At 44.0% G+C, this 576,716-nt stretch overlaps 5 protein-coding genes and 3 long non-coding RNA genes across 30 annotated transcripts; 6 read left to right on the top strand and 2 right to left on the bottom strand.

Moving 5' to 3' along the window:
- Window positions 1–48,815: 48,815 nt before the first annotated feature.
- On the bottom strand, window positions 48,816–190,271 carry ZSWIM6 (zinc finger SWIM-type containing 6). Its single transcript, XM_053293032.1, has 14 exons — window positions 188,937–190,271; window positions 130,032–130,388; window positions 121,354–121,502; window positions 117,242–117,392; window positions 87,216–87,395; window positions 84,483–84,659; window positions 84,042–84,188; window positions 75,702–75,848; window positions 74,827–75,087; window positions 72,093–72,228; window positions 58,504–58,661; window positions 57,903–58,066; window positions 55,676–55,757; window positions 48,816–51,773 (listed from the first exon to the last, which is right to left on the bottom strand). The coding sequence occupies exons 1-14, from the start codon at window positions 189,745–189,747 to the stop codon at window positions 50,911–50,913; spliced, it is 3,783 nt and encodes a 1,260-aa protein (XP_053149007.1). The 5' UTR covers window positions 189,748–190,271; the 3' UTR covers window positions 48,816–50,910.
- LOC128343627 (uncharacterized) lies at window positions 189,608–224,095 on the top strand. Of its 8 annotated transcripts, XM_053293038.1 has the most exons (3): window positions 218,962–219,120; window positions 220,817–220,889; window positions 222,462–224,095. In XM_053293038.1, exon 3 carries the CDS (start codon window positions 222,478–222,480, stop codon window positions 223,705–223,707), a length of 1,230 nt encoding a protein of 409 aa, XP_053149013.1. In that variant the 5' UTR covers window positions 218,962–219,120; window positions 220,817–220,889; window positions 222,462–222,477; the 3' UTR covers window positions 223,708–224,095. The 8 variants fall into 8 exon arrangements, with proteins under 8 accessions (XP_053149014.1, XP_053149008.1, XP_053149015.1 ...); XM_053293039.1 differs by lacking the exons at window positions 218,962–219,120; window positions 220,817–220,889 and adding an exon at window positions 189,608–190,607 and having other exon boundaries at window positions 222,467–224,095; XM_053293033.1 differs by lacking the exons at window positions 218,962–219,120; window positions 220,817–220,889 and adding an exon at window positions 189,608–190,607.
- Window positions 224,096–237,876: 13,781 nt separating this feature from the next.
- Window positions 237,877–244,765, top strand: LOC128343633 (uncharacterized). The gene is made up of 3 exons (XR_008315630.1): window positions 237,877–238,409; window positions 243,937–244,023; window positions 244,600–244,765. It is a non-coding gene; the product is annotated as an uncharacterized LOC128343633 (long non-coding RNA).
- Window positions 244,766–258,756: 13,991 nt separating this feature from the next.
- On the top strand, window positions 258,757–318,343 carry LOC128343632 (uncharacterized). 3 transcript variants are annotated; one of them, XR_008315628.1, is made up of 4 exons: window positions 258,757–259,270; window positions 263,009–263,090; window positions 269,156–269,367; window positions 317,635–318,343. It is a non-coding gene; the product is annotated as an uncharacterized LOC128343632 (long non-coding RNA). The 3 variants fall into 3 exon arrangements; XR_008315629.1 differs by lacking the exon at window positions 317,635–318,343 and adding an exon at window positions 271,926–272,000; XR_008315627.1 differs by lacking the exon at window positions 317,635–318,343 and having other exon boundaries at window positions 258,763–259,270; window positions 269,156–269,443.
- A 1,998-nt stretch (window positions 318,344–320,341) lies between these two features.
- On the top strand, window positions 320,342–331,291 carry SMIM15 (small integral membrane protein 15). 3 transcript variants are annotated; one of them, XM_053293054.1, is made up of 3 exons: window positions 320,342–320,601; window positions 328,335–328,391; window positions 329,225–331,291. In XM_053293054.1, the coding sequence occupies exon 3, from the start codon at window positions 329,237–329,239 to the stop codon at window positions 329,462–329,464; it is 228 nt and encodes a 75-aa protein (XP_053149029.1). In that variant the 5' UTR covers window positions 320,342–320,601; window positions 328,335–328,391; window positions 329,225–329,236; the 3' UTR covers window positions 329,465–331,291. The 3 variants fall into 3 exon arrangements, with proteins under 3 accessions (XP_053149029.1, XP_053149031.1, XP_053149030.1); XM_053293056.1 differs by lacking the exon at window positions 320,342–320,601 and adding an exon at window positions 320,621–320,837; XM_053293055.1 differs by lacking the exon at window positions 320,342–320,601 and adding an exon at window positions 323,309–323,444.
- A 692-nt stretch (window positions 331,292–331,983) lies between these two features.
- On the bottom strand, window positions 331,984–437,354 carry NDUFAF2 (NADH:ubiquinone oxidoreductase complex assembly factor 2). 6 transcript variants are annotated; one of them, XM_053293048.1, is made up of 6 exons: window positions 437,066–437,354; window positions 419,046–419,074; window positions 415,238–415,313; window positions 412,213–412,377; window positions 411,372–411,537; window positions 408,852–409,767 (listed from the first exon to the last, which is right to left on the bottom strand). In XM_053293048.1, the coding sequence occupies exons 1-6, from the start codon at window positions 437,193–437,195 to the stop codon at window positions 409,554–409,556; spliced, it is 780 nt and encodes a 259-aa protein (XP_053149023.1). In that variant the 5' UTR covers window positions 437,196–437,354; the 3' UTR covers window positions 408,852–409,553. The 6 variants fall into 6 exon arrangements, with proteins under 6 accessions (XP_053149026.1, XP_053149028.1, XP_053149023.1 ...); XM_053293050.1 differs by having other exon boundaries at window positions 409,654–409,767; window positions 415,238–415,343; window positions 419,053–419,074; XM_053293049.1 differs by having other exon boundaries at window positions 409,630–411,537; window positions 415,238–415,343; window positions 419,053–419,074.
- A 281-nt stretch (window positions 437,355–437,635) lies between these two features.
- ERCC8 (ERCC excision repair 8, CSA ubiquitin ligase complex subunit) lies at window positions 437,636–500,748 on the top strand. 7 transcript variants are annotated; one of them, XR_008315625.1, is made up of 13 exons: window positions 437,641–437,879; window positions 442,188–442,283; window positions 442,431–442,532; window positions 449,990–450,113; window positions 460,177–460,258; window positions 466,575–466,643; window positions 469,473–469,539; window positions 476,268–476,371; window positions 483,403–483,527; window positions 491,463–491,660; window positions 497,026–497,100; window positions 498,012–498,098; window positions 499,973–500,023. XR_008315625.1 is itself a non-coding variant. In XM_053293041.1 (12 exons), exons 1-12 carry the CDS (start codon window positions 437,803–437,805, stop codon window positions 500,027–500,029), a joined length of 1,188 nt encoding a protein of 395 aa, XP_053149016.1. In that variant the 5' UTR covers window positions 437,644–437,802; the 3' UTR covers window positions 500,030–500,748. The 7 variants fall into 7 exon arrangements, 5 of the variants coding, with proteins under 5 accessions (XP_053149018.1, XP_053149016.1, XP_053149019.1 ...); XR_008315626.1 differs by having other exon boundaries at window positions 497,026–497,148; window positions 499,973–500,009; XM_053293041.1 differs by lacking the exon at window positions 497,026–497,100 and having other exon boundaries at window positions 437,644–437,879; window positions 499,973–500,748.
- Window positions 500,749–533,568: 32,820 nt separating this feature from the next.
- LOC128342485 (uncharacterized) lies at window positions 533,569–573,047 on the top strand. Its single transcript, XR_008315009.1, has 3 exons — window positions 533,569–533,664; window positions 559,493–559,559; window positions 571,450–573,047. It is a non-coding gene; the product is annotated as an uncharacterized LOC128342485 (long non-coding RNA).
- Window positions 573,048–576,716: the final 3,669 nt, after the last annotated feature.

Below are 576,716 nucleotides of genomic sequence, written 5' to 3'. Positions count from 1 at the left end.
GACCAATTACTTATCATCTATAAGTAACTGAACAAAAGCCAACTTTAAATGAGAAACAAGAGTTTGATATTTATTACTAACTAAACATAGGCTAAGAAAGCAATAACCAGACTAACAATCTCTTATCCAGAGAGAGAGAGAACCTTGCAGTTTTACATTCAAGGCAACAAGTAAGGAGCAGATAAACAAACCATGACTCCACCCTCAAGCCTGTGCATAGAGACATTCACATAGAGAAGCGTGCCCCATACAAAACTGAGACAATGCTGTCTATGGCAAAATCCCAGGAGACCAACTAAAAGGCTTCAAGACTTTGTCACTGAAATTTAAATCAATTCAACTCTGGTTGTTATAAAGGGGAGGGATGTGTTGCATTCTATCTAGTAATCTTTTATTTTGTGTTGTTGAGAAGTTTGTCCCAGTGGGCATCCTGTAGAGAGTGTGGAGTCAGAAAGGAAAAGTGGGGGAAAGGAGAAGGAGAAAATGGAGTTGTTTCTGAACAAAGTCTTAGTTAAACCAAGTTAAGACTACTTCGTGCTTATTATAGCTTAAGCAGCTATAAAACAGGGCTGTTTCCACAAAACATTCTTTCTCTAACTTTTCACACCTGGACATATGTTGTATATAAATACAGATTTAGTTGTATATAAATATAGATATAGATTGTTGAGAATCCCTCATTTCATTTCATTTCATTCACAACATCCCAGCCGCCCAGAGAACAATTTGTTATGGGTCAGCTAACGAATAAAGTTTATTAATTATCATCAATCATCATCATCATCCCCATTTATTTATTTATTTATTTATTAAATTTATATACCGCCTTTCATTAAAAACAATCACCATTATTATTAAAAACAATCGTTATTAAAAACAATCACCATCCCCATTGTACTCATGGCTTGGTTCCAAAGTGTCAAAGTGCTGCCAGTATCATTGAATTGGTCTTCCTGTTGCTCCAGAGCAAATGCAAGGATTGCATGAGACTAAGAAGAGCCATACCAGTTTGACAAGAGCCTGATGACTTAAGCCAGCTGTATCCTGGGGCTGATGACCAATGTATCAGTACTGAATCAGCCTCTTTGCTTTAGGAAGTATCCCCAGGCTGGTACAATGAGAGTCACTAGGAAGCGTCAATCTCAATCCAAACCCACCCTTTCATAGAAGTTAAAAACATATCCCTTGAGCACTGTGTGAGAATCAATATCCTCTGACACACAAGTATGAAGTACAAGAACTGCCAACCTGTTGTCCTTCGGGAGCACCTGAATAGGAGCAAGGAGTCTTGTGATTCCTGATGCAATCAAGCCTTTGTCTTGAGCCATTAAGGGTAGTTTTCAGCATGCCCCTTTGCACCTAACCCTTCCTTAAGGGCAGAAAACCTCTAAGAAAGGCCCCCCTTTCCTCCCAAAGTATGCATTATTTCCATGTGTGTACCAGCTTGCACAACATGTGTTTTCCCCCCAATTTCCTTGGACACCTCTGTGAACCCAGAGTTAGCAGGATCTGGTTTATTCTTATTCTAAGCCCAAGCTACCTTACCATCACCCCAGAAGTCTCGCTGATTGGACCATTTCCTCTAACTTCCATTGCTGAGACTCCCCTGAAGTGGGTCAGCATGGGTTTTACACTCATATTTCTGGACTGCTTAGAATACTCCAACATCTCCACAATCCCAGGGAACAATCTATCCATCTCCTTCTACCCTGAGAAGAACCGCCACCTTTAAAACCCACATTATCCAGCTATGCAGATTTTAGAACAGGAATATAGACTGTAACTATCTTCTTCACTTTGTCTATCACCCCATCTCTCTCTCTCTCCATCCCTCTATGCTTGGATCCTCTCAAGCTTGTAGTCGCAGAAACCCGATGCTCTGCTTATGGGCCAGCATCTTGTAGTTAGTCACTTCTGACTGGCTCCCTGGAAGCCACCAATGACCACTTTAACCTTGTGTGCATCTGTTCTTTAATAAACTGAATCTTTGTTTATCTAGAAAGTCGTCTTGGCTCTGTTGCTCCATTTGTGAGTACTTTAACTCTGACCCTGCCTTTATCCCTGATCAACTTTCCAGCTGTCTTACAAAGCAACATGGCTGTATGCACGTCTGTACCAATTCTAGCTGATTCCCCCACAAAAGCATAGTCACAGAGTGTGATAAGAGCCATGCATCTGAGCAAACATGGCAACAAGATATAGATATATATGTTGCAGATTATATTGCAGAACAGTGGTCAGGCATCCTCCTTGCAACTTCAGAACTGTCCAGTTAATACTGTCTTCCAGCCTCCTAATGTCCTCCATGGAGACATTTCTGGTATACCCTTTGCCTGCCAGTTATGCAAACTGCATCAGGGGTGGCAATACATCCTTATTTACTTTCTGCCTATATTAAAACCCTTTCAGGCAAAGAAAAGAAAAGAAAAGAAGTGAGGGGAGGGGGGAAGGGGGGAGGCAGAAAGAAAGAAAGAAAGAAAGAAAGAAAGAAAGAAAGAAAGAAAGAAAGAAAGAAAGAAAGAAAGAAAGAAAGAAAGAAAATGCAGGCAGAGGCAGCAGTCTCTGTCCTGATCTTTATTTATTTTGTTGTTGCTTGATTTCTACACTGCTTTTCATTAAAATAATCCCCAAAGTAGTTCACATTCATTCATGAGAATATCTAATGAATATTAAATATTCTCTCACCACCTAGAGATTTCTACATTAGGCAGTATAGAAATGCAATAAATATATAAATAATATCTATACAAAGCCCTGGCAGCCTGCTCCTCTTCATGCACATTTACTGGGTGCATTTAAAAGGCTATTTTTAGATATAGAAGCGCTCAATGGTGCAGGGGTGCCTATGGGTAGACGCCTACGCATGGGCATCTGCAGGGCTTTTTCTAAGGGGGGCAAAGCCAGAAATCCTATACCCCTCTCCCTGGTAGGATGCCCCATTGAATTCAATGGTAACTGGCTCAATCTGGGCGGGGCGGCTACCACATTTTGTCCCCCTGCCCACTCCGGACATTCACAGGGCTATCCATCTCAGTGGCATTAGGCACCAAGTGATGGATGCATCCACTGGGTTAATCTGCTGGGAAACACTTCAGCTCCACTCATGGCACGTAGTTTGGGAACACTGGTCCAGAGTAGTAAACCTGAAGGAAAAGAGGCTAGAATAAGAAAGCTGACAGGATGCCAGAAGCATAGCACAGGAAGTGAGAGAAGCAGCGCAGATTTGCCTGTAAAAGAAGAACACAGTGATTCCAGCTGCTTTAGAACATTAGGAAAGGATTCTGACTGCACAGATTGTGCTCTGGGTTTTATATTGCACAAGCTTGGATACCAATTAGATGTAAGGCCCAAACTAGACACTACATACCGAAGTAGGGGTTAAATACAGGTTATATCTGCATTTACTCAAAAAGGAACAGGACTCTGACTTTACGACAACCTCCAGTAGCAGAGCCAGGACAACAGCGGCCTGTGTCCGGCTGCCGCCGCCCCACTTGCCCCGCCCCCTACGTCTGACATCAGGCACAGCCTCGTTCAGGAGTTAGATCTAGGCCACCATCTAACTCCTGAATGGGGCTGCACGGCCCCGTTTGGGAGGTAGATCGGGCCAGCCCTGCATTTGCAGTGTGGCCAGAAGCGGCTCTCCCTTAAGGCAGGGAAAGCCGGTCCTGGCCGCGCTGCGAACACCACACTGGCCATTTAACTCCCAAACGGGGCCGTGCGGGCACATGATAGAGGTCTAAAACGTTATGCATGGTACGGAAACACTTAATGACGCAGCAGGGAACTGATGTGACTAGCAAGCCAGAGGTTGCCGGTTTGAATCCCCGCTGGTATGTTTCCCCAACTACTGGAAATACCTATATTGGGCAGCAGTACTATAGGAAGATGCTGAAAGGCATCATCTCATACTGTATGGGAGATGACAATGGTAAACCCCTCCTGTAGTCTACCAAAGACAACCACAGGGCTCTGTGGTCGCCAGGAGTCAACAACGACTCAACAGCACACTTTACCTTACAGAGACAGTGGAAAGAATTTTTTCTCGCTCTCACATAACACTGGAATCAGGGGTCATCCCTTGAAACTGATTGCCAAGAAATTTAGGGCTGACAAAAGGAGAACTTCTTCACAGAATGCATAACTGACCTATGGAATTCTCTGCCACAAGATGGGATGATATCCACCAGTCTAAGCTTTATCTAAGCTTTAAGAAGGGCTTAGATAAATTCATGGAGGAAAAGTCTATCAGTGGCTACTAGTCTGAGGATTATAGGCCACCTCCAGCCTCAGAGGCAAGATGCCTCTAAATACAAGTTGCAGGGAAACAACAGCAGGAGAGAGGTCTTGCCTGTGGGCTTCCCAGAGGCATCTGGTGGGCCACTGTATGTAACAGGATGCTGGACTAGATGAGCCTTGGGCCTGATCCAGCAGGGCTGTTATATTCTTATGTACCATCCTTTATTGTGGCTGGGGATGATGGGAGTTGTAGTTCAGCAACATCTGGAGGCCCACAGGTTGGGAAGCATTGGACTCAGCAGTCCCTCTCACCACCATTTCTCCACTCAAATCACAATCTCCCACAGCGGCTTTTCTTTTCTTTTCTTTTCTTTTCTTAATTGGAAACCTCTTGTGTCCCTCTGCAGTTTAACAACTGGTTTGGCCTAACGTCACTGAATCCTTTTGCTTTCCCAGCTTTTCCTTCTCTAACTTGTTTTGATTTTTTGAAAGGTCACCACTTAGCCGTATGAACATCTAGAAATGTTCTTAAAACGTGATTAGCCTAAAACTGTTTGATAACAGATGGTTTAAAAAGGCAAGACGCACCATTAGCACATCTCTTGTTGGTGTACATCCTAGCAGCAATTGCAAGTACATGTTGTACCCTGGCAGTTTTCTGAGCCAAGACACCAACAGATCTCTTGTGAAATGGAACTTACTAGGTTTGCATTGAAAAATAAAGACATTTTAAGAAGATTGTAAGGTGGCTAGCTTTTAGGGGAGTACACTGGGATTTTCTTTCCTTTTTAAAAAAAATAGAAGCATGAGAGATGGCACATTCAGAGAAAAAATTGAAAATCAAATAATAAATTTGAGAGCTTGAATGCCAATTAATAAAGATGAGAAATTGGGCCAAGATAGACAGTGAGCCGGGTCTCACGATCAGTGAGACCGGGTTTGTAAGAGTGAGTGGGGAGAGCTAAGCCTGCTCTCCTCTCACATGAGCAGGGCGGCAGCCCTCGGTGGCCGGAGTGGCCAGCCACATGACTGCCAGTTCCATGATGGAGCTGGCGGGGGCTGGGGAGTTTGGGGGCCACACGGCCTCCGGAAGCTCCAGTATACCCTACGCGAGCACCAGGGCATACTAGGGAGACCCCTGAGCCGGGAGGCTGCTTTTCCCACTGGAGGTCTACTCATGAGTAACCACAGTGCGGAGCCATGCCATGGCTACTCGTGATTTTAAAAAACGGGTTTGTGGAGCGCTCACTTCACAAACTCAGTTTAAGGGACGGGCTACTTGAGTGGGTTACCACCTCCAAGGCGCACCTCCCTGTCCTTTCTATAGAGTTCATATCCAGGGATAACAGTGTCCCACTGGTTCTCACCGTTCCATTGGGTGTCTGTGGGGAGGAAGCTCACAGCCGAGCCCGGTGATTCTCATGACTGTAGAAAATCGGGCTAGCAGAGGCTAGCCCAATTTTCTACAATCGTGTGAATAGCCTCAATGAGGCTATTCACACGCATGTACAAAACTGGGCTAAGGGAGCCCAGCTCAGTTTTGCACTAGTGCGTGTGAACCATGGCGGCAAACCCACCTACAGAGCCTCCCTTGAAAATGAGGTTAAGGGAGCAAGTGCTCCCTTAACCTTGTTTTCCAGATCATCTGTCAGCTGCAGGTGCAAGCCGTGGCTAGCAGACTCGGGGCAGGGGGGACCCCCACAATGCACCACACACTCACATGGTGCATTATTGGAGCCCCAGGGGTGGGGGGTGCATCCTGGTGGCCCCATACTTGGAGCTGCCAGCAGGAGCCGATGCTCATCTAGGCAGGCAATCCACCCATGCAGGGACGTCATAAGGAGCGCTTTCAGGCTTCCTCCCCACAGAACCCCAGTGGAACAATGAGAACCCAGTGGAACAATGAGACTGCAGTATCCCTGCATAGAAACTCTATAGAAAGGACAGGGAGGGGTGCCTTTGAGGTGGACTAGTACTGTATGTTAGAGAAGGGATAGAATCTAACAAGGTAAAAAAAAAACCTAAGTGGACTGGAGTCCTCCACAGAAACCCTGTGGGTGACAATACAAGGCTTGAAAGGAAATGTGCTACTAGGGACGTGCTATCTCCCTCCAGATCAAAATGTTGACTGTGACTGGGAGTAGCAGGAGGAAATCAGGGACACATCAAGGAGAGGAAGAGCAATAATAATGAGTGACTTCAATTATCCACACATAGACTGGGTAAATTGACAGTCAGGTAATGACAGAGGTCAAATTTCTAGTATGACTGTACCCTAGAACAGTTGGTCTTGGAACCAACCAGAGAGAAGGCGACCTTGGACTTAATCCTGAGTGGCACCCAGGACCTGGTGCATGATGTCAGTGTCATCGACCCTTTAGGGAACAGTAACCATAGCACCATCAAATTCACCATACATGCGGGGAGAGAATCACCAAGGAAGTCTAACACAGACACTTTGAATTTCAGAAGAGGAAACTTATCTAAAATGAGGAGTATGTTGAAAAGAAAGCTGAAAGGGAAAATCAGGAGAGTCACTTCGCTCCAGAATGCATGGAGTTTACTCAAAACCACAGTACTAGAAGCCCAGTTAGATGGTATACCCAAAAAAAGGAAAGGTACCACTAAGTCCGGGAGGATGCCAACATGGCTATCAGGTACCGTCAAGAAAGCCATAAAAGGGAAGAAGACTTCCTTCCAAAATTGGAAGGCCTGTCCAAATGAAAAGAACAGAAAAGAACACAAACTCTGGCAAAGGAAATGCAAGGCAACAATAAGGGAGGCGAAAAGAGAGAATGAAGAACATTTAGGTAAAAGCATCAAGGGGAATAAACAAAACTTCTTTAAATACCTCAGATGCAGGAAACCTGCCAGGGAGGCAGTTGGTCCATTAGACAATGAGGGAGTGAAAGGGATTATTAAGGAGGATATGGAGGTTGCAGAGAAGCTGAATAAGTTCTTTGTGTCCATCTTCACAGTAGAGGATACAGAGCATATACCTGTCCCTGAACCAGACTTTTCAGGGATGGAGGCTAAAGAACTGAGTCAGATAGAAGTGACAAGAGATGATGTTCTAAACTGTTGGAAGTAAAGGACTTTGCGCTGTCTCTTTGCCTCAGACAGTGGAGGACAGACTAGTAAGTCAGAGGGCTAGAAGATCAAAGACATTTGGTCATCACTTCCCGCTGCTCTGATGCTATCCCTTTGAAATGTAGATTGCTAATCTTAGGGGATTCAACTTCCTTCCTCCTTCTCTCTCTTGCTACCTGGCTGTTGACCTTGCAACATGGCAAGTCTCTTGCCCTGCACCATATGTGCAGAGAAGATGGTGAATCCATCTGCATCCATTTAGATAGATAGATTAGAGATCCTAAATCCTCACTTTCCTATCTAGAATGGAGTTCCTTAATAAATACCTTTTATATTGATTTGAAACTAGCAATTGGCTCCAAGTTACTTTACTCTTAGCACACATGCATGCATAACTAAATCCGCTGTGTTTGTGCCTCTGTGCACTCTGCTATATTGAAAAAGGGATTCTCTCACCACAGAGAATTTCCAACATAAACTGTCTGGAAAAACTGAAAACTAGCAAATCACCAGGGCCCGATGGCATCCATCCAAGAGTCCTCAATGAACTCAAATATGAAATTGCTGACCTCCTTGCTATAATATATAACATACATATCCCTGCAATCAGGCTCTGCAGTGGAGGACTGGGAAGTAGCAAATGTAACACCGATTTTCAAAAAGGGATCCAGGGGCCATCCGGGAAGTTGCAGGCCGGTTAGCTTAACATACGTTCCAGCCAAATTGATGAAAAGAATCCTCAAGGATAAAATTATAAAGCACATAAAAGAACAGGCCCTGCTGGGAGAGAACCAGCATGGCTTCTGCAAAGGTAAATCTTGCCTCACCAACCTTTTGGAGTTCTTTGAGAGTGTCAACAAATGTGTGGATAAAGGTGATCCAGTTGACATAGTATACCTGGACTTCCAAAAAGCTTTTGACAAAAGACTCATCAAAGACTCCTGAGAAAGCTTAGCAGTCATGGAATAAGGGGACAAGTACATGTGTGGATTGCTAACTGGTTGAAAGACAGGAAACAGAGGGTAGGTATAAATGGAGAGTTTTCACAATGGAGAGAAGTAAGAAGTGGCGTCCCCCAGGGATCTGTACTGGGACCGGTGCTTTTTAATTTATTCATAAATGATGTAGAAGCAGGGGTAAGCAGCGAGGTGGCCAGATTTGCAGATGATACCAAACTCTTTCGGGTAGTGAAATCCAAAATGGATTGTGAGCAGTCCAAAAGGATCTCTCCAAACTGGGTGAATGGGCTACAACATGGCAAATGTGGTTCAATGTTGGCAAGTGTAAAGTGATACACAGTGGGATGAAAAATCCCAACTTCAGGTATACGCTGATGGGATCTGAGCTGTCAGTCACTGACCAGGAAAGCGATCTTGGGGTCGTGGTAGACAGCTCATTAAAAGTGTCGACCCAATGCGTGGCAGCTGTGAAAAAGGCCAATTCCATGCTAGGGATCATTAGGAAGGGGATTGAAAATAAAACTGCTAATATTATAATGCCCTTAAGCAAAACTATGGTGCGGCCACACTTGGAGTACTGCATACAATTCTGGTCACCACATCTAAAAAAGGACATTGAAGAACTGGAGAAGATGCAGAAGAGGGCAACCAAGATGATCAGGGGCCTAGAGCACCTTTCTTATGAGGCAAAGCTACAACACCTGGGGCTATTTAGTTTAGAAAAAAGATGACTGTGGGAAGACATGATTTATAAAACGATGCATGGTGTGGAGAAAGTGGACAGAGAGAAATTCTTCTCCTTCTCCCATAACACTAGAACCAGGGGTCATCCCATGAAATTGATTACCAGGAAATTGAAGACCAACAAACTAAAGTACTTTTTTCATCATCATCAATTTTATTACAGCCATTGTCCAGCAGAAATAGAAATAACAAACATATCCAATACAACAATACTAAAACACAATAAAACAAAATACAGTCATTCATAAAAAATTAGTTTTAAAAGCTTAAACAGCTCCCACAGTTAAGCACTTAATTGAGACCTTAACCTAATGGCAATATTTTTTTTTTTAAAAAGCTACAATTTTTGTAATATCAGAGCTTACATCCGCGAGACAGTCATATGTATTAAAACGCTCACACCTCCCAGGAAATGTGAATAACAGAGGGGAAATAAGTTCTTCTCTAGCATCCCCATACAAAGAACAGTATAGCAGATCGTGAATGACAGTTTCCAGGAGGCCAGCACCACAAGGGCAAAAAACCGTAGCAGATTGGTCTTTAGCACACCTCCGTTCCAAAAGAGAAGAGGGCAACACGTTCAACCGAGCTCAAGCAAATGAGGCCCGAAATTTAGAAAAGTGCAACGTTGTTAAGTAATTTGCACCTCTATCTCCCCTAGGTGGCAAAATCCCCAAATGCAGAGGGGAACAAGTCCTGTTGGCCAAAGATATTAGTTCCTGACGTTCAGTGTCATGCAACTGGAGAAACAGTATTTCCTTCACCTTATTGCATTCCCAAGTGAGAAGTTCAAAAGGAGAAAGGCACAGTTGCATTATTTTGTTATTTACATATGTTAGCCAAGGGTTAGGATAAGAATCTACCCATAAGTATTTAAAAAAATTGAATTCCTGAATCTCTGAGCAGAGTTTACACCATCTGGCAAAGGTAAGCTCCCAGGCTTTACAAGCTATGGAGAAAGACCCAGATTCCAAGCATAGAACAGAGTATGACACACACCTAGGCACTGTGAGGATTGCTCTTTAAAAAATAGACTGTACTGTCTCCAGTTCAGCTGACACTCCCTGAATCCATAGCAGGACTCCAAAAAGTAATTGGGCACAATCTTAGCACGAAATACCTGAAGAGCCATGGGAACAAACTGACCCCCTTTAGAATAATAAAAACGTATAAAGGCACTGAGTGTATTATGGGCTATATGAATTGAAGACAGCCCATGGGTGTTCCAATTAAGATTATATTGAAATATTATACCTAGATATTTATAGCTGTATACCTGCTAAATGCGATTCTGATTTATTACCCATTTGTATAATCTCCTGGCTTTTGAGAAAACCAGGACCCTTGTTTTTTTATAATTAACTGTTAGTTTGTTATCATTACAGTAGCTGGCAAAAGTGCGCAGCAGTCTTTGCAGACCTAATCTGGACTGAGATAGCACAGCTGTGTCATCAGCATAGAGTAAAACGGGCACTCGTATATTAGCCCGCTTTGGAGCATGAGAATCCACCCTTTCCAGAAATGGTGCCAAATCATTAATAAAGAGATTAAACAGAGTCGGGGCCAAGACTCAGCCCTGTCTGACCCCGCAAGTAGAGGGAATTGGATCAGTTAGGGCCCCATTGGTAGCATATCTGACCTGCAACGAGGAATTAGAATAAAGCTGCATCATCAAAAATAGCAATCTCTTATCTATTGTTGTTTTTGCAAGTTTGGACCACAATAAATATCTGGAGATAGAATCAATCGCAGATTTTAAGTCAATAAAGACCACACAAAAATTGCAGTTGGGGCCACTAGAGTATTTCTTTGCTAGATGGTACAAGATCATGCAGTGATCGAGGGTAGAGTGACCTGCTCTAAAGCCCGCTTGTTCAATCCCGAGAATTTGATTTTCTGAAATCCATGCCTCAAGCTTATCCAAAAGGTAAAATGCATATAATTTGCCAACCACTTACAGTAAACTGATGGGTCGATAATTAGATGGATCTAAATAGGAACCATTTTTGAATATAGGGACAACTATTGCTGTTTTCCATTGTTCTGGTACAACCATTTAAATAAATTTGCTAGCACTAAGGCCCACCATTCTATATTAGCCTTTAATAGTTCAGGGAGAAGAAGTTCAGGTCCAGGAGCTTTTCCAATTTAAGAAGACCAACTAGGTCCATTATTTCTACAGGGGTAACTGGAGGCCAACGGGGCAACTCCTCAATCAAAGGTGGAACAAAGACCTGGCTAGGCTGTGCATCATTATAGACCGCAAAGAAATGGGTTTCCCACGAGCTAGCCGGAATTCTGCAAGGCATGGAAACCTGGCCCGTTGCCGAAACCATTCTCCAGAAAGAATGGCTCTCTATTAATGGTAGACATAATAAGCTTATTCCAGACATTACATAATGCTTGTTGTTTAGCAAATTTGAGACTGCTTTTGTATGCCTTTTTAATCTGATAGTAAATTGGCAGAACTATTTGTTCTATGCCCAGTCTATATTCTCTTCACTCTGTATTCTCTTATACTATTCCCAGTCTATATTCTCAACTCAGCAGTTGCTTGCGTAGGGCCCTGCAGCGCAAATCAAACCAATTATTAGCTGCTCTTTTATGGCAGGCCTGTAAAGAGTGCAGGTTACTACAGTATAAAAACTTTTGCATAAGAGCAGTTTCTAATTTTTCATAGGCCACAATTATATGCGGTCCCAGGTGTGCTTGCACAATGGAATTAAATAAGACTCTACCTTCGGGAGAATAATAAAACCTGGATATCTCATTTTCTACCATCCTTGACCATTTTATTTTGCAGCATTGATTGGCAGAACAGTCCTCAAAATCACAGGGGAACAGATTACCCTTCCTTTCCTGAGGAAGATCTAAATGGATGTTGATAGGAAGGTGATTGCTAAAAATTTGCTCACCCACTTCAAAAAAAGATACATAGGGAAGAATAGATTTAGAAGCCATAGCATAATCCACAACAATATTTCCCCGTGGGGAAAGAAATGTAAATTCCCCAGGAATATCCGGGGATATAGTACCATTTAAAATGGTCAACTCATGTATCTTAGTTAAATAAAGCAGTTGGGCTCCTGATGGGTTGATGAATTTATCTTTAGAATAACGGTTGGAAAGTGGGGCACCATCTAAACAATCACCCAATTTCCATAAGTGCAAGGCCATCAAGATTTTATCATCGGAACCACATCTGGCGTTAAAATCTCCCATAAGAATTACAGAAGCTTGGGGGAAATTCAATAGTGCTTCAGTTATATATGTATCCAACTGTTCCCAAATAATAATAGTGGAATTAATTGATTGACCAGGAGGCAAATAAACATTGATCAATAGCAAGTCTCCACTCCTAGCTTTGATCAGAATTGCCATGGCATAAGGGGGAAGGTTGGCTAGTCGGGTGGATTCTACTTTCAAAGCTAACGATATATAACATACTAAGCCAGCCTTCAGCCCTCCCCTATTAGTATCTGAGTGGGCTTTCAGTGAATAAATGGTATAGCCACTGATATTGATCTCTTCTTTTGTCCAAATCTCCTGAAACACTAAAATGTCCCACTAAGTACTTCTTTACACAATGCATAATTAACTTGTGGAATTCTCTGCCACAAGATGTGTTGACAGCCAACAACCTGGATGGCTTTAAGAGAGGTTTGCATAACTTCATGGAGGAGAGGTCTATCAACAGCTACTAGTCTGAGGGCTATAGGTCAACTCCAGCCTCAAAGGCAGGATGCCTCTACCAGCTGCAGGGGAGTAACAGCAGGAGAGAGGGCATGCCCCCAACTCCTGCCTGTGGCTTCCAGTGGCATCTGGTGGGCCACTGTGTGAAACAAGATACTGGACTAGATGGGCCTTGGGCCTGATCCAGCAGGGCTGTTCTTATGTAAACAGGTAGCCCTTTCTCACTGCATGTGAGAAAGGGCTCATAATGTTACAAGTGTTTTAGAATACTGTGCTTGGGATTCCTCATATCTTTTTCTTTAGAAAAAGTATCCATGGGAGTGGGCCTCATCTATGACACAGAGATGGAGGGGTTAACCTTTGCTGAAAATAGGCCCTTCTTGTGCCTTCATCCTTTTGAAACCAATGTATTCTTTAAAAAAACCACTTTACAATAGTAAAGCATTTTTAAAAATAGGAATAGTTTTGCTGGATCATGCCTAAAGCCAATCTAGTCCAGCACCTTGCTTCACACAGTGGTCCACCAGATGCCTTGCAAAGCCACACAACCAGAAGATGAAGGCATGCCCCCTCTCCTGCCACTGCTCCCCTGCAACTTATGCTCAGAGGCATCCTGTCTCTGAACACGGAGGTAGCCTATAGTCATTAGGATTAGTAGCCACGGATAGAACTTGTCCTCCATGAGTTTGTCTGAGTCCCACTTAAAGCCATCCAAGCTAGTGGCCATCACCACATCCCATGGCAGAGAATTCAATCTATTAATTATGCACTGTGTGAAAAAGTACTTCCTTTTGTTAGTCCTAAATTTCCTGGCAATCAGTTTCCTGGGATGACCTCTGATTCTAGTGTTGTGGAAGGGGGACAAGAACTTCTCCCTGTACACTTTCTCCAGACTATATCTCTCTATATCTATAAATTTATTAACCACTATTATGTCTTCCCTTAATCACCTTTTTCTAAAATAAAAAGCCTCAAATGTTGTAGCCTTACTTTGTATTTGTAAAATCACTATAAAGGACCTACCTAAAATGAATAGTCAGCTTCCAAGGAGCAACTCCTGGATCTGTCACACTGTGGCAGGGAACTAGTTCCAGTCTTCCAGAGTTCTTAGAGGCCACCACCAAAAAAGCCCACCAGCCTACCTAATAGATGGTATGATGGCAAAAAATCTTTGGTACCAGATCATAAACAGTGGGAAGGTATATAGAAGAGGGCAGTTCTCAAGTTCCTGGGCCCAGACTGTGCAAAGATTTAAAGCTAAGCAAAACTACCTTGAATTTAACCCCAAAGCAAGTTGGCAACTGGTTAGCCTCCTATGATACACGTGCTGTTTTATGCTCCCTGCAGGCAACACCATGAATTTATTGGGCTGCTGCATCCTTAATCAGTTATGAACTCTGATTCAAATTAAAATCTAAATAAATGAGCATTTATCCTAAATATAAGTTATAAATGACAGGGTTTTGGTGTTCCCCCCCAAAAAATATGGTTAGCATTTCAGCAATGCAAACACAGTACAATGGAAATACCCAGCACTATGATGCCAAAAAGTGTTAAAATGCCAGTTTTCCTAGAAACATGAGATAGTAAACAGTGGCCAGAATCCAACAAAGAGTTAAGTGCATTGATTTCAGTGGGCTTAAGCACGCTTAACTCTGTATGGGATTGTGGTCAATCCATTTCCTATGTTGTGAAGGGGAAATGACATATTTTGTACAAAAATGCACAGTGAAAGGGTAAGAGAGCTAATCCTGTAATGATTGCCTGCAGGTAATAAATTTGGAAGTTGGTGGAAAATTTCAAATTGAGTTTGAAGGTTTGTTCCCATCCAGGACTTAAATGTAACAGCCTAAAGGGAGTATTGTTTGAAATTTCAAATCATACCAAACCTAATGAAGGGCTAGACAGGATCCATGGGAAAAGGTCAAAAATGTTGTAAATGTTTATTTCAATGGGATCAGGAGCAAGCTTTCAATGCTTGTTTTACAGTTCCATGTATATATCCTATTTCACAGGGCACTGGGAACATTTCTAATTCAGTTTTGTTCCAGAAAGTACAGCGACTATATACAGATAATTGAAAGAAAGCGTACACTACAAACTATGCTATAGAGGACTTGGGAGGTAACGGTATATGCATTGTTAACTCTTTGTATTCCACAAGATGTGGTGATGGTCACTAGCTTAGATGGTTTTTCAAAGGACTGGACAAATTCAAAGAAACTCAATCAGGAGCTAGTAGCTATGATAGTAAAGTAAAACCTTGATGTGTTTCTTTATTCGTTATATTCTTTAACATTAAGATACAAATATTGCTCACTGCCATTCAATGAAATAGCAAAGATAAATTGAGCATTCAGGTATCCAAAAGAGATCATGAAGAATGACAATATTTTACAAATGCTAACTCACCCTGTACTAGCTATGTGGTGTTGTCATCCAGCCAAAGAAAGGATTGCTTTGATAAATCAAATATCACGAATGAAAATAAAGTATCTACAGCTTGTTGCATTTTCCAAGAGGAGTTTATTTTATTATTTGTTTAATTTCTTTTCTCCATTTCTAGCCTACCTTTTAGCTCACTTGGAGCCTCCAAGGCCACTAACAATTTTGTACTAATAAAATGCATAAAGACAATTAAAACTGATCATTAAAACCAATAAAACAAACCATATAACCATAAACATGATAGATACAAACCCAGCAATAATATAGCTAGCAGCATCTAAAAACAGTCAACTAATCACTCCCTGTGGAGCCTACTAAACCAAAAGCCTGGCAGAATAAGAAAGTTCCCACACACTTTCAGAAAACTGTTTCAGAGAAATTAAAGTATGTGAACATTATTTAAATAGTTAATTAAGAAAAGAAGTATCAGGTGCCATAAGTCTTGAACTGTGGTCTCTGGAGAGATGTCTATACAGAGCCCGACTCCATTGACTGTCGGCCAGATGAAGGACTTATAGCACTCACTGCCCTCTGAGAACAGAACAAGGAATTGCAGTTACTTAGCCTGAAGGACTCTGATCCTATCTGTACCTTGCCACATAGCAAGATGTTGCCCATGGTGAATCTTTGTGTTCTCTTCTAACCCTCATGTGGAAATTTCTGCGGGGAAAGTTTCCATGCCGGCGTTGGGTGCCTCCAGGAATGTCCTAGAGCTGCTGCTGCGGTTTGCTGACTCACTAACTGTCCATCAACACTCAGTACATCTTAGGTCACTTCCTCTTCCTTGATGGTTCCTTGTCAAAGCAACTCAAGCGATTGTGGCAGACTTGCTTTGGACATTGACTGATCAACTGGCCAGCTTATTCAATAGCCCTCTAGCCTTCTTGCCTGCCTATTGGGCTTTCAATTGGACTTGGATTTAAGGAATGCTAAGTTAAAGTGGAATTTAGCCAGTGATCTCAGGATTAGAGCTTTTGTCCAGCAGCAATGGTTGATAACAAAATACAGGACTGGAGAAGTTGAGTCCATTCAGACAATCCTCCAAACCTTGGGTTTGGACTGAGTATTAGGAAGAAGCCCCAGTGAGCCTAGGGCTCAAATGCTCCCTCCTTCCCTCTGCCCTTCTTCTGCGTGTGATGGAAGTTGATTAAAAGCTTCTGCTGTCAAGAGTTGCAATTAGGGAACTCTCATCTCATGACCAATTTGGTCCCCATACTGGGGGCAATTCTGGATGATACTAACCACCTTTAATTATGTGAGGGAGGCGTGTGGATGTACACATCCACCCGGGGGGCGGAGAGGTCAAATGAACTGCCCCTTAATGCACAGTGTTTATATTACTTTAAATAAATATTAAATGTGCATGATTAGGCAGGATTGTGGGGAGCTGGTGTACCACACTGCCACACTTGGTTGTGGGGTGGGGTGGGGTGGGGGAAACATGTGCACCCATGCTCCTCCCCCACTCAATTAAATGGGCTAGTTTGACTATCATCTGAATTGGCCCAATACGGCAAAAAATGATCAGAGGTTTTAAAGTGGCGAACACTCTAATGAAGCACACGCATTAGTAGGGTCGGTAGAGATGCGCTCAAGCCCTCACTCAACTCCCCTTATCCTCTTGCGCTCTTACTGTTGCACAAGATCAGCAACGTTTTTCTGCTCTCAGAGAAACCCTCAGGAGCGCCAACAGTGCTCAGGAGTATTAGCCCTCTGCTGCAAGAGTGCATACCCAGAAGGTCCAAGGGAGTTGCACAAGGACTGCTGGCAGAACCCCACAGCCCCTCCTAACACACAAACGCTGCATTTTGTTAAGATATCAGCCAGCGTTTCTCACACAGCGTGCATATATAACTGGCTGGCCAGTGTAATGCGTATAATGTTTTTTATTATTATCCCTGTCCCCAGACTCTTGGATTTTAAACGATAGTGAAGTTCCGTTAGCTCAGTGTTTTAAGCTTCTGTGAACTTTGGTATTTATAATAAAATGGGAGGCAGGCTTTCTGTACTGGAAGACTAAACATGACCGTACTCTCCTGACATATAACAACAAAGAACACCATTTTTCAAAAATTCCAGGTTCAACATTTGCCTCTGTGTGTATTTTATCTAAGTCCAACTGTTTGCAGAGAGTCGAGTAAACCTTCCTTGGGGGATTATGTTGCTATTTGGCTTTATATTTCTCTCAGTGCTTCCAATAAATCATGAACTTCTTTGGAGATATCAGAGGTCATCTCTTTTCCTCAACTGAAAGTGACACAGTATCAATAATATACACTGCTAGTTTTTCTCTCTTTCTTAAAAAAAGAAAGAAAGAAATATCACCAATCAAGTGCATGGTTAACTCTACATCATGCTATATTCCTGCAAAGCTTCATTGGGAAAGGTCTAGTCTGTCATGTTGTTTTTCCTCTATTGTCTTCTAGCACAAGATGTCTCAGGATTTATGGCCACCTTGCCTCATTTTCAGGAGAGGATATTATACTCTTTGGCATCTGCCACTGACCCAAAGATCTCAGGTGTGACAAGGGAAGGCCAGATAAAAGAAAGCTGTGGTAATCAAGTCAGGAAGTGATAAGGGTGAGAGAACCAGATCTTTCCCTGAAAGGAAGGACCATATTTTCATAACAACATCCAGGGAGAAGCAACCCAATTTGACAACTTTTTGAATATGGGGAGCAAAAGGGAGGGAGGAGATGATGTTGTTGGAGATTAGAGCAAGTCATGGGGCTGTTGGCCTCAAGAGAAAGGGCACAGCATGGTGGAAGGGCAACAAAAAGGAAACATTGCAGCACCAAAAAGCAGTAAAAAGCAGAGGAGGAACACTCAACAGGAGCTTAGGGGTGCAGCCACAGTTCAGTGTCAGAGCATCTGTTTTTCCTGCAGAAAGTCCCAGGTTGAATCTCGGACATCTCCAGGTAGGGATGGGAAATTAGAATCATTGCCTAATGATTCTGAGCCTTTTTTTTTTTTTTTTTGAAAGAGCGGTATATAAATCAAATAAATAATCAGAGAAGCCAATACAGAGCTAAGTGGATCAATGGCAGTTTCCTATGTTCCTGGGTGTGTTGAACCTCAGTTATTAATCACTGCTTTACACAGGTGTTGGTAACTTAAACTATGTATTAAACACTATTACACAGAGAGCTCCCTAGCAGAGCTCTAAGCCCAGGTCTGCTTCAGGATTTCTCCTATCCCAAGGGAAGAGAGGGGAGGGGTAGTCTGGATGCTGGCATACGGAGTGAAGTCACCGGGCATCTCCTTTTCACACAGAATAAGGGGTAGTGTGTTACTGGAATCTGCTCACATTGGCATCAGGACATATTATAGTCCTTTCATTGTTATTTTTTTAAAAAGCCTCCTGCATCAGAAAACACTAGACTGTGATAAGCCAAACAAGTTTCAGGTATAGGACCCTTCTTCAAAGGGAAGCTTTCCTTATTTTATTTATTCATAGAGGGACAGGATGCAATACAAGAGGTGTGACTCTGCAAGAATTCGATAAGAAGAGTTGCTTCCAAGGAAGGCTTTCATACCTAAAACACACTAGGCTTACCAATAATCTCTTTTCTTACCATGGCCGTGCAGTTTGCTGGGATCTGCCTTGGAGGCTGAGCCTGGACTGAACACCCCTTGACTGTTTGGGGGTTTGTGGACTTTTTTTGTTTTGTTTTGTTGTTGTTGTTAAGAAAAAAACTTTACCTTATCCCCCTTGGGGGAGTTCCTGTAGGCGGGGGGGGGGGTCCACAGAGGTTCCCCTTCCCCCACCGGCTCTCTCTATGACCCCCACTGGTTGGCTGTTCGGCTGCTCTTCAGCCAGTTTTCTGCCTTCTCCCCTCGGCGCAGTGGCCATTTTGGAGGGCATGCGCCTGCGCAGTTGGCCTCTGCGTGGTCCAGACTGCCACCTCCAGGAACTCCCCTGAGGGGGATAAGATTTTTTAAAAAAAAATTCTTAAAAGAAAAAACACATTCACGAACCACCACCCCTGGACCAACCTGAGCCAGGGAGGTTTGAGGGGGTCCCAGACCGAACTGGTCCGGTCGGGTCCAAGTCCAGTCCGGACTCAATCCAAACTGGGCCAGCCAGTTCCATGCACATCCCCATCTGTGGTGTGATTTGGAGTTACAAATTGAAACCTTGGTCACGTTTATCTCCAGTTTGGCTTTACATGTGAATGCAGCCACTGTTGGTCAATTACTTTTCTCTCACCCCCCACACGGCTCAGTGATACAAGAAGCTAATCCAAGGACGGTTCATGGAACCGGAAAATGTGCAAAGAAGGAATTTCAACAGAAAAGCTTGACAAAAGATAGCATACTGGTTTCTGGGCTTGCTAAAGAAAAGTTGCCATGTCTGCAGAAGAATGAATGAATTGGATTCTCCATTTTGTAAGTTTTATGTCCACATTGTAGGAAGCTAAAGCAGAGAAATTTGCCCCTGTCCAAACAGATATAGTTTGGCTTAGATTGTGCTATGTCTTGCCTTCACGTATTCCGATGTGTTCTCGGTGAAGGTGATGCAGGTCAGGTGATATTAATAGATGCCTCAAATTGGCCCTGACCCACACTAAACACTAGTGCAGTCAGGCAGTAAAAGACAGATTCTGGGCAGCTATATCTGGAAAAAGGGGGAGGACTTGCTTAGTCAGGCTATAATTCTCCTGTGTTTTTTGTAGTGTTTTCATGTCACAGAAAAGGAAAAAAAAATGCTACTTGAGACTTTGCCAAGGAGTTGCCACAAGAGATACTCTGTGTGTGTGTGTGTGTGTGTGTGTGTGTGTGTGTGTGTGCGCGCGCGCGTGCACACATCCACATGCACGTCTGCCTTTCAAGAGCCTTTCTGCAGAAACACAATGGAAGTGACAGGCATTTTGAAACCTTGGAGAAAATATTTTGACAGAAGTTCAATAGGGAAAACCTCAAGAGATTCATCCAAAGTCATGATGTTGCCCTAGCCAAGAGGACTGAACTCTTTGAAAACCATACAGCTTAGATGCCCAAGAATTATTTTAAATTAAACAAGCCCTCGGCAAAGGTTATCAGCTTACTGATGTTATGCTCCCAATAATGTAATTCAGGGGTTCTCAACCTGAGGTACTCCAGATGCTGCGGAACTACAACTCCCATCATCCCCAATCATAGCAAATTGTAGCCGGGGACAATGGGAGTTATAGTTCAGCAACATATAGAGTACTAACAGTTGGGAATCCCCTTGCACCCACAGATTCCATGGATGTTGCCTCAACTGCCTGCCATCCCTGCCTCCTTGCCACACCTACCATCTGCTCTGTGCATTTCCCCCCTTGCCTGCTGGCCTGGCTCCTGGTACTAATGCCAACCCTGCCTCCTTTACCGGTTGTGCCTTCTTCCTCCTCACTGGGCTGCCTCACCATCTGGGCACGCTGCTGCTTGAACCTGCAGTCCAGCAATGGCAGAAGCAGTGAGGACAGAGCTCTTTGCATGCACCGGTGCTCTCTCTTTGTTTCCCTGCAGCACCAGCGCCAACAACGGGATTGTTTTCTCTCTTGCTCTCTCTCCACCTTCCACTAACAAACTTGTCCGTTTTGTCTGTTCCATTTTGGGAACACAGTGGACAAGTGTGTTGGTGAAGGTGGCAGGGTGCGCGGGGTGAAAGAGAGACAGACTGTTGGAGCTAGCACAGGTGGGCCCTAAAGAGAGGCTGATGCCTCCTGCAAAAAGCTCCATCCTCTCCAGTGTTGCAATCTACAACTTCAAGAAGTGGTGAACCCAGAAGGTCAGGCAACCTGGCAAAGCGAGAGAGAAGAAGGCAGAGTTGGTGAGGGAGGAGGAGGAGGTGGAGCCATCAGTGGCAGGGGTGGGGCCAGCATCACAAAGTGGAGCTGGAGCAGGCAGCTCATTGTTCAAGTGGCCCAAGGCAATGGGCTGTTGCTGTCCTGGAGAGTTGGCAACCGTAACCATTTTCTCTTCCGGCTTGCTGTTCTTTGGATCCAAGCCAAAGGAGGTTATAACCCAACATTGTATGAAGGGGCTCCAGAACGGGATAAAAAGGGCTAAACAGTGTGAACCAATCTGGCCACAAGATTACAGTACCAGAAAGCAAGAGAAAGAGGGAAGGAGCTTTGTGAAAAAAACAGAATGACTGGGAAAATGAAAGGGAAGTGAAACAACTTAAGTGTTCCGGGAGAAAATTGCAATTATGAAAAGGCACCAAGGGAGAAAAAGTGAAGTTGCTAAAGGCACTAAGAGAGCTGGAACTGAGTTAAGAGTGACGGTGGAGACAGAGGTGGCAAGAGAAGAGCTGACGGGCAATTATTTAAAATTCTAGCCCACCCCATCCCAGAGGCACAAGGCATGTAGCTGCAATTCTTAAAGATAATATAGAAAAAATGAGCTAAGGCAGAATCTATATATTTAATTCTCTAAGGCATACCCGTGGCGAATCTCGTGTGTGGTAGCTCTCACTAGAATTCATAGAGCTGCCAGATAGGCTAGCCACAGAACGGGTGGGAGGGGAAAAATGGCGGTAGGGGCAGTGGGCTGGTGGGCAGCAGGGGGGGAGAGATGGCACCTAGAAAACGGCAGCGATGATGGGTGGAAGGAGGCAATGGGGACGGGGGAAGAAGGAGGCAGCAATGGGCAGGCGAGGGGAAGAAGGAGGCAGCAATGGGTGAGAGACAAAATGGTGACAGCTGGGGGGGGGGGCATGGTGACAGGTGACAAACTGGAGGCACAGATGCTCTGCACCCAGCCCAACTAGTTATCTTTAAATGATGAAGCCAATGGAAGAGAGGAAGAGAAGAGAAGCTGCCCCCTTGTGCCATATTTATGCCATATTTACATGTAAATGGCCTTGCGTACCATAAGAATCACCACCTCCCAGCTCTTCCCTCCTGTGCACTCCAATCACTGCCACAGGTCTTGCTCCACGTCTCCCTGACCACTGAAGTGCAAAAGGTGGACGAGAGAGAGAGAGAGGGCCTTTTCTGCTGTAGCCCCAATTTTATGGAATACCCTATGCAGGGAAGGCCACCTGGCCCCATCGTTATGTGTCTTCCATCACCTGGCAACAATGTGGCTTTTCTGGGAGGGCTTTAGGGGAAACCCTTAGCTGGCTCAGATTTTTTTTACTGCTGCTGAGTGCTAGTGTATTATTTGCTACTGGGAATTCTTTTGCTTATTTTTCTCATTATTGGCATTTCAATAGTCTCAGCTTTTTGTTGGGAGCCACTTTGGACACCCAGGATCCCAGCCAAATCTGTGCCTGGACACAGTTCAAGAACAGAGTGATCTTTGTAGCTGTCCAGAGATGTGGTAACCTCTGTCTCTTTTCTATGGCCATCTCTGGACACCTTGATTTCTTTCTGCCCCACCTTTCTATTGGTATTCTCAAAGTGGATAACAAAATTAAAATTTCATAAAGCAGCTACAACAAATCAAGCAGAAATCTGTACATCTGAAAAACTGCCGAAAGCCTCTATGTTGCAAGGCCCCTTTAAAAATTATTTAAATTTTAATAGAGTTTTAACAATTTATAATGTGAAATAATCCCCTCCACCATATCAATTCCCTCCTTTTCCCAGCTGCACACCAACTATAAATGATTTTAAAAGGAGGGAAATTAGTACTATTGGAGGTATGATGGTGTAGAGAAAGTAGGGAAATCCTTGGAAAATTTTACTTTAAGTTGCCTTGTTCTTGTTTCTAATGGGAAAGTCGGAGTAAAACTGAATGAATGAATGAATGAATGAATGAATGAATGTTAAACTGTTAACAGCCCAGATTGAGTGCATGATGTGCCATATGTGCAGAGCACATGAGAGTGTGGGATTGTCCTTAGAGGGTAACCATGAAATCCTGAGCTGCTTCCATCAGAGGGTCCTCAGCATGGATGTTAAGAATCCACTGGGGCCAACAACTTGTGGGGGGAGTGGGGTTGGGTTTGGGGTTGGGTACGACATAAATAAATTGGAAGGTGCTTTATACTGAGTCAGACCACTGGTCCATCTAGCTCAGTATTGTCTAAACTGAGTGGCAGCAGCTCTCCAAGGTTTCAGACAAAGGTCATTCCCAGCCATACCTGGAGATGCCAAGAGAGTGAACCTGGGGCCTTCTGTGTGCAAAGGAGATGCTAGGAACATAGGAAGCTTCCCTATACTGAGTGAGACCATTGGTCCATCTAGCTCAGTAATGTCTACACCAGGCCTGCTCAACATAGGCCCCTCAGCTGTTTTTGGACTACAACTCCCATAATCCCCAGCCACAGTGGCCAATAGACAGGGATGATGGGAGTTTTAGGCCAACATCTGCAGGAGGGCTGAAGCTGAGCAGCCCTGCTCTACACTGACTGGCCACAGCTTTCCAAGGTTACAGGCAGGAGTCTCTCCCAGCCCTACCTGGAGATGCCAGGGAACGAATCCATGATGTTCTGCATGGAAAGCAGATGTTCTTCCACTGAGCTATGGGCCCATCCCCTACGTGTAATGTTTTACAGCACTCAGATGTAGTCTTCCATCCAAATGCAAACCAAGGCATACCCTGCTTAATAAAGGGAACCATTTGTGCTCACTACCTCAAGGCCAGCTCCCCTCCCCTCCTCAGATGCGGTACCACTGAGCTATACCACTGAGCCCGAACCCCACACACATCACAGTGTCCAAGATGACTTATCAGCTCAGGTAAGGAGACTGTTGGGCACTGAAGAGGTAAACCAACAGAATCCTAAAAAGCCAGCACCAGCATAGACACTCAAAATGAACATGGTCTTCAACCAAGGACTTGGCAAGGGAGAGGATATTCATGGTGGTGACACTGCCTCTGAACCACTGAGTCTTCACACATGGATGTCGCTGCTGGATGCTGCACATGGGCATCCAGAGGGAAGGCAAGGGGGGGACAATTGCCCCCCACCCCATGGATTGAGCCAGTCCCATTGAATTCAATGGGACTTACTCCCAGGTAAGTGAGTATAGGGCTGCAACCTTTGGCTGCCCCCCACCAAACCCTCCAATGGATGCTCATTATGCTGCAGTGATGAGCATGATGTGTAACATGGCCCTTTCCTGAAAGGTAAACTTATTCAAATCAATGGAACTAGCTTCCCAGGTAGAATTGGGATATGTGGCTGAAGCCAGATGTAAAAACTGTCCTGAACCATTGTACTGTATGGTAATTTTATTTACGGTCATGAGACCAAACGTCCTGAACCGTTTTTTGGAAGGGTGGAATATAAATCAAATAAATAAATAAAGTATAGAGTTCAATATATATTTCAGATATGGTCCAAGCCATGGAACTGAATGCTTGCTGAAGCCCTTCACTAAAGGCTTTCCTCCCTCACTTGCTGCTCCATTGCTTGCTACTGCTTCTTCTTCCTCTGATTCAGGCTGGCCCTAGGGTTTTTGGCACCCTAGGCAAAGTTTGACTTTGCCCCCCCCCCCCCAGCTGAGAAGTCTGAAGCCATGGCTTTAACTTGAGCTGAACTCATCCTGAGTTGGATGACCAGCAAATGCCTAGCCCACACTGGTTTGATGATACAGTGGGTGAGAGTTTCTGGTCTTTTATGGGGGCAAAACCATCACACCTGAGAGATGAAAAGATGCTGCTGTTAATTTGGAAATCTAGTCTGAAACTGTTTCTTTTTGGAAATGAATGCTGCGGCAGGCAGAATTCATCTTCAGGAGAGAGTGTTCAGCCTGCAAGACTAGCTGTTTATTGGGGGCTGAGATGCAATAAGCAAACAAGACTGTAATTTTTTGCGGGGGGTGGGGTTGTGTGCAGGGTGCCGAATAACATATAACATTCTTACACCACTGTGCAATACAAGAGGGAGAAAAAGAATAATTGGCAGTGCTGTATTCTGGCACTATTTATGCACCCACCCTCCCGACCCTCAAGGACTGGTGCACTAGGCATCTGCCTAGATCTGCCGAGTGGACAGGCCAGACATGCTCTGACTGGGGAAAGCTAAAGAAGCATCCTACAGCCAGAGAAGGCAGTGAGTGCAGTAGTGGGAAGGAGGCAGCAGCAGCAAATGATGGAACTAAGAGAGTTTGATTTGCTGGTAAAACTGGTAATTCAGGTTTGAAAACAGGCTCAGAGCACAGGGCCCTGATCCAGCTGGTATTGACCAAGGAAGAATGAAGGCCATCAGGGCTATCAACATGTAGTTTATCCCTTAAATCTATCTTCAGGCTTGGATTATTTGGCTATATGCTCAAACTACTCTCTCTCTCTGTGTGTGTGTGTCTCCCATGCTTTAATAATGATGGTGTTCTGGGTGCTGTACAAAGCTCAGGTATATAGTGCAGCAAGGTTATTTATTTTTACTTAGTTAGTTTTCCGCTCCCTAATGATTAAGCCCATAATGCATTATTGAATTTCGTTGTTTCTCCATACATTAAAATTGCATTTCGGAGAAGGCAGAGGAAGACTGCTTACATTTTTTGTCATAGATGGGTAGGTTTTGCCTTTTTCCTGAGAGGTTCTGCTATTAACACTTTGCTTCTCATCTATGCAAACAATTCCCCAACTGACTTGGATCTTATTACTAACTTGTCTCAAAGTGCCATGTAAAACTAATAAGCAGAGAGAGAGAGGGAGGGAGGGAGGGAGAGCAGGAGAGCGTGCCTTGTTCTTAGGAGAACTGAGTATCATGAACTGAAGTATTTGTATGTGGGAGAGTAAGCAAGAAGTTCTCATGGTAATGGATTTCATCAGTACTGTAGGGTCAGTAGCACTTAATTTCTCCACTAGAACATGTATGTATGTATGGATGGATGGATGGATATACTGCCTTTCATTAAAACAATCCCAAGGCTGTTTACACAGAATTTAAAAACAAGATTGTAAAAATGAAACAATTAAAATATTAAGCTAAAAATATAAAACAAATCTGATTAAAAATTTAAAACACAAGCATAAAAACCGTACAAAATGGAAAGAAGCAGCAGCATAGACAATCATATAAAATCCTGGGTAAAAAGCCAAGATTTAACATGCTTTCTAAAAACTGTGATGGAGACCGAGGAGCGAATAGCCACCGGGAGAGCATTCCAGAGTCTGGGGGCAGCAACAGAGAAGGCCCTGTCCCACGTGCACAACAACGGAGCCTCCCTCATTGTCGGCACCCGGAGCAGAACCCCCTCAGATGACCTCGTCAGGTGGGCAGCAACCCTTGGGAGCAGGCGGTCCCTCAGGTATCCCGGGCCCAACCCGTTAAGGGCTTTAAAGGTTAAAACCAGCAACTTGAATTGGACCCGGAAACAAACTGAAAGCCAGTGCAGCTCTTTCAAAATGGGTGTGATGTGCTCCCACCAGGCAGCTCCAGATAAAACCCTAGCTGCCGCGTTTTGCACTAGCTGCAGTTTCCAGATATTCTTCAAGAGCAGCCCCACGTAGAGCACGTTACAGTAATCCAGCCATGACGTGACTAAGGCATAGGTAACCGTGGCCAGCTCTGCCTTCTCGAGAAAGGATAATGTAGGATAATGGCTGACCTCTTTAGAAAAATATATTTCAATATATTTAAAATTGGTTATTCCTGTTGAATGATTATTGGCCCATATTGTGTTTTCACAACTGCATATTCTTAGTGCCACAAAGTTTGGCAATCTTACGAAAGTTGCATTTCTTTAGTTTCATGCAGACATTATAAAATCGCTCCACTGTAGCCACGTACAGCAGAGCCAAGGGAGTGGAATCCCCGCCCCAGCCCATCAACAGAGCTGAGAGGCACCTTTTGAAAGCAGTGATTCTCTCTATTGAGCAGGGGGAGAGTAACTGGCCCTGTCCATCCCCAGCACAGCATCCCTCCAGTGGCTGTTGCTGGGTACTATCTTATGTTTCTTTTTTAGATTGTGAGCCCTGTGGGGACAGGCAGGGAGCCATTTTATTTGTTTATTTTCTGCTTTGGTTGAAAAGCAGTGTATAAATATTTGTCATTTATATTTATATTGATATATGTATTTGTTTGTTTATTTATTTTATTTAACATATTTTATACAGCCCAAAACTTACATGCAAATAACATATTTTTATACCGCCCAAAACTTACACCCAAAACTTTTATATATATATATATATATATATATATATATATATATATATATGTATAGATAGATCTATCTCTCTCTATATAGATAGATAGATAGATAGATAGATAGATAGATAGATAGATCTATATATATCAGCAGTGTGCCCCTCGCATTTACGTTTACAGTGGGGCTTGTCTGAAAAGGGAAAAGCCGAAAGCATGATGGCAGGTGCTTCCATGATTGCCAGACTGGATCGATCCACAGAAGTGCCCACCATCATGCTTTCAGCTCTTCCCTCTTCAGACAAGCCCTGCTGTGAGTGGCGGGGCAGGGCGTGCTGCTGATTGATGCAGTGGAATGGGACTTCCTCTCCTCAATGCCGCGAGTGTACTTCGAAGTGGCTTCGCTCAACATTTACCCCGAAGCCTGAAGCCAAGTGTGAATAACCTCCAGGTGTTGTACAACATACGATAAGGAGAAGTCAAAGTTTGTAGTCTAACCATCAAGACAAAAAAGGGTAAATAATGGAAGGGGGAAGGAATAATGAATACCAACAAAACCACTTTAAAAGTACCATAAGCATGGCACTTTTGCCACTGAGAGGCAACTGGTAAAAAGAGAGCATGTCACAATTCTGGACAAGTGAGCTCAAATTAACTCCCACAGCTTTAGTCAAACTTGGGCACAGCCTTGCCAGACTGCTGATGGAAGCAGAGCTAAGAATGATTCGCCATGAATAATTTATCCAAAAAGTGAACCCTTTTAATTAATTAGCCAATTGATTTTCTGCGCTATTGCCATTTCTCGGTAACTTACCTGGGGACATCATTATGCCTATGGCTGCTTTGAGATGAGAACCCCCGAGGTAGAATTCCTGCTTGAAAGACCGTGGCCTATTTCTGCAGAGGCTCTGCACCTTAAATGAGAGTTCATGTGAATGGGGTTGGAAGGCCAGAGAGATTATTTTCCCAAGGCCAGAGCAATCAAAACCTACCTCCTGGTTATTTCCAGAGATGTACTCTTTCTCATCATAATCGATCTGTGATAGCTTGGCCTCTCCTATGCTTACTATTGATGATGAGACTTCAATTCAATTATTGCCAGACACCAAAGTTTCATGTGTCAGGAATATGATTAGGCCCAGCTTAAATATAGGGCTACTGGAACCACCTTTGAGAAACCTTTGGTATGGTTAAAACAATGTTGAACTGTCCGGTGGCTGCTGCTGCATAGACACTTCTCCTCCCATAGAAAAGGCATCAGGTGGTTTTTATTCTCTGTTGTAATCATTCCACAAGCCCATGGGAAGCAGGTCCTAATGAGAAGGTACCAATCTCTTCGTCAGAGCAAAGACTGCATCTGCTGTCTCATGCCCCCATCCATTTTCTTTGGCAGCACCTTATCTTTAGAATTTGGTGCTTCCAGATATTCAAATCCTCCCACGCTTTATGAAGCGCCTCCAGACATAATCTGTTTTCCCAGGCCGATCTAGTTCACTGAGATTTTAACATACTGGCTTTCTTCCTCCATTGTCTGTCCTTACCTCCACTTCCTTCCTTTTCCTTGTGTGTGTGCGCGTCTGTTTATTTAGACTGTAAGCTCGCGGACAAGGTTTTATCATTGTCGCTCTTAAATTATGTACTGTACAGCACCTTGTTGTAGGAACTTAATAATTACCATAATAAGCTGCTACGGATATAGGCCTGAGGTGCAAACAACAGAAATTGTGAAATATGCACTGCTTTTGCCTCAGTCACTTTGCTCCTTTTTCAGATTTTTTTTTTTAGTTCTATCCAATTTCTTTGCTGTGGAACTGGGTCTTACGTAATCCCCTCAGAGTTTTCTCCCTAGAGTGCAGTCATTCTGTATACATCATTAGGGATATTGGGTGTGGAGACCCAGAAACAACATGAGCTAAGAACTTTTCCTGTTAAATGAGGTCCCTCCCAAGTCCTTACCACACCCTACACCATGACATCAAAACTGAAGGTGGCCTGTCTGGGTGCAGATTCTAAGGATCTGACCCCAGCCAGAAGCCAAATGATCTTAGGATAAACATGGCAGTGACTTTTCATATCCAGGATATCAGCCATGTGATCCGAGTGTAGTTGTTTACCAGGCTGACCAACTATCCATTTGGTAAGAACCAAGGGGATCTGAAAAACCAATGGGATTGTAGATTTGCCTTCAGTGCCTTTAGAATAAACATCCCTCTCTAAAGCTCTGTAGAATCACGAGAATTAGTTCATTAAACAAAGGATTTTAATACTCTAGGAGGTATCTGCAGGCCACATAAAAACACCTCTGTCATGACTGTACATTGTCAAATGTGCCCATTGATATGAAAAAAAATTGTTTTGTAGCCATCAGATGAGATGACATTTTCGGTAAGTTTTTGTTTACCCAAGAAAAGGGTCCCCACCCTTTTTCCAAACACGTGTACCTCTTTTTTGCAAACCTTGAGTTCAGGTGCCCCATAAAGGTTTTTCGCTTCTGCGGGGGTGTGTGTGTGTGTATACATACAAATTTAAATGTTACAGTTATGAAACAGGCTACTCTAGTCACTGGCCAACATCCAGACAAAGTTACTCATGAGTACTCAGTGCCAATTTTCTGAAGACTGACAGTCAGGCTTGAGAAGAAGGGGACACTGAGCTTCAGCTTACTTCAGCTTGTGAAGTAGTGTGAAGTATGGGGAAGGGCGATGGGATTGATGAAGAGGGATGAGACCATGATGACAGATTTCAGGGTAATTTCAATCAATCAGTCTCTTTATTTCGGTCAGCGACCAGCATGTCAGGGTAATTTAGAAACGGGACCATGATAAGACCATGATGAAGAGGGATGAGACAAAGTCTCCAGTACACTTGTGAAGTAGTGTAGAGTTCAGCTTACCTCAAACTTACTTCAACTTGTAGCCAACCAAGCAAGAGCAGAGGAGGAGGGGCTTCACCCGCCTCCCTTCCCTTCTGCAGCAGACACATCACTGAGGACACCTCAGCTTCATGCTGGCAACCCTCAGATGGGGAACAAATAATGCAGCTACAGTGTGGGGGACTCTGAGTACCCCTTGGAGCCCTTCATGATGAAGTGGTACTCAGAGTCCTCTTGCTCCCCATGCTGCAGCCTTCATGTACCCCTTCATGTATCCCTGTTGGGAACCCCTGACCTAAGAGATAAAAAACTCTTCCTCAAGACCCATTGCTAGAGGATGCATACATAGATAAGCATTGGGTTTGTTTTTTAATGGCTGGTAGATACACATACATATTCATAATGTAACTTAATTTTTGTTATGGCTACTGGATACACATAATACCCTGCTGGGATGGGAGCTGGAGAGAAACAGTTCAAGTATAGCCTCCAAAGGGGACCCAAACCTGAGGTTTTTCAGAAGCGATTTTTAGAATTGAGGAATTGAGAATTTTAGGGAGGGTTTTTTTTAGAAGCTGTCTAGGACTGGGGGTCCAAGATATGCTGCTTCCTTTTGAGGGAACTGGAGGCTTGCACTGTCTGTACGCTTCTTTGGGCCCTCATGCAAAATTTATAAGGAACTGGATATTACTTCATCACTGTAAGACTCCACCATTCTCTCTTTGCCTGAAAACAGATCCTGTAAAAAGCTTATCCCTGGAAAATACAGTTTTAGAGAGCAGGGAACAAAAAACATAGTTTTACCTCCAAAAAAGTATTGCTCTGCTCTATAGTAATGACTTCCGTAGCATTAGTACTAATAGAGGTGCACTTATAGGCCACTGAAGATTCAAATGGCATGAAGAACTGACATGACAAATTTCACTTTTGGCAATATCCTTCCACCAAAACAGCACATATATCTTTTAAAGCCTCCATGGGATTTATTACAGCAGTGTCCATTCACATCAACATGTTTAAAGATGTGTCACTGTTCCCATGATAGGCCTCTGTTTTTCTGTATTTTCTAACTCCAGCTGTGAAGCTACAACAGCAAAGCGCACCATCTCAATTCACTTCTTTTTATGTATTTCTAAAACTAGCGAAAGAGAAGACGTCTTCTACACTATGAGCCCCAATGCCCATTGAGATCATCCAGAGAGGTCTGTCTGCAATTGCCACCAGCTCGTCTAGTGGTTACACAGGGACGGGCCTTCTCCGTTGCTGCCCTGAGGCTTTGGAATGCGCTCCCTAGTGAAATAAGAGCCTCCCCATCTCTGCCAACTTTTAAAAAAGTCTCTAGACACATTTATTCACCCCAGCTTTTTCACTAGACTCGTGGTTTTAAATTGTTTTAAAGTTGTGTACAGACGGCTGCATACTCATATAATGTAATGTCTGAATTGAGCTTGCATCTGCATAGAGTCCCTTTTGGACCTTTTACTGAATGCACTTTATGTCAAGGATATGGCTATCAGGCATGGTACTGCTCCCCACTCCGTGCATTCACTGAACACATGCTGAAGAAGGCTTAAGAAGAGCCTGCAGATTTCATCATGCGGTGGTGGGAAGTCTTCCTTCCAAGAGACTGGGCCTCCACTGTATATTTCTTTAGTCTACATATGTTTCAGAAGCTTTTTAGGATTACAGCGCTATATTTTGATTTCTTCATTTTAACCATTTTCATGTTCGGGGAGGAATTTCAATATTTGTATGATGGTATATATCACTTTGTAGAATGGTATATATTACCTTGAATGCACAGTGGACCAGCAATTAAGATCTTGTAATAAATAAATAAAAATAGTGGGCACTCAAGGCCAAACTAACACTAACATGTTGAGCGCCAGCCTTGATGAGACACCTATTGCACTGGAGGATCCAAATCAGGACCAAAGCAGAGAGGAAGGGGCTTTAACCCTTTGACCCCCACTGTGGTCCCAATCTGGATGGGGCTGCTCTCTGGCTGCCATTAGCCCCAAGATAAAGATCCCACTGGAGTCTCCCTCCTTGTTCCACCCTAATATCGGAACCAGATTGCTCCCCTAGCACGCACGCACACACAGTGTCTCACACACACGCACCACTGACATTAGAAAACTCAAGCCCACAACCAGTAGATTGTCTAATTTGGGCTCCAGCACGTTAGAAAACAAACCTGCATTGCAGCCTTTCCGAGCACTGCAAGAGAATACCTGCAGGACAAACAACAGGTATGATTCACAGAGCCATTCCACACCCACGCTGGCAGTTCTCTGGCAAGAGTGTAACTACAAACTAATTTGAGTCCCGAGATCAGCACTTAGGAGGGACTGGTGTATTACACTTTAATAGCCTATGCAGAAGAAGAGCATACACATTTAGTGTGCAAGGTAACCAATTAGCATCTTCCCCTGGAGGCTTCAGCCACTGCCTGCTGACTGAAGAAGTTTTTTTGTTCCTCCGTGATATGATGGTTGCTTTGCATAAAGACAAGAGCTAGGTAAGCTATAAATCAACGGCTTCACAGCAAAGCAGGATTTGAAAGGGGAGCAAGAAAGATGCTACAACTTAGGTGTTCTGGGAAGGAATTCTGCGTGTGTGTGTGTGTGTGTGTGTGTGTGTGTTATTTTTACCCTCCCATTTGAACAGAGGACACTCACTGTGATTCCCCATCAATATTTGTTTTATTTTTTTCCAGGTTGATGTTGATCTATTTCCTTTCCGTACTCTTCATCAACAGTGTGCATTTTCAAGATTTTTGATTGAACAGAATGAAACTTTCTGCCAAGGGCTGCCACTCCTTCAGAATTGGCCTGGGGTCTCCTGGAATCAGCATTAATCTCCAGGAAAACACCCTGGAGATTCTGATGGCTTGATATTGGGGAAAGGAGGAATAGCGGGGGGGGGGAATCTTGAGGAATGGCTGCACTCAGAGTAAGCAATCTACCATGCATTTATTTTTTAAACGAAGATTCAAACTCCCCATGACGATGGCAGCAGGACCATGTCTTTGACTGTGGGTCTGCCCTGTTCACATATCATGTAAGAGGGTGGGGAGCACACTTGCAAGGACAAAATGAGCATGTATATGGGGGCTGAGTAATTCCTCCACCCCCCTGCTTTTCTCCTAGCTGGGCTCTGAGGAAGTGAGCCCATGGGGGAGTGGTTGCAGAGGAAAAGCTGTGGGGTGTGAGAGGGCTCAGCAATCCCACCCTTTGGCCCTGTAAATCACATCTCCACCCCACGCCATTTTACCTCACTTGTGTTTGCTGCTGTCATGTGCAAGCTCAGATTAGTCAAACAGGACTGAGGTGAATGTTATTCCCTTTACGCAGTAAGTGTACATGCAGGATTTCTAAAGGCAGCTTTTGAAAACAATGAAAAATCAACATATTTACTCACTTAAATATATTCCCTGCTCTTTTGGCAATTAGCCCAGAACAGTATTAATGTTTATCCTCACAACAAGCCTGTGAAGTAGGTTAGGCTGAGAGAGACATGAACTGGCCCAGAGTTACCTCGTGAGCTTCATGGCTGAGAGGGGATTTGAACTCAGATCTTCCAGGCCCTAGATCTACAATCTAACCACTATATCACACTGGATCCCACACTAGCTGAAATGTGCTTCTTGTGTAGATTTCATAGACTTTTTAATGCTTTATTCATGTATTAGAATATATAGCTACAGAATAAATATTTCATCTGAAGCCAAAGTTTATGTATACTCATATGGAATGCAATGTATTATAAAACGAAAAGCATAAATATTACAAATGTCTTAAAAACCAGAAGAGTTTGAATTCTAAACAATTCACCCAACAAAACTCTGGGATTCTTTCTATACCATTTGCAAAGGGCGGAGTAAGGAAGATGCCACCAATTTGGAAGCTGTCTGTGTTCCTATACTTTTCATACATACACTGGGTAGATAGCCATTTTGCTGCACGTTATATAGCACATCTGCACCTGTTCTGTGGCAAAATCCTTATCATCATTTGGAAGAAAGATAGAGAGAGAGAAGAGAAGAGAAGGGGAGCCCATCAGAGTCATTGCAGTCCTGAGAGGTATTCCAGAGTTCTCCTCTGCTTCAGTTTTAAGTACACACATCTGCAGGTTGTGGGTGGGCAAAAATGCTCTCCGAGGTCATTTCCAGCCTCCATTTTGAGCACCAGAGCTATTTGGTGGCTTGTTTGCTGAAAAAATGGGGCAAAACCATCAATTTTGGGCTGATCTGGGGATGCCATTTTTGCTCGTGGGCATGGTAGGGCACTTCTGGGGATTTGGGGGGGCAATGGTGGGGGGAATGGGGACATCCTCAATTTCTGGCTGATTTTTCAGAACATAGCCCCCCCCCCACTTTCCATAGCCCTAATACTCTAGTATCCATGCATTCGCTATCCACGCTCCCCCCCCCGCAAGAACGGAACCCCCGGTGAATAACGGGGTTCTCCAGTTAACTTCTGTTCATTTGGAAATCCTGTTTAAGACCCTTTTTATTTTTTGAAATGAATGCTGAGACATCTTCAAGAGAGGGAGTGTAGCTTATGAGACTGTTTATCTGGGGCTAGGGTCCAATGAGCAAACAAGACTGTGGATTTGGGGAGGGCAGAAGGGAGCAGGGTGTAGTATTACATATTACATTCTTACACTACTGTGCACTACTTCAGGGATGCAATTCAAGAGGGAGAGGAGGCATAAATGGCAGTGCTGTGTTCTGGCACTGTTTGCGTGTTCCCCAAGAATTGGTGTCCTGGGCGACTGCCTAGGTCTGCCTAATGGACGGGCTGACCCTCCACATGAACAAACAGATTTAGGATGATGGGAATGGGATGGAGACTACCCCTTGTGATAACATGCACACAAACACTTATTTAGGAGTATGGGGATGGAACTTCAAAAGGAGTCTTTATTCCTGCTGTATCTTTGCTTTAACTCTTTCACACATTACCATAAATGGACATCATTCTGTAGCCAATAACTCAGCAGGTTTCTGCATCCCTGCAGAAATACAACACAGAGCCCTCCTTGTGAGCAACCAAGCGAATGTTGTCTGAGGAAAGTTAACAAACACTTTGCTGAAAACCTACCCAAATCTGAGAATCCCTGGTGACTCACCACAATCAGCATAACACACTTCCCTTTTGCAATGGCTGCTCACACACTGCAATGGCTGTTGCTCAACAAGTGTGACATTTGGCAAGCCCTTAGTGTGCCACTGGCAGTGACTATGTTCTCACAAGATGGGTATAGCTATGGGAAGACAAGCAAATGGGCTGGCAATTTTTTAAAAAAGAAAACACTCACAGATTGGCTCAGGTCTGGGCCATGCTCCCCGTGCTTGAATGCTGATCACCCCCCTGCCCCCCATGGCACCAAGTATGCCGCACAGTTATTCCCCTGCCTGATTCCGCTCCAAGCCCCATCAACTTTTCCTCACCCACTACCCATGGCCAAACTGTGAGATTATCATCGGATGGCTGGGGGGGGGGGATGAGGGGGAACCCAGTTATTTCCTCTGCCCAAGTCCCCTCCAAACCCCACTGACTCTTCCCCTGCCTTGCCAAGTCATGCCCCTGCCAGTCCCACTGATTCCTCTCCTGCTTGAATCCCCTGCAAGCCACACTAATTCCTCCCCCTGCCAGAGTCCCCTCCAAGTCCCTCCACTTCCTCCCTGACCTAATTTCCATTTAAGCCTTGCCAATTTCTCTGCCCACCTGATTGCCCTCTAAATTCCACTTATTCCTCCCCACCTGATTCCCTTCCAAGACCTGCCAGTCCTTCCTCTGCAGATTCCTTGTACCATCCAATCTTCCCCTGATCCCCTTCCCATAATCACACTATGTGATTGTCATGGGACTTCAGGAAAAAATGGGGACTATCAGACAGAAAGGTACTGCCAATGGCAGGAAGAACATCACCACTATGGAACGTGCCCCCCACCAAAGGAAGATGGTGAGCATTTTGAGGGCCCTCTTCCCCAAATATTAAGACAAACATTTTCACAGGACAATTTTACGTTCAGCCCTAGTTTATGGTTACCACCCCAGTGTTCATCTCCTTCCATCCTGAGCTTAGAATCCGCTGTGGGAAAATAGAGAAAGAAAGCAATGAGGGAAGTTAAAAAATACAGCCCATATTAAAGATCATCCATTGCAAATAACCTTTCAAACGACATTCAGCAGACATTATTTTAAAATCAGAAATTGTCCAGGAGTGTGCTTTGACCAATGAATCCTTTCAGGCTTTGGAAACAGAAATATCCCCTCTGGATAATAAGCATGATCTTCAAGGATCTGGTCTCCATAGTAGAGACTTTGCCTGTGGTTGTGATGAAAATGGGAAAACCAAAATGTCTAGTCTTCCATCTTGCTGTTTTCAATGGGAAATGTAGTTTTACAAAAGTTGTAATAGAACTACCTTTCCCAGTGCACCATTATTAGGAGCCATGGCAGTAGGTTGGACACTATTTACATTTGCAGTGTAGACACCTCCTGAATGGGCCTTTCCAGACTCACTGTGTTTGTCTATCGTGGATGTAACAAGGCAATTGTCTAAATCTGAGATGAAGGGCATTGCCATTTGGACTACAACTGTAAATAAGCTTCCAAACTAGGCCCTATAATAAGCAATGGCAAGTTTATACACAGGGGCTTCCTAATGGGCTGCCTTTATAATCACTGCTCCCTCTAGGACAGGGATTCTCAACGTTGGGTCCCCAGATGTAATTGGACTTCAACTCCCATAATCCCCAGGCCCAGTGGCCTTTGGCTGGGGATTATGGGAGCTGAAGTACAATAACATCTGGGGACTCAACATTGAGAATCCCTGCTCTAGGAGACTTCTTTACCAACTTGACTTGGAAAAAACCATAATGTTACATTAAGAAGTTTTTCATATTGATTGCATGGAGGGATGCAAGCTCAGAATAACTGAATTTATGTTATGTTCACAGAGCTATCTGGGCTCTTTACAAATAATTTCTTTTTATTTTCATTTACAAATGTATATACTTCTGTGTACTGAAAAAATCCCCCCAAACCGCCAGTACAGAGAAGCCACTGCCCTGTTTTTTGGATGGTCCTGGTTTTGCTCTTAGCATTTGACTGAGTTCTCCAGCAGAAGGAACAGTAAGCTAGTTGCTTCAGCTTGTTTATTAGTCTCATCAGAATATAGATTATTTATTTATCAATGAATTTTTATACTGCCTTTCATTAAAGCAATCTCAAGACAATTTACAAAACATTTAAAACAATATAAAACTACAAAAGTTACACAATGAAGATATTAAATTGGAATAGAAAAACAAAGCAGCAGCAACAAAAACAGCACTCATAAAAGCTTGGGTAAAAAGCTAAAATTTAACTTGCTTTCTAAAAGTTATTGCTGAAGCCCATTGGCAGCGCATTCCAAATTCTGGGGGGCAATAACTGAGGAGGCCCTGTCCTACATACATGATAGCCGAGCCTTCCTCATAGTTAGCATGCAGAACACAGCCCCCTCCAATGACCTCATCAAGTGGGCAGCAACCCTTGGGGGCAGGCGGTCCCCCAGGTATTCAGGACCCAAACTGTTAAGGGATTTAAAGGTCCGAACCAGCACCTTGAATTAGACCTTCCTCATAGTTAGCATGCGGAACACAGCCCCCTCCAATGACCTCATCAAGTGGGCAGCAACCCTTGGGGGCAGGCGGTCCCCCAGGTATTCAGGACCCAAACTGTTAAGGGATTTAAAGGTCCGAACCAGCACCTTGAATTAGACCTTCCTCATAGTTAGCATGCGGAACACAGCCCCCTCCAATGACCTCATCAAGTGGGCAGCAACCCTTGGGGGCAGGCGGTCCCCCAGGTATTCAGGACCCAAACTGTTAAGGGATTTAAAAGTCCGAACCAGCACATTGAATTAGACCTGGAAAGAAATTGGCAGCCAATGTAGCTCTTTCAAAATGGGTGTAATAGGATCCCAGCAGCAGCTCCAGATAAAATCCTAGCTGCTGCATTTTGCACTAGCTGCAGTTTCCGAATATTCTTCAAGGACAGCCCTACATAGGGAGGCCTTTTTAAATAATAGTCTTACCATTGCCTCCTTGAGGCTTGGTGGGATCTTTCTCTCCCTTAATATTTTATTTTATTTTATTTATTAACATTTTATATCCTGCTCTTCCTCCAAGGAGCCCAGAGCGGTGTACCACATACTTGAATTTCTCCTCACAACATCCCTGTGAAGTAGGTTAGGCTGAGAGAGAAGTGACTGGCCCAGAGTCACCCAGCTAGTTTCATGGCTGAATGGGGATTTGAACTCGGGGGGGATGTGTGAAGCAATGCCTTTGCTACACAGAACAGCTCTGCTGGTCTGCACTGAGTAGATGCAGTGGAGGTGGAGAAAAAGCATTTCTCCGCTGCCCCCACTGCCACAGAGTAGTTCCTAAAATGGGCTCTAGTCACTGTTCGGTTGAATTTATCCTGACTCTTCCTCCAGCGTTGTTCTAGATATTGTCCAAGTTGTTTCATTGCCCTAAGCTCCAAGAAAAACCAAGGAGCAGAACGGGCTTCACCAAGCCAGAGAGGGCATTTAAGAGCGACCTTGTCAACAGCCCAGGCTGTCTCCACATTCCAGATATTCACCAGGACCTCAAAAGACTCACCAGCAATGGGAAACTGGAAACGCCCTGAAGGCGTGTGGAAACCGAGTCTGGAAACCGAGCAGATCCATAAGCCTCTGAGGGCAAGCCATTCTAATTGGTCCACCACCCCTGCAGAGGGTAGATGGAGCCGTCAAACTAAACCCCACCAGTTGATGATCTGTCCATGACAAGGGAGTTATAACAAACTCTCCCACCTCCTAATCATGTATTCTCTGGTCAGCAGAAACCAGATCCAGAGTATGTCCTGCCACGTGGGTAAGGCCCGATACCAACTAAGATAGGCCCATGGTTGCCATGGAGGCCATGATATCCTGAGCTGCTCCTACAAGAGAGGCCTCAGTGTGGACACTGAAGCCCCCCAAGACAATAAGCTTGAGAGAACCCAATGCCACCTCTGAGACCACCCCCACCAGCTCAGGTAGGGAGACTAAAGTGCTGCAGGACAGTCGGTACACCAACAATCTCCAGCCTATCTTGGAGGCCTACCCTCAAGGACAAACGCTTGGAATTCTGAGATTGCCTAACAAGGCATCTGAAAGGGAAAAGGTCTCACTATAGCTAGATTATGGTAGCAATCCTTTATTTTCCTAGTGTGCCTCCCTTCCTATCATCTGCCAGAAGGACCAGATCCGAAATATCATATTTACACAATATACATGGAGCTTCTGTCCCAAGGAGCTTGCAGTCAAAAATCTTGCAATGAAGAGGGAACAAATGGAAGGAAGAAGAAAAAGTAATAGGACTAAATGTGAGAAATGCAATTACCCGTTCTAACCTTGGCTAAAACTGGGAAGCAGGATGGCTGAATCAAGTAATTGTTTCACAGCAAAGGTTAGGCTTTACTTTCTGTCTTGATCCTGCTCCACAGCCTTGCCCTCTGTTGTAGGCTACCTCCCACCCTTCCACACACACACCCCGAACCCACAAACTCCTCCTTTTGGTTTATATTATAACCATTTCACTTCCGTTACCCGCAACTAGCATCAACATTAGCCTTGACCACCCAGCTACCACCTTACAGCATGATTCAGTACATATGCAATTAACCATTCAATGAGGTGGTGAGGAGGACATAGAATTGCAGCCTTCGTTATGAAGCCAAGTGAGCTAGGCTTAGGGAGCCTAGTTGGGTTGGAGTCTCATGTGTGTTGGAGCTCCACCTTCACGTGAGGGTTTGTAAAAATAAATTTGATGCTAATTAATCTCCGGAAACAAGGGCTTGCATCAGTGAGAGCTATGGGTGAAATGAAACATGTCTAAACGTGCTGTTGAGGGGTGTGTGTACGGTGGTAACTGTCAGTGGGGCGGGGCTGATCCAGATTGGGATCTCAGGATGGAAGGAGTTGATTCTGATCTTTAGCCTCAAACTTGATCCCAAATTGGATGGACCCACCTATGGGTGCTGTTTGCCCTTCCGGGGGGGGTGCGCTACACAAAGCTCAATACCTCATTAAAACCACATCTAATTTGGCCTTGGGAGCGGCAAAAATCCAGGTTTAAAGCACTAGGGGATACCACTGTAGCACATGTTGCACACACATGAAGGGCAGTGCTGCCATGGTATTGTTTCAGCAGCACTAGGCTTGGAAGGCAGGCAGGAGCACAGTAGTGGAGAGGCATATGCTCAGTTTATGGTGCAGAGGATGACAGAAATGCACAAGCTGCTAATTCCCCTCCATTTTAGCCAAACCATCCCTCCCTAACCTCCTAAAAACAGTTGCTCAGGGTGCAGGCCCCCTCTGGCCCCCTCTAATTCTAGCACAGAGAGCCAGGCCAGAAGTGTGGCCTAATAATGCCATAGGCAGGCCCATAGTATCTCCTACTGCTGTCTAGATTTTTTGCAAGGTGGGCCTTGGGAGGTAACTGGGCCAACGATGAGATATATAATACCAGCTATCCTGGTGAGATCTAGGAGTATACCAATGCCCCATGCCAACCTGCTGCTGTGCATTGCGGTATTGGGATATTGCTGTCAATACACTCCATGGAAAAGACTTGAACTACAAAGTCTTGTGTCAGTGTTTCATACTTCCTAAAGCTATGAGCAATTTTCTCTTTCCAGGCAAAATTCCAATCAAACCACCAGTTCCACTGACAGGTAGAGCGACTCGCTTTAGAGTCAATTTGTCACAGTGACGTTTTATTATAATAATCTATAGATTCACATTTTGGGGATTTATAAATCCTCAAAACAGTGGCATATCAGCTGGTAACCTCCAGGCTTGACTACTGCAATGCGCTCTAAGTGGGGCTGCCTTTGTACATGGTTCAGAAACTTCAGTTAGCTCAAAATGCGGCAGCCAGATTGGTCTCTGGGGTAACCCGGAGAGACCATATTATGCCTGTTTTGAAACAGTTGTACTGCCTGCTGATGTGATTCTGGGCAAAATACAAAGTGCCGGTTATTACCTTTAAAGCCCTGAATGTCTTAGGTCCAAGTTATCTTAGAGAGCGCCTTCTTCTGCATGATTCCTACCTCACATTAAGGTCATCTGATGAGGTCCGTCTTCAATTACCACCAGCTCGTCTGGTAGCGACTCAGAGGTGGGCCTTCTCTGTAGCCGCTCCTGGGCTGTGGAATGCACTCCCGGCAGAAATCTATAATCTGAGTTCATTATTGGCCTTCAGGAGAGCCCTTAAAACCTATCTGTTTGGCCTGGCCTTCCAGGGTTTTTAAACTGCTTTTAAACTGTAAAGGTTTGGCCTGATTTTCCAGGGTTTTAAAAACTGTTTTAATAATTGTTTTATGTTTTTACAGTGTTTTATTTAATAGTTAGTTGTTTTTAGTTTTATTTTAATGTAAACTGCCCTGAGCCATTTTTGGAAGGGCGGCATAGAAATAAAATAAATACATAAATAATAAATAAATCTTAAAGGTGTGAGGTGACTGGAGAACATATCCCTAAAATTCTCTCTTCTCATATAATCCATTGTTTTATCAGTCCTGCATGTGTGATCAGGAATAAATACTTTTACTAAGCACAATTGGGGGAGTGAGAAATAAAAGAGCACTTTAGAGTTAGATTCTATAAAGCTTTTAATTTTCACCTCTCTGCCAAGTACTCAGTGGGTTGGACAGAAGTGGATAACAGGTTTTCCACTTCTCTGCCACCCACAAAGAGCTGAAGGCAGTTGGAAAGAGGGTTAACTGGTTATGGTATGCACAGTCATGCCCGTTTCACTTCTGCTAAATGGGTTTTCTGTGGTACTAAAAATCTGCAACAGTTTTCTGTACAGAAACAGTGAGACTAAAATATACATACTGTGGAAACCACTTACAATTATCTTAATGATTCTTGCCTATCTCCACCCTAGGAGATACAAGAAATTCTCCTTTCCTACCCAAGAGTAAATATACCAACTATATTTACTAAGGAATGTGATGAGACTGGAGTCTTTTCTTAGGTGGAAGGCTACCTGATCCATATATCATATACCTGAGCCTCCCAGCTCCAGGCAGTCTTGGAGAATGCTGATCATCTAGACCCATTTCAAACTGGCTTTCAGGTGAGGTATGGGATGGAGACTGCCTTGGTCAGCCTGATGGAGGATCTCCACAATTGGGAATTGGCAGAGGGAGTGTGACTCTGTTGGTCCTTTTGGATCTTTCGGCAGCTTTCTATACTATTGACCATAGTATCCTTCTAGAACATCTGAGGGGATTGGGTGGGGGAGAGGCATTGCTTTGCAGTGGTTCCACTCCTACCTTTCAGGCAGATTCCAGATGGTGTCTCTTGGAGACTACTATTCTTCAAAATCTGAAAATTCATATGATGTTCCTCAGGGCTCCATATTGTCTCCAATATTAGAACGTTAGAACATAAGAACAGCCCTGCTGGATCAGGCCCAAGGCCCATCTAGTCCAGCATCCTGTTTCGCACAGTGGCCCACCAGACGCTGCTGGAAGCAACAGGCAGGAGTTGATGGCATGCCGTATCTCCTGCTGTTACTCCCCCGCAACTGGTACCCAGAGGCACCCCGCCCCCAAGGCTGGAGGTGGCCTACAGTCCTCCGACTAGTAGCCGTCAATAGACCTATCATCCATGAAGTTATCCAAAACCCTCTTAAAGCCACCCAGGTTGTTGGCTGCCACCACATCTTGTGGCAGAGAATTCCACAAGTTGATTATGCGTTGTGTGAAAAAGTACTTCCGTTTGTTGGTCCTTGATTTCCTGGCAATCAATTTCATGGGATGACCCCTGGTTCTAGTGTTATGGGAGAGGGAGAAGAATTTCTCTCTATCCACTTTCTCCACACCATGCATGGTTTTATAGACTTCTATCATGTCTTCCCGCAGTCGTCTTTTTTCTAAGCTAAATAGCCCCAGGTGTTGTAGCCTAGCCTCATAAGAAAGGTGCTCTAGGCCCTTGATCATCTTGGTTGCCCTCTTCTGCACCTTCTCCAGTTCTACAATGTCCTTTTTTAGATGTGGTGACCAGAATTGTACGCAATACTCCCGGTGTGGCCGTACCATAGTTTTGTATAAGGGCATTATAATATTACCAGTTTTATTTTCAATACCCTTCCTAATGATCCCTAGCATGGAATTGGCCTTTTCCACAGCTGCCGCACTTTGACTCAACACTTTCAATGAGCTGTCCACCACGACCCCAAGATCCCTCTCCTGGTCAATCACCGACAGCTCAGATCCCATCAGCATATACTTGAAGTTGGGGTTCTTCGTCCCAATGTGCATCACTTTACACTTTCCAACACTGAACTGCATTTGCCATTTTGTCACCCACTCCCCCAGTTTGGAGAGATCCTTTTGGAGCTCTTTACAATCAGTTATGGATTTTACTACCCAAAAGAGTTTGGTATCATCTGCAAATTTGGCCACCTTACTGCTTACCCCTGCTTCTAGATCATTTATGAATAGATTAAAAAGCACCGGTCCCAGTACAGATACCTGGGGGACCCCACTTCTTACTTCCCTCCATTGCAAAGATGTTGTTTAATATCTACATGAAACTACTGGGAGAGATCATCAAGAGATTTGGTGCAGGGTGCTATCAATATGCTGGTGACACCTAAATCTATTTCTCCATGCCAACATCAGGAGAAGGCACAACCTCCCTAAATGCCTGCCTGGAGGCAGTAATGGGCTGGATGAGGGATAACAATCAAGCTGAATCCAGATAAAACTGAGGTATTCATTGTGCAGGGTCAGAACTCAGGAGACTATTTGATCTGCTGGTTCTGGATAGGGTCATGCTCCCCCGGAGGGAACAGGTACAGAGTCTGGGGGTGTTTCTGGATCCAAACTTTTCCCTGGTGTCCTAGGTTGCCTTGCGGTGGCCAGAGGTGCTTTTTATCAGCTTTGGCTGATATGCCAGCTATGTCTGTTTCTTGAGATGAATGATCTCAAAACAGTGGTACATACACTGGTAACCTCGAGGCTGGATTACTGCAATGCGCTCTATGTACGTATGCCTTTGTACATACTCAACGCCTTTGTACGTAGTCTGGAAACTGCAGTTGGTTCAGAACGTGGCAGGCAGGTTGGTCTCTGGGTCATCTAGGAGAGACCATATTACTCCTATGTTGAATGAACTACACTGGCTGCCGATACATTTCCAGGCAAAATACAAGGTGCTGGTTATTACCTATAAAGCCCTCAACAACTTAGGCCCTGGGCATTTAAGAGAACGTCTTCTTTTCCATGAGCACCACCATCCACTGAGATCATCTGGAGAGGTTCGTCTGCAGTTGCCAATTCATTTGGTTGTTACTTGGGAACGGGCCTTCTCCGTTGCTGCCCCTGGATTTTGGAATGCACTCCCTGTTGAAATAAGAGGCCTCCCCATCTCTGGCAATGTTTAAAAAGGCACTGAAGACACATTTATTCACCCAGACTTTTAATTAGATTTATGGTTTTAATTTTTGTTGGTTTTAAATTTTAATCTTAATGATTATAATGATTAAATGATTCTAATTGTAAACCTCCCAAAGACACAAGTTTTGAGTGGTATAAAAATATGTTAAATAAAAATATGCAACAGAATTGGGTGGTAGTCTGGACTGCACCCATTTCCCTCATAGATGGGAGATACTCTTTTTGAATGCACTACCCAAGTTTCTTTCCTTGGGAAGTTGGAATTGTCCCATCCTTCTTAATCTTTAGTGAGATGGTAAAATCTTGTCTATTTCACTGAATCTGGTTTCAGGAAAGATTTTTCTGTGCTGATGATTTGTTTCATGTTTAAGATTAGTTTTATTGTATTTGATTTGTTAGGTTTAGGATTGAGGGCCACGTTGCTGAAAAACAGGAGAGAAATGTCAAAATAAATATGCTTCCCCATTTAAAAATCTACCTGAAGATTTAAAAAAAACTCAGCCAGCTCATATATTTCAACTCAGAGAGCCAGTGTGGTGTAGTGGTTAGAGTGCTGGACTAGGACCGGGGAGACCCGAGTTCAAATCCCCATTCAGCCATGATACTTGCTGGGTGACTCTGGGCCAGTCACTTCTCTCTCAGCCTATCCTACTTCACAAGGTTGTTGTGAGGAGAAACTTAAGTATGCAGTACGCCACTCTGGGCTCCTTGGAGGAAGAGCAGGATATAAAATGTAAAAATAAAAAATAAAAGGAAAACTCTCTCCCTATGGTACTAGCTTTCCAAATGCAGAGATTTACTTACTTAGGACTGCATTTAAAAATGTGCTCTTCCTCCCATTCTGAAATGACACCTCCATTCATGACCGACATCATCTTCTACCTGTTCTGTGAGGGCTTTGTGTCTATTCTCTAGAGCAGGTTTAATCAACTCTGGCCCTCCTACAGATGTTGGCCTACAATTCCCATCACCCCAGACAATTTATCACTGTGGCAGGGATGCCGAGAGCTGTAATCCAAAAACTTAAAAGTCCTACTTTAGAGACTGCAGTAAGCAAGACCAGGCAAAGAGTTGGGTAGAAAAGATGCAGGGAACAAAGTGTTTATGGAACCAAAATAGTGTTAACAGGATGCTGGTGATAGCATTACTAGATTTCACCAGACAAGCAGAGCTGCAGAGGTCAGTGTTGATTTAATTGGTTGGAACCAGAGGAGAGTGCATTGCAGTGCTGGTGACAGAGTGGCAACACTTTGGCACGGTGGCCAAGATACACACATTTCCAAACACAAGGCAGCCATTACAGCTGCATGTACTGATGGGCAAGCCATAAAGTCAAGAGATATTTACCAAGCAGCCTCCCTTGGTGCTGCAGAGTATAACATGATGTAGTTATCAATCAACAAGGGTGTGGATGACAGAGCATCAGTGTGTAGCAGAAAAGGGGTCTGGCAGCCGTTCCCCACAAGCAACGTCCTGTCTAGTCTGGTTCTTTTTAAACTCCAACCAGATTTTTTATTATTATTATTTTGCAGCTGCTGAAATACCAAGCAGAGAAGTCTTGTGTACTATTGGAGGAATTCCCTCCCCCATCTTCCTCAGATTGAGATACATTGTCAAAATGAGATCAGCACAAGACATTTGGTAAAGTGAAATTAACGGTACCTTTGAAGGGTCTCTCAGCTGCTGAATGGCAAGAAAAACATCCATAGATGTTGCTATTCCTAAACAAATAAATATTAAGGTAAATACAGTGCCAGCACTTTGCTGAATCTTTTGTATCAGTTTAAATATTAATCTGTATTAGCGGCTGAGATTGGAAAGTTACAGTAGGATTTTTTTGGTAAAATACCTCATAGAATTAATATGAAATAAAGTGGGGAAGTTCTCTCCCCTCCTTTGTGAGTGCCTAATTTGGTCATTCTAGCTCCCTCAAAATGTATAGCAGACAAAACTATTAAGGAAAGGCAACTATTTCACCTAATGATTTGCTTCCATGAGGTAGCCAAGTCAGCATAATTTGAATAATTGAGGTGTGTGACTTAAGTGCTTTAAACTTCTAGAGCTTTAATGCTATCGACCATTTTAAAAACTTCACTGATTTAGTGTTTCTACTATATTTCTACTGTATATAGAAAATAAAGTGTATATTGACTGTATAATACCAAGGGCTACTAGTTTTCAAATAAAATTAACATGTATGGACATAGGAACATAGGAAGCTGCCATATACTGAGTCAGACCATTGGTTTATCTAATTCAGTATTGTCTTCACAGACTGGCAGCGGCTTCTCCAAAGTTGCAGGCAGGAATCTCTCTCTGCCCTATTTTAGAGAAGCCAAGGAGGGAACTTGAAACCTTCTGCTCTTCCCAGAGCGGCTCCATCCCGAGGGGAATCTCTTGCACTGCTCACACATCAAGTCTCCCATTCATATGCAACCAGGACAGACCCTGCTTAGCTAAGGGGACAAGTCATGCTTGCTACCATAAGACAAGCTCTCCTCTCCAGGGCTGTAGCTCAGTGATAAGAGCAACTGCTTTGCATGCAGGTGGTTTCAAGTTCAGTATTTGACATCTCCAGGTCAGGCTGGGGAAAAGACTCCTTCCTGAAACCTTGGAGAGCTACTGCCAGCTAATATTGAGACGGTATTGGACGGATGCTTCGGGAAGGTGCCCTATGATCAAAGATTATGCCCCTGTCAGAATGGTGACGTGGAGGCCATGGAACGTCTGATGCTGAAGTGCAGATTTTATACTGAATTAAGGGGAAAGCTTCTCTCCCCACTACTAACTCATTATAACTCTAATTGCCCTTCTTATGGGGACAAGGTCCTTTTCCTGCTTACTGCTAAGTCAGAGCATGCTTACAGGAGGGTAGCAAAATTTTTTTTCATAGCAAGCAAGATTCAGTTTAGAGTGATTGAGGTACGAGATGCTGGGCTGTGCACTTCAGATTAACCGGTTTTATTTGAATGAAATTAAGTTATGTATACGGTATCTGAAGGTATTAATGTTTTATGTATACTATGTATTTTACTGTTGTTTCTCTTTGCTTTTCTTGTATTTATGCTGGCCTTGGGCCGAAATACATACATACATACAGGCTAATATGGACAATACTGAGCTAGATGGACCAATGGTCTGACTCAGTATAAGGCAGCTCCCTATGTATATGAAGTTTCTCATGGATGAATATATATAGTGCTTGCCATGTGGATTTCACTCAGGCAGCACACAACCAACAGCGAATATTCCTGAACTCGATGTAACTCGATTTAGGAGAATCAGTAGTAACTATTAATTTCAAATATTTAGTAATTTCTTTTGACCAGTCAGAAATGTCGATTCCCTTCTATGCATGTTAAACTAAATTCCAAATAAAAATACAGCTCCTCATTAACATAGATACTTAAAATATAGCAGACACTTGATAATACATTTTATGTTAGCCACCTAATGGCACAGTGGGGAAATGCTTGACTGACAAGCAGGAGGTTGCCGGTTCGAATCCACGCTGCTACTATATCAGGCAGCAGCAATACAGAAAGATGCTGAAAGGCATCATTTCATACTGTGTGGGAGGAGGCAATGGTAAACCCCTCCTGTATTCTACCAAAAGAAAGCCACAGGGCTTTGTGGGTGCCAGGAGTCAAAATTGACTTGATGGCACACTTTACCTTTATATAATGAAGCAAATGTATGTATTATTCAGTCTTCATTTCTGATCCGCTGAAATTTTTTTCAGCGACAGAATGCCACACATGAAGCTGCATGGACCAGCTTCTATATGGATTGGTTACTTATGGCAGCCCCCCTATGTGCACCTTTGGAGTGTGCAGGGGCCAGTTCCAGACTCTGCTCATGCGGAGATGCTAGTTGTAAGTCTAGTTCATGCTTCTGATAGCCAACCCACAATTATCTTGGAAGTGTGGAAGGGACTGTTGCTGGGTTTCTGTGCACAGGTGCCATTTTCATGTGGAGCTGCTGTCTCCACATGGTGGCATGTACATGTGGTCATGATAAACATGGGCAATCCTAATATTAAATCCAGACTCCTTTAGCATTTGTCTCCTGTTGCAACACATTCCAAGCCTTGCATCTTACTCATACAAAGAGCAACAAATTCAACACTTTTGGAGAAACCAAGATGGTTTCCTGCATTACCGGAAATGTTTCATTATAGCCACAAAGCAGTTTCAACAGCAATCATAGGTTTCCACTGCTCACTCACATGACAAATACCATAAAGGAGTCCAAAATCAACTTTCAAAAAACTAATTTTAATCAAAACAAAAATTGTTGATCATTAACAAGTTTATAAAACAGTGATTTAGTTACATAAATAAATTGATATCAGTGTATCAAATCTTAATTACTTTCAACTTCATGAGCATGTTTACATGGGTGATGAAGTACAACCTTTTTTCCTAGTATAATAAATAAAATGGAGCGCATGAAACAAGTTTTTTCCTCTAAACAAACAAACAAACAAAAAAATCTACAAACATACCTCTAGCATGTTCTTTAATGAAGGGAACAAGAGACACGGGACAACTTTTGCACCAAAATGTTAAAAAATTGCTTTGAGAAGCACAAGGATACAGAACCATCAGCTAAAGTAAAAGACACTATACTGTAACCAAAGTTGGTATAATAATAATATAATGAACAGTTTGGTAGTTAGATCTCCAGTTTGGTTATTTTAAAGCATTAAGACAAGGCAAGATAGAAGGCTGCTTTCTTTTGAAGTAATTCTAGAGGAAATAAAAATATTTTAACACAAACTGAAAAGTAGAACAGTCATACCTACACAACTTTCTGTCCTGCACAAAGTCAAATACCTATGCAGAATATATATATAATATAATATATATATATATATATATATATATATATAATTTGTGCACAAAGATTAGCTTATTATTAGCTCACTGCAAAGGCGTAATGTATTATGTCAATCATTTTGGAAAACATTGTGGGTAGGTGAACATTTACCCCATGGTTACTGCTTACTAACCAACTATATGGGCACAAACCACACAGGGAACTAGACCCTGGTAGTGACCGGCTGTATAGAAAGGCAATTTTCACCAGGCTACTGCTTCCCGAAGTGCATTTGGCTCGGGTCAAGTGGCAAAAATCACCTCCCATATGGCCAAGGTGCTGGGGCAACCAGGATGCCATGTGGTTTGTGTGTAGCCCTCGTCAATGTACAAGCAGTGACACGTGTGGTAAATGGCTGTTTGTAGCCACACTGTGTGTGGAGAGAGAAAAAGGATATTTAAGTTTTCTAGGCTAGGAGGCACAAACCCCAAATCTGTATTCTTAATGCTAAGGCTTGCTGCTCTGGCTGTGTTGTCCCCTCTTTACTAGAGTGCCTGTAACAAGCATGCTAGTGTGTACGCACATATATAGGTATATATGCATATACTCATCTGAATAAATATATGTATAATTTCCCCCCAATTTCCATCCAACAATGCAATCCAAAAGGTGGCTCTGCATAGATGCCCAGCATATTCGTTCATCACCTGAGCCAGCCCGGAAGCTAGGCGCACTTGAGTCTTTTCAATACATTTTCTTGTTTGTTTAAAACCAAGCTACTGCAGCTTCAAGTATTTCGCATTATAGAATTTTTTTTTATAAATTAGTTAATGTTATATTTTTTTCTCAATATTCCGACATATACTATAATATATATACAGTACAATAAATGCTCTCATTCTTTTAATTTTTTTTTTCAGATAAATCCCTGAGAATGTATGTTGACAGTCGCTAAGTTTCCACATGCACAAGCATCGTGTGCCATGCTTCTGGATGAACAAGCACTGCAAAGCCACGTGGGTCAGCCTTTGAAACTATCAGGATTTTGTGTTTGTGGTTGGTTCATTTAAATAAGCTGAAATGTCAGGATGAGTTACAAAGGAGTAAAGCTGGAGCCATTCGAGGTACTTATCACAGGATGGAGGTGTTTTTGTTTGGTTTTTTTTTTTTAAAGCCATTGCAATATATTTGTGATTTTTTTTTGTTTTGAGGCTGTGAACATATACAGAAAGAACAGGAGAGCTCTGTGGACTTTTGCCACTTGACAACATATACTCAGTGTAAACCAAACTTTTTTTCTTCTTTTAAGCCTCTCATTCTCTCATATAAAAACAGAAAAAAGAAAAGAGAAAAAAATACACAAACTTTCACAACGTGACAATTTAGATTTGCAAACTCAGTATATAACTATACACATATAATACCGGTGTGGCTCTGTTTTAAGTTAAAAAGGATACAAAGGCAGGCTCAAGTAAAAACATATCACCCTCCCATTCCTTTCCCCCCACCCCCATTCACACAATTTTTTTGTCAACCAAACCGTTCACGAACCAACATCATTAATTTCTTTTTGCCTTTGTAGATTTGTTTTAGGTTGTCAATGAACTGTGTAAACTGAATGTGTCCGTCGTGAGCCATTAAAAAAGTCTCTCGGGCCTTACTCAGGAACTCTATAAACTCACTATAATGCCGTGGACTGATGTGTGTGAGCCGAGAGTGCGTAGTATTAATATATGCTCCAATTGTGGCGTCCAGGAGTTGCCTTAGTGGGGCTTTGTCCAATGACATGAGCTTACCAGAGTTCCTCCGCCCATGAAGTCCCACCATGCCAGGAGTGGTCAAAGTACATCTACGCAAGATGTCCGACAGTACTGTTGCACATTTGACACTTTTGACCACCAGAGGTATTATAGCTGCTAGCTCATTTTTCCCAAGGGAGTGGCTGAGTGCGCATGCCCACAAAACATCGTTAATGGCAGGGTGCGTGTCCTGATTGTAACTCAGGTTGAGATGCGTCATGGCCAACGTGGCCAGTTTGTAGGCCCGCATAGGGTAACCCCGATGTTCCATGTATCGCGCTATAGTGAACAACTGCGTATAGCTCATGCCGGTTGCAGCAGCATCAAGAACAATTTGGTAAGCAGTCTCAAAAGCTATATGATCCTTTTCGCACAAGGTTAGTGCAGAGAGGGCACAGTTCTGAGGATCCTTCATGGCACATTGTAGAGCAAGCGTCCTAGCACTGCTGGCCAGTTTCTCCTGCTGATGGCAGTCCAGATGCAAACGGACTATAGTGCTGTTGGACATCACCGTGGTAGCAACAATACTAGTAGCTTCAGTTGGAGTGAAAAGTGTAAACCAGCTTTGCATGATGCTATCCAGTGCATAAACACCTGTAGAGGCACAGAAAAAAAACTATCACCAACCCAAATGCAAATTCTAAAAGGAGCAAAAGCCTGAGACTTGAAGGCTTGTTGACTGCCAGGCTTCACAGAAGCCGCCATACCTATTGTCTTGATATCAGGACTGTGTAGATACCAGGGCTGCAAAACTTTGGCCCTCCTCCTACAACTCCCATCATCCCTATTGACCAGTATGACTAGGGTTGATGGTAATTGTAGTTTAAAAAGCAGAGGACTAAAAGCTGTGCAGCCTTGGTGTTTATTCTATAATATTGCACAAGTGCAGCAACACTGCAGGACTTTACATCCTGAGAATCTCAGCTTTAAAAAAGCAACATTCTAGCCTTTATGCCCACAATGGCAAGCTTGGAAGTCTGCAGGCAACACAAAGTGAAGTAACAGAAGCCACAACATTGGCTGAGTAAGACTTCCATCTATGCAAATTAATCATATATTTGCATGATTTTTGCACATCACAGAATCTGGGTTGCCTTGGTGCAAGATTTTGACTTTTAGCACAAATACACACAATCCCACTTAAGATGCACGACTCCATCTTAGGCAAGCACACCTATTTCTTTCAGAGAGGGGAAATGAGAGAAAACTGGTAAAGCAAGTCTGGCAATCAAGCGCTTTCTGGGAGACGGCTTGACCATCACAGCAGTCATGCAATCCTTCCCATGCACGGAACCAGGTGGGGGTGGTTCGAGGGGGTGCTACTTTAAGGGCAGGGGAGGGTGCACTGACCCCTCCCCCCACTTTTCCACCACTGGCGCTTGTTGTCCATAAAAGCCTTTGGGGTGGCAGTGTACCTCCCTGCCTCCCCATCCCACTCTATGGTTGGAAGTACTGGGTACTTCCGGCCACCTGGCCGAAGAGGGGAAGGGTAAGTAGGGAGGTCCACTGCCGCCCCGAAGGCTTTTATGGACGAATGCTGGCGGGGGTGGGGGAAAGGTAAGTGCACCCTCCCCCACCCTTAAAGCGGCACCCCCCGGCTTTGAACTTCAAACCCCGCCCCCTCGCTGTTCGAAGGCCCGTAAAAGGGCCTCCGAACAGGTTCTTGCACATCCCTACCATGCACCACCTACAGACAGGGCACACACAAGCTGCATTTTCTAAAAGAAAACATCAGAAGCTACCTTTAGGATTTAGGAACATGTGGGTACCCCACTCAGGCAATATTGTGCCAAAAGCATGATGAAGTTAAGCTAGTAAAATGTTCTTCTAAAACAGGGGTGGACAAAATGTGGCTGAGGATTATGGGAGTTGCAGTTCAACAACATCTGGAGGGCCAAGTTTGCCCACCCTGTTCTAATAGCCCTCCTATAAATGGTACTATGGGTCAGCTAGAGGCCAGGAGACAAGAAGTAAGGTTCAGGTCCTAGCTCCAAAATGGAGTGCTGTTTCTGCTAGCTCCTTTACCTGTCCAAAGATGACAAGAGGGAAGACAAGTCATTGCCCTAATATCTATGGTGTCTCAGTGTCTATGGGCAACTTTGGAAATCACTATTTTGGGCTTCACAGGGATGCCACAGGAACATAGAAAACTGTCTTCTACTGAGTCAGACAAACAATCAATAAGATCCTCACCATACATACTATGCACTAACTATGCAATCAAGAGTATGCAACAACTTAATACATTATAGTTTTTAATAATCAGAGATGTTCTGTTTTGTCTTATCTTAGACTGAGAACATTTTTTATTATAAAAACTATAATGTATCAAGTTGTTGCATACTCTTGATTGCATGGTTAGTGCATAGTATGTATGGTGGGGATCCTATTGTTTCTCATTTGCTTGATTTAAGGGATCCCAATAGCCATTATTTATCTTTTTATACTGAGTCAGATCATTTGTCCATCTAGCTCAGTAGTGTCTACACTGACTGGTGGCAGCTGACCAGGATCTCGGTCTATCCCAGCCCTACCTGGAGAGACCAGGGATGGAATCTGTGACCTTCTGCATGCAAAGCAGCTGCTCTACCACTGAGCTATGGCCCCATTGCTATGGCTATGAGGATCAGAAACTAACATATCCCAATAAAGGCCTAATATTAGACCCACCTATTGTTGTGATAGAACCATGTTCAGCCACTCAGGCCTATGGGGCACCTAGTTCACAGCAATGAAATAGGGAAGAGGGAGGCTAGACCATCCCAACCCCATCCCAATGCATTATTCACACCTAACATCCTCTCACAGGCGAGGGGGAGGGGGAGGGGAGAGTCGCTACTGCACTGGATGTAACCCCAACAGGAAAATAGACATCTGTGTCCTTAAGGAAACATCCTCATCTACACTCACTGCCAGCTTTCCGATCTGAAATGTGCAGGTTTCTTTAGTACCCTTTTGTTGCTCGTGTGAGGGCGAACAATGATGGATGGGCTCCATAAATTGAAGCTTATAGGCAGCTTGAGTGCCTCATTATTGCGCCAAGTAATTTGCACACATCTGTGCGCTCATCTAACCACACCCAGAGGTCCTTATTTTCCTCAGTCTGGCCCTGCCGTACAATGTGCCAAGCACACACAGATACCCCTTTACCCTCCGCTAGCTACTGAGGCCAGCCACTCCATGCTTGGCTTGCATTTACATAAACAAACATGCCCCTCATTTACAAACTTGCCGGAGTCTCCGAGGTGATCTTTGCATCACATTACAGCTTCCTTATGGAAGCTATACATATATATATGCTAATGTACTACAGAATAAAAAAGCAATTTGCTTGCCAATAGTGAACTGAGTAGGGCGGGGGGAAACACACTTGCCCTCTAATATCTAGAATGCAATCTAGGCTTTAATTATCTCAGCCAAGACAAACAGGCTATTAAGAAAAGGACTGCATGCAAATTTGCAAATGTATATTGCTTGATAGGAGGGCAAAGAATGACAAACCTCATATGGGGGGGAGGGGGGGAGCAATCCTGACTACAAAATGCTTTGCAGGAAGTTTTTGCAATGTGATAGCAAAGTTATCTTGAAAATCTGAACAATATCAATTGTGCATCTTATCAAAAGCAGACATACACACCCCATGAATTAGATACATTTAGAATTTGGGCGGTCTTCAAATAGTAAATGTTCCTGAATGAGTTACTCAGAAATTAATTGCAATGTATATGACTACACAATATGATAATGGCCAGGTTTCAAGGATATAGCCAAAGCAGCCAGAAGAAGCCAGCATTATGGCCACAGACTTGGACTAATTAATTTATACTTCTTTAGGAGTAATACTAAAGGTGTTTTCAGAAACTATGCCCAGAATGCACATGTATCTCAAAAAGGTGTTTGTAACATGTGAGAGAGAACTGTTTCTCAAAACGTGAAATTTAATCTGAATGACCTGACAGAGGGAGGACTTTCTGGTTCCTATCAACAGGCACTGCCATAAGAGTGGCACATGAATTGCTTCTTGTATGTATGCTTCTCTCCCTCGCCTCCCATTTCCTTGTGGAAATTCACACAAGGGCGACACTTTGCAGCTGCTGTACTTATACAAATTTTAGCTCTGTCTGGGGACATGGGGTGAGCCCAGTGTGGTTGTCCCTGAAACAAATGTTTCTGGCTGCATTTGGAGTCTCCTGCATAGAGCACAGGCTCTCTTGCTGGAGACACAGTTTTCCCCACACACTAAATATGGTCGGGTGGCATTTAAGTGTATGGAGAGAGGCTAAAACGTTGGCACAATTCATGCCAGTATGACACCAGGCAGGAAATTAAACAAAGGATGTTTCATGAGAGTGCCCACAGTTTTTTTCCTGGAACAGGAACATGGTAAGAATGCATCAAATAAATGCCATGTAATCTCTTATGTGCAAGAATCAAGCACACTAGTTTTACAGCACTAGTTAAACCAGATTCCTTGAAGATCAATGGCAAGCACATACCTACTTCGGTTGCACATGTTACCAACCACCTCACCATCTCCCGCCGCCGCCAGTTTAATGTCGACAACGTCATGCGCATAACCTATTCAAAGAAGGGTGACATTTTTGAAGTCCCTAGACAATTATAGCAGACTTGTCACAAGGCAAATAAAAAATGGGAAAGTCCAATCAGAAGGAGCAGTTTGCAACTATATTTGAAGAGCTCAGACACCCTTAATCAGCTCCACTGCAAGAACAGGTGCTTGTAAAAAGGGAACCTTTTAAAACCTGAAAATTCATGTTTAGAGGTGTTTAGGAGAAGACAATCTTCACTTCAAAGAAGAATATTAACTTGGATATAGATGGGGTCAACTTGCTGGGACATCAAAAAGAAGGGCTACCTAACTCTCTGGCTTGGAGCCCATCAAAATGGGCCCCCAATCCAGTTATAGTTTATCTTAGACAACAATGGTGGGACTGGATTCCCCCATCCCCCCCCCCCAAACTTAAACCGCATTAATACCACAAAGATAGGAGAAAGATGTTTCTTCCAAGAGACCAGTCTGCCTGTTGTAATGGAGTTAGGGTGGAGCAGATCTCTAGACACCTCAGAACAGAATTTAATAAGAAAAAATGTGTTGGAACAGTCAGAACATATTTCTTTTTCGGGATTAAAAAAAGTCAGAGATGTCCCTAGGGGCAGTCATCAGTTCAGTTATCTTGTCAGTCAAAACACTGTTCAAATCTCATTAAAAAACCCAGGGTCAATATGTTAAGGTGGAATGCTCTCCCTTATGTAACCTATATGTGTAAGGATGCATGGAAAAAAGTCTTTTTTTGGTCTCCAAGGTTCTTGCTGAATCTGATGCTTTTTAGGGTTTGCATTCCAAGTAGCCAAGCACTGTTCACCAGTGCTCCAAATCAGGATGCTTCATCAAGAATATCTGAACATATTTAGACTTGCCATCCTCTTATCCCATGGCAAGAAAGAACATTACACAATACGTGGTGGTGAACATTACACAATACGTGGTCCCCCAACACTATTCTTTCTACTGATTCCAATTCTTTCCCTTCTATCAATCTCCCCAATCACTTCCTCACACCAGGTTTACTAGCACAATCCCTCTAATTTTACCTTGTCCTAGTTTCTTCCATTGATTAGGGAACCAAAACAACTACTCTAATTTGATTGTGGAATTTAAAAAAGGAGAATGGACCAAAGCACAATGTCGTTGCGGCTGCAGCGAGTATCCTTCGTCGCTGCCCTTACTGGGCTACACTAATGATGTAGATGTTTGCAGCTTAGAAAGAATGTTGGAACATCCCTCCAATACAGAAACTATGCCAGCCTTTATCAGTTTAAATGCATCCAGCAAATGCAGAGAGCAACACAATGAGTGCAGGGCTCAAATGTACACTTTAGAGCAGCAATTCTTAAGTGTTATACAGCAGACTGCTAGCCTGGTTGGCTTATTCTTTGTGGATAACCACAATTTATTATGTTACGGCCACTATGGAGTCGTCTTAAACACAAAACACTTTCTGTACTCTGATGCAGCTGTTCCATGTACTGTGAAAAAGAATTGCCTCCGGAATCAGTAGTGTTTCGACTGATAAGATCTCACTCACCAAACTAGCAACATCATCTACTACTGCACCGAGAACAGCTGCATTCAAGTGCACAAGGAGCCGAGTTTTAATTGTGTGCGTCTTTGGGGCTTTGGAAGAGTAATTCAGTATTTTGGTCTATTTTATTTTTGTCTCATGAACCACCTGCAAGTGAAGCATAAACCACAGTTTAGGCATCACTGCATTAGCATTTCAAGACCATACTGTGACTTCCTGGAGAGTGAGAGAAGTGCGTACTTGAGGGTTTGGTACATCAGTGGTCCACATTTCTAATTCAAGAAGAGGCTGGGAGCAAGGTGCAAGAGCAGCCACATAATTTATACATGTTTTATTGATCAGATTGCGCACTTCTTGACTGCCAAGAGAGCAAGATGTGAGAGCAAGATGTCTACAGCAACTTCCAACAGCAGGGAGACTAAAAGACATTACCTCTGTGTGAAAATAATAAGGAACCGTCCTTTTTCTGTCTCACCATCTTATAAAGAAGGAAAATGACAAGATCTCATTTGACTCTGGATGGGTAGGAGAAATCCTGCTGAAGTTCATTGTGTCAATAATGCATGTACAAAACTGGTCCAAAGATATTCTCCCTTACTGCACTGAAAAGAAAGCATACCTGAAGACCCAGCTCCAGAGACACTTTCAAAAGGGTGATGTCCGGCAAACTGTCCATAAGCGTTGCTATTTTAAATGCATCCTGGGCGAGCTTGAAGATATGTGATGAGGAGTGAATGTTTTTCTGGATAGATTCTAACACTGTTTCAAGCCTTCGAACATCACCTGCAAGGTAAGCCGGACACACCCATAAACACCATCACTAGCGACAAAAACACTGCAGTGCACCATCCCTGAGGCCAGCCAAAGTTGAAAAAAGAGTATATGTGAGCAAGAGACAGGTTGACAGCAGAATTATCTGAAACACCTCTTCAGTTAACAGAGAAACATCAAAGAACACTAGATCTACGTTTTACACTTTAAAATGTATATATTCCTGTCACACATACTAAAATTACTTGCCACATGTGAACCAGCACTGGCTGCTAGTGGGAAAATATATGCACGTGCAAAGCAAGTAATTGGTTCAAACATGTTTTAGTTGCTAATACTTCAATGGCTTATCACAGAATTCAGGTATCTGAACAACTTTTATTCTAAATATTAAATCATGTATACAGTCATGTAAAAAGTAAATCTCTGCATAATTGCCAGCACTGTACCTTTGGCTGCAGTTAGCATAGTTGATGCCAACTCACACTGCTGAGATTCAATATGACTTAGGGTGAACCAACGGGGATACCGGTTTGGAACTACAGATGCAATGTGATGTGGGCGGGACATATCGCCTGATGGAGCTGTTGATTCCAATACTAGTAACCTGTGAACAGGAAAAACACCTCTCATTGATCGTGCGATTATAGCCATCAGAAAATGTCTGCCTTACAGAAACTCTGCAGCATCTTGTTTCACCAATGGGGTAAGTAATTTTCCAGCCATGACAGACACAAGCCTTCATGATCAGCAAAACTAGAATTTTTGAGAATCAAAAATCAAATGAGAATCAGATTTCCAATACTCTCTCAATAACCTTTGGGACACACTTGGCATGAATATAATTGTGGACTGAGGTGAACAGAAATTCTCTAGATCAACTGTGTTCCAACTACAGGAGAATCCTGGTGTCTGTGGGAGTTCTGTTCTCTGGTACAATTACAGATAATGGAACAGTGGATACTGAGTCAGTAAATCAATGGAGATCAGGGGATTAGGTTCCTAGAAGCTGCCGAAATGGCAAAAAAGGGCCCTAAAAACGAAGGGGAGATGCCCAACCGTGCTCTGCGGATCTCCAGGTGTTCAGCCTTGTCCTCCAAAAGTCCCAAATCTTGTGATTTTTTGGTGAGAAAAATGTAGCCTCCCCCCCTTAAAACAAACGAGTCACAAAATGGCTCTTCTCAAAATGGCGGCGAGAAATGACCTTGGATGTCATTTCCAGCCATCCCAAACCTGCAGAATTTACCCCTTGTGAACTGTTTCCCGCCAGGTATACTGAAATCAGGTGTCAATTACCCAGCCGCAGATATGTGAAACCACCAATTGAGAGGTTCTCCTATATAGGTGAAAAGGTCCAGAAAATCACCCCCCACCAACAACTCAAAAACAAAACAAAATATGTCACTATTTTTAACTGGAAGCCTTGAGAATTTATTAAAAACCTTGCGTGATATTTTCTCTCAGGATAAAACCTTTAAAAATATATTTTTAAATACTGTTAGAGCCAACATGCTTGTTATATACATCTCCTAGAGACATATCAGGAGATATATAAATGTCAATGATAAATTAATAAAATAAAACTCTCAGATGCAGGATTTGAAGGCAGCAATGATGGCATTGCTCCTGCATCAGTCTAGATAAATATAGATAAATAAGGAACACTCTTAGGATTGAGGATCTACCAAGCACATTGCTCCTACAACATGATGGTAAGGCCATCTGACTCCTTGTCCCTCTTATTCATCTTCTGCTATTTAAGGAGGTATTATCCTTGAAATACAAATGAACATCGATTGAGGATAGCTAATTTTCTCTACTGATACTATGACACTTGCAGCCTGCTCTGATACTATGCTCAATCACAAACAAGTCCCATTGAGCTCACTGGGACTGCCTTCCAATTAAGTGTGCACATGACTGCAGTATATGATTGGGCATGATATATAAATATCCAAATGTATTATCATTCAATTATGGGTGGTTTTTTTTAAAAAAAGAGCTCTTAGAAAATGAGTTTCGTTTGCTTTATAATGTTAAGGTCTCCATATTGTTCAAAGCCCAGACAATCAAACTTCATTTATTAAACAAAGTTGAATACTTTAAGTTTTACCTCCTATTTCTGGAGGTAAATGACCTTAAAACAGTTGTATATATGCTGGTGACTTCCAGGGCTTGACTACTGTAATGCACTCTACGTGTGGCTGCCTTTGTACATAGTTCGGAAACTACAACTGGTGCAGAATGCGACAGCCTGGTCGGTTTCTGGGACATCTTGAAGAGACCATCTAGCAATGGTTCTAAGAGAATTGCAATGGTTGCTGATACGTTTCTGAGTGAAATACTAAGTGTTGGTCATTACCTATAAAGCCCTGAATGGCTTAGGTCCAGGGTACTTAAGAGATCACCTTCTTTATCATGAACTATTAAGATCTGGGGAGGTCTGGTAATGGTTGCCGCCAGCTCGTCTGGTGGCGACTTGGGGCTAGGCCTTCTCTGTGGTTGCCCCAGGGCTTTGGAATGTACTCCCTGTCAAAATAAGAGCTTCTCTATCTCCAATTGCTTTTTTAAAAGACCCTTAAGACAGACCTGTTTTATCAAGCTTTTAATTAAGAATTTAAACTGTTTAACTGTTTTTATGCTGTGAAATTTTAATAGTTTCACTCAGTGAATTGTTTTTATGTGCAAGTTTTCAGTATGTGCGGTGGGGGGAGGGGGAGACACAGACCTCATGTATCCACGGGTCAGGATGGCCAGAAATGACCACGGAGGTCTTTTCCGGCTGCCTTTTTGTGTTTCTGAGCCTCAAAATGGCTCTGTTTTTTTAAAAAAGAAAGAAAATAGGTGATTTTCGGCCAATTTGGGGGCATTCCAGGGCACAAGTGTGGTAGGAAGCTTCCCTTAAAAATTGATATTTTAACAGTATTCTCCCCCACCCAGCCAGGAACCTAACGCTCAATTCCCCATTGCCACAATGACTCAATATTAGTGATTTCTGTATCTGTGGTTTCCGTATCCGTGGTTGTACCATGGAACAGAACCCCCACAAATATTGAGGTCCTCCTGTACTATTCTGATGGTTTAATTCTGTTTTCATTTCCTATTTTTCCAATTGGTAAAACATACTTGGGTATCTTACAGTGTTCCCTCTAATTTTTTTTCATCTGTTTCCAGAATGAGTTTTGTTCTGGGTGGCAGTATCAAGGCAGTGTGTGCATACATGCATTCAGAGCGGAACCTTCCTGATTCAACTGAGTGGGATCTAAAATTAACCAAGCCGATACAAAAAAACTTGTGAGCGCGTGCACATGAGCATGCTTTAGAGGGAACACTGGTACCTGAGACTTTAGCAGCTTTAGGAGCTTGTAGCTCCATCTAACACTGGATATACTTGTAATTATTGTCTGAATACAATTAAGGCATCTATACTGAGATTTAATAAATATATCAATCAGTACTATTTTAAGTGTTAAGTTATACATGAATTTTGCCAGGTTCTTAAAGTAGCACGATTTGTTCAGGTCTGATAGGCACTAACGATTCTCTCCCCGTGCCACATTTCCTCCCTGTTCACTGCAAAAAAACCCAATACAAAATCATACACAAGACAGGGAGAAATAGACACCCAAAACACAGGTAAAGAAGTTCTCTGCATGACTGCATTAGGGGTTTGCCAATCCCCAATTGCTGCTGGACTACAACTCCTATCATCCCCACCCATAGTGGCCTTTAGATCCACTATTGCTGCTTTAAGAAAGAACAATGGCAACACACATCCAAAATGTTTGGATGTGATGTGATGTTGCAGTGTGGATAAGTGAAGGTTTAGAAATAATGGACATCAGAACAGGCACCGCTGTAAAGGAACAAATTCTCCAAGCTAGGAAAACATTTTGCTCTGCTATGGAGACTGGGCTAGGTTTGTCCTTGTTTAACAGATAATCTGACTTTCAGCACAAAGAGCGAAAGGAGGACAGGGTTCTTTTTAAATACATACAGCAAGCAGACATCACTTTAGAAGGCATTTTGGTGGCAAAAGCCCTTGCTTACAAAGGCAAGACCTCTGTCTAAAATAATCCTAGAGGAAAGTGAACGTGAAAGCAAACCTACTCACTGATAGTGGAAAGGTTACAGCAGCTGTACCATGAATATTTGCCCTAAGCCGACATGTTACACAGTTATTTCTCCTACTACTACAGACCTATTATTAGAAAGGACCACACAGTAATCTACTTGAATGAGAATAGGACGGGGCGGTGTATTTTGCTGGATGAACTCTCCAACATGATAATTCAGAGCAGCCTCAGCATTTGAAAGGTCAAGGAGGTACTGAAGGACAGTTGGAAAAAGAACGCCAACAAGCCGAATCCCACTACGCAGGGAACTTTTAATCCAACAGTCAAATAGAAATGTATGGTGCGGGGGTGGGGTCCGTCACCAGTATTTTGGCTCCACTGTAGTAATCAGTACAGCCCCATGTATTCAGCATCAGTTGCTTCACATTCTGAAATAAAGCGGATGTTTTTCCGCCACTGCCAATTGCAAGCAGCTATAAGATTCGCAATAGCTTGGAGTTGCTTAAGAATGAATAACTGGGGAAATGGACAGGCTGGAGTCATGACTCAGGAGAGGCAGGTGGAGAAAGTTTAAAGTTGTCTTCTCAAAAACTCTGAAACACCTAAAGCTAGGAGGTGACCTACAAGATTTCTTGAATCTCAGTTGAATCAAGGGTTTGGGGAACCTAGTGACTGAAATTCCCAGTGTTTCATGGGGCCTTTTTGGGGAGGGGGCAGAAGTTTGATGAATGTGAATATTGTCCCACTTTTGTAAGTCAGCTGCTAAGAATCAGACTGCCTTTTACTGCCCTAGCGAAACATCTATTGCCCTGAGAAAATAGATATTTTAAAGTTGCTTCATAATTAAGACTGGCTCTAGTCAAATCGTTGCTATTGTGTGGCCATGCTTTAAAATCTATAGCATTCGACATAGGACACACTCTAAGATCATTTTGAATTTGTAAGTATTGCACCCTTCCATAAAAACCATGTGTACAACCACTGCTTTTAATGATTTTTTTTTTTTTTAAAGAAAATTTTTATTTTCTTTTGTAACTCTGGAAATGACAGTGCAGTTCAACGGGGGGAAATATCTTGCAACTGAGCTTCTAGCAAGCAAACACCTTATGGCTTCTTTGGTATATATGTCTAGTTATGCAAACAATGCTCGTCAATGTCATCTAGTTGTTACACAAATGATTTTGCTGCTATCATTACTGCAAGCAGTTTACATTCCTGTCTTCATTCCAGCAAGGCACGTAACTTTCCAGACAATTGGTAATTTTAGTCTGCAAATTATGTTGAAACACTACCTTCAAAACATTATCTTATGTTTATTACTAGCCTGCTATACAGTTAACTGGTTAAAGACAAGAGAGTTATCGGAAATATAACATTCTATGCCCAACAACTAATCAAAACCAACATGGTGATAGCAACTTTAGCAGGGAAATATTAGCCATCACTTCATCCCGACTATTGCTATCCAGCTTCCTTGCTATCTAAGCATTTTCAAAACATTCTTGCAAATCATTTTCACATAGCACTTCCATGGAATACATCAGAAGAGTCAAATGGCAGTGTGTTATCTGAATGCTCTAAATTATATAGCCTGGCAGAATCTATTAACAAAGACTAAATTAAGTGAACTATTCAAAATTTTCAGAATAGTCATTTTCGCAATTAAGGGTAGCTGAAACACTTGCTTTCTAAGATCCAGAACACCTGCCTGCTTCAGATCCAGTTCTTTACCATAAATGTGCCAAAGCTGTCTTGCACATTTTTTTCCTGGAGACGCAGGGCAGACGTTTAAATGAGTTTTTAAGAAACCTGACACTTTAAACCAAATCTTAGCTTTCACAACAGGTTGAGACACACTGGAGCTTTACATACTGCAAATGCCCAGCTGTATCTGAAGTTCCAGAAGTATTCTGTGCATGTCACAGTTACAATAGCTTTGTTGTATAATAGAAGTCCATTGCCTAAATCTGGATAAGCTAAGTTTGTAAAGTAGCCACTTGCCTGATCATCTGTGGTGAGCAAATTTCATCAGCAGCCCGGCTAGGGAAGCTTACCAGAAGATGTTCTGGTAAGCTTCCCTAGCCGGGCTGCTGATGAAATTTGCTCACCACAGATGATCAGGCAAGTGGCTACTTTACAAACTTAGCTTATCCAGATTTAGGCAATGGACTTCTATTATACAACAAAGCTATTGTAACTGTGACATGCACAGAATACTTCTGGAACTTCAGATACAGCTGGGCATTTGCAGTATGTAAAGCTCCAGTGTGTCTCAACCTGTTTACATTTGCAGTATGTAAAGCTCCAGTGTGTCTCAACCTCCTCCCCCATGTGGGGGCACAAATTACTTACAATGGAATATGTGGGCAGGTGAGTAAGCTTTTGTGGTCTAATAGCATGTGTGGATTTGTTTACAAGGCAGGGATAAGCTGTTAGCTAGCTGGCAGCATGTATCTGTGACAACAGAATAGATCTGAAGCCCACCAGAATGTCTTTGCTACAGACATTCTGGAACCATGATATGTTATATGCATAGCTATTGTACCCATAAGGCTTCTATCTGCATTCTTGTTGCTAGACCTTGTAGGAGTATATCACCACATTGTTTCTCTATTCCATGGAGTATTTTTGTAGAAATAAGAACAGTACCATTTAATGCCATGAATACTTTTATGTATTTTGAGAGCTGATATATTTAAGAACATAAGAAAAGCCCTAGTGGATTAGGTCAAGGTCCATCCACTCAGGCATCCTGCCTCACGCAACAAGCAACCAAGTGCACTCGGGAAGCCAACAAGTGTACGGGCGGGGAGGGCGACTGCCCTCTCCCTTGGTTCTCCCTAGTACCAGGGGCATGCCACCTCATAGGGCTTGTAGTTGACAGCCCTATCTATCCTCCATGAATTTCTCTAACTTACTTTTAAAACCATCTAGATTGGTGGCCTTCACTACATCTGGTGGCAGAGAACTTCAGAGTTTAACTACATGTTGTGTAAAGAAGTACTTCCTTTTGTCTGTCCTGGAACTCCCAGCATTTAGCTTCAAAGGATGACCCCCAGGCTCTTATATTATGCTCCCATCCCTTACTCACCTTCCTTCTTAACTAAACAAGTCCAGACAATGTAGTCTTTCCTCATAGGGGAGTCGCTCTAGCCCCTTGATCATTTTGGTTGCCCAATACAGATTTTCTGTTGTATGAGTGTACAGATGTCTATACATGTGTTTGTGTGCGTGACTGTACTTGTGTTCATTTTAAAAATGAACATGGATACAAGCCCCTCAAATGCATGGTACAGATAGGAAAGTGTACTGATTTACTTAGGTTCAATGTAACATGTGAATAACTGTACCTGTGTACACTGTACACTCATATGAGTGTTCTACATAATATCTGAACAGGGCTATTGCATTTCCTGCATACCACTAACCCCAACAATATGTAATGAAGGTCAATAAAAGTTCACAAGTAACTAGCCATGGACAGAAGAAATAAGGGTCCACGTGACATTTCTTCCTAAGCCATTTGCATATAGCTGAGTTATGGTGACTGCTGTAGGTTCCAAGCATCTTTCCCTGTTCTACTGCTAAACACACAAATTCAATTTCAGTATAGTTCACATTGAGAAAAGCTGTGAAAGCAGGCTTCACAAAAGCAAATACAAGCACCCCGATTTCCATACAAGCAAAGCTTCATAACATATTACATTAATTAAATCCCCAACCCACACAGGTTGTCACTTTTGGAACTATACGTGTTCCAAGTTTTTAACATCTGACTTACAAAAGGACTTTTGGAATGTACAACAATCATGTGGCCATTAACTTGTTTTTAAGTTTGGCTTTCAGGATTTTTCTCATCTCCCAAAACCAATGAATACATCACCCAGTTTTTATCCAAGAAAGACAAACACATTTACCGAGATGCTGAAATTTACACTGATTGCACCCAAGTCTCCTCTACCAAAAATGAATGCCAAACAAAACTGAACCTCTATTTCAGTTTTAGCTTTTAAGTTTTAGGGTTTTTTTGGTTTTTTTGCTGTATTTTAAATTAAGATCTGCAACACAACAAACCTAGAATATAAGATATGCTATTTAAAATTTGGAGGATCCCTACATCCCATTTTCCTCACAACACACTTAAATATACAGCTGCACAAGAACTGCTGAAATTAAATTACATATGACTAGATAAAAAATGTAACCCTTTCTAGTGTTCTAATGTATGTTTTTTACAATATTGCAATGTCTTCACTGAACACTTGTATAAAAACACCCAGTAGCTATCTACAGCCAAGATTAATTTATCCAGGAATTGGAAGAAATCTCAAACATGTCCTCTCATTGTTCACTTAATTCTGTCTGGTGTATGACAAACGAAGTTATTCCGTTCACTATAAGCAACTGAAAGAAAGGCTATAAATGGGGAACTGGAATCCATTACATTCAGAATGTACAGTTTCATTTCACATCCATGCAATTTTGTTGAAATATTTCTTTTAAAACTTAGAGAAAATGCAACAATACAAGGAAGGGTTGATGCACTTAAATGAAGAGCTACTCCCAGCTCCTTTTGCCTATGCTTCTCTTGCATGTGGCTATCCTCTCTAGGCAAGTATGGAGACATCAGAGGAACTTCTGTGAGCAGTTCTAGTGTTGTAATATTAGCATGGGAAACAGGCCAGAAAACCATCTTTGGTCAGTCTGCAACAAAGCTAAATTTCTCTCCCCCTTCCAGGTTGCTTTTTAATGTACACCCTGATCACGGCTACTGCAGATAACTCACGGGATCTGTTGCAAGGCAAATGCTGGTTCAATTGCAGAAATGACTCAAGTTGTCATTCAGAGTTATATTTTTTTGGAAGACACAAATGAAATAGCACATATTCTAAGAAGTGTTCTCCAAGATCCCCAACTGATGTTTTTTATTATGAAAAACAGAAAATGCATACAAAGCCAACATTCACACATACAAAAATCTACAAATATTTAAAAACCCACTGCAAACAAACTATTAGATACAAGAACATAACACACTTTTGCAGCTTAATTTAGTTGCCTATTTCCAAACATATAGACTCTTTAGGGTGATATTCCAAAAGATCACAAATTTCTCCTACTACAATTTAAAGATACAGCATTGTATTGATCTGCCCACTGATTGACATTGTCTTGATTATTTGTATCTCTATGCCATTAGCTGCTATGAGGTGCCAAGAAAACAAATAAATGAACAATGTTACAGGGATTGCCTAGGCTCAACTCTTGGACAGCACACATGGTTCTACACACATCAGAGTAGCATCTTAGTATCATTTGCAATCCTCTGATATTATGCAATGTGGCCACTTGCAGCTTCAGGTAACTTTGGCAAGCCTACGCAATGTAGTTGCATTGTATGAATATTACATACTAGCTGAAGATGGCACAGCATCTGCGCCGCTAGTCTCTCCTTGCCACTCCGCCCCGCCTTCCGCCCCAATCTATTCCCAGTCATTTTCATCCGCTGGCAGCCTCCTTTGCCAGGGCCTGCCACCGCCTCCACTGCTCTCCCCACTCCCAGCCCCCATGCCCGCCACAACAGCCCCACTTGCTGCGCCAGCCTCTGCCCGGCCATTTTCGGGAGCCCGCCACCACCCGCTCGTCCAGCGGGGCTCCTCTTGGCGGCGCAGCTCAGCCGCCTGCTGCCTCTTCTCCTCTCGCTGCCTCTTGCTAGCTGCCCCCAGCCGCCTTGGCGGCACCCCCTCAGCCTCCTCCTCCGGGTTCCTCCAACCCCCAACCAACGTTTCCCTCAGTCCCGGACTCTCACAGCGTGTCGCAAGAGTTCTGCCGCCAAATCCTGGGCACGCATGGTCCCAAGAGAACTTAAAATATATAGATACCACTTTTTCATTAAAGTTCTCAAAATAGTTTATTCAGCAAAAGAAAAGTGAGTCATCTTTCAAAGGGGGTCACAATCTTAAACACACCACAGTAGCAATAGCCCCTAGAGGAACACTATGCTGGGACTCAACAGGGACAGTTGCTCTCCCCCTGCTAAATATGAGAGCCATCACTTTAAGAAGGTGCCTCTTTCCCCATTTAACAGGAGGAAACCAGTGTCAAGGGGAATAACAATCCTTTAAATATATCAGAAGCAGAAAACTTGCCAGAGAAGTAGTTGGACCCTTAGATGATGTGGACGTGAAAGGGATTGAGAATAAGGAGATGGCAGAGAACCTGAATGAGTTATTTGCATCTGTCTTTATGGCAGAGGATACTGACCATATACCTGCTCCAGAACTGAGCTTCTCAGGCTTGGAGGTCAGGGCCAGATGACATCCACCAAAGAGTTCTGAAGGAACTCAAATATGAAATTGCTGACCTCCTAGCAAAAATATGTAACTTGTCCCTACCGTCAGGCTCTGTACTGTAAGTAGCTAATGTAACTCCCATTTTCAAAAAGGAATCCAGTGGGGATCCAGGAAACTACAGGCCAGTTAGCTTAACCTCTGTGGTGGATAAGTTGATGGAAAGCATAGTTAAGAACAAAGTTGTTAAACATATAGAGGAATGGGCCTTGCTAAAGGAGAACCAGCATGGCTTCTACAAGGGCAAGTCTTGCCTCGCTAAGCTTTTGGAGTTCTTTGAGAGTGTCAACAGGCATAAAGGTGATGGTTGACACCGGATCTGGTGTTCCAAAAAGCTTTTGACAAGGGCTTGAGTAAACTTATCCCAGTCATATAGAATAAGAGAACAGGTTCAATTGTTGATTGGTAACTGATTGAAGGACAGGAAACAGAGGATCGGAATAAATGGGACAGTTTTCACAATGGAGGGAAGAAGTGGGGTGCCCCAGGGATCTGTACTGGGACCAGTGCTCTTAAACTTGTTCATAAATGATCTAGAAATTGCGGTAAGCAGCAAAGTGGCCAAATTTGCAGATGACACTAAGCTATTTAGGATAGTGAAATGCACAACAGATTGTGAGGATCTCTTTAAACTGGGTGAATGGGCCAAAATGGCAAGTGCGGTTCAGTGTAAGCAAGTGTAAAGTGATGCATACTGGGGCAAAGAACCCCAACTTCACACCGATGGGGACTAAGCTGTCAGTGACTGACCAGGAAAGACCGAAAAGTACTTTTTCACACACTGCATTAAAAAAGATCCATGGAATTCTCTGTCATAGGATGTGGTTATGGCAGGTAGCTTGGATGGCTTTTAAGGGGGTTAGACAAATTCATGGAGGACAGGTCATGGCTACTAGTCTGTTGACTATAGGCCACTTACAGCCTCAGAGGCAAGATGCCTCTCAATAGCAGTTGCAGGGGGGCAACAGCAGGAGAGAGAACATGCCCTCATCTATTGGCTTTGAGCTTCCTAGAGTCATCTGGTGGACCACTGTGTGAAACAGGATGCTGGACTAGATGGGTCTTGGGCCTGATCCAGCAGTGCTGTTCTTATGTTCTAAGTGAACACTGTGATGAGTTGACATACACAACTAGGCAGCTGACAGTGATCCACGATCTTCTAGGGCCAGTTTTCACATCAGGGCTGATGTGGCAAGGTGAGGTTTGAGTTGGGGAACATATCAGATTTTTTCCTGACATTTCACAAGCAGTTGCCACTGATTTAGAAGAGAATTAAGGTAGCTCAAGCGTGAATATAGTTGTGTGTAAATTGTGATTCCACAGAAGCAAGGCAGTGGGGAAGCACAGAATGTGGTATTGGGCGAAGGGGATCCAGCTTGCTGAGAATCTCAAGATACACTAAGCTGTTACAGCTGAGAAGCTTCGCTGGGGGAAATGTGTGTGCCATGCCTGCTAAAATGACTGGCTTTTGTGCTGGTGGCTGGGTAAGGTTTCCAGTGTTGGAGGTAGGCTGCTCAAGTCCTATATAGCTCTTTATTCTTCCTGACAAGCAGAAGCAGAATTCATCAAGACAGTAGCTCAGTTGTAAGTTTACATTAGGCAAAATAAAGTTAAATTATCCAAGTTGTCTTAATTTGCATAGTTTATAAAAGTTGTAGAATGTTTTCCTATGGCACAAAGCTCTATCATCATATGTGGATATTTTGAGGTCTAGCAACCATTATCCATAACACAGATTGCATGGTATGTAGTCCCGAAACTGCAGCTGGTACAGAATGCAGCAGTCAGGTTGGCCTCTCGATCATCTCGGAGAGACCATATTACTCCTGTACTAAAAGAGCTACACTAGCTACCAATACATTTCTGGGCAAAATACAAAGTGCTGTTTATGACCTATAAAGCCCTAAAAAGCTTAGGCCCTGGGTATTTAAGACAATGTCTTTTTTGCCATGAGCCCTACCACCCATAGAGATCATCTGGAGAGGTTCGTCTGCAGTTGCCACCAGTTTGTCTGCTGGAAAAAGCACCTCCCCTTCTCTGACAACCTTTTAGAAGTCTCTAAAGACCTCTTTCACCCAAACTTTTAACTGGACTGTGGATTTAAACTGTTTTAAGGTCTTCATTTTTAATCTATTTTATGCTGATGTACACTGTCCAGAGATGGAAGTTTGTGGTGGTCCACAAATTTGAATGAATGAATGAATGAATGATCTCTAGTAAACAATTTACTGAGCCAAAAAGAAGTGCATATCCTAGGTGGATGCTCTTGGTGTGTTATCAGCTGTACTCCTAAAAGTCCCATTGCAACATCCCTGAGGTTGTGCTTTCAGCTGCCCCAAAGGAGTAAGCTGAGTTTAGACTCAAGGCTCCCCTGAGGCAGGCCTAACTCCCTAGTACAGAAAGAAGTGGGGGGGGGGAGGCTATAAGCTCTGTTAATGCTATGACACACCTCATTTAATTCCAATTTTCTATCTGGGTATGCCTGAGGATCACTGCTAATGAAGCAGACAAAAGAACTGGACTGGACCATGCAGCAGCACAGATCTAATACACAAATCCCACCCCTCCACCCAGAGAGCTATGAGAGCACAGAAAGGGTTATAAATTAAATAGCCCTGCAGAATAGATTAAACAGGTTACAGCTCTGGGATTTACTATAAGAACCACCAAGTGCTTCAGAGGCCTTTCCACAGAAAGCCTAGAGCTGCCAGGAGAAAACATTGCTATTGTTTTCTGGGCAATTCTGTGTTCACAAGACTGAAGCATACACTTGAAAAGAAGGAAGATCTACAAAGGCAATTCTCCCAAGTATTATTTATTACTACATCAGAAACTCAGATTTGGCCTTTAGTGTCAAGCACATCAAATATCCTTTTTAGAGAGACGAAAGTCAGGGTTATTTCTGAATTTCACTCTGTCTTCCAGGGGAAAAAAATTAAAGCAACAACTTTGAACTGTTTGTGTCAGAAGGTTTAAGTGTTGCTGTTTTTAAAGCTATGATTCCATTCACAAGGCCTGCATTAGGAATCACAGAAGTGAGAAAAGAACGTTTTAAAATTAACTCATGCTATGCAATATTTTTGTTAACTGGAACATAGGTTGGCACCCAGTTCGGTGTTCAAAAATCTCTGCTTAAAGCAGTCTACAGTTGTTACTATTCATTCATTACATTTATTTCTCATCCCATGGCAAAAATAGACTCCTGGAGATGCTCACACACACACAAAAAAAATCAGACACAGCTCCATAAATACTTGCAATTAAAATCAATATAAGCTTCCATAACGTACTAAAAATATACAGATAATCAAATATTGTATGTATTTTCAGCACCAAGATTATTCTACAAGGCCTTCCTAAAAACGGAAGTATTTGCTAGCCTTCTGGATGTCAAAAGGAGCTTACCTCCTTTGAAGCCTCTCTAGAAAGGGAAGAAGTTCCTTAATACAGGGTGCCACCACTGAGAAAGCCTTACTCCTTCTCACCATCCTTTTTACCTCTGAAAGACCAGGTGTCTGGAGCAAGGCCTTCTTTGATGACCCCAAGGATCCCAGGGGCTCACTGTTGATTAGGTTATTTCTTACTTTCTAAATGAGTTTTAAAGACACATACCGCATTGCTCTCAGTGCAGTTTTGTATGCCAGTTCAGCATCATGAGGTAGGAGAGAGGTGAAAAGATACTTGGCAAATGTGTGCATTGGAACGCTCTCTCGATGGATGATTTCACCTAGACCGCTATAGGGTCCAGCTGTGAGGGGAGAGGTTGAAAAAGAAAAAAGAGAAAACTTCATAAATAGTGCTGTAGTTTTGTTGTACATAAAAATCAAAAGTACCAAAAATTGTCAAGAAATATTATAATAATCCTGGCAAAAAAGCACTCACAGTGAAGAGAAATAAGCTCTCTGGTGAGGGATCCTCTAAGTAATGTGCAGTACTAAAAGAAAATGGTGGTGATAAATATATCTTATTGAAGCGAGTAAGATGGCCTGCCTATAGCTTTTCTTGTAGGATTTAAAGAGCCCTGAGCTTCAGCAACTTTTGTCAGGGTGTATAGTTTAGGGAAATATTTGGAAGCAAGCCACTTTCTATTGCATATCTTAAGCATCTTCAATAGGAGCAGCCATATTACCGAAAAGCACTGTTTCCCATACAGTGGTAAGGAAGCTACTTCCATTATAAGCTAACATGTAACCAAGTACAAGATGTTACTGAAAATTGCCCATGTCCATATAAGTGACAGAAGCTCAGGGCAAGGGGGAGAAAGCCCAGTCCAGGAAGCATACCAGTCATGCCACATCAAGCCAGTCTGTCTAAAGCATCACTCAATATTGCCCTTGGATATAGCATCAGCAGCATGGGTGTGCTTGTTGCCAAAAGCAGAGAGAGAAGTGATGAGTGTGTGTTGGGGCTAGGTAGGCTGCTTCGCATGCAAAAGGTCCTGGGTTCAATCTCTGGCATCTCAAGGTGGGGCTGGGAAACACTCCTGACGTAGAGAGCCTCTGCCAGTCAGTGTAGAAAATACTGACCTAGACGGACCAAGGGTCTAAATCTAATGCTACAGAACAACTTGCTGTGTTCCTAAGAAGCACCACAGGCGTTTCTAGCCTTGGGAGCAATTTTCCAAGTTCTCAACAACCTTTTCTACCTCTGTTACCAGAATTTCTCAGCCTTACATCAAGGTGCTAGGCATTGAACCCAGGACCTTCTGCATCCTCTGGAGATCCAGGCAATTGAACCACAAACCTTACACATGCAAGGGCATGTGCCCCACCACCAAGTTATTGGTTACAGTACTAATGGTACATTGCTGCTTCCACAACCCTCCCCCTACCAAGTGTTCTTGAAACATTGAAACTGGGAATTCAGTTTTAAAGAGGACACTCAGCATCAGAACTAGGCTTTAGGAAAACACCAAAGTATTACAAGTTTTGATAACTGTTTACCCTAAATGTACTCTCTATTGTGCTCTAGACTATAGAAAATATAAAGAGCTGATAGCTGCAGCTAGTTTATTTTATTTATTTATTTTATTTTTACATTTTATATCCCGCTCTTCCTCCAAAGAGCCCAGAGCGGTGTACTACATACTTAGGTTTCTCCTCACAACAACCCTGTGAAGTAGGTTAGGCTGAGAGAGAAGTGACTGGCCCAGAGTCACCCAGCTAGTATCATGGCTGAATGGGGATTTGAACTCAGGCCTCCCCAGTTCTAGTCCAGCATTCTAGCCACTACACCACGCTGGCTCTAGTTTCTCCCCCCACCCCAAAAACCCCCGTCAGAACTCAGCATTGCTGAAACAAGTTACCCCAAAGAAAATCCAAGTACTTGTTCTTTAAAGATCCTCTAATACTAAATAAATAGCATTGTTTTGATGCCAACAGGAAATCAATATCTTGCTCCCCCCCCCACTAAAGGGCAGGCCAGATTGGACATACTATTAGTAAATAATGAGGTTTCAAATATAACTACTTTTAACAGAAAAAAAATTGTGGCATTTCATGCCAGTTATTACAATTGGTGGAAGTAGTAATTACTATAAGGTTTTATTATAAAACCACCAAATACAAACTCCATCATCATGAACATAGGCCTGGAGGCACGAAATTACCAGAACAAACGTTACGGCATCTTTGGCATAAGCTGCATAGCCTCTGCAAAACTCGTACAAGCCAGCATCAATTATGGATGGGGGTGTGCGCACACACGTATAAAGGATGTATTTTCCTTTACAAACGTAATAAAGACACATGATTGCACAATAGTTTTACTTTAGTTTTCATGATTTACAGTCTGCTCATGATGTGAAGATAAAATGCTGATTTTATCTCTTCATTGCAAAATTTCAGACCCAGACATATATTTTCCAACTCTGTCCCAAATTTACTTTCATATGTTGAAGTTCACTAACACACTAACATATAATGCAGCCCTCGATCACCACTAAGATCATTACACACATGCATGTGAAAATCCTACATAAGAGATCTTAAGCGGAACAACTTTGGAACAAATCTAATCTCACTATTTATTAATGTTTAAGGATAAAGTGATGACAAGTGATATATTATGAGCTCCCTTAAAGCAGCTTAAAATCCAGTGCTCTGGCATGCTAGCCTGAACTGGCTACGGCACACTAGGAAAAACATTTTCTATCGCATCTTCCATCTCTACATCACTGCAATATTTAACTGTAGCAGATTGGAGGGTGGGGGTCGTTGGAAGATCTAACACAGAAATTCCATTCTTAAGAGCCTGATAATTACCAGATAAACCAACTCTCACAGGAGTACCTGGTCCTTTTATCAGAAACTGTTAAAAGAAGAGGCTAGCATCAACAGCCAACTACCTTCTAATAGGAAGACTGCTTGCTTTTGGAAAATCTTCACCAGTGTGTCATCCAGTTCGATTTCCTGTAGCTTGGAAATTAGCTGTTCCTCATTTCGACAAACTTTCTCTTGTGCATACAAGCCGTCGGGCATTATTCGCTGTTGTCCCAGCCCTATCAATGCCACTTCCACAGCTAGTGTCAAGTAAGATTCCCCTTCTTCTAAGAATTTATGTGCAGGCAGATGATAGTACTCCAGAGATTTGCATGGGCCCATGTTCTCTGGAAAGGTTACAAAAGAAAAACATCGGACCACTTAACACAATTTACCTGTAGTTTCACACTTAACTCCTGTCCTATTCTTCCCTCCTCCCATATCCCTCTCCCCTCTCTAAAATTTGTATGCCGCCCCAAACGTTCATCTCTGTGTGGTTTATAGGCTTCCAGCAAAGTTCCACAAAAATAACGACCCTGGTTTTAGCCAGTATTTACTGTGAGCCGAGTGACAGAGTAAAAAAAAATCTGTAGCAATCTCAACTGAAAAGTTCATCAATGTTTCCAACAGCATTCACATGCTCTGATGGTAGGGTCAGATTAAGCTGGAGTTTCTTTCTCTCTCTCTCTCTCTCTCTCTCTCTCTCTCTCTCTCTCTCACACACACACACCCCAGTACAGTAGGCAAAAAGATCAGTTTTCTTCACCTCAATTAACCATTTTCAACAGTCCCATTCAATGAATATTTAATCATGAAGCATTTTAGTTCAAGTATGACTTGGTGTAAACAATGGTTCCAAAGCTAGTTAGAATTCAACACAACTGCCCCCACCCACCCCCCAAAATGTTTGAAAATATTTTCATAAGTACTGTACATATTGATCAATCTGTTTAGATTTTACCTGTGAAATCTGAGAACACATGGAAGTTCTCATTATCCACCCGGCAGGCTTCCATAAGGCTACTGAAAAGGGTGCCAATTGGGTCCAATGGGTGCCCAACCCAGCCTTCCAGATTAGTTATAGAGGTTATTCCTTTGTGGAGAAGTTCTACATTAGGAAAAAAATTTAAAACCATGTTTTAAATCATACAGTGCTTTTATATGAAAAGCTGCTCACAATTTTTGGTTTAGAGTCCTGGATTTCCAGATAAGGAAACAGTGGCTCAGAGTGTCTTATTAATCACCAGTGAACTGTGGTTAATAGTGAACTGTGTGGAATCCGAATCCAGATCTCAATCAGTGAAAGTATATTGGGCCTCTTGGAGAAGTAGCAATGTCAACAGCAGAACCACCTTGACTGAGCACAGCCAAGCAGAGAAAAACCCCATGTAGTTCATAGTTCCCCATCTTGTGCCTCGCCTCCCCACCAGATTGAACAGAGGAACACAAAGTCAGTTGTTACCTTATGCTTCAAAACTACTGTTCATTGCCTATTGTGAACTGCTTTGGAATAAACCCGTCTGTCCTACTGCATCAGACTCCTTGATAATAAGCTATCCAAACTCTCTTTGGGGTCATTGCTGTCGCGTTTATAAACAGGAAGCATGCTTGTGGTATGCACAGAAGAGAGGTCTATTTTAACTTCCTTAGTGAGAGAAGCAAGGGAGCATTAATTTAACTAAGTTAATCTGTGGAACTGAAAGAAAACACCTTGCAAGATGTTTCACTACAATTTTTAAAGAACTAGCTAACCTGGAAACTAGGTGTGCTTTATTTGCAAAATGCACAAGTAACAGCTTCCTTACTGGCAGGTCCACAGTCAGCAACTGGTATGGGGACACATGCCAAAGCCCACAGATCAGCAGGAGGCCCATTGCCAGCTGGAAATACCAGGGAAAGGAGGAGCCCAAGACTGCTACTGCTCTCTGTGGAGCTGCTTGCAACCCCTCCCACTGGATAACGCTGATTGCCCTAGATTTTGCACATGAGTGGAGGCTGCTAGGAAAATCTCCCATTTCCTCATGGAAAAACATCTGAAGGAGTGTATGACCATCATACATGGTTTGCCCCTGCCAGCACAGACTAAAAAAAGCTTCCCTTTCATGGTTACAGAGGCCTTTGTGGTAGTCTCCCATTTCTCAATGGAAGAGGTATCTGGACAATGTACCTATATTTTGCTTCAGAGGGAAGGGAGATAGAAGCGTTGGCCTTACCATGAAGGGGTTTTTTTCACAGCCAAGGAGCTCATCTGCCATTGTATGGGCTGTGCACTTAGCATGCTCTGAAGACAGGACCAAAACTGAACTGTAGGCATGGCTAGCTTCCTGCCTAGAAGGCGCCAAACCCCAGTTCTGGGACTGTAGCACTCATAATACAGGATACAACAAAGAGAAAACAAGTGAAAGACAGAAAAAACACAAGGCATCAGAGTTCAGCAGAGGAAAATATAAAGCCTGCAAAGCTAGTTACCCTGGAAGTTGATCCACCTCCCAGAAGAGCAACACCTTGAACCTTAAGTGGCCATTCATGTAGGAATGACAGCAATGAGCATTGCTGGCTGGGTCGGATGAGCTCCTTGGCTGTGAAAAAGAATATTTCACCGTAAGGCCAGTGCTTTTCCCCCACAGCCTGAGGAGCTCATCCTCCATTGTATGGGACATATCCAAGCTAGAAAGGAAAATTGAGGGAGGGAGAGATGCGGGTTACACTAGTTGTTGGATAACAGTTCTGCCCAGGGCAGCTTGAGCAGAGTGAAAAGAGGAAATTTTGTAGTGTTTGATAAACCGTGTGACAGAAGACCATGTAGCCGCCTTGCAGATTTGTGAGGGGAGCACTGGCAGAAAAGGCAGCAGAGGTAGCAGCACTGCGAGTGGAATGTGCCGTGATGCCTCTTGATACAGATAGGCTGAGGGTTTCATAGGCTAAGGAGTTACAAGACTTGATCCAGCTAGCGAGGGTATTCTTAGAGTCCTTGGTACCCAGTGAAGACTGTTGGAAGGAGACAAAAAGGGAGTCTGAACAGTGAATCACCCAAGTCCTCTGGATGTAGATGTATACGTTGAAAATCCAATTATGCCAAAGATGTTCTTTGGGGTGAACTGGGGATGGGCAAAAGGAGGGAAAGCAGTGAAAAGCAGAGTTAATCTTGGGCACAAAGGTAGGGTCAGGTTTGAAGATAGCGGCATCAGGTTGAAAAAGATAAAGTTCTTTACGGATTGCAAGAATTCCAAGTTCTGAGACCCTACAGGTGGAAGTTATGGCAACCAAAAACAGCACTTTGAGGGAGAGAATCTTCAGAGAGATGTCCACCAATGGTTCAAACGGTTCTTTAGTGAAGGCATTGAGTACTTTATTCAGGTTCCAGGAAGGGAATCTGTTAATTGTGGGAGGAAACAAGTTAGTAGCCCCCAAAGGAAACGGCAAAGGTAGGGATGTAAGAATGAGGCATTCCATTAATTCAGGTGAAGAACTGAAGAGAGTGCTGAGACTTGATGTCTCAAGGTGCTAAGATGGAGATCAATGTCCAGACCCTTCTGTAGGAACGCCAGCACCTCAGGAATCCTGGCATGCAGAGCGTTAAGCTGTTTTCTACACACTTACCTTGAAAATGTTGCCCATGACGGCTGGTAGATTCAATTTGTAGGACGATGCCTGGAGGCCAGAATGGTGTCTTGGAAAAACCTCACAGGCTAGGACACTGCGCTCAATTTCCAGACGGAGAGTCACTGGAGTTCTGTGTGAACCCCTGGGCAAGAAGGTCTAGGTGGGGAGGAAGACGCCAGAGGGGACTGACTGACAGGGTCTGTAGCTCAGAGAACCAAGGTCTCCAGGGCCAAAAGGGGACTACGAGCAGAAGTGCCAACCCTATGTTGTGGAATCTTTTGAGGAGCTTGCCAATGATCACTGTCATTGGAAAAGTATACAGAAGGCCGGGTGCCCAGGGGGCAGTCAGGGTATCTGTTGCTTCTGCCTGTGGTTTGAAGAAGTGGGAGAAGAACCATGGAAGGAGGTGGCTGTGGGTCAACGCGAACAGGTCTATCACTGGCTCCCCGAAACAGTTTATGATTTGGGAGAATACCTCCAGGTGGAGGGACCACTCTGCCAGGTCTATCGTTTGAAGGCTGAGCCAATCGGCCAGTGTGCTGCCAATTCCCTGTAGGTGTTCTATCGAGGTTGACATGAGGTGCCTCTCCACCCATTGGAATATCCGGTTGGATGATATGAGGGCCCGGGACCTGGTGCCACCCTGGAGATTGATGTGGGACTTTGTTGCGATGTTGTCTGTTCGGACCAGCATGTTGGTGAGTCAGATATGGGGAAGAAAGTGAATGAGGGCTATGCAGACAGCGCGAAGCTCTAACCAATTTATGTTGTGTTGTTGCACTGAGTTTGCAATCCCAGCAGACTTGCATCTGTGGTGAGGACTACATGATCTGGTACTTTCTGGTTAAGGCCCTGGGACGGCTGAGGATAAGCACCACCGAAGAGACTGTTGGATGGACAGTGGTAGGTGAACCTTCTTCAGAGCCATGATGTCTTCCTGGAAGGACAGGAGAAGCCACTGGATGGGGTAAGAGTGCCACCTGGCCCAAGGTGTGCATTCTATATATGCAATCATGGACCCCAGAAATCGATCCAGGAGAGACAAGTCCACTGACATGCTGGGTAGGAGAGGGAGGATTAGAAGTTCTAGTTTTTGGTGCCATTCCACTGGAAAGGAGACAGTTGTTTGAGCAGTATCGAACACCACAACCAGATGTCAAAGCATCTGAGATGGAATTAAGTGACTTTTCAATTTGTTTATCAGAAAACCATGTGACTCAACAAGACTGAAGTGTACAATGGACTGCTTGCTGAGCTAGATGGAGGGATGGGGCTTTGATCAAAGGATTGTCCAAAAATGGGTAAATGAACCATTTCACTGAGGTGTGCCACTAGAGCCGCCACCACTTTCATGAAAACCCTTGGGGCTGAGGAGTGGCTTAAGGGGAGGGCCCTGTACTGGTAATGAAGGCCATCATAGCAGATTCTCAGGAAGCAGAGGGAGTCTGGGAGAATCGGGATATAGAGGTATGCCTCAGCTATGTCAATGGATGCCAGGAAGTCCTGGGGAGCAATGGCTTCCTTGATAGTTCGAAGATACAGAATTTCCATTTGTGGATGAAGTGGTTGAAGCATTTGAGATCTAGAACAGTTCTCCAGGATCCATCCTTCTTTGGCACTAAGAAAAAGAGAGAATAAACGCCTTGCCATAACTTGATCGATGGCATTGGTTTGATGGCCTGGAACTGTATCAGACGAAGGATGACCGGCTTCATCCCCAGGTGTTTGGCCGAATCCTTGGATCTGGGAGACATTAAGAGATGAACTGGAGGGGAGAGGGAGATGAAATCCAAGGCACAGCCATGGGCGATGGCTGACAACACCCAGCGGTCCCAGGTGGTGGTAGAAGTGGAGAAGCCTGACCCCTACCAGTAAGGAGTCATTGTTTCCGTGCAGACTGGTTGTGGGGGGAGAGAGCGGGAAGATTGTCCCCTGAAATTGCCGCCTCCATGGTGTTGCCACTGGTTTTGCCAGGCCAGTCTGTAGACAGCACCACGACTGTCTCTGGCAGGGGCAGATTGCTGTCTGGAGAAGTTCCTGTATGGGTGCAATGACTTGCTGTAAAAAATGAAAGGGTTTACAAAAATCCTTGCGTGAGGATGGAAGCACCTTCTTTTTATCCTTTGTTTCAACAAAGATTGGGTCAAGGGCCTCCAGCAAAAGGTGTGCATCCTTGAAGGGTGTGGCAGACAAGTTAATTCTGGACCTAGAATCCATATTCCAGTGTTTCAGCCATAGAGACCTTCACGCTGCTACCCCCGAGGCCACAGCCCTGGCTGCATGTTGGATGCAGTCCAGACTGGACTCTGCCATAAGGGCTGAGGCTTTAGCCAATTTATTACCAATACATTGGTAATAGGGAATTACAGTCCCCTATTGTAATTTGGGATTGTCTGGGGGTACTAGGAAAATTAGCTATTTGATCCAAAGGATAGACGTTCTGGCAAAAAATGAATTAGTAGATGCTGCTTTGATGACATTAGCAGCAACTCTATGGGATTTACATAAAAGAAGGTCGCATTTGCGGTCATCAGGGGTTTTGAGTTGCTCATCCCCATCTTTAGCCACAACTGAGGCAGATACTAACTGTGCAACAGGCAAATCTACTGTGGGAACAGCAATAAGAGAAGCTATGTTCTGGGGCAGGTAGTAATGCTTCTTAGGTAAAATCCCAATGGGTTTAGTGGGAGTGGGCAAAGCCCATTCTGCTAATGTAACATCTTGAAAAAGTGGCGGAAAGGGTAAAAAGTAGCTAGATTGGCAGAGTTAGAGAGGAAAACATTTTGATCAAGAGAAGAAGCCACCACAGAAGGCGCATCCATGGGAGCAATATCATTGACAGCGTGTCTAGCCTTAGAAAGCATGACCTCAAAGTCAGCAGAAACTAAGAGGTGTGTGGAAGCTGGAATGATAGCAGGCGCTCCCTCATTTGAAAACTCCCCTTCTTTAACAGAAAGAGTCATTCCCCTGGTCAGTAAGAGGATCATGGTCAGAAACAGTAATGGCTGTGTGAGTAATACCCAGAGCAGGAGCCAGGGTTCCAATGAGAAGGGCTGGCTTGGAAGGCTTTGGAAGAGGGTTAACGGGGGGGGGGGGGGAGGAACTGGGCGTTTGGGCTGAGGAGGCTCATCCAAAGAAGAGGAAGAGAGCCCTGGGTCTCTTTTTATAGATCTGAGGCGCAGCTGGAAACATCCCCACTTGCTTGGAGGAATAGCATGCCTGGAATCAGGGGAAGAGGAAAGAGAGGGTTGCACAGTAGGTCTGGTGCTCATGGTGGCAGCTCAATGGGCTCCTCCAAGGGCTGCTCTGGCCGCACAGGGAGCTTTAGATTTTCAGAGGGCTTGTGAGGGCATTTTCACTGGCTGTTTGGGTGGTGGGCGCTTGATACGAGCCTGCTGAATATTTTCAGCTGCTGCCTACTCAGAGGGCAAGAATGGGGGCCCAGACTCAAGCAGGAGCGCCAGTGTTTCCTCCATAGGTGGCAAGCAGTGTGGAACGCTCTCTTCACAAACCGCTTGGAGAAGCAGCCACTCGCTTAGCTGAACAGCCAATGAGGGTGCAGGGCGTTTCTTGTGCTTTCTGCCTTGATTGCTTTCCTCCAAATGCCTTGACTTCTTTTTATCCTTTTAAAGAGTCTTCCTAGAGGCCTCCACAGTGTCACTGTGGGCAGCCAGGGGATTGTGTGCAATGCACTCCCGGCTAGGGAAGGCAGAGCAGGGTTGAGTTGTCCCTGAATGGGACTCTTCTTCATGAGGCCATCCTATAGCCTCCAATAATGGACCCTCTGAGAGGGAGCCCTCTAGGGGGACTCCAGCATGTGAATGCTGCATAATGGCAGCGGGAAATGAAAGTATAAGCCAATGAGACCAAATGAAATAAAAGGAGAATTTAGATAAATTTAGAAGAAATAATAATACTTCCTTCCCACCCTGGGACACAATGCTAAGGGAGAGGAAGGAGGAGAAAGAAAATGCTAAGCTAGCCACAAAAATACATGAACTAATGCGAAGGACTGCAGGAGATTCTTCACAGCCCTGTTAGTCGGAGCAAGACAGTACCAGAACTGGGGTTTGCCGTCTTCCAGGCAGGTAGCTAGCCATGCCTACAGTTCCATTTTTGTCCTGTCTTCGGAGCATGTTCAGTGCACAACCCATACAATGGAGGATGAGCTCCTCAGGCTGTGGAAAAAGCAGAAGTAGCAGCAACATGAATTGAATAATGGATGGGGGCCTCCATAGGACTCCTCAAGGCAGGCAGCTCCTGAGAATCTCTTGCATGGAATCGACAAACCAGCCATGAAGCCAGCCATACTTATGGGTGCTGTGTCTTACTCATCACAGATGACAAATGATTGAGGAACAAATATATAAGCAGCAAAAGATGCCAAAAATTCCTTTCATATGGGTGCAATGTCCCAAGGAAATAAATTTGATGCTGTAATTCTACACAAAATACACACATCTCTCCACTGGTTTTGTGTAAACCAAACACCAATTTTTGGAAGTGAAATTGAGAGAGAGATGTTTAAAGAACAAGCAAGGTTACTATCTAAATGGAATCATGCCAAATCTTACTGCTTGTGTCATAGGCCTAGAGTATTTTTTGGCTCTTTGCCAATATTCAATTAGTTATTTAATTAGTTATAATCACCTAGGTTTGAAGTCAAATCATTATTTCAGAAAAAGGCAAGAAATCATGAACAAAGATGAGAGATGACATCACATTCACTCAAATTCTACAAGTTATCCTGTGGACAATGTTTCCATTTGTAGTTAACAAGCCTTCTACAATATAACATCAGCTACTCCAGTACTATTAATTTAATCCATCACGCAAAAGTGTGTTCACATTCTGTGAAGAAAATCTTACTGAGAAGTCTTCAAGGTACAAATCCACAAGAGGAGCTCAAAAACCTTTATTATGTACAAAGACATTTGAGGCACTGTTTTATCAGTCAACACTATTAGCTCCCTTTCAACAGCAGCATTATTTCAATTCATCCTAAAATCATCTGCACCTGAAACAAACCAACCCTGGTATAGGAATGTACAAATGGAGGCCATGGTCACACATGTTCCTTGAGGGAGAAGATAAGAGACTATTTTTCCCCATTTAGGGACACTGGTATGTTCTCTTACCTACAAAAAATAAGGAGAGGCATACCAAAAAGGTTGATAACAAGCAAAAACTTGTTATAGGAAACCAGTTCCTTGCATGTGATCTCAAACACCTGTTCCTCACAGTCATTCTTTATATTTGTAGGTAGATACTTAATCTTAATGGTGCATCTAAAAAACAATCTTTCGAGAGGACCTAATGCTGAATGTGAAACAAGGTATTTCTTCAAATTATTTTACACCCAGACCACTAAGTTGTGTGTCTTAGGATTATTATTTTCCTTCAACATGCCCAGCTTTGAATTTACGTTTTTTAAATTAAAAAAAATAGAATGCCAAGTCAGAACTCTGAAGTTCTGAATGAACATTATGGCCCTCATTAAGATTATTAACTAACTATCCTAGCCCCATATAGTGCTTGGCAGTCAACCCCTCTCTCATTGCCAGCTGTACACAGTCACTCCCGAAGTGAGTCACCTGCAGCATTTTCATCTCAAGAGGCATTTCCTTATAACCTGGCACCATGCCAGTTGTATTGTCACCCTGTCAAATCCTTTTCCCTCCACTCACCCCACACTTACCTTTCTTCTGAAACCGGAACATTTCCAGCTGTTTCTGCTGCTGCCTCCTTAGAGTGTTAACAATTGCTATTGCTAGCCGCAAAGCTTCTCTTGGATAGCCATGAGACCTTAATGCGTCTACCCTCGCACAGGCTGTAGGCACATGTTCTAACCGAGAGAAAAGGGGAAACGGTTATTGAGAAGTGCATCTATGTCTGCAGTAACCCCATCTCGGCAGACCTTCTCAAAGCGTTTTGTGAACACGGGACTTGTTTTAAATCCATGAACATGAACACAAGACTTTTCTTTTCTTCCTTTTTTCTTTTTTAAAGGCCATTTGAAGGGAAGCTCTGTTGCTAGTGCCAGGCCATTCATTCATCTTCCTCCACCCCCAGAAAGAGTGCCATAGAAACAGAACAAAGCACCGAGTCATGGAAATGTCTTTCTGGTTGAGCCACTTACCATGCCAGAGGGGCCACCCATGAGAGTCAAAGAGCGAGTTTTCAGCATCATCATGGTAACAGTAGTTGGTGTACAGGTCACTGCTGATAATGTGCTGCAAGTGGCTGTCCTGCCAGTGGAGATCGCATGCCTCAATGGCTCGAGTGAACACTGTCCGGTGAGACCTGTTTGATGAATCTGTCAGGCCCACAAGTTCAAGAGAGCTTCAGTCTGCAGCCCTTCATATGGCAAGACATCATGTCCTCTACTTTACTGTCTCCTCCCCCTAATTACACCATAATCTGTTGACTTCATAAAAACACACCAAGTTCTGTTTAAATTAATGCTAATTAAAATATTGCCTACAAGTTTAATGTCCAAAACTCATCTGGCCCTAACGATGCACCTATATCAATGTATGCTGAATATTCAGAGCAGTATAGGGGCATTTCAGAAGTGCCAAAAATTCTGTAACTGGGGGTCAACATTTCATACAGGTTTAAGCTTACATATTTAAGAGTGTGTGGTATAACCTATGAGCAGATACAAAGTCCTGCTCAGCCTTGAAATTCACTGGGTGATCTTGGGCCAGTTCTCTCTTTCACCCTAACCCATGTAATAGGATTGTTGTAAGGATAAGAGGCAGGAACATAGGAAGCTGCCATATAATCAGACCATAGGTCCATCTAGCTCAGTATTGTCTACACAGACTGGCAGTGGCTTCTCCAAGGTTGCAGACAGGAATCTTTCTCAGCCCTATCTTGGAGAAGCCAGAGAGGGAACTTGGAACCGTCTGCTCTTCCCAGAGCAGCTCTATCCCTTAAAGGGAATGTCTTACAGTGCTCACACATCTAGTCTCCCATGCATATGCAACCAGGGCAGACCCTGCTTTGTTAAGGGGATAAGTCATGCTTGCTACCACAAGATCAGCTCCTTGGAGGAAGGGAAGAATAAAAATGAATTTAAAAATAAACTAAAGATAAGAGTGGAAATTATGTTTGCATACACCAGGGCTTGATAATTCCCAGGCACCAGCTTGACATGGTACCTGGAAACTTGTGGTGCCTAACTCAAGTGACGGACAGATGAGACAAGGAAGAATGTGCACACTAGGGATGCACGAATGAGTTTGATGTTGAACTGGTTCAGTTCGAACGGGGGCAAACTGAACCAACCCTGGACCTACACCCCCCCCCCGCCAAGCATGGCCATTTGGGGTGTGTGTGTTCGTGAGTCAATTTAAAAACACACACAAAACACTTTACCCCCTCTGGGGGGCTTCTCTGAAGCCTCGGGGGATCCACAGAGGTTCCGCCAGCTTTCCTTGTGGCAAATGTCACCCGGTTCAGGAGTTCATTGGTCCTTTCTGGGCCTTTCCCTTGTCACAGCAGCCATTTTGGAGGCAACTGCACATGCTCAATGGGCCCCTGCATGGCTGTGTCATGACCCAGGCCATGCAGAGGCCCATTGCACATGCGTGGCAGAATGGTTACCGTGAGGAAGGCCTGGAAAGGGACGAAGAACATCCAAACCGTGCATTTTTTGCCACAAAGGCCAGTGGGGGGAAGGAGAACTTCCATGGACACCTACCCGCGCCCCCCATGTGTGTCTTCAGAGAAGCTCCCAGGAGGGGGTAAGTACTAAATTTTAAAAAACCTCGAACCACCATGGGGGGGCAAAACAAAACTGGCCAGGTTCTGTTCAGGTCTGGTTCGGACTTGAACTGAACCAGGCCAGCCCGTTTTGTACATACCTCTAGTGCACACAAGGTGCGGGCAGGTTTCTCCCTCCTCCTCCGGGTTACATCTGCCCATAACCTGCCTAAGCCAAGCAAATGAGACCAGGAAGATGAGGAAGCAACCTACCTCTGCCTTGCTTGCTCACTCCTCCTGGCTGTGCCTGTCCATTTCCAGCCAACATTAAATGAATGGAACAAGGGAGAATGGGCAAGCAAAGTGGGGAGTCCACCCCACTCCCAAGAGGCCAGTATGTTGCTGGGGCAAAGGGGCGCCCACATAGCCCTCACAGAGTGGAGACTAGCCTGGCTAACCTTGTATGTTCTGTAGGGACTCCACATTGAAACATGTCACTGTCAAACAGTATTACAAAACAAAAAAGTTTTACAAAGCGACTTTGAAAAGAGTAATTAATGCATAGACTTGGAAGCTTCTTCTACCAGTACGCCACCACTGCCAGTCTTGGTCCATGCAGCTCCTACTTATGTCAGCTGTGAGGAGTGTAGCAGACAACAACATAATCCCTCTCAGAAAACTGAGTAAATTTTCCTTCAACTCTCCCAAAGCCAGGAAGAAATTCTTCCACCTTACACGGCAGTGGAGAACAGATCCAAGTGATCAACCAATAAGCAAAACTTTAATAGCTGCAATACAATCCCTTAGTACGTATTTACATAGCAGAGGACTCTACAGAAGAGACCAAAAGTAGGAGTTTGGATTTTATGCTGTGACAAAGTGAACAAACTAGCTGGCAGAGGACCAAATATGTTACACCTCACATTTCCCAAGAATAATAGTTTGACATGCTTTCAGTGGCTAAGCCTGGGATCAGTGAAATGTGTGCAGCTTGAAAATTAAGCATATTTTGACGAAGATTAAAAACAGCCCCATTATTGCACCTTGAATATGAAATATCTGGAAGATTACACTTCTTGCAAAGATAACAGGAAATAAGTGGTACTGGTGGAACAGCCAATATATATTTGGTGTCACAGTGACTAAATTAGAGGAGGCTCACCTTGGATCGCATTTGCACCCTGAGGCAAAGCATTGGTTAGACTGGGCAGGTCATTTCCATGGTTTCCATCTTCCCAGGGACAAACATCAACACTGTTCCATTTTTTCAGCTGTTTCAGCCAACTGGCCTTTTGCTCCACCTTGCAGTGGGGATTTAAGACTATGCACATCCAAAGAGCACCTATTAAGGGGACACACAAAACCCAAAGTGATGTTATAGTGCTTGAGAATCTTTAAATGGGTATCAGTGTTACACTACAAAACCACATTATTCAAGCTGCCACCTTCATGATAAGGCTATGTTGCAGCAGTGCATGCACAAATATAGTCTTACTCTCTTGAAAGCTGTTAAGAAAATTCATTTCGAAAGAAAACATTGCCTAATAATAATTATGAGGAAACTCGCAGCCATAAGATGTTGATCTGTATCTGCAAAGAACCTGAAACAACTTTTGTGCAAGTTCCAAGAACACTAAAATGTTTGCCAAAACAATGACCACTCTGGGGACTGTTGCACTTGGGAGACCTCAAAAGCATCACAAGTCAACTGAAGAATGAATTAAATGACTCACTGAACATTAAATGTGTATATAACAACCTTCCAGAAGTGTTAGACAACCCCAAACCTCCAGCCTATAGAGATATAAGAATGAGCTTAAAACAAATCAGAAGCCATCATCCATCTTGATCTTTGCTTTACAGCATGGGTAGGCAACCTTGGCTCTCCAACTGTTTAACTACAACTCCCATCATCCCCAACCAATTTTTGTGGCTTGCGATGATGCGAGTTTTAGTTCAACAAAATCTTAATAACCAGGATTGCCTACCCCTGTTCTACAAGACAGAAGTATTTTAGCATGCATAAGTTTGGTCAGTCTTCAGTATGACATGGCAAGAGAATTCTCACATTAGATTTTCTGCAGTAATGCTTGCCTTTTTCTGTTCAAGACTAGAAATATGGTTTGTAATTATTCCTGCAATTATGCACCAGATAAACCATCTCTTTGTCAAGATTTACAGATCTAATTTCTGCTGACATTTAACTCTGAACCAAAGCAGGAACTACATCCCTGACACTGCATGCCAGGAGAGGCATGAATAAATCAGGAACTGCCGCAACATTTTTAAATATAAAGATATTGCTTTTAAAATCAGCTGTCTTATTGCTGCTGCAAACTCTTGACAAGCACAGTGAAGACATCTACAAGTACTATTTAGCAACACTTCATTTGTTCATCAAAGAAGAGTTTTTACACACTTCAGAGACCTGCAGAATCTGCTAAAAATGAATGACAGCCTTTCAGAGAAGGAGACGCAGCAGCCAAATGTGACTAACAAAGAATGCAAATGTGAATCTGCAGCAAGGGCTGCCATATTATGTTGATTCCCAGAAGCAATTCAGGTCCAAAAGCAGTGTGTCCTTGACAATTTGAGGGTTTGATCTTAAGCGACAGTTTGAACAGAATAAGACAAGTCACTAACTTCTAACATCCTTATATGTATATCCTTTTACACACACACACACACACACACACACACACACACACACACACACACACACACACAGCCTGCTGCTTACAAGTTGGTCCACACAGCAGAGGCACCGCCATTATCTCAGTGTCTTGGAAGACCTTGCTCCAGGACATGGCTCATTAAACACACCCAAATTGTTTAAGTACCCCTCATGGTTACATAAGGTTTTGAATACGTCTGTGTGATGTAAAGCTGGGAACTGCTGACTCTTTTGACATGAGTGAACAGAGAGGTTCAGGAAAATGCAACTCTAATGCATTTAGAGTGGCCACTCAAAAGAGCCATGGTGTGCCCAGAGTAGTAGGCTGTTTTTCTAAAATGTCTCGCTACAACACTGCACTCTACTAGTTTCAAGATTCAGTACCGGCAACTAGAAAGATTTTTCTTCCGCTGCCAGGAAGCTAGTGACCACCTCAAGGGAGTAGGGTAGAGCACACCATGTGCTCCTGTGGCTCTCCCCGCCCAGATGTGCTCAGCCACAAAGCCACTTCAGATTTCTCAAATAAGGGAAAGTGGTGGCTGAGATCAGATCCTGCCAAGCGACTCTTACCTCCCTCCATGGGAGAAGAAGAGAGGAAGCTGGCCTTAGATCTTGCTGGGAATTTGTCAGGAACCAAGTTCAGCTTCCTGCTCCCCCTTATGCATTCTCCTGCAGTAGCTGAGCTAGAGAGCTATGAATACTGGACGAAGACAGCCGCCTGCATTGGAACAACCCTCTGCACCTTTTTGTAGGTTATTACTTGAAGAAATGAAATTAGATGATTGCTTCAATAGATAAAATGTTCATTAGCTATCCTCAAATTTAATAGCCAGCCAGGCACCCATTACAGCAAAACCAAAAGCTCAGAACTTTAACTGAGGCTAACATTTGGCAACACAGGTCTCTGAAGTACATATCGTACAGCGAGAACTCCCCCCCCCCGCCCACAGCAGTGCACCTCTCTACACCATGAAACTCTCTCCATGCAGCAGCAACACACATCATAAACCAATATGCAAATTTCATATTTCCCTGAAGATAATTGGAAGACGCATCATGCTGCGACTGCAATTTGGTATTAATTTCACACAAGGGAAAGAATATTAAAACTGTCACATCTTAGTGAGGTATTGTCAGTTCTAGTTCCACTATCATTCTCCTGACCTGAATAAGAGGTGGCTCCACTGTATCAGACCTCTCGTTCCAACACAGACATTACAAAGCCTGATTAGGCACCAGTGTTTATCATCCATCAGGTAAAAAGAATGAGATTAGAGATCAGTCGGACTGAAGTTTCTTCTACATCAGTCTTTAAACTAGTAAATACACGGCAGTGTTATTAAAGTGCTAAGTTATACTAACAGTAGGTGCTATTAACTGCATGCTTCTGTAGCACAGTATGAAGAGTCCCTTAAGCCACTAAGGTGGTACACATGCAATTGCTCCTTGGAGATGAATGCTCACTTCCTATACATCCCATGAAGTTTCGCTTCATTTCTAATAAGAGATATTACTATATGCCAACACCAGGGGTGTAGCAAGGTTGGAGTGGGCCCAGAGACAAGATTTTAAAATGCCGCCCCCCCACCCCCCAGCTCAGCTCATGAAGTAAAGAAATCTTAAATGTGGCTGAATAGTGGTAACAAAAAGCATAGTTTATATATATATATATAAACTATATATGTTTATATATAAACATGTATATACATATACATATATATATTTATACATACACATACACCCCTATGTGCCACAACAGAACATCATCCTAAATTATTTTTTAAAGGGTTTTGTAAATTGTGGACAATGAAAGTCATTTAATGGTACTAGAGAAAGACATGCTGTTCTGGTAGCTCCAGGTCTTAACATTCACATCAATTTCAGAGGATGAATACAACTGAAGGAAGCCTGGGCGGGTGAGCAGCTGAGGGGGTCAGTCATGTGATTTGCCTCTGGGGGGCCCCCCAAGGCAGTGGGCCCCCAGACAACTGTCTCCCCTTGCCCTATTATAGTTATGCCTCTGGCCAACACCACTTATAGTTATCACGGGGGTTGATTTACAAGCCAGTAGTTTGTGCCAACACAAGATATTTTGCTGTCCTAGGTGCACAACAAGATGCCCCCCCAATCCATGTACATGTTCTGCCCTCACTCTCGCAAGCACCATCCACCCACACACACAAGAGTAGTCTAATCACCCACCCCAACACACACAGTCTGCCCCACCTCCAGCTCTTGCTCTCATCCACTCTTACTGCCTCCACTTCAGACTGACTGTTTAAACACAGAGACACACAAAAAGGTAGGAGAGCAAAAGATGTTCACAAAGAGAATGGAAGGTGATTTTTCAGGTCAAATGTTACATATGTTCCATCGGTCCCTATTTACTAGGGACGGACTATTTTTTTGTACCTATCTTCAGTCAATCACTGTTCGTATTTTTGCCTTCTGGTAATTCCTTTTCATCATTGTTATTATGAATATTTATATACCACTTTTCAAAACAGTTTACACCGAAAAAAAATAAGATGGTTACCTGTTTCCCTTAGGGCTCATGACCTAAAATGTAACAAGATAGACAACAGCAATGTCCACTGGAGGGACTGTGCTGGGATAGAATAGGGTCAGTTCTCCCTCTGCTAAATATAAGAGTTGCCACTTCAAAAGTTGCCTCTGCTCAGTTATAGCAGGAGTTGCTAAAATTTGGCTAGGGTCAATTGCAAGAATTCTCATTCCTCAGGATTAAGTCTTCTCCCCCAGGTTTCTATAAGCTGTGTGTCTGATGGGGTAATTGTCAAATGCGCATTGAAGCCCCCTCAGTGTGTAATACACATGTATGAACAGTGCAGCGTAGTGCAGGATTCACAGGCCTAAGGTAGCTAGCATGCTAGACTTTGGCTAAGGGGGAACCAAGGTTCATATCTCCCCTGATTCATGAAGCTAGCAAGGTTAGCAAGTTCCACAGAAACATCATTAAAGAACAAGGTAAATATTTTTGCCAGACGTAAGCATCTTACATCAATGACACTCTCGGCCTAAGCTAGCCTAACTCACAGGGTTGCTGTGTAATGTTAGACATAAATCCTCAAGTCCTGCTGAAAGCTTCTCCATTGTATACCAGGAACTTGTCTCTTTCCTATTTTTTTGTCAAGTAACCAGCCTGAGGAGCAGTTTTGTGAAATCCCAAAGTTAGTTAAGAGTTGGTGGAAGAGGACAACAGATACAAAATGATGTGAGAAGAAACACACTCCCAACACTAACAGACCACTATCTGCATTCAGAGGGCTGGTTCATGAGGAACTGTGGTTAAAGCCTAATCCTGTGTGACATCATTGAGCCTTGGGAGTGCGTGCTTCAACCTCCTCCAACCTATGCGCGCCTCCTAGGAATTCTATTTCCTCTTTGGGTTAGAAACAAACAAAGATAGGTCAGTCCCGACATCACAACCAATCTTGGTCTACTCTAAACCAACTCGCTTGAAATAGACTTACAACATGAGACCCACTCCAAACATACACAATAGGGGGTGGAGAGAATGCACATGCTCCTGAGGCTCAGGGACTTTACACGGAAGCAGGCTTTAAATGTAGTTCTGTGTGATGCCTGAATTGGATCATGAGTTACGAATGGCTGTGCTGTGTGTACTGCAAAATTTTCAGCTAAGACAGAAAAGATGAAAAACTGGAAACAGTCTGAGCAAGAGCCTAACAGTTCCTGTTGAGTCTGAGAGTATTACCAAAAAATACAATTCAAACACAGCAAGTCTCCAGAGGTCATATTGGCCATTTAAGCTGGCTCACCAAAAGTTATTCAAGCGGCTCACTCAACACTTGTATTTTTCCTGCCTGCCTGGGACTGTAAAGACAGGGGTACCAAGCACTTAAGAGTTGCACTACATGGTTGTTGGGGCTCCACATTTATGCAAGGTTAGAATATACCTTCAATACTTTGTCACAGAGATTTCAGCCAAATTACCAGACCACCTGCCTAAAACTGAGATCTCTCTTAACTGCCAGTAACTCAGAACCAAGCAGGGATGGCCCACAGAGAAATCTCCCATATGTCTCTTCTAGACACTAGAAATATGAGCAATAAAAAAGCACATGCATGTGATGCAGGAATTGTGTATTAGCATGACTCCTTGCAAAGATGTGGCATGATGAATGAGCACACACGAGGCTTCTGAACAGCTCATGCAGGCATATTGGTTTGGATCCCAAGATGCTCTTGTGCAAGTAGTCCCGCCAATTCTCCCTCCTCCTTGCAGTCACCTGCACATCTTTTTCTAGAGGTTGCCCAATGTTCAGGAACAGGGCGGAGAGAGAAAGGTTGATGAGAAAGTTCTGTTCACAGAAATAAAGTGACACAGCACTCCTTCACACATCAGTCTTCAATATCTAGTCATGGTGCTGCCTTCAGTAAAACTAACTAGGCTAAGCTGTATTCAGGGTTCACAAGCCACCCTCAAACTCCCATTCAAGCTATGGTTGAAAACGTTAAGGTCTATGCTATATAATGTTGCACTATGGTTTCACTCTGACAAAGGAAAGCGGGTGGGAGAGAAATGTCCAAACTTGCAGCCCATTCACGCTCTTGACGGTGGTTGGGAGATTGGCAGTATTATGTCTGCAAATGGACCAGTCATATTTTCAAGGTAAATAGTATTACCAAACAAATGGCTGTGCAGTCAAGTATAAGATGCATGTATTTATCAGTTCAGTTTTACTAGGAGAGCAGGCAGGCCAATCAATATGGAAGAGGCCTTCTAACCTATCATTGCTCCCTGCCCCCATCTTCAAGGACAAGAGCCCCAAATAGCTAGCAAAACCAATCCTGCATCCATGCAATCAGAGGTCTCTATTAGAACTAAAAAGTAATCAGAAGCCCCACAGGAGCATAATCTAATTAAACCATTGCCATCATGAACAGAGAATTCAGGGTAAGCACTTCTGTGCTGGACTCTCCCTGGTAAGAATCTCAAGGAAATGAAGTGCACAATTCAGGCTACAGTTTTTTTATTCATTTTGCCCCTCTCTCCATGGAATCTGGTTTGCTTATACAGCCTACAGAAAGTACCTGATATGGGTGCTCTGGTTCTTGGAGTACAGATTGTTTCATTTTGCTCTAATTCATTCTATTACTGAATTAAACTTTGATGTATTGGTCTTGACAAGTGCTTCATGCTGATTGTATTGTGTATGATAGTATAATCACTCCCCATGCATTTCACACTAGCTGGCTGATTAATGCAATAGATTACCTGCAGCATTGATAGCAAGGGGGAATTATGGCCCTTCCATAAGCTACATTTTCTGCAAGGTGGTGGGAGGGTAGATGCAACAAAGCGACACTGCACAGAGATAAACTTCCCTCAAGCCGCTCTTCCATTCTAAAGGAGCTTTTATATTGTAAGGCTGGTCTCAATGTCAAAGGAGAAAGGCGGCTCTAGTGTACGTCATAGAAAATGGTTCCTGGGCTTTAGGGTTAGCTCTGCCAGAAACTTGCATACCTATAATGCTGAATGCAAATTTCCGTCTCCATGGACGCATCCTCCAAAAAAAGAATTAAAATATTACACTGGTATTTCTGGCTCTGACAGTCAAAGTACTATTCTTATCATAGGACAATGGTGCTCGAAATAAGGAATGGAATGATGTAGGTAGAACTATTTTCTGGATTAAGTTGATACACTGGCAGTTCAGTTTTACCCAAGAGTCATTCTTCTACATAGGAGCATTGAAAATAAAACTACTAGTACTAGACAGACTTGAAGACTACAGCAAAAAAGGGGAAAAAAGAAAAAGCAAGGCTTCAAGTTATTTACTGTAGGCTGTATTTTTGCTCTTATTTGCTTGTAGTAATGGAAATGAGCTAGTGCATTGACCAAGAGTGAGTATGCTGCATTCTTTCAAATACACCTATGATGTATTTTAATAAACATTATACAGGCAAACAGGAAATGAGTCTTTGACTTTTTATCAAGCCAGCAAGGAACAGGCTTTGTGCATTGATTGGACTACTTCATCTTTGTAAACAATCAGACACAGACAGGAAATACTTACGGCAACCAATTCAGACAAGCCAAGAATAGCCACCCAAAGATCTGCAAATATTTATAAGGGGGAAAGAAAATCATCATGTGCCAAGAAATCACCGTAAATTAGATAAGATTATTACTTGTCTTAGCTAAAGGGTATTTATTAACTTATTTATCCATTGCTATCACTGCATTTCTCTTTTTGGTACTAAACTGAGGCTGCTCTTAGGGCTTCCTTACACATTGCCTAAAATGTGACATCTGAATGTAGCAAATCATTGTCTGCTAACCCATGTATTCTTATGCATTCATGAGTCAGCTAACATTAGCCATGGCTCCCTACTGAAGGCACACTAGGGCAAATATGGGCTTGTGGCTGTTTGAAACCCAGTTGACCCAGATGGTTACAGCTTTCAATGGCTCAATCCAGTTATACCTAAATTCATAGCAGCATGCTAATGTTAAGAATATAACAGCCCTGCAGGATCAGGCCCAAGACCCATCTAGTCCAGCATCCTATTTCCCACAGCAGCCCACCAGAAGCCTCTGAAAAGTCTACAGGCAAGAGGTGAGGGCATGCCCTCTTTCCTGCTGTTGCTCCCCTGCAACTGGTAGAGGCATCTTGCCTCTGAGGCTGGAGGCGGCCTATATCCACCAGACTAGTAGCCATTGATAGACCTGTCCTCCATGAATTTGTCTAAACCCTTTTTAAAGCCAACCAAGCTAGTGGCCAACCACATCCTGTGACTGAGAACTCCCTAGATTAATTATGCACTGTGTGAATACACAATCTTGATCCAAGACCCTGGCTCAGGAGAAATATATAGCCCTACAACACAGTAATCAAATGGCACCACATCAGAGGTTTCAACCTTGGGTCCCAACACTGGGCTGGGGATGATGGAAATTGTAGTCCAACAATATCTGGAGAACCAAGGCTAGGAACCTTTGCCTTACGTAACACAAAACAGATCTTATTACAAAGTATTTTCAAAACAGAGTATTTTCAAACCAACACATTTGAAATGGTGTACATTAAAATGTTATGAATGTTTTAAATGTTAGTGCTGTACATCAGCTTGGGGTCAGCAAGCAAATTGTAGTCACATAAATTTAATTTTTGTAAAAATTTGAAATCAGTGAAGGACGTCTCAAGGTCATTTTTAAGGGTGAAGAGAGATGATGAAGTTGTAGTGGGAAGAAGCTTCACACAATTGGCTATGGATTTCTCAATGAGTAAGTAGTGTCTGAGTAGAGACAGCTATCCTGAAAAGTTTATTAGAGCAGATAACAAACAGCCAAAAATCGAAACCCTACAGGGCCATACACACTAAGACTACTATGTTAAAGGAAGGTTATCTTTAGCCAGTTATCAGATTAAGTACCTTGAAATGACTCAATTGGCTCCTCAAAGCAGCACATGATTTCCCAGTAACCCTTACCAGCTTGCCTCAAAGTGAGCGAAGATGGCAAAAGAAAAAAGTCCTTTTTGACTCGCACTGGCCTAACTGGGAATAAGTATGTATCCTGAAGCCTCAGAATAATCTCTCACTGTGACCCTCTGGAGTCAAGTTGTCGGCACTAGATGTCATACCACCCAGGAAATGACCCAGGTTCTTTTGCTTGGAGACGGACCATAGCAGGGGGTAGAGTACCCTGCTTTGCATGCAGAAGATCCAATTCTTGGCATCTCCAGGAATTGCTGGGAAAGACTCCTGCCTGAAACCCTCGAAGCCTCAGCCAGTCACGGGAGACAATAATGACCTAGATGAGCAAGGTCCAATTTCAGCAGCTTTATATGTTCAAGTGTATTCCGCATGTTGTTTCATATGTATAAGTTAGCACCGGTTTATAGTAGCATCTTTAAGCCACCTGTGATACCACTGGGCAAAATAGCTAGAACCGATAAGCCCTTTCACTAAATGGAGTCTCACACTGTTTGCCATTTAGTCTTTACCTTTCATTTCTATTAATTACAAATATTGACTTGAGATATGCAGTGACACCTTATGTTGACACTGAAGCAGGTCCCAACGAATGCAGTGGGTTTTACGTCTTGTAACTATGTTTAGAGTTGTAGCCTTCACACACTAAGTGACTGTGCTTGGAATATACTTACAACTAGCTGACCCTGCACAGAGCATCTGTGCAGTTGCGTACTGAGCCTGTAATATCCCCAGCAGCTCGCTCGCTCGCTCCCCCCCCCAGCGGCTCGCTCGCTCGCTCCCCCCCCAGCGGCTCTCCCCATAGGGCGGGCCATGGCCAGGCCATCCCACCACCACCTCCCACTTTCTCCTCCCAGCTAGTAGGGCTTTACCCGCCGTCTGCCCACCTCCTCACCACCACCACCACCATTTCTCCCCACCACCGCCTCGTCTTCCTGCCCGGCGGGGCTTCGCTCGCTGTCCACCCACCTCTTCTGGCCGGAGGGGCTTCGCCGGCTGGCCCTCCACCTCTGCATCCTGACCGCCACCATTATTTCTTTCTGCTTCAGTGCTAGAACTCTTGCATCTAGAGCATCTGCACGTTAGTACTTGATTGCTCCCCTCACCTCAGAGATCTCCCCACCCTCATCTGGCCTGCACTCCTGCTCCTCCTCCATCCCATTGCTTCCATCCTCCTCATCCTTCTTGGTCATGGCTGCAGCATTGCTGCCGCCTACTGGCCAAGCTGCAGCCCCCCTATCTCCAGAGACCTCCCCACCGTCACCCAAGCCCCGCTCCTGCTCCTCCTTCCCAGAGCAGCAGCAGTGATTGATCGGGCCCTTTCTCGCTGCTGCCACCACTATGGCCGCAATTCCCCTCAGGCCGCTGACAGGTCCGGGCCTGTCCCTTGCCTGCCTGCCTCCCTCTGACAATGGCCTAAGTAGCCCCAAACAGCAGCAGTGGGTTGCCTGGACCCTTCCTTGCTGCCAGTGCCACCATGGCCATTCATTCCCCTCAGGCTGCTGACAGGCTTGGGCCCATCCCTTGCCCTTCCTTCTGTCTCTTTCCCCTCCCTTCTTTTTCTCTTTCTCTCTCCTCCACTCACTCTTCTCTACTCTTCCTTCTCCCTCCCTTCATGTTTTTTCTTCTTCCCTCCCTGAGTTAACAGATTTTGTTCATTTACACAACGGCATCCTCCTTCTCCTGAAGGGGCTCTTTCCTCCCTCAGGACCTGTCTTTTTGCAGACCCCTGCCTGCTATCCTTTTATATCCAGAACATCTTCCGACCAGTAACAGCTGCATTCCAACTGACCTTAACCATCACAGGCCCCTTGTCCTTATCAGCACAGGGAATCCTCACTGCCCAATCACCATGGTGCTTCTGCTCTCACAGGCTCCTTCTCCCTATCTGCATATGGAGTCCCCACTGCCCAACCAGGTGCTTCTGCTTACAAACTCAGCCAATCGCCTCCTTTCTACCACGTAGCTACGCATGGCCCATCTACAAGAAATTATATAGATAGATGTTTGCATTACTCCGTGTTGAATCTTCCCCTGGACTTAGTAACAGTAATCTTAGTTGATCCAGGTGTTCTTTAGATGTGCCACAGAAGACTGACTATTCTGAACACCAGGCACAGCTCACGCAATGCTGTTCACACAATGCTAAAGAATTTCTATTGATGGGCTTCAATCTAATGCAGGACAGAAAATGTAACTTGGTTATAGAATTGTGCAAAAAGTTTAATAGTCAAAGTAAAAAAACCCCACAAAAAACCTCCATCCTTTTGAGCAAATAATTCCCCCTAATTGCCGGAGATTAAATGGGGGATCGTTTGGGAAGAGCAATTAAATGCCATTTACATACCATTTATGTGCACAAATATAGATTTTAAAGAGCTGCTCTTAAAGTTCTTTCCTAAAGTACAGTTAGATGCTCTCAGTCATTTTAATCTCATCTTTAAATCAAGTTATAGTAACAGATCATGGTATTTGGTACTGACAACTGCAAGACGGCCATTTTAGGATGGATGCTAGTTCTGAATGCAGTTTAAGCCAGTATAGCATGCTTATGAAATATGACCCAATACGTTACAGAAGTACCATCTGGTAAGGAGCCTCACTACATCACACACATGCTGGAACACCTAATGACAATCAAGTCCTATTTCTTATGCTACATTTGTAACACAATCATGTTCCCACCACTCATTCATATTTATAACTCTTTAATGTAAAAAATGTTTGGCGGCATCTATGTTCTTAATCAGTGCTGTTTTCAAGAGAAGTGTGGTTCTTGCCAACCCGTCCCAAGATTTTCAATACTGTATCTTCCTCTGAAGCAGGCACTGTATAAACTCCGCCCCACATTATGTTTTTAGACAAAGTTGCTTTTTGGAACTCCCCTTCCAAGAGCAACATGACAACATAAGCAATAGCTTCCTATACTGTACAAGAAAAAAATCAATGAGGCAGTTGTTGCATGGAACATGTCAGCCAGCCTGATGAAGACTAGCTGAGAACACTGCAGTGCAGTAAAAAATAAATTGAACTTTGTGAAATCTGGAAAGATTGACCAATATTCAAACTAAGTTGTATGTGGGGAATGCTTCTGTGTGCATGTGAAGGGGAGGGGCAATTGTCATGGTAAAGTTAAAGTGAAGTGTGCCTCTGAGTCGGTTTAGACTCCTGGCAACCAAAGAGCCCCTGTGGTTGTCTTTGGAAGAATACAGGAGGGGTTACCATTGCCACCTCCCGTGCAGTATGAGATGATGCCTTTCAGCATCTTTCTATATCGCTGCTGCCCATTTTCTGGGAAACATACCAGCAGGGATTCGAACTGGCAACCTCTGGCTTGATAATCAAGTCACTTCCCCGCTGTGCCTTTAGGGGCTTATTGTCATGGTATCCTCCTTTCCATTTCAGCTAGCTGTGCCTCCCAAAAATATGTCCCTGAAGATTTTGGAAACCCCCACCCCCCAGACATATTCTCCAGAGGCACAGGCAGCTGCAGAGGGAAGGCAGGAGATCACCAAAAACTGCCCCTCCCTTCTAGAAGTGGAAGCATTCCTCATGTGCAATCCTTAGTCTGGATGCAGACCACTGATTCCCTACCACAAAAGCTGCAATCATAATAACATGGGCAAGTCAATAATAGCAAACAAAGCTTAAGAATCTTATGCAAACCTATGGCTCAGTTCTGCTTTGGACAACTGAGGGTATCGCTGCATAAGCCCCCTTTTCGTTCTTGCATCAAGGAAAATCTTCTAGTTTATGTTAGTCAGTCACTTGGCACTAGAGTTACATTCTAAATTTTAAAAGTTCCATTGTTTATACACATGTCCAACAGGAAGAGAAGACTCAAAACGTTTGTTTCGAAACACAAAGAGTTCTGTGATGCTTCCTCACTCCTGAAGTAGGAGGAAGGCTAGGAAGAGATAATGAAAATTGTAGATTAGAAAAGACATATCTGATCCTGTAATCTACGTGCTGACAAGTTGTTGGGCTCCATCACTCCACCAAGCATAGATACTCGTCTTCCTGATTCTTCTGCTTGACTGCTCTCATCAGATAAAGCATCAGAGATTTAATTTAACAGTTTCAGCTTTATTAAGCTGTCATAAGAGCAGCCCCACTTTGATAACAGTAGCTCTGCCAATTATGGCTTGGTTTAGGGTTGACAAGTATAATGATTTATTCGTGGCACATGAGAAGCAATAAAAGGTTGTTTTGCATTACAGCTTTTTTTAAAAAAGAAGTGGGCACTTTTTTCATTTAATTTGTCACTTAGCTTTTGCTAAGAGGACATTTAAATTGCAGTTAAAAGGCAAATGGGGCTTTTAGCTTAAATCGTAATCCTCATATTTAAATGATCGGTAATGGTGCAGTATTCGAGTGGGGAGCACTATTGTCTCTCAGTGGGTCCCGATGGCGACATGTGACATTTGTATTCAGGCCCTGTATTATCCATGTGGCTAAAGGGCTTCCAATTTCATATCACAGTCAGGAGCCTGCAGAAAAACACCAATTAACTTGCAGATCCCATTTGCTGACAAAACTCAGCCTCTTCTCTATGTCTGGCATCTGGCAGTGCTCAGCATTTAATTCCAAAGTACAGCTTTGCAGCAATGTGATCCTTCAGCAGGGGCATAAGTCAAATCTCCCCCTCTCCAAATAAAGAAACAAGACCTTTTTTTGCTTTGGCAGCCCAGAAACTACTTGGACTTTACACACATACATGCGCGCGCACACACACACACACACACACACACACACACACACTCACTCTACTATTAAGGAGTAGTTGTAACTACATGGACTTATTAAACAGTCTCAAAATCAGACAACCACATGCAATAAGTACTAGCAGATGAGTAATTTACATAACACCCCCTAATATTCCCAGTTTCATCAAAAGCAAGTTTCAAGGCAGATAAAAATATATGCAGGGTTATCCCTTCAGTTGTCATGGTTTGCATTCTTACCAGCTGATGGACAATCTGAACAGTCAATCTGCTTGCTTCGATGCTTAAGGACAGTTATGAGCTACTTTTCAAAAGTGTATTCAATCATAAGGTGAATAGTCACCACAGCCAGAACTGACATCTGGCTAAATCCTGTTAACATGTGTATACATAAGGAATATACTATAATTCATTAGCGCCATTCACACATTATATTCAGTCCAAGTACAATCTGCGTACAGTGTATGCATGTACAGTTACTTGCATATTATGTTCAAGCATGTATATTGGTACTTCCTACCTGTACCTTGCATTTGATAGGGGATCTGTATCCAAGTTCATTTTTAAAATGAATGCATGCATGGTTATTCACACAAAAACATGTACATCTGTACACGTGCACAATGTAAACTTTGTATGCATGTACAATGTAATATTTGAATAGGACTGCTGTTGAACTGATAACCAATTCTAGTTTGGTTGATTTAGAATTATAGTATAATTCTCATCCCTAAATCCTACTATGCTGCTTCATCGTGGCGGGGGGGGTGGGTGGGTGGGATGTTCCTGGGAGGGATGAGTGAAGTACGATGGGAGGTATACTCCCAGTAGGGTCACCCAAAGCGTGAAGGTCATCCCAGCTGCCCAGGTAAAGCAAACAGGCACCTATATTGGTCAGCAGCAATATAGGAAAGTGCTTAAGGCGGACAATCACTTCAGTGACAACGGCAAAGGCATCATTTCATACCGCGTGGGAGAAGGCAATGGTAATCCACTCCTGTATTTTACCAAAAAAACACATGGATAGACAAAATAGAATGACTGTCGATGTAGTGCCGGATGATGGAGTCCTCAGGTCGGAAGGCACTCAACATGCTACTGAGGAAGAGCTGAGGATCTCTCAAAGTACCGATGGTGTTTATGACGCGGTTAGATTAAAGCCTTTTGGACATCTAGCGGCTGGCCATGCAGGAAAAGAGAATCCGAAGCTGCAAAGACAGAATTATGATGGGAACATGGAATGTAAGAAGCATGAATATGGGAAAGCTCGACACAGTGAGAGATGAAATGAACTGACTACAGATTGACATTCTGAACATCAGTGAATTAAAGTGGACTAGAAAAGGACACTTTCTGTCAGAAAACCACAATGTTTACTACTCAGGACACAAGAAACAAAGGAATGGTGTGCTTTCATAGTCAGGAAGGATATAACAATGACAGTACTTGGGTACAATGCAGTCAGTGACCGATTAATATCAATTAGATTTCGTGGACAACCTTTTAACATGACAGTTTTTCAAGTCTATGCCCCAATGTATGATACAGAAGAAGAGGAAGTTGATGAGTTTTATGCTCAAGTTCAGTCTGAAATTGACAGAATATACAACCAACGTGTGCTGGTGGTGGTTGGAGACTGGAATGCCAAAGTTGGAAATGGTAAAGAGGAAACAAACAAAGCAGAAGAATTACTTATTAGTTTCTGCCAAGCCAATGATCTCTTCATTGCTAACATGTTCTTCCTACAACCAAAGTGGCACCTATACACATGGACATCACCAGATGGAGTACACAGAAATCAAATTGATTACATTATTGGTGCAAGGAAGTGGAAGAGCTCAGTTATAACAACAAAAACATGGCTGGGGGCCAATAGTGGAACAGATCACAAACTGCTCATGTGCAAGTTCCAAGTCAAGCTAAAGCATACTACTATAAAACAAAGCTATCCAGCTTCCACAATATAATCTTGAGAATGTACCCACCACTTTCAAGGAAAACAGGAACTGCTTTGAAATTCTGAATCTCATTGATAGGGAACCAGAGGAACTGTGGAATGAAATCAAAGAAGTTGTTAAGGTCGAATGTGAAAAGGGACTGCCAAAGACCAAGAAACAGAAGAAAGCAAAATGAATGTCAGAACTGATGGTGGAAATTGCCAAGAAGAAGAGAGAAGCCATAGTCAAGAAAGGCAGAGACCTCAGGAAGGAACTTAATAGAGAATTTCAGAAAGGTGTTAGAAGAGACAAGCAACAGTATTACAATGACATCTGTAAAGCCCTTGAGGCTGGAAATAGACACAGAAAAACAAGGAAAGTTTCCCCAAAGATCTTTTAACTCAGAAGGAGGTTCCAACCTCGAATTGTTATGTTAAGGGATGCCAAAAGGACAGATAGTAACTTATTCAGAGATTATCAAACAGAGATTGAAGGAGTATACTGAAGATCTGTACAGCAGGGACATCAACATCCAAGATGCTCTAGAAGATATTCCTTACTTGCAAGAACCTCTAGTACAGGTAGATGAAGTTAGATCAGCACTCCAGTCATTACCAAGTCAGAAGGCTACAGGAATTGATGGAACAGCTACAGAAATATGGCAGGCAACAGAAGAAGAATCAGTCAAGGCTCTAACCAAACTATGCCAGCAAATTTGGAGAACACCACAGTGCCCAAAAGACTGGAAGAGGTCAGTCTACATACCCATATCAAAAAAGGAGACTTACTTAATGGATTGCACAAACCATCACACAATATCCTTAATTTTACATGCTAGCAAAATAATGCTCAGGATCCTCCAACACAGATTAGAGTCCTAGATGGAAAGGGAAATGCCGGGTGTTCAAGTTGGCTTCAGAAAAGGCCAAGGAACAAGAGACATCATTGCCGATGCACGCTGGATAATTGAGAAAGCCAAAGCATACCAAAAAGAAGTTTTGTGTGCTTTATTGGCTACAGAAAAGCTTTCAGTTGCATCAAGCATGTAAAGTTGTGGAATATCCTTAGGAAAATGGGTGTCCTAGAACATCTCATTGTTGTCATGAGAAACCTATTCACAGGACAGGAAGCCACAATCCAGACAGAACATAGTGAAACAGAGTGGTTCCAGATCGGCAAAGGAGTAAGACAAGGCTGTATACTTTCTCCATATCGATTCAACTTATATGCTGAACATATACTAAGAGAAGATGGATTGGAAGAAGATGAGCATGGTTTTAAAGTTGAAGGAAAAAACATCAATAACTTACGCTACTCTGACACCACTTTGATAACTGAGAATGCGGATGGTCTTCAAGCTCTAGTAATGAGAGTCAAGGAGCACAGTGAAAACATGAGTACGACTACAGTAAATGTAAAGAAGACTAGACTAATGACAATGGGTACAGCAACCAGCCACAGAATTCATAAGGAAGACATTGAAGTGGTGGATAGCTTCTGCCTTTTAGGATTGACCATAAACAGTAAAGGATCCAACACTCAAGAATATGCTACAGACTAGCACTTGGTAGGGTAGCAATGAAGACCATGGAAAGCTTTTTTAGATGCCGTGACATGCCTAGACCTACAAAGATTAGAACTGTTCAGACAATGGTTTTTTCCGTGACACTATGGATGCAAAAGCTGGACTTTGAAGAAGCAAGACAGGAAAAGTATTCACGCTTTTGAACTTTGGTGCTGGAGATTACTTTTGAGGATACCAAGGACAGCCAGGAAAACAAACAAATGGATCATAGAACAAATCAATCCAGAATTTTCACTTGAGGCACAAGTGACCAGGCTCAAACTATCATATTTTGGACACATTATGTGAAAACCCAGCTCCCCCAAGAAAGTGCATAATGCTGGGGAAAGTTGAAGGAAAGCGAAGAAGAAGATGACCAGCAGCAAGGTGGATGGACTCGATTACGACAGCAATGAATGCACTGGGAGACCTTAAAGGCCAAGTTGAAGACAGATCCTCAAGGGAACCCATCTATGTGGTTGCTAAGAGTCGACACCAACCTGACGGCACTTAATCACTTCTAAAAGGTATTCAAGGTAGTGCTGATGAAAAAGCCGTTCGACTATGGTATCAAACACAGGATCATCTACAGATCTAATTTGCTTCCCTAGATGTCATACATCAAATTACATACATAGCTTCTATTGTGTCATCATGCCCTACCAATCAAAGGCAATGTGGATTTCCAAATAGTGTATCATTCATTTCCTTCCATCTGGGTACCATCTGTTTGAGGAGCGCTCCCAAATGCAAATAAACCTATCTCACCAAAATATGAATTCCTTTCCTTATTTTAATGGACCACTCTGTCAACTAAACCATTTAGGAACCTAAGTTGGAGATTCCTCCAAACCAACATAGCATGTGAATTCTAGCCTGAAAGACAGTACTAATCCTAACAGTCTAAATATTCTGTAACATTGCCCAATCCCTGAGCCCAGCAATCTTGACTAAGAACAATCTCTCCTCAGGTCCTCCTCTGAAAACAACTTCTACTTGGGGAAAAAGTAGTTTAGCATAGAGGGCAGCTGAATAGAATAACTTTTAGCATGCTGCACAAATCCTGTGTAAAAGAAGATGGGTGAATCTCCACAGGTGAGCTGTTTCAAGACAGTGTCTCTCAGTTAGACTACTAACATGCATAAAGCCACAATATAAGTGGTTCATTAAATAGTCACAGAAAAACAGCCAATATAATGTCAACCAATAAAAACTCAAGTGCTTGAAGGAATAAAACCTACACATTTTAAAGAGAGAACTGGGTCAAGACTTCCATAGGTATGATGTCAACATGGGAAAGACAGTGTTGCCAACATGGCTATAGATTAAGGTACATGCAGCAAATCCTTTCCAAATGATCTTAAAGAGTGGGGAAGAAAGAGTCTTACCGTGAATGGTTCTTTCTCCTATGAGTACAGAAGTCATCAGCTACAAGGTCATCCACTTGGTCCTAATAGACAGAATAGTTCCAGGTACAGTTTCAGGTAACACGAAGTCCGGCTCCCTCCCAGAAAGGCCCTGGGAGCAGGATCCCCAGTTCTGGCACTCCAAAGCGCCATAGAAAATAGTAAGCAGTTTCCTTTTTCTTCGTCAATAGGAAAGGTGAGTCAGTCTAGCTGAAAGGGAAGGAGTCAGGAGGAAGAAGCCTGACCCACCAGTGAACCGCCACTGGCTGATCAATGGGTGGACCAGATGACCTCCGCACTCCAAGGAGAAAGAACCATTCACAGTAAGACCAACATTTCTTTCTTCCTCAGAGTAGGTGGTCACCAGCTACAAAGGAACATACCAGAGCAAATAAATGTGGGTGGGGTGGATCAGACATTGACCACCTGCTGAAGCACGATCTGCCCAAACAAGGCAACAAAGAAACTTATCTTGTAATGCTTTATGAAGGGCGAAATGGAGGATCAGGTAAGCGGCCTTGCAGATTTCCACCAGCAAGGTATGAGCAGAGAAAGTGGCCGAGGTAGACACACTCCTTGTTGAATGTGCAGTGATGCCCTGCGGTAAAAACAGTGCCTGCCATGGTGATGCCTTTATCCAGCAGGACCCCAGGGAAATTGGGAGGAAGGAAACAAAAAACATATTCGACCTATGCAGGTCCTTGGTTCTGCGGATACATATGCGCAGAGCCCTTTAGGCCTATTCCCTAGAACGCTGAGGTTTCGGGCAGAAGGAGGAAAGAACCACCTCCTGTAGATGGTGAAAGGAGAAACTGACCTTTGGCAAAAAAGTAAGATACGTCTTTAGAACCACTGTGCCTGTCTGGAAGACGCAGAGCTCCCTCCCAACCAATTGTGCCCCTAGCTCTGAAACCCTGCAGGCCGATGTAATGACTACCAGGAAAAGCACATTGTATGAGATAATCTTGAGGGTAGCAGTGGTTAGAGGCCAGCGTTTACTTGCTAAGGACCCTTTTAAGGTTCCAAGAGGGAAACAAGTAGACTGAAGGTGCTACATTAGTGGCCCCACACAGGAAATGGGAAATGTCTTCATTTAGGGAAAGGTGTAGGGCAGGCCTGCTCAACTTAGGCCCCCCCAGCTGTTTTTGGACTACAACTCCCATAATCCCCAACCACAGTGGCCAATAGCCAAGGATTATGGGAATTGTAGGCCAACATCTGCAGAAGGGCCGAAATTGAGCAGCCCTGGTGTAGGGAAAGGGAGTCTGAACTCTTTAGTTTAAGCACCAAAGACAGAACAGATGCCTGCCTCTTAAGATGCACTGAGTTGGTACTAGCCCAGCCTGCAGAAAGGCCAGCACCTGGGGAATAGTGGCAACAGGGAATCTACCTGCTTCCTCCTTGACCAGCAAAGGAAGACAGCCCAGTTTGCCTGGTAAATGCAATGAGTGGCTGGTTGGCGGGAAGCTAAGATTGTATTTTGTATGGCCTTGGAATATCCATTCGCTTTTAAGATGGCATGCTCAACCTCCAGACATGGAGTTGTAACCAGTCTGTCTGGTTACACGTAACCTCCTATTATAGTGTATAGGGCCCTGAGACAACAGATCCAGCTGCTGGGGAAGCGGCCATGGAAGGATCGTGGACATGCTAGGAGATCGGAAAACCACTGAGCCAATGAGGGGCTACTAAGATTATTTCTGCTTTTTCTGTGCATAATCTTGCCACACCTTTGAGATGAGAGCTATGGTAAGACAGACATACAGGAGGCCAGAGGGCCAGGGAGAAGCGAGTGCACATGCCCTCCACTAGTAGGTGTTGAAACCATGTGAAGAACTGTAGTAACCTGTGGTTGGCACAAGACGCAAAGAGATCCACCAGCATATTGCCCAGGAGACACTGTATAAGCTGGAACACCTCAGGGAAGACTACCCACTCTGATGGGTCCACTGTCTGTTGGCTGAGCCATTCCGTCTGTGTATTGGCAGAGCCACTGAGGTGCTCTGCCCTTAGTGAGGCCAGGTGGGTCTCAACTCACTGGAACAATAGATTGGCCTCCATCCTCAGATATCTGGACCTGGTTCCTCCCTGCTGGTTTACATGAAGTCTGACTGTAGCATTTTCTGTCTGCACAAGAATGTGATTCTGGTGCATTAGAGGTAGGAATTGGATCAGGGCCAGTCTGATAGCTTAACTCCATCCAGCCAATGCTGGATGGAGCTTTAGTGGAGACCATTGCCCTTGGGCCATATGGTTGCTGCAATGAGCACCCCAGCCCATAAGCTGGTGTTGGTGGTGATGACTACCCTGGTGGGTTCCCTGAGGACAAGACCCCTCAGCATTGCAGAGGAAACCTCCCAGAGCAGGGACTGATGCGCCACTGCTGCTAAGGGCACTGTCACATGGGAGCATGCTGCAATCTGGTTTTGGAAGGGGAGAAGGAACCACTATAGAGGGCCGAGTATGCCACCGCACCCAATCATGGAGGCAATCATGAATGCAAGCAATCATAGAGCCTAACACCTGAGCAAGGGTCATGAGATCCACCTTAGAGAGCACTGCAGAAGTGGAAGAATTTGATTGTGAATGTTTTCCTGTCTGTCTGGGGGAAGGGAGATAGTTGCCCTGCTGGTATTGAACCAAGCCGTGAGGTGTTGTAACATCTGAGATGGAGTTAAAAGGCTTTTGGTCTTGTTGACTGTAAAGCCTTGTGACTGCAAGGCATGCAAGGCCTGATGCACATCTCTGCTCCAGAGGGAGGGGAGAGCCAATTAAAATGTTGTAAAGATATGCATGAGCAGACCCTGGACTCTCATGGGCACCATGATGGCTGCCATGATCTTGGTGAATACTTGGGGGGCAAAGGAGAGTCTGAAGGGCAGGGCCCTGTATTGGAAGACTATGATTGTAACAAAACATCAGGACTTTCCTGTGTGCGGGGAGGATCAGAACATGGTCCTTGGTCAGGTCTATGAAGACTAGGAGATCCCCCAGGGCAATGGCCTCCTTGATGGACCTCAAGGACTCCATGCAGAAACTCCTCCTGTGAATGAAGCGGTTGAGTCACCCAAGGTTCAAGATTGATCTCCAGGTTCCATCTCTCTTGGGCACCAAGAACAAAATAGAATAGATGCCTTGACTAGATTCTGTCAATCGCACTGGATCTATTGCCCAAATCTGGGTTTTTTTTAAATCCAGAGACACAATTTATTCATTCATTCATTCATTTAATATCCCACTCTTCCTCCAAGGAGCCCAGAGCAGTGTACTACGTACTTAAGTTTATCCTCACAACAACCTTGTGAAGTAGGTTAGGCTGAGAGAGAAGTGACTGGCCCAGAGTCATCCAGCAAGTATCATGGCTGAATGGAGATTTGAACTCAGGTCTCCCTGGTCCTAGTCCAGCACTCTAACCACTACACCACACTGGCTCTCATAAACTCGTCATGTGGAAAAGCAACCAGATCCAATGGGTAACCTCTTGTTATAATGTTGAGCACCTAGAAATTCTGTGTGGATGTGGCCACCTTGGTGTGAAATGCTGCAGCCTGTCACTATGGGGTGTGGGGAGAGTAGTCAGTTCTGCTTATGGATATGGTCCTTGATCCCAGAAGAGGGGCATGCCTGTGTCCTGTCAGATTCCTGGTTCCCCACTGGGGATGGTTGGAGCAACTAAAGTGCCGGTTGTCCCTAAACCTAGAGAATGACTTGGAGGAATGAAAGGAATGCTGTTTAAAGCAGAATGCCCTGCACAACTCCCTACACCCTGAGGGCACTGCTTTCTTCTTGTCTCGAGCTAGATCCACGGAGTCCCCAAAGAGCACTTTGCCCTTGAAGGGGATAGCTGCCAGGCTAAACTTGGAGTTCACCTGCCAGTTCTTCAGCCTCAAGGTTCGGTGAATGGCGACATTTGCTGCCATTGTTCTGATACTGCTTGGATAGAATTCAAGCTGGCATTTGCCATGAAGGTGGCAGCCTTGCCAGTTTATTCAAACTGACAAAGCTTGGTTTTCCTTGGTTCAACCTGTGATCGGAGGTCCTTCACCCAGAGTACAGAAGCCCCAGTAAAAGCAGAAGTAGAAGCTATAGCCCTTATGGCTGCAGCCAAGGCCTTGTGTGATTTATGAAGGAGTGTGCCATTTTTCCTATCCTCAGGAACTCTGAGTTGCTCATCCCCGTCCTTGTTCATGACCGTGCCAGTGACCAGAGCTGCAACGGGCACATTTATTATGAGAATGGAGAGCTCGAACATAGCATCTCTGGGCAGGATACAGAACTCCTTTGGGGAGGAACCCACCTCTGTTTGGTATAAGCAGGGCCACTCCACCAACACAGTGGTGTGAAAAAGAGGGGGAAAGGGCACAACAGGTTGATGGTGAGAGGCAGACAGAAAGATCTTGTAACAACATAGACTGGGGTGTGGTACCTGTTGTCTCTGAAGGGCTGAGGTGGCATTAATAGCCCTCTTGGCCTTAGCCAAGAGTACTTCATATTCCTCATGAGAAAACAAATGGGATATAGGGTTGGGGGACGAAGGGACTCTTCTTCAGAAAGGGGCAGCGAGCTGTGTCCTCAGGTTCAGAATCAGAGACCAGAATTGCCGTCATTGAAACTCTGGTGGAGTGCAGCAGGTTTCTACCTGTCAGTACCCACAGAAGACACCTAGGTTCTGGGTATTCTTCAGAACTGGATGTAAAATGGTGTCGCCTTCCGAGTCCTGTGGCGAGGCTTCTAGGCTGACGTCCCCCTAGTCTCTCCGGGCTGCTATCTGATGGGGAAGCCACCCTCCAGATGGTGTCACAGTTGCAAATGCCCCCGCATTCCCTCTGCCCATGAACTGGAAGAGGGGCTGTGAATGTCATTACCCTTGCCACCAAGTCCTTAATTGACTTGGAAAGAACCAGGGGCTGAGCCCTTACCTCCCTTGCCACCAACTCCCTTAGCAAGGGGCTAAGGTCATAGGGCATCTGCTGGTCCCAATGCCCCATACTCACTGGACACTGATCTGGCCCTGGTTGTCCCAGCTGTGAAGGCTGTGCTGTGGCTGAGCTGAACTGAGTGCTTGGTTGCTGTTGCCTCTGGTTGCCCGGTGCTGTAGTAATCGCCTTGTCCTGCAGCCAGGCCCATTAAGGCAGAATCTCCTGCAGTACCTCGGCAAGGCCACATGAGGCCTGTATGGGCAGCTGCTGCACAAGTGGGTGCTTGCCGGTGCATGGCTTGGCAGCTGAACAACCTGCCATCTCAGCAGAGCCACTTGCTTCCAGATTGGCTGGAATTGAGGTGAGAGGCCCTGGGGCTTCATCTGAGCCGGAGGCAGCTTGGGTTGGGGCTATGAGCAGCATGGCCTGGTGGATATCCCCTGGGTCGCTGGTGAAGGCCACAATCATTGATGGTGGTGGGGGGCAGCTGAAATCTGTTTGACAGAGGGCGCTGGCAGTGTGGGTGCAAACGCCCCCCGTCGGGAGCTCTGGTGGCGCAGCTGGAGTTGAGCCAGCAAGCAGCCGATCCCTGACTGCATCAATGGAAGGTGGCAGCCTGGCTGAGTTGGTGGGCTGGGCTCATAGAAGAGCCGTGGCTTGCTGCGGGATGGGCTGTTCCTGGGCCCCATCATGCCCTGGGACTACGAGGCAAGCAAATTGTTGCAGGCTACCTGAAGTAAGCTAATACACTCACTTTGTCTAGTGCCCACCTGGGATGACCCTAGATCGAGTCTGGGCTTTGCCTTAGCTGTGTGCTCATACCTTAAAAATGTGGTTGCAGCTTTACCTTGCAGCCCTTGTTGGGGGATTGCCGAAAGATGGCTGCACCTTTTGGAGGTTTTGTCCTTTACCTTGTCCCAGCCTCGCTCTTCGTGTCCTGGATCCTCAGACAGGTAATTGGTCAATATGTCTCTCACCTGTACAATGTCCATAGTGGACAAGAAGGGAAGAGGGTAATCAAGAGGCAGCTAAATGAGAAGGTGGGATACTTTTTGTTTTAATGAAGGCAAGAAGGGAGAATCAGCTCAAACAAAGGACAAAGCAATACTGAAGGTAGTGGGAGTAGGAGCTCAAGGTAATGTATCTGACCAGGAGCAAGATAGGAAAGGAACTGGTGAGTCTGCTTCCAGGGCCTGCTGGGAGGGAAGCTGGACTTCCTGTTACCAGAAATCGTACCTGGAACTATCCTGTCTACTAGGAACAAGTGGAGGAAGTTAACCCTTTGCAGCTTATAACCTCTTACTCTGAGGGAGAAACTCATTCCACACAACTCGACAAGTATTACCATCCTATATAATAAGATGCTTGGTGTCTGCGTCCGTGTCATTTTCAGGTGTTCTGCGCATGCGTGGTGTGCGTGCGCAGAACACGACGAGGGAGACACGGATGCAGGCGCCGGCCGCCATGTCGGCCGGGTGGCGGAGAAGCGGAGGGCCGAGGAGAAGCGGCCACCGCTGACGCCGGGCGGGGGGAGGAGCAGCGGCAGGCCGAGGGACAAGCGGCCAACGCCGACGCCGGACGGCCGGGCAAAGCGAGGAGGCGGCGGGGGAGGGCAGAGAAAGCTACTAGCGCCCATTAATTTAACGGGCTGAAAGATACTAGTCATTTATAATATGCCATTCTATCTTATAATCAAGGGTTCACATAATTTTTCAATCAGGTTCTCAAGTGAGTATCAGTGGAAGTGGTTTTGGAACTCACAGACATCAGATGTCATTATTTAACTCACTCCTCCTTCCTCCTCTGGCCAGCTGCTCCTGCCTCTGTCTGCCATATGCCTCCACCTGCTTCTCCCTCCTCATTGCTCCACCCATTGCTCCTGCTGCCCGTGCTGTCACCCACCAACTTGCCAGTCTGCTCAGATGCCACTTGCCTGCTTCCAAGTGGCCCCAGAGGCAGCTGAGAATGGAGCAGGTGCATGTGGCAGGAGTGGGGAGGAAGGGGAGCAGGCAGAGGCAGCCAAGTAGGCAGCAGGAACATATGCATTTGCAAGTTTTGGGAAGCTTTAGAGTACACTTTTCAAGTTTTAGCAATGCATGCATACCTCCATACCAGTTATGTGAGTTCTTGCTTATAATGTACTCTGTATTAATCCGATGCCAATCCAAGGCCACAATCATATGCCTACCCTGATTCCCCGAAAGTAAGACCTACCCCGAAAGTAAGACCTAGCAGTAATTTCTGATGTACCGCTAATTGCCCTAGTGCATTTTTGGGGCTAAAATTAATATAAGACACTGTCTTATTTTCGGAGAAACACGGTATGTATATATAAGCATATCTATATATTTAATCTATATATTTAATTCTCTTAGCCGGCATGCGTGCCCAGGATTTGGCGGCGGAACTCTCGAGAGAGTTCCTGGCATTGGGGCGAGAGAGTTCGGGGCAAAAAAAATGGGGGGATGGTGGCGGTGGCAGGCTGCAAAATGGGAGGCGGCAGTGGGACATCCTGGCCTGGCCAGGCCGGGCTGTCCCAGCTAAGGGGGAGGCAGCAGCAGTGGCGGCAAAGCCTGGTCTGGCTGCTGGGGGTGGAAGGCAGCGGTAGCACAGCAGGCCAGGACATCCCGGGTAAAGGGGAGGCGGCAAAGCCCGGACTGGCAGCCGGCGGCGGGACGGCTGGTTGGCGAGACAAGGAAGTGGCAGGAAAGCAGTGGAGAGACTGGAAAAGGGGTGAGTGGGAAAGAGAGGGGGAAGGAGGGTGAGATGAGAGTGGGGCAGGAGAGAGAGGGGAGCAAGAGAGTGGGGCAGAAGGGTGGGGGCAAGAGGGGGAGGGGCAGGAGAATGTGGGGCAGGAGGGGGAAGGAGGGTGAGATGAGAGAGAGGGGTGGGAGAGGGAAGGGGGGCAAGAGAGTGGGGCAGGAGGGAGGGGAGGGGGGCAAGAGAGTGGTGCAGAGGGAGGGGGAACAGCCAGCCCCAAATAGCGCACAGATGCTCTGTGCGGGTCGGCTAGTACTTAAGTAGTTTTGAGGATCCATGACTAGGAAACTGCTACCGGTCTCATCAACCGTGACTTGAGTATGCGTGATTCTCATGGGATTTCATTTGCGAGAGGCCGGAAAGAGGAGGACTGAGAGACACGGAGAGAAGTGGAGAAAGAATCACAGAAGACAGAAAGGGAGGCACAACAACAGAGGAAGGAGAGATAGAGAAGTGTGTTCTGCACAGTGCAGAATGGGTTGGTGGAAACTTGGGAGATGTGTTGGAGGCTGTAATGGGTGATTTCACTGCTGTATTTTCGCTGTGAGCTGCTAGGAGGAGCCTGCATGTCCTGGGGGCTGAAATGGGTGCTGTGCTCTCACTGCCATGTTTCCACTATGTGTTGCTGGGGGGGAGTGCATTTGAGTGATTCAGCAACATTGACTGAACACTCAGAATGGCATCCGCACATGTTCAGACACCATTTCCTTCCAGATGCTGCCCAAAGGCCGGTGGGAACAGGGAACTTCCTGTTCCCAGCAAGATGCAGCCGGGCAAACTGAGAGCCCGGCTGCTGAATACGAACAGTGCCCCTCAGGGGCAGTGGCGCAAGGGAGGAGCAGAGAAGACCTCCCTTCCTCCTTTTAAAGTGCCCACTCGTCTTTCGCTGAAACAATTCGGCTGGGGCAGCTCGAAGCATTTAGGCACCTCGAAATAGAGGTGTCAAATCGCTTCAAGCACATCCCTATTCTGTATAAGGCTATTTCATTCCTGTTGTGTAAACTGCATTGCAAAAATTTGCTGAAAAGCAATAACCTTTCTAAAGAAAAAATACAAAATATTATAACCTCATTCTGCTGCACTCGTAGATCAGACCTCAGGATTACTGAGCACTGGATGGGAAACTCCATTTGCCACTCGCTCTTCTCTTCACCTGGCAGCTGCAACTGCCAACATTTAATGATATTCCAAACTGGATGCTGCTTGTCAGTTAAGGCTAAAATGGCCTGCCGCAATTCGCCTAGGGTGCAGGTGATTAGTGCACTGTCAGCCCACAAACTGCTGCATGCTTCCCCCTCCTCCAACACTAAATGGTGTTAATTGGCAGTTTCCAACTAAGAAGCAACAGGCAACTTATATTATACACTTTTCAACTTAAGTTCCAAACAAGTTACAAAAATACACACACCAAAACTTCTATCAGCATTTCTGATGGAGAGTAGCTGGCAGGCTACAGATGGATCCGGTTTGTAGAGGGGAAGAGCCAATTTATAATTTGTTTGTATTTGTTTATCTTATTTATATTCCACATGATATATACATCCCTAGGCAGTGTGAAAGGCCAATGGACAGGACCCAGCTCTCTGCCCTCTCCCTCTGTGGCAGCCAGGTGGAACGGCTGAAGATGGACAAAGCTCAGATTTATGGGCTAGCCCATGGTTGTCTCTGGGGGGTAGGACAGGGTGAAGGGCTCCAGCAAGCGCAAAGTGGAGGTGGCTTAGAGATGTGGGCCCCAGTGAAGCACTGCTGCCAGCCCCAGAGCATCTCTCAGACTACAGGAGCTGTGCTACGACCCAGCCGGGCCTCTGCAGCACACTGTCCAGCTGGTCTGTGCTCTTCTCTGGTTTCTGTCTCTTCCTGGAGGGAAGGACCATCTAGTATGGAGTGGGCAATATTAGCCCTCCAGCTGTTTTTGAACTCCAACTCTCATCATCTCTTGCCACAATTTCTTGGGACTGGGGATGGTGGGAGTTGTAGTTTCAACAGCTGGAGGGCCAAGATTTCCCACCTTGATCTAGGAGCTCTTTTGCCAACTGTCTAAGTGAGGTCTGTATTCCAAGTGTTTTAAGAAGAACAGCTGAGTGCACCAAAATATTTCCCAGGTTAACTGGAAAGCATCCACATACACTAGCCTCTAGGGAAAGGCTATCCTTGCTATTTCCCCTCCCTGTGGAGACTGCAGGAACCTATAAATCTGTTACCAGGCAGCAATTAGTTCATGACAAAGCAACAACAGAGGCTTCGCCACTCACAGATCACTTCCATTTTGTCTAGTGCAGAACACCAGTGACAACTGCCACACATTGGGCTTGATACATTTTAGGACAGAATATGAAATTCTACACCACACTGGTTACATAGACCTTAATGTGAACACTGAAGCTATTATCCTGGAAATCCTCAACATCACATCCAAGACCTGTCAGCTCAGTCAAAATGTCGATATGCCAACACAATCCCTCTTCTCTCCCCACTGCTCAATATCAGATCCATGCACTATTTAGACATCTCGTAAGTCTCTTAAGAACTATAACCATTCACCTCTCCAGCCATTCAACTCTAAACTGCTCTTACACAGAATATTCAGCTTCCAAGAGTTGGGCCTAAACAGCACCCCTGCTTCATCCATCCAGGTCTCTGTAATACGCGTGGCCGTTATTAAATATAGTATGTCCACAAAAATGCTGAAGGAATGTGCTGCAAGGATTCCCTTACTGACTGCTTGTCTACGCGGAAGATAAACAGAAATAGCCGCAGCTTGTAATTCACACCTCCAGCCCTTCTAGCATTATGTTCATTTCATACCGAGCCATGTAAAAATATGGCACCCTTATTCCAAAATACATGTCACACCAAAATAACACTAGGTGTGAATTACAACTGTGGCAGTTATTTCAGTTCCAGTTTCCATTAAGGTAGATTAAGATACTCATAGCATGTGGGCTCTTCCTAAAAAAAAAGACTACAGGCCAGTTCCCAGCTTTACATTCTTTTGATTTTAGAGGAGACTATCATATTTGTCCCAGGACAACTTCAGTATGAAGTTCAGCTGCCACCACCAGCTGAAGCCAGCAAGTATTACTGTGTTCTTCATTCCAAAACTCCCTGAGGCACACTTAGCTGCTGTGAGGTACACATGGCTGTAAAGCATTTGGTTAAGGTGCTGAGCAAGTGGTCTAATTCAGTGAATGACCTAACTCCCCTCTGGATCAATTAACAATGTTTTCATCTTCCTGGCCCCCAAACCAAAACACACTATCAACAATGAGCCAGATTACACTCAAGCCAACATACACATACCCACTTTTGTCTGGAAGAGTGAACTTAGAGACTCGGGGCTATACTACACCACCTGTCAAATTAAAGAGGCAGGGGCCACACAATTTTCCACACCACATGAAAACTGATCACTGGAGCAGTATGTCCTTTCATAGACATTTTGAAATCAAGAGATAGGCAGACCTAGGCATAAAGGTAAACATTTACTATTAATAGCAGCAAACCTAGTCCTTGTTAATACAATGGATTACTTATTACCTAGGAAGTGTTTATATTCCCGCTTCTACTATTAAACATGCCATGTGCTTATTTTTGGCAGCATGTCCTTTGGCTTGAGCAAAAATGCACTGTTTTTGTCCATGAAAACCAAGAGCTAATGACAACATGTAGTTGCTTCTCCCCTCCCACCCCCTACTCAATCTACCACAGTTCTTTATGTTTACCTAATTCATCCCAGAGCTGCCTATACTTGTCTGTCATTGCTGTTCCTTGTTGCCTCCAAAGTGACAGGCGAGGGTCAGCCATGAACTGTTCCGTTATCAATGTCAGCATTCGAGCGCCGTTTGAATCTCTCATCTTTAACATCTCTCGCACCTAGAACACAACATATCAAGAGCAGGATATAAAATGTAAAATAATAATAATAATAATTCAGTGAAAACAAGACAAGAGATTTTTTTATATACAGAAAAGTTGCTGTAATTCAGAAAAAACCGGGAAGGAAATCACATATGCTAAAATGAGGAATCGATTTCGACAAGGAGACACCAACAGAGATTACTCATGGAACATCAAGCCAATTTGTACTAAGTGGAGAGGAAAATGTTGCAAGATTCAGTGGTATGCAATGCACTTCAAAATAAGCCCCCAAAAGAAAAAGAAAAAGAAAATACCACTGAATACTGGAAATGGCAGGGAGGGCCCTTTCTTCCATTCAGTACAAGACAGGTCCACTTTAAACACTTGGAAAACATGTGACCTTATGAAACTTCAAATGTGAGCAAGGGCAATGGTGGTGGGTTCAGGGGAAGACAGATTAATTGGGTTTCACTTGTGGTGGAATTACACACAATTTATGGGCCACAACTACAGCACCAAATTGAATTCACATGTGGGAAGCAAAGTAGATGTGGGGCAGAAAATTCTCAATTTCTAAAATTTCTGGTTGGCTACTTGAAAAACTGCCAAATCAGATCTACTTAAGGCATCAGGAAAATCTGTTTAGTAGTTCTGGGGAAATAATGCAAATCTTATGCAAATGAGGGGGAAATCTGTACAGGGATTTTTGTCCACTACAAAATTGTCCAGAAAACCTCTATCCATGCCAATTCATAGCATTAACAGCATTAACATACATAGCTATATAAATGAATGTCCAAAATGAAGGAAACAGTAAAAATACGGTAGATACATTGTTTTATGCTGCTATTCACATTTCTGGGTTATTTTTTGGTGCAATTATGCTGCATCACGCACTGTAATGCATTAGTAAATGTTGATGAGGATTGGGATGGACTCAATACAAAAAAAAGATAATCAAGCAATCTCCTCAATATTGACAAAATTCATATTTCTATAAGACTGACAAAAATCATTCTTTCAGAAACCTAACTGTCATGAACCCTGCTGCCTATTAAGATCTGGAGAGGTCCAGTTATGGCTGCTTGGCTGTTGGCTACTTGGGGCTGGGCCTTCTCTGTGGCTGCCCCAGGGCTGTGGGATGCACTTCCTGTCAGAATAAGAGCATCTCCATCTCTGATTGCTTTTTAAAAGACCCCTTAAGACACACCTGTTTTCTCAGGCTAAATTAAAATTTTGTTTTACTCTGTGAAATTTTAACTGTTATGTGAATTGTTTTTATTTCATTTTATATAGTAACTTGGATTATGTACATTGCCTAGATAGATCGATAGATCCAGCAGTATATAAACATGATAAATAAATAAATAGTCACTGTTTGCAATAGTCACAGGCACAGAAAGGACTGTTACCTCCAAGTATTTCCAGCTTTCCTCTGAGCACATTGGGAAATACACTTACTAAAATAAATGCTTCAAGATGTTTATACACCACCTTTTGCCCAACAGGCTCTGGAGCATTTACTGGCAGTTTTAAACAAGGGGTTGAAGATGAAATGCAAGGACAGTGTAACTCCTGTCAGAAAATTGCCAGGTAAGCACACAAACCACTACTATCTAATACTTGACCCACCACTTCAGACCTGAAGCTCTGGAGTCTTGTGAATCCAAATACCACTATTAAATAGTCATATAGTCATAATAGTCTTGTGAATTCAAATACCACTATTAAATACAGTCTGGTAGCTGCCAGACTGTTCAAAGCTGCAGGCACCCTGCTTTAGTTGCAAGGCATGCACTCATCCAGGACTTCTTGGTTACCTCTACTCTGCTTTGTCATGACACTGGGTGGATTCAGACATCACACAGAACTTCAGAATTTCAAGTTTAAAAACAAAACAAAACCACAAATCTGAATTAGCAAGCTAACCAATCCTTTGTTTGAATCTTGACCTTTCTCCTCATCTCCCATGATCTAGGCTTTCCTCTCTATAGGCAAGAGCCCTGGGAGGGTGGAGCCAAGCCGATCCTTAGGGTGGGGTGAAAGGGGCAAATGCCCCGGGTCGTGCGCTGGAGCAGCCTGCCTTGCAGAAATCTTCCTCTCTCAGCGTGGCTGACCTGTAGTGCTGCTGCAGGAGCCACACAGAGGCTTGGCTGCTGTGGCAGGGCACCCTGCACACTGCTACAGCTCCCGCTCTGCCTAGACTCTCAGCTGTTTGGCAGGTGGGTGGGGCTTCCAGAGGCCTCTCTGCCGGGCGCCGCCTCCCTGAAGCTCTCCCCAGTCCCTCAAGCTCTCTAGGAGGCAGAGTGGCCACCACTGGCTGCCCATCAGAGTGCTGTGCACACCCTCTGCCCTGCACTGAGAGAGCCTATGCCTTCCTCCTCCTCAGGGCCAGCAGTGGAAGGTTTGCGATCTCCCTTATTGAAGCCTTTTGGCACTGGCAGCCAAACGGGGAGAAGGGGCGGCAGGGAGGTATCCTGCCGCCCCAATTACTACCAGAACTACGGGCACCGGAGGGGGAAAGCGGTGGGAGGGGTAAGTAAACCCTCCCCCCGCTCTTAAAGGAACTCCCCCAGCCCAGTGCCGGACCGCAGTTCCGTGCACACCCCTACTCAGCATAGGGTTTTGATATTGAGCACAGATGTAGGGCAGGGTGCAAAAGCTGTGTTTTTAGCATGAAATTAATTGGACAATCTATTTTGAAATAATTTTTCTCTACTGCAGTAAAGCTGCCAGAACGAGTTCTCTCTATCCATAGAGTACTTCACATCTAGTGACAGTGGGGCTAACTGTAAAAAGCTAAATGAGTGAATGTATGTATGTATGTATGTATTTGTAAATGCACTATGCTCAAGTTGGTTTGCAATCCAGAAGGTTTGAGAGAGAACTGTGAAGCAAGGGGCATGTGTTGTGCTTTTAACTTTTTTTCTTACAAATGCACTATATATCCAAGCTCATTGGACAAGTCCAAAAATCTCACTCACACTATTTACACAGTATCATCAGTCAGTATGATTCTGTAATTATATGAAATGTTAAGGAGCCCCCCACAGATGCTGATTCGTCCCCAGCTCCCCCCACACACATAGGGGACAGCTCTGGGTAGGGCTACTAGAACAGAGTTTAATCCACGATCCTGGATTCAGACATAATACAAGACCACGGTTAGGACAAATAAGCCAGCTATGAATCTTGGGTACAGGCAGTGGTTTGACCGCACAAAATAAGTCATGTTTTTTTTTACTGGCATAGGTTCAGAAACATAAGCCACAGTTAGACAAAATAAACCATGGTTCTACCATGATTTCTGAATCAACCCATTGTTCTAGCATCAGAGGTCTGCACTGCAGAGGTCTCCACCTAAGCACATACACAAAATCCTCCCACATAGAAAAGCTTTACCCCAAGCCTCAGCACTGGTTGGTTGAGAATTTTGCTTTCAACCATAGTAACCGCAAACATTCAAAACTAAAGAGGGCAGATCCTAAATGCCAGGATCTCACAAACCATTCTGATTTGAAGTTACATTTTGTCTTATACTTCTCACTAGAACGTGCTAACTCTTCACTGCCAGCACAAAACATGTGGAAAGTCATGAGTCAGACTTCAAAGTTAAATACTTTAAAAATGTTTATGGGGTACACTGCTTGCCTTTGTTTGAGTCATTGACATATCACAGCCACACATTCTTTGCAATAAAGAGCTAGATTTATTATTTTTTGAAAGCCCCTTTATTCCCCATTTAGCAGCTGGGGGCTTCACAGAAACCAACACCAGCACTAGTTGCTTGAAATACAACCTATTTTGAATCATATCGACTCACATTCTTCTATGGGAGATCATTTACTAGTAATACCAAACAGTGTTCCAATAAGCAAATAGGAACATCACCGAGGAAGAAGCTAGCCAATTTGGGCCAACCTGAAGAAATGCACAAGAAAAAAGCAGCAGCCACAAAAGGCTTATTCCTACCTACCTTTGCAAAAAGCAAATTCAGTTGCTTCCCTGATCCATGGTATCCACCCTGAGAGAGGAAGAGTTTAACCTGTTCTTGGACCTGCTCTTCATCCAGATGCCAGCAATTTTCATCATCTATGCTAGCACCTGCTGTTGGATCAGGGGCACCTACAGGCACAACACAAAGAAAAATTATATCAAAGACCAGTTTTACTGGTGCATGGGATTCCCATCATTCCTGTCTAAGACTGTAGTTATGTATTATTCTAGTGACCATCTCTATTTCAGCAGCAACTACCCATGATGATTTCTAGCAGCTGTGCATGCACCAAAGGCAGTTCTGCACAGGCTTAAAGCACATGCACAATTTTGTACACAGACACACAAAATGTCAGCCTGTATAACACAGCCTTAACACATGGAATGGGCAACTAAAAATCAGTATGAGTAACAGCTGCCACAGGGCCCAATAGCTATTACCAGACAAGCACCATTGCTTGTTTGTAGAGTGTGTGCAGGTGATCCCAAGTTCATTTTCTAGCATCATGAGTTAAGAGGATCTTGCATAGCAGGGCTGAGAAAAATCTCCATCTTAGACCTTGGAGAGCTGCTGCCAGACGATCCAAGAGTGTGACTCAGTGTAAGCAGCCCCTTCTAACACTTGGCACAGATATGCACAATGGGGACATTTACTAACTTCATAGAAGCCGAAGAACATTTGCAAACTCAATTCTTCTGAATTTATGTTTCACAAGGAAGTTTTACAACCAGCAACTTTTCCCCATCAAGCCGCTCTGGGAAGAGCAAAAGGTTTCAAGTTCCCTCCGTGGCTTCTCCAAGATAAGGCTGAGATAGATTCCTGCCCGCAACCTTGGAGAAGCCGCTGCCAGTCTGTGTACACAATAATGGGTGAGATAGACCAATGGTCTGACTCAGTATATGGCAGTTTTCTATGTGCCTATGGACCAAAAGGCACAATTTTTACAGAGACATTTGGATCCCATTTATGGAATAGCCTCCCCAGTGAGGCTCGCCTGATGCCATTACCTGGTTCTTTTAAGATGGCAGGTGAAGACCTTTCTGTTCACTCAGCTTTTAAAAACTGATTTTTTTAAAAGCTGTGGGCGTTTTTTGGTGTTGACATTTGTCTGTTGTGTTTTATGTATTGTGAGCTGCCCAGAGAACAATTTGTTATGAGGCAGCTAACAAATAAAGTTTGTTGTCATTACATTTCCACCAATAAGAGAGAACTGAGATTCAAACACAGGCTCTTGAATGTCATATTACAAAATTAACTGAGGGTGCTACATACACTCCTCCAATAATATACCCCAACATTTCTTTTTGAATTAGGCAGACTGAAGTGTTGCATTTACTGCAATGAACCTCTGCTTTGGAACTCACTGAAGTGCTTCAAAAGCCAGATGTCACTAGAAGTATCTGAGAGGACCAAACACTTAAAACCTCAAGAGAGTTCTTGACACCTCCCACCAGCCCACGTGCACAAGTAGAATTATTCCAAATGATGTAGCTGGCATTTCAGAAACTAGACACCAATTTTTGCTAAAGGTACTACATAAAATATTTTGCATTTACTCCCTTTGGAGTCGTACAACACATCTCAAAGTAACAAACATTTGGAAAATTCTTTTAAACCTTTCCCATTCATGGTAGTCTTGCATTGTTTTTAAAAATGGATGCCATCAGTATACAATTGGTACAATTTGTGAGCATTCGGTTGTCAAACAAGAGAAAAAGAAATAATGAGAACAAGCACTGCAACACCTGAGATTGGTACCATCTTGCAAATAGTTTCAAATGATTAACTACTCTAGTAACAGAGAAAATAAATGCTAATCAAACATTAGTGATCCAACACTTGACAAAGTTTGACTTAACACTAGAAAATTTTAATTCCTAAAATGTTTCTAAATGCTAGCTTTCAGCAGAATGATTTTAGACAGAAAAAAGTGGCAACAGTATTTTAATCAAGGTACTGACGGAGTTTGGCAACTAATGTGGATTGCATTATTTGAAGCACCATACTGAATGCATAATTCTTGTTCTAGGCAGAGACTAGTAACAGACGACATCATCACTAATGAAGCACTCATGCTTTCAGGGGCTGTGGGGACATGACAGGAACCCTCACACACTCCCCTGTATGAGAGCAGTTGTGCAAGAGCCTTCTGACTCTTGAGCACAGAGACACTGACCGTTCAGTGATTATGGCAGTAACATATGTGAAGTTATTTAACCATACTGCAGATTTTGGAGGGGACCAAGACCAAGATGATAAGACAACAGAAGCTGTGGTGGATCAGACACATGCTCATCTTAGTCTAGCATTCAGTTTTTAACATCAGGCATGCACAAAGCTTCTAGTCATTTAATTTTTAAAATTAATTTTACATTTTATATCCTGCTATTCCTCCAAGGAGTCCAGGCCTGAATGGGGATTTGCTCAGGTCTCCCCGGTCCTAGTCCAGCACTCTAACCCCTACGCCACGCTGGCTCTCAAAAGTAACCCAAAGGGAGGACATGAAAGCAACAACCCACCCTGCTTTGACCCCAGCAACTGGTATTCCGCCTCTTAATCTGTGGGTTTTATTTAGATTTCATGGCTAACAGCCATTGAGAGACCTAGTCTCCTCCATGAATGTGTCATGGATGACCTACAGTGGTTTACAATAGTTTTGAAGACATTGAAACCAGTGGTCATCATCCGATTCTGTAATAATTTTTAAGCTTTCCTATTGTAAGCTACCTTGAATTTTCTGGAAGACATAATTATGTTATTCAAGGTAATACTTTGCCCTAATCTCCTGACAAATTTCATTGGATGATTCCAAGAACTAGCATGAGAGAGGGAGAAGAAAAAATTCTCTCATGTATAACTATCTAAGCTTTTATTAAGTCCACTCTTTAGTGTGTGTTTTAAAAAATTCTTTTAAAGAAATGAAGCAGCCCCAAGTACTTTGATCTTGGCTCTTCCGGTTGCCCTTCTCTCTCTCTCTCTGGATATTGGGTGCCCACAGACACTCGAGGATGATCCTTGACACAAAAAGTTATCACTCCCCACCCTAAGAAAGGGAATTATTTAGGAATTTTTTCCTCTTTCCTCAGTAGGACACCCTCCTGACCTGAGACAGCAGAGAGACTGTTGGAACCGAAGAGGGATTCCTCTACCCACCTATCCCCAAAGGTCTAGTCTACATACCTTTTGGTTCTCTCTCAACTTTTCCACCTTAGCCTGAAAGGTACAAACTGGTTCTGCAACAGCTAAGAGCTCACTGCACTGAGCACATGCCTATGATTCCTGCACTGCAGGCAGGCATATGTGTGACAGTGTGCAAAGCACTGGATAGCCTCCACACACCAGTTAGCTTTCAAGCTTCACAACTGGTCTGTATGTTTAAGGGTTTTTTAAGGTACTGTGCTGTGAGGCTTGGTTTTGAGCATTTATGGTGGCTTGCTTAAAGCCACTGCATGAATCCATGCTGAAGGCAAGATCTTTTTAGTTCACAATTCAGTCTTAAGCACTGTGCTAGACTAGACCCTGATGCCTTCCCATAAAAGTGAGGAGTTCTTCCTAGTCAATTCGGCATGCACGCCAACATTTCTACTGGATTCTCCATCTCGAAACAGAATAGGTTGGTTGAGTCCCCATGTCTAGTTTCACTTAGCAAGCTTCATGGTTGAATGGGGGTTCGAACTCAGATTCACACCGAAATTCTGTTCATGGTTACAGTAGCTACTCAGGATTAGGGTGGATAAAAGTAGATTTTAATGTTTAAATTTATATATATATATATATATATATAGATAGATAGATAGATAGATAGATAAGCTATGAGAAGTTTCTCTTAGAATAGCCTAGTTTAAAACAAAATCTGAACCTAATACAAACATATGATCTCTTAAAACAACGTATGACCCTCTTAACATATGAAATGCTGCTTCCCATTGTAAAAAGAGAACTGTAAGGGGGAAACTTCACCTATCATATAACAGTTCATACTCTTGTATGATGGCTTGATACTGGAGGCCAAAAAAGGATGTCAGCACAGGTGTCATCACTGATCCACCTGAGTGAACTTTTACACCTAGTTTGCCTAGTAACTACCCAATCTCTGCAAGTGGCTCAGAGTCAGGTTTTCCATTGACAACTATTTCTTACTCTACCTACCCAAGTATATGGCCATTTTCCTTCCACCTCATGGAGGACACTGATCCAGTGACTACTTTTGTATGTATGTTGGGAGCAGTACGGCATGGTAGCTATGACAAAGAAAGAGAGGCAGACAAACAGAAGCAACACTAGAATGAGCAGCACTTTCTAATGTCAATACCAAGCAGCATCTGCGTACAAAAACCAGTGATAGCTGCAGTAAAGAGATCCTATCTGGAAATATTTTGGAAAAAACCCTCCTCCTGGTGAAAAAGAGAAAGGTGACAAATGTAAACTAGTGCTACAATGAGATATAAGGCCAAGTTGTCAGAATGAAGCAATGTTAAAGGATCAGTGTGATTTTCACCGGTCTCCCCGCTTCTGTCTGCAGCCCCTATGCCACATGCCCTGCTCCAGAGGGTCCCCCAAGCCTCAGGAACAGAGGCTTTCTGGGCCCTGCTAATTGGGCAAAGAGTCACCTTTTAAATTGGTGGCTCTCTTCTATTCAGCAGGAGGAGAGCAATTGTTGCCATTCAATGCAACACAGAATCCCTCCCAGTGGCTGTTGCTGGTGTCTCCTTTGTATCTCTTTTTAGACTGTGAGTCCCTCTGGAACATAGAACCATATTCTCTTTCCTTATGCTATGTAGATTGTTCTGTACACTTTTAAAAAAAGTACTATATAAATAATTTTAATTTGAGGGGTGGGGCACAGGAGCTGAGTGAAGGGACAGTCTGCAAAAAAAAATCAGATACACACCCTTGTGCAAATGGAAGAGCTGTCCGTTTTGTGGAACACTGTACTTTGGAATAACCCAATCTTTGTATGAGTTATCTCCATTTTGTACATCAGAAGGTTGAGTCAGTAGTAGCTTGCCTATGGCTACTTGAACTTATGGCTGAGGTAAGATAAGAATTAGCTCACACACTCAGAAAGCATACAGTGTGATAATTAAGCATGATCTACTGGACATTTCCAGCCCCCAAAAAAGGGCTAGATAGTTGATAGTTTTGGTTAGTGTCTTAGCCATCAATTGCCAGGCTCCTATTTATAACTGAATGAACAGTGTCAAAGCAAGCTCAGCCCCCGTCAAAATTACATCTTACTGGTAATTACTGGGGCAAAGTAGGGCAGGAAGTGGAAGGGAGAGAGTCATCAGAGCTAGAAATATCATATGCTACCTCTTCCAAATGGAAAGATAGATGTGTTTTTCCAGTCAGTGTTCTCTAGATTTTCCAAAGAGATGCAGCTGAAGCCTTGCTTTAATCCCAGCATGTGACTAGCAATTTTATATTTGAAAGCATCTTTTTTTTCATATGCAATTGATTAGAATTCAGTGTTTCTCACAGATACAAAGGCATCCGATTCAATGAACATGGGAACAGATCTGGAAAACCAAAACTCACTAATGCAAATTCAATGTTCCTCTTATTTTTTACGATCTATCCGATAGATTCTTCCTCCCCCAAAATGATATTTACCATGTAAGAACAGAATTTGTGAAAACATGACAATGACATTGTTTCAAAGAAAAAGGTAGGCCTACAAAGAGAAACAGCTAATGCAAAACAGACTTGTGACATCCTAACTGTTCCAGATCCAGGTTATGTTATGTTCAGTGAGTGTTCTCTCTAATTTTTTTCATGTGTGTGCAGAATGAATTTTGTTCTGGGTGGCAGTATCAAGGCAGTGTGTGCACACATGCATTCAAAATGGGACCTTCCTGATTCAACCTGAGCGGGATCTAAAATTAAGTGAGCGGACATCAAAAACTGTGTGAGTGCGTGCATGCCTTAGAGGGAACACTGGTTATGTTTGCCTTAAGTGTTCAAAAGAGGCAATGAGATCATTCTTTGCCTTACTCTACCTCTTTCGAACATAGCCACACTGTGCTTTTAATATAGGTTCACAGGTGGGTTGCTACTATTAGTAATCCTTTTTTGTGCAAAAGAGTTAATGGACAGAATGGAATGGTCTTGGCCAGAATGTCAGCATAGCTGCCTTATCAGCTACACAACCAATACACAAATAATTCTAACAGCTAGATTTAACTAGACTTGATCAAATATTTAGTCAAAGGCCCACTAATGAAAGCACATCTCAAGCATTCTCACTCCCAGGAGAGCCATTGGGTATCAATTGTCAAGGTTACCAGATCAATAGTCGCCATGCCTTTTCTGATAGTATTTTCACTTCTGCATCAATCAGCTTTCACCAAGCTCAGTTTGCGTATCTTTGCATTAATGGGATTGAAGAGATTCACCACTATATTTATAATATGTCAAACAGTTGCTGCTTCTTCCATAAAACCTTCACAACTCTCTCTAAAGAGTCTGAAAGGTGTTGCTCAACAAATGGTGCTGTGGAGACCACTTGAATGCCTCTGTTTAACACATGCTCTAAACAGCAAGCTGCTCATGTGCATCCGTTCACCATACATTCAGACACCACAGTGTTGGGTCTATGTGTCCCCTTCATACACACACAAACTGAAGGATATTCAAGGCACCATTGAGTCCAACTCTGTTTAAGTTAAGAAAATGTGTATATAGTTATAGGTGTCAGACTCAAATCGGTTGATAGGCCAACTTTGTCTCCCAGCAGATGCTAAGAGGCATAAAACAATTGTTAGCTCTGATGGAAATGCAATGAAGTATTTCCGGCTTCTAAAAATATCCCACACTATCCAATCCCAATGCACCACCATTCCATCTCTTACCTCCCAGTTCTTTCAAGAGGACCACTGCTGCACCAAATCCACTTGTTTCTCCCTTCATGGGCCTTCTGATGCTCCCAATTCACCACCATCTAAGCCCCCTTCTCACATGTCACTGCTTGCCCTCCAAAATGCTCTGACACAGCAAGACAGCTTTTCAGTCAGCCTAAACATCTTTGTAAACCAAATCTCCACCACCCATTCAACACCCTTCCCTTTTGGTTGCAAAGAAAAGGAAAGATTGTGCCATCAAGAAAGTGTCAACTCCTGGCGACCACAGAGCCATGTGGTTTTCTTGGTAGAATACAGGAGTGGTTTACCACTGCTTTCTCCCGTGCAGTATGAGATGATGCCGTTAAGCACCTTCCTACATCACTGATGCCCGATATAGGAGACTCGAACCAACAGCCTCCTGCTCTCTAGACAGGTTGCTTCCCCGCTGCACCATTAGGTGGCAGTTTGGTTGCAAATAGCAACTGTACATTGTTCCACTCCAATTGACTTCTACAGTCTCTGTACTACTTGATGCTGCTAATTTAAAGGGAATGGTGAGTGAGGCTGGGGTGAAGGTATGCAGTATCAGCTGCTGAGCCAGTTCCTTTTGCTCTACCAAGTTATTAGCTTCTTGGCCCCAAGTTCAATAATTTCTGTAGAGCAAGTTGCTATAGCTTCACTGGAGACCCCAAAGGGCCTGATAAGGCTCCAGAAACTTGTTTGATGGTCCCAACATATATAAAAGCATCAGTCTGTCTAACTCTTGCCTTTTTCTGAAACACTTCAAAGGGAACTTCACTGCATCCATAGAAAACGAATACTTTAGTGACATTAACTAAAGTTAGCTTAAGCTTGTTTGACGATTTCTTCTCATAACTTTAGGTGTTTCTGGAGCCAACTCTTCATTTTGAAGTCTTAGCATCCCATAACCTGGTGTTGTGAGTAGTTCAGCAGTCTTTCGAAACAAACCACTGAATATTAATTTCAGATTACCTTCACATCAGGTCTAAAGCTCTCTAAGATGATGAAAAATGCTCCCTGAACTCTCACCTGACCAGCCATTTTCTTTTAACAATTCTTCTTGAGTCATGTCATATGTAGGACTGCTGGCCCATCTCAGTCTATGAACAAAGGTAAAGGTAAAGTGTGCCATCAGGTCTATTTTGACTCCTGGCACCCACAGAGCCCTGTGATTTTCTTTGAATACAGGAAGGGTTTACAATTTTCTCCTCCTGTGCAGTATGAAATGATACCTTTCAGCATCTTCCTATATCGCTGCTGCCCAATATAGTAGCAGTGAGGATCCGAACCAGCAACCTTCTGCTTGTTAGTCAAGCATTTCCCCACTGCACCACTTAAGATGGCTCTATGAATAAGGGCTACATCTTTTTCTCCTTTCCTGTCCATCATAGCAATTTTAGCCCCAATTTGCCACCTCCATGGCTTCCTTTTTCCTGTATGGAGTCAAACAAGTCATAAAAGACACCATTCTGAGTCCTGCCTCTCTCACATGGTAAGCATTTAAGCAGCTGCTAAATTCACTCTCAATTTTCTGTTTATTACAACTCCATTTCTGCAACCTCATATTATCCAACATACTTCCACTTGCTATACCCAAAGCCTGTTAGATCACATGCAGCCATCTTCACTCCCAGCTTCCAATCAGTCTTCCACTATATTACCCAGTTAGACACATGTGAAAGCTATCGTTAGTAGTAACGGAATATACACGCAAGAGTCAAGGACACCTCTACAGCTACAATATCAATAAGTTGTACTCAAGTACATCCTTGAAAGATGAAAAGACAAACTCACCATGAACTTGATTGATCTCCGAATTCTGAGAAAGAATTTCATCTGCTAATTTCTGAGCAGTTGGCAAAACTTCTGTATGGTGCACTGTGATCAAATACTGTACAAACTTCTGTAGTTGGTCTCTGTTCATTTGAAAGAGAGTCTCTGAAATGGGAAGATGCAGTTTGACCTGATCTGGCTTGCGGATCCGGTACAAAGAGAGCGCCACGACGTGGGCACAGTAAAATATGTCTTTGTTTCCACAGCTACAGGTCACTGAGGTAATCTTGCAACGATCAAAGCTGATAGCTACATTGCAAACAGTTTCTGGCTCCGATTGCATTGCAGGCTCGGTCACTGTGCCGCTCAGGTGGAAACCTGTGCATATTAAAAAAGGAGAGTTTAGTGTAGCGTCTAGTATGGCCACTTTAAGTGAAAGACAGAGTTTAGTTTTTGACAAAGTGGGATTCATTTTTACAGAGAACATCGCAGACAGTAACCATGGTCTGCAGCAGCAGCAAACAGCAGCCACTAGAATCACCCAAAGCAGAAATATTGTGCATATAAATAGCTACACACACACAAAGTGGTCATTGTGGTAGATGATGACTACAGAAAAAAACAGGAAGCAGACTGAACACACCAGTACGCTAAACATCCATTACTTTAAAAACCCACACAGCGGTGTATTTTCCAACTCCACAGACCTGCAAACCTTTTTTGGAACCTTCCATCAGTGGAATCTGGCAAAACTCTACGGGCCAGGTTCACATGAACCAAAGTCAAAACATTCAATACTTCTGTAGGGGTTATTCAGAAGTGTGGGCCTATTTTCTGTACCATTCATCTATGTTAAGTACATTATAGTCTACCACCAAGAGTACACTCAGTGCCAGCTCACTGCCATTCCCCTCTTGCCAGCCCCACCCTGGACTGGAGCCAGTGCCAATTTTTATCTATCACATTTCTACACTGCCATAATGATACCCTGGCCCTGCCCTGACATCCAGCTGTGGCCTCTCCTCATGGCCACTACTGAGCCAGCACCAGCAGCTTGCTCAGTTCCCTCCAGCAACAAGCCCATCTGCTTTGTCTGTTCCCAGAATAGAGGAAAGAGAGCTGAAAAGTTTGTTGCTGGAAGTGATAGAGTGAGCAAGCCAATGGTGCAGCAGCGGCAATGAGGAGAGGCTGCCACTGGATACATGCTCCCCTCCACACTGCCCCGCCAAATCAAGTAGTGATGCACCGCAGAAGACTGCAAGGGTGAACAGGGGCAGCATCAGGGACAATGCAGCAGGGGACAGGGCCAGCAAGGGAGAAAAGCCAAGAGATGGAGCAGCAACACAGATCAAGCAGAGCAGTGGAAGCAGACAGGGAAATGCCCACAGCTGGAAAGGCAGAGTATGACACCCATATTTTTTTTATTTTTAACATTTTATATCCCGCTCTTCCTCCAAGGAGCCCATACTCACTATCCCCTGGAATAGTCACCGCCCAAGCCCATCACTTCACCTGGCTTCAGAGGGAAGCCACCCCCTAAGTACATTCAACAGGGAACTGTGGTCATTTCTAGCTCCCTGATGAGCACACATGTATAAAACATGTAGGCCTAAGTTGGTCACAGACACCTAAAATAAGAGCCCGCCATATTATAGTGCAGCATTTTAGCCTGGCCTTCTCTGTGATGTGCAAACTTCTATGAAAGAGGGTTTTATTATTATTTTGTAGGGCTGTATTCAAAGTGTGTTATCTTCCACTTACAGGATAAAGAGCCACTGTATAGAAGGGGCTGTATTATGTGCTTTTCCTTCAGATTTGAACCCGCTTTTAACATGTCCTCTCCATATTAGCTTGCCTAAGCATGATGAAGACTATCAGGGTGATTTATTGGACAACTATTATGCCCAATTTAGAAGCAACCATTTGCTTTTATTATTTCACCTTTAGGAAAAGTAGTTCGTTCATTCATTCATTTGATTTCTATACCACCCTTCCAAAAATGGTTCAGGGCGGTTTACACAGAGAAATAACAAACAAACAAGATGGAACCCTGTCCCTAAAGGGTTCACAATCTAAAAAGAAACAAGATAGACACCAGCAACAGTCACTAGAGATACTGTGCTGGGGGTGGACAGGGCCAGTTAGGACAGTCAAGAGTCATCCTAAGCTAGGCCTTGACATTTTTTCTTCAGATCTAGGCGCTAGCCTGAAAATGTAGAAGCCAGACTCTTGACAAAATGAATGGACTTTGTGATGGGCACTGTGTGAGTGGCAGCCTGGGGCAAATAAAGATGTTATTTAATAACTACCTCTGACTACACTATCCTAGTGTAGGCACCACAGTTAAAATTTCTAGACAACATGGCTCCCTGGCACTTGAGATTTGTCAACCTTGCCCTAGGTTGTAGCTACATTTTTCTCAAAAGGTCTGGAGAAAAAAGTTTTGATAAAAACAAGGCACAGTATTAACAAAACTCTTGTACCAAGATTAGATATAAAATGGTATCACTTCTTCATGCCCAAAGCACTGCGCAACACAAGATTGATATGGAAGTCATCTTAGGTGAGTCCCATTAGGAAACTAAGGTTAATACTATGCAAGGCAAGGCAAGCTGACATGGAATGGGAGGAGCAACATTTCATATTTGATCACAATACAATACACAAACTTATCTGGGGTATGGAACTGATTTGTCAGCTGATAAGAGCTTGATCCATTCCTTAACCAATAAGTCATCACCTACCAAGTACAGTGGACATTAGATAAAACCAAATTTATACTGCAATTCTATGTTTGCTCAGAAATCAGCTCCACAGTATTCAACTGAGCTTACTCCTAGGCATATGTGTAGGACTGAAGCTCAGGTCTTCATATGAAAACAAGCTTTGAGCAGTATATCACAGTGGCTGCCAGCTTTCCCCTCCTTTCAAGATCTACTCAGTACCAAGACCAATTAGTACTAAATTTTGATGTAAACTCAGAGGGTGGCATTAAAGCCTTTCACAGAGTGGTGCTCTGTTGGTTTAAGCCCCTTCTATTGACAGAAGGCAAGTTTTACTCATGCAAGAGGTCCTTGCATGAGCAAAGTTCTTCCATAAGGAAAAGGAGTTTTCACCTACAGAGTTCACTTTACTAGAGGTCTGGATGCTGCCCAGTGTATTTATTAAGATATCGATCTGAATTTTGATGTACTGCAGCAAGAGTGAACACTGCTCTTAACTCTTTAACTAGGGGATTATTACATTGCTCTTTACATGGAGTCAAATATGTACAAAAGGTTTGTACGACACTCTGGTCTTTGTACACCTAAAGCTCTCGAATAAACCACCAAATAGCTCCAGTACTGAAATGAATACAGTCAGTATCAAGGGGGTTCAGAAACATTAAATATCCAATTGGAGAGATGCTACACATTAGAGCATCTCATATGGATTTTTATTTCTGATCATTATCTCTCAAATTAATTTTACTTTTACTGTAATCTCATGTATAAGTAACACACATGTTTCCAGTCAAGGCAGCAATAAAAGCCACAGCAGAACCACAGCACAGAACAGTTCCAGGACGAGAAGCTGGGACGGTCACAATACACTGACCCTGACCTCAAGATTCTGTCTGGAAATACAGATGCATTCTGCCAAATGCCTAACATTGTGGTTAAGCAGCCTTGACTATAGCTCTGAAGGGGACACAAGCAATGCCATTTATACCACAAACCAGGGGCATACATAAGAATAGCTAGACACCAGCCAGTCACAAAGCAAACAAGTGAAAATGTCTGGGGTTAAGAAGCTATTTCCTTAAAAAACCAAGCATCCCACTATAACCAGTTGCCATCTTCAACTCAGGTCAGGCTACAAGCCAAGTGTATCCTGACCTGGATATAATTTATGATAAATTATACAACATACATAAGCTGTTGGAGGAGGGCCTTGAACCTCTAACATCTTCAACATTTCATTGGTCCTGAAAGAGCACCAGTCTTTTTAAAAAATCTCAAATTATTTATTTATTTAATTTATTTATTTAATTTATTTAATACACTTCTATACTGCCCAAAACTCACGTCTCTGGGCAATTTACAAACAAAAAGCTAAAACATTAGTTAAAATAAATGACCAAAAAAAACCTTAAAACGGTAGTTAAAACAAAATAAATGACATAGTAAAAGTTAAAACATTACAACAATTTAAATTTTTAACATATTTTAAAATGATAAAACTGCTAAAATAATATTTAATTAAAAGCCTGGGTGAACAGGTGCATCTGAACAGTTGTCAGAGATGGGGAGGCTCTTATTTCAGCAGGAAGTGTGTTCCAAATCTTTGGGGCAGCAGCTGAGAAGGCCCATTCTTGAGTAGCCACCAAACGAGCTGGTGGCAACTGCAGATAGACCTCTCCTGATGATCTCAATCAGCGGTGGGGTTCATAACGAAGAAGACCTTCTCTTAAATACCCAGGGCCCAAGCCATTTAGGGCTTTATAAGGTACTAGTAATTTTAAGCCCGTTAAAATAACGGGCACTAGCAGGGTTGTGTAGCTTTTCACATGTCTGTATGGAGCTTTGGTCGGTTTGGGGGGGGGGTGCTTGTGTGTTACTTTGTGTGCTGTTTGATGTGTTTGCCGCCCAGAGTGTTTTCCGCTGATCCCGCCTCTACCCTCCCCGCGACATGGCCGGTCCTCCTGCCGCTGCCTCTACCCTCCCCCCGGCTTGCCCGGTCAACTTGCTCATGCAACTAGGCAGTTGTGTAGTGGACAGTTCTTTACAACAAGTAGCATCCAGACAAATGCAGATGCAATTATCCCACCCACTTCCTTGCTGCACATCCCATAGTTGCCCCCCCCCAAAAGTGGTTACTGAGGATCAAAGGACCCTTGTAACAGTATGAGATGTAGAACAGGTGGCCACAGGGAGAGTAGGAAATACTTACAAACTGGACAGGCGCATCTTCTGTGAGCAGGCAGAAAGGGTCTCTGCCTGGTTTTGGGGAATTCCCTTCTGCCTCTGCAGCTACCTGTGCTGCATCTCATGCTATTGCTAAGGGTCCCTCAAACCTCAGGAATGGCTTTTTCGTGACTCTGGAGCTGCAGTGAGGCAGCGGCAGGGGAAATGACTTCCACACTGTGGTTGCCAGCAGAGCCAACACTAAATCTCTCTAAGGCATCTTGAAATCCTATTGGATCCAATAATCTTCTCAGGCAGACCATCCTAATAGGTCCCTCACCTCTGCGAAGGTGGGAAGTGACTAAGTCCAATCTTAACCAGATGGTGGTCTGTCCATGACAATGGTGAAATCACAGGAGTTCCCACCCACAGAGAACCACCCTGATCAGAGTGAAAGACCAAATCAAGCATGTGACCTGCAATGAGCTTCGGTCCCAAGAGCGCTTGGGATAGGCCCACAGTCGTCATGGCTGCTATGAATGCCTGAGCCACCCCAGACAATTTGGTCCCTAAATGCACACTGAAGTTCCCTGGCACCACAAGCCTGGGAGACTCCAACACCAAGCCCGAGAACAAACTGTCAGCTCAGTTAGGGACTCTGTTGAGCAGCGGGGCAATCAATACACCAACAGAAGTCCCAGTCTATCCCTGGTCCCCAAACTTAAGTACACACATTCAATATGCTCCGACACCTCAACAGGGATCCTGGTCAGGGAGATATTGTTGTTATAGACCACTGCCACTTCACCTCCCCGCCCATGGTCCCTCACCCACTCCTCAACAGAGTACCCTGGAGGAAGAAGCTGGGACCAGACGGGTTCACCAGCCTCCCCCAATCTGGTCTCTGTAATACATACCAGGTCGGTGCCTTCATCTAAAATCAAATCATGGATGGTTTCTGATTTGTTCTGGAATGAGCTGGCATTACAAAGGAGCAAGGTGAGGTTCCAAGGGTGGTCGGCACTGCTCCCCAAGGTCAGAGAGCTGGCAGGACAGCCAGAAGGGGAAACAGTGATTAGATTTCCAAGTCCCCTTCCCCTGTAGCGGCCCACTGACCTTCCAACATTACGTCTTCTGTTCCCCACCACCACTGGAATTGCCACCCCACAAACAGTGGACACGCCCCCCGTCTCCCCATCTCAAGGTATGCCCAGACACATTCTAAAGCAATCACAGCCAGGACTAATTAAAACAGAAGCCCCACTATTAAATGCCCCCCCTGAGCCAGGAGACCTGGCCCTCACCCTGGCTGTCCCCCAAAGTGGCTCCCCCAAAGTGGCAACCCCCTTTGGTATCACCCCTTCAGTGGCGGATCCGCCGCCACTGGCAGCACCCTAAATAGCCCTGAGCAGCAAGCTCCAGCAGATGGAAACCAGGAAACTGCCAAGTCACCCCCTGTGGGCCCCAGTACTGCAAAGCCTCACCACAGCCCAGCAGCCTGTCCTGGGAGGCAGACAGTAAGCTGGAGGGGAACAGAACAGACATGCAGGCACCCAGTCCCCCACCATGGGGTCTGTCTGGGGCAGATGTTCCTCCTTCTCTCCTGCAGGCTTCTATTAATGGATATACTTCTGCATACCTAGTGAGTCCCCTGAATACACAGAAGCCACTACCTTATATTAGGATAGCCCCAATTTGAGAGACCTAGGATCACTCAAGTTTGGTTGTGAAGTTTATCATTCATAAGTAGATGTTAACTGACACGATTTTGCTTCAGAGGGGGTTTATTTTTAAAGACATTCAATTCAACTGATCCTTTTAAAAATAAGCCCACCCCCCCCCCACCCCAATTATCTACTATTCTCTCCTCCCTTGTTCTGCTGAAGCACTGTTCTGTTCCAGAAGGCAGCATTGGAGACTTTCCAAAGTGAACACATTAGATCAGTTCTTCTTTGTAAACTGCCCAGAGACTTATGTTTTGGGTGGTATAAAAATTTGTTAAATAAAAATAAAATAAAAAATAAATTCATTTGCCACCCCTTCCTCCATAATTTCAGACTAATGAAAGACAGCAAAGTTGAATAAGGAGAAATATTCATCCACTCCACTAAACCAAGCCACGAACAAACCTTACAGGCACTAATCAACCTATGCTATCACCTCAATTCACTTTTAAGTATAGTATCTACTATTTAACAACAAAAGATCAGCTAGACTGAACATTCTGAAGATCAGTGTCTCCATGCCAAATAGTACTTTTGTCCCTGAGCAAGATCAAATCTCCCTGTTCCCAACACATTTGTCTTTACCCAAATAAAACACTAAGCTAACCAAGATAGGACAACACTTGTGACTTCTCCCTGACATATTAGCTTTCTATGTGCAGGGATTTCTCTTGGAGGAGCCTTCAATCATCTCTTCAATCAATCTCTTGGAGGAGCCTTCAATCCCCACCCACCCCATCAGTGTTAGCCTGTGTCTGGACTGTACAAGTTAACTATCTCAGTGAAAACAAAGCCGCAGTCTTAAGATCTATAAGTTAATACAATCCCATATCAGGCTTTTCCTGTTTATTTAGCAGGAGAAGCCCGTCTTTTCTGATAAGAACTGTGGAAGACAGCAAAAGCCTCAAAAACATTTCCTTTGTTTTCTTCTTTCAGCCTCACCACTTGGCTGAAAAGGTACAACAGATTTTGGGGGTGGGGTAGCTAGCATGTATTTGTAACTACACAATTCTTGCCATTTCCAATTTTGCTTGATTCATTCATCATGGTAGAAAAATACATCAAGCCAGGTTGTAGCCTATTTTCATACGACAAGCAAGAAAAAATTCAGGGTTTTTTGTTGTTAGTTTGTTTCAAATGTCTACCATAATCCTTATTAAAAAAAAAAAAGGGAAAAAAAGCCAAGGTCTCATCAGATGGGCATTCATTTGACAGCAGCCTGTAACCATCACTGAATAGAAAGAAACAGACGCTGCTCCATTTTCCAGTACAAATTCCATTACAGATTCTCTCCTTGCAAAGCAAGGCTATCCACAACCCCCAAAGCTTGCCAGTTTTCCCTCTTACGGCAACACGAACAAATGCCTGCATGTCCACTTGTCGTAATCTGAATTTTAATACAAAGTAGCAGATGAGCAACACTCTTTATAACTTGCTCCCCCCCCCCCGCTGCAAAGAGTTCTCAAATATGCTTCCATTAAAAGCACATCTCAGCGCATTCAGCTGGCATTGGTTGGCAGAGCACTCTTCTCTCCCTCCCCCCATTTCTCCTTCAGTCTCTTGTGGACTATACAGTAAAAATTAGCTATTCATTACATGTGAAGGAGTCACAGATAGAGCTGCACCCTGCTGAGGAAGACTGCTATTTTACATGTCAATTTCAGAACGAAAGCATCTGCTACCTTACTAATATGTATATTTAAAGCTGCCATACACCATGCAGAATTATATGCTGTTCACTGCCTGTTTGTTCATATATTATGAACTCCTAAGTAACATTGCTCAAGATTATTCCCTTGGAGGCCACCATTTCCTGCTATTATTTAGAATACACCCTCCCCCACCACCACCGAATAGCTTGTGCACCTCCCCCCACATGCACAATATATTCTGGGTGAGCTAACCAAGTGACATTTCTGTCCAGTAACTGCTAATATACTTAATTTTTATGCATATTTCACCTTATTTTTATGAATATTACAAACTCAATTAGTCAGCATATAAATTAAAAATCCTTTCACACTCTGAACACAAAAATTACTCTAGAATCATTATATACAAAGCAAGATACAAAAGCCAATCACCAAGGACAAGGCAAAATAAGTCTCTATTACCAACAAATAAATGAAGAGGAAATAATTTTACATATCATCTAGAACCAAGAACTTGAAGAGCTCATCCTTTGTATTCTGGGTTTACGTTGATAGGAAGCAGAAAAGAAAGAATGGAGTCTCAGAAATTATTGGTAACATCAGTGAAGTTGTTCTTGTGCCAGAATAGAAAATACATTTGGTGGAGAAGAATTAGTAGCACTCCAGTGTTTCCAGCTTCATAAAACTATTCACATCTTGAGAAGTGCTACTGCAAGTTACTAAGCTGCATTTTTAGAGTGACACTCTTCCTAACCATTTATGAAGCATGGAGGAAAACATATTTCAAAGAGTAACAGTTTTGCATAGCACTACAAATGTCTAATCTAGAACCCAACTCAGTAAGTCACCTCTTAACATTCTCCATTATTGCTTCCTTTTAACATCTCAGAGTCTCAAGAATTCCATGCTGTTGGTCAAGTCTCCAAACTCATAGTGTAGTATCAACAATCTTCAAGTTTCCCAAACCCTAAGATGATTATTTGCATTCACAGTATAATACTACAGCACTTCTCTGTACTAGTGTCCCCATCCCTGATGTGGAATGCCCCTCCCCAGAACATTTGGTTCATCTTTTAGATCTTTTTAGCACTCATGTTGACCTAGTGCGTTTTGATTCTGCAATCAGGGGGTGTTTAAAACTGAGTTATATATGTAGGCCACACTGAAACGTAAGTGAAAGGCAGGATAATCTTTTAATCAATTTGTTCTGGTAAGAAATAATCCGCCTACTTTCTTTTCACTATAACCACTCTGAGCTCCTCGGAGGAAAAAGTGAGATATAAATGTAAAAAAAATCAAGTTAATAAGTTAGCTCACTTGCATCTCAAATGTTTACATGTCCACCATCTTCTATCAGGATGGATGACATAAACTATGTTCTTGGTAAAAGTAAAGTGCGCTGTCAAGTTGGTGCCGACTCCAGGCGACTACCGAGCCCTGTGGTTGTCTTTTGAGAATACAGGAGAGGTTTACCATTGCCATCTCTCATGCAGTATGATGCTTTCAGCATCTTCCTATATCGCTGCTACCCGATATAGGCGTTTCCCATAGTCTGGGGAACATACCAGCGTGGATTCGAACCAGCAATCTATGGCTTGGTAGTTAAGCCATTTCTCTGTCCCTAAAACTATACTCAATTTAGTTCATATTGGTCCAGGCAATGCGAAGTTGATGTGCACAAGCACAGGCACTCTTATAAGCTTGGAATCTCACAACTGCATGACAGGACAAAAGAAGCCCTATAAGTAGAAATTGGAATCCAATGTTTGAAACATACAAATATAAAATACAAGTCACATACCCTCTATTAGAAACAGTAATATTAGTGAGAAACTACTGTTTGAAGACATTTCACTAATCTGAGCTGAAAGCAAAGCTGAAAGTGCAATCACAAGAGCAAAGACAGTCCACCATTCCAGGCAAGGTATTGGGGACAACCTCCTTGCAAGTGAAAATGCAACTGCCTTTAACATCCTTAAAAGATTGAAATGTTATGAACGTTTCCCACTGCATTGGTTCAGGGAGAAGCAGAGCAGGAGCACTTAACACATTCTGACACATTCATTGACTTGCACTAGCAGCTTTCAGCAACCTATAGACAGATGTACCCCAATAGTAACTGTACCTGATAACACTTAGCATTTATGCAGCAGATTTCAAGTGCAAGTCATAGTGCTCTGACCTGCACAGTCTATCAATCCTGACAACAGCTCTGTATGGTAAAGCAGTACCTGATCAGTCCTGCACTGCAGATGGGAAGCAAAGGATAAAATGCGGTTTGCTTAAGACCAGCTATTGAATTCCTGGTTGGAAGTAAAATTTGACCGATGGATATCCAGGCAGACAGCTCACACTTAAAGCCAAACTAGATATTACACTCAGACATACATAACAAACCCAGCGGCCCTTCCCACATGCCAGAAGTGCAACTTTGGGGGGAAGAAATGGGGGGTGGAGGCAGAACCTACTACAAATGTATATTTGCGGCTCTGGGGGAAGAGATTGGACCAGGGAAAGATTATGCATGTTAAGCAGACAAAACCGTCTCTGCTTCACATTGCCTCCTTCTAAAGCTGCTTTTCCTAACCAAAAACCCCACCAACACAAGAGACCCAGAGGGGTATCCCAGGTTTGTGCAAACATGTTTGTATGCATTGCTTTTGCTAGCAGAGGGCACAAGCCTCCAATAGAAGGTTGGGGGCCCCAAAACCTTTGCATGTCTGCCTGCCTCCCCCCCCCTCCCCGCCCATACACATACCCCTTGTTTGGGTGAAGCAAGAAGTGGCAATGATAGGATGGAATGAAAAATTCCAGCCCAGTGCTCCCTGTCACTATCTCCTCCATTGTTGGGGATCTGTCCTCCCTACTCTGCACACTTGGAAAGGGAAGGGGAAGAGATGAAGCCAAGAGCCTCCTCACTTCATTTCTGACTCTGTCCCATCACTTCTCTTTCCATTTGCATGCAAAGAGGAAGGGAAGGCAGTTGCTCTGGGAGCTGGCTTTTCCAAGTACTGGAGGCCTCAACAGCAACCCAGCTGCTGGCCTCCACGAAAGGGGCAACAGGTGCCTTTGTGTCCAGTGGTAATCCAGCAGCTGGGTTAAACTGAAGAGGCAGGGGGGAGCCCAGGAGAAGGTGGATAACATCCCCACCCCTGTCAAAGTATTGCTAACTCCCACCCAAAACTGTTTTGTGTGGTTTTTTTAAGTTGTGCAGTGGTAAATCTTCCACCACACAAAAAAGCCAAGGGGTGAAATATTAAAGCACAGTAAGCCTATGTTTGCAACACATTTTTCATGCAGTGGCAAATTCCAGCGAAGGAGGGAATTTGAAGTCAAATATTGTGGAGCAGGGACTCCAATCCTAACAGGACCCTAGCCATGCCCTTGGGGTCAAAATATACCAGATATAAAAATAATGTACTGGTGATTAATGGCTTCAAAAACTAGAAGAGAATGTTGGGTTCCTTTAGAGGCTTGGAAAATGGGGGAAGGCTGTGGAACTGGGCCACAGATCTTGATTGTCACTAGGGGCTAAAGTGGCCTCTGTGGCTCAGAGAGCCTTTTATCAGCTTTGGCTAATAAGCCAGCTGTGATCTTACCTGGATGCAGATAGCTTGGCTACAGTTATCCATGCTCTGGTAACCTCCCATTTAGATTACTGCAATGTGTTGTATGTGAGGCTGCCTTTAAAAATGGTCCAGAACTGCAGTTGGTCCAAAATAGGGCCTCAAGGTTAACAACCCGGGGCTGGGCTTTTCAATCATATCATACCAGTGCTTTGTCAGCTACACTGGCTCCCAGTCCCTTTCCATACCCAATTCAAAGTGCTGATTTTTATTAAACCTTTAAAGCCCTAAGTGGTTTGGGACCAGGTTACCCAAGAGAGTGCCTTGCCCCCATGCAGCCCGATTGGGATCTTGAGATCTTCTTCAGATCTCAGAGTGGCCCCACCAAATGAGGTGAGGTGGGTGGCTACTAGAGAGGGCCTTTTCAGTGATGGTACCCCATTTATAAAATAGCCTCCCCAGTGAGGCTCACCTGGCATCATCACTTTCTTCTTTAAATACCACCTGAAGACCTTTTTGTTTACTCAGTTCTTTTTAAAATAGACTTCTAAAAGGTTTTTTGTATTTTATTTTGCATTTCTTATTTTATTGTATTTTTTCTGTTCTGTATGTTTAAATAAATATTAAATCTGTTGTTCTATCGTGAGCCACCCAGAGAATAATTTGTTATGGGGCAGCTAAACAAGTTTGTTTGTTATTTTAAGTACACAGCAATGCCTAGTTGGATCCTCAGAGACAATACCACATCATTTCTTGCACTTCCCCAGATGAATTTAAGAATATAGAGCTGATAAAGGCATTCCAGATAAACAATCCTTGGGTGTTACTAAAGTACAGCTGCAACTTATAACCCACTATTGGAATAGCTCATTCACCAATTGAACCAGTGCTTCATGCTAGTCCAGCACTAGAACTGCCTGTTTCCTTCCAAAGGGCAATATACAATTCTGTTCATCAAGCCACAGTGACATCACGTGTAGCCTTTTAACAGTTTCTTAACATTAACACACACATCTATCATACCTATATCTATCTAGGCCTAGAATAAGTAACTTGATTCTGAGAAAGGTACAGAGAGTGTGTGTGTATAAATACAACCTGACAGCAATTTGGATCATCCAGCAGAAAGAATCATCTACAAGCTTAATAGCATTGTTTGTGTTCTGTACAACAGTATATTTGTTCTTTCAAGCTACTACAGTGACAAGTCAAAAAGGCAAATACTGCATACTAGATCTAAGGTGCCGAAAACCACAAAGGCACAATGTATTCCAACTGAACAGTTCTCAGTCCAGATCATATATCGTCAAACATACAATCTGGTTATAGAGCCGTTTACCAAAACAGTAGCTATGCACATGTTTCTGCAAGAGCTACAGCTAAAATGTCTAAATGGCTTCCACTGGTTAAGCCAGTGCTCTTAAAGAGAAAAACATCATTTAATTGCTCTGAAAAAAAATTTCAGTTTATACTGGAACTCAAGGAGAAGAACCATATTTACGGTGCTGTATACTCATTGATGTTTCCCACATGGGGGGATGGAAGGAATATATGACTAGAATTGGCAGAGGGCACACAACATCTGCTAGTTTTCAATGAAAAGATGTTTTATTTCTGGACAAAGCCTCCCAGAGTGTTATCCCAGCACTGGATCAAAAAAGTGAAAGAAAACACTTATTATGCATATCTTATTAGCATAAATAAGTTAAGAAGTTCATGCTAGAAATGAAGTTTTTTTTAAAAACAGGAATGACTGTTTTTGTCCCCAAAGATATCCAAGGTTTTCACACCTCGTGTGCAACTTCAGCTAGATTCAATTGAGTAAGCTTGAATATTGGGTTCGGGGTGGGGGGGGCAAAATAGTTCAGGGACATTCAAAGTTCAACCTTTCCTATAAACGAATGAATTTTTCAAGATCTGTGCAAATGTCAAACAAATGCACTCATGAATAAATAGAATTGTTTGTATAGGAGTTTACAATGTTTGGGAATAGACTGTACTCAAAGGGCTAACTATGTATTTAGAGTTCTCACCGAAGATCAAGCAACTACTATAATCCTACAGTGGGAAGGGGAAAGAGGTTTACCAGCTTTGCTGGGAACTGTTTCTTGATAAATTCCATAAGATGAATCAAGAAATATTAACTTCATCTTGTGTGACCCTCATTGCTCCCCCAATTTTAAGAGGTAACCTTGAAATAAAAAAGATTAGACACATTGACCTTCATGTTAGTTATACCAAAACAATATGCTGTAATTTAGTATGAGAAGCACTCTGCTTACACTACATAAAGCAAACACCACTTTTCCATTCATTTTCTAAATAGGCTTGGATCCAAACCTATTGCTGCACTCACAGAAGTTTCCTGCTTAGAGAAGGGGTTTTTTTTTTACATGACCACAATTCTCTTTTCATTTATGGAAGGAATTGTGAACAGGCAGTGTGTTTGGATCTTATAAATTTAGAATGTCAAGGTGACATTCTAAAGATGATGCTTCTTCTCTTAGGAGCTTTTGGGATAACAGCAATAAGTTTGGATCAAAGCCATTGGTAAGTAAAGCGGCCAATGAAGCACCCATGGGTGAAAGCCTTTAATGTGCAACAGCTGAGTGCAAATGGTAAACTGCCCAAGCAGGTGAGAAAGTTAACAACACTAACCTATTAAAATTAAGTGTCTAAGCAGCCAAGCACCTGGGATTGTTCCACCTTTCTGCAACTCCTTCTGGGACTTAGTCAATGCAAACAGCAGATCACAAAGTAAAACTATTCCCCGACTATATCACCTACAACTACAAGTGAATGAATGAATTCTCCCTCATAAAAATACCCCGAACACATTAAAAACTAGATGCCCTGAAAGATTGTTCTAGTGCAGACCTTCCTCCTAACCTCTAGCTTTCTGCACAAAAGGATTATTTATTTCATTCAAACTATGCCTACATGATAGAAAAAGCTCTAGGAACACTTACCATGTGATTTTGTGTGTAAGCCAAGCTGTAGAAAGATGTGAATCTAGACTATATACACACACTAGATGTGCATTTGGCTGACCAATCCATGTTTTTTTAATATACGAAAGGAGCAACATAATGTCAGACACAACTCTTTAAACAAAGGACTCCTAAACCAAGTCTTGCTGCATTTGAGATTATTTTGCTTTTTATTCTCACTGGAATCAGATGCTCACATTAACCAACTCAATATAACTCAGTATTGTCTCATTAACTGCAAACACTGCACCCCACCCAAATAAATCTATGCAAGCACCCTTTTGCTGGCTTGATCAACTCTTTGGTTAAGTGCTAGTATTGCTATTGGGGTTTGTCATTTTCTTGTATTCTTGAAGATGCTGCTATCCTTTAAGTATTTTATTGGGGTGGGGGATCAATATTGTTGTGAGGTAGCAACAGACTTAAGAAAAGCTGCTGCTATAAAAAGGTAGAAAGCTGCTAACTTTCTACCTACATTTCAAACATACCTTTTATTTTACCACCTATGTGGCCAACCTGACAGATTCCTTTAAAGAAGAGGGTCATTTATTGTTTCCTCTTCTTACTAACTACCTCATTGTGACCGGAGTGGGGGATGGCATTCTGTGGCGAAGCTTACCAACTGGACACAAGGGCCATAAGCCAAATGAGGAATTAAAATATTAGCCCTAAAATGTATCATTTTGTCCAGTTTTGTAAAGCCTCATTCTGTTATCCATTTAAATAGCCCAGTGGTAGAGCATAAAGCAATACCAGCTTGGATAGGCATGGATCAATGCACAATTCAGGTTTGCAGAACTGCTGAAGTAGGACCCTATGGTTCAATTTGCCCAGGTTGTCTGGATTTCACCACCAGCCAGCCAGCGATGCATATACAGCCACAATTTTTTCCCCCAACCTCCAAGCACAGCACAGGCCAGAGTTTCATTTAATGTTGAGAAGGGGGAGGCTTGAAATTCTCTCAGAGAAGCAGGCTGTTGTATTAGAACAAACAGCAGCTTGTTTCTATCGCTCCTTTGTTTGACAAGTTTGAGCTGGCTAGAAAGGTCATTTATGCCTCAAAGCATCAAATTAACATTTGGAGGACATGAATTTTAAGAATGGCTATTTGGTTCTGCTTTCTGAATTGCTAATGTATTTTTAAAAAACAAGACTTAACCAAGACCCAAAAGAAAAAAAGTAGTCTCTTTCCTCAAGCAAACTAAGCATTGATTTTATGTCTCTGTCAGCACATGCAGACTATATCTTAATTAAACCTCATTTTGAACACAAGATTTAAGCCAGTAGGCTGAAGTGGTGTCAATCTCATGGAACAGTGTGGAAGGAAAATTACTGTTTAATTACCATACGAGGGCTCTTTGGCAGTTCATACAGAACATTAAGTAAAGTTTCCTTACCCTATCTTTAACTCTAGTAACAGGATTCACAGTGGGCAATCTTTACAGAGTCTCAGCTCATAAGCAACTCAATTAGGCTACAGAGTATTTCAGAACCACGTTTTTAAATAGTCAAGTCAGATCAACAGTCCACCTACACAATCTGAGAGTGGGTATCAATTATATAAGTTTCTACATATGTTCTCCTCACAGACGTTCAGTAAGAGTGTTATACAGCTTGCTAGTGGCCTCCTGCACTCTAGTTCAACACTGCAGCCACAGACATTTGCAATGTTTGATAATTTGAGGATAAGCCTTGCAAGTAAGTTACTGGAGATTTACTAGTCCACCTGATCACTGTCAGCCATCTGTAGTACACTGTCAGTCTGAGCAGAATTCCAGAATGTAGAGTACAGGAGCTCTCTCACAAAACGTCTAGTCCCGAGCAAGACAGAACTGGAACTGGGGAGCTAGCTACGCCCACAAGAATCACATGGTCCAGTTCTGTCTCGAGCATGCTCAGTTCCTAACCCTTCCTGAGGATCTCCTACCACCAGAGGAAAAAAGGACCATGTACCGTCTGATTTATAAGAGCCTCACCTGCCTGGAGAATAAGCTTGAGCTTATTCACTGTAAACTGCCATAAACCGGTTATTGTAAACCACCCAGAGACGAAAGTTTGGGGTGGTATACAAATTTGATAAATAAATTAAATTAAATAATCGTAGACTAATGGCTAGTCACAAGACTGGCATAGTATCCTCTGCCAAAGATAGAAACTAATGTTGAACAGGCTAGTGACATTGTCTTTGGGGATAGTTTCTGCTAGACCTTCTCAGCCAAATACTTCTCCTCACCCCCTCCATTTTCTCCAAAATTCTCATATGTTCAGTGGTCCTCTCAAATCCAGAACCCACCTTTAATCCCAACCAGCAACAATGAATTTTTACCACATATGTCCATCATATTTCAGTCTGCTTTAGTTTTCCTCGTTTCCTTGCATCTCTACGCTCTCTTTAAAAATATAAAAAAGAAAACATAAAACTGACAATTCCATCTTAGGACATGACTCAGTTTTGGATTGCAGCCCAGTTGAAGAAGAAAAAAAAACACCTATGTTCTAGATCAGGGACAGGAAACCTTTGCTCTCCAAATGTTAAACTACAACTCTCACCATGAATAAATTATGGCTGGGGATTCAACAGCTGAAAAGACAAGGTTGCCTACCTTCCTGGTACACAAATTTGCAGTGGCAGTTTTGGTCTCTCAGAGTGTTTAACTCCTCAGCTCTGAATAACCAAAACTACACCCAAGACAATAACTTTGTGTTCCCTAAGGCCTCAGTATGGGGGGTGGCTTACTTCATCCCATTCCTCCTCTCTACCCTCAGGCGTCTCACAATGTCTGGCTTTTAGGAATATTATCCAGTCCTCAAGCTCTCACTTTCCATCTCCTCGCCCTCTCTGTTGTCCTTTTATTCCTCCCCCCCCCTTTCCATTGGTATTGCCCCATCTTCCTTCCTCCATGCTCACCCAACCCCCACCCTATTCTCCCTGTCCCTCCCTCTGTCCAGCCACCCCGTGCTTGCACTGTCCTCAGATCACTCCCATCTGGGTTGCAGCTGTCCCATGGGTCTGACTTTATATCCAGCCTGGTAGCTATCCTGACCACCAGCAATATTTCTAGTTCTTCCACAAGGCTACCAGATCCAGCAGGGATGGCTACCAGCATGTCGAATCCTCCAGCGAGTATCTCTGCATGGGGCAGAAGGTTGATGACCATAGTTGGGGGCTAGATATCCTGACAAACTCTAAACCTTCACCCCAGTTCAGAAGCAACATGGGCTATGCTTTAACTTTTAAGACCTCCTCTTTTGAGCCATGAAGCAGTGGAGTCTGCTCACCCATTGGGGATTTAAAATTTAACCCCACAAATGAGCAGCCCACATAGCTTCTCAGGAACTCTTCAAGAACTAAACCCCATTTCCCAGGTTAGGTTTTGAATAATCATGATACATTAGGGTTGTGCCCCTGAGTCTGTGTCGACTCCTGGCAACCACAGAGCCATGTGGTTTCCTTGGCAGAATACAGGAGGGGTTTACCATTGCCATCTCCTGTATGATGCCTTTCAGCACCTTCCTATATCGCTGCTGCCCAATCTAGGAGTTCCCCATATTCTAAGGGGATTTGAACCAGCAGCCTCCTGCACTCTAGGCAGTTTACCTCCCCACTGAGCCATTAGGTGGCTTGCGGTACATTAACCCCACAATATTGACAAGTCTCCTGCATATACTTTTTGAGGGATGTAAATTCTTCCTATAGAGTTTTCTCCACATTCACTTCATCCAAACTGAAAGCCTTTGGTGATCTTAGGAATTCTTAAATACTTGAAACCAACCACAAAAAGCAAGAAAACACTAAGGCTACAAAAATATCTATTTGATTTCAGCAGCAAACAGACTGGCCCCACTACAACAGGCTAGCACTCCAACACAGAGGCCATCAATTCCGCTTAAGAAGTTCAAGTATGAGCATTCCATGGTGATGCAGACAATGAACTTATGTGCCAATGTTCATTTGGGAAGCTGCTGGCTTAATTAGTTATATGTACAGAACTGTTTGTACAGGCAAAGAACACCCTGCCCAGGCATTTGCACTTCAGTAAATTCCTCTCGAATGCCAGAAACAGCAAGTATTTCCATTTTCTAAAGAGGAAAATAGCAATTACAGTATGTCCATCTCCACCTGTGAGTGAGCAAGGGAAACCCACCACTGTATTCTGCTGTAACAAAACTAAGCTCATTGGAAACTGTTGCAAAGCCTTTCCTCTTTTTATGTACCACTGTCAAAATAAAGGTGCAGAGAAATACCTAAGCCTCATTTACAAACATTTGCGAAGCAAGAGGAACTGGCAGAATTATTTCACTAACAAAATGTCTCAAGAGAGCACTGGGCAGTTGCAAGCTCCTCTCTGAACCATCTCAACCCAGTGGTGTGTGTCTATTGTGTTAATATATCTACAGAGTGGTACACTCATCTGTGGAGGCTGCATCCCTTTTAACCTGTTCACCAACGATGCTAGGAATCAATGTAACATCCTCAAATGTGAATTGGCTACTTCCATTTATCTTCTTGATCATATTACAGCAGACTGCTTGTCACCTTCTGCACAAATGCTCAGGAAGAAGTTGACTAGTTAGATACAATCCATGCAGCTAAAACCCTTTGACAAAAGTTGCATAGATTTAAAGTATATTCTCAAGAAAAGGGCACTTCAAAGTTAATGGCAATCTGCCAAAAGCAGAACAATTGCCTTGACAAGTCACGTGCTTTACACATTTCAAATATTCTAAATGTTAATTTTAAAAAAACTAAAGAAATAGGACAAGTGAACCAGAGTCCTTCAAACACAACAGTACATATGTATGGTGAATATGCACAGTTCAAAAGAACTGAAGATCTATGTTTCCTGTAACAGGGAATCCCAGATTTTGACCACAACTCCCACCATCTTTAGCTGCAATGGCCTTTGGCTGGGAATACTGGGAGTTGTAACCAAGAACATCAAGGATTGCCTGTTACAGGGAATACTCCTGAAGACCCTGTGTTTTCCTAATAATCTTGCTGGTTTAATGGCAGAGGAATGGAGAAAGAATACCATTGTAGTTTGAAGGACATAGACTATCACAGCACAAAGTGAATCAAGTTAAAAGAACTAAACTTATCCAATGACCTGCATCTCTCATGGAAATCACCCAAATCCTGGTTGGGCAAAGTGTAAGACATACCTGCTACAATTTTGGGATACCAGCTTAGTTTTAAAAAGGTTCTAGACCTTAGCTGAGTAGACTCAAAATAAAACCAGACACACCAAGGACTGGAAAACAAGGGTTGAGCAAAAGGCATGCTTTAAATTATTGCTTAAGTGTCATCATTCCATAATTAAGTTTAGAATCCTGAACTGAGGTTTTCGCACTGAGTAACCATTTCTCAGTGCTCTTATACAGAACACAAAATGGTTATAAACTGTTATGAAGTGACAGTTTAGCATCAGCTAAACTCACTAAAATATTATGCAAATTAAATGTAACTGATACATACATAGTGGGACATAATACATTTGTGGCATGGCTTTCAGTGTTGAACAGATTGTTCACTGCTATCCCAAAAAACAACACACATTAACAGCAGCATATATTCAATCAGCCTCTCTAATCTCATCAACATACTAAATTTCCTTATATGCAGGTCACCCAAGAGATCACTTCATTTCAGGTTCCCTGGAACAAAGTCCCCCCAGACTTTGGTTCTAATAATGGTACTCAAAATGTGGACCTCTATACAGAAACATTGACAGATTCCAAGGAGCCATCTCTTACACTTCACAATAAGTACCTTGAATTACACCCAGAGAAAGAAATTCAAGCCATCAGCAAAACAATATTCACGAGCTCTGCTCCACTCCTCTTATTTCCTTGCCCCCTCCAGGCTAAGGAGTGTGGACAGTATTGTTTTTTTCCTTGCCTTGAGAAGATTTGTCCTGCAAGGAGTCCCATCCCCCATGTTTGGAAAACTATGATGCAACTGAGACTAGCTCAAATTTTTAGTTTCTAAAAACACATGAACACTTGTGATGATCAGTAATCATTTCCCATCTTTTCTGCACACTTTAATGAGCTTAACAGAGACATTCTGTTGTGCAGGATTCCTGCATATGTTTTTATTGGTGCTGTGTGTTTTTCCTCTGTTTAAAGAAAAAAGAGGCACCTGTTTCCTCAATAGCCTGAAAGATCGAGCTTGACTCACTGCAACAAAGAGACTTTGTGCTGCAGGCAACAGACACTTGATACCACAAGAAGTTGCTCCCCAGCACATATAACTTTAACTGAGGAGAGGAATTTGCCATCTTGTTAACAGCTGGGGAAATATAAAGCTAGCTATGATTGATTATTACTGGAGGAATGAGGTAAGATGGAGAGCAATCAGGATCAAAACTGTTATAACCAAAATTAAAGTTTTATTAATGTGTGCCCATGTTACAGAATACACAGTAGCCATATTTTATAACTTTCTAATCCAACTGGATACTCTGAAATTCTAAACTCAATTCCAGAAGAAACTTTGGTTAATGAACTGCCCACCTTCACTTTCTTCAGGATCCTGTTGAGCCACTTCTTGGCCTGAACTTCACCAGCAGAGTGGTAAAGCATCTCTAATGTAGTCTAAGTAGTAAAAGGATCAATTCAATCAAAGAAGAGAGTTCACTGGCATAGCTTCTTTAGATACACTTTTTTGTTTTACAGAAATCAAAAAAGCCCACTACGAATGAGCAGCACTGACATTTTGGATCCAGCAAATAAGAATTAAAGGCTTGGGGACAGTGGGTCAGAATGGATGATGCCTCTCCTTGACCTGGCCCATTCAAGTGAAGAGTTGCAAGAGTGCCCCAAAAGTGCCTCTCTACAATGTTGGAGGTGGGGTGGATACACCAGGTGGTGTGAAAGGACAAGCACACACTTGCTCTTGCTACCATACAGGCTGGATCAGGGAATGTCATCCTCTGGTCTAGCTCACTGTCCTCCTTACCTTCCTAGCTGTAGTAAGGACAGCTCCAGTTCTGTGGTAATGTAGTTCCCTGATATTTTCACAGGAAAAAAATTCTCCATATTGAACAGATAAATCTAATGTTCCTGAAAAATTTTTCCAGAGTCAGATTCTTCTGGAAATGCTAGCTTTTAAAATTTGGGATTAATTATATGGACAAGGCTAAACCCACAAGGTATATCTGTTCTTAACCCGATCAGAGCTCCTAAGGATTGGGGGTATCCAACCAACTTTCCCACTGGTGGGAAAGATACAATCTTGCTTTATTTGACTATACTATAGTTAATAAGAATTCCATTGGAAATGGGTGTGAACACTGGCTACTGTAATGACACAAATAGGAGGTTTCACATAAATAGCACGAAATTGTCCACCACCAGAAGCAGACAAACGGTCAGTCTAGAGAAAATGCTCAACTAGAGTGGGTGGTCATTAGTAATGGACAAGCACCACCCCATCTCAACTTAGAATGGGCACAAGTGGAACTATTCTCTAAAGAACCTGGAACATAAATAAGTGTTGTGCTCATTCAGACATTTTGGGTCCTGTTGTATTCCTGATGAGACTGGGAGTGTGACAATGCCCAAGTACTTCCCCCAACCTCACCAAGTTTCAGCTTTTCTCATTGCCTCCTTCCCCAAAAACTGGCCTAGTAAAAGTAGATGGGAGGTCCTTGTAAGTTGTGACAGGCCTCCATTACTAAATTTATATTCTAATCTTCCTTCAGAGTGTTTAGGGGCAGCATACATGTTCTCTTCCTCACTCCATTTTTTTATCCTCAGAACAAGCCTGCGAGAAAGTAACACTTTCTAGGGATGTGCACGAACCAGTCCGGAGGCCATGCTGGAGGCCTCCAGACCGGTTTGGAGCCAGACCAGTCCGGCACTGAGGGGGGGTCTACCTTTAAGGGCGGGGGGGTAGAACTTACCCCTCCCGCCGCTCTTCCCCCTCCAGCGCTGTAGTTTGAAATGAAGCTTTTGGGGCAGCAGCGTTCCTCGCTGCCGCCCCTGCCCCCGTCGTCGCCTGGAACTCTCCATAATACCAACACGCATGTGCGCGTGATGGCGCGCGCACCTGTTGCCACCGTGAGCGCGTGCGCCGCCTACGTCACATGCACGCGCCGCCACGCGCGCATGCATGTTGGTATTACGGAGAGTTCCAGGCGACGACAGGGGCAGGGGCAGCAGCGAGGAACGCTGCCGCCCCAAAAACTTCGTTTCAAACTACAGCGCCAGAGGGGGAAGAGCGGCGGGAGGGGTAAGTTCTACCCCCCCCGCCCTTAAAAGTAGACCCCCCCTCGGTGCCGGTACAGACCGGTCCGGACCATGCACATCCCTAACACTTTCAGTCTATTCTATCTCAAGGTCATCTAGTGAGGGTCATGGCTGAGTAGTGTTTTGAAACTGGGTCTCTTGGTTCTACTCAGGCCACTATACAAAGTAGGCACTTGTACTACTCTAGATATCCTGGCAGCCAAGAACTCTGGAAAACCTATTTCTCAACATTCCTGACATCCATAAGGACATCGTAATACATGAGAACTGTATTTTCCAGGATTACTGGTTCTCAAGACCTTCTGCACACACAACATATGCTCTACCACTGAGCTACAGCCCCTTTCCATTCTACAGGGAATCAACATCTGAATGTTGCAACACAACACTTTGAAAATACAAAAATTAAGGTGTTTGAGCTAACTGAAGACTCAGAGCATGCCCATGAAACATGTGATTAAGATTGCTATTTAATCAAAATCTCTTTTATATCTAATTTCTGCAATTCAAGTTAATGCCATATGGGCCTAAAACATGCTATACATCCTTGTTTTCCACCACCTGTCACACTCCCTTTCCTTTTTAAAGTGATTCAGCAGAGCACACATGTGATTCTGGGTCACAAAGATGAAAAGGAACATGATTAAGAATTCATGTTTGAAAATGGCAAGGAAAGCAAACTTTGTTTCAACTCATGAAACGAATCCCGATTTTGCAGTCTGTAGTTTTAAACAATATCTTATTTGTACAATTGATTTTTTGCTACAGCAAGTTCTTCTAATCAAATTAGAAAGTGCCAGGGGTGATCAGATGATAGCAAGAATACTTCTGCTCTTATAGCTAGAATTCATTTTGCAAGACACACTTCAGAAGTTTGCTTGAGCAAAACCAGACTTGCCCTAATCTGGGTTGATGGCTTTCTTAAACATTTGTAAGAGTCATGGGCAAGATGGGAGTGGGAAGGAATGCAGGCAGCTTAGTATGTTCTAACCACACAACATGCTCTGAACTCAGAACAAACTATCCTCCCCACACTTTGCCACCTCCCTCCGGCATCTAGATTATAGTTCTGAAGGAAGATTTCCTCCCTGCTACAACCTCCAATCCCACTCTGAAGCCATTTTAAGTGAAAGATGACAGCGTGAATATAGATTTAAGCATAGCCATTCATCGGTATTTCAGGGTACAGAAGAAGGCTGAAAACGCTAGATTTAAATTCGAAGTTTCTGTTTTATAAAGTCATACAGAAACAAAAAAAACCCCAGAGAACATTTCAAGTTCAGCTACAGCAGAGGAAATTGCAGTCTCACTCCTCCTGCTATGCCCAGCGTGTGTGTGTGTGCGCTCACCACACACCCACACACACAGGCAGCCTACACAAGGCCCCTCCCATCCGCACTGTCAGTCTGGCCTGGCCCTCAGCTGAACTGCCTGTGCTGACGTCAGCTGGCGACTGAGGCAGCATTCCTAAACAGTTCAGATAAACCCACTGGTGGGAAGCTTAGAAAGCCCTCAGCTGTAGTGAAGAAAGCAAAGTTTGGCTGGAAGCCAGACTACTGAGCTCAGCATTTTGTAATGCACTTCCTTTTTGCTTAACAGCTTGCATAATGCCTCAGCCAATTCCACCTTTAACCCCTTCTTCACCTAGTCTCACTTGATGAACTCATTCCTTGATGTATAAAGGACTTTTTAACGCCAGAAAAGAAATATTGAATATGCTGGAAGCATACTCCAGCCAAAGATAGAGCACTTTTTAGCCCCTCTAACTTTAAACGGGGAGATTTAACCACATGCTTAAATCTCCCCTGATGTTAGGCAGACCTTAAAAAGCGCTTTAACCTTGGCTGCATTGTGGGAGCTTTAAAAGTGACTCAACAGAAAAACAAACTGTGCGCCAGGAATACATGAAATGCTCTTATACAGAAAGCTTTATGCAAAAGGCTTCTTCAAAACCAGAGCAATACATTACCAAGTAACATCACCAAGAAAAATAAAGCTGTGCTCTAATCTCCAGCAGCAGTACTTGAAGGAAAATATTGTGCTAAGTCAAACTGTCACAACTTTCATGCATAATGTTTCAGAAGAAGGACAGCAGAAGCATTTCTAAGTCCCAACTAATTTAGCAGAATTTGTCACTCACCAAGCACTGTGAAGACTTCAGGAACTAAGCTGTCACTGGATGCAATGGCATACCATTATGCTTCATGCATGGTCCTGGTCACATATGGGGAAGGAAGCTTCAGAAAGGAGCAAGTGGCATCAACTTGACTTTGTTCCAGTAGACTAGTATCCTGCAGCCGCCGCCTCCATCCCATCTAAACACTCTCAGTTCCTTTCTTCTAAGCAGGAGCTGGAGAGAAGGCAGCACTAGTACAAGGCAGCTAGTAGAAGCTGTTGTAAATGTTGCTGAACAAAAGAGGGCAGAGCATGGCACCTAAGCCAAGAGACAGACCCACACAACTAGGAGTGAAGCAGCAAGACAAGGGAAGCTTGCTCCCTCCTCCTCCTGGTCACATTTGTCCACTGCTTGCCAGAACCAGAGACATGACCAGGAAGAGAAGGGAGCAACCTTACTTCCCCCACCTTGCAGGCTCACCACTACTGGTCAGCCTTGCAGGCTCACCGCTCCTGGTTCCCCCACCTTGCAGGCTCAGGTATGTGATAGATGGATGCAACTAGGAGGAGGAGTGAGCAAGCGAAGTGGGGGCAGCTGTTGCTCCCTGGTCATGTCTGTCCATCACCTACCAAAGATGGATAGATATGATCAAGAGAAGTAGGGGAAAGAGGTCATCATCCTCATAAAGCAAATGAAATTGCTAGGGACAAGCAGTGAGTCCCTCTCCACCCACATGGAGGAGAGAACCACCTGGCTCCTCACATTTACAACTGCATGAACAAGCCTCAGAAATAGAAGGGGGGGGGAGCCATTCATACAAGTCATTAGTATGCAAATTGTTAGCACCAAACCAAGTCAGTCAAGTACTTTGTATTATCCTCTAGAAAGTCTATTTTGCCAATTATAAAGGGGTTTGGGGAAATGGAATTTCATGTAGCATTTGTGAAAAAGTGGGTCTGTTTAAGCTTCAGAATAGTGCAAGCCATTTATATGAATGCTTTCCCCCACAAAGATACTATAAATCGTAACATACATCTATTATGCACTGAGATTCAATATATTCAACACAATGTGTACTGGGCAGAGTTACGGTCACCATAGCAAGTGTAGTTTTAAATTTTGACTAGCAGTCTTTGGTTTAAACATAGTTAGGTAACCCTCATATTGAGGACGACAATGACCACCACCACCACGCACACTCTGGGCAGCTCACAGCACAACTTTAAAGCATCCACACACACACACACACACATATAACACACCAGAAAAAACCCCAATACAACTTTAAAATCAATTTTTAAAAGCCTGAGTGAACAGAAAGATCTTCACCTAGCATCTAAAATGACAAAGTGATGGTGCCAGGCAAACCTCACGTGGGATGCTGTTCCATAAACGGGGTTCAACCACCAAAAAGCCCCTCTCCCTAGTAGCCACCTGCCTCATTTGTTTGACGGGGCACTCAGAGCAGAGCCGCCAAAGATCTTAAGGTTTGAGTCGGGATATATGGGGCAAGGCGCTCTCTCAGGTAACCCTGTCCCAAGCCATTTAGGGCTTTAAAAGTTAACACTAATTCTTTGAATTGGGCCCAGAAACTGACTGGGAGCCAGTGCAGCTGATGAAGCACTGGCGTAATATGATCATAACGTGCAGTTCCAGTTATTAATCTTGCAGCTCTGTTTTGTACCAACTACAGTTTCTGGACCATTTTCAAAGGCAGCCCCACATACAACACATTGCAGAAATCTAAACGAGTAGTTGCCAGAGCATGAGTAACTGGGGCCAAGCTATCTCCGTCCAAGTAAGGTCACAGTTGGTGTATCAGCCAAAGCTGATAAAAGGCACTCTGTGCCACAGAGGCCACTTGAGCCTCTAGTGACAATGCTGTGTCGATGAGCACGCCCAAACTGTCCTTCAGGGGGAGTGCAACCCCATCTAGAACAGGCTGAACATCATTCACCCGGGCAGAGGAACCACCAACCAACAGTACTTCTGTCTTGCTGGATTGAGTCTCAGCTTGTTCACCCTCATCCAATCCATTACTGCATCCAGGCACTGAATCAGGACAGTCACCACCTCACCTGCGTCTGATGAAAGAGAGATACAACCGTGTGTCATCCGCATACTGATGACACCTCAGGCCAAATCTCCAGATGACCTCTCCCAGTGTTTAATATGTAGATAATAAACACATAGGGGAAAGAATGCAAAAGCAAAACTGCCAAGGGGCTGAGCAGTAAACCCCCTCCCCGCCCCCCAGAACTACTTTTTGAAAATGGACCTTGAGGTAGTGCCTTCCACACCCAACTCTGCCAGACTATCCAAAAGGATACCATGGTCAATGGTACTGAAGGCTGCTATGAGATCCAAGTTAATTAACAGGGTTTCTCTTCTCCCAGCTCTCTCCCTTTCTCTGAACAGGTCATCCCACAGGGTGACCAAAGCCAGGCCTGAAGCCTGATTGAAATGGATCTAGATAATCTATTTCCTTCAAGAGTGTCTGGAGCTGATCAGCTACTACAAGCTCAAGCACCTTGGCCCAGAGAGGGAATACTGGCCACAGGCATATAGTTGTTTACATCCTCTGGGTCCAGACTAGGTTTCTTTAGGAGTAGTCAAATAATCATGTTCTTCAGAAAAGCTGGGACCACTCCCCCTCTCTCAATGAGGCATTTAGAACCTGCTGGACCCAGCAAAAACATTTCCTCCCTACTAGGTTTAATAGACTATGAAGGGCAGGGGCCAAGCATGGACAAGGCTGGACAAATTCAACTGAACACATATCCTCAAGCACCAATAACTGGAAACTCTTCCAGCAAAACTGGACCAGGTGGTACTTTGGATACCTCTCCAAATGACACTACATTAGCTGTAGAGTCTAACTCCTGGTGAAATGCAAGTGACTTTACCCTCAGTGCTGTGCAAATACATCACTGCGTGCTACTGAGGGTTCCAACACATCTTGCCCGGGGCCTGATTTCACGAGGCCCTGCAACACCTGGAAAATCCCTGCTGGATGACATTGAGAGGATGTAATGGTGGATGGAAAAAGCAATTTCTTCTGTTCCATCCCTGCCACAGAATACGCTTGATAATGAGCTCTAACCTGTGTTCACTCCACTTGCATTCCAGGCATCTCCCAGCTTGCTTCATCGCCATCAGCTCAGGTGTATACCAAGGCATCACACTGGCTCTGCTTTGTGGGAGAAAGCACTTGGGAATGATCCTGTCATCCACCTGAGCCATCTCTCCATACCTGAGAGCAATTGTTGCTTCAAGAGGAGCACCTGCCACACCAGCTAGAAAAACCCCCAGAGCCCTCAGGAATCCATTGGAGTCCATCAGTCTCTGGGGCGGATCTTTTTAATAGGTCCCCCACTCTTGCAGAGAAGCATAGCTGCTGAAACCCTAACCTTAGAAGGAAGTGATCTGACCATAACAAGGGCACAAATGACAGACTCCCCACTTTCAAATCAACATTAGTAGCCAATGAGAGACCTCTCCTCCATGAAGTTATTCAAACTTCTTAAAACCATCCAGGTTGTTGGCTGTCACCACATCTCGTGGCAGAGAATTCCACAAGTGCATTATACATTATGTGAAAAAGTACTTCCATTTGTTGGTCCTAGATTTCCTGGCAATCAATTTCATGGGATGACCCCTGGTTCTAGTGTTATGTGAGAAGGGAGAAGAATTTCTCTCTATCCACTTTCTCCACACCATGCATGATTTTATAGATCACTATCATGTCTCCCCACAGTCATCTTTTTTCTAAAGTAAACACCCCAGGTGTTGTAGTCTTGCCTCAAAAGAAAGGTGCTCTAGGCCCCTGATCATCTTGGTTGCCCTCTTCTGCACCTTTTCCAGTTCTACAATGTCCTTTTTTAGATGTGGTGACCAGAATTGTACGCAGTACTCCAGACGTGGCCACACCATAGTTTTGTATAAGCACACTATAATATTAGCCGTTTCATTTTCAATCCCCTTCCTAAAGATCCCTAGCATGGAATTAGCCTTTTCCACAGCTGCCACACACTGAGTCGACACTTTCAATGAGCTGTCCACCACGACCCAAAGATCCCTCTCCTGGTCAGTCACCAACAGTTCAGATCCCATCAATGCATACTTGAAGTTGGGGTTTTTCGTCCCAATGTGCATCACTTTACACTTGCCAACATTGAACCACACTTGCCATTTTGTCACCCACTCCCCCAGTTTGGAGAGTTCCTTTTGGAGCTCCTCACAATCAGTTATGGATTTCACTACCCAGAAGAGTTTGGTATCATCTGCAAATTTGGCCACCTTGCTGCTTACCCCTGCTTCTACATCATTTATGAATAAATTAAAAAGCACCGGTCCCCGTACAGATCCCTGGGGCACCCCATTTCTTACTTCCCTTCATTGTGAAAACTCTCCATTGATACCTACCCTCTGTTTCCTGTCTTTCAACCAGTTAGCAATCCACACATGTACTTGTCCCCTTATTTCATGACTGCTAAGCTTTCTCAGGAGTCTTTGATGAGGAACGTCTTCAAAAGCTTTTTGGAAGTCCGGGTATACTATGTCAACTGGATCACCTTGATCCATACACTTGTTGACACTCTCAAAGAACTCCAAAAGGTTGGTCAGGCAAGATTTACCTTTGCAGAAGCCATGCTGGTTCTCTCCAAGCAGGGCCTGTTTTTTTATGTGCTTTACAATTTTATCCTTGAGGATGCTTTTCATCAATTTGCCTGGAACAGACATTAAGCTAACCAGCCTGCAACTTCCCGGATCGCCCCTGGATCCCTTTTTGAAAATCGGTGTTACATTTGCTACTTTCCAGTTCTCCAGTACAGAGCCCAATTGCAGGGATAAGATATATATTATAGCAAGGAGATCAGCAATTTCACATTTGAGTTCTTTGAGGACTCTGGATGGATAATATCTGGCCCTGACGATTTGTTTTTAGTTTTTCCAGACAGTTTAGATCATCATCTGTAGCCACTTCTATCTGACTGTTCTTTAGCCTCTATCCCTGAAAAGCCTGGTTCAGGGACAGGTATATGCTCAGTATCCTCTGCCGTGAAGACGGACGCAAAGAACTCATTTAGCTTCTCTGCAACCTCCATATCCTCCTTAATAATCCCTTTCTCTCCCTCATTGTCTAATGGACCAACCACCTCCCTCACAGGTTTCCTGCTTCTGATGTATTTAAATTAGTTTTTGTTATTGATACTTTTAGCTAAATGTTCTTCAAATTCTCTTTTCACCTCCCTTACTGTCACCTTGCATTTCTTTTGCCAGAGTTTATGTTCCTTTCTGTTCTCTTCATTTGGACAGGCCTTCCAGTTTCAGGAGGAAGCCTTCTTCCCTTTTATGCCTTCCTTGACATTACCTGTTACCCATGCTGGTATCCTCCTGAACTTGTTGGTACCTTTCCTGCTTTTGGGCACACAGTCCAACTGGGCTTCTAGTATTGTGGTTTTGAGTAAATACCATGCATTCTGTTCTCTTCATTTGGACAGGCCTTCCAGTTTCAGGAGGAAGTCTTCTTCCCTTTTATGCCTTCCTTGACATTACCTGTTACCCATGCTGGTATCCTCCTGAACTTGTTGGTGCCTTTCCTGCTTTTGGGCACACAGTCCAACTGGGCTTCTAGTATTGTGGTTCTGAGTAAATTCCATGCATTCTGGAGCGAAGCGACTCCTGATTTTCCCTTTCAGTTTTCTTTTCACAATACTCATTTTGGAGAAGTTTCCTTTTCTGAAATTCAAAGTGTCTGTTAGACTTCCTTGGTAATTCTCTCCCCACATGTATGCTGACTTTGAATTTACCCAGACTATGTGTGGGTAATTGAAGTTACCCATTGTTACAGCCCTGCCTCTCCTTGACACCTCCCTGCTGCAACTCCCAGTCCTGCTGCAACTCCCAGTCACTGTCAGCATTTTGATCTGGAGAGCGAGTCCCCAGTAGCACTTTTCCTTTCAGGCCTTGTATTGTCACCCACAGGGTTTCTATGGATGAGTCCAGTCCACCTACGTTTTCTATCTTGTTAGATTCTATGCCTTCTTTAACATACAGTGCTACTCCACTTCCAAGGTGCCCCTCCCTGTCCTTTATATAGAGTTTATACCCAGGGATAACAGTGTCCCACTGGTTCTCACTGTTCCGCTATGTTTCTGATATGCCCATGGTATCTATTTCTGCATTAGCAACCAAGCACTCCAGCTCACCCACCTTGGCTCGGAGGCTTCTGGCATCAGCATATAAGCAACTATAGGCTGAATCTGTCACCTGGTGTATGCTATCTTTCGACTCTTTGACTAGCTGGCACAGCCTTCTGTCTGCTCTTTATGTGGTTCTGCTCTGTCCCCTTCTGTTTTATCTGAATCCTTTGCACCCTTGCACTTTAAAGGATGGCATTTGCTGAACTGGATACTGCCCAGCTCCAGTCGGCTATTTCCCAGGCATCATTTCAGAACTGCTCTGCAAGCTTTTTGATTTTAAGCATCAGCAGTCTGGTTCCATCTTGGTTAAAGTGCTGCCTGTCCCTTTTGTACATGCCTTGCTTGCCCCAAAATGTATCCCAGTGCTTAACAAATCTAAACCCCTCCTCCCAGCACCAACATCTCATCCGCGCATTGAAACCCCTTTGCTCTGCCTCTCACTGAACCTGCACGTGGAACAGGTAGCCTTTCTGAGAATGCTACCATGGGGGTCCTGGACTTCAATACACTACCTATCAGCCTACATTTGGCTTCCAGGACCTCCCGACTACATTTCCCCACATCGTTGGTGCAGACGTGCACCACGATGGCTGTCTCCTCCCCAGCACTGCCTAACAGCCTATCTAGACACTGTGTGATGTCCGCAACCTTCACACCAGGCAGGCTAGTCACTGTGTGGTCAACACATGGATCACAAACCCATCTCTCTATACCTCTAATGATCAAATCACCAACTACAAGGAGGCCCCCACCCCGCCGGAGCAGTATCCCCTGTGCAGGAGGACATGGGCTCATCTTCCACTGAAGGGGTCCCTTCTAAAAGAGCAAATCCTTCCTCAGACAGATGTCCATCTTGCCCGAGACCTCCATTCTCTTTGCAGATAGCAGAGGAGCTATCAGCCCTGGAGTGGGATGCCTCTACCACATCCTTGAATGTCTCGTCCGCATGCCTCTCTGAGCTTCTCCAGATCCACCACTTTGGTCGCAAGGGAACAAATTTGTTCCCTGAGAGCCAGGAGCTCATTGTACCTAGCACACACCCATGACTTCTGCTCATAGGGCAAATAGTCATATATGTGGCACTCTGTGCAATATACTGCGAAGTGCCCCCTCATTTGCTGACTTTCTCCATACTGGTCACACTTCTCTCTAAGATCGCGGCCTGTGTGCCAGAAAAGGATCTGAGGGAAGAGAGAAAATTGGTGGCTGGCTATTGACAAAGGGGCAGTATGAAAGTGGTGGATAATATTCAGCAGGTGGTGAGCAACTCTCCCTATTCAATACGCCTCCAAACGGCCATTTGCTTGTGTCTTCCTTGTGTTTTTAAGATTGCAAATCCTTTTGGGATAGAGAACCATTTTGCTATGTGAATTGCTGCAAGAACTTAATGTTGAAACATTGTATATTAATAATCAAGAATGATTTCACAATGCTTGGCAACCTTCAGATATCAGCAGTTTGGGGAACTCTTAATTCAGAGTGATGGCAGTATATCATCACTGATTAGTCACTGTTCCAACAAGTTTATGTCTACTTACTAGACACTGGCTGTTTTTCCATTTATTCTCCATTCATCTGTGCTTTAAGCCTCAACTAGGCCATTAATCTGCCAAAGGGCAATTCCCCATTTCTTTTAACAACCTACCTGAATAGTTCATTTATTTTTATTTCACAATGAGCATAATTATCTTTCATTCATGTCCTCCACAACCAAACACAAATTGCAGAAGACCTGAAACCAATTTAGATGCTCCTTTACACTGCACAGTATTATGTGGGGAGAAAGTACTTCTAAGATTTTATTTAGGGAACTTCCTACTGAAAAGCTCCCTACTTTACCAAATGTATCTTTTTCAAATAGAATATATTCAACATAACATCCAATAGGTATAATCCAAGGGTGGGGAGGGGCCTACAAGAACTGACATGAGTGCTTACCAGTCACAACTGTTGCTGGAATCTCAGAACACACCTTCTTTATTTTGCCACCAAGATGCATTCTGGAGTCATCAGTCACAAAGCAGACAGAATGTCTGCAACACCAAGCTCTTTCTCAAGGTCATTAGCCAGAATGGAGCAACTGAGAATGCCAACTATCTTCTAAAGCTAGATCACTGTGCAATTAGGCACAAAGGACATTACTATTTTTGTGTGTGTGTTATACCTACCATGTTTCCCCGAAAATAAGACATACCCATAAAATAAGCTGTAGCAGGATTTCTAAGCAGTTGTGCAATATAAGCCATACCCCGAAAATAAGACATAGTGGTGATCTCTCCTGGCTCAGTAGCAGGCTGCTTGCTGAAGCTTTCCCCCTATCCCCCTGGTGTTTGTGTGGGGTGAGAGAGACCCACAGACAGGGGCGTAACGATACCGGTAGGGGTGGCAGGCTGCAAGCTGAGGCATACGGTAGAGGGAAGTACGGTAAAAATCTCCTCAGAAAATCTCCTCCTCAAAAATCTCCCCTCCTCCTGGCGGTGGCGGGCAGCGGCGAGAGTAAGCGCGGCGGTGGCGGGCGGGAGTGCGCAGAGCGACGCCGAGGCCTGCCGTCTGGCCCGGTGTCGCTTCCCGGCGTACTCTCGCCACCTCCCACCACTGCCGCGCTTACTCTCGCCGCTGCCCGCCACCGCCAGGAGGAGGGGAGATTTTTGAGGAGGAGATTTTCTGAGGAGATTTTTACCGTACTTCCCTCTTCCGTATGCCTCAGCTTGCAGCCTGCCACCCCTACCGGTATCGTTACGCCCCTGTCTGTGGGTCTCTCTCACCCCACACACACCAGTAAAGCTGCTGCTCCCCAACACTGACCAGCAACAGTCTGTGGGTCTCTCTCAACTATAATTGAATAAATGTAGATTGTTGTAGCACACTTAATAAAAATAAGACATCCCCTGAAAATAAGCCATAGTGTGTCTCCTTGAGGAAAAATAAATATAAGACAGTGTCTTATTTTCGGGGAAACACGGTAACAGTCTTATCAATACAAATAATATGGTTCCAAGTTCACTATAAAAGACCCTACTAAACAATGTGTACCAATACACGTCAATATGGAAGGCCAGCACATATTGAGTTGGGAAATTTTAAATATTCTACAACAAGGGTGTCAGACTACAGTCCTCCAGCTGTTATTGACCTACAACTCCCATCATCCATTGCTACTGTCTACTGTGACTGGGAATGATGCACATTGTAGTCCAACAGCTAGAGGGCTGCAGTTTGACACCCCATTCTACAATCTTCATGCCATTCCCCCAAAACAGCTTAGAGCAGCTGCTCTTATAGCTCTAGCTCCCAAAGAAGTTGGACTTTCTTCAATCTTGAAAGCCTCTCCCAAATGTTCAGAACCACACTGCCTGTAGTCAGAAGTTGGGTTTGCATGGCCATTCAATATTTGACAGACTTTTATAATGCATTTGTGTACTCTTCATTCTCTGCACTCTTCCTTTGGAATAAGAGTAGATTGGAGGGAAATGTTGGGATCACAACACCTATTTTGATGTCCAAGCAAACCACAGGACTCACTTCAGTGACTGAGTTCCCAGCATCATAACTAGGCATTTCTACTTTGAGACATCCTTTCTTTCCAATATTCTTGCAAAAGTCTTAAAGCAAAGAGGGGTTTTTTAATCCCTAAACTTCTAACAAAGTAGTCACACAGAAAGAGTGCCTCATGTTTATGGGGGCAGTGGAGTGCTGGTGTAGAGCCTTTTAAAGCCTTTGTCTCAGAGCAAGCTCATGTGAAGGAAAGAAATGCTGAATCATCCCTGCTTGAACTGCCTGGCTAGGCTTCTCCTAAAACTAGTCTATTATTGGTAGGTCCAAAATGCTGTCGCCACCACTCCTCTTATTGACAGAGCTTGAACCTTCCTGGGCTTGGGGTGGAATCCCATGGAAAAGTTAACTCTTAATTTTGCTCTTGGACAAGTACAAGAATCTTCCACGTGCAACTGATAGCTGCTGACCATTTGTGATTGCACCAGATAAAACCTCCTTTTTTGCCCCACCCCCTTTCCTGCGTTAAAAACCAACTCGGAGGCTTGCAAAAAAAGAGAACAAAAAAGTTTTATTCAATTACTACAGACTGTTTCCATCTGAAGCTCTCTCAGCTTTAAATACAGTTAAGGATACTTAGCAGAATTACAAAAATAGTTTTTGTCTTAATGCATGCTTAAATGTTTATAGGGCATTGCAAAAGACTCTAGGTAGGATGGGTGTAGGCTAGTTTTTCTTATTTTAATTATGTTACAGGTAAACTATAATAGAACAGTATCAGGAATATGCAAAAGTACCATACCAAAGAAATAGAAAGTCTAACACAAACTCTTACTAAACCACTTTCTCCTATCCTAAACTTCTGAAGCCAATAGCCTTGGATTCCTTTTTCCTTGTACTCATCAAACTCTGGTTGAGAATCAAGCCCCTGCAGTTCTACCTTCCAAGAGCTGCAGTCATCCTCCTGCAGCCAACCTCCATGGCCACATGTCCTCCTCTACACCTCCCACCTAGTTTCTCTCTAACAAAGACCTCCGTTCTTCCTGGCAACAGCTCTCTAGGTCCCACCCAACTGGTGTGCTGATCAGCTGAGCACTGGAGTTCACCAGCCTGTCAGTAAAGACAGGGTTCACTTCTGGTTAATTCTTTAAGGGGAGGTGAGTCTGATCACTACAGCTGGGATTAAGAGGAAGTGATGACTGCAACTGCATAACCCAGGTACTGAAATATGTCTGAGTAAATGGGGTCATATGGCTTCAGATCATGAACAGTTGTTGCTGGGTATAACTTTATAGTGTGCATAAGACTTCCTAGTGAGTACACAGAGTTTCTTTTTTCCCCAAGTGCCCCTGAAACTGGCAGACACAAGAACATTTTGATCATTCTGGCCCTTCAATAAGCCTTACATTCTGCACATCTTTTTGAGGCTTTTCCTTTGTTTACATTTGATTTCTGTTGGTGTAATTATCTTTTGCTTCACTCAGTCATCATGATCACTTGTGAAGAATAAGGCAGGGATAATGGCCACATAGGACCTTGAATGGCTTTGCAGCCCTCGGGGACATATTCCTGCAAGCCAAAGCACACTTTTGGAGGGAAGGGAGAGCAGCACAAATCCCTCCTCCATCCCTTTGCACATGCCCATTGCTGCTCAACATGCCTTCAGCCAAGCTTGGAGCAGTCCATACTGCCAACAGTACAGTTCCTGCTCTACCCTCTGAATACTTCACTGGATTCCAGTTATATTTATATTCCTTCTTCCCTCCATAAGAGCTCAAGTCAGTGTACACGCTTCCCCATAATCATGCTTAGAGATAGGTCAGGTTGAGAGATAGTGACTGGTACAAATCAGCCAGTGAGGGGTTCCTGGCTGAGTGAGGAGTTGGACCCTCCAGTTCCCATCTGACACTCTGACTTACCTGCCTTTTTAATCAATTATTAAAGGCAAGAGCTCAGTTCAGTTCTTCATACTTATCTTTATGTTGAAATACATATCTGCTTTCCAGCACTGTATTACCCCATCACAATCATACAGCAGACCAGCACTTATGAACACTTCTTTCTAGAAAAGACCTTTTGTCTACTCAAAAGGAGAGACTGGAAATGTTTTTAATATATGTATTTCCAGTCCCTGGGCACTAGACTCAAGTTTCTAGAAGCCTGGAATTTAGCCAAGCCTGCCTAAAGGAACAGCTCATTTTACCCTTTGAGCCTGAAACTAGGAAATTGTGTCAGCTGCTCCCAAGTAACAGCTGACTGATTTAACAGAAAATCCTTTCATGCTGACTCAAGTGGGAAACCCATTTTGTTCAAGAAACCTCACAGTTATCATGGGGGAAAGTAACAATTTAGATCATTCAATAAGTGATTCAGAGCTGAAATTTAACCACAATGCAACAGTCAGCAAGAATTCCAATAGGAGTTAGAATATTTGGTTGGCAGAATATTTTGTTTGTAGCTTAAGCATTCAGAGAGCAGCAAAATACAGACATCAAGTGCATTTTGACATTTAACAGCTTTGTGAAAAACCTGTGAGTTCTTTGATGTCAGTGCTTGTGAACTCCTTGCATTGTGAACACATTAAGCTATGGGCATTTCCCCCAGTCAGCAGTAGTCCTAAGCACATCAGCTTTGTACATTTTAAATTTAGAAAGGTCCAAGCCTCGATCCATCAGTTCTTTGGGCATGTAGCAGGTTCTATGAAAGTAAAGGATTCTCCTCTTCCAGTGCTGTCATCACTTCTGACCTGTGTGGACTGAGTTCTCCTCCTTGATAATATAGGAGCCACTAGTAGGCATCAGCGCTCACCAAGAAAGTCACTACAGTTAGCTTTGCTTCCAGCATCTTGCCTAGTCATTCATCAATATGGAACCACTATTTGTCTTCAGAGTAATTTTGGTGTGCTAACAGAAAGTAACAAGGTTTGTTTTTACCGCCCCAAAATTGCTAAGAAGCCAGTTTTTCACAGCTAAGGGAAACTGAACCACACTGGGGTTTCCAATGTGAATTTCCTGTCTCAGATCACAGCAAGATGGTATTGCAGCCTTATGTTTTCTTGCCTCCAAATATACATGCCCAGCTCTGCAAAGATGGTAAAGGTAAAGTGTGCTGTCGAGTCAGTGTCTTTTCTTTGTTAGAATACAGGAGGGGTTTAACATTGCCTTCTTATGCACAGTACGAGATGCCTTTCAACATCTTCCTATATTGCTGCTGCCCAATATAGGCATTTCCCATCGTCTGGGAAGCATACTAGTGGGGATTCGAACCAGCAACCTCATGCTTACCAGGCAAGTTATTTCCCACTGCACCATTAGGTGGCTACCTGCAAAGATGCCCAAGTACTAACCAACTAACCTGTACATTCACGCAGGCTTTTACATTTACTCAGTCTTGAATCAGCAATTCATAAAGGTGTCATTACATAGTTAACCACCACCTATTGTAGTCAACTAAAAGCAAGGGACAGGAACACCCACATGGCAGATTTGAGTACATTTACACACCCACACAACATATGGACAGTGCTATCTCTGGGCTCCATTCAGCCAAAGTTAAGCATTTAAGACCCACTGATTTTAAGTGGGACAGACTAAAGCATGCATTTAACTTCCTACTGAGATCAGTGTGACTTAAAAGTGCTTAATTATTGGCTAGATGGTAACCTTTGTCATTTGCAGAATTAGATTGATTTATCCTATTCAGAATAATTTAAGATTTAGAGAAGTTTCGAGACTTACGTTTCAGACTTTTGCAACACCAAATTTACACTCATGTATTATGAAGCCTGCATACAATTAATTGGATCCTATTCCACATGAGAAGAACAAAGCTCATGCAAGGATCTGCCCTGCCCCCTCCTTTCCACATTAGCCTGCTGTTTCCTCAAAATACAAACAAAAACCCTGCTGAATGTGGGAGAACCTTGGGAAGCGAATCCAATGGGGTGTATAAGGATGGAATCTTAAAGAACTGGGAGCAAATGCTTTCTACCAGTTGAGCTTTAGTCACACAAGATGCAGCTGGCTGGTTTCCAGGCATTCTCCCTCCAGCCCCCACATCTCTCATGCTACCATCTTTCCAAGGATCAGGGGCATTTGGGGAGGCTCAGGGGGCTGCTTCAGGATTCCTTGCATTAGCGCTGTTCTGTTTGCACAAGCATTCAAGCCAATATGTTTTGAGAACTTCTTGTTCAGGGAACAAACGGAAACATATTTGAAGTACTGAATAAATCAATTAGTTACCAAAAATTAAATTTCTACATAGCACCTCATAAAAATACTGTTAACCATGTTCAAAAACGAAGTCCTTGTAAAATTAAGCCAACTGCATTTCTAAAAGAAAAAGCATTATGCTAACTAGATAAACACAAACTTGGATTTTGGGTGAAAGTCCTAATTCTTAATTGGCAAACACACACTATTGATATAGCACACTATTTCTATCTGGAAAAGAAACACACTGAATTTAAAATTGTATCAGTAATAAAAGGCCATGAGTTAGTGTTTCACTCAAACATGAGGTCACTTTATTTTGACATTTACTATGCAACATTATACCTGCTCAACTATTGCTGCTAATGAACACTGCAACCATTATATGGCTCAAATGCTCTTTTTTAAACACACAAGACTTCCATGTGTAACCAAGCTATCCTTGCTTGTCCTATACAATCAAGTTAAACAAATTACTAAATATATGCTTCCAATTTCTATTTCCCTCCTGTTGTCCTTGCATTTGTGGCATTCTCAGAGGAATTAGCTTCAATTGGAGGCATGCAGTAACTTACTCCTAACTTAGTATTAGAAGCCAAGTTATTCTATTTACAGAAATAAACTATATTTTATGTACTTGATCTACTAATCTACGGTATAGGCACAGACAAAATGAAACTGCTTCACATGTGTGAAAATGTGTTACCTTAATTGCATGTAATTAAATGGACTTACAATCTCGCTATGTGCTATACACAACACAGGGCTACTGCTACAAATGGCATTTCCATATTGAGTTATCCCTCACCTCCAAGTAACATTCAAGAATACCTGCACAATACGATCATACGGATGTTTTCCCAACCCCTGCTCCACATAACTTGCTACTATGGATGAGAATACCCATTGCATGACATCAAGGCACAGGTAAGTGTTCCTAAACATTAAAGGGAGAAAGGAAGAACTCAACACAGGTATGCCATTTTTAGCAGCACACCCACCACTGTCCATAATATGTAGTCCTGCCTTCAGACACAGTAACCAGAAAAGGTTGCATGGTTTTCAGCAACAGGATGTTCAATTAAATTAGGGCTTTTTCTATAATACTTCTATCTCACAGGCTGGGAGTGCTATTAGAAGAGCGCCTGGAAAAACCTAAACTGGTTCAGAATATGGCAGCCAGGTTGTTAACTGATAATTGCTATTCTGAACGTATTACTCATCCAGTACTTCAGTGATCTTCACGGGCTTCCCATCTGTTTCTAGACAAAATTCAAAGTGCTGGTCCTGACCTATAAAACCCTGAATGACTTGCAACCAAGTGATCTGAAGGTCTGCCTTTTCCCATACAAACCTGCCCGTTTGCCAAGGCAGCTGTTGAAGGACCTGCTTTAGGCATTCCCACCTTGAGGAACTAGGTACATGGCCAGAGACCAAACCTTTTCTGTGGAAGCACCCAAGTTATGGAATACTCTCCCTGGATATACTCGCTTAGTGCCTACTATTTTCTCTATTTGGCACTAAGTTACATCTGTTTTGTTTCCACAAGCTTTGGGTGGCAATTGTTGGGATGGTTTTTCCCAATACAGGGACAATACATTCTAGGGATGGGTCCGGTCCGGACCGGTCCGGAGGCCACTGTAAAGGCCTCCGGACTGCCCGGACTGGCTCGGACCTGGCCAGTTCGGTCCGGGTGGAGGGGGTTCCTTTAAGGGCAGGGAGGGTTTACTTACCCCTCCCGCCGCTTGCCCCCCCTCCAGCGCCCGTAGTTACTGTAGAAATTGGGGCAGCAGGATACTCCCCTGCCGCCCCTTGTCCCTCTGCAATGCTGCCAGCCGCGCGAAGATCCTGTTGCTGGGACTCACGGTTTAAAAAGTAATTACTGCTGCCCAGTGCCAATGGTCAAGCCAAACGAGAAGAAGCCAGCACAGCACTGAGCTGGCCTCCACTCCGGCGCCTCTCTGCCCAGCGGCTCCCCCATCCTGAGCCGCTGCCACCCAGCAGCCACTGAGAATGGCTCCGCCAGGGAGGACGCGCCGACACACCGCGGCACCCAGTCCACCCTCACTTCCAGCTTCCATGCTACTTCCCCCCACATACAGCGTGGCTGCCTTCATTCTGCCATTTATTTTATTGCTGAACTGTATTTTTAAGTTGTGAGGTTAATCAACATGAAAACTATTGTCAGAAGGTACAGTAGGAATGTAAACAACATGCCCTGAATTCAACACATGAAGCTGAATGTTTAAGTTTAATCAGCTATTTTCTGTTTCCCTTGGTTTAGCAACTGTATCTAAACAATGGTATAAAAATTTAAACTAAAATCTGTGTGTCTCATAAAATAAACACTTATTCAGCAACCACTTTTATGCGATCAACAATGTACTCTAATAGAGCTACACCAACTTTCCCAGCAAGAAACCTCTGTAGATACTTAATATTCTGTGCAGTACATTCTAAATGTGATCTTCTATCACCATAATGTATTATCACACAACACATAATCAACTTGAGGAATTCTCTGCCACAAGATGTGGTGACAGCCAACAACCTGGGTGGCTTTAAGAGGGGTTTGGATAACTTCATGAAGGAGTGGTCTATCAGGAGGGCTATAAGCCACCTCCAGCCACAAAGGCAGGATGCCTCTGAGTACCAGTTGCAGGGGAGTAACAGCAGGAGAGAGGGCATGCCCTCAACTCCTGCCTGTGGCTTCCAGCAGCATCTGGTGGGCCACTGTGTAAAACAGGATGTGGACTAGATGGGCCTTGGGCTTGATCCAGCAGCTACTGTAGTGGTTAAGAGCCTGAGCTGCAGTTTGAATCTTCTCTACCCCAGCCTCACTTCTCAAGCAATATGGAAGTAATTATACTTAGCAAGGTGGTTGTTTGGACAACATGCTTTTAAAAAGAGCCTTTTCTCATGCTTTAATTAAAAATTTTAAACTGTTTAACTGTTTTTATTCTATTAAATTGTTTTGTTTCACACTGAATTGTCTTTTTTTCTGTGCAAGTGTTTTATTTTGTTTTTATGTTGTAATCTGGATTGTGCACACTACCTAGAGATTTATATATCAGGTGGTAAATAAATATGATAAATAGAAACATTAATTTGTTTACAAAATAAAATAAATAATAAATAAAATAGTAACACTTGTGAAGTTCTCTGCACACTCAAAAGTGCTATACAAATGCTATTATTCTGTCTGTTTGACAACAAAAACTTGATTGAACACTTGAAACTCTAAAGTCAGGCTGGAATAGATACCAACCCTTTTATAGGTTAACTAGTATTTTTAAGCCCGTTATGATAACGGGCGCTAGCTTTCTCTCCCGGCTTTAAGTGTTATTCTTCCCCCCACACACACACCTTTCTGTTTGTCTCTCTCTCTCTCTCTAGGGTTTTTCTTTTTTCTTTCTTTTTCATTTTCCGCTCCTCCCTCTGTCCTCCTGCCGCCCGCTCACCCGCCCTCCCAGCTTTCCAAAATCCCCTTCCCCGCTCCTCCCCCCAATTGATTAAGGGCCAAAATGGCCCATGAGAAGGCCGTTCCCCTCACCTATTGCCCACCCGCCCACCCAGCTGCCGGAGCCCACCTTACCCTCTCCAGCCCACGGCAGTCGGGCGAAGAAAAAACATAATTCGCAAAGTGGAAGTGAGGAGCTCACGAACAGAGCTCCTCTCTGTGCTAAGTTGCTGCCCAAACTGCCGCTATGGACGCAAAGGACGCCGATTGCGTCCTTAGTGTCCATTGCAACAGTATGGGCAGCAGCTCAGCACAGAGAGGAGCTCTGTTCGTGAGCTCCTCACTTCCACTTTGCGAATTATGTTTTTTCTTCGCCCGACTGCCGCGGGCTGGAGCGGGTAAGGTGGGCTCCGGCAGCTGGGTGGGCGGGTGGGCAATAGGTGGGGGCAACAGCCTTCTCATGGGCCATTTTGGCCCTTAATCAATTGGGGGGGAGGAGCGGGGAAGGGGATTTTGGAAAGCTGGGAGGGCGGGTGAGCGGGCGGCGGGAGGACAGGCTTCCCCTGCCGCCTCTTCCCCCTTCAATCACCGGCCGGGCGGTCTCTGGAAGCGCGGCTGCCATCCTCCGCGGCCGGGCCGGGCCCTTCGCGGTCGGCTCTGTGCCGCCGGCCTCCGTTGGCCTCCGCTCCGTCCCCCGTCTCCCCGGCTTGGTCGGCGTCTCTTTTGGCCGAGCGGGCCGGGCGGTCTCTGGAGGTGCGGCTGCCATCCTCCGCGGCCGGGCCCTTCGCGGTCGGCTCTGTGCCGCCGGCCTCCATTGGCCTCCGCTCCGTCTCCCCGGCTTGGTCACCTCGGCCAGTTTCCCCCGCCGCCGCTTCTCCGGCTTCTTCAGGGCAGCTGCTTGTGGCCAGCCAACATGGCCGCCGGGTGCTGGCGGTCGTGCCTCTCTCGGACTGTTCTGAGCATGCGCTCCGCGCATGCTCAGAAAGTCCGAGGGAGGCACGGACACACGCTTGGTTGTCCACGGACGGACAACAAGCCTTTTATTATAGAGGATACCAGTTTAAGACAAGCTACAAGGACTGTCTGGCCCAGACACTTAAATGAGGGCTGCTTCAAGTGTTATGGACAAGCTAAGGATGTGCATGAATCGTTCGACTGATGGTTCAGCAGCAGGGGGGTTACCTTTAATGGACTGGGAGGGTGCTCTCTCCCCTGCCCTGCCGTGTTTCCCCAGGATCAAACAGGAAGTGCCCGACATGCACGTGTGCATCAGGCACTTCTGGTTTGACACTGACTGAGGCAGCAAGGAGGTATGCTGCTGCCCCGTGCCAGTGATTTTGGAGACAGTGCTGGTCGGGGGAACACGGCGGGGGTAAGAGCACCCTCCCAGTCCATTAAAAGGTAACCACCTGCCGCTGCCAGACTGGCCAAACGCCAGTCCCTAGCACAAGCTAGTCAAGAAGAGAAATTCCAAGGGCCCCTAAAGGGTCAAACACTATCTTATGAGAAGTGCATGCTGTGAAAACATTTGGCTTCTAAGTGTCTAAACCAAATCTACACTTATTTATTTATTTGTTTGTTTATTTATTTAACTTATATACCGCCCAAACATTGCCCCAGGCCCTGCGGGAAGGCAGCAACATCCAGCTCTTAACTCCATGCAGACCGGTCCAGAGCACAGCATCAGGGAGAGCCATTAGAGGAATTCAGAACCATCGGAACACAGTCCTTCCCAGTGCTTTTCCCACAGAGGTCTAGATACCAAGTATCCAGAAATGGCAGGAAATCACATTTTAACGGCACCAATTGCTTATTAGCTTCCAAACTGAACTCAAGGAGCTGCTTGTGACCAACACAATTCTTAAATACCTGGGTCTCAGCCAGAACCCTACCCCCACTGCATCCATAGATCCTCAGCAAGATGGTTGTAGGAACTCGGAATTCTATTAGGCAGTCAGTTCTTAGAACACCCCCGTCAGATTTCTAGACTCACAGTGAGCAAGCACGCAGAATCGTTTCAGCCTTACTTGAAAGTCATTATTAATTTGTAGTCTAATACATATTTTCCCTCATAAGAGTAGACAACTACCTTTCAGAACAAAACAAGCTTGCTTATAACGTCAAGCATATTTCTTGGGCCAAGAAAAGAGACTACTGCAGTGATTGTGGCTATCAGGTTTTCTTGCAAGAAATACACAGGTAGGATTTTACAGATACAAGTAGTGAACACAACAAGCAAACTGCCAGGGAAGTCCAATACACCAAAGTTAGGCAAGGGCCTATTTAGAATAAGGAAGCCTATGGTATCAAAAACAAGGAATACCTTAATCCAGAAAGAAAGTGGCGCAGTCCAACAAGCTGAAGGTTGGGCTCAAGAGCTAAAATCTCAGATGTCCATTCATCTAGGAAACAAAAATCACCACTATTCTATAGGGAGAGGGTAAACTATAGTGATTGCCATCCCATACCATGGGAAGATACTGTGGTTAGAACATGTTTTAACAGAAAAAGCAAGACAGATTACATGTAGAACCAGTCTGATGTCTCATAATCCAGCATTATTTCAGTGGTATAACCTGAACCATCAATTACAGAAGCAGTTAAGTATTTAAGAACCCAATATCCCCATTGGTAGAATGTTCAATATTACAATAAGTTATACTTATGGTGCATCAATCAGTATTACATTAGTAGTTTTCATCAGTAACCAGTTAGCAGCTAAAATCAGGAAGTCCAACAAGGATACTGCTTCTTACTGGAATTGAAGACAATCTCAGCTGAAGGAAAGGGACAGACAAAAGAACAACTGGAATCTAGGTCCAACACTCCCACCCTCCATGAAATTCTTTACTAACATTAGTGGATCTGACACCAATTAGCCACAAAAAAGGACTTATGGAAACAGACAGGTTGTTAAAACAGGACAAGAGGTAAATCACCTGGAATTTCAACACATTAATTCAGTAAATGAGCTTCCAATGTACCCGATCAGCTTGCTCCAGTAGCGAGAATTTAAGCTTACTGACAGGTTCTACTGCATCTTTCCAATTAATGTCAGACCTCCTCAGCCACTGCCCATATACAACTTTCAGCTATTTCAAAGACTGTCAAATGCACTCACTTGCAACAAGAAAGCAATACTGTAAAAAAATTAAGCTCTCCTTTTACAAGTGTGACGATGCGGATCATTTCACAGTTCTCTAATATAGTTATTTAAATTCTATAAAGTAATATTCTTCACACTGAACTTGTATGCATTTCAGAATTGTAATCTCTTGCTGTCGGGGGAAAACTTCAGTTCAGTTAGAAGTCCCAACATTAAGAAGCAAGTAAGTATAACCTTAGTGAAACATTCATAATTCTATGGGGCCCATTTCAGAGGTGTAAAATGGGGGGAAAGCAAGATTTGTTGGAAAGTTTTGCAACAAGGTTTGATCTTTGATATATTTTAAGTTTAGTTGCAAAAATTATTGGCCTTGTCTTAATTTTTTACTTCACAACTATGCCACATAAGCCACAGTTAGTCCCTTTTGAAGTAAAATAATGTTTGTCTTTAGCATGCATGCCTAATACAAAAGCCCAATTGTTTAGAAAAGTAATCAAGTGTGAAGAATCAGCCCAAAATGCAGGTGTTTCTCAAGAATCATCTCATGTGGTCTGAAACATGCAAGAGCCAGGGAGTTGAACCAAACTTGAATCCAAACCCAAGAATAAGTTCAGAAAGGGTATTTTAGTCAACTGGAATTGAACTTAAAGTTCTTCGTTGGCTTGAACCAACAAACATCTAACACACAAGTGGCAACTAGTTCATTTAAATGGCTCGGTAATCGGGCACTCAGTTTGCAGCTGTATGATTAATGTTTTATTTCCCCACCCCTTTGCATGCATTTTGTTTGTTAAAATATTTCAAATTCAAAACAGTTTAAAAATAAATATCTGTTCAAATTAGAGTTGTAATTGTCAGAGTGACACTGAAAGCAAAGGAGTTTGATATTAAACAGAAAATGTTTCTAAACTGATTACCAAGTCACTTTAAAGTCAGTGCCTGAGCCATCAAGTTAAATACTGATCAACCTGCGCTGAATCAAGATTTGTATTCATTTGACTCCCTGGGGAGAGTGCACTGCCCTTTTGTGCTCCCTAAAAACAGCACTTGTAAATGCTTATAACAAACTGCATTTACTCCAAAGTCTTTGTCTAAACTTCTCAACATTTGTTTCTAGAGTGCTTAACATACCACACACTTGATGAAAAAAAATTAACAATCCCTGCTTGCTGATTTACAATAGTATGGAGGCAAAAGGAATGATGGAAGGGACAGAATTTGCAGGGACAATAAAAAAGTTAAGGGACATTGAGGTTCAAGGCATAAGCAACAGCCCTTTTTGTACTCTGCATCCGTCTAGACTAGAGTATAAAGCAAGGGGTAGACCTTTTTCTTTTCTTTTTTTAAAGAGAAGGGGAAGACAGGTGAGGAATACTTAAGTATTTCCTCTGACCACTGATAGACTCATAAAGTTTCCCTCCCCCACCCCACCAAGCTTTTCTCCACAGCCAAGCTCAAAAACAGCAAATGAATTCAGCAGGGAGAAAAGCACCAGTGGGAGGCCTATGAAGAGATAAGTGACAAGTACAGGGAGGGTCTCACTTCCCCCTTTGCTCCAAACATCACCATGTGTGATGGCAACAAACCTGACCATCAACATCCAGCTGACACTTAATTTCCTCCTTTCCACCAGGTTCCGGGGAGGCAGCGGAAGTTTGGGACTAACAAGTTGAGACTTAATGGAGACAAGGCAGAGGTGGCTCCAGTCAGTAGGGAAACTGAGCCAGGCTGGGCTCTAGAGCCTGACCTGAAGGCATAGCACTTCCTCCGAGGCTTGCAGTTTGGAAGTGCTCATGGATGGTCAAGTGGTGGCTGTTGCCAGAAGTGTGCTTACCCTTACTGCTAATGCACCAGCTGCAGCATTCTCTGGAGGCAGCACATTTGGCCACTGTCATACACAACCTGGTCAAAATTAGGCTATTGCAACACACTGTTTCGAGCTGTGCTATTTTTGGAAAGAAAAAAGTTTAGACTCTTCAGCTGCCGGAGTGCCTCCCCGCCTCCCCCCCCCCCCACCTTTCCACATGTGGCTCTAGTACAGTCCAGTTTGAATTGGCTGCTGATTTGCTTTTAAGTCCCACTCAAAGTGCTGGTTATCACCTTTAAATACCCTGGTTTGAAAATGTTTAGAGCTTTAAATGACTGCTTGCTCCCACATCTGAACTCAAAGAGATCTTCAAAAGGGACTCTGCTCCACACCCCAAATGTTAGTGGGGATGCAGAATATGGCCTTCTTGGTTACAGCACCCAGACTGACATTCCCTCCCCTTTAAAAAGCTCATTCAGCTTCCTCCCAACTAACTTTTTGAAAACTAGTAAGACTATTAGTTTCAACTGATTTTCTGTGCCCTGCTTAATCTGGGCAAAGAAACACCTTTTAATATAGCAAATTGCTTATATATAGCAGGGAGAAGCAATTCTCCCAGTTCAGCCCAACATAGTATCTCTCTAGAGGTATTGCTGGTGTCTGCCTGGTGTTTCCTTTTAGACTGTAAGCCCATTGGGGACAGGGATCCATTTTCTTATTCTTTTTCCATGTAACTGATAATTTTTCCACTGGAAAGTGGTAGAACATTAGCAATGTTGGTTAAGTTCCCTACTCGGTTTTACAGATCCCATCTGATTCTGCAGCTGCCTGTGTTTTTGTACTGCTCAAAATGCTTGAGTTAATTGCTGATTTTTAATTGTGTATGTTATGCTTGTATTACACTTTATATACACCATTTGGGGGGTCTTAGGGTCCAAACTGTGGCCTGTACATTTCAGTATAAACACAAATTTGCCACTATAGCATGCACTCTGAGCTTAAGATAAAAATCCCACTGGCAACCCAAGCCCTGATAATTAAGTCAATGAGGCAAAGGAGGATGTACCTTAAGAGACTGATGCATCTAGCCAGGGCTGCTCAACTTTGGCCCTCCTGCAGATGTTGGCCTACAATTCCAGTAATCCCTGGCTACTGGCTACTGCGGCTGGGGATTATGGGAGTTGCAGATCAAAAACAGCTGGGGGACCTAAGTTGAACAGGTCTGATTCTAGGCCCTATAGCAGTGATTCCTAACCAGGGTTCCTACAACTCCCAGCATCCCCAGCAACAATGAATTGCCACATGGAATGATGCGAGTTGTAGTTCAGCAACATCTGGAGGAACTCTGGTTTGGAACCACTGCCCTATAGTAAAGGAAGACAGGGATGCATCTTGAGACTATTAATGTTAAAAGAAACTGTAAGCAAACCACCTTTTCACCCCAGTCAATTTAAAGATGACCAAGCCACTGAATTACTGAAACACAATGAGTACTATAGATACTCATCAGAAAGGTACACATTATCTACTAGGCATGCCATGTGTATCAGAATCACCAGCTCAGAAAGAAATGTACCATTCCCCTGGTGCCGCATGCTGACAGGGTGGTTTTCCGATGGGGAGGCAAAGGGAGGAACTAAAGGTTCCCCAACAGAAGTCCTTAGGTTCTGTTATACCTGCAGCAGATTCCAAATTTTGGAAGAGCAGGGATTCACACAAGACAGTAACTACAGAATAACCAGCCTGACTAGGAATAGCAGCAGTAAGCCAAAGTAAGTAATGTGGTAAGGCCTGACCTCATATAAAAGCTTCCAAGTAGGCTTGTTCTTCATTTGAGCAATAAAGGGACTGTGCCACTGCTGTTCTTCATTCTTCTACAGATCTCCTTTGCCACCAAGTCTAGAGAGATGCCAGCATTGCTAACAAATAGTCAAGGAAGCTATAAAAGAGGAAGAATTCCTTCAGAAACTGGAAGGCCTGCCCAAATGAAGAGAACAAAAAGGAACACAAACTCTGGCAAAAGAAATGCAAGGAGACAATAAGGGAAGTGAGAAGAGAGTTTGAAGAAAGTTTAGCTAAGAGCTTAAAGAACATCAGAAGCAGGAAACCTGCCAGGGAGGCAGTCGGACCGTCATAGGGCAAGGGAGTGAAGGGGATTATTAAGGAGGATATGAAGACTGTAGAGAAGCTAAATAAGTTCTTTGCATCTGTCTTCATTGCAGAGGATACTGAGCGTATACCTATACCAGAACAGCGCTTCTCCAGGACAAAGGCTAAAGAACAGAGTCAGAAACAAGTGATGAACGTGATGTTCTAAGCTGTCTGGAAAATTTAAACATTATTGCCAGGGCCAGACGGCATCCACCTGAGAGTCCTTCAACAGGTGTGTGGATAAAGGTGATCTAATTGGTACAGTATACTTGAACTTTCAAAAAGCTTTAGACAAAATTCCTCATCAAAGACTCCTGAGAAAACCTAGCAGTCATGGAATAAGGGGACAATTAAATTACACATGTGGATTGGGTGAAGGACAGGAAACAGAGGGTATGCATAAATGGACAGTTCTCTAAATGGAAGGAAGAAATGGGGTCTCCTGGGAGATCTGTATTGGGATCAGTGCTTTATTAACGTATTCGTGAATGATCTAGAAGTTGGAGTAAGCAGTGAGGTGGCCAAATTTGCAGATGACACTGAACTATTTAAGGTAGTGAAATCCAAAACAGATTGAAGGAGCTCCTAAACTATATCTCCAAACTGGGGGAGTGGGCAACAAAATGGCCAATGTAGTTCAATGTTAGCAAATGTAAAGTGATGCACATTGGGGCAAAAAAGCCAAACACATATGCTGATGGGGCTGCAGTGATGCAGCTGTCAGTGAAAGGACATTATACAACTTCAAAAGGTGCAGAAAAGGGCAACCAAGATGATCAAGGGTCTAGAGCACTTTCCTTTTGAGGTAAGGCTACAACACCTGGGGCTTTTTAGTGTAAAAAAACAAACAACTGAAGGGCAATATGATAGAGGTCTATACAATTATGCATGGTGTGGAGAGTGTGGACGAATAGTAGGGGAGCAACAGCAGGAGAGGGCATGCCTTCAGCTCTTGCCTGTGGGCTTCCCAGAGGCATTTGGCGGGCTACTGTATGAAACAGGATGCCGGACTCGATAGGCCTTGGCCCTGATCCAGCAGGACTGTTATGTTCACTGTCTTGTCTTCACCTCATTCTATCCAGCCTTCCATCATTCCCAGGACAGTCCTTATCCCTCTGCTCCACTTGAAACTAGCTGCATTTGATACTCTTCATTAGATGGGGCATCTTGGTATTCAGCTATTTGCATGATGAATGCATTTAATAAAAATGTGGTCACACAAAAGCAGTTTTGAAACCAGTTGTGCTAAAATTCAACTGTGTTAGAATTATCTAGCCACCAAGTGCTTTGCTGTCTCAAGTTGTTAGTCGCTTCCCTTCCAGGTCGATTCCAGAAAAATAAAAAGGTCCCATACGTTCATCTTCCTCAGTTATGTGCCAATGAGATGCATAATGAGCCCCTGGTGGCGCAGTGGTAAAACTGCCGCCCTGTAACCAGAAGGTTACAAGTTCGATCCTGACCAGGGGCTCAAGGTTGACTCAGCCTTCCATCCTTCCGAGGTCGGTAAAATGAGTACCCAGAATGTTGGGGGCAATATGCTAAATCATTGTAAACCGCTTAGAGAGCTCCGGCTATAGAGCGGTATATAAATGTAAGTGCTATTGCTATTGCTATAAGTGTTTTACTGCACTCATACTAGAATCTATCCTGGCATCAAAACTGGATAAACTAGTAGGTGAAATTCTAAACAGCCCACCTGCTAGAAGCATTTTAAGTTGTGCAATATAAATATTTACCCATCATCAGCAGTGTGTTTTACTGCCGATTTCATACATGCTCAGGGTGGGGTTTACACCAACAACTTGGTGCCAAAAATGTGTATTACATATACACAATTATCAAGTAGAGAAATGAGATCAAGTGGAACATTGCATAAAAGTGAGCAAGTGATGTAAATTTGACCTTTCAATCGCTTTTTTATTCTTACCAACCCATCATACACTATTTTAAATCATTACTCATCTATGGAACATCAACACATGGGAGCATTGGCATCAGCTACTATTCACAACAGGCCAGACCTCAATAATTGTTACATGCTACACCACTTAATTAACATACACAGTTAATTAACATACACAGTTAAGACAAGCTCAGTTCAGACAGGACAAGTCATGATTTGTTATTAAAAGAACAAGCAGCAGCTAGCTTCATGGTTACACGGATCCTTCCTCCCATTCCTTCTTGAGCAAAGCGAGGAGATCAGAACCTCCAACTTCTAGATCAGACTCCGGTTTAGTCACGACTGTTTGTACAAACCACAGTTTCCCATATCTGGATGAAACAGGATTGTTGCAAACCGTGCATTTTTACAGTGGGAGGGAGGGGCAGCCCATGCCACTGTGTTCTCAGAACGCTAAACTACAGCTTAGTGATACATCAGCACTGGGCCACAGTATTGGAATTTAAGATGATTTAGGCCCAATTCACATAAATGCTTCTAAACTAACCTCACCTGCACATTAACTGGCTATAGCAGTTATGGACTGACAGCTACAAGATCCTCTGCTGCAGCCTTCTCAGCACAGGTACCCTCATACCTCTTCACCCTGCTTGATAATACTTTGAGTCTTCTGGAAGCAAAGGAGCAACAATGAAGCTATTGTTATCTCCCTTTGCTGTGGCTAGGCAAGCAGTAATAGGGCTCTCTAACTAGCTGTAGTAGCTGGTGGAAACTATAGCTATTCCAGCCAGAGGATACAGGTAGTTGCAGAGACAGGTTTACAGGTTGCTTGTGAAGTGGCCCCCGGTTTCACTGAACACATTAAACCTGGAAATGGGATTGCAGCATGGTAGAGCTTGCAGGAGGTTCCAATGTAAATCCCTGGCATCCCCAGGAAGGGCGGGGAAAGACTCCTGTCTGATCTGGGGAGCTGGTGCCAGCCAGCCTAGACAATACTGAGCTAGAGGGATCAATGCTCCCACTCTGTCTAAGGCAGCTACCTGTGTATCAGGCTTAAAAACATTATAACCAAAATAAGCTATAGAAATGTATAGCAGCATGGAGGATGAAGATTTGCTCATCCACATCTCAACCAATAGAACCACCAACTGCCTTGCCTTTCAAGGGGGAACCAGTAATAAGGCCAAGTGCCACCACTGCCATCTCCACCTCCTGCTGCTCCAGTTGGGTCTGGGCCACTCCTCCCCTCACAGAGGCCAAGAGAAACACCAACGGCTGCCACCCCACCACCACACCTTTACTGATTTAATTATGTGCCATTTTTATTGCACAGTAAGCCACTCTGGAAGTTTTGTCAGCTGAAGAGCAAACCTCTACGAGAACCAGTTTACTAAGATGGCAGCACAAAGACTATCATAACATAAAATGCGATGGGAAGCAGAATTATTCAACCCAGAGATTTTTTTTAAAGGCAGAATGGAGTATAGCACCCCTTCAGAACCCATAAATTGGGTGTCAGGTTTTATGGTGATGTTGGGGGAGGTCTCATGGGAGGACAGGAAAGATTGCCAAGTGGAAAATGCACTCGGAACCTGCACTGTGACTGCTCTGGCTGTAGCTCTACCCACAGAAGCCGCTGCCAGTCTGTGTAGACAATACTGAACTAGACAGACCAATGGTCTCACTCAGTATATGGCAGCTTCCTATGTCCCTATCTGATTTTGACAGTAGCTCAGAAGTACGCAGCACTCCATCCAGACATCAACCATGATGCAACTGTGCAAAGCTGGGGCTGCTATCACCCAGCCTATACTCTGAGCAACAAGAAATAACCCCCCCCCCCCCACACACACACAAAGAAATGTGCTAGGGAACAAAGAATATTCAAAACTACATTTGTGTGTCACAATGTCCAGTTCAGATGAATCCGTACCACTCCCCTGGTGCCATGGGGAAGCAGCCACTCCCAGTGCAGGGGGCTCCATACAGTACCTGCCATTCCCAGCACTGGGTGGGGGTGGGGGCTTTTCTACAGAACCAGAGCCATGAGCACATTGGGGAAACCTATGGGGAAAGCACTGTGAACAACTACCGTTCCAAGATGTCCCCTTCACACCTTTCCAAACATTCCTGTGCGCTCCAGTGTCATAGAAAAGCCCTTCCCCTCAGTGCCAGAAGTTACAGGTACCACCCGAAGCCTCCTGGGAGCACCCACCTCCACATGGCACTGTGTGTGGTGTTACACATTCATCAGAGTCTGACAGGCTGTAAAAACAAACATTGACACAATACAAGGGGGAAACTATACTGATTATCTATGCATACAAGAGACAGCGACAACACCCTGAATACTCAAATACCAACTATGCATGCTATACTACTATAATCCCACAATATGCTACTAGACAGGTGTAAAGTTGCTCAGAAGCCCATTGGTGCAGATGAGTTCTTAATATTCTGAAAGAATTCCAATGGAAGGCCAGCCCTTCAATCAGTTTCAGATTATTCTTATTAATGGAAAACTTAGCAGAGGTGAGGGAGAAACAAACATCCATTTGTTATATTTATAAATCAATGTTAATGTTTGGCATGTGCTGGATCTTTTAAAAAAAAACAACAGTAAATTTCCTATTATTCAGAGTAAGTCGCAAAAAGACCATCTTACGAATAAAGTGCTTAAATAGCTTGTAGATACTTGGAAGCTGCTAGGGTCGGCTGATAGCAAACCTGTGTTGTCGTCTAAGGAAAGTGGCAACAGATTTCTCTGAATATCAACAAAAATTTGCAATCATGATCTCTCAGTTACTTTGCAGACTAGGAACATAGGAAGCTGCCATATACTGAGTCAGACCATAGGTCTATCTAGCTCAGTATTGCCTGGCAGCAGCTTCTCAAAGACTGGCAGCAGCTTCTCAAAGGTTGCAGGCAGGAATCTCTCTCAGCCCTATCTTGGAGATGCCAGGGAGGGAACTTGGAACCTAGATGCTCTTCCCAGAGTGGCTCCATCTCCTAAGGGGAACATCGTACAGTGCTCAAACTTCTACTGTCCCATTCGTATGCAACCAGGGTGGATCCTGCTTAGCTAAGGGGACAAATCATGCTTGCTACCACGAGACCAGCTCTCCTCTCCTAAATCCAGCACACACTTTCTTCAGGAGAGAATGTCACTTGCTTATCAAGCCTCTACAGGCAGGTTGCCTAGCTTTCTGATAATAGCACGTCTTCTTGCTGAAGAATAAAGCTAAAAAGATCAGAACAGCAATTCCAGGTTATCTGACTCCCAACTGCAGTTACAAGGATGTGTACTCTTATGTGGAAACGGCTCTCAGTGTACTATATCTAAGCAGCTAAAAGCAGACAACGTTTTAATAGTAGTTGCATATTCGTTTTTCACTGTGGTAAATGCCTTTGATCTTCACATCACTTGATTCGGGGGCAATAGGCTGGACCACTGACACAAATGCTGGATTCAGGCTTAACATGAATCCAGTTAACAGCCTAAACCATGCTTTGAGCTTCCAGACTCAACAGGCAAACCATGGTTCAGAGCTGCTTTTTTGCCTTTGTTTCCCATCTGCTCAAGACTCTGCTTCATAAGGTCATTCTCTTTGCCACTATGCAGCAGCCTCTCAAGGTGGGACAATGGCTTGTGAAATTAAACATGACATCAAACTACAGTTAGCAATAACTCTGGTTGACAAACCAACTTCAAACTATAGTTTCATACCCTGGTTTGCGGGCCCCAACCATGATTTATAGGCAGGTTCTGGATCAGACACAACGCAAAGCCAGACTAAAATGCCCCATGGTTTTGCATTGTTTGGGCCCAGTCAAAAGGTTTTTTAAGTGATTTATGAAAACTGACACCTAAAGTAACCATAGTTGCCAGTACAACAGCTTCTGTGTGTCACATGTACTAACCTTTTAGAAATAAGATAAACAAGGTTAGCCTTATTCTGATCTATTATTTCAAAAATGAAGTTTCTGTATGCTCATGTCTAAAAGCAATGTTTTTAAAACACACATTTTCGTAATATGTGATTGTACGTACCACAGTAACATTTCACACATATCCAGTGCAGTACTTTTCAAGATTTCAGAATGTAACAGCTTACGAGCACAAATTTTCTTTGTCCATACACATCAGTTCAACCAATTTCTTCATCAAAACTAGCACTGCAACTTTGCTAAATTAAAGCAATGAGCTGCCAAATAACTATACTCTTCTGTAGCACAGCATTTTTGCAATTTAGCTAAACTGTATGATAAAATACGTAATAGGGACAACACATTACAAATATTAAAGAAAGCTGTCTTGTATATCAATAACACCATTTATCCTCTACACATTATTTGTAATTTTTCCAGCCCTTCTTCTAGCAAATCAACCCTCAAGACAGCTGACAATGGAACTAGAATTTAACAAGAATAAAATTATAAAAGCCAATTTACAAAACCAATCTTTATAATCCATGCATAAGAATCTAGTTCAGCAGCATGGGACCATTCATGATGCCCTACCTATCAAGAAGCGGATTCATTTACAGCTTCCCAGCCTATGTATTGATCTTAACGAGCCTAACACTGGTTATTGGAAAATATTTGAGATTTGGAAAACCTCAGCAGCTGTTTTGCTCTTCTCTCACCACACCCCATATAAAGTCACATTTTAACAGTGCTGTGAAATGCAAAGTTTCCATACATTAATAGTTTGGAGGGCTTCCAAACAGACCATGCAAGTAAGAAATGAAAGTGTACTTCAAGCATGTAGCATTTGCAGCATGTTGATTTTTAGTGTTCCAGAAGCAGCAGTGGACACAAGTTCTGTTTATGCATATTTTCCTCTATTCACATTGACCTTTGCCAACACCACTCAAGGCCCCTCCCCTTTTTGAGGCTATTAAACAAGTTATTTTTTCCTCCTTTCAGGAGTTCTCAATGAGGCCTCTTCTAAGTGCTGAAAGCAAGCAAAGCTAAGCCCATGCTGGGTGTCTGTCTCCTAGAGAAGATTGCATCTTTTATTTATCACCCCTTGGCTTTATTTTCACAGTGAATTCCTAGCTTAAATGTAATCAGCCAAGAAACCCTCCCTATGTGCACTCCTGTCATTCCTCATCCCTTGCAAATGGAGTCAAGCAGAGGCAAAAAAAAGCCCTCGGCAATGCCAGCCAAACCAGAAGAGGCTCAGTTCTGGTGGTGCCACCACGAAATGGAGAGAGATGCCTCCAACCCCAGCTAGAAGGACAGACCCAGAAGTCTTGAGGAATGTTAATTAGAACTTAGAGGAGTGCCCAAAGCTAAATCATTTGCAGGCAGAAGGGGAAAGCACTGTGATGAGAATGAAGTCTGTCTCACAGTTCAGCAATTCCACTCCAATTCAAGCTGGTTTTGACCTTTTTAAAAAAATAAAAAAAAGATAGAGACATACACACACACCCACAAAAGGAAGAAAGACATGACCCATATGAAAACCTCAAGTGCTAGAAATGTCCATATCTTTAAACGTCAAGGAATACCAATCACCATTTTTTAAATGATTGTAAAAAGAGAATGAAGGAGCCATGATGTTTAGCTTTGTGGGTTTAGCCCACTTAAAAAGTGTCATCTTGTCCACATTCAAGTGCTGACAATTGGGAAAAAGAGAGAAACCCACGGCTTGCATTTAAATTTTGTGTTGGAGGAAGCTGGGCAAAGCTGAGCAGAGGAAAAACTGACTTGGGCAGCTTTAAAAAATATATCCAGATCTCCTTCCCCTTTGTCAGATCCTTGCTATTTTGCAGGCAGTGAAAGAGGCTCTTTTGTTTGATTCCCCTTTCCATGGAACATCGGGGTGAGTGGGGGTGGAACTAGAGAAGAACAAAAATGAGATGGTGCCAGATCTTCCTCCACGGGAAATTTCCTGAAGGCCACTGGAGATGTGCAGAAAAAACACAAACCTCTTGCAAATGCAACAAAGACCCAGCTCCACTGAGAACCTCACCCTGAACAGGAAGTTTTATAAGGGAAATAACCACCCATCTGCCTATTTCTCCAAACACAGAGACTCCAGTCCAAATCCAGAAATCAGAAAAAGAAGAACCAGTTACACTGACCCTTGCCATACCCTTTATTGACAGAAGTAGCCCCTCCCCAGCCCTACTCCATGGAAGGAACTGAAAGGGAGAACCACCTCCAGAGCCCTTTGATTTTTTAAAAAGGGAGGAGTTAAATGGAAGGGGAGCTCTATCTCCTAGACAGAAGAAGATCAGCATAAACAGGAGAAAGAGTACTATGTTTAGGAGGAGGAATAGCATTTTGCCCCTTTACAGTTAGAGCAAATGAAAAACCTGCTACATCCTAAAGCTATCTGGCAGCATCTGAAGCTGCCTCTGCCGTCCTGCACAGCAGTTCCCCTTGGCAGCAAGCTTCCTCCCCCACCTCAGACAGACCTTTTTCCAGCCCCAGTTTCATCAGTAGTCTGACAGCTTTACAACCCAATGACCTACCCCCAGTACTACCAATAACATAAGCCAGGAGGATGGAGAGATGCAGACTGGACACGGAGGCTGCCAAGGAGCCTGTGCAAAGCCAGTGGTAAATTTCATTCCTCTTCAAGTGCTGCTGTCCTAGAAATGTCTTTGTTTGGAGACTCCAATCCCTCCCGGCAAATCCAAGAGATGAGGAGGCATTCCTACCCCACCACCACCACCACCCCTAGGGGCTCCTTCTGCTGATTCACTTCCATTCACACGCCCCGATACTGGCGGGGGGGGGAGGGGGAGGCACTAACAGACAAGCATCCCTTATTGTGTTTGAGAATATTTTGAAAATAGACAGTGGAGAGGGTCGCAGCGAGAGAACAATCTACTGTCGTAGGATTAGAGTGCTCTGGATTATCCAGGGTCTGAGTTTTAACCAGGCTATATAAAGGGAGTCAAACGGGGATCGGATAGGGGTGTGTGCGTGTTTTGTCTGGATGCAAGAGAGAAACAAGGATTATGTGGGGCAGCTTAATAGCAGAAGATTTAAAGGGAGGGGAAGGAGGAAAGGCTAGGTAAGGTTAGCTGTGTATGTGCGTGCCAGGAAAAAGTCCTTGCTTGGATAGTCTGGATTCTTAGCTGCTACCTGACAGACAATAAGTTGTGTGTGTGTGTGTGTAAATTCACACACGCGCAAGTATATACATACGTGAACAAGGATGACAAACCCAGTCGGAGAAGAACTTAAGCCAGTGTGAAGGGGTGGGGGGGCGGGAAGCAAGAGAAAGACGGCACTACACAGGTGGATGAACCCAGGAGACAAATGTGGTTTCGGGGGGAGGAGGAGGAGGAAGAAGAGGGCGAGACCGTGACCTGAAGCAGAGTGACGGGGGGAGCCAACCATCGCAGCTTCCACCCCACCCCGAAGACGACCGAGTGACTCACCGACTTGCAGGACGTTGTCGACGCAGCCGCCGTCGAGCAGAGCGATACCCCTGCGGAAGGGCAGGCGGTTCTCGTCGGCAGCGGCGTCCGCTGCTCCTCCGCCGCCGGGCGCGGTGTTGTTGGGGTTGCTGCTGCTGTTGTTGTTGGCTGCGGCGTTGGCGGCAGAGGCGGTGCCCCCGGCAGTGCCCGTGGACCCGACCGCGGTAGATCCCCCGCCGGGAGCGGCGGCTGAGGTGTTGCTGCTGGCGGCGGAGTCCTCGGCGGCGGCGCCGGTGTTGAAGGAGGAGTACATGCAGATCTCCCTCTCGCTGCGGGGGAAAGACCAGTAGACGATGCGGCGCTGCACGGGCTCTGGAATGCGCTCGAACCGCTCCTCCACCCGCTGGAACGGCCACTTCTCCGCCACCCGCCGCGCCGCGATGTCCAGCAGCGACTCCGGGCTCTGCGTCTTGCCCAGCGGCAGCACCCCCAACGCGGCATAGGCGGCGGCGAGGGCAGGGGGGAAGGCGACAGCAGCAGAGGAGGAGGCGGCAGCGGTGGCAGCCGAGGAGGGACCCGCAACGCAGAGCGCCCCGCCACCGCCTCCTTCACTGCTGCCGCTGCCCACCCGCTGGCCCGGCCTGCACCCGGCGCCGTAGCCAGGTCTGCAGCAGAGGCGCTTGGCGGGGGGAGGGAGCTGACCGCGCTCCGCCATGATCGCGCCGCTTCTAAGCAGACAGCGGAAGTGGCTGTACTCTATAAACGGCACCAGGAAGCCAGCGAGAAGGCGCCGGAGGCCGAGGCTCCGCCCACTCGGGCTATATGTGGGCATGAGGGCGGGCCATCCGCCTGGCTCATGAGTTAGAAAGCCGGGGAAGGGGCGGGGTTATGCAAAAACAAGAGGCTGAAAACATAAATAGAACGGGGCCCTGTAGCGTGAAGTGGCCTTAGATTGGTCTGCGCGTGTGTTCTGCGCGTCAGCGGCGAAGGGGCGGTGAGGTTAGAGAGGAGAGGGGGGAGCGGTTCCTGCCCTGAGAATTCGTGAAGAGGCGGGGCTGTCCACACCCACCCGCCGCCCTCCTGGCCTCTGTCTGTGCTTCACCTCTCTTGGCTGCCTTGCGCGCCTATATCGGTGTATGTGATCATATGTACACACACACGCCCAAGTTTGCTTTGGACGCGCCTCTCGTGTTGCTCGTGGCGGGGAAAGGGGGCGGGACCCGTCGGCTGCCTCTGTGGCACCATGTAGGGGAATGGCATGTGAGAGGGCGGGCCGTGGTTCCGGTGCGGTCGCCTCAACGCGGCCATCCCCTCTCTTCCGCCCCCCCCCCCTTTAAAGTCATTGGGGAGGAAACTGGAAAAGGAACAAACAAAAGAGACCGGGCAAAACAAAACGAAAAGCCCGCTGGGCTCACGCGGCAGGGGAAGTACGGTAGAGAAGCCCTGGCCGTTGGGCTGGCCGCTCGCGTGCCGCTGAAGCGCTAACGGGCTTTTCTCTGGGCCTGCGAGGGCCGGGCGCGTGAGCGACGCCCGCGAGGGCGATGCCGTCCCTCTGCGGTCCGAGAAGGAGGGGCGGGGTGGCCGTGGCTGAGAAAGCGCCGAGGAGTTCTGTGTGACCGCCGGGCGCCTCCCAGAGATGGATAAAGGGAGCCCTTCCCAAGTACCCTCTTCACGGATTTCCTGCAGGAAAACGTAAGCGTCCTGTGATTCGGCGGCGTTATGGCTTCACTTCAGTAGCGGGAGGGTCCGGGCGCTCTGCCGCCACCGCGGACCTGATCTGGGGTCGCGTTGGTCCCTGGAGGGTACGCGGCCGCAAGAGGAGAAGGGCTCGCCTCTTGGCCGTGGTGGTAGGTTGTAAAGCTGCCGACGCTCTGGCTCTCTAGAGAGTGATCAAGCCCTTGGGCTGCTCCACGCGAAGAGCTGCCCTGTGGGAACGAAAACTAGGAGAAACCTGCCCAGAGGTAATCTTGCCATGAATTGCATGCAGTGGCGGCACCAGGAAACATTTTGAGGGCGGCAAGGAAGGGACAAAGTGCATTTAAGGGTGTGGGCGGGCTGTGGCCCACATACTAGATTTTCGAAACAGAAATGGGATTTGGGGGGCATTGGCAAGCCACTCTTCGGTGGGGGGCGCTTCCTTGCCGACCGGGGTCTGGGCCGCTCTAGTATGTCTCAGCGTTCCTCCAAGGGGTCAGGCTGGGGCACGAGGTCTTCCCATGCCCCTTTTATCCGAGTCGCAGCTCGCTGAAGGGGGTTAGGGAGCGACAGAGAAGCAACTTAAGTAGTTTTGGAGCTAGGAGTCCCCCCCACCCCACACACACATACACACACCATGACAGCAACTGGACTCACAAGAATGTAAGAATATAAAACAGATATATTTTTTGCAAATATGCATTAGCAGAAACATTTCAACACACAACTTAACATATTGCCATCCCACGTATTTCTTTCCCCACTCCCTCTCTGTCTCTAAAGCAGAGGTCAGGCTCGGCTGCCTGGTGCAGTGGCAGGCCAGCACCACTCGGGACAGTCTGATTTGGAGGCTCCCAGGGGTATCGAGGCCTTGGATTTTGGCCCAGAAGTCCAGGGGTAAGAGTGCCTCTGGGAAGCAAGTGACTAACCCAGGGTCACCCAGTGAGATAGTAGTTTGCCACTAACCACTACTCCACACTCGCTCTTGTAATAGTGACTCTCCTCGTTAATTCTTGTTTATGTACGTACATATGCCTCTGCTCATCTAAGGGGTGAAAGGGAAAAACATTTTACACTCTGAGCCAGGCTGTGGTGGAGGAAAATGTGTTTTGAAGTTGTTTCCCCTTCTCGTTTCACTCCTCGCCTCCATCCAAATCAACTTTACACAAGTGCTAAGGCTACACTCTCATGCACAGTTACAATGCACTTTTAAACTTGCCGGTGTTAATCAACAGTGGGCGGGGCTATTATTATTATTATTATTATTATTACATTTATATCCCACTCTTCCTCCATGGAGCCCAGAGTGGTGTACTACATACTTAGGTTTCTCTTTCACAACAACCCTGTGAAGTAGGTTAGGCTGAGAGAGAAGTGACTGGCCCAGAGTCACCCAGCTAGTTTTATGGCTGAATGGGGATTTGAACTCGGGTCTCCCCGGTCCTAGTTCAGCACTCTAACCACTACACCATGCTGTCTCTAATCCTAAGTTTAGAGCGGTGCACAACTCAAATGACCTGGTGGGCCAGAGCTGACCGTGACTTGGCTCATGGGGGCTGAGGTCAATTTTTAGGGTGCTGATTATTAAAGTAACACTTAATATCAATCAATTAAGTCAAATTAAATTGAAATTAATTAAAATGAATATAATCAATATTCACCTTTAGATGTTCTGGAAGGCCAAGATTAATTTAAATTAAAATAAAATAAGTTGAATTAAAATTAATTCTTAATAAAATAAATACAATACAATCTGTACAAAATACATAACAATAAAGTGCATTGTTTTTCGTTTCCACCTCTGCCAAATCATCACACTTAACGTGGAGCACTTGTAATGAAAAAGGTAGGTAGATTTTATTTCGGTCATTGACCAGTAAATGTAAGGGGGGAAATTAGAGAAGTTTTTTCCTTAATTTTTGATAAGAAGATTAAACGTTGATCCTTCACCACACAGGCTTTTATAAGAGGGAAAGAGAGACGGAAGATGGGGAAAGAAAAAGGGAAATGATGGGGCAGACTTAGCTTGAGAGAAAGAAAGAATGGGGTGGGCTTGGCTTTAGAGAGAGCGAGATAAAATGGGGCAAAGAATGGGACAGGCTTGTCTTGAGAGAGATAGGAAAAGGGGATGGGGCAGGCTTGAGGGGAGCGGGAGAGAGAGAGAGAGGAAAACATTAACAAAAGAGATAGAAAGAGGCTAGGTAGGTTTTGCTTGAGAGAGAGAGAGGAGATGGGGCAGGCTTGGGAGAGAGAGGAAGAAAGAGAAGTTAAAAAGAAGAAAGATGGTGAAAGAATGGGTAAGTTTGGCTTGAGGGGGGAAGGGGATGGGGGAGAGAAAGAGAGAGAGAAGTTTTAAAAGGAAAGATGGGTAGGTTTGGCTTGAGAGGGAGAAAGAGAGAGGAAAAGGGGATGGGACAGGCTTGAGGGGAGAGGGGGAGAGAGAATGAGAGGGAAACATTAACGAAAGAGATGGAAAGAGAATAGGTAGGTTTGGCTTGAGAGAGAGAGAGAAAGGGGATCGGGCAGGCTCGGGAGAGAGGAAGAAAGAAAGAGAAGTTAAAAAAGAAGAAAGATGGGAAGAGAATGGGTAGGTTTGCCTTGAGGGGGGAAGGGGATGGGGGAGAGAAAGAGAGAGAAAAAAGTTAAAAAAGAAAGATGGAAAGGAGATGGGTAGGTTTGGCTTGAGAGGGAGAAAGAGAGAGGAAAAGGGGATGGGGCAGGCTTGAGGGGAGAGGGGGAGAGAGAAAGAGAAAAGGCTAAAAAAGAAAGAGATGGAAAGAGTATGGGTAGGTTTGGCTTGCGAGAGGGGGAGAGAGATATATTAAAAAGAAATTGATGGAAAGAGCTGCTGCGCCACATGCTGCTGGTCGCCTGCCTTCCCCTGCCGCAAACCTCTGTGTTGGTTTGTATTCCAATTCCAGCCACTGCTAGCCGAGGGGATGGCTGCTGGCGGTAGGGTGAGCAAATAGTCCTTCTACCCCACCCCACCCCCTGCGGTGCGGTGGCAGCTACTAGAGTGACGCCAGGGCCTGCCATTTGGCCCGATATCTCTTCCCAACTGTGAGGCACAACTGCACCCGGCGTCGCTCTGGTAGCCACCACCCGACCGCTGGGTGGGTGGGTGGGTAGAAAGACTACTGGCTCATACCCCGGCAGCCATCCCCTTGGCCGCATGGCGGCTAGAATTGGATTTTTTTAAAAAAAGACATGGGGAATTGGAATTTAAAAACAACAACACAGAGGTTTGCGGCGTGGGGTGGGGGTGGGCAAGCACCTGTGGTCCAAGAAAAAAGGCCTCACGGGCCGGATGTTGTGCAGATCTGGTTTAGAAGAAGTGAATCACCTGCCCATGGTTTTCTCCATCTGTAAAGTTGTTTACTTGTCTCAACCAAAATCTCTACCATTCACATCAACACTTGGCAGCTGGCTATTTAGTGCCCTTGGTTGGCTGCAAGTAAAGGAATCCTGCCCTTCATGTTGGTTGTCAGTGTGGAAAGTAGCAATGCCCTCTGACTCTAAAGTCCCCATGCCTCGTCTTACCCTCAGTAGCTTTACCCCATCTTCTATCAACATTGCCTTCATTTCTCTTCCTTGCAATCTCAGCCCTCTGCACCTCATCCTATGCCATGCAGGACTACTCTAAGAAGGTCAATTGGGTAGGGGGAGGTTTTGAATCTTGAACACTTGTTTGCAGGTAGCACCTGCATACACATTTCACACCGGTTGAAAATGCCACAGTGTATTTGGCCACGTACAGAGCCCACTAGTTTCCTTTCTTCTCACAAATATGGACTTGCAAGCTTTAAAAAAAAAGCAAGCCTTATTTCTCCCTTTCTGACAGTATAAACACTTCTGGGATCAGTGTTCCTTCTAACTTCCACTTTCAGTGAGTGGGAAAAGTTCCATTCTGGGTGGTATTATCAAGTCAGTGTGCGTACATCACACATACACACATAAATGTGCTGTGCTATGCGTGGTGCACAAAATCCCCCACCACCACTTACCAGTGATCTACCTTGTAACTATAACATTTATGGTGGTGCAGTTGTACACATGTGGACAAATGTGTTGGTACTCCTCCACAAAAAAAGAAGAACCCACAATTGTCTCTGAAATAACTTGAAACTGGCAAAAGTAATTGGCACCCATCATTGTTTATTCTGCATTTAAGAAAAACCAGACTTTGCTTTAGAGTTTTGATGCAACAGAATATTTCAAATGATAACACAAATGAAAATGGCATGGACAAATATGATGGGACCCCTAACCTAATATTTTGTTGCACAACCTTTAGAGGCAATCACTGCAAACAAGTGATTCCTGTAGGTCTCAATGAGACTTCTGCACCTGTCAACAGGTAGTTTGGCCCACTCTTCTGAGCAAACTGCTCCAGCAGCTGAAGGGTGCCTTCTCCAGACTGCATGTTTCAGTTCTTTCCATAGATGTTCAATAGGATTCAAATCAGGGCTCACATAAGGTCACTTCAACATAGTCCAATGTTTTGTCCTTAGCCATTTTTGGGTGGTTTTAGCTGTGTGTTTTGGGTCATTATCCTGTTGGAGGATCCATGACCTGCGACAGCTTTCTGACACTGGGCAGTATTTTTCATTCCAGAATGTCTCGATAGTCTTGAGATTTCATTGTTCCCTGCACAGACTCAAGGCACCCCATGCCAGATGCAGCAAAGTAGCCCCCAAACATAACAGAGCCTGTTCCTTGTTTCACAGTAGGTATGGTGTTCTTTTCTTTGGAAGCTTCATTTTTTTGTCTGTGAACATAGAGCTGATGTGACTTGCCCAAAAGCTCCAGTTTTGTCTTATTTGTCCAAAGGACATTCTCCCAGAAGCATTTTGGCTTGTCAATATGCATTTTAGCAAATTCCAGTCTGGCTTTTTAATGTTTTTCTTTCAACAGGGGAGTCCTCCTGGGTCTTCTTCCATTGAGCCCACTGTCACTCAAAAAGTGACAGATGGTGCAATCAGACACTGATGGACCTTGACCTTGGAGTTCAGCTTGTATCTCTTTGGAAGTTGTCCTTGGCTTTTTGTCTACCATTCTCACTATCCTTCTGCCCATTCTGGGGTCAATTTTCCTCTTGCGGCGGCATCCTGGGAGGTTGGCTACAGTTTCATGGACCTTGAACTTAATAATAATATTTGCAACTGTTGTCACAGGAATATCAAACTACTTGGAGATGGTCTTATAGCCTTTGCCTTTAACATGCTTGTCTATAATTTTCTTTCTGATCTCCTCAGACCATTTTCTGCTTTGCTTTCTCTGGTCCATGTTCATTGCGGGACACACGATGATACTAAACAGCAGAGTGACTACTTTTGCACGATTGGAGACATGCGTGATACTAATGAAAGAAAACAGCTCATTTGAAAAATCACTCTAATCCAATTGTTTATTATCTTTTCTAGGGGTACCACCAAATGTGTCCAGGCCACTTTAGAATATCTTTGTAGAATAAGCAATACTTTATCTCTTTTCACACTTGCTTTTCTTTACTCGATGACATATCAAACATATCAAAGAGCCCCTGGTGGTGCAGTGGTAAAACTGCCGCCCTGTAACCAGAAAGTTACAAGTTCAATCCTGACCAGGGGCTCAAGGTTGACTCAGCCTTCCATCCTTCCGAGGTCGGTAAAATGAGTACCCAGAATGTTGGGGGGCGATATGCTAAATCATTGTAAACCGCTTAGAGAGCTTCCAGCTATAGAGCGGTATATAAATGTAAGTGCTATTGCTATTGCTATATCAAAGGCATGCAAGTATACATGGGACAATTGCCTTTCATTTAATCGCTTTTCAGGAGGCATAAAACACTTTTTCAATGAGCTGTAAGGATACCAACAAATTTGTCGACAAATTTGTCCACGTGTGTTCTAGTTTTTAAATAGTGGGTGCCTGTCAACTACTTCCTAGAAAGAAATGCCAGGCTCAAGTCTATGCCTTCTGATCTGAATAGCTCCAATTCCTGATTTGCAACACTACGCAGTGGAGATTATAGAAATGTACTCTGAACTGCTTAGGGACATTCTCATTTATTCTTACAACATACAAGGGTTCAGCTCTGAGATTGAAACTTGAAAGTAAATGATGAGCCCTGATGAGGTTGGACACTCATTAACCTCTAGGCAGACGTAACATACACTTTTTGTTCTATATTAAAAACTCATCAGTTCAAATCAAGTCATGCAACAGATCACACTGCATAAATTAAACAATGCTACAAAAATTAGACTGGGTGTGTTCGCATTTCAACTGTTGCTCGAACCAATTCCTTGGTCCACGATTACCAACTCCAGGCAGCTACTGCTCGCAAAGACAGATCCTTCCTCACTCTGAGAGTCACTTGCTTAGTTTTTACCTTTCAAGCCTTCAGGCTGTGTGGGAATCAGGAGTCCCTTCATTGGTTGCTAGTTAGCAGAGACTCCTCCTATTGCGCCTGAAGTAAACCTTAATAGAACCATAGAGGTAGGACGAAAGAGTACAGACACTTCCCGTGTTGCTAGTAAAGGGTAAAGTGTGTAGAAGCCCAAAATTGTTTACCCGCCCCGACATTCTGCCGAGGGGAGCTGGAGCCACCACCGTCGCTACCATCCTCATTGTCCTCCTCCTGCCATCACCACCGCCCCCATCCTCCTCCGGCTGCCACCACGCACCACCTCCTCCCTCCATGCGCCCCCCAGGCAGAACTGGAGAGGGAGGAGGCCCAGCTGAGGAGGGAGAGAAGAGGCAGAAGTGATAGCGGCAACCCAGCCGAGGAGAGGGGGGAATGAGGTTGGGCGGTGGCAGCGAAACTGCTGCATGGGGGACTGGGGAGGGTGTGTGTGCACACATTTGGGAGTAAGCCCAAATGAGTTCATTAAGGCTTTATTGGGAATAAACTTTATAAAACTGACTGCGGTTCTATGCGTTATTTACTTGAGAGAATCCTTTATCAGGTTTGGAAATCAATCCATATAAATCACAAACATGTCTGAATGACTTATGCTCAAGCTCTTTCTTTTCAATACTAGCTTTCTTTAAAAAAAAAAAAAAAGGCCTTACTTCTCCCTTTCTGACAATATAAACACTTCTGGGATATGCCCTTGGTCTTTTTTTCCTCACCAAAAAGTGGGGGAAAGAGGTAAGAAACTAAATAACCAACCAACAGCAAACCAACCAGCATAAGGACTATAGAGTGGTGGAGCTACTTGACTATTTTGGACTGACTTGGTTTCCAAGCTGCGCCTGTTAGGATGCTCATGAAGAGAAGGCAATCTCAGAATTGTTAAAACTAAAAACATTTATGCATTAGATAAATGGCTGGTTAACTTAACTTCTGTGCTTGGTAAATTGGTAGAAAGCATAGTTAAGGACAAAATAGTTAAAACATATAAAAGAACAGGCCTTGCTGAAGGAACCAGCATGGCTTCTGCAAGGACAAGTCTTGTCTCACTAACCTTTTGGAGTTCTTTGAGAGTGTTAACAGGCATGTGGATATAGGTGATCCGGTTGATGTAGTATAATTGGACTTCCAAAAAGCTTTTGATGAAGTTCCCCACCAAAGACCCTTGAGTAAACTTAGCAGTCATGGGATAAGGGGTCAGCTTCATGTGTGGATTGATGATTTTTTGAACAAAAGGAAACAGAGGGTGGGAATAAATGAACAGTTTTCACAATGCAGGGAAGGAAGGAAGAAGTGGGGACCCATAGGATCTGTATTTGGACCAGTGCTCTTTAACTTGTTTATATATGATCTAGAAGTTGAGGTAAGCAGCAAAGTGGCCAAATTATTATTATTTACATTTTATATCCCACTCTTCCTCCAAGGAGCCCAGAGTACTATATACTATAAGTATATATATTTATAAGTACTATATACTTAAGTTTCTCCTCACAACACCCTTGTAAAGTAGGTTAGGCTGAGGGAAGTGACTGGCCCAGAGTCACTCAGCAAGTATCATGGCTGAATGGGGATTTGAACTCGGGTCTCCCTGGTCCTAGTCCAGCACTCTAACCACTATACCACCCGGGCTCAAATTTGCAGATGACACTAAGCTATTTAGGGTAGTGAAATCCAAAACAGATATGAGGAGCTCCAAAAGAATCTCTCCAAACTGGAGTACTGGGGACAAGATGGCAAATGTGGTTTAATGTAAGCAAGTGAAAAGTGATGTATATTGGGGCAAAGAAGCCCAACTTCACATATACACTGATGAGGACTGAGCCATCAGTGACTGACCAGGAAAGAGATCTTGGGGTTGTGGTGGACAGCTCGTTATTTTTTATTTTATTTTATTTTTCATTTTATATCCCGCTCTTCCTCCAAGGAGCCCAGAGCGGTGTACTACATACCTAAGTTTCTCCTCACAACAACCCAGTGAAGTAGGTTAGGCTGAGAGAGAAGTGACTGGCCCAGAGTCACCCAGCAAATATCATGGCTGAATGGGGATTTGAACTCGGGTCTCCCCGATCCTAGTCCAGGAATCTAACCACTACACCAAGCTGGCTCTCTCGTTTAAAGTGTCAGTGTATGGCAGCTGTGAAAAAGGCAAATCCCATGCTACGGATCATTAGGAAGGGAACTGAAAATATCATAATGCCCTTATACAAATCTATGGTGCAGCCACATTTGGAATACTGCGTGCAGTTTAGGTCACCATATCTTGAGGACATTGCAGAACTGGAAAAGGTGCAGAAGAGGGCAACCAAATGATCAGGGGCCTGTAGCACCTTCTTTGTGAGGCAAACCTACAGCAACTGGGGATTTTTAATTTGGAAAAGAGGTGACTACAGAGGAACATGGTTGAGTTGTGTAAAATCATGCATGGAGTAAACAGAGTGGACTAGAGAGAAATTTAGGGCCAACAAATGGAAGTACTTTTTTCACAAAAGGGTCTTGGACAAATTCATAGAGGACAGGTCTATCAATGGCTACTAGTCTGGTGGCTATAGGCCACCTCCGGCCTTCAAGGCAAGATTCCTCTGAATACCAGTTGCAGGGGGGCAACAGCAGGAGAGAGGGCATGCCCTCACCTCCTGCCTGTGGGTTTCTCAGTGGCATCGGGTGGGCCACTGTGTTAACAGGATGCTGGACTAGATGGGCCTGATCCAGCAGGGCTGTTCTTATGTTCTAGAGATACACACATTTCAAACAGGATAAGTTTGAAGGTGTCCAATTAATGATTTCAGTTTAAATGCCTTGTCGAGAGCCCACCATCCCTATTGGGGTAGAGCTAGGGCATCTAGGCAGCCGTTTGGGAACAGGGCCTCCTTCACAGCCCAGTCCAAGCAATCTAAGCAGCAAGCGTGACGGGGCGGGAGAGGTGCCCCTAGGTGGTCGCCTCTCCTCTCATTGGCGTGCTTGGGAGGCCACCACATCAGACCTATGGGTATTCTCCACCATAAAGGAGGGCTGCTCCATAGAGTTGACCAGCCACCTGCCCCACAGATTTCTACCCACTCCCTCTTCCAGCCACAAACAAAAGCACCAGGGCCTGCAGGAGGCGATTCATCACCTTCTGGCAATAGGTGCCGTTGAGCTGGTTCCAAAACACCAGCGGGATACGGGAGTCTACTCCATAATATTCACTGATTCAAAAAAGGACAGTTCACTACAGGCGGTACTGGACCTAAAACATGTAAACCACTTCGTCTGCAAGCACACCTTCCGCATGGAATCACTAAAGTCCATTGCTGAGGCCCTTCATCATCTGGATCTCCTCACATCCATAGACCTCAAGGAGGCCTACTTGCATGTGCCATCCACAGGGACAGTCACCATCTCCTCTGTTTCCTGTATGCGGGAGTATACTACCAATACAAAGCGCTCCCCTATGGCCTCTCATCAACTCCGTGCATATTCACGAAGGTCCTGGCTCCTGTGATAGCACACTTCAAACTACAGGGCGTGTGGATCTTTGGATATCTGGAAGATAGCCTCATCCAGTCGAAGTCACCCCAGACCACCCAGGAAGACTTGTAGACCACCATCCAAACACTCAACAGTCACGGGTTCCTGATCAACGAAGCAAAGAGTCATCTACACCCGGCACACCAGATCCTTCATCTCGGGGTGCTGATAGACACTCAACTAGACAAGTTATTCCTACCACAGGACTGCAGACACACACTGGAGACAGAGGTACGTAAGGTGCTGAGCTCGAGCCTCTCACCTCTCATGGACCTGTCCAGACTTCTGGGCCTGATGGTGGTGAGTCTACAGCCCATCCCCTGGGGACATTTCCATCTGAGACCCCTCCAGTGGTTCCTGCTACCCTTTCATGCAGACATAGCAGTCAAGTCCAGCAGAAGGGTATCCCTACCACAAGAGGTTCTTCACTCTCTACGCTGGTGGATCACCACTCCACACCTGTCGGTGCGAAAGGAATTCCTAGATCCTCCCAAGATCATCGTTACCACCGATGCCAGCAAGAGGGGCTGGGGAGCGCACTGCCAGCACCGGTCTGTCCAGGGCAAATGGTCGCCACAGGAATGTCAGCACAGCATAAACTGGCTGGAACTCAGAGCCATCTGCCTGGCCCTCCAAGAGTTTGAGACCATAATACTTCGCCACATGCTCATCCACACGGACAATACTACAGCAAAAGCTCATGTGAACTGATAAGGGGAAACAAGATCCAGGTTCCTGCAAGCGGAGACAGTGTTGCTGTTCCACTGGGCAGAACACCGCATGGTGTCCTTGATGGTATATCATGTACAGGGCAACCTGAACATGATAGAAGACTGGTTGACCACTCAGACCTCCTTCCAGGGAAATGTCCAGAAGTTTTCCCCCTCATCACGGAACGTTTTGGCCTACCTATAGTAGATCTGTTTGCGACTCCAGCAAACACACATCTGCCTCGCTTCTTCATGAGATTCCCCTGTCAACAGGGGAATCTCAGAGAACTTGTGTTTTGGGCGGTATAGAAATGTATTAAATAAATAGAATTTTATTTTATTTTATTTTATTTTATTTTATTATTTATTTATTTATTTATTTATTTGAGATAACAGTCAGAAGCAGTGGACACTCTATCTTCACCATGGCCGGAGGGCCTCCTTTATGCATTCCCTCCCACCCCCATACTGGCACGGGTTCTACACAGGGTCAAGCCTGCTACAAGCACAGATCATCCTGGTGGCCCCATTCTGGCCATGTAGGCCATGGTTCGCGGAGATCTATAACCTAGCCACAGGACCCCACCTGCCACTTCTCGTCACGCCGGATCTCCTGCAACAAGGGCTGGTCTGGCACCCAGATCCAGGTTAGTTAAAGCTAGCCCCATGGAAACTGAACGGCGATTGCTAAAACAACATGGATACTCAGCTTCGGTTCTCAACACTATGCTAGCATCCAGACGCCCATCCACTAACACGATATACCAATCTACATGGCGAGCCTTCCTGCGATGGTCGGCCCACCACAGGTTCCCCAAGGGGTCCGCCTCCATGACTCACCTGTTACATTTCCTGCAAGATGGACTGGACAAAGGGGTCTCTGCAAATATCTTGAAACCCCAAGCTGCCTCCTTAGTGGATCTAATATCGGGAACCTCTAAAGGTGCCAGGCGTCGCCATTCTCATTTGAAACGCTTCCTGAAGGGCGCTACTCTCCTGTCTTCTCCAGTGGTCCATCGTTTCCCTACCTGGAAATTACATACTGTCCTCAAGACTCTCCAGGGCCCTCCCTTCGAGCCATTGTCCTCAATCCCACTCCGTATTCTCTCTTTCAAATTGGCATTCCTTGTGGCCATTACCTCAGCACGCAGAGTGTCTGAACTCAAGGCCCTATCTGTACATAAAAACCTTTGTATATTTTCAGAGGACTTGTAAAGCTGATCCCAGACCCCTTTGTTCAACCAAAAGTAGCTTCCCCCTTCCACATGTCTCAGGATGTTATTTTGCCCTCATTTTGCCCCAAGCCGATTCACCTGGTTGAAGAGGCTTGGCATAAGCTCAATGTCCGCAGGTGCCTTAAAGCCTACATAAAGCGGACAAAACACATTAGAACCTCTGAGTCCCTTTTCGTTTCATTCCTGCCTAGATTTATGGGACATCTGGTCGCACCCACGAGCATAGCTAGGTGGCTTAAGGCGTGTATAACTCTGGTTTACGAATCACAAAACCTCAGGGCACCACCCAAGGTGTTTGCCCATTCTACTAGTGGGGCAGCTACATCAGCAGCTTTTTCTTCTAATGTACCCGTCCAGGACATTTTCAGAGCAGCAACCTGGTGGGCATCCTCTACCTTTACTAGGCACTGTAAACTAGATATTTTTGCATCTGCTCAGGCAGCGTTCGGGAGGAACTGTGCAGGTACTCCCTGCGCAGTAGTTGCTGGCACCCTCCCTGGTTGGACTTACGGCTGTGGTATGTCTCTACACGTGAAACGCTCTTGGACCCAGAGCAGCAGAGAACAAAGCACTGAATACTCACCGTGAAGGCTCCTTCTTGTTGCGGGGTCCAAGGGCGACTCGACCCTCCCTTCTTAACAGCGCCTTCTGTCCAGGGACTGAAATAGCTTCTATGCCACATATATATGTAGAAGTGTAGCTTAGTTTATTGTTTGTGGTTTTTGACTTGTTATTATACCTAGTTTTTATTATACCAGGTTCCTGTCTCCTCGAGGTACCTTTCGCCTCTGGTACTAAAAGGAGGGGCTTGCTCTTCCCAAATTCAAAAGCTAAGCTAATTATCATAGTCTTGCCTTGGAGTCATGTGGGTCAAGGTAGCCCCACACGTGAGACGCCCTTGGACCCTGCAGCTAGAAGGAGCCTTCACAGTGAGTAACCAATGCTCCGTTCTGTCCCCAAATAGCTCTCAATCTAAAAAGAAACACTGGAGAGACCCAGCAGCAGCTATCAGTGGGACACTATGCTGAGTGGAATAGTGACAGTTGTTATCCCCCTGCGAAATATAAGAGAGCCATCACTTTAAAAGGTGTCTCTTTGCCCATTTAGTAGGGAAGAAACTTTGGCTGAAGTGGAGAATTCTAGGATCAAGCACTGAACTCACAGAAATGTTACCAAGTTTGTTAGCTTTGCAGCAAAGGGGGGCAGAGAGAAATCCTCACTACTCATTAATAGCTTTTTTGATTTGTTGCAGGTACCACACAGGGTGCAGAAAGGATTATTCTGGATTGTCCTGTGTTGAGAGTATTTTGACAGTGGGGCTTAATTGTGCAAAACCGGCTGCAGAAAGCGCAGCCCACATGGCATGAGCAAAATATCTTGCTAGTAGAAAGGGGTCGTTGACACCCTTCACACTTTTGCAATAAGAGGGTTATGTCCTTTTTTCAGAATTATGATGATAAAAAGGCATTTTCAACATCTGAGTAGTACTTGAAACAAGTATGCCATTAGTTTAAGAGTATACAATTACATTTCTTTTAAGTCAGCATTTTTAAAAATGTGCTCTGAAATATAAGAACAGAGTGTTTTCTACTTGGCTTCAAATGCTATTATACATAGATTAGAGAGCCTTTGCTAAGTTTTCTTCTGTTGCTTTAGAGAAAAAGTTTGTCACAGGGAACTGGAAATGTTGTTTTAGGTTCAACAATGGGGGCAAATTCATTTTAACTGATCTAGTGAGGGAGACGTAGAAAGAGAAAAGATTGGAAACTATGCACTGTTGCTTAGTTATAGGACTGAAGTATTTCCATGAGGGGTACCTGTAAAATTATCCCAAGAGAAAAGTAACATGTATGACTGGATCTTAATTAGATGTATGTCTCTGAATACCAGTTTATTTTTATTCATTCATTCGATTTCTATACCGCCCTTCCAAAAATGGCTCAGGGCGGTTTACACAGAGAAATAACAAATAAATAAGATGGTTCCCTGTCCCCAAAGGGCTCACAATCGAAAAAGAAACATCAGATAGACACCAGCAACAGTCACTGGAGGTACCATGCTGGGGGTGGATAGGGCCAGTTACTCTCCCCCTGCTAAATAAAGAGAATCACCACGTTAAAAGGCGCCTCTTTGCCAAGTTAGCAGGGGTAAGTGAAATCCCTTACCCCAGTTGCAGGAGAATGATGAGAGAAGGTGGGCATGCCTTCATTTCTCACTTGTTGGCTTCCCAAAGGCACTGTGGGAAACCTCTTATGCTCTTACATTGCTGTAAGTAGAACAAGTTTGTTTTTTTAAAAATCCTGATAGGTTCCGATTTAGACACCAGCTCTCATGCAGCCCTTTGCTGCCCTGCGGTACTTCTGCATGGATCCCCACCCAGAGGCGTAACTATAGGGGGGGCAGGGGGGGCACGTGCCCCAGGCGCCATCTTTTCTGGTCACATGGGGGGCGCCGCCATGACAAAAAATATATATTTTTAATTTTTTAAAAAAATTTTGTCAATACAAATGTTTCCTGCTCAGTGCAGCAGCGCTGCAGCAGTCAAGGGAGCGCGTCGGCACCCCCTCCCCCATGAGCGGTCCCTTCCGCGCCGCCTGCGCCCCCCCACATTGCTTTGCTGGCACATGGTGGCCAGTCAGTGGCCTGGCTTGGCGGCGGCGGGCACTTGTGAGGAAAAACCTAAGTATAATGTAGTATGTTGGGGGGCGGGGGGGTGCCATTTCAGTGCTTGCCCCGGGCGCCGTTTTCCCTAGTTACGCCTCTGTCCCCACCCCCCCAAAAAAGTGGCACATGAGCAGAAGAGTGCCACATGATAAGAGTCCAAGGGCTGTTTAAGTGATGTGCTCTCCAGCTTTGTTTTCCACCAGAAGCACTACTATTACAACTGAGCACAACAGCTGCCTTAGCAAAGCTGCACTTTTGTGAATTTTTATTCCACTGTTCCATAAAATCAGAAGCTCTTCTGTGGTACTTTTAGGTTAGGCAATATCCCACAAACCATACACAAAACACCGAAAAGGACAGACTATTTTTTAATTAAATAGCCCCTGGTGGCGCAGTGGTAAAACTGCCGCCCTATAACCAGAAGGTTGCAAGTTCGATCCTGACCAAGGGGCTCAAGGTTGACTCAGCCTTCCATCCTTCCGAGGTCGGTAAAATGAGTACCCAGAATGTTGGGGGGCAATATGCTAAATCATTGTAAACCGCTTAGAGAGCTTCCAGCTATAGAGCGGTATATAAATGTAAGTGCTATTGCTATTGCTAATTACACTTAACCATAGCCAATGTTGCCTCCTTAAATTTAAGGACGTTACAGTATAAATTTATATGGCTTTTTATTGTAAGTACATTTTTAAAAGAAAAAAGAAAAGCACTGACACAAATTTGTAATCACCTCTTAACACTGCTGCAGATATATCAAATCACAATACATTTTCAGAATATTAAGAAGACTATGACATAATCTTAACAGCCAAGTCAGCCACACTGAATCAAAATAAAGATGCCAGAATACAAATGAGAATAATAGGACTCACCCATCTCATCATTCCTCTTTTATGAAATACTAAATATCTGTGGACAACTATTTGGCTGGCTAGTTCAAATCAATATGTGAAGCCACAGCAACATGTTGCAGTGTATCCCTGGTCTGCATGTGCCTGGGCACAGTTAATGTTTTAGGCACTATTCTCCTTCAGAAGCAGAAGGGGTTGTGCTTGTCTTAAGGGATTACAAGCTAAAAAAATCCCCACACATTTTGTTCAAGCCCTCTTTCCCTCCACTGCCAGAGTTCCATTAGCTCTGCCCACCTGGTTGTCTGTTAAATGCCCTCTGAATCCACAAATATTCTGTACCATTAAGTTATATTGGGGCAGTTTTGGAGGCATTTGGGTCCCCTAAGGGTTCCCCCCCCTTCAGATGTTTGTGAAACTAATGTTATTTCCAGATTATCCCAAGTCTGTCAGTACATACGAACATAAGAACATCTCTGCTGGATCAGGCCCAAGGCCCATCTAGTCCAGCATCCTGTTTCACCAGATGCTGCTGGAAGCCACAAGCAGGAGTTGAGGGCATGCCCTCTCTCCTGCTGTTACCCCCCTGCAACTGGTACTCAAGAGGCATCCTGCCTTTGAGGCTGGAGGTGGCCTATAGCCCCCCAACTATTTTTTATTTATTTATTTATTGTTAAATTAATATACCGCCTTTCATTAAAGCAATCCCAAGGCGATTTACAGCAAAAAAAACAAAAAATTAACACAAGATGGTAAAAAAGACACAATTAAAATATTAAGTGGGGAAAAAATATTAAGCAAATCTGATTAAAAAATTTAAAACAAAAAGCATAAAAGCAATAAAGATTATAAAGAGTAGCAGCAGAGAATTAAATAAATGCCTGGGCAAAAAGCAAAGATTTTACATTTTTTCTGAAAGCTGTGATGGAAACTGAGGAGCGAATAGCCACCGGGAGAGCATTCCAGAGTCTGGGGGCAGCAACAGAGAAGGCCCTGTCCCGCGTACACAACAACCGAGCCTCCCTCATTGTCGACACCCGGAGCAGAGCCCCCTCAGATGATCTTGTCAAGCAGGCCGCAACCCTTGGGAGCAGGTGGTCCCTCAGGTATCCTGGGCCCAAACCGTTTAGGGCTTTAAAGATCAAAACCAGCACCTTGAATTGGACCCGGAAACAAACTGGTAGCCAGTGCAGCTCTTTCAAAATGGGTGTTATGTGCTCCCACCGGGCAGCTCCAGATAAAACCCTAGTTGCCACATTTTGCACTAGCTGCAGTTTCCGGATGTTCTTCAAGGGCAGCCCCACGTAGAGCGCGTTACAGTAATCCAGCCATGACGTGACTAAGGCATGGGTAACCGTGGCCAGATCTGCGTTCTCGAGAAAGGGACGCAGCTGGCACACTAGCCGAAGCCGTGCAAAGGAACCCCTAGTGCCAATGACTAGTAGCCGTTGATAGACCTCTCCTCCATGAAGTTATCCAAACCCCTCTTAAAGCCATCCAGGTTGTTGGCTGTCAACACATCTTGTGGCAGAGAAGTCCACAAGTTGATTATGAGTTGTGTGAAAAATTACCTCCGTTTGCTGGTCCTAAATTTTCTGGCAATAAATTTCATGGGATGAGCCCTGGTTCTAGTGTTATGGGAGAAGAAGAGGAATTTCTCTCTATCCACTTTCTCCACACCATGCATGATTTTATAGACCTCTATCATGTCTACTCTCAGTCATCTTTTTTGTAAACTAAATTGCCCCAGGTGTTGTAGTCTTGCCTCATAAGAAAGGTGCTCTAGGCCCCTGATCATTTGGTTGCCCTCTTCTACACCTTTTCCAGTTCTACAATGTCCTTTTTTAGATTTGGTGACCAATATTGGACACGGTACTCCAGGTGTGGCAACACCATAGTTTTGTATAAGAGCATTATAATATTAGCAGTTTTATTTCCAATCCCCTTCCTAACGATCCCTAGCATGGAATTGGCCTTTTTCACAGCTGCCGCACATTGAGTCGACACTTTCAACGAACTGTCCACCACGACCCAAAGGTCCCTCTCCTGTTCAGTCACCGACGGCTCAGATCCCATCAGCATATACTTGAAGCTGGGGTTTTTCATCCCAATGTGCATCACTTTACACTTGCCAGCACTGAACTGCATTAGCCATTTTGTCGCCCACTACCCCAGTTTGGAGAGATCCTTTTGGAGCTCCTCACAATCTGTTTTGGATTTCACTACCCGAAAGAGTTTGTATCATCTGCAAATTTGGCCACCTCACTGCTTACCTCTACTTTTAGATAATTTATGAATAAATTAAAAAGCAACGGTCCCCGTACAGATCCCTGGGGGACCCCACTTCTTACTTCCCTCCATTGTGAAAACTCTCTATTTATATCTACCCTCTATTTCTTGTCCTTTAACCAGTTAGCAATCAACACAAGTACTTGTCCCCTTATTCCATGACTGCTAAGTTTTCTCAGGAGTCTTTGATGAGGAATGTCAAAAGCTTTTTGGAAGTCCTGGTATACTATGTCAACTGGATCACCTTTATCCACACACTTGTTGACACTCTCAAAGAACTCCAAATGATTTGTTTACCTTTGCAGAAGCCATGCTGGTTCTCTCCAAGCAAGGCCTGTTCTTCTATGTGCTTTACAATTTTATGCTTGAGGATTCTTTCCATCAATTTGCCTGGATTGGATGTTAAGCTAACTGGCCTGCAATTTCCCGGATTGCCCCTGGATCCTTTGTTGAAAATCGGTGTTACATTTGCTACTTTCCAGTCCTCCGGTACAGAGCCTGATTTCAGGGATAAGTTATATATTTTAGCAAGGAGGTGGGCAATTTCACATTTGAGTTCTTTGAGGATTCTTGGATGAATGTCATCCAGCCCTGGCGATTTGCTAGTTTTCAGTTTTTCCAAACAGTTTAGAACATCATCTCTTGTCACTTCTTTCTGACTCTGTTCTTTAGCTTCTATCCCAAAAAAGCCTGGTTCAGGAACAGGCATATGCTCAGTATTCTCTGCCGTGAAGACGGACGCAAGGAACTCATTTAGCTTCTCTGCAAGGTCCATATCCTCCTTAATAATCCCTTTCACTCTCTCTTTGTCTAATGGTCCAACTGCCTCCCTGGCAGATATTCTGCTTCTGATGCATTTAAAGAATTTTTTTTTATTTCCTTTGATGCTTTTAAGTAAACATTCTTCAAACTCTGTTTTTGCCTCCCTTATTGTCACCTTGCATTTCTTTTGCCAGAGTTTGTGTTCCTTTCTGTTCTCTTCATTTGGACAGGCCTTCCAGTTTCAGAAGGAAGTCTTCTTCCCTTTTATGGCTTCCTTGACATTACCTGTTAGCCATGCTGGCATCCTCCTGGACTTAGTGGTACCTTAGGGTTTCCTCCTTTTGGTATACAATCTAACTGAGCTTCTAATATTGTGGTTTTGAGTAAACTCCATGCATTTTGGAGCAAAGTGACTCTCCTGATTTTCCCTTTCAGCTTTCTTTTCACCATACTCATTTTGGAGAAGTTTCCTCTTCTGAAATTCAAAGTGTCTGTGTTAGACTTCCCTGGTGATTCTCTCCCAACATGTATGCTGAATTTGATCACACTATGGTCAACTCCTTCTTCCAGTCAACATGCAGGTACTTCCCTCTCACCCCCAGACTTATGTTCTTATGAAATAGTAAATAGTAAATTTTATTTACGGTCATTGACCAAATATAAAACCAAAAATTACAAAGATTACTAGAACAGAAAACAGATATCACAGTAGTGATTGGAGCAGTACCAAGTCATCATTGCAGCAGTCTTATAAACATTAATTATGATATAGTAATATTATCCTTTTTTGAAATAGGTCTGTGTAGAGCTCCTAGGGCCTTGGCTGACAATTGTTCTGAGGAAAGATTAGAAATTAATTATCAAAAAACTAAGTTTATGATATTCACCAAGAAATTTTTCAAACATAGGTGGCAGATTAATGGACAAGAAATAGAAGAGGTGAACATATAGAGATATTTAGGGGTATTCTATTTATTTATTTATTTGGCACATTTGTATTCCACCCAAAATGCAAGTCTCTGGGCAGTTCACAAGAAGACAATAAAAACAACAAATAAAAAGGTTAACACATTACAACAATTTAAAACTGAAAACGTTAAAACTATTAAAAATACAATTGAACAGTATCTAATAAAAAGCCTGTGTGAACAAATGTGTCTTGACTGCCTTTTTAAAAGTTGTGAGAGATGGGGAGGCTCTTATTTCAGCTGGAAGTGCATTCCAAAGCCCTGGGGCAGCAATGGAGAAGGCCCGTCCCTGAGTAGCCACCAGACAAGCCGGTAGCAACTGCAGATGAACCTCTCCAGATGATCTCAATGGGTGGTGTGGTTCATAGCGAAGAAGACGTTCCCATAAATACCTAGGGTCCAAGCTGTTTAGGGCTTTATAGGTTATAACCAAGAGCTTGTATTTTGCCCAGAAACTTATAGGCAGCCAGTGTAGATCTTTTAAGATAGGAGTGATATGGTCTCTCAGAGATGACCCAGAGACCAACCTCGCTGCTGCGTTCTGGACCAACTGCAGTTTCTGGACTACGTACAAAGGCAGCCCCACATAGAGCGCATTACAGTAGTCAAGTCTGGATGTGACCAGCAGATATACTACTGTTCTGAGGAAATTTATCTCAAGAAAGGGACGCAGCTGGCATATCAGCCGATGTTGTTAAAAAGCACCTCTGGCCACCATCTCAACCTGGGACACCAGAGAGAGGTTCAGCTCTAGAACCACTCCCAGACTGCTTACCTGTGGAGAGGGTGGACAGAGAGAATTTTTTCTCCCTCTCTCACAACACTAGAACTAGGGGTCACCCCATGAAACTGAAGGTTGGGAAATTTAGGACCGACAAACAGAAGTACTTTTTCACACAGCCCATAATTAATCTATGGAATTCCTTGCCATGCGAAGTGGTGATGGCCACCAGCTTGGATGGCTTTAAAGGGGGCTTAGACAGATTCATGGTGGACAGGTCTTTCAATGGCTGCTAGTCTGGTGGCTGTGGCTGTGGCTGTGCGCCATCTCCAGCTTCAGAGACACGATGCCTCTCAATGCCAGTTGCAGGGCAGCAACAGCAGGAGAGAGGGCATTCACATACCTCTTGCCTGTGGGCTCTCCAGCAGCATATGGTGGGCCACTGTGTAAAACAGGGTGCTGGACTGGATGGTCCTTGTGCCTGGTCCAGTAGGGCTGTTATTATTTATTTATTTATCTATCTATCACATTTTTAGCCACCCAAAATGTGAGTTCTCTGAGCGGTTTACAAGACAATAAAAACCAATGAAAAGATTAACACATTAAAATGTAAAATGTTAAAACTATTAAAACACAGTTAAAATAATGTCTAATTAAAAGCCTGGGTGAACAAATGTGTCTTGACTGCCTTTTAAAAAGTTGTAAAAGGATGGGGAGGCTCTTATTTCAGCCAGAAGTGTGTTCCAAAGCCTCGGGCAAGCAATGGAGAAGGCCCGTCCCCGAGTAGCCACCAGACAAGCCAGTGGCAACTGCAGACGAAACTCTCCAGATGATCTCAATGAGCAGTGCGGTTCATAGCAAAGAAGTCATTCTCTTAAATACCCAGGCCCCAAGCTGTTTAGGGCTTTATAGGTTATAACCAAAACCTTGTACTTTGCCCGGAAACTTATCGGCAGCCAGTGTAGATCTTTTAAGACAGAAGTGATATGGTCTCTCTGAGATGACCCAGAGACAAATCTGGCTGCCGTATTCTGGACCAACTGCAGTTTCCAGACTACGTACAAAGGCAGCCCTACATAGAGCACATTGCAGCAGTCAAATCTGGAGGTGACCAGCAGATGTACTACTGTTCTGAGGTCATTTATCTCAAGAAATGGATGCAGCTGGCATATCAGACAAAGCTGATAAAAGGCATCTCTGGCCACTGCCTCAACCGGGGACACCACGGAGAGTTTGTGTCCAGAAGCACCCCAGACTATCTACCTGTTCCTTCTGGGGAAGTGTGACCCCATCCAGAACAGGCAGATTAAAATCATCTCCTGAGTTCTGAGACTGCACAATAAGTACCTCCATCTTATCTGGATTTAGCCTCCGCTTGTTACCTCTCATCCAGCCCATCACTGCCACCAGGCAGGCATTTCGGGAGGTTATGCCTTCTCCTGATGATGCTGACATGGAGAAACTGATAATGCATACATTATAATTTTCAATCTCTGGATGTGGTATAGTCCAAGTTTCTTAGAGCCTTGGTGTTCCACATTGTACCTCAAACACCACAATCAGAATCAAAATGAAGTTAATTTCAATTGAAGCTCGTATTTGGCTGCTCATTTTAAATTATTGGATTAAACTAAACTATAGCCCTTTTGGTTTCGCCATACTTACCTTAATGAATAATTTCTCCTCCAATTGGAACATGTGGTGGAAAAGAAACTTCAGAGCTATGATTTTCTGATCTCAGATCTGTTTCATAAGCCTTTGAAGCCAAAGAATTAATTCTTCTGCATGTATGGGATATTGTGCTCCAAAATGATAGAGCCAGAATCACACACTGTGAGGTTGTAGCAAACCCTAGAGCCTCTCTCCAGCTAATTATCTTTATAATCTTACCCTCCCTAAGCTTTGTCTCAGTTTTACTCTGGCCTGACTAAATGTGCTACCTTCTGCACTTTTGGAAGGAATATTTTGCCACCAAAATCTCAAACGTCCTTGGCAATATGAATTGCCAAGACAAACACTTTGAATTTTATAATAGGAAACTTCTCTAAAATGAGTTAGGTGAAAAGAAAATTGGAAACAAAAATCAGGAGAGTTGTTTTGCTCCAGAATGCATGGAGTCAATTTAAATCTACTATAATGGAAGCCCATTATAAGCCCATTTGGAGGAAAGGTATCACCAAACCAAAAAGGAGGAAAGGTAGCACCAAATCCAGGAGGATGCCAGCATGGTTAACAAATAAAGCCAAGGACATTATAAAGGGAAAGAAGACTTCCTTCAGAATTTAGAAGGCCTGCCCAAATGAAGAGAACAAAAAGGAACACAAACCCTGGCAAAATAAATGTAAGGAGACAATAAGGGAGTCAAAAAGAGAGTGTGAGTAATATTTAGCTAAAAGCAGCAAGGGAAATAACACAAAAAACCTCTTTAAATACATCAGAAGCAGGAAACCTGCCAGGGAGGCAGTTGGTCCATTAGATAATGAAGGAGTGAAAGGGATTATTAAGGAGGATATGGAGATTGCAGAGAAGCTAAATAAGTTCTTTGCATCTGTCTTCACAGCAGAGGATACTGAGAGCATACCTAAGCCTGAACCAAACTTCTCAGGCTTGGAGGCTGAAGAACTGGGCCAGTTTGAAGTGATGAGAGATGATGTTCTAAACTCTCTGGAAAAATTAACAATTGCCAGGGCCAGATGGCATCCACCTGAGAGTCCTTAAAGAATTCAAATGTGAAATTGCCAACCTCCTTGCAAAAATATATAACTTATCCCTACAATCAGGCTCTGTACCAGAGGACTGGAAAGTAACCAATGTAACATTGATTTTCAAAAAGGGATCCAGGGCGTTCCTGGAAATTACAAGCCGATTAGCTTAACGTCTGTTCCATGCAAATTGATGGAAAGCATTCTTAAGGATAAAATTGTTAAGTATATAGAAGAACAGGCCCTGCTGAAGGAGAACCAGCATAGCTTCTGCAAAGATAAATCTTGCCTCACCAACCTTTTTGAGTTTTTTGAAAGTGTCAACAGGTGTGCGGATAAAGATGATCCAGTTGCCATAGTATACCTGGACTTACTAAAAGCTTTTGACAATGGTTCTCATCCAAGATGCTTGAAAAAACTACACAGTCATGGGATAAGGGGACAGGTTCACATGTGGATTGGTGACTGGTTTAAGGACAGGAAACAAGGGTAGGTATAAATGGAGAGTTTTCTAAATGGAGTGAAGTAAGTAGTGGGATATGTGGGATATCCCAGGGATATGTACTGGGACCAGTGCATTTCAATTTGTTCCTAAATGATCTAGAAGTTGGGTTAAGCAGCAAAGTGGCCAAATTTGTAGATGACACCAAACTGGTTTTGGTAATGAAATCCAAAAGAGATTGTGAGGAGCTGCAAATGGATCTCTCCAAACTGAGTGAGTGGGCAACAAAATGACAAATTCAGTTCTATGTAAGGAAGTGTAAAGAGATGTATATTGGGGTCAAAAACCACAACTGCACTTATATGCTGATGAGGTCTGAGTGGTTGGTGACTGCCCAGGAGTGGGATCTTGGGGTCATGATGGACAGCTTATTGAAAGGGTTGACTCAGTGTGTGTGGCAGCTATGAAAAGACCAATTCCATGCTTGCAATAATTAGTAAGGGGGTTGAAAATAAAACTGCTGATATTATAATGCCCTTATACAAAACTATGGTGCAGCCACATTTAGATACTGCATACAGTTCTCAGCACCGTACCTCAAAAAGACATCATAGAACTGCAGAAGGTGCAGAAGAGGGCAACCAAGATGATCAGGAGCCTAGAGCACCTTCTTTATGAGGTAAAGCTGCAACACCTGGGGCTTTTTAGTTTAGAAAAAGGGCATGTGAGGGGAGACATGATAGAGGTCTATAAACCATGCATGGTTTGGAGAGAGTGAGGAGAGAGAAGTTTTTCTCCCCCTCTCATAACATTAGAACCAGGGGTCATTCCATGAGCCTGATTGCCAAGAAATTTAGGACCAACAAAGGTAAATACTTTTTCACACAACACATAATCAGGTCTTGCCTGGGGACTTCCCAGAGGCATCTGGTGGGCCACTGTTTCAAACAGGATGCTGGATTAAATAGGACTTGAGCCTGATCCAGCAGGGCTTTTCTTATGTATAGATACTTACATTTAGCCTCATGAGGGAAGCTTGAGAATCCTCCTTCATGTGCATACTTTATGCCGTTGGATAGTTAGGTACAAATTATCCTCCATGGGTCTCAGAGGAGCCAGTGGCACTGAGGTACTTGACAAGAAAACCTCTGGCTCCTCAACACTGTACTGTCCCACTGGAAAAGTTGATTGATTTTAATGGTGTTAATTGGTTAATTGATTTTAATGGTGTTTTAATGTAAACTGCCCTGAGCCTTTTGGAAGGGCGGAATAAAAGTTTTAATAATAAATAATAAATAAATAAATAAATAAAAGTGGTTATTTTTAGCCTGCTTTCCAGTAGGCTTATGAGATCACGCAGCATTCCGTGAGTGTGCCCTCCCATAAACTTTGCAATGCTTGGGCCAATATGAACTAAATCGGGTATTGTTGTAGGGACACACAGGGACATCTCAAAGGCGTGGTTTGTGATAATGTGATCCACCCCAAATCAAGATGCAGATACATGAATGTTTGAGGCACATGTGGGCTAACTTGTGTACTGACGAACCAATTTGGACCAAATTTAGTGCACTTGGGATAGTGAAGGGAAAGTAGGCAGATTAGTTCTTACTAGAACAACTTGTTTACCCAAGCAAAAAATTAGCCTGAAACTGCAGTTGACTGGATCTGTGACCCAGTGCACTGCAAACAAACAAAACCAAACCTTTTAGGAGTCTTTTGGGAATTGCAAAATATTAAGAATGCTAAGAAATACTCTAATATAGATCACTTGTGATGGGGTTGAGGAAAAGAAAATTATATAGGTATAGTAACCTATACCAAATGCTCTGCTATGCGAACACTGTTTAGTTTTGTGTATTTGTATTTGCTTGTACACTTGCCATTTTAAACATCGGTTCTTAATTATCTTGCCAGAAGCCAAATGGATTACATCAGTCCTGTGCTGCAGTTCACACAGGACTTTGTCCTGTAGATGTGTTCATGAATGCAGTTCTGTTTGCTTTGAGGGCATGTTCACACACATAATGTTTCAGAATGCTTTATGTCATTTTTTAGAAGAGTTGACACAATTTGCTGTAATCTTGGACCTGCAGATTGATCCTACTTACTAATTGAGAGACTGATCCTACTTACTAGTTGTCAAACTAATTCTGTTATGTCCTTGTCTCTGAAAAAGATGCCCAATCTCACTGATTTCAAATAGTGACATGACTGAGTTTTCTCTGAAGAACAAAGGTTTCCGTGAGAAGTAGTTTAGGGCTGTATAATATAATAAAGTTTTGGGCGGTATAAAAATATAATAAATAAATAAATTACCAAGAAATTCTCCATATTATCCTGGAAACCAGATTTTAGAAGTTGCATAATACTATGGGTCAGAATGGAGGCCATAGATTACCTCAGTGCATCTATCTGCCTATGCTGTGGAAACAACTAGTTGTCACTATGTTGAAAAATACTAACAGTACTTTTGCCTAATAAGTACTGCCTATATTAGGTTTAAATTAAATATTTTTCCAGTCTGTTTGCCCCCACCCCCAATAAGTAACTTGAATAGCAATGGTGAAGGACACTTTATACAATTACATTTTATTCAATACATTTCTGCTTCCCCCCCCCATTTAGTGCCCAGAATAGGTGAGTATATGGGAGCAGTTGCTAAAAATGCTTGGGCAGTCATAAGCATGCCTTTTCAGTTAGATATACTTGCATCTATAGTCTAACATCCTTATAATTTATTTAGTGTATGAAACATCTAGTTTCTTCTGCTCTGTTTAGCTCTGGCCCAAACTTTTATTGCTGCCTTTATTTTCCACCTGCTCTCATAATCTCTTGTATTGAGACCTAGTTTGGTTAAGTAGATTACAGTGCTCCATCTGGATCTGCAGGTCCAAGTTCCATGTCAAAAACAGGTCCATGACAGGATCACCATGCTGCTTTGACAGTATCCAGTACTTCTATCTGTCATCCCTTTTTAATTCACATAAACCACTACACCATCATCTTAAACTTCCCTGCATTGGACTCCACCCTGTAGCTACTTTTCTTAATGAAAAGGCATCATTTGTGTGATCAGTTTAGCATAGGAGTTATTAAAACACATATAATTGCTTTATATAAAGTCCCCGATCATACTAATTTATGGGATAGCTAGTAGCATAGATTTTAGGGGAAAAAGTGGGGAGAAAAGCAGGGTATCTTCCTTAAGAATTAACTGGCACAGGTAACAGAAAGTTAGTAGGAAATCATTTAGGACAGGGTTTCTTAACCTTGGGCCCCCAGATGTTGTTGGACTACAACTCCCATCATCCTCAGACATTACCTTTGTGGCTGAGGATGATGGGAGTTGCAGTCCAAAAACATTTGGGGGCCCAAGGTTGAGAAACCCTGATTTAGCACAATAAATATGGAATAAAAAGCATTCTATATAGAGTTCAACAAGGTAGCCCAAGACATGAGTGTGGGACTCTACAGCTTGAAGTCTTGCATATTAGAAATGTGAACTTCCAGGCAGCCTTATCCAAGAAAGAGGCTCCTATTTCGCCCTGCTGATACACTGCGGAACATGTCAACCACTATGTAAGCTACCTGCACTTTGCTATAAGATAACTTTTTGAATTGGCCAACTCAAGAAGAAGAAAAGGCACAACATTGTGGGATACCAGAGGAAAACAACTAAAATGACACAGTGCCAGATAGTTTAAACTCATTTTTTTTTTCATTTGAAGCAAAGCACATTATTACAAAGCAATACCATAATGTTGAGTAAATCTTTTAATGTCTGTGTCTTTCCCCTGAGTGTGAACGCTAATCTGATGACGATATGTCTGAGTATATCACCACCTCCAGGTTCTCAAATGAGCCATCTTTTTTTTAACTCCCTGGGGACTGATGTCAGTATGGTGCTCTGTACTGGCATCTGATAAGCCTGAAGAATCTCCTGTGGCTGGATCATACTATGGAGATAGAACTATGGAGGTCATCGGGGTACTGTTAAAAAACCCCTTTTAACTTTGTTGTGAAACTGGAACAGGTTATATTGTTTTAATATCTACAAAATGCTGGATACTGATAGAAGCATTTGGTGCCTAACTGGGTTTCTTTAGTCTGGGAGGGTCAGTGAACTGCCTGAGCTTCTTGTCTAGCTACAGTCAGTGTGTGCCCCTTGGATGTAGTCTCCAACCATAGCCTGCTGTGGATATTTATCACCTGATTGCAGTGCTGAAGGTACCCCCATCTGGCTGTGGAGCGGAGGGCAGGGAAGAGAGCCCAACTTGTGATGAATCTGCTACTACTTACCTTACTGGAATTAAGGTTTGTGCAGAAGATCCTTTCAGTGTAAGTTAGCTGCACTCCACCTCATTTTGGAACCTCAGCAGGTTCAGAGCTTGAACTCAGGCTTGGAAAATCTAAATGGTTTCTTTGCTTTGTCTTGCTATCTTCACAATAAGCAAGACTTGCATTTTGTTTCCACCAGCACTACGTCAAATGGTGCTCTGAAGAATTTTGAATCTGAGCAGGGCAAGTTTGCCAAATAGGATTTAAATCCAGGATTATAATTGCAGTTATGAAGCCATGTGTTGCCACAATATAGGAGAGTAACACCAGCAACAAGGCCAGAGGAGTCTGCTCTCAAGGCCATGAAGGTTTTCCTCATTCTCTCCTTCAGGATCTTATAAACATGAGGATCTGCAGAAGTTACACTGTCCTTGAATACAGAATTAGTTATGCAGGCTGTTGCATGGCCAAGAAAGCCTGGAAACCCCACCCTTAGGGTTGTTTCCACACTCTGAACCCTCCTAGTCCACTGGAATGACAGCTGAATAAGCTAATGCAGCAATGGAGGTGTCTGTTTTTGGAAACATCTATTACATTAATTCTCCTGGGTGTGCCTTGGAATGTACATCCCAGAGCCCAGCTGATTGGCTGGCAGCGGACGTGCCTGATTGGCTGAAGTGCACCCAGGAGGATTGGTTGCCGCGGCGGTGGCCTGGCTGTGGAGGCCATAGGTGGTGGGCCCGGCCTGGCCTTGGAGGCAAGGCCCAGGAGGGGGGAAAGAAAGGGGGGGCAGAAGTGGTAGTGGGGAGGAGAGGTGGCTGGGCCCAGAAGCAGAGACTGGGGCAGAAGGGGGGAGAGAGGTAACTGCCGGCCCCAAAGAGTGCACAGATGCTCTATGCGGGGTCGGCTAGTTCCATGTTATTATCTGGTGAGGTTTACTGTTTGTCTTCTAACTGGCAGAGTTGGCCCATTCCAACAGCATCAGTAAGTCAAATAAATTTGGATAGAACTCCATAGAAAGCTTGAGCTGGGCTTAAAAAATACACCAAACTGGAATTCTTGGGGAGTGAGGGAGTGGTCTCACTTGGCCATGGCACTGGGATATGTTCCAAAATGTGTTTAGCTTTGGAAATTATGTAGAGGGGAAAATCTGTGCTAGACTGAATGTACCTGGAAATGCTCTTCTTCCAAGATTGTCCTCTGAGATTACCCCTGAAACTTCCTAGGGAAAGATTCCCCACATTTGGATGCAACATCCCACTGTGTCACTTGAGTGGGTTTTCACTCTCTTTTTGGAGGAGAGGAGGTCTCAAGGTATTCAGAAGGCTCTTCTTGTGTTCAGCCTCCTTAGACATGATGCCTATACCTGAGCACCCCAGAAGAAAAATGGTGGGAAGAACTAGAATCTGAGCTTGAGGAAGACCTGTGCCACCTGCTCCTGGAACAGCCCTGGGATTGGCACCTTGACAAAGATTTGTTTTTCTGTGTCCCTGTCCCCTGACCAAAAGGAAGTGCTAACCCAGAAGTGGAGGCTGCTTTCTGTATCAGACTAAATTTTGTTTTTGCCATCCAATGTTCCCCCCCACATTATTTACTAAACAGGGATTATAACCATGGCAACCCTTTCATTGCATGGCATATTTTAATTGCAAACCACAAGAATGTTTTTAATCTGTAAAAGGGTTTTTTGCAGCTGGCTCCAGAATGTAAAATCTTGTAGAAGAAAATAGATTTGCTGAGCATTAAGTCATCATTCTTGAACTTTTTTTAAAATTAAAAAACAAGTTGTTCTAGTAAGAACTAATCAGCCTACTTTCCTTTCTCTGTCTCTGCAACTGGACTATATTTGGTTCAAATTGGGGTCTACAAGTTAGTGCACTTGTGCCTCAAAAGTTTATGTGCCTGCCATCTTGAATTGGGGTGGATGACATCCTCACAATCTACGCCATTGAGGTGTCCCTACATCTGTAGCAAATTTGGTTCAAATCGGTTAAGTGGTTCACAAGTTAGCAGTAAGGTGTAATGGTTAGATTGTTGGACTAGGACCAAGGAGACCTAAGTTCAAATTCCCATTCAGCCATCAAACTCACTGGGTGACTCTGGGCCAGTCACGTATCTCTCAGCCTAACCTACCTCACAGGGTTGTTGTGAGGATCAACATAACCATGTGTACTGCTCTGGGCTCCTTGAAGGAAGAGTGGGATATAAATAATAATAATAATAAAAGTTTATGGTTCCAGCATTTTGAATCAGGGTGGATGACAGCACAAACAACACCACTGAGGTTTCCCTGTGTGTTACTCACTTGAACTGTACCCAATTTGGTTCAAATGGGTTAGACAATCCACAAATTAGCCTGCTTGCACCTCAGACGTCCATGCGACCACCATATTGAATTGGGGTGGATGACATCATCACAGACTACGCCATTGAAGTGTCCCTATGTGTGCCTACAACTGTACCCAATTCGATTCATATTGGTCCAGGTGTTGCAAAGTTGATAAGGGGGGAGGACACACATGGACACATGGATGGGGACACACACAGAGAATTCCAGGTGATCTCATAAGCCTACTGGGAAGTATGCTAAAAATACTCATAACTGTGTGTGCTCTAAGCACATTAATTTTTGAAGAACATTAGAATTGTTTTGCAGTCTGCCTGCTATCATGTCTTGCAGGGCTGTGCAGTGCTGGTCTGCCAGCAAGGACTCAACAAGCGAGTGAAGTATAAATCAAGGCCACTAAGCTGAGGTCAGAAGCCAGGAGGTCAGGTTTACATGAGAGCAAGGTAAAGCAGTTTCCAATCAGGTCAGGAATCTGAGAGGTCAGATTTGCACATGAGCAAGGTAACAGTTCAGGTAATAAGCAAAGATCAAAAGCAGGAATATAGGGTCTATGTAGGAGCAAGGTAAAGCACAAAGATCTGGATGATCGCTTGACAATGATATTGCTTCAGTAAGGTTCTGTTGCAAACAGTCCTTTTGAAGAGGGGTTTCAAGAGAAAGAGACATCTAACTCTGTCTCAGAGTCTGCCTCAGATTAAGATAGATCAGACGCATAGACACTAGAGGTATGTGACCTGGCTCAGTTTGAGCCAGGTTTGATGGGTTCAGAGTTGATCTGGCCTCATCTGGTCCATGTTCAAACTGAACCAGGCCTGGTTCAAACTGAGCTGGTTTGGAACTCTACTGGTAAAGGGGAATCTGGTGAGGATTCCGCTTTTTCAGTAAAGGGGTGTCCTAAGGGTAGAGGGGGCAGAAGGGAAGTAAATAGCTACTTACAAGTGCCTGCAGCGGAAATGGCCTGTGTACATTTGTGGAGGTTGCTAAAACGGCCTCCACGTGTATGCAGAGGGCCGAACCGGACAGCTGCAGGCCCTGCCTTTTCTGGGGGAGGCCAGTGGGATGTGGAGGAATCACTGCATCCCCCTGTGGCCACCACCACAGCCACCATCAATGGCACGTGTAAGTAGCTATTTAATTCCCTCCCACAACCTCTACCCTTAGGACAGCCCTCCTGCCCCTTTACCAGTAGAGCTCCGAGCCGGTCAAACCGGCTCAGTTTGAACTTGAACCAGGTCTGGCTCAACCAGGGCAAAACCAGGCCGGGGTGACTTGAATCCAGTTCAGGTTCGAGCCAAACCAGCAAATCAAGTTTTGTGCAGATCCATACATGACACTTGCATTATGTTGGCAGTGAGCAATGTGTCTACTCCTAAACTACTTTAAATACTGCATGTATTTAAAAAGAACTCTAACAGGTATGTCATTCATGCTGTTTCACTGAAAATCGTTCCTGTAATTTGTAGCAGCTGCATAGACACCTTTACTTTCTGATGACAATATTGGCCTTCTAAATAGTAATATGCCTCCTTATTAATCAACTCAAACATTGTTCGCATGCAACTTTGTTCATATCTCAAACATACTGATTATTTTTATGTGTATGTTTGCTTCCCTTAAAGGTGTTTTAAATATGCCTTTATCAGAGATAGCAAGACTTATAGAACTTGCTGTGCCAGTTTGTATTTAACTTAGTTTCTGTATCCCAACATTCAGTCCAATTATTGTCTACCTAGGGTGGAGAACTTTCTGGCTGTACTGTAGACAGAATCTCTGCTTTCATTTCTAATCAGTTATTTGTTTTAATCTCTAAGGGGATCAAATGTGTGGGACACATGAATTGGTGGGGCAGAATAGCTCAGTGATGGAATCAGAAACAAAGTAAGGCAAATAGTACAGTAGTTATGAATGAGAATGCAGGTACTAAATCGAATCTGCAATAATAATAATAATAATAATTAATGCTCTACCTCCCTCGCAGCTCAGGTGGAAGAGGAATGCTGCAAGTCCAGGCTGATAACATCGCACACACTGAAGTTAAAAGAAAAATTGGAAGTGAATACATCAGGAGAGTTAGAAAAATCCTCAAGTCCAAACTCAATGGCGGGAACACCATACAAGCCATAAACACCTGGGCTATACCTGTTATCAGATACACTGCAGGAATAATAGACTGGACCCAGGCAGAGCTAGAGACGCTAGATCGTAAGACCAGGAAAATCATGACCATCAATCATGCTCTGCACCCCCGCAGTGATGTAGATAGGCTCTACTTCCCTCGCAGCTCAGGTGGAAGAGGAATGCTGCAAGTCCATCAAACAGTAGAGGAGGAGAAAATAGGCCTTGAAGAATATATCAAGGACAGTGAAGAAGATGCACTTCAAATGGTCAAGAACGAGAAACTATTCAACACCAATGAAACAAAGCAGGCCTACAGGAAAGAACAAGTCAAGAACCAAGCAGAAAAATGGAGAAATAAGCCCCTGCATGGTCAATATTTGCACAATATAAGTGGAAAATCAGACATCACCAAGACCTGGCAATGGCTTAAGAATGGCAACTTGAAGAAAGAAACAGAGGGTTTAATACTGGCTGCACAAGAACAGGCACTAAGAACAAATGCAATAAGAGCAAAAGTAGAAAAGTCAACAACAAACAGCAAGTGCCGCCTTTGTAAAGAAGCAAATGAAACAGTGGACCACCTGATCAGCTGTTGTAAGAAGATCGCACAGACTGACTACAAACAAAGGCATGACAAGGTAGCAGGGATGATGCACTGGAACATCTGCAAAAAATACAAGCTACCTGTAGCCAAGAATTGGTGGGACCATCAAATTGAAAAAGTTGAAGAAAATGAAGATGTAAAAATATTATGGGGCTTCCGACTACAAACAGACAAACATCTGCCACACAATACACCAGATATCACTGTAGTCGAGAAGAAAGAAAAACAAGTCAAAATAATCGACATAGCAATACCAGGGGATAGCAGAATAGAAGAAAAAGAAATAGAAAAAATCACCAAATACAAAGATCTACAAATTGAAATTGAAAGGCTGTGGCAGAAAAAGACCAAAATAATCCCAGTGGTAATTGGCGCCCTGGGTGCAGTCCCAAAAGACCTTGAAGAGCACCTCAACACCATAGGGGCCACAGAAATCAGCATCAGCCAATTACAAAAAGCAGCTTTACTGGGAACAGCCTATATTTTGCGACGATATCTATAATAACCAACAGTATTGATAATAAAATCCTGGCATCCCAGGTCCTTGGGAAGGACTCGATGTCTGGATAAAACAAACCAGTCAATAACACCTTTCTGACTGTGTAAACAAATAATAATAATTAATAATTGGCGCCCTGGGTGCAGTTCCAAAAGACCTTGAAGAGCACCTCAACACCATAGGGGTCACAGAAATCACCATCAGCCAATTACAAAAAGCAGCTTTATTGGGAACAGCCTATATTCTGCAACAATATCTGTAACAATTGACAATAAAATTCTGGCATCCCAGGTCCTTGGGAAGGACTCGATGTCTGGATAAAACAAACCAGTCAATAACACCTGTCTGACTGTGTAAACAAGATAATAATAATAAAAAATAAAATCTTTACAAACAATGTCTAAATTGGATCTTATTAATAACATTCTTTGGTAGAGCAAGCATGTGCCTGTCCCTCAGAAGTAAGTCTCACTATGTTCAGTAGAGCTTCCTTCCAGGTAAGTGTGTGAAGTGGATAATATTGGCAGTCTCACCAATGGGCATAAAGATGTCCTAAAACATCTGAAAACTAGCATTTCTGGATTGCAATGGGTTCTCCACTATATTCTGTAGTATTCGCCATGATTTGTTTTTCATAGCGTTTGCAATTGGGCTCTTGGTCTAAACAGCTTCCTGGAAATGGGACAAAACGGTATTAAAAACAGGGTAAAGATTCCCTCTGAAAAGAATTGTATCAGCTGATTTCTATGAATAAAGAGCATCTTCACAGCAAGTTTGGTTCTAGCACTTATTAAAAACTTTTATTTTGTGAAACTTTTTGTTTCACATTTAATACTCATTTTCATTGTTTAATGGCATGTAAGATGATAGTACACAATACAAACTCAGTCAATACAATAAAAGGTTGGATACTAACATTTTGTACTAGGTTGCCAATATTTATTCATTCTGCCTCGAACACTAGTGAATGTAAGCATATTAAGGATGATGCAGCATAGGTATTTAAGTGTTTTGAGTATTAGTGACTGGGAAATTGTGACTGGTCTTGCAGTCCATGACTCACGGTTTATGGGGGTGGGTGGGTTCTGCACCTTTGGGTGGTTCAGAGATTTTGCACGCAAGCCTGCAGGTGCTCTTCCCAGAGCGGCCCCATCCCATAAGGGGAATTTCTTAGTGCTCACATGTAGTCTCCCATTCGAATGCCACAAGGGTGGTCCCTGCTTAGCTCATGCTCATGTATATGTACTGGCACCTGCTCCTTTTGTACTTGTACTTTTGTAGTTGTAAACTTTTGTACTGGCACCTGCTCCTATACCATTAAGATCAACTTTATCTTCAGACAGTAGCAGATAATAAAGTTTATTTTCATGCTGTGAAGTGTTTTATCCACAGATTCCTGAACAAAAGGCATTCCTGTTAAAGGCACAGGAATAGGCCAGACTACTATTTCTAGTCAGCTGGCTCCCCTTGAAACACATGCCGGCAAATATTGTTTATCACTTCCACATTTTACATTCTGAGGTGTACACGTATAACATCTTAAGTGTTCTCCAAAATATCGGGGCTATTCCCACGATCGCCCAAAAGTGGACTAAGGCTGATCGTGTGCTGCAACAGGAGCCGCGCTGCTCCTGGAAGCTAACCTCATTAAATCCCCTCCCCTTTTTTATTGTGTGTTGCCGTGGCACACCACAACACATGAGGAGACCCCTGGTCAGGAGGTTACAAGCACCCTCCAGGGCTCAGGGTCTCTCCAGGATGCCCCATGTGCTCATGCAGGGCATCCTGGAACTTCCGGGGGCTGCGCGCCCCTGATCCCCGCAGCCCCCGTTGGCTCCGTGACGGAGCCTGCAGTTGTGTGAGTGACCAATCCGGCCGCCCAGGGCTGCATTTTGATTGTCTGTGATTGCCCGCTCTCCCCACAGACCCGGAAGAAGCTCTTCTCACCAATCATGAGCAGAGCTTCATTATGTGTGAAGTGAACTACAAACTCTAATAATGAAGTTCTACAGTTTGCATTTGCATTTGGTGTCATCTGCAAATTTAGCCACCTCGCTGCTTATCCCAACTTCTAGATCATTTATGAATAAATTAGAAAGAACTGGTCCCAGTACAGATTCCTGGGGGACCCCATTTCTTACTTCCCTCCATTTAGAGAACTGTTCATTTATACCTAACCTCTGTTTCCTGACCTTCAACCAGTCACCAATCCACACATGAACCAGTCCCCTTATCCTATGACCGCTAAGTTTACTCAAGAGCCTTTGGTGGGGAACGTTGTAGAAAGCTTTTTGAAAGTCCAAGTATACTCTATCAATTGGATCACCTTTATCTACATGCCTGTTGACCCTTTCAAAGAACTCCAAAAGATTGGTGAGGCAAGATTTACCTTTGCAGAAGCCATGCTGATTCTCCTTCAGCAGGGCCTGTTCTTCTGTATGCCTTTTTATCCTTGAGAATGCTTTCCATCAATTTGCCCAGAACAGATGTTAAGCTAACCGGCCTGTAATTTCTCAGATTCTCCCTGGATCTCTTTTTTGATAATTGGTGCACATGCCCCGGGCACCACTCGAAAGGTGGGTGCCATTTTTTAAAATTAATTTTTTTTAATGGCCACCAAAAACAAAATGGCCACCACACATGCTCAAATGGCCTCTGTGAGGCCCTAGGCCATGCCAGGCCTCACAGAGTCCATTTGAGCATGCATGGTGGCCATTTTGTTTTCAGCGGCCTTTTAAAAAAAACTATTTTTAAAAATGGCCGCCGCACATACTCAAATGGTCCCTGCGAGGCCCTAGAGGCCAGCGGGGGGAGGGGGAACCTTTGCAGACCCCCCCCCCACTGTCTTTAGGAAGCCCCCCAAAGGGGCTACAGGTAAAAAAATTTTTTTTAATTTAATATAAGTCACTGTACACATATTTAGTTTGGCACTATGTACAGAGAATCAGGGCTTGTGAATTCTGAGCTGAAGCTTATGAGCTAGAATTGTATTCATTTGCTCTTACTTTGCTTCTTGTGATAAGTGAGTTAGATGGCCTAGTTGATATCATAAAAGCCTGCTAAGGGAGGGTAGGATGCCTCCATGTTTGAAGGAGGCAATTGTGAGACCTCTACTTAAGAAGACAGTTTTGGAAGATACTGATTATCTAGATCCATTTCAAACTGGCTTTAGAGCAGGTTGTGGGGTGGAGATAGTCTTGGCTGCCCTGATGGTTGATCTCTACCAAGGAATGGATGGAGTGTGACTCTTTGGTTCTTTTGGACCTCTCTGCGGCTTTTGATACTATCGACCATGGTGTCCTTCTGGATCATTTGCAGGTTTGGGAATAGGTGTTAACTGCTTTGCAGAGGTTCTGTTCATGTCTCTGGTAGATTTCAGATGGTGTCATTAAGAGATAGTTGTTCTCTGAAATGAGAGTTATTGTACGGTGTCCCTCAAGGCTCTATCCTATCTCAGATGCTTTTTAACATCTACATGAAACCACGGGGTGAGAGCATTAGTAGATTTGGTGTTATCAGGAGCAGGGTGTTATCAATATGCTGATGACACCCAAATCTATTTCTCCATGACATCATTTATTTATTTTATTATTAAAACTATTATACCGCCCTTCCAAAAGGCTCAGGGTGGTTTACATTAAAACATCATCATCAGGAAATGGCATAATCCACTTAAATGCCTGCCTACAGGAAGTAATGGACTGGATGAGGGATAATAAATAGAAACTGAATCCAAACAAGAATGACAAAGGCTGCCTTTGTATGTGGTTTGGAATTTTCAGTTGGTCCAAAATGCAGCCACTAGATTGGTCTCCGTGGTTTCAGAGACCATATTATGCCTGTTTTAAAACAACTGTATTGGCTCCCAAAAGGTTTCTGGGCAAAATACAAAGTGTGGGTATTTATCTTTAAATACCTAAATGGCTTAGGACCACTGTTCCCTCTAAGGTGTGTGCATGTTCGCACGCTCACAAGTTTTCTGATGTCCACTCAGTTAATTTTAGATCACGCTCAGGTTGAATTAGGAAGGCCCACTCTGAATGCACATGTACACACACAGTGCCTTGATTCTGCCGCCCAGAACAAAATTCATTCGGCACAGAGATGGAAAAAATTAGAGGGGCCACTGCTTAGGACTGAGTTACCTGGGAGAACACCTTCATCTGCATGATCCCCAATGCACATTAAGGTCATCAAGAGATGTCCATCTCCAGATGCCACCAGCTCATCTGGCGCCGACTCAGGAGCAGACCTTGTCAGTAGTAGTTCCTGGGCTGTGGAATGTGCTCACTATAGACATTTGTAGGAGCTATTTTGATGATCAGTGGAAAGCGGGCCAAGGGTGCTAGCCCACTTTCCACCAATTGTGAGACTCACCAGGCTTGCAGCCGAGCCCAGTTGAGTCAAAGCGGGTCACCCGCTTATGTAGCCCTCCTCTAAGCCCAGGTTAGTGGAGGGAGCACTCCGCTAACCTGGGCTTTCTGATCATGAGTTGCCATGATGTGGCTCTGTGCCATGGCTACTCACGAGTAGACCCCTGGATAGGAGGCGAAAAGCCACCTCCCGGCTCCGGGGGTCTCTCCAGCATGCCCTGCGCACTCGTGCAGGGCATGCTGGAGCTTCTGGGGGCTTCCGTTACAGAGCCAGCAGTCATGTGGGAGGCCAGTTCGGCCACCCAGAGCAGACTGCCTGCTTGTGTGCAGGGAGAGTGGGCTAAACCCACTCTCCCCGCTCACCCTTACAAAGGTGGGTCTCACTGATCGTGAGACCCGCCTCATGGTTTAAGATCTTTTAAAAGAGTCCTTAAAACACACTTTTTAGCCTGGTTTTAGTAATTTTTGAATCTTAAATTGTTGTTTTAACAGTTTGTTTTATTTTGTCTTTATTGTATCTATTTTTGTGAATCTCCTAGAGCCTTTGGAGTCTGGTGGTATATAAATTTACTTAATTAATTAAAATAATAATAATGATAGGCAGGCTACTACAATCATTTAGGTTAGTGAGCTTTCTAAACATATTTGCAAAGGGGCTCTGAGAAGCAGCACTATGTAGGGTCATCCTCCATCCCTACTGCATGTTGCTCTTTCATAGAGACCCTGGCTCAAAAGTTGTGGTCTCTCTAAACTTAAGAGAATCCAAATTGGACAAACCTGACAACATATATGCCTTTTTTGCTGCAGCTTTTTATTTCCAATATTACATAGAGTTGGAGAAATATGGGGACATCCTAGGGCTTAAAGTTAACAAATTGGAAGTGGCATTAAATCTGCCTGATAATTTTCTATTCCTGTTCTGTTGTCAACTGAAGCCTGCAGAGAGCCATAGTCTAGTCAGCAGTGAAAGGCAAGTGGTAACTCCTACTTAGCCTTTACTCACACAAGCTGGCCAGTGCCTTACTACAGAGGAGCAGGGAACTTCTATGGGTGGTGCAGGCTACACGGCAGGAGGCTAAACCTCTCAAGGGCTTGCTTGTTCAGGAGAGTCAAGAATGTGAAGAGCCCTGGTATAGACAACTAAAAAGAGGGAGGGGATGAGGACAGAGAGCAAAGGTTCAAGCCCATGGTGTCAGGGATAGGAAAAGAAGGCTCATCACTATCCACCTCAGTACACCTTGGGCCCTTTAATACCCTGTTCATTTTGAGTTTCCCTTTGACTCTCAGAGCATGTATCTCATTGAACCTTTTTGGTTTTTACTTGAAAGCTTCTGAGTTCCCCCTCCCCCTTCATCAAGTTGACTATCTCCCACCCACCCCTTTTTTTCAATTTTGTTTAGTAGTATTTCAATCTGGATGTTCCTGAGTTTTGAGACTTAGCATTTGAATGTTTTGCCTGCTGTCTTAATTTGTCAGTATAGCTTACTTTATGTAGCATAATTAACAATTGAAAAAGCAGTGTCGTCGCTGAAAAAAAGGGAAACAAATATGATCCCTATTAAAAATTTACAGTTGAGTAAATTGTAAAACATTTCTGAGCAGGTGACTGTAAAAGAAGCATCAATAACATTCTTGTTTGCTTCTTTATGCGACAGATGTGCATGTACAAAAAAAATCTGCAGGCTTTACTATCTTTCCAAAATTTAGTAGTAGGTCATACATATTTCTAAGTCAATAGAGCAGGTTTTATTTGAATTTAAATGCTTTCTTCTGAACAAAGCATTTTATGTTACAGAGCTAAGTCAGTCAGCTTAACAACAAAGGACAGCACATTGATGAATAATGTATGTTAGCTGAATTTTCTGCTTGCTGATAATTGACAGGTATCATGCCACTTTCAACAAATTTCTTCTAATTATGAATCACATATCAAACATAATATACAATGTTCTTCTTCCTATTACATGCACACTTTCCACAAATGATTTCATGTTTTATTTAAAGTTTAAAATGTTCCATCTTCCCAGTCCCAAGTTGGCTTATCACTTTGAATAGCTAAGACTGCCATAGTACACATTTAAATCTGTTACCCATTAAGACAAGTGTTTTGTACTCTTCTGCCCACAATACTGGAAATGAATAATACTGTAGTGTAATCCAGGCAGACTCATAACTGGTTAGAAGAGCTTATTTGTAAGACTTTCATCCAATTTCAACCAATAAGTTTAATCAACTAGTTTTATATTTAAATAAATTTGCATATATACAATCTAAAGGAAGATGTGTTTTTAAAGATTCTGAAAGAGGCAGTTTCTGTTGAATGTAGGATAGCTTTAGTTTTCTGAACTGTACATTACAACTCTGGCTTTTCCTGATTTAGACAGAAAAGTGTTGCATGAGAAAAGAGACACCAAATCCAGAGGTGTAGCTTTGTTTTGTACAAGCTCTTTTCACAACTTTTTAATGGCCCATTACCATTAGAGTTTACTCGCTTAACCCCTTGCAGAGCATCTGTGCGCTAGTACTTGATTGCTCCCCTCACCCGCTGCCACAGCCCCCTGCACCTCAATTATCTCTCCACCCTCACCTGAGCCGCACTCTGGCTCCTCCTCCTCCATCCGGTTGCTTCCATCCCCTTCACCCCTCTTGGTCACGGCTGCAGCGTTGCTGGTGCCCATTGGCCAAGCTGCAGCCTCCTATCCCTAGGAACCTCCTCACCCAAGCCCCACTCTACTCCTGCTCCTCCCCACAGGAGCAGCAACAGCAGTTGACAGGGCCCTTCCTTGCTGCCACCACCACCATGGCTGCTCGTTCACCTCAGGCTGCTGACAGGCCCGGTGTCATGGCTCAGACCTCTGAGTCAGAGTAGGAACGGGAGGACTCAGTTGGGAGTACAGGCTCAGAGGAACAGCAGCAGGATTTGGCTGGGAGAACAGACTCTGGAGCTGAGTTGGAACAGCTGGCAGACATGAGGGCTGAGGAGACTGATCAGGAGGAAGCTGGAATTTCACCTGTGTTAAGAAGACATCTCAAGAGAAAGGCTCAGTGGGAGACATGCAGTCGCAAGATCTCACAGGCGAGGAAATAGAAGTGCTGAGTCAGGAAAGCCTGATTGGCTGCTGGTTATCTTGAGCCCTATATTAAGCAGACTGTTCTTGGCACAGATTACTGTCAGCAACATTGCCTATCGCAGACAGTGTGCCTACTTACAATTATCCAACCTTTCGTGTGTCAGCCTGTCCTTGTTCTGTTCATTCCTTGTTCCATTATTTCAGTTATTACTCAGTTATCGTAGAGGGGTGTACCTAGTTTAGTTCAAGGGACTTTATTTTCTTTATGCTATTTTTCTTTGTGAGTCATTCTTTGCTTTAGTTTGTGCAGCCAAGCTGCTACTCTTATCTCCAGACTTTCTAATTAACTCACAGAAGTAGAGCTGAAGGGGTTGTAAATTCCTGTCGGGTCAGCCGAGCTAACAGATTTATGACACTCAGGCCTGTCCCTTGCCTGCCTGCCTCCCTCTGCCAATGGCCTCAGTAGCCCGAAACAGCAGCAGCAGCAGCTGACTGAGCCCTTCCTTACTGCCAATAGGCGCTGCAATGGCCGCTCATTCCCCTCAGGCCAATGACAGGCTCGGGCCCGTCCCTCACCCTTCCTTCTTTCTCTCTTCCCCTTCCTTCTTTTGCTCTCTTTCTTTCTCCTCCACTCACTCTTCCCCTTTGTCTTTCTTCTCCTCCCTTCTTTTTTCCTTTCTCTCTCGCTCTCCCTTCCTGAGTTAACAGATCTTGTTCATCTTGTTCCCTCATCTAATTCACACAACGGCATCCTCCTTCTCCTGAATCTATATATATAGATTCCCCTCCTCTACAATCAAGAACATCTTCTGACCAGTAACAGTTGCATTCTAACTGACCATAACAATCACAGGCTTCTCCTCCCTATCTGCATATGGAATCCGCACTGCCCAGTCAGGTGCTTCTGCTCGCGAACTCTCACGAGAGCTGCCACACACAGGATTAACCATGGGTACGCCTTAGAGAATTATATATATATAAAGTTTGCTACAGCTTGTATCTTCCATGTACACCATAGCTGAAACCCTGACTACTGAAGTGAGTGCTCAGCAAAAAGCTGAGTCCTCTCAGCTGGAGGCCTCTGCCGTGTGCACGGGAAGGGGAGTTGTTTTCTGCTGATCTTCTCTGCCTCTGGAAGTGCCCTGTGCCTTCCAAAAATATGTCCCCAAGAGTTGTGCAGCCCACAGGAACATATTTTTGGAAAGCACAGAGCACTTCCAAAGACAGGGAAGATCAGCAAAAATCATTCCCCCTGCCCCGCTTCCTTCTGCATCCCTTAGTCAGAATGTCAGCCTCTGATACACTGACTGGCTTTGCACATAGTGCCAAACCTGAGGTTGCCATAGCCCTGGGAATGTGCACAAGCCCTACTTCTGGTCTCAGTAATGATATGCTGAGATTGGTGGGTTTGCACGACTAGCCCACCCATCTTGGCATATCCTGCCCTACTTGCAGCATAGAACTGGACATCCGTCCCTCACTTCAAATCTAAGTTACAGATGCCCAGTTCCATGCCACAAGTAGGGCAGGATATGCCAAGATGGGTGGGAATGTCATACAAATTCACCAATCTTGGCATATTGTTACAGAGACTGGAAGTGGGGCTTGTGCCTATGTTAGCAGGGCTGCAGCAGTGCACGGCAACCTCAAGTTCAGTGCAATGTTTGAAGCTGGCCAGAAGTCTTCCACTAGTACTTGTGCAGAATTCATGGAACAGCATTAAGTCATTTTCTTTTGCTGCTCAATGTTCTTTGGATTCCAACCACTGCTAAAACAAAATGTTGTTTTTATGTTTTCTTTGTTAAATGTATAGACAACCGAAGGTATGTCAGTGCTGTGAAAGGTGCAGTACTGATATTGATTTCAGGTGGAAGGGAACTCATAGTAGTTGACCCTTCTCATCATGTAAAAGGGAAAAGCCAACCCTTATGTATTACATCTGGTTCAGAACAGAGGACAGCAGTAAAACTTGTGACTTCAAGTTCCAAGTTTTTGAGTGTAACTGCACCACCAGTTGTGGAGGAGGTGCAGATCTTAATTTGTGAGTAAAGGTCTAATTGATCTCACTAATTAAAGTTTATAGTTTTAAAGTGATCAGAATGAATATTGACTTACTTGTTTAGTAAGTGATACATTTTGATCACAGCAGTATGATTCTATGTAGTAGCACATTAAATGTGTAATGCAACTGGCTGCACGATCCTTTTGGGATTGCATATTCAGATAGAATAAAGCATAGAATCACTGCCTAGAAATCTCTATATTAGGCTGTTAATTAATTAATTAATTAATTGTGTAGTGGTTAGAGTGCTGGACTAGGACCGGGGAGACCTGAGTTCAAATCCCCATTCAACCATGATACTTGCTGGGTGACTCTGGGCCAGTCACTTCTCTCTCAGCCTAACCTACTGCACAGGGTTGTTGTGAGGAGAAACCTAAGTATGTAGTACACCGCTCTGGGCTCCTTGGAGGAAGAGTGGGATATAAAATGTAAAAATAATAAATAGCTAGATAGATAGATAGATAGATAGATTGTATGGCTGTATGTACTAAACTATTCATGATCACAATGAAGTGTAGTTTACCCATCTGAAATGTTAGATTTTTAAAAAAGCTTATTTTTCACAATGTGAAAAAAATAAACACAATGACCAGCATCCAGACTAATGTTGTGTGCATAAACTGATATTTGGTTGAAGCACTGCTTTCTCAAGAATATCCTGATCCTTTTCATGATCCTTGCTGTATTCACAACAAATGGGGTATGGCTCATGTTGCCCATTTGCAGATGTCCCACAACCCTCAGGTATCTTCATGAAGCACAGAGGGTTGCAAAACGGAAGAGGGATTGGTGAAAATCACCCTCCCCGCATTGTGTTCATGAAATAATATTTGGCGAGCACTATGTTAGTGTGGATGGCAGCCAATAAATGGAGATAGCATTTCCTGCTTTGTATCTTCCTCAACTCTATTCCAATAAAAATAAAGGGGAGCCATATTCAAAAAGAAAGAAAAAGTTATTGCACCTATGCTTCCATCCGGTAAGCATCTGCAATATATTACTCATTTATTAGAACTGTCTGTCATATGTTTCTCAATCACTCATCTGAACTTGGGAATGAATTGTTTTCCAATTTCACCAGATATAACCTGATTGTTAATAAATTCCTAACTAGCTTTCAATGTTTATTTTTTTACACACATTTTAACCTTCCTGGCAAATTTACTACAAGATTCTATGGATTATTGTATCATGTTAAATATTTGGTGGTAATACTCAGTATTCTATGAATAGTATTCTATGAACACCATATCATATATGGTGGAACTGTAGAAAGGAGAATATATTGACAGAATATTGAGTATTGAATATTGAGAAATTGGCATCTTCAGACTAATATCAAGATAATTTCCTTGAATTATTAACAAATGTGGAGGTGTATAGTTCCAACTATATAACATTTTATAAAAAGTTTTATTTTATGACATATTTAACGTAAACTATAACCAGCCCTACATATAATTCCAGCAGTCTTCAGCAAGAGTTCTAATGCTTTCCCAAACTTGTTTATATTCAGTATTAAGAATGCATACATGCTTGAAAGCAGGCAATTATAAGATGTCGCTGTCATCCCAAACCATTCAAATTCAATCAGTCCCAGCAACTTATATACTTTGGATCTTAGTAAGTTTTTACTTTGAAATATTGGTTGCATGGGAAAACCATGATGTTATGTTTTTCTCACATCATTAAATGTAATGAATTGCCCTCCCATAAAACCTCCTACAAATCTCATTAATGAATAGTCCTGCCAAACCTCAAAGTTGATTATTTTCCTTGCAATTACAAAACCTTTATGATAAAGCACAGATGTCAAGGGAGATTGACATCTGAAGCTAGAACTTCCCTGTATATTTCATACTGATATTACAGCCCAAATCGAAACATTAAGAGTTAGTTTGGATATCTATAACAAAATACTGTATGATTGTTTTCCTTGATGGTGGTACCTTTCATTAATTCCAGGAAGTTGTACTGTGTGGTGATTCTGGTAAAACCTTATAATGGGGAGCTGTGCATGTGCAAGCTAGCCACAGAATATTCACAAGGCACACTTGTCCTCCCTTTGGTTAATGGTTTTACCTGCCTTTTCCCCACATCAAAGGAAGGGGAAATATGTCTACCCTCTTCAGTTCATTTCTTGCATTGCAGTAAGAGGATTGTATTGAATGTTTGTCCAATTTTATTAGTTCTGTTGCCTGTGGTGTACACAGTATCTTTTTTAAAATTAAAAGAACAGTGCAGTGCTAAATATAGAGTAAATAAATAGCCCAGTTTGACCACACTTTCTTTGTAACTTGTTTGGAAGAATCTCATAAAGTGGGCAAATGTATGTCAACCATTTACTTCCAAGGCTTTAAAATGGCACTGTGGGGAAAGGCTTTGGGCCAAGCTTCAGAGACGTCGTTCCACCCAGACCCAGCATAGTGCAGTCCTGCAGAGACCGGTCATGGCCCTGTGGCAATTTGCTACCATTCCAAACCATAAGTATAAGGAAAAAAGATTAAAGAAACGGAGCTTATGCAGGTTGCATTCTGCTGTTAAAGATCCATTAGAGCTGGAGAAGATGAAGGCTGGAATTAGGACATCTCTTACAGTTTCTTCCAAGATAATGTATGCAACAATTACATTTAAGATTAAATATACAAATCACTATTGGATCAAAGAAACCAAATGACGCAGTTGTGTCAGTTCCATCTAGTAAGAGTTGTCTTTATTAGAGAGGATTAAAGAGATGATTCCATTGCTTCATACAACATTGCCAGATTTGACAGTGAGGATAATGGATGTATCTTGAGGTCATACCATTGTTTCAAAAGACAAGATGGAAAATGAGGAGTCACTGTTCTTGGGCAGCTAGATGTGAATCTCAGAAATATTGTGTGATGGTGGTACAGGGCAGGAACCTTACTTCAGTCCTAAAGGAAGGTGCGCTGGATAATGTGTGCTTGGACATAGTAACCCAGACAGATTTACTAAGTATGCCAATGAAAGTATTTCCAAATACGGTAGAACCTTGATATCCGCAGATCCAGCATCCGCAGATTCGCGTATTCGTGGTCGGGAAATAGGCATCCAACCTTAGTATACACAGATTTAAAAAGGTTTTTAAAGGGTTAAATCCATGTATCCATGGGTCAAGATGGCTGCAAATTACCTCAGGTATTTTCCAGCTGCCTTTTTGTGATGAGCAGCCATTTTGTGGCTCAAAAAAGGTATTTCCCCCCATGAATTTTCGTTGAAAAATTGGGACTTGGGGGGGGGGAGCAATGCTGTACTGCAGAAGGCCCATGTAGCATGGCAGGGGGGCTTTTTGGCATTTGGGGTTTTTCTCCAGGCATTGGGAACCTAACCCCCAGATTTCCATTGACCCGATGCCTCAGTATTCATTATTTCGGAATCTGTGATACTAGCTCAGAACAGAACCCCCGTGAATATCGAAATCCTGCTGCATTCTCATTGTCACCATTACCCTCAATACCAGAGGGAAACAAGTATATCTGGAAAATGACAAGAGCAAAAAATTTTCAATGAGAGGGATTCACACTACTCTTAACTCTGAATCAGAAGTGTCATCTGAGTCTTCATCAAATGACGCATTTGAAGTTCCCAATCTGATTTTGCATCGTGTTTGTGGGTTTGTTTGTTTGTTTCCCTATCTTTTTGTTTGCCACCTTGGCTAAGGTGATTAAAATAAATATATAGTGAGGATCTTATGTTGTATGGAGTAACTTCTAAACCTGACTTGCCGCTTTCCTCCATATTTGGACAAAACAGGATACAGCAGGGATGAAGGGGAGGGTGAGTGTGCAAGCCTGCAGTTCATAGTAGAATGTTCTTGTAACAACAAACCATGATTTGTTGTTGAGGCTCGATATGGCCAGTGTTTTTTGCTGGCTCCGGCATGATCACGGCAAGTAGGTACATACAGCCCTGACATTTATGGCATCTACCTATTCACCAGTTGTGCTGTGGCACTTTACAAAGAATTGGAAGACAAGCCCCTATCCCAAGAGGCTCACAATATAAAACTGACACAAAGGAGACAGCAGAGGAAGGGGAGGGAAGTGAAGGCCGGTATAAATTAAGGAAGAATTCACTAATATTCCATGTACATGTACTTAGACTTAGTTCAACATGATATATAACAATAAAAGGTAACAGTTTCCCTGTTAACCTTTTGAGACTGAATCCTCAAATATGTTGTTGACTATTTGTCTGATATAAAAAACACTAATTTGTCTATATCTGAAAGTTCAGTAAGCAATTATTGCAGAATTTCATGTACTTGTTGAGGAAAGATCAGCTCAGTCATTCGCTATCTAAATCTTTCCTTAAGGGTTTGTTTAAATTATATCCACCAAGTAAAGTCTCTAGTACCCCAGTGGAGTTTTTCTTGGTTTTGACAAGACTGATGTTCAGACTTTTTAAGCCTATGGCTACATGTCCTCTGGACATTATTACATTATAGTTAAGACTTTATTTTAGTTGCTACTGCTTCAACGTGCAGAGTAAGTGAGCTTCGTGCCTTGGGACATGATCCTCCATTTATAAAGTTGCATTAAGAAAGTGGTTCTTTGCCTAAAGTGGTCTCACATTTCCATGTTACTAAGATATTTGCATTTACTGATTTTTGTTTGTTTTTTGTTCCCTGAATGCACAGAATGAGAAAGTTTTGTTGAACAAGATTTATCTTTCACTCTCCAAAGGACATAAGACTTCAGGCTGGATCCTAATGGTTTTGTTAGCTTTGGAAGGAAAACAAAGCGAAGACTTCCAGACAAACTGTCTCAAAATGAATTGTCTCAGTTAGAAGATCTTGTTAAGATGTGGCTCAGATGTAACATCTGGAAATTCGTGTACATTCAGCTAGGATCCAGGGTACATTTGCAGCTATGGAGAACATCTGCAAGTTGAAAACATGGTCCATTCCTTAAATCTTCATCAAAAGTTACTCCATTGACATTAATTAAAGAAAAGAGGAAGCTCTTGGGAAAGCAGTGCTTCAATCAATTTTTTAATTGCTCCTACTTCCTGGTCATTAATCTCCCATTTTTGGGATTGCACAGGAACCGTGAAGAAGAATTCAAGATTGCCTCTACCTGTAATCGATATTAACAGGACTTGACAAATCCCAAGTGTCAGGGAGCCATGGCTCCTAGAAGTTTTACCATGACACCTAGACTTGGATATTCACAGGTAATTTTGGTTTAGAGATGGTTTAGAGCTGCCTGTATTGGATGGGGCTATACTCCCCATGAAAGATCAGGTATGTAGCTTAGGAGTGCTCTTGAATCCAAAACTCCCTCTGGTATCTCAGGCTGAGGCAGTGGGCCAAGAGCACTTTTTATCAGCTCCAGCTGATACATCAGCTACATCCATTTCTAGAGGTAAATGGCCTTAACACAGTGGGCTGTCTTTGTACATAGTTCAGAAACTAAAATTGGTACAGAATGTGGCAGTCATAGTGGGACAACCCAAAGGGACAATATAGCATTGATTTTAAAAGAACTGCACTGGCTGCCGATATGTTTCTGAGCGAAATACAAATGCTGGTTATTACCTATAAAGCCCTCAATGGCTTGGGTTCGGGGTACTTAAGGAGAGCACCTTCTTTCTCATGAACCCTGTTGGCTATTAAAATAATCTGGAGAGGGCTGGTTACAGTTGCTGGATACAGTTGCTGGAGAGGTCCGGTTACAGTTGGCTCATAACAGTTGTCCGGTTACAGTTGACTTGAGACTGGGCCTTCTCTGTGGCTGCCTCTGGGCTTTGGAATATGCTGCCTGTTGAAATAAGAGCATCTCCTTCTCTGTTTGCTTTTAGGAGAAGCCTCAAGACACACATGTTTTTCTCAGGTTTTTAACTGAAATTAATTTTAAACTGTTTAGTTTGTTTTATCTTATGAGTTTATGTTTTTATTCTGTGAAATTTTAACTGTTTTAACTCTGTTTTATATTTTTTCTGTTTTAAATTCTGTACACCGCCTAGAGATGCACGTATCAGGTGGCATAAAAATGATAGATGCATAATTTAATAGAATATGTATTTGCTCCAGGCAGCCCTGTTTCTAAGTATGTCATTTGTAAAGGAGATAAAGAGAAGTCAGTTTACCCTCCCCTTCCACAATGACCATCACTAAATTTGGTCATTTTGTCAAGTATCAATTGACTGGCTCCCAAATTGTGGGGCTGGCTCCTAGATTCAAAGAAAATTTGTCACGTCCTGGTTCTTCAAGAGGCTATGTGTAATTGTGTGGTCCTTTCACTTTTTCCACTGTAGAGATTTATAAAATGTTGATGATGCTGATAATACTTAGTATCAGTGGTGGATCTACAATTAAGCAAATGTGTGCAATGAACATGAGCCACCAAATTTTGTCCCCGCTGTGACCCCGCACCACCCGCCTGCCATGGCAGGGGAAAGTGGAGGATTAAGCCCAGGAAGGGGGGCTGTGCCAATCATAGGGATCATTGGGAAACTCAAAAATATTTTAACTAGCAAATGGCCAGGCAGAAGCTCTGAAATTTCACATGGTGCTCCTGCATGATTAAAGCATTAAACGTATGAATGTTCAGGGAGATCAGTCCACCTGTTGACTTTTAATGACTTTTTAAAAAGTTCTTTTTTAAATTCATAAATTCATTAAAAATAAATTGGTAGACTGATCTCCCTGAACATCTTTCCAACATTCAAGCCTCACTTAGAGGAAATTGCTACTTGCCTTCATATATTTATTTATTATTTATTTATTTATTTATTTATTTATTACATGTATAAACTACCCCATCCAAAGGCTCTGGGCTGTGTACAACAAATTTAAAACACACACCATTTAAGACACAGTGCTAAAAACAATATAAAAACAATTCAAAAAACAATTTTAAACCATTGAAAACCAATTAAACTACTTTAAAAACAATTTTAAAACATTGGAAGGCCAGGCCAAAGAAGTACGTTTTTAGGCCTCTCTTAAAGGTCAGCAGCGAGCCTAAACTGCAGATATCTGCCAAGGGTGCATTCCCTAGGCCAGGAGCAGCTACAGAAAAGGCGCAGTTCTGAGTCGCCACCAGACGTATCGATGGTAATTGGAAACGTACCTCTCCAGATGACCTCAACGTGCAATGGGGATTGTACAGAAGAAGGTGCTTTCTGAAGATACTCTCTAAGCTAGTCTCTAAGGTACTCGCTAAAGTATATAAAGGGAGTAGTACCCCATTACTAAAGGTAAAGTGTGGCATCAAGTCAATTTCGACTCCTGGCACCCACCGAGCCCTGTGGTTTTCTTTAATAGAATACAGGAGGGGTTTACCATTGCCATCTCCCGTGCAGTTTGAGATGATGCCTTTCAGCATCTTCTTCAGCATAGTCTGAAAGACATACCAGCAGAGATTCAAACTGGCAACCTTCTGCTTGTTAGTCAAGCATTTCCCCGCTGCGCCACTTAGGGTGACTTACCCCAGTACTACTCCATGTAATGATCCATGTTATAATTCCAGAATGGCTGAGCAGAAAGTTATCAAAATTCATATTGTGAATTTGATCATTTATCACATGATGGTAAAATTAAATATGTGGGTTATGAAACTTTTAAAAAGAGTTTTAGAAACTTGTTTTTTAAAATTGTTAAAAATCAACATGTGAACCAATATCCTTGAAAGTCCACACTCTTAATGCTATCATTATGTGAAAACATTAAGTGTTGGTTGTAATACCATGTGAAATTTCTGCTCAGTCATTTGCGAGTTATTAAATTTTTTTTAGTGTCCTATTGATCCCTGTGGGGAAATTATCCAGTGGATCCCATGTTCAATTCTTGCACACAGGCCCCTTCAGATCTTACCGCATGACTGCTTAGCATCTGCGTAGTGCTTCTTGAGTGTGTAAAGTGCTTCACATGTCAGGATTGCATCATCATCATACAACGATCCTGAAATCGTTAATCTTGTGCCAGTACTGCAGCTGGGGAACGGAGACTGAGATGGCATAGCTTGCCTAAAGGTGAGCTCATGTTCTTGTTGAGGCAAGGTTCAAACTCAGTAAATTCTAATTTGCAGCTCAGTCTTGGTCACGAAGCTGCACAGACTTCTGTTATAGTTCCTGTGGCAGCTAAGTGACTGAACTGAGGAGGATAGGTGTGCTCCCCCCCTTCCTTTGATATGTGGAAAAGCAGATAAAACTATTAATCAAGGGAAAGCTCTTGAATAGTGTCATCGGTTGGAACTGCCGGTTAAATTATATATGTGGCTGTTTCTGGAATATACGCTGAATTCCTCTTCACCCTCTGTAATGGCTAGGATAACTTACTATGTCCTGATGTCACAGCATTGCTATCTCCCCCACCACACAATGCCGTTAGCAATCATTCTTCATATATTTACTATCTTAAAACCAAAACGATGGTCAACAAAATATGTGCTCAAACTAGTAATATCTGAATATGCGCAATCATTTTTCTGCCTTTTGCCTTGTTTCTACCACAGCTATTTATGTCCTTGTACTAATTTTCAAGCAACAAAGCTGAACGGTTTGAGCTTTAAAAAAAAAATGTGTGCACACTTTGGAGTTAGATATTTTGGGAGCCTGAAAGCAAAAGCTAAACTGAAACAAATAGGCCTCAGCAACCCCCCTTTTAAAATTGTTCACATTGTCTGTAGAAGTATATCACTCACTATGTCCCTAGTGTTTTTGAACCCACTTATTTTCCATCTGCTGCCAGAAGGCTGTCCCAGTAGGCTGTCAGCTTCATTGGGAGAAGCACTCAACCTTCTAAGGTATATCAAGGCCTCCACATTAAAGTGATTTGAAAACAAACAAGCTCAGGTGCACTGGAAATCCAAATAAGATCTAGCACTAGAGAGTCCCAGGGATTTAGAGAAATCCTGTTTAGATACAGAATATGGGTAGTATTAGAAAGCAAATGGCTACTTATTACAGGTCCTATCAAATTTTGATAAGCTGTGTTATTTTATACTTTGAGATTTTGAAAGAAAAAGGGTTGCTAGAACATAATGTCAAGAGCGATGAAATAACAGGTCTGCTAGCTATGATTTTAATATAGCATTAAATCTTTGTATAAACCTATTACCCTGCTGCTTTGAACTTGACACTCAAATTTTACAATTAGATATAATTTTATTATTTATTATTCATTCATTCATTTGATTTCTATACCGCCCTTCCAAACATGGCTCAGGGCGGTTTACACAGAGAAATAATAAATAAAATAAGATGGATCCCTGTCCCCAAAGGGCTCACACTCTAAAAAGAAACAAAAGAAACATAATATAAGAAACATAATATAATTTTATCATGCACTTTAACTTTCCAAGATGTGGTAGAATGGTTATTCTTAGGTGAGGTTTTTTACATTTGGGGATGGAGCCATAACTCAGTGGTAAAGTATCTGCTTTGCATGTAGAAAGTCAGTTTCAACCTCTAGCATCTCCAGACAGGACTGGGGAAAATTCCTGCCTGAAACTTTGCAGAGCTGCTGCCAGCCAGTGTAGACAATACTAAGCTAGATGGACCTTGGTTTGACTTGAGATAAGGCAGTAGTTTCCTATGTAAAACTCCTAGTTTTGCAATGCAGTAGGAGAACAAAGAACACTTTGAATTTTTTACCAGCTCCTCCATTGTAAATTTTATTTTATTTTATTTTATTTTATTTTATTTTATTTTATTTTATTTTATTTTATTTATTTAGCATATTTTTATACCACCACCCCAAAAAAGTTCTCTGGGTGGTTTACAAGACAATAAAAACAACCAATAAAAAGATTAACATATTTCAACAATTAAAATTTAAAAAGTTAAAACTATTAAAAGCACAATTAAAACAATATCTAATTAAAAGCCTGGGTGAACAAATGCGTCTTGACTGCCCTTTTAGAAGTTGTAAGAGATGGGGAGGGTCTTATTTCAGCCGGAAGTGTGTTCCAAAGCCTCGGGGCAGCAATGGAGAAGGCCCATCCCTGAGTAGCCACCAGATGAGCCAGTGGCAACTGCAGACAAACCTCTCCTGATGATCTCAAGGGGCGGTGTGGTTTATGGCAAAGAAGACGTTCACTTAAATACCCAGGGCCCAAGCTGTTGAGGGCTATATAGGTTATAACCTTGTACTTTGCCTGGAAACTTATCGGCAGCCAGTGTAGATCTTTTAAGATCGGAGTGATACGGTCTCTCCGAGATGACCCAGAGACCAACTTGGCTGCCGCATTCTGGACTAACTGCAGTTTCCAGACTATGTACAAAGGCAGCCCCACATAGAGCTCATTACAGTAGTTAAGTCTGGAGGTGACCAGCAGATGTACTACTGTTCTGAGGTCATTTAACACAAGAAATGGATGCAGCTGGCATATCAGCCGAAGCTGATAATAGGCACCTCTGGCCACTGCCTCATCCTGGGACACCACGGAGAGTTTTGTGTCCAGAAGCACCCCCAGACTGCATACCTGTCCCTTCTGGAAAAGTGTGACCCCATCCAGAACAGGCAGATCAAAATAATCTCCCGGGTTCCGACCCTGCACAATAAGTACTTCCATCTTATCTGTATTCAGTCTCAGTTTACTTCTCATCCAGCCCGTCACTGTATGTACTTCTATAGCATGTATCAAGGTTGATCCCTTTATTTCTGGCATATTAACACCTAAAAGGCATAGCATCAATCTATACACTCTGTATTTTGTTGTAAAAAGTATAGTAACTTGATCATATTTCTAACCAGTTCAATCCATTGTAGAAGTCTTGCATTCGGTCCTGGATCGGTTCACGTGGAGGAAGAAATCCCATTGCTTTCCAGTAGGACTTCCAAGTAAGTGTGCCAATGACTGCAACTTTAAATTAAATTAAGTTGGTCATTTTCAACAAAGCTTTTTGTAAACCTGCAGTCCATCCCTATGCATATTTACATAGAAATCCCACTAATTTATTCCCAAATACATACATTGGAAAGTAGCCTTACTGAGTTTGTAGTTGAGCACAAAAGCATAGAGACCATGCAGGTTAATCTATGTGCAAAAGTATTGGATGAACTGATACGACGTGTTCTGTGGAGTGAAGTCTCCGATGAACACTCTGAATATTAAAATTTATTTATTGGGGATGGTGTATTTTGCTTGCTCTCCTGCACTGCAGATGATTTCAGGCGTAATATAGAATTGTCGTGAGGGAGAATTTGTGGGCATCCTCATTTGTCTGTGTGAGCACTTTAGTGAATGAATGAGAGTGTGAGACCTTTGGGTCAGAAACAGGCAGCACCAATATTCAACTTGGCATTGAACTGTCAGGCCCTTTAAGCCATTTCTAGATAGCTGTGGACAAAATTTCATCTTCTGGTGATATTTCATAAAAGGAAGAACAATCATTTTGCTCCATGTCTTTGCTTCAGGGAGAGAAGAAGATGAAGATCTGCCCAGCACTGCTGCTTCAGCCTTGAGGGAGAACAGGTTCAGAATTTTGCAGGGTTTGTCCACCCATGCTGCAGGCTTTGTGTTGGAGTGATTCATTTGGGTGGAGATTACGTGTGTGTGTGTTTGTGTGTGTGTGTGTGTGTGAGAGAGAGAGAGAGAGAGAGAGAGAGAGAGAGAGAGAGAGAGAGAATGAAGGAAGGAAGGAAGGAAGGAAGGAAGGAAGGAGAGAGGAATGTGTAGAATTTGGAGAAAGAAGTTAGACATTTTGTTGCCTCAAAAGGCTGCACCCCAGAATCTCTTGAAATGTCAGAGGGTGCTGGTGCACACCTTTTGACTTGCCCACTGCTTTTAAGTGCCCCTAATAATAATGTTGCTACAAACAGCTGGTGTTGGAAAGAAAGTGTTAAATCCACAAATTCTGTACTGAGAGTGAAGATTCAAACAAATAAAGATCAGAAAAGCAGCAACTGACAATTAAGGCTAGAATCTTGCTTCCTGCTCTCACAGAAAGCATATTCCGTTAACCATTACAACAACCCTTTGAGGGAGGCAGAACATAACTGGTAAAAATCTATTGAACAACAAACTTTGCATGGGTTGTATGTCTGACTTCAGTAAATATACACCTGGGAAAAGATTTTGGATTTTTGAAAAGTTAATAAATGTTTTTTCCAATCTGGAGGAATGGATTTGATTAATTTTCATCACAATGTACAGTGTTTCCAATATATTACTAATCACAGATTATTTGGGATTTCCCGCAAACTGGGAAATGTATTATTCTGTACATGTTTTCCTCCTGCCCACTTTCTTTTTTTGTCATCATTACTGGATATCAGTCTTGCAAGAAGGTCTTCGACTGGGAGATAGTTCTACTTCAATATTCCCATAGATTAGAATGAGTTTATTAATTAGCTTGCTTATTTTACAATGCTTTGTTGAATAAGGACATAGTCTGAATGAATGTGGTGTGTTATGCACAGATCCTTCTGCAACATCTCCTGGCTGACAGGCAGACTGAGGTACTCATGAGTAGTTCCAATGAAATTAATGGGACTAGTTAGTCATTAACTTATTCCATTCATTTCAATAGGACTATTCATGAATAAAGCCACCTAATGGCCAGCAGAAAATGACTTGACTAGCAAGCCAGAGGTTGCTGGTTCAAATCCCCGCTGGTATGTTTCCTAGACTATGGGAAACACCACTATTGGGCAGCAGCAATATAAGAAGATGCTGAAAGGCATCATCTCATACTGCGTGGGAGGAGGCAATGGTAAACCCCTCCTGTTTTCTATCAAAAACAACCACAGGGCTTTGTGGTCGCCAGGAGTCAACACCGACTAGATGGCACACTTTACCTTTATGTTATTCATGAATAAATTTAGTGTGATGACAGCCCCTGATTTTCTTTGTTTCTTTCTTTTTTCACCCAAGGAAAAATGCTTAAGTTGAATGAAACAATCTATGCAAGTAAAAGTTTTATCAATATTTTTGTACTTCTGCAAAACACCACACATTGAGGAGGTGGTGTTTTGCAGAAGATTCTACTGGATGTTCCTTATATATAAAAAAGCATCTAACTTACAAAAATAGATGCTTTTTAAAAAAATCCTGTTTCCTTTTACACTTGTTTGACTGTTGGCAAATTTCCAGCACTTTCAGCGAGGAAAATCTATCTGCAGCTCTTGACAGTATGTCTGCCCACATCATTATACAGATGAGTCTTCAAGGGAGGGTTTGAAAATACATTGGCCCATGCTTGCCCTTAGAGAATCGGCACATTGCTACTCCTGTTTTTGCATCAGAGATTATCTACAAAAGAGACTCATTGTAGTAAAATCAGCTGACTTGTATAATATATTTGCAAAGCTTGTTTTGTGATTCATATTGAATCCAGAACTGTTTGGGGCTTAACACAAAATCTAAAGAGAGTCACAACCTAAATTAACAAGACATCAAGTAGAAAGCTTGTCATATAAAGCACAATAAGTATTCCTCTTTCTAAACTAAATCATCTTAGCAGAATATTATTCTAAAAATCATATTTACTCTGCTATGAAAACAGCTGCGCTTCATCTGCCAGTCTTGCTTCTCTATGGGGAGGAAAGTATCTTGACAGACTGTTGTGTTATCTCATGGTAATGGGACCGTTCTTCATTCTCACTGTTTTGCATTTGAGAGCCTCAGAGCTGGAGATGTATCAGTCAGGTTAGTCAAAGCATCTCCAGCTATTGTTCTCTCTCTTTCTCTTTTTATTGGCAGTCAGGCTTTTGCTTAAAATATTTTGCTGAATTTAGTATACATTTCCATTTTTATGACTGTAACATTTTGTTAAATGTAGGGAGAGGTTGCTGTGAAACATTATTCACAGTTCAATTCCTGAGAGACCTGTTACATCAGTTCTGTATGTTTATATAATCCTGAGTCGTCTTACCTTTCTGAGTACTTTCACAGAGCGAGGGGAGGAGAGAGAAGGTTTAATTGGGAGGATGAGACGGGTTTGTTAACCCCACTCACTCTACTGTTCTTCCTTCTCTACTGCACCTGCATGAATCTCTGTGCTGGTTGCCCTTCCTGTGCATAGATGAGGAGACTGTGGGGAGGAGACTGTGGGGAAAAGAGACAGTTGCAAATCAGTGGGTAGGAGAGTAGTATGTCAAGCTTTGGGATAGATGGGAACATGGGCACAGTCAATAATGACCAGGGCTTCCCATGGTTGATTGATGGTTGATTGCTATACCAACAGGTTATCTCCTCCCCCCCTCCGCCCGATTTTATATCCTGCTCTTGCTCCAAGGAGCCCAGAGCGGTGTACTACATACTTAAGTGTCTCCTCACAACAACCCTGTGAAGTACGTTAGGCTGAGAGAGACGTGACTGGCCCAGAGTCACCCAGCAAGTATCATGGCTGAATGGGGATTAGAACTCGGGTTTCCCCGGTCCTAGTCCAGCACTCTAACCACTACATCACGCTGGCTCGTGGCATCCTTGTTGTGATCCTCTGATTATTCACACACTAATGCTATAAATGTGGGACAGTAGTGGTTAGCTCATCATCCTGCTTGGAGTTCTCTTACATTTAGTGCTGCAAAAGTCAAGCAGTGTGTCTCTGAACCCAGCTCAGACACCTCAAACTGGCTCCTGAATCTTTATCAGCCTGTGTGCCAGAACCAAATCAGCAAAACACTTCAAGTCACAAGTCACTGAATTGGAACAACAACAACAAATGTAATGGCTTCTCTGCCTCCTTAACTTATAGATGAGGACATCAAGAGTCCAAATCTCAGTTTTTGGTTTTTTTGCACACATTTCGGTGCAAGGAATTCACCAAGAATGTAAAGGTTTATGACCTTTTTGATGCCTCTTTTTCTGTTCTCTTGAAAATATCTATGTCTTGAACGACATCAAAAAGAGACAATGGATGAAATTTATAGGGTTAATTTACAAATTAACAAGTTTTCAGATCTGGATAGCACATCTAACATTCTGCATTGAGACTGGTGCTGTTTAACTTACTCATAAATTATCTGGACTCAGGTGTAGGTGAGGTAGCTAAGTTTGTAAACAGCAGTAAATTTTCCAGACTGGTGAAAACCCAATTAAATGATAAGGAGCTCATAGGAACATAGGAAGCTGCCTTCTACAGAGTCAGACAATTGGTCCATCTAGCTCAGTATTGTCTACACAGACTGGCAGCAGCTTCTCCAAGGTTTCAGGCAGGAGTCTCTCTCAGCCCTATCTGGAGATGCCAGGGCAGGAACGTCTGCATGAAAGCATACAGATGCTCTTCCCAGAGTGGCCTCATCCTCTAAGGGAAATATCTTACAGTACTCACACATGTAGTCTCCCAGTCAAATGAAAACCAGGGTGGACCCTGCTTAGCAAAGGGGACAATTCAAGCTTGCTACCATAAGACCAGTTCTCATAGGAACATAGAAATCTGCCATATAGTGAGTCAGACCATTGGTCTTTCTAGCTCAGTATTGTCTTCACAGACTGGCAGCAGCTTCTCCAAAGTTGCAGGCAGGAATCTCTCTCAGCCATATCTTGGAGAAGCCAGGGAGGGAACTTGAAACCTTCTGCTCTTCCCAGAGTGGCTTCATCCCCTGAGGGGAATATCTTACAGTGCTCACACTTCTAGTCTCCAAAAGGACCCTACAAAATTGAACTAAAAGGCAACAAATGGCAAACTAAAATTTGGTGGCTGATACCCAAAGTTACTCAATAGTACTACTCAGAAGTTACTCTGAAGAACTACTAAATTTCAATAGAATTTCCTCTGATAAATTGTCAGGATGTCAGCCACTGTAAGTAAGTGTAAAGAGACCAAATTGAGGAATGACCCTCCTCCCCACTTCACATCTATCAATCTTCTATCTATATATTTTCCTTAGGTGTACCCATCGCTAATCCCATGTGTGGCAGCTCTCACGAGAGTTTGTGAGAAGCTGCCGGATAGCGGCGGGGACGGTGGCCAGGCCAGCTGGTCTGCGGGGAGGGAAAAATGTGGCCAGGCAGGCCAGCTGGCAGTGAGGGAAAGTGCCTGCCAGGCCAGCTGGCTAGCCAGCGGGCAGTGAAGGAAAGTGGTGGGCTGGCCGGCTGGCGGGCAGTGAGGGAAAGCAGTGGTGGGCAGGTGGTGAGGGAAAGCACTGCTGGAGGGTGCTGAGAAAAAGCGGACTGGGAGAGGGAGAATGGACTGGGGCTGAAGTGAGGGGGGAGAACAGACTGGGATTGAAAGGGGGGGAGAATGGACTGGGGCTGAAGATAAAATGAAGATGGGGAGAGACAGGAAGAACTAGGGGCGCAGATGCTCTGCACAGGATCAACTAGTATACACTAAAACTCTAGCTGTGACTCTAGGAAAGAGAGCTTAGAATTAGACCAGATGAGAGATAGAAGACCTATGATCTGGGTCTCCTGCTTTTTAGATGTTAAAAACAACTGTGAGGGTCTGATTAGTGCTGTGGCCTTTGTGTGTAAACCTTTCTTCGTGTCAATTTCCTGATCTTTCCTCCAAGGCCCATAGATGAAACATATACCAGAACCCCCAAATACTAATTTATTTAATACACAATAAACCTGTAGAATTTGCTGAAAAGCAATGTGGTGACAATGAGCTTAAATAACTTTAAAACTGAACTGAACATTGTTGGAGGGTATTGATGCCTATTAGCCATGGTAACTAAATGGAATCAATAGGCTCAGAGGCAGTTATACCTCTGCATACCAGTTCCTGGGGAACAAGCAGTGAAAGAGGGCTATTTTGGACTTTCCAGTAAGTGACTGGCTACTGTTGGAAATAGGATGTTGAAGTAAATGGATTATTTGGCTGATCCCTTTTTATGGTTTTAGGATCACAAGATTTCTCTAGTAGAAGTCCTGTTTTAGAAAAGAAATTGGGTAAGTTATAGATGATAGACCAAAAGGATTATTCATTGAACAGTGGTATACCCATGCTTTTTGGCATGTGTGCAAATGCAGTTTCCCCCCATTTCCGTGCTTTCTCTTTAGACTTCAGGGAAGAGTGGGAAGAGATTAAAGAATACAGTTCATATCTAACCCAATGCACTCCGCAGGACATTTGTTTAATGTGGCATTCTGTAAAAGATGAAGGAAGATATGTGGCTGGAGGAGCTACAGGTGAAACTCGGAAAATTAGAATATCGTGCAAAAGTCCATTAATTTCAGTAATGCAAATTAAAAGGTGAAACTGATATATGAGACAGACGCATTACATGCAAAGCGAGATAAGTCAAGCCTTAATTTGTTATAATTGTGATGATCATGGCGTACAGCTCATGAAAACCCCAAATCCACAATCTCAGAAAATTAGAATATTACATGGAACCAAGAAGACAAGGATTGTAGAATAGAACAATATCGGACCTCTGAAAAGTATACAGTGTACTGTGCTTGATTGGCCAGCAAACTCGCCTGACCTGATCCCATAGAGAATCTATGGGGCATTGCCAAGAGAAGGATGAGAGACATGAGACCAAACAATGCAGAAGAGCTGAAGGCCGCTAATGAAGCATTCTGGTCTTCCATAATACCTCATCAGTGCCACAGGCTGATAGCATCCATGCCACGCCGCATTGAGGCAGTAATTGCTGCAAAAGGGGCCCAAACCAAGTACTGAATACATATGCATGCTTATACTTTTCAGAGGTCCGATATTGTTCTATTCTACAATCCTTGTCTTCTTGGTTCCATGTAATATTCTAATTTTCTGGGATTGTGGATTTGGGGTTTTCATGAGCTGTACGCCATGATCATCACAATTATAACAAATTAAGGCTTGACTTATCTCGCTTTGCATGTAATGCGTCTGTCTCATATATCAGTTTCACTTTTTAATTTGCATTACTGAAATTAATGGACTTTTGCACGATATTCTAATTTTCCGAGTTTCACCTGTAATATTGACTCCCTTGTCATGGACAGAGCACTACTTAGTGGTTTGTCCTCTGTGTGGCACCTAATGTTTATAGAGTTAGGGAATCTATTAAGATGGTCCTCCTCTGCATGGATTCCTGATGTCTCTCCACTGACATGACTGCATTCATGCCAATGCCTCCGTCTCAGTAAATGAATAGGTCAAGCCCTTGCCCAGATCATAAAGCCTGTATGGGTCTTTAGTATTCTGAAGAGCTGAGGGAAATGTATGGACAGCTACTACATAGGTGGTAGAGAAACTTGCAGCAAATCTGATCACACATAATCTAGAGTCCATTTTATAGCCTGCCCTGTGGCAATGATGGCAGCAAAGAGCCTCTGCACAATGTCGTCCAACAGAGCTTTACCCTGTGGTGAAAGGCCTTTTGCATGCCAATTCAGAAGAACATACAGGGCAATCGCTGGTAGCCTCATTGTGACCAAACTGCAAAACATTTTGCAGATAAAATGGCTTGTATCCACTCCAACTTGGATGTGATTATTATGACAGGTCAAAGTTACATAGCCATAGCTCTGTATGGTTGTCTTGTTATAGATTTCTTTCAAATAGTTTCACCTGAGGATGAGGACACAGACTAGTTGGAAATTTAAGACCTACCACTTCCCCTTCACAGACGATAACATCTGTCATGGTAGGGTTGGGTAATATGGTGGAGGTAGTAAATACTTCTCTTAGGGATGGAGTAATTCCTGTTACTTGTAAGGAGGCTATGGTGTGTGTGTGCGCGCACACACACACACACACACACACACACACACACCAGAAAAAACCTTCCCTGGATTCAGGAGATTTGAACAACATCTGCCCAATTTCAAATTCACTGTTCTTGAGCAAAGTAATGGTGTATCAGCTCCAGGTAGTTCTGGAAGAAACTGATTGTTTGGATCTGTTACAATGTGGGTTCTTCTGACCTGGATTTGGGGATAAACTGCCTTGTTCACCCTGTGGCAGGGGTTTTCAAATGTGGGTCCCCAGATGAAGGGCATTGTGGCTTGGGATTATAGGAGTTGTAGTTCAGCAACATTTGGGGATCCATGTTTGAAAACCGCTGCCTAGTGGCTGACCACTGGGAGATGGATTAGGGAGAATATAACCCTGCTGATTCTCCTTGACCTCTTAGTGGCTTTCTATACCATTGACTATAGTGCTGGGGTATATTTTGGTATTGGTTGCAGATATTTACTGCTTAATCACCCTTTTCAAATTATAGTTGGGCTAAAAGAAATACAAAGGTGGATTATTCTGCTAATTCAGAAAAGCAGTATAGATACAGTATACTGCTTTGATAGATATAATCCCAGATGTGGGAGAGGCACCAACCTTTGTTTTTTCAGTAGAGACAGAAATGCAGCCTACATATGTTCAAAGTTACTTTCCTGCCCGAAAAGAGCTAGCACAGTGAAAAAATGGGACTACGACTAAATGTCAAGAAGACTAAACTAATGACAACAGGTACAGCAACCAGCCTCAGAACTGATAATGAAGAAGACATTGAAGTGGTAGATACAGGTGAAACTCGGAAAATTAGAATATCGTGCAAAAGTCCATTAATTTCAGTAATGCAAATTAAAAGGTGAAACTGATATATGAGACAGACGCATTACATGCAAAGCGAGATAAGTCAAGCCTTAATTTGTTATAATTGTGATGATCATGGCGTACAGCTCATGAAAACCCCAAATCCACAATCTCAGAAAATTAGAATATTACATGGAACCAAGAGGACAAGGATTAAAGAATAGAACAATATTGGACCTCTGAAAAGTATAAGCATGCATATGTATTCAGTACTTGGTTTGGGCCCCTTTTGCAGCAATTACTGCCTCAATGCGGCGTGCATGGATGCTATCAGCCTGTGGCACTGATGAGGTATTATGGAAGACCAGGATGCTTCATTAGCGGCCTTCAGCAATTCTGCATTGTTTGGTCTCATGTCTCTCATCCTTCTCTTGGCAGTGCCCCATAGATTCTCTATGGGGTCAGGTCAGGCGAGTTTGCTGGCCAATCAAGCACAGTACATTGTATACTTTTCAGAGGTCCGATATTGTTCTATTCTTCAATCCTTGTCTTATTGGTTCCATGTAATATTCTAATTTTCAGAGATTGTGGATTTGGGGTTTTCATGAGCTGTACGCCATGCTCATCACAATTATAACAAATTAAGGCTTGACTTATCTCGCTTTGCACGTAATGCGTCTGTCTCATATATCAGTTTCACCTTTTAATTTGCATTACTGAAATTAATGGACTTTTGCACAATATTCTAATTTTCCGACTTTCACCTGTAGCTTTTGCCTTTTAGGATCAACCATCAATAGTAAAGGATCCAGCAATCAAGAAATGCTGCAGATTAGCACTTGGATCCAGCAGTCAAGAAATGGCGCAGGCTAGCACTTTCCAAGGCAATGAAGGCCATAGAAAGGATATTTAGATGATGTGACGTGTCTATACCTACAAAGATTAGAATCATTTGGACAATGGTTTTTCCTGTGACGCTCTATGGATGCAAAAGCTGGACTTTAAAGAAGAAAGATAGAAAAAGTATTGATGCTTTTGAACTTTGGTTCTGGAGAAGACTATTGAGGATATCATGGACAGCCAGGAAAACAAATAAATGGATCATAGAACAAATCAATCCAGAATTTTCACTCGAGGCACAAATGACCAGGCTCACTGAGAGACCTTAAAGACCAAGTTGAAGACAGATCGTCCTGGAGAGACTCTATCTATGTGCTCACTAAGAGTCGACACTGACTTGACGGGACTTAAGCAATCAATCAATGCTAATGGAACTAGTGACTTGGAAGATATGGAGTGGGGATGGCTGTGATTATTCTTTTAATGGAGGTAGGCGCGCACACACCAGAAACATGCACAAATGTGCTGAAGCAATGTACTTGGATAATACAGGACACACACAGCACATATACATGTCTGTTAGAGCTCTACCAGCTCCAAAATTCACCAGCCACCAGTGAGGGAGTCTGTTTCTTTTCAAGGTCCTATCACCTGCTCAACAGACACGGGTGGTAGTGAAACATATGAGGAATTAGGGGAACTTTCTGTAGCCTTTTTGAAGTTGTCATTTTGAAAATGAAAAAGCAACCATGGAAGTGACCTGGAACATAGTTTTCGGCTCCTGAAGATTCCTGGCTTTGAAGGCCACTCCCTCTGCTGGCCTATGAGAGTAATCAGTCTCCGGAGAACAAAGCAAACTGTCTGTCAAGTGTGTGTGTTTTCTCCCCTTTCCTGGTAAAGCTGAATTCAATAGAAGAAAATGTGAGAATTTGAGCTATACATTACAAGAAGTTCATTGTTGTGTTGCATCTGTTAAACTATCTCTTAATGCAGAAAATCATTTAAGCGGCAGTCTTAGGCATGTTTTTTTAGAGTTAGCCTCACTGAAACCAGTGGAATTTCATAAATGTGGAATAAACATGCTTAGAATCAGAACAGTGTATTTTGCTTGAGTGCGAGTGACAAAGTGCTGTAACGTGTGTTGTGTTGGTTAACAGATACTCTGTTGCTACAAAATAATTAGGGCTTTTTGTTTTTTGGAGTGACTTTGGCTCTGTTTTTCGTTTGTTTTAACTCAAGCATGCAGTCCACTGGTAACAGATGATTCCCTGCTGAGAAGAAAGATATGTCTCTTGTTGATCATCTCTTTCTCTTCAGTGCCTGGCTATACTTCCATTTCTAAAACTTTCTTTTATTAATGGTGTTTTGCCACTATGGGAAGTGTGTGTCAAAATACTTCGATCATCCTTGAAGGATGCCTCACTATGATGGGAAAGTGGTCTAATTTAATTTTAAATGATAAATTATACATCAGAAAGTGTATCGGTTAATACTTTGGTTGCACTTTAATTTGCCTGTGCTTCTACATTATTATATTTCTCTGGCACTTCTCTCTTTTGGGGAGGAGGGGAATTATACTGTTTGAAATAATGTAGACTTTTCCAGTAGTTACCTAGAAATGTTTATATCATTTTTTAAATCCCTTTAAAGTACAGCTGTCTGTGAAATACGTTGCAATAATCTGTTCTTAAAAGGCACTGATGAGGATGACTTGGCCAACATTCAAAAGATACTGCATGATTAATCATTAAACAGTTTGGCTGCTGTTGTGCTCAAGATAATGTCTATCAGCATTTTAACCACCTGAAGAAAATTTTGGACTAAGTTGACATAGCAGCATGCACAGACTTGGAAGTGGAAACATGTACATCTGCATGCAATCCTCATGGCTATCTAAGCATTCCATATACTGTAAAATAAATTGTTGTGGATTCTGACACTAGTAGAATGGAGATAAGGATAGTCCTTTTTAGAAAACAAAATTTAACCCTAGAAGAGCTTCTTTGAGGTGTCTTTCAAATCAACCACCCCTCTAACCAATTGTTGGCATGTGAAAATGAGTGCTATCCTATTGTAATCCTGTTGTAATAATTAAGAAATATATCAGTTCTTTGTTATTGTGCTGATGTGTTTGATGTAAAGCCTGTTGCTATTCTTTGTTACGGCCTTTCAGGACCTATTCCAGAATCTCTAGAAGTTAAACTGCTTCTAACAAATCACTTCCCTTCATAAACTTCAGTTTGCTAGGATAAAGTTACATTTATACTTCAAGAATATATTTAAGGAGTGGCCAGAGCCAACAACACACCCCTAGATTTGCATCTAGATCTAAGATGGAAATCAAGGTAATGCTTTTATAATCCAGATTTTCTAAGGATTATGGACTGTGAAGTAGGAAGTAACCATCTTCTTAATCAGAAACATGAAGACAATGTATCTGAACACTAATACCTAAAAGTAGTGGTGCACACAACACAGTTTCATAACTGAAATGCCGAAAAAAGTGGGGGGGGGGAACAACCCAAAAGAACTGTGTTTTAAACTAATTTTATGATCTGCCTGGAGTTTTGACTAAAGTTGCAACCCTATATACACACTCAATTGGGAGTAAGTTCCATTGAACTCAGTGGGACTTAGTTTTGAAGAAACACAGGATGCACCGCACATCCATATACATGGCTTACTCAAAAGTAAGCTCCTTTGACTTCTTTGGGGTTTACTCCCATGTAAGTGTTCAAAAAACAGAGTCTGTTTTCTGGATGTATCTAAGACACAAAGAGAATTGTGATACTTATATTGGAACATATGAAGTTCATTACTCAGAAACTTTGGTTCTTTGTATTAAATAGCTTTGCTGAAATACAAAGTGTATTCATCTGCTGAAAAGTGGCACAAAAATGCAGATGCTAATACAGGGTTGGGTTAATCTCAAAGTATACCAACATGGCATCTGTTCGATCAATGATTTTTTTCCATGCATCTTAAAGATTTATTGGTCCTTATCCAAGTCAGCATAACATATTGCTCTGCAGTCAGTAAATCAATTGGTTATTAATTTTTGGAATAGTGCTGCTCTACAGTCAGTAAATCAGCTGATTATTAATTTTTGGAATGATACCACTGGAAACAATTAATCCAATAAAGTAGTCCTCTTACCAGCTCAAATGCATTTTTAATAAATGACAGATACATTTGGTCTTCAGTCCTACCTGTTCAGATATTTATAAAATGCTCATTACTAAAATCTGCATAGCAATCCTGCAAAGAATTAAAGCACAGTGTTATAGGCCTACAGGCTTGAATTCTGTGTGCTTGGAAGAGTACCCATACTTGGGTATTCAGAAGCTAGGTCAATGGATCCTGCAGTAAAACATGAATATTATAGTTCTGCTAATGCAGATAATTATTCCAAACCCACCTTCTGTCCAGCTTACTGAGGCTGTTCTCGCAAGCAGCCAAGAGCAGGCTAAGGCAGCCAAGTCTGCTCTTGGCTGCTTGTGAGAAGCAGCGCGAGGCAAGTGGCTGTTGCTGCCGCTGCTGCAGCAAACCCGCCTGTGGAGCCCTCCTGCAAAATGGGGTTAAGAGAGCAAGCAAGTGCTCTTGTTTCAGGGAGGTCAGTGCTAGCAGCCTTTCTCCCCACTTCCCCTTGATGCTTTTCTCACCAATCATGCGAAGGGACTCACTGAGGCAAGTCTCACGATCAGTGAGACTCGCTGTAAGGGGGTTTGAGGGGAGAGTGGGCTTAGCCCCCTCTCCCCTCAGACGAGCACACCGGCTGCCCACGACTGCTGGCTCTGTCACGGAGCCAGCGGGGGCCGCGCGGCTCCTGGTGAGACCCCCGAGCCCGGGAGGCTGCTTTCAGCCTCCCGGTGGGGGGTCTCCTTGTGTGTTGCCATGGCGTGGAGTCGTGTCGCAGCAATACGCGATCAAAACTCTGAGGTTAACGGAGCGCTCGCTCTGTTAATCTCAGCTAAAGGGAGGAGTACTTTGGGCGGTTTGCTGCCAGGAGCCGCACAGCTCTCGTTGCACCCCACAATCGCCAAAAAGAGGGCTAGGCTCGCTTAGCCCGCTTTTTGGTGATCGTGAGAATCGCCTCACTGTCTGTCTGTTGGAGTGGGGCGAGAGATATGTGGGGCCTGGGCTGCAAACTAGCTCAGGATAGCATGGTTTAAGAACAGGAATGCAGAACCAAACGTGCATCCCTTTGAAAGCAAAGGTCAAATTGTGCTTCCAATTCATACCCACTTTATAAGCAAAAATTCCTCACCAGCTCTGCAGAGTTTCTGCATATGGGACAGAAATAAAGGGGAAAGTTTTGCATATTCTTAGTGTAGATTCCTAGATCTGTACATCTTATTCTATAATACCTTGGTATCTAAAACCAATTATGCTCAAATGGTAAGCAATTCTTGATTATGAACTTGGATGGATGGGGAGATATTTAGAAGAACATTACTAACATTTCTTTGTGTAGAACTTACAAAAATGTTTATAAAGTGTTAAGCTTCTGGAGATTTAACCCAGAAACAAAACAGATTTACAGAAAAGGTACGATGTTGGAAAGGCTGTCCACATGTGGCTTAATTGTCCCTTAGTTCAGAGCTTTTGAACAGATGTTCTCAACATTGTTAGGGGCATTGCTGCTATCAGTTTAGAATCTGACAGGAAAACATTTTTGTTGAACCTCGTAGATAAAAATAACCAGAAATGCCCACATAAACATCTAACTTTATAGTTTTTAGCAGCTGCCCAAATGGTCAAGGTTCAAAATGGTTCTGAGAGGAATCCAACTTGCCCATCTTGAGCCAGCGTGGTGTAGTGGTTAGAGCGCTGGACTAGGACTGGGGAGACCCAAGTTCAAATCCCCATTCAGCTATGAAACTAGCTGGGTGACTCTGGGACAGTCACTTCTCTTTCAGCCTAACCTACTTCACAGGGTTGTTGTGAAAGAGAAACTCAAGTATGTAGTACACTGCTCTGGGCTCCTTGGAGGAAGAGCAGGATATAAATGTAAAAATAAAATCATCATCATCATCTTCTTCCAATCAATAGCAACTTAAGTTCTGGAATGTCTTAATTGTAGGGGGCAGGGGTGTGTGAGTCTCCCAATGTTGACAAACTGGTGTGTGTGTTTTTTAAAAATACTTAATGGTTTTACAGCATTTTGAAATCCAGCCCCTACTAGACTATTTCAGTATGAATTTATTTCCACCTATTAAATTGATTATATTTCATTCTATCCTTTTAACTTGTTACAGCTGTATCTGCTTTTGTAGGTTTCCTTTTATTCCTTCGTAGATTGCTCTCATCGTAGGAAGGATCTGGTCAATAACTGTAAAGAACAAAGAATATCACATGCTGTGTATTTCAGATATAAGCATCAGCTGAAGACAAAACTAACTTTATTCTGATCCACCATCTTTATCCTAAACTGTAATTATTTGTCTCAAAAAAACCAACCAAAAAAAACCAGAGGAGTTTCTTTGGTGGCATTTATAAGATCTACTTGATTTATTGTTTGGTGCAGTAAAAATTACTTGGGTTTTCAAAATGTATGAAAGCAAAGCTTAAAAACAGAAGTTGCTTTGGGAGCAGGAGAGATTCAAAGTAGCCTGGAACAGAAGCAAGGATAGAGAGCTAGGGGAGGTCTCTAATCCATCCTGGTGCTACTCAGCCTCACCCCCCACAGCTGTGTATGTTCCTGTCTCTCTCTCCAAAGATGATCCCTCTGTCTCATGAGAAGACCCCTCCTGAACCAATCTGTAGGCTGCCAATTGAGGGCTCTGTCGTCATTACTGCTTCTGGACCCAGGTTCAGCAACATTCTTAGAGGTCAGTGGAGGCTGGGCCAAGGGTCTTCCAAAATGCAATCTTTCATAGCTGCATTCTCACCGATATGTTCTCCAGAGCCATGAGGGGTTGGGTTGAGAAGCGGAGGGATCTCTGGTTCCAGATTGGGGCTTTGCTGGTCATGGCTTCCCCAGCGTTCCAGACAAGGGGATCCATGGCACAAGCATTTATATGATGGTTCTAGTTACACAGTACAGAAATGTACTGTTTAGTACATTTCGCTTTCTGGGTTGTCATTTCTGGGTTGTCTGTTTGGTCCTGCGCTAGAAGACTGCCTTTAGGAATCCCCCTGCACCAGGATGAACAATTTTACTTGTTTGAAGAACTAAATATGATGATAATCCTCACTCTCTCGTGCATCAGATTACTCTAGGTCACTGTGTTTTTTAGTGGAAGCAGATATAGGAGGGCTGTGGAATGCACTCCCAGCAGAAATCTGCGATCTTAATTCTTTATTGACCTTCAGGAGAGCCCTTAAAACCTATCTGTTTGGCCTGGCCTTCCAGGGTTTTAATTAGTTTTAATTGTTTCAGTGCTCTAACCTGGTTTTCAGGGTTTTAATTGTTCTTATTGTTTAATTGTTTTTAAAGATGTTTTAATTGTTAATTGGTGTTTATATTTATATTTCTGTTTTAATTGTTGTTGGTTTTAATGGTTTCTGTTTTAATTGTAAACCACCCTGAGCCTTTTTGGAAGGGCGGTATAAAAATCAAATCAAATCAAATCACAAATCTCAATCAATCAATCAATAATTTAGCAATAGCACTTACATTTATATACCACTCTATAGCCGGAGCTCTCTAAGCGGTTTACAATGATTTAGCATATTGCCCCCAACATTCTGGGTACTCATTTTACCGACCTCTGAAGGATGGAAGGCTGAGTCAACCCTGAGCCCCTGGTCAGGATTGAACTTGTAACCTTCTAGTTACAGGGCAGCAGTTTTAACACTGCACCACCAGGGGCTTTCCATTATTTTCCATTATTTTCTTGATTTCCATTATTTTCTTGGTTAGTCTATGATGACTTCTACCTGTGCATCATTATCTAGGATGTGATGATCTATGGGACCAAGAACAATTGCTGTGAGAACTTTCTCAGAGCTAGCACTCATTTTATGCTTTATGGGTGCTGATGCCGCACACAGGCTGCTAGGGACAGGGAAGCAGTCGTGTGCAGCCTTTTGAGCAGCACAGCTCTGCAACCGGAATGGCAGTGGAGAGGTGGAGGGGCTGGTAAGGACCTGTGTACCTGCTCCTTAAAGCTATTGCTCACACCTCACTGAAACGGTTAGACCTCAGCAACCCGAATCGTTTTGGCATCTCTCTAATGAGATGCCAAAATGTTCTGTGCACATCCCTAATTTATATTCCCACATCATGTTTTCAGAGAGGGGAGTGGCTTGTAGGAAGGGACCATTCTGAATCATTGATTGCCATGATCAGATTTAATCTCGAATTTCAATTATTGAGTCATGAAAGCTAAACAGAAAGTATAGATCCAGTTAACGTAATTTGAAAGATCAACACTCATTATTCAGATGTTTGTAAATGTGTAAAACCAAATAATAAAGTTAATGGCTGACATCCTGACTGCATTACTCACTAGAAGGCCTATTAAAATGTAATCTTTTAGAGTAACTCCTGTGCAATTGGGTAACTTAGTCTAGATCTCAGCCACAGACTAAGGTAGAGAAGGGTTAGAACCATGTGACTACAAATGTTTGTTCAAATTACAACACTGAGCCAAAGCCATCAAAACAGGTATTTGCTTGGTGCCTATGGCAAGTAAAGAAATGCCTTTAGGCACCTCTCCACTACACTGTGTGTGAGTGCAGTCTTCTGCCAAAGGTGGGGAAGTAAATGAGGGGGCACACAGTCAACATGGATGTTTACTGTGCTTCCCCTGTTATGAGCAAGCACCCAGACTCAGGACAACCATAGTGAAGAAGAGCACCATTGTATTTGCCTGCTGTTGGCTCTGTCTTTCTGTGATGATAGAAAGACAGCTATGAGAAGCATCCAGACTAGGAGGATAGTCCAGGGCTTGCCTTTTCATAAGCGAGATGAAATGTAACAAATCAGTGGAACTGATTCAAGTGTGGTGTGTCCATCATAGGGAGAATGATTGAGAGTCATACAATACCTGCAGCTTCATAATAATTAGTCACAGTAGTGCATGTTACCAGAGATTCAGAACTCCAGGCACTCCTTTTAAATAGCCACTGGCAATTTAAAAATGGAATCTTCAGCACTTAGGGTGCTGAAGAGGAGGGGAAGCAGCCAGGTTTCTGTTCTTCCATACATACTGTTGCCCTTACATACCTTTTCTGTATAATCCTTTCTCTTATTGTCCGACTCCTAGCCCCACAATAAACACACTTCTACTATTCTTTTTCTCCATTGTGCTTTCCCTCCCTTCAAACATCTTAGAGCTAAAGCCCTCTCCTTCTCTTCCCCCCCCATCCTCCTGCACAATATTTTCTTTTCCATTCCTCCCTCCATCTCTCTCTTTCTATGCCCCCTTTCTTCCAGAGTCTTCCCATGTGAGAGCAGGACTTAATTTGAATGAGGGCTTCCCAGAAACAGGACCTTTTTCTGTGCTAGGATTCACCTCTAGATAGTGTCAAGTAATCTAGGATGTGAGCATATGCAGTGTTGGGGAGATGGACCCTGAATAATCATGATCTGCAGTTACTTATTGGAGGAAAGACTGTAAGTCTGAAGCAAAGATTTCAGCTAGGGTAAAAACCTTGTAAAGGTAAAGTGTGCCGTCAAGTCGGTGTCGACTCTGTCAACCACAGAGCCCTATGGTTGTCTTTGGTAGAATACAGGAGGCGTTTACCATTTCCATCTCCCGTGCAGTATGATATGATGCCTTTTAGCATCTACCTATACTGCTGCTGCTCAATATAGGTGTTTCCCATAGTCTGGGGAATATACCCATAGTCTGGGAAACATACCAGCGGGGATTCGAACCGGCAGCCTCTGGCTTGCTAATCAAGTCATTTCCCCACTGGGCCATTAGGTGGGCAAATAGGTCTAAAACCTTGTACTTCTCGATTCAGAACAGGGCCTCAGACTCAGAGGGGCTGGGAGGCTTATTTCCTAAACAGCAGATGCTTGGGACCACACCCATAATGTAGCTTTAAAACAAAAACAAAAAAACCCTGAGGCCCATAAAAGTGCATCTTTGAGCCTAGCAGTTTTCTTTAGCAATTAGTCACCTCTCTCGCCAATCAAACTCTTCTAGCCAACTTAAGCACCCCTCACCATCAAATCCCTTTTCCCAATGTGCTACCACCTTGCATTTCATCTACCAAAATTCCGTTACCAGCACCCTTATGAAGATCCCTCATCTGGTGGCAAATAGAGCTTGTGCACAGGCCTGATCAGCCTGAGCCCCATAATGATAGAGGCCATTCTTGCATCACATACACAATGCAGGGGGTGGTTTGGGTTGCATTGAACCAATCTCAATGCATCAGGATGGCAGAGGTGCTTACCTTTTAAATGACAGTAATAATTGGCTACCTTGTGGGAAGCTACAGCGGCAGTGTTTCAAATTCCCACCTTCCCTTCCCTGGTGCATTACTGGGAGTGAGGGACACATGGCCACGCCCTGTAACTATAGGAAGACGTGTCCATTCCTTGCCTCCAGTAAGGTGCCAAGAAAAAGACTTAATATCATGACATTCCTTCCTTTTCTGATGCATTGTAGGATGAGATCAGGAAAGAAAAGACAGGAATTTGAAATGCAGCCACTACCAATTTATTCAGAGAAGCTGGATCTTCATTCAAAGGTAAGCTCCCTCACCTTATGATACTGTTCAATACAATATCGATATCGGAGACATTTTTTCAATCAGAATCATTTCTGTGTTTTTTTAAAAAATGCCCCAGATAGGGTTGCATTGCCTCAGGCCTCCAATTATAGGTCCAATGTGACGCACAGCCCTAGTGGCAAATAGCAGCTTGAGAGGGGCAGATTCTGTTTTGTGTTTGAACCACAGCTCTGGGAAAAACAAATGCATGCCAGGGTCCAACAGGGGACTCCTGCAACAGCTGTTAACAAACAAACAAACAAATATGTGCTTAACGTCATGTCTAATTTGATTCAAATTAGCATATGCAACGGCAAGCCCTTGCATCTTTACATCCATCCATACAGCTCCCCTTCCTGACAAACCAAAGGCCTCTGGGTCAGTGTTCTCTCTAATTTTTTTCATCTGTGTGCGGAATGAATTTTGTTCTGGGCAGCAGTAATAAGGCAGTGTGCGTGCATGTATATTCAGAGTGGGATCGTCCTGATTCTATCTGAGCAGGATCTAAAATTAACTGAGCGGACATCAAAAAACGTGTGTGTGCACGCCTTAGAGGCAACACTGCTCCGGGTCTGTTTTTCTAGCCATGACTGTTAGTGTAACGGAGTAGGTAGGAGTCTGAGCCCAGGAGGTCCTTGGTCTGAATCTCACCTCTGCCAGTTAAGACAGTCTCAGCGCCCAAATCTCCAATAACGAGGGGAATAATTTATTATTATTTTTATTTATTTAACATTTTTTTACCGCCCAAAACTTACGTTTTGCAAGGACTTCGCTTGCAAGGTGGTTGTAAGGATAACGAGAAGATAAGGTATATGTGAAACATTCTGAACACTCAAAAGGGCAATATAGAACTCAATATTATTTTTATATCCAAGTCCTCTTCTCTTGGCCCCAGGCCAGCACTGTCACAATCTATCACACCTCCACTTGGGTTGCAAATGCTAGTGTCTTGCAAATTCTATATTCTGCTTTGTGTGCCACTGTTCCATACTTGTAACACATGCTGCTGATTGAGAAGGGATTGGAGTTTGGAGCATGGTGATGCATCATGCAGGAGCTGCCATTTTGCTCTAGTAATCAGCCCTTTTGCTTGTTGTGTAGTAGAGCATCTGACTCCTTCCTATCCCTGCAGATGATTCAGTAATGTGTTCTATTTGTGGATTGGCTGCTGCATTTCTGTTGGGGACTCTTAAAGAGCATGGGATGGCCCCCAGGTCTTGTTTGGTCACCTTTGGCTTAAAAGGCATGAGGCAAACAGGGGACTCTTCTCTCACTATCATTTTCAGGCTAACACCTCTCACCAATCGAGCTCTTAATTTATTTATTGTTAAGTACTCCTGTACATTTGGTAGAAACTGGATTTATTTATTTTTTCATTTCTCAAAGTCAAAACAGATGTATGCTCCTTTTTAAAGCTTACATGAATAAATTCATATCTAGTGTGATGCAGTAGAAGATGGAATAACATGTGAATAATCGCATTCTGATACCATGTATTATTGGTTTGTTAAAAGAGACATTGCATTGATTTTGAAATGCCATATATGCAAATGCTTATTTGTCTGCTACATGACTGTTGAGTTAGTACGAAGTATTTTAGTGTCATTCTTAACAAAGAACAATATCCTAGAATAGCTACCAATAGTATAGTGTGTATTCCACTATGAATAACTCTTATAAAGCTACAGGTATTACTCCAAATAGTGTAGGCTATGACTATTACAATTGTCAAATGAATCTAGCACTCATATCTACGTACCTATTTAAGTCTATGTGTTGGGAATTTTTAGCTCCTTATTCGGACTGTTACTTTTGTCAACACTGTCAAAGTGGGTAAATAGAAATAATGTACTTTATTCCTTGAAAAAGATACATTTCAGGTAACAATGGTATCTTTATGTATGAGGCAGGCATGATTGACCTATGATCATTTGGCACCCTCTGAATTTTGCCACTTTATTCCATTTTGTTAGGCTTCTGCTTATCTGAAGAATAATTTTAAAATATTTACAGAGGTAATAGTTTTATGCATTTCAGATAATTATCAAAATCAACTGCTTTTCTTATCGAAGTCCAGTTGTTCTAGCATATAAATTGGCTTAGTTTTGTGGGGAGGGCTGAATTGTGCATGCTGTATAGCATAGAAGAACCTCCATCTTGACAGGCAAGCTAGTTTGTATGTACACCTTTGCAGAATCTCAGCTGCATATCTATCTCTGCCACACCTAATTGAAAGGAGTTTTAATTATCCCAGTCTTGAATGCAGGGGAGTGAGACCGGGATGAGGAAGAAGAGATTGTCAGCAAGATAGCTGGAGGGAATTGGAATACATATTACCTATGGGAGTGGTATCCTCAGTCTTCATCCGCTTTAATTCCCTCACCAGACACATCAAACAATAATGCTGTAGGGCTTGAAAAAATTGGGGCAAGACGGCAGGGGCAGTGGGTGGCAGGTGATGACAGCCTGTCTATATATCTGAGTGGCAGACAACTGGAGGGGAACACCTAGTGCAGGTGAAGGTACATGCGGTAATTTATTTTTGCCTTAAAAAAAAATCTGGTTTGGGGGGTCTGGGTTGTTGAGCTATGGGTAGTTTTGGAGAGGGAATTTATTCGGTGCCAGCATTTTCTGAAATTAAGTGGAATCTAATTGCTTCCCTCTAATTAATGTGGTGCATAAAAATAGTGCATATTTGCCGTTTGTGCAGGGAGGATGCTGTTTGGAGGTGGCTATTATTGCATCAAGGTCAAACGAGTCCCAGGACAAGGAATAGTACCTAACTGGCATTTGGAGAAAGCAACCATTGCTGTGAAACCTATTAGGGCCCAGTGATTCCTTGAACAAGAAGCTTCTCGTCCTGTACCCTTGCAAGAACCCTTAAAAATATCCTCACTGTATGGGAATTACAGTGGTCTTTCCTTCACTACTTTGTAAAAGTGTTTTTAACCTGCATATGGAACCTTCCTTCATATCTTCATCTTCTTCCCTTCTGGAATGCCTTCAATCCTTCTGAAGTTATATTAATTCTAGGTCATTCTGAAAGATTCAGAAAATGAGGCCATTATCTCCCCCTCTCGCAAATACCAACATCCTTTGGACTGCCTTTGAAATTAATTGGTTAGATCTAGCTGTAAAAACAGAGGCCGAAATTATTTTCATTTTGCATGACATCAGTAGCCAGCTTCTGTTGCTAGTCTCTTCTGCTCTCCCAAGAAACAACTGGTATTAGACTATAATGGGACCCACCTGCTCACTTGCTTAAGGGCACAGCTGTTTTCCATTATCTTACAATTAGTGTGTGAAGAAGATGACAGCCACTGTGTTTTGTTAAACTTAGCCTTTCCTCCCACTGCCAGATATCTATGATGATTTGGGTTTTGGAAAGAGAAGCAAGGTGGGTCTGAGGTTCTGTTGGCAGTTCCTGCATACAGTCTGAGGTTCTTGCCTTTGCCGAGAATTGCAAAGACTTGCTTAGTGTTAAAAATGTGCTTTCAGTGAATACTGCAGCTTGAGTTTTCCTTTTTTTTCCCCTTCAAGTTTTGTGACCACCATTTTGGTCTCCTTCATACACTGAGGAAGAGAGCTCTTGCCTGTTTCATGCCACAATAAACCACTTTGTCAGTAAGGCAGAACTTCTAAATTGCCTGTTTGTAGAAGACCTGTATCCAGGGCTCTTTGGACACTTTGGTCTGTATACAGGATGTAGCAATATGCCTGGAATTTCTGAAGAAAAAGTCTGGGCTCTTTGTCTGTTTAGATGTCTAGCTGACTCCATCTTGAAGCCTTAGGGTAGGTGGCAATAGAGTAAAAATGCATTTTGTTAAATGCAGTCAAAATTTCCATTTAACTGCAGTCACCAAAAGCCAGCCCAATCTAGGTGGTTTAAAATGCTTCTGAAAAGTGTTTGGGCTTGGAACTGATTTCCAGGAGCTTTTCCAAATGGAAATCTAATGCAGCTTCTCTACACTCTGGGAAGAGAAGGTTCCAAGTTCTTTCCCTGGCATCTCCAAGATAGGACTGAGAGAGATTCCTGCCTGCAACCTTGGAGAAGCTGTTGCCAGTCTGTGTAGACAATACTGAGCTAGATGGACCTATGGTCTGACTCAGTATATGGCAGATTCCTATGTTCCTAAGGACACTGAAAGATTGTAAATTGCAGCAGACAACTCAGAAACAGATATCAATTCTATCAAATCATGTCCTAGCCAGCCACAGGCATCCAATTGTATTAGGGAGATCTTTTAAAAATAGTAGCAATATTTACTATAGATTATTGCATTCAAATACATATAATGGTACTCACAGAAAACTGTAGTAGGACAACAGATAAAAAATGTTTACTTTTTTAAAAATCTGATTTTTTTTTTTTGCTTTAAACTCAGATTGTATTTTTAGAAATGTCAATTGTACTAAATTTCACTTTTTAAAAATAACCTGGGTTAAAATGAAATCTGAATTTAGTATATGCTTATTAAGCCTACACATATAATCCCCTAAAATTGAATCATAACATTGAGTTAAAAGCTACTTTTCTATGTAAAAAGGATTGTTGGTGGTGAGGAGATATCTGTCCTGATATTAACATTGCACTCCTATGCACACTTATATAGAATAAAATCCAATGAATACTGTGGGGCTTATGTCAAAGTAAATATGCATACAGTTGCAATGCAGTGAACATATTATAAATGACATGTGCTCTTATTTTTGTGGACTTTCTACTGAACCCAGGGTCTAGCATCATAGACTATAGGATTCAAGAGACTGTGTATTAGACAAGAATCATCCATTTCCCACTGAGCTTATATAGGTGCTTTTGTACTCTTATTTTATGCTTTCAAGTTTTCCAGTTTTCAGCTGAAAACTCTGCAGTGGTTTTCAGTTCTCAAATTATAAACAGGATTCTGCCAGCCAATTGGTATGGACAGTTTCCTCATGTCTTGTAGAAAAAATCCAAGTAAAATTGCCCAGTAATTATCCACCCCTTCTTTCTAGAAAGTTCTAGGTAGTTGATCCTTTATAGCCTAATCCTTTACATGTTTACACAGGAGCAAATTCCAGTTTGTTCTGTGGAACTTAATTCCAAATAAATGCCACCTTAGGCCTGAAATAGGTGATTTTGCATAGTAACCTTATATGTGGATAGATCCAGAGCTCTTTCTCACGATCATGTGAGAGAGCTTGAGGGCAGGTGGTGGGGAAGGCAGCAGAAGCTCGCCTTTCCCACAGACGATCCAGCTGCTGGGTCAAGAGGTGCAGATCGCGAGCCCAGAGGGTCCGCTGCTACAGCGCAGACCACAGACAGCACAGAGGTGCGGTGGTTAGGATCATGGTCCTGGCCCACGAAAATCCCACAAGGCATCATGCAGTGCCTTGTGGGAATCCCCTTGGTGACGGCCAGGAGCCTGTTCCTGTGCCAGCACTGGCTGGGAGCAGCCGGCAGTCGCACACAAGCATTTAGTCCAAGTTAAGGGCGCAAGCATGCCCTTAGCCTTGAGTAACCAGCGGCCTCCATAGGTGGGTTTGCTGGCAGGAGCCACTCGGCTCCCGCCGGTGCTCATGGGAAGCCAAGCCCAGGCTTAGCTTCCCTAGCCTGGTCTTGGCTTGCTCATGAGAACAGCCTCACAGCCAAACAGATATCTGCCTCATGTCTCTAAACAGACATAATTCTGTGTTACAAAAGGTGTAATTTGCTGCAGGCCCGAAGATTCTGGAGAATGTTCCCAGGTTGTATAAAGGTTCAATTTAGCTGCAAACCAATATATTTTAATTGTTGTTGCGGCAACAGCTCAGTATGCATGTTTGTCCATGCATGTTTGATTTGACTTGGTAGTTTAAGAAGATTATTTAAGTTGTTCGGATTTAAACCCATTTACCCTGCAATTTGGGGGGGAGGCAAAAACTAAAAGCATCCTACAAAGGCAACAAGAGAAGAGGCTGATCTTTCATGTGTGTTTATCACCTTTAAAACATCCAAAAATAAAGAGTGATTCTCATCCAGACTTAAAGAAACACGTCACTTTTTGTTTTGTGTTTGGTAGGTTATGCACCCCTTGAACGCAAGATCGGTCAACTGATTCAATCATATGCGAACTGAGGATGTGGATTTCCAGCCTGCTAGGAACAGCTTATAGCTGCAACCATAGCTGTAGCTGTCAGTCTTCACTGGCATTACGTTAAGAACTGACCCCATGTGGCAGACAGTCCTCCTAAGATCAGGTTTTTTAAGCGGGGGAAGAATTCAGAAATAAATGTAAGTGTTTTAATCACCTTTTCTGAAGGGGGGAGGGAAATAACATTGCAGTGCCAGAACATGTGTGTGAAATATGCTTTTCTTTTGTTGCATCTCTTATTTTTTGACTGGGTTTTTTTTAGAAGCAGTTTTCAGTGGTGTCCAGTATGCTATGAATACTTTTAAACTGAATTAATTGCTGGCTAATACCTAGTTCTAATATTCATGAACATTTCCAGACAACTCAGAGATAGTAGTTACCTTAATCATCATGCCTGTGCCCGTCCTTTTTCATATTACCTCTTTTCAAGAGTATAGTACAGAAAGCTGGCGTGGGACATTTAAACTGACCTATCTTTCCCAAAAGCTCTAGTTCTGCTGGAGACATTGAAATTGTACAGACTCCTAGACCAGAAGTGAATCAAGTAGTATAAGTAGACTGTCTTTCCGCCTGAGAGGGCAAAGAATATTTTTCTTGTGGCTCTAAAAAGCTGGACAGAGATTCCTTTTTTGTTCAGCACATCCTTTTATGGTTTTATTACTGATCTTTGGAGTGGGATTAGGCCAAATAGGATGTCCAAAAATATATGTATATTTATCTCTTTCTTTACTGCTGTAGACACCCAGAGGTTTCAAGCTGCAGTTACAGAGGACAGGGTGATACGCGGCTTAGGTCTGGGTTTTTAATTGGTGTCAGCAAATGTTGCTCAGATGCAATGCAAGGAGAGAAGAGATGTTACTGGATTTAGGGCTTTTAATCCAGTATGGACAAAGGTGCCTATTGCCCATGCTCAGACGCAGGAGAATCTTGGCAGGTGCAAAATCAGCTCTCAAAGAGTGACAGCAATGGGAGAAGCTGCCAGTATTAAACTATTAGAGACACTGGAGCCTTGTCCTGGCAACATGTCTGAAATTCAGTCAGTGTAGCAATGTTGGCATTCGACACAAAAGAGGCTTCGCTCCCTCTCTCTGCTTCTACCTGTACTAGATACATCAAGTGTTCTTCATTGTAAGGCCTGGGGGCCAGTGGCAGCCCCTGTCAACTGTACGTGTGGCTCCCAGACCCTGACTAATCGTTTGTTTGGCCTGAATAAAGGTTCACCCAAAGCTGAATTCTCTGCACAGTCCCCCTGGCACTATGTGGAGATGACAGCTCTCACTGTGCAATTCTGTGCTTTACCCTGCACTGGGTGGCGGGGGCTCCTTGAATGGAAATGGAGCCCTCTGGAGCCGTTGCACCTTCTTGGAAGGCATTGACAGAGTGCTGGGAAGTGTAGCCCTTCCCAGTGCTTTCCTTCTAGAGCTCTTAGGAGAGGGCTTTGTCTCTCTTAAAGGGCTCTTCCAGCACTGAGAAAAGCTCACTACTGTGCAAAGGTCAGCACAGTGGGAAACGGCTTTCCCACTGAAGATGTTTTTTTTGCCAAAGTGGCCTCCACTTGCAAAATTCTGAGATAACTCAGACACATTTATTCATTTATTCATTTATTTATTATTATTATTATTATTATTATTATTATTATTATTATTATTTTATTTTATTTTATTTTATTTTATTTTATTTAACACATTTGTATACTGCCCAAAACGCAAGTCTCTGGGCAGTATACAACGAAACAATAAAAACAACCAATAAAAATATTAAAACATTTCAACAGTTAAAATTTAAAACGTTAAAACTATTAAAAGCACAATTAAAACAATATCTAATTAAAAGCCTGGGTGAACAAATGTGTCTTGACTGCCTTTTTAAAAGTTGTAAGAGATGGGGAGGCTCTTATTTCAGCCGGAAGTGTGTTCCAAAGCCTTGGGGCAGCAATAGAGAAGGCCCGTCCCCGAGTAGTCACCAGATGAGCTGGTGGCAACTGCAGACGAACCTCTCCTGATGATCTCAAGGGGCGGTGTGGATTATGGCAAAGAAGACGTTCTCTTAAATACCCAGGGCCCAAGCTGTTGAGGGCTTTATAGGTTATAACCTTGTACTTTGCCTGGAAACTTATCAGCAGCCAGTATAGATCTTTTAAGATCGGAGTGATACGGTCTCTCCGAGATGACCCAGAGACCAACCTGGCTGCCGCATTCTGGACTAACTGCAGTTTCCGGACTATTTATAAATGTAGGCCCACTCAGAGCACATTGCAGTAGTCAGGTCTGGAGGTGACCAGCAGATGTACTACTGTTCTGAGGTCATTTATCTCAAGAAATGGATGCAGCTGGCAGATCAGCCGAAGCTGATAAAAGGCACGTCTGATCACCACCTCAACCTGGGACACCAGGGGGAGTTTTGTGTCCAGAAGCACCTCCAGACTGTGTACCTGTTCCTTCTGGGGCAGTGTGACCCCATCCAGAACTGGCAGATCAAAATCATCTCCCAAGTTCTGACCCTGCACAATAAGTACCTCCGTCTTATATGGATTCTGCCTCAGTTTCTTACTTCTCATCCAGCCCATCACTGCCTCCAGGCAGGCATTTAGGGAGGTTATGCCTTCTCCTGATGAGGTTGGCATGGAGAAAAAGATTTGGGTGTCATCTGCAAACTGATAACATCCTGCATCAAATCTCCTGATGATCTCTCCCAACAGTTTCATGTAGATGTAACAATATGGAGAAATTATCAGAAACAATATCAGAAACAATATGGAGCCCTGAGGGACACCATATCGAATAGTGATGTGCGGTTCGGTCCGGATCCGGATCGGTTCGTCCCGAACCGGTCCGGATCCGGCGGTTCGATCCCGGACCGAATCGGGCCCTTCTGGGACCGATCCGGACCGAATCCGAGTCGGTTCGGCTCCGAACCGGCTCGGGTTTCCCGAACCGGTTCGGGAGTTCAATTGAGTCTCTGGAGTGTCCCTTTAAAGTTTGAAGTGTGTCCTCCATTTTGTGGCTCATTCCTGAAACTTTTGCTCCTAGCATCCATTTTGTGATGCTATTTTCAGGCATTGTATTGGCTGCGCTATTGATCCTTTGATTGGCCAGAATGAGTCCTTTGGTCTGGTAGGCTGCTTGGCTGTTGCACTGTTGAGAGCTGGCACCCTGTTGGCCGTGGGGGAGTGCAAAGGTGGGGGCTCCCAAAGGAGGGAATTTCAAACCTATATAAACCCAAGCCTCTTCTCTGGAAACTTCTCTTGGCTGCAGTTGTGGGATCATCTCTGAGACCTTGCTTGCTCTTTTGCTGCTGGTGTCTGCTGTGAGTCCCTGCTGACTGTGTGTCACATTAGTGTGTGTCTGTCTCTCTGCTCTCTGTGTGTGTTGTTGTGTGCCACCTTGTCCATCTGCCCTCTGTCTGTCTCTGTCCAAACCTCTTTAATACTTTCCCCTCAACTTTTTCCAACTTTTCCTGTTGTGTGTTTTCTGTTCTCTTCACCCTTTCTCTCTCAACCCTTCTTCCAAAGTTTTGGCTTTCCCTCCTTCCCCCCCCCCCACCCCCCTCTTCTGCATTGCTTTCCTGTTTTTGTGCCTTGCCTGACTTTTGTTCCACTTTTTGAGTTGCATTCAATTATTGCTTCTGTGTAAATTTATATATTTGCTGATTTTGGTTTTTAATTAATAGCTATTGTTATTGCTGGCTGCCTGTCTGAGTTGTGTTTCTGAGGATTTAGTTTATATTATTGCTGCAATTTGATTCCTTGTGTTCTGATTTTGATTGTTAATTTGTTCCCCTCTGGCCCTGCTCCTAGCTTCCCCCCTCCCTCCCTCCCTCCCACCCAGATAAGATTGTTTCCCTCCTGTGCTGCTGCCTGTTGAGCCTTGCATTCTTTGGATTTCTTTGTGGAATTAGGTTCTGGTTTTGGTTTTGCTCCCTGTGTGTGTCACCCACTCCCCCAGTCCCTCCCCCTGGTAGTTGTAAACCCCCCCCCCGCCCTGAGACTTTCTGGCTGCCCTTTGGTTTCCTTTTTTTTACTTTGTGTATAGATTGTTTGGATTCAAATTTGATTGTTCCCCTGTGGTCCTGCTCCTAGCTTCCCCCCTCCCTCCCCTCCAGAAACCCACTCCCCCCACTGCCACCTCCTCCTCCACTCCTGCCCTGCCTGCCCCCTCCCACCCAGACTGAGTGTTGTTCCCCATCCTCCCTGGTGCTGCTGCTGCTGCCTGTTGAGTCCTGTCTTAGTTACTTTGGTTTTTTGTGTGAAATCAATTAGCTTCTTTTGGTTCTGGTTTTGCTGTGTGTGTGTCCCATTCCTCCCTGCTGGTTGTTGTTGGTTCCTCTCCCCTCCCCCCCCAGACTTTCTGCCCATTGTTCCCAGGTGTTGTTTTTTTTTTTTACCCCAGGCCCCCTGCCACAGACTAGCCCCCAACCACACACACCCTCTCTGCTCCCCCCACCCCACCTCTTTTCCTCCTTGCCCCCGACTCTCTCCACTCACCCCAGGCCCCCTGCCACACACTAGCCCCAACCACACACACCCTCTCTGCTCCCCCACCCCACCTCTTTTCCTCCTTGCCCCCGACTCTCTCCACTTACCCCAGGCCCCCTGCCACACACTAGCCCCCAACCACACACACCCTCTCTGCTCCCCCCACCCCACCTCTTTTCCTCCTTGCCCCCGACTCTCTCCACTTACCCCAGGCCCCCTGCCACACACTAGCCCCCAACCACACACACCCTCTCTGCTCCCCCCACCCCACCTCTTTTCCTCCTTGCCCCTGACTCTCTCCACTTACCCCAGGCCCCCTACCACACACTAGCCCCCAACCACACACACCCTCTCTGCTCCCCCCACCCCACCTCTTTTTCTCCTTGCCCCCGACTCTCTCCACTTACCCCAGGCCCCCTGCCACACACTAGCCCCAACCACACACACCCTCTCTGCTCCCCCCACCCCACCTCTTTTCCTCCTTGCCCCCGACTCTCTCCACTTACCCCAGGCCCCCTGCCACACACTAGCCCCAACCACACACACCCTCTCTGCTCCCCCCACCCCACCTCTTTTCCTCCTTGCCCCCGACTCTCTCCACTTACCCCAGGCCCCCTGCCACACACTAGCCCCAACCACACACACCCTCTCTGCTCCCCCCACCCCACCTCTTTTCCTCCTTGCCCCTGACTCTCTCCACTTACCCCAGGCCCCCTACCACACACTAGCCCCCAACCACACACACCCTCTCTGCTCCCCCCACCCCACCTCTTTTTCTCCTTGCCCCCGACTCTCTCCACTTACCCCAGGCCCCCTGCCACACACTAGCCCCAACCACACACACCCTCTCTGCTCCCCCCACCCCACCTCTTTTCCTCCTTGCCCCCGACTCTCTCCACTTACCCCAGGCCCCCTGCCACACACTAGCCCCAACCACACACACCCTCTCTGCTCCCCCCACCCCACCTCTTTTCCTCCTTGCCCCCGACTCTCTCCACTTACCCCAGGCCCCCTGCCACACACTAGCCCCAACCACACACACCCTCTCTGCTCCCCCCACCTCTTTGGACCGCTGCTACTGCTGTGTCCTCCCCCCACACCTGAATCCCCCCTCCCTGCTGCGCTGCGCTTCTCCTCTCTCCTCTTTCTCTCTATCATCTCTCTTTCTCCTCTCTCTCTCTTTCTTTTCTCTCTCTCTCCTCTCTTTCTCTTTGTCCCTGCCCCCCCTCTCTTTTCTCTCTCTCTTAGTCTTTTCTCTCTCTGCTCCCCTTCACTTTCCACCTCCTCTCCCACAGCTGCAGCCACACACAGTAGCCTACCCACCTGGCGGCTGCCATCGGTTTTTTTTTCTTTTTATAGTTTTTGGTTGATTTTGTCTCTGCTTGGGGGTGAGTTGAGCGACACAAACAGTGTTGTCTCCTCACTTCTGCCCCTCCATCGTTGTTGAACTACCCCGGTTGCCTGTGTGCCTCGTGCGGCCGCCCTGCTGTGTCTCAGCCCAGGGTGGCTGGCTGGCGGCGGCGAATCCGTGACCAGCAGTGAGCGGCAGGAGAAGGACCGGAAGAAGAGGGGTTAGTGCGTGTGCGATTGTGCACCTTTTGTTGCCCCTTTCTCTCCCTAGCTGGCGGTTTTAAATAGGGACACCCCTATTCTGAAATGCATTTGGGTGTGGGGAGGAGGGAGGGAACCTTGGAGAGGAGATGTACTGTTGTAAAACTTGTGTCTTCATGCCCATGCCCAGTAAAGAAATTGCTGCTGTGTGTTGCGTTGCATTGCATGCGTCTTGCAGGTGGTTTTTGAACAGGTGCCTTCCAGAGTGCTTCCTTGCCTCTGGGGCAGTCTGAGTGGGGTCCAGGGTTCTGATGCGATGCTGCCACTGCTGGGCCCATGCCATGCCAGAGTGCTTCCTTGCCTCTGGGGCAGTCTGAGTGGGGTCCTGGCTGGTCTCTGATGCTGCCACTACATGCTGGGCCCATGCCATGCCAGAGTGCTTCCTTGCCTCTGGGGCAGTCTGAGTGGGGTCCTGGCTGGGCTCTGATGCTGCCACTACATGCTGGGCCCATGCCATGCCAGAGTGCTTCCTTGCCTCTGGGGCAGTCTGAGTGGGGTCCTGGCTGGGCTCTGATGCTGCCACTACATGCTGGGCCAATACACACGCATGATGATGATCATGATGTTCAATCCATGAGGCTGCCATCAAGTGTTTGCTGCTGCTTGCTTGCCATGGCATTGGGCAGGCAGAGTCACAGAGTGGGTGGGTTCAACCTCTGTGTTGGTGTGACTGGGTTCTGGTTTTGGTTGTGTGCAATTTAGAGTCACTAAATAGGCTGCATTGAGTTTGAACCACCCCCCAGAACCCACACTTTGTGTTCCAGTTCACTAAATAAGGGTTTCCTCCTTTGATCTGCAGGTTCCCAAGCGTTGACTGCATCCCTCCCCCACCCCCGGTAGGTGCTGTGCCCTCCCCCCATCCACTCCCCCCCCCAAAAAAGCTAAAAACTTGCCACCCACACCACAACTACTCCACCCAACTGCCCGTGCCACCCTCCCACACCGGGGTTCCACCCTTTAACCCCCTATTTTTCTAAAAAAAAACCCTCCCAGACCCATCTCCCCAATTGGCTTGGTGGTTGACTCCCAAATTCAAAAAGGACACCCTCCCCCTCACTTCGATTGGCTTCCCCCCCCATATCAAAAAGTCTTCCTTTCCCCCCCATTGGCTTCCTTTTTTCAAAACAAACTTCCCCCCCGCCGCCTCCAAATCAGCTGCCTTTTTTTTGGCCCCTAAGCCCCTCCAAATTATTTTTTTGACCCTGTCTGGCCTTCCTCCTAAAGTCTCCCTCCTTCTGACCTAGCAGCATGTCTGAGCGCCGTGTGGCGGGCAGGGCTCGCTCAAGGCTGGCAGGCAGAGGTGGGAGAGGCCAGGTGCGGGGTGCGCCTGCGGCACGGGGAGGGAGAGGACGCGGGGAGCCTGAGGACACCCCAGTTCTCCCCATTGGAGAATTCTTTGCTCCGGCCCCATCTTTGGTGCGCAGGATTCAGTTCCCCACGCCTGCTGCCGCCAATCGCGGCAGAGGCAGAGGCACTGTTAGGGCTGTGGCGGGTCCCTCCTCGCCGGCGGCACCAGGTGCTGCTGAGCTACCGCCAGTTGTTGAGGTGGAGGAGACTGTGGAGTTGGAAGAGCAGGTAGAGGGCGGTGAGGACCGTGCGGCTGGCAGCGATGCAGCCAGGTTCTCCCTCCCTCTGGGGCCCCTTCCCCCTATCCTTTCGCCGCTCAGTGGGGCCCCCCCTCGTGAAGCCCGACACTCTGGTGGGGAGCGGTCTGGCGAGGTGGTGGAGGAGAGGCCTGCCTCTCCGATGCCAGTTCAGCCGGGCCCTTCCTCCGCTGTGGAGGGCGGAAGGGGCGGGTTGGGTGGCAGCAGTGGGCAGGCAGCGGCGGCCGCCCCCCCCCTAGGACTGCAGCCACCCTGCGAGAAACGGCCTAGGACGGCGCCCAGGGCGCAGGAGGCCAAGGGCAGTGGTGCATGGGTGCATTTTGAGGTTCCTCAAGATGACCCATTCCACGCCCGCTGTGTCCACTGCAGGATGCTTGTCAGCCGTGGAAGGGACCCTGCGCACCTGGGTACGACGCCTATGTGGAGACACCTAGAGCGTCACCACCCAGGTCTCAGGGGACAGGCTGGCAGCGCTAGTGCGCCTTGTGCATCTGCCACTAGGGCGGGCAGCGGCAGTGTGCCAGCCAGCAGGCAGGCTACACTGCCCGTCCAGCGGTGGACGCAGTCCTCGGGCAGCCAGCGTATTGTTCGCGTGGACCATCATCACCTCACCCGCCTCATAGGGGAGATGATTTCCACCGATGACCAGCCGTTTCAGGTGGTCGAGAACAACGGCTTCCGCCGTATTCTCCAATACCTGGCTCCCGAATACGTCATCCCCTCAAGGACGACGTTCAGCCGGAACGTGGTCCCCTCCCTGTACCGCCGGTGCAGGGAGCTCGTGTCGGCCGAGCTGCGTGCAGCTCCGGCCGGGACAAGCGTGCATTTCACGACTGACCTCTGGACCAGTGTCAGTGGGATGCACGCTTCTTTCCTGGCCCTCACTGCCCACTGGTGGGGACCGGAGAGTGAGGGGACCTCCGCGGGCGATGCTTCCGGGTCCGGCGCGGCTCCCGATGCACTACGGCACAGGTGGGCCGTCCTGCACGTGGAGACGATGGACACGAGGCACACCGCGGAGGAGGTGGCGGCCGTACTCGACCGCCAGATAGAGGAGTGGATTGGCGGGTGTCCACACCTCTCCCGCGGCTTCATTGTCACCGACAATGGAGCCAACGTTACCGCCGCTGTCGAGACAGTCATGGACTGTGTGAACATACGGTGTATGGCACACACGCTCCATCTGACCGTCAGGGACGCCCTTGGCCTTAAGGAGCTGAGGGCGTCCCAGGAGAAGGGGGCCCGCCCCATCGCAGGTGCTGTTGCTGCCACGGCCACGCTTGTGGATAAGTCCCGCAAGCTGGCCGCCCACTTCCACCGCAGCGAGAAGTCCAGGAGACTGCTTCGCCAGAAGCAGGATGACCTTGGCCTTCCTCGCCATCTCATCCCTACGGATGTGGAGACGCGGTGGAACTCCACCTTCCTCCTGTTCCAGCGCCTGTTGGAGCAGGAGAGAGCCCTTGTCGCCCTGGCGAGGGACGAGTCCTTGGATGTCTGCGACTTCTCGAACGCAGAGTGGAAGCAGATGTCCGAGGCGGTGTCGGCACTCGAGCCCTTCCAGCTTGCCACGAAGGGCTTGTGTGGCGACACCACTCCCTTGAGCCAGGCGCTGCCCACAGCTGTTGGTCTCGAGAAGCTGATGGGTGGACTCCATATCTCTCTGACCACGCCAGAGGGTCGTGCTCTGGCTGGGAGGCTGAGGTCTGGGGTTGACAAGCGGCTCGTTGATGTGCTGGGAGACAGGGAGGAGTATGTCCTCGCTTGTCTCTGTCACCCAGCCCTCAAGGGCAATGCCGTGAGTGCCGACGACTTGCCCAGGTGGAAGGGCATCCTGGTCGAGAAGGTTAGGGAGGAGGAGGCCGCTAGGGCCCGCAGAGACCAGGGTGTTGGTAGTGGTGCGGGGGCAGCCCTCGCGGCCCAACCCGCACCCAGCAGCAGCATGGGCGGCCAGCCGGCGTCAGCTTCCCCTTCCCCTCCCTCTTCCGAGTCCAGCAGCGCGGCATCCCAGGCGGCGCCATCGCAGCAGCCATTTGCTACCGACTCGAGATCCGCCCAGTGGTTTCAGCGGTTCTGCTATGGCGCCATGCCTGGTATGCGGGAGGCTCGACCTGCCAGGCCCCCCTCCAGTGCTGAGCAATGCGTTGCGCAGTACTTGGAGGAGCCTGTGGAGGGAGACGGCGTGGACTGCGCACAGTTCTGGGCGAGCCGCCGCCAAGTCTGGCCGGACCTGGCGGTGGTGGCTGTGCGCCTCCTCTCCTGCCCCCCAACCAGTGTCCAGAGCGAGCGGGTGTTTTCACGTGCCGGGGACGTGGTGACACCCTCTCGCTCCCGCTTGGACCCTGGTCTGGTGGAGCAGCTGGTCTTCCTTAAGGTGAACCTCCCCTTGTTGGGCTACCCCAAGCTTGAGTTTGAGACGGGCGAGTGATTACCGTGGGTTGCCCCATGGTTGGTCACCTGCCTGGCTCGACCTCTGCTTATCCCTACCCTCCCCCCTTCCACCTCTAGCTGAGCTGACGTGACAGATGCTGAGCCGTGCCAGCCAGTCGCAGCGTGTAGTGTGCCCACACAGAGATGCAGTTGTAGTAGTAGTTGTAGTGCTGCGACTGGCCAGATGTTTACAATGCCCACGCCCACCTAAAAAGAAACCCAATGCTGACCAGCACAGGCCCTTTATCTATCCACCTGTCAGCATTTGGGGACCTGGCGTGGGCACGGCACACCCCCCCAAAGTAGCACAGCCCACGGAGTACTAGACTTAGCGGCAGCGGCGGGTATACGTTCAAAAATGCAGTGTAGATATGTAAATACTGTATGTAAATAAACATGTAAATAATTTTTTCTTTAAAAACCCCATGTCAAAATCAAGCCTCAAAATTATGCAAAAGAAAGAAAAAAAGGTGACAAAGGGAGAACAAAATGATGAATGCCAAATGAATTGATTTTATTGAAAATGTCACCAGAAATCATGTGTGGGGGGCTTGGTTTACATGGAGAAGATGATTGGGTGATTTTTTGAAATGAAACGAATGAATTATTATCATCTTATGTTCATCTTGATTGTGGTCACTGTTGATGTTGGCTGATGGCAAAAAACCCAAAACCATCAGAATAGCAATGAACTGGCTGCCAACACAACATATTGATTGATAACTGTGCAGGGGGGGAATTGGGTCTGTGTGTGTGTGTGTGTGTGGTGCAGGCTCAGTCTGTCTCTTCCTGTTGTGTGTCTGTCTGTCTGTCTGTCTGTGTGAATGGATGCCTAGCACTGTCTCTGTGTGTGGATGCTTTCTGTGTGTAGTGTGGTGTGTGTCTGTCTACATGTTTTTTTCCTCCCCCCTCCAACTCCCTCCATCCTTCCCCTCTCATCCTCTCCCCTTCCTCTTCACCACCTTCCATCCTCCCTCCCTTCCAGCCCACCACCGCCTCAACTGCCCCCAACCCCGGTCTGGCAGATGATGAGAGTCTGGTCTCTCCCACCGAAGCACACACGTGAGCACGTGTGTGCACAAATATGTGGCTGACCAACTCTGAGCCGGACCCTCCCCCCTTCAATCCCCTCTACATCCCTCTCCCCCTCCCCTTTCCTCCCCCCTGCCTCCCAGCCTCCCTCCCTGCCTCCCTCCCCCCTCCTAGCTAGCAGCGCACACATACACACACAAAACACCTGTGGTGGCAAACACCACCAGCACACATGCACTCACACTGGTGCCACCACCTCTGCCTTGGGCCTCTGTGTCCTTGAGCAGATATGTGGTGGTGGACCAGAGAAGCATTTCTTTCCAGCAAGGCAAAAGGCATGCACTCACTGCACACACACACACACACACACACACGAAGAGGTGAAGACGAGAAGAGGCAACTTCTAGAACCAGCAGCAGCAGGTGAGTGTCGTGTAATTGTGTTGCTTCCCAAGGCCACTGCCCATGCTCAATGCTCAGTCTGCTGAAACTAAAGAACTAGCTACAGTCACCCTTCCTCACATGCAGCTCAGCTCAGCTCAGCTCAGCTGCACAGCACACTGACTAACTAGACACTACAGCTGGTGGTAGAAAAAACAGAAGTCTAGATTCTAGAAGATGTCCTGGTGGATTTTAAACTTTCAAATCTGTGCTAGGATTGCCTCGCCCGCCTCCTCCTCCTCCTCCTCCTCCTCCTCCTGCCTGTAATTGTGCCCTCTCCCCTTGCAGTTGCGCCGTCGTGATGGGTTGGTGATGTGCGTGCGCCGTCTACTTGTTAGCTCTCTCCTCCTCATGTTGGCTGGGCTTGCCAGGCACTGGCTGGCAGCAGCTGTTGGCTGTGTGCTAGGCTCAGGCTGTGGCGCGCGTGACTGGACTGGGAATGTTATTGTAGCGGCAACACTGGCTGTGGTGGTAGCAGTAGTAGCTGTTGTTGTTGCTGGGCTGGTGGCTGCTGGCCTGTGCTGACTCTGCGCACTTGGTCTGGTCTGGTCTGGTCATTGGGATGCAGATGTAGGGTGTGTGTGCATCATCCATGGGGAGCATCAGAGCAGAGCAGAGCAGGTTGGCTGGCTTCTGTCTGTCGGGCCTAGTCAGTGGCAGGCACTGAGTGAGGCGGTGGTTCCTTTGGGCATCACGTCACCCATCATGCGGAGCAGCAGGTCTGCTGCTCTGCTGCTCCGCCTCCTGCTTCTTCTCTGTGTGTGCTGCTCTTGTGCTTAGTGTGCTGCTCCGCTGCTGCTGCTGTGCTGGCAGGCAGCACAGCTGTGGCCTTTTTGTTAGATCAGAGAGTGGGTGTTGTCTCTCTGAGTGTCCTCCTCTTACTTGCTTGGATAGGAGTGGTGGTAGTAGGTAGGCATTAAGATGGACTGACTAGGTGTTACGTGTTAGGGCGCCCAGAGAGAGGCGCCAAAAAGATGGGGTGGCAATTGTTGGGTTGCTCCTAGTATTATTGGTGAATTTCTGAAGAAAATTTTTTTTCCATTGGCTAGAATGGGGGTTCGGGGCTGCCCCAGACCCGCCTCTGTGGGGTGGCAGCACCCCCAAAGTGGGTCCGGGGCCATGGCAAAAATGCCCTCAGTCCCTCCCAGCAATCCCCGTAGAGATAGGAGTGATGGTTCTGTTGTTTTTCTGAGGTGTTCTGAGTGAGTGTGGATTCTGTGATAGCAAATGAGAGTGGATTCATGGTGTCTCATTGGAAATCTCATAAGCTATCATAGAATCTACACTCAGAATACCTCAGAAAAACAACAGAACCATCACTCCTATCTCTACGGGGATTGCTGGGAGGGACTGAGGGCATTTTTGCCATGGCCCCGGACCCACTTTGGGGGTGCTGCCACCCCACAGAGGTGGGTCTGGGGCAGACCCGAACCCCCATTCTAGCCAATGGAAAAAAAATTTTTCTTCAGAAATTCACCAATAATACTAGGAGCCACCAATTGCCTTGGGATTTTTGGGGTGGAGGACACCCATGGGTGGCTACCACCCACCCCAGCTTTTTTGCCCCTAAGGGCTCCACATTGTGAGTTATGGGCAAAAATTTATTTTTTGAAAAAAATTTGTAAAAAATCAGAGGAAGGTCCAATCGACTTGAAATTTGGGTGGCAGGTAGAACACAATGTCCCCTTCAAAACCAGCCACTTTTTGTGATCCGAACCGGTTCGGTTCGGATCCGAACCGGTTCGAAACCGAACCGGACCGGGGGGGTGGTCTGGCAAAACCAAAACCGAACCACCCCGGTCCGGTCCGGACCCGGTTCGGACCCGAACCGAACCGGGAGAACCGGTTTTATGCACATCCCTAATATCGAAGTTCAGTTTTTGAAGAACAACAGTCCCCGAGGGATATCATCTGCAATCTGCCTGAGAGGTAAGAGTGGAACCACTGCAAAGCAGTTCCTCCCACTTCCAACCCCCTCACACGCTCCAGAAGGATACTACGGTCAATAGTATCGAAAGCCGCCAAGAGGTCCAAAAGGACCAACAGGGTCACACTTCCTCTGTCAATTCCCAACTGGAGATCACCCGTCAGGCTGACCAAGGCAGTCTCCACCTCATAGCCCACCCGAAAGTCGGTCTTAAAAGGTTCTAGATAAGCAGTTTCATCCAAGACTGTCTGGAGCTGGGAGGCCACCACCATCTCATTTACCTTGCCCAACCACGGAAGGTTGGAGACAGTCCTATAGTTGCTCAACTCTGAGGAATCCAGGGCAGGCTTCTTCAGAAGTTGTCTAATAATTGCCTCCTAAAGGCAAGGAGGCATCCTGCCCTCCCTCAGAGAAGCATTTATGATCTCTACTAGGCCTTCTACAACAACCTCCCTGCCAGATAGTATTAGCCATGTTGGGCAAAGGTTAAGAGAACAGGCGGTAGGCCGCATTGCTCTAAGCAGCTTGTCCACATCCTCACGAATCACAAACTGAAAGTGATCCAGCCTAACCACATAAGAGGAGATGCTGGACACCTCCAATTCAGACTCTGAAGTAATTGTGGAGACTGAGTCGGCCCTAATACGAGAGATTTTATCCACAAAAAATCATTAAACACATCACAGTGGGTAATAGATGGCTCCAAATTCTGATTCGAGAGAGGAGAAGCACTCACTAGCCATCTCACAACCCTAAACAACTCCGCTGGACATGAACTTGTAATTGCAATATGGGCTGAAAAGCATCGCTCCTTTGCCACTCATATTGCCAGAGCATAGATCCTCAAATGTCCTCTATGTTGTAATCTGTCAGATTCAAGTAGAGTCTTCTTCCACTTGTGCTCCAGTCATATACCTCGCCGCTTCAGCCCCCATAGTTCTTTTGTATACCAAGGGGCCAATTTTGAGGCAGGTCGGAGAAGACTCTTAGGTACAATCATGTCTACTGCCCTGGTGACTTTGCTGTTCCAGTTCTCCACCAGGGCATCAACAGGATCACCAGCAGAGCCAACACTTAATCCCTCCAAGGCTTCTCAGCTCAGTTAGGGACTCCCATTGGATAGTGGGTGATCGGTACACCAAGTCCCAGTCTATCCCTGATCCCCAAATTTAGCTACATACATTCAATATGGTCAGACACTTCCACAGGGATCCTGGTCAGTGAGAGGTTATTCCTATAGACCATAGACACTCCACCTTCCTGCCCATGTCCCCACACCTGCTCCTCAACAGAGTACCCTGGAGGGAGAAGCAGGGACCAGACTGGGCCACCAGCCTCCCACAACCAAGTCTCTGTAATACATACCAGAACAGCCCCTTCATCCAAAAACAAATCATGGATGGTTTCAAACTTATTCTGGACAGACCTGGCATTATAGAGGAGCAAGGTGAGAATCTGTGGGAGGTTGGCACTGCTCCCCAAGGTCAAAGAGCTGGCAGGGCAGCCGGAAGTGGAAACAGCTAATAGATTTCTGACTTCCCTTCCCTTGTAATGATGTGCTGACCTGCCAACTTTACTTCTATTCCCCACCACCACCAGAATAGCCATCCCACAGTCAGTGGACACACACCCCTGTCTCCCCATCCCCAGACACATCTGAAACACCTAGGACCCAAAAATAACAGAAGCCAAAAATACCACCTGGCCCTTGCCCTCGTTGCCCCCCCCAAGTGGCTCCCCCAAAGAGGCGACCCCTTTGGTGTTGTCCCTTTGATGTCGACCCTGTTGGTGGCGGGCCTGCCGCCACAGGGCAGCAGCCCTTTTATAAGCCCAGAAAGATGGCTAATCTGGGCAGCTGATCCTCAAGAACTGCTGACTCACTCCCTCTGGCACTGATCCCACACAGACTCACCCACAGGGCAGCAGCCACAGCCCCACACGTTAGGGGGCACACAGGCTGGCAAGCTGACAACAGCAGACAGCAGCTACACAGGCTCTCACCACTGGGCAGCAGCTGTCTCTGGGAAGGAGATGTTAAAGCCTCCTCTTCCCTGCAAGGCTTCTGGCAACTGAGCTTCTGGCAGCATGGTAAGGGGAAATTCAAGAAGTGGCTTGCTCAGTTTCAGGGATGCAATAAGAGAAGATGTAGCTGATAAACTTGGCCTTGCCACTCAGAAACACAGGAAAGAATTTCTCCCTCAGAAGTCGTCAGCCCTCCATGGTTGCTTTCAGACCAGATTTCTAGAGGCATGCCTAGAGTTCCTTAGGGTTGCATGCTGACCTATGAAGTTCCTTGTATCCGTGGCCGCCTTTAGACATAACGCAAAACCAGAGGCAACTGTGGCAGAGATTCAAGAATTTGGTTGTCCGAATGTATGAATCCACAGTTTCATCACAGAACCACGGGTCAGTTTTAGCTCCCAAACCTGAACTGGAATCTTCGGTTACCTTCAAGTTTTGCTGCCGAAACTTCAGGTCAGAAAATGGCATCATGTCATCTGAAGGCTGTCAGTGGAGTCAAACTAAAGTTGAAGATAGGAAGCTCCTCCCTCCCTCTTATTAGATTGGCTGCCACAGCTTTGACATGTCAAAGGAAGCCCGCACAGCCAGTGCGTCCCCATTTGCAGTCTCCCAGACTGCAGATCGCAACTGTCTGAGAATGCGCGGGGGAGTGGAGCCTTTGCTGTTATGTGCAAAAGTGGCCACTGTGACACTATCTTGGGCATGTTGTCTGTTTAACTTGTGCTCAGCCTGGAAATCATTTTCAGTACTACTATTACATAGCTTGAGAACATACCATGTAATAACAAAGACATTGCTTCTCAGCATGGGCAATCTTCCTTTTCCTTAATACTGAGGCATTTCAGCCAGCTATTACACAGCTAGTGATGGGAGAGAGGTCCGAGAGAGCTTCTATGTACAGGTTGGCCTGAACACCAGCACCTTTCTTCATGAAAATCAATCACTGATGAAAAGGGATGTTGCACCTACTGAACTTCTATTTTCTGCTCAAGAACGGAAATCTGTATTAAAAGTGGCAATGCTAACTTAGACAATATGATTACTTTCAATATGATTATTTGTGATTACTTTCCCCCTCCCCTGCCTGCCATTTTATCAAAGTGGATTGGCTGATAATGTGTGATGTTGCTATAACTGTCCTTTTAACTTGCATAATGTCACTGTAGAATTTAGGTTGTTTTTGTACAGACATCAAAGGCCTTTCCTTTCACCTTCTCCCAAGGAGGTATGATGTGGGTTCATATTACAAAGGTGGTGCGACCAACACCAAATCACTAATTTGTATTCTTTGCTCAAAAAAGGACCTCAAAGTCTCTTCACACAGAAGAACACTGTCCATTAACACATTGTTGTATATTCTGCAGTATTAAAAAGCCTTCATAGCACAGCTGCAAAAACAAGAGTCCAATCAAATGATTAGCTGCCAAATATAGAAAACTTAATTTCATCGGAATGATATACCATTGCACAGAGGTTTGAATTCTTGTGCTTGAAAAAGGATGTTGAGAGACAACAGGCCATTCTTATGCTTAACCAAAAGGGCAAACATGTGCAACTAATTTTCCTAACAAGCTCTTTCAAACTTTATTATCAATCGGTATAACTCTAGACTATAGACAGAACTATGCTGATTAGAAAATAGATTTTTAAAGAGTTTTTGTGTGCAATGTTTCCCCTACTCTTCTAAAAATTGCATTCCACTGCTTATCTGTTTAGTTCAGCTGTAAGCCTTAGCTATTCAAATACACATCTGGATTTCACAGAAAAGTTTTCCTAGCACATTTCCATACATGTGGAATCCTGTTTATTAATGGACTGGTAATCAGCTCACTTGTGCCCTTCTGCCACAAGAGGAACATACAGCAGCCAGGCTTAAATAACTTTCCTTCTTCTCTCAGCATATGAGGCTGGTGCAGTAACCTCCATGTGTGTAATCAGCAGAGCTTATGGGGATGCAGAGCTGAAGATAAAAGGCCCTCTTAAAGCAGAGAACATTTCCTTCACCACTGAGGAATCACACCTCCACCTCTAACCCTGGAGGGAATGCAGGCCATCTGGATAGGCTTAAGCCACTCAGCTTCTGTCTCTTTTTAGAAATTAGCATTTAAAAACAGATGTGGCACCCCTCTCCTATTTGCCTTATAAGCTATGGCTCCATCTGCACTTGGCAGAGATGGCCATGGTGTTTCTAAGAGCCCCAAAATATCAGTTGCAGGGGAGCAACCACAAGAGAGGGGGCATGATTTCATCTCCTGCTTGGGGGCTTCCTAGACACATTTGGTAGGCCACTGTGGGAAACATAAAGTTGGACTAGAGAGGCCTTGGACTTGATCTTTCAGGGCTGTTCTTGTCTTCTTAATGTTGACATTCAAACAAGCATAATGTGCTGTAGATTCAGACCTTTTACCCCCTCACCAACCCCTGAAGATCCTAACAATACACAAAACCCAAAGTGTTTCTTACAAAAGGAGGGCTAGTGTGGCTATAAAGGCATCTAAATCCTAGATATTTTGGAATGAACAAACCTCCTTCCATTCCCTGCCTGCAATATTATTTAAGCTAAGTTGAGAACAGCTACAGCAATAGCAATAGCAATAGCACTTACATTTATATACTGCTCTATAGCTGGAAGCTCTCTAAGCAGCAGAGGACTAGACTAACTGGCTACACTTTTGGTTTTGCGTACCTGCCAACACTTCACAGATGAAAATAAGGCCATGCCTGTTACACTGTAGGGGGTGTGGCCAAGCAGCCTGGGAGGCGTGGTTTCAGATTTCGTTTTCCAGATGCTAATGTGCAGAAAGCAGTACTTGGTGTTCCCAAACTTGTGATAATGGAGTCTAAAGTTGTTAATTTTTTGCACACAGTCTCTAGTCCAACAGGCACGGGAGTTCTGATGTATGCACACAGGTCCTTTACCCATAATTGCTTTCCAGTCCACTTCGGTGGATGGGACAGGTCTATGTACTGTCTTCATTCTTTGGCACTCATAGAGGGTCCCCTTTACTGAACTCAGATCTGTTGTGTGGGGGCATTTGATGCTCCCACATGACAAATTGCCATGTGCATAAGTCTCTACAAATACTGTAAGTACTAGGGTTCTAAAGTGCCTGTGGGGTTTTGAGCCAACAAGGCATCTTTGATAAGCTATTGTCTGAAAATATAAGGGCTAGGGTTTGTTTTTTAATTTTAAACTAGCTGGGCCGGGCGTAGAGCACCTGCGCTTCCCCCTACCCCCCGCTGGCCCGGCCAGCCCGCATCTCTTCTCCCTCTCTGCCCCCCTGCCACCTGCCACCTCCTCCCGCCCGCCTGCCAACTCCCAGCAGTGGCTGCCTCCTCCCGCCAGCCGGGCTGCCTCCTGCTGCTGCTCTTAGCTGCCGGGCTGGCCTGCCACCATCCTTATTTTCTCCCCCGTCCCCAGTCCGGCTGCTGCTCGCCAACTCTCACGAGAGCTGCCACACATTGGATTAGCGGCGGGTATGTTTAAGAGAATTAAGTATATAGATAGATAGATAATCACAGTACTCACGTGTCTTCAAGTGAAAGAAATTTTTGGGTTACCAAAAATGGGTTACCAACTCTGTCTGAAGCCACTGCTGGAGATTCCTTCCCCACTTCCCCCCTATATTTTTCACAATATCAAGCCTTTCAGATCTACAGGATTGCTTTCAATAGTCAGCTGGAGACTGATGCGGATTCCTGGAGACTCCAGGTCACTTGTGGCAGGTTGGCAACCTTAGGTTTCTCCTGCTCATGCCTGTCTGCAGAAATGCATCCATGAACTTCAAATGGGAGTCACGCCTGCTGCACTGAGATCAGAATTTGGCAATTAATCTGAACGAGATCCCGAGGCGAATCTTCTCCAACTCCTCCATTAACTCAGAAATGACTTTCACCCCCTACTTGCTTGTATTTGTCTCCAACGCTAACAACATTTTTGTGCTTGTTAAAAACAGATAAACAAACCTAAAACCAACTCCCAAAGCCCCTCCTTAAATAGCAAAGCCTCTACATAATGCTATTATTTGGTGGGGTGGGTGGGTTTTGAGGCCCAAAGCCTGTGGCTTGTTTTTCTTCCTAGTGATTTATGAAGCTGTTTTCCCTGTTTCAGTGAATGCCTGAAAGACTAGAGTCCACAATTTAACAGAATAAGCAAATGTTAGGTAGGCTTTGCAGATTTTAAGAAAAACAAAAGTTTGATATAGGCTGCGTTCTCATGAGAACAATCACATTTAAAGAATTAATCACGACCAGCGAGCACCACACACACGCATGAAGTCTGTCACGAGAACCAAGAATTCCTAGGCTATTCTCATTAAATTGCTGAGATTAACCAGAATTTAACTGGGATAGTTAACCAGGATTAGATCCTTGTTGCTCTCCCCCTGCTGAATATAAGAGGGCTTTCTCTTTACACCGTGAGGCTCTCCACATGAACAGTATGGAGAGCCTGCAGGGCTTGTGTGGGGAGAGCGGGCTTGATCCACTCTCCCCGCACACAAGCATTCCACCCTCCCTGGGTGGCCAGATCAACCGCCCACATGATTACTGGCTCCGTTTCAGAGCTGGTAGGGGTGGTGGGGATTGGGGGCCACTTGGCCCCCGGAAGTCCCATAATGCTCCGCACTTGGGGAGACCCCTTATGTGGCTTGTTGCAGCCCCCCAGTTGGGGGTCTCCTTGTGAGTCACCGCGGCGTGAAGGAGTGGTGAAGGCAAATATCTATATGTATTTGCCCCAAGATAAGACTGATCTCTGCCATGTCTTGGCTCATCCTCTGAATAACAAACATTATGGTTTTACCATTGAATCAATTTGACATGATACACAGTATGGTTATCAACGTAATAACACCGCTGAGAACACTGAAGCACAAGCGATTACCTTTTGATAACCAGCCACATAGGAACTGCTTCATTTCGATTATGAGACACAATTTTACGGGAGGAGAAAATGAGCACTTCTGCTGAAGAAAGAAGAGGCTGGATATTTAAAAGCAGCAGCCATTTCTGTTGAGCTGATAGATGAACTTCCCCTTGTAGATTGCTCAAAGTCAAACAGAACCCATCTCCCTGTCTGAACAACTAGAAAGGGAAAGCCATTTATACGTGACATGACTGAAAGTCATATTTAGCTTAATATGTATGCCTTGAGGATAATTAAATTGCAAATATGAAGAGTAGGGAGCAGAAACAAGATGGCTAAAAAGAAAAGAGATGTGCACTTATGCATTCCCTCCCAAATAAGGCTGCAGGTTTACATGACACTTATACTGCATATGAAATACAGAATAGCAAACTGCCATTTGCAATCAATCTTCCCTTAATATGGGACACTGAAGTTTGATCTTTCAGTGGAATTCTGCACAAGGTAGAAAAGGACATCTTAGTGAGCCTGGGACTACACTGTTTAATAATAATGGATATAGTACATCAAGCACTACAGTCATAGCGATACAGTGAAAATCTTCTGCAAACGTGTTTGCTAACACTTGCAGGTTTACAGTTCCCTTTGTAGCTTTATAGAACACGTATGCATTGCATGCAGTACATTTTGCAGGTTCAATGGCTTGTTGAAAGCAGCAGCCCAGCCTATAAAGTGCTCTGCCAGTATAAACCCAGCACTAGGCAGCAAATTCTGCATCCAAGAGCTGCAGAAAGCAAATTATCAATCTGCCTGAAGCGGGGGGTGGGTGGGTGGTGGTGTAGGGATGGAATCATTAAATGAGAAGTGGCTGATCTTGCTATATTCCAAATCAGAATTTGGAACCACTTCTAACAACATCTGGACCTTTATTTACTGTTGCCAATATTCTGAATTGCATGTTATCATTCTTTATTGAGATCATCATAGCTGTACAAAGTGCCATACTTTTGAAAATTTCCTCTGGCAAATTCACGTGGTATCGAAACAGCTGTGCATATACAACTCATTTCAAAATCAATCTCTAATGCTTTTTCATAATTCACTAAAGCCCTTCTAAAAAGCTATGAAAGCTATACTGAAATTCATGCCATGAATGTTAACGTAGCAGAGTGCACGGTTTTCCAAGTGCCAGCCAGGACAAACATGATTTTCTTAATGGTTCATATGCCTACCATGCACCTATAGCTGCTTTAATGCAGAGAGTTGCCCTGGGCAGTCCCTCCATGAAACTAGCCCAATATTTATTCTGTGATGGCCCCACTCCTTGCCATGATCTTTCAGGAACCAACAACTGGTGAGCCTGGGTGTTGGGCACTTACCTCCTCCACTTCTATCTAATCCCTATAGAATTCTCCCAGAAGCATTACATGTGCCTGGATCATTCTGTGCCATGCATTTAAAGGTATTGTCCTGGCTGGGTTGGGTTGTATCATAGGTGATATGGGATGCTGAGAGGACTGAGTCAGGGGTGAGATATAGGAACAGACCCCAATGCACGAAGCTTTCACTAGGAAGGGTGACGGCCGGGAAGGATGAACTGACTGGGCACTGAGAGCATTAAGATATTTATGTAAAGTCAGAAGTATACATGGCACTCTACATGTATTGGTCTTTTTGCAATACTAAGTTTAACATCAGTGGTAAAACTGCCGCCCTGTAACCAGAAGGTTACAAGTTCGATCCTGACCAGGGGCTCAAGGTTGACTCAGCCTTCCATCCTTCCGAGGTCGGTAAAATGAGTACCCAGAATGTTGGGGGCAATATGCTAAATCATTGTAAACCGCTTAGAGAGCTCTGGCTATAGAGCGGTATATAAATGTAAGTGGGGAAAAAAAAAAAAAACATCCGGCACTATTTCTTACAGTATGGTGGTCCCTATGCAGGCCTCAAGCATGGAAAGGGTCGGCGGGGGTGAGGGGGCAGCATAAGGCACAACAGTAATGAAATGTTGATTCCCACAAACAAAAATCATTGGCAGAACTTTACCCACAGTCGAGTGCTGTAGCCAAGAAGTCAATGTCCCCATTTTGGAGCCTGATTTCTTAGTCATGATGTGAAGTTTGAAAGGGCACTGCTCCCTGCCAAGGTGTCAGATATTCTGCACAAGAAGCCAGAAGAACATATAGGAAGTTGTATGCATTGGTTTTAGTATTTCATGTAAAGGCACATAGTAGAGTTGCTGAGATTCTCAGTGTTGTTGTCTATCCTTAAATTGGCACCTTCCACTTCTCAATCTTTTGTGACTGCATTGGACTGACTATAATAAACTTTTGGCATTATTACAGGAAAAGCAAATTACCCAAACAGGTTCCAGCAGTTTGATGCCTCAAGCATAATCTTGCAGCTTCTACCCCTGCAAAGAAAAATGTCCATTTCTGAGGACACCTTTCCACAACCAAATTTTGGGCATGCTATTCAAACTGGGCAGCGTTTTTTTGTCTTCCGGGTCCAAATGTGCTCATCATTACTAAGTTGGGTTAAACCTTTTTTCCATAATAACACCTGGGTATATGACCAGTACTAGGCCTGCAGTGGTTTCTGGTTTATCTCTTGCTTAGAATCATGTCAACTTTAGCCACCCCATTCAGTAAGCTGTACAAATGACTAAAAATACATTAATACACACTCATACAAAATACATTCGATCAGAACACACCTAGATTAGGGTTGCCATATTCAAGCTTCCCCAATCCGGGTGTCCTAATTTGCATATTATGCAAATTATGTGGGACCTAATTTGCATTTATTTATTTATTTTACAGATATGTATACTTTCCCCTCCTTCTTTGCCCTCCCATGTGATCAAATCCAGCGTAAAATCCAGGCAATCTGGGCAACACACTTGAAATCCATTTATATCCAGGTGGAATTTTGTAGCTGGGGGAGGAGCCAAAATCCGGGGGCTACCCTATATTCTGGGGGACATGGCAAGGCTATGGTCTAGATCAGTTAAAGATAAAAACTGGTAACAAGTGCCTTTTGTGATCTGCCCATAGTAAAATATAAACACCAGTATTTCACAAGCCATGCCGTTCTAACCCATATATGCACTGACATATAATAGACAATAGGCATTTTATATTGTGAAGTTGCCACTATGGTTATGTTTCCTGTAGATGTTTACTATTTCAACTTAGTATACCTAGGTAGAAAAAAACTTAAATTTAAATGAGAAAAGGAAATTAATAAAACAGGACTTTTAAAGTAAAATATGTTAATGTGGCAGCAGCTTTCAAGTTGTAGTGTACCAGAATGATCCAGCTAAGAAACCTTTTGCTATTTGCCATCAAATGTTAGCATGCTTCACATAGTAAATAGAATGAAAAAATGCCTGTGCTACACCACAGGTATGTAATACCTTGTAAGAATTGAAAGTACTGGTCATATAACCATATATGAGATACATAAAATTACTGGGTTGGACCCTAAGTAGTATGAGCACTAAGACTCTCACAAAAGCATTCCCCTCCCTTCCCCCTCCCTACTACAGCTCCCAGAAACCCCACAAAAAGCTGCTTCTGGGAGAGGGGAATACCTGAAACTGGGGGCAAGCCCGTGTGGTGAGCTCTGGAAGATACTTGTGCCCAGTTTTGAGGAATCCTCCTTCCCAGCTGCAGCTGCCTGCACCACATCCCACACCATTCCTGAGGGTCCTTGAGATCTCGGGATACGTTCTTGGGGAAATGCAATAGGGAAGTGGAGAATGGAAGATCACTTGCCCGGGAGCCATTGTACTCGTGCTCTGTAGGAAACAACCCACTGCACATTATGCCTATGATATCCTTCAAAGTTCAGTGTGCTTAATGTGGACATGGTCATTTGCTCTTCCCACGCAGAAACTTCAATTAAACACAAAGTGCAGGAGATGGCAATGGTAAACCCCTCCTGTATTCTACCAAAGACAACCACAGGGCTCTGTAGTCGCCAGGAGTCAACATCGACTCGGCGTCACACTTTACCTTTACTGTTGATTTCAGTGGGTTTCAGCATGCTTAACTCTGTTATGGAAGAGGAGAGCTGGTTTTGTGGTAGCAAGTATGACTTGTCCCCTTAGCTAAGTAGGGTCCACCCTGGTTGCATATGAATGGAAGACTTGATTTGTGAGCACTGTAAGATATTCTCCTTAGGGGATGGAGCCACTCTGGGAAGAGCAGAAAGTTCCAAATTCCTTCCCTGGCAGCATCTCCAAGATAGGGCTGAGAGAGATTCCTGCCTGCAACCTTGGAGAAGCCACTGCCAGTCTGGGTAGACAATACTGACCTAGATGGACCTATGGTCTGATTCAATATATGGCAGCTTCCTATGTTATATTGTGGCCAGGATATTTAGCAAATCTATGGTTGCTAAATCCCCCCCCCCAAAAAAAAAACTTGAATAATTTAAGTAAATACAGATACTGAAAAGAATTCCATTCGTGAACAGGGTGAACAGAAGCATCCTGGAAGTACGAATACGCACTGTTAATCCATAATAAAGGTAAAGTGTGCCATCAAGTCGATTTTGACACCTGGCACCCACAGAGCCCTGTGGTTTTCTTTTGGTAGAATACAGGAGGAGTTTACCATTGCTTTCTCCCGCACAGTATGAGATGATGCCTTTCAGCTGCTGCCCAATATAGTACCAGCGAGGATTCAAACCAGCAACCTTATGCTTGTTAGTCAAGCATTTCCCTGCTGCCCCACTTAAGGTGACCTATTTCATAATGCTTACCTTATTCCATAATGCATAACTATAATCATTTTACTTCCCTCACTGTATCCTTATATCTTTTGTCCAGCAAAACATCCACATTTGCATGGGATCTTTGTTCTTCAGGAGGCCTTTTTCTTAATCTTCTCCTCAGCTCATCATTGTCTACTAAAGGTTCATCAACTTCCCTTTCTATGTTTTTGGACAGTCTGTAATATGGTAATGGTAATGTAATATGTATGTAAACATGACAACTCTCCTAAGTATATTACATTTTTCTTTATCACAGCTCATATTACATATCCACCTTCCTTCTTTAGAGATCATGAGTTTAAATTCAAGGTAGACAGCTCAAAGCAGGGTGGGCTTTACACCCCTAATGGTCTTTGTCCTTAATTTGTCTTCACCTTTACTGATTGATTGATTGATTGATTGATTATGTGCTGTCAAGCCGGTGTGGACTCTTAGCAACCACATAGATAGATTCTCTCCAGGATGATCTGTCTTCAACTTTGCCCTTAAGGTCTCTCAGGGGTGCATTCATTGCTTTGTAATCGAGTCCATCCATCTTGCTGCTGGTCATCCTCTTCTCTTTCCTTCAACTTTTCCCAGCATTATGCACTTCTCAAAGGAGCTGGATCTTCACATAATGTGTCCCAAGTATGATAGTTTGAGCCTAGTCATTTGTGCTTCAAGTGAAAATTCTGGATTGATTTGTTCTATGATCAGTTTGTTTGTTTTCCTGGCTGTCCATGGGATCCTTAAAAGTCTTCTTCAGCACCAAAGGTCAAAAGCATCAATGCTTTTTCTGTCTTGCTTCTTCAAAGTCCAGCTTTCACATCCATAGAGTGTCATGGGGAAAACCATGGTCCGAATGATTCTAATCTTTGTAGGTGTAGACACGTCAAGGCATCTAATTATCCTTTCCAGGGCCTTCATTGCTACCCTACCAAGTGCTAATCCACAGCGTGTTTCTTGACTGCTGGATCCTTTACTGTTGATGGTTGATCCTAAAAGGCAGAAGCTGTCCACCACTTCAATGGATTCATTGTCAATTCTGAGGCTGGTTGCTGTACCCATTGTCATTAGTTCTGTCTTCTTTACATTTAGTTTGTTGTCACATTTTTTCTTTGTGCTCCTTGACTTCCTTTACTAGGGCTTGCAGATCATCCGCATTCTTAGCTATCAGAGTGTTGTCATCAGCATAGCGCAGGTTATTGATGTTTCTTCCTCCAACTTTAAAACTATGCTCATCCTCTTCCAATCCAGCTTCTCTCAGTATATGTTCAGCATATAAATTGAATAAAGAAGGAGAAAGTGTATTGCCTTGCCTGACTCCTTTGCCGATCTGGAACCAGTCTGTTTCACCATGTTCCGTCTGGACTGTGGCTTCGTGTCCTGTGTATAGGTTTCTCATGAGAATAATGAGGTGTTCTGGAAAACCCATTTTCCTAAGGATATTCCACAACTTGACATGGTCGATGCAATCAAAGGCTTTTCTGTAGTCAATAAAGCACATATTGATTTCTTTCTGGTATCCTTTGGCTTTCTCAATTATCCAGCGTCAATTATCCACCTTTACCACCCCTACCCAAACTCAAACACTGAGTTTTCAATCAGCCAATGAAGTCTTTCACATTATTTCTTGGATGTTACATTATCATCAAATAGGAACATGGCTTTTCTTTTTCTTTCTTTTTTCTGGTGGTAGCCCTGAAACTGTGGACTGCTCTTCCCCAGGAGACCCAACTGTTCACCTCTCATGTTTCCTTTCAGAGACAGGCAAAACCCTTTGTTCATTCTGCTTGTCTCTTTGGAAATAATTTCCTAGATGTCTGTCCTCAGCTGCTGGTGCTTTTTATTGCTTAATACTTTTTTAAAAAGTTATGATTTTAATTGTTTCAAAAACATTTATGAAAACCACATTGAGAGCATTTTCATTGGAAGGCAGATCTAAAAATTTTAAATAAAATACATGTAATTTATTGTGAGCTACATTGAGGAACTAGGGAAAGGCAGTGTATAAAAATTTAAAAGAGACAGCATTTTTGGTAAGGTTCAATCTCAGGTATTGAATGTAGTATTCCATACAGCATGTTACCAAAACTTTCCACTATGTGAGGTCCTCTTTATTCGCAGGGGTCCGGTTCCCATCTATGTCTGCGGATAATGAATCCGCAAATAGAGAGTCCTTAACCCCATGGGGAGTGGGGCAGGGTTAGGTTCTTTGCAAACTGAAGTGTGCTGAAAATAACAAGAAAAAGCGGGGGGGGGGGGCAGAAATAAGCACAGCACCTTGCTTTCTTCAGCAGTGCCCCCCAAACTTCCAAATCCTCAAAAAAAAATTTTTAAAGGTTTTTTTTGTTTTTGTTTTGGCAGGAAAGAGGCACAAAATGACTCAGCACTACAAAATGATGGTAGGAAATGATGTTAGAAGTCATTCCAGCCAGTCAAGATAGGTGAATATAACCCTATTTTCACCCCATGAATAAAGAAATTCCGAGGAGTGTAATATAAAGCTGATACGTGAAACCATGGGTGCTGGGACCGCGGATAACAAGGGCCACCTGTTCTGGCTATCTATCTAGTTTCTATCTGAAATTAACTTTTTGTCCCCTGGTAACTTATTTCCTCTTAGTTTCTCTCCTCTTCCCTTGAATCTAATTAATCTGGATATTGAGACTAGTTTTAAAGCATTCAATTTTGATATCAGGGCTATTTTGTATATTTCTGAATGTGGTCTTCTTAAGACTATAGTTTTGTGTCTTCATCAAGAAAAGATTTGGTGCCCATTCTGTGGGGAAGGTTATGAAAAGCAGGCATCAGTCCTGTTCCCAGTGAACAAAGAGAGTTTAATGAATGGCTTCTATTCAAAACATTGGCTGTATGGTAACAGCTGAAGAATTTTTTTTTAAAGGGCAAGGGGAGACATTTGATCTCTCTCAGCAGATACACAACAGTAGATCCAGCCAGATGTGCTCGACTTTATTGGCTGAGTTGTGCAGATGACTGGAAAAAAAATGTCTTCTACATTTTCACATTGACAGCAACATATAAATCAGTGTTCACAACAACACTGAAAACACAGGCCTGTATCCTGTGCAGCATAATGTGGATGGTGGTGCTGATCCACCTGTGCTTCTGCACTCATAGAGAAGTGCCAACCATGTGGCTCTCTTGCACAAGAGCACAATACGTCAAGTAGTGCTTCTGCACTCCAGAAGTGTGACTTCACTGACAGTCCAGGAAAGTGTATTTGTCCACATGTGGAAAGTCACAATATTGCTGGCGCTTCACTACAAGCCCACCGCAGTGCAAGTGGGTCAGCACTGCTTGCATTCGGCTGCACAACAGGTGGGTCACTGTAAGCACTTGTATTCCATCTGAAATCCTACATTTATGTTTTCATGCCCAGATAGAATTGCATCTTGTTTTTCATGAAAGAGTTAACCTGTGCAACAGATTTTAGGATTGGGCCAAAATCTTTCTTTAAGCAATTATTTACTCTCTGCATTCAACATCAGAACTGATGTCCAGACAAACAGTTAATAAGACTTTCAAGTGTGCCGTCAAGTTGATTTCTACTCCTGGCGCCCACAGAGCCCTGTGGTTGTCTTTGGTGGAATACAGGAGGGGTTTACCATTGTCATCTCCCACGCAGTATGCGATTGTATATATTATTAATTCTTCTGGGTGTGCCTTGGAATGTGCGTCCCAGCACCCAGCTGATTGGCTGGGTGGGGGAGGCGCCTGATTAGCTGAGGCGCACCCAGGAGGATTAGTCGCCGTGGCAGCGGTGGGCCGGCCGTGGAGGCCAGAGGCGGCAGCAGGCCCAGCCCAGCCGCAGAGGCAAGGCCCAGGAGGAGGGAAAGAAAGGGGGGGAGGGCAGAAGTGGTGGTGGGGAGGAGAGGCGGCTGGGCCCGGCACAGGCCGGCTGTGGTTAGGAAGTGGAGACTGGGGCAGAAGTGGGGGGGGAGAGGTAACTGCCGGCCCCAAAGAGCACACAGATGCTCTGTGCAGTTATTATTTATTTATTTTAAATATTTATAGCCCGCCCCTCCAGTGCAATACTGCTTGGGGTGGCTTACAACAATAAGATAGACACCGATACAAGTAATATATATTTTTTAAAAAGTCAGATTAAAAACAATTAGGTTCAAATTAAAACTGAAAATTATAAAAAGTTAAAGAAGCTGAAGAACCTATCAGATATAACAAAATAATGATATTAAAAAGCCTCCTTAAAAAGGTGTGTTTTAAGATTTTTTTAAAAAACATAGGGAGAGAGCATGCCGAAGCTCTTCAGGGAGGGCGTTCCAAAGCCGAGGGACCACAACCGAAAAGGCCGTCTCTAGTCCCTGCCAACCAGATCTGTCTTAGTGGTGGGGTCATGAGCAGGGCCTGAGATGGTGATCGGAGGGCCCTGGCAGATTCATATGGGCGAATGTGGTCCAGGTACCCTAGCCCCAAGCCATGTAGGGCTTTAAAGGTCAATAGCAGCTCCTTGAATCTAGCCCGGTAGTGGACCGGTAGCTAATGAAGCTGATGCAGGATGGGTGTAATACTCATGAAGCGACTCACACCCACGAGCATCCTTGCAGCAGCATTCTGAACCAGCTGAAGTTTCTGAACAGTCTTTAAGGGCAGCCCAGCGTAGAGTGCATTACAGTAGTCCAATCTGGATGTTACCAACGCATGAGTGACTGAAGTCAGGTCTGACTGATGATGCCTTTCAGCATATCACTGCTGCCCGATATAGTAGCAGCGAGGATTCAAACCAGCAACCTTCTGTTTGTTAGTCAAGCATTGCCCCGCTGTGCCACTTCAGGTGGCTCCAATAAGAGTCAAGGCTGCTTCACATATTCACTCTTCTCCCAAGTAGGTTTCTGCATGCTATTCTCATCTCCCAAAGATGATAAAATACAAAGTGTGGTAGCATTATAATTCCAGTTTACAGTGCCCTTGCTCAACAGTTTCACCTCAACTAAGATTTCTGGGCAAAGATTTAAAAAACTGTCATGAAAATAGTTGACTGAGGCAAGAGATGGTGTTCCATAGACCCAGACCATCCTACTCCTTTTCAGCATGGCTTGAAAAGCAGTAATGACTTGGATAATGTAAAGAATACGTTAGTCAAATTAGCAGGTAGCACACGAGAGATGTGCCCAAACCACAGTCCAAAGTGCGGTTCGAGCACTTTCAAGGAAATTAGAAAGGGAACTTTAAGAAAACAGAGAGCAGATGTGTACCTGCTCTCCCCTGCCCCTTCCAGCTTCCTGCTCGGGTGGAGTGTGCCCCCAGAAGCCCTGTGTGCTGTCAGCATGCCTGTTTACAAGGGTGACTGGGAGAAGGACAAAAGGATGGAAATGGTATAAGTTGCAGCAAAGTAGCTTAGAAAAGTAAGCCGCTGAGAGTGCTCCTGTGTTGAAGGATATGATATAAATCTAATAAATAAAAAAATTGAAGGGTAATATAAGATATGAAGGTGTTGCTAGGTTCAGTTGTCAACCGAGGTGTTCAAAGTAGTTGTGAAATCTCTGCCTCTGGAAGCTTAAGAAGGGACCAGAAGAACATCTGTCATGAATGAAATCTACAGAATCAAGCTATTGCAGGATTGTGGGGGTAGATGTAGGGGTTTGTGCCACAGAACACTTGAAGCCCTGTTTTTCTGGTGTGCTTTCAACATGGAGAAGCACATGTGCAGTTCTATGGGAGAAGGAATGGAATATTCCTCTCTGTTTCCTGCAATCTGGAAGTTATTTACTTGAGGGTGGCATTCAAATGTTTGGGGTTAGATCCTGAGGCATTGTTGCCAAAACCTAAGGGGTATACTCGTGGGTCAAATGGGCCATAACCCAAAGTTTGGCTTTAAAAAGGCCAAATCTGGCAACAGAGCAAAGCATGAGAAAAACTATTGCACAATTTTTATTTATTTTAGCTTCCTTCCTCCTCTTTATTTATATATATTTTTAATTTTTATTCTTAACTCTCTTCCAGCTGGTTCACCTCATAATGCACCAGGAAAGATACATCAATCCTGGTGCATAAGTGAGTGAACCAGTTCCAAAAATGGGGAGTTTAAACTAACTCCCTTATGCACTGGGGAGGACATATACTTCCCGGTGCATTATGCGGCATGTCAGCATCAAAAGCAAGAAGTTAAAACTCACTTTTGTAGCTGACTGAGCAAGTCAGCTTTAGCACACTGGTTGGGAAACACTGGCTTAGGGGACCCTCTGGAGTAGTGTGGAATGAGGCACTGGAGGCTGCAGTGGAAGGGTGGAATTGGAGGGGCCTTCTTGTGCAAGCTAACTGAGCAAAGAGACATCTTTTAAAGTGGTGATTCTATTATATTTAGCAGGGGGAGAGCAACTGGCCCTATCTAACCCCAACACAGCATCCCTCCAGTGGCTGTTGCTGGTGTCCAACTTATGTTTCATTTTTAGATTAGCCCTTTGGGGACACGGGACCAGTGTTTCCTCTCATTGGAATTCCCAGATGATGTTGACTACAACTCCCATAATCCCCAAGCAAAAGCCATTGCAGCTGGGGATTCTGGGAGTTGTAGTCAGCAGCATCTGGGAATCCCTGTTAGAGGGAACACCGCAGGGGACTATCTTATTTATGCATTATTTATTTTTCTATGTAAACTGCTTTGAGAACTTTGGTTGAAGAATGGTATATAAATATCCGTCGTCGTCATTGTCGTAGTAGAAGTGCCTTTTCACTTGTGCAAGGCATCTTTGGATCCAACCTATTTAAGTCTGGGAAGGACTGCATAACATACTGTTCCTACATGTCTGAATTGACACTATCAGTCTTCAGTCTATATAGCTAATGTAAGTGGTTCTCTCTATGACTTCCACAAATGCACACTTAAGTAGAAGACTCACAACTGATTGGCTTTGCCTCTCAGCTGCTACAGCATCAGTTGCATGTTTACAAACTGCCAAATATATGTGTCTCAGTGGATTCTTAGGGAAGCTGTCGTAGTGATTCACCTTTGCATGAATGAGTGTTCACAGTTGTGAACACAAGGGGAGGGATGCTTATGAAGCCCTTGCAACAGTTTTTATCAGTGAAGTATGAAATGTTGCATAAAGCCCATCAAAGTGGAGCATCATGGATTTTACAGAACTGTCAACGAATCAGTTGTGTACAGTGCAATTCAAATATAAAATGTTATACCTTTGAAGTGTCAGGGAAAGAAAATATAGGAGGACAGCTCCCTTCCTTGAAAAACTTATTTCCATTAATTTCTCTGAAGCACTTTGGGTTAAAATGCTGGGAACAAATCATGTCCCATTCAGACAGTATCCAAAGCTTGCCATTCACAGGGTCAGCTTGATGTACTTGCCTGGGCCCATTCTTGCTTCTGTCTATCCTTGGGGAACCTATACGTGTCAAAGGCAACTATCTTAGGGTAAGGTTACAAACTGGTAGCCTACTTGAACAAATACACAAATAGTCCCATAAGAGTTAAAGTAGATTATGTGGTTTAGAGCCAGCATAAGGTTTGGACTCGTACTGGGAAGATCCGAGTTCAAATCCCCATCCAGCCATGAAGCTCACTGGGTGAATCTGGGCCAGTCATGTATTGCTCAGCCTAACCTACCTCATGGGCTCCTTGGTGGAAGAGCAGGATATAAATGTAAAAATAAAGAAACTGAAGCACCTATTACATTTGGGTCCATCCATAAGTGATTGTTGGATCTCAAAAATAGCTGAACAAATTGTAATTTGGAAACCAGAATTATGCAGGTGCAGCTTGCTTTCTTTTTTCAAAGTGGTTATAGAGTAGTCGCCTCTCATGTCTTGTGCACAAAATACATCCTCCCATTTTGCATGTCTAATACGAATGTTTCTTCCTAATTTTTATTTATCTTAAAAATTTATTCTGCAACACAGCACATCTATGGCCAGATAAACATGCTGATGGGCATACATGATACATTTAGGATGATAGAGCAGCAGTTTTAGGACACTGATAAATGACTTTGCTGCGGCTCCCAATCTTGGGTCCCCAGACAGTGTTGGACTACAACTCCCAGCATCCCTTGCCATGGCCAAAGGCATTGTGGAGAGAGCAGTGTATCAGCATTGATATAAGCACAAGTTAGCAGATTATTCTTTCAGAGTTGGTCTCATTGTAAAGTTTTCCTCCATGGGGATACCTTGAAATAATGCCCATGAAATACTTTATGCCTTAGAGGTCTATGTTTGGTGGAAAGGCAGAATATAAAATCTTTTATCAGTATGTATTACCTTTTTATCCCACCTTTCCTCCAAACAACTCAAGGAGAGTACAAGGCACCCCCTTCACCCCCACAACTACTCTCTGAAGCAGATTAGGCTGAAAGAGTGTAACTGGCACAAGATCACCTAGTAAGCATTGTGGCTAAGTGGGGACTTAAACCTAGACCTCAATCCACCCCCCACACCACACTGACTTCGAAATATACATATCCCTGTAGAATACGATGTATGTTAATGAAAGGTCCAGCTGGATTCTGCAGGCAAGAGCCACAAGTGGGACAGTGTATTCTAGAGGGCCTCTGATCATGGACCTTCCTTGTAACATAATATGGGGTTTTCATTCCGGTATCTTCTCATACATGCCCACATGATTTCCCTATGGAACATTCCCATATTAGTACTGAAATGTGGAGTCAGTAACAGAATTTTAAAATCAAGTACTACATTTGTTCTCATGCAAAAGTGAAGTCTAAGACACATTATTGTGGAATTTCAGGCACATGGCAGTTCTTGGTTCAAAAAGCATTCATGAGGATCTGGAGAAGCCTCCAGCTTTGTTTTCAGAGGGTGGCATACAGTCCTTTGGCAGAAGCTCCTCCCATAAACTGGAGAGCTGCACTTAGACAAGCAGTCCACGTGCAAGCAGGTGGCTTTGGGTCACGGAAGGAGCTTCCGCTGATAGTGCACCATTATGCTGAAAGTCTGAGTGCTCCCCAAAGATTCTGAGCAACATGCTGCTGCAAAATATTAGCTTCTATAGCTAGATGCCAGATTGACTGAAATCTGAAGTTACACTATGCTCAAGAAATTCCTACTTACCTGTGAAATGTTATTTCCCGTTTCCTAATTATCTTTGTGTCTGAATTGTTGCAGTTATATGCTGCACAGCACTTCATTATGATAATCCAGCTTCAAACATTTGTAGAAAAAGCAGAGTTGATATTAATCAGTAGGCCACATGTGGATAATGCATAAACCGAGAAGATTCTACTGTTCTTCTTAAGATATGGTGACCAGAACTGTATGCAGTACTCAAAAATGTGGCCACAGCATAGATTTGTAGAAGGGCATTATAATATTAACATTTTTATTTTCAATCCCTTTCCTAATTATCCCTATCATGGAATTTGCCCTTTTCACAGCTGCTGTGCACTGAGTTGACACTTTCAATGAGCTGTCCAGCACGACCCCAAGATCTCTCTCCTGGTCAATCACTGACAGCTCTGACACCAGCAGTGCATATGTGGAGTTGGGCTTTTTTGCCACATTATGCATCACTTTACACTTGCTTACACTGAACCATTTTGTCACCCACTCATGCAGTTTGGAGAGATCCTTTTGGGGCTCCTCACAATCTGTTGTGGATTCCACTACCCTAAATAGTTTGGTATCCGCTGCAAATTTTACCACTTCACTGCTCACCCCAACTTCTAGATCATTTATGAATAAGTTAAAGAACACTAGTTCCAATACAGATCCCTAGGGGCCCCCACTTCTTACTTCCCTCCATTGTGAAAATTGTCCACTTATACCTACTCTTTGTTTCCTGTCCTTCAACCAGTTACCAATCCACAACTGAACCTGTCCTCTTATCCCATGACTGCTAAGTTTACTCAAGAACCTTGGATAGGGAACTTTGTCAAAAGCTTTTTGGAAGTACAGGCATACTATGCCAACCACCTTTATCAACATGCCTGTTGACACTCCAAAAGGTTAGTGAGGCAAGACCTGCCCTTGCAGAAGCCATGCTGGTTCATCTTTAGCAAGGCCTGTTCTTCTATATGTTTAACAATTTTGTCCTTAAGTATGGTTTCCACCAGTTTATCAGGCACAGAAGCTATGCTAACCAGCCTGTAGTTTTCTTGACCCGCTCCCCCCCCATCCCTTTTTGAAAATTGGCATTATTAGCTACTCTCCAGTCCTTTGTTATAGAACCTGATTGTAGGGACAAGTTACATATGTCTGCTAGATCAGCAATTTTACATTCGAGTATATGAAGGACCAATCGTCATTAATCACCATGAAAATGTGTACGTTGGCTGTACAAATGACACTTGGTATTGAAGTTGCTGTAAATCCTTTCCTCCTATGAACTCCCTCTTACGTGAAGCAGGAGTAAATTGCTGTTTGGAAAAGCTCCAGGAGAGAGTCAGCTTTGCACAAGCTCCCACAATGCTTTAGGACCTAAGGGGAGAGGAAGCAAGCTCTACTTACTCATCCCACTTCAACTCCACATGTACTGATGGGGATGGAGATCACAGCAGGGAGTGTGGTGGAGGGGAGGAGGAGGAGGAGAAAGGACTCTCTCATTTTCTTTGTCCTGCTCTCTCCCCCTCCCCCTCCCCCTCCCCCACCCCCATTTCTGAGATTCCTTCAAAGGTCCTTACCTGTTATTTTCTATTAGTCAGTTTGCAATTATTTTTGTGTCACTCATTCAAACAGTAACATGGATGTATTCTCCACAATTATGTAGAAGGAGATATTACTCCTCTGGCTAAATTTTTGAACAGTTAATTTTCTAATTCAAGGGCCATTTACTCAGCACTGCAAATGTCATTCTTTGGACAATCTAGAATGCGTTCTACATTAAATGCATTCAGAGTATATATTAGCAGACTCTAATTTAAATGCAGCAGAAAATGCCAGATCACATTTTTGTTCTGTTTAGAACTGCTGGAATAACAAATCCATCGACCCAGGGAAACCAACTATATCCATTTTGCATAATCAGCCGTTGAAAATTGCTATCATGTAATCCTTCCTTGAATGTACACACTCGGAAGGTAACAGAAATGAGAGAAGTGGCACATTTGATATTCCTTATCTAAGCTTCAATGGGGAAAATGCAAATGAAGCTTTGTTCAGCGTCAGTGGGTCACACCTTTTGTTCTCAACAGACCTGCTATACAATCTCCACAAAGTTGTGAATGTAAGCAAGTAGATGATGTTGACCTTTTTAAATAGAAAAACATGTGTTGTGAGTTGTATGTCCTTGTTCCAGAAATAACCCAGTGATGTATTTACAGAATTTACAAGAATCTATTGTCAACAGGGCACAATATTATGACATGATGCTTGAGAACTTTGCTGCAGACCTTCACGTTGACCAAAACACCAACCACAGCAGTCTTCAATCCATCTGCATGGAATGACCAGCAGACCTAGCTGTAAAAATGCCATACTTGCAGCAACAGGCGAGGGGCAAATCCCTGACCTGCATCTCCTTGCCCTTTCATTAATTCAGAGTATCTCCAGAACCTCACAGTAGGTTCACTGCATGAAGTGGGTCAAACACCACATTACGTTAAGCAGGTGCTCTGCAGGCACATGCTTGTTCTTTTAAGGTTAAATAGCCAGCAGATTGGAACCAAAGCAAGGCCCTTCAAACCAAATAACAAGAGGGAGATTTTCGGGGGCTGGTTTCTCTTTAAGGGATAAGTCCTAGTCTCTCTGTGTGTGTTTGTAATTGCAAGGGTTAGAATTTGAAAGGGTTAGATAACTCCAGTGTTTGTTGTTTGTCCATGCCTGGAGGGGGTGGAGTCAGCTAGGGCTGGGGGAGGCCCCACATTCCTTTGACTCACATCCTTTGTCAGTTGGAAGACTACTCTCTACATAAGAGGTTTAGGGCCGAGAGCATAGCGAACAGAGCATAGTGAACAGGAATATCAAACAGGACATAGGAGTTTTGCAGGAGTTTAGCAGGAAGTGTGCGGGGGAGCCTGGAACAAGCCCCGGTGATCACAAGGAGACTGGCGGAGAAGAAAACGTAAGTACAAATCCCTTCCTCATATTCTTGGGAAAGGCTGCTTGGACAGTAAATACCTGACCATTACAGCTGAGACCTATCCTTCCAATAAGCTATCTCTAAATACTGTAAACAGCCAACAAAAACATTATGAAGATAGAAGGCCAGCAGGGGAGGGGGCACTTCCCAGTGTATTGCACAGAGTGCCACATGTATGACTATTTGCCCCATGGGCAGAAGTCATGGTTGTGTGCTCGGTGCAAGGAGCCCCTGGCTCTCAGAGACCGAGTTCCCTTGAGACCAAGGTGGCAGATCTGGAGACGCTCAGAGAGGCATGTGGATGAGACCTTCAGGGACGTGATAAAGACATCCCACTCCAGGGCTGATAGCTCCTCTGCTATCAGGGAGAATGAGGGTCTCGGGCAAGGAGGACATCGGTCTGAGGAAGAGGGAAATACTCCCTTAGAAGGGACCCCTTCCATGGATGATGAGCCAATATCCTCTCGCACAGAGAATATTCCTCTGGGGGGTGGGGGCCTCCTTGTAGTGGGTGATTCAATCATTAGAGGTATAGAAAGATGGGTTTGTGACCCATGTGTTGACCGCACGGTGACTTGCCTGCCTGGTGCGAAGGTTGCGGACATCACCCAGTGTCTAGATAGGCTCTTAGGCAGTGCTGGGGAGGAAACAGCTGTCGTGGTGCATGTCAGCACCAACAATGTGGGGAGATGTAGTCAGGAGGTCCTGGAAGCCAAATTTAGGCTGATAGGTAGCATATTGAAGTCCAGGACCCACAAGGTAGCATTCTCAGAAATGCTACCTGTTCCACGCACAGGTACAGTGAGACAGGCAGAGCTGAGGGGTTTCAATGCGTGGATGAGACGTTGGTGCTGGGAGGAGGGGTTTAGATTTGTTAGGCACTGGGATACATTTTGGGGTAAGCAAGGCCTGTACAAAAGGGACAGGCTGTACTTGAACCAAGATGGAACCAGACTGCTGGTGCTTAAAATAAAAAAGGTTGCAGAGGAGCTTTTAAAATGACGCCTGGGTAACAGCCAATGGGAGCTGGGCAGTATCCCGTTCGGCAAAAGCCATCCTTTAAAGTGTGAGGGTGCAAAGGATTCAGATAAAACAGAAGGGGACAAAGCAGTACCACATAATGAGCAGACGGGAGACTGTGCCAGCTGGTCAAAGAGTCAAAAGAAAGATAGCATACATCAGGTGAGAGATTCAGAGTATAGGTGCTTATATGCCAATGCCAGAAGCTCCGAGCCAAAATGGGTGAGCTGGAGTGCTTGGTGGCTAACACAGAAATAGATATAGTGGGCATAACAGAAACATGGTGGAACAGTGAAAACCAGTGGGACACTGTTATCCCTGGATAGAAACTCTATAGAAAAGACAGGGAGGAGCGCCTTGGAGGTGGAGTAGCACTGTATGTTAAAGAAGGCATAGAATCTAACAAGCTAGAAAATCTGGGTGGACTGGAGTCCTCCACAGAAACCCTGTGGGTGACAATACAGGCCTGAAAGGGAACGTGCTACTGGGGACGTGGTATCGCCCTCTTGATCAAAACACTGACAGTGATTGGGAGTTTCAGCAGAAAATCAGGGAGGCGTCAAGGAGAAGCAGGGCTGTAATCATGGGTGACTTCAATTACCCACACATAGACTGGGTAAATTCACAGTCAGGTCATGACAAAGAGGTCAAATTTCTAGATACGCTAAATGACTGTGCCAGGGGAGGAGCCACCACTGGGCCAATGGGTTCAAAGAACCCGGGCCGGTGACCAATCAGGGGCCGCGAGAGCGGCCCCGACACGCCCCCTGCGCCTGACATCAGATGCGGGGGCGGTAGTTTAGCTCCTGAGCGGGGGCCGCGCGGCCCCTTCTGGAGCTAAGACTGGCGCTGCGTTCGCAACGCAGCCCAGGAGCGGCTCTTCCCTGCAGGGGCCGTGCGGCCCCTTCAGCAGCTAAGATTCAACTCCCAAACGGAGCCTCAAGGCTCCGTTCGGGAGCCAGACCATGCCCCCCACATCTGACATCAGACACGGGTGCATGGCTATCCCCTGCGTCTGACGTCAGATGCAGGGGGCAGGTCTATCGGGGCGCCTGCCACGGCCGCACATGGGCCGCTGGTGGGCTGGCTACGCCCCTTGACTATGCCCTAGAACAGTTGGTCTTGGAACGGACCAGAGAGAAGGCAACCTTGGACTTAATTCTGAGTGGCACCCAGGATCTGGTGTGGGATGTCAGTGTCATCTACCCTTTAGGGAACAGAGACCATAGTGCCATCAAATTCAGCATACATGTGGGGAGAGAATCACCAAGGAAGTCTAACATAGACATTTTGAATTTCAGAAGGGGAAACTTCTCTAAAATGAGTATGGTGAAAAGGAAGCTGAAAGGGAAAATCAGGAGAGTCACTTCGCTCCAGAGTGCATGGAGTTTACTCAAAACCACAGTACTAGAAGCCCAGTTAGATGGTATACCCAAAAAGAGGAAAGGCACCACTAAGTCCAGGAAGATGCCAGAATGGCTAACGGGTACTGTCAAGGAAGGCATAAAAGGGAAGAAGACTTCCTTCCGAAATTGGAAGGCCTGTCCAAATGAAGAGAACAGAAAGGAACACAAACTCTGGCAAAGAAATGCAAGGTAACAATAAGGGAGGCGAAAAGAGAGTTTGAGGAACATTTAGCTAAAAGCATCAAGGGGAATAACAAAAACTTCTTTAAATACATCAGAAGCAGGAAACCTGCCAGAGAGGCAGTTAGACCATTAGACGATGAGGGAGTGAAAAGGATTATTAAGGAGGATATGGAGCTTGCAGAGAAGCTAAATGAGTTCTTTGCGTCTGTCTTCACGGCAGAGGATACTGAGCATATACCTGTTCCTGAACCAGGCTTTTCGGGGATGGCGGCTAAAGAACTGAGCCAGATAGAAGTGACGAGAGATGATGTTCTAAACTGTCTGGAAAAACTGAAAACTAACAAATCACCAGGATGGAATCTATCCAAGAGTCCTCAAAGAACAAAAATGTGAAATTGCCCACCTCCTTGTTAAAATATATAAATTATCCCTGAAATCAGGTTCTGTACCAGAGGACTGGAGAGTAGCAAATGTAACACAGATTTTCAAAAAGGGATCCAGGGGCCATCCGGGAAATTACAGGCTGGTTAGCTTAACATCCATTCCAGGCAAATTGATGGAAAGCATCCTCAAGGATAAAATTGTAAAGCACATAGAAGAACAGGCCCTGCTGGGAGTTAACCAGCATAGGTTCTGCAAAGGTAAATCTTGCCTGACCAACCTTTGGGAGTTCTTTGAGAGTGTCAGCAAGAGTGTGGATCAAGGTGATCCAGTTGACATAGTGTACCTGGACTTCCAAAAAGCTTTTGACAAAAGACTCATCAAAGATTCCTGAAGAAACTTAGCGATCATGGGATAAGGGGACAAGTACATGTGTGGATTGCTAACTGGTTGAAAGACAGGAAACAGAGGGTAGGTATAAATGGAGAGTTTTCGCAATGGAGGAAAGTAAGAAGTGGGGTCCCCCAGGGATCTGTACTGGGACCAGTGCTTTTTAATTTATTCATAAATGATCTAGAAGCAGGGGTAAGCAGCGAGGTGGCCAAATTCGCAGATGATACCAAACTCTTTCGGGTAGTGAAATTCAAAACAGATTGTGAAGAGCTCCAAAAGGATCTCTCCAAACTGGGTGAGTGGGCAACAAAGTGGCAAATGTGGTTCAGTGTTGGCAAGTGTAAAGTGATGCACATTGGGACGAAGAATCCCAACTTCAAGTATATGCTGATGGGATCTGAGCTGTCAGTGACTGACCAGGAGAGAGATCTTGGGGTCATGGTGGACAGATCATTGAAAGTGTCGACTCAATGTGCGGCAGCTGTGAAAAAGGCCAATTCCATGCTAGGGATCGTTAGGAAGGGGATTGGAAATAAAACTGCTAATATTATAATGCCCTTATACAAAACTATGGTGCGGCTACACCAGAGGCGTAATTGGGGAAAACGGCGCTCAGGGCAAGCTCTGCCTCTGAAATCGCACCCCCTGCCCCCCCAACATCCTTACCCTATCCTTGCCAGCTCGCGCCGCCGCTACCTGCGCCCCGGTCGGCGGCCCGACGGAGTCTTCGTGTGCCCCCTGGGATGGCTTGTGGGGAGTGAGCACCAAGGTCGTCAGCCCCCCTATCCTTTAGCGACCGCGCGGCGGTGGCGGGCGGGCAAGGGCGTGCGGCTGCCGCCCTGAAGAAAAAATTTTTTTGTGGGGAAGGGGGGGATCAGGGGGGGTCATGGCATTTTTTGGCGCCCCCCATGTGACCCACCAAGTGGCGCCCAGGGCACGTGCCCTGCCTGCCCCCCCTATAGTTACGCGTCTGGGCCACACCTGGAGTACTGCGTACAATTCTGGTTACATCTAAAAAAGGACATTGTAGAACTGGAGAAGGTACAGAAGAGGGCAACCAAGATGATCAGGGGCCTAGAGCACCTTTCTTATGAGGCTAGGCTACAACACCTGGGGCTATTTCGTTTAGAAAAAAGAAGACTGCAGGGAGACATGATAGAGGTCTATAAAATCATGCATGGTGTGGAGAAAGTGATAGAGAGAAATTCCTCTCCCTCTCCCATAACACTAGAACCAGGTGTAATCCCATGAAATTGATTGCCAGGAAATCTAGGACCAGCAAATGGAGGTAATTTTTCACATAATGCATAATCAACTTGTGGACTTCTCTGCCACAAGATGCGTTGACAGCCAACAACCTGGATGGCTTTAAGAGGGCTTCATGGAGAAGAGGTCTATTGATGGCTACTAGTCAGAGGGCTATAGGCCACCTCCAGCTTCGGGGGCGGGGTGCCTCTGGTTACCAGTTGCGGGGGAGTAACAGCAGGAGAGAGGGCATGCCCTCAACACCTGCTTGTGGCTTCCAGCAGCATCTGGTGGGCCACTGTGCAAAACGGGATGCTGGACTAGATGGGCCTTGGGCCTGATCCAGCAGGGCTGTTCTTATGTTCTTAAGGGTTAGTGACGTGTCTCAGTCCATAGGGCCCTCCAATCCAGTGCCTATTTAACCTTTTAAAAAGCATGTGTCTGCAAAGCACATGCTTAAAATAGCATGCAGTTTGAGCATTACCCTTTCCCCACTGTTTGCTATATGGACAAGAAGAGCAAAAGTGTTTGCTTTGTTAATACTTGAAATGGCTGGTTTGAATCCCATTTAAAGGTACAAAACAGAGATGTTGATGTGTGTGGGTGGCAGGGGGAGGTGGTAGTTTCTTCTGGCCACAGTTGGTGAGTCAGGCTGAGTGCCCGGCAAATCCCTTCAGAGGAAGGGGGAGAGCAGCTACAGATAATCATTAGTTAGCCGCTTGGTAAAGATGCCAACAGACAGAGCATCCCCTGCAGAATCGTTTGGTTATGGAAGTTGATGACATAGTGCAAGTCCAGGCTCCTACGACTGTGACTAATATGTTTATACTGCTTTTCAACAAAAGTACTTAAAGCGGTCTACGTGGGCAAAGAAATAAATAAAGATAGTTCCCTATCCCAAAAGGACTTGCAGTCTAAAAAGAAACTTGAGGTAGATACCAGCAACAACCACTGGAGGGATGCTGTGCTCGGGCTGAATAGGTTGACTCGCTCCCCTCCTAAATATAAGAGAATTGCCACTTCCCTCCAGAGGGAGAGGGCAAAAGAAGCTGCACAGTCAGAGGCAGGCTAAACGTAAAGATGTCCAGCCATACAAAGCAGCCTTTCCATTAAACTTCAGTCTTCTGGCCTCTGGCATTTAGTGTCACGGTCCAGGTTCCTTCCAGGTCGTTGCCTCCAGAGGGATGGAGCAGAAGGAACTGCAAAACAATAACATGCAAAAAGAAAAGAAAAATGCTAACTTTCCCCTTCTTTTTCCACAAAATGTAGTGAAATCAAGCTTGTATCAAGCTTTTGATACAATATTCTAGACTTTTTGCTTAAAAATACTGATCAATAAATTACTCTCCTAATAACAATAAAAACGATAACATTATCATCCCTGGTGATGATGAAAATATAAAATGATTAAAGTTAATTTTATACATGGTCTTTAATATAAATCTTGTTTATAATATATATGTGGAAATAGAGCCAACAATTCCAATTTTCATTCCTGCTCCTTGCACTCATTTTTTTGTATGAATGAGAATTGAATTATTTTTTTAAAATTAGCCTACAGGCATATTGCCACACGCTGTGATCTCTTATGGAGTTGGGAAGGAAGGTCAGAATGGGGCCATGTGTATTCCATGTCAGGTAGTCAATGCATAAAGACAGAGTTCAAAACATTAGGCAAGAATTCATCCTATGCTTAACTCATGAGATAAGAGAAGATTACTGCTTGCAACAATATGCCTGCAGGCTACTGATTTTTTTGTTGTTGGTCTCTTTCATATGAATGTGAATGTAACAAGAGGCGAAATTAAAGACTAGCAGCCCAATTAATCCATACATTTGCTATCTCAACATTTTAGGATTAAAGCCAATGAATTTCCATCTTTGCCTCTGGGAAAGGCAAAATGCTTAGAATTCAGGAAGCTTGTTGCTCCAGCCAGTTTATATTAATCTAATAACATAGGAAGCTGCCATATACTGAGTCAGACCATTGGTCTATCTAGCTCAGTATTGTCTTCACAGACTGGCAGCGGCTTCTCCAAGGTTGCAGGCAGGAGTCTCTCTCAGCCCTATCTTGGAGATGCCAGGGAGAAAACTTGGAACCTTCTGCTCTTCCCAGAGTGGCTCCATCTCTTGAGGGGAATATCTCACAGTGCTCAAACTTCTAGTGCCCCATTCATATGCAACCAGGGTGGACCCTGCTTAGCTAAGGGGACAACAAGACCAGCTCTCCTAGTAGCGTCATGGAGCCTTTTGTATCCCCCCCCCACCTCCCCCCCCGGGTCAATGCTGAGGTGGTCTGTCAGTCCATAACTTAGCCCAAGGGTTGGATATAGGTTACCATGTAACTCCAGAAGGTAGAATGGCTACACCAAAGCAAGCAAAGCTATGACTGAATTCAGCTTAGGACCCAAGCCCTGAAAATAAATTGCAATATTTTTAATAGAATCAGAGTCACCCAGGTTAATCTCTGTACTGTTGCCCAGCCAGAAATGTTATGATTGCAAAGGGGGGCTAGTGAAACTATGGTAGCCACATAAGTAGCTCTGAAGCATCGGACAAATGTGTCATGCCTGAAGAGCATACTGCCGACAGGAGAAAAACACTGTTGTGCATCAGAGGGGTCATGTGCCTTCCCCTAACCCCACATTGCACTATTGGGCTTCTTAAAAGTTGGGAAGGTTCTGGACCTGGACCTCTGCATGGTTGGGCCTTTTTTGAGTGAATTGATTACAACAAGGCAGAATTCGAGATCAGAGAGGGAAGCTTTCCCTCAAAGGCAGCCTAGGCATGTGTGGCGAGAGAAGCAGCAAAACTGGCAGGGGCCAAGGAAAAGACTTGGGAGAGTCAGAAAGCAAAGCAGGAACATAGCAGGAGGAGTGGAGTCTGTGAGTGGCCTGAGGAAGAAGATGCTTCATTACACATATATATAGTCTGCTAACAGGAAGGGTAAATTTATAGGAGGACAGGAAAAGCCAATGACGAATCACAGTGGGGATGAATGGAGCAAGTTAAGTTAAAGCTACTTAGGCCCAAAGAGGCCAATGCTTTTCTGCTAAGCTGCAGCAGTTCAAGTAATGCTGAAGTCCAACATTTACTAGGCTCACGATTCACGAAAGAGAGAGAGAGAAGGAAAAATGATGGTCCAGATTCAGCTCTAGTTGGCATAATAACTAACTACTTTTTGCCCAAGGGATACACATTCTCATGCATCAGAAGTCTCACCAGCAAGTTCGATGAGGCCACAATAAGCATCCTAAAGTGGATGGAAGTGCATCAGCTACACCTGCAGAAGGTTGCTTCCACACACAGATTTTCCTTGCTAAATTGAGGAATGGATTAATCCCTTTAAGTAGAAGTTCTGGATTAAATACATATTCTGTACACTGCAGCATATGGCTCAATCTGCCATCTAAGATCAGCACATACAGCTCAAGTTTTGCCTTTCCACTAGGAGAGTCAAAAACATCTAGCAGCCCAATAACAGCTCATACTAGTCAACAACCCACAGTTTAACCCCATACGTTTACACTAGATCAGCTCCATTAGTTTCAAGGGAAATACATTATTACGACGAGGACTGTTAAATGCTTCCCTTCCCGACAGCCTGGTCCACAAATAAGCTATTACAGCAGGACTAAAGAGATACCAAACAATATCAAGCAATTTGTCCAAATATTTGATGGCCACGTAACATTGTATTGTCAGCTAAGCCTCAGATGGTATCAGAGTAGATTGCACTTCATTGGAGAATGCAAAAAATCATGTAAATCATTTCCCAACCCTCTGTAATATTTTGTAGGGGGTTCAGTGACCTGACTGCTTCTGGAGAAAAGGGAAGAGGTTATTCACAAAGGCCCGCCTCCCAGTGGTGTTCATGTTAGAATATTTTTGTATATTTTAAAAAGGATGGGGTACATTGTAGGCTCAAAACAATTTTTCTACTTGTACTGAAATTAACACAATAGCGTAGCATTGCACCCAATGATTTGTTAGATACTCTTCTCCTTTGCAGAAAAAGATGAACAGTAAATAAAGTGTTGATTTTCTACATTGCAGTTCATGTCACACTATTACAAATTCCTCCCCCACCCCCATTTCAAAAATTTCTTAATAAGTTGGAGTATTTTTTTACCCCAATAATAGACTAATACAGAACATTTGGTGACCATCCGAGGGCTAAAAAAAGAGAATGTCCTGAGAGATTTAACTTCCAAAGACACAAAAGGGGTTTGGTTGGCTCAAAAACAACTCTAAGAAATACTACCTATTCATGTGCAAATGCTGCAGATATGTCACACATGGCTGACAAAGTGCTGATAAAGCATTTGCACTTTACACGCTGGAAAAAGGCATCAGGAAAATTTAATTTTCATAGCCCTTCAGAAAACACTCACCAATGTGCAGTTGCAGGGGGAGCTGCATAACTCATCCAGAAACAAGGGGGATATTATTTGGCAGGTGGAAGACACAAGATTCAAGAAATTATGCAAGATAAACAGTTCATGAAGAAACATAAAGAAATAACTCACTGCTGGGGAAGATTCTTTATGGATGCAATAGCCTCAAATTCATATCTGATATAACTCTACTAAAATCAGCTGTTCTACCCTTGAGATTAATCTGCTATAGCACAATGTGTACGACACGGGAGATTTTAGAGACTGTAGAAGGATTGGAATTTTGTCTGAAGCATGCACTAATGGATTATGGACAAATGTAAATGTACCAAAATAAAAATTCCCCATCAAAATTCAGAACCAATATTATCTATACTTGGATGAGATTTAATATGATTTTGAAGTGCAGATAACAAATATATGTTCTGAATTTTGGTTTTGTTCCCTTCCCTCCACATCATTGTTTTCAGACAGGATTTAAGAGCATACCACATTATTGCCTTGCTACAACTCTGAATTTCCTACATTGTTGTTTTGTGTCTGTTATTCTTACACATTTCAGATTTTGAGCTTGTTTCCTTATAGCAACATGATGTACAACACAACATTTTGCTCAGAGTTTTCATGCAAATTCAAAATCAGTGTGGATGGTCAATTCATTTGATAAAGGCATTTTGGTGAGCTGCCTTTTATCCTGTTTTAATATAGATTCCCTTGTGTACTTTACAGTGTCTTTTCTATCCTGGTACCAAATGCAAGCCTGTATTCTAAGATACTGCAAAACAAATTGCTGCATGCTATTTAGAAATGTTTAAGAAGTTGGATGGGTTTATTTTATTTTATTGCTCAGTGCTTTTCATGTTTTATAAAATGACAGTCCTGGAACATTTGTTTTGGGGTATATTTAACAAATCCTAATCTTATATCTGCAAGATAACTGGCACTTTATATTATGCATCAAGCATACAACACACTGTTTGACTACCAGTGCAGGCCTATGCATGTTTATTCAGAAGGAAGCCCTACTGTGTTGAATGGGGCTTACTCTCAGGTAAGTATGAATAGAATTGCAGCCTGAATGTTGCAAATCCTGATATGCTGCTTAGCCACTTTCCTTTATGGAATGGTCAAATTTTGTCTTTCTCTGCTGTGATGAGGTGAGGGTTATGCTATGCTTTCCTGGGAACTACCCTCAGTAGAGAGATTGTTCTGATCCCAATTTTAAGAGCACGCTGGTCCTTCGTGGTAGGCTGTCACCAGCTGAAGACTGATCAAAAGCCACTGAGCAGGTTCAGACATGGTTTCAACAACTTAGAACTGTCTGGCTTGGTACTTACAGGCACTGTACAGCCAGAGTCTACACAACCCAGCTCTAGACAACAATATATTATTCTAAAAACCAACCAACAGCAGTGCATGACCTTACAAGGCACATGGGAAGAATTTTGCCAGGAACCCACCAAAACCTTTTAAACCAGACTGAAGCCATTTCTAAGTATATGAAATGTATTAAGAAATAAAGGTTGCACACAGAATAAGGAATTGAAGAAAATAGGAGAAATTGGAAGTAAAGAAAGGCACACAAGAATTCAAAAGAAAATACAAAAACATTAACTAACTAGTACTGGGTTTTACCTTAGTCTAGCAATAGGTAGGTCCTTGGCTAAGACTGAGAGCACTAATCCCTACAGTTTCTCCCTTTCTGGTCACTAGAAGCAGCAGCAGGTGACATGGTGCCTGGTTATCAGGCTCTTTCAGCCAAGCAGGCAGCCAAGAACCTGCCTACTGCTAGGCTAATGGAAACCTCAGTGCTAGTTAGAGTTCTAAATTGTTGAAGTCACATCTGAGCCTGGCCAGTGGCTTTAAATCAGCCTTCAGTTGGTAGCAGCCTACCTCAATGGAGTGATGTCCTCCTAAATTGGGATCAGAGCAATCTCGCTGCTGAGGGTAGGACCCAGGAAAGCTTAGATTAACCCCCATCTTGTCACATATGCTCTTTGAGCTTGTTTCCTGGAGTCAGCTGAGGACACAGAGCAAATGTACAGGCTTGAACATCTTAAAGGGATTTTAAAGTGGGTTCCCATGAAATCAGTAGTTCTTTCTTCCAAGGAAATATATTTAAGAATGGAACGTAAGTTTGGTCCTGACCTGTTTTGACTGATCTTCACACATACATCTTGTCAACTCAACAGATGCTCCCCTCATGTGAAGGCTGAAATTTGAAAAATAGCTCCGGATGATGGAACTGCAGCAACGAACCACTATGGAGCATTTACACCAGCCACCAAATCCAGAACATTATCTCAGCAGCTGAACTTTCCTCCAACATAGCTGCCCTAAAATATATAACCTAAGCAAGTTCCTTAATAAATATTCACAGTGAGAATATATAATAAATCTAGAAGCCTTCTATATTCTACCACAATAGAAAGCAGCTTAAACATTGTGCACAATGTTGTCACAATGCTGTGCACAACACTAGCATTTACACACACAGCAGATCCATGGCTGGCGTTAACACAGTGAATTTACTATGGAGTAAACATGCATGGGACCAAGCTGTTAGGGTTTGAAAAGTAAAATTAAAGTGGTTTTTATTATTTTTTAAAAAAATCAAAATATTTAGCTGTGTTCTCCCCCTTCCATCCCGGTTGCATTAATGGAATAAAAATGCTACCAAGGTTCTAACTGAAACCATTCTGTTCTAGGTTGGCTCTTGCCAGTCTGTTTTAAGTTTATGAAGCAGACTGTCTGGTTTGCTTTGTCTGATCTTTCAAATGAATTGGTCACTTTTGCTTTCGCTAGTCGCTTCTATAAGCTAGTGTTCTGCGTCAGTGACTACAATACCCAAGATAATGAATTTATTTATGAATAAAATAAAGCTCAATATATTGCAGTGCGCTCATTTTCTTTGCAAGTTAGTGGCATTCTGGGAGATTACCTTCTGCAAAGGTATCTGCATGGTTATTAAATTTTCTGCTGCTTTGTTCTTCAGGCTGCAGTTTAAAGGCATAACTATAAAAACAATAAAATGAGGGTACAAAGGCCTAAAGATGCTTCTAATTGGACAGATTATATTGCCATATGTGAAAAGAAACTATCTGTGTTTTTACAGAGCAGAAATGCTATGACTCTAAACACAATTTCGCCTAAGTAAATGCCAGTGAAACTGCTGGCAGCCCCTTCTGTTTAAAGATTTCTCCGACAGGCTATCAAGCTATTTACTGTTCATGAAGCACCACCAAGAATGTGAATTCTGTGCTCTAGATACTATATTGTTGTTGTTGTTGTTGTTGTTAATTCAATTTCTATACCATCCTTCCAAAAATGGCTCAGGGCGGTTTACACTGAGAAATAATAAATAAGATGGATCCCTGTCCCCAAAGGGCTCACAATCTAAAAGAAACATAAGACAGACACCAGCAACAGTCACTGGAGGTACTGTGCTGGAGGTGGATAGGGCCAGTTACTCTCCCCTGCAAAAATAGAGAGAACCACCACATTAAAAGGTGCCTCTTTGCCCAGTTAGCAGGGGTTAACTATATAACATCCTATAGAGTTGGAAGGAGCCCTAGAAGGCTTCTAGTCCAACCACCTGCTCAACAGAGCATCCCCGACCCTGACAGATGATCATCCAGCCTTCGTTGGAAAACCTCTGAAGTCCACCACGGCATGAGGCACACTGTTCCACTGTCAAATACAAATACGATGAATATTTATATACCACTTTTCAACTCAAGTTCCCAAAGTGGTTTACATAGATAGACAGTCAGATAGAAATAAATAAATAAATGTGAAATGGCTCCCCACCCCCACAAGGGCTCACAATCTAAAAAAAGAAACATAAGGCAAACACCAGCAACAGCCACTGGAGGGATGCTGTGCTGAGGATGGATAGGACCGGTTACTCTCCCCCTGCTCAGTAAAGAGAATCACCACTTTAAGAAGATGCCTTTTTGCTCAAACAGCTCTTACAGCAGGGCATTCCAGCTAGCCTAACACTTTCCTTCTAATTACAGCCCATTTGTTCTAGTCAGGAGCAACAGAGCTCAAATCTGCTCCATTCCATGGGACTTCTCTCTGGTCTGCGCTGTGCTACCCACGTGCTCGCTCTCTCTCTCTGTGACCACTTGTCTAGGATACACCTGCCTTTTGAACAGAGCACACCCTGCAGCAAAGTAATGGGTGGAAGAGTATGGAAAGAATGGCTATTTGGGCCCTTCTGACTCCATGGTTTTAGGATGAAGCAAAATTCAAAACAATCTTTCCTGGAAACCGAATCCTTATCTGTTTTTATTTTAATTTCGTAAGGACAATCCTGTGCCCGTCTACTCAAAAATAAGTCCCGCTGATCCCAACCCAGTTTACACCACAAGAAGTGTGCATAGGATTGAAACGACAGGTTGTAAAACTTTGTAAGACTGGTCTAGGGGTTACTGTTCTATTCTATATACAACGCCCACTTTTGTTTTGTGGTTTACTTGGCAAATACTTTTGTGCTGGTTAAGTTACTAGAGAAACTCTCTGTTACGGACAGTCCACGGCAGAGAGGTGGAGTGGCACGGGGATTTTAACTGTGTGTGGCTCGCTGCTAACGCACATTTACTCGAGAGGAAGCCCCAACGACTTCAAGGGGGCTCGCCCGCAGGTAAGCGCACTCAGGACTGCGCCTTGGATGGCTGGACCAAAGATCCAGTCACCCACCCCGCCTTCTCGGTGTCAGTCTGTCTGCAGATCCGCGGGGCTGGTATTTTTGTAAGTCCGTCAAACCAGCCTCGACACTTTATTGGGAGAGGCAGGGGGCGGAGCCTGCCGGTAGCTCCACCCCGACCAGCTCCCCGCTGCTGCTCTTTGACACACATACCGAGGGTTGCCCTTTCAGGTCCGCAGCACACGAACGTCATTCGGGAGGAGCTCCGCCCTCCAGCAGGGAGGCAGAGGCGGAGCAAAGACGGCGCTGGCGTCTGCTGCTGTAGCGAGCCAGCTTACCGCCTTTCCCGGAAGTCCCCCGCTCTCTTGCCATTGTCGACTCTCCCGTGGGCTCGATGGTCAGCAAAACAATAACTCTGCAGAGCCATGGAGGCCCAGGCGCCTGACTCCTCCCTCCGGGCGAGTGTGGACTGGAGCTAAGTCAGAGATAGGGTATAGACTCCCATAAGGTGAGAGCTCCCGGGGTCGCTTTGGGCGCCCTTAATTTGCCGAGCAGAAGCGAGAGCTGCCTACAGAGGAATGACGAGGATCAGGATCTTAGCGTAGGGCAGCAGCCAGCCGGTCTCTCTTGGCGGCCGCCTCCCCCCCAGGAAAGCAAGAGCGGGACGGGAGTCTCTCTTGTGTCAGGTGGAAAATGTCGTTTGCATTGCAAGTCCACGGAGCAAAGACTTCTGCACGGAACCAGGTTTGGCCTGGGAAGGGGTCTTAGGAGGCGATTTAACAGGGTTCCTTTGCTGTAATTTGAGGGGTGTTTTAAAGGGAAGGTTTGTGGCTCGGAAGCCAAAGTGGCCCCAGATCATCTACCTCAGAACCACCCGCAATATTAGAAGTGATTGCACAATTGTATGCTACACTTTCGCAGCTTCAGCCCCCTAGTCTGCAATATGGGGAGATGAGGAATTGGCTTGGCAGAGCAATTTTTAAAATGTTTTTTAAAAAACTAAAAACTAAAATTAACCCCAAAGACAGTGTTTACATACAGTGGGAGTCGCTAGGGAAGAGGGTAATGGTGTTCACCCCTCTTTGGCAGCCCCTCGGAGTGAGGGAGATAAGAAAAAGGGAGGGGTGGAGCTGGGGGCCCCACAGGAGCTTGTGGGGCCTGGGTTCTTTGAGCCCATCCGCTACACCCCTGATTATAGCTACACCCCTGATACAGTGGTTGATAGCAAATTGACTGTGGAAACAGTTGCTCTGTTCAAGGACATACAGCAGCCCCTCCCATGTCCTTCCTTTGATGACAATCCGTAAAAGAACAGCAGTGAAAAAGTAGTCCTTTTATAGAGGTCTTGTAACGTTTTGTCCGTCATTGTGGAAGAACCAGGCTCCTCAGTGTGGACAACATTGTGAGATTTCTTGTATCTGCAGAGGTGTTGCCCATGGTTTGGGGGGCTGGAGGGTGTGGGGACAACTTCAACAGCTCCCCTTTAATCACCCCTTGAGCTCCAAGAGGAGCAGTTGGTAGCAAGGTCAGAGCGGGGCTATGTCCAGTAAAAGAACATTCTCCCCCCCAAAGTTTTGTGCATTTTATTTTTTGGCAGCTGCCGCCACCTTTGCTAACACAAAGACACACACACCCCACCCTCTAGGCTTGACTCATATGTAGCACCTTGTCATCATTGCTGCTACGCCTGCCTGCCTGCCTGCCACTGCTTGTGGGGCCATTGCTGCTGCTTCTCCTGCCCACTGCTACTTGTGGTGTCTTGCTGCCGTTGCTGCTTGCGGAGCTTTGTTGCCATGGCTCTCTCCTGCTGCCTTGCTACTGCTTGCAAAGCCCTGCCACCATTGCTGCTGCTCCAGTCCTCCGGCACACTGCAGCAGCACGTTGCCACCGTTGCCGCTCCTCCTGCCCACCGCTGCTTGCAGAGCCTTGCTGCCACTGCTGCCACACCTCCTGCCACTGCTGCTTGCAGAGCCTTGCTGCCATTGCCACCGTTGCTGCCACTCCGCCCACTGCCCTGCCATCACTTGCAGCACGCTGCTGCTGTTACTGTTGCTCTTCCTGCCCACCATCCTGCCACCACTTGTGGAGCATAGCTACCATTGCCACTGCTCCTCCTGCCTGCCACCTTGCTGCCACCTACAAGCTGGCTTGTGCAGTGGTAAGGGGCTGGCCGGCTATTTTCTTCTCTCCAGCAAAGGAAAGAGAAAGGAAGGGGCCATTCAGTTTCTTACTGACATACGTGCCATGTGGCAGCCTCTTCCCAGTTGGCACTTGTGGGTGAGTGAGTGGGTAGGTGTGCTATTTCCTCTCAGCCCAATTACCCACTCCTGGCAAAGGTGGAGGAAAAGGAGAAATTGTGGGTGAAACCCACAGCTTTTCAGTGCATGAAGGCCCACATGTGGATGCAGTGAACTGCAGTGAAAGTGGTTCCCAATTTTTGCCGCACATCCCACTATGAACCTCCCCATCTGTTGATTGACTAATTAAGTGCTGTCAGGTTGGTGTCGACTCTTAGCAACCACATAGATAGATTCTCTCCAGGATGATCTGTCTTCAACTTGGCCTTTAAGGTCTCTCAGTGGTGCATTCATTACTGTCGTAATCGAGTCCATCTACCTTGCTGCTGGTTGTCGTCTTCCTCACTTTCCTTCATCTTTCCCCAGCATTATGGACTTCTCAAGGGAGCTGAATCTTCGCATAATGCGTCCGAAGTATGATAGTTTGAGCCTGGTCATTTGTGCCTCAAGTGAAAATTCTGGATTGATTTGTTCTGTGATCCAATTGTTTGTTTTCCTGGCTGTCCATGGGATCCTCAAAAGTTCTCCAACACCAAAGTTCAAAAATGTCAATGCTTTTTCTATCTTTTCTGTCTTTCTCTCCCCATCTGTAAGAACCCATAAACAAAACCTGAATTAGACAGTGAAGAAATTCCTGTCTCTGTTGCTACCTTTTGTTGAGTGGAAGGACATATTGCTGCACAGCTTTGCTGAAAGCCTGGATTTCTCTATTTTCTCTTTTCAGTTTTATTTTTTTACATTTTGTTTGTTTAGGCTTCACATAAAACAAATACAGAAATAATACATACGCAAAAAGATGGTGGTGGAACAGTTACAAGCATAATAATAAGAAACTTAAGTTCATGATTTTCAGAAATATTCTATGGACAACCTAGGGGGAAAAGGAACCTGAATTCCAGACAGCTGGTTGTTACTCTGGTGTTTTCTTATCTCTATGCGCTGATTCTTTCATTGACCTCTTGAGCCTTTCTAGCCAACTGTATCCTCTATGGTTGTCCCTTTGGAATTCGAGAGGACCGACTTCCTTTCTTTTCTTCCTGCTTCCGGCTGGCTGGTGAGTTAGCCTTTTGGCTAGGCTCGGGCGTGGGGTTTTTCTCTTGCTCAGAGGGGGAGAGAGTGGAGAGGGAAATGGCGCCCGCTTTTCCTCGGCGCTCAAGAACGGGGTGGAAGCTTTGCTCCCAGATTGGAGTTTTTGTTGCTCTTTAGTCTCCTCCACCAAGCTCAGACCAGCTCACTCCTGTTGCTTCCCTTCGCTTTTAGTCCGCCCCTTTAGACCCGTTCCCTCCTCCTTTTCCGCCCCGCTATGTCGAGCTTTTCTCCAAAGCCGGATAGCTGCTCTTTCTCTACAGGAAGGAGTTTATCATCTTGGGAGCTGCTACGATCTTGTGTCTCCTTCATGTTAACTCTTGCTTTCCTCCCTTCTCCTCCTCTAGTTTTCCAAAGGTCTTTGACTTCAACAGGCATTACTAGTAATTTACAAGCAAAACTGGAGCAAATGAAGCGCAGCCGAAGTAGTTCTGAGCACTGCTCCTGTTGGTCCAAAGTAACATAAGAGTGATACTTCTATTAGGACCCACTAAAGTGCTGTAGTGGCACTCCATGTTGATCCTAATAAAGGCATTTTGGACTCTAAAAAAAATGATGTGCTGTTGTGTGCAAAGAAACCCGGCAATCTAGCGATGCTGTCGGTGGCAGTCCTGGATGCAAACTACTGCTAAAGTTGCATTGCATATGAGATCACACCCCCTCATGCTGGAACAACTGCCAATCTTGGTTATGGACTGTAACTCACTTCCCCCATTGTTATGCGTTAAAAGGGTTGGAGAAAATGCACTTCAACCACATGAGCAAATGAAGGTGCTTTATTCTGCCCAAACACCTAGTTTTGTCTATCCTGGCTGTTTTAGACAGATCTTTCCCTGCCCTACTAGATGCCAAGGATTGAATCTGGGACTTTTGGCACACAAAGCTACCTTAATGGTGAACAGGTGTTAAGTGGTAATATATTCATGTGATTGCAGTGAGTGTTTCATGCTTCCCTAGTGGTAGCTGTCTGCCAAGCTGGATTTAATCCTAGAAAATTCAGCAGCAGCATGCCTTAGGACAGTTCAGATAGTTCTGATATTCAGTCAGAACTGATACCCATGCCCTCTGAACAGAAATGGGTGGGTAGCAAGTCCTTTTCAAATGAAGACTAATCTATTTAGAACATAATACAGCTTAATCATAAAACTCAGTGGAAAGTGCACACTGGTAGCCAAGAAAGAGTGTTACCTCATTGTCAGGGATGTGCAGAACGTTTCAATGGCAAAACATTTTTACTTGAACTCGGCCATTTCAAGCTCAGAACACCTGTTTTGAATTATTGAAATATCATTTCAGGCACCTTTTTGGAGGCCTGTTTTCCTCTTGTTGATTGGTTTTCTGGAAGTGGCTTCTGATTGGCTTACAGTCTCCTTGCTTGGTTGGCTTGTTATATAAATCAAGTGTTGTCATGGGCAACTCTGTCACCATTGGCTGGGGAGAGGGAAGAACACAAAAGGAGGGAATTTCAAATTTCAAGGGTATTCAAAGGGACTGGGAGGCAGAGAGCGGAGCATGCACGCACACAAGCCCTTAAACTGTGCCTTTCTTGAAGAAGAGGATACATCAGGAGATGAGAAAGGAAAGTTTGATTTTGTGGTTTTATTTTCCCAGTGCTCAATATAATATGCTGTGCTGTTGCTGCTATAACTATCTGGTTTTGCTAAATCTCAGATTGACAAAGGTGGAACTTGGGTGCCTTCCTTCCTTGAGTTGTGGTTTGTTTTGTTTGTAAGAATAGTGTTGTGGCGAGAAATGGACAGTGGTGGCTCTATGTGTGTAATATTTCTTGGTGATTTCCATGATGAGCTCCATGTCTGGTCTTGAGACTAACTTGTGCTCCACTCACTGCTCTGCAATCTGCATTGCAGGTATACTCAGTCAAAATGTGGCTGAAGTCTAGTTGAACTTATGGCTATGCTTGCTGCTAAGTAAGGGTGCTGCTGTGGCAGCTGTTGAAAAGCTAGGAAGTAATGTAAGGAGTCATAATTGTGTGTGAGAGAGCAACTTGTGCCAATACAGGCACTGTGGCTGGCAGTGGATTCTGGGTCTGTGATTTTTTTTTTTGGCTGTTTTTGAACTGTGTTTGAAATGTGTGTTCTGTGTTGGGAGGGACAGACTCCCTTTTATTGTATACTTCTGTCATGTGTTTCAAGGCAGGACTGCAAACTGCATTGCAAGTTTGCAATGAAAAGCTTGTATGCACTCTGTGAGTGCAGCTTGTTCTGGCCATGGGGAAACTTGAAACACCCAATGGTTCCCCATGGATAACTCTAGGGGACACCAAAGTTGATTGGGTGGTAGGGCATGATGAATGCTACCTACCACCCAACGCACACAAGAAATGGGCAATTGAAACAAACTTTTAACCTTTTCCCCAAACTCCCATAGGATCCTATGGGGGTTTGGGGGAAAGGTTAAAAATCGTCTGCATGCCCATTTCTTTTGTGGCCTGTGTGTTAGGTAGCACCCATCATGCCCTATCACCCAAACCACTTTGGTTTCCCTAGGAGCTATTCATAGGGAACAGTGGGATGTTTCGAGTTTCCCCATTGTTCCTTATGGCTGAAACACTTGACCGATTGTTTTGACAGAATAAACATAAAAGGTTTCAAGTGTTTCAGCCATAAGGAACAATGGGGAAACTTTGGCCTGATCCAGCTGGGCAGTTATGTTCTTATGGGAAGTGCCTAGGGCCTGACTTGTATATTATCAAAGTGCTGCTTCCTGCATGCCTGGACACCATGCCTCCCCAGTAGTGTCTGTCTAATGGAGGAAGTGCTAGTGTCAATGCCACACCTTTCTGTAAGCCTTCAGATCAGGAAATACCTCATTTCCATTTGCATTTAAAACAGTAAGGGTTTTGCATGAACCTTTGCAATTGCATCTTTTATGTATGCAAGTGCTGGCTAATATTCTCAATGGGAAAAGGAAAGATTGTGCCGTTGAGTCGGTGTTGACTCCTGGCGACCACAGAGCCATGTGCTTTTCTTGGTAGAATACAGGAGCGGTTTACCATTGCCTTCCTCCCATGCAGTATGAGATGATGCCTTTGCCATTGTCACTGCAGTGAGCATCCATCTTCAGCACTTTCCTGTATCGCTGTTTCCTGATATACACTGAGGGAAATAAGTATTTGATCCCCTGCTGATTTTGTCTGTTTGCCCTCTGACACAGAAATGACCAGGCTATAATTGGAATGGTAGGTTTATTGTAGCTGTGAGAGACAGAATAACAACAAGCAAACCCTCAAAAGCCCAGTGCCCAAAAGTCAGCGATGGATTTGCATTGTAGTGAGGGAAATAAGTATTCGATCCCCTATCAAGCAGCAAGATTTCAGGCTCCCAGGTGTCTTTTCACTATATGCAGGTAACAAGCTGAGATGAGGAACACCTTCTGTAAGGGAGTGCTCCTAATCCCAGCTTGTTACAGTACCTGTATAAAAGACACCTGTCCACAGAAGCAAGCAATCACTCAAGTTCCAAACTCACCACCATGCCCAAGACCAAAGAGCTGTCAAAGGATGTCAGGGACAAGGTTGTAGACCTGCACAAGGCTGGACTGGGCTACAAGACTATCACCAGCAGCTTGGTGAGAAGGTGACTACAATTGGCACGATAACTCGCAAATGGAAGAAACACAAAATAACTGTCAATCTCCCTCGGTCTGGGGCTCCATGCAAGATCTCACCTCGTGGAGTTGCAATGATCATGAGAATGGTGACAAAGCAGCCCAGAACTACACGGAGGGAACTTGTCAATGATCTCAGGGCAGCTGGAACCATAGTCACCAAGAAAACAATTGGTAACACACTATGCCGTGAAGGACTGAAATCTTGCAGTGCCCACAAAGTCCCCCTGCTCAAGGCAGCACATGTACAGGCCCGTCTGCAGTTTTCCAATGCACATCTGAATGATCCAGAGGAGAACTGGGCGAAAGTGTTGTGGTCAGATGAGACCAAAATCAAGCTCTTTGGCATCAACTCAACTCGCCGTGTGTGGAGGAGGAGGAATACTGCCTATGAGCCCAAGAACACCATCCCCACCGTCAAACATGGAGGTGGACACATTATGCTTTGGGGGTGTTTTTCTGCTAAGGGGACAGGACACCTTCACCGCATCGAAGGGACGATGGATGGGACCATGTACCGTCAGATCTTGGGTGAGCATCTCCTTCCCTCAGCCAGGGCATTGAGAATGGGTCGTGGATGGGTATTCCAGCATGACAGTGACCCAAAACACACAGCCAAGGCAACAAAGGAGTGGCTCAAGAAGAAGCACATGAAGGTCCTGGAGTGGCCCAGCCAGTCTCCAGACCTTAATCCCATAGAAAATCTGTGGAGGGAGCTGAAGGTTCAGGTTGCCAAACATCAGCCTCGAAACCTTTCTGACTTGGAGAGGATCTGCAAAGAGGAGTGGGACAACATCCCTTTTGGGTTGTGTGCAAACCTGGTGGCCAACTACAAGAAACGTCTGACCTCTGTGATTGCCAGCAAGGGTTTTGCCACCAAGTACTAAGACATCTTTTGTGAAGGGATCGAATACTTATTTCCCTCACTACAATGCAAATCCATCTACAATAAACCTACCATTCCAATTATAGCCTGGTCATTTCTGTGTCAGAGGGCAAACGGACAAAATCAGCAGGGGATCAAATACTTATTTCCCTCACTGTAGGTGACTACAGATATGTATTTACTAGGCTTAGTCTGGGAAGCACACAGGCAGGGATTTGAACGAACAGCCTCTTGCTGCTTCCCCGCCACACCACCACAGCTGAGAAGGCTATATAAATTGTTCTGCAGTTTTAGTAATCAGAAATGGCTCTACATTTTTCATGGTTATTCCCTTGACTTCTCTAGGATAGCGGTGTTGAGTCCTGTTGTGTACTCTTAAACTGGAGCTTCCTAGCCTCTTGAGTAAGTATGGAATTAGCTATTAACTGTGTTTTTACTTGTACTGTGTGATAAGTGTAAGCAACAGAAATTGATGTAGAGGATTCCTGGGATCTCACTATAAGGACTTAAGGAGATGATTATATTGTCACAACCATAGAAGAGTGATGGATTTAGCAATGGCATTCTGCATAGGCTGGAAAGGGAAATACAGCACGAGGGAATGCTGGCAAAGCTGGTGGGTTGGATCTGAATTAGTCTCCAGTTCAGGGAAGAGCTATTTTATACCTTGTGCCTGGACCATTGTTGGAGAAAGGCAAACTAAGCCCAAAGATAACAATCTGCTTGTGCAGCCTTTTGCAGATGCGTAAGAATTGCTACCAGTAATTCAAAAACTTCTGGTTTAAGATGCAAGTTAAGAAGTTCTAAACTCTCACTTGCACTCTAAAAAAGGCGGAAATTGTAAGGTTCTAACTTCCATGCCACATAAGCTATACTTTGTACAGTCTTATATATTCTGCTGACTTTACAAATGAGTCAGGTGGCATTTTGGGAAAGCACTATGCCTTGAAGATATGCTTCAGGAAAGGATGCCTCTTTTAAAATGGCACATATTGTGCAGTTCTTAGAGATACTTTAAAAAAATCTACTTCAAAATGTGTCACCGTCTTAGTTGAGCAAAATATTTTTAATCAGTTAATCTGGCAAAATGTTGTAGCCCTTATAACTATATATTAAGTTAATACTTCATGTTTGCAATCCTGCTTTCAATTTCCCCACTTTTAGGTAACTGCTGTATAGCTATTTTAAATATGTGACTGTCTAATAACTGCTTTTGAAATATTTTTCCCAATTAGGTAGAAGAAAAAATGCTTGATAATATCAAATCGTGGGCTGAGTATGTTGTGGAATGGGCTGCAAAGGATCCGTATGGATTTCTTACAACAGTGATCCTGGCTCTTACACCCCTATTCTTAGCAAGTGCAGTACTGTCATGGAAACTGGCAAAAATGATAGAAGCCAGAGAACGAGAGCAAAAGAAGAAGCAGAAGCGCCAGGAAAATATTGCTAAAGCTAAACGAACAAAGAAGGACTAAGATGTTAACCTGCTACTTTTCTAAACAAAGCACTGTTCTTAATTTGTATTTTGCGTTGTATCTTTACAGGTAATTGATGTGCACAAATGAATTCCTGAAATGACTTGGTTCTTTTTAAATTTGTGTTTAAGGTCTGTGATCATCTAACTTTAATTGCTTTTTAAGATCTTTTGTCCTGGGACTTGTTTTCTAATTGAAGGTGTATTTGTAAAGGAAAATGTAAACTACAATATGTATAAAGTACCTTTATAAAATATGGTTTGGTTGATTAAAAACCTAATTACTTATGATTTTTAAAGCATGGAAACAAAATGTATTGTCCTTTTTCTAAACTTGCTTTTTTCCTGTAGATATACAGGATAACTTCTTTCTAATAAGCTTTCCCCTATATTTCAGAGAATCCTGATTTTGAGTATAAAAATCAGAATTATCAATTTGCATTTAGCAATGTTTTAAGAATGTAGTGGTACTTCACATCCACTAGTGAAGAAATCGTACCCTTTTTAGTTTTTGTCAAATGTTAAAAGGCTGTGGCTATAGGCTACTTTGGGAAAGGAAAGGAAAATATGAAATAGTGCAAGAGTTGCTGAAGTGCACACTGGCTGACTGCATATGTGGTTGCTGCAGGACCAACAACTAGAAATAACTTTTGATAAAGGAAGTAATGGATTCATTTTGTTTACTTAAACACAGTAATATAGTAGGGAGAATGATAAAGGTATTAATCCTTCCACACGTCATTGAAGGAACGTATACTACTACTTCTATGATGAATATTTATATACTGCTCTTCAACCAAAGTTCAATACGTATAGTATTACGTAAAACTGATAGAATCTGAAGTGGCTGTTACCTCCATGAATTCAGCTGTGTGTGATTCATCCTTCTGGTACAGAAAGCACCACAGTATTAGTTCCTTAAAACTAAGCATGCACAACTCTTATGCAGCAAGTCAAGAGTAGCTCAGAGTTTAATAAACCGTTCTTGCTGCCTCTGACCCCAAATTTGAAGAACAGGAGCAGTGAGAGAAATTAAGTGACGGGCAGGCAGGCTACAACTGGGCTTAGCAAAGCACTTAATATACTACTAGATTCTAATAGCTTGAATCATATTTGCTGCAGATAACCACACTTTTATTCAAGGCTTGTTAGGATGAGAAAGTTCAAGTTAATGTGACTCTAGCCCTTTCAGTCTATAACTATACATAGCTGGGTGGTCACAGAGTTGTTTGAAGTGCTGGCACCTACAGTGGCATTAGTTGTGAGGTAAATTCTCAATCTGCTGATTTATAAGCCATATCGAACAAGCTCTACACATGAGTTAGCTTACTCACAGCTTCAGCAAGCTCTTCCACTGTCTTTCTAACAGTTTGTGTGTCCCATAACAGCTACATACCTGCCAAAGGAAGAACATACCCCAAAGCACTGGCCAATCCTGCTGCACAGGAATGTTGATGGTTTCTTCCCAGAAGTTGTGACATTGTATTTGTTAGATCAGAATTGCACAACTTCAGCTGGTTCTGGACTACAACTCTCATCAGCCCCAGCCACAATGGCCAATAGTCATGAATTATGGGAATTGTAGTTCAGCATCTGCAAAGTTGTGCAGCCCTGGGTTAGATGGTTGTTGGTATAACTGATAAGATCAGGCATTACACAGGATATGAAACCTACATCTTGATTAAAAGCTGACATGTAGCATATATGTAAAAAAAAAATAGTTCAAGCTTTGTCCACTGTCTTGAATGTTGTACATTACTACTGGCAGTTAAATAAACAACATTGATCTTAAATTTCTACATTGCATAAATAAATGATTCTTTAACAATGGGCCTCCACTTTAATTTGTAAGCATGCTGAAGCTTGTCAGAAATACATCTAACTGTAGTGAGTACTTATTAAACACATCTTTATATACAAGCAACTGAAAATTAAATAGTGCTGCTGCAGTCAGTTGGGCTCTGGCTCCTTATAAGGATGTGACTGACAAACCACAGCACACCACTGTTCATAAAAGTTCAAAACCTCACATGAATTGTGGGTCCACTTACAAGAATACACATTTTTGATTTTTGTTTTTAGCGACTAGGAGCAGTGAATGCATGCAAGTTCACAGTTCTCATACAAGTAGACCAAGCGTGATGATGTTTTTAAAGCACAAGTCAGCCCCTATCTTATTGCCAGAATGGACTCTGAATAAAAACAGGGGAGGGCTTAACATGTTACAGCTGCATTAAAAGTAGTAACTTATTCATGACTTTTTCCTAATAGTAAACAATTTTAGAGTACTCACTTCATTGCATAGTACATAAAAAGTTTACAAATCATGTAGTCTTAAATAATCAAATGAGCAATGAAAAGAAGGGAAAATACTTCAGAATGAATTGTAGCAGGTAGTCTTTCTTCTTCAAAAAACATCTTTGCAGCCATGTTTCTGTTTACACAAAATCAAGTTCACTTGTAATGAACAGGAGGCTGTCATGTATGAGATCTGACCTATCATATATAAAAAGGCTGAACTCTCAATGTATACATTTATTATATGCAAGACACAATAAGATAAAACAACTTTCTTCAATCAGGCTATTAACATAATTATACACCTAACTTGCAATGTTTTGAAACTGGCCACTTATTTATTACGGCTGCTGTCCTGTGGAGGCATCCAGGATCCAGGCTGAAAAGTATTTGCTGTGCTAACTGGGTCTTCTGAAGGCTCATCCTTTCCATAGTGATGGGCAGATGCATGTCCTTTAATTTTAATTGGTTCTGCCACAAGTCCCTCTTCATGTTCCTTGGCCTGTTGGAGTCTCTCCTTTTCATAAAGTTCTAACACCTTATATTTCAATTCTTCTTTATAGTTTGCATTCTTAAGAATTTCCTGCGAAAATGCAACAATGCATATAAGTGACTGAAATAATAAGCGAACATCTAATGAATCATACATATCTAGAAGTGATATTAAAAAGTTTATTTTTTTAATGTCAAGGCAAAAGAATTCATCCAACGTGGAACACTCTCGTTGCTTTAGTAGAGCTGGTCTACTTCAAATCGTGTTTTAATTCTAAGCAGGTCATTGTAGCATATGTACACACCTGTCAAGAGGCTTTTCCACAATGATAAACACAATTATAATGGATAGTTTTCATTTTGTTTTGTAAAATTAATGAATGGGACAGCTATTTTTTCAGCACAGGGCTTTTAGGCAAATTTCTATATAGTTACAGCAATAACTGGCACTATTATTGAATATGTTTTTGAGGAAGAGCTTCCCTTTATATTTTGGTGTATGATAGCTTCACTTCATATACATGTGGTCTTGTATTTACATAATTCATAATTTAAAATAAAGGCACAAATGCAACGTTGGCTGGGTATGATATCATTTGTTAACAGATCCTAGATAGCAGCTTCACAACTGGATTTCTATGCAAGGCCAATTATCTAGAACAGGACCAAATGGGCTATGAAGAAATTTGGATATTTTAGCAGAGAACACAGATGTAAAAGCCTGGCATAAAACAGTGATAATGGTCCCATTGGAACAGGGAAGGATTAATTGCTCATGATCTGGTTAATCGACTACAGCAGTGCCCCTCGCCATCATGCTGAGATGAAATCAGTAAATGATATGAGGAGAGATCTAAAGCACCAAAGGTTCTGACAGTGCACTTTCTGAGAGGTCTAGCAATTAGTGTTCATATTTGGGGGTGGGGGTGGTGCATACCCTACAGGAAGCAGCATGGCTTACCATGAAATAAAAGGGTTGTAGGTTTCATGTCTAAGACATGTAAAACCACCTTTTACAATAGTGGTTCTCATATTTAACACAGAGAGAGCAACTGTCCTTATCCAACCCTAGCACAGCATCCCTCCAGTGGCTGCTGTTGTTGACTACCTTTTTAGAATGTGAGCCCTTTGGGGACAAACAAAGAAACATCCTTTTCCTACTATTCTTTTTTCTATGTAAAGGGCTTTGAGAACCTTTTGAGGGGGGAAAATCACCAACTTGCAAGTAATCTAGACAAAATACATGTTTATCACCAGTTTGATTTCAAACCAGACAGCAGAAGAGCATACATGGAATTACTACAGATTTTTAGGATTTAAAGGATAAGCAAGTACTTTAAGGGCAGAAAGGCAGTTTTTAAAACAACTCCCCATGATCTATTCTGCGAAATCTTATTTTGACGCAAGTAACAAAAACAGTTGTTTCCCAGACTATGGGAAACACCTATATCAGGCAGCAGCAATATAGGAAGATGCTGAAAGATATAGGAAGATGCATCTCATACTGCATGGGAGGAGGCGATGGTAAACCCCTCCTGTATTCTACCAAAGACAACCACAGGGCTCTGTGGTCTCCAGGAGATGACACTGAATCAATGGCACACTTTACCTTTAATAAAAAAAGACCAGAAAATCTTGTATTTTTCATGGGAAAGGGGAGGGAATGTTTAATTCTCAGTTTTGCAGTCTGCATGTTACAAAAAGCAAAGTAACTTTTAAGGGCTGATGGGCATTTTCTTCCACTGCAAGCTTATAAAACAGACAATATTGAAATGATTTCTATATGAGCTGCAGTTGTAAGCATAGAGCAAATTAAAAACACCACTATATCTTATGAGGAGTGCCATTTTGAGCAGAGAACAATTTTCTCATACCTTTTGCAATATAAACTGCTTTGAGAACCTTTTTGTTGAAATGTAATACAGGTATTTTTAATACAGCAAAAGCAGAAGAGGGGGAGACCGGCCAGACCAGCTTACAACCAGCAAACAGGCTAGGATTTATTCATATTCCCACAGAGAATACAACACATCACAGCAAAAGCAGAGGAGAGAAAAACCAATTTAGAACCAACAAAGTATATAGTATTCTTCACTCCCCCGCCCACAGAATTGTGAGCCACATGGGGGCAGAGACCATTTTGACACTCCTTTTGCAAGGTAAACAACTTGATAACTTTTTACTGAAAAACAGTATAATAATAATAATGATGATGATGATGATGATGGTGATGATGGAGTTTGGACTAAACAAGTGTGCTGCATTAATAATGAACAGAGGGAAAATAACAAAAACAGAAGGAATAAAACTGCCCAATGGAAGCAACATCAAGAACCTGGAAGAGAAAGAACCTTACAAATACTTGGGCATTCTCCAGGCTGATAACATCGCACACACTGAAGTTAAAAGAAAAATTGGAAGTGAATACATCAGGAGAGTCAGAAAAATCCTCAAGTCCAAACTCAATGGCGGGAACATCATACAAGCCATAAACACCTGGGCTATACCTGTTATCAGATACACTGCAGGAATAATAGACTGGACCCAGGCAGAGCTAGAGACGCTAGATCGTAAGACCAGGAAAATCATGACCATCAATCATGCTCTGCATCCCCACAGTGATGTAGATAGGCTCTACCTCCCTCGCAGCTCAGGTGGAAGAGGAATGCTGCAAGTCCATCAAACAGTAGAGGAGGAGAAAAGAGGCCTTGAAGAACATATAAGGGGCAGTGAAGAAGATGCACTTCAAATGGTCAAGAACGTGAAACTATTCAACACCAATGAAACAAAACAGGCCTACAAGAAAGAACAAGTCAAGAACCAAGCAGAAAAATGGAGAAATAAGCCCCTGCATGGTCAATATTTGCACAATATAAGTGGAAAATCAGACATCACCAAGACCTGGCAATGGCTTAAGAATGGCAACTTGAAGAAAGAAACAGAGGGTTTAATACTGGCTGCACAAGAACAGGCACTAAGAACAAATGCAATAAGAGCAAAAGTAGAAAAATCCACAACAAACAGCAAGTGCCGCCTTTGTAAAGAAGCAGATGAACCCGTGGACCACCTGATCAGCTTTTGTAAGAAGATTGCACAGACTGACTACAAACAAAGGCATGACAAGGTAGCAGGGATGATACACTGGAACATCTGCAAAAAATACAAGCTACCTGTAGCCAAGAATTGGTGGGACCATAAAATTGAAAAAGTTGAAGAAAATGAAGATGTAAAAATATTACGGAACTTCCAACTACAAACAGACAAACATCTGCCACACAATACACCAGATATCACTGTAGTCGAGAAGAAAGAAAAACAAGTCAAAATAATCGACATAGCAATACCAGGGGATAGCAGAATAGAAGAAAAAGAAATAGAAAAAATCACCAAATACAAAGATCTACAAATTGAAATTGAAAGGCTGTGGCAGAAAAAGACCAAAATAATCCCAGTGGTAATTGGCGCCCTGGGTGCAGTTCCAAAAGACCTTGAAGAGCACCTCAACACCATAGGGGCCACAGAAATCACCACCAGCCAATTACAAAAAGCAGCTTTACTGGGAACAGCCTATATTCTGCGGCGATATCTATAACCATTGACAATAAAATCCTGGCATCCCAGGTCCTTGGGAAGGACTCGATGTCTGGATAAAACAAACCAGGCAATAACACCTGTCTGACTGTGTAAACAAGAAATAATAATAATAATACTTCTGAAGTATTATTATTATTATTAGAAGACTGCGAGGTCTTCTCAGTTGGCCCTCCTTAGTGTCCCGGTCCTGGTATCGTGTGTTGTGCCTGGGCCTGTAGAAGGGCCTTCTCTGTGGCCACCCCTCTTCTTTGGAACACCCTTCTCTCCCAGATTCATTCAGCCCCCTCTTTAGTGACTTTTAAGGTCCTTCTCAAGACCTGCCTTTTTTGCCCTTTAATTTTTTTTAAATTATTGCTATTGCTATTGTTATTGTTCACCATCTAGAGTCTTTGGAGGAGATGATATACAAGAAATTTCAAATGAATGAATGAATGAATGAATGAATGAATAAAGATGATAATAAAGCAATGCCACAAGAAAAGCTCAGATTAAATCACATTTCTCACACACAGACTTGGAAGCCATAGGGGGTTTGTTTTAAAGTCGCTTGAGACCAAATTTGCCAAGGAAACATTAGGATTCTCAGCCGCTCTCAAGCACAAAACAAAAATAAAACCAACAGAAGAAAAACATTCAGGAGCACAAGAGAAAATTCAACAGCTGACATCCTCCCAAATGAAGCATGAGTTTCAGGAGGCTCTGAAGTGACATGCTAAGAACCTGCTTGCAACTCTCCCCCCACACCTTCCTGTGCGTGCGCTGCTACACAAACTCTGCCTGCTGTCTGTAAGATTCAAAACACATCGCTGAGAGTCAGTGACGTGTTCATGATCTTGTAGAGTACTTCTGAAGTGAGAGCAGTGCTCGGAAACCACAGCCCCCTTGTGCAAGAGTGTGCACACAGGACTGAGGCAGCCTCCTTACGCATGTGCTTCATTAGTCAGGATGTCAGCCAGAGTCCCTTCTTGACCGTACACACATTCACTCCCCTCACTCTCTCCTATAAGCGATGCTCTCTTTTTGCCCTTCCCTGAGGGAAACACCGCAACAGCCAGCTACTACCTCTCATCTGATAAATGACTCTTTCACACTTCTAATGCATTCACATCCTGAGTGGGGAGCAACATAAGATCTGAGGAGCAAAGAGGTTGCTGCTGGGAGGCTGAAGCCGGCAGCGCTAGCAGCAGGAAGGCGGAGAGCTTCTGCTCCACATCTTTGCTGCTGGCTGACATTGGCCTCAATATCAAGGAATTGGCCTCAATATCAAGGAATTGGCAGGAATCGGCTAATTCTCTTTTCTTCCGAGAGAGAGTGCTCTGCTCCCTCTTGGGAGAAAAGAGATTGCGGGAGCTGGTGCTGGCCACAGGCACAGCAGCCAACAGGCGCTCAGGCAGTGTGACTAAGCACGGTGCAAAATGGTGCAAAATGGCACCCAAATCTGCCCCTTGAGGTGACTGTGTCAATCTGGGTCATCAGAGAGGCTCCCCTGCTGCTAGCCAATTTCCATCTACTGCATTGCAAAGTAGATTTGGGGAGACACATCTCCTAGCCTGTGTCAAGAATGTCTGTCCGTCCAGCCAAACCAAGTTTAATTTCAAAAACTTGCATGGGCTTTTCGAGGCAGATTTTGGGAAACATCCCATTATCTCAGATCTATTACTGTGCAGCCGGCTGACACTTTTCCATGTTTTTAACACATTTAAAAGGTTTTGCAGGTTTTAAAAAAGATGTTATCTATCATTACTAATAGGTTCCACCCCAAATATTTTTTAAGGGCTGCTTCAATTTCCCAGCCTCCTCTTCCTTAGTGGTAGGGGAGTTTATCCTTCACCGTGGGAGCATTTTAAAATGTTTCTATTCCAACAAGCATTTTAATTCTATCTGTGCTGCTTTTGCTGTTATTGTGTTTGGTTGGCTTCTTTTTGCTGCTATACTAGCATTTAGTACTAGCATTATTTTTTTCTTTTCTACATCCATAAAATTTGCAGTTTTTAAGAGGTGGGGGGGGAGGGAGAGAGAAAGAGGGAGGGGTGTTTGTGTCTACTGAAACCCAAAGTTTAGGCTGTGTGCCATTCAAGTCGTTTTATGTTTCTATGGAGGTAGATCACTACTTCGTGCAAGCAAGTTCAGTATGTTGAAGCCGTTTAACCACTAAGGTCTCACTTGAAATCAAACAATTTATTCATAACAGTGATAGCCTGCTTTTCTTCCTTCATGGCATTCAAGGCAGTGTATATTGGATCCCGAGGCAGTCTCTCATCCAGACCCAGGCTCGCTTACCTAGCCTGCTTATCCAGGTCTGCAGCACCATGTGCCTTCAGATCATGCCCTATTAATATATACAATACAACAAAGTGCATGCACGATCACAAAAAATATTAATAAAAATTAACACAGAGAAAGTATTTACCGCAATACTTCCCAAAAATCAGTTTAAAATATTAAGGCTTTCCACCATATTTGAGTTTGCAACCTCTGGGGGAAAAAAGGGAGGGGGTCTTATAGAGTATATCAAATAATTTCACAGAGATATACAGCAAGAAAAAGCACATTGACCATGGATAATCAAGTGGCAATCTGCCAAATGTAAGCTCAAAAGGAAACCAAATTCCCATATCAAAATGAAATAGAGATTGGAGAGTAATGAATCTCCATTATCACAATGTAATAAAGCTACTGTGTCTCTAATGCTAGTTGAAAACAATTCAATTGACTTCAATTAACTTTCTAATTTTTCTGGCATACAAAAGGTCAGGCCTATAAGGAATATAGATATATGCAATAGAAGCCCCTCCCGCCCTCACATTTAGACCCCAGGGGGAAATAGAGGGGAAGATGACATTGACCAGATAGTTATGGAGGAATACTGTAATGCATGCTCACAGTAGAAATTCATGGATGAGGCTATACTGCAGTTTTTTGTATTGTTGTCCTCTCCTTCTGGGTCTCCTCCTTTCATAAAATGGGTTTATGGAAAAGGTTTCTGGAAAAAGAGGTTTCTTTGTGAGACTTCCCTGGGGCAAGATTTTCCAAATGCAGGCAGGCTTTGGACCAGTCAGTCATTCTTTCTATCGATCTGATTTCTATACCGCCCTTCCAAAAATGGCTCAGGGAGGTTTACACAGAGAAATAATAAATAAATAAAGCTGTATCCCTGTCCCAAAGGGCTCACAATCTAAAAAGAAACATAAGACAGACACCAGCAACAGTCACTGGAGGTACTGTGCTGGGGGTGGAGAGGGCCAGTTACTCTCCCCCTGCTAAATAAAAGAGAATCACCATGGTAAAAGGTGCCTCTTTGCCAAGTTAGCAAGGGTTCAATTATCAATAGTTCTCCATCCACTGCTCTGGCTCCTCAAAGGTGGATTCAGACATCAAGTGGAAGAATGGATTATATATAGCCTAAAATGTGTTTATTTAGTCTCACTGTAATTAGCATGTATGTCTGAACCCACATCTGTCAACAAATTATGGTTTATTTTAGGTAGTCAAACCACAATTTGTACCCAAGATTTAAAGTTGATGTTTGTTCTAACCATGGTCTCATGTGATGTCTGAACCCACAATTGTAGTTTAATCTTCATTTGTTTCAGCAGCTCTGTGCTTGCAGAACTCTCACATAGAGAGAGGCAAGCCTAGAACATGAGAAAAGGAAAAGGAAAAGACCCTAGAACATGAGAAAAGGAAAAGGAAAGATTGTGCTGTAGAGTCCATGTTGACTCCTAGCGATCACTTGGTAGAATACAGGAGTGGTTTACCAGTGCCTCCTCCCACGCAATATGAGATGATGCCTTTCAGCACCTCCCTATATCACTGCTGCCCGATATAGGTGACTACTAATGTATTTACTAGGAACAGTCTGGGAAGCACACAGGTGGGGATTTAAACTAACAGTCTTTTGCACTCTAGGCAAGCTGCTTCCCTGCTGCGCCAGTGCAGCTAAGAGAACAAGAGAGGCAGACTGAAACATACCAGATATAGCTAAACAAAACAAAATTTGGTGACCGTCTGTGGCATCAATCCGGGTTTGTTAAATAAATCATGACTCCACACGATGACGGAATTCACCCAGACTTTAATCAAGACGAAATCACTGACAGCAACTAACCCTGACAGCATCAGTCAGACACATGTGGGTGAAAATATAAGCCATAACACTAGTGACGTGTACGAAACTGATCTTGTGTTTTGTTTCGAGCTCAAAACAACACTCAGACAGCCAAAATGTTTTGGCCAGTGCCAAAAAACCAATAAGCAAGGGAAAATCAGGCCTCCCAAATGGTGCTTGAAATGTCAAAATATTTTGAATTGAAACGGGCTTGTTTTGTTTCGAGCTCAAAACAGGCCCTTTGTTTAAAAGGTGTTTTGTTTTGAGCTCGAGACACTCAAAATAGCCCATTAGAGTTGAAACATTTTGACATCGAAACGTTTTGCACATCCCTACATAACTGTATGGCCATTGCAAAAAGTGAGAAGGGGATGGGAAGCTGGGATTGCCACTTCCCCATTAAACTATGGACTATCTAGAAAATGAGATATGAGGGGATCCATCCATCCATGAGGAGCTTACACACTCAAGCAGTTTGAAAACCATGGTTAAAATGAGAAATTTTTAGATAAAGGTATAAGTGGTTATCCACTTAAAGACGGACATACAACCTGACAAAAAATAGACTATAGCCAGAAAACATTATAGTCCAGGGGTGTAGCTATAATTGAGTGTGTGTGTTGGGATAGCACTAGGCCCCTAAGGGAGGGGGTCTGCCAACTGGATGATAGTTGCTCTTTGCTCCCTGCTTGTACCTCTTTGAGGAAGGCAGTAAAAGGGGTCATCTTCTTCACTTTTTGTACCAGGGCCCAGCCCACTCCAACCTTGCTATGCCCCTGGTTATGGCAGTGGTATAGAAGCTACTCCAGTATGGATACTTCCCAGTGTGGTTACTCCCTTATTGTGTGAGGTCTGAACTCGGGAGATGGTTGTGATCTGCCTGTTCTGGATGGGGTCACACTTCCCCAGAAGGAACAGGTACGCAGTCGGGGGGTGCTTCTGGACACAAAACTCTCCGTGGTGTCCCAGGTTGAGGTAGTAGCCAGAGGTGCCTTTTATCAGCTTTAGCTCATATACCAGCTGCGTCCATTTCTTGAGAGAAATGACCTCAGAACAGTAGTACGTCTGCTGGTCACCTCCAGACTTGACTACTGCAATGCGTTCTATGTGGGCCTGCATTTATATGTAGTCTGGAAACTGCAGTTAGTCCAGAATGTGGCAGCCAGGTTGGTCTCTGGGTCATCTCGGAGAGACCATATCACTCCTATCTTAAAAAATCTACACTGGCTGCCAATAAGTTTCTGGGCAAAGTACAAGGTTTTGGTTATAACCTATAAAGCCCTAAACAGCTTAGGCCCTGGGTATTTAAGAGAATGCCTTCTTTGCTATGAACCACACTGCCCATTGAGATCATCATGAGAGGTTCGTCTGAACATAAGAACAGCCCTGCTGGATCAGGCCCAAGGCCCATCTAGTCCAGCATCCTGTTTCGCGCAGTTGCCACCGGCTCGTCCAGTGGCTACTCAGGGACGGGCCTTCTCCATTGCTGCCCCAAGGCTTTGGAACACACTTCCTGCTGAAATAAGAGCCTCCCCATCACGTACAACTTTTAAAAAGGCAGTCAAGACGCATTTGTTCACCCAGGCTTTTAATTAGATATAGTTTTAATTGTGTTTTAATAGTTTTAACATTTTAAACTTTAATTGTTGAAATGTGTTGATCTTTTATTGGTTGTTTTTATTGTCTTGTAAACCACCCAGAGAACTTGCATTTTGGGTGGTATTAAAATATGATAAATAAATAAATAAAATAATATAATATAAAATATAATATAATATAATACTTCTGTGACCACATAGTTTCCCCACTCCATAGTTCCTTTGCTATGTTGTGTTTGGAAGTAGTGTGACTGCTGTGGTAACATACTGACTGGCTCTAATGGACTCTTTGTAGAAGAGGAGAAATCATACTGTTCTTGTTTTATATAGTGTATTTCTTCTGTCCCCCAGATTTAGGACTAATTTTGAGCCAGTTGCTTTTCATGACTCTCTTCTTGATATCCCAAGATCCTAATAGTGGTCACAGTCACAGCCTTATCTCATAGAACAAAAATAAATAAATATTTCATACAGGCAACAATTCATGGGCACATGCTCACAACATTTACATGTACACCAGAAATGATCCAATGACCTATTAGCAACTGCTCTTGAAAGAATCTCCAGAGACTGATTCTTAAACTCCCTCTGACTTTCAAAAACTGTTTGGAGATTTAGCTTGAGTAGGTTTTGAAGAGGAAAGTCAGGAAATAACCATGCACTCCAGGGACAGTTTCCTTTTAGAACAGCTCTCACATCAAATCCCAAACTGCTTTTGAAAGTCAGGAGTGTTAAGAAGCAGTCTGGTAGTTTTGTTAGCCCATCTGTCTGCAGGGAACCCCAGAACATTACAGTTGTCTGTGTGCCCATCCTGCCCAATGACATCATCTTGGCATCACAGCCAAAAGCATATGGAAGAGAAGATTGTATAGTTGCCTGCAGGAATTCACAATCTCACAACGTTAGCGAGCAATTAAAACTCCCTGGATTGTAATAAAGAGCTACTGAAAATAATGTTTGCTTCTATGCAAAGAGCACCTAATGTTAGCAGCTATTTTTTAATATATTGAGAAGAAACTGTACAGTGGGCTAGAATAATTTGCACAGGTCCAGAATCTTACATGTTTTACCACATTTGATGTGAATCTCCATGTGGTCATGAAGGATGATTCTTCTGATACGATTAAAGGCCTGGCCAAGAAGAATCTTTTCTTTTTAAATGCAGATAACTATGTTGACCAATTAAAAAAGAAAACAGAACAGGTAAAATATAATCATACCATTAGGAAAGAAAAAAGAAAGGAAAGGTTGTGCCATCAAGTTGGTGTCAACTCCGACGAGAATACAGGAGGGATTTACTACTCCCATCTCCCGCACAGTATGAGATGATGCCTTTCAGCACCTTCCTATATCACTGCTGCCCAATTAAGGAATTTCCCATATTCTGGGAGAAACACCAGCGGGGATTCGAACCAACAGCCTCCTGCTCTCTAGGCAGCTTACTTCCCCGCTGCACCATTAGGTGGCAATCATACCATTAAGGAGAAAGAAAAAATTGCAAAGCATTAAGCCAACATTTAACTTTCACTGAACTGTTCCTAAAGGCTTAATTATAGAAAGGAAGAAGAGGGACATGGCAGAAGCCTTTTCTGCAGTCCGCTTCAGTCTTAAGACAGTGATTCAGGATGCTCTTTGCAGACCATTTAAGTTCATTTTTGCCCAGTGTAAGTACACCAAAGTATATAATGGGACCAAGAAGCCAATGGGCATTCTACCTTTGGAAATCTAAAAGACAGCTGTTATTAAAATATCAGTTCTATATGAGTGAATTATAAACTGCCCAGTAGTTTAAGAAAATCAGGCTATTTTCATTTATTTTTATTTTCATAAATCTCAGTTGAGAACCAACTAATAAAGAGGCAGGAGATAAGACAATTGTAAATTGTAAAAAATTAAGGTTAGACATTACTTCTTTATGTTTTGCACTGGGCATAAGCCAAGGCAAATTAGTCTATACGGAGCTCCTAAGAATGTTAACATATTGCAAACTGGAATTCTGTCTCAGCCTCTGCCAGAAACACATCTCTTCCTGCCCATGTTTCCCTTTTTGTTTAACACTTAACTTGAGGAATAATACTCTGAATCTCAAAAGTCAGCTAGTTCACTGCTTTGCAATTTTAGTTGGCTCTAATGCAGGCATTATGACACTACTCCTGATAATTTTTCAACATGTTCTCATGGATGCAATTTGGTCTTTATTAACTTCTGAAGAATTTAGTGTTCTTTATATGGAACAATAAACAGGCCATTAGCTGGAATTTTCTGAGCCAAATAATAATTTACTGGAGATGGGCAAGATCAAAATGGTTTGGAAACAATAATACAGCTCCAAAATACGGCTGCCAGAGTGTTGATTGGAGCCTGAATTTCATAGCACATCATTCTGAAATGATGTTTTGTTTCCAGGCTCAACTAAAGTGCTGGAGTCAACCTATAGCCCTCAATAGCCTAGGACAAGGGTGGGGAACCTTTGCACTCCAGCTGTTTTTGAACTACAACTCCCATCATCCCCAGCCACAATTATTGTGGCTGGGGATGGTGGGAGTTGTAGTTCAAAAACAGCTGGAGTGCCAAGGTTCTCCACCCCTGGCCTAGGACCTCAAGAATAGTCTCCTCCAGTATGCACCTGCCTGAGTTTCCACATCAACAGAAGCCCTGCTCTCTATCCTGTCATCATATGAGATCAGGTGGGTGAGAAAAAGAAATAGAACTCTTTAGTGATGGCAAAAGAACTGTGGAATGCCTTTCTTGTGGAGATCCACCAGATCCTTTCTGGTATTAGATATCAATTGAAGTCCTTTTATCATTATTTGAACACGCTTTTAACATAGGAACACTGGAAACTACCTTATACCAAGTCAGACTATTACTCCATCTAGCTCAGATTTGTCTATGCTGACTGTCAGCAACTCTTCAAGCTTGTAGACAGGATTCTTTTCCAGTCCTACCTGGAAATGCCAGGATTTTAACCTGGGACCTTCTGCATGCAAGGAGATGCTCTACCACTGAGCTACGGACTCATCTCCTAAGGGGAATATCCTACAGCAGACAATGTTCACATGTCACCACCCATCCAAATGCAAACCAAGGCACACCCTGCTTAGCAAAAGGGACAATTTATGCTCACTACCCCAAGACCAGCTTTCTGCCCCTATATAATTATCAGCTGTTTTTAAAAGCATTATGATTTTTTTAATTGTGTATGCTTTTTTTGCTTTTGATTGCATCTTTGTTTTCATTGTGCACTTTGTAAACCTGTTTTAATGGTTTCCAGGAACATGGAAAACAAAAACAATTTTAAATATGAAGTATTCAAAGATGGAACAGGCATTCCCCACATCTACAGCATTATTTTCTGCCAACAAAAACATTCATATACCACAGTAATATATCTCAGGGCTTAAGTACACAAATATGAAACACAATAAATCTTATGAAAATTTGATGACATTTTGATTAAGATCAGAATTTTACATGTCACAACTCATAAGTTACCTAGGTGATGGAGGAGTTACTTCTGTGTGGCTAGGCTCAATGCTGCAACAGCAACATTAGGACCAATCATGCAAGTTGCCTGGATATGCCATCTTTGGTCCATGGAAGGATAGTGCAGGACTAGGTTAAATTGCATATAAAGGGCAGCAGATAAAAAGGCCTTTGTTGTATGAAGCCTTGTAATTAAGAGTTCTTTCACATTTATGTATGCAACCTCATTAACATTTACATATAGCGAAGTGCATAATTTGAGTCTAATATCCAAAATTGTTTTTAATTCTAATCCTATATGCATTGTAATATACATTGAATTTTCGCATTAACTTAGATGTCTCCTGATTCAACCTAATTCATACACAGACTTTGCAATGCAGCTTTTTAGTGAATGGATTGCAAACAATTATTAGACTTCCATATCCAGGAGAAATCTGAGAGGCACTGATCTTTTTTTCGAATTACAGAAGCTACTGAAGATGGTGTGAAATGTTTTAGTAGTATCTCGTTTAAGTTAGGAGTGCACTTGAACCATGACCACTTAAGAATGCATGAGCACGACTTTGCAGAAACAATTTTCTTTAATATTTGGTGAACTACGAAGGGCATACTGAAGTTATTTTAAAACATTAATGGAGTTTAGCATCAATTTCTCCGTGTCAGTGCTGTTAACACAGTCGGGATAATTAAAAATAGCATAATGTGATAAGAGCTAAAACTGGTGGACCTGCTTTAATTGACCAATCTGGCCATACTTTCTGCCCCACCCCGCCACCTAAGAAAGATATTTAATATGGAATAAAACAATTTAAAGATCACTGATTATGTGGCTTTGGGATGGGTTGGTTCCCTTCCAATTCTGAAAGTTGCAAGTCAAGATATATTCTGCAAGCTCAGCATATAAACATCAATTCAACTGAGCCATGAGGGGGAAAACAATCAGAGTTAAATGAAGGGCAGTTCACAAATAAAGGAACAGTCCAAATCAGAAGACAGACTGGTCTGGTTAAAATGGATATTTAAGCCAAATGCAGTTAGCCAAGTGTTGCTTTTACAAAAGATGCACTTTGAGTTGTTTTTGCCAGCAAAAAAATTGTCAAATCAACTTATTCATTCTAATTCTGATTTACTGAAACCTATTTTGTTTAAAATAATTAAGATGTGAACTGCATACTAATACAGTGACATTCTTTTAGATACGAGCAGCCCTTGTTATTAGGGGGGTGACTATAGGGCCTCCTTGTACCTTTTGCTGTCTAGAGATTTTTGGCAGAGGGTTCTCTGACTATTTGAAAACAAACCGAATTCATTAGCTCCCAGTCAAAACCAAATTAAATCATCACCCAGAAATAAATCAGAGTCATGTTTTGCAGCTGAGTCTGCATTCATTACTTATACAGTACTAAATTCTAAATCACAAGAAGGAACAACAATTATATTATTAGTGTGTGCTTTCTGAAAAAAGGAAAACAATTTTCATACAGTGGAGAGATAAGTGAACTGGTATCTCAAGTCATTTCATTAAGAGCAAGATTTAGTACTATGTCTGGAAGAGTGCTTATGTAATTTCCCTCCACTATTTCAAATGAGATCACTACTGCTATTTCAATCTGACATGGAAATGGTATGTAAATTGCATTTACTCCAAGAAGCACCGAATGTGGAATTATTCCTCTAAGCACCAGGCCTTCAAAAGGGCCAGGCAATCAACAACCACCTCCCAACTAGATTTAAAAGCCTGTGACTACCCACTTCAAGATTAAGTCAGCCAAGTATTATTTCTGTTTTGTATCAAACTCCAGGCAACCTGCTCCAACCTCTGATACAATCTCATGGCTGACATCTAGGGGCGTAGCTAGGGAAGAGGGAGCCCCGTGTTTGCCCCTCTCCCCAGCTGCCCCAGAGTGCGGGACATAATGAAGAAAATAGGGAGAGGTGAAGCTGGGGGCCCCGGGTTCTTTGAACCCATCCGCTCAATTATAGCTATGCCCCTGCTGTCATCTGCACAGTGATATCTAAGTAGTATCAGGGCCAGGTACTCCCATTAACACAGCACTCCATTCAGTGTGGTACAGAGAGTGGTGAAAATGACCAGGAACAAACATGCATGAAGTTCCAGCAGAATATTACAGTGAAAGCCAGCCTTGCCGAGAAGAAAGATGTAACAGCCTCTTCAGGCAACAGATTTCAAAAAACTTGCTTTTCTCCAGACTTTAACTTCTGTTACTGTATGCCATTCTTTTTTCAAAAAATAAGGCAGAGAATGCACTGGGGAGGGATATTTTGAATTCTTGCTTTGGTTGCAGAAATTTTTTAAGGACAGCATTATTACGGAACTTGACAAGACATTTCATTCACATTCATTACCTGGAAATCTAAAATATCAAGATGGGTATTCCAGGAAACACATACATTATTTTTATCACTGGACGCAAAGTACTATGCATTATGGCCTCCTCTCAACTTCTACTTCTTGCACCACTGCAGAAGCAGCACAAGGAAGTGTAGGAGGACCTCGTTAATTGTGGGTCCAGCACTCATGATTTTGCATATTCGTGATTGAGTAACTAGCACCCGACTTTGGTATATGCGAGGTTAAACTGGCACAAAAAGGGTTAAAACAGTATATCTACATATAGGAGGCAGCCAGAAATGACCCTGGAGATCATTTCTGGCCACCATTTTTGGCATTGGATCCATTTTGTGGCTGGTTTTATCCTATATAATAAAAGGCTAAGTGAGTGGCCGTGGCTTTGGAACATTGGGGATCTGCGTCCCTGCCTCCCTGGGCTGTTCTGGGCCTGCGCAAAGCGCAGGCCCAGAAGAGCCCAAGGGACACAGGACCTCAGACACCAGTGTCCCACAGCCACGGGCGGCCATTAGCCGGTGTGTGGCAGCGGGGGAAAGTGGCCGAGGCGGCGGCAGAGCCGCCGCCTCGGCCATGAGCTGCGGCACGGCGAGAGGAGGCCGAGGCAACCAGAAGCGGCCGCCCTGAAAAAGGCGAGGGCAATGGCGACGGGGGAAGACCGAGACGGGGGACAGGGAAGCTGGGCGAGGTGGCGGTGAAGCCGCCAACGAGGTCCCTGCCCGCTCACAGCCGTCGCCCCCGCCTGCTCACCCGCCCTCCCAGCTGCCCAAAATGAAGCTGGGCGAGGTGGCGGCGAAGCCGCCAACGAGGCCCCCGCCCGCTCACAGCCGCCGCCGCCTGCTCACCCGCCCTCCCAGCTGCCCAAAATCACCTTCCCCGCTCCCCCCCCAAAAAGATTAAGGGCGAAAATGGCCCATGAGAAGGTCGCCGCCCCCGCCTATCGCCCTCCCAGCTGTCGAAGACCACCTTACCCGCTCCAGCCCGAGGGAAAAAAGAGGAGCTCACGAGCAGAGCTCCTCTCTGTGCTAAGTCACTGCTCAAACTGCCACTATGGACGCAAAGGACGCCTATTGCGTCCATTGCGACAGTATGGGCAGCAGCTTAACACAGAGAATAGCTCTGTTCCCGAGTTCCTCTCTTCTCCTTCGGGCTGGAGCGGGTAAGGTGGGCTCCGGCAGCTGGGTGCGTGGGAGGGCGATAGGCAGGGGCGGCCACCTTCTCATGGGCCATTTTGGCCGTTATTCATCCACACACACACACACACCCCAAAAAGTAAAAGCAAAATAAGGAAGAACAAAAACAGAGACAACAACAAAACAAAAAACAAAAAGAGAGAGGGGACAAGGGGGGAAAAAAGAGACAGGAAGAGAGAGAGACAGAAAAGACGGGATAGAAAGCTAGCGCCCGTTATCATAACGGGCTTAAAAATACTAGTAAAAGAATAAAAGGTCTGAAAATGGCAATTTTCAGCGGGGGGGGGGGGGCGCGGATTTTAGCGCTTTGGGAGGCATTGCTGGAGGCCTGTAGACCTCTAGGTAGGGCATTTTATTTTGTGTTTCCCCCCAGTTTTTACCACAGTTTCCCAGCCTCCAGGAACCTAACCCCCACAATTGCATAGACTGCAATGATACGGTATCAGCAGTTTCCTTATCAGTGGTAATGTTGGGAAATGGAACTCCTGAACATACTGAGGTTTTCCAGTATGCTAAGGGTCCACACACATTTGACAGCTATTCTACCCATATATTAAGATTACATAGTGACAAACTGCCATCTTCACATGGAGAATAAAATGTGAACTCACCTTTTTCTCCTACTGTAAAATACTGCTCCAGGAAATCCCTATGTTCATTCATTCATTCATTCATTCATTTGATTTCTATACCGCCCTTCCAAAAATGGCTCAGGGTGGTTTACACAGAGAAATAACAAATAAATAAGATGGATCCCTGTCCCCAAAGGGCTCACAATCTAAAAAGAAACATAAGATAGACACAAGCAATAATCACTGGAAGTACTGTGCTGGGGGTGGATAGGGCCAGTTACTCTCCCCCTGCTAAATAAAGAGAATCACCACGTTAAAAGGTGCCTCATTGCCCAGTTAGCAGGGGTCATAATCAAGTGTTAGGGCTGAAATCAAGTTAAAGACTACTTAACTGATACATTATATGTGTTTACTTACATATGAATAGTTCTAAAGAAATAAAATTATTTTTAGATCTCTCTGCTTGTAAAGATGTAGACATTATATTTTTAGCGGAACAAGAAGGAACTGTGACAAGCCTAAGCTTCACATGCTACCCTCATCAGTCCTTCATGCATAAGACATTCATGTAGTGAAAATGGAAGCTTTAACTTTGGACTAAAGTATAGTTTCCAGTTATATATTAACTTGTAAATATACAACTTCCAGTTATATATTGTGGTTTGTTCCAATTGCAGTTATTTAATAAACCAGGATATCCCACTATCCTGGTTTAACTAACCACAGTTACACCTTAGTTCCGTGAATTAGTATGTAATGGGAGATCGTGGTTTCGGCTAATGGGAAACTGTGTCACACAGAAGGAGCAGCCTTGTTCTCTGTTGCTCCTGAGGGCAGGACTAGAACCAATGGGTTGAATTTATGAGGAAGCAGATTCAGGCTAGACATGAGGAAGAATTTTCTAACTATAAGAGATGTGCAACTGTGAAAACAGTCTGCCTCATGCAGTGGTGGGCTCTCCTTCTCTAGTGGTTTTCAAACAGAGGCCGGCTAGCCATCTGCCAGAGATGCTATAGCTGTTTCCTGCACTGAGCAGGGGACTGGACTAGAAGACCTCTATGGTCCCTACCAACTATAAAATTCTATGAGTAGAATTCAGACTAAGTCCCATTGAAAAGAATGATACCTAAGTTAGTTATGACTAACGTGTCTTACTTCAATTGAATTTGGTCATTACTAGCTTAGTCTAGATCCTGCCATAAGGTTCCTTGAAGAGAATGTCCTCAAACAGTGGTGCATCAGCTGGTAACCTCCAGGCAAGACCTCTGCAATGAGCTCTATGGAGGGATGCCTTTGTATATAGTTTGGAAACTTTATTTAGTCCAAAATGTGGCAGTCAGATTGGTCTCTGTGGTAACTCGCAAAGACCACATCACGCCTCTCGCATAACACTAGAACCAGGGGTCATGAAACTGACTCCCAAGAAATTTAGGAACCAGGAAACAAGAGCAAATACTTTTTCACACAACACATAACCTATGGAATTCTCTGCCACAAGATGCGGTGACAACTTGGATGGCTCTAAGAGGGGTTTAATAATAATAATAATAATAATAATAATAATAATAATAATAATAATAATAATAATAATAATATTTCTATACCGCCCTTCCAAAAATGGCTCAGGGCGGTTTACAAAGAGAAATAACAAAAAAGATGGCTCAAATAACAAATAAGATGGTTTAGAAATAAATTCATGAAGAACAGGTCTATCCATGGGTTCCATCCTGAGGGCTATAGGCGACCTCCATCCTCAGAGGCAAGATGCCTCTAAATACCAGTTTCAGGGGAGTAACAGCAGGAAAGAGGGCATGCCCTCAGTTCTTGTCTGTGGGCTTCTCAGAGGCATCTGGTGAGCCACTTTATGAAACAGGATACAGAACTAGATATGCCTGCTCCAGCAGGGCTTTTCTTACGTTCTTATGCCTGTTCTTAAACAATTGCACTGGCTGCCGGTATGTTTCCAGGTGAAATATAAAGTGTTGATTATCACCTTTAAAGCCCTAAATGGCTTAGGCCTGAGTTACCTGAGAGAACATCTTTCCCAGCAAGATCCCCACCACTCATTAAGATCATCAGGAGGGGTCCGTCTTTGAGTGCCACCATCTGGTGCCAACCTGGGATTTGGCCTTCTCAGTTATTACCCTTGGACTGTGGAACACACTCCCCATTAGTATAAGAGGCTTACCATCTTTGGAGACCTTCAAGAGAACCCTAAAGACCCATCTTTTCAGCCTGGCTTTTAATAATATTTAATTGGTTTTAAATGGTTTAAAAAATGAGTTTCATGTTAATATTTTAACTGCTTTTATTTTGCATTTTATGCTGAATTTTAAATGGGTTGAATTTTTGATGTAAACTGTCCATTCTTGGATGGGCAGTAAATAAGTGAAACAAGCAAATTAAATAAATACAGAATGGAAGCTTTCACTGCTCTTTCACCCACCCAAGGCCACTGTTTAGATCAGGGGTGGGGAACCTTGGCTCTCCAGCTGTTGTTGAACTACAACTCCCATCATCCCCAGCCACAATTTGTAGTTCAAAAACAGCTGGAGGGTCAAGGTTCCCCACCCCTGGTTTAGATGGTAGTTTGAACAAAGCTAACCTATGCATGTGTTGTAGGAAGTTCCATCTTTTAAAAGGTGTGCGACAGATAACTATTGCTACTATTTCTATAACCAAAGTTCTCAAAGCAGTTTACATGGAATAATAATAAGCTGATTCCCTGTCCCCAAAAAGATCACAGTCTAAGAGGAAACACAAGAGAGACACCAGCAACAGCCATGGCAGGAATAAATAGGGCCAGTTACTCTCCCCCACTTCTAAATATAAGAGAATCACCACTGTTAAATGTACCTCTTTGCCTAGTTAGCAGAGGGACAGAACACCTCTTCTAAGATGGGATTTGCCATATGTAGTTCTTGTATTTGTGTTAGAAATAATAAAATAATTTTACAGACTGCTGATTAACTGGAGACAACTTTGTAATCAAAAGATTCTTAACTGAGTTATCTAACCATATAAATGTTGCAGCCCAGCCCTAAACTTGGTTGAAAAAGGAGACAAGCAAAAATCAAGGTTACGCTCCAAGTGTGACCTAACAAAAATATTTCTAAAATCACATCTCATTTGGTGATGGGAAACAGGAGTTCTATGAAAATGAACCTTCATTATTAAAGTTAGTTTTCATCATGACACTTCTGAAATAAATAATACTCTTATGATCAAATAAGAAAAGTGGGTATGCACTGCAGTAACTAAATATAATGTAATTTTCAATGTAATTATTCTCTTCTGGGGGGGATAATAATTGAAACTTTATGCTTATTACTATGCACTGAAGTACATTTTCCTCCCTTGACAAGGAGGCTGTCAAAACAGATAATTATGGAAATGCTAGAAATAGTTTGAAAGGAGACAGGAGCTGTCACAAAAAGTTTCTTCTTTTTAACATTTCACCTTGTATCCAACTGTGCAATTCAGAAGCCATTTAGTTTTTATTACTGCACAGCAAACACACAGTGCATTAGAAATGAAAAGCAGTTATTTACTGCCGTTTATATTCCAAGTCACTTTCAGACTTGCCACACTAGTTGCTCAAGGAACATACAAATGTATTCAAGTTCACATTTGAATGCAACTTGGAGGATTTTTAGAGAACCCCATCTTCAGCCTTCAAGCATGAGAATGTTCCCACCTCTGATGTCACTTTGGCTTTAACTCACCAGATGGTATTTAGCTTATAGAAAATGGAAACACAGAAACTATGTAAAGGTTACACACAAATGTGTACAACAAAATCCAGTTGTTTTTTTAAGTTGGTAAGATGAAAGCACCTTTGGGAGAGGGTTAATGTAAAGCAGAAAAATTCAAGGGGAGAGGAATACTTAACCCTGTGTGTCCTTGCTGCTTCTCCATTCCAAATCACATCTACACTGGGAGAGCAGAAAAGTAGGGAAGGAGTGGGGGCAGCAATATCACATGTAGCGAGCAGAGGGAGGTATGGCAGTGGGAGATGGGCAGGCCGTTACAGGGGGAAATGGACCAGGCAATTGAGGCCTGTTCCTTTTTCCAGCTCTTCTCCCAAACCTCTGATCCCAGGGAGCTCTGAGAACACTCGGTTGAGGATTAGGGTACTGCTGCTGAATGCCAGATCCGTCAACCCTAAAACATCTCTCATCCATGATTTAATTGTGGATGAGCATGCTGACCTGGTATGTGTGACGGAGATCTGGTTAGATGAGTTGGGTGGGGTTGGTCTTTCTCAGCTCTGTCCTCCAGGTTTCCTGATTATGCAGCCTGGAGGGTCAAGGAGGGAGCGTTGCAGTCATCTATCGAGAGACCTTTCCCATTCTCAGGTGCCTGGTCAGGCAATCTCAGAATTGTTTGTCCTTGAGGGTGGGCCTCTGAGATAGGCTGGGGATTCTGCTGGTGTACCGATCACCCCACTGCACTTCAGTCCCCCTACCTGAGTTGGCAGGAGTGGTCTCGGAGGTGGCCTTGGGCTCCCCCAGGCTTATTGTTTTGGGGGATTTCAATGTCCATGCTAAGGCACCTAGTAGGTGCGGCTCAGAATTTCATGGCCTCCATGGCAACCATGGGCCTGTCTCAGTTGGTATCGGGCCCTACCCACATGGCAGGACATACTCTGGATCTGGTTTTTGCCGACCGGGGAATAAATGATCCGGTGGTAGGGGAGTTTGAGATAACTCCCTTGTCATGGACAGATCATCATCTGGTGGGGTTTAGTTTGACTGCTCTGTCTGCCCTCTGCAGGAGTGGTGGACCGATTAGAAATGGTCCACCCCTGGAGACTTATGAATCCGCTTGGATTCCAGACGGCCCTCAGGGAGTTTCCAGTGTCCAGAACGGGTTACCCTGTCGAGGCCCTGGTCAATCTCTGGAATGGAGAGATGGCCCAGGCTGTTGACACGGTTGCTCCTAAATGCCCTCTTCAGCTTGATGGCGCACGTCCGGCTCCTTGGTTTTCCTTGGAGCTTAGTACAATAAAACAACTCGGGCGATGGCTGGAATGATGCTGGGGAAAGAGTTGTGGCAAATCCAACCGAACATGGGCTAGAGCCCATTTTAGGGACTACTCTGTGGTGGGGGGGCGGCGGCGAAGAAATGCTTTTTTTCCATCTCCATTGCATCTGCTCAGTGCAGACCAGGGGAACTGTTGCATGTAACAAAGATGTCTCTGTTGGTTCTGCTGGACTTCTTGGCGGCTTTCGATACCATCGACCATGGCATCCTTCTGGGCTGCCTCTCGAGTATGGGAATCGGAGACACTGCGTTGCAGTGGTTCTTGTCCTTTCTTGGGGGAAGGGTCCAGAATGTGGTGCTGGGGGACTACTGCTCAGCTCAGTGGTCATTGGCCTGTGGGGTCCCACAGGGTTCAGTCTTGTCCCCCATGCTGTTTAACGTCTACATGAAATCGCTGGGAGAGGTCATCCGGGGACTTGGACTGAGTTGTCAGCAATATGCATATGACACTCAGCTCTATCTCTCCTTGTCACCTGATCCTAGGGAGGCGGTGGATGTCCTGAATCGGGGGCTGGAGGCCGTGATGGGTTGGATGTGGGCTAATAAGCTAAAATTGAATCCGGACAAAATGGAGATAATGTTGGTCGGTAGGAGAGCCAATTGGGATGAGGAGATTTTACCGGTTCTGGATGGGGTTGCACTCCCCTTGAAGGAGCAAGTACACAGCTTGGGGGTATTGATGGATGCACTCTGCTTTTGGAAGCTCAGGTGGAGGCGGTCACCAGGGGTGCCTTTGCACAGCTTCGGCTAGTGCGCCAGCTGCGTCCCATTCTCGAGAAGGCAGATCTGGCCACAGTAACCCATGCCTTAGTCACGTCATGGCTGGATTACTGTAACACACTCTATGTGGGGCTGCCCTTGAAGAATATCTGGAAACTGCAGCTAGTGCAAAATGTGGTAGCTAGAGTTTTATCGGGAGCTGCCCGATGGGAGCACATCACACCCATTTTGAAAGAGCTGCACTGGCTACCAGTTTGTTTCCAGGTCCAATTCAAGGTGCTGTTTTTGACCTTTAAAACCCTTAACGGTTTGGGCCCTGGATATCTGAGGGACCGCCAGATCGCAAGGGTTTCTGCCCACTTGATGAGGTCATCTGAGGGGTCTCTGCTCCGGGTGCTGACAATGAGGGAGGCTTGGTTGCCTTCTCTGGAATGGGAAGGGATAGGGCCTTCTCTGGAACGGGACAGGGCCTTCTCTGGAATGCTCTTCTAGTGGTTATTCGTTCCTCAGTTTCCATCACAGCTTTTAGGAACATAGGAAACTGCCATATACTGAGTCAGCCCATCAGTCTATCTAGCTCAGTATTGTCTTCACAGACTGGCAGTGGCTTCTCCAAGGTTGCAGGCAGGAATCTCTCTCAGCCCTATCTTGGAGAAGCCAGGGAGGGAACTTGAAACCTTCTGCTCTTCCCAGAGCGGCTTCATGCCCTGAGGGGAATATCTTGCAGTGCTCACACATCAAGTCTCCCATTCATATGCAACCAGGGCAGACCCTGCTTAGCTATGGGGACAAGTCGTGCTTGCTACCACAAGACCAGCTCTCCTCTCCTCTTTTAGAAAGCATGTTAAATCCTGCCTTTTCACCCAGGCTTTTATATGATTGTGTCTGCTGCTGCTCTTTGTACTTTGTATTGTTTTTATGCTTGTGTTTAAAAATTTTTAATCAGATTTGTTTTATATTTTTAGCTTAATATTTTAATTGTGTCATTTTTACGATCTTGTTTTTAAATTCTGCTGTAAACCACCTTGGGATTTTTTAAATGAAAGGCAGCATATAAATTAAACAATAACTAACTAACTAACTAACTAACTAAATAGAAGCTGCTTCTCTTCCACAGGTTTCAAAAGTGTGTTTGAAAGAGGAAAATGTACTCTTGGGACCCAATGGGAGAAATGCGGCTAAGGGAAGCTATTTGGAGCAGGAAAGCATTCTCCTATATGTACCAGAGACGAAAGTGAAAGAGCTCCACAAGACACATAATATTTAACATTTTCTTAAGAGTCCATAAGAACTGTAGAGCAGCTCAGAAAACAAGCAATCCAATAGTAATGAAAAATACAGCAAAGACAATCATTGTTCTCACTTTTCAGATTGATTCTAAATTGCCTCCAAAGGAGCACAGCTCCATAGATGTTTGTGTTCCAACCACCATTGTTTCCTGTAACAGGAATTCCCAGATGTTGTTGACTACAACTCCTATAATCCCCAACCAAAAAAGCTGGGAAAGTTGGGAGCTGTGGTCAACAACAATCCATGTAACAGGGAACACTGCCAATCATATTTCCTTAACCATTATGTGAGGTCAATGTTGGGGGTCTCTCAAGGAGCTAAGGAAGTTTCTAAAAGGATCAACTGTGCAGGCACAATCCCAATAGCATGACTGCACAGAGGATCATGAAAAAGACCCATGGTTCCACATGTTCTATAGACCTGAACAACTGTGGTTACTTTTAACTAATCAAAACAAACCAAAAACAAACCAGGCTTGTGAACAAAATTCAGTTAAAATTAGTAAAAGTTCTACATATCTGGATGCTATATGGAGCTGGAGGTAGCATAAAATCAAAACCAGAATCTTTGGGTTGCCTCTTCCGGCATTCAAAGGAAAAGAGGTGAGCAGGAGAGCATTAGTTCGTGGCTCTGTCAGACTCATTCATGATCATCTAATTGATCATAGTCTGAATCGGTCCAGAGGGGCTTGATAACAGTGTTCAAGTTCATGAAAAGTTGCCTTATGGAAGATAGGGATGAGTTATTTTTGTCTAATGTGCACAGGGCAAGAAATGTATGCACCTAGAACCTAAACACATTATAAAGAAAATGGAAGAGGGTTGCAAATATGAAGAGAAAACTAGGAATACTGTATAGCATCTAGACTAGGGATTGTCATGGCTCAGACCTCTGAGTCAGAGGAGGAGCGGGAGGACTTGGTTGGGAGAGCAGGCTCAGAAGCACAGCAGGAGGACCTGGCTGTGAGAACAAACTCTGAAGCTGAGGTGAAACAGCAGCAGACAGAGGAATTTGGACAGCTGACAGAGATGAGGGCTGAGGAGACTGATCAAGAGGAAGCTGGAATTTCACCTGTGTTAAGAAGATGTCTCAAGAGAAAGGCTCAGTGGGAGACACTCAGGCGCAAGATCTCGCAGGAGAGGAAATAGAAATGCTGAGTCAGGAAAGCCTGATTGGCTGCCGGTTATCTTGAGCCCTATATCAAGCAGACACTGTTCATGAGTCAGTACTGTCAGCAACACTGTTTTCTGCAGACAGTGTTCCACGTACTTTAATTGTTCAACCTTTCTTGTTTCAGCCGGTCCTTGTTCTGTTCCTTCCTTGCTCCTTTAGTTCAGTTATCATAGAGTGGGGTACCTAGTATAGTTTTAAGGGACTTTATTTTGGCTTATACTACTTTATCTTTGAGCGTCTTTTTTCGCTTTGGTTAGCGCAGCTAAGCTGCTACTCTTATCTATAGAATTTCTCTTTAGAATAGAATATATAGACTCGCAGAAGTGCAGCTGGAGGGATTGTAAATCCTGTCGGGTCAGCCGTGCCAACAGATTTATGACAGGGATATGCAGAACTTTTAGCTGCCAAAATGTTTTGACTTGAAATGGGCCAATTAGAGTGTTTCAAGCTTGAAACAGAGCACCCTGTCTCGAGTTTGAAGCAGAACCACCCATTTTGATAGAAACGTTTCAACATTCCAAGTGCCATTTTGGAGGTTTGCTTTTCTCTTACTGATTGGTTTTATGGTCCTGACTTCCGATTGCCTTGCAATCTCCTTGCTTCTTTTTGGCTTGTTATTATACAAATGGAGTGTTGTGATAGGCAACTGTGGCCCCATTGGCTGGGAGGAAGGAGGAAAACAAAAGGAGGAAATCTCAAATTCAAAATGTATTCAAAGGAACTGGGAGGGGGAGAGAGAGAGAGAGCACCCTTATACTGTGCATCGTTTAAAGAAGAGGATACATCAGGACAGAAGGGAAGGAGGTTTGATTTTGTGGTTTTCTTTTCTCAGCACAGGGTATAATATGCTGTGCTATTTGCTTCTATAACTATCTGGTTTAGCTGGATCTCAGATTGACAAAGGCAGAACTTGGGTGCCTGCCTTGAACCTTCCTTGAATTGTGGTTTGTTTTGTTTGTGAGATAGTATTGTGGTGGGAAATGGACAGTGGGAGCGTTCTCTCTCTCTCTCTCTCTGATATTTCTCGGTGACTGCTGTGATGAGCTCCATGTCTGGCCTTGAGATTAACTTGAGCATCTGCTCTGAAATCTGCACTGAAAGGTGTACTCAATCAAAATGTGGCTGAAGTTGCTCTAGTTGAGCTTATGGCTATGTTTGTTGTTAAGTAACAGTGCTTGCAAATTGCAATGCAAAACTAGTGTGTACACTGCACTCTGGGTGCAGCTTGTTCCAGCCATGGGGAACAATGGGGAAACTCAAAACACCCCATTGTTCCCCATAGGTAGCTCCTAGGGACACTAAAGTGAGTTTTGTGGTAGGGCATGATGGGTGCTACCTACAACTTAACCCACAAAATAAATGGGCAAGCAGGCAATTTTTATTTATTTTTTAACCTTTCCCCCAACCCCCATAGGATCATATTGAGGTTTTGGGGAAAAGGTTGAAAAATTGTTTAGATAATGTCTTGTGCTAGCATATATACAGTTGCATTGCCATAATGCCATCATGTGCAAAGAAAGTAACCTCTGTTACAGTCTAGGTTTTGCTAGTGGAAGATGTTGCACTAGCACAACACAGTAAAATAACTAATTATTGTGCAACAGGCTGCACCACCTCTTGCACAATGTATATGTTCCTGAGAAAATTCCTCTCCCACTAGTAGAAGCATAATTGTTGTACAGCACTTCCTCCTGCACAACTTCATACATGTCCTCCAATAATATTCCTCTTCCGCTAGCAGTAGTATAACATTACAAAGAACTATAACCACAAATAGTCCTTCTACAACTATCACTGTGGATGCTACCTTATGTTGGCAAATCCCTCTCACTTGAAATACTTAAAGCTTGGAACAACTGCCAACCGAACCCAATACTAAATATAAATGTCATAGACATCACTGGGATGTGTACAGAGCACAAAGTGACAAAATAATGAAAAACTATTAAGAATGTGCTGTGAAACAGATAAGGAAAAGGCTGCTGCTGGAAAAAAACTGTTTACAGACAGAAAGGTCTTGAATCAATTACAAGAGAAATCTCATTGCATTTTAATTCAATCACAAAGTCCTACTGGAATTTAAATGTGTATACATGCGAACCTCGTTATCCACAGTTTCAATATTCGTGGATTCACCTATCTGCCAATCAAAAAAATGTCACAACCTCGTTATTCGCAGTCGGGTGTCCTGCGTATCCATGGTTTTAGGGACAAATACCCATATATGGCTATGCTTTTCCTTTCTGCTTTGTGGGTAGTGAGAGGAGGTTGGAGGAGTGTTTTGAAAATCTGAATGCGTTTTTGAGTTCTTGTGCTTTTGGCAGCATATTGGATACCTGGTGCCCTCAAGGAGCCTTAGGGAGCCGTTTGGAGCCATTCCTTTTTGCTTTTGCTGCCTTTGCTGTGGAGGTTTCCCAGGCCAGTGCCAACGTTCCCACTGCCATTCCCTGTGAATATCTCGGAGGAGCCTCCAGCAACACTGTGCAGCCCCAGTAAGATGATAATATACTAACTTCAATCAATGTAGAGTGATTTTTAAAATTAATTTATTATCATCATCATTATTATTTTTATTGAAACAACTTGCAGTACTGTGATTTTAAACTTGTTAATTAATTAACTGAACCCTTACCATATACAGTACAGTGTACTGCAGTTAATTTAAATGGCAATTTATTTTTGTAATAATGTATGGTATCCATTAAAATGTACTTTTAAGTACATGCTGCGCTGTGCCCATATTTTAAGTACAGTACAGTGCTCTATCCAATGAACACTTCATTGAACATGAATTGCTCTTAAGTGTTGTATCCATCAAAAATAGATTTAAAGCATCCATTCTAAATTTATTTTAATTACTGTGTACACACAGTACTATCAATTACTGTCCTGTCCGGTACTGTACATTTATCAACTTTGTGTGTGTGTGGGGGGGGATTGTCTGGCATAACTGTGCTACACCTGTACTGTACCTAATTTTTCTTCCTCCAATCAAGATGAGCAAGCACGTAGAGAAGAGCTCTGCCGAGGTGGCAAAAGGTCATACAAGCAGGGGCGAAACTACCATTAGGCAAGGGGAGGCGGCTGCCTGGGGGCCCACACGCCTCAAGGGGGCCCCCCAGAGGCAAGTCACATGTGAAGTGAGTGTGTGTGCATCAGCGAGGGGCCCATTTTAAAATTTTGTCTCTGGGCCCACTCCAGCCTCCTTACGCCCCTGCATACAAGATGTTGCCCTTGAGCAAGAAGATCAAGCTGCTGGACATGCTGGCTTGTAGGGACAATGTGGCATCCGTTAGCCACCATTATGGCATTAATGAGTCCACTGTCCACTCAATAAACAAGTGTGATGCATCCGCGCCAGTGGTGATCTTCAGAACATCGCTGAGTGTGAAGGTAGTGTTCCATGCACGAGTCCCACATGCAAGGGATGAGAAAAGCCCTCAACCTCTGGATTGAGGACCAGACCCGAAAAATGGGCCTCTGAGCAGTCCAGTAATCTGCAAGCAAGTGCTGCAGCTCTACAGGCGCTTTGTGGCAGAAGGTCGTCAAGCGGTGGCAACACCAGAAGGCGCTGAGTCTAGTTTCCAAGCCAGCAGGGGCCGGTTCGAGCAGTTTAAGCGCCGCTACAGCCTCCACAATGTTAAGCTGTTGGGGGAAGTAGCATTGGCGGACCATGAGGTGGCGGAACATTACCCGGCAGAGTTCCAATGGCTTACTGAGTCTCAAGGGTACAGGCTAGAGCAAGTCTTCAACAGTGATGAGACAGGCCTGTTCTGGAAGTGGATGCCATCCCACTCATTCATCAGAAATGAAGAAAAAAACCACTTCCGACTTCAAGGCAGCCAAGGACTGCCTGTCTATGCTGGTGTGTGGCAATGCTGCAGGGTACTGCATCATTAAGCCCATGCTGCTTTACCAAGTCCAAAACCCTCGTGCCCTCAACAGGAAGAACACGAGCCAACTTCCTGCATTCTGGAAAGCAAGCACAAGAGCATGGGTGACTGCAGCAGTTTTCACAGACTGCATGAACAACTGCTTCCTTGCTTCATGAGGTGTGAAGGTATCTCAACATTAAAAACTTGGTCTTCAGAGTACTCCTGGTGCTGGGCAACATCCCTGGCCACCCTGAGACGCTGCAGCTTGCGCACCCGGACCTGCTGATCATCTTCTTGTCACCTAATACCACCTTATTAACCCAGACAATGGACCAAGGTCTTATAGAAACCTTCTACATACGATGCACCTTCAGGAGGCCGATCCCACGTTGTCGGTCAACAATTGCTGGAAGGGCTATAGTATCACTAACTGCACTGAGAACATTGCAGCATCCCTGTCATAGACAAAGCCCCACACATAGAACACAATGTGGAGGAAGTTGTGGCCCGGGGCAGTCACCTCTTCACCCACTGCAGCCATTCTCTCTGTGGCAGACAAGGTGTAGCACATTGCTGGCCTTGTGCATGCTGTTGGTGGTGAGGGCCTGGAAGACATTGAGTCACATCAGCAGCTCATCGAATCGCACCAGGAGGAGCTCACGGCAGAAGAACCAGAGGAGATGCTGCAGGCAGCTCCTGGAGCGAGGGACAAGAGGAGAAAGAGGAAGAGATGCTTCCCAAGCTCTTCACCATGCAGGGGCTCTCAGAGATCCTCCAGCTGGAAACTGTGTTGTTGGACAGAGTGTTTGAGCTTGACCCACTAATGGAGCGGAGAATCAACTTCAAGCGGCAGCTACAGGCAGCTTTGCAACCATACTAAGATACTTATAGGGCACTGCAAAGCAAGGCAAAGCAGTAAAGCATTACAATGTACTTCACAAAGGCTGCAAGTACATCCACCACCACAGCTGAGGAGTGGCCCTGGCCATCATCGCCGGAAGCAACACCAGCACTTCTGCTGGCTTTGAGGTGCAAACTCCAGCAGTAGAGTGAGGGAACCACTGCTTTTTAAATTTCAGTTTTCATGCCAAAGGACACAGAATGGAGTGATGCTAACTCCAGCTGTGGAGTGAGGGAACTCCCCTGTGCATGCTTACTTGAACTGGCTCTGCTGCTGTGCAGTCTCTCTGGCGAACCTGCAAACCAGTCAGGCCCTAACCGGCATTACTAGAGGAGCTAGAGTGGGAAAGCTTAAGTTCTGAGGTAGCCAAGGCACAGTGTGGTGCACCATCTTTATTTCAGCTTTTTTCCTGGAGGCTTTTCAGACAGCAGGGCTTTATGGAGAGTTCGGGGCATAACTGACACTCCAGAGCAAAAAGAGGATTTTTTTTTACCCTGGACATAAAAACGGGGTAGATTCTTATACGGAAGAAAAAACCCAAATCGTGTATAAAATGCTCCCTGAAATATTGCAAAGACTTCAGGGTAAATCTGGCCGATATGTGAACGCACACCCACAATCTCAAAGTAAAGATACCGTCTGAAAAAGCTGCTGGTGTTTTGGTGATTTTTCAGGCTTCTTTCCAAGGCTCCAAAATCTAACCCCCAAATTCCCATAGACTTAATTGCTTCATTATTCATGGTTTCGTTATTTGTGATTGTAGGCACGGAATGGAACCCCTACAAATGAAGAGATCTGCCTGTACCCATATACATTATGTCTATATAATTCACATACACATAAAGTCTACATCAAGACCCTCCCAACTTTGCAGTCATTCATGCTTTAACATTTTTTAGCCATCTTACCCATTTAGGTTCCTTGCAACCATCTTTACAATTCCCTCTGCAGCTAAAGTTAGTCTTACTGGCCAAGATAACTCAAAAGACAGAGAAAGAAAGGCGAGAATGAGGAGAAAGGGACAAGAAAGCAATGCTGAAGAGGCAGCAATATGCCCCAGCAGCCACCAACAATGCACTGCATTGGTATGATTTGGAAATGAAACATTGGCACAAAAATGCTCTGGCAGTGCAAAAGGTCCAGTGAGACACAGCAATTAAAATCTGCAATACCTTCCCCAACCCCAAGGGGAGAGGATAAGTCTTCTGCTCCTGAGAGATGCAAGAAAATGAGACAGGGAGGTTTGCTATACAACTTCAATAAGAAATACAATCAAAAGTATCCCCCAGTTCGATAGCTGTGAAAGAGCATTTACCATATCAACACTGTTGTCAGAAACCATACAATACAGAGACTAAGTCAGTCTATCTTGGGAGTGATTTCAGATAAAATACTACACTTGCAGAGTAAGATGAAAAAAATAGAAAAGCTGCCACACACATGCACATGTTCTCATTCTGAAGAACGAAAGAAGGAAGAGGTCATTTATTTAGAATAGGTTTCCCCATCAAACATGAAAAGTTAATCACTCTGTAGCACTCATCAGGTATGGTGTTATACATGCACATTGGGCTTGTTCAAATCTTCATCTTCGAATTTCCAAAACCAAACCATCTACACAACCCTCCTGGCACTGTGCAGTGATAACTGTTCCTACTGTCCACCTCTGGGCAATGCTGTGCGGTTCCCTGTGCTGGTGGAACCACTTAAAGAGAAATGAAGCCCTGCCAGTCCCAGTGATGTCTGGGAGGGCGTGCAGAGAGCATTGTGAAGGGGAGTCCTTTCCAGTGTGTTCCCCCATAAAGCTCAGTCCAGTAAAACCAATACACTGATGCAAGGTAAGAGCTATGCAGTGGCTTACAATGGGCTGGAGTGCCATTTGGCTATTCCAGCAGCCTCCCCCAGTTTTAAGGGGCCAGGAGAACAAGCCAGAGTATTCACACCAAGATCACAAGTTGCACTATTGGCTCACAGAGCTAGAACTCTCTCAGCCCTATAGGGCCAGAAATAGTTGCATTCACCCCAGTATGCTCTTTTTTATTCTGAAAAAAAAAACAAACAGTGCTGAGAGTTGCCACTCATCAGCTTGCCCCAGGTAAGCAGAAAATAGTTTCTCAACTGTCATGAATAAATAAGGTAGTATAGCACAGGCTTAGCCAGATTTGAGTATCCACTTTAACTATACAGTCACTACTGTGACTGTATAAGACAGGTTTTGCTCTGTTCCCCCTCCACCATACCCATTTTTTTTGGCCTTTATATATTTGTGAATGAGTATTGTACCCTGTATTTTTCAGGACGCTGGATTAGATAGGCCTTGAGCCTGATCTAGCAGGACTGTTCTTATGACAAGACTGTGAAAAGCGTATTTCATTAGCACTATGAAATATTAACATAATTTGTTTTGCTGTCCTGGCAAATATGTTAGCGATGGGTCTAGAGGGCTGCAATTTAATGGCAAACTACCTTGTTATGGAATACAAAATTCCCTTTAAAAATCATTTAACAATAATGAATTCAATATTTTTGCTATTGTGTAAGAACCATTTAAGATCACTTATGGAATGAACTTGTTAGTCAAAACCAACTGTAGTTGAAGGCGGGGGGGGGGAATCAAATTTAGTTTCTTACCTCAATTGTAGGTGGATCTTTTCTTCTTTTTCTAATCCAAGCTACAAAAAAGCAAGCACACATATTTCAACTCCTCCTCATAATGACATCAGTAGATATAATAAATAATTGTAACAATAACCAGTTTCTAAAGACCAGTCAGATGAAAGAACTAAGAAAGATTGATGAGGGAAGGGAATCGAGACAGCTCTAGCAGTCATGGAAGAACACTAGAGAAACAGGCATGGTACAAGCGCATAGCATCCACATCCAGGGAAGCTCCACCCTTGTTGCTAGAAAGCCTCCCCCACTCTCTTTGGAAACCCTGGTTTCACACATAACCAAGGCTGAGCAAGGCATAGACAAACATTTGGTGCCAGGAAGGATATTGGCTTCTGTTTGCATCAAACAGCTACATCATGGAAATCCTGAACTGGTACAAAAGTCAGCTAACAGGTGATGCATCTTTCCTGAATTCCATGCATTCTTAATGAAGCCAGAGATCCTGATGCAGCAAGAAGTCCCCAAAAGATAGGGACTACATTGAGCAGTGGCCCCTCTAATTTTTTTTATCTCTGTACAGAATGAATTTTGTTCTGGGCCACAGTATCAAGGCAGTGTGTGCGCACATCCATTCAGAATGCAGCCTTCCTGATTCAACCTGAGCGGGATCTAAAATGAACTGAGCAGACATCCAAAAACTTGTGCGCATGGGCACGTGTGCATGCCTTAGAGGGAACAGTGACCCTGAGAAGCAGGGAAGAGCACATCCTGGAATGCAATCAAGGGTACAAGTCCTAAATCAGTTGTGCAGATTCAGCACAATAGAGCCCTTTTGTTTTGTGCACACTCTGAATAGCAACTACTATACAGGTTAAACTCAAAAAATTAGAATATCGTGCAAAAGTCCATTAATTTCAGTAATGCAAATTAAAAGGTGAAACTGATATATGAGACAGACGCCTTACATGCAAAGCGAGATAAGTCAAGCCTTAATTTGTTATAATTGTGATGATCATGGCGTACAGCTCATGAGAACCCCAAATCCACAATCCCAGAAAATTAGAATATTGTGAAAAGGTTCAACAGTCTAGGCTCCAGGTGTCCCACTCCAATCAGCTAATCAATCCATAACACCTGCAAAGGGTTCCTGAGCCTTTAAATGGTCTCTCAGTCTGGTTCATTAGGAATCACAATCATGGGAAAGACTGCTGACTTGACAGTTGTGCAGAAAACCATCATTGACACCCTCCATAAGGAGGGAAAGCCTCAAAAGGTAATTGCAAAAGAAGTTGGATGTTCCCAAAGTGCTGTATCAAAGCACATTAATAGAAAGTTATGTGGAAGGGGAAAGTGTGGAAGAAAAAGGTGCACAAGCAGCAGGGATGACCGCAGCCTGGAGAGGATTGTCAGGAAAAGGCCATTCAAAAGTGTTGGGGACTTTCACAAGGAGTGGACTGAGGCTGGAGTTAGTGCATCAAGAGCCACCACACACAGACGGATCCTGGACATGGGCTTCAAATGTCGTATTCCTCTTGTCAAGCCGCTCCTGAACAACAAACAACGTCAGAAGCGTCTTACCTGGGCTCAAGAAAAAAAGAACTGGTCTGTTGCTCAGTGGTCCAAAGTCCTCTTTTCTGATGAGAGCAACTTTTGCATCTCATTTGGAAACCAAGGACCCAGAGTCTGGAGGAAGAATGGAGAGGCACACAATGCAAGATGCTTGAAGTCCAGTGTGAAGTTTCCACAGTCTGTGTTGATTTGGGGAGCCATGTCATCTGCTGGTGTTGGTCCACTGTGCTTCATTAAGTCCAGGGTCAACGCAGCCGTCTATCAGGAGATTTTGGAGCACTTCATGCTTCCTTCCGCAGACGAGCTGTATGGGGATGCTGACTTCATTTTCCAGCAGGACTTGGCACCTGCCCACACTGCCAAAAGTACCAAAACCTGGTTCAATGACCATGGGATTACTGTGCTTGATTGGCCAGCAAACTCGCCTGAACTGAACCCCATAGAGAATCTATGGGGCATTGCCAAGAGAAGGATGAGAGACATGAGACCAAACAATGCAGAAGAGCTGAAGGCCGCTATTGAAGCATCCTGGTCTTCCATAACACCTCAGCAGTGCCACAGGCTGATAGCATCCATGCCACGCCGCATTGAGGCAGTAATTGCTGCAAAAGGGGCCCAAACCAAGTACTGAATACATATGCTTGCTTATACTTTTCAGAGGTCCGATATTGTTCTATTTACAATCCTTGTTTTATTGGTTTCATGTAATATTCTAATTTTCTGGGATTGTGGATTTGGGGTTTTCATGAGCTGTACGCCATGATCATCACAATTATAACAAATTAAGGCTTGACTTATGTCGCTTTGCATGTAATGCATCTGTCTCATATATCAGTTTCACCTTTTAACAATAGCAATAGCAATAGCACTTACATTTATATACCGCTCTATAGCCGGAGCTCTCTAAGCGGTTTACAATGATTTAGCATATTGCCCCCAACATTCTGGGTACTCATTTTACCGACCTCGGAAGGATGGAAGACTGAGTCAACCTTGAGCCCCTGGTCAGGATCGAACTTGTAACCTTCTGGTTACAGGGCGGCAGTTTTACCACTGCGCCACCAGGGGCTCATTTTAATTTGCATTACTGAAATTAATGGACTTTTGCACGATATTCTAATTTTTCAAGTTTCACCGGTACCTTCGCCAAATCCAGCAATTGGAATGTTCCCCTTTGTACTTCTAACTTTCCACACCTTTGGAACTTTGTTGAGGGCAAAAGTCTATAAGAAACCTTTTCCTCCTAGATGAGAGCATGCAGTTTCTCCAAGGCATCTTTGTTGAAATCCTGTTGTGGAAACTTGAGTTATTTATTTATTACATTTCTAGACCGCCCCATCCAAAGGCTCTGGGAGGTCTTTGATGGCACACACTACCTTCTACTGCCCAGAGGTTCATCCCGCTGAGTACTCATCTGTGTGCTCAAGCCCTTGCCCCTAAACTGAATCCCTGGACTGTGGAATCCCTAAGCTAGAATACTGGATTGAGCTGAAATTACTGTCCTTGGGCATTCCTTATGTGGATCTGTACATCATGGGGTCTAGAACCACTGAGTGGCCTCCTTTTCAATATATTTACATTCATCTAAAAATGTACTGCCAAGAGCCAGACAAAAAATTAAAGCCAGGGTGCAACCAAGGTAGTGTATTATCACCATAAAATGACACAATGAAAACAAATCAGTCACACACATATAAAGGCAGTTCAAATGAAAATTATAAGGGTAGAAGTGTCCTACCCTAGTTTGGCAGCTGTGCGTATGCTTTTCCTCCGACCTCGTTCAGCTGCTGGGTCGGATGAAGCCCTCCTACCCAGCTGACATTTAACAGATGATCACCGCCCAAGTCTCTGAACTTGTGTTTTTACTCATACACAAGCAGAAAACAGGAGCAAGCACAACTCCCACGAACATTTCTCCTACATTTTTAATCATCATGTGAACTGCCTTATAGTTTGACCTTCATAGTACAGTTGTCCCTCGCCCATCGCGGTTTTCCCAATTGCAGATTTGAATATCCATGACTGGGAAATTGTGACTGCCCTCACCAACTGCGACCCGGGTATCTGTGATTTGGTGAGTTTTTTAAAAACCGTGGTTTGGGAGGGGTCATTTCTGGGGGTCCAGGGTACATTTCCAGGAGTCAGGGGCGATTCTGTTTTTAACCTTATTTTCAGCCTTCCCCTAACCACCTGTTTACCATTGGTTTTGTCTACCACAAATTCACCAACCATGAGGTTTTCCGGGAACGGAACCCTTGTGGTTGGTGAGGGACGACTGTACACACAAAACTTAAAAGATAAAGAGGATGAACTATTGGTTGTTCTCTCTCTCTCTCTCTCTCTCTCTCTCTCTCTCTCTCTCTCTCTCACACACACACACACACACACACACACACACACACAGTATTATTTATTCCACTGGAAGCCAGCTCTAGAAGCATGACATGAGGCTTAATTCCCACTCATTTTCTTTTTCGCCTGCATTTGTTTAAATACATAACCCAACTGATCCTGTACATTGTTTAACCCTTCTTAATTGCAGCTTGGCATCCATTGCACCATATTATTCCTTGAATACTTTCTCCAAACTTCTACTATATAGTCAGAATAAAAAGACCTCCACTGCTGTTTAGAAAAAATATTGTTCAAGAAAGGAAGCAAAAATCTTGGTAATGATTAGCAAAATTCTGCTTTGCTCTTTAATCTGGGAAATACGTTCAATGCAAGCGACTTCTAGAAAACCCTTTACATCACTCCAGCTCAATAAAGCAACATATTTTCATGCAGTTTCAGCCAAAATAGTTTCTATTTGGCACTGTACAAAAGGCAAAGGAAAAAAATATGTATACATGGACAGAGTCCAATTTTGCAACGTTCTCCTTGAGGCTTTTGAAGTCCACTGACTGCTTGCAATTCAAAATTGTCTAATTACATAGCCGTCATTAATTATATAAATACAGTACAGTACTATTTGCAGTCTGTGCTCATGATAACACTACATTTGTCTGAGAGGAATTTAGCAAGATAAACTGGACATTTCATACCTTGAGACCCTGGCATTCTTTCATCAGCACTCATTTGCATTCTCATTAGTATGCATGAGATTTTCATTGAACTTTAAGACTCCTACTGGCATATAATGCATTGTAATGAGCGTAAAAGTGAGCATGCAAATTAAAACTCCCATTAATCACTAAATGTTACCCATTTAAAAAAAGAGGAGGGGGACTAGAATAGGAAGGCTGTAAAATGCAGCGTGAAGCACACAAACTCCTAAATCTCCACAGACACTGAAAATGATGGATACCTTTTTATGAAGACCAATGACATGTGCAGAGGAGCTAAGTGACACATTCTATCACCAGATAGTCGGTGACCATTAGAATTTAAAAAATGGAAAGGTTATCAGCAGGCTGCATCCACAAGATAATGCCCCTGGCAAAGCACATGGCTTCCTTTCCTAAAGTGAACCCTTGCAGAGCAAGGAACTATGTTAATACCATGTGTAGCTAATGCTTACGGTGGATTCTTTTGAGCATTTCTCAACATATCTCAGGGTGGTGGACAATTTGGGCATGAGAGACTTGTGTTCAAATGCCTAATCAGCCATGAAGTTCACTACATGTGATCTTGGAGAATTCTCACATACACATAGTTCTACCTCACAAGGTGTGTTTGTGTGGGGTTTTTTGTTTTCGTTTTTAATAGAAAGAACAAAAGTTATGCTGTTACTTTTCTGGACTCTTAAGACAGGACAGAAAAGCTCTATATAAAGAAAACAGCTCCAAGGCTCATTGCAGGGAACAGTATTAAAAAACTACAATGATTAAATTCTTAAGAACAGTTAACTAAAATAAATCTCTTATTGGCTTAACTCCAAGTCAACCCAAACAAGAAGGTCTCAACCAAGAAAAATTCTCAGCCCTTTAATACAATTGATATTTATATACGACTTTTTTGTAAGTATTTCCACAAGAGATATTCTTGACATGGTTGACAAGAAGAGGCAGAGCCACCACTGTGCAAACGGGTTCAAATAAAAGGCCGCCAAAAGCCACCGTGCACGTGACATCATGTGCACGGGGGCATGGCCCGGGTTCCAGAGAGCCTGAGCAAGCTCTCTCTTGTCCATATGCAAATAGGGAGGAGGAGCCTGTGATGGTTAAGGTCAGATGGAATGCAATTGTTACTGGTCAGAAGATGTATTTGATTGTAGAGAAGAACCTATCTATCTATCCACACACAAACACACACACACACACACACACACACACACACACACAGATATATGAATGAAAGGATAGTGGGCGGGGTGTGCCAAGAGAGGGGTCGTGAGAGAGGAAACAGCCCCTTCAGGAGAAGGAGGCTGCCACTGTGCGAATTAGATGAGGAAACAAGATGAACAAGATCTGTTAACTCAGGAAGGAAAAGGAAAGAGAGAGAGAAAGCGCAGAGGAGAGAGAAGAAAAAGGGAGGGGAAGAGAGAATTAAGTAAGGGCGAGGGATAGACCCGGGACTTTCAGAGGCCCGAGGAGAACAGGCGGCCATGGTGGCAACAGCAGCAAGGAAGGGCCTGGTCAACCATTGCTCCAGCGGGGTAGAGCAGGAATGGGGCTCGGGTGTCCCTGGAGTTAGGAGGCTGCGGCTTGGCCAATCAGTGCGAGCAATGCCGCAGCTGCGACCAAGAGGGGTGAAGGGGTGGAAGCAACAGGATGGAGAAGGAGGAAAATGAGCATGGCTTTGATGAGGGTGGAGAGATCTCTGAGGTGAGGGGGCTGTGGCGGGGGAGGTGAGGGGAGCAATCAAGTACGAGCGCACTGATGCTCTGTGTGGGTAGTTTATTTATTATTTCTCTATGTAAACCACTTTGGGAACTTTTGTTGAAAAGCAGTATATAAATAGTAGTAGTACTATTATTTGGAATACTAATTTTGGCTAAATAAGCAATAGAAAATTGGGGAAGACAACAAAACATGAGGAATTGCTAGGAGCTCACCCTGATAAAGGGTCCAACCCCTCAGCTTTGGAATGCCCTCCCTGAAGAGCTTCGCCATACTCCCTCCCTCACTGTTTTTAAAAAATGAAACACACATCTTCTTTTTTATTATTATTATTTAGAGAATAAGAATAAAAACATGATTACATTATCATCTCTTGAACTTCCAACTTGCAGTAATTATATTATTTGTTGTTTACACAGTCAGACAGGTGTTATTGACTGGTTTATTTTATCCAGACATCGAGTCCTTCCCAAGGACCTGGGGTGGCTGAATTTTATCATTTATTTATTTATTTATTTATTAGATTTATATACTGCCCTTCCAAAATCGCTCAGGGCGGTTCACAACATGATAAAAACAATTAAAACAAATTAACAATTAAAATCAAACTATTAAAACACAATAAAACCAATAAAACAGCTAAAAGCCCTGAAAATCAGGGCAACAGTTTAAAACAATTAATCATTTAAAACTCTGGAAGGCCAGGCCAAATAAGTACGTTTTGAGGGCTCTCTTGAAGGACAGCAATGATCTCAAATTACGAATTTCTGCCGGGAGTGCATTCCATACCCCATTAGCAGCTACAGAGAAGGCCCGCCTCTGAGTCACCACCAGACAAACTGGTGGCAACTGGAGACAGACCTCCTCAGATGACCTTAATGTGCAGTGGGGATCATGTAAAAAAAAAAAAGGCACTCTTCTTGATAACTCGGACCTAAGCCGTTCAGGGCTTTAAAGGTAATAACCAGCACTTTGTATTTTGCCCGGAAACATATCAGCAGCCAGTGTAGCTGTTTCAAAACAGGCATCATATGGTCTCTCCGGGTAGCCCCAGAGACCAATCTGGCTGCCGCATTCTGAACTAACTGAAGTTTCCGGACTACGTACAAAGGCAGCCCCACGTAGAGCGCATTGCAGTAGTCAAGCCGGGAGGTTACCAGCTGATGCACCACTGTTTTGAGGTCATCCTCTCCGAGGAATGGACGCAGCTGTCGAATCAGCCGAAGCTGATAGAAAGCACTCCTGGCTATGGCCTCTACCTGAGATACCAGGGTGAGGCCTGAGTCCTGGAGTACTCCCAAGCTGCTCACCCACTCCTTCTGTGGGAGTGTAATCCAGCACAGGGAGATCTAACTCATCCCTCAGATTCTGAGCTCCCACAATGAGCACCTCCATCTTGCTTGGATTCAGCTTCAATTTGTTCTCCCTCATCCAGCCCATTACTGCCAGTAGGCAGGCATTTAGAGAATGAGTGCCATTTCCTGAAGATGAAAAGGAGAAGTAGATTTGGGTGTCATCAGCATACTGATAACACCCAGCACCAAATCTCCTGATGACCTCACCCAGTGGTTTCATGTAGATATTAAAAAGCATTGGTGACAGAATGGAGCCCTGGGGGACTCCATATAACAGCTCCCGTTTTGAGGAGCAACTGTCACCAAGCTCCACCATCTGGAATCTACCCGAGAGATAGGAGCAGAACCACTGCAAAGCAGTGCCCCCTATCCCCAACTCCCCCAGACGATCCAGAAGGATACCATGGTCGATGGTATTGAACGCCGCCGAGAGATCCAGAAGAACCAGCAGAGTTGCACTCCCTCTGTCGATTCCCTGGTAAAGGTCATCCGTCAGGCTGACCGAGGCTGTCTCAACCCCACAGCCAGCCCTAAAGCCAGTTTGAAATGGATCTAGAGAATCAGTTTCCTCCAAGACTGCCTGGAGCTGGTCGGCCACCACCCTCTCAATCACCTTGCCCAACCAAGGGAGATTGGAAATAGGCCTATAACTGTCCATCACTAAGGGATCCAAAGAAGGCTTCTTTAGGAGTGGTCTAATCAATCCCTCCTTCAAACAAGGGGGCACCCTACCCTCCCTCAGTGATGTGTTTACGATATTAACTAGGCCATCTCCAACAATATCCCTGCTAGACAGAAGCAGCCAAGTCGGGCAAGGATCCAGAGAACAGGTGGTAGGCCTCACCGCCCCAAGCAGCTTGTCCACATCCTCAGGAGTCACAGATTGAGACTGATCCAATCTAATACTGCAAGAGGGATTGCTGGACACCTCCTCCATAGACCCTGCAAAAACAGTGGAGTCCAAGTCGGCCCGAATACAGGAGCTCTTGTTTGCAAATACTACTACTACTACTACTACTACTACTACTAAATTATTATTATTAATTCAATTTCTATACCACCCTTCCAAAAATGGCTCAGGGTGGTTTACACAGAGAAATAAACAAATAAGATGGAACCCTGTCCCCAAAGGGCTCACAATCTAAAAAGAAACATAAGATAGACACCAGCAACAGTCACTGGAGGTACTGTGATGGGGGTGGATAGAGCCAGTTACTCTCCCACTGCTAAATAAAGAGAATCACCACATTAAAAGGTGCCTCTTTGCCCAGTTAGCAGGGGTTATATATGGAGTATTACAAATAACAAACCACAATTCTACTTCCACCCTCTGCTAGCCTTAACCCTGTAACAATAATTGCAGAAAAGTAAGAAATATGAATAATACACAAACCATCCCTCAATATTAAAAAAACAAAAAGTCAAATCTTGAGTGTGGGTGGTGACCTTGTGCTATATTAAAATTTATAAAAGGTTCCCAAGTTAATGCAAATGTTTCTTCTGAGTTATTCCACAAGTAGGCTGTAACCTTAGCCATCGAAGCATATTCCCATAGTTTTAATAGGCATTCATCCAAAGTCGGGGTTGTCTGTGATCGCCAATTGGCAGCATAAAGAATCCTAGCAGCAGTAATCATATATAGAGATAACTCCATATATTTGGTGGGTATACTGGGTTTAGTCACATTTAACAGAAAGAGCTCTGGTAAATAAGGGAAATTTTTATTTACAATTTGCTGCATCTTAAAGTGAATTTTTTTCCAGAATTGTTGTGCTTTGCCGCAAGTCCACCACATGTGATAAAATGTTCCTGCATGATGTTTGAATTTCCAGCAATCTCCTGGGTAATTACTGTCCATCTTACTAATAGTCACAGGGGTAATATACCAACGAAAATACATTTTATACCAGTTTTCTCTTAGGATGCTATTTGATGTAAATTTAATATTCACCTTCCATTGATATTCCCATTCTTGCATATCAATTGTTCTATTTAGGTTTTGCATCCACTTGATCATACAATCTTTAATCTGTTCTGTTTCCGTATCATATTTTAACAGCAACTTGTATATCAATCCCAATAAATGATCAGCGTTTTTGGTTACTAATGCTTCGAATTCAGTTAAATCTTTGAGCTTTCCATCTTGTTTTTGTATTTCTTTCTGAACTATCGAACTGATTTGTAAATGTTGAAACCATGGGGGAAACACACATCTTTTTAAAGAGGCTTTTTAATGCTGCATCTTTGGTTATATCTAGAAGGTATTTTTTATAATTTTTATAATTCTCAGCTTCTAAATAACTTTGAATTTGAAATTTAATACTGATTGTAGTTTTTAACCTGAATTAATTTTATTGTATATATTGTATCTATTTTATTGTTGTGAGCCGCCCTGAGCAGTAGTGTACTGGAGGGGCAGGGTATAAATATTTTAAATCAATCAATCAATCAATCAATCAATCAATCGGTAAAGATGAATCAATCATCTTTATTACGGTCACAGACAAGAGGTGATACACAGCATAAACTAAATGTAGCTCATGAGCCATATACCAGAGCACCCTTACCAGATGCCTCACACCAATTTTCTATGCTCTTGTTTATGTTGGATAAGATTAGAACAAGATGAAATCTCACAGGACCACAGAGCAAAAGGCCTTGAGGAAACAGAGTGGGTGAACCACTTGGAAGGCAAAAAGTGTTATATAAATGCTAATATTATTAAAACTTACTTCTCACTTCTGTTATTGAAACAGACCTGATTTTTTTTTTTTAAGGTGGGGGAGTAGTAGAATGGAGTTCTCATTTCCCCTCCACCATGAATTATATTTTCTGAACTGTTTCAGCAGTTAAAACATGAACTGAAAAATCCAGTTAATAATGTTGTTCTTTGCATTTAAGCACTTGCATTTTTCTCTGCTCTATCTGTCATAAACAAGAACACACTGCACACCTTCTCTGCCCAAATAATGGATGGGGAAACAAAGCAGTCTGAACATTTTCTTCCCATTCCCCCAAAAGGAACTGTGCTTAAGGAGAGAAAGACTATTGCGTATTCATAACACTTTTTACTTCCCTTCTCTTCACAGATCGTTCCAATTAAATGCTGCTATAATCACAAAGGGGGAAAAAAGTTATGGTAATTATAAGCATGAGCAAGTATTGTGTTAAAAATGCAAATGGAGCTAATAAAAGTGTGTCTTCCTACACATGGTTTATTTTATATCCTGGAGAGTCAAACTGCCTAAGTCTGCAAATGTATCCTACTACTATTCAGCAAGCCATTTGGAAACCTTTGAGCACGTTCACCTTCTTGCCACAGTCACTACAGACACAATGATCTTGGTAAACTTGGTTACTGTAGGGCAAACTACACATTACTATGCAACTCCCAACACAGTTTTCTTCTTGTAAAAGCAGCTACATGGAGCCTTGAATTGGATAAGGGCTCTGATGTGAGGGGAGAGTGAGGATGCAACCGTCTCCTGCCCCTCCAACACCAATTCCCTGACAAATTCCATCCCACCATCCACGGAAAACAACTACAGGTTGCTTACCTGTAACTTTGGTTCTTCTAGTGGTCATCTGTCCTTTTACACCACTGGGCTATGCGTCTGTGCAGAGACCTCATCGGAACCTAACAAGCTCAATTCTCCTGCTTTAGGTGGGAACCCTGCCCCCAGCCGCTATATGCAGCTGCACCACTCCACATCCCTTCAGTCACAGAGTCCACCTTCAGTAGACCCAGCGGGGATGATGGAAGGGGGTGTAAAAGGAAAGATGACCACTAGAAGAACCAAAGTTCTTTGCGAGGCCCATCATACAGAACAAACAGAGAAAGAGTTTTCCTCCACTTGGCCGACCTCTCAACATAGAAGGACAATGCCCCAGAAACATCCAAATGATGCAACCTGCGTTCTGCATCAGACGAAGGATTTTGAAAAAATACAGGCAAGGTGAGTGGTAGGGAACGATGAAAGGTAGAAACTACCTTCAGAAGGAATTTAACATCCGGTCAGAGCACAACCTTATCCTTATGAAACTGCAGGTACGGCAGATCAACCCTCAGGGCCTGCAGTTCACTCACCCTCCTAGCGGAGGTGATCACCACTAAGAAGGCAACCTTCCATGTCAGGAGACGAGGACCAATTGAAGCCAGAGGTTCAAAGGGCAGTCGCAACAAACCAGCCAGTTCCACAGACAAATCCCAAGTCAGTGACATAACAGGGTAATCTGGTTAAACACATGACAAACCCTTTAGAAAGCTCTTTATCAGTGGGTCCTTGAACCAGGAAACTCAAGTGGTGGGCTTCAAAGATAACAGATAACAAACATTTTGAACAGACGGGTTAAGAATATCAAACCCATTTTGAGTAGCAAATGTACAGAAATGAGTCAATTTATGTCCATACGACTGCCGGAAATAGCAGAAACAGGTAAAGGAAGGGGCCTTTCCAGGATAGGAGGAAAGCATCGCCCAGAGAGTCCTCCCCTTCTCCTCCCCTGGAACAATAGAGGGCACACTGAACATTGTCTTGAGATGCAAAGACATCCAGACCCGGAGCACCCCACATTGCGAATATTTTCCAGAATATATCCCAATTCAACATCCACTCATGGGAAATCATTTTTAGTCTGCTCAACGTGTCCGCCTGGACATTCAGGTTCCCTTGGATGTAGATTGCATGTGGCATCACCACATGTCCTACAAACCAATGCCACAGGTCGACTGAAAGAAACAGGAGGCTCCTTGAGGTCGTGCCTCCCTGCTGATTGATATATGCTTGCGCTGTCATATTGTCGGTTTGAATTGCCACTGAATAACCCACAATTATGGGTAAGAAGCCCCTTAGGGCATGGAATATGGCCAACAGTTCTAAGTAATTGAAGTGCCGACCCCTCTCCAATGGCCACTCTGGCAATAATCACCCATATGAGCGCCCCATCCTAGCTTCGACGCATCAGCTGTAATCACCCAGCATGGAGAAGAGACCTGAAAGGGAGAGCTGAGATCCAGATGACGGGGCTCAACCAACCAAGCCGCAGCCTCCTGCACGTGCTCCAACTGAGCGGAGTCCCAAAGGGCTTCGATGACGGCAATGACGGCTTCGGAGGAGGGTTCGTTATCTACATACGTGGAACCCCATGCAGAGTCACAGTATCGATCAGTGTATGATGGTCCATGTTGATCCCAATCTCTCCCATATCTGTACTCGGAGGAGCACTCCTCCAAGTCCCAACGCGCCCTCTGATCCCGGGGGGGTGGTGGTGGTGGCTGTTCCACACGGCACATGGGAGACGAACGAGGCCAAGACAGCCACGTTGAACTTGCAGTGGGCTTGTCCGGCGAATAGGGTTCATAGTCAGATGTAGCATAGTCTCGTTCCACAGCCACTATTGAGAGTTCCTGTCCCATAAAGGTACAGTCAGGCATTTGGCTCAGAGACATCGAAGCTTGATATCAGAGGATACCCTGGCCAGCTGACCTTCTGACGCCTGGTCAATTTGGTTCATTTTGGTGCAGACATTGCGGTTGATAGGGACAAACACACAGCGCCAGGTGATTTTATAAGCTTATTTTCCTTAAGGAAAGTAGGCCTCCCAAAAATGATAAATGAGTTTGCAATCTAGATGATTGATTCCCAGATTGTGGATCAAAAATGTACCAGTTTTCTGCAATAGCCTTTGCAGTGGTTGTTTCAGTGACACACAAAGGATAATTGGGAAAGTAATGTCTGAACAAGTCAGAAAAAATAGGTTTCAAGCAAAAACAATACTCTTTCAGATTATGACAGGGGTTAAGCTTACACTTTCATTTTAACTCTAAGTCTGAAAGAATTACAAGTCACCTAATCATGTATTCGCATAGCTGCCCCAAGAATGTATTACCTTCCCATTCTGTTGGAATGTTCCCCACTTCATACTCGAATTCTTTTATATTTGATCCTTCCAAAAATCTTCTTTCCTGAATGATATGTCCTGTTTTTTTAAAAGAAAGATTATTAAAGACGAATCAAGATGCAATTCATATGCACAAGTTAAATCATGCCCTTTCATGTTCTATCTTGTCATTTAAATTGTGTCATCATTTTGTCCAAAAAACATGGCTTTTCCCTTGTGTCAATACTTTAAGAATTAAAAAATATAAGTAAATGAATTGGCTTAAGAGGCTCTATTTATGTAGAGATATATTTTCTACAGAGCTTTTATTTAAAACTTTTGTGTATGTTAAAGTTTTAAGGAAACCATATTGTAGTCCAGTAGACCATCACTGAGAGTCATCATAGACATGACAGATTTGTACAGAAAAAGAAATTGTGTGTGTGTGTGCGCGCGCGCACGCGCACGCACTCAGGGGCAGGGGTTAAAACCTCATCTCTACCCCTGTATGCAACCTCCCCCCACTATATCACCTCTACCCCAGACACTCTTCTCCTCATCCAAGCTCCAATGCCAGAAATGAGCTCAGCTGAGAAAAAAATGCTTGGGAGAAAGAGACTACAAAAGAGATAAGCAAAGACACAAGTAAAATCCAGCTCCCCAAACCTCTTGTTCGAAGAATTAGATTCTGCATCCCCACTTTATAAACCCCAGTCAAGCAAATGGAAGTGCTACTATTGCATCCAGTCCAGCAGTGCTAATCATAAGCTATTCATGGAGTTACTTGAATGTAGAAGATTAAAAACAAAACAAAACAGAAAGTTCTATTTCAGGAATGAGTTTAAGGAGCCCTGTAAGACATCAAGACACTTTTTGATGCCTATTAACATCTCATTCTTTATACACTTCAGTTGAAAGGCAAGGGAAAGCACGAAGATGTTTCCCCCCTATTTACAATGTATCTCAGAATGTTGGTGTTTAGAGTTTTTTCTCCAGAAAATAGCTACTCTTCTGAAAAGTGGTCTCCTAACCACTGTGCTAGATCAGTTCACTCTTTCTCTCGATACAAACTGGAGGTGATTAAAGTGCATTCATTTTGCACTGTACTTGGTACATTATCAGCAGAAAACATTACTGCTAGAGACCGAACCTACCTGAACAAACATTTTTATATTTCTCCAAGGCGTACAGCTAATCTCATGTGTGGCAGCTCTCGCAAGAGTTTGTGAGCAGCTGCCTGGATAGGGACGGGGATGAGGCGAGAAAATGGTGGCGGCCATGGTAGTGGCCAGCAGGTGGGGAAAGAAAGCACCCACCAGGAGAACAGGGAGGGAAAGTGCCGGCCAGCAGGGCCAGCGAGGGAAAGTGGACAGGGAGATGGAGAACAGACAGGGGCTGAAGGGAGGGGGGAAATGAAGATGGGGAGGAGAGACAGGGAGAACTAGGGGCACAAATGCTTTGTCCTGGATCAGCTAGTTGAGTTTAAGAAGCAAAACACTGCTTTCCAATGGACATTTGGCCTATACTGTACTAAGCCATCATGCTATATATTACGGTAATAATAATTCGTGATCAACATCCAGATTAAATTTCCTTATGAGTAGTCCCATTGAAATTGGAGTCTGCTAACCATGACATGGTGTATATTGTAGGCTATGACAATGCCATGGCGGAGGCTTGATTTGATTTAAATCATGATTTAAATCACTTCACAGGATTCGATTTTAGTGATTTAAATCACAATTTAAATTACTAGGCAGGAAGATTCTATTTAATCATCATTTTCTTTAAAAGTACATTGTTGTCTAATGTAACCTTAATACATATTTAGAGATAGATGCAGGTTTCATTTTTAGCAGTTAGGTAGATACTGTAATAGGTACACATTTCTCATCATGCCATTTCATTCGGGCAATCAGGCCTTGCATTTCATTGTTGCATTGCTTGCATTTTGCAAGCATGCCTTTCTTACCCACAAGTACAGGAACTTCATTAAAATACTCCCAAATAGGGTTCCTTTTATGGCTTGCTGCCATGATAGGTGTTTCTCATTTACAGTGGAGGATACACTCGGAAAACGTTTCTTCAGGACTGCATGAGTATGTTCTGTTCACTTTTTGTTTCACTTTCTATTCCCATCCCCTTTCCATGATGTGCATTTATATCCAGACTCCTCCCCAACACCCAATGCTCTATTCATTCATTGATCTTCTTTGTCTTTGTCCATGGGGAGGGGAGGAGCAAGGGCGTGTGTGCGACCTGAGGGAGCGAGGGATGCCAGCCCCATGGCACGGCTTTACCCATGAGAGCAAAACAGGGGCAACAGGATGAGATCATGAGTTGAGGAGTAAGCTAAGATCAAGAACCAATAAGTCGGATCTATGCAAGAGCAGCACAAGTCAAGGTAAAACCAAGCAAAGGCCAAACTGGTAAGCAAGGTCTACTTGGGAACAATGCAAGGGTTACACAACAAAGTTACTTCAGCAACTTTCTGAAGCAGGCTGAGCTATTTTGAAGGGGAAGTGGAACTCAGCCACACCCCCTACTCTGGAGAGCCATGTTTTGCAGATATAGGCTGCAGCAAGTCCGGGGAGTCTCCATCTTGGCTGGTGAACCGTCTATCGAGTCCTCAGAGTCTGAGAATTTCAGCAAGGGTGCCTCCTCTGGTAGTAGTAGAGAGGATGGTGCTGACATAGCTGGGGCTTCCCATCCCAACTAATCTCCCTAAACAGTCTGTGTCAACCCCTGGCATCACAACACCCTAATAAACAAATCCCTTTAAGAACTAGTGTGTTACTATCATCATTCAAAACTGATCAGTCACTAGAGATTCTAGCTGTCTGTGTTATATCCTGCAGTCTTTATGATACCTTCCGTTTCAAAAATGCATAATGTAGATACAACAGATCAAATCTACATACAGACATATAAAACATTTAGCATGAATATGAATATTTCAACATCTTACTGTTCATATAAAGCAAATTAAATCTCTTGTTTAGATAATTACAAAATGGAAATGGGTATATGGAACACAACTAAAAAACTAGCAACAATTCTGATTAAAATATTGTAATTAACACGCTGTATTTTACTGTGGCAATTCAAATTTCAATTATAATTGCAGGATATCAGCTAGATGAACTGTACATTGAACCTTTTTCATAAACACATGATTAACAGTCTTCTTCCTCCAGTCAATATGCCAATGGTGGCCTTTATAGTGGTTAAAGTGAAACCAAAAACAGTATGTGTTATACTAGGTCTCCTCTTAATCATAATTTGCAAACAGCCAGTAAAATCCTTGTTAAGAACTGTAGTTATTAACCATGGTTAAGGTCTGTGGGGGGGACGGACGGACATAATAACAGACCAGCTGGATCAGGTCCAAGGCCCATCCAGTACAACATCCTGTTTCACATGGTGGTCAACCAGTTGCCCCTGAGAAGACCACAGGCAAGAGATGAGGGCATGCTCTCTCTCTCTCTCTTGCTGTTGCTCCCCTGCAACTGGTATTTAGAGGCATCTGACCACTGAGGCTGGAAGTGGCTTATAGCCACCAGACTAGTAGTCACTGACAGACCTGTCCTCCATAAATTTGTCTAAGTCCCTTTTAAAGCCATCCATTCTAGTGTCCATAACCACATCCTAGGGTAGAGAATTCCAGAATTATACGCTGTATGAAAAAGTACTTCCTTTTGTCGGTCCTAAATTTCACGGCCTTCAGTTTCATGGGATGACTCCTGGTTCTAGTGTCGAGAGAGAAAGAGGAAAAATGATCTCTGTCCACTCTCTCTACTCTATGCATAATTTTATATCATGTCTCCTCTTTTCCAAACTAAAAAGCCGCATATGTTGTGGCTTTGCCTCATAAGAAAGGTGCTCCAGGCCGCTGGTCATCTAGGTTGCCCTCTTCTGCACCTTTTCCTGTTCTATAATGTCCCTTTAGATATGGTGACCAGAGCTGCATGCAGTACTCTAAATGTGGCCTCACCATAATTTGTATAAGGGCATTATAATATTAGCATTTTTATTTTCAATCCCATTCCTAATGATCCCTAACATGGAACTTAGCTTTTTCACAGCTGCCACGCACCAAGTAGACACTTTCCACAAGCTGTCCACCACAACCCCAAGATCTCTCTCCTCGTCAGTCAATGACAGCTCAGATTCCATCAGTGTGAAGCTGCAGTGTTTGGGGGTATTTGTTTTTTTTGCCCCAATAAGCATCACTTTACATCTGCTTATACTGAGTTGCATTTGTCATTTTTTCACTCAGTTTGGGAGAGATTCTTTTGGAGCTCCTCACAATCTGCTTTGGATTTCACTACCCTAAATAGCTTAGTTTCATCTGCAAATCTGGCCACTTCATTGGTCATCCCTACTTCTATGTATTGTATTAACAAGTTAAAGAGCACTGGTCCAAGTACAGATCCCTGGGGCCCCCCAACTTATACTCTTCTCCATTGTGAAAACTGTCCATTTATTCCTACCTTTTGTTTCCTGTCCTTCAACCAGTTACCAATCCACACATGAACAGCGTGGAAAATATGGTGGCTTAAAAAACCCTAAATAAATTTGTCAAATACCTTGCAAGATAGTTCATGTTCTAAGTTTAGAGCATTAGGAAAGTTTGCATAATAAAATTTTCTAAGAAAAACAATTATGCAAATTTTATACAAATGACACAAATTTGCAAGGTAAGTTTTTCCAGAAAAATTTCCAGTTTTAATTTTCCAGAAAACCCACATCCTAGGTAGAAACCTTTATAAAAAGTCAATATAAAACAGTTTTAAAGATTAATAAATGTTTTTCTTCGCATTAGTTAACAGTGTTCATTTTATATAGTTGCATTGCAAGCCAAAAAGGTTGAGATTCAACCAGTTCAAACAATTTAAGAGGAATAAATCTTTTCAATTAGTTTTAATTTAATGACCCTGAACCAGAGTGTTAAAAAAATACTAAATAACTTGAACAGAACTGAACCCAAATTTTAATGGTTTGGCTCCCTGGCCAAACCATTTACTGACCCAGAAGTAAATAAGGTGACCTGTCAAAAGTAGACCAATATGAGTAGGCAGACAACATTCTGATATAGCAAAATAGAAGATAAGCCATACTGCTGGGTAGTTTCTTAGGCAAGCAGCTGTCCTTAAGGCTGACTGAAGACTCCTTTCTTTTTACTCTGACATGCAACAGCCATTTTACAGTCCTCTGAGCATACAGCCAACACGTTAGAAAATGGTGTTTAAGGTACTTAGGTGGTTGCAATTTAGCATATTTTATCATACAAATGTAAGTATATTTGTAAATCTCTCTCTCACAAACACACACACACACACCCCTCCTGTAGTTTCCCATTTGTAACAATACTCTCTATAGTAAAAAGCAGAGGTGGCAATACTGTGGGATACTGAAAAACACTCCAGAAAGATCAGACCGAAAGCCCTCCTGGGAACTGCTCTTCTTTGAAACTCATTTCGCCTCTCATCCATTATGAAAACTGTCCTGTGCTCAACATACCATTGCAAACCATATGAATTGCTGCATAATGGCACAGCTGAACATAATAATTCTTAATTTAGTGGGAGTAATTTTTACAAATAATTATATCATGCTGCTCTCTGCCATTCCATTTTTCAAAAGTGTCACTCTGCTTCCACAACTAGTGTTTGCTCTAATGTGTATTTAAAGTTGACAAAGAGTTTCATGTTTTCCTCACAGAAACATTAAGCAGTTTGTTTCATACTAGGATGCATTTAGAGACCTTCAAAGCTATTATGCCAAGACAGAGAAAGGTACCTTTTAAAAGTGATGTGTCTCTCTTATGCTATATTTACCCAAAAGGAAGAGGACTCTGAATTTAAGATGGACCTCCCCCATTTCTAACATCAAAGAATATGCAAGTCTTGTACTGAGGTAAATAGGGCATTTAGCAGAGCGATAGCAGCTGTCCTTGTTTAACCTAGCACATAGAGTCCCTCTCTGAGTTTGTGCTGACTGGTACCTCCCTTGTTTCGTTTTAGATTACAAGCTCCTTTGAGATAGGGAACTTTCTCCTCATTCCTTTGCGATGTAACCCACTCTGACAACCTGTTCTTGTTGTTGAAAAGCAGCAAAATAGCAATCATTTCAAAGCCTTCTGCAAATATGATGCTGTTTAGAATTTTGCTAGTCAATTCCATCTTGTTAACCTTCCTGCCCAATAATTACTTGAACCTTCCTGTTCAGTTACATATATAGTCACCAGGAGAGATGGCATCTAGCTCCAAACCAGGTATTCAGATGCTTTTCACCCAACCAAGGTATTCACACCCTCTTCACACTAACCAAGGCTCATGGGTGTTGATTCTCTGTTGCCTCATCTCACAGAACTGTAGAGTGTGTGGAGGGAAATACCGAAGTAACAGGAGTGCAGTCAATCCAATCAGTTTATTCACCAGTTCCGTGCACTTCTGGGAGGGTTGTTTTAAATAGCATGGGAGCTGCTGCCTACCTGCTGCTTTCCCCCCACTGGCACTCTTCCAAAAAGCTGGTGTGCAGGGCTACAGCGTGCTTACTTGCAGCCTGGACCAGCATAACCATGCAAACGGTTGATGTGTGCGCGCACTTGCGTGGCGATGCCGGTCCAGGCTGCAGGGAGGCATGCAGCCTGCAGCCCCGCCCACCCGCTTTTTGGAAGAACATTGATGGGGGGAAAGTGGTGGGATGGGGGCTGGCAGATAGGCAGCACCTTCCCTGCCATTTAAAGCAACCCGCCCCCGCCCTTCAAACCAGTTTGAACACCAGTTGCCAGAACCAGTTTGGTGCTCCTAGAACAGAGTGCCGAATGGTTCTGTGCACATCCTTTATTGATTGATTGTTAAATTTGTATACCGCCTTTCATTAAACAATCCCAAGGCAGTTCACACAAAAAACAAATCTGACTAGCAGCACTCCCTCTGCTGCTGAGATGCCAGCAAAGTGTGAAAGACTCATACATGCATGATTGCAAAGTGAATGTATACATATACATGTGTATATATGCAACATAAGCAATGGAAAGCAGCTTCCACATAGTTCAGTGAATGTATGTTGGGGAATTCAGTATTTGACTAGGATGAAGGAATGGGTGCAGATGAACTTACATGGGCCGATTATAGAGAAGACCGAGGATCAAAAGCTAGGAACTTCAAGATGGATCAGTGGTCAGGGTGCTTTTCATGAGTTCTTTAATAAGAAGTAACATCAGGTTGCTTATGTGTAACTATGGTTCTTCTCGTGGTCATCTGTGCCTTTAGAGTTCAGGGCTCTGTGCCTGCACAGATACCACACTGGGAGCTTTCCAGACTGCTCTCTTGCCTTGTTTTGGTGGGAAACTCTCCCCGTATATGCAGCTGTGTGTCTCCTCATCCTATCTGTCCCAGAGTTTGTCATGAAGGAGAACCCGCAGGGAAGATGGATGTGTAAAAGCACAGATGACTATGAGAAGAACCACAGTTACAGGTAAGCAACCTGTTATTCTTCAATGTGGTCTCTGTGCTTTACACTTCAGGGTAAACAACAAGCTGCCTTACCTGGAGGTGGATTAGTTGAAGAGTGACTATAGAACAGCCTTGCCAACAGCTGCATCCTAAAGTTCATGTGCATCAAGGGTATAGTGTTGAATGAAGGAGTTTGGTGAAGTCCATGTTGCTGTTTGGCATATAGCTTCCAAGGGTACTACTCTGTTGAAAGCTGGTGAATTGGCCATTGCCCTGGTAGAATGTGTATTGAGAATCAGTGGAAACAGTTTCTTGGCAACATCACAGCAGTGCTGTATAATGCACACTATCCATGAAACTATGAAAAGGTTTGCGAAGAGACCTGGGAGCCCTTCCAGGCACCTTCATAAAAGATAAAGAGGAATTCCAATTTTCTCCAAGGAGCTGAGCACTCTATGGAATGCCAGAGGTCTCCAGATGTCCAGCAGGTATAGGTGTAGGTGACTCATAGAGTCAGTAAACTAAGGGCTTTACAGGTAGATGCCCCATACCTCAGCTTTCACAAACACAAGCTGGTACTCAGACTAGACATTCAGTTTTAACCTAAAGTTGCCTCTTCTTTTCATCGACCACAACCTATCAACTTACCTGTTTTCCCCCCGATCAGACTTCCAGAACAGAATGTTACCAGAAGGTGTAGGTAACATTTTGCTCTGGAAATCGGATCGGCGGGGTGGGGGGGGGGTGAGGAGATAAAGTTGGGATCAGTGAAAAGAAGAGGTCACTTTAGGTAAAAACTGAATGTTCAGCCTGAGTACCACCTTGTCTTTGTGAAAGGTGAGGTACAGGGCATTACCTTAAAGCCCTTAGTTTGCTGACTCTGTGGGAAGTAGTAATGGCCACCACGAAACACACTTTCCAGGTGAGAAGACTACAGTTCACTGAAGCCAAAGGTTTGAAGGGTGGTTTCATCAAGCATCCCCTAGATCTTTAGGGGAAAGTCCCAGGTTGGAGCCATGACTGGGTCATCCACGTAGATGTGAGGTAAACCTTACAAGAAACTTTTAACTGTTCAGTCCCTGAACCAAAAAGAGACCAGATGCAAAGTCTTAGACACTATGGCTGTAAGGTGAACTCGTAACGAAGACAAATTCTTCAGGTAACATCAAAGTTATGTGACTCCTCCACAAACTGAAGGAAACGTTTCCACTTAAAATCATGATTTTATCGTTGCAGGTTTCTAAGCAGCTCATAGGACCTCCTGGGGTTCCTGTGGGAATGAGCTTGTATCCTTCACGCCATGAATTATAGTGAGGTGCATCTGGATCGAGAATCTTGCCCAAAGCCTGTGTTAGAAGACGGCTGTGAACCAGTAAATGTATATAGGTTACAACAAGATGCTTCAGGCTAGGGAACCAGGGCTAGCAGGGCCACCAAGGTGTGACCAATGTGCAGTCCATCCCCTCAGTGTGGATCTTCAGGAGAATCTGCTGTATTAGCGGAATTGGTGGAAACAGGTAAGTGAAGTGAGAGCCAGCGTGGTGCAGTGGTTAGAGTGCTGGACTAGGACTGGGGAGACCCGAGTTCAAATCCCCATTCAGCCATGAAACCAGCTGGGTGACTCTGGGCCAGTCACTTCTGTCTCAGCCTAACCTACTTCACAGGTTTGTTGTGAAAGAGAAACTCAAGTATGTAGTATACCGCTCTGGGCTCCTTGGAGGAAGAGCGGGATATAAATGTTTTTTTTAAAAGCGCAGTGTCCACTGGATCAAGAATGCATCCCTCAAGGACTGCTCGTCCTTCCCTGCGCTCATCCTTCCCTGCTCTCGAACAGAAGAAGCAACTATTACTGTTTTCTGCAGTCGCAAACACATCCAAGAGTGGGGTACCCCATTTCTGGAAAATTTTATGCACCATTGTGCAGTCTAGTGTCCATTTGCAATAGAGCATTCACTTGAAGATTTGCACAACCTTGTATGTGAACAGCCTGTGGTGTGATGCCATGCCATATACACTAATGCCAGATCTGCATGGCCAGGGCTAGCAAGACTCTGGACCCAGTACTGCCTTGCTTGTTTATTATGCCTTCACAGTTGTGTTGTCTGTTTGAATGGTTAATAGTGCCTCTCATATAAGCTGTAGGAAACCTTCCAAAGGCTTCAAAATAGAAATAGGTTCCAGATAATCTATGTGCCTGGTCCTTTCTGACCCTTGCCAGTGACCATTCAGGGATAGGTCTCTCAGGTGAGGTCCCCACCCATGCTCTGAGGCATCTGTGATTAGTACAAGACAAAGGATCACAGGATGAAAGGGATTTCCTAAAGAAAGGTGGGTGACAGAGGCCAATCAGGTAAGCATCTTCCTGACCTCTCGGGGGGGGGGTAGTGGTGGTAAAGGAGAGCATTTTGGCAGTTCATCTGAGGGCAGAAATGGTTTAGAAATCAACACTGCAGAGGATGCATTCTGAGGCAGGCATGGGGTAAGACATGAGAGGTGGCCACCATATAGCCATGGAGACACTTATTATCCCTTACTGTGTGAGCAACTCCAGATGCTATATGCTTGGCTAGCACTACTAAGGACTGGATCATGTCTTCTAGTAGGAAGGTTTGGGCTTGCATATAATTGAAGAGAAGACCTAGAAAGTGAAGCTGTCTCATGGGCGTTAGTAGAATCTTTTGTAGTTTACACATAGCGCAAGGTCTTCTAGGAGCCCTATGGTCTTTTGGAGAGCAGATGACAGAGCCCTTGGAGACTCTCCGGCTACAAGCCAGTCATCCAGAAAGGTAAATATCTTGATGCCCGATTGCTGTGGGTGCACAACTACTGATGCCATACATTTTGTGAATACCCTGGGGTGGGGGCAGACACAAGTCTTGGAAATGAAGAAACTTCCTGTGTTGAAGGCAAATGGAAATCTGTTAATATGCATTCTTGAGATTCAATGAGGCTAGCCACATTCCTTTTTCTAATAAGGATAGGATGGAAGGCATGAAGATCATGCAGAAACGCTTGTAAGTGATATAATGATTGAGTTCTCGCATGTCCAGTATTGGATGCAAACCATCATTATGCTTTGGCACAGTAAAATACGAGGAATAAAAAACTTTTCAGGATTGTTGTGGAGCCTCTTCTATAGCATCCTTCTGGAGAAGAGCATCCACCTCTTCCCAGAGTGTTCTTCCCAGACTGTGGCAGGAATTGTAGTAACACCATGGGAGAAGGGTGGAGTATTTGTAAACTCTAGGGCATAGCCTATGCTAATTAAGGTGAGAACTCAATGATCTATGTAGTAACACGTTCCCAGGTCAGCAGATAAGGGACCAGGCGCGATCTCTGGGAGCCTAAATAAGAGTCATTGTTTCTTTGAATAAGTGGAGGGTCATTGTTTCTGAAAAGTGGTCTTGTTGGTGCCATTCTGCTGATCTTTGTTAGCATAGTAGCATTGGTTACAAAAGGAGTGCTCAGAGGATGTAGGCTGGGAGATGGATCTCAAGGACTGACTACAAGGCCATCTAGAGAACAATTCATTATGGGGGTGGCGAACAAATAAAGATGATTTATTTATTTATTTATTTATTTACACAGTCAGACAGGTGTTATTGACTGGTTTGTTTTATCCAGACATCGTGTCCTTCCCAAGGACCTGGGATGGCTGAATTTTATTGCCAATGTTGTTGCTGTTGTTATAGATATCGTCGCAGAATATAGGGTGTTCCCAGTAAAGCTGCTTTTTGTAATTGGCTGATGGTGATTTCTGTGGCCCCTATGGTGTTGAGGTGCTCTTCAAGGTCTTTTGGAATTGCACCCAGGGCACCAATTACCACTGGGATTATTTGGGTCTTTTTCTGCCACAGCCTTTCAATTTCAATTTGTAGATCTTTGTATTTGGTGATTTTTTCTATTTCTTTTTCTTCTATTCTGCTATCCCCTGGTATTGCTATGTCGATTATTTTGACTTGTTTTTCTTTCGTCTCGACTACAGTGATATCTGGTGTATTGTGTGGCAGATGTTTGTCTGTTTGTAGTCGCAAGTCCCATAATATTTTTACATCTTCATTTTCTTCAACTTGTTCAATATTAATAATAAATAATAATAATAACAACAACAGACTGTTTCAGAGGACACTTGGCAGAGAACTGAAAGCTCATTTATCCAGCTGTCCTTTTCAATTTCTGTACCTTCTGGAGTGTGTCATCAGTTTTGTCTCCAAAGTATCTCCCTTGGTGGTCCTCAATTCTGGAGTAGACTTCAGATTGGCTACTCCAATTCTGGAGTAGCCAACATAGTATAGTGGTTAGAATGTTGGGACTGGGACCAGGAAGACCTGTGTTTGAATCCGTATTCAACCATGAAACTCACTGGGTGACTCTGGGCCAGTCATGTATCTCTCAGCCTAATAGCCTAACTAAACATGTAAGCTTCTTCTTCATGATAAAAACTTTCCAGGCATTTTGTGGGTTGTGGCAAGGATGAAGGTTTTTTTCCAAATCATTCCTGACTATCTCAAGTAGCGCAGCATTGAGTGGCAGGGACACTGGGTTGCAAGCATTTGCATCTATAAGTCCGAAAAGTGGGTCTAGGCCATCTGCCGCTTTTTGTTGCTGATCCAATTTTACTCCTAGCAAGGAAACCATTCTAGAAATGTAATCTGAATAAAGTTTGAGGTCTTCTGAAGGGGAGGTGGGCTTGAAATCCCCCAATATATCTTTGGGGGAGGAGCCCGATGCTGCTAATTCTGAGTGGGTGTCCTTGTCTACTATCTCATCCTCATCTTTCTTTGGGTCTTGTTCAGAGCCCTTACCACTGTCGCTCTCCAACAGTTCTGGGGAGCCTGGTGGTTGGGGAGTTGAAGGAACTAAAGGTAAAGTGTGCCATCAAGTCAGTTTCGACTCCTGGCACCCACAGAGCCCTGTGGTTTTCTTTGGTAGAATACAGGAGGAATTTATCATTGCCTCCTCCCACACAGTATGAGATGACACCTTTCAGCATCTTCCTATATCGCAGCTGCATGATATAGTAGCAGTGGGGATTTGAACCGGCAACCTTCTGCTTGTTAGTCAAGCATTTTGCTGCTGTGCCACTTAATATTAATTTTATATTATATTAATATTAATTAACATTTAAGAAACATTGAATATTAACTAATAATATTAGATAAAACCAGACGGCTGCCGAAGGTATGTGGTAGTGGTACAGAATACTTGTCCAGTGACCCTCTGTTGAAAGAGAGCGGTGATCCAGAGGGGAGAGGGATCTGGACCTTAAACAAAGTGGACATAGTCTACGCCCAAGTTTGAAACTAGGCTGCTCATGGTACCGTTCAAAACTGTGGAGACAGGGATGCCTATAATCACCCCTGGATCTATACTTCTGGTATCTATCCTCATGTCAGTATCAATAATCCATCCAATGTCAACTATAAGCACAGCCTTCCCTTTCCCGGTATCAGTCAGTCTCATAATAGTATGAGTACAGAGAGTCTATTGAAGAGTAATCATATCTTTCATCCTGGTGCTATTATGGGTTGTCTATTGAACTGCAACAGTCGTGGATATAATCGTGATGTCTCCCTCTACCCCAGGTCAGGTGAGTATGAGTATTCCTGGTTCCGAATGCGGCGGGGTGAAAATGGTCATGGAGAGTTAAACAGTGCTTCATCCACATCCTCGGGATCGTGCTCACTTGGGTCTGATAGCAGTCCTTCGAGTTCTGGAGAGCAGGACCAGGTTGGACGGTAGTCTGGAGAAAGCATGAGGTATCGAGGCAGGTCCTTCAATGGAGGGTTTTTTTTGTCCTGTGTGCATAGTAGAGAATATGGGGGTTGCTGCACCTGTTCTGGCAATAACATAGCTTTTGTGTCATGGCTTGGTACTGATGTGGTCTGTGTGAAATCCAAGGGTTGTATCTTTTTCTTGAGTTTCAAAGAGGTCTCGGCAGATGCCAAAACCTGCCATTTCTTTGGTATTTTCAGCAATGCTGTCCTACTGGCAATGCAGTTAGCAGTGTTGTCGATATCTGTTGGAGAGTGGTTTTCTTCTTCTTTTTCAAAGACCCCATAGAAAGATTTGAAGGTTTACTGGTCAGATCAGGGACCACTAGTTTCTGCTGGGTGACAGGTACCGAAGAGGTTGATGGTACCAGGTTGGTTTCCTGCATAGGATCTGTTGTTTCCTCCGGTACCAAGGTGCCCTTTGACAAGTGGGAAATAGGAGGGGTCTGCTCACCAACTACTGAGGCAGTTGGGGTTTCAGCAGACATCTTTGTGTCCCTTTGACTTGAAATGCAATAGGAAGACTGAAGAGCTTGTTCTCAAAGTGTAGAATGAAGCAGGGACGATCTGTTTTTCCATGCTTGTTTGGTTAACTTCAAACAGTGTGGGCAAGAGTCAACCACATGGGCCTCCCCAAGATAAAATAAGCACTTGCTCTGGCTATCTGATGAAGGCAATTTGGCCATACACCTGACACACCTTTTTAAAAGGATCCTGCTTGCCATGCAGCGGGGGGACCGGCGGTGTGATCCTCTGTCCAAGTTGGGAGTGGGCAGAGGGGGGAAACAATGAAAAGGGGGTGGCAGCAGCGAAGGAAACAAATAACCAAACTAAAAGTAGCAGGGGAACTACTCAAAGTAAACAAGTAAGAATGGACCAAAGAAGAGGAGAGATGAGAATATTTTTTTTGGGGGGGGGGGATCTCAAGAAGCTTGGAGAGTATCCAGTGAAGTTGCCTGACTGCAGACAACAAAAGACAGAGGAGATGAGGGGGCAGGATCCTGCCAAAATGAGAGAGAAGCTTGGAAAGCTCCCAGCATGGTCTCTGCATTGGTGCAGAGCCTTGAAGTGTAAAGCACAGAGACCATTTTGAAGAATATTTTTTTCCTGCAAGATCCACATCTGGTGGCTATCATGCACACATCCATTCATAACTTTAAAACTAGGTTGCAGGGATGCCCATTATGCATGGCTGCCCATTAAAACTGCTCAGAAGCCACAGTTGGTGCAAAACATGTTTGCCTATCTCCTGACAAGAGCCCATTATACCAAAGCACTAGGTCTACGTTGGTGTCTTATGGTCCACCAAGCACAACTGAAGGCCAAAACAAATGTAACACAGAAAAGGGCTGCTTTAATCTACACATATACAAGAAACTGCTTTCTTACCTATGCTCACTTATGCTTGTTAAGTACTCCCTGGACCATTACCTTAATGCTTGCAGAAATACAAACAAAAGCACTTATTGTTGTTCCAGTTGTTCTGTCTGCACTTGCAAGCTATAGAAAGTTAAGCCTAAGTCTCTTCCAATAAACACTGAATTCTTCTTGGTTGGGCTAGTAGAAAGAAAGGGACTGGTATTCCTCAGAATTATGCAGGCACCTTTGAAGTCCCTGGTATCTTGGGGAGGGGATGTGAAAAATCCATGGATGGCATTTGAATTTTATTGAGATTCGACACTGTAGTTAGCTGCATGCTCTCCAGTTTAGGCTTTATTTATTTCTGAATTTTCATTTCTTGCCTCACATCTTCAGGATGTGGTGGGAACACTTCAAATGATTGGTCTAAAGCACTGAAAGTACAACTTAATGGACATATTCTTATTATTATGCCCAAATATACATGTAAATCCCTTAGCAATGAAATGAAATGGCTATAGCCCTAAATGTTTAACTTTCCAATAGTCTTGAGATATGCAAGTTTTGAGGAATATTAAGGGAATTCTAGTCTCCTAAGGATACTAACGACAATATTATAGCCATAAAAGCCAACACCTAATAACTTTTCCCCCTTCCCCTTTATAGAAATAGAGCTTTAATATGCCACATTTAACATTTTAAAACAAGAATAAATCTGTTCAATTCGTTTTAATTCACGAATTGTTTTATTAGTATTTGAATGTCCTAACAGTCTCTTTTTTGTTTATAGCCTTTAGATAGACGTTGTTTTTGGTTCTCAGAAAAACCAATTTCAGTGCTGAAAGAAAAGAGCCAGCATGGGGGAGGGGAAGATCCCACAAGCTAATGAAGATGACCTACTTTTGTGTGTGCACAACATTCATCTTCTAACATAGGAGGTTATTACAAAATAAGATTACCTGTATGATAAATCCTCTATAATTACCAGCAAGTGCCTTATTTTTCAAGGCAAGAATATTTCTGAGTTTTGGTTGCATTTAGCACACCCTGCAGATGACTAAACATATATTTAGATATCAACTCCAGACATTTTTAGTTCAAATCAATTAAGAGTGGAGGAAAAAAATCATTCCCTTCTGGCTGCCTATATTTTTCATTTAATCTGGTCAGTGTAAGACCTTATTACAAGTAATTTGTCATTATAAGTCTGAAGAAAAATGCTAGCCTCACAATTTTTGTCACTCTTCCCCCCACTTCCCTTCAGGCTGCAACTGTTGATGGGCTTTATGGAAATATAAATTCAATCAGCAGCTGCAAATTTCATGAGACGTCCATCTTCATGCTGAATTTGTAACTGAGTGTCAAAACAATCTGTGGATTCCTCCCTGATGAAACAGGCATTGAATTGTAAATTTCTGCAATTTTCTCCTGTCTGAATTTCAGGGGCTTTAAAATAGAACTAGTTCACATGTAGCATCTATCAGCTCAGGACAGGTAATTCCTCTCATTATTCCTTTTAGCATTCAAAGAGTTAAATAATAAAAACCTAAAAATATACCCCAGTCTTTTTTCGGGGGGAGGGATATTACTCTGCATTTTTATGCCTCTCAGGGAAAAAAAAACACCATAAAAGAGCTTCTGTGCATTTTAAAAGCTTTTCAGATAAGCTACATATTTGATCTATTGTCGTCGTAGCTCATTTTAAAACAGAATTGCAATGATTAAAATCCAGAAATTAGCTTTGGTAAAATTAAAAAAGATTCAATGGTGTCAAAACAGACAGACATTTGAGCAGAAAAAGTTCAGTTTGGAGTAATAATGGCCGCCACCTCCTCCTTGATATAAATCTTATTTTTAATTAAGTGTTGGTGGAAGAGAGAATATGAAAATATAAAATTAATTTAAATAGCTAAAAAAGGGACTGCTAGCTCATAGTTCTAAGAGTTCACTGTTCTCTTGGGTGCTTCTAAAAGATGACAATTTTCTATTCAAGCTGCTATTTCTTACAATAGTTTAAAGAAAATGTGGAAGAGACAGAGTACATTATGTCAAGTGAAATATTTTATTTTAGAATGTCTCTCTTCCTCAAAGGATATTAAATTCAAAATATGCAGAGTGTTTTCCCTTCTTTCTTATTACTTTTCTCTCCAGCAGCTGTGCATGTGGTTAAATATTTCTTTGAACTGCACCCCCACCCCGCCCTCAACACAGACAGGTTCTTCACTTTCCAATGCATTTCCAGAGAACAAAGATGCAAGAGGCAGAGGCAATTGCCAAGATTGTATTACATGTTTGATGGATCCTTTCCATAGGCTGGTTCTGCAAGAGTGTATGGGATCCTCATGCATAGTCTTGTGTGACACACCACTGGTGTAAACAGGTATGGAACTTCCATTTGGATGCTGTATACTTGCCATACAGGGGAAGAACCATAGCTTGGTAGGAAAGCATGTGCTTTGCATATAGAAAGTTCTAGGTTCAATCCCTGATCTCCAGGTAGCTAGACCACCTACATTGAGCCACCGCTTCATACCCATTCATAAAATCATTGGTCTCATGAACTCTCCCAGGAGATTTGGGGAGGTATGCTCATGTGTGGCCAAGCCCTATGCCACCGAATCATCTATATACTTATTTCTCTTCGCCAGCATGCGTGTCCTTAGGAATTTGGTGGCGGAACTATCGCGTTGCCAGGCTTGGGCGAGCCGTGAGAGTTCAGGGGAAACAAAAAATGGCAGCAGCAGGCTGGTGCAAAACAGCCAGAGGAGGTGGCGGTGGGACGGCCTGGCCAGGCCAGGCCGTTTTGGGTGAGGAGGCGGCAGCAGCCAGCCGGCCGCTGGGAGGCAAAGGCGGCAGAACGGCCTGGCCTGGCTGTCCTGGTAAAGGAGAAGGAGGCGGCCTTGGCTGGCCACTGGGAGGAGGCAGTGGGGCGGCCTGGCCAGGCCGTCCCGAGCAAGGAGGCAACGGCAGGGGTAAGGAGGTGGTGGCCTCGGCTGCCGGATGAGGAGGTGGCGGTGGCTGCCGCTGCCCGGTCTGGCCAACGAAGGGGCAGCTTGTCACTGTGTCGAGAGTGGGGCGGGGGGAGGGGGAAAGAGAGAGTGGGACAGGATGGGGGGGAACAGTCAGCCCCAAAGAGCATATAGATGCTCTGTGCGGGTTGGCTAGTAAATATAATTTTCTTTATATAACAATTAGCAATTTGGTCTTTTCCATATATGAGACTCCTCCACCACCCTTAGATCCCTTCACTGGCTTGGCATCTCCCTTCTGTGAACTAGATTCAGAACTCCTAGTCTTTACCACTGAAAGTTCACCGTGGTCTTGCCCCATGCTAATCTTTAGCTGTTTCCCCATTTATTGTATCTAAATAATATGGGTCCTACTCTGTTTGTATAAAGCTGAACAGCTAACAAAGAAATTTTAAAAAGCTAAACACATCAACACAAAAAGCAAATAAGTACAGCAGAAAACAGCAGCAACCAACAATACAGGTGAAACTCGGAATATTATAATATCGTGCAAAAGTCCATTAATTTCAGTAATGCAAATTAAAAGGTGAAACTGATATATGACAGAGATGCATTACATGCAAAGCGAGATAAGTCAAGCCTTAATTTGTTATAATTGTGATGATCATGGCGTACAGCTCATGAAAACCCCAAATCCACAATCTCAGAAAATTATAATATTACATGGAACCAAGAAGACAAGGATTGAAGAATAGAACAATATCGGACCTCTGAAAAGTATACAGTGTACTGTACTTGATTGGCCAGCAAACTCGCCTGACCTGACCCCATAGAGAATCTATGCGGCATTGCCAAGAGAAGGATGAGAGACATGAGACCAAACAATGCAGAATTGCTGAAGGCCGCTAATGAAGCATCCTGGTCTTCCATAATACCTCATCAGTGCCACAGGCTGATAGCATCCATGCCACGCCGCATTGAGGCAGTAATTGCTGCAAAAGGGGCCCAACCCAAGTACTGAATACATATGCATGCTTATACTTTTCAGAGGTCCGATATTGTTCTATTCTTCAATCCTTGTCTTCTTGGTTCCATGTAATATTCTAATTTTCTGAGATTGTGGATTTGGGGTTTTCATGAGCTGTACACCATGATCATCACAATTATAACAAATTAAGGCTTGACTTATCTCGCTTTGCATGTAATGCGTCTGTCTCATATATCAGTTTCACCTTTTAATTTGCATTACTGAAATTAATGGACTTTTGCACGATATTCTAATTTTCCGAGTTTCACCTGTATAATCACAGATAAACATTACACAATTAAAAATGGAGGGTGGCATAAACCCCTAATTGTAGTAGGGAACATGACAAACCAACAATCAGTCACCACCAAAGACCAACCTGAAAAGTAATGTTTTTATCGAGGATAGAAAAACAAGTGATCATGCCAAACAGGCTTCCCACAATAGCGTGCTTCACAAGGTTGGTGCTAGAACTGAGAAGGTTCTACATTGTGTGGCCCTGTTGTACTTCGGTCAGCAGGGGAATACAAAGCAAGACCTCAGTGCTGACCCACAACTATGACTATGCGAGGAAGGAATATATGGAAGGACGTGGGCTTTTAAGGTCTTTATATCACCACCTCTGACCTCCATTCCTTCAACTCTGTCATTGTCAACTGAAGGTCTCCTACTCCCTTGGACTCTACCCATTCACCCTTGCTGCTCCTTATGCATGGAACCCCGCTTCCTGAACATATGATGCTTTCTCCCCTTCATCTTAGAAACATAGAAAGCTTCCTTATACCAAGTCAGACTATCGCTCCATCTAGCTCAGTAAATTTCACCTATACATTGATGAGATCTGAGCTGTAAGTGACTGACCAGGAGAGAGATCTTGTGGTCATGGTGGTCAGCTCATTGAAAGCATCAACTCAGTGCGTGGGAGCTGCGAAAAAAGCAAATTCCATGCTAGGGATCATTAGGAAGGGGGTTGAAGATAAAAATGCTAGTGTTATAATGCCCTTATACAAATCTATGGTGTGGCCACATTGAGTTCTGTTCAGTACTGGTCACCATATCTAAAAGAGGACATTGTAGAACTGGAAAAGATGCAGAAAAGGGCAATCAAGCTGATCAGGAGCCTTGAGCACCTTCCTTACAAGGCAAGGCTACAGCATCTGCGGGGTTTTAGTTTGGAAAAGCGGCAACTATGAGGAGACATGATAGAGGTGTATCATATTATGCACAAGAGAATGGACAGAGAGAATTTTTCTCCCTCTCTCACAACACTAGAACCAGAGATCAACCCATGAAACTGAAGGTCAGGAAACTTGGGACTGACAAAAGGAAGTACTTCTTCACACAGCGCATAATTAACATATGGAACTCTCTGCCATGATGAGGATGAAGTGATGGTCACCAGCTTGGATGGCTTGAAAAGTGGCTTGACCAAATTCACAGAGGACAGGTCAATCAATAGCTACTAGTCCAGTGGCCAGACTAGCTATAGACTACCTGGCTATAGGCTACCTCCAGCCTCAGAGGCAAGATGCTGCTAAATACCAGTTGTAGGGGAGCAACAGCAGGAGGGGGAAAGCCCTCACCCCTGCCTGTGAGCTTCTTGACGGCATCAGGTGGGCCACTGTGTGAAACAAAATGCTAGACTAGATGAGCTTTGAGCGTGATCCAGCAGGGCTGTTCCTATGTTCAGTATTGTCTAAACCTACTGGCAACAGGTTCTCCAAGGTTTCAGATGGGAGTCTTTCCCAGCCCTGCCTGGAAATGCAAGGGATTGAACCTGGGATTTTCTGCATGCAAAGCAGATGCTCTGTCACTGAGCTACAGTCCCATCCCCAAAGGTGGCATACATGGATCTCCCATCTAGGCACTGACCACACTAAGATCTGCTTAGCTTCAGCAAGGTAGCTGAATTGGGCACCCTTAGACCATGCTCTGGACCCTTCAAATCCCTCCTCAAAGCTCACCTATTTCATGTACTCTTTGGTTTATTCTCTGAATCCTCATTCCTAACACTGAGCAAATTGTAAATCCTTCTAATAAAATTTGCCTGCATTCTTCCCTTTCTGTTCGTGTCTCTTCCTCCATTTAACCCATTATCTATCTTAAGAGCATAAAGCTCCTTTAGGGCAGGGATCCGTCTCCTTTGTCTCAAAAACATGATGTATCCCAATGGCATTATGCAAATAATAAAACCCTCGCCTCTCACTAAGACCACAAGAACATTCAACAGGTCCAACAAGCTATTCAACAGGTCCAACAAGGTCAACAGATGATTCAACAGTAAAACACATTCTTAGGGCTTGAACACACTTTTAGTCCTCATCAGTCCAAGGATTTTCACAGAGAACTGCAACAAGTTCTTCATATTCATTTCACTCAGTTGTGTTGCTTATAAGTGCCACGTGGGAAAGGCCTCAGGAGATTCTCCTCCACTTCCAGCTCTGCTAATAGCTGTGTTTGAAACTGTGGATTACTTACTTGACTGCAATTTCCTTTTAAAAGGTGAAATGCTTCTTTAGCTCACCGGGATTTGGAAATAATACATCAGGTATCACAGGCAAGGTACTCAGCACTTTCTCCCATGCAGAAATGCACTCTTTTACCCAAATATGAATGTTAAAATAGATTTAAAGTAGATTCAAATGCCATGCACATTGAGTAAATCCTTATTCTAACTCAGATGTCTCGAACTGCTGGATCCCCAAGTCATACACAATCCACCAGTCCTATGCTGTGGTTGGTGGCCCTGGGAAATAAAAAAAAATAAAAAAAAAATAAAGTGAGTTTATCAAGCACCTGACTGGCAAGCCACAATCCATGGCTGGCAACTGACTAAGGGGCCAAAATTCTGACAGGCCTGTTTTATCTAAATGTATAACAAAGCTATCATTTGATTGTTTCAGTGTTTGCTCAAATTGTGTACCAAATCGGTACACAAGGCAGGTAAATAAGACCACTGACTCCTCCACCCCCAGGATAGAACATGCTGAATATATCAGTCAGCTCTACAGTGAAACTAACAGCTGTGCTCATATGTAGCCTATATAAGGGAGAAATGCCATAAAGACTGCATGAGGGGAGTGCTGCTGAAGTACAGTTCTAAGTGTAACATTCTGTGACCCCTTGAATTTGAAATTCACAGTGTGTCACACACAGACATCTGGGATGCCCCTGAGTCATGAGCGAGAGTCTATCTGAAATAGGTGTGTGTGTGGGGGGGGTGTCTCCCACACATATAACCAGGGCTCAGCAAATCCACTAGTCTAGTTGTCTGTAACAAGTGAAAATTATGCCTTGACGAGTGAAAAAAAATCCTGACAAGTAATGTACCAGCATAGCTCAACAAGCAAAATTTTTGTCTGGCTGGTAAACAGAGCCAACATTTCTTGACCCCTGTATGTGACTAAAAAATTCAACTAATAGAAAAGTACATACTGCAAGAGCAAAACAGCAGGGATAGCTCCCAGTAAAGGAAAAATGAACAGGACAATCGATTCACATACACGTGGAACCAAAGGAAGACTTACCTACATTGGCGATGCCTTGCAGCTCGCGGCTAACTCAGATGGACACTTGTTTTCTGTCTTGACCTGCATGTATGTATATATGTATGTATGTATGTAAGTAACCTCCCGCCTCAGGAACGTGATCTGTAACATATCTGCATACTAAACGAACCATGCCACCACAGCGGCTGACCACGCCAGGAACTCCTGCTGACAACACCCCTGGAGGACCCCCTGGACCTGGAGAAGACCCTCCGCCATCAAGGACCCACGCCCAGAGGCTGCAATTGGCAAAAGACTGGCACGGCCCTGCCGGCCACATACAAGGTGAGGCTGGGATCTGACCCTCCCTTGGACCTTTTGGACATGCCTCTCACTGAACTCTTTTAACCGGACTCTACCCAAACCCGTAGGAACTCGCATACAGTGTTATATTCTCTCTACCACTGCAACCACACATTCGTTAGGACGCGGCCGTGTTTTATCAGGAAATTCTATTCACTGTTGCTTTTGTAAACCATATGCTAAACATTCTCTAGTAAAAGTCAATCTATTCTTATTTTAATTGACTCACAGAATTAAGAATGGAAAGAAGCAAGGCTCTCTAAAAGGTAAAGTGTGCCATCAAGTCGATTTCAACTCCTGGCGCCCACAGAGCCCTGTGGTTTTCTTTGGTAGAATAGAGGAGGGGTTTACCATTGCCTCCTTCTGCGCAGTGTGAAATGATACCTTTCAGCATCTTCCTATATCACTGCTGCCCGATATAGGAGTTTCCCATAGTCTGGAAAACGTACCAGCAGGGATCCGGTATTTTATATAATTTCTGATCCAAGTCATCTCCTATGTATTTTTAATTCTTTTTTAAAAAACCATTTCAGTCCTTCACAAGATACGGAAAGGAAAGGTTGTGCCATCAAGTCAGTGTCAACTCCTGGAGTCCACAGAGCCATGTGGTTTTCTTGGTAGAAAGAATACAGGAAGGGTTTACCATTGCCTTCTCCTGCGCAGTGTGAGATGATGCCTTTTAGCACCTTCCTATATCACTGCTGCCTGATATAGGAGTTTCCCATATTCTGGGAAACACACCAGCGGGGATTCAAGCCAACAGCCTTCTGCTCTCTAGGCAGGTTGCTTCCCCACTGTGCCATTAGGTGGTTCTTCACAAGATATACTTTGCTCAAATTAATTATCCTTCCTTCACAGATAATATCTACGGGGCTCCATAAAGGTCAAGGGGCTTACTTACCTTTCAGATGGGACTTGAGGGTTACACATCAAAACTGGTTCCCTCTAGCCAACAACAGGGCAGGGAAGATCTTCCCCCCACCTGCCAATTTACAGAAGCATTATTAGTGTATGTGCACTGCAGACTAAACCTAATCCTTTGCAAGTACTTTTTTCAGCTGTTGTGGATTTTTGAACAATCGTGGTCTCTCAGCACATACTGTACCGTAGTTCCATTTTGGGCTATGCACTAGGAACACAGGAAGCTGCCATATACCGAGTCAGACCATTGGTCTATCTAGCTCAGTATTCTCTTCACAGACTGGCAGCGGCTTCTCCAAGCTTGCAGGCAGGAATCTCTCTCAGCCCTATCTTGGAGAAGCCAGGGAGGGAACTTGGAACCTTCTGCTCTTCCCAGAGCGGCTCCATCCCCTGAGGGGAATAACTTACAGTGCTCACACTTCTAGTGTCCCATTCATGGCAACCAGGGCAGACCCTGCTTAGCTAAGGGGACAAGTCATGCTTGCTACTACAAGACCAGCTCACTAAAACAGGAGATAGAAATAAAGTAATATAGTCCAAGCATAAACAAAAAGGAAGTTATTGCGTCAGAAAGTTTCAACCCACAATTCTCAACCCTACGCTTTGCAAGGAAGCCATGCCCCTTCCATGTTCAATGTATACACACAGGCACTGAGAAGCCCAAAATGTCCAGTGCAGAACTATTGCATCACGTCAACTTTTGCCTACTGATGTGCAAAAAAATCTAGCTCTAATAGAGAACTGATTACTATTATAAGTGATGTCTAGGAGGCAAAATCACAAGGACGTTTGCTAGGATGAAGGGTCAATGCAGTCACCCGAGTTATGTCTGGTCATCACTTTAGGGAGCATAGCACTCTGGTTCTGCTCAATCTACTTGGTTACCAACTTTTTTTCTAGGTACAATTTAAAGTGCTGGCCATTATCTATAAACAGCTTAGGATCAGAATATTTTGAAAAATTGCCTCCTTCCATAGATACCCACCCATTGTCCACTGCCCACCCACCTATTGTCTTTGTCCTCTGTTGCCATCGGGATCCCAGCAGTTGGCTGGAATGAAGGACAGGGCCTTTTCATTACTGGAAGGCTAAGCATGGTTTGATGCACAGCCCACTAAAATTCATTTCTATATGAATAAGCTTTCCTAACCCAGAAGTCTGTGGCATACGGAGAAACAAACAAAATTAGAGAAGGGGGGGGGGAGAGATTGGCAAAAGAAAAACCAGTTAAGGACATTGCTTACAAACTGCAGAGAGCTCCATTCTTGAAGAAAAGGATGACAGTTTGCACTGTCTCTGCTTCAGAAAACATGTAAAGTACATATGCTAAAGAGACTAGAGTATGGAAAATTTAAATATTAGAAATTATTGGCAGGGATGTGTATTTGTGCACAAATATGAATCTGGCTTTGCAAACATATTCCCCTCTCTAAGATAATGAAGATATCACTGCTGCTTAAACAAAGACTGTTTTGTTCAATTGCTTAGCAGCCCCTCTAGTGCATACTGTATAAAGCACACCTGCCTTCCCCTACTTGACTGTTCCCAAATACATACTTTCCCACTACCGAAAAAGTATTTGACCTCTACTTGCCAGTGTAATAAAGCTTACACAATTTCATGAAGCTGATCGTTAATTTGGTGGCCCCGACCCTTCCCTATACAGAAAGCTCCATTTCCCAAGTAATTGCTTATTTCTTTCCCTGAAATGCTTTCCTTTCAGTTCTTATTCTTAAGAGCTCTCAAATGATTTTAAATGATGTGATTAATAATGTTCTTCTCCCCAAATATTCATCTGAAGAATCTACTGAATTCTGTTCAACATTTCCTTTTGGGTCCTTTACTAGCTGCCCTATAACTAGCCCCACTCACTCATTTGATAGACTTCCAATGCAGGGGTGTTTTTTCTCATCTCATTGTTTAAGAATCTGTAAATCTATTTTATACATGATTCAAATACCTCTTTACATCATCCCCCACTTGCATTCCAAGAAGTGCTGCATATTTCTTTATCTTATACTTGCCATTTTGAAAAGTTTTTTATAGCTCTCCATCATCTTTAACAATGAGTTACTCATCTTCATTGAATGAGACCAGGACTCAAAATTACACATTTCCCCTTTTCCAGCTTATTCCCTCTTCACTCGAGTCCCTTTTCCTTCATTGGACCTTCTGCTCATCAATATTCTAGAGGGCATTTTGCACATTCATTTCATGCCTGAGTTTTAATAAGTGAATTGCTCCAGCATACACAATAGCAGGGAGAAAATATTGCATGAACTGAAACTGCACAGATGTGTTTTAAGGTCATCTCTTTACCATGTTTAAAGGAGGTCATCACTTCTGAAATTCATCAGTTAGCATTCACAGTGGTGCTCATGGAAGAATTTCTTGCTCTGTAAAGTTGTGCTACTGTTAGTGGAAGAGGAACCTCCTGGGTGCATCTTTCACAAAGAGTTCCCCATTTGCAGATATGGAATTCCACTTGCATGTGGAAAGGTTGTGCAACAGGTAGCACTTGTGTAAGAACTAGTCCGGAATAGATGTGAATTAGTTTGCACAACTGTTGTCCTTACGTTAGTGCAACAGCATTTATGCTAGTGCAAGACAAGTCTGAAGGTGACCCATTGTATGCTGGGATCACGGAGTGCCCTGTAATGCTTCCAAGTTACTTACCTGGGCTACCACTTCAACTTCCTCTTTGACATTGAACATTTTGCTACTTCTCATCCACATTCTATTTACCTTGGATTCCAAGATGAGCAATTTTCAATTCTGCAATCCTTATTTTATAGCCCCTCATTGTGATGGCCTGCATTGCACCATGTTGCTAACATTGTTTTCATTCAGGTTTAATCTATTCCCCATGCTGCAATGTTACAGCAACATGCAAATGACCTGGGCTTGCTACAGACAAATGGGTGGAGCTACACAGAAAAAGCTTATCAGGCTTTTACTTTATGATGTTTTAAAGTTTTATTCATTGCCATTTTAATCTGTTTTGCATTATTCTTAGGTTTTAGTTGCTGTTTGTTTAAATTGTAAACCACCCTGAGATTCTATATAGGGCAGTATATAGATATGACAATAAATCAATGCATAGTAGTTAGGAGAGGCAGCTTGAGGCGTCACAATGTGCCACCCCACCCCCAGGCCAGAGGCTGGCATTGATACCAGCCCTCTTCCCCCTCACCTTCTAGGGCACACTCTGCCCTCCAGCCAGTGCCGCTGCTTGCTCTAACAGACAGTATGCATCCAGCTTCACTGGCCTGTCTCATTAGAACAGCCCTGCTGGATTAGCAGGCCTATCTAGTCAAGCACCCTGCTTCACACAATGGCCCAAGAGATGCCTCTGGGAAGCCCACAGGCAAGAGATGAAGGCATGCCCCCCTCCTACTATTGCTCCCCTGCAACTGGTATTCAGAGGCATCCTACCTCTGAGCCTGGAGGTAGCCTATAGCCATCAAGACTAGTGGCCATTGATAGACCTGTCCTCCATGAATGTGAGGAACCCCTTTGAAAGCCATCCAAACATGTGGCCAACACCATGTTCCGAGGCAGAGAATTCCATAGATTAATTTGCACTGTGTGGAAAAAGTACCTCCTTTTGTCAGTTCTAAATTTCCTGGCAATCAGTTTCACAGGATGATCCCTGATTCAAGTGTGTGTGTGTGTGTGTGTGTGTGTGTGTGTGTGTGTGTGTGTGTGTGTGAGAGAGAGAGAGAGAGAGAGAGAGAGAGAGAGAAATCACATCTCTCCACACCATGCATACTTTTATAGACCTCTATCATGTCCCCTCTTAGTTGTCTTTTTTCTAAACTAAAAAGTCCCAGATATTATAGCCTTGCCTCATAAGGAAGGTGCTGAAGTGTTTTTTGTTAATCCATTCATTGATTAAGGCCAACTTTTGAATGGTGCTTTAGTTACTTTAATTCCAGTCCTGGAATAGAGGCGAGGCTAACAAACAGCCAGCAGCAAGACTGCACTTGCCTCTTTGTAAATAATATCTGCCTCATTAAACAGATAATATTCCTCAACTCCACTACCTTGTCCTTGCATACCACAGCTTTTTCCCTTGGATTCTACAGGTACTGTAGGGGAAGTTGCCAAAAATCGCACCTCTCATCCATGAGAAAACAGAAGCGCTCCCCATAAGCCTTGCTCTGGATGTTGTTCAGTAATTTTAAATGACTCCTATTCGTGTAACTGCAGGAACCATATTAGTAGAGGCATTCCCTACTATGTGAAAATAAAGGGGGAATGCCTCAAACACAGTGCCTGCTATCTGCAGTTTACCATTTATTATTTTTTAAAGGCAGATCAAAACTGTTTTTAAACTGGATTAATTCACCCATAAGTGTTGCAACCCTATTTTCAACTTATACTGCATAGTTATTTTTCCATTTCAACCTTCTGCTCCTGTCAGAAAACCAACTGTAGCTGAAAAGGTTCAATACTTACGGGCGGGCAGTCTTTATTGGCAAGTATTCTTGACTGCTCTACTATTTTAGACTAAAAAGACCTGCAAACCACCCAGAAAACATCGGACAGCTATCTATGCTTTGCTAGGTCATCGAGCTGCTGAAGAGAGAGATGGGAAAAGACGACGGAAAATCTGTCATTTTAGACACTGTATAAGAGATTCTTTTCCCCCTGTTAATCAAATTGTACCAAAAGAAGCACAAGAGGGGAGGAGGGAGAAACAGATAGATTAAGCTGTCAATTTAAGATATGATAATGTACTTCAGAGTTAAAGCATTTTTCTGACAGCTGAACAGATGGAATACTTCTCTCCCTTTCTTTAAGTGGACCAACACCTAAATGAAACTGTCCCTAGTTCTGAAAAAGCAAATGTCTCATTCTAAAAACAAATGTTAAATCCTTCACATCACATGCAGTGATTAAAATTTCAATACAAATTACAATTACAATACAAATACATACATACTATAAAAACCAATGGAATCATGGGTACAGATATACACCAGACAGGCACTGTGGAGAAGTGGCACTGAACCCAAAGCTTGATGGAAATGAGTGTGGAAAAGTTCTAAATCCAATCAACTCAATGACCTACTAAAACTCAGGTGTGCATTCTCAACATTTTTAGATTGAAATGTAGAAAATCATCACTCTCACATGCAGGCATACCAAGTCTAACCATTTCTACTTCGCCAATCTTTCCAGAATGATTTTATTCTGGACATCTCACTTGTCAGTTCCATTATCGAATTTTGATGCCAACTTCTATCCACTCTAGATCTCACTAACAAAGTACTTCTCTACTCTGTTTCTGTCCGAAAAGCATTCCCAATATTTTTCTGTAGTAATTGTATGCTGTGTCCTTGGAAGTCTTTGGCTAACATATACTTAACTTCCTACCAAAATCTACAGAATTTCCGAGTGGACATGCTGTACTTAGGATCTGGCTATTAGACTGGTCTTCAGCTCATTGTACACATAATGTTCCCAATCTCTAATTGCAGATAAAAGATCAGGAGAGGACTTTGGATCATGCACTTCCTCCACTAGCAAGTCCCCTTTTGTGTACAACTTTCTGCTGCTCATCCTTTGATGATCCTAACCACTACACCTACATCAGCCTTAACCATGGTTCCCTTTAGGAAGGTTCAGACAAAATGAAAAAATATTTTTTCCCACTACGAGAACAAGCTAGTGGGAGTTGTGGACTCTTGCACCTCCACTCCTCACTCCTATTTTGTATATAAATTTTAACTAAGAGTGAAAGCTTTTGCTTTCCGTTTCAACTAGGCTACAATTCCATATTACGTATAAACCGAGGAAAATATGGTTGTTCAAACCATAATTGGGTAACAAACCAGAATCTGAAACCACAGCTTGATCCTGGTTTGTTTTACCTAACTGAATTGAACTATATCAAAACTTACCAAGTTCATGTGGAATGACCAGCTGTAGTTTAGGTTAAAAAAACAAAAACTTTCCCTCTTCTTTTCACACACACAAAATAGTAGAAGTGGGAGGGGGCAGTGCACAAGCTCACCGCTTTCCCAGACTTGTTTACAGAGAAGTAAACCACAGTTTCCTAGTACGTTTGAAGCCACCCATTGTAACTGCAATCTGAAACCAAAGTTTGAAGTTGATCTGCAAGGTCTTGTTAAAAGGAAATGTGGCAGAAATGTATTTCCTACCTCAGCTATATGTTGTGTAAAGAAACATTCCATTTTGTTTGTCAGAAATCTATTATCATTTTTACTGGATGATCATCAACAGCTAGTATTTTCAGAGGGAGAGCAAGTATTGCTTCATTCAATTTCCCCACACCATTTGTAGATTTATAAAGCTCTATCATGTTTCACCTTAATACAGCTTCTAATTTTTTTTCCACTTTTCTTCATGGAAAAAGATCTTTATGCTTGCAACAAGTAGGAAGGTGCCTTATACTGAAGCATACTAGTCGATGTTCTACATCAATATCATGCCAATCATGCTGATTGGCAGCAATACTACAGGATTGCAGAAAGCGGCATCTTTCCCAACCCTACCTGCAGATACCAGGAACTGAGTCTGGGACCTTCTTCATGCAATGCATGCCTTCTTCCTCCAAGTTATATCCCCATTTCCAGTCCACTTCAGTTGTCACCTTCTGTACCTTCACCAGTTCTGCTCTATTCTTTTTGAGGCAGGGTGCCATTTTAATTTAATTTTGTTTTGTTATTACAGTTAGGGACAACCCAAGGGAATGCTCAACTGCCATAGACTGAACAGACCTACTACAGACATGTTCTATTCTAATTTAAAATAAAGTTACTCCATAATTTGCTATTAAAAGTCAGAACCTTCTCAGAAAGTTGATTACTTCCCTGACTTGATTAAGAACACAATTTTTAAACAATCAAATTTATACAGAACATGCCAAACTTCATTCCTTTCTCGTCACTACCTTAAAAATTACTTTCCATTTTTACCTAAAGTGCTAGACTGTGTTGTTCATTTTATTACAAACGTGTTGCTCTTTTTCTAATGTAAGAGAACAGGGATTTAAAAATCATTTCTAATGTTTTCTCCGATTCCCATCAATGGCATCTGAATTACAAAAAGTGCCATTTGGCAAGCACTTAAAGCTACACTTGAGTTTTGAAATAATTTATTTAAAACCTCCGAATAGTAAACAGTGCTCATTAATACTGGTTGCACTGTTTCATTTTTGCTACAGATTATGCATGCATTCCAGAAATCATTTGAAATCCTGTCACTGTTAACAGGCCTTAGAAAGATAAGATTTACATCCAGTGTATCCTATCACATTTCAAGGCATCCCTTGGGCCAATAAAACAAAGAAATCCACCATCTTACTATGTGCACCATCCATGGAAAAACATTCTCAGCAACGGAAACACAGTATAAGCTATACAGATGTCCATGAAACATGCATGAAGAGTGCATCCCACCATTCAACAGAGTAAAAATAATGTTTTCAAACAAACTATTGAATTGCAAAGAATAGGTACATCTAAGAGAATTGCTATTCTTTCTGCCCAGAACCACCCACTCTTTAACTGACTAGACTCTTCAAGTCTCCACCTACATCTGAGTAGGAGGTGTAGAGAAACAAGGTCATCACTAGTATAGTTTCCTTGCCTGCATTAGCAATCCTCTCCTCTTGTGGAGAAGAACCGAGGAAGGCAGTGGTTGAGGGGAGATGTGAAGAGGTCTATCTGTGGGTTTCCCAGGATGGACGTCAGATAGAGGGAGATGTACGGATGAAGAGACCATTCCGCTAGGTCCACTGCTTGGTGGCTGAGCCAGTCTGCTTGAATATTGGCAACTCCCTAGAGGTGTTCTTCCATGATGGAGACTATGCGATTCTCTGCAATAGATGGTCGGTCTCTTTCATGAGGGCTCTGGAACTGGTGCCACCTTGATGGTTGATATACGATTTTGTGGCAACATTGTCTGTGCATAGGAGTATGTGCCATCTTGTCCATGGTGTACACACCAGGCATGGTATCATGGATCCGAGCACTTGAGACAGAAGCATCAGATCTGTTGAGGAATGGTGCAGAAGTGGTCAGATTAGGGGTTCGGGTTTCTCCCTCCTCTGGGGAGTGAGGGAGACTGAGAGGTGGCGGTATTGATTATGGTGCCAAGGTGTTGGATAGATTGCAGCGGCTGTAGGTAACTTTTCATTGTTGATCAGGAAGCTGTGACAGTTGAGGCACTGTATAGTACACAGAAGGTCCTATTGGGCCTTGGGCAGAAACGGAGAATGAATCAGGGCATCATCCAGAGAGGGGTGAAACTGAATTCAGTAGAGGCGGAGATAGGTCACTAGGGTGACCGGGATCTTTGTGAAGACTTGTGGGGCGGAGGATAGTCCTAACAGAAGAGTGCAGTATTGATAATGATGGCTGTTGTAGCAAAGGTAGAGGAATTTCCTGTGGCCTGGATGTATAGGAACATGAATATAAGCCTCTGAAAGGTCTACTGAGGTGAGGAAATTATTGTGTCAGACTGGTGCCTTGATGGTTTGAAGCGATTCCATCCAGAATATCCAGGATGCCTCTGAGTACCAGCTGCAGGGGAGTAACAGCAGGAGAGAGGGCATGCCCTCAACTCCTGCTGTAGGCTTCCAGTGGTATCTGGTGGGCCACTGTGTGAAACAGGATGCTGGACTAGATGGGCCTTGGGCCTGATCCTGTAGGGCTGTTCTTATGTTCTGTTCTTAACTTCCTCTTCTTGACTGCTCTGTTCGGGCACTTTAGATCTAGGACCACTCTCCAGGAACCGTCCTTCTTGGGAACCAAGAAGAGAATAGAGTACACGCCTGAGCTTGTGTCGGTCACTGCAACTAGTTCTACTGCCTGGATCTGGAGGAGATGTAGAACTGCCTGGGACATCCTCCTGAGGTTTTTCTGAGGGTTCCGTGATTTGGGGGTGATGATGTAGTGGTGGTGGGGGGAATCAAAGGTGTATGCTTTTGTTACTGTGCGCAGCATTCATTGGTCTCGAGTAATGAGGTGCCAGGCTGGGGTGAACAGGAGAAGTCTGCCCCCAACCGGAGCAGAGTCATTGCTTTCTAGAGTGCTGGGTGTTGGAGATGAAAGGCTTGCTGTTTTGAGGTTGAGTAGGAGCCCTGTTTCGCTGTGTCCTGCCCTGGGGCTTGTATGAGGAATAGCAATTGTCTCTGATGTGGCCCAAGGAGGCCCCGTAGGCCGGTCTGGGGTGTTGAGTGTGTGGAAAAGTGAAAGGGTCTCCTTGTGTCTCTGCAGGAAGAAGGCATTGCTTTCTTCTTATCACACATCGCAATGAGGATGGGATTGAGCAATTCCCCAAAGAACCTCTTTCCTGAGAATGGAGGGGAAGCTAGTACAAGCCTGGGTTTCAAGTCCACAGACCAGTTATTTAGCCATAAACATCGCCTAACTGCTACACCAGTGGCCATTGCTCTGGACACTTCTTGGATGCAGTCCAGTCTGGAGTTGGTCATAAATGCTGCTGCTTTTGCCATCTTGTTGATGCCCTGGCACAGTTTGACGTTTTCCAGTGGGACCAGTTGGACGAGTTCCTTTGCCCATAGGACGGAGGCCCGTGCAAAGATGGAATTTATTTCTATTTATTTATTAAATTTATACCCCGCCCAAACTTACGTCTCTGGGCAGCTGGAAGTGGCAGCCACCACTCCTATGACAGTAGTGGATGTCTCATACAGACGTCTTCTGTATTCTCCTGGCCCTTTGTACTGAGGACTGAGTTTGAGACCAGTTGGAAAACTGGAGAATCTACTGATTGAAAGGCAATATGTGGCTGGATCTCCTGTGGGAGAGAGTACATCTTTCTAGGACAAGCTCCTACAGATCTGGAGGAAATTGGGGCCTTCCACTCCGCCATCACAACATTTTTAAACATGGGAGGGGAGGGAAGACCTGGCTTCCTGCAGTGTCTGGATCAGAAGCATGGTCTGAGGAAGACGACGCCAATGACTCTGGTGCCACAGGAGCAGGAAGGTGTGGAGGTTGAGTAGCTATTCTGGGTCCAGCAGGGATTGAGGGGCCCGGAGGTGGAAACTTGGGTGCTTCCAGGGGATTTGGTTGGGAAGTTCTTTGGGGAGGAGGTGGCCGCAAGTCAGGCGAAGGGGATCTGGATGCCCATCTTTTGCTCCTCTGAACCCTATGCCTTGGGATAAATGTGACCCTTTCCCAAGCAGGGATGGCATCCCGATGTGGGCTGGAATCTGGGGAGGATGATGGTAGCTTTCCATCTCCTCTGGAGTTCAGGGGGGCAGGGGGAGGGGCTGAGGGGGCTGTGGATTAGTGGGTAGGTTGGGGTGGACAATAGCTTCACATTGTTTTACTATAAAGTCTTTGAGCCATTCAGCCACATTCAGGGGGGACTGGGCCCTGTGGGGAGTGCTGGAGGGTCACCAGCTGGGGTATTAGGCCCCCCCCCCAGTATGGGGATGGGGTTGGGCAAGGTCAACAGAACCAGTACCTGGTCGCTCAGTACTGGAGCGGGCTGAGCAGGCTGTAGCAGGGGCTGATCGATGGGCTTTGGTATTAAAGGCTTCTTCGGCAGCTGTGGAGCCGGCTCGATCGGCGTGGAGTCTGGTGTGCTCGGGCATGGTGCAGGCTCCTTGAGGTCTACCTGGTCTGCTGGCTGAGAAGGGAGCAGAGAAGCTGAGGCCAAAGGAACTTGAAGTGGAGAAGCAGGCAGAGCTGGCATGGGTGGAGGTCGAGGCTCCCTAGTGCCTCTCAGGATTGGCAATGCAGGGGTAACATCTGAAAGCTGGCAATTTCCCACAGCGCCTCCCTGATCCCTTTGTGAGTGGAGATAGGCATCACGGAAGCTTTTGGGCAGAGACCTCCTGCACAAGTAGCCGCTCGCTAAGCCTCAGAGAGACAGCAATGTGAGTCTCTTTTTAGATTTTTTCGGCTTGTGAGTGGTTTCCTTTAGGTGTTTTTTTCCTTTTTAGTGCCTTTTTGCTTGGCAGAACCTCCGATGTTATCATCCTCACCGCAGTGGAGGGAGCAGGGGGGAGGCTTGTAGGAGAAGCCAATCCAGGGAGGGGCGTGAGCTCCATCGGATGTAGTTTTTGGAGCTTGTTCTTGCCCTCGGAAAGACGGCTCTCAGACAGGGAGCCCTGGGGCATGTCCTCCATATGGGAAGGATCCACGGGGGGGAGGGATGTTAGCCCGATGGGAGACAAAAGAAAAGCAAAATGTTTTAAGGTATGCCGATCAGCCGAATAAAAAATTAATTTGACATTTTTTGTTATAATCTGAATTGTAATGGCTCCCTTCCCACAATTGGGGAGGAGGTTAAAGGGCCAGGAAGAAAGGAAAGGAAAAGATAAGGCTCTTAGCTGGTAGTCAAAAAACACTGAGCTCTCTGTCTGGAGTTTCTGGCTCAAGCAAGATAGGACAGAACTGGTGATTGGCGCCCTCTGGTGCCAGAAACAAGCCTTAAAAATGTGACTACCTGCCTTCTTGCAAGCCTCAAACACAACCCAATTGTACAGGATGGCCTACAATCTCTGGGGGAAATGAGATCTATCTATATCTGCAACTAAATGTTCCACAGAAGGCTCAACCATAATGCAGTTAACTCCCCTGAGGTGCTTCATTCCTCAACCCCCTGTAATATTTGTTTAAAGTTGCAATTTATACTTTGACAGATCTGAGGGCATATTCTAAACCTCTATTGCACTGCATGGGAAACAGAAAGTACAATGCATGTATGGTGCTAGAGTTAATGGTACCCCCAACAAAATGCTGTTCTAATAATGTGTTACCTAGATATTTAGAGCAGAACCTGTTTTTTCTAGTTGTGAGAAAGGGTTACATTGCCTTGAAAATATAGCCCATTGTTTTAATGCAATTTTTGTGTATTAAAAAATATCACTACAAATGGTTGAGGATGCGGGTGGTAAAAAATATGCTAAGGCTTAAGTAACCCCTTCACAAACCTGAATTGAAGTAACTTGTCTTTAGTATTTAGATCCTTCTTTGTGAACTATCAGAAATGGTTTATCTATCATAGCAATTTGCAGAGTTGAACAAACTCATTCTGTTTTGAGGAGGGGGGTTATTTTAACCCAATGTTGGCAAGCAGTTCTCAGCCTCATCTCAGTAGATGGCCAGACCTAATGGCACCTCTCTCATTCGAGAATCACATGATCCATGTTTACATAAATATTACCTCCAGGCAAAGTGCCTGGATGAGGCATGAAATAGCTATCAAATCTTCAGCAGGCCACTGAAGCTACCTAGGCTAGAGAAATACACATGACCCGGTTAGAATTAGAAGGGGCACATGTCAAAACTTAATTCAAAGAAACGGGGGTCGGGGGAGAACACATTTTCCTCCAGTAAGCCATAGCTATAAATGCAGATGGGCTGGCTGCTTCCTCCATATTCCTGCTGTGATTGCTACTGCTCTTGCATTTATATTTGGCTCCTGACAAGCAAAATAAGCATGGCAGAACAGCTTGCCAAGATATTCTTGATGGGTTGCTCTTAGATTTGGGGAGGTTCAGTGCCCTGATTGCACCAGAAAAAAAGAATGAAGTGTCATCTGTGTACACACAAAGGTGACTGGAAACTCTTTGTCAACTGTTTGTATGCTTAAGTCATGCAGTGGTAAAGAACATGTTTAGATGCATAAGTTATGTTAATGTTGCTACTATGGATGTTATTCATTATGTCATGTTTAACATTTTTTATGATGGGGTACGTTACACCACCACCACAGTTTCTGTATTAGTAATGAATAATAATAATGAAATTTGTTCGCCACCACATAACAAATTGTTCTCTCTGCAGCTTACAACACATTAAAACATGCAATAAAAACACACAACACATTAAATCACAAGAGACAAAAAGGGGGGGGAGATACAAAATACAATATAAAACCATTTAAAGGATGTGTTAAAAGGCCCGAGTGAACAAAAAAGTCTTCACCTGGTATCTAAAAGAACAAAGTGAAGAACAAAGCCAGGCGAACCTCATTGGGGTGCATAAATAGGGTACAACCAGTGTTCCCCCTAACAGGGATTCCCAGATGTTGTTGACTTCAACTTTGTCTCGGGCTTGGTGTTGGAATCCCCTAGGCTCGTGGTGCTGGGGGGCTTCAATGTTCATTTTGGGACCCATTTGTCCAGGGTGGCTCAGGAGTTCATAGCTGCCATGAGAACTATGGGCCTATCCCAAGTGGTCTCGGGACCGACACACATTGCTGGTCACATGCTTGATTTGGTCTTTCACTCTGATCAGGGTGGTGTTCCGTGGGTGGGGACCCCTGAGATTTCCCCACTGTCATGGGCAGACCACCATCTGGTTAAGGTTGGACTCACTGTCACTTCCCACCTTCGCAGGGCTGAAGGACCAATTACGATGGTCCTCCCAAGGTGGTTATTGGATCCAATGGGATTCCAAGAAGCCTAGGAAGGATTTAGTGTTGGCTCTGCTGGCAATCCTGTTGATGCTTTGGTGGAGAACTGGAACAGAAAACTCACCGGGGCAGTAGATATGATTGTTCCTAAGTGTCCTCTCCGACCCGCTGCAAAATTGGCCCCTTGGTATACAGAAGAACTACAAGGGCTGAAGTAGCAAGGTAGACGACTGGAGCATAAGTGGAGAAAGATTTGACTTGAATCTGACAGACTGCAACATAAGAGTACATTTGATTATCTATGCTTCGGCAATACGTGCAGCAAAGAAGCAATTCTTTTCTGCCCGTATTGCATCCACAAGTTCACGTCCAACAGAGTTGTCCAGGGTTGTGAAAGGACTAGTATGTGCCCCTCCTCCTTTGAATCAGAATCTGGAACCATCTATTGCCTGCTGTGACATGTTTAATAAATTCTTTGTAGGGAAAATCTCTCGTATTTGGGCTGACTTAGACTCAGTCTCCCCAATTACTTCAGTGTCTGATGTGGAGTGTCCAGGGATTCCTCTTCTGTGGTTAGGTTGGATCAGTTCCAGTCTGTGACTCCTGAGGACATGGGCAAACTGCTGGAGCGGTGCAGCCTACCATCTGTTTTCTTGACCCTTCCCCAACATGGCTTATATTAACTGGCAGGGGAGTTGTTGTAGAAGGCCTAGTAGAGATCATAAATGCTTCTCTGAGGGAGAGCAGGATGCCTCCTTGTCGTAAGGAGGCAATTATTAGACCACTTCTAAAGAAGCCTAACTTGGATTCCTCAGGGTAACTACAGGGCTGTCTCCAACCTTCCATGGCTGGGCAAAGTAAATGAGAGGGTCGTGGCCTCCCAGCTCCAGACAGTCTTGGAGGAAACTGATTATCTATACCCATTTCAAACTGGCTTCCGAGCTGGCTATGGGGTGGAGACTGCCTTGGTCGGCCTGATGGATGATCTCCAACTGGGAATTGACAGAGGAAGTGTGACTCTGTTGGTCCTTTTGGACCTCTCGGTGGTTTTCGATACTATCAACCACACTATCCTTCTGGAGCGTCTGAGGGGGTTGGGAGTGAGAGGTACTGCTCTGCAGTGGTTCCACTCCTACCTCTCGGGCAGGTTCCAGATGGTGTCCCTTGGAGACTGCTGATCTTCAAAATCTGAACTTTTGTATGGTGTCCCTCAGGCTCCGTATTGTCACTGATGTTGTTTAACATCTACATGAAACCACTGGGAGAGATTATCAGGAGATTTGGTGCATGGTGCTATCACTATGCTGATGACACTGAAATCTTAATCTCCATGTCAACCTAATTGGGAGAAGGCATAACCTCCCTAAATGCCTGCAGCGAGGCCGTGATGGGCTGGATGAGGGATAACAAACTGAGACTGAATCCAGATAAGATGGAGGTACTCATTGTGTGGGGTCGAAACTCGGGAGATGAGTTTGATCTGTCTGTTCTGGATGGGGTCACACTTCCCCAGAAGGAACAGATATGCAGCCTGGGGGTGCTTCTGGATCCAAACCTCTCCCTGGTGTCCCAGTTTGAGGTGGTGGCCAGAGGTGCCTTTTATCAGCTTTGGCTAATACGCCAGCTATGTCCATTTCTTGAGATAAATGACCTCAGAACAGTGGTACATCTGCTGGTAACCTCCAGACTGGATTAGCGCAATGCACTCTATGTGGGGCTGCCTTTGTATGTAGCCCAGAAACTACAGCTGGTTTAGAATGCAGCAGCCAAGCTGGTCTCTGGGTCATTTCGGAGAGACCATATTATTTCTGTATTGAAAGAGCTACACTGGCTACCTGTAAGTTTCCGGGCAGAGTACAAGGTTTTGGTTATAACCTATAAAGCCCTAAACGGCTTGGGCCCTGGGTATTTAGGGGAACGTCTTCTTTGTCATGACCCCTCCCCATGCCCCCCATTGAGATAATCAGGAGAGGTCAGTCTGCATTTGCCACCGGCTCCTCTGAGGTGGCTCCTCAGGGATGGGCCTTCTCCTCTGCTGCCCTGAAGCTTTGGAAAGTGCTCCCTGCTGAAATAAGAGTCTCCTCATCTCTGACAATTTTTAAAAAATCTTTAAAGGCACATCTGTTCACCCAGGCTTTTAATTAAATACCATTTTAATAGTTTTAGTATTGTTTTAAAATATTGTTTTAAGGTTTTAAATTCTTGTAATATTTTAACTTTTTGCTGCCATTTATTTTAACCAATGTTTTAATTTCTCTGTTGTCATTATTTGTTTTAACTAATGTTTTAACTTCTCTGTTATTTTTTTGATGTAAACCGCCCAAAGATGCAAATTTTGGGTGGTATAAAAATACATTAAACAAACAAACAAACAAAACAACTCCCATAATCCCCAAGCCAAAGCCTTTGCAGCTTGGGATTCTGGGAGTTGTAGTCAACCACACCTGGGAATCACTGTTAGAGGGAACATTGGGTACAACCACCGAAAAGTCTCTCTCCCTAGTAGCCACCTGCCTCACCTCGTTTGGCAGGGGCACTCAAAGGAGGACAGTGGTCCCTCTAATTTTTTTCATCTAATTTTGGAATGAGTTTTGTTCTGGGCGGCAGTATCAAGGCAGTGTGTGTGCACATGCCTTCAGAGTGGGGCCTTCCTAATTCAACCTGAGCGGGATCTAAAGCAAACTGAGCAGGTCTCCAAAAACTTGTGAGCGCGCGCACATGCATGCCTTAGAGGAACAGTGGAGGAGGGCCTCTGAAGAAGATCTTAAACTCCAGGTTGGGTCATATGGGGCAAGGCACTCTCTCAGGTAACCCGGACCCAAGCCATTTAGGGTTTTAAAAGTTAAAACCAGCACTTTGAATTTGGCCTAGAAACGGACTGGGAGCCAGCGCAGCTGACACAGCACTGGTGTGATATGCTCTATTTTATACCAGCTGTAGTTTCAGGACTGTTTTCAACGGTAGCCCTACTTACAATGCATTGCAGTAATCTAAGCAAGAGGTTACCAGAGCATGAGTAACTGTGATATCTCTAACTATTAACACTGTGGGATACACAGTGTTATATTGATACCAATACCTTCTTTGTTATTTTACTCCTTGGTAGAAATAGATGAACAGTAAATATAGTGTTGGTTGGGTTCAAAAAACCCCGAAATTGCAGTTCTTATCACGTTTCATGCAAACCCCCACCACAGATATGAAACTTTTCTGAATAACTTAGGTTAATTTTTACCCCAAAATTGGATTAATACAGTACATTCAGTATCTATTCAAGGGATAAACAGGAACAATTCATTTATTTGGGCACAAATTATAGGCAACTAATTTGAACCCCTCCCCCTCTGGAAATATGAAGCACATTTAACTTAAAACAGTCTTATGTTAAGAAATTATTTATCTTTACACCTCAACAGCAAGACACAACAAAACGATTACACATCATGAGCATCACAAAGGAACAACTGAAGAGATCTTAAGTTTCAGAATCCAAAGGAAGATTAAAGGCAAGGAGCAAAATATGCCCACAAGGTGTATTCTGTCATACAACACAGAATTACTAGGAACCCAACTTCCCACCCAACCCTGACCTTAACAAAAAGTAACCATTTATAACTATTTTATCTGATATTCGGGGGCGGGGGGAGTCATCTGTGCTTTAATCGTTTTCAGCAACAGGCTTCTTTGAATACTAACTTTGGCAGCAGCCCTTATAAAACATAACACATAGTCCCATCATAAGAAAAGATTTGGACACTTCTTCACATTGCAGGCAAAACAGCTAGTCCTTATTGGACTTTTAAATCAGGAAATGTGCCAGGAATGAAAGCTGCCCAATGAAGCATTCTCAAGAAGCCAAGTAATTACATCAAGCTGACTCAGCAGCCACTAGCAGGTTTGCCTAGTTCAAGAAAATGAAGACAAAAGGATACAGCATACCAAGCCTGGACAGAAGGGTAACCTGAAGTAAGAGATTAAAAACCAACAAGAGAGTGATCAGAAACACTTAAGACAAGACATATTTCTATCAAGAAGAATCCAACAAAACTGTTGGTTTGTTTTGACCCACAAATAATTTATCAAAATTTGTTAGGCATCAGAATTAACAGCATATCAAAATGAGTGGTGGCAGCACTTACTCGAAGAGCTATTTTTAAGACTCTGTATGCATTCCTCAGAGAGTGATGCAAGACAGTTTTTGTTCCCAATTTTGAATTTTAATAGCTGCCATGACTACAGTTGTGAGTCACACTGAAGAACAAAGAGCCTCATTTCAGAGATGCGCCATTGTCCTGTTCATTCAACATATCCACAAGATAAAATTTAAAAACGTAGAGCAGGATCCAGACTAATGGTGCAGGAGGAGGAAAGGCACACCGGGGGGGGGGCCTAAATTTGGCAATCCTCTCTTCTTTCCGATGTCCCCCAAAAGCATGTCCGGGGGTGTGCAATAGGGATATATATTTTAGAGGGCATCAGAAGCAATAGAAAGAAGTGGGGAATCACCAATAACCACCCTCCTCCCCTTGCTTGAGTGAAACATTCTTACCCTCATGAGGTCTGGATCCTGCTCATAATCTTTAGACATACTGCATCCCTCACAGGTATCACTGTCTACTACTAATAAAATGCTATTGAGAAAGTGAGGGGCGCAATTTAAGTACTCTGCCATTAGAGACTTCCATCAAAGCAGGGTTCTTAAACTGCTCCGAATGAAATAAAGAACACACACATCTCCCTAAATAAAGAACACACAAAAGAAGAGTGTGGATATCCAATTGCACAGGAACACACAAAGCTGCCTTCTACCAAGTCAGACCATTTGTCCATCTAAATGTAAACCCTGCCGTCAAGTCGGTGTTGACTCCTAGAAACCACAGAGCCCTGTGGTTGTCTTTGGTAGAATACAGGAGGGGTTTACCATTGCCTCCTCCTGCGCAGTCTGAGACGATGCCTTTCAGCATCTTCCTATATCGCTGCTGCCCGATATAGGTGTTTCCCATAGTCTGGGAAACACACCAGCGGGGATTCGAATCAGCAACCTCTGGTTTGTCAATCAAGTCATTTCCCCACTGTGCCATTAGGAGTGCACTCTATTGGTCCATCTAGCTCAGTATTTATTATCTACAAAGATTGGCAGCAGCTTCTCCAAGGTTACAGGCAGGAATCTCTTTCAGCCCTATCTGGAGATGCCAAGGAGGGAACTTGCATGAGCGGCCCAATCCCCGCAGGGGAATATCTTACAGTGCCGACATGTAGTCTCCAATTTAAATGCAAACCAAAGCAGACCCTGCTTAATAAAGGGGACAATACATATGTTCTACCACAAGACCAGCTCTCCTCTCCAAAATAGCATTCTAGTCTTAAACTACTAAAAGAATGTAAGAACAGCCCTGCTGGATCAGGCCCAAGGCCCACCTAGTCGAGCATCTTGTTTCACACAGTAGCCCACCAGATGCTGCTGGAAGACTACAGGCAGGAGCTGAGGGCATGCCCTCTCTCCTGCTAGTACTCCCCAGAAACTGGTACTCAGAGGCATCCTGCCTTTGAGGCTGGAAGTGACCTATAGCCTTCCGACTAGGAGTTGTTGATAGACCTCTCCTCCATGAAGTTATCCAAACCCCTCTAAAAGCCATCGAAGTTGTTGGCTGTCACCACATCTTGTGGCAGAGAATTCTACAAGAGGAGGAGGAATGTGCAGAAGGAAGCAGGATCAGAGAGGTAAGGGTTACAGAAAAGCGATGGCCTGTGAAAAGTAAAGTATTGCCATATTGATCTCCATCATCATCATCATCCTATAATTATTCATATTTTAATGTAACAGATTAGCGTTTTAACAGATCCATTATGAGGGTAACATCATTTAATTTATTTAGTTTATTTATTACATTTCTATACCACCCAAAACATGCTTCTCTGGGTGGATATCATACTGATTTAATTGCTCTTATTTGACTGTGTTCACTCCCTACAGCAATTCTATATAGGTTTGTTATTGTAATAGCCTGCTAACTTAAACCAGCAGCCTTCATCCTTTCCAAATATCAAACCTATGATGAACCCCAACTCATGCCCAATTTTTCATTATATATGTCACTTTTCCTGTCTGCCCCCCACCCACTTCTTTCTTTTCCTAAAACACACAAAAATGTCAGCACTGGTGCCACTAGTAGGGCTGCACAACTTCAACCCTCCTGCAGATGCTGGACTACAACTCCCATAATCCCTGACTATTGGCCATTGTGGCAGGCATTATGGGAGCTGTAGTCCAAAACAGCTGGAGGACCTAAGTTGTGTAGCTTTGCATTACTGGTTCTACCAACCTGTTAGGTCTCCCAAGCCATCAGCTGTAAGTAAAGTTGTGCCATCGAGTCGGTGTGGACTCCTGGTGACCACAGAGCCATGTGGTTTTATTTGGTAGAATACAGGAGGGGTTTACCATTGCCATCTCTCATGGAGTATGAGATGATGCTTTTCAGCATCTTCTTATAAAACTGCTACCTGATATAGGTGTTTCCAGTAGTCTGCGAAACATACCAGTGGCGATTCAAACTAGCAACCTCTTGCTCCCTAGGCAAGTTACTTCCCCGCTGCACCATTAGGAGGCTATCAGCTGTACACCAAACAGTTTTTTTAAAAAAAATGAAAGAGGTGAACCAGCCAGCAAAGGCAGATGTGAATACAGTCATTTGCATCATTTCATTTGGAAGAAGTAGGAAGGGGTCACACCAAACAAAATACTCTGCCATTCGAGACAGAAGCAATGGCTGATTTAGAGGGAGAGAGTCAGGGAAAGTGTTAGCACCCTACTGTCTTTGAAGATCTCATATTTCAGTATTCCTACCACACTAATTCTACTATTGGATAGTAAAGATTGCATGAGAACAATGGTCTGTCTGATCCAGAAAGACTGACAGTGTGCTATTATCAGCGTGCTGAAATATTTTTGAATATTTACAGCTGTTTAGGTATGCAAAACAGGTTTTCCAACAAACACTGCTCCTTCAATATGCAGAATAGTAGAACAATGTGCATGCATTAACAACAGCAATTCTAGACCCCTTTAAAAATGGTAGAAAGAGCAGGACGGAAGGGACATAATAGCCCACTGGCCACTAAATCTCTGTTGCTCAGAGAAAATCAGTCTGTGTAAAAACAGGCACACCATCAATATAAAAGTTCCCGAAGCAATGCTGCCACCTCCTGGGCATAGAGTGTACATGCTTTCAGAAACAGTACAAAAAGGTTTTCTACAAAAAACCTACACAAATTTATATCTTGCTTTTTGCACCCTATTTGAAGGTGCACAGCAGCTAACTACAATACATACATTAAAGCAGCACTATAAAACCCAAAAATATATTTTCCAAAATATATAAAACAAAAATATATTATTTGGTTTGAGGGGATGCAGGAGAGAGCAAAAACCACTCTCTGACAGTTCCTGTATCCGCTGCCACTGTTTACCTTCAGTAGTCCTCTACAATAATATCTACTGCCCTTGACAGTGGGGGGATGTTACAGGCATGGGGAGTTATTCCAATATTTAGCCCAAATATTTTTAAAAATAGAAGATTTATTGTTTCACAAAGAAAAATGAAAACAAAAGATGGCCCATTCCAAGAAATACAGTTTCAAGCACAATCAGTTACAGTTTACTGTGATTCAGTTTGAGCCCCTTTCTCCCAGCTTCTTCCTTGACAGCTAACTTCCAACCAACTCTACACAGCATGCATTCTGACATCTATAGAACTCCTCCTGCCAGTCCAAGCAATTGACAACAGTGTCCATCCTTAACTCACTAAGCAACATAAAGAAATGTAAACCATTTTGAACTAAACCTCGTATTTCTGGGAATCAATTCTGCACATATTCTATCGTGAACTAATGATCAGTAGCTTTGTAAAAACATGTGCGGTTATATCGTTTAAGGACCTCACACAGGGAATTTATAGACAGATCCAGATCCAGTAGTGGCTTATTCAGAAAGCAATGCTGTTCACTCCAACTAGACTGTGCAGAGAAAGAGGTGACTCGATGACAGATTGCAAGGTGACTCTCACAACTTTCAGGCTGCACCAGCTCTCAGCCACCTCAACCCATATCAAGCTGTCCCTGTGCTCAGCCTTGGCTACCTTTTCAGAGGCCACTGCAAGTGTTCCAAAGGCATGCCAGAATTGGATTCAGGCTGAGCTCTCAGCCCATGGCGGCAGAACAGAAAGTGGCTCAAAGTAGGTCATTTTCTTTCCTCCACTACCAGGAATTCAGATGCTCAGTTCTAGAGCACATGATTTGCATGCAGAAAGCTCCAAAATCAAGCCCTGGAATCTTAAGGCAGAGTTGGGAAACATCCCTTTGTCTGAAGCTCTGCAGACCTGCTGAAAATAAGAGGCCCCAGTACTAAGCTAGATGAACCAATGAAGGTGGCTTCATATTTACATACTTATCTTTTTAAGGAAGCTTTTAAACTTATAATTTCTTATCTATTCTAGTGGGCTTTTAATATGTAAATATGATTTTCACTGGTTCCCGTTTTAACTGAATTTTATTCATTTTATATGATTTAGTTTATTATTGTGTGTTGCCTTAAATATTATTGTGCTGGAAAGACAGTATATAAATATTTTAAATAAAGTGAGAGTCATGAGAACAGACTGAAACAGAGGCTTATGAGCTATGGAAAGCTTCCTGATCAGATTGCAAAGTTCTAGATACTGCTTTTATGTGTATCTGCACTTGATTTCAAAATAAACAGATTTGCTTCTGTATCCAGTTCCTTTACCTCTTATAATGCTTCTCCACATATGGTTTCCTCCTTTTCTACTCCTCATGCCTTTCCTCTGGTTGTTCCACAGCCCTTCTCACTATCATTTCATCCTCTTTTTGAGGATACTGTTGTGGCCCAAAGCTTGGCAAACCCCAAGTGCCAGAGGGCCACAGTCTCTAGAAACTTCACCATGGTGCCTAGACTACGATATTCAGAGGCAAAGTAATTTAATATATTCTTCATAATTTGTTCCTGCATAATTTGTTCCTGCATGCAGCCCTGTTGCTGTTTTATGTTACTTGTACAGGGGATGAAAAGAAGCCTATTTACCTCCCCCCTCTGCAACATCTGTCACCACGTTCAGTAATTTTGTTGAGTGTCCATTGTCTGGCTAGATCCAAAGAAATCTTGCAGCCTGATTTATTTATTTATATTTTATTTTACTATTTTAATGCTGCTCTTCCTCCAAAAAGCCCAGAGCAGTATACATGCTTGGGTTTATACTCACAACAATCCTGCAATGTAGATTAGGCTGAGAGATAAGTGACTGGTCCAGGATCACCCAGTGAGTTTCATGACTGAATGGGAATTTGAACTTGGGTCTCCTCAGTCCTAGCCCAACACTCTAACCACAATACTACACAACTGGATATGACAACAACTTCCAGTGCTCCCGTTTAAGGGAAAATGCCCTAGGCGTTTATAAAGTTTTGGGTGCATTCATGTAATAGTACTATTTTCTTCAGAAAGGAAGTTTTGTTTTTGTTTTTTTAAAGGAGCAAGACGAGCAAATGATGAGGACTGAAGCAAAATCTGTAGTTCTAAGTGGATAGTACTCCCTCTGCTGGTTCTATTTCCAGCACTGTTTCCCCCCCAGAAGCACAGTGCCAACGAAGAAACACAAAACAGTTACACAAACTTTCATTTCTTCTGCATATTACATAAATAATTGAAAGCTTAAGATACCTATTTTTTCTGTTTCCTATTTGCAGACTTTCAAAATGTTATTTAACTACTCGTCACCAAATATACTAGACAAATAAAAACTACGTAAACCTCTAATTTCAAATCCCCAATTTTATTTTCATCAAGTGCCTTATTTTACAATGCTGGGCTTGAGTTCTTCAGTCAAATGCAGCCAGCCAAGTATGCCGGCACAGAAGAAACCCTACTGTGGTGCTGGAGAAAAGAGGGGGAGATACAAAGAACCTAGCAGCAGTATGGGTGGGTGTAACAATGGTGAGCCCTCAAGCAGGAGGTGAGGGCATGCCTTCTCCTCCTGTTGCTCCCCTGCAACTGGTATTTAAAGGCACTGTGCCTCTGAGGCTGGAGGTGGCCCAGAGACCAGACTAGAAGCCATTGATAGACTTGTCCTCTGTGAATTTATCTAAGGCCCTTTTAAAGTCATCCAAGATAGTGGCCATCACTACATCCTGTGGAAGAGAATTCCATTGATTAATTATACACTGTATGAAAAGTACTTCCTTTTGTTGATCATAAATTTTACAACATTCCGTTTCGGCAGGAGAGAGGGCATGCCCTCACCTCCTGCTTGTGGGCTCCCAAAGGCATCTGGTGGGCCACTATGTGAAACAGGATGCTGGTCTAGATAGGCCTTGGGCCTGATCCAGCAGGGCTGTTCTTATGTTCTTAAGGCACCAGACTCTCATTCAGCCAAGGGTGTCATGTGTTGACACCAGTACCAGAGCTGAAATTATTCCTGTAAAAGAAAGGTCAAGAAGATACAGATGGCACTAGCTTCTCAATAACCTCTAAAAAATTGCCAACTTGTAAACTGAGGCTGAAATTTTCACTTTGGACTAAATCTAGTCCAAAAGCCAGCTCAAATGTGAGGTTTTGGACACTGTATCAGCTGCTCACACTTCACAATTCATCCTGTAGGGAAATCACTTGTATAAAAGTGCCCCCCTTTGTGAAAATGCTGCCACACATCAAGCTCTTATACAAGACTGCTTCAAAACAATCCTGCTATGACTGCACGTGAAACATGAGGTTACAGTTGCATGAGAACACGTATACCAAAAATGCCTTTGAATTGCCCCAAGAGGAACTAAAACTGACAAACTGGACATTTGGGGGCTTGGTCACAGTCTCCTGCCATGTGTTAACATCATCATAACTTGCCTTAACTTTTGATCTGTCCACCTGCTCAAAATAGTTAATCAGACACACACACAATCAATTTGGTAATCATGGGCCAAAAAAAAAGCACATTAATGTTTGACCTATGGAGTGCCACTGGGTTCCATCTTGTCCACCATGCTTTTAAACATCTACATAAAACTGCTAGGTAAAACTGTCTAGAGATTTCGGCTTTGTCTGTTTCAATGGATCCTACGGAGGCAGTGAAAATCTTAAACCAGTGTCTGGCAGCTATATAGGATGCACGTGCGGGAGGAGTAAACTAGCTGAAACTTAATCCAAACAAGATGAAGGTATGGTTTGGTCTACAATTGATCTGGGAATGAGTATTCAACCTGTTCTGGATAGGGTCACACTTCCCCTAAAATATCAGGCTCACAGTTCCATAGATTCTCCTTGATCCTGGGCTTCCTTTGGGACCTAGCTAATAGAGCCTTTTACCAGATTCAGCTGATATGCCTGATGAAACCCCTCCTACACAGGAGATGGCCCATGCTCTGATGACATCCAGACTGGACTACTATATTGTATTCTACATGGGGCTGCCCTTGAAAAGCATTCAAAAACATCAATCAACACAAATTTAGCAGTCAATTATTCATCAAGATTGCTCCTTGGGATAAACCGAATTTCATGCAATTTGCATCAGCTACCGCAGGGCTTGACAAATCCTAGGTGCCAGGAAACCTTTAAACGGTAAACCTTTAAACCATTAAACAGTAGACTAGGTATGCAGAGGCAGAGTTATTTAATAAAATATTTATTTGTCCCAGGTAGCCCTGTTTCTGTTCTAAGCATATTACTTGTAAAGGGGATGAGAAGCCCCCCCCCCCACGCCACCCCAATGTCCTTCAATAAATCAGGTAATTTTGTCAAGTGTCCATTGTCTGTCTCCTTGGGATAAGACAAATTTATTGGGTTTATTCAAATTCCGAGAGAATTCATCAAGGGTTACTAATTAATCTGTGGGTTGAATTCAAGATGCTGGTTCCTGCCTTTAAACCACTAAATGGTTTGAGACCAGAGTATCTAAAGGACCACTTCTCTTCTATGTCCTCTTGAATGCTTTGTCATATGAAGCTATGCTACAGTTGCTTTTCAAGTCTGAAGAACAGCATTCACCAGGAATAGAGCCATTTTGGTGGGGGCACCAACTGTATGCCCTTCCATGGTAGGCTTGCTAAGCAAAAAAAAAGTGGGGGTAGGGGAATAACCACAAAGTGCTGAAAATACATTTTATTATTAAAAATATTTGAATGGAAAAATTTACACCTGGTGTGTTCCAAGATTTATTTATTTATTTATTTATTTATTTATTTATTTATTTATTTATTATTAAAACATTTTTATACCACCCAAAACTTACGTCTCTGGGCGGTTTACAACAGAATAAAAACAAAGTAAAACATTCGTTAAGATAAAAAATGGGCAAGGGAAAAAATCATGGCTCTTCTTCACTAAAAAAATAACTAAAAATGAAATAATCAAAATTTAACAACCAAAATGCAAAAGAATAGCATATTCAGTATCCTCAAAATCAAAATGAATAAGAAAACCTGAGTATCATGAGTCAAGCACTAGCCTGGCATTGCCTATACAGAGTGGCCGCGACTCTCCTGGGTTTCAGACAAGGGTCTCTCTCAGCCCTGGCTAGAAATGCCAGATATTTAACCTGGTTCCATCTACGTTCAAAGCATATGCTCTGTCACTGAGCTATGGCCTCCCCACTCCCCCGTTTACTTCATGACCCATGATGGCAGATTGGATCTTTCACCACTCTTGCCCAACAAAATAATCAACCTTCAACAACTATCAGCCTGATTTACTTGATGTAAATGCCAGGTCTCACATTTGGAACTAAAGCAACTTTAAAAGACTTACAAGTCAACCGGAACAGTCTGTCTCTAACACGGATACCACATTAAAAATTGTGGCTGTCATGGCTCTTATTCCACAAGCAAAAGGCTAAAAGATTCCGAAAGAAGTGAAACAGTCAAATCTTACTTGGAAGAGATTGTCACTGAGCTTGCTCCTCCTCAAGCAACAACTATTGGAGCTTTTCCAAATGGAGATTGGACGCAGCTTCGCTACACTTAGGCTGGGGGAGGAGTTCATACAAGGGAACTATTTACACTGATATCAGGACAATGACAGAAGGTGCTGCTCATACAGCCAGGTGCTGTTCATACAGCCAATTGCATTATTTAGCTTTGCTTCTGATGATCTGCAGTTACTGTGCATTATATGTAATAAAAAAGTTCTAGAAAGAATTAATCTGCCTACTTTCCTTTCACTATCTCTACAACTGGACTAAATTTGGTTCAAATCGAGATCCACAAGTTAGATCTCTTGTGCCTCAAATGTTCACATGTCCACCATCTTGAATTGGGGTGAATGACATCATCACAAACTAGACCATTGGGCCATCCCTATGTGTCCCTACAGCTGTAGCAAATTTGGTTCAAATCGGTTAAGCAGTTCACAAGTTAGCCCACTTGCACCTCAAAAGTTTACATGTCCGCCATCTTGAATCAGGCTGAATAACATCAGCACAAATTACGCCATTTGAGCATCTCTATGTGTCTCTACAGCTGTGACATCATCACAAACTATGCCGTTGAGGTGTTCCTATGGTGTTTTCTACAACTGTACACAATTTAGTTCATATTGGTCCAGGGGTTGTGAAGTTGATTGGGGGTGGGGGGTGGGACACGGACACATGGAATGCCGGGTGATCTCAAATGCCTACTGGAAAGTAGGATACAAAGCAGCACTTTGGTGCAGTACTCAAGACAAGCTGAACTTTAGGCACTTCCTGCCACAGTAAAGATGCCCATCTGGGAAAGCTCCTGCAGGTGTCAGAGCATGTGCGTGATAAGATATCAGTCATTGCTACCTTCAATGTCACTCTTGTACACACACAGCTTAAAATAGGACTCCAAAAAGAGGCCTCTATCTGGGATAGCCTGGATGATCCTGCAGTTCTGGGGGATCCTGGAATATGAAGAAGATACCAATCAGTCTTCTTTGCAGAACTGGCTAGCTGAGCAGCACTTATATATTAGATGGGTGATTGCTTACCCAAAGAAATGTTGCCATTAGGCAAATTCAACTGATTACATGACTTCACATTAAGAAGTCTTCAAACAAGAAATTCAGTCACTGATTGTTCTGATCTTTCATCACACTTTGTTTGTTTGCTTGTTTATTTGATTGATTGATTTCTATACCACCCTTCCAAAAGTGGTTCAGGGCAGTTTATATCTTTAGTTAAGATATTTGGTTAAGATCTCTCTTCCAAACCTCTGTCAGACATTATTACAAAAGCATACTAACTTATATCCAACAAAAATCCTTAGACAAATGGATCTGTGACTATCCTTTTAAGTTGCTTCCAATGCAAGGCAAAGATGGATGGTTACCTACTGTCCCTAGCTGTGTGTGTCCCAATTGGGGTAAAAAGGTCACCACCTGCAAACACTAATAGGATCCTACAGTCCTAGTAGGGGTGCTTCCTCTCCAAGTAAGCAGGAAATGCTTTGCAGCCCAAAGAGAACACAGTAGCAGGATATGACGGGCTGCCTGCTGCAGTTGGTCCCTACTGTATCCTACCAACTCAGTGGTGATAAAAAGAAGAGAGAAAGATGGTAGGAATCACTCTTGAAACACAGCGCACCATACACTGCCCTTTCTTTTTATGAACACCTGCAAATTTGGTGTTTTGTGAACAAAAAATATATCCTCAAAGACGCCAATCATCAGTTACAGCCCTTTTGGACATTATAGTGCATTATAGCTACCAGTATTTAAAGGTATTTTGCCGCAATTTTATCATCAAAGTTTACTGTTTGGGAAAGGAACATTCGCTTATCGTGAACGGTTCTTTTCCCCTGTGACTGGAGTTCATCTGATAGGGTTGTGTACTGAGCATGCTCAAGACAGGACTGGATCATGTGACACCAATTTCCTGCTGCTGCAGGCACCATAGCCCCAGTTCCAGGACTGATGCAAGAGCGCGGCGACATGTTGAAAGAGCGTAGAGGACGAAATCCTGGTATAAAGGGAAAATAACTAAACCATGGTTAGTAAGGAAAGCATAGTAGAGAGGGACATGCAGGGATAGAACTATCACCAAGACCCTGGGAGTTGCCTCCACCCAGAAATGCAGGAGGAGGACCCCCTTGAAGGAGCACCACCTTGATGTAAAACACAACTATATACATGCAGGTAGGCCTGATGAGCGCCAATCACAGGGGAAAAGAACCCTTCATGGTAAGCCAATGTTCCTTTCCCCCTTTTATTGGAGCTCATCAGATAGGGACATGCCAAGCGCAGAAGCTTAGTGCTTGAGAGTGTTAGGTCGAAGGTAGAGGTTGAGGCCTGACTGGAGGAAGGCGAAAACCTCAGGAACTCCTGCATGGAGAGGGTCGTGGTGTTGTCTCCTAGACCATATGAAGAAAGCCGCCCAAGTTGCCTGATAGATTCTGTAAGTGTATGGTCTGCGGGATGCCAGGATGGTATCTTGTACTGGGTGAGAATATCCCTTAGCAACTAGGTTGGCACACTCAACTTCCAGGTATACAGTTGCAGCCACCCGGGATCTGGGCGTAGTAGGGGCCCCTGCGACAGAAGGCCCTTTTAGAGGGGAAGGCACCATGGCAGGCGAACTGACAAGTTGAGGAGGTCGGGGAACCAGTGCCTCTGCAGCCAGTGCGGGGCCACTGAGACCCGCCTGTTCCAAGACCAGCTTTTTGAGGACACTGGTAATGATGGCCAGAGGAAAGGCATAGAGCAGGGACCTGGGCCAGTGGGCAGTTGGAATCTGGAGAAGGTGGCAACGGCTGGTTGTGGAGGCAAAGAGGTCCACCTGAGGCTTTCCAAATACTTCGCTGATTTGTTGGAAGACCTCCTGGTGCAGTGTCCATTCGGCCAGATCTATCGTCTGACTGCTGAGCCAGTCTGTCTGTTAGTTTTCCATAATGTAGCAGGCATTTGGCAGTGATCGAGGTCAGGTGAACTCCTGCCCACTGGAAGAGGTCAATCTCTGCCATGAGGGACTTAAGACCTTGTACCGCCCTGTCTCTTCATGTGGTGCTTTGGCCATGACATTGTCCATCCAGACCAGGATGTGCTTCCTATGTATTAGATGGTGAAAACAGAGGAGTGCAAGTCTGACTGCGTGTAGCTCAAGCCAAGTGATACTCTTGCAAGCTTCTTCCTGGGACCAACAACTCTGGGCTAACTGGTCGAGATAGAGGGCTCTTCAACCAGAGACTGGGATCCATTGTGACCATGATTCTGGAGGGTTCTGACAGAGGAAGCCCTTTGAGGAGTGCTGGAGAGAGCCACCACCGGAAGGACTGTCTGAAACTGAAGGGGAGGCTGATGTGCTTGTGTGTGGAAGTCATGATCTTGTCCTGGTGTGGTAGGAGAAGCCACTGTAGAGGGCGGGAGTGCCACCTGGACCATGGAGTGCATGCCATGCACATCACCACAGACCTCAGGGCTTGAGAAAGCAGCATGAGGTCTACAGTGAGACGCCAGATTAATGGGAGAAGTTGGGAGATTATCTTGTCCTTTCTGTTCGGGTGGAGGAAAACTGAGTCCTGGGCCATGTTGAAGACAGCTCCCAGATGTTGAAGGGAGCGGGACAGCTGAAAGTGGTTTCCCCCCCGTGTTGATCACAAAGCTGTGGTCCTGCAGGCAGCAAACTGAGCGGCAGACATACTCCCGAGCATGACGGAGGCATGGTGCCCAGATCAGAAGATCATCTAAAAATAGTTAAGTATGCTCACCCCCTGGAGGCATAGGTGGGCAATGACTGCCACCATGACTTTGATGAAGACCCAGGGTGCTGAGGAGACGCAGGGCAGTGCCCTGTATTGGTAGTGCTTGGTGTTGTAGCAGAACTGAAGGAAATGCCTGTGATCCTGGATGATGGGCACATGGAGGTAGGCCTCCAGGAGATCCACCCATGCCAGGTAATCGTTCGGGCAGATAGCCTCCTTGATGGTGTGTAGGGATTCCATCCTATTTTTCTGCCTTATGAAGCAATTCAGGTGTTTGAGATCTAAGACCGCTCTCCATGAACCATTCTCCTTTGGTACAAGAAACAAGAGCGAGTAGATGCCTTGCCATGATTACGTCAATGGCACCAGTTCTATTGCCCTTATCTGAAGAAGATGATGAATGGCCTGGGTCATCCAAAGATGAACCAAAGGGTTAGAACATAAGAACAGCCCTGCTGGATCAGGCCTAAGGCCCATCTAGTCCAGCATCCTGTTTTGCACAGTGGCCCACCAGATAGCAATAGCAATAGCACTTACATTTATATACCGCTTTATAGCCGGAGCTCTCTAAGCAGTTTACAATGATTTAGCATATTGCCCCCAACATTCTGGGTACTCATTTTACCGACCTCGGAAGGATGGAAGGCTGAGTCAACCTTGAGCCCCTGGTCAGGATCGAACTTGTAAACTTCTGGTTACAGGGCGGCAGTTTTACCACTGCGCCACCAGGGGCTGCGCCACCAGATGCTGCTGGAAACAGCTGGTTCCATGAGTGTGGGGAGACAATGGTATGGAGATAAGGTCCTGTCTCGAGCATGCTCAATACACAACCCTATCTGATGAGCTCCAGCACCAGAAAAAATAAGAAACTCCCTTGCTTTGTCATAGCACATGAAAAATGATCAAAAGACAATGAATGGGATATCTTAGTCTTTAATATCAAAATGCTAAGTATAAGGAAGGCTCAACAAGAAGTCTTGAGCTATTGATACATATCACACTGTCAAGACTGCCAGCAGCCTCAGGCAGTTTGGGGCCACAAAGGGGTGGATCCAGCAGGACCTGACCCTCAACCTGCTCCAGCACACGATGCATGCAATGGAGCAGAGAGAGCTACATCTGAGATGGGTACAAGAGCAGTGTTCCCTCTAAGGGGTGCACATGCTCACACATTTCTTGATGTCTGCTCAATTAATTTTAGACCCCACTCAGGTTAATTCAGGAAGGTCGCACTCTCAATGCACATGCGCACACATTGCCTTGATACTGTCACCCAGAATAAAACTGCACCCCGATGAAATTTTTTTAGAGTGAACACTGTGCAAGAGTGATTTATGCTGCTCAGGCCAGAGGTGGGGGTGGGAGGAGGCGGTCGTCTGTGAGAGTTGCTCTAAATGCTAAGGACCTAGCTTTGGCATTCCAAGCAGCCACTGCACTAAAGCTAAGGGAGCTAGTGTGGACACATATTCCTAAGCCCTGGTAGGTGGCAACTACAGAGAAGGCTTGCTTTTGAGTCACCACCAGACAAGCCAGTGGCACCCTCAGACGAATCTCCCCTGATAATAGGTGGTGGGATTCATAGCGAAGAAGATGTTCTCTTAACCCCGAGAGAGGTCCTTAGATTACCCGAGAGGAAGACAAGGAAACCGATTTATCTTCCTAGCCTGAAAGGCAATGAGACAGTCTGTAATAGGAACTTGTTACTTGGCAGAACTACATCACATTTTATCCGATCAGATCCTACATGCTCTATTAAAAATTACCAGGAACCTCTACAAAGTGGAACTTCACCCCAAGGCTCACATAATACCCATCAGCAGGACTCTACCAAATGCATAACCTTTGTTGTTGATATTAGAAGAAGGAACAAACACAAGAAGTTAGTACATATTTACATTTATGGTGCAAGGGTGAGGTAATTCAATACTTTTGGAAGATGTTTGTTAAGTGTGTAAACTAAGGTAAAAGGTAAAGTGTGCTGTTGAGTCGGTGTTGACTCTTGCCGACCACAGAGCCCTGTGGTTGTCTTTGTTAGAATACAGGTGGGGTTTATCATTGCCTCCAGTGCAGTATGAGATGATGCCTTTCAGCACCTTTCTATATCACCGCTACCCAATATAGGTGTTTCCCATAGTCTGGGAAACATACCAGCGGGGATTCAAACTGGCAACCTCTGGCTTGCTAATCAAGTCATTTCCCCGCTGTGCCATTAGGTGGCTCTGTAAACTAAGGTAGCAGGTTGTAAATACTGTATTGATCTTGATCCTGCTTTACCATAGTTACACTGTTTCCATTAGCAAACTTCAGTCTATAAACACAAGAACTTTTTGCTATCTTATGTAGGACTGCACCCACGCACAGTCACACACAGAATTATAGCCAGATTGCAGAAATATCCCAAACAGATAACATTTTAGGATGTTCTTACTGAAAGTTAACATTATAAATGAATAACCTTCTACAAGAATAGCACTGACTAAAAACTTGTGCGGGAAAACCTTATCTTATTTAAGTACAAAGTATAAATCTATATATTTGTTTTGACTCTGCATTCAAAGGATCATTACAATGAGAAGTACTGTAAAATAATCTACATTTACATGTAGAAGTTCCCACCCATTCTCTTTACGCTTGAATTTGCTATCATGAAGATGCATTTTTTCCTTGTGAGATACTGTTTATCTGGAAACATTTTTAATAAGATTTTTAACACACACCATTTACAATTTTCATTAGAAGATATACACTATATATAAAATATCTAGCATGTTTTATACTGCAATGTAATTTCTCATTATTACTATGACTAGCCATTTTTGTATTCATAATATCAAACAGGAAGAGTTATTTCACACTGAATGTATGTTGTAATAAAATGCATAAACTGTACAAGGAACTTGCTTTGTAATTACTGAAATATGAATAGCTTAAGAATCAATACAGGCTGGCATAGCAAGGCCAATTCATCACGCAGAAAAGCCATGGTGGAGCTCTGACAGTATTCTATACAGTTTTTTAAAAATGCATTACACAGATAAATCTACCCTTTTTAGTGAAATACTTGACTGAGATAGTGGAAATGAGTCATCAATCATGGTTGCTTAAATGTCCAATCCCACCTTCCAGCTCATCCAGTTTCAAGAGTGGCAACTCAGAAGTCATCCAAGAGTAAATGACTTAGCCTGGATGTTTCTCTTGGGACAAGCATGATGGAATTGTACTATTTAATCACTGTCATACTAATCTTTTAACAAGTTTAACTTGCTGAGAAATCTGAGAATATGCAACAGTGTGGACATACTTGAGAAAAAGTTAATGCTTGTATGAGTGACAATCCAAATGTAGCACCATTTCACACATTTTGGAGGCCAACTCAGGTTTGCAACTGATTGTGAGCTCAATAACTGGAAGCTACAAGTGTGCCTGTTAGGCCTCTGAAGCTTTGGATAGCTGTATTGAGTTCAGCTCACTTCAACTCCCTTTTGGTCCAAAATGAAACCCCCTGTGGGGGAATCAAAGCAAAGCAAACTAGGGATGTGCAAGAACCGGTTCAGTGGTCCTTTTCTGGAGTGCCAAACTGGTTCAGAAGTCCAGCATTTGAACCGGTTCAGGAGCGTGCCGGTGGGGCAAAAGCAGCGGGGCAGGTAAGGACACCCTCCCTGGTCCCTAAAGGGAACCCCCCCACACCTCCCAAGAATGCACGAACCATTTTGTATACATCCCTAAAGCAAACAGGCCCAACCTTCAGAATGGACAACGGTTGGACTACAAATCTCAGGAGTATCTGTACATTCATAAGAACACAAGAAGCTGCCTTATACTAGGTTGGACCATTGGTCCACCTAGCTCAGTACTCTTGACTGGCAGCTGCTTCCCAAAGGATTCAGGCAAGAATTTTTCTCAGTCCTACCTGGAGATGCCAGGGATTGAACCTAGGACCTTCTGCATGCAGCTCTACCACCGAGTGAGGGCCCCATTCCTTGGAATCCATGGGGAAAGGTAAATAAGAGAACTTTTTAAAGTTAAGCCACAGAAAGCTGCTGCTTACTGTTTCATGGCTGGGAGCAAAGAGGCTTTTCTCCTCACCCCTGCCGGTCCTGGGCACTTTCCAGATTACCCGCTACAACAGTGGTAAAATGCTTCAGCTTGGCATTGCATTCAAAATGTAAATAAAAGGTTGAAGCTGTTTGTTACACAAAGCCACCGGCAGGGGGAAGCAGTCTTTTCTAGCTTGTACAAAACTACAACGGGAAAATACACCTATTTCTTTGCAATGCATATGCAACGTTATAGGACTGTAACACAGCAATAAAACTCCATGGTCCTGTAACAGGGTTATTTTCCTTGGAGAGGCCAGGGATTGAGTCTGAGACCTTCGACATTCATTAAAAAGGGTGTACGGGAACAAAAGCATAATTAATGTTACTTAAAATGCAATATTAGTTGAGATTTTTAAAATGTTTTAAGTTATTTTATTTTATTTTGTTGTAAAGTGCCACGAGATTCATTGTGTAAAGGTAAAGTGTGCCATCAAGTCGGTGTTGACCACAGGGCCCTGCGCCAGTTTACAAATGTAATAAATAAATAAATAAATAAATTTTCACTTTATTTGGTCTTATGGTAGCTAGCATGAGTTGTCCCCTTGCCTAAGCAGGGTCTGCCTTGGTTTGCATTTGGATGGGAGACTACATGTGAGCACTCTAAGGTACTCCTTTTAGAGAACGGCACCACAGCTCAGTGGAAGAGCATCTGCATGCTTTCTTGCAAAGGTTTCCAGGTTCACTCCTGACATTTCCAGGCAGGGCTGAGAGTTACTCCTACCTGTAACCTTGGACAGCCGCTACCAGTCAGTGTAAACAATACTGAGCTAGGCAGACTAATGGTCTGACACAGTATAAAGCAGCTTCCTAGATCCCTAACAATAACATTAGACATGCTGACTCAGAAGTAACCACCACAGTGTTCATCAGGAGCAGGTAGATGTGCAAAGAACGGCTTACAGCCTTAACCTTGATGAAGAGTTACCCCCTCGCCCCCTTCCATCATGCGGTGATACTGGGCGGATTAAGGGGGGCTTTGGTTTCTAGCTTACAACTCATTCCGACGGGGAAAGTGAAACTTTTAACGCGTGTTAGGGGCAGCGAGGAGGTCCTTCGGCCTACTCCACGCGGGGCACAGAGCGGGGAGCTTTCTTTATCTAGCACCTTCAGAAGTTCTCCTCCGCGGATCTCACCTGCCCAAGTTTTGTGCTTCGGGATCCGATAATATGTGTTCCCGAGATAGTCGGTGCCTACTCGCTGTTTCTCCGGACCGAGAGCGCGGAGCTTTAGCGAGCGAATGAGGCGCCACACGCCGCCGCTCATCGTCAGCCGAAAGCTCTCGGCTGCCCCTCAACAAGGCAAAGCGCCCCACAAGCAACAACCCACGTCGGAGCGAGTCACCTCCCACTCTGCCCCGCCTCTCCCGGGAGGAACCGTTGACGGAGCCACGCCCCCTAGCCCCATGTCGTGCACGCGCTTGCCCCGAGCCCCTTTACTTCCCCACAGAGATAAGAATACGAGAGAGGTGGCACGTACGCTGATCATAGCGTTAAAAATGGAAATCTCTGCAAGCCGTGAATATATCTTGTGGTACAGGCTCGTAGTAGTTTCCCTAAGCATTGACTCTCAGTGTGATGCAGAGTGGTTTCTCCAAGAGTGGAAAACAAATTACTAGCCAAAATAATAATAATTCCTCACTACGAGAGTACGTGAGTCTAGATTGTTTTTCTTCTGCCCTGTACTTCCTTCCTACGACGTTCTACCTCTGCTCATGCGCATTCTGTTTACCGGGAGCTTGCTTTTGGGATCGCAGACGACTTCTAAATAACACGGCTCGCTAATGGTCAAGGCTGCTGTGCTTGGAGCCAATTAGCGCTGGGTCGTCTCCAAATTGGGGGCGCTCCGTGGACACGATTTACTCCCTTATAGTATGTTGGGTTTTATGTCTGCTCGTCAAGCAGGTCTGGACGACCCGCTGAGGCTTCGCCGGGCTGAGTCTACCAGGAGGTAAAACGGATTTTTCCCGGCTAAGTTAGGATCAGGCCGTTTCAGTTACGGTCGCTCTACGCTCTCTGGCGACGGCTGCAGGTTAGCTCCGGGGTCCACCTCTTCAGGACTGATGCACTGCCCAGTACTCTCGTTCAGGAGCCGTCCCCAGAGCTGGGCTTCAGACTGACAAGACCTGAGCTTGCATTTCTCCTCTGCAAGCCAGGGAAGCTCTCTGGAGAAATCACTCACCCTTCTTAGACGTCCAGTATCAGTATCTCAACGAGTGGCGGGGAGTTAAATCATGCCCTTTGCTCCCCGCCTCTGTGCACCGAGTCTACACGAGTACCAGTGGTATGCACACGTTATGTGATCGCGTAATCAAGAGAGGGTTGTGCTCGCTGGCCCCGCTCCCTATGTGCGCTTGGCATAACCTCTGAAAGAGCCTACAAGCGTACAAACAGTATGTGCCTGGGGAATGTGTGTGCAATCAGAAACTTTTCTTATTTAAGGGTTCCATATTAGTTTGTACATGCATAGACTCTTTCACAGGTTATGCTTAACATGCCTGTTGGGTGCAGCCAAAGGGCACAACCTTGCACCCTCTGTTACCTACATTCAGTGTCATATTCGTCCCAGAGTAGTTTGATATGTGTAATTGATGACCAGGTTCCCTGATTGAACACAGAGTGTCAATGTGTGTAGTCTCTGTGCACACAGGTGATTAATAAATTGAGGGGGGAGGGTGTGCACAAGGGGCATGATACTGCCGCACCACTGCACATTGAGTATACACATATTTTGGATGTCTGAAAAGGGCTTCTACCTTGTAGAGGTTACAAGAGTAAAATAACACCATGAATGCTACCCTGAATTCCATAGGAGAATGTCATGGTTTTAATGAAAATGAAAGTTTGCATGAACTAAACTGGAAACTGAAGAGTGTAGCCCTTGGCATTTTGTAAGTAATCCATTTCCAATTAGTAAATAAGGCTGGTGTGCTCTATAGGTTTATGCAAAAGTATTCCCACATTTGTCAATGAGCTTATTTCCAAGTATTATCTATTATAGGGATAGACATTGTGCTTGAAGTAGGATCATACTATAAGATCAAAAGCACCTTATATGAAATGCCACGTCTTCAGATTTTTCAAACCACAGCATGTTAACCCGAGTGTATTAATGTAAGTGAACAACCACACTTCTGTTAAGTGTGGGGTTGGGTTTTTTTGTTGTTGTTACATCTTCACTGGAGATAAAGGAAGTAAAAGGAAAAAAGATCCCAAATGACAATCTGAACAAAGTGTAGGAAAGGAGTTCAATTCACTCCTCCGATATAATTATCTGAGGAGTGAACTGAACATTGTAATGGATTTTGTGTACTTCGGAGATTCTATGTTCTTGCATACATTCATATTGATTTGCAAAGCATTTGAAAGTCAGTACTTTATATACAGCCAGATGCAGTGGTGAGAAGATGAAGTTTAGATTAACTCTCCATCCAAAGAATCGTTAACAATAATTGACTGCAATAGTTTCCTTTTAGGAAAAGCTATAGGATTGCCACCTTTTAAACACCTTTAAAGTGAAATCACTAGGTATTCTAAAATATCCCAAATCAGTTTTTCATGAATTCCTAGTAAACTTACACCTTTTAAATTTTTTAAAAAACAGTTCTTGGTTGGCCAAACTAATAACCAGAGAGTCCTCTAATCAGTGAAGACAGAGCCTTCGCTGATTTTTACTCAGAAGTAAGTCCTATTAGGCTGAAAGGTTTCCTCCCAAGTAAGCATAAATAGGACAGACATACTTCTATATGTCTGAAATATCCAGAGATGGAGACAAAGTTAATGATTTGTTTCAAGGTGTATAGACTTTTGCAAATTGAAATATGGGCTCACCAAAGAAGGAAGTTTCCTTTTGTCTTTAATTTTGGCCGCTAGGGGACCTTGGATTTATTGCTATTTTTTTCCACACTAGGGTGCTATATCTTTACTTTAAATATATCATTAAAATATATCAGAAACAGAAAACCTGCAGGGGAGGTGGTTGGACCTTTAGATGATGAGGATGTGAAAGGGGTTATTAAGGAAGCTATGGAGATTGAAGAGAAGCTGAATGAGTTTTTTGCATCTGTCTTCATGGTGGAGGATTCTGCCCATGCCTGAATTAAGCTTCTCAGGCTTGAAGGCTCAAATGAAGACACAATTGAATTGGGTCAGTTTGAGGTGACAAGAGATTATCTAAACTGTCTTGAAAAATTAACAAATTGCCAGGGCCAGATGGCATCCACCCAAGAGTTCTCAAAGAACTCAAATATGAAATTGCTGATCTAGCAAAATATGTAATTTGTCCCTACAGTAAGGCTCTGTATCAGAGGACTGGAAAGTAGCCAGTGTAACTCCAGTTTTCAAAAAGGGATCCAGGGGGTACCCAGGAAATTACAGGCTGTTTAGCTTAATGTCTGTGCCAGGTAAATTGATAGAAAGCATACTTAAGGACAAAACTCTTAAACATATAGAAGAGGCCTTGCTGAAGGAGAACCACCATGGCTTCTGCAAGGCTTGCCTCAGAAACCTTTTGGAGTTCTTTGAGAGTGTTATCAGGCATGTGGATAAAGGTGATCTGATTGACATTGTATACTTGGAATTTCAAAAGGTTTTGACAAAGTTTTAATTGTTTTTACTCTGTTTTATATTTGTTGTGTTTTTAATTGTGTACACCGCCTAGAGTTATGCATATCTGGCAATAGCTTGGTGTAGTGGTTAGAGTGCTGGACTAGGACCGGGGAGACCCGAGTTCAAATCCCCATTCAGCCATGAAACTAGCTGGGTGACTCTGGGCCAGTCACTTCTCTCTCAGCCTAACCTACTTCACGGGGTTGTTGTGAGGAGAAACTCAAGTATGTAGTACACTGCTCTGGGCTCCTTGGAGGAAGAGCGGGATATAAATGTAATAATACTAATACTAATAATGATTGTTTTATTGCTGCTTCTGTGTGTTTTTATCTGTGTATAGTTTTTATGTTTGTATTTTATATATTTTAAATCAGATTTGTTGTCATATTTTTAGTTTAAAACTTTTAAAAATCATTTTTTATTATATGTTTTTTAACTTTTGTAAACCGCCTTGGGATTGTTTTTAGTGAAAGGCGGTATATAAGTGTAACAAATAAAGATAAATAAATAAATATTATAATGCCCTTATACAAATCTATGGTGTGGCCACATTTGGAGTACTGTGTACAGTTTTGGTCACCGTATCTCAAAAAGGTGTAGAACTGGAGAAGGTGCAGAAAAGGGCAACCAAGATTACCACAGACTGGAGTACCTTCCTTCTAGGGCAAGGCTACAGCATCTGCTGCTTTTTCACTTGCAAACAAGGCGACTACAGGGAAACATGATAGAGGTTATAAAATCATGAATGGAGGAGAGAGAGTTAAAAATGCATGGACTAGAGAGAATGTATAGACAGACATTTCTCTCTCATACACACAACACTAGAACCAGGGGTCATCCCTTGAAACTGATTGCCAGGATATTTAGGACCAAAAAAGATACAGTACTTTTTCACACAATCCATAATTAATCTATGGAATACTCCTCCGTAGCTTGTGGTGATGGCAACTAGCTTGGCTGGCTTTCAAGGGGGCTTAGACAAATTCGTGGGGTACAGGTCTCTCTATGGCTACTAATCTGATGGCTTTAGGCCTTCTCCAGCCTCAGAGGCAAGATGTCTCCAAAGACTAGTTGCAGGGGAGCAACAGCAGGAGAGAGGCCATGCCCTCATCTCTTGCCTGTGGGCTTTTCAGAGGCATCTGGTGGGCCACTGTGGGAGAGAAACAGGATGCTGGACTAGATGGGCCTTTGGCCTGATCCAGCAGGGCTATTCTTATGTTCTTATGCTGTTGAAAATAAAGGTTGCAATCTTAGAAGCAATTCCCACTGAGCTTATTGTGACTTACTTCCAAGAAAACCTGCATAGAATTGGTGCTCAACTCATATATTTTAGACTGAGAACTATAGAAATGTTAAAATAAATAAGTTTGTGTGTGATATAAAACCACAGATTTATTTTGGTTTCATTGTCCGCAATTCTAGCATTATATGCCTGGATACATTTAACGTTTCTGATTGTTTGATGCAGATTTAAATGTCACCTAAAGTATTCTACTAAATTGTCATGTCAGGTTTTCTAAGCCCTGAAGAGCTTCTCAGTGAGCAAAATAAAAGATCAGTGGTCGTAGAGGACCTGACACTGGCAGTTTTTGAACAGCTAGAATTTGTGTTAAAACTTGGTTGTTCATAACAGTTAACCTTTTTTTAAAAGGGTATTGAGCTTGGAGTTGAACAAGGATAAAGATATAGAAAGGATCCACGGAAGTGGCATCAGCACTCTGGATATTGAATCAGTCGAAGGACGATAGTATGTACATTATACTCTCTTTTATTACAAAGTACAAAAATGTTAAGTATGGTGCCCTTTTTAGGTATCCTAATTAATTGTGGACTAACTTTTTACTGGATTTGACAATGGCATATCTGAATTGTGGTCGTGCTTGTTTTCTTGCAGCATGTTATCAGGTGGTTCAGATGGCGTTATTGTATTGTATGACCTTGAAAACCTTAGCGGAAACCAATGCTATACATGCAAAGCACTTTGTTCTGTGGGCAGGTATGTATTCTTTACAACCAAAATCCATCTATAAACTTGTATTGTATTATTCACAATTTACTGAATATTAGTATTTTTTTCCAGCTTATTAAAATATTAGTATTTGAAGCTAATATTATAAATAATACATAGTATAAATAATTAGCATAGTATTCTTCCAAGAGTTTATGACCAGGGGTCAGCCAACCTTTCTACCACTCAGGCAAAAGGCTTAGAAGAGAAACCGGTCTTCTCTCATTTGCACTAGGATATGAAGATGGCAGGAAACAGTGGGAGTTCTCCCCTACTGCTCAAAAGGGATTTCTCCTGTTCCTCACCTTCTCAAATTTGCATTGGAAATGAGACCTCTGGGGAAGAAATTGGTGTGGTACTGGGTGTCCTGCTTGCCAGAGAGCCAGGGGCACTTTCCTCTAGCAAGCTGGCACGTGGATTTGTGGATGCCTGTTTGTGATCAACAATACGTATACTTTAACTGTGTTTCTGAAACTGGAATTTGTTCTGGAACACTTGTAGATAGTGTTGCCAGATTACTACCCTAAGAGCAAATCTGTCTTTTTAATAGCTTCATGTCAAGAAGCAACCACCCCATTTTCCCTTCATCACTACTGGGATTAGGTACTGTTCATGCGTGAGACAGGTCAGAAGTCAAACTTGCTAGTTCCTGCCACCAGAGGGCTCCAAAACCCCAGTTCCGTCCCTGTCTGCATGTGGTATGCAGGACTGAGAGTTTGCTCTCTCCGCAACGATCTTTTGACTGCTAGTTCCCTGGACTTTTTTCTTCTTTTCTCTCTGCCCCTTCCCCATCTTAGATTGAGCAAGGGTGGGAAGGGAGCATTTTTCATTTATTTTTTACCAAATTTATACCAAACAGTCTTTTTTCTTTTCTAATCCAATCAATTGGCTTTCACTTTCCCTTTTAGTTCATTTTGCTTGGATTCGGATGCTTCTGGCCCCGGTCGCCTCGATCCTCTATGAAGTGCGCTCATGCAGAGGAACTCCTAGCTGGCTCTCTTTTGGAAGGCTCACGGCCTCCCCAGCTTTTAGAGCACGGCGCCAACGCGCCCTGGGGGACACAATCAGCCACCCAAACGGAAGCCTTCCCCGCTCCTGCGGCAGCTACCCGCATGGGTTTTTTTACCCTTCATCGGTACACAGATTCCTCTGGCTGAGGAGTTGGCAAGTGGACCCCAAATCAAAGATCACTCTCACCGCCTCTCCCTACTCAGGATCCAATCTTTTTGGCCCGTTCTTGGATCCAGTCCTAGTTGAGATGAGGGATAAAAAGAAAGCAATGCCATACACACGGAGGGAGCCCAGGAGGCCCTTTTGCCCCTCTGCCTCATCCTATCATCCCCAGCAGCAATTCCACAGGGACCAAGTCCTTCAGGTCTGGAGACTACAGAGGTCAAAACTTCAGGGGGTCAGGCAGACCCCAGTGGAGGTCTCGCCACAGAGGAGCACACAGAAACCAAGGTAATAGAACCTTCAATCCTGCTCCCCCACTCAACAAAACACAATGACTCCTACCGCATAGGGGGCAGGCTCTCACAGTTTGCCCTTACCTGGATGTCCACCACATGGAACCAATGGGTACTGGACACCATTTCTCACTGTTACTCCATAGATTTCCTGTTCCTTCCACCCGACAGTTACATGGTCACCCTGCACTCCAAGAGGGTGGACAAGCACGAGCGAATGAACCAGGTGATTCAGCATCTTCTGGAGATCCATGCCATCGAACCTGTACCCTTGATGCAAAAATAATAATAATAATAATAATATGCTCAGGTGTTTATTCGCTCTTGTTTCTGTTTCCCAAAAGGGACGGCTCTTGGAGGGCAGTGTTGGACCTCAAGCATCTGAACAGGTTTGACAGGAAGAAGAAGTTCAAGATGGAATCCCTACGCTCCATCAAGGAAGCGATTCTCCCAAACGACTTCCTGGCCTCCATAGACCTCTCGGAGGCGTACCTTCATATTTCCATCCTTCCGGATCACAGGCACGTCCTTCACTTCACCTACAACAGACAACACTTCCAGTACAGAGCACTCCCCTTCAGGCTCTTCTCAGCATCGTGAATGTTCATGAAGATCATGGTGACCGTCATGGCACATCTCCGCCAACAAGGGTGTGTATATATATGTAGCTGGACGACCTTCTGATCCAGGCTCCATCCTTCCATCCTGCCCACTCACATGTCCTTCAAACCCTCAGTTGCCTAAGCAATCACAGCTTCATCGTCAACACAGAAAGGAGCCATCTCCACCCAACTCAGTCTCTACAACACCTAGGAGCAGTATTCGACACAGCCCTGGCGCTGGTTTCTTTGCCCCCAGAGAGGAAAGCCAAGCTGTCTGCTCTCATTCAACCACTCTGTCTTGCTCCTTCTGCAGACTTAATGCTCTTGTCCCAGGTCCTGGGATCAATGATAGCCTGTATAGAATGCACCCATTGACACATTTGCCAGTGCACCTCACAAGCCGAGTCAGGAAGTCCGTCCGCTGGTGGCTGTCCACAACCCTCGATCATGGCCTCCCTCTGGTGGTTCCCCATCAGATTGTCATCACTACAGATGCCAGCCTCTCAGGCTGGGGAGCGATTTGTCAGGGGCATCCAGCCCAGGGCCTATGGTCCAATGTGGAGGCAAAGAGGGGCATCAGTTGGCTGGAGCTCAGCGCAGCCAGGTGGGCCCTACTCCACTTTCATCACCTTCTGGTGGGCAGACACGTGCTGCTTTGCATGGACAACATCACGACAAAGGCCCACATCAACCACTAGGGGCACTCGCTCCAGAGCACTGATGAAAGAATCAACTCGCTTCTTCGATTGGGTGGAGGTGCATCTGTTGTCAATAATTGCAGAACATCTCCGTGGCGTAGACAATACCTAGGCAGATTGGCTCAGTCGCCAACAAGTAGATCTCGCAGAATGGTCACTCTATCCAGAAGCATTCAAGCAAATCGCCAGTCAACTGGGCTCCCTGCTAGTGGATCTCTTCGCTACCGAGACCAACACACAGCTTCCCTGCTTCTTCTCAAGGTTTCTGAGTCACCAAGCGGAGGACACAGATGCTCGCACAGCCTCCTGGCCACCAGGTCTCCTCTGTGCATTCCCTCTACCGTCCATCTTCCCGAAGGTGTTCGCAAAACTGTGCTTAGAACGCGCCGAACTCATCCTAATAGCTCTTTGTTGGCCCATATGCCCTTGGTTCCCAGATCTGCTCAACCTGTCAATCCACACTCCCGCCCCTGGTGTCTACTTCTCCACAGGGACCTCCTGGCTCAAGGTCTGATCGTCCATCCAGATCCGGGCTGGTTCCAGCTCTACACCTGGAGTTTCAGCGTGAGAAGTTGACGGCAGCGGGCTATTCCTCTCAAGTTCAGAATACCATCCTCTGCTCTCGCAAGCCCTCCACTCAGAGAATCTACCAAGCCACATGGGCTGCTTTCTCCAGATGGTCCTGCAGGCATCATCAGGACCCCCAATCAGCAGGAATCCTGGAGGTGTTGGCCTTCCTTCAAGAGGGAATAGAACTCCGGCTCAAACCCAACACACTGAAACATCATATGTCCGCCTTGGCCTTGGTACTGGACCTCTACCCTCCTGGCTCTCATACACTTCACCCCCACATTTTGTGTTTCATGTGGGGTGCCTCCAACCTGCCCTCCCCCATCCAATGCTTTCCGTCCTCGAGTCTCAACAAGGTTTTGAATGCCCTACCCAGCCACAATTCGAACCTTTGGCATTCATTACAATCAAACTCCTCATACAAGGTCCTTTTTCTGACGGCCATCACTTCTGCACATAGGGTCTCTGAATTGGGAGAGCTGTCTATACGCAAAGAACTGTGTATTTTTCAACCTGATTCGGTCGTGCTAAAACATGATCCCACCTTCCTTCCTAAGGTCAACTCTGTTTTTCACTGCTCCCAAAACATCATCCTTCCCTCTTTCTGTCCCAACCCCTGGCACCATAAAGAGAAGCTCTGGCACAAATTAGATGTGCACTGAGTGCTCTGAGCTTATTTCGAACACATCAAAGACGGGAGGTAGTCAGATTTTCTTGTTGTGTCTTTCCAGAGCCCATCTTTGAGTCAGAAGGTCTCTAAAGCCACTTTGGCGAACTGGATCAAAGCTTGCATCAAGCTGGCTTACGAAGCGCAACAGCTACCAGTCCCGACTGTGATCGCCGCTCACTCCACGCATAGTGCAGCCACGTCTGCGGTCTCTCCTCCCATGCTCCACTGGCAGACATCTTCAAGGCAGCAACATGGTCCTCTGTTACTCCGTTTATACGCCATTATAAAATCCATTTCTTATTGCTTCCGCAGGAGGTATTTGACCATACAGGTGCTTTAATGACATCCTCCCCACCCCACAGACTGCATACCGCTTGGGCATGTCCCACTAGTGATGAGCTGCAGCTCAGGGGAAAAGGAACATTGGTCTCACCTGTGAAGGGTTATTTTTCCCTGTAGCTGGAGCTCATCAGACCCTCCTGGATGTCATGTCTAGGAGCATTCGCCATTCTGGATATATGTATACAGTATATGTATGCTGCCATAACAAGGAGGGAGGCTGTTTTTTTGGGTGGTGGCAGCTCTTGGAGAATGGAGTCCATAGTTTTTCCTCTTTGGCTCTCCACCTCACTTTGACTCTATCTCCTTAACTTTTCTTCTTCTGTAGCTTTTTTACTGTTATATTACAGTTATTTCGCGGTCTCATTTACTGCACATCTTCGCTAAAGTCCCGGAACAGGGATTTTGGTGCCCTCCAGCGGCAGGAACTAGCAAGTTTGACTTCTGACCTGTCTCGAGCATGAACAGTACCTAATCCCACTAGTAATGAGCTCCAGCTACAGGGAAAAAGAACCCTTCGTAGGTAAGACCAATGTTCCTTTCTCTGTTGGTCCTTTCAGCTACCATAATTCCTTATCTGCTGTGATGCAAAAGATAGTTTCATCCTTGCTCTGGCAAATATTAGGGAAAAGCAAAAGTACCAGTGGAGGAACAGGGCAGGAACATTCACTTTTCCCTGCTCAAGAGGTGTTAAAGAGACAGTCGTGACTTCTCAGCTGCACCCTTACCTCCATAGTGGGTGCAAACAAGTTGGCATGTCTTATTGATCATGGCTATGTAAATACTTAAAACTTGGGCTGACCCAAAGGGCTGGTTCACAGGATCGTAAGAATATCAGGTAATCAGAAAATCCCAATTGCTGGCAGATGTGAACTCCCACAGAGCATGCTATGTGGGCAGCAAAAAACCTCTCTATCTCAGGTTGGCAGCATGCCAACCAACTTTTAACCCAAATCAACAGGCCAAGTTCAAATCCTAGATTACTGATCTCAGTTAAATGCCAATCTGGGATCTGAACATTTTTTTGCTGCTCACATATTATGCACTATGAGAGCCCACACTCACCAGTAAACCAAGATTTCTCAACCACCAGACATTCTTATAATCATGTGAACCCAAGAGTAGTTTGTGACCAACTCTGGTTGCTGAGAGTGGGAAGTGAGTTTGTGGGTGCTCCAGGTGCAGTTAATGTAATGTAGCAGAAAACATGATGCAGTTGCAAAAATATTTAAATTGGTTGCAAAAGTATCTGAAAACTATGCATGAAATTTCCGTACCATGTTTATTTCTCAACCAGTTTATCCACTTAATTATACTAGTGAAAAATAACTATTAATGTATTTGGGAAGTTTTACACTCTTGCAGTTGAAACTGCTGACTGTATGTGATCCTTTGTCCTTTAGTGCTTACTAGCTGAATCCGCACAGAGCATCTGTGCACTAGTGCACTCAGCCTTTGGCTCCCCTCCCCACTTGCCCATTTCTCCCCCCCCCCATCATCTGTTCTTCCCCACTCGCCAGTCGCCCGTTCTTCTTTGCCATTTCTGAGCTTGTTTGCAAAACAACACAAAATGCATTGTTTGTTTTTAAATCAAATTTTGTCTCAGCAACTGTCAGTGCCATGATGTAGCTTAAGAAGCAGGGCTGTCCCTATGCTTGATGTGTAAGTAGTGCTTTGCTCCATAGAAAGGATGTTTAAATTTGCCCAGCCTTTGGCAGATGGAAGAAATAGCTGCTGTTCTTAATCTTTCTTACCTAGGTTTTTCTAGTCAGTAGCAGTCCTCACAAGGGTGGGACTGAGTGGTACTTACCTAGGGCTTTAGCTCTTTCTCCTTTGCTAAGATGTAGTGTTAACTGCCACAGAAAATTTACTATCGGGTACAAATCAATGCTTCCGAAGGTAGTAATCACTAGTGGCCCAGTTCTGAGCAGGCTGGGACAGATAGAAGTTGGCCAGGTAATACAATCCCATCCCTAGAGCCTAATTGGGGGAGGTTGAAAGTGAGCTTCCTGTTAGCACAGAGTGGGGACCTGGAAAGAGACTATGCCACAAAGTGCTTAGAGCTGCTCGTTCCCAGGACACATCCACAAGAGTATCCCACAAAAAAGTACAGAATTGCTATTGTCATTCTGGGTGGGTGACTGGCTGTGGGGATAATACTGAAGTGGTGCCCCCTTGGGAGGGACCTGACAGGCAGCCAATTAAGCAATTAACTCATGGGTGTTTGTCTTTATGGTTCTTAGAAATAGAAGATATTATTAAAGGGAAGATCAGGGAGAGGTGGTGGGAATATTGACAGAATGGAACAATGGGGTAGAAAGTTTATTAAGCTTTTGCCCAAATTTCAGGAATTCTGAGATTCTTAGGCAGTTTGAATGAGTAGCTGAAGTCATCTTTAGTGTGCTGATGAGACAACTGTGCTTTACATCTTAATCCAGGGATTGTAAATCTTGGGTTCCCAGATGCTATTGGACTACAACTCCCATCACCCCATTACAACAGCTGTGGCTGGGATTATGGAAGTTGTAGTCTAACAACATCTGGGGACCCAAGTTTAAGAATCCCTGCCTTGATCATTATCATATGAAAAGGTGTGAGACTGGGCTTTGTAGTGTGTGTTCCATTGTCAAGACTGCAAATCTCATACTGTAGCATTGTATTAACTATAGCGTGGAAAGGAAGATCTTTATTCTAAAGCTTTGTAGTTTGGCATCCATTTGTTTTACCCCTGGTGGGTGTTTTTCAAAATAGGGAGAAAATGGTCTTGTGGGACTTCAAGGACAACTGGTTTGGATGAGAATATTTACATCCTGCAGCCTCAGTTAGTTCCCTGTCCAGTTGGTAGTATTCATAGATTCTATTTAGGCTATGGCATTAAGCCAGAGCAGTAATAGTAAAAGTAAGGTGCTTGTCTGGGATGGTTGCTGCCTGAGCTCTTCTAGACTTTCTCCTCTGTTTGAACCATCACAAAAGGAGGTTTAGCTCTCTCCCTTCAAAGATTGCTTCTTAGGGCTGGGATAGACCCTCACAGATTTTCAGGTTTGTTGCATATAGTTATGGTTGCCTGTCTAAACTTTATTCTTCTATTCCTGCATTGTAGAAGCCATCCTGATGTGCACCAATTCAGCGTGGAGACAGTACAGTGGTACCCTCATGACACTGGCATGTTTACATCAAGCTCATTTGATAAAACACTAAAAATATGGGACACAAACACGTTACAAGTAAGTCACAGATCTGGTCTAGTCTAGCTAAATTTGGTTTGAGGTGCTGAGCATTTTAATATTGCTGTATATATTGTTTTGTTTAATAAATTGTTTTAAAGTCTTTTAATTGGTTTTAAATGGTTCTGAATTGTTGTAAAATTGTTTTTATATTGTTTAAAGCAGTGTGTTTTACATAGTGTTTGTGTTTATGTTTTTTTAAACTTTCGTTGTGCACTGCCCAGAGCCTTTGAATGGGGCGGTCTAGAAATGTTATTAATAATAATAAATAATAATAATAATAAATGCAAAGACCATCCTTTGGTTCAGGACTTCCAGGGCAGCATACAGCAAAAGCAATAAACACAGCGCAAGAAAGCTTTGTATAAAGCTAGTACAGTTGAAAGTGTCCAGGTTTAACAGTGAAAGAAACTTCTTGGCATTCTAGCACCTAGTGGGGTTTTGCAGAGAGCACTAGAGAGAGAGCACTGCCTAGAGAGCACTTGTAGCAGGATCCAGTATGACAAGTAGCAGGCACCAGGGATTGATCTAAGATCCATGTGTGGCAAGGAAAAATCCATCCTGAGACACATAAAGTGAGCCATATGAAAAGTCAGCTAATAAGCTTTTCACATAAACAAATGCGAAAAAGTTTGATATGCATACAGGAGAACGTCAATATTTGCCAAGTTCCATTCCCTGCTGCAATTGCAGATATGGAAACCATGAATACCGATTCATTGGGGCTATAGGATCATGGAGGTTAGGTTCCTGGAGGTCAAGAAAATCACCAAAAATTGGCCAAATTTCAGAGAGAAGCTTCCTACCCGTGCTGGTGGTCCCCTTTAGTTGATCTGTGCCCCTGAATGGCTAAAAATCAGCCAAAAACTGCGGGTTTAAAAGAAATTAAATTGTTTTAAGGAGCCATTTTGAGGTTCCCGAACACAAAATGCTTGCAGGAAATGATCTCCGAGGTCATTTCTGGCCACCCCCAACCCACGGATATGCAAAATTAACCTCTTATTTGCCTATTTCCCCCCTCATATACCAAGGTTGGGTGTCGGTTACCCGACCGCAGATACATTAATCCATGGATATTGAGGTTGTTCTGTATTCTAAGAAATTTTCCCCAGGAAATTAAAGGTAACAACCAATAAAGAAATTCCTCGGCAGAGTAATCTCCCCATTCAAGCGCAAAACCCATTTCCTGCTCTTGATTAGCCTTGAAGACTAGAACCTCATGATTACAGCTCTAACCTTAAGCAATTCAGCTTATTTGAATTGTAAGCCTAGTCTCATCCCTCTCATCGATACTCAAGATAAGACTTCTTACTTTAAAAGGTGGAAGACACTCAATCCTTCTGTCAAAAACATTCAGTCTTTAGGGTATACAGCCTCCTCTCAGAGTTAGTACTTTGTTCAGCGTTAGTGGCTGCATACCGTTCGATATTTCATGTGCCAACTTTACTCAGTGCTTTGTCCAACCTTCTAACCCCATTTGGATTTATCTTCATGTTGCTGTTAACATAAGAACAGCCCTGCTCGATCAGGCACAAGGCCCATCTAGTCCAGCATCCTGTTTTACACAGTGGCCCACCACATGACTCTGGGGAGCCCACAGGCAAGAGGTATGTGCATGCCCTCTCTCCTGCTGTTGCTCCCCTGCAACTGGTATTGAGAGGCATCGTGCCTCTGAGGCTGGAGATAGCCCACAGCCATCAGACTAGTAGCTATTGATAGACCTGTCCTCCATGAATCTGTCTAAACCCCTTTTAAAGCCATCCGAGCTGGTTTCCATCACCACATCCCATGGCAAGGAATTCCATAGATTAATTATGTGCTGTGTGAACAAGTACTTCCATTTGTCAGTCCTAAATTTCCCAACCTTCAGTTTCATGGGGTGACTCCTGGTTCTAGTGTTGTGAGAGGGGGATAAATATTTCTCTGTCTACCCTCTCCAATCCATGCATAATTTTATATGCTTCAATCATGTCTCCCCTTAATTGCCTCTTTTCCAAGGTAAAGAGCCCCAGATGCTGTAGCCTAGCCTCATAAGGAAGGTGCTCCTGGCCCCTGATCATTTTGATTGCCCTCTTCTGCGCCTTTTCCAGTTCTACAATATCCTTCTTAAGATACGGTGACCAAAGCTGTATGCAGTACTCCAGGTGTGGCCGCACCATAGATTTTTATAAGGGCATTATAATATTAGCATTTTTATTTTCAATCCCACTCCTGATGATTCCTAGCGTGGAATTAGCTTTTTTCACAGCTGCCGCTCACTGAGACAACACTTTCAATGACCTGTCCACCACGACCCCAAGATCTCTCTCCTGGTCAGTCACCGACAGCTCAGATCCCATCAGCGTATACGTGAAGTTGGTGTTTTTTGCCCCCCAGTGTGCATCACTTTACACTTGCTTACATTGAACTGCATTTGCCATTTTGTCGCCCAGTTCCCCAGTTTGGAGAGATCCTTTTGGAGTTCCTCACAATCCATTGTGGATTTCACTACCCTAAATAGTTTAGTGTCATCTGCAAATTTGGCCATTTCGCTGGTCACCTCAACTTCTAGATCATTTATAAACAAGCTAAGGAGCTCTGGTCCCAGTACTGATTCCTGCGGGACCCCACTTCCTACCTCTCTCCATTGTGAAAACTGTCAATTTGGGCAGGACTTCCATTTTCTGAAGGAAGTCTTCTTCCCTTTCATAGCTTCCCTGACTCTACTTGTTAGCCACGTTGGCATCCTCCTGAACTTGGTGGTACCTTTCCTCCTTCTTGGTATACATCCCAACTGTGTTTCTAATGCTGTGGTTTTAAATAAGTTCTATGCTTTCTGGAGTGATTTGACCCTCCTGACTTTCCCTTTCAACTTCCTTCTTACCAGTCCCCTCATTTTTGAGAAGTTTCCTCTTCTGAAGTCCAACGCATCTGTGCTAGACTTCCTTGACAATTCTCCACTCGCATATAAGCTGAATTGGATTACACTATGGTCACTGCTACCTAATGGTTCTGCAACTCTGACATCTCGCACCAGGTCCTGGGCACCACACAAGATTAAATCCAAAGTCACCATGTCTCTGGATGGTTCTGTGACTAACTGTTCTAAGGCACAGTCATTTAGCCCATCTAGAAATTTGGACTCTCTGTCATTACCTGAATGTGAATTTACCCAGTCTATTTGTGGGTAGTTGAAGTCACCCATTATTACTGCCCTGTCTCTCTTTGAAGCCTTTCTTATTTGCTTCTCCAACTCCAGGTCACTCTCAGTGCTTTGATCTGGAGGGCGATAGCACGTCCCTAGTAACACATTTCCTTTCAGTCCTCATAATGTTACCTATAATAATTCTGTGGAAGACTCTGGTCCACCTAGGTTTTCTAGCTTATTGGAATCTATCCCTGCTTTGATATACAGTGCCACTCCTCCCCCAACCCTCCCCTCCCTGTCCCTTCTATAGAGTTTATATCCAGGAATAATCGTGTCCCACTGGTTCTCACCATTCCACCAGGTTTCTGTTACACCCACTAGATCTATGTTCTCATTAGTAACCAAGTACTCTAGCTCACCCATCTTAGCTCAGAGGCTTCTGGCACTGGTATACAGACACCTATATGCCGGGTTCCTCACCTGGTGTTGGCATGTGCTATCCCCCCTTACCAACGTTTGACTTATTTGCCAAGCTGTCCTGTGTTTCTTTCTGCTCAACTCCTGGCTCTACTCTGTCCCCTTCTGGTTTATCCAAAACATGTTCACCCTCACACCTTCGAGGATTTTGCCGGCCAAAGCAGATGCCACCCTGTTCCTGCTGGCAATCCCCTGGGCATCATTTTAAAAGCTGCTCTGTGACCTTCTTGATTTTTAGCTCCAGCAGTCTGGTTCCATTTTGTTTCAAGTGGAGCCCATCCCTTTTGTACAGGCTTCACTTTCCCCAAAATGTATCCCAGTGCCTAATGAATCTAAACCCCTCCTCCCGGCAACACTATCTCATCCACGCATTGAGATCCCTCAGCTTCGCCTCTCTCGCTGTCCCTGAACGTGGAACAGGTAGCACTTCAGAGAACACTACCCTGAGAGTCCTGGACTTCAGTATGTTACCTAGCAGCCTAAATTTGGCTTCCAGAACCTCCCGACTGCATTTCCCAACATCATTGGTGCCAATGTGCACCACGATAGCTGACTCCTCCCCAGCACTGCCCAACAATTAGAAAGAAGGGAGAAGAATGCTAAGGTGGTTAGCTAGGCTGGATGAATATAGGTAATTAGTTAAATAATTATTTGGTTATTAAGGAATATTGGGCTGGAATGGAGAGAGGGCGAGCTGATGTTCCCCCCACCCAAAACCGTTAGAGGATTTGTTTCCTCTGCAACAATGTTTGCTTTCGGTCTGAATGGGGGAAGCATATGTTTAAAAGGAACAGTTAAATATATTATGTTACATTCTATAGATAGATATACTAAGATATAAATGGGTGATTTGAGAGGATTGGAATTGTCTAGTTTATGGAAATTAAATAATTATTGTCAGCAAGGACTAAGGATTAAAAATGAGTGATCAGTGTACAGTTGTTTCTTTAATCATGAGAGGTTTGGGGGATCCAATTAAAAGGACCAAGATATCTAATCATATTAAATCATTTAAACCAGTTGTGGTCTTTTTGCAAGAGACTTGTAAGATAGATGGTATTGCTGATAGATATTTTGGAAAACCATTTTTTGCTCAAGGGAAGGGAACAAGGCAAGAAGGGCTGGTATTTTATTTAAAGCTAACATTGATCTTGTTATTAAAAAAATTTTGAAAGATAAGGATGGAAGATATATTTTTATTAAGTGGAAGTTGTACAATAAGGATATTACTTGGGCCTCTATTTATGCTCCAGATCAGAGACCGATTAAAAACATAAGAACAGCCCTGCTGGATCAGGCCCAAGGCCCATCTAATCCAGCATCCTGTTTCGCACAGTGGCCCCCCAGATGCCGCTGGAAGCCATCGGCAGGAGTTGAGGGCATGCCCTCTCTCCTGCTGTTACTCCCCTGCAACTGGTACTCAAAGGCATCCTTCCTTTTGAGGCTGGAGGTGACCCACACCCCTCCAACTAGTAGCCATTGATAGACCTCTCTTCCATGAAGTTATCCAAACCCTTCTTAAAGCCATCCAGGTTGTTGGCTGTCACCACATCTTGTGGCAGATAATTCCACAAGTGAATTATGCGTTGTATGAAAAAGTACTTCTGTTTGTTGGTCTTAGATTTCCCGGCAATCAATATCATGGGATGACCCCTGGTTCTAGTGTTACGGGAGAGGGAGAAGAATTTATTTCTATCCACTTTCTCCACACCATGCATGATTTTATAGACCTCTATCATGTCTCCCCGCAGTCATCTTTTTTCTAAACTAAAAAGCCCCAGGTGTTGTAGTCTTGCCTCATAAGAAAAGTGCTCTATGCCCCTGATCATCTTGGTTGCCCTCTTCTGCACCTTTTCCAGTTTAACAATGTCCTTTTTTAGATATGGTGACCAGAGTTGTACACAGTACTCCAAGTGTGGTCGCACCATAGTTTTGTACAAGAGCATTATAATATTAGCCGCTTTGTTTTCAGTCCTCTTCCCAATGATCCCTAGCATGGAATTTGCCTTTTTCACAGCTGCCGCACATTGAGTCGACACTTTCAGTGAGCTGTCCACCATGACCCCAAGATCCCTCTCCTGGTCAGTCACCGACAGCTCAGATCCCATCAGCATATACTTGAAGTTGGGGTTTTTCATCCCAGTGTGCATCACTTTACACTTTCCAACATTGAACCGCATTTGCCACTCTGTCGCCCACTCCCCCAGTTTGGAGAGATCCTTTTGGAGCGCCTCACAATCCATTTTAGATTTCACTACCCGAAAGAGTTTGGTATCATCTGCAAATTTGGCCACCTCGCTGCTTACCCCTGCTTCTAGATCATTTATGAATAAATTAAAAAGCACAGGTCCCAGTACAGATCCCTGGGGGACCCCATGTCTTACTTCCCTCCATTGGGAAAACTCTCCATTTATACCTACCCTCTGTTTCCTGTCTTTCAACCAGTTAGCAATCCACACATGTACTTGTCCCCTTATCCCATGACCGCTAAGTTTTCTTAGGAGTCTTTGATGAGGAACTTTGTTAAAAGCTTTTTTAAAGTCCAGGTATACTATGTCAACTGGATCACCTTGATCCACACACTTGTTGACACTCTCAAAGAACTCCAAAAGGTTGGTGAGGCAAGATTTACCTTTGTGGAAGCCATGCTGGTTCACTCCCAGCAGTGCCTGTTCTTCTATGTGCTTTACAATTTTATCCTTGAGGATGCTTTCTATCAATTTGCCTGGAATGGACATTAAGCTGGATCGATAGCCCCTGGATCCCTTTTGACTTCCTTTAGAGGACAATGAGGACAATGAAAAGGTTTGCTGGTACTAATATAGTGTTGGTGGGGTGGGGATTTCAATATTGATGCTACTAAGTCATCTAATGCAAATAAATCAAGATCTTTACAATATAAGAAACAAGCCTCATTGTCATTGAATTTCCAATGACTGATGCATAAATATGAGCTTATAGATACTCGACGAATGTTAAACGACTCTGCAAAAAGTTTTATCTTTTTTCAGGAAGACCCCTATCTTATTCTAGATTAGATTATATATGGGTGTCTAACACTTTGTTAACTCAGTTTCATAAAGGAGAAATTGGACCCATACTTGTCTCGGATCATGCCCCAGTGATCTTTAAATTTAAATTAGAGGAGAAAATTTTATTCTCACCAGTTTGGCATTTTAAACCTAGATTACTTGTGGACTGTGTGGCAAAGCAACAATTGGCCCAAACAGTAAGAATCTTTGTTAATGAAGATAAGGAGCATACATCACTAGTAATGAGGTGGGATGCAATGAAAGCTGTGATTAGAGGGGAGTGCATTAATCAGATGAGCAGGATTAAAAAACAATCAACACAAATGAGTGATAAACTAGAGTTGGAGATTAAACACTTATTGGCAATATTTAATAAAACAGGGTCTGTTAATACCTTTAAGCAAATAGAGAAGAAAAGGAAGGAGCTCGAGGTTTTGGAAACGACAAAAATTTCTACTCAACTAATTTATTTAAAACAAAGATATTATGAATATGATAATAAAAATACAAGATTAGCCTGTAAATTAAAGAAAGTTAAGAAGAGGCTTATAAAAGTAATAAAGGATGGTAAATGTCGAACCATCACTAATACTAAATATATTAGTGATCAGTTTGTTAAGTTCTTTGAACAATTATATAATTCTCATAACCCAACGCAAGGGAAAATTCTTACCTATTTAGATAAGATTAATGCCCCACAATTAACTCCAGAGGATATTAAAATTTTGGATGCACCATTTACTGAGGCAGAAGTTCTTGAGGTTTTTAAAACAATGCAGAATCACAAATCAGGACCGGATGGTTTGATAGGGGAATCTTTTATGGAATTTAAAGAAATTATTATACCTGAGTTTGTAATTTTAGTTAGTGTGCTACATCAGGGAGCGTGTCCCCCACCCTCGTGCTATGATTCAAAAATAACGTTAATTCCCCAAATAGGTAGAGATTTACAATAAGTCAGTACTTATAGGCCAAATTCTCTACTTAATGTTGATTACACTAAATTATTGGCAAATCAACTTATTAATTATTCACAAAATTGTTCATATAGATCAATCTGGGTTCATTCCTAGGAGAAATATATTTAATTCTATAAGAAAGTTATTAAATATTATCTATGCTTCTAAAGTTAAGTCAACCTCTCTATCAGTATATTCTATAGACATACTTAAAGCTTTTAATTGTTTGGAGCCAATCTTTTAAAAATATGTTTGAAAGAAATTTAAATTCGGCTCTGTTTTCTATAATATGATTGATCAGATTTATTGTTCAACTAAAGCCCAAATTAGAATTAACAAGTTTGATTCTGAGTGGTTTTCAGTGTCTAGGGGTGCTAAACAAGGATGCCCCTTATCACCTCTTTTATTTAATTTGGCATTAGAAATGTTACCAATTGCGTTGCGAGCAAATAATCAAATTAAAGGATTTAAATTAGGAAACAACACATATTTATTAAATCTATTTGCCGATGATACGGTATTAACTCTTGCAGAACCTAGTCAGTTTATTGAATATTTAAAGGAAGAATAATATGAATTTGTGGAGGTATCAGGGTTAACTGTCAATTTTAATAAATCTCGATTGGTGTTTTTCCTTACACCCCCTCACTATGCAAAAGAAAGTTTCTAGTGATTTAGGGATCCCAATAATGTATAAATCGATTAACTATTTAGGCATTAATGTAACTGAAAATATTAATAAACTATTTAATAGAAACTTTAGGCCAGTTTGGAAAAAAATAAATAAGGATATGAATCACTGGAAAAGATTAAATTAATATATTGGGAAGAATAGCAGTAATAAAAATGAAAGTTCTTTCTAAACTTAATTTTTATTTCAATCACTTCCTGTGGAAATCCCAGATAAAATATTTAGGTTATGGCAAAAAATAAAATTGAGAGGTTTTGCTTTAATACAAAAAAATTGAGACTAAATAGAAAGATAATGTATAGACCTCAAAAACAAGCCAGGTGGGGACCTCCAAAACTAAAATTTTATTATCAAGCTGCCCAACTAAGTCATATGATTGCATTTATAATGGTTGATGTATCAAAGCAGTGGATACAAATAGAAGAGAAACAGGAATCAGAAGGACTCTTAAGACAAATAATTTTCCACCCAAGGAAATTTAAAGAGGTTAAGGAAATTAAAAATGTATTCACTAGAAATATACTTCAGATGTGGAAAGAAAAATTCACAACATTGATAAGAGATATTTCTCCATTAACACCTTGATTAACATATCTGGATACTGGGGTAGATAAATATGGATTGGATTATTTAAAGATGTTGAAGGAAAAGAATTTTTATAGAATAAGAGACTTCTATAGAAATAAGAGGTTATACAAGAAGTTGACAAACATTGAAATACAACAAACGGGATCTCAAATACCTTGGTTAGTTTGATTTCAAATTAGATCCATATTGATGGATAGTAGCGTTGATAGTTTAGCTACTCACTCACAAATTTTGAGAAGTTAATACTCAGTTGTTTGGATCAGCCTAAAGGGATAAGCTCCAATATATAATTTTTTAAATACAAATAGAGATTGGAGATCCCCCAATAGGTTTGAGGAATGCATGGGAAATGGATCTAGGTAAAAATATAGAGGAGATGCACTGGCAATCATGATGGAGGACAGGGGGTTCTCTCTCAGTCTCTGTTCAAGAACTTCACTCAAAAATCCTACATCACCGGTATTTAACACCTTCAGTATTAGCCTGATTTTCTCAACAAAATTCCATACAATGTTGGAGGGGCTGTAAACAGAAATAGCAATAGCAATAGCAATAGCACTTACATTTATATACCGCTCTGTAGCTGGAAGCTCTCTAAGCGGTTTACAATGATTTAGCATATTGCCCCCAACATTCTGGGTACTCATTTTACCGACCTCGGAAGGATGGAAGGCTGAGTCAACCTTGAGCCCCTGGTCAGGATCGAACTTTTAACCTTCTGGTTACAGGGCGGCAGTTTTACCACTGCGCCACCAGGTGCCAGGGAGGGAATATGGAACCTTCTGCATGCAAGCCTGCAGGTGCTCTTCCCAAAGTAGCCCCATCCCCAAATGGGAATATCTTACAGTACTCACATGTGTTGTCTTCCATCCAAATGCAAACTAGGGTAGGCCTTGCTTAGCAAAGGGGACAATTCATGTTTTTTAAAAATGGCTGAGCAATTGTAGACAAGGGCTTGGATCCAATGGTATAATAGTGCATATTCATTTCCACACATGTAAAGAGGTTCCACTTTATGCTGATTTCCTGCCACAGCTCCCAGTGTCACATCCTGTGCCATTCCAAAAGGTCCTGTCATTCCACAAGCGGAACTCTGCTCCTGGTTTGTTGGGTCCAAGCCGTTAGTTTTAAATTCCTGTTATGATGTGGTTCCGGACAAAAGCTTAATATATTGTCTTTCAATTGGCAGCCTGCAGATGTGTTTAATTTTGAGACAACTGTGTACAGTCATCACATGTCTCCTGTGGCTACCAAGCATTGCTTAATTGCAGGTTTGTGTTCCTTTTAAATACCTTTTTAAAAAAAACAAGTTATAATTATCTAAATCGAGTGTCTTCATTTTTTGTAAATGGTTTATACATGAGACCACATTTCATCTTAAACCAGAGCTAATTAATAATTAACCGTAATTACATAATTTGAGTTGAATTCAGGAGCACTTTACATGTTGAGACAGAGCTGCTTAATAATTCGCCATGATCAACATGATTTGAAAGCATTTGCATTGAGTTTCATTTCATTTATTTGTTTATAGCCAGTGGTTATTGCTATCTTTTGTTAATACAAGGGTTATTAGGTTACTCATGCTGTGGTGCTGTTTGTGCTTATGCTGGTGAGAGCCTGGAGCTTTTGGTCATTATATTGGTTTAATTTGATCAAGGGTTAGTAGTAAGTTCTGAGATGTCTCTGTTGTCTGTAAGAACATAAGGAGCCTTGCTGGAACAGGCCTAAAGTCTATTTACCAGCATCCTGTTCCCACAGTAACCCACAAGATGCCTCTGTGAAGCCATGCCCTCTCTCCTGCTGTTGCAACTAGTATTCAGAAGCATCCTGCCATTGAACCTGGAGGTAGCCTATAGACATCAAGACTGCTAGGCATTGATAGACCTAATCTCCATGAATGTGTCTATGGCTCTTTTAAAGCCATCCAAGCTGGTGGCCATCACCACATCCTGTGACAGAGAAGTCCATGGATCAATTATGATAAGAATATTAAAATATAACTCAGTCATATAAGGTTCATTTTTATCAAATAGTGAGGGGAAATTCCCTAAGTTTTGAAAAGTGGTACAGGTGCTGAGGACAGTGTTGTAAGTAATGTAGTAAAAGTCCCAAACATTCCGACTTGAGCTTCAGCTGCCATTTTGGGGAAATGATGGCCAAAAACAGTTTTTTGCATATATCTCGCAAGCCCTTACTCCAACAGGAAAATATTAGGTACGAAAACTGAAGAGCATCGAATTCTCTATAAACATACGAAATTCACTGTAGGATTCAACTAACAGTTTTGCACTAAAATGTAGGTTTATGCGAAATGGTACTTCAAGGCAACTCTGCCATCCCTGGTTTTTGTCTGTATTTCTTTTATATCAACTACAGTTGATATAAATACAACAATGAATAAATACAATGAACATAAATACAATTAAAGAGCATTAAATTTAATGTCACTCACAAGATGGGGTGGGGGACGTGGCTTTCCTTCATTCTTCTTTGTTCAGCAGTCCCAGGAACACATAGAGAAGCAGAGTATATGCCAGGTAGTGAAACATACCTTCTTCTAAACTGAAACTTAGAGGTTTCTGGCAATGCTAGACTTTATTTATTTATCTATCTATCTATCTATCTATCTATCTATCTATCATATGTATATACCACCTGGTATGTACATCTCTAGGCAGTGTACACAATACAAATTACAATATAAAAACAAAAACAAACAATTAACACTTTCACATAATAAAAACGATTAAAAATAATTCACAAGTTGAAACCATTAAAATTTCACAGGATTCAACCAATTAAATAATCTAACATTAATTTTAATTAAAAGCCTGAGAAAACAGGTGTGTTAAGGATTTTTTTTAAAAGCATCCAGAGATGGAGAGGCTCTTATTTTGTCAGGGAGTCCATTCCAAAGCCCTGGGGCAGCCACAGAGAAGGCCAAGCCCAGAGTTGCCCCCACAGACAAGCCGGTGGCAACCATAACTGGACCTCCCCAGATGATCTTAATAGGCAGCAGGTTTCATGACAATGAAAGCAATCTCTTAAAGACCCTGGACCTAAGCAGTTCAGGGCTTTATAGGTAATGACCAGCACTTTATATTTTGCTCAGAAACATAGCAGCAGCCAGTGCAGTTCTTTCACAATCATTGTTAAATGGTCCCTTAGTGTTGTCCCAGAGATCAACCTGGCTGCCTCATTCTGTACTATTGTAATTTCCAAACTACGTACAAAAGCAGCTCCACATACAGTACATTGCACTAGTCAAGCCATGCAGATTGCAGACCAGAGCAGTAAGTGGAGCACAAATTAGTCTCCAGGCCAGACATGGAGCTCATCACAGCAATTACCATGAAATATTGCACGCACACACACACACACACACAGAGTCATTTCTCACCACAACACTATCTCACAAACAAAACAAACCACAACTCAAGAAAGGCAGGCACCCAAGTTCTGCCTTGGTCAATCTGAGATTCAGCAAAACCAGGTAGTTATAGCAGCAGCAGAACAGCATATTATACTCAGAGCTGAGAAAAGAAAACTACAAAATCATACCTTCCTTCCTCCTGTCATGATGCATTCTCTTCTTCATGAGAAGCATAAGGGCTCTCTCTCTCTCTCTCTCTCTCTCTCTCTCTCTCTCTCTCTCTCTCTCTCTCTCTCTCTCTCTCTGCCTCCCATTCCCTTTGAATACATTTGAAATTCCCTCCAAAAGTGTTCCCTCCTCCTTCCTCCCAGGCAATGCAGGCACAGTTGCCCATGACAACACTTGATATGTACGCTATCAAGCCAACCAAGAAGCAAGGAGATTGCAAACAAAACAGAAGCCAGTGCCAGAAAACCAATCAGGATGGGGAAAAGAACCCGTCGAAATGGTGCTCGAGACACTCAAAATGTTTTAAGTCAAAAAAAGGTCATTCTCTTTCAAAACTGAAACAGGCCCTCTATTTTAAGGGTGTTTTGTTTTGAGTTTGAAACGTTTGAAATGGCCCATTTTGAGCTAGAAATATTTTGCACATCCTTAATAGCCACCATACAAAAGTATTAAATCCACAGTTTTACAGTGGCACTATCCCCACCCCCACCCCAGGGTTTTGCAATTGCTTCTTGAATTTTTTCTGCAGTCCTCAGTGATTAGGGGGTTGAAGGTCTTCCCTGTGAGGAAAGACTACTGCATTTGGGCCTTTTTCAGTTTAGAAAGAAGGCAAGTAAGGGGAGACATGATAGAGATTTATACAATTACGCATAGTGGATGAAGAGAAGTTTCTCTCTATCTATTATATTAATTCTCCTGGGTGTGCCTTGGAATGTGCGTCCCAGAGCCCAGCAGATTGGCTGGGCGGTGGACGTGCCTGATTGGCTGAGGTGCACCTAGGACGATTGGTTGCTGTGGAGGCCAGACATGGCGGCCGGCCGCAGAGGCAAGGCCTAGGAGGGGGGAAAGAAAGCGGGGGGCAGAAGTGGCAGTGGGGTGGAGAGGTGGCTGGGCTTGGAAGCAGAAACTGGGGCAGAAGCGGGGAGAGAGGTAACCGCCAGCCCCAAAGAGCGTACAGATGCTCTGTGCGGGGTCAGCTGGTATATCATAATATTAGAACCCAGGTTCATCTGTTGAAGCTAAATGCTGGGAGATTCAGGGCAGACAAAAGGAAGTACCTCTTTACACAATGTGTAGTTAAACGAGGGTTTTCGCTGCTGCTGGATGTGGTGATGGCCACCAATCTAGACAGTTTTAAAAGGAGATTGGACAAATTCATGGGGGACAGGGTTATCAACAGCTACTAACCTTGGTACTTCTATCAGGATCAGAGGTGGCATTCCCCTGAACACCAGGTGCTAATATGTTACTCTCTTTTGCCTGCTTACGGGTTTTCCCCGTGCACCTGGTCAGCTGCTCGTGCAGCAGAATGCTGGACTGAATGGGCCTTGTCCTAATCCAGCCATGCTTTTCTTAAGGTGTTCTTATCTTCTGGTGCAGGCTTATTGTTTATTGATTCAGAAAACCTGGGTTGAAATGCTTCACAGTTTGAGGCCAATGCCATGGACAGTTGTACTTCACTGCAAACTCACCAGTTTATCTGTAGCAGGTGAAGATGATTGTCAGGAACCCACCCTGATGCCCCTCCGAAGTCCAGAGAGGTGATTTTTATATCAATAAGTTATTATTTTCTTTCGCTGCCACCAAATGATGGTTACCCTGCTCCCAGTAAATAACTCTTTGGTCACATAGCCTCGCGTGTGCAGGATAGGCATGTATGTTCGGTGCATAACAAGAAACAAATCTTAAAGTGTAGAAACAAATAAGAAGTTTATTATTTACAAGGTGTTGAAATAAAGATCTCTGCAAAGCAGGGCACATCAACTTCACTACAATGTCACCATATAAGTCAGCTGTTAGACTCTCAGAGTGTTGTGAGCTTCTTTACAAATGTAGCTGTTAGGAATGTTAAATCACTCAGGACAGATGTATTTTAACCTTTGTGGGACTTGGTGTAATGACCCAGACCTTTTTGTCTGTTTTACTAGGAGTTTTTGCCTCTGGGCATCTTTCACTCACAGGATTCCGCCTCAGGCTTATTACTCCAGATTCCCAGAGTACTGTACCAGTGCACCACTGGCTTTTCAGCCTCTGTACATCCACTGACCAAAAACTCTCACAAAACCTGAACAATTTCCCTTGTTCAGTCACCACCACACAGAAGTACTCTCGCTCCAAGTTCTGTTCTGTCCAACTCCCAACTGCTTCAAACTGTCACCACCTGTCATTATTTAAATCCCTCCCTGAAAATTCCATATGGTTTCCATGACAACCTCTGCTCACTCACTCTCCCCATCTCTCTCCAACACATGAAACATGTATATTTCTTCACAATGATATTTATCAGAACGATGTATCTCCACAACTTCAAACATTTCAAGCAGAGAAGTAAAGTCCAACATTGCCAGTGACTTCCAACATTTCAGTTTAGAAGAAGGCATGTTTCACTACCCTGGCATATACTCTCTCCTTCTCCATGTGTTCCTGGAATTGCTGAGCAAAGAAGAATGAAGGAAAGCTGCAGCCCCACTCCACCTTGTGAGTGACAGTCAATCTCAAATTCTTTCATTTTATTAAAGAGATGCCTCCCTGGCATCTCCAAGATAGGGCTGGAAGAGATTCCTGCCTGCAACCTTGGAGAAGCTGCTGCCAGTCTGTGAAGACAATACTGAGCTAGATGGACCAGTGTTCTGACTCAGTATATGGCAGCTTCCTATGTTCCTGTTTATGCTCAGTTCTGCATAGTTGACATTTACAGACAAAAACTGGAGTTGCCTTGAAGTACCATTTCACATAAAACCTACATTTTACAGCAAAACTGTTAGTTGAACTCTACACTGAATTTCATATTTTTACAGAGAATTTGATGCTCTTCCATTTTTATATTTAATATTTTTCCATTGGACAAAGTGCTGTGAGATACATACAGAAATGATTTTGGGCTACGATTTTTCCAAAAAAGTAGCTGAAGCTCAAGTTGGAATGTTTGGAATTCTTAGTATGTTACTTAAAACCTTGTCCTCAACATCTGTGCCAATTTTCAAAACTTTTGGAATTTCCCCCACTCTTTATCCTGAAATGACTGGACTATTATGATAAGAATAGTTAGTTAATTTTAGGTCACATCTTGAGATGTGTAGGGAAAGGGGGTAGGGTTGGGGTGGGGCGGGAGGAGGAGACGGCTAGGTATCTTTTATTTGCCTAATGGTTTTGCATCCATTGGAATATACCACCATCATATTTAGAATGGGGTTATTTATTTATTTATTTATTTCATTATGCTTAGACATTACTAGTAATTTTAGAATGAGAGTTAAGTGCCTGTAATGTTTGCTGCATGAGAAGATAGCAAGCTAAACACAGTGGTAGGGTATGGAGTGGGGAGGTTGGCCGGGCCCAGCCTTGTTTGACTGCTGCCTCCTCCTTCTCCAGCATGCTCTTGTGGAACTTCATAAGCCAAAATCCCACATTTAGTAATGTAGAATCATTTCAGTGGATTTGATGCTAAGAATGGACTGTGTGTAATTTGTATAACTGTAACAAATGAGGAGTGTTTCCTCATTAATGAAACTTGTATTCAAGTTGATCAGTGTTTCAGATTCAGCATTGTTATAAAACCAAGAGAATGTTCTCTAGAACAGGGACAGCTCAGATTCACACGGTTCAAGTTGGTGTTTCATCCTGTTAGTTTTGAACACTGTGTAGTATGTAGCTTGCACGCAGTTCACTTCTGTCTGAACATCCAGATATTTCACTTAACAAAAGCCTTTGTGTTAATTTATAGAGAAATAAGAGTATCTATATTCATCCAGGTCTCTTTACTGTACTTCTCTCGAAAATATGCTGAATGGTGTAGCAAAACTTTGAAAGTATAATTATGAAAAATAAAAATGAGAGATTTAAATATTTTTGTGATGCCCCTGTTTAAAGACACCAAAGTTATTTTAAATACAGTCAAGCTAGACCATCTTCTGTATGCTTTTTCATGTCTACAGGCCATGCATCTCTTTTCTCTAATGCTTTTTTGTGTTTTTCTGTTACAGTTGGTACCAAAAGCCCCAAAGTACAGCTTTGTGACTTGAAGTCTGGATCTTGTTCTCACATTCTGCAGGGTACTTCTTAGTTTGAAACATACTGTAAATGTTAGACAGTAACTACTTTGACTTAACAGTATAAAGATGTGCTGTGAACAATATGAAAGTATTGTGGCAGATGTGTTTAGTGCCTGTTTTATGACTGTATCTGGGAACCCAGAAATATAATTATTACAAAAACGGTTGGTATTAACATGGGCTTCTTGAATGTTAGAATTTTTTAAATTATAAATAGAAAAATACATACATTCCTTAACATTCAACCAATTAGCTAATGTTACACAAAAATCTTACATCGCAGAGAATAAATAAGGATATACCCACTTTTGTACGATCCCATGCCAGTATTGAATAAATAAAATCCATTAATGCACAAATTTATCTATAGTATCATTTGAATTTTTATAAGTCAATTTAAACATTTAAACAATTTAAACATTAAACAATTCTCTAAGCACAGTTTAGACAGTCTAATTTAGCTAGAGGCATTCCCCCACCACCACCATGTTAGAATAATAGACATCCTGACTGCTTTCAAGAGATATGTGACTAATTACAGATAATCTTTTAATAATTAGTCTGCCATATATCCAAATAGAAGTGTTCTGGGATCATATATATAGTTATCCTGTCATTTCCTTTATTGTAATCTGAACCTCTTTCCAGTATGTGCTAATCTTGGGACATAACTAAAAATTATGCAGTGTATCAGCGCCTATTGCTTGACATCTCCAACAATTGTCATCTTTCAGATGATAAATATGTTTTAATCGATGAGGTGTCAAATACCATCTGTATTGGAGCTTATGTAAACTTTCCCTTAGGGAGACATTTACAGTTTGTTTTAGATTTTTCTCCCAAATCCACTTCCATTCATCCATCTCCAATAGTGTGGCCATTTCTCTTGCCCACCATTTCTCTTGCCCACTTAAATCCATTCTTAACAATAAACAGTACCACTGAGTCATCATTCCTTTCCCTCCCTCTTTGATTAAGCTTCTGTTTTCAGCTTCTGTTCTGTTCAGCTTCTGTTTTCTCTCTGCTCTCACTATACGTTCAAATTAGAGTTACTATTATGTTGAGAAATTGTAGAAATTTATAAAAATAAGGTTTTTCTTCTTGCATTGTTCATATTATTTCTTGATATGACAGCATTCTAGTTCCTGACCATAACTGTGATACTTGATATGTCTTATGTTTGACCCATTTAGAAATATCACCAAGTTCTACATATCAGTACTTTCTCTGCTCCAAAGAACTAAAGCAAGTGGAGAAAGTCCTGGACTTAATTTAACTTTCAACTGATACCATACTTCTTGTGAGTCCAAAATATAATTAACAAAAGTATTCCGTTGTTCCCATTCTTTATTCCAATACCAAAAAAAAAAAAAAAAGACTGAATAGGTTTGTTTTTAATGCTTGCTTTCCAGCTTGAAATAATTTATCTTGTGAGTTCAAGGTTGATAATAGAGTTCCACACTGGAGTGACCCAACCCACAATCCCCTTTGTTTCTATTTTTAAAAAATGGTTTTAGAGTCTCAAGGTGGTTTATTTTTCAAGATAAAACTCAATATTATCTTTTGCCATTTGTGGAGGAATCTTTGCAGTGATATGAGTTTTACAGAAAAGGAATGAATTGGAATATTTTCTAGAAAATTTTCCAATGCCTTAACTGGATTTTGATCTGATCTGGCATGTTTATTTGACATGATCTGGCTTGTTTATTTGATCTGACATGTTTATTTAGTTAACAAATGATAGAAGTAACCTATGTTAATTTTGCATGCTGTATAAATATCTCAAAGGTTTTCCTAATAGCAACAGGTACTGAAACTGAAATAATAATAAACAGTTCAATAAAGCACATTTAATATGGTTCAGATGTTATGTTCAAACACAAACAAAGCTTTATGGAAAGTATTTTTATTGTAATACCTTAATCTTGAAATAAAGTTTAATGCTACACCGTAGCTTTTATATAACACATAATAGTGTTTTATAAAAATCCTCCCAGCCCTCCATCTCAACAAAACAAGTGAGATACTGCTATGTGTGTTGGCTGGAGGTAAACCAAAATGAATCATAATTTTATTTTTGTTTTCATTTGCAATCCAAGATCAAATAAGAATGTAACTTTGGCTGTGCAAGTCAAATCAAAATCGATCAGGAGAAATAGTAATTATGAATTCTCCTGATCGATTTTGATTTGATTCGCATAGGCAATTATAATTACAAAAATAATTACTATTATTTAAATTTGGGGGGTATTATGTGGATTATTTTAACTATAATAGGGCTGTCTGACATGCACATAAAACACATGCTTCCTAGGAATAATTGCTCTGAAAAAGTTAATTACAACTTTGAAACTACCAATTAGTCTGATACTGTAGTGGTCTCAGTTAATTATATTGCATTGTTCATAACATTAATTAGTATTTTTTAAAAAAAATTAAAAAGCATGATAGATCCATATAGCGCTGGAAATTGTTTTAGAAAACATATAGGCTCTGTTATGTCTTGTTTCTCTTCCCTCTCCTTCTGTGTATGCACATGGACATGTGCACAAAACCCACACTAGGGTAATTAGGAAATAGATCTGTATGTACCACCCATATCCCTCTACAGTCCTCCACCCCTGACCCTTGGGGTGGAGCATTGGATAGGGTTTTAGAAGATACGCATAGACCTTCCATTTTCTAGACTGCCCTGATGCAATTCATAGGTAGATGTATGCATATAGGTTAAAAGGAGGCTCTCTTTTCCCTTTGTCATTTCCTTGCTGGCGTCCGGCTATTTGTCTATAGGTATTCACCTGGATACCTCTAATGCTTTTATGTTTTTAGGTCACAAGCAGGAAGTACTAGCAGTATCTTGGTCACCACGTTATGAATATATTTTGGCAACTGCAAGGTAACATAGTGATGGTTATATGGAAGTTACAGGTTCCGTTCTTATTCTGCATTTATCTGGTAGTCTTTGATTCATAAATTGAAATATAGGGAATTTTTGCTTGCACTTCATATGCATTTCTGCTGGAAGATTAGCTTTATTGGAATGGGCTGTGCAGTGCTTGTATTAGGGGTTTAGTTTGACTGCACCGTCTGCCCTCTGCAGGGGTGGTGGGCCGATTAGGATGGTCTGCCCTCGGAGGCGTATGGATCTGCTTGGATTCCAGACGGCCCTCGGGGAGTTTCCAGTGTCCAGAGCTGGTGACCCTGTTGAGGCCCTGGTTGATCTCTGGAATTGAGAGATGGCCCGGGCTGTTGACGTGGTTGCTCCTAAACGCCCTCTCCGGCTTGGTGGAGCCTGATCTGCTCCTTGGTTTTCCACAGAGCTTAGGGCGATGAAACAACTCAGGCGACGGCTGGAACGACGCTGGAGGAAGAGTTGTGGCGAATCCGACCGAACACGGGCTAGAGCCCATTTTAGGGACTACTCTGTGGCGGTGAAGAAATTTTTTCTCTCCCCCTCCATTGCATCTGCTTAGTGCAGACTTGCAGAGCTGTTCCGTGTAGCAAAGACATTGCTCCACACATCCCCCCAGGTAATGGGGGAGGAATCATCTATAGCCCGCTGTGATCAGTTTGCATGTCACTTTGCAGATAAAGTCACTCGCATCCGTGCTGATTTGGACTCCAGAGTTTTGGCAGTTCCAGCAGATGTGCCTCTGGTACCATCTGGTCCCATTGTATTGGATTATTTTTGGTTGGTGCAGCCTGAGGATGTGGACAAGATCCTGGGCAGTGTGTGGGTGACATTGTGTGCTCTTGACCCTTGCCCTTCATGGCTAATAAAAGCTGCCAGGGAGGGTACAGGTAGATGGTTGGAGGTGATTATTAATGCCTCATTAAGGGAGGGCAGGATGCCATCGTGCCTCAAAGAGGCGGTGGTAAGACCATTATTTTAAAAAGCCCTCCCTTGATCCCTCCAACCCAGACTGCTATAGACCAGTCTCTAGCCTACCCTTTTTGGGCAAGGTGATAGAGCGTGTGGTGGCGTCCCAGCTGCAGAGGGTCTTGGATGATATGGATTATCTGGACCCTTTTCAATCTGTCTTCCGCCCCGGATATGGGACTGAGACTGCCTTGGTTGCTCTAGTGGATGACCTACGCCAGGAATTAGACAGTGGGAGCGAATCCCTGTTGGTTCTGCTGGACCTCTCGGCAGCGTTGGATACCACCGACCAAGGTATCCTTCTAGGCCACCTCTCAAGTATGGGAATCAGAGGTACTGCGTTGCAGTGGTTCTGATCCTTTCTTTGGGGGGAGGGTCCAGAAGGTGGTGCTGGGGAACTACTGTTTGGCTCTATGGCCATTGGCCTGTGGAGTCCCGCAGGGTTCGGTCTTGTCCCCCATGCTGTTTAACATCTACATGAAACCGCTGGGAGAGGTCATCTGGGGACTTGGACTGAGTTGTCAGCAATATGCATATGACACTCAGCTCTATCTCTCCTTGTCACCTGATCCTAGGGAGGCAGTGGATGTCCTGAATTGGGGGCTGGAGGCTGTGATGGGTTGGATGTGGGCTAATAAACTGAAATTGAATCCAGACAAGACAGAGGTACTGTTGGTCAGTAGGAGAGCCAATCGGGATGAGGAGATCTTACCGGTTCTGGATGGGGTTGTACTCCCCTTGAAAGAGCAAGTACGCAGCTTGGGGGTACTACTGGACCCGGCTCTGGTTTTGGAAGCTCAGGTAGAGGCGGTGGCCAGGGGTCCCTTTGCACGGCTTTGGCTAGTGCACCAGCTGCGTCCCTTTCTCGAGAAGGCAGATTTGGCCACGGTTACCCATACCTTAGTCACGTCACGGTTGGATTACTGTAACGCGCTTTACGTGGGTCTGCCCTTGAAGAATATCTGGAAGCTACAGCTAGTGCAAAATGCGGCAGCTAGGGTTTTATCTGGAGCTGCCTGGTGGAAGCACATCACACCCATTCTGAAAGAGCTGCAATGGCTGCCAGTTTGTTTCCAGGTCCAATTCAAGGTGCTGATTTTGACCTTTAAAGCCCTTAACGGTTTGGGCCTGGGATACTTAAGGGACCGCCTGCTTCCAAGGATTGCTGCCCACTTGATGAGGTCATCTGAGGGGTCTCTGCTCCAGGTGCCGACAATAAGGGAGGCTAGGTTGTCGTGCACTCGGGACAGGGCCTTCTCTGTTGCTGCCCCCAGACTCTAGAATGCTCTCCCAGTGGGTATCTGCTCCTCAGTCTCCAGCACATCGTGGCTTTTTACCCAGGCTTTTATATGATTGTCTATGCTGTTGCTTCTTGTATTTTGTACTGTTTTAATGCTTGTTTTAAATTTTTTTAATCAGATTTGTTTTTATATTTTTTAGCTCAATGTTTTAATGTGTCTTTTTAATACTCTTTGTTTTTAAATTTTATTGTGAGCCGCCTTGGGATTTTCTTAATGAAAGGCAGGGTATAAATTTAACAATAAATAAAATAAATATTAGTATAAGAGAGGAAAGAGAACAAGATAATGAATGTTTATCAGAAATGCAGTTGATGGGTGAATAGGTATGTGTCAGCAAACACATCGGTGGAATTCCACACAGTGGTTGAATAATAATTTCAGTGGAATTCCACACAGTGGTAGAATAATTTCTTGAAGGAAACAGATTATCTAGACCCATTTCAAATCAGCTTTCAAGTTGTCTATGGGTTTGAGACTATAGGTATACCCAAAATGGATTTTGTGTTATGTTTCAAGCTTGTAATGAAATGCAAAATGCTTGAAACATTTTGTCAAAACACTCAAACTGGTTTGGGTCTGTTTCAAGTGTTTCAGCCATAGGGAACAATGGGGAACTTGAAACACCCCATTGTTCCCTCGAGGTAGCTCCTAGGGATACCAAAGTAGGTTAGGTGGTAGGGCATGATGGATGCTACCTACAACCCCACCCACAAAAGAAATGGACAAGTGGGTGATACTTTGAAGATGTATCGTCTTCTTCAAGAGAGGCATAAGGACTCTCTCTCTCTGCCTCCATTCTCTTTGAATACATTTTGAAATTCCCTCCCTTTTTGTTCCCCTTTGTCTGTCTGAGCTCCAGCAAAACCAGGTAGTTCTTATAGCAGCAATAGGTAGCACAGCATTATATTCAGTGCTGAGAAAAGAAAACTACAAAATCAAACCTTCATTCCTTCATCCTGTCCTGATGTATCCTCTTCTTCAAGAAAGGCAGAAGGGCTCTCTCTCTCTGCTTCCCAGTCCCTTTGAATACATTTTGAAATTCCCTCCAAAAGTGTTTGCTCCTCCCTCCCCCAAGCCAGTGGAGGCAACACTTGATTTGGATGCTAATAAGCCAAACAAGGAAATTTCAAGCCAATTAGAAGCCAGTGCCAGAAAACCAATCAGAATGGGGGAAATGGCTCTTGAAACACACAGAATGTTTCCAGTTGAAACTGAGTTCAGTTCCAAGCTTGAAATTGGCCCTTTATTAGGGCTGGTGCTAATTAGATATTGACAGAGGGAGTGTAACTCTGTTGATCCTTTTAAATCTCTGGGCAGCTTTCAGTACCATCAACCATAATATACTGCTGGGTTGCCTGAGAAAGTTGTGATTGGGTGGCACTGTTTTACAGTGGTTCCACTCCTACCTTTCAAGTAGATTCCAGATGGTGTCACTTGGAGACTGTTGCCCTTCAAAGCGATCTTTGGGAGAGATCATCAGGAGATTTGGTGCAGGGTGTTATCAGTAGGCTGATTGCACCCAAATATATTTCTCCATATTAACTTCATCAGAAAATGGCATAACTTCCCCAAAAGCCTGCCCGGAGGTGGTGATGGATTAGATGAGGGATAACAAACTGAAGTTGTGTCCAAATAAGACAGAGGTATTGATGGTTTAGATCTGCCTGTTCTGGATGGGGTTCCACTCCCTCAGAAAGAACAAGTACGTAGCTTGGGAGTACTCCTGGATCCCAAACTCTACCTGGTTTCTCAGGCTGAGGCATTGGCCAGGAGTGCTTTTTTATCGGCTTCAGCTTATACATCACCTACACTCATTTCTAGAGCTAAATTACCTTAAAACAGTGGTACAAATGCTGGTAACCTCCAGGATAAACTTTTGCAACATGTTCTACATTAGTTGCCTTTGTATATAGTCTGGAAACTGCATATGGTGCATAATGCAGCTGCCAGGCTAGTCTCTGGGATAACCTGAAGAGACCATAGAACACCAATCTTAAAATAGTTGCACTAGCTGCCAATATGTTTCCAAGCAAAATACAATGTGCTGGTTTTAACCTTTAAAGCCCTAAATGGCTTGGGACCAGTTATCTGAGAGAGTGCCTTGCCCCATATGTTATATATGCATATATGTTATAACTCCAAGTCCATTTTTGTGCAAGTAGTGAAATTAACAGTACAGGATATATTGACCCCACCCCACCCCATCACAGAAATAGATGCATAGTAAATAGTGAGGTAATTCGCACAATCAAAAACAGTGTTCTACCCAGGTTTGGGAGCTGTGTGTGCTCCCAATTTTCAGTTGTGTGGAACCAAGGTAGGAGGAAAAGCTACCCAGGTTTTCCTCCTAGCTTGCTTCCACACAACCAAAAATTGGGAGCACACATAGCTCTCAGACCTGGGTAGAGCACAGTTTTTGATTCTGTGGATCACCTCAGTGTTGATTTTTATTTTATTTTTTACATTATAGTTGGTATTTTTTTTCTGAATAACTTGTGGTATTCCCCCCGCTCTGCCCCCACCACCCAAAAAACTCCTGAATTGATATAATACATTTGGTTATCATCTGAGGGTTATATAAAGTAAGGTACTCTTATAAGAAGTAACTATTGAATTGTTACTTTTTGAAATAAGAAAAATTATTTCCTAAACTGCTTCATTGCAATGCACTGAACATGTGCAGAAGACAGAAATATACCTGAGGGAAGGTGGGATGCCTCCTAGTCTTAAGGAGGCAATTATTAGACCACTTCTAAAGAAGCCTACCTTGGATCCCTCAGAGCTGAGGAACTACAGGCCTGTCTCCAACCTTCCGTGGCTGGGCAAGGTAATTGAGAGGTTGGTGGCCTCCCAGCTCCAGACAGTCTTGGAGGAACTGATTATCTTGACCCATTTCAAACTAGCTTCCGGGCTGGCTATGGGGTGGAGACTGCCTTGGTCGGCCTGATAGATGATCTCCAACTGGGAATTGACAGAGGGAGTGTGACTCTGTTGGTCCTTTTGGACCTCTTGGCGGCTTTCGATACTATTGACCATAGTATCCTTCTGGAGCGTCTGAGGTGGTTGGGAGTGAGAGACACTGCTCTGCAGTGGTTCCACTCCTATCTCTCGGGCAGATTCCAGATGGTGTCCCTTGGAGACTGTTGTTCTTCAAAATCTGAACTTTTGTATGGTGTCCCTCAGGGCTCTGTATTGTCTCTGATGTTGTTTAACATCTACATGAAACAGCTGGGAGAGATCATCAGGAGATTTCGTGCAGGGTGCTATCAGTATGCTTGACTGAATCCAGATAAGATGGAGGTACTCATTGTACGGGGTCAAAACTCGAGAGGCAATTTTGATCTGCCTGTTCTGGATGGGGTCACACTTCCCCAGAAGGAACAGGTATGCAGTCTGGGGGTGCTTCTGAATCCGAGTCTCTCCCTGGTGTCCCATGTTGAGGCAGTGGCCAGAGGTGCCTTCTATCAGCTGTGGCTGATACGTCATCTGCGTCCGTTTCTTGAGATGGATGACGTCAAAACAGTGGTGCATCTGCTGGTAACCTCCAGACTGGATTACAGTAATGTGCTCTATGTGGGGCTGCCCTTGTACATAGTCAGGAAACTACAGTTGGTCCAGAATTCGGCAGCCAGGCTGGTCTCTGGGTCATCTAGGAGAGACCATATTATTTCCGTATTGAAGGAGTTATTATACTGGCTGCCGATATGTTTCTGGGCAAAATGCAAGATGTTAGTTATAACCTATAAAGCCCTAAACAGCTTGGGCCCTGGGTATTTAAGAGAACGTCTTCTTCGTCATGAACCCCACCGCCCATTAAGATAATCAGGAGAGGTCCGTCTGCATTTGCCACCGGCTCGTCTGGTGGCTACTCAGGTACGGGCCTTCTCCGTTGCTGCCCTTAGGCTTTGGAATGCGCTCCCTAGTGAAATAAGAGCCTCTCCATCTCTGACAGCTTTTAAACAGTCCATAAAGATGCAACTGTTCACGCAGGCTTTTAATTGATATTGTTTTGATTGTTTTTAATGTTTCAGAATATTGGTTTTTTTTAAATTTAATTGCCGTTTTTTTAAAATTTCTTGTTTCTGTTTTTAACTAATGTTTTACTTTTGGTTTTATCTTGTTGTAAACTGCCCAGAGATGTATGTTTTGGGCAGAATAGAAATACTATTTGGGCGGATTAGTTAAATAAATACATAAATAACAACAACAACAACAACAGGATATGGAAGACCAATTACAATGCGTACACTAGCAGGGCGAGAAACCCTATACATAACTGCATTCAGTTTAACAAAATATTATTATTATTATTATTATTATTATTATTATTATTATTATTAATGAATAATCCAGAATGAGTGATACCGTCCCTTTAACACAGTCAGGTAGGAATGGATAGAAACCATTTTTCTACACATAAGTAAGTATTGTTTTTTCTTCTAGTGCTGACAGTAGAGTGAAATTATGGGATGTGAGGAGAGCATCCGCTTGTCTGACCACTCTTGATCAACATAATGGAGAGAAGTCAAAAGCCTCTTCTGAAACAGGTAGTTATTGTATTTATGCAATACATTTGTATTAGTACATTGGCAACAATGAAAACATCTTTCAAGGGCATAACATCCATTAGGACTGCAGTGCAAGAGGAAGGGTTAAATATTTGCATGCTGCACTCTCACTCCCGATCTTCCTCTCTCACGCATACAAACAGCCAAGCTGCACATTTAGCACAATGTGTAGTTTAACCCTCGATCTGAGTTTATTTTTTATTGTTATAATGTTTTTTTGATGGTTTTAAAAATAGGTTTTCAATTTCATCAATAAATCAAATTGCTTAATGTCACAACATTTAAGCATTTGGTTTCACTGCTTCTCCATGGCAACCAACATTGCTAGATACTAGGATGCTATTTAGGAGGGAATATTTTTCCAGCACTACAGTTGTTTGTAATATTGCAATAGAATGTTCTGCACTGGCTGAAGCTCATTTGTCATGACTGCAGTACAAGGCCTTTTCACTGGTTGCCCCCAGTTATGGAACACTTGCCCCAAGGAGGTTCATGCCCCCACCTCCCTGTGCCCTGCCCCCAGTGAACAGTCAATGATTGAGCTGGAGTGTAATCCGTTGTACCCATAAGTAATGGGTTCTGCACCTGCACAGGGACATCACAGATCGATTAGCTAGCTCCTCGCGCTGGCCCAAACTGCCACGCACGTGACCATGCTTTCGTTATCTTAGGCAGTTTGGGCACGCCTCTTTCAGTTTCTGTTTGACCACCGTTGCGTCAACACCTCGGATTGTTAAGCTCCTCAGATTTACTATTTGGACTTGGATAACGACTTGGACCGGACAACGACGAAGATTTGGACTTGATTTTCGACTGGATAAGGACTTGGCATTGGAAATCCTTTGTACTGAGCATAAAAACGATTGGTTTTTTTCCGCCCCTCGGGGCGATGGCAGCAGCCACTAGACCAAAGACTACTTTTAAACATTGCTCTGAGTGCCGTGCGAAACTACCATCGACGGACACTCATGATGCTTGTTTGCTTTGTTTGGGGGAGCAACATAATACATCGGCTTGTAAAATATGCTCCTCGTTCTCCAAACAAACGCTAAAGAATCGAGCGCTACGCTTACGCGCGGCCCTTTATGATGATGTACTTCGTCCCCCTACCCCGAGGCCCACGATGCCGAGAGCCTCGACATCAGAATCCTCGATACCGTACCCCACGGTGTCGATACCGGATCCCACAGTGTCAACCTCGACATCGAAGCTGATGGTGTCGAAGACTACAGCACCTCTGGTGGACTCTGCTAGTCAGCAGTCGAAAGCCGCCGTGGTTCAGGATTTTAAGCGACCAGAGGAGGTCAAAAGGAAGCGGCACCGCCACAAGAGGCACAAGCATGTCTCGTCTTCAGAGGGCAACACGGATAACTCTCCGCCCAGGAAACGAAAGAAGAAGACCAAAAATCGAAGTGCAACCCCTTCTCCGACTAATTTGCAGTCCGACTTGGAGTGGGACACTACATTGAAGATAAGACCTTCCCCATGGGTGTTGGAGTCTGAGTCGGAGGGGGACCATTCTGCCACAGTATCGACATCGAAGTCGATGTCGAGGCCGGGTGATACAGAGTGTCTGAGCTCGATGGCCACTACGATACCGATGTCGGTGCCTACATCGATGCCAACAGAGTTACAGGATCCGGTGAAGCAGGGAGTCAGGAGTTGGCGTTGTGGGGCAATGCAACTTACACCCGCCCATACTCCTATTATGTCTCCTGCGCTGACCCCTCGGAGGGAGTACCGGATGGATGAATTTTTGGACTTTAGAGAGACGGCAGCTCAAGCTCAGGTACTGCCTAGGATGAAGACTGACTTGTTGACTCTGTTAGACTCTACTGATACCACCCTGTCTGGGTCTACTTTTCATGGTTTTTCGGGAGTAGAGATGGAGCAGACAACGTTGCAGCCAGCACCGAAGACACCGTCAATGTCACCGATACCGACGGTTCCGGTTCCGATAGCTTCGGTACCGAGGACTCCGGTGTCGAGAGAGCAGCATCTGGTATCGGCAGCCACTAGCCCTATAAGCCTGTTGGATCCTCAAACCACCGATCAGGCTACATTGACACGGCCGTTACCATTATTTGTCCAACCCTCAATGCTACAATGGAGTTCACCAATGCTTGGGGACTCCGCGGTACATACCCAGAGGGCACATACCTGTGGTTTCCAACATACCCCGTCTGTAATGTACCCAGGAGACTATGCTGAATATAAAATTTGGAAGGCTCAACAGGGGAATAGACTACAAAACCCCACTGCTTGCCAAGAGGCTACCAGATCAATTACTACTGTTTCTATGGCATGCCAGGCTGCTACGGCTGCCACGGGCTTAGTTCAGCGGGATCAAGCACGGGAATCTATCGTGACCGCGCATTCTCAAGCACCAAGAGTACGGGTGCGTGCTGTCCCTGATTTGCCTTTAGCGCCAGAGTCAGGAGGTGCGGATTCATCAGATACTACTGATACAGATGATGAGAGCTCTACCACCCCATTGGACCCTGTAGAACCAGAACTACCAGCTGATGTGCCTCCGCCTACGTCAGTGTCCCCAACAGAAGAGTTGAAGCAACCAGAGTTAGATTTGAAGGATCCAGTATATAACATGATGGCAAAAGCCAAAGTAGCGCATCCTGTGGCACTTCCTATGTTACCTGTGATTACTAAAGCAGCGCAAACAGCGTGGGAGGTGCTCCAAACTTCAACTGCTACTTCCCGTAAGTTGGAGGGCCTCTATCGTATTCAGGAGGAAGAAAACTCTTACCTGATGAAGCATCCGGTGCCTAATTCGTTGGTAGTCGAGTGTGCATCTTCTAAAGGGGGACAACGCCATTCAACACCTGGCGACAAAGAGGGCAGGAAGTTGGATGTATTGGGGCATAAGGTTTATGCAACTTCCAGTTTGGCAATTAAAATTGCCAATTATTCTGCTTGTTTAGCAAGATATGGACACCACCTCTGGGATGTGCTCTTTCAGGATTCTGCTGCAATGTCACCACAGGAGTTCCAGGAGAACTTTAGAAAAACGTATGAGAAGACAACAGCGGTGACTAGACACCTATTGAGTACCTTTTAAGCATGCCGTGGAAACGGAGTCTCGTGCGATGACCACAGCTGTTGCTTTGCGCCGACATGCATGGCTGCGCTCCACGGGCCTACAGCAGGATATGCGAGATAGAGTTGAGCACCTACCATTTGATGGAAAAGGGCTGTTCTCTGAAACCACAGATACAATGCAGTCCTTGAAACAATCAAAGGTTACGGCAAAGACCTTTATGGCCACAAGTACAAGTGGGCAAGGTCCGCGCAACGATCTTATGGCAGTAGGCAGTACCGTTCGGGTTACAGACAGGACAAGAGAGAATACTGTATAAGAGGCAGTATAAGCCATACCAACGTAACAAGTCCTATGGCCAGCAACAAAAAGGCCAAAAGCAGAATAAGGAACAAAATAAACAGTCTCTTTGATGGTCAAGCCCACCTACTTCTACCTTACACAGCAACACGAGACTCAGTGCCCGAGGCCCAGAACAACGGCCTTGTGATTGCCAACATTTCCATGAAGTTGGCAAGCCATGCTCAAGCATGGCACAACATAACATCAGATTTCTGGGTGCTGACAATTGTAAGGTCTGGCTACGCGATAGAGTTCAAAACTTTGCCACCTTTTCAGGGTATAAAGCATACCAGACCAACCCAGGTACTTCTAGACGAGGTGCAAGTGTTGTTAAAAAAAACAGGCGATAGTACAGGTGAAGTGGGTGGACAGAATGCGGGGATTTTATTAACTATATTTCCAAATCCCCAAGAAGGATGGAGGCATACGTGCGATAATGGACTTGAGGGACTTGAATTGTTATGTGGACAACAGGAAATTCAGAATGATAACTTTGCAAGGAATTCTACATCTCCTGGTGCAGGAGGAGTGGGCGGCAACTCTAGATCTAAAAGACGCGTATTTTTACGTAAGAATTCGCGAACACCATCACAAATACTTACAATTCACAGTTGGAGATACAGCATACCAATATGTAGTGCTACCGTTTGGCCTCTCCACAGCGCCGCATGTATTCATGAAGGTGATGGCGGCGGTGATAGCATTCCTAAGGACAGAAGGGGTGATTATTTATTCCTATCTAGACGACTGGCTGCTGGTCAACATCACGGAAGAAGGGTTACGTTCGCAAGTCTGATATGTGCTATGTCTCCTGGAGGACTTAGGCATCACAGTGAATCTAAAAAAGTCAAGATTGGAACCACAAAAACGTGTGAGGTGCGGAGCTGGATGTGCAGGAAAAGAGGGCTTCCCTGCCGGAAAGCAGGTACAGGCAGATCAGAGAGCTAGTTCTTCTTTTTCAGCGCTTGCCGTGCCAACCGGCGGAATTAGTGCAGCGCCTACTAGGGCTCATGGCGTCCTGCAATACGACGGTGCTCAATACACGTCTTCATTTGCGGCCGCTTCAGGGCTGGTTCCTCAGCAACCTTTGGCCAAATATAGACAGTCAACAGATGCTGTTTACACTTCCGAAGCCCGTGCTGAAATCCTTGGACTGGTGGACGGTGTCTGCCAATCTGTTGATGGGAGTTCTGTATCAACCCCTAACACCCATGTGCAGACTGACAACAGATGCCTCCCTATGGGGGTGGGGTGCATATTGTAAGTGCCATCAGATACAGGGAAAATGGACAAAAATGCAAAAATGGAGCCATATAAACTATCTCAAGCTCTATGCAGTTTTCCTAGCTCTGAGAGCATTCCAGCCGCTGCTGCAAGGAAGAGTAGTGCAAGTCTATCTGGACAACAACACAGCAATTGCGTACTTGAACAAACAGGAGGGACTGTGTCGCGCTCTCTCTGTCAGTTGAGTCAAAAACTTTGGATGTGGTGTGTCGCCCACTTGATAGTCCCAATGGCCTTGCATATAAAAGGGGTGGACAATGTGCAAGCGGACGGACTCAGTCAAACGTTGCTGCATGGCCAACACCACGAGTGGGCGCTCAACATGATCTATCTGAAGGATATATTCGAGACCTGGGGCTGGCCAAAGATAGACCTCTTTGTGACTGCTGCAAACAAAAAGTGTCGGACATACTGCTCACATGCAGGAATAGGCAGGCAGTCGTTGGGAGACGCGTTTCACCTCAAATGGAGCGTGGGACTTTACTATCTGTTTCCACCACAGCCTCTATTTACACGAGTGGTATCTCAAATACTCAGGGATGCCACAAAGGGCATCTTAGTCACACCATGGTGGCCTCGACAGCAGTGGTTCCCGGTACTGTTGCGTCTGTCGGGAGGAGTGTTTTAGAGACTACCGAACAGACCAGACTTGCTAACGCAATGCAAAGGGGCAATTCAGCACCCGCAGGTCAAAACCTTGAAGTTGACTGTGTGGCGAATAAATTATTAAAGAAGATATTATTGAATAATCGGGGGGAGTCCACGAGTTAGAATTACACTAAGAAGTGGCATCGTTTCAAGATGTATGCCAGACATCATGGTTTCTTCCCTAGGAAAGCCACAGTCAAGCAGATCCTACTTTACCTAACGACACTGAAGATGTCTGGTCTGGCGAACACATCTTTGAAAGTTCATTTGGCAGCACTTTCATCGGAACACAAGGGTTGGGGGGATACAACAGTATTTTCCCATCCGCAGTGCAAGAAATTTCTAAAGGGTCTCAATAATTTGTACCCGCCTGTAAGGCAGCCGCCTCAGCAATGGGATTTGACCTTGGTACTATGTGCCTTAGTGAAGCATCCGTTTGAGCTGATGGTGAAAGCTTCACTGCGGCTGCAGACATTGAAAACTGTGTTCTTGGTGGCTATCACCAGGACAAGGAGGGTTAGTGAACTGGCGGCCCTCAGAAGAGATTGCCAGTACACACAAATATTCCCTAACAAGGTAGTAATGTGGGTAGACCCTAGATTTCGACCTAAGATTTCAACAGATATTCATATTAATGCTGACATAGTTCTGCCCACCTCCTTTCAGAATCCAAAAATGGAGTTGGAGAGGACAATGCATGAGCTGGATGTGCGGCGTGCTCTGCTGTACTACCTACAGGCTACATGCCAAGTGTGCGGCACGAATAGGTTGTTTGTGATGTACGCAGGGAAGTCTAAGGGCCAACCAGTTACGAGACAAAGGCTGTCGCACTGGGTTGTACAATTGATCAGGTTGGCGTACACTGAACAAGGGCAATCCCCGCCTGAAGCCATAACTGCTCATGCTACTAGGGCATATGCATCATCAGCTGCAAACTTAGCAGGCATTTCAATGGCAGACATTTGTAAGGCAGCCACATGGTCATCGGACCAGCCGTTCATTAAACACTATGCTATTGATTTGAGACAAACAAAGGAAGGAGATTTCGGACGTGGAGTCCTGAAGCATATCCTACCATGATCTTGATGGAACTTGTAAGCCCACCACCTGGGATTATTTCTCAGCTGGCTAATCACCCATGGATACAACGGATTACACTCCAGATAAGCAGGTTGCTTACCTGTAACAGATGATCTGGAGGTAATCCGTTGTATTCATAAGACCCGCCCGACCTCCCTGCAAGGATGGAAAGGCTGGGTATGGTTATACATATTTCTAATTCACATGCAAGCAACTGCCGGTCTGCCAGGAACTGAAAGAGGCGTGCCCAAACTTCCTAAAATAATGAAAGCACGGTCATCTGTGTGGCAGCTTAGGCCAGCGCGAGGAGCTAGCTAATTGATCCGTGAGGTCCCTGCGCAGGCGCAGAACCCATTACTTATGAATACAACGGATTACCTCCAGATCATCTGTTACAGGTAAGCAACCTGTTTTTCTGTTCACTCAAGTGTTTGGCTAACTGGCTGCTTGCTCTTTGTATATTCTGCCTTTTATTGTAAAACTGCTTGGGAACTTGGGGGGAAAGACTGTTTAAAAAAATAAATACATTAAATAAATAAATAAAATATTGCAATTTTGAACTTTATAAGAACTAGAATTGTTTATATTTTCTTCTTGTCAGCAAATACTGCCCATAATGGGCGGGTTAATGGCTTATGCTTTACAAATGATGGACTTCACCTTCTGACAGTTGGTACAGATGACCGCATGAGGCTCTGGAACAGTTCCAGTGGAGAGAACACACTGGTAAGATGTTACTAGTTGACATTGAAACTAAGTTGCTCATGAGTAGTCTTGTTGAAATTAGTGGGGCAAGTTAGTCCTGACTAGAATGGGAAAAGCTAGTCAGCTAGTCAGGACTAACTTGCCCCACTAATTTCAGTAAGACTACTCATTTCAGTGGGACTGCTCATGAGTAACTTTGGAATGTCAGCCACTGTTCTTGACATCTTATTTGCAATGTGGAATATGTATATTTGTGCAATTTCTTATGTGTTGCACCCTGTATCCAATACAGAATCAATCTAAAACCTCTGGTAAGTTGTTCAAAGGTTATTCTCTGGTTGTATTTATGCTACTGATCATCCAGTGGTCAAGTTGGTGCTACATAGCTTGTTTTGAATTTCTAGAGGCTATTCTCACAATGGAGAGAAACCAGCCCGGTTTCCTTCCATCATGAGAACCTGGTGGTTCAGCAATGGCTAGCCCGCCTAAAAAACCCTCCCCTAAAACGAGGTTAGTGGAGCACTCACTCCGCTATTCCCGTTGTACTGGTCGTGTGCCATCGTATTAACACATGTGTAGATCCCCGACCAAGAGGCTACAACAAGCCCCCTGGCCTTGGGGGTCTCCCCAGAATGCCCCACGCACTTGCACAGGGCATCCTGGGACTTCCAGGAACCGGGTGCCCCCCACATCCCTGCCGCCCCTACCGACTCCATGACGGAGCCAGTAGTCGTGTGGCCGGCCAATCCAGCCGCCCAGGGATGGCTGGATGCTCGTCTGCAGGTCAAACCCTGCAGACGCCCTGCAGGCTGTACATACCAGTCGTGTGTAGAGCCTCCTAGTTTACTTCCTTTATTTTTAACAGGGAGTTAAACCATGGCATGTTCTGATTCACTTCATCTGAGTTCAGTTCCGAATGGATTTGTTATAGCACAGACCAATAATTATAGCTTTGGCAGTTCAGCAAACCTGAACCAATTGGCAGTAATTTATGTAGAAAGATTTAAAATTTCACATTGCAATGCTAATTTTGCTTTGTGATGAGATCATTAATATTGTTGCACTATTGTATCCCAAGCTTAATTACTTCATAATGAAACATAAGACTACTAAGCTTACACCATATACAGGAAATTGCGACATGGTGGGGGAAAGGGAGAGAAAATGAGGAAAGAAGCAGGGAAAACCATATTGTGAACATCAATTGATAGTGAAATATATTATTTTTCAAAACTTTATAAGATGGTGTAACGGCGATGAGATATGCATCTTTGAAAATCCAGTCTTCTTTTTCAAAAACCTCTTAAAGGCATAAACATAAAAAAAGATTTTCAAAGATAGCCAACATGACACATCAGGGTCAGTGCTATACAGTAGTGGCGGAAACGTGCTTTTAAATACAGTAACTCATCATGAATCAGCAAAACTGACAGCAGTTAGCCTGTTACAGCACCAATGTTAACCAATCCTGCTACAAACCCCTAATTTCTCATAATAGGTCATGATGTTATTGTATTTAAGAACACATTTCAGCTCCTACTGTATGGCACTGAAGCTGATGTGTCATCTGGAAATGTTTGCATCTTTGAACATCGGTTTCTATGTTTTATTTATGCATTAAAGAGGTCTTTGAAAAAGAAGACAAAACCTTACAGAAAGTGGGCATTTTGAGAAATTATCTTGCTCACAAACCATTCAGCTCATGATACCAGAGGCCAGTGTTCCCTGTAACAGGGATTCCCAAAGTTGTTGACTACTTCTCTCATCCCCAGCCAAAGGCCATTGCAGCTGGAAATGATGTGACTTGTAGTCAACATCATCTGGAATCCCTGTTACAAGGAACACTGCCAGAGGCTCAGCTCTTTAATCTCCTAGAAATGTGGACAAGCTGCTTGGAGTGGTACAGCCTACCACTTGTTCTCTTGACCCTTGCCCGACATGACTTATACTATTTAGCAGGGAGGTTACTGTAGAAGGCCTTGTAGGGATGATAAATGCTTCTCTGAGGCAAGGCATGATGTCTCTTGCCTCAAGGAGGCAATTATTAGACCTCTTTTGAAGAAGCCTGCATTGGATCCCTCAGAGTTAAGCAGCTATAGGCTTGTCTCCAACCTTCTGTGGTTAGGCAAGATAATTGAGAGGATGGTGGCCTCCGCCCAACTCCAGGCAGTCTTGAATGACATGGATTATCTAGACCCATTTCAGACTAGCTTTCGAGCAGGCTATGGGGTGTAGACTGCCTTGGTTGGTCTGATGGATTATCTCCAATTGGAAATTGACACAGGAAGTGTGACTCTGTTGATCCTTTTGGATCTCTTGGCGGCTTTCAATACTATCAACCATAGTATCCTTCTGGGGTGTCTGAGGAGGTTGAGGGTGGGAGACACTGCTTTGCAGTGGTTCCATGCCTACCTCTCGGGCAGACTCCAGATTATGTTCTTCGAGGACTGTTGTTCTTCAAAATCTGAACTTCGGTATGGTGTCCCTTGGGGGTCTGTATTGTCTCCAGTGTTGTTTAACATCTACATGAAACCGCTGGGAGAGATCATCAGGAGATTTGGCGCAGGGTGTTATCAGTATGCAACTGGCGGAGCAGCCAAAGCTGGGCAAAGGGACCTATGGACACGGCCTCCAACTGCTGCTCAAGCAGGAGCTGCAGGTCCAAGAGCACCCCCAAGTCGCTGACCACCTCCTTCAGGGGCAGCGCAACTCCATCCAGGGAGAGACTCAGACTCAGCAATTGGCCAGATCGTGGAGTAAGCAAAAGCAACTCAGTCTTGGAGGGTTTAAGTCCAAGCTTGTTTTGGCCCATCCAGACCCTGACAGCCTCCAGACACTGGGCAAGCACAGAAATGGCATCTCTGGAGTGGCCTGGGGTGGCAGTATACAACTATCATCAGCATATTGATGGAATCTCACCCCAAACCAACAGATGACCTGCCCTAGCTGTTTCATGTAGATGTTAAAAAGAATGGGTGTGAGGACAAAGTCCTGAGGCACCCCACCAAAGAGTGGCCATAGGGCAGAGCACTTGCCACCATTGCACACCAACTTAAAGCGCCCACTAAGGAAGAAACGGAACCACTGCAGAACAGTGCCCCCAATACCCAACCCACGCAGGCGCTCCAGAAGGATACCATGGTCGATGGTATTGAAAGCTAAAGGACCAAGAGAGGGGCACTGCCCCTCATCAAGGTCACGATACAAGTCATCAACCAGAGCAACCAATGCCGGTTCCGTGTATGCTGTGGCCTGAAACCTGACTGACAAGGATTATGTATTTTATTTTTATTTATTTAAAATATTTATAACCCACCCCTCCAGTACACTACTGCTCGAGGCGGCTCACAACATAATAAATAGATGCAATGTAAAATAAGACTAATAAAATTAACCAAATTTAAGTTAAACAAGTTAAAACCAGGCAAAAACCACATTTAAAATTGCTTTTTTTAAAAGTTTCAAATTAAAAGTTATTTTTAAAGCTAAAAACTGAGAACAATAAAAACTAAAGAACCTACCAGATATAAACATGCAATATAATATACAAGCTGACCTGGTGCATAGCATCTGCGCCCCTAGTTTTCCCTCAGCCCACCCAGCACCGGCCGCTTCTCCTTGGCATGCACAGCGGCCACTTCTCCTCGAACCGCCCGGCCGGCAGCCACTTTCCTCAGCCCGCTCGGCTGGCTACCCGTCCCTGTTGCTAATTTGCAGCTCACTCGCAAACTCTAGCAAGAGCTGCCACACATGGGATTAGCGATGGGTACATTTACGAGAATTATAGAGATAGACAGATACTTGTTAAAGTGGAGCATACATATAATAATTATACTTTTTTTAAAAATCAGTATTAAACATTAAACTCATTAGCAACCCTTCCATCCACACAGCCTAGGTGCTGGAAAGCCACATAACGTAAAATGTTGGAATTCTTAAATGGTTTTGAACCACAATATGCTACTTATTTTAAGTGGACTATTTTAAATGCATACTTGTAAGTACAGAGAGAGTTTGGTTCTTTGCAAGAGGTGAAATTATACTGCTTCTGTGAAGCAATATAAAGTTGGCTGTTTTCCAATATGTTACATCATCAGATTATTAGAGTATCCATTAGATTATTAGAGTATAAAATATTATTCTGTATATGAAGATCATGTGTCTGATATAACATCTGTTATTCCTTTCACTAAATTATTCCATGGCAACTAATGTGCATTAGACACACTACTCCATTGTTGTTAATGACATTTGGAAATAAAGTATATGGTTTTAAACTTAGTAAAACGTTTCCCATGACCACACCTCATAAGCTGTAAACAGTATTTTTTAAAACAAAACAAAACCCTCAAGAACAAGGGATGTTTAAGAAAAAAAGATGCTCATCTCAGTCATGATTTGAAAATTGCCTGCTAACTTGCACAAACCTGTCTAATTTGCACAAACCTGTCACTTTAACATGACATAATTTGATATTAGCTTTCTATGCTCTACATCATTAAGCCATCCTGAGGGATCATAATGAACAGAAAGGCAGGATAAAAATGTTTTAAAATAATAAAATGTATTTTCTTAAAGTTTAAACTCAATGAGCCTGGGGATGAGAAGGCAGGGAATAGAACTGCGATAGAATTCAGGTCAGAGGATTGCTGAGATTTTCAGGATTCCACCCCTTCATTGGTCATCTCGTCTCTTCCATTACCATAACCTGTGCTGCCTCCTCGCAGATATCCAATTTGGTGAAAAGAAGACACTTTCAGGCTAGACTACATGTATAGTTTGGAAATGAGATGAGAAGTGAATGTGCACTGTACCATTTTGGGCTGCCAGCCAGGATACTATTCAGAAATGAGGTGCACTGTAAAGTTATGCAGTTCATTCTACCTCCCCAGTTTTCCACTTTTTTCTGCTGCATTTGTGGACCTAGTCTTCTTGGTTGATGATTTAGGAAACGTTTCTAGCTCCTTCAATAATTATTTCAGCTTTTATTTTTTCAGTCTCATATTTCCTTTCTATTTTCAAACTACCTGTCCCTTTCTATAAATGGAGACTGATCGTGGAACTATCTCATATGTGTGCCTGCTCCAAAGTAAAATATTTGGCCCTCATTAGGGTCCCAGAACTGATGATGTTTTTCTTACTCCTCCTAGTAGGAAAATTATTGGAGAGGTTACAGCAGCCAGCCTCTTCTTGCTTTCACCAGAGTCCTGTTGTGAGTTGCTGTCTGCGTTTTGCAAGAGCCTTACATCTTTGTTTTAATGAAAAGATCCATCCCACTGCTTTTGTGAAATATCATAATCAAGTTTCAAATAGCTTGTGTCTTTGCATACATGTGAAAAAGAAACAGATAACTAATAATTATGCATGAAAACATTGCAACACAGCAGCCTGCAAAAAGATTTGGGCAGATTGCTCTCAGTTTCCCCATACCAGCCTTCCCTTCTGTCCCCGCAGGGCCCTGCGTGTTAATTGAAACTTGGAAGATGCATATTCCTGCTTTATTTTTATTGGTATGATTCACTCACTCTATTACATCCAACTTAACAGTTGTAATATCTGATGTACTAATTCCAGATGGGTAGCATGTTAGTCCATTGTGATAAAAACAAAAACTTGCATCACCTGAAATATTTCTTACAGCATGATGAGCTGCCACCTTCTTCATCAAGTGAAAGGAACCGTGATGATTTGGAACCAACAACTGAACCAATGTTTACAGTGGTCACAAAAAACCTTTTTCATGCTATTTATTTACTTATATACCACCAAAATTTAGCGCTCCCAGAAGTTTACACAATAAAAAACAGCACCAAGTTAAAACATTTAAACTTTTAAAACAATTTAAAATATAAAATCACTACAAGTTAACTTGATTGAAACAGCTTGATTGAAACAGTGCGTCTTAAGTACCTTTTATTTATTTTTACATTTATATCCGGTTTTTCCTCCAAGGAACCCAAAGCAATGTACATGTTTATGTTTTTCCTCTCAACAACCTTGTGAGTTAGGTTAAGCTGAGAGATAAGTGACAAGCCTAGAGTCACCTACTGAGTTTCATGGCTGAACGGGGATTTGAACACAATCTCCCTGGTCCTATTCAAACACTCTAACCACTACATCATGGTGGCTCTTTAAAGGCTGTTTGGTATGGCAAGGCTTTTAATTCCAACAGAGAGCACATTCCTCAGCTTCAGAGAATGCCCAGCTATGGCAGGCATGGGGGAGAGGGAGCATCCCATGGAAATATCCCTGATCCTATTCACTTTAATCAAACTGTCATCCTAAAAATTGGACACTTTAGGACAATTCCACTACATACAGCAGAATGCACTATATGTTATAATATGCTCTACAGTATGTGGAGGAGTTGTACAGTTTCAAATTTTAGGGATGACTTTTTAATTAAAATTAGTAGGATGGTTGGGGTCCCAGATACCAAAGGATCTGGAGTTACATCTGCTTAATGTTGATATAAAGGCACAGCGTGCCATCCATAAAGACTCGAAGTTATAACTTTGAATAGCCACAAAATTAATGATAATCAGAGGCTGGAAAACTGAGATTCTCACTCATAAGAATCACTGGACTCACAAGCCAATTCAGATATTATGTTGTACTAGTATGTGTAAGCCCGTTGTAATAACGGGCTCTAGTGGGGGGGGGGTTTCCTGCTGTCGCCTCACCCGCCTCGGGCGCACTCCTTGGGCCGACACCTCCGCCGCCGCCTCGGGCGCTCTCTCCGCCCGCTGTTTCTTGTGGCGGCGGCCGCCGCCATCGGAGCCAGTCGCCCTGCCACGGCCACCGCCTCCTTGGCCTGCACTCCTTTGGCCGAGGCCGCGGCTCCGCCGCCGCCTCGGCCGCACTCTCCGCCCGCTGCTTCTGCTCCTTCTGGTCTCCCGTGGCGGCGGCCGCCGCCATCGGGGCCAGTCGCCCACCGGCGGCCGGGTCCAACATGGCCGCCCATCTCCGCGCATGCCCAGAACGGGCGAAAAAGACACAGGCGGCACGGACGCACGCCCAAGGCTTTTATGGGTAAGGATGAGTATACTGATGTAAGTACAGTTGTACATGTTTTTGTGTGAATGACTGTACCAATGTTCATATTAAAAGTGAGCTTGGGTACAGGCCCCTCAAATGCATGGTACAAATAGGAAGTGTAATGATGTACCTGTGTTCGACATAACATGTGAATGATTATAGCTGTGTACAGATCTGTACTTGTGTACACTGTATACTCATAGTACGTTGAAGATAACATGGGCCTACACAGTCTGGTTTATTTTGCTGACTGAAAGAAATCCACAAAGTTAGTGATCAGAAGAAGCAAAAATGGTCCAGCTGAATTCATATGGTTTGATTGTCATTTCTACAATATATTGAAGTTCCCAATGGCATATAATCAATCTGAATCCCTCCACCATGCATCTATAATATAATAAAATAAATAAATAAATAAATAAAAATATTTCTTCGATTTCTTTTTGATTGGATTTCTTGGTGGAGGTATTTGTTCCTTTTGTTGTTTGATTTATTTTAAAGCTATATTTTATCTTTTGTGATTTAGTCCCCATTTATATTTTCTTCCTGTATTTGTTGACATTATTGTGAGGGGTTTTTAAAAGTTAGTTTTTTTATATAATTTCTTATTTGGAAATTGTTTTTGTTTTTAAAAGAGGGGTCTATATTCATGTAACCTGGTTGCTTTACATTCCCCCCACCTCCACCCCCCGATCCAATTCTCACATTTTAAAATAATAAAGTACCTTGGAGCTATACACTGTGTAAAACTGAAATGGGGAAGAAGGTTGTTGTAGGATGGGTGGGAGGGAGAACTCTGCAGGATACATTCAGTACAGCTATTGGAAATGAGTTGTCATTTTGAAATACACAGAAATATCAACAGGTACCAGCTTTTCTGACATAAGGGACTCATTTTATAATCTTGCATCTTTACAGGTGAATTATGGGAAGGTGTGCAATGAAAGTAGAAAAGGAATCAAATTCTCTGTATCTCGTGGCTGCAGTCCAGAATTTGCATTTGTGCCATGCAGTAGCACTGTTGCTATTTATACAATTTACTCAGGAGAGCTAATAACTATGCTTAGGGGACATTACAGTTCCATTGACTGCTGCGTCTTTCAGCCTAATTTTCAGGTAGGTGAAGTCCTTTGATGGATTGTAAACTATTTACTATTGTAGACCTGCTAACTTGGCAAAGAGGCACCTTTTAATGTGGTAATTCTTTTTATTTAGCAGGGGGAGAGTAACTGGTCCTATCCACCCTCAGCACAGTACCTCCAGTGACTGTTGCTGGTGTCTATCTTATGTTTCCTTTTAGATTGTGAGCCCTTTGGGGATAGGGAGCCATCTTATTTATTTATTATTTCTCTGTGTAAACTGCCCTGAGCCATTTTTGGAAGGGCGATATAGAAATCAAATAAATAAATATTTAGAGAACAATGGGGAAACTGGAAACACCCCATTGTTCTTTGGCAGGTCAGCTGAGGCCTGGAGTGATAGATCAGCTCAAGTCACCCTTGGGTGCATTGGCAAAGCATGTTTTGTCCTGCCTATGTGACCCAAGGATGAAGGGCAAAGCTGTCACCCCTGACCAGCTGCCCAGGTGGAGGGCCCTCCTGGTTGAACAGTTTAGCCAAGCCCAGGAGAGGAGGCTGGGGTGCAACCAGGAGGAGGTGGAGCACCTACTACTAGTGTGCAGTCCACCGCAGCAGCAGCAGCATCACCACCACTTCCGGGTCCAGCTGCATGGTATCCCTGGCAGGCCCAAGGGAGCCGGTAGTTCCACCGCAGCCCCAGTGGCTCACAGAAGGCTTCCTTAGCCGTACGGGAGGAACCCACGAACTGCTGCAGCAGTGTTGAGCAGGGTGCAGTAACTGCAGGAGGCGGTGGCAGGCAGGGAGCTGGAGGCGATCCAGTTTTGGGCAGCGCATCAGGATGTTCAGGGTCAGAACTTCCTGAGGGATCAGGTGTTCAGGTAGGCCGAGCTCAAGCTGCCTCTCCTTGAGCACCCACTTACCCTTTTTGCTTCAATGGAAGTAAGCTGCTATCCTGCGGCACATGTCCATAAGAGCAGCTGTGGCAGCAGCAGACTGGCGCTTGGTGCCTTCAGCGGGGCTGTCTCGCCTGGCTGCAGCCCCAGAAAGGCTAAGCGCATATCACACGATCAGGTTCAGAGTTTGTGCCACACAACAGATGGACACAAAATGAAGCTGCTTGGCTGCCCTCACTATGTTCAGACCATTGTCAGTCACCATGAACCCTCGGTGAAGGTTTGGTTGCCTCGACAGCCATTCCTCCACCTGGTGATCCATGGCCACCGACAGCTCATCTGCCATGTGGTTAGTGTCCAGCACCTTCATGTGCAGCAGAGCCCACCTGTGATTTGCCTCCTGGGACTGCTGGCCATGCCACCAGCAGCAGATGTCCCCTTGCTCGCCTGCCCCCACCAGTGCACCATGAGGGACAGGAAAGAAGCGTGCAACCCACTGCCACTGGTCTACAGATCAGCAGTGAAGTGCATGCTTGTGTCAGGTGCTGCTGTGCACAACAGCCCCTACACGACCTCCGTGCATGCCCGGTACAGGGAAGTCACCACCTACCTACTGAAGGTTGTGCATGAGGGGATCTTATAGTCAGGAGCAAGTAGTAGGAGCAGCCAGCAGAAGCCTGCTTTTTCTACCTCCTGGAATGGCTGGTTGTCAGAGCGATCATCTTGGCAATGACCTGGGTGATGAGATGAGGCTTTGGGCGATCTGACTGCTTGCCAAGCATCTGCATCCACCGCATAGGCAACTTCCCCTGCTTGGGAGCAAGAGCAGCTGTCTTGCCCCTAATTGAGAGCACACCAGGCCTATTGCTGCCAGCAGGAGTAGGGGCCCCTGGATGATGCCGTTGCAGGTGCTTCAGCATCCCCTACATCACAAGTCGCTTAGGAGTACCTTCCTCTTTCTGACTTGTGCCCTACAGTGGGAGCAGACAGCATGGGTATGGTCACCAGGGTAGAGCTCAAAGTGGTTCCACATCATGCTGCCATTGGAGCCGGTCTGGCCCCATTTCGGTGGTGGTAGTTCCGGCCTGCTCTTTCCTTCTGCGGGGCCACCGCCACGCTAGGTCTGAGACCGAGAAGGTCCAGGAAGCAGAATGACTTCCTCCTTCTTCAGTCTTAGACCTGGAGGCTGGGGGATTGGGGAGGATGGTGAGACTGATCTGGCTGTGTTAGCAGCCAACACAATCATCTCTTCTCCACTGACACAGGAAGAGCTTGTTCTCTGACAGGAGAGGAGATCCCCGCTAATTCTAGCTCAGCCACCACTGCAGGCTCTGCTGCAGGACCACCCTCCTCCGGAAAGGTGAGCCTGCACACAGCCACAGCAGTGGGGATGACTCAGGGAGTAGGCCCCTCTTGTCATCGTACACCATGACCAGCATTACTTCTCCTTCTGACCGCCACTCTGCTCCTGCCTCTGCCTTGCATCTTCCTGGACATCTTGGGAGTTTTTTTTAATTCAACCCCTAACTCTGATGGTGAGGGAAGGGTGGAGAAGAAGTGCCTTTAAGGCAGGTATTTTAAAAAGGGTTGTGGGGTTGAGGTGATCTATTTATGCTGTGTGTTCCACATACAGTGCTATCTATAGCACTGTAGTTCACACACAGAAGCTAGAAAAAGTAAATCCCTCCATATAAAGAAACAGGCCTTATTGTGGAGGTGGGGGAGAGCAAACTATGGGATAAGTTTAAGGCAAGGGGAAGGAAATTACTGTGGCCTCTCCTAACCCTCCACTCCTGTCCTACAGTCCTACCTAGTACCTAATCCCTTCCTCAAACTAGGCCCTTTTTTAAACAAGTCTAACTTGACTTTTAGGTGTGGGGGAGGTGCTAATGCTTACCTTCTGGCATCTTCTGCTGGAGTCTGGCCAGGTGCTGCTCTCAGAGGCATACAGGCCAAGCAGACACTGGAACTCAACAGCTGGGGGCAGGGAAGGTGGGCACCAGGTAGCCACCCACCCACCTGAAAATGGCAGGGGGGCAGCAAACATCAGGGAAACAAAGCTGAGATATTCTGGTAGGCTGCACATCAGAAAGATGTCACTGAGCCTAGAAGAAGAAGAAGAAGTAGAAGTAGAAGTAGAAGTAGTAGTAGTAGTGCAATCCAGGCACACAGCAGCAGCAAAGGTTCACCTTGGGGCTGCAAAAGAAAAGAAAAACAGTCAGCCGCACAGCACCCCAGTTATTAAAGACACTGGGGGCGGTTCAAGCAAGAAGAAGAAGAAATCCACAGAAGAAAAAGAATTCACAGCAGCACCCAGTTAAAGCCACTGGGGCTGCTGGTGCAATTAAAAAAAATTAGAAGTGGGGGCAGTTGGTGGCACTAAAAACTGGGGGTGGGGGGATAAGCCAGCAGGCTCTCGCTCTCTCCCTCTCCACGGGGCCAGTTAGGCCCCCAGGCCACCACTACTGCTGCAGTCTCTGATCCTTCCTCTGATGTATCCTTCCTCTTCAAGAGACAGACATAGTATAAGGGCTCTCTCTGCCTCCCAGTCCCTTAAATACATTTTGAAAGTCCCTCCCCCATGGAGCAACAGTTGCCTTTGACAACACTTAATTTGTATGATAACTAGCCAACAAAGAAGCAAGGCGATCTCAAGCCAATCGGAAGTCAGTGCCAGAAAACCAATCAGCAAGGGGAAAACAGGCCTCCAAAGTGTCGCTCAAAACATTCCAACTCTAAATGGGGTTGTTTTGTTTTGTGCTTGAAAACACCCTTTATTTCAAAGGCATTTTGTTTTGAGCTCAACACAGCCCATTTTGAGTCTATAAACGTTTTGACATTGAAACATTTTGAACATCCCCAGTGGCTGCGGTCCCCAGAGGCAGAGAGTAGGCTTAGTCATCGTTCCAGTGCGCTCTCGCTTAAAATTTGAATAGCTGCCATTCACTCCCATGGGGAAAGGTAGAACACTTTACTTAGAAATGTGGCTGCAGTGAGGCAAAACGTGTCCTTCACCTTTGATACTTGGTAGTTCAGCTCCCTTCAAGGAAGTACAGTACATTAATGTGCACAACAATGCATGTTACCCCCAGGAGTCCTTGAAATATAGATAGCCTGCCCCCACTCCTGCAAACACACACCATAATGATGGGCATCTTGCTAGTTAAATATAAAAAGAACGTCTGCCTACCCTTCTATCCCAGCCGCAGGGCCACATCCTTACAAATTAGGCAGCTGAGGGTCAGCTCAGCATAATTATAAATCCATCAGACCCTATTCTTGAAGTCTGCAGCCCCCAGTGCTGAGTGTGGCTACATCACCCATACAAGATCTAAGGCCACACAATCCCTGAGTAATGTTTTGTCTGGGATGGCTGCTGTCCATTTATTTATTTTCCTTTCACCTGAGAACTTCCAAAGTAAGGAAGTTCTTTGGAATTTGAGGAGTTTGCATCTGGAGATTTGGCATCAGTCCATCCTAGTAGTCAAAGCAGCTTCATGAGAATCGTATCTCTTCACACACTTGTATAGAAACAGCCTTCAAATTAGTGCTGAACTCCCTCTGAGACAGATGTGCAATGTAGCCCATGGAGAACCATTTGCTCCACATGGTGGAATTTATGGACATGCTCGGCAAACTGTTCCCATGCCAACTGTGCAGTGCGGCTTTAAAATGATCCTGTTTGTATAACATAATTGGGCTAACAATGTTCAAAAGATAGATTTCATTTTCAGAGAACTGGAGATTAACCCTGATCCTATATGTCAATGACAGCCTACTGTTCAATGGCTCTTATAAATGGGGATTCTAATTTCCCCTGCTAACTGAGCAAAGAGGCACCTTTTTGAAATGGTGATTTTCTTTATTGAGCAGGGAGAGAACAACTTGCCCTATCCAACCTCAGCACAGCATCCCTCCAGGGGCTGTTGCTGATGTCTATGTTATGTTTCTTTTAAGATTGTGAACCCTTTGGGGACAGGTATCCATCTTTATTTATTTCTGTTTCTCTATATAAACTGCTTTGGAAACTTTTGTTGAAAAGCAGTATATAAATATTCATAGTAGTAGTAGGATGGGGCCGTTGCTAAGTGGTAGAGCATCTGTTTTGCATGCAGAATGCCTCAGGTTTAATCCGTGGCAGCATCTCCAGGTACGGCTGGGAAAGACTCCTGCTTAAAACCTCAGAGAGCCTCTACCTGTCAGGGTAGACAGTAGTGAGTGAGATGGACCAACAGTCTGATTCTGTATAAGGCAGTTTCCTGAGTTCCTTGCATTTATTTATTTCAGGTATTCATACTTTTCAGCAAATCCTCTAATATTTTCTTGCTCAACTTTTAAAAACAAGACTACTCAGTCCTTTAAAACAGGACCCCTCAGGATAATATGACTCTTCAGTAGGCCTGAGGTGGCAGTTGGAGGTGGGAGGGGCCACCTATTTTGGAACAACAGGAGCTGAATGGTGGGTCACTCACGAGGATCTTCTGCCTTTTCTTTCTGTACTCCCTTCAGGGAAAAATAGTTTCTAAGTGACCCTCGTTGGCAATTGGAAGGGACTGTCTCAGATGGAACACCTGGAGCTAAATGGTGAACTCATCAGATCAATTTATTAGTTATTTAGATTAGGAAATTCTGGTAGGTGCAGTTTTTCAAACTTCTTTGGCATTCCGTCAGGACAAGCTGCACCTGATATGAGATTTACTCTAACACAACTATTATACGCATGGGGATGTGTTTAATAGTTCTGTTGTTCAATAGTGTTGAAGGGCTGGTTGTATCCATATCGCTGAATTCATGCAAGCACTGGCATAAATTTCAGTGGGGCTGCTGTTGTCCTGAATAAAGTTTTCCTCATCCTTGCCAATTTGCCTAATTAGAGTTCCAGTGCATGTTGTATCTTAGCTTTATTCAGACTCCACATGGTTTATTTTTAGAAGTGAAAAGAGCTGGATGGTGGATAGCTCAGAAGGCTCTTCTGCCTTCTCTCTCTCAAGGGTGCTCAGGCTGTAATGCTCCATTTAGAAAATTTAGAAATACATTACTTTTAAAAAGCAATGTATTTTTTTTTTAAAGTGCAAATCTTAAAAGATACAGAAGCAAGATTTAGAACTTTCTTTATTATAATTAATTTTAACATAAAAATATGCTTGAATTAATGTTGCTTTTTAAAACAAAATTACCCATGGAAAAGCATATGTTTGTTATCAGTACTCTATCGTGCACATTCTGTTGCAAAGCGGATGCTGAGACCATGGTTTTACACTTTTAAATCTCGTTATCTCATCTTACGCTTCGGTACAAATATGTTCGTTTTTGGTGGTTTTTGAATCACACTGTGGGACTTGGATACTGTCTGACTTGTCCCATTGACGTTTTTTGTTTAACGTGAATATTTTATTTCCCTTTCCCAGGCAGAAAATTTCCCCAGTAACATTTGTCATAAATGTTTCTCCTTCAGTATTCAATAAATGTAGTGTGTCTTTGTTTCCTAATGGCAGGAACTTTATAGTAGCGGCCGAGACGGCAATATTCTTGCCTGGGTACCATCTCTGCGAGAACCAGAGCCTGATGATACCTCTAAAAAGGTAAGCCACTTTACATTAGCTCTGGACTAGAGCTAGAGGATCTATAGACAAAGGATAACTTTTGTATATGATAGTAAGGAAGAAATGTTTCCACATTTCTTTTAGTGAGCACTGGTCCACCATGTAGCCATTGCAAGAATGGTAGGATGACAGAGGACAGCTCATAAGTCTCGATAAGATATGACATCTGTTCTGAGTTTGCAGTGCTGTGACAGCAGGAATGATTATGTTCTGTACATCTGTGAGGCCATGTGAGGATCACCACAGAGCTGATCCACACCTAGGATCGGTTTAGTCCATTTAAAGCCCTAAACATTAGATTGTCTATTAATCTATCTGTATAACAAGAGGCCCTGCTCAGTATGCCCTCATGGTCTGATATATGGTGAGTTGTCACATGGAACAGGACCTTCTTCATGGTGGCACCAAAGCTGTGGAGCTCCTTCCCTAAAGAAGTCTGCCTCACTTGTTCCTTGTTGGCCTTTACTTTATTGTTGTTGTTGTTGTTATCACCATCATCTGCTTTTATTTATGTATTTATTTATTTATTTACTGCTTTTCAACAAAAATGTTCTCAAAGTAGTTTACATATAAGAAAATGACCGCTCAGGGTGGCTCTCTTTTGGAGAACTTTCAGCATGCTCCAACTGTACTTGTGGATGACAGAAGGCTGCTTCTGAGAACTCATAGGACCATAGGATGCTGCACTATACAGAGTCAGGCCATTGGCCCATCTAGCGTAGTGTTGTCTACTGACTGGCAGCAGCTTTCCAAGGTTTCAGGCATGAGTCTTTCCAAGCCCTACCTGGAGATGCCTGGGACTGAACCAGGGATTTTCTGCCTGCAGAACAGGCGCTCTATTATCTGAGCTATGACCCATTGGTCTAGCTCAGTATTTTCTACTCTTACTGGCAGCAGCTCTCCAGGCTTTCATGCAGAGGTGTTTTGTTTTGTTCCCCCCACCACCGCACCAGTCCTACCTGGAGATGGCAGGGACTGAACCTGGACCTTCTGCATGCAAAGCAGATGCTCTACTACTGAGCTACAGCCCCATCCCTCTGCTGCTTTGTGTTTGTGTTTGACTCCTGTTGCTCTTACTAGTTTTGGTTTATGTGATGATTTTGTATTGTTTTTAAGTATAGCTTGTAAGCCACCTTGAAGAATTTAAACTGAAGGCAGGGTATGTTTTGATAAACAATAATAAAAATAGCACTCATTATCCTGATAATAGCCAACAGGCAGTATATCACAGATCCAGGTCTTGGTATTGTGTGTTCTTGCCTGTACATGTGTTGTTTATTTATCATTTGTTTATTTTTCTGTTTAACCCCCCTTGAGAACTTTGTTAAGTGGTATATAAATTTCCGTATTAGTGTGGGAAGTTGCATATGAACAACTTCCTTTCATCTTTGTTACTGCCAGCTACTTACATCCAATTTCCGTGCCCTTCCCTCCCTCTGTTCAGCCTTTCCTTGCCAAAAACACTTAAACTGTTTCGTGAACTTGCATATAGCAAGTGCTGCACTGAAAATCCTGACTGAAATCACACCATTTTAGCTGCTGGGTTCCCCTGCCTGAAGAAAGTGGTTGACACCGAGTAGGAAAGGTTTTGTAAAAGGCTAAGTGCCCATTAGGAATCCTGAACCTAAGGGCCAGTTCGCATGATACACTCTATGCACACACAAGTAGTCTTTATCCATCCCCAACCATAAGCCTGCCCTGGATAAATGAAATATGCAAAGTGGCCAATCATAGCTATTGACAAGCAGCCATTTCCATAATTGCAGCAGAACATTTTCCAGCCGCTGTGATCATGGGAATGCTGTAGCCAGCACCCATTCACATGCTAACATTTTGGTTCTTTTTCTTTTTAGCTGTGCTTAAATCCTGCATATGAAGATGCATGGAGCAGCAGTGATGATGATGGATGAATTCCTAAAGAGCTGTTGATATAAAATTGACATGAGTGCACTTTTTCGTGAAAGAAGGGCATTGTCTAAGGGGCAGGAACTTGCTGTCAACAGTGTCTTTTGGGGCCTTGTAATCTAAGCAGCAAATATCCCTTTTTTCTCCATACAGTTACTTTTTTTGCCCTTTTGTAGGGTTGTGCAGAACATTCTGCAGTCGGAATATTCCACCTTGAAATGGGTCATTTCGAGGGTTCCAAGCTTGAAACAGGATATTGGGGGGGGGGGGCGGCTCGGAACAGAATAACTTGTTCCATGGAAGAATGTTCTGACCCATTCCAGATTCCAAAATGACACGCTTCTGGCCTCTGTGCACACAGAAGCCATTTGTGTGATCAGTACCACTACGTAAATAGCTGTCGTGCGTGAGCAGAGGCCAGAAGAGTCCCACTTTGGAAATGGCGCTTGGTATGGGTCGAAACTTTTCGACAGACCGAGGTCATTTCGTAGGAACAGTTGACTCAACCGGTTGTTCTCACAGAACGTTCTGCACATTTTGCATTCTGTTCCGATCTTGCATTTTGAAATGCATTTCCTGCACACCTCTACCCTTTTGTCTGTGTAACTTTCCCATTTTAAATAGTGCTATATTTGTGTCCCGTTTGCTTCTTCTTTCCATTGTCACTCCATAACTTTAGCCAAAGCAATGCCTCTCCAGTTTCAATAAATTAAGTGGAAATACCTCTGCTGATTTTTGTTCTTTTTGATAAAAACTCACCTGCTATTTTGGACTTTAGGAGAACCTAAATTTTCATTGCCATGTGTCTGACGCCACAATATGTGATATTGGAGTTGTAGTATATAGATGAGATTTACTTTCACTGCATGCTTGTTACAGGACAAAATCCATTCCATTTTGGATTTAGCCTCTGAACTGAGTGGGACAGTCAGGGGCAGCTCCGACATGAGGCAAACTGAGGCAATTGACTAAAGTGCACCTTTGAAGGGAGCTTGGGGGCGGGAGAGGGGGAATGCATCCCTACCACCCCCTGCCACTCACCTGGGTAGCCCTTTTGGCCCCGGGCCAGAGCGAACATCACCGACTCCTTGCGAGCCCCACCCCACCCCCATTTCCCAAATTCTGGGTGCCACTCTCTGCTCTTTGCAAAGTGCATTGCCACCACACACACCCAATGGGAGGCTGCCTGGGGCAGGCCCCCACCAATGCCCTACTACTCCTTGCGGCAATCTCTCCACACACACACACTGGCTGTGTTTTGCCACCTGCACCATCAAGCACAGTCCCTTGTCATTTAATCCTGAATCCACTCAAAGGGTCCAACTGTAGGGGATTGGAGGGGGGTCTGTGTACCATTTGCACAACACCCAGTGGGAAGAAGCCCAGAGCAGCTGCCTGGGGGTGAGGCCAACATGAGGGAGGGAAGCTATATTTTATCCTTCAACCTCAAACGTGAGCAAGCGTTTGACCAGAGCTAGGGACAGTTTCAGAGGAAAAAGCCCATTACCAGGAAAGTTCACCTCAATTTGTATCAAAATAGCAAAGTCATGCAATCTAAAGCTTGTGCAGAGAGCCTGGGAAAGGCAAAAACCACACGCAAGACTCATTTTAAATTAGGCTAAATTTCCATTTTGTAACAACCAGGTCCAGCAAGCCATATCCTTGCAGAACAGCCAGCCACACCCTACATGGAATCAGAGCAATGCCACGGTCACTTAATCAGATTTGGCATAGCAGAGCCGTTTTGTTCTGACTCCACCTGACAAGCAATTCCTCTTTCCATGCATCTTTCCTCTGACTCAGTGGTGGCTGGTCAGGAAGGGCAGTGCCCCCCCCAACAAAAACAAACAAGCTAGGCTCAGACTTACCAGCAGCCAGGGCAACCTTCAGAGCAGGGAACTTCTTCCAGGCTCCTCCCCTGCCTGTAACTTGTTCAACCAGGTCCAGCAAGCCATATCCTTGCAGGACAGCCAGCCACAACCTACATGGAATCAGAGCAATGCCACAGTCCCTTAATCAGATTTGGCATAGCAGAGCCGTTTTGTTCTGACTCCACCTGACAAGCAATTCCTCTTTACGTGCATCTTTCCTCTGACTCAGTGGTGGCTGGTCAGTAAAGGCAGGAGGGGCAGTGCCCCCCCCCAACAAAAACAAACAAACTAGGCTCAGACTTACCAGCAGCCAGGGCAACCTTCAGAGCAGGGAGCTTCTTCCAGGCTCCTCCCCTGCCTGTAACTTGTTTTGGTCTTACTGGCTGGAACAGCTGCTACTCAAACTTCTCCAGCCAATCTGATTACTTGGGGGCTCCTCAGGGGCGTATCTAGGGTGGGGCAGGCAGGGCACGTGCCCCGGGCGCCACCTGAAGGGGGGCGCCATTTTTTAAAATTAAAAAAAAATTAAAATGGCCACCAAAAACAAAATGGCCACCGTGCATGCTCAAATGGCCTCTGTGAGGCCCTAGGCCATGCCAGGCCTTGCAGTGGCCATTTGAGCATGTGCAGCAGCCATTTTGTTTTCAGAGGCCATTTTTTTTAAAAAACTATTTTTAAAAATAGCCACTGCACATGCTCAAATGGTCCCTGTGAGGCCCTAGAGGCCAGTGGGGGGAGGGCGAACCTTTGCAGGACCCCCCATGGCCTTTAGGAAGCCCCCCAAAGGGGCTACAGGTAAAAAAAAAATTAAAATTTTTAATATAGTATAAGTCACTGTACACATTCAGATTGGCATTATGCATAGAGAATCAGGGCTTGTGAATACTGAGCTGAAGCTTATGAGCTAGGATTGTATTCATTTGCTCTTACTTTGCTTCTTGTGATAAGTGAGTTAAATGTGATGTCTTGCTAATATGGCTATTAATGGTGAGTTTGTCTTTGAATCAGTATGAAATCCTTAGTATTAAGGCCCACTGGGAGTTTCTTGCTCTCTTTCTCTCATTTTAACTGTCTTTCTGAAATACTAGAATATATTCCAAGCAGAATATATAATATATTACTCTGCATATCTTTTAATTATTTTCAGAGTATCTGGGAAAAGTCAAATTCTCAATTTATTTTTAAAACTTATGTAATAGTGATGCTACAGTGCATAGTAGAGAATTAGACAGGCACTTCTGTTTAGTTTTCCAAGGACACCTCCACATAGTATTTGGGTATTTCATGAGCCCCAGCATACTGAAATAGGTAGTTTTCTAGAATTTTTTGGTCTGGCTACGTCCACTGCTAAATAGTTTTTGAAATATTAGAAGATTAACGTGTTTGACTTGTATTTTTGAGCTGATACTATGGTAAAGTTATCTGAAAGTTGGGTGTCAGATGTTTGGACAGGGGGCGCAATTTCAGTGCTTGCCCTAGGCGCTATTTCCCCTAGATACGCCTTTGGGGCTTCTCCTGGCACTGTCCCCAGCAGGAACTAAAATAATGGGTTAAAATGCACTTCCTGGTTGCTTCAGGGAGGTATTTTTAATACATTTTCCCCTTCTTCTTTGGGGCAATGCCAGGAGGAGCCCCCTAAGAATCAGACTGGCTGGAGCAGCTTGAGTAGCAGCTGTTCCAGCCAGTAAGACCAAAAGAGTATGTTTCAGGTGAGGGGCTGGAAGATTCCCTGCTTGCTGCTCTGCTCTGGAGGATTCCCTGGTTGCTGAGAATCTTTTAGTAGCTTGTTTGGTGGGAGGAGGGATGCAATCCCTGCTTTATGTTCCTCTTTCTGCCTTTTGCCCTTCCTTTCTACCTGTCTCCCTGCTTTTTTTTTTGCTCTCTGCCTTCTTCCCCCTACCGTACAAAACCTTTCTCTTTTCTACTTTTGCCCTGCTTTTCTGATCTTTCCATTTTCCTCAATGCAGGCAGGCTTGGGTAAATACCCAAGCCCGCTGGCGTAGATGAAAGGGGTAGGGGGAAGGCTTCTGCCTCAGTGACCAGGTTCTCCCCTGCCCCCCCCCCCCCGGACTCAATCTGACTCAGTAGTCCAGCTTCACACACCAAGTATTCCTACCTTGGAATTCCCCTTTATCCAAAGCTTATCTTACCTTTGCAGCCCCTGAACTGAATCCCCCTTGGCAAAACCATATATGTTGCATCCACACCTTTGCTAGGAGGACTGTAGTGGCAAGGTCTGTCCTGGAGCTCTACCCAGCCAAGTTCTCGTGTCTGCACTCAGCCTCACTGTCCCTCTCGAAGGCTCATGTGAGACCACAAGTTGTGTCCTCTCCCCTGAATGAAATCACTGAAATCCTAAACTGAATCACTAAGCAAAATCACTGGACTAGGACCAATGTAGCAGTGGGCTCACATGTGGGACACTATGCTTGAGACTGCTCTACAAATCCCTAGACCCCTGAGCTGAATCACTGAGGCTGGGTCATTCTAGATGTGGGCTTGCTGTGGGTTAACCCTCTGCTCTTGACTGCCCTGGAACTCCAGTGCTCTCCCTTTACTGGCTCTGAGATCCACCCCTTTGGCATCACTTTCAAGTCAGTGAACTCTAGGAAGGGTATAGCAGCTGCTCTTTCTCTTCTCCCCTCTCCCCACCCTTTATCTGCAAAATATTTTATTCCCACTTCTGCAGCCATTGCACAGCTTCACAAATCCTTGGGAACTGTCTTCAGTCTCTGTATCTCAGGTTTATTCAGTTTTTGCATTGTGTTGTGTACCAAATAAACTTTATTCCTCCTTTTTCACAAAGTACTTGTTTCTGACTTTGTCTCTCTGGAGTACCTTGAGGGTTATGCTTCACTATCTAGATGGGATTCAGGACACATTATGCACTTTTGCTGTTTTAGTGCTAGTAACTCTGGACTCACTTGAGCGGACAGATAGCTGCCTGCTTCTCTGACTTGTAGAATCAGCTGCAGTAGGGAAAAGGGTTTCCCCTAACAACCAAGTAGTTTCCTGTAGCTTCAAAGTATTGTTTTTCATATGGGTTTGTGTCCCTTGCCATAGACACACAACGGAGGCTGCACATATGTATAAGACACAGATCCAAGATAGCATGGATCCCACATAGTGTGGATTCATTATAGAAAGTATATGGTTTCTAGATCACACTCAGCTCATTTTTTCCCTTGCAAATTCTCATGGTCTAGGATGCAGTGTTTGTTGAATAAAAATTAAAATGTTTTGCTTGCTCAGGATTCTAGCAGTGGATATGGTTAATAAATCACCAAACCTTGTGAATGAACTCACTATAGTTGAAAATGCTAAATGTGGTTCCTCAAACGGTATTAGTGGTAGTCCTTCTGCAGTCATCTTTTGGAATCCACATCAGACATCAGAACAGTAGGTGGAAAAGAATCTCATTCCAGGACATACTTTCTTTTCATCCACTAAGATATTACTGAGGGTGTCCAAAGACAAAGTAGATTGCTTTGATGTCACTTGGGATGCTACTTCTGCCCTGTAAAAGATTGGCCAGCAGTAGTAAAAGCCCCCCAGTCATTTGCTAACCAAGGATTTCCAAGTCTTTACTTGGCTTGTGATAGTCTAGTTCAGAATCTAGACCATCAAAATCCCAAAATGCTTAGTACAACAAAAACAGGAAAATACACTATCACCAAAACACAGCTCTCTCCAAGTCTCTACCAGAATAGATGTCCTGGTCAATCATATCTCCTAGGCATCTATTCATATTCTCACCCTCCAATGTATATATTCTGTATTGGCCAATGGGTCCTCTACACCAAAACCACAACTTGACCAATGTACGGAAGCCATATGCTTATGGTTACAAGCAGCGCTGAAAATGATATATTGGGCCTACCTTGGTACAATGCACATTTCATTTAGTGGCATGTAGATTTGAAAAAATGTTATATAAAACAAAATGTGACATCAGATATTACAGGTGTGCCTAAGCAGAGAGAGGCATACTCAGTAGGAATGACCTGCATGTGCAAATTAGTGAACTCTGAAGTAGTTCCCAGTGTCTGAAGGCAGTAGTGACTCCCTTCTTGAATGAAGTCTTTTAAATAGGCTTGTGCATTTTGATTTGGCAACAAAAAGTTTTGTGTCCGAAAATAGGATTTTTGGACATTTTGTATACAAATCGAAATGAAAAAATTAAAAACAAGATTTTTTGTATACAAATTGAAATGACCCTATTTCGGAGCCGGAGTTTTGTTTTGTTCTTCGGAGCTTTGGTCTCCTGACTGCAGTCTCCTGACTGCAGCAACTAGGGAGGCAGTGAGTGTCTGTCAATCAATTAGCAGAAAATAAGATATGCAAAAAGCAGGCACAGCATCCCTGAGGAAGCTCAGTTCCTTGGAATGTGTTCTATTGTGATGCAATTATGTGCTAAGAAATTCTGATTACCCATTGCCAGCTCTAACAAACAGTTTCCACTCTGGGCTGATTGCTTTGAGGATGGAGGTGGGGAGTTTGTTTCAATTCATTAACAAGTTACTTGCATGCTTCTGCCTTTCTGGCTGCCTCATTCAAGAGAGAGAGAAAGAACTAATTTTGCTTTGCATGTCTAAACTCAAGTTTCCTTGATGCCATGCTTGCCTTGCTATCTGCCTGGAGCCCAGCATACTTGAGGAGACCCGAGTTCAAATCCCCATTCAGCCATGATACTTGCTGGGTGACTCTGGGCCAGTCACTTCTCTCTCAGCCTAACCTACTTCACAGGGTTGTTGTGAGGATAAACTTAAGTATGTAGTACACTGCTCTGGGCTCCTTGGAGGAAGAATGGAATATAAATGTTAATAATAATTATAATTATAATTAATAATAATAATAAATTATTCAAATGCCTGCCTGCCTGCCTAGGATAGTTTGTTGTTCGAACAAAGAACAAAATTGGGGTGTTTTGGATTGGTTGATTTTGAACAAAGAACAAAATGGGGGTGTTTCAGATTTGGGCCAAAAACAAAACAAAAAAACCAAAACGCACAACCCTACTTTTAAATGAGTTGTAGTGTGAACAATTGAAATGGGCTTTTATTTCCCTGTTGTTGTTCTGTTCACAAGGGGTGGTTGCCTTCTTTTTCCCATTTGCATTTTCCCCAGATGCACCTGGTTGGCTACTGTGTGAGGCAGGATGCTGGACTAGATGGGCCTTTGGTCCAGTCCAGCAGGACTTTTCTTATTTTCCCTTCCACTTATAAGAAAACCTGGTGTATTAAAAAATGTTCCAAGCAATTATGTATTTGGATGTTGATTGTTTTTCCATGCATAGCTAATTCTGCCCTGCTCTGTACAGATCTAAACTTAACTGGTGAGATTCAATAAAACCATTTTGTAGATTGGGGAATGTGCACTAGTCACAACTTTTTATATTGCTTATATAAGTAGTTTTTGCATCACCGCCTTGCTGGTCATTAAGAAATGAACTAGTGTTCACTAGTTTTTCTTAACTGCTTTTCTTTTCAGTTTGTTCCATGACCTCTGCTGGGGTTAAAAAGTAGCAACTTGTTACAGCCAAGACTGAGGTAAAAGTTATCTGCTGCAGAATTTTGGAGGGAAAGTTACGATGTGATGTGATTTGCACTTTGCATCTACCAGATAGCATTTGCATTCACATATTTATACTCTCCCAAGCAAGCGTGACCTCGGAGATGAAGCAAGTGGGGCAAGTGCCCCCTCAGACAAGTACTTTGCCCCCCCCTTTCTCTTTCAGAAATCTAATACGTGGGACACAGCTCACTTACCCATAAATGCACTTTGCCCCTTCTGCACACACACCCCCACACACACCAGTTTTTTTTTCCTGGTGCCACCACTGCTCCCAAGAAATAATGTACCCAATACAATACAGTTTACTGAATAATTGTACAACAGAAAACACTATAAATAAGTAAATTCACTAGTTAGTGTTAGTGAGTGACTTTATAATGGGGAGAAGACACAAAACAATCAGGAAGTTAAATAAGGGGGGAACAACAAAAAGAAAGGAACAGCACATTAATAGATGCATGAAACCCACATTTCCCCCTTCAGTACAAACAAATGATGGTGATAAGACTTCATTCAAAGTCTAGCACTACAGTTCTTCATGCTCTCTTTCTTTGTAGTATAACAGAAGTTATTAAATATAGTGGAACCCTGGAATCTTCTTTACAGTTTCTTTCCCTTACATTCACCTGGAATTGCTAATAAACAAATCAGCACAACTGATGGCACTAGAGTAATCCTCTCTTTTCTGACTGGATAAATTGTAGAGAAAATCAATTTTTCTCTCTGTCCCTGTGTCTTTTCTCCCTCTCTCCCTTGCCAGTATGATCTCTTGGTTCTCCTTCAATGTCAGTGTCCCCTCCCCATCCTCTCTCATTGGCTGGTGCTCTTGTCCTCCGGAGTGTTCCGCAGCAATTTATGATGTTGGTTTCTGTTCCCTCCTTACTCTCTTTTTGTCTCTTTGAGCTTAAGGAGAGAACGCAAGAGCTCCAGGCCTGTACTTGACACACACTGCCTGTACTTCACATTTTCCATCTCCCTCTGTGAAGGCATCGCTCCTTCCTATTATGTTTTATGGCTTGTTTTTCTTCAGTTTGTTCCATGTCCTCTGCAAGAGTTAAAAAGGTAGCAACTTCAAATAGTGATGGGTCCGGACCGGTCCGGAGGCCATTGTAAAGGCCTCCGGACTGTCCGGACTGGTTCGGACCTGGCCAGTCTGGTACGGGTGGAGGGGGTCCCTTTAAGGGTGGGGAGGGTTTACTTACCCCTCCCGCCGCTTTGCCCCCTCCAGCGCCCGTAGTTACTGTAGAAATTGGGGCAGCAGGATACCTCCCCGCCGCCCCTTCTGCCTCCTCCTCATTGCAAAAGGCTGCGACAAGCGATTGGAGGCCCGGTCTACCCGTCGCGTTGGGGAGACGTGAAGCTCGCGCGCCGTGTGCACATACGCAGAAGGCTTGTTGCAGCCTTTTGAAATGAGGAGGAGGCAGAAGGGGCGGCGGGGAGGTATCCTGCCGCCCCCATTTCTACAGTAACTACGGGCGCTGGAGGGGGCAAAGCGGCGGGAGGGGTAAGTAAACCCTCCCCGCCCTTAAAGGAACCCTCTCCACACTGCCGGACCGCAGCTGTGCGGTTCCGTGCACACCCCTAACTTCAAACAGCCAAGGTAAAAGTTGTCTGCCACAGAATTTTGGAGGGAAAGTTACAGTGTGTTGTGATTGGCTGTCTCCAGGAGGAAACTGAAGGTTCTGCCTGCTTGAGGGAAGAAACTCCCTGATAGTTTAATGTATCCCTTTGGAACTGGATAAAAGAGAAGGCTGAGCAACCAAGAGGAAGAGGGCTGTGGGAGAAGAGTTCTGTGAGAGAGAGTGTGCTACTGTGAGAGAGAGTGTGCTACTGAGTGTTGTGTGAGCCAGAAGGCTTGAACAACAGCAGGGTCAGGTTGTGCTGAAACTACTAGCAGTGTATAAAATTCAAAAAAGAAAGAAAAGAAAAGAAACTGCTAGCAGTGTGGGAGCTGGTCCTACTGGAACCTGCTAGGCATATTTTGAACTTCCTACTCTTGCCAACTGAACTTTACATCATGTGTTCCTGCACTGTTTGAATTTTTGCAACCTTCTATTATAGTAAACCTATTTTGAAAGAGCTGCACTGGTTACCAGTGTGTTTCCGGTTCCAATTCAAGGTGCTGGTTTTGATCTTTAAAGCCCTTAACGGTTTGGGCCCGGGATACCTGAGGGACCGCCTCCTCCCAAGGGTTGCTGACCACTTGACGAGGTCATCTGAGGGGGCTCTGCTCCGGGTGCCGACAATGAGGGAGGCCCGGCTGTCGTACACTCGGGACAGGGCCTTCTCTGTTGCCCCAGACTCTAGAATGCTCTCCCAGTGGCTATTCACTCCTCGAACTCCGTCACAGTTTTTAGGAAGCTGGTTAAATCTTGGCTTTTTATCCAGGCCTTTACATGATTGTTTTATTGCTGCTTCTGTGTGTTTTAATCTATGTATGTTTTTTTGTAATTGTATATTTTAATATCAGATTGTTCTTATATTTTTAGCTAAATATTTTTAATTCATTTCAGCAAGGCCTGTTCTTCTACGTGCTTAACATATGTATCCTTGAGAATGCTCTCCATCACATTCGCCTGGGACAGATGTTAAGCTAAGTGTAATTTCCCAGCTCCCCCCTGGATCCCTTTTTTAAAAATAGGTGTTATATTGGACACTTCCCATTCCTCCAGTACAGAGCTTGACTGTAGGGATAAGTTATATATTTTTGCAAGGAAGTTGGCAATCTCACATTTGAGTTTGTTAAGGACTCTTGGGTGGATGCCATCTGCCCCTGGCAATTTACTAGTTTTTAATTTTTCCAGACAGTTTATGCACACCTTTTTTTTTTCCTTCAAAATTTTTCTTGATAAAATTTTGTGGGAAGTGTACCCGCTAAAAAGACGATTTAGAGATAAAATAGCAGTAAAGAGCACAATCCACCAGTGTTCTGTACATGCTCCACTCATAAAATGGGAATTGTGGCATGCTCTTGCACTGCACACATCTGATTTGTTTCAATGGTGCTTGCACAAGAGCTCTTCCCAGTGGATTGTGCCCTTAGTGCCTCTCTTCTGCCACACTTGCCTTTCAAGGACAACATACCAGAATGTGGTGTTTTTTTAAAGAAAATATCTCCTGAGTTATCTATACATTAAATTTATATTCACCCTTGTTCCAAGGAGCTCAGGGCAGCATACATGGTTCCCCTACCTTTCCTTAGAACAACTCCATGACATCAGGTTAAACTACGAGATGATTGGCTCAGGAACACTCATGGCTGAGCATAGATTTTAACCTGGATCTTCCCAGTCCAAGTCTGACACTAACCACTACACCATGCTGTCTTCTGCTCACCATAGTGAAAAAGCATGTTGAATGGCTAGATGTAAGCAAATTTATTACATTGTATACCACGCATACACGATTTTCTAGGTGTTATGCAAACTGTTAAAACAAAAACAAAGAATATTGGCAACAGTTAAAACAATTATATGCAGCCAAATGCCTGAGTAAAGAAGTGCATTTTTAAAGCCCTCTTAAAGACTGACAAAGCAGCATGCTCTGTTTCTCAGCAGGGACATAAGAACGAAAGAAAAGCCCTGTTGGATCAGGCTCAAGGCCTATCTAGTCAGCATCCTGTTTCACACAGTGGCCCAACAGATGCCTCTAGGAAGTCCACAGGGAAGAGAAGAGCTGGGGGCAAGCCCTCTCTCCTACGGCTAATCCCCTGCAACTGGGATTAGAGGCATTTTGTCTGAGGCTGGAGGTGGTCTATAGCCCTCCGACTAGTAGCCATTGGTAGACTTATCCTCCATGATTTTATCTAAACCCCTCTTAAAGCCACCCAGGCTCTTGGCTGTCACATCTTGTGGCAGGGGATTCCATAGGTTGATTATACATTGTGTGAAGAAGTACTTCCTTTTGTCACTCCTAAATTTCTTGGCAATCATTTTTATGGGAGTTCTAGTTACCTAGTTCTAGTGTAATGTGAGAGGGAGAAAAATTTCTCTCTATCAAGTTTCTCCACAACATGCATGATTTTATAGACCTCTATCATGTCTCCTTTCAGTCGTCTTTTTTCTAAACTAAAAAGCCTCAGATACTGTAGCCTTGCCGTGTAAGGAAGGTGCTCTAGGCCCCTGATCATCTTAGTTTTATTTATTTATTTATTTATTTTTACATTTATATCCCGCTCTTCCTCCAAGGAGCCCAGAGCGGTGTATTACATACTTCTCGTCACAACAACCCTGTGAAGTAGGTTAGGCTGAGAGAGAAGTGACTGGCCCAAAGTCACCCAGCTAGTATCATGGCTGAATGGGGATTTGAACGTGGGTCTCCCCGGTCCTAGTCCAGCACTCTAACCACTACACCATGCTGGCTCTATTTTGTTCCCCTCTTCTGCACCTTTTCCAGTTCTACAATGTCCTTCATAAGATATGGTGACCAGAACTGCACGCAGTACTCCCAGTGTGGCCATAGATTTGTATAAGGGCATTATAATATTAGTAGTTTTATTTTCAGACCCCTTCCTAATGATCCCTAGCATGGAATTGGCCTTTTTCACTGCTGCCACACATTGAATCGACACTTTCAATGAGCTATCTACCAGGTCCTCAAGATCTCTCTCCTGGTCAGTCACTGACAGCTCAGACCCTTACAGTGACATATTCCTTATCAACTACCATCTGGTTGATCTATGAAAGAACTTTCATAGTATAAATGCAAGTACTTATATGAATAAACTTGTTCAATAAGATGTCCATCTAACTGCCATTTGTGTTTGATGGGCCATTTAGAAAAACCTAAAACTTTAGATGTATTATTTAAAAAAAAAAAAAAATCCACTGTACTGTTCTTTTAAAAATTGTACTTTACTGTCATCGCCCCCGCCCCCACCTTATACAATAAAAGGACTCACATTATTCAATGAATAGATATGCTTAGGAATTGCACTGCCAGCCCTACTGAATTCTCTGGGCCTTAGTTCTGAGTAAACATGCATAGGGCTGAATTGCAAGTGCCCTCCTATGTCATATGTCCATACATGGATGGAACCGATGGCAAGGCTGCTATATGAATAAACAAGCCAGATGCAGGACAGGATATAATAAACATTTTATCATTGCACTATTCTAGATCTCCCAGTTTCTCCAATAATCTGTACTGTAGTATTCTTAGCATAACTATTAATTCAGACCTGCCAATAAGTAGATTTGAATGAAAACTGGTGGCGAATGGAAGATGGAAGAATGGGCACATATAGACAGGATAAATTACAAGAAAATTAAGGATTAGACTGGGGATTTTAGAAGGAAATGAATACAATGTAAAGTGAACCATCATTTTTCAAAAACTTTTTGAAATCATGATTCATTCTAGAGTAGACATGTTTTGCTCATCTAGCTTCCAGTCGTAAGAGAAACTCAGAGCTGTCACAAATAGCATGAAAAACACTTTTTGAATGACCACACCTCCAAAGTGACAGAGAGCAGAATGTGTGTTTGGTTTTAAAACGGTGTTGGTGCTATGACACATTGACCCCACTCACAAACAATACTACCCAGACCAAAAAGGGTGTTCTCTCAGCATCACTTATGAAAACATGGCCAAATAATGCTTTTACAAATGAGGCCTAAGCTTTGAACTTCACAGTTACCAGAGCCTCATACTTTGGCTGATAGACATAGTCATATATTATATTATATTATATTATATTATATTATATTATATTATATTATATTATATTATATTATATTATATTATATTATATATCTAGAAATTCAACGTAAGTATTATTGGCACTGAATTACTTAAACATTCACATCACGCAACATCCTCCTCTTTTCATAATGTGTATGTCAATAAGAGAAGCAACAAGATTGTGCAAACTTGGTGGTGGGGGCACTAATACAGGTTCTGAGTAAAAAAAAAAAAAAAACTAATACAGGAACAAATCCTGCAAATTTTGTGCACCCCTAGTTCTAGTTTATGTGAGAGGGAGAAAAATCTATCTCTCTCCACACCATGCATGATATTATAGACCTCTATCACGTCTCCTCTCAGTTGTCTTTTTTCTAAACTAAAAAGCCCTAGATGCTGTAGCCTTCTCTTTTAAGGAAGGTGCTCTAGGGCCCTGATCATCTTAGTTGCCCTCTTCTGCACCTTTTCCAGTTCTACAATGTCCTTAAGATATGGTGGCCAGAACTGCATGCAGTACTCCAAATGTGGCCACATCATAAATTTGAATAAGAGCATTATAATATTAGCAGTTTTATTTTCAAACCCCTTCCTAATGATGCCTAGCATAGAACTGGCCTTTTTCACTGCTGCTGCACACTGTCTTGATACTTTCAATGAGATGTTCACCACGACCTCAAGATCCCTCTCTTGGTCATTCACCAACAGCTCAGACCCCATCAGCATAAAAGTGCAGTTCAGTTTTTTTGCCCCAATTTGCATCACTTTACACTTTCTTACATTGAACTACATTTGCCATTTTGTTGCCCACTCACCCAGTTTGAAGAGATCGTTTTGGAGCTCCTCGCAATCTGTTTTGGATTTCACTACCCGAAAGAGTTTGGTATCATCTGCAAATGTGGCCACCTCACTGCTTACCCCTACTTCTAGATCATTCATGAATAAATTAAAAAGCACTGGTCCCAGTACAGATCCCTGGGGGACTCCACTTCTTGCTTCCCTCCATTTAGAAGACTGGAATACCTACCCTCCACACATGACCCTCTGTTTCCTTTCGTTCAACCAGTTACCAACCCACACATGAACCTGTACCCTTATCCCATGACTGCTATGTTTTCTCAAGAGTCTTTGATGAGAAACTTTGTCAGAAGCTTTCTGAAAGTCCAGGTATTCTTTGTATTTTTGCTTCCCTTATTGTCTCATTATTGGTTGATTGGTTGATTGAGTTGGTTTCTTATCTTTGTAGGGATAAGTTATGTATATATGTTATGCTGGCAATTTCACATTTGAGTTCTTTAAGGACTCTTGGGTAGATGCCATCTGGTCCTGGCGATTTGCATTTCTTTTTCCAGAGTTTGTGTTTATTTATTATTTATTTATTTATAAATCTTATTTTTATACCGCCTGATATGTACATCTCTAGGCAGTGTACAAAATTTAAAATAATATTTTAAACCACCCAGAGACATAGGTTTTGGGTGGTATAGAAATATGTTAAATAAAATTAAAAAAAAGTCAACACAGATTAAAATACACAACACACAAAACAATTAAAATTGCTAAAATGAATTCTAATTAAAAGCTTGCAAGAACAGGAGAGTCTTGAGGGTCTTCCTGGGGGAAAAAAAGAGAAGGAGATGCTCTTATTTCAGCAGTAGGGAGCATATTCAAAAGCCCTGGGGCAGCCACAGAGAAAGCCCAGTCCTGGGTCACAACAATGAACTGGTGGCAACTGTAACCGGACTTCTCCAGAAGATTGTAACAGATGGAAGGGTTAATGACAAAGGAGGCACTCTCTTAAATAGCCTGGACCTAAGCCATTAAGGGCTTTATAGGTAATAACCAGCACTTTGTATTTCACCCGGAAACATAGCAGCAGCCAGTGCAGTTCTTTTAAAACAGGTGTTATGTGGTCCCTTTGTGTTGTCCCAGAAACCAATCTGGCTGCCACATTCTGTACCAATGGTAGTTTCCGGACTATGTACAAAGGCAGCCCCATGTAGAGTGCATTACAGTAATCAAGCCTGGAGGTTACCAGCATATGTACCATTGTTTTAAGGTCATTCACCTCTAGAAATGAATTTAGCTGACATATCAGCTGAAGCTGATAAAAAGCACTCCTGGCTACTGCCTCAACTTGAGAAACCAGCAAGAGCTTTGGATCCAGGACCACTCCCAAGCTACATACCTGATCTTTCTTGGGGAGTGTAACCCCATCCAGAATAGGCAGATCAAAACCATCTCTCAGGTCCCAACCCCCCACAGTCAGTACCTCCATCTTATTTCGATTCAACTTCAATTTGTTATCCCTCATCTAGCCAATTATCATCTCCAGGCAGGCATTTAGAAAAGATATGCCATTTCCTGATGAGGTCGACATGGTGAATTAGATCTTGGTGTCATCAGCATATTGATAACACTCTGCACCAAACTTCCTGATGATCACTCCCAGCAGTTTCATGTAGATGTTAAAGAGCATTGGAGACAGGATGGAGCCTTGTGGCACTCCACACTTTAGTTCTTGCTTTGCAGAACAATATCCAAGTGACCCCATCTGGAATCTAACAGAGATGGAGGAGTGGAACCACTGTAACAGAGTGCCACCCAATCTCACTTCCCTTAGGTGTTCCAGAAGGATACCATGATCAATTGTTTCGAAAGCTTCAGAAGGATAAGCAGAGTCATACTCCCTCTGTCGATAGCCAGTTGGAGATCATCCATCAGGCTGACCAAGGCAGTCTCAACCACTCTTTCCTCTAACAGAGATTCCCAGATGTTGTTCACTACAACTCCTAGCATCCCCAGCTGCAATGGCCTTTGGCTGGGGATTATGGGAGTTTTAGTCAATAACATCTGAGAATTCCTGTTCGAGGGAACACTGGTCTCAACCCCATAGCTCACACAAAAGCCAGTTTCAAATGGGTCTAGATAATCAGCATCATCCAAAACTGCCTGGAGCTGAGAGGCAACCACCCACTCAGTCACCTTGCCCAACCATGGAAGATTAGAAACAGGTCTGTAATTAGCTAACTCTGAAGGATCCAGTGCAGCTTTCTTCAAAGGTGATTTAATAATAGCCTCCTTAAGACAAGGTGGTGTCCTGCCCTCCCTCAGAGAAACATTTATAATATTTACCAGACCCTCTCTGCTGAGATAAGCCTAGTTGGGTAAGCGTCAAGAGAACGGGTTGTAGGACACACAGTTCGAAGCAGTTTGTCCACTTCCTCAGGAGTCACAAACTGAAAATGATCCAATCTAATCCCATAAGAGCAGTTGCTGGACACCTCCACAGTAGACTCTGCAGTAACTGTGGAATCCACCTCAGCTCGACTATGAAAGATTTTATCTTCAAAAAGGTCATTAAAAATGTCACAGTGAGTGACTGATGGTTCCAAGTTTAAATTCAAGGGCGAGGGGTACATACCAGCCCCCTCACAACCCTAGAGACCTCAGCTGGTCGTGAATGTGCAGAAGCAATGCAGGCAGAAAAGAATTGCTTTTTTGCTGCCTGCACTTCCAAAGCATAGATCTTCAAATGTGCTCTGTGTTGTGCCTGATCAGACTAGCACCGAGTCTTCCTCCACTTGTGCTCTAGTCGTCTACCTCACCACTTCAGCTACTGTAGTTTATCTGAATACCACAGGACTGTCTTTAGTAGTAGTAGTAGTAGTAGTAGTAGTAGTAGTAGTAGTAGTATTTAAAATGCTTTTATTAGTATTATAAGTAAAAACAGAAAATGTTACATCTCTGAGATTCCAACAAACATACATGTTTACAAACAAGGGCTGTCTTTAAAGCAAGTCGGAGAGGACGCTTAGGAGTGATTGTGTCTACTGCTCTAGTGAGCTCATTATCTCATATTTGCACCAGAGCATCAACAGAATCAACCCCTTCTTGGGTTGACCAATCTAATAGGTCCTTCACCCCTGCAGAGGTGGGTCATGGCTGTAAGTTCTACCTTAACCAGATGGTGGTTAAGGATTGTCATGGACAATCTCCCCATTGTCCATGACAATGGGAAGATGACAGGAGTCCCCACCCATGGAACACCACCCTGAATCCCTGATCAGAGCAAAAAACCAAGACAACCATGTGAACAGCATCATGAGTTGGTCCAGAAACCAATTGGGATAAGCCTACAGTCGACATGGCTGCTATGAACTCTTGAGCTGCTCCTGACAACCCAGTCCCAAAATGAACATTGAAGTCCCCCATCACCAACAGCCTGGGGCACTCCAATGCCAACTCAGCAACCAGGTCCGTCAACTCAATTAGGGACTCCACTGGGCAGCAGGATGAGCAGTAGACTTGGACACCAGTAGAAGTCCTAGTCTATCCCTGTTCCCTGGGATCCTGGTAAGGAGGATGGGATTCTTATATAACACAGCCACACCACTTCCCTGCTCACATCCTCTCACCTGCTCTATCATGGAGTAATCCTCTGGGAGAAGCTGGGACGAAACTAGGCCACTAGCCTCTCCCAACCAGGTCTCTGTGATACATACCAGGTCAGCTCTTTCATCTATCATCAAGTCATGGATTATCTCAGATTTATTTTGAACCCACCTGGCATTACAGAGTAATAAGGTGAGGTTCTGTGGGTGGTTGGCATTGCTCTCTAAGGTCAAAGAGATAATAGGCCTGCTGGAAGGGGCCAACAGCAATTAAATTTCTTAATTCCCTTCCCAATGTAACATCCCTCTGGCCTACCAACACTAACTAACTAACTAACTTTGTCAATTCCCCACCACTGGCATAGCTGCCCCATGTTTGTCCCCCACCTCCCCATCTCTGTTCAACCCAAAACTCTGTTCCTTTCTGTTCTCTTCATTTGGGCAGGCCTTCCAATTTCTGAAGGAAGTCTTCTTACCCTTTATAACTTGTACTTGTTAACCATTCTGGCATCCTCCCGAATTTGGTGGTACCTTTCCTCCTTTTTGGTATGCATTCTAACTGGGCTTCTATTATTGTGGTTTTAAATAAACTCCATGTATGTGAAGTGAAGTAACTCTCCTGATTTTCCCTTTCAGTTTTCTTTTACCAAACTCCTCATTTTAGAGAACATAAGAACAGCCCTGATGGAGCAGGCCCAAGGCCTATCTAGTTCAACATCCTGTTTCACACAGTGGCCCACCAGATGCCTCTGAGGAGCCCACAAGCAGGAGGTGCGGGCTGAAGGTGCCCCTAAAACTTCTATTGAGAGGCATTGTACCTCTGAGGCTGGAGGTGATCCACCAGACTACACCAGACTAGTAGCCATTGACAGACCTCTCCTTCATGAATTTGTCTAAGCCACTCTTAAAGCCATCCAAGCTGGTGGCCAGTTCTACAGAAAAGAATTCCATAGATTTATTATGTGCACAGTGAAAAAATACTTCCTTTTGTCGGTCCTAAATTTACTGATATTCCGTTTCATAAGATGATCCCTGGTTATAATGTTGTGAGAGAAGGAGAAAAAATTATCTCTTTCCACTCCATGCATAATTTTTATAGACCTCTATCATGTCTCCTCTTAGCTGCCTCTTTTCCAAAGTCAAGAGCCCCAGATGCTGTAGTCTAGCCTCATAAGTCTAGCCGAGTCTAGTGTAGTCTAGCCTCATGCTGAGATATGATCCTCCTCATGTCTGGCAATTTTCAGAAAACACCTGAAAACACATCTCTTCAACCAGGCTTTCTCAGCTTTTTAAAACTTGTTTTTAAATTGTTCTGATTATTTAATTGTTGTTTTATGATGTTTTTAACTGTTAATCATTGTTTTATGCTTTATAATTTTTGTTTTAATTATTAACTGATTTTAATGGTGTTTTAATGTAAACCGCCCTGAGCCTTTTGGAAGGGCAGTATAAAAGTTTTAATAATAAATAATAATAAAATAATAAATAAGGAAGGTGCCCAAGCCGCCTAATCACCTTGGTTGGCCTCTTCTGTACTTTTTCTAGTTCTGCAATATCCTTCTTAAGATACCATGACCAAAACTGTACATAGTACTCCAGATGCGGTTGCACAATAGATTTGTATAACAACATTATAAGATTAGCATTTTGTCTCCCACTCACACACAGTGCCGGCGCGTCCATTAAGGTGAACTAGGCAGTTGCCTAGGGCGCCAAAATGGAGGGGGCGGGAGAAACATGCCTCGCAAAAGAGCGCGCACAATTGATCCACCGTCTCTGCGCTGCGCCAGCTAAGCCTGGAGACAGGGCTGAGTCTGCTTAGCGCGCTCCAGCCCGAATAAAGCCCCGCCCCCATGGGGAAGGGGCCGCGTCCTCAAGGCTGCCTGCGCGGCGGCACCTGCTCTTCCTTCCCGCCCTCGCTTCGCTTCGCATCCCTCGCACGCGGCACTCACGCTCCTGCCTGGGCTCAGTGGCAAGGCGAGATTTGCTAGGTGAACAGCCTCGCTCTGCTCGGCATTAATCTCTCCTCGTGTCGTCTTGCCCGTCCGCTAGCCAGCCAGAGACTGAGAGGAGAGCCGCTCCAAACTTTGAGCCAGGGAATGGGAAGTAGGGATGTGCATAAAACCGGTTCTCCCGGTTCGGTTCGGGTCCGAACCGGGTCCGGACCGGACCGGGGTGGTTCGGTTTTGGTTTTGCCGGACCACCCCCCCGGTCCGGTCCGGTTTCAAACCGGTTCGGATCTGAACCGAACTGGTTCGGATCACAAAAAGTGGCTGGTTTTGAAGGGGACATTGTGTTCTACCTGCCACCCAAATTTCAAGTCGATTGGACCTTCCTCTGATTTTTTACAATTTTTTTTTTAAAATTAATTTTTGCCCATAACTCACAATGTGGAGCCCTTAGAGGCAAAAAAGCTGGGGTGGGTGGTAGCCACCCATGGGTGTCCTCCACCCCAAAAATCCCAAGGCAATTGGTGGCTCCTAGTATTATTGGTGAATTTTTGAAGAAAATTTTTTTTTCCATTGGCTAGAATGGGGGTTTGGGGCTGCCCCAGACCCACCTCTGTGGGGTGGCAGCACCCCCAAAGTGGGTCCGGGGCCATGGCAAAAATGCCCTCAGTCCCTCCCAGCAATCCCCGTAGAGATAGGAGTGATGGTTCTGTTGTTTTTCTGAGGTGTTCTGAGTGTAGATTCTATGATAGCTAATGAGATTTCCAATGAGACACCATGAATCCACTCTTATTTGCTATCACAGAATCCACACTCACTCAGAACACCTCAGAAAAACAACAGAACCATCACTCCTATCTCTACGGGGATTGCTGGGAGGGACTGAGGGCATTTTTGCCATGGCCCCGGACCCACTTTGGCGGTGCTGCCACCCCACAGAGGCGGGTCTGGGGCAGCCCCAAACCCCCATTCTAGCCAATGGGGAAAAAAATTTTCTTCAAAAATTCACCAATAATACTAGGAGCAACCCAACAATTGCCACCCCATCTTTTTGGCGCCTCTCTCTGGGCGCCCTAACACGTAACACCTAGTCAGTCCATCTTAATGCCTACCTACTACCACCACTCCTATCCAAGCAAGTAAGAGGAGGACACTCAGAGAGACAACACCCACTCTCTGATCTAACAAAAAGGCCACTGCTGTGCTGCCTGCCAGCACAGCAGCAGCAGCGGAGAAGCACACTAAGCACAAGAGCAGCACACACAGAGAAGAAGCAGGAGGCGGAGCAGCAGAGCAGCAGACCTGCCGCTCTGCATGATGGGTGATGTGATGCCCAAAGAAACCACCGCCTCACTCAGTGCCTGCCACTGACTAGGCCCGACAGACAGAAGCCAGCCAACCTGCTCTGCTCTGCTCTGATGCTCCCCATGGATGATGCACACACACTCTACATCTGCATCCAAATTACCAGACCAGACCAAGTGTGCAGAGTCAGCACAGGCCAGCAGCCACCAGCCCAGCAACAGCAACAGCTACTACTGCTGCTACCACCACAACCAGTGTTGCCGCTACAATAACATTCCCAGTCCAGTCACGCGCGCCACAGCCTGAGCCTAGCACACAGCCAACAGCTGCTGCCAGCCAGTGCCTGGCAAGCCCAGCCAACATGAGGAGGAGAGAGTTAAGTAGACGGCGCACGCACATCACCAACCCATCACGACGGCGCAACTGCAAGGGGAGAGGGCACAATTACAGGCAGGAGGAGGAGGAGGAGGCAGCGAGGCAATCCTAGCAGAGATTTGAAAGTTTAAAATCCACCAGGACATCTTCTAGAATCTAGACTTCTGTTTTTTCTACCACCAGCTGTAGTGTCTAGTTAGTCGGTGTGCTGTGCAGCTGAGCTGAGCTGAGCTGCGTGTGAGGAAGGATGATTGTGGCTAGTTCTTTAGTTTCAGCAGACTGAGCATTGAGCATGGGCAGTGGCCTTGGGAAGCAACACAATTACACGACACTCACCTGCTGCTGCTGGTTCTAGAAGTTGCCTCTTCTCGTCTTTTCACCTCTTCTGTGTGTGTGTGTGTGTGTGTGTGTGTGTGTGTGTGTGTGTGTGTGCAGTGAGTGCATGCCTTTTGCCTTGCTGGAAAGAAATGCTTCTCTGGTCCACCACCACATATTTGCTCAAGGACACAGAGAGGCCCAAGGCAGGTGGTGGCACCAGTGTGAGTGCATGTGTGCTGGTGGTGTTTGCCACCACAGGTGTTTTTTGTGTGTGTACTGTGTATGTGTGCGCTGCTAGCTAGGAGGGAGGGAGGCAGGGGGGAGGAAAGGGGAGGGGGAGAGGGATGTAGAGGGGATTGAAGGGGGGGAGGGTCCGGCTCAGAGTTGCTCAGCCACATATTTGTGCACACACGTGCTCACGTGTGTGCTTCGGTGGGAGAGACCAGACTCTCATCATCTGCCAGACCGGGGTTGGGGGCAGGTGAGGCAGTGGTGGGCTGGAAGGGAGGGAGGATGGAGGGTGGTGAAGAGGAAGGGGGGAGGATGAGAGGGGAGGGATGGAGGGAGGCATGGGGGGGAGGGAGTTGGAGGGGGGAGGAAAAAACATGTAGACAGACACACACCACACTACACACAGAAAGCATCCACACACAGAGACAGTGCTAGGCATCCATTCACACAGACACACAGACAGACAGACACACAACAGGAAGAGACAGACTGAGCCTGCACCACACACACACACACACAGACCCAATTCCCCCCCTGCACAGTTATCAATCAATATGTTGTGTTGGCAGCCAGTTCATTGCTATTCTGATGGTTTTGGGTTTTTTGCCATCAGCCAACATCAACAGTGACCACAATCAAGATGAACATAAGATGATAATAATTCATTCGTTTCATTAGAAAAAATCATCCAATCATTTTCTCCATGTAAACCAAGCCCCACACACATGATTTCTGGCAACATTTTCAATAAAATCAATTCATTTGGCATTCATCATTTTGTTCTCCCTTTGTCACCTTTTTTTCTTTCTTTTGCATAATTTTGAGGATTGATTTTAACATGGGGTTTTTAAAGAAAAATTTATTTACATGTTTATTTACATACAGTATTTACATATCTACACTGCATTTTAGAACGTATACCCGCCGCTGCCGCTAAGTCTAGTACTCTGTGGGCTGTGCTACTTTGGGGGGGGGGTGCCGTGCCCACGCCAGGTCCCCAAATGCTGACAGGTGGATAGGTAAAGGGCCTGTGCTGGTCAGCATTGGGTTTCTTTTTAGGTGGGCATGGGCATTGTAAACATCTGGCCAGTCGCAGCACTACAACTACTACTACAACTGCATCTCTGTGTGGGCACACTACACGCTGCGACTGGCTGGCACGGCTCAGCATCTGTCACGTCAGCTCAGCTAGAGGTGGAAGGGGGGAGGGTAGGGATAAGCACAGAGGTCGAGCCAGGCAGGTGACCAACCATGGGGCAACCCACGGTAATCACTCGCCCGGCTCAAACTCCAGCTTGGGGTAGCCCAACAGGGGGAGGTTCACCTTAAGGAAGACCAGCTGCTCCACCAGACCAGGGTCCAAGCGGGAGCGAGAGGGTGTCACCACGTCCCCGGCACGTGAAAACACCCGCTCGCTCTGGACACTGGTTGGGGGGCAGGAGAGGAGGCACACAGCCACCACCGCCAGGTCCGGCCAGACTTGGCGGCGGCTCGCCCAGAACTGTGCGCAGTCCACGCCATCTCCCTCCACAGGTTCCTCCAAGTACTGTGCAACGCATTGCTCAGCACTGGAGGGGGGCCTGGCAGGTCGAGCCTCCCGCATACCAGGCATGGCGCCATAGCAGAACCGCTGAAACCACTGGGCGGATCTCGAGTCGGTAGCAAGTGGCTGCTGCGATGGCGCCGCCTGGGATGCCACGCTGCTGGACTGGGAAGAGGGAGGGGAAGGGGAAGCTGACGCCAGCTGGCCGCCCATGCTGCTGCTGGGTGCGGGTTGGGCCGCGAGGGCTGCCCCCGCACCACTACCAACACCCTGGTCTCTGCGGGCCCTAGCGGCCTCCTCCTCCCTAACCTTCTCGACCAGGATGCCCCTCCACCTGGGCAATTCATCGACACTCACGGCATTGCCCTTGAGGGCTGGGTGACAGAGACAAGCGAGGACATACTCCTCCCTGTCTCCCAGCACATCAACAAGCCGCTTGTCAACCCCAGACCTCAGCCTCCCAGCCAGAGCACGACCCTCTGGCGTGGTCAGAGAGATATGGAGTCCACCCATCAGCTTCTCTAGACCAACAGCTGTGGGCAGCGCCTGGCTCAAGGGAGTGGTGTCGCCACACAAGCCCTTCGTGGCAAGCTGGAAGGGCTCGAGTGCCGACACCGCCTCGGACATCTGCTTCCACTCTGCGTTCGAGAAGTCGCAGACATCCAAGGACTCATCCCTCGCCAGGGCGACAAGGGCTCTCTCCTGCTCCAGCAGGCGCTGGAACAGGAGGAAGGTGGAGTTCCACCGCGTCTCCACATCCGTAGGGATGAGATGGCAAGGAAGGCCAAGGTCATCCTGCTTCTGGCGAAGCAGTCTCCTCGACTTCTCGCTGCGGTGGAAGTGGGCGGCCAGCTTGCGAGACTTATCCACAAGCGTGGCCGTGGCAGCAACAGCAGCTGGGATGGGGCGGGCCCCCTTCTCCTGGGACGCCTTCAGCTCCTTAAGGCCAAGGGCGTCCCTGACGGTCAGATGGAGCGTGTGTGCCATACACCGTATGTTCACACAGTCCATGACTGTCTCGACAGCGGCGGTAACGTTGGCTCCATTGTCGGTGACAATGAAGCCGCGGGAGAGGTGTGGACACCCGCCAATCCACTCCTCTATCTGGCGGTCGAGTACGGCCACCACCTCCTCCGCGGTGTGCCTCGTGTCCATCGTCTCCACGTGCAGGACGGCCCACCTGTGCCGTAGTGCAGCGGGAGCCGCGCCGGACCCGGAAGCATCGCCTACGGAGGTCCCCTCACTCTCCGGTCCCCACCAGTGGGCAGTGAGGGCCAGGAAAGAAGCGTGCATCCCACTGACACTGGTCCAGAGGTCAGTCGTGAAATGCATGCTTGTCCCGGCCGGAGCTGCATGCAGCTCGGCCGACACGAGCTCCCTGCACCGGCGGTACAGGGAGGGGACCACGTTCCGGCTGAACGTGGTCCTTGAGGGGATGACGTATTCGGGAGCCAGGTATTGGAGAATCCGGCTGAAGCCGTTGTTCTCGACCACCTGAAACGGCTGGTCATCGGTGGAAATCATCTCCCCTATGAGGCGGGTGAGGTGATGATGGTCCACGCGAACAATACGCTGGCTGCCCGAGGACTGCGTCCACCACTGGACGGGCAGTGTAGCCTGCCTGCTGGCTGGCACACTGCCGCTGCCCGCCCTAGTGGCAGATGCACAAGGCGCACTAGCGCTGCCAGCCTGTCCCCTGAGACCTGGGTGGTGACGCTCTATGTGTCTCCACATAGGCGTCGTACCCAGGTACGCAGGGTCCCTTCCACGGCTGACAAGCATCCTGCAATGGACACAGCGGGCGTGGAATGGGGCATCTTGAGGGACCTCAAAATGCACCCATGCACCACTGCCCTTGGCCTCCTGCACCCTGGGCGCCGTCCTAGGCCGTTTCTCGCAGGGTGGCTGCAGTCCTGGGGGGGGGCGGCCGCCGCTGCCTGCCCACTGCTGCCACCCAACCCACCCCTTCCGCCCTCCACAGCGGAGGAAGGGCCCGGCTCAACTGGCATCGGAGAGGCAGGCCTCTCCTCCACCACCTTGCCAGACCGCTCCCCACCAGAGTGTCGGGCTTCACGAGGGGGGGCCCCACTGAGCGGCGAAAGGATAGGGGGAAGGGGCCCCAGAGGGAGGGAGAACCTGGCTGCATCGCTGCCAGCCGCACGGTCCTCACCGCCCTCTACCTGCTCTTCCAACTCCACAGTCTCCTCCACCTCAACAACTGGCGGTACCTCAGCAGCACCTGGTGCCGCCGGCGAGGAGGGACCCGCCACAGCCCTAACGGTGCCTCTGCCTCTGCCGCGATTGGCGGCAGCAGGCGTGGGGAACTGAATCCTGCGCACCAAAGATGGGGCCGGAGCAAAGAATTCTCCAATGGGGAGAACTGGGGTGTCCTCAGGCTCCCCGCGTCCTCTCCCTCCCCGTGCCGCAGGCGCACCCCGCACCTGGCCTCTCCCACCTCTGCCTGCCAGCCTTGAGCGAGCCCTGCCCGCCACACGGCGCTCAGACATGCTGCTAGGTCAGAAGGAGGGAGACTTTAGGAGGAAGGCCAGACAGGGTCAAAAAAATAATTTGGAGGGGCTTAGGGGCCAAAAAAAAGGCAGCTGATTTGGAGACGGTGGGGGGAAGTTTGTTTTAAAAAAAGGAAGCCAATTGGGGGGAAAGGAAGACTTTTTGATATGGGGGGGGGAAGCCAATTGAAGTGAGGGGGAGGGTGTCCTTTTAGAATTTGGGAGTCAACCACCAAGCCAATTGGGGAGATGGGTCTGGGAGGGTTTTTTTAAAAAATAGGGGGTTAAAGGGTGGACCCCTGGTGTGGGAGGGTGGCACGGGCAGTTGGGTGGAGTAGTTGTGGTGTGGGTGGCAAGTTTTTAACTTTTTTGGGGGGGGAGTGGATGGGGGGAGGGCACAGCACCTACCGGGGGTGGGGGAGGGACACAGTCAATGCTTGGGAACCTGCAGATCAAAGGAGGAAACCCTTATTTAGTGAACTGGAACACAAAGTGTGGGTTCTGGGGGGTGGTTCTCAAGTAATGCTCCTGTGGGGGGAGCATCAAACTCAATGCAGCCTAATCAGTGACTCTAAATTGCACACAACCCAAACCAGAACCCAGTCACACCTACACAGAGGTTGAACCCACCCACTCTGTGACTCTGCCCGCCCAATGCCATGGCAAGCAAGCAGCAGCAAACACTTGATGGCAGCCTCATGGATTGAACATCATGATCATCATCATATGTGTGTATTGGCCCAGCATGTAGTGGCAGCATCAGAGCCCAGGACCCCACTCAGACTTCCCCAGAGGCAAGGAAGCACTCTGGCATGGCATGGGCCCAGCATGTAGTGGCAGCATCAGAGCCCAGGACCCCACTCAGACTTCCCCAGAGGCAAGGAAGCACTCTGGCATGGCATGGGCCCAGCATGTAGTGGCAGCATCAGAGCCCAGGACCCCACTCAGACTTCCCCAGAGGCAAGGAAGCACTCTGGCATGGCATGGGCCCAGCATGTAGTGGCAGCATCAGAGCCCAGGACCCCACTCAGACTTCCCCAGAGGCAAGGAAGCACTCTGGCATGGCATGGGCCCAGCATGTAGTGGCAGCATCAGAGCCCAGGACCCCACTCAGACTTCCCCAGAGGCAAGGAAGCACTCTGGCATGGCATGGGCCCAGCATGTAGTGGCAGCATCAGAGCCCAGGACCCCACTCAGACTTCCCCAGAGGCAAGGAAGCACTCTGGCATGGCATGGGCCCAGCATGTAGTGGCAGCATCAGAGCCCAGGACCCCACTCAGACTTCCCCAGAGGCAAGGAAGCACTCTGGCATGGCATGGGCCCAGCATGTAGTGGCAGCATCAGAGCCCAGGACCCCACTCAGACTGCCCCAGAGGCAAGGAAGCACTCTGGCGTGGCATTGGCCCAGCATGTAGTGGCAGCATCCGATCCCCTGACCCCACTCAGACTGCCCCAGAGGCAAGGAAACACTCTGGTGTGGCATTGGCCCAGCATGTAGTGGCAGCATCCGATCCCCTGACCCCACTCAGACTGCCCCAGAGGCAAGGAAACACTCTGGAAGAAGGCACCTGTTCAAAAACCACCTGCAAGACGCATGCAATGCAATGCAACACACAGCAGCAATTTCTTTATTGGGCATGAAGACACAAGTTACAACGGTACATCTCCTCTCCCTCCTCCCCACACCCAAATGCATTTCAAGATAGGGGTGTCCCTATTTAAAACCGCCAGCTAGGGAGAGAAAGGGAGCAACGAAAGGTGCACAATTGCACACGCACTAACCCCTCTTCTTCCGGTCCTTCTCCTGCCGCTCACTGCTGGTCACGGATGCGCCGCCGCCAGCCAACCCCCTGGGCTGGGACACAACAGGGTGGCCGCACGAGGCACAGGCAACCGGGGTAGTTCAACGATGGAGGGGCAGAAGTGAGGAGACAACACTATTTATGTGTTGTTGCTCAACTCACCCCCAAGCAGAGACAAATGAAATAAAACAACTTTCAAAAGAGAGAAAAAACCGATGGCGGGGACCTCCAGGTGAGGTCGGAGGTAGGATACTGTGTGGCTGCAGCTGTGGGAGGAAGAAGAAGTGAAGGGATGAGGAGAGAGAAAGAGAGAGAGAGGAAGAAGAGAGGAGGAGCTGTAATGTAGCAGCAGGGAGGGGGATTCGGGTGTGGGAGGAGGACAGCAGCAGCAGCAGTGACGGTCCCAAGAGGGGGAGAGACCAACAGAGGGTGTTTGGGGGGTGGAGTGTGTTTCAGGGGGTCTGGGGTATGTAGCGGGGAGTCAGGGGGGCAAGAGGGGGAGAGACCAGAGGGTGTTTGGGAGGTGGAGTGTGTTTCAGGGGGTCTGGGGTATGTAGCAGGGAGTCAGGGGGGCAAGAGGGGGAGAGACCAGAGGGTGTTTGGGAGGTGGAGTGTGTTTCAGGGGGTCTGGGGTATGTAGCGGGGAGTCAGGGGGGCAAGAGGGGGAGAGACCAGAGGGTGTTTGGGAGGTGGAGTGTGTTTCAGGGGGTCTGGGGTATGTAGCGGGGAGTCAGGGGGGCAAGAGGGGGAGAGACCAGAGGGTGTTTGGGAGGTGGAGTGTGTTTCAGGGGGTCTGGGGTATGTAGCGGGGAGTCAGGGGGGCAAGAGGGGGAGAGACCAGAGGGTGTTTGGGAGGTGGAGTGTGTTTCAGGGGGTCTGGGGTATGTAGTGGGGAGTCAGGGGGGCAAGAGGGGGAGAGACCAGAGGGTGTTTGGGAGGTGGAGTGTGTTTCAGGGGGTCTGGGGTATGTAGCGGGGAGTCAGGGGGGCAAGAGGGGGAGAGACCAGAGGGTGTTTGGGAGGTGGAGTGTGTTTCAGGGGGTCTGGGGTATGTAGCAGGGAGTTGGGGGGCAAGAGGGGGAGAGACCAGAGGGCAGGGTGTGTTTTGGGGGGATTAGTATGCGTAAAGGGGGCTGAATCTGGGTGGGAGGGGGCAGGCAGGGCAGGAGTGGAGGAGGAGGAGGTGGCAGTGGGGGGAGCGGGTTTCTGGAGGGGAGGGAGGGGGGAAGCTGGGAGCAGAGCAGAGGGCCACACAGAGAGGGGAACAATCAATGAATCAATCAAAGCAAACCAAACAATATGAAAAAAAGTCCAAAAAACAAAAACAAAACAAAAACCTGGGACCAATGGGCAGAAAGTCTGGGGGGGGGGGAGGAACCAACAACAACCAGCAGGGAGGAATGGGACACACACACACACACACACACACAGCAAAACCAGAACCAAAAGAAGCTAATTGATTTCACACAAAAAACCAAAGTAACTAAGACAGGACTCAACAGGCAGCAGCAGCACCAGGGAGGATGGGGAACAACACTCAGTCTGGGTGGGACGGGGCAGGCAGGGCAGGAGTGGAGGAGGAGGAGGTGGCAGTGGGGGGAGTGGGTTTCTGGAGGGGAGGGAGGGGGAAGCTCGGAGCAGAGGGCCACACAGGGGAACAATCAAATTTGAATCAAAACAATCTATACACAAAGTTAAAAAAAAGGAAACCAAAGGGCAGCCAGAAAGTCTCGGGGCGGGGGGGTAACAACTACCAGGGGGAGGGACTGGGGGAGTGGGTGGGACACACACAGCGAGCAAAACCAAAACCAGAACCTAATTCCACAAAGAAATCCAAAGAATGCAAGACTCAACGGGCAGCAGCACAGGAGGGAAACAATCTTATCTGGGTGGGAGGGAGGGAGGGAGGGAGGGGGGAAGCTAGGAGCAGGGCCAGAGGGGAACAAATTAACAATCAAAATCAGAACACAAGGAATCAAATTACAGCAATAATATAAACTAAATCCTCAGAAACACAACTCAGACAGGCAGCCAGCAATAACAATAGCAGAAGTTATTAATTAAAAACAAAAATCAGCAAATATATAAATTTACACAGAAGCAATAATTGAATGAAACTCAAAAAGTGGAACAAAAGTCAGGCAAGGCACAAAAACAGGAAAGCAATGCAGAAGATGGGGTGGGGGGGGGGGAGGAGGGCAAGCCAAAACTTTGGGAGAAGGGTTGAGAGAGAAAGGGTGAAGAGAACAGAAAACACAACAGGAAAAGTTGGAAAAAGTTGAGGGGAAAGTATTAAAGAGGTTTGGACAGAGACAGACAGAGGGCAGATGGACAAGGTGGCACACAACAACACACAGAGAGAGCAGAGAGACAGACACACACTAATGTGACACACAGTCAGGGACTCACAGCAGACACCAGCAGCAAAAGAGCAAGCAAGGTTTCAGAGATGATCCCACAACTGCAGCCAAGAGAAGTTTCCAGAGAAGAGGCTTGGGTTTATATAGGTTTGAAATCCCCTCCTTTGGGAGCCCCCACCTTTGCACTCTCCCCACGGCCAACAGGGTGCCAGCTCTCAACAGTGCAACAGCCAAGCAGCCTACCAGACCAAAGGACTCATTCTGGCCAATCAAGGATCAATAGCGCAGCCAATACAATGCCTGGAAATAGCATCACAAAATGGATGCAAGGAGGAGCAAAAGTTTCGGGAAGGAGACACAAAATGGAGGACACACTTGGAACTTTAAAGAGACTAAGAGAGACACTCCAGAGACTCAATTTCACTCCCGAACCGGTTCGGGAAACCCGAGCCAGTTCGGTACCGAACCGGCTCGGATTCAGTCCGGATCGGTCCCAGAAGGGCCCGATTCGGTCCGGGATCGAACCGCCGGATCCGGACCGGTTCGGGACGAACCGGTCCGGATCCGGACCGAACCGCACATCCCTAATGGGAAGCTGATCGTGGTGGGACTGAGCTGGGAGAACCACACGCTTGGCAGCCTCCCTTCTTTTCACGGCGAGAAACACGGAGGAGATCAGTAAGTCGACAGGGCCCCGATCCATCTCCTCAAGCTGGGCAGGAAAAGCCCTGAGTGGGGCGGGTCTTCTCTCCATTTTCATATCCTGACTTTCCCTCTGACTTTTTGAAAATTGGACGCTTCTTCCCCTATCTTATTGCTTAATGAAGCCATTGGGATGCTACTGAGCACCGTGGTGGGACCCATAGCTGTGGCCGCTGTACCCAATTTATGTGAGAGAAGAACTCTAGAGGCAAGGAAGAAGCGGTGTGCTTTGCTGACGCTTGATCCATTTTCCTGCAAACCTGCTCTGCACCCAGCGGGAGCAAACAATCTTCTGCTAGCTCACAGTTGCCTCCTAGTTCTTAATTAGTAAACAAACCTACAGGCATCGGTTGCAGAGGGGATTTGGGATCAACAGGTCAAAGAAAGTGATATATATGGGAAGACTTCATTATAACTAGCTTTCTGAGTGGTGTTTTTTTTTTAAATTTGCACTAATCCTCAAGGTTACAATTTGCACATTAGAAACTATGAAAAGCCCTATGGAAGTCTGTTAGACTCTGGATGGAGTAAACGGTGTGTGGACTGCAGTCTCTTGGTATTTAGCAGCTGCTGGCTGTCATGATGCAGAGAATTACTCAGTAGTCCTGCTGAAAGACATTGCACTGCTCTGAGTAATTCTGCATCATGTCAGCTACTGAATTTAGTAGTAATCAAGCATGTTGTTACATACCTCTGCTGTAGTGTGCATGTTTTCATTCCATTGTGTATTTATCATATTATCGGGTGATAATATAACAGCTTCACAAGAAAGCTTTATGGTTATGGTTAAGAAAGCTTTATGGTTATGGTTGGAGATTAATGTGCAAGTGTTGTATGCATTAAACTGTGTGCCTGATCATCTCAACACACTGTAATAGCTCTTCTAAATGGGTATGGTATTAATAATGGATCAGATTGTTTTGGGCATAGCATTTGTAACCTTTGATTTATTTTTTCCTTTCTCAACAGCTCTGTGTATCTTCCAGGCTGGCAGCTTCTCTTCACTGGAAGACAGCTGAGAAGCAAGTTGCAAACTTTTGCAGAAGGAGGCAAACCTAGGTGTCCTTGTTTGGAAGTATGTTCCATTAAAATCAAGGGCACCAGCTTCCAAATAAATATGTTTATGGCCAAGGTGTAAATATTTGAGATGTTCTGTAAAGATATTGCTGAACTTTTAAAGCAGGGGTTCCACTACAATGTGCAGAAATACTCTGGAGTAAGAAGTTTAAGGTTTGCAAGAAGTGTGCCAACCAGCATTAGTGGAAGCTGGTGCCTTTCAGAATAGAGGAGAGAGAGAGAGAGAGAAAATGAGATTATACTGTACAGTGGGACTACAGTAAAAGGTTTTTTTGTTTGTTTGTTTGTTTGTTTGTTTTGCAACAACCCATCAGATATCCACATTTTCCCCAAGATTCAACATTAGCTACCCAGTTGCAATTTCTTTTCTGCTTGTGCTGTTGAATTTTAAAGTATTTATTCCTCCTCTATGCCCCAGAAAAAAACAAAAAACTGCTTCCTCTGCTAACTCAGCAGAGCACTGGGTTTTAAATTAAGGCTGCAAGAGAAAAGACCTTAATAGATCAGAGGGCTTTTTTAAAGTAAAAAAGAGGATGAAATGGTCAGAAGAAGAGTGGGGCAGGGAAAAGAAGGCAATGACTTGCTGAGAAATGGCAAAACTCTTCTATGTAATGGGTGGGGGGGGGGTCAAGATGATGTTAAGGTTGATCTTTTCTCTTTGCTTTTGTTGACTGGGGATGAGTTGGGGGCAGGTTCTTGTAGCTGAATGTCTTCTATGTATCCTAGTAGTATGCTGCATGAATTAGTGGCAAATTTTGTAATTTTATTATTTATTTAGAACACAATCCTGTGCATGCTTACTCAGAAGTAAACACTATATTAAGTGTGACTTGTTACCTAGTAAATATGATTAGGACTGCAGTCTTACATCTCACTGAAAACAATCATGGTCTATTTCAGTGTCATCCTTTTTCCTCTTTTCCTCCAAAGGGCTCAAGGTGATGTAAACAGTTCGCTCCCATTTTATCCTCACCAGAGCCTTGACCGAGAGAGACTGACTGGCCCAAGTTCATCCAGCTGAAGAGGGACTTGATTCTGCTGGGTAAGTCCAACACTTTAGCCACTACACAGGCAGTAATGGGTTGGATGAGAGATAATAAACTGAAGCTGAATCCAAGCAAGACGGAGGTGCTCATTATTGGGGTTGTAATCTGAAAGACGGGATAGAATTTCCTGTTCTGGAAAAGGTTGCACTGTTCCAGAAAGAACAGGTTCATTGCTTGGCAGTGCTCTTGGTCTGCCAAGGTACCAGGGTAAGTTCTCACTCCGGTAGCTCAGGTTGAGGCTGTGGCCAGGAGCACTTTTAACCAGCTGAGGTTGATTCAATAACTCTGCCTGTTTCTTGAAGAGAATGACCTGAAAACAGTGGTACACTAGCTGGTAAGCGCCAGGTTGGACTACTGCAATGTGCTCTATGTAGGGCTGCCTTTGTATGTAGTTTGGAAACTTCAGTTAGTTCCAGGTGCAGCAGCCAGATTGGTCTCTGGGGTATCCTGGAGGGGAATTGCACTGGCTGCTGATAGGGATGTGCACAAAACTGTTTTGCCTGGTTTGATTCGAGTCCTAACTGGACTCAAACCAGACTGGGCTTATTTGATTTTGGCATCGCTGAGCTTGGGGATTGGTTCAGTTCTAATTTGAACCAGTTAGGATCCGGTTTGGGGGTGACACATGTTAGAATTACTGGGGGGAAGTCAGATTAACTGCTGCTGCTGGGTTTGGCGGCCCCAGGGGGTGCTGCTGCAGCCGCAGGCGGAGATCTCCGATGGCTTACCCTCTCCCTGCCAGCCTCCAGACCATTTTTGCCCTCTGTGACTGCATGGCAGCCTCAATAATGGCTGCTTTACACTTTACAGCAGCAGACCGCAGTTTCCCTCCTTGGCGCCTGGCCCGGAGTCGCGAGCGGAGGTGCTGGGCTGCTGGCAGAGCTGCGGGCTGGTTGGACGACGACGAGGTAAGAAGGCGGCGGCGCCAGGCCAGGAGGCGGCGGGGGCCTCATCAAGGCCACCTGGGGCCAGGGGCGGCGGGCGAGGGGGAAGGCGCGGCAGCAGGGGCCTGGCCGCGGGCGGGAGGGCGGGCCATGGCACAGCCCGGGGACTCTGCGGGGAGAGGCTTTTGGGCATTCTTAAATATGGTTATTTTCCAAGGGAATTATGGCTGACAGGAAAAAACCATCTGGAGCTCAGTTCCGCAAACGAAAGGCAGAAAGAGCCAAGGAAGACGCCAAGCAAGAGGTGTTCTTCCGGAAATACCTTTGTAAAACAAGTACAGAACAAAAAGATGACAGTACCATTGGTGAAACTACCACTGAGGAAACTCCTAGTACAAGTGGTATTGGTCTTACTACAAGTGGTATTACTTCTGAGGACAAAGTCTCACAGTCTGGAGATATTCCAGTGGAACACACAGAGGAAACCGAGGATTTTGAGGAAACTGAGAGTACTGCAATTACTACAAAACACGTTGGTATTGTGCCTAGCTTGGATTACAGTGACCCTGCTAACTGGCCTAACTATTGCAGTGAAAATTTGCGACAGCTTATTGTTCAGCATGGCCCACGGCAGATTGTATCATATAAATTTCCAAAAGACTCCCAAAAAAGAAAATTCTCTCCTGTCTATTACAAGAGGAAACTGGCAAATGGTGAAGAAATGTGCCGTCATTGGCTGATATATTCTACCTCAGAAGATGTGGTTTTTTGTTTTTGCTGTAGGCTGTTCAGCAAAGGAGATGGTGGAGCAACAGCTTTACAAGAACCAGGTTCAAAAGACTGGAAGAACATTGGAGCAATTCTGTCGGCACATGAGAGGAGTACGCTCCATCTATACAGTTACCAGGCGTGGAGAGAACTTGAATTGTGCTTACAGAAAGGAAAAACAATTGATAATCTCAACCAACAGAAAATAAGGGAAGAAGAGCAATATTGGCGACAAGTCTTGGAACGCTTGATTGCTGCGGTCAGATTTCTTGGCATGCAAAACATGGCATTTCGTGGTACAACTGAAAAGTTGTACAGTGAGAACAATGGAAATTTCTTGAAGCTTGTTGAATTTTTGGCTCTTTTTGACCCTATCATGACTGAACATGTGCGCAGAGTTAAAGATGAAGAAACTATGGTTCACTACTTAGGAAAAGAGATCCAAAATGAGCTTATAGAGCTTCTAGCAACTTCCATAAAACAGAACATTTTAGCACGTATAAACTCCGCCAAATACTACTCAGTTATTTTGGACTGTACACCTGATGTTAGTCATACTGAACAAATGACTATGATTGTACGTTTTGTCGATGTAATCATGCCATCAGATACTGAAACATCTGAGCCTGAGATTACAATAAAAGAACATTTCTTGGGATTTGTTCCTCTAAAGAAGACTACTGGTGCCTTTATGGCAGAAACTCTTCTTTGGCTGCTTGAGCAAATGGGATTACCACTTGAGAATCTGCGTGGTCAAGGTTATGATAATGGGAGTAACATGAGAGGTAAAGAACATGGAGTACAAAAGAGAGTTCTTGATATAAATCCACGTGCCTTTTTCGTGCCCTGAAGTGCGCACTCTCTCAATTTGGTTGTCAATGATGCTGCTAAGAGTTGCCAGGAAGCAACAGGCTTCTTCATGTTGGTTCAACAGATCTAGAATTATTTCTCTGCATCAACTCAGCATTGGCAAATACTAACTAGCCATGTACCTACCATTACTGTTAAGCCTTTGAGTCAAACAAGATGGGAGAGTCAGACTGATGCTTTGAAACCACTGAGATATCATCTTGGTAGTATATATGATGCTTTAATGGAGATCTATAATGAACCACACCCACATAAAAGAACAAGTGAATCTCTTGTTGTAGCTAAGGGTCTTGCTGAAGGCATTAGTAAGTTCAAGTTTGTGGTATCCCTTGTTGTATGGTACAACATGCTTTTTGAAATAAATCTGACAAGCAAACTACTACAAAATAAGGAAACTGATTTAAGTTCAGCTACAAGTCAATTACAAGTAACCAAGAATTATCTTGTGGGCTGTAGGTGTGATGATGGTTTTGAACAAGTTTTGATAGATGCTAGTGTGATTGCAAAGGAGTTAGAAATATTACCAAACTTTGAGACAGAACAATTTAGACAAAGGAGAAAGAAAAAACAGTTTGGGTATGAGGCCCCAGATGAGGCTCCACAAGATCCAAAGCAAAAATTCAAAGTGGATTTCTATTATGCTATTTTAGATATGGCCATTCAATTTGTTGAAGAGAGATTCCAACAACTACAACACTATAATTCCGTATTTGGCTTCCTGTATGATATATACAGCATCAACAAAAAATGTACTGAAGATGTACGAAAGGCCTGCAAGACTTTGGAGCAGTCATTGACACACAATGAAAACAAAGATATTGATGCTGAAGATCTGTGCTGTGAACTTCAAGCAGTTGCTCGAAGGCTTCCAGAGTCTATGCCACCACAAAAAGTACTTCTCTTCATACTACAACACAAAATCCAGAATAGTGTGCCTAATGTTTTTGTTTCTCTTAGGATCCTTCTCACACTTCCAGTGTCAGTGGCAAGTGGTGAACGCAGTTTTTCAAAACTCAAATTTATAAAAACACACATACGCTCAACTATGCTCCAAAAGAGACTAGTTGGTTTGGCAACTATATCAATCGAACATGCTGAAGCATCAGCACTTGACCTGAAGGAACTGTTAACAAAATTTGCAAAGGAAAAGGCACGTAAAATAAGATTTTGATTTGCTTGAAATTGAAACATTGAACAGACTTAAATTTCAGCATCACATTTAACATTTTTCAAAGTGATTTCTGTGCTAAAACTTTTCATTCTTCCTATAATACATCTGTGTTTGAAATATGATTGGCCGGGGGTGGGTGGGCGCCAGAAGGTGATCTCCCCTATGGCGCAAAAAACCCTAGCACTGGCCCTGCTCACACATTGGAGAAACTGATAGATCTTTTAGGAACTCCTCACAATTTGTTGTGGATTTCACTACCCAAAATTGTTTAGTGTCATCTGCAAATTTGGCCACTTTTACTGCGTACGGCAATTTCTAGATCATTTATGAACAAGTTAAAGAGCACTGGTCCCAATACAGATTCCTGGGGGGCCCCACTTACTACTTCCCTCCACTGTGAAAACTGTCCATTTATTCCTACCCTTTGTTTCCTGTCCTTCAACCATTTACTGATCCACACATGAACCTGTCCCCTTATCCCATGACTGCTAAGTTTACTCAAGAGCCTTTGGTGTTGAATTTTGTCAAAAGCTTTTTGGAAGTCCAATATACTATGTCAACTGGATCACCTTTATCCACATGCCTGTTGACACTTTCAAATAACTCAAAAAAGTTAGTGAGACCAGACCTGCCCTTGCAGAAGCCATGCTGGTTCTCCTTCGCAAGGCCTGTTCTTCCATATGCTTAACAATTTTGTCCTTATCTATGCTTTCCATCAATTTACCTGGCACAGAAGTTAAGCTAACTGGCCTGTAATTTCCCAGATCCTCCCTGGATCCCTTTTTGAAAATTGGAGTTACATTGGCTACTTTCCAGTCCTCTGGTATTGAACTTGCTTGTAGGGACAAGTTATATGTTTTTGCTAAGCAATTTCACATTTGAGTTCCCTCAGAACTCTTGGATGGATGCCATCTGGCCCTGGCGATTTGTTAATTTTTAGTTTTCCAATACAGTTTAGAACATCTTCCCTTGTCACCTCAAATTGGCCGAGTTCTTCAGCCTCTAAACATAAGAAGCTCAATTCCGGAGAGGGTATATGGTCAGTATCCTCCGCTGTGAAGACAGATGCAAAGAACTCATTCAGCTTCTCTGCAATCACCTTATCCTCCTTAATAATCCCTTTCACGGATTATTAATAATCCTTTTCATGGATCATCTGTGGTGCCAACCTCCACCCTGGCAGGTTTTCTACTAATGATGCATTTAATTAAGTTTTTGTTATTCCCCTTGACACTTCTAGCTATATGCTTTTCAAGCTCTCTTTTTGCATCCCTTATTGTCTCCTTACATTTCTTTTGCCAGAGTTTATGTTCCTTCCTGTTTTCTTCATTTGGGAAGGACTTTCATTTTCTGAATGAAGTCTCCCTCACTTTTATAGCTTGCCGGCTCTACTTGTTAGCCATGCTGGTGTCCTCCTGAACTTGGTGGTACCTTTCCTCCTTTTTGGTATACATTCCAACTGAGCTTCTAGTATTGTGGTTTTAAATAAGTTCCATGCTTTCTGGGGTGATTTGACACTCCTGACTTTCCCTTTCAGCTTCCTTTTAACCAGTCCCCTCCAGTGTTCTCTCTAATTTTTTTCATCTGTGGGCAGAATGAGATGTGTTCTGGGTGGGAGTATCAAGGCAATGTGTGCACACATGCATTCAGAATGGGGCCTTCCTGATTGACCTGAGCAGATTCTAAAATTAACTGAGTGGGCATAAAAAAACTTGTGAGTGCAGGCACATGCACATGCCTTAGAGGGAACACTGGTCCCCTCATTTTTGAGAAGTTTCCTCTTCTGAAGTCCAAAGCATCTGTGTTGGACTTCCTTGACAATTCTCCACTTGCATATATGCTGAATTGGATCACAATATAGTCACTATTCCTCAGTGGTTCTTCAACTCTGACATCTTACACCAGGTCCTAGGCACCACTCAGGATTAAGTCCAAGCCTGCCATCTCTCTAGTTGGTTATGCAACTAACTGCTCTATGGCTCAATCATTTAGCATGTCTAGAAATTTGGTTTCTCTTTTATTACATGAATGTGAATTTACCCATAGGTGTGGGTAGTTGAAGTCACCCATTATTACTGCTCTGTCTCTGTTTGATAGGGATGTGCGAAACGTTTTGGGTACAGAACAATCTGTACCCGAAACAGCCAATTTCGGGTGGGATCCGAATCACCCTTCTGGTCCTCCAAAATTTTTCGTAGCTGAACCTAATCACCTCCATTTCAGCTCCGAATATCTGTTGTTTCGGATTCTGACATCTATTTGAATTTCCCGCCTTTTTGCCTCCCATTGACTTCAATGCAAAAAGGTTTGAAATTCTTCTACTCGAATTTCGGGTCCCAGGGGCAAAATAGTGGGGTGGGGTGGTAGTGCCTAATGGGTGGAGGCTGCCACCCCAATTGCAGAGGGATTGGGCAAAGGGCTGCTTTTTGGTGAATTGTTGAAGTTTATGTGTCTTTAAGGTTTTCCCCCATTAGGTATATTGGAGGGTGTATCGCTTCACGTCAGGGGGAAAGGGGTGGCCTAGAGCAGTGTGGGGTTGGTGGTAGTTCCAGGTAGGGGCAAGGAAGCTACCTGAATTTTTTCAAAGGATTTGTGCAGAAGGCTGATTTTTGGTGAATTGTTGAAGTTTACGCATCTTTAAGGTTTTTCCTCATAAGTTATAATATAATGGAGCTTTCAGCAGCCCCATAAGTGCACTTGGGGGGTGCTGGGGTGGCCCAGAGTGAGTGGTGGTGTAGTGCACATAGGGTGCCAACCACCCCCATGGGTTTCTAACCCATGGGGTACTTGGTTCTGTTGTTTCTGAGGTGTTCTGAGTGTGGATTCTATGATAGCAAATAAGAGTGGATTCATGGTGTCTCATTGAAAATCTCATTTGCTATCATAGAAACCACACTCAGAATACCTCAGAAAAAACAGAACCCTGTACGCCATGGGTTAGAAACCCATGGGGGTGGTTGGCACCCTATGTGCACTACACCACCACTCGCTCTGGGCTACCCCAGCACCCCCCAAGTGCACTTATGGGGCTGCTGAAAGCTCCATTATATTATTATTTATGAGGAAAAACCTTAAAGACGCGTAAACTTCAACAATTAACCAAAAATCAGCCCGCTGCCCAAATCCTTTGAAAAAATTCAGGTAGCTTCCTTGCCCCTACCCAGCACTACCGCCAACCCCACACCGCTCTTGGCCACCCCTTTCCCCCTGACGTGAAGCGATACACCCTCCATTATACCTAATGGGGGGAAACCTTAAAAACGCGTAAACATCAGAAATTCACCAAAAATCAGCCCTTTGCCCAATCACTCTGCAATTGGGGTGGTAGCCTCCACCCATTAGGCACTACCACCCCACCCCACTCTTTTGGCCCAGATCCCACGTTATGCCCCCGAACTGCCCCAAAGACACTAAAACTTCAAAAATGGGCACTACCACCCACCCCACTATTTTGCCCCTGGGACCTGTTTTTTAATCCAAATCTATTTGTATTCAGATTCAGATTAATTCAGATCTTAATCGAATCAGGGGTGATTCGGATGGACCATATTTGGATACAAAACAGAACAGGGGTGTTTTGGTTCAGATTCGAATCGAAAACACTGAAAATCTGACTTGCACACCCCTACTATTTGACGCCTCTCTTATGTTCTTCTCCAACTTCAGGTCACTCTCAGCGTTTTGATTTGGAAGGCAATAGCATGTCCCTAGTAAGACATTTCTTTTTAGTCCTCATATTGTTACCCATAATGATTCTGTGGAGGACTAGGTTTTCTAGCTTATTGGAATCTATCCCTTCTTTAATATACAATGCTACTCCTGTATATTTATTAATGAAACTGCTCTTGGGTGATTGGCAAACACCCTGAAATCTACCTTTGGGCTTGCATGGGGAAAATTAGCTCAGAAAGCGAAAGTTTCACGTTCGATTTTAATTTGCACCAAGTTGTGGACTCAGGAAATGACTGGACTGAGACAAAATTCAAGTTTCAAAAATACAAAGAAGATATTTATTGTAGGGAGGGGTTACAGAGGAGAGAAATGTGAGGTTAAAGCAATATTACCATCAACAATACATTTAACTGCAATGAGGCATTTTAGCTTAGAATCCTAACTGTGTAAATTCCCAGGCGGGCAAGAGAAAGAGGCTTTTAGAGAAGGAGGTGGCTGGATTTAAGAAAGGGGAGTAGAGGTAGAATTTTGGCCCAGGGAGGGGCAAAATCTCATATCACTTGGTCTTGATGAAGGGCTCTAGGAATCACCAATTAACCTCGTTCCTCGGGAACACGTCGGGCCAAGGCAGGTGCAAGAAGGTTAGAGGGTTTAGTTGGTAGAGGAGAATCCAGGAGGGTGCTTCCTCCGTGGACCCGGCTTCCTATGTTAGCTTGGAAGACTAGGCAGCTCAGGCTGGGCAAGAAACCCAATCTGGAGAGTGGCACAAAGTACTGCACACATCCTTGTGTGATGGTAAATCACCCCAAAAGCTGTTGGTAACCCCAAGGTAGTTGGTGTGTAGAGAGCATGGAGATCACAAGGAGCGTGAAGGTCCCAAGGAGCACCAGATGGAGTCCCAAATGAAGCGTAAAAGGGAGCACACTGGACCATGAAATTGGGACTCCTTATACCCAAAATCATATCCTGTGGGCAAATTCCAATTGACCATTGCTGTGTGACAGGTGTGTTGGGAGGGACCATCAGGGATCCCATTGTTACTGATCTTTCTTCCTGAGTGTAACAATGTGGGAATTGCTGAGGTATAGCAAGGCTTTTGTCATTAAAACAGAGTGCATAGACATAAGAAGGGGAGTCTGCTGAAAAGTTCAGTAATCTAATCACTATTTATCAAAATCATATTAATGCCCAGCGCTGGAGCACTATTAAAAAATCAAGAAATCTCTTGTGCAGATTTTAAACTTTCACATTAATACAGTGGACCTAAAATCATTCTCAAAGCAGCCCACACATAACTCTTATGCTCTTAAATTGCTGCTCATATTTGAGCACTCACTAGTTCCTGTATCTTTTCCAAATGCGAAAATTTGTAAGTGGTCTGGACATTTTTCCTAGAAGAGTTTTTACAACTATTCAGTCTAAGGATCCTGTTGATAACTATTTCACAATGGTAAGGAATTCTATCGGTGTGCGGAGCTGTAAGCTGCATAGGGGAAATATGGCTAAGAAACAACTACTCCTTAGATTAGTAGAGAAACGGACACAGATGTCACCTGCCAAACAGCCAAGTAACTGGGATGACTCACAGCTAGTCACCATCTCGCGGATTGAAGAGACGTCTGCTTCTATACATACCCTTACATCTCCTCTAACTGATTCACAAAAAATACTACAGAGTAATAATGAGAATTCCATCTTAAAAGAAGTCATAAGGATGGACACCAAAGATGTGCCTGAAAGGACGGTTGCTGAAGTCCGCATCAAGAGGGACATTAATGTCTATCCTATTCATTCGTGAAACACCGAGATACTGCCTTGTAGCCGGCTGGATTGATAGACACCTGTAAACAGGCTGATATTGGGGAAAAGTCTTTGGACATATTCAAATCTGCAGCAAAATGCTCGCTATTGAACGACCCACACTTCGATAAGATTGCTCCCATGATGATGTCAACTTATATTTCATCAAACCGTGGGGAATGTGTAGTGTCATCATCTCTGAACAAAGACTTGTTACCATATTGCCCTTCGGAGAATGTCTCATTGGAGCTCTTGCAGTCTCTCTTGGATCAATCATTTCAAGGCAGTTCAGCCTTGTTCCATTCTACAGCTGGTTTAAATTTACCGGAGCAGAAGGCCACAACTCCATCTTGTACTACTGTTCCGGCATTGGAAGAACTGGTCACCAACACCAAATGACAATCCTTCCATAAGTCCTCCCACAAGCAAATATCATTGCTTTCCTGGAATATTTGTGGATGGCATCAGAAAAGGATCAATCTAGATTTTATAAACTTTATTTCTACATTTGATATAATTTTTTTACAAAAGACTTGGATGACAGCCAAATTTGATCTTCCTAATTACAGCTCGTTCATGACCTTGTCAACTCTGAGCCACAAAGGTGGAAGATCCTCTGGTGGCCTCGTTCTTTTTGTCTCTAGGCATTTAAAAATGTATGTTGAGAAATTACCCTTTTTTGATAACTTGGTGCTGGCAGTTTTATTATCAAATGTAAATTTTCAGGTGATCTGTGTCAATATAGATCTGCCTCCACTTCAATGTCATGCTCAGGTCAAATTACAATGGGAGACAGTTGAGACATATCTTAAACATTTAATTTCTTCCTATCCAACGGCCTCCCTAATTCTGGGCGGCAATTGTAACGCAAGGATGGATCATCTCTTATGTTTGTATCGCTTGCTCAACCTCTTTTTCATTTACCTCTGCAAGCCTTATCTGTGTTCCTCTTGTTGAGCTAATTGGCAAATTAGCTTGATGCTATCCTTTTTGCAAAAGGTGAGGAAGACAAGGCAGTTCACTCTGGATAGAGTGGTCTTGAAATAGAGTTAACCTGCTTTTAGTTAACTTCTGGGGTCTACTTAGGATATCCCAGCATTAGGGAGGGTGTGCATCAGCTCCCCTTTACAATTTGCTTGTTTTTTTGGTAATTAAAGTTACCCATTGTTACAGCTCTGTCTGTCTTTGATGCCTCCCTGATTTCTTTCTGAAACTCCTAGTCATTGTCAGCATTTTCATGCGGAGGGTGATAGCATGTCCCTAGTAATACATGTCAGCATTTTGATGCAGAGGGCAATAGCATGTCCCTAGTAACACACTCCCTTTTAGGTCTTGTATTGCCACCCACAGAGTTTCTGTGGAAAGCTCCGGTCTTCCTAGGTTTGCTAGCTTGTTAGATTCAATTCCTTCTTCAACACTTCCCACAAAATTTTATCACACCTTCCAAAAAAATAGTGTATGCATATATTTTAAAAAGAAGATACAAATCAACAAATTAAAATAATCTGCCTTGCTACCAGCAGGATATCAAAAATGCTGCATGCTAACAAGTCCAAGCAAGAGCAAAGTAATTTTCTTACACCCGCACAGTCATGTATTGCTTTTGTATTTCATAGCCTAGAAATCATTGCAATTAAACATCAAGAACAGTTGTATAAATATTTCCCATCTTGTTCACTTGCAGTTTCAACTGCCTCCCGGGGGGCTGACAGCTTCAAATATTTGTTTGTTAGAGAGGAGTTGCCTTCAGACATAACGTGGACCCGCGGGTCAGAGGCGTAACCACGGGGGGGCAGGCAGGGCACGTGCCCTAGGCGCCGCTCCAAGGGGGGGCACAAAATGCCACTGATTTTATCTTCCGTTCCTGCCTTCCTTGGGTGGCCGCCATGCTGCCTGCTCCGGGCGCCATGCTGCCAGCTCCCTGCTGCCATTGGCCGGACCTCCCCTCCCACCCACAAGATCTTGCCGCTCCAGAGCGACCTCAGTCTGTCAGAATGCTGCTGGGTGTATATACTCTGCTCTAGAGCCCGCCCATGCGTGCTGGGGCTGGGTGAACTCTGCTCTGCGCCAAGAGAGAGATGACTGTACTGCAGGTGAGGAGGAGAGAAGGCAAGGCAGTGAGTTCTGGCTTATTCAGGCTTCCTTTGGCTTGGCTGCATTTTCTGGCATTTTTGGCTGTAATATTAAATTTTAATGCTGGCGAGAGCATCTGGTGGTGCTTGTGTGTTTGCTGCCTGCTCTGCTTCGAGGCTTGAGCTGCGGAGGAAGATCATTGAGGGAGCGGCGGCGGAGCATGCAAGAGCCTTGCCTAGTTGTCTGAAGAAGTTCTTCGCTTGCTTACTTGCTTCATCAAGATTAGGGGGGGAAAACAAGCAAGCAATTCAAAGGTGTGTGTGCACGTGCAGTGCAGGCGTCTTTACTCTTTTTAAATTTCTTATCCTGCTTCCTGTAACCCACGTGCTAGTGCTACTACCGGTGCTCCAAGCTGTGGGAGGGAGGGCAGGCTGCCGGGCGCGCGCGCAAACCGCTCTCAAAATAGATGTTTTTCTCCTGAGAGAGTGAGATGGTCATGGCCAGGGCAGCCTTGGGGGTTCAATCAATCAATCAAAGTTTATTACGGTCTACGACCAGCACAACAAGGGGGGGGGGAACAATACAATTAAAATATAAATAATTTTAAAAACAAACAAGCAAGTCAACAGTCTAACCCTTGGGGGTTGTATCTGTGGGGGGGAATTAACAGGACTTAACGCGGACTTATAATATGCTACCAGTGGAGGGGGCGGGGTGGCGTGCAGCTGTGAGGAAGCTCCCCTCGGCAGCTGCCTGCCATGTCATTTGCATGTGCCAGCAGCCTCTCCTCCTCCCTACAGACGGGGCGGCCCCCATGTTTAAGCCCCTGGCCTCTGCACTGCTCTGTTTGTGTTGTCGAGCCGACTGCCAAGGGGTCCTGGGGAGCAAATTTGCTTGCCTGCTGCTGGGCTGGGAGGAAGTTCCCAGCCCAGCAGCAGGCGAACATTTGCGCCCCCTCAGCGAGCCTAGTAGTAGAGGTTCCTTGGCAATGGCATTGTGTTGTGTATATTATTTATTTATTTGCTCTCACTCTGCAGAAATTGAGGTCAGGGTGTTCGCCACTGGCAGAGTGGTGCGGATGTCAGGGGTGGTGGGTGAGGTAGAGAGAAGAGAAAAGAGGCTCCCTGGTCTTGCAGCAGCCGCTCGGCTGGTTCCGCTGCCTCTCCCCACCACCACCATCCATCCCCTTTCTTCACAATAGGGGTGGAGAGAAGTGTGTGTGTGTGTGTGTGTGTGTGTGTGTGTGTGTGTGTGTGTGCCAGGTGCCCCTGCGCTACTCTGTCTGTGCTGCCGAGCGGACTCCCGAGGGGGTCTGGGGTGCAAATTTGCTTGCCTGCTGTTGCACTGGGAGGAAGTTCCCAGCCCAGCAGCAGGCGAACATTTGCGCCCCCTCAGCACAGGGAGCCCAAGCCCGCTCAGCGAGCCTTGTAATAGAAGCTGTATCAACCTCCGTTTGTGCGTTCCTTGGCAATGGCATTGTGTTGTGTATATTATATTATATTATTTATTTATTTGCTCTCACTCTGCAGAAATTGAGGTCGGGGTGTTCGCCACCGGGCCGGCAGAGTGGTGTGGATGATAGGGGTCGTGGGCGAGGTAGAGAGAAAAGAGGCTTCTTTCCTGCTCTTGCAGCAGCCGCTCCGCTCAGCTGTTTCTTCTCATCCGCTGCCTCCCCACCACCACCACCATCCATCCCCTCTTTTCACGGTAGGGGCAGAGGGAAGTGGTGCGTGCATGCATGCAGTTGGGGGGAGGCACGCGCCTCCCACCCACATCCATTCCGTTGCCAAGTTTCTTCATAATAGGGGCGGAGGAGGGAAGTGCTGCGTCCGTGAGTGCAGTTGGGCAGAGCGGAGGGATGCGGTTGCGCGTGCTTCTCCCCCCCTTTCCCTCCCCTCCTGGCCTGGGTGACCTGCCTTTCCCTTAGGGTCTCTTGAGGGTTTTTTCCAAAATTACTCTTCAGCTTGGTGGCCAGATTTGCTCCTACATTTCCTGGAGACTAGGTTTTGTTGTTTTCAGTACTTGCTCTCCTACAAAGGGTAAAATGAAAAGTCTGATCAGTGCATCAGTTCTAGAGATCCCAAAGCACAGAGATACCTTCTAAGAGGAATCCCTTCTTTTCTTTTACACCATGGGACTCTTAGTCCTCAGTATTCTCAATGATGGTTAAAGGTTAAGGCAGCAGGGAGATGATGCTCTTCAATAAGCGAGCATTAGAAGGGCTGCTGTATGGTCAATTTCCAGTAGTTAAGGCTGCACTCCTATATGTACACTTACTTGGAAGTAAATTATATTAAACTAAGTGGGACTTACTTCCAAGTAAACAAGCTCAAACTGGCAGCAAATAATTAAGAAAACTGTCAGTGACACCCAGCTCATTTATAATTGAACAAAATGAGTTTGCATTGAAACTAGTGTAAAGGAATCACTGTGTCCATGTGCATGAATAGCCATTCATTATCTTCCTATACAGAGGTGCTCTTACTTCCATGTAGGACATCTCCTGAAACTCTTATTATGGCTTCTTACAATGACATACAAATCTCTTTCACTGCACACAGGAAGGGTGACTAGCACACATCATTCTCTGTGTGGAAGTTGTAGTATATCTGCATGTAGGAAATGCAAGATCTTTAATATGCTTTGCATCTTCTTGTCCCTAAGCTGGTAAGAGGGTGACTGTGAAGTCCAGGTTATGTTGGTTTTAGCAGATGTGATTTCCACATGAAAGGACATTGATAAAATCAGAATATATTACTAAGACTGTGAAAATTGAAAGGCTTGGGTTTATAACTTTTAAAATAAAGTCCGGAAAGTAATCAGCAGGCAGGAGAATCTATCTATCATCTATCTTGCGAGCTCTTCTGAAGCTTTACCTATTGCATGGATGGAGAGATGCTGTGTGGCAACCCAGATGCGTGTCAGATGTTTGGATGGGGGAGAGCAGGGGGGGGGCGCAATTTCAGTGCTTGCCCTAGGTACCATTTTCCCTAGTTATGCCTCTGCCGCGGGTCAAATGGACACGCAGTTCCATGCCCCACCCCCACTCTCCCGTCCACATTTGTATGTTCAGGAGAGCAGTCTATCTGCAGTTAGTGAGACTGCAGAGAGGTGGGGGAGCTGGCTGTGTGGGCTTCCTTCTTGACAGAAGGACAGCCTGCACAGCAAATCGAGCTGGAGTGAGGAAGGAGCTTCCTCCCTCAACTCCAGTTCTATGGGGCTGAAACTGCAGTGCCAGTGTTCTGATGTAACGCTGGCATCACAGAACCAGAGTCGAAAGTGCCCATACTCCATCCTAAACCAAAGGTTCAGACTGGAATTTGGGGAGGGAAACCACGGGTCACTTTTCACCTTCAACTCCGGTTTGCTGAATTCCGACATGTGGCAAAGGAAACTGGAGGTGAAGGGACCTCCGGTTTCTTATTACATCAGGATTTGGCCAGGGTTTAAGTCAGGGGCGACTTTCGAACAACTAGTTTGGTGGAACAAAGGGGTGGGGGGAAACATTATTAGGGGAGCGAGGATTTTGCTATGCATTAAATATTCATAGAGGTAAGGTAATTTTAATGAGTCTCCCTACCTACCTACCAGACTGTACTGGCTCCTGCAGCATGTTCTGTGGTAGAAGAGTGAGTGAATGAGGCTTCTTTAAACAGCAGAGACCTTTTAAAATAATTAATTCAAGCTCTGAGACCATAATATACTAGGATGGTGTTGTGACACTTTTCTGTGAAGTTCCAGACTGGTGCAAGGGGCAGCAAGAAATATTTTGTGTGGAACACCCACCACCCATGGGAGTCATCCCTGGCTTACGCTTCAGCAATGGTAACTGTGCTAGGCTGAAGGACATCTAGGTTAAACAAATTTGAATACCACTATCACTATGAATACTTAAATACCACTTTTCAACAAAAGTTATCAAAGCAGTTTATATATTCTTTTCAAAAGACTGCTTCTTGTCCAAAAAGGGCTCAATCTAAAAATACAATCAATAAACAAAATTAATTGAAATTCTAAACAAAATAGAAGGAAAATGATCTTTCCCCCCACTAATTTGCTTCCATCACTTGCTCTGTGTTCATTCTGTGCACTGTGGGGCCTTTGAAAAGAGCAAAGCGATTATTATCTGCCTTCATAGCATTCCATGAATATTATGGTGTGACTTTCCCTGCATTTTAATCCATGCCAAATTAAGAAACAGTGCTGCGGGGGTGGGATGGGTTGCACATGCTGTTATCTCACAGCTCAATCGAATGAATGGAATCTTTATGAATGGAAAGCCTTCAACAAGGCCTTGCTCCACGAAGTGAGAATTTGAGCTAGGCAATAGTTGCCTATCATGCGTGGTTTTCTCCTACTTCCGCCAGCTATTTTATATGAATGTATCTGCTGTTTTTAAATGATTTCTTGATAGTGGGTTTAAAAAAAAAAAAAAATCTGGATTTCATTGTATGCATTGTGAACCACTTTGAATGCCCTTGAGGAAAGATGGGGTAGAAATATTTTAACAAATAAAATACAGGTGGCCCTCATTATTGTCCCCAGACCCCAAGGAGACGCGGAGGCAACATGTGATGGTGAACGGTCAGACTTTATTTTGCTTTGGTTACAACCATATGAGCTGGGATTGGCAATGCCCCCCACCCGCGCAGTGCGGTAGCTAACGGGCCGGCCACACGGTGGCCGCCCCTCCTACTGACCGTGGCGTTAGCACCCTGGCTCCAGGCGAATCCTCCGCCAGATAGAGGAGGTGCCCTTCTTAGCCGACTTAAGGTCAGGTGTTTAGCTAACAACACGCCATCCCCCTGACGCTGCACAGCCGTACGGCGAGGATGCGCCTGTAAGAAGTATGGGCCACATCCCTGATCTGTCAAGCCTCAAGGGATTGGCCTCCCCCATAGATTTTACGTCACCTCAGGTGCCACATCCATTTAGTTAGCGTTCTTTACCGCACTGCACCTGCCACAGCGGGCGTTAGCCCAGTTTAACGCCCCACAGACCCAGAATCGGTCACTGATGCCAGTCTCACCTATGCCAATCCCAGTCTCAGGTCGTCCACAAAGCACCTACTCTATATCGTTCTGCGCTGTAAAACCCCAGGGGTGATGGGGTGGCGCCAGTCCAGCTGGGCGGGCGTCACCCTGGCCCAGCCCTCTAGCATGTGCCGCACCCCGAAATTGCCCGAACGGCCGAGCAGTACCCTGGCCTTGGTATGGAAGGCCAGCACCGCCAGGTGCCCGGCCGTGGTGCCCACTTGCATGGAGGTGACCCAGGTACTGCGTAGGGTGCTCGGGTGGCCGGCCCGATCCCCTCCCGCGACCTGAAGAGTTGAAAGGCCTACACCCTCCTGCCCTAAGCCGCTCACGTCCTAGGTGCCAGCGAGGCCTCGCTTGCCCTAAGAGCCCCGACGCTCCAAGGCTCTCCATAGCCAGGCCGGCCTCTTCTCAGGCATTGGGTGCGCGTCAGGAGCCAGTTGCCGACATGCCGTGTCTGAAGTGAGACAGAGCATCTGCAAAACAAAGTGTTAATCCGCAGGCCCAGCAGAGCCCGCGCCCAGGCCCGCCTCAGGGGCCCATGCCAAGCTCCCAGGGGCTTTCTTGGGAACCACGCCTAAGGGGATAATCTAAGCGTCCTCGGGGGGGCTTATCGAACGGGCCCCAGGACCCGTCCCAGGGCAACCGCTTTGTTAACCCTCATTAAGCGCTCCCCCCCCCCCATTCATTGAACGTGTGTTGTTGGCTGAACTAGAATCGCGTGGGAGCTGGCTCGGACAAAAGCCTTCGAGAAACCAGCTACCCGGTACTGCGCGCCCTACCTGTCTGTGTAGTCGCGCAGTAGGCCCCACAGGACTGCAATCCTAGTTGGGGTGGGGGCCCTTTGCAGAGCCCTCTGGGGCCAGCGAGGGGCCTTTGCCCCCGCCCACCTGGGAGCCCCCACCAGCCCCCCAAAGCCCCCCACGCGGGGTGCTTGCCCCTGCAGAAGCCGCAGTCGTGCCTGAACTTGCAGGGGGACCGCGTGCACTTTCCGCTCCTATTGTACTCCCAGCACACCAGGGGACTCTGAGTCCCCTGGGTACCAGTGGGGGAATCCGCTGACACTGCCTGGGTTTTAGAAATCAAATGGCCGCTCTCGGCCCGCTCGACGGTCAATGGCCTGGATGGGGTCATGATTCTGAGCCATAGCTCAGAGTGCTGCTTCTCCCAGGATATTCCCGGGTAATTGGAGGCACACTCCCTGAACGCCTGGTCGTAGGCCTCCCAGGCATTACCCGCGAAGTCCATGTATGCCCTATGGATGGTATCGAAATACTTAATAAGGGCAGGGCCTCTCTCGGGGTACCGCTCTGTGATCACCCCCATGTATATAGTGAACCCTGACACCCAGTTATTCCAATTGCGCTCTATTGGCTTCCTCCTGGTCCTTTCTTTGTCCCACTCTAGCTCCTTCTCCTTCCCCACAGGCTCCGGCTCCTTGAAGAGCAGCTGGAAGACATCTATGAATTCTCCTTTCCAGATGCGCTCCTTAACATGCGGCCTCAAGTGATCACCCAAGGGGACCGGCCCGTCCATGCCACTCCCGCCGCTAGCTGGCAGCGCCGGCGAGGGGGCTGTGTGAGCCCCGGCGTGCCCGACCCCCCCTTGCCAGACCTGGTTGCATGTTGCGTGTGGGGAAGCCCAGTTCGTCGGGCCAGAGAACCAGCCAAAGGGGGCCCCGGGAGGGCCCCATGGTAGGCCCCACGGCCATACCCCTCTTGGGGACTCACCACCGCAGCTTGCCTGGTCCTCGGCCTCCGCTTCGTTTCTTTGTCCTGCCGCTGCTGCACCGTCACCGCCGGCGTCTTCCACCTCCTTGCCACTGCCCGGAGCACTAACGGCCGCCTCCAGGGCTGCAGTGAAGCCTTGCATTAGCTTAGTCTGTTTTGCCACCCTGGTTAACCCACGCGGGCTGGCGGGGGCAGGGGAACCCTTATCCCTGGGTGCAGCCACGCCCGATGCCCCCCCCCCCGACGCCATGCCGGGCTTCCCTTCCACCCGCCATCGCCTCGAGGCATGCGATAAGGGCCTTAATGGTACCCAACTCCATATCCCGCTCATCCATGAGGAGTTACACTGGGCTGGGCAAGCCCTCGCCTTTGCGGTGGGCTTTTTGCCCTTTCCGCCCTTCCCCGTTGGGGCCTTCTTCCCCTTCCCCAGTGGGGGCTTCTTAGGAGCCATTATACGCTAATCCCTATCCCTCGGTGGTGCAACAGAATAAAAGGTGGTGTGGATCCCGGAATATAGGAGGGGGGTCCCGCCTTGCCCGGAGGCCGCCCTTCCCCAATGTCCGTGCACCCAAGCCCTCACCCCCCACCGGCCCTATCCCACCAGCCAGCGACTTGTGCTCCAAACCTGGGCCGGGTCAGAGAACCCGGCCTGTTGCTCCTGCTGCTCCAGCCGGTCCGAGTTGAGAAGCAAGCCCAGAGGGGTGGTTGAGGCCCGCGGCGGCTGGGCCTGCGGGGAAATGGCGGCCGCATTGTCCCAAAATGGCATCCACTGTGCTGAAAGCCACGGCGGCCTGCCGCCAAGCGTGCCATGCGGCGCCCTAAACGGCCGCTAGGCCGCAGCCTAGGTGGCGCCCAGCCGCGGCGAGCAAGACGGGCCAGGAGCGGCGAGCGGGCCTCGCCTCGGCCTGGTAGCAGCGGGTGGACCTACCGCCCGACCCTCGCCTACGCCCCCGAGAGCCGGAACTGCAGTGGCGGGCGGGCAGCTAGCCCAACTCTCCGCCGTCGCCGAGGGCCCCTCGCCGATGGCAGGTGGGTTGTAACTCGACCCTCCGCCCGAGCTCCGGCCGCCGACCCGCTCTGCGGGAGCAAGGCCACGTGGTCGGCCCAGGAGCTCTGCGCCAGCACGTCCTCCTTCCCTGCTTGCCTGAGGAGGACTGAGCTGGCGCAGGTGCCCTGCTGCCGCCTTGCTTCCGGCCCCGGCCCCAGAAGTGGGCTGGGCCTATCAGGGCCAGCTCCCAGCCCCCGCATGCTCCTTGTGAAGGAGGGGGCTGGGCCAAATCAGCCGCGCCGCGGAGGGCGGCGAGCGGCTCAATTTGCGAGGTTCTGTTCTCACCCATAGGCATGAATACGGAAACTGTGAATAATGAGACCTTACCCCTGTGGGAATCTAGGGGTTAGGTTCCTACACACCCACAAAAGGCTAAAAATTGGGGGAAGGGAAGCATAAATAAGAAAAATAAAGTACTCTAGCTTGCTTTCTAGGTCTCCAGCAGTGTTCTGCCCCAAACCCCCAATTCCTCCAATTTTAGCAAAATAAATAAATCATGGGGATCTTTTTAAAAAGAGTCACAAAATGTCTCCATGCTGCCTCCAGACCAGAAATGACACTGGAAATGACCCCAGAAGTCATTTCCGGTGACCCTGAAACCACAGATAGACAAAAAATTCCTATTTTTGCACCTGCAGATATGCAAACCAGGTCTCTAGTACCTCACCGTGGATACACAGAACTGCTGTTGCTGGAACCATGGATAACGAGGGCCACCTGTAGCTATAAATAGCTATGTGATGCATCACTGCATACTCACTAGGACAAACTACTAGTGTTTAAGTGGCTATGTCAAGGTTCTCACATTTGGGTCCCCAGATGTTGTTAAGACTGCAACTCCATCATCCTCAGCATTTGACCATTGTGTCTGGGGATGGTGTAGTCCAATATGTAGGGACCCAAGTTTGACAACCCTTGGCATATGTCATTATTCCTCATGAGCACCTGTGTTCCTGTCCAGGTAATTGGTCCTGCTCATTAAGTAACTACTGTTATAAGCACATATATATGGGCCTAAAAAAAAAACAACAGAGAAGGATGACATGGCAAATAATGATATTTGCATAATGTTGTGTTTTTTATGAGGTTTAAATAAGTTATTACTGCTTAAAATAAACTGTTTTTCTTAAATATATACTAGAAGAGGCCTTTGAACACTTATGCTCCACAAGTGAACACTTATGCTACATCAGCATGGTGTAGTGGTTAGAGTGCTGGACTAGAACCGGGGAGACCTGAGTTCAAACCCCATTCACCCATTCAGATGGGTGACTCTGGGCCATTCACTTCTCTTTCAGTCTAACCTACTTCACAGGGTTGTTGTGAGGAGAAACTAAAGTATGTAGTACACCGCTCTGGGCTCCTTGGAGGAAGAGTGGGCTGTGGTCACTTTCTTGAACCTGGTGGTGGTGGTGGGGACAGCTGCCATGTGCCCAGGGCCCCCTGTTTTGGAGTCCCCGCTCCTCTGTGCAGCTCAGTGGCATCTTTCTCACCTGCCCACTAAGCTGTGCGGAGGAAATGGGGCTCCACAATATGAGATTTTATAATTATGAAATTATGAGATTTTATAGTTATGAATATAATTATGAAATTTTCTGCTGATTTTTGCACCTGAGTGGTCTACATTTATCAGACCAGTGTTGCTAAGCTTAAAGTTCTCTTTGTTTTCATTAGAGAAGTTTCAGCTCAAAGCTAGGGAGATAATCAAGGTTCAAACAACTTTCAAAATGTGTGGCCATTCTGGCAATTTAGGAGGGCAGAAAAATTCTACAAAGGATACAGAGACGGCTTATCACTGGCTTGCAATGGTGGCTGTTCTTCTTCTTTTGATCCACCATCTTTGGCTGTAGATGAAGTGAGTGAGATTTTCTAAATGGCCATTTCCTAACAGCTGCCAAGATTCCCCCCTGTATATTCTTTCCAGTGGGGTCACCATTTTTTCCTCAAGAAGCCCCCTCAAAATGAAGCTACATCATGAGGTAGCATCATTCCCAGATAATTCTGGGGGATAACAATGAAAGCTGGTGGAATGATCCACTAAGAGGAGCTTTCCTGCTGCCTTTGCTAAAGTGGCAGTGGAAAACACAACGTAAAAACACAGCCAATGCTACAAGCCAGCAGTAAGCCACCCCTTGGTCTTTTATAGAATTTTTCTGCCCTGCAAAAAGTGGCATTTGCAAAGCAATATGTTGGCTCCTGAACAGTCAATTGGCCTGGGATGCCACAGGCAAAGAAGTAGAAGACAACCACAAACAATTCACAAGTGTGACCACTGCAGTGGGGGGGGCTTTAAAAGAAACCACCCTTTCAATTGAATCTGGCTCCACTTGCATCTGGGGAGGATTGGGAGAAATCGAAGCAACAGCACCATGGCAATAGTGAACTGCTTTTGTCAGACAACAACCATCAGCCACAGGAACACAGGAATCTTACTCAGTAATGTCTACACTTACTTGCAGTGGCTCTGTCCAAGGTTTCAGGCAGCAGTCTTATCCATCCCTATCTGGAGATGCTGAGGACTGAAGCTGGGACCTTCTGCATGCAAAGCAGTTGTTCTTCTAGGTATGGTCCCATCCCTATGGCAACAGTGCTGCCGCCACCACATCCACTGGAGTTATTTTCCTCCACTCCCGCATTATCATTTCCTCCACTCCCGCAATATCATTTCATACAATAGTGCAGGAAAATGCCTAGTGTGCTCTGATGACACTCAAAATTGCTAATCCAATTCCAAGCAGAGTCAAGGGGAGTAACCCCATCATAATGCCTTAAATGCTTGCAGGCTATTGCAGTATTTCATATTACCTGATTACACCACTGTGCAGTACTTCAGGGGTACACTAGAAGAAAGAGAAAAAGAATAATTGGCAGTGCTACATTCTGGCACTCTTTATGTCTTCCCCGCCCCAAGGATTGGTGTCTTAGGCCACTATCTAGGTCTGCCTCGTGGACAGCCTGGCCCTGGGCTCGTGTCTGGCTGAGGTTGAGAGGCCGTATGAAAAGAGGAGTTCTCTCTTCTTTGTTGCAAACTGGGGAGCTGCAAATAGTGGAATTTTACAGTGACTGATTTTGTTCAGTGTTTTCACAAAAGGGTTGAATGAGCTTATTGAAAAGAAGCATTTCAGATTTGCAGGAGGAAACAGACAGAAGCAGCCACTATCACCAAAAATGGGTGAAGCACAAAAGTCCCACCCATCAAGTCCCATCCAGTTCCCTTCCTCTCTTGCCCCTTCCTTCCAAGCAAGGGAGTAACAACTACAGAACACATGTCAACCAGTAATCAGCTACAGTCATAGCAGTGCTGGCATAAGTCAACTGCTGTAGGAAGAAATCACAGCTGGGAACTGTAACTTGCTATTGCAGCAGAAGACAAAACCCAGAATGGGTAGAATGAAAGAAATCCCAGCCCACATGATTACCATGTACTACTGATAGCACTAGGGAATAAGGTTCTTCAAACTCTGCCTGCCCCGATTCAGAAGCCTAAGATTCAAATGGTGACACCCATGGTAACAAAACCATAATAATAAACTAAGCATTGAAAGTTTGTTTCACTGTAATTGCATTCCCAAATTTGCCACCTGAAGCAATCCATGTTGCCTAAGAGAACAAGAATAGGGCTGGTCCTGGACTGGATTATGGACCTATAACAAGTTGCACTATCGACATATTTTATTTATTTTAAAATATTTGTATATCTCTATTCGCAGATATATCAAACCAGTGGACAAAATAAAAAATAGGAATAAAACAACAAAGACAATTAGACTACAAACTAAATAAAATTATACTATAAACTAAACACCCCAGAACTACTACTATCAATAATAATAATAATGATAATAATAATAATAATAATAATAATAATAATAATAATAAATATACTGCTATTATTTACACACATGGACAAATGTGTTGGTACCCCTCCATGAAAAAAGAAGAACCCACAATTGTCTCTGAAATAACTTGAAACTGACAGACGTAATTGGCACCCATCATTGTTTATGTCACATTTAACAAAAATCAGACTTTGCTTTAGAGTTTTGATGCAACAGAATATTTCAAATAATAACACAAATGAAAATGGCATGGACAAAAATGATGGGACCCTTAACCTAATATTTTGTTGCACAACCTTTAGAGGCAATCACTGCAAACAAGCAATTCCTGTAGCTCTCAATGAGACTTCTGCACCTGTCAACAGGTAGTTTGGCCCACTCTTCCTGAGCAAACTGCTCCAGCTGTGTCAGGTTTGAAGGGTGCCTTCTCCAGACTGCATGTTTCAGTTCTTTCCATAGATGTCCAATAGGATTCAAATCAGGGATCATAGGAGGCCACTTCAGAATAGTCCAATGTTTTGTTCTTAGCCATTCTTGGGTGCTTTTAGCTGTGTGTTTTGGGTCATTATCCTGTTGGAGGATTCATGACGTGCGACTGAGACAGAGCTTTCTGACACTTGGTAGTACATTTCGCTCCAGAATGTCTTGATAGTCTTGAGATTTGATTGTTCCCTCCACAGACTCAAGGCACTCAATGCCAGATGCAGCAAAGCAGCCCCAAAATATAACCGAGCCTCCTTCATGTTTCACAGTAAGTATAGTGTTCTTTTCTTTGAACACTTCATTTTTTCATCTGTGGATATAGTGCTGATGTGACTTGCCAAAAAGCTCCAGTTTTGTCTCATCTGTCCAAAGGACATTCTCCCAGAAGCATTGTGGCTTGTCAATATGCATTTTAGCAAATTCCAGTCTGGCTTTTTAATGACAAATCATGGAGAGTGCTACCTCAGAGAGATAGAAAAAGACTAGAGATGCAGATAAATAAGACAGTGGTGCCTGGTGATGCTGGTTTCAAGAGGGGCAGCAACAGTGGGGGGAAATACCTTGAAACAACGACAACCACCACCACTGCTGGCATCCAGCATCCTGCAGGAAGCCTGGGAGGCTGACACAGCATCCCATAGGGAGGCCACCCACATCCCTACCACACAGCTGGTCTTCACAGATGTGTGATGACCATTTGAGTGGTTAGCACTCAGCTGCCATGCTGACCACTCAGATGGCTTTTGCACATCTACGGAAACCAGCTGAGCTGTGGGGTTGGGGCAATCTCCCTCAGGATGCTGCATGGGCCTCCTGGGTTTCCCACTTGATGCCAGAGTCCAGAAACAGTGATAGTCACTGTTTCTGAAAGGTATTCCCCCTTGCCCTCAGTGCCCAGCCCGCTGGAACCACCATCAAGCTGTTTTACTATGTTTATCAATCAGTTTATTTGTTTAGCCATAGCAAAAATATTTGATTCAAAAAGTGGATAGTTAAAACAATATAAGAAAATAACAAGATAGGAATACAAAGATTGACTCAGAATATTTCATAACAGGACTATATCAGCTTGCCACGTACCTTGATGGCCGAAACTAAAAAACTGGCTATTCTTGTAGCACGGGGCCTGGTGTTGGCTAATAAAATTTTTACATAGAACCCAAAAGACCTCCCAGGATAAACCATTAGCAATGGCCAAATAAATACACTGTGTAACTCCATATATAAGTTACTGCTACTGCAACAAAATATACATTAATCAAGTCTTCCACTTCCCCCAGCCCACAGGGATTCAGGCATTCTACAATAGGAATTCTAGCCATACAGTCTGTCAACACAGCAGGTGGTAATACGTTAAATCTTGCAAGTGAAAAAGCTTTCCTAATTCTGATCTCTATCAAGTTTGATAGATAAGGTGCTGGGAATGATGAAGACAGATTAGGACAATTGATTGATTGATTGATTGATTGATTGAGTGCCGTCAAGTCGGTGTCAACTTTTATAAGGTCTCTCAGTGGCACATTGATTGCTGTCATAATCAAGTCCATCCACCTTGCTGCTGGTCGTCCTCTTCTTCTCTTTCCTTCCACTTTTCCCAGCATTATGAACTTCTCAAGGGAGCTGGAACTTCACATAATGTGTCCATAGTATGATAGTTTGAGCCTGGTCATTTGTGCCTCAAGTGAAAATTCTGGACTGATTTGTTCTATGATCCATTTGTTTGTTTTCCTGGCTGTCCATGGTATCCTCAAAAGTCTTCTCCAGCACCAAAGTTCAAAAGCATCAATGCTTTTTCTATCTTGCTTCTTCAAAGTCCAGCTTTCACATCCATAGAGTGTCATGGGGAAAACCATGGTCCGAACGATTCTAATCTTTGTAGGTGTAGACACGTCATGGCATCTAATTATCCTTTCCAAGGCCTTCATTGCTACCCTACCAAGTGCTAGTCTGTGGCGTATTTCTTAACTGCTCAGTCCTTTACTGTTGATGGTCGATCCTAAAAGGCAGAAGCTACCCACCACTTCAATGTCTTCATTGTCAATTCTGAGGCTGGTTGCTGTACCCATGGTCATTAGTTTAGTCTTCTTTACATTTAGTTGTAGTCACATTTTTTCACTGAGCTCCTTGACATTCATTTCTAGAGCTTGCATATCATCCACATTCTCAGCTATCAGATTGGTGTCATCAGCGTAGCGCAGGTTATTGATGTTTCTTCCTCCAACTTTAAAACCACGCTCATCCTCTTCCAATCCAGCTTCTCTCAGTATATGTTCAGCATATATACAGCCTTGTCTTACTCCTTTGCAGATCTGAAACCAGTCTGTTTCACCATGTTCTGTCTGGACTGTGGATTCCTGCCCTGTATATAGGTTTCTCATGAGAACAATGAGATGTTCTGGGACACCCATTTTCCTAAGGATATTCCACAACTTGACATGGCTGATGCAATCAAAGGCTTTTCTGTAGTCAATAAAGCACATATTGACTTCTTTCTAGTATTCTTTGGCTTTCTAAATTATCCAGCGTGCATCAGCAGTGATGTCTCTTGTTCCTCAGCCTTTTCTGAAACCAGCTTGAACATCCGGCATTTCCCTTTCCATGTAGGACTCCAATCTGCATTGGGTGATCCTGAGCATTATTTTGCTAGCATGTGAAATTAAGGATATTGTGTGATAGTTTGCACAATCTGTTAGTTCTCCTTTCTTTGGTATGGGTATGTAGACTGACCTCTTCCAATCTGTTGGCCACTGTGTCATTCTCCAAATTTGCAAGTATAGTTTGGTTAGAGCCTTGACTGATTCTTCTTCTGTTGCCTGCCATATTTCTGTAGCTATTCCATCAATTCCTGTAGCCTTCCGACTTGGTAATGACTGGAGTGCTGATCTAACTTCATCTTCCCGTGCTAGAGGTTCTTGCATGTAGGGAATATCTTCTAGCGTATCTTGGATGTTGACATCCCTGCTGTACAGATTTTCAGTATACTCCTTCCAACGCTATTTGATCATCTCTGAATCAGTTACTATCTGTCCTTTGGCATCCCTTAACATACCAATTCAAGGTTGGAACCTCCCTCTGAGTTCAGAGATCTTTTAGAAAGCTTGCCTTGTTTTTCTGTATCTATTTCCATCCTCAAGGTCTTTACAGATGTCATTGTAGTATTGCTCCTTGTCTCTTCTAACAGCTTTTTGAAATTCCTTATTAAGTTCCTTCCTGAGGTCTTTATCTTTCTTGACTTTGGCTTCTCTCCTCTTCTTGGCAATTTCCACCGTCTGTTCTGACATCCATTTTGCTTTCTTCTGTTTCTTGGTCTTTGGCAGTCTCTTTTCACATTTGTCCTTAACAACTTCTTTGATTTCATTCCACAGTTCCTCTGGTTCCCAATCAATGAGGTTCAGAACTTCAAAGCGGTTCCTGATGTTCTCCTTGAAAATGGTGGGTACATTCTCAAGATCATATCGTGAAAGCTGGGTAACGTTGTTTTTCCATTTTAGCATGACTTGGAACTTGCACATGAGCAGTTTGCGATTGGTTCCACAGTCGGCCCCCGGCCATGTCTTTGCTGTTATAACTGAGCTCTTCCAGCTCGTTGCACCAATAATGTAATCAATTTTATTTCTGTGTACTCCATCTGGTGATGTCCATGTGTTTAGGCACCGCTTTGGTTGTTTGAAGAATGTGTTAGCAATGCAGAGATCATAGGCTTGGCAGAAACTAATAAGTCATTCTCCTGCTTCGTTTCTGTTTCCTAGGCCATATAGGCTGACTGTGTTTTCCTCCTTACCTTTTCCAACTTTGGCATTCCAGTCTGCAACCACCAGCATCACATCTTGCTTGCATGTTCTGTCAATTTCAGACTGAACTTGAGCATAAAACTCATCAACTTCCTCTTCTTCTGCATCAGTGGTTGGGGCATAGATTTAAAGAACTGTCATGTTAAAGGGTTGTCCATGAAATCTAATTAATATTAGTCAGTCACTGACCACATTGAACCCAAGTACTGTCATTACTTAGGACAATTATAAAGAGGATGTCCTAATTATGTCCTAATTATGTCCTAATTATAATTATGTCCTAAGGACGTAATTATAATTAGGACAATTAGGACAATTATAAAGAAGAAAACAACAGTCCTTGGCAGAGGCCAATGTATATTAAGAACATAAGAACAGCCCTCCTGGATCAAGCCCAAAACCTATTTAGTCCAGCATACTATTTCACACAGTGGCCCACCAGATGCCCCTGGGAAGCCCAAAGAAAAATGCTGAGGGCATGCCCTCACTCCTGCTGTTTCTCCCCTGCAACTAGTATTGAGGCCACCAGACTAGTAGCCATTGATAGACCTGCCATCCGTGGATTTGTCTAAGCCTCTTTTAAAGCCATATTAGCTATTTATGTCTAGAAGCCTTTGGCTTTGACATGTTCTGGCTTTATAGTAACTTAAAGAATTCTGGCGGCTCTAGGAAAGCCCATGAAGAACACGTGGCTTTAAATGCCCAGAGAAGTGCCTCTACCATTCTCAAATTTGCCTTGAGCCATTTTGGAAGGGCGGTATATAAATCAAATAAATAAATAATAAATAAATAAATTCCTGTGGACAAGAGGAGGCCATTACGTATCCGCGGCCCTTGAACTGTTCACAGCCAAGTCACTAGCTCAGCTTTTCTATGGTGCTCAATTGGGCCCCTTCCCCAACATTGTGGCTCTGGAACTTGTACAATCTAAATTCCTGCGGGCAGCACTCCACGTACTGAGATGTGTCTCCAATGCCACTCTGTGCCTGGAGACAGGCCTGATCAAGCTGGAGGCCAGGGTGTGGGTGGCCATCCTCTGTTATTGACTCAGACTATCCTTCTGCCCAATTGGCCTTGCCCCCCTAACCCTACACAATGATTACCAATCTATCTGGATTCAGGCAATTAAGACCAAAATAGCTACTTTGGGCCTTTCCCCCATGACCTTGCTCAGTATGGGCTATGATCAGGCAAAAGCAACCAGCAAGCAGTGCATTACAGACACTGAGCACCAAACTGATCTCAGCAGTGCCCCAAAAGTTCTATTCAATAGAAATTGAATTAATAATAATAATAATAATAATAATAATAATAACAACAAGTCAAGAACCGAGCAGAAAAATGGAAAAATAAGCCCCTGCATGGTCAATACTTGCACAATATAAGTGGAAAATCAGACATCACCAAGACCTGGCAATGGCTTAAGAATGGCAACTTGAAGAAAGAAACAGAGGGTTTAATACTGGCTGCACAAGAACAGGCACTAAGAACAAATGCAATAAGAGCAAAAGTAGAAAAGTCAACAACAAACAGCAAGTGCCGCCTTTGTAAAGAAGCGGATGAAACAGTGGACCACCTAATCAGCTGCTGTAAAAAGATCGCACAGACTGACTACAAACAAAGGCATGACAAGGTAGCAGGGATGATACACTGGAACATCTGCAAAAAATACAAGCTACCTGTAGCCAAACATTGGTGGAACCATAAAATTAAAGTTGAAGAAAATGAAGATGTAAAAATATTATGGGACTTCCGACTACAAACAGACAAACATCTGCCACACAATACACCAGATATCACTGTAGTCGAGAAGAAAGAAAAACAAGTGAAAATAATCGACATAGCAATACCAGGGGATAGCAGAATAGAAGAAAAAGAAATAGAAAAAATCACCAAATACAAAGATCTACAAATTGGAATTGAAAGGCTGTGGCAGAAAAAGACCAAAACAATCCCAGTGGTAATTGGCGCCCTGGGTACAGTTCCAAAAGACCTTGAAGAGCACCTCAACACCATAGGGGCCACAGAAATCACCATCAGCCAATTACAAAAAGCAGCTTTACTGGGAACAGCCTATATTCTGCGACGATATCTATAACAACTGACAATAAAATTCAGCCATCCCAGGTCCTTGGGAAGGACTCGATGTCTGGATAAAACAAACCAGTCAATAACACCTGTCTGACTGTGTAAACAAGAAATAATAATAATAATGGCTAACAACTGGGAAAACTCATCTCATAATGAAAGACCCAGCAAAAGGTGCAGTTCCAAGTAATTATAGACCGATCACCTGCCTGCCAACCATGTTCAAATTATTAACTGGAATAATAGCAGATGAAGTAATGCAACACTTATTGACTAACAAACAGCCTCCAGTTGAACAGAAAGGAAATTGTCCGAACACTAGAGGCACAAAAGACCAGCTGCTGATTGACAAAATGATTTTAGAAAATTGCAAGAGAAGAAAAACAAATCTAAGTGTTGCATGGATTGACTACAAGAAAGCCTTCGACTCATTACCTCACACATGGATACTAAAATGTTTAGAAACAAGTGGTGTCAGCAAAAACATTCAGATATTTATTTTAAAAGCAATGAGCATGTGGCGTACACAGTTAACAGTCAATGGTGAGACATTTGGACAGGTTAGCATTAGAAGAGGTATTTTCCAAGGGGAATCACTATCCTCTCTGTTGTTTGTAATTGCCATGACTCCACTTTCACAAATACTAAACAAAACAGGCCTCGGATACCAAACATCTAAAACATCAAGTAAAATCAACCATCTGCTGTACATGGACGATCTGAAGTTGTATGGAAAGTCCCAGTCAGATATCGAATCACTGCTAAACACTGTCCGTATATTCAGTAGCGATATAGCAATGGAGTTTGGACTAGACAAGTGTGCTGCATTAATAATGAACAGAGGGGAAATAACAAAAACAGAAGGAATAGAACTGCCCAATGGAAGCAAGATCAAGAACCTGGAAGAGAAAGAACATTACAAATACTTGGGCATTCTCCAGGCTGATAACATTGCACACACTGAAGTTAAAAGAAAAATTGGAAGTGAATACATCAGGAGAGTTAGAAAAATCCTCAAGTCCAAACTCAATGGCAGGAACACCTTACAAGGCATAAACACCTGGGCTATACCTGCTATCAGATACACTGCAGGAATAATAGACTGGACCCAGGCAGAGCTAGAGACATTAGATCGTAAGACCAGGAAAATAATGACCATCAATCATGCTCTGCACCCCCACAGTGATGTCGATAAGCTATACCTCCCTGGCAGCTCAGGTGGAAGAGGAATGCTGCGAGTCCATCAAACAGTAGAGGAGGAGAAAAGAGGCCTTGAAGAACATAAGAAGATGCACTTAAAATGGTCAATAATGCGAAACTATTCAACACCAATGAAACAAAGCAGGCAAGAAAGAACAAGTCAAGAACCGAGCAGAAAAATTGAGAAATAAGCCCCTGCATGGTCAATATTTGCACAATATAAGTGGAAAATTAGACATCACCAAGACTTGGCAATGGCTTAAGAATGGCAACTTGAAGAAAGAAACAGAGGGCTTAATACTGGCTGCGCAAGAACAGGTACTAAGAAGAAATGCAATAAGAGCAAAAGTAGAAAAGTCAACAACAAACAGCAAGTGCCGCCTTTGTAAAGAAGCAGATGAAACAGTGGACCACCTAATCAGCTGTTGTAAAAAGATCGCACAGACTGACTACAAACAAAGACATGACAAGGTAGCAGGGATGATACACTGGAACATCTGCAAAAAATACAAGCTACCTGTAGCCAAAGATTGGTGGGACCATAAAATTTAAAAAGTTGTAGAAAATGAAGATGCAAAAATATTATGGGACTTCTGACTACAAACAGACAAACATCTGCCAGACAATACACCATATATAACTATAGTCGAGAAGAAAGAAAAACAAGTTAAAATAATTGACATAGCAATACCAGGGGATAGCAGAACAGAAGAAAAAGAAATAGAAAAAACAACAAAATACAAAGATCTACAAATTGAAATTGAAAGGCTGTGGCAGAAGAAGACCAAAATAATCCCAGTGGTAATTGGCACCCTAGGTGCAATTCCAAAACAACTTGAAGAGCACCTCAACACCATAGGGGCCACAGAAATCACCATCAGCCTATTACAAAAAGCAGCTTTACTGGGAACAGCCTATATTCTGCAATGATATCTATAATAACCAACAGTACTGATGATAAAATTCAGCCATCCCAGGTCCTTGGGAAGGACTTGATGTCTGGATAAAACAAACCAGTCAATAACACCTGTCTGACTGTGTAAACAAGAAATAACAATAATAAATTTCACATCACTGATGGGCTTAGATATTCTGCTTCTTCAGCAGCATACCTCACCCAACTGGAGAGTCCAAAGCACAGAAGGGTGTTCACTTTGGCTCGCTGTCATGGCCTCCCTTCAGCAGTGCTAGAAGGCTGTTATAAAAGGACCTCATTTGCTGAGCGACTATGCCCCTGTAGCCTAGGGCAGATTGAAACTATTGAGCATACTCTCCTCTACTACTTGTTCTATAGAGACATACGTGCTTCCCTCATCCTTCAATTGCTAAGCTAGTATCCAGGCCTGTCGAGCCAATTTTATAGCTCTTTGCTGCTCTCTGACTCTAAGCCTGCCATCACATATAGCGTCACCAGGTACTGTGCGGCTGCGATCAGCATTCGTTGGCGGATGACAGGCAGTGAGCCCTATCAGCCTCAATCTGACTCTTGGTGACTCTGGGCAGGCCTGCAATTGCTCACGTGCCTCCCTTACACTGCTCCTTATAACCTTCAATCTGGCTGTTTTTTCAGTTTTATCACTCAGCTCATATATTTCTGTCCTCTCATGTCTTTTAACTCATGCATTTTTTAATTACTCTTACTACCTTTTAGGTGCTTAGGCCCTCATGTAATTTACTATTTTTAGTATTTTTAGTCCTTTTAGTATAGGTAATCATTTTTTCAAAAATCTAATTTCATTTTTAACATGTGATCACACTTATACCTTAACATTGGCTTAGTATTTTTAGTATTCTTTGTCCTTTTAGCAACAATATGTACTATTTTATACGCATTTATCTTTTATCTAATCTCACTTTTATGCTGGTCTGTGACTGTAATAAAGATTGATTGATTGAACCTAAAGATTCAATATCAAAATCCCTGGAAAGGCCAATAGTATTAAACTTTTGTTGCCAACTTTTCACCAAAGAAGACACACAGGAGTTAATAAATAGTAAAGGTAATAACCCTTGTGGAATTAAACATATTAAACACAGCCAGTAACTTAAAATGGTCACTCATCCTTGAGTCTCAACAGTTGGTAGGCCAGCTTCCAGGCACAGCACAACATTGGCCACACATTTATGTGCCCCAAAAAGATTTCTAAGAATTCAATTGTGGGCTTTTTCTAAATGATTGATTTGATTACACCTAATTGGTATACCAAATAGTAACTGTGATAAAGATTTTGCTCTAAAAACTTTGATAGCCGGGGGAATAAAGCATCCTTTCTTTGTATGATAAAAAACAGAAAACTGCAGCAGCACTATTTCTGGCCTTGGCCAAAACAAAATTAATATAAGACATCCAAGAACCTGAAGAACTCAAGAAACATGCCTAGGTGTTTTAAAATTTTGACCTGCTGAATCTTGAGCTGATATAACAACATTTGTAAACCTGATTTTTGCTAGAGAAAACATTACTTTGGTTTTGTCATAGTTAATAATTAATATGTTAATATGTATAATACATATCAATATGTTGAGACAGCTGTCGTTAGCCTTTTCAGACCAAGGCAAATCCTGGATTGTAACATGTTGTTATCCGCATATGGCAAAACTCACAATGGTTTAGAGGCTAATTTAGGAGAATGGGATTCAACTGTCCTAAGACTAGACACAAGATTATGCCAGTATACATCCTTGCCTAACCCCCTGAGAAGAATTAATCGGAGCTGTCAGTTTACCATCTGTACCGCAGCAAATTTATAATCAGCAAAATAAACCTTTATCCATAGTAGTAGCTGCCAAATTTGCCCAAAGTTTACCATGAGATACTACACTACACTACACTTGATCTTAGCCAAAAGGCCGAGAAGCGATACCATGAGATATCATATCAAACATATTGCAGCTGAATAAAAATGACAATTGGCCCTTGTTTCCTTTTATATACTTCTCAACAAAGTGAGACAACACTAAGCAATGATCCAGAACTGACCATCCAGGCCGTGTCTGAATCCAGCTTGTTCCTTATATTTTCAAGGTGTTTTATGTGCATGTTCATGAGTGCGTGTGCACACACACATGTATCAATAATAAGATTTGTTCTGGTTTGAAGTGTAAAACATATATGAAATGTAATCCAGCAGGAGAATAAAATGCTGAATATTCTTCCATTTAAAAAAAAGATAGGAATACAACAATTCTTGATGGCCAACTAAAACAGATAAATTTTTGCAACTTATATGTCAGTGCCTTGAAGCAAACAGCACAAAGATCAAACAAAGGTTGGGGGTTCAGCATACCTACCACTCTGCCATGCTACAAGGTAAGCTCCCCACTTTCTGAGAATGAACAGGGCAACACTGAATTGAGCCTAAATTTAAATGAAAGTGAAATAATGCAGTGAAATCAAATTCTTATACACCCTTATCCCTAAGAGTGGAATCTGCTCAGAATGCGGTGTGCAGGGATCAAAGTATTAACTTTGCAATCAGGGAGATACCCACACTATGAGAATTTTAGAAAATTAATATAATTATACATTACAGATTATTTAATCATTCAGTAAAACAGTGACCTATCTTTAAATCCATTGGCAATGACTTGGCGGCTTGTTCCTGAGTCCAGCTGCAAATAAGTGATTTGATTATTCCTGAGCCAAATAAAGAGGCTGATGAATCTGTCATCAGAACTATGGCCAACACCTTAACACTATGTGCATGCAGCAAAGGAAGCACATGCACAGCAGCTACATTCCTACATAGGCAACACAGGCACTCACACAAAGGGGCAATTTCCACTTATCTCCCCTTCCCCAGTGTCAGAAAGCTGATTGGTGGGCAGTAGTCAGTGTGGTGTAGTGGTTAGAGTGCTGGACTAGGACCGGGGAGACCCAAGTTCAAATCCCCATTCAGCCATGATACTAGCTGGGTGACTCTGGGCTTCTCTCTCAGCGTAACCTACTTCACAGGGTTGTTGTGAGAAGAAACTCAAGTATGTAGTACACCACTCTGGGCTCCTTGGAGGAAGAGCGGGATGTAAATGTAAAATAATAATAATAATAATAATAATAAATTGTCTCTAGGGGGCACAAGTTCAAAGGTCAGGACTGGGAGAGCCAGAGACTCACCAGGGATCAAGCAGGAGAGATGATCAGGAGCCAGAGGGTCTAGACAAGAGCCAGAGGTCAGGAACAGGCTGAGAGTCAAAGCCACATAGTCACTAGTAGTGTGACTGGTAGGGTCAGACAGGAGTCAGGAATAGGCCGAGGATCAAAGCTACATAGTTGCCAGGGGATCAGACAGGAGACAAGAACAAGACAAGGGTCAAGCCAGGTGAGTAGTCAGGAGCCAGAGGGTCAGGCAGGTAATCCAAATTCCAAAACAAACCAAGAGTCAAACCAATCAGACAAGAGCTACAGCAAGGGCACTAGACTAGGGATGTGCAAACCGGCTCGATCTCAAGCCAGTTGGACAACAAACTGGCCCGGTTCAAGGGCTCAACATTGAACCAAAATAGACCTGGTTCATATTGGTTCAGCTCAAGGTTGAGCTGAACCCACTGGCCTGAACTGGTTTGAATTTGAACCAAGCCGAGCCCCTCATTTGGGGTGCTGAAACTGAACATGCCTGGTCCGGTTTGAGTTGGTTTGGACTTGAACCGAACCAGGCAAACTGGTTTTGTGCACATTTCTGCACCAGACCAGGGAAACCTTGATATGAGGCAAGGCCTTCCTGAGCCTCTTATACTTTCATTGCAGGGAAAGGCCAGTGAATGATCCCTTAGGGCAGGGCTTGTCCAACGCTTCAGTGGCCTAGGCATCTGCTGCAATACAGCAGGCTGCCATACAGCGGGCAGCAACGCACAAAGCAGACAACGCATGACACCCTGGCAGTGCTTTGTGCCACTGCAAATATGTTCCTGAGGGCTGCACAACCCTCGGGGGAATATTTGAGGGGGCCACAGAGTGCTTCAATGGGAAGGGGAGATTATTGAAAATTGCCTCCCCACCCCCACGTGAGCACTTGTACTGCTTATGCAGGAATGCAGGAATGCAGCAGCTGTGTGCATGCTTCATTTGCTACATGTGCTCAGCATTAGTCAGGATGTCAGCCATTGTGTGGACCATTCAAGTCTTCGGCAAGAAAACATACAAAAAATCTGCCCAAGAAAGACTGGTAGACTATGCCAGGCCCGTAGTCAGCCTAAAAAATTTGGGGTGGAATCACAAGTGGGGGGGGGGGTGTCAGGCTGCCCGCCCATTATTATTTCTTTGTTTGTTTTGTTTTATCTTATTTCTATACCGCCTGATATGTACTTCTCTAGGCAGGGTACAAAATTTAAAATATTTAAAAGTTACAAATTAAAATACACAATAAAAACAATAGAATAAAATAGATACTAAAACAAGTTTTAAAATTATTAAAATTAATTCTAATTAAATGCCTGTGAAAACAGGAGAGTCTTGAGGTTCTTCCTAAAAACAAACAGAGAAGGAGATGCTCTTATTTCAGTAGGGAGCATATTCCAAAGCCCTGGGGCAGCCACAGAGAAAGCCTATCCCCTTTGCAGAGCATCAGCCATGCCTGTGTACATTCTGTACATACAGTCTCTCTCTCTCCCTCTCTCTCTCTCTCTCTCTCTCTCTCTCTCTCTCTCTCGTAGTGCCCCAGACAAGAGTCACACATCCCATCCCCCTAGCCTCTCTTTTTGCTTTGCTAGCTGTAACCTGCTGCCAGGACCCATCACGGGGGAGGAAGAAGACAGACATAGGCACACACTGACACACACCTACTCATACTACCTGCCTCACCTTTAAACACCCCACTGCTGGGGAGCAAGAGGAATTGGGGGGGGGCAGGGGGGCAGGTGCACTCCATGCCACCACCTGGCTACAGGTCTGGCCTAAGCTACACCACTACTGGCAGTGTTTGATAAACACACACTTCTTTGGTCAAAACATAGGCAAAATCCCACCTTTCCTCCACTAGGAATGATTGCATCCTTCCCCCCCCACCACCACCATTGCACATGGTGACTGACAAGCAGGGGCGTAACTATAATAAGGCAAGGGGAGACAGTTGTCTGGGGGTCCACTGCCTTGGGGGGGCCCCAGAGGAAAGTCATATGACTGACTCCCCCAGCCACGCACCTGCCCGGGCTTCCTTCAGTTGTATTCATCCCCCAAAATTGATGTGAGTGTTAAGACCTGGATCTACCAGAACCGCATGTCTTTCTCTAGTACCATTAAATGACTTTCATTGTCCACAAAAACCCAGTAGCTTTCTTGCACATAAGAACCCAGCCATTCCCACCATCTCCTACAGACAAAAGGGAAATCCAATTTGGAACAAAGTCTGATTTCCTTGGTTGCGAAAAAGAAAAAGAAGTGACACACTGGTCCTCATGCCTACATAGATGCTTCGCTGCATGATTGATCAATGGTGGTGCAGGTTTTGAAATTTCAAAAACCTTCCAGCAGTATGCCCAAAGTATGTTTATACTATAGAACAGTGTTTCCCAATGTTTTCCATCCTGAGAGGCTTACACATATCTATACTTAGCTGCTTGGGCCTCATTCACTGAGGCTGTTTTCACAAGCAGCCAAGCCCAGGCTTGGCTGCCCGTAAGAACTGCCAGGAGTCACCCGGCTCCCAGCAGGACCTTGGCAGAAAACCCGCTTAGGGAGCCCGCCTTGTAAATGAGGTTAAGGGAGCGAGTGCTCCTTTAGCCACGTTTCCCTGGTGGTATGCCAGCAACGGCTGCTGGGGGTCAGCGCTGAAGCACTGATGGGCACTAGCCTGTCACTGGGGAAATCTCCACAATGCACTGTGCACTGGGATTTCTAGGATTAAATAATTTCTTAAAGGGTGAAGTCATTTTAAAAGTTATTTATAGTTTCCCCCATCATAAAAGTGGGGAAAATGTAAAAAGATACGTGCTGAGATATGATCCACCCCATCTCTGGCAATTTTCAAAAAACACCTGAAAACCCATCTTTTCACCCAAGCTTTCTAAGCTTCCTTAATTTTGGAGGTTTCAACATCTGGTTTATTTTAAAACAGAAAACCCGATTTGGGGATTTTAATCACTGTAATTGTTTAATTGTTGTTTTAAAATGTTTTAAAATTGTTAATTGTTATATTGTTTTTAATTTGTTTTAGCTCTTTACTGTTTTAGTGGTTTGTTTTAATTGTAAACCGCCCTGAGCCATTTTGGAAGGGCGGTATACAAATCAAATAAATAAATAATAATTAAAAAGTGCATTCAACTACTTTAAACTTCCCGCTTTTGTAGTTGACTCAACCAGCCAGCAGCAGTAAACTAGTGTGCCCATGGCACACTGGTTGGGAAACACTGCTACAGAGACCAAGTCTACTTGAAATGCTTAGATGTAGTGTGGGGTCATCATATAGATAATAATCTAAAAACAGTAGCAAGAGAAAAGAGAGGAGCACATGTTAGTTAGGCCATACATTATTCCATCATTTGCTATTGCATGCAGTTCACAGGACTTTTTCTCAGTGGATAAAACCAAGGAGGAGTGTGTTATCCTTCTCATCAATATGTGTCAAAGGAACTGATAGGTGGTTTCGGTTATAATAAACAAGCAGTCAGTGGCAGAGCCAGACCGCAAGCAGCCTGTGTCCAGCCACTGCGGCAGCCCCACTCACCCTGCCCCCCACGTCTGATGTCAGATGTGGGGACTAGCCATGTCCCCACATCAGACATCAGATACGGGGGGCATGGTCTGGCTCCCGAAAGGGGCCGCACGGCCCCGTTCTGGAGTTAGAGCCAGGCCTGCTCTGCGTTCGCAGCTCTTCCCTGCCTTAAAGGCTCCTGGCCATGCCACGAACGCAGTGCCAGCCATTTAACTCCCGAACAGGGCCGTGTGGCCCCTCTTGGGAGCTAAACCAGCACACACACACCCCACGTCTGATGTCAGATGTGGGGGGGTGGGGTGTCAGAGCCATGAGGCGTGGCTCCTGAGGGGCATCGGCCGGGGTTCTTTGAGCCCGTTTGCCCAATGGTGGCTCTGCCCCTGCAAGCAGTAGTTGTTGCCAATGACAATGTGCCGACAGTCTTCCAAACTGCTAATGCAACATTGCTTGAACCTTGCGCTCACAAGGAATCTGATAAAAGGCTTCTTCTGCAAGCCCTTGATGCTGCTTGTCAAGGGCTGGACCACTTACTCAGATGGGAAGTTGACACTGAATGTTTTGGTTGTAGGCAACCATATTTTGTTACCTCCTCTGCAGTTCGCCCAGAGGACACCCAATCAGAGGAGGAGGAAGAGGAGGAGACAAACTTATGAAGATTAGGTCCATCCATGGCTATTAGCTTTGATGGCTATAGGCTACCAGCTTCAGCTTCAGAGGCGGGATGCCTCCAAATATCAGTTGCAGGGGAGCAATGGCAAGAGAGGGGACATGCCTTCATCTCCTGGTTATGGGCTTGCCAGAGGCATCTAGGGGGCTGTTGTGGAAAACAGGATGCTGAACTAGATGGCCCTTGGGCCTGATCCAGCAGGGCTCTTGTTATGTTCTTAGGAGGAGTCCACCCCAACTTGAATCCTCAGTCCCAATGACAGTCCTCCAGGTAACAGTCCTCAGTCCTTCAGAGCCAGAACAGCAACATACAGTCACCCCCTCAGAAGAACCCTGGAGCTATTGGGACCCAGTATCCCCCACCCCCAGAAAGACTCATGTATCATCCCTTATAACTCCCTCCATTGCCCCCAGGAGTAGAGGCAACACTATGCCAGGGCCGAACTTCAGCTCTGAAGATGGAGAGTTCATCTGTAGGGATATGCAAACTGGCGCAACCTCAAGCCCGTTCACCACTGAACTGGTCTAGTTCGACCTCAAGCTGAACCCCCCCAGCTGGCTCGGGTCCGGTTCTGAGGTTCTAACATCAATTTTTAAAAATAATGCACTGTCACCACCTCTGGGGTGCGCTGCTGCAGCTGCAAAAAATCTACGGCAGTTCCCCCTCTTCCTGCCGGCCACCTCCATCTCAAAATGGCCTGATTTGGGGCAATTCTGGACCATTTTCAGACCTTTCTGGGCAGTGCTCACTAGGTCCACAAGCCAGGACTGGGAGAACCAGAGACACCCTAGAAATCAAGTGGGGTAGATAATCAGGAGCCAGAGGTCAGGAGCACACAGAGGGCCAAAGCCAAGTAGTCACCAGTAGCCAACGAGTCAGTGTAGTGATTGGCTAGTAAACGCTGTCGATCAAGAGGAATTTAAAATTGGGAACCTCCTTTGGAGAGAATTCCTAAGGGTGAGACTTTGGAATGGAGTGAACAGGTGTCTATAAAATTCAGTTGGAGTTAACTGACAGGTTCAGATAGGGTTGGATGAGCCAGAGATAGGGATGATTAGGGCAAGAGAGAGGATTTCTGGTTAGGATCTCTAGAGAAGGACTGAGGGTGGAATTGGGAGGTTGGTGGGTAGGTTTTACACACCAGGCATGACCTCTGTAGAGCAAACGTGACTATCAAATTTAAATGCTGAGTGTGTATGGTTGATTACACAGGATATATAGCCAGGAGGGTTCTATCCCAGTAAAAGTGCTGAAAGTCTCAAGCAGCTTGTTATTTCTAAACAGTCACCTCAGTAACGAAAGTAAAGCCTTTGTTGATGTACTGACACAATTGTATATAAGTACCAGAGTTTGAATACATTAAGAAGTGGTGTACAATCTTGCCAGTTCTAAGGTTGTTATTTTGTCTTAGAAACTGTTATGTGTTTGACCCTACATTGTAGTAAATAAGAAACCACTGAAGCTATTGTACAATAATAAAGTTAAACAAACAAACAAACAAAATTTCCTTTGGTTTGGAAGTTTAAAATTGTTTCAACTGTGTCTATTTATTTCTCCCCACGTTACCACTTCAGTGCAATACCAAAATTAGTGTTAGAAACCCAAAGTAGGATTTAATTTAGCGTAATAAATATATACAGGGCTTAAAACAAATCAAAAGGATCCTACATATATTGGTTTGTTAACATCTATAAATACTAATCTTCCAGTCCCAACCTCAGATCCCAACAGGTGGTGACTGCAGTGGGATAAGATCCGTTAATCTGAAGTGACAGGGTGGTGTTTTTTTTAATAGTAAAGCCTTATTAAGGTCATTGACCCAACATCACAGAAACAATACAAAACACAATGAAAATAATACAAAACACCAATAACTCAAATAAGCTCAGACCTGATCTTACATGCAGCCGCACAAAATTTGTTCACACACAGTGTTGTAGATACATAGCAATCAGCTCATTAAAAAGTTGTATAACAATCATCCATTCTAACAGGGATGTTTGATAAGAGGGGGGAGATAAGAGAAGTATGAATATCTCTGCAAAATGAGCAGTATAGAAAAACATGACACATAGTTTTGACACTGTCCCCACAAGGACAGAGTTGACTGGTAATGGGGATTTTACAGAACCTATCCTCCAGTACAGCAGATGGAAGTGTGTTAAATTGTGCGAGGGAGAAGGCCCTTCTCTGGGACAAGGTATTTAAACTCATTAAATAGTGGGCTGGTTAAGGGTAATTTGTGGAACTACCAAGAAAATTTCTTGCAGAAATTTGTGCCAGGTCACTCTGCTTTTCAATGATGCTAATCTCGTGACCACCCAAAAGCAGGCTAAGGGAGCCCAGCCCACCTTGAGGAGGTCATGGGCTACGGCTCTCGGCAGCAAACCTCCCCAAATACCCCTCCCCTTAAACAAGGTTAGCAGAGCAAGTGCTCCGCGAGCCCCCTCTAGTTGATCGGATGCTGCACCATGGTGACACATGAATAGAACCCTGACTGGGAGGCTACAACAAGCCTCCCGTCCTCGCAGGTCTCCACAGGATGCCCTGTGCACTTGCACAGGGCATCCTGGGACTTCCAGGGGCCAGTCAACCCCTGATCCCTGCCACCCCTACCGGCTCTATGATGGAGCCAGTAGCTGTGTGGGTGGTTGATCTGGCTGCCCAGGGGTCGCTCTCTGCTCATGTGTGGGGAGAGTGGGCTAAGCCTGCTCTCATCACCAAGCCTGGTTATGCTCCACATGTTGATCATGTATGCTATATGTAGTTTTATAAGCCCTTTAGCAGCATAAAGTCCCAGAGGCATGAGAAATTGAGGGGGAAATCCATGCTTGCTTAACATATCATAGACATCAGCTAGATTGGAAGCCATCTTCCAAAACAAAGCGGGGCGGGGGTTGTCCTTAAGGACAAAAAATGATTTTAATCCAAAGGTCTGAAGTGACAGTTATTAGGAGAAGGGTAACTCAGTTGAAAGAACTAAACCAGTATAATAAACTTCTGAGGTAAAATTTGTTAGGAAAAGGATCCTAAACAACTAGAAAGTATGAGGCAGATAGTTAACAGATATTTAAAGGCAGAAAATTGGGGAATAGATCGGAAATGGCTTCTAAATTTTGATCTATGAATAAAGCTGCCTTGATTAAGGAGTATGAGGAGCGTGGCTTGGAATGTGAAGGAGCTAGTATGGAAGAAAAGAGAGCTCTACTCACAAAATAAGCTATGTCCTACCCTAAAATTTTGTTCTACCTGGGTTTGGGAGCTATGTGTGCTCCAAATTTTTGGTAGTGTGGAAGCAAGGCAGGTTTGCCTCTTACTTTGCTTCCACACAACTGAAAACTGGGAGCACAAACTGCTTCTAAATCTGGGAAGAACACATTTTTTGACTGCATGAATGATCTCAATGAAGCTATTCACACAATTGCTCAAAACTGGTCCAAGCAATCATGAGAATCACTAGGCTTGTGTGCGAGCCCAATGGTTCCCTGGCAGCTAGCCTGCCTAACTACCCCTCACCCTAAATAAGGTTAATGGAGCAAGCGCTCCGTTAACCTTGTTTATTTGACCATGTGTCAGCCGCGGCTGCTTGCTGTGGCTGACACACAGGGTGGGGGCAAGAGGGGAGTGGTACCCTAGGAAGGCACCACACACTCGTGTAGTGCCTTCCTGGGCTTCGGGGGGCCGGGGCACCGCATGGTGGCATTTCCCTTCTCCCGATCCCCAGAGCGCCCAATGGGAGTGCCCAACCAGAGCAGCCGCTCATCTGGACAGCTGATCCGGCCACTCAAGAATGAGCAACTGCTCGTGTGCGGGGAGAGGGGACTAAGCCCTACACAAACCTCATCTGGCGCTTCACACCAATCATATGAAACACCTCAATATCTTACAAACTGCTGAGATTACAGACCAACTAGTACTAAACAGGGAAGAATCTCCCTACAGAAACAGAAAACTATGAGGTAAATAAACCACGGCACTGTATAATTTATTCAAAGAACCCATTTAACAAGGACAAAGAGGTTCAGGGTATGGAGAAAAGTAATTTGCCCAAGACCCCTTTAAAAAAACCCTGGGGAAATCACTTGCTTCCTGTGTGGATACATGAAATCAGAATGTGCATTCAGAAAGTCCGGTGCTGACATATTGAGCCTTTTCTCACAATCTGAGAGAAAGGGCTCAAGGGAGAGTGGGGAGGAAGCATCAAAAAGCATACCTCTCCACAGATGACAATTGCCTCTGGTCTGGGTGCAGCTGCCTTCTCTGGTAGTGCAGTGGGTTGAGGGGCCAGGACACATTGCCCCACCCAGCCCCAGAACTCTCATAATGTACCATGAGAGTGTGCGGTGCATTATGGCGATTTGCCCGACGCCAGCCGGGAGCCCCGCAGTCTCCCTAACAGCCAGGGTTGGCAGACTATTGAAAAAACAGGGCTAAGGGAGTTCTAGCTCCCTTAACCCTGTTTAAGAAGGTGGTTTGCCTCTGGGGTGCTGCTGGGATTGGGTGCTTCGTTAGCCCAGTTTTGCCTGCACCTGAGAAGAGCCTCATCATTTATTTTAACATCTATATATTTACACACTAATCTCCCAGTCTCAACCTTGGGTTCTGAGAATCAAGACAAGAGGCAGGGAGTGAGGAACAAACCAAGGGTCAAGCCAGGTGAGTAATCAGGAGCTAGAGGGTCAGGCAGGTAATCCAAGGTCCAAAAGAAGCCAGAGATCAAGCCAATCAGACAGGCAAGCTACTGAGACAACTGCATCAGATCTAGGAAAATCTTGATATTGAGGGAAAGCCCATCTCAGCCAGGAAGCCTCTTCTACTTACTGCTGCTTGGAAAGACCAATGAATGTTCCCCTAGGGCAGGGCTTGTCCAGGGCTTCAGTGGCCTAGAGATCTGCTGCAGTATAGCAGGCTGCCACAGAGCAGACAGTGCATGACACGCCTAAAATTTTTTTAAAATTCAATCAAGTGCAGAGCAGAAACCCAGCAAAGTACCCAGTCTACCACCTACCCAAAGGGGAAGCATAGTCCAAACCCTGAAAGGACTTCTCCCCAACCCCTCAAAATGTGTTGTGTATTCTCTGCAGAGCATCCCCAGCAGAAGCAACAGTGCTTGAAAGCATTCCTGCATGCATGCAAATACTCCAAAACACTGCAAATTAAATGTATATATTTTAAACATCAAACTCATATGCTCAAG

This window comes from Hemicordylus capensis, chromosome 2, assembly GCF_027244095.1.
Source record: "Hemicordylus capensis ecotype Gifberg chromosome 2, rHemCap1.1.pri, whole genome shotgun sequence".
Classification (NCBI taxonomy): domain Eukaryota; kingdom Metazoa; phylum Chordata; class Lepidosauria; order Squamata; family Cordylidae; genus Hemicordylus; species Hemicordylus capensis.
Note: the sequence above shows the minus strand (reverse complement) of the source record. Positions and strands in the feature narration are given on the sequence as shown.

What these genes read in the sequence shown, in the direction of transcription:
- SMIM15 (XM_053293054.1), top strand. Translation starts at nt 329,237, where the DNA reads ATGCTTGATAATATCAAATCGTGGGCTGAGTATGTTGTGGAATGGGCT.
- ERCC8 (XM_053293041.1), top strand. Translation starts at nt 437,803, where the DNA reads ATGTTGGGTTTTATGTCTGCTCGTCAAGCAGGTCTGGACGACCCGCTG. An exon ending in TATATTTTGGCAACTGCAAG is followed by an intron (nt 469,540 to 476,267) that starts GTAACATAGTGA and finishes TTTTTCTTCTAG; the next exon opens with TGCTGACAGTAGAGTGAAAT. An exon ending in CTGATGATACCTCTAAAAAG is followed by an intron (nt 498,099 to 499,972) that starts GTAAGCCACTTT and finishes TTTTCTTTTTAG; the next exon opens with CTGTGCTTAAATCCTGCATA.
- LOC128343627 (XM_053293033.1), top strand. Translation starts at nt 190,552, where the DNA reads ATGGATAAAGGGAGCCCTTCCCAAGTACCCTCTTCACGGATTTCCTGC. An exon ending in CGGATTTCCTGCAGGAAAAC is followed by an intron (nt 190,608 to 222,461) that starts GTAAGCGTCCTG and finishes CCTCCCTCGCAG; the next exon opens with CTCAGGTGGAAGAGGAATGC.
- NDUFAF2 (XM_053293048.1), bottom strand. Translation starts at nt 437,195, where the DNA reads ATGAGCGGCGGCGTGTGGCGCCTCATTCGCTCGCTAAAGCTCCGCGCT. An exon ending in GAAGCACAAAACTTGGGCAG is followed by an intron (nt 419,075 to 437,065) that starts GTGAGATCCGCG and finishes CTCTTACTTCAG; the next exon opens with GTTACCCTTCTGTCCAGGCT. An exon ending in ACTTCCAGCTGCCCAGAGAC is followed by an intron (nt 409,768 to 411,371) that starts GTAAGTTTGGGC and finishes ATTCCTCAACAG; the next exon opens with ATCTGATGCTTCTGTCTCAA.
- ZSWIM6 (XM_053293032.1), bottom strand. Translation starts at nt 189,747, where the DNA reads ATGCCCACATATAGCCCGAGTGGGCGGAGCCTCGGCCTCCGGCGCCTT. An exon ending in GCAGCTCTGGGATGAATTAG is followed by an intron (nt 87,396 to 117,241) that starts GTAAACATAAAG and finishes TCCCCTTAATAG; the next exon opens with GTGCTCTTTGGATGTGCATA. An exon ending in GTTCCGGTTTCAGAAGAAAG is followed by an intron (nt 75,849 to 84,041) that starts GTAAGTGTGGGG and finishes TTCCTAATGTAG; the next exon opens with AACTTCTCCACAAAGGAATA.